The sequence below is a fragment of the Dermochelys coriacea genome, chromosome 5 (assembly GCF_009764565.3).
Source record: "Dermochelys coriacea isolate rDerCor1 chromosome 5, rDerCor1.pri.v4, whole genome shotgun sequence".
In the NCBI taxonomy this organism is placed as follows: Eukaryota; Metazoa; Chordata; order Testudines; family Dermochelyidae; genus Dermochelys; species Dermochelys coriacea.
Genome location: NC_050072.1, coordinates 10,370,491 through 10,947,206, shown reverse-complemented (window position 1 = coordinate 10,947,206; position 576,716 = coordinate 10,370,491). Strand labels below are relative to the sequence as shown.

Sequence of the window (576,716 nt, the reverse complement as noted above, 5' to 3'; positions counted from 1 at the left end):
TTTTTCCAAATATAGCCAAAGAGGTTAGCGTGATGGTAACTTTAACATCAGGTTTATAAATGTGCAGACACCTTGGGTATGTCTATATTGCAAGACAACATCCATGACTGGTCCATGTCATCTGACTCAGACTGGTGAGGTCAGGCGATGAGGCAATAAAATTGCAGTGTAGACATTCAGGCTTAGGTTGGAGCCCAGGCTCTGGGACTCTTTCACCTCGTGGGGTCCTAGAGTTTGGGCTCCAGCCTGAGCCCAAACGTCTACTTTGCAGTTGTATAGTCCCGCAGCCTAAGACCCGCCAGCACAAGTCATCTGCTTTTTTTAACCATTCATAAATGGTTAAATGCTGCACAGGTGCTTATTTGCAGTGTAGACATATCCTGTGAGGCCTGGGGATCCTACTCACATGATTCCTACTCTGTCCTACCTCTATGGCACTGACTGCCCCCTCCAGCACCCTATGGGAGGGGCTGTGCAGTTTTGAGGACATAGATGAATGGCAGATAAGGGGATGCTCTATAAGGCAAAGTCCCATTGGGATTCTGCCTATAAAAGCAGCTGCCAATGAATTCAGATCAAAATGTTGTTAGCTTCTTCTGGTTCTCCTCAGCTGTGGCTGAGCAACTTCAGGGAGACCTAAACAAAGGAAACGGAGCTCTTTTTGGAGCAAGTGAAGCCAGATGGAGGGGCTATTGTCTCTTCAGGATGGCTCTTGCTTCTATGGACCTGTGGATTTCCAGGATCTTCAATCAAGGTGGTGAGGTGGTTCCAAAATCCATGGCTTTCATCCCCTACAGTGGACTTTGCAAGGAAAATGACAAAAAGGCAATCTCATAGAATGGTCTTCCCTACCCACACCCCAGGCTACCCACCCTCTTCCCACAGGTTTTGCCATGACAGGAGACAATCTGGATTTCTGAAAAATGAGTTTAAATCCCAGCAAGACTGTCTTGGATCAACACTTTTTCCCTCTGAGTTATGTAGACTGAGTCCCATTCAGGTTAGTGTGCACGAGCTATTTGGACCTGGCATTGTAGATAATGTTCCTATGTGCTTTGATGTGTACACATTAAAGATGTTATGCCATGTTTATTCTTGAGAAAAGAAGACTGAGACAGGACCTGATAAGTATTTTAATATAAGCTTCACTATATGAGGTCCTGCTCGCTGTAGCCCTCTTGCTGCAGCTACTGGCACACACCCTCTGTCACTTTTCCTCTCTCCACACCCCTGGAATGACCAGCACTTCCTCTTCCTGGAACAATCAGCACTCCCTCTGGCTCAAAAAGATACTGGAGAAATTCCTCATACTCCATTTGGTGTCCCTCGCTTCAATTTTGAGACAGCCAAAGTCACTCCACCACTGGAAGGTTCAGGTCACAAGGTGTTTCTGAGCATGTGCAGTACAAAGGTAGGGGAAAGGTCGTCAGATCATAACTCTGAGGTAAACAATGGAAGTGAGCGTGAGCAGTAGAATGAGGAAGTGATGTATTGGCAGAGAGCCAAATAGACTAAACGTCACAAAAGGGGTAAACAACAATGATTGACAGATAACGGTCACAAAAGTGGTAGACAACAAATTGGAGGATAAAAATAGAAAGGACAGATAGCCAATGAAATGCTGAGGCTAAAAACAGATAGTATAAAAGATCTGACAGCTAGCTCAGTATAAAAGGCCGATGGCTAGGGAAGGGAGAGAAATTGAGAGGAGTCGAGAGTCGGAAGCCAGGAGCAGAAAGAGAGAGATCGAGAAGAAAGAGCTGACTTGACTTGACCACAAGGAGCTGTGGCGAAGGAGCTGATGGTGGCCGCAGCAAACAGCAGCAGCAGCAGCAAACGGAGCAGACGCCAGCAGACAGACTAAGCCTGCCAGTTATAATTCTAGTATCGCATAGCATAGTGTAGAATTAATGTTAGTGTGTGTGTGTTAATAAAGATATGCAACTGTGTGTTACTTGTAAAAAAGGTTTTATATATGCAAGATTTAAAGTACTGTTCCCAAGTGCTATCAATTCTCTGTGACAAACTGGCCATCTGTGATGGAACACAAACACTTAGAATAATATGAACAGTCTGTTACTGAGGTTTAAAATGATCTTTAACTTGTAATGGATGCCTGTTTTTATAACATCAGTAAGGAATCCGTGTCTTATTTGTGTTTCTAGACTATCACTGTATTGGGGATTTATGATTATACTAATAAAAAGGTGTCTTGTTTTGAAAAGAATATTGCTTGTGTCAATCATTTATCGGAAGGCTGTATCCGTGTCCTTCAAGTATACCCTGGATACCCATACCTTAAGAAAGACAGACTAAGAGAGCAATAGGTAAGTTATTCTAGGGGTGCCCCAAAACCTGTTTTTGGGATAACTAGGACCCATGCTCTCTAAACCCCAATCGGGTTACACATGTCATTAATGAAAATATTGACTAGTATCAGACTCAGGGCAGACCCTGGAATGACCACAATAAAAGTCCTAGTTTCACAGTGAAGCACTGATAACTGCTCTTTGAGTACAGTATTTTAATCACTTGTGCACCAACCTTACAGTAATTTTATACAGACAACATTTCCCTAGTTTGTTTGTGATAATGTTATTTAAGACTGTGTCAAAAGTGTTACTTAAATCAACATATAGCATGTCTATGGCTTTCGCCCATCCACTAGGCAAGAAACCCTACCAAAGAATGAAATTAGGTTGGTTTGTCATGATTTGTTCTTCAAAAATTTATGTCGGCTATTCGGTATAATCCTATTGTCCTTTGAGTGCTTACAAATTGATTGTCTGACAATTTGTTCCAGTATCTTTCCACATTTGAATTTAGGCAGAATGGTCTATAATTCCCCAGGTCCTCTTTTTTTGTCCTTTTCAAAGCTAGATACTATGTTTCCCTTTACCCAGTCCTCAGGGGTCTCACCCATTCTCCTTAAGTTCTAAAAAATTATCACTAGCAGTTCCAAGAGTGCTTCAGCTAATTCCTTAAGTACCCTAGGTAAATTTCACCAGGGCCTGCTTATTTGAATGCATCTAACTTATCTAATTATTCATTAATCTGTTCTTTCCCTATTTTGGCTTACATTCTTCCCCCTTGTTAATAATAATTGTGTTGAGTATCTGGTCACCATTGACCACCATTTTACTGAAGATTGAAGCAAGATAGACATTAAATATCTCAGTCTTCTTGATATCATCTGTTATTAGCTTTCTTTCCTGCTAAGTAGAGGACCTACACATTCTTTCATCTTTCTCTTCCTCCTAATGTATTTATAGAAGCTCTTCATATTCCTTTTTATGTCCTTTGTTAGGTGTAACTCATTTTGCGACTTAGCCTTTGTGATTTTGTTCCTATATGTTTGTGTTATTCTTTTGTAGTCCTCCTTAGCAATTTGTCCATGTTTCCACATTTTGTAGGATTCCCTTTTGATTTTCAGGTCATTAAAGAGCTCCTTTTGGAACCTTATTGGCCTCTTACTATTCTTCCTAGCTTTCCTTCACATGGGTCTAGTTTGCTTTAATATTGTTTAATTGAAAAACTGTCAGTTCTCCTGAACTCCCTTTTCCCTTAGATTTTCTTCCCATGGTATCTTTCTTACCAATTATCTGAGTCTATTAATGTCTGCTTTTTTGAAGTCCCTTCTCCTTATTCAGCAGCTTTCACTCCATCCTTTCCTTAGAATCATGACATCTATCATTGCATGATCACTTTCACCCAAATTGTCTTCCATCTTCAGATTTGCTACCAATTCCTCACAGCATGACTTCAATTTTTAAGAAGAACACATCTTTATATTGAATTATGATTCAAGAGCCTCCACCATCTGAAAACATCCTCTCTCCTCTGCTTGTGCCTTTTAACTTTCTCTGTCCTTTTTATATTATCAATGGGGCGGGTACTGCCATTAAGGTTGTCTCATATTTCCCATTAAATGTCCCTGTTTTCAGTTGCTCATAATTTTGCAAAACTGGAACTGTTTGGTTAACTAAACATGTTCCAGCCTCTCAGAGCTCCTGCTACTGACTAGGTTAGATGAGAGCTGAGCTGAGAGAACTGAAACTGACTGGGAAAGAAGACAGGGTACTGACACTGAATGTGGGGAGCGAGGAGAGATTGTGAGGGAGGCAATTGGGATTGGAAAGAAACTAGGACTGGCTGGGCAAGGAGACTGGGATGAGAAGATTTTGTATTGGAGAATGGGATCAGAAGGTGGGGAGGGGGAAAGAGAGGATTGGGACAGAATGAATCAAGGTTGTGGGGGTGGAAACTAGAACACATTTTTCTCCTGAGCCTGGACTGAAACTCATGATTCCAGAGTCTGACCATTCCGCTGCCATGAGCAAAAATCTGTGAAATCCACTAGCAAAGTTTCTGTCTCATACCGGTCACATCAAGGATGACAACCTACTACTGCCATCAGTTACTCCACTGATAGCTGAAAGGCATGTCATATATTCTGCAGGGGGAAAAATGAATATCTCAGACAGATGAATGTTGCCCTTGAGAACAGGATTCTCCCTCTGCCACAGAGTTCCTTTTTATTTAAAGTAAACGTTTCACAAATGTTCACTGTGTTCCTCATTTTCTGGTGTCTTACTTAAGACTCTGGTGTCTGATTTGCAGAAATGCTAAGCACTCACAATTGCAGGTGTTTGCTTTGAACATATAAAGTACTATATAAATCACGTCAAAGGTATCTCAAAGTGGGCACCCAAAATTAATTAATACTTTTGACCTTAATCTCTTTTGCTGCTTCTCCTCATCTGTAAAATGGGGATAATAATACCCTTTCATCTCACAAGGCTGTGGTGAAGATAATTTAATGAATGTTTGTGGAACACTCAGATACTATAGAGGAATTCCTGAGGAAACTTATCTTTCTGTTTTCAGAGCAGGCTTTGATCAGTGTGCAAGAAATAAGGCCTGGGGCCACACACTGAACAATGAGAATAATCAAAATATAGAATAGCTCTTCATTAAATGAGCCCCATCCATCCTCTGGGTGTGATAAAGTAATGAATTACCATCTCATAACACATATGCACAGGGGACCAAATTAAAGTTGCACAGGCAATATTCATTCTGGCATTTCCTAACTTTTGAGTGATTGACTTTGCAATATTATCAATGTTCTTTTACCATAACTTTGTGTGTAATTACTTATTGTTTAATTTCATAAAGGTTTTTGAGATTGTTATGCCATTAATTTCAATGGGCACAGCATCTGGATCATTAAAACTGATGTATTTTTAAAAGACTCTGATAACTCATGCAAATAGATGAGCACTAACCATTCTCTCATAGTCTAAAAGCTTGTCTACATGAACAATTAGTTCCAGGCAAGCTGGGATATGAATCTACTGTACACTAGCCTGCCACGGACTAATTGTCCATTTGTTAATGCACTTTAATATTGTCCTTTTTGAAATGGGACTACATCATGGCACATTAACAAACTGTTAAGGCATATCAGCAGGATCCATATGCAGAGTTAGTTTGCTGCAGGCTAGTGCAGGGTAGATTCACACCCCTGTTTGCAGTGAACTAAATGTTTCTGTAGACAAGTGCTAAGATAAGATTCAAGGTACACAGTTTGGACCTGTATGTTGGACACCTCAAAGCTCAGGTCTGGGGATTAGATTCATCTTATTATAAGAACAAGGATCACTTGGCAAATTTTAATCAGATTCAGATTTGGTGTAAAAACCCAGGGATTCCATATTAGGGATTTGTTCACCTCAAATTTAAGTAAGAGGCAAGAGCTAGGAACCACATTCCCTCATAGAAATATTTTATATGATTTGAAAACACTAACAACTGGAGAGTGGGATTTTTTCTCTCTACTTCACATTGCTAGTGAAAGAAGCATGAGACCTACAGACAAGAACTATTTTGATAATTTGCAACTGTTTACAACATTCCATCTGACACAATAAGAGTTTCCTGGTCTAACAGCAAGTTTTCCATATCTGAAACCATCACTGCTCCACCTCAAGATTCTGCTGGATTATAGAGCAAGTGTTGTTTTTCTTCTTTTAACAACCTGAATAATTTTATGACTTTTGTGTAAAAAGATTTGAACTTCTAGATTTCCATATCTCAGTTGGTCCTTTTAAACCTATCAACAGGAAGAGAAAGCAGCATCAGGAGTAGCCCATGAACTGAAGAAATAGAATCTCTCACAAAATCCACTCTTTAGAAGTGATACAAACCATATTAAGGAGAGAGCCACTGGAGCAGAATTGGAGCAGTAGATTTCCATGTCTGCTTGTCATCTACTGTTTGTGCCTCTATATCATTAATTTTGTTTCCCTGTTATACTACATTGTGAACAGTATCTTTTCATCTCACTAACCTCACCCCTTGGTTAGCTCTGCTTATACATTAGGTTCCAGGAAAATTGTCCATATTCAGACAGTCAATTACTTCCAAACTGCAATTTGGAAAGAACTACTGTAGCAGGGTAGTTATCCCGTTCCTAGAAAAAAGGCTAGTCTGATTGGGGAAGCAGCCACAACTGGGGCCATGCCCCAATCAGGCCACACTTGGCCCTATTATAAGGGCTCAGGGAGAAGCTGGGTCAGTCTCTCTCTAGCTGTGGGAAAGATCTAGTTGCCAGAAAGAAAGAAAGAAAGAAAGAAAGAAAGAAAGAAAGATCTAGTTGCCAGGAAGAAAAGGGTACCTGGAGCAGAGCAGGGCTGGGGAAAGGCCAGAGGAGATGGGGAGCTCCAACCTGGCAACTCGCCAGGCTGAGGCAGTCCAGAGATAGGCAACTGGTGCAACCTCCTTGCCAATGATGAGTGGCCATGGCAGACTGCAGTTTGCACCAGTGAGCGTGGGCCACTTGATGACTGATAGTAGCCACTGAGGCAAGGTAGGTAAGAGGGTTGGGGGTTCCCCTGGGAGGGGAGACCTAGAGCATGGTGGGGTACTGCTGGGGAAGAACCCTAAGGTACAGGACACCGGGGTCTGGGATAGACTCTCCAGTCTATCTTGACACCCAGACAAGTTGGACTTTGTGATAAAAGGTCATTTAAACCAAAAATCACACCACACTAGGTTTCTCTCACTCCCAAGAGACCAGTCACTTACCCCAGATCAACTGGTACTCTAGATCTTACACCAAAGACAACACTGGTAGCCAATTCTATAGTAAGCTAACTAAAGGTTTATTAGCTAAGAAAAGGAAGTGAGAATTATTGAGAGGTTAAAGCATGTATAATATATGCATATATGAGTCAGAATTCATAATTCCAAATGGTGGCAGTGAGGTAATAAACTGTCAGTTTCCTAAAAAGACTTTTTAGGGTTCCTAGATTGTCTCTAGGTATTGCTGCTTTGCATCTGGTACACTTCCCTGTATGAGCCCACATAGGCCAGAGATTAAAGGATCTTTCCTTGAATCCATACTCATAGCTTCTTCTCACAGAAAACAAGCTGACAGTGTTATTACCAACTGGGCTTTTCCTTTGACAGAGAGTGAGGAATGAATTTTGAGTCTTTGAACTCCACTCATCAAATACAATGACCACTTGCTTTGAAATTAGCACTTTTCTTTTAAATTTCCTCATTTGCATTCCATGAGGCTTATTTCTGATTTGATGGATTATTGAGTTACAGGGGTATACACAATGTAAATATTAGCTACTACATTATAACACAATACAGATAACTGAAAACAATACAAGTAACATCTCACTAGTTTTCATTAAGTTAAAACACTAAATACACTCTCATTCATTTAACAATAACTTTGATCAAGTGAATTGGCCTTGGGCTCTGGCATGAACTGGCACCTGGTCTGACAGCATCTCACAGTGTACAGGAAGTTAATTAACAGACTGCAATGGGATAAAGCAATTGCTTAAGTAATGGTGAACTATTAAGCACTTGTGAAACAGTACTGAAATAAAAAGCTCTAGACAGTTGAACATTTGGCAGGTGAATTACTATATCATCAATGGGAAAATAAAACTGAGTTGAAAATAAGAACTCCAAATTCATCCCTGATAGATTTTCTCTCAGTTCTTTAAAGATCCACCATGAATTTGGTCCAGAATTCCTAACACCATATATGACTAAATTAAAATACTTCTAATACATTATTTACAACAGATTGAATACCTGCTTAACATCATCCACTGACTTCAATGTGGATTCTGGAAGCTTGTCACGTTTCAGGAATTGTCCCATTGAAATTTCAATGCTATTAGATTTCAATTTGTTTTATTCTGTATTGGTTATTTTCTTACCATATTCTCTATGTGTTACATCCCAAAATTCTCACTCAACTACTGTGAGATCTGAGTGTGTTCAGCATATCTACCTTGAAGGACTGGATCCTCAATGGGAGTTTTACCAAAGCAAGGAGTGATTTAAAAGTAAGGGCTACATCCTATAAATATCAATGCTTGTGCTTAATTTCAGTCCTAAAGAACTCAGTGGGACTCACATGTATAAAGTCAAGCATATGCATAAGGGTTGGAAAGATATTCAGGACCCTGATAAGTACTTTGGGATTTAGCTTTATATTATTTTCCTCTTCTCTTTTCTCTTGTGCTTCAAAATGGAAAGAAATGTCTCCCTTTTATTTTTTGATCCTGATTTATTTATCAGTGATTTAAGTTACTGACACTTAACTTAGTCTACTATGCTAGCTGAGCTGTCAACTAAGGCTGGGATTTACAAAGCAGCCAAATGAAATGAGGTTCCCAATTATAGACTCTCATCTAGCCCCTTTGGAGAACCTAGATAGTACCTTTTTCTTCCCTTCAATTAGTATTTGTAATTGATTTAAAAAATAAGTACAAGGAAATATATTTGTCACTGATACAACTTTGAGTCTGTTTCCTAGATACAACATTTTGGGTATAAAATACTGTGGTGGAAGAGAGAATACAGCCTACTTATCTTCAGCAGGCCAAGGCCACCAAGGTGAAAAAGTATTCCCTTTCCCAGGATTCCTTGCTGAGAGCATAACAGCTGCCCTGACTGTCCTGTACTGCAAAGCCAATAAAATGTATACACCAACAATAATTCTCCTAGCTCACAAACACTACCATCTATGAACTTTAACAGATCAGAAGCAGTGGAGTCTAGCTATTATCAAAAATAAAGCTGTTGCATGAAAAAATAAATTGCCTGTAAAAAACTAAACTTAAAAAAAATCACAAGAAGTGTTAGTAATAGCCAGTTCCACAGCCGTGCTCCCTGATTTTGCATTACATAAATGTGCCTGTAACCACCAGAGGGTTGATCTTTAGAAGCTGTAGAAAGATAATCTGTGCTGGTGCACACTGACTATAACCACTTTAGAATCAATTGTTGGAAATGCCTGATTCACCACAGACAGTTTTCCTTTTTCCCTTCTCTTCCCTGCCTCCACAGCATGAAATGGCATTAAGGTCATAAAGCTCAAGAGGGAGGTAAAGAACACGCCATAATATATTCAGCAAATGATTGTGCAAAATACCACAAATAGAAAGAAGAGGGAGAGAGACACTTCCAGTGTCAGGATTCTGCAGCCACTCAAGAATTCATTGACGTCAGCAGGAACTCAGGACACAAAAAGATAGACCTGTCTCTTGTAGCCTGAGTAATAGGAGCTTGTGAGTTTGGAGCACAAGACTGTCTGCCAGATACTGAGTGTCTACTAAGTCTCCTGAGACAAAGGGGATTTATAGCTGCCCTGCGGGAGCACATGAGGGTTCTTCTAGGATAATTCTCAATTGAGGTAGGGTGGGCTTCTGGTCTTCTGGTATGGTGGTCATTATGGAGCAGGCTAGGAGAAGGGAAGGGGTGTGTCAAGTGTGAGAAGGGGAAGAACCAGAGAGAGGTAATCCTAGCTGGTAACATGTGACTGGTAAGCCATTATCCACTGGTGATAGTTACAACAGTGCTAAGACTGCTCTAACTTGCACCAAATGCTGGTTCAATTTCCAGCAGCCTCCAAGATTGTGGGAATGTGGGGGGAAAGATGGTGAAAGCCACCTGTTGTGCCACCTTCCGCCCCAGTACTGCTCTTGTGCACCTGGCACTGATAGTTAAATTCATATGATTCTGACAAATAGTATATTGTATATGAAAATGACACATTTGCATGTCTCCCATCTACATAAAAACTGTTATGTTTTAATATGTTACTTATGTGTATGGAGCACAGTACATGAAAGGGCAACTTGCATATAGGTCAAAATGAGGACTGGTCAAATAATTTCTGTCAAAACTATCAATGGGAAATTGTTTTTTTTCCCCACAAACTGTCTGCTGTCTGTGTAAAATTTAAACTTTGTAATGAAAAACTAACATCTTAAAACTGAAACTATTTTTTTTGACAGAAGACTGAAAACGTTTGGCCAAAAGCCCAAAAATTTAAGTTTGGAAATGCCTCCACAATGCCTCCTGGAAGTTGTAGTTTTATTGTTTCATTTCCCCATTCTCCCATAAAGGTTCTCCAGCCAGACTACATTTCCCCATATGTACTGTAGCCAAGGCCACACATGAGAAACCAAAATGGCTCAGTGAGAGAGGAGACCATGCTGCATCATGGGAGATGTAGTTCAACCAGGGAGCCCAGCACAAAGAACAGAATGGACACGTTTAAACTATAGCTTCCATGAGGCATTGCTGTGACATTTCCAGATTAAGGTTTTGTTTGTTTGTTTTTCAGTCAAAAACGTTCAGTATTTGCCTGAAAAAAAAGTTTTCAATTTTTGCCAAAAAGTAAACATTTTCCACAGAAAAACAAAACAAAACATTTTTCCAACTAACTCTAGTCAAAATGTCTCAGACACAGTCAATATCATACCATATGTTACTTATATGGTATTTGCACATAAATTGCATATATGTGTTTTTCCTGAAATAGCTGGTAGGCAGGAAGTAATTGTACCTTGAGAATCTTGATACTGGAAAATTATCTAGGGCCATATTTTTCCACAAATAAAGCTTCAAATTTACACCAAGGCTGATTTTTTTCAGAGACAGGAATGTAGTATAGGCTCCTAAATCCATGCTATCTGTCTATCTTAGGTATTTATGTAGCCTCCATCACCATAGTATCTAAACACCTCCCACTTGTTAATGTGTTTATCCTCAGAATATTCCTGTGTGGTGGAGAAGTGCTATTATCCCCATTTTACAGATAGGGAGGTAAGGCACAGATAGATTATGTGGTTTGTCCAATGTCCCACAGGAAGTTTGTGGCAGAGCAAGGAATTGGAATCAGCAATCCCAAGTCCTAGTCTAGTGATTTAACCACTAGATATTTAGACTTGCAAATTAGTGGCCTGATTTTCAAAAGTGCTGGGAAGGTTCTTCTGAAGTCAGTGGGGGTTTCTGGGTTCTCAGCATTCTTGAAAATGTGGCCACTTATTTATGTGGTCTAACTTAGGTTACTACGTTTAAAAATCTTGCCTTTTTGGCCTGATTTTCAGATGTGCTGAACAAGCACTTTCAGGACCAAATCAAGTCAATGTCTCAAGCCTGGAATCTAAAAATCAAGCCTTACGCAATTAGTGGCCGCATTTGAACATGTGAACCTCTGGCTATGTCTGCGCTTGAAGCTGTGGTCTGTGGTTCCCAGCTTGCATAGACATAACCGAGCTACTGTTCTAAAAATATTGTCGCTGTGGAAGCATGGTCAGTGGCAAGCAGTGCCACAGGCTAGCCAACCTGAATGTAAACTCCACCTGGACCTCATGGGGATGCCTATGCAAGCTGCGAATCACACCCCCAAGCTCCAAGTGTAGATATAGCATCAGCGGGTAGCTCCAGGGATAAGATTTTGTTGGGATGGAAAAGGGCTGTTTCCCTGTTTTTACCGCCTACATATAATTTGATATTTATTATTTATTTATATATGTTTATTTTATATTTTCAAATAATAGTTGTTTTTGGTTTTTAAAGGAGGAAGCCAGGCCTTTTTCTCCTCCACACAAGCTCTTTTGAATCCGAAACATAGTAACTGTTTGTTGATAAGTGGGGAGGGGAAGGGGAAACCATTATTTTCCAGCCCAAAATGCTTATTTGAGGCCTATCTGTTTTGGCAACTGTATGGTCTCTGTTGCTTAGTAACCAGACTCCCTACTCTCTCAGCAGCTGGAGAGTGTTCTGCGCATGCCTGTGCATTGATGATCTGTTTTCTAGACCCAGAGAAAGTCTCATTGGGATGCAGTCAGCTAGACTGCACATTTTTCACAGGAAATCATTTTAAGTAAGTACAGTGGCCAAGGTTTCAAACGGCTCTCCCTGATTTTATGCTGAATGTGTCTGGGGTTGATGCACTCAGGTCATGATCATTTGTTTCCTTATCAAATTAATGGAGGGGAATGCAGACTGAGCAATGAGCTTTCTCTCTAGTTTTTACCACAGGGTATTCTAAGAATATGAATCTCTGCTGAAACCTTCAGTATGTTTTCTCAGGACAGGAAAGCATTCCTAAGAATCTGCAACCACAAGGAGAGAAAAAGTACCCATTGCTTGGGTGGGGCTCAGCTGAAATGTAGGGAGTTAACAAATAGAAGGGGCGATGATTTTTCTGCCATTTGATTTATATACAACATGGAAATAGGCTGATTATCTATCTGCATAGTTCTATGTATGTTTGCATAAGTGTGTATATGTGTGCTATTCCTCAGGCACTGATGGATCTAAGGTGTACACTAGATGGTGCTTGCACAACACAGAGAATAAACAGCACACAGCACATCTGTCTCCAGGTTTGCCAGCATCCCAATGCTCAACCTACTTCTTAGGTATTTTCTGTGACACATATACTGAACTAAGTGTAGCCATATAGTTAACTATAGAAGGATAATGATTGATGTAAGTGATGCTTTTTTGCCATGTCATAGAAGTGGTGTACTCTGGGAATAAAGAGTTGATTCTTTATATATGTAAAATAGCAGTCTATCTAATCATCATAATCTCATTGAAAACTAGCTATTCCTAAAGGATGGGAGTGAGGGCAGTGATAGAAACACCTTCTTTAATGTTTGGATGAGCCATATATGTACAAACCTCAGATAAAAATAATGATAGAGACTGTAATTTACTATATTTTATATAGTGTTCAGCACAATGGGGCCTCAACCTGATTGGTCTCTAGGCATTCCCAGAATATTAATGTCAAATAATAATATTGATAATCCATAAAAAGGACACATTTTGTTAATTTAAAAAGTGTTGGGGGAGGGCAGGGAGGGAAATGGCTGAACTACCTTGTATTTTTTTAAAAAACACTTTCTTGCCCCTCCCCACCCCTCCATTTTACCAGAGATTCTATTCTGGGAAAGAGACTCAATGCTGAAAGGGAGGGATATCTCAGTGCTTTGAGCATTGGCCTGCTAAACCCAGGGTTCTGAGTTCAATCCTTGAGGGGTCTGGGCCAAATATTGGGGATTGGCCCTGCTTTGAGCAGCAGGTTAGACTAGATGACCTCCTGAGGTCTCTTCCAACCCTGATATTCTATGAAAGTGGTCCTCGATGACTACAAAACTTGCAAACTGTGTGACAGCCTTTTACATGGTGCCTTCCTGTGTTCCATGATTTTTAAGAAACCAGAAGGGAAGGAAACCTTTGACAGTTAATTGGCAGTTCCATGTGCTTGGTAGTCCCTGTGTATATCAACAGAGATTCTTCCAGATTTCGGGGGGGGGGGGGGGGGCCCTATTGATACTGGATCAGGGATAGCATCCATATGTTCTCCAGTTAACTTTGTTTAAAGATCCAGTATATTTTGATCATGGTTGAAAGCCTGTCAGTCTGCTCTGGAGTGTAAAATCAAATTTAATTATTTCCATGCACTTACATTTGAACAAGTCTAAATGTTAGATGGCCAAAATAAAATAGAAAAGTTGCCATGAACAAAAGGAAGGGAAGGAAAGTCAAAAGCTGGATGTACCTGGATCCTGCCTGTCTTTGAACACCCAAATTGTACTGTCAAACATAAATAGAGGAGTCAAATGATAGTTTTTGCCACATTCTTACACCAGCATGTGTGGCTGTCCAGATTTTTGTAGGTGGCATAGTTGACGCACCACTATCGTCTATTTTTATAGTATCATTTATGAGTTTGTGGCCAAATTTGGTAAGATCCAGTAGAGTCCCCATCCTGGATTTGAGTTTCTGTAGAACAGCTGCAGTGTGTGTGGAGAGGTGGGGTGGAGGGCAGGGGCAGGATTGTTATAGTGCAGCAGGAGCAGCTAAACATGATCTTTATTTAGGAAGTGGAATTGGGCTTATCAGCACCACAGACTGACTCGTGCAGCCTCTCAGATTGATTGATTTTGCTGGAGTTAGAAGCAGCTACATTCGTACTGTCGTTAAGCAGCAGCATTTGCAGGGTGGGGGATAACAAATGCCGGGATCAAGATCCAGGGATCTGGAGCACTATCCATCTGTCTCTGGATTGTGTTGTTGTAACAGGAGTATCTTCATTTGGTCTCCATTTATGCAGCAGAATTTGGGATGGGAGCCAAAAGTTGGCTGGATCCAGCAGGATTCAAGTGCCAGGTTTTGCAGCACTGTTGCAGATTCAGGGGGAGTTGTGGGTGTTTTAGCATCAGACTTTTTTTTACAGTACAATCCGGGAGCCTTAGTTTCTAAATTAACAGGCAGATCGAGCTTTTCCCCAGACCCGAAGGCAGGTCGGGAAAAGAGAACACTAAGTTCTTGCACTTCCAAGGGGAAAGGGGCAGTAGACCCAGACATTTAGTGATTCCGATCCATTATGTGTATGGTATTAAATATAGTGAAAACACATCCCTGGAATTGGAGCTGGGTCGTTTGACCCTAAGACTTTGCATCGTCTACTGCATCATTGCAACCTGGATATCAAATTAATAAATAATACTTAATGAAACATAATAGGGCTGTGGATTATACAAGGGCATGTTTGGCTGTAGGAATTAGCATCTCTGTCTGTGACAGGCTGAGAATGTGAGTTAATCTCCTGCAGCAGAGCAGTTAACATAATTGATGAGTGTGTGCTGGATCCCCAGGAGTGGTTGGGTGGAGAGGTGGGGGGTGGGGGGAAGGTGCTGATTTCAGCCCTGTAGCGTCAGGATTGCGTCAATTTGGGTTTCAACCACGTCTTCAGTCTCGGAGCCGAGCTACTCAGAAGAGCCAAAACAGGAAGGGGGTTGCAAATCCACTGTGAAGAGGGAAGGTCTAAAAGCTCCCTCCCCTCCCCCCTCACAGCCTCCTCCTCCTCCGAAACCTTCCCGATCTTTCATGTTTCTGTTTTCATCACGCTGGAAAATAGGGCTCCGCGGGGTTTGTGCAAGCTAAGAGCTAGGCTAAGGAGAGGAAGTGCTTTTCAGTACCTTGGACAGAGCACGCAGCAAAAATGGCTCCGATTTCAGCGAACAGAGACGAATTTGGTAAGCAAGTTCCCTCTCAAACTTATAATGTCAGGCAATTTCCATCCTGAAGCCCGCGAGCTGGCTGGGCATTTGTATGAACATTCCATTTCATGGTCTTGGGAGGGCTAACTAGGGGTATGCATGCAATCTTGTCTAACCTGTCTCCTCAGCTTCCTTATATCTCTTTCAGAGGAATCCTTTGAGCACTTGAGTCTTTTTTAAAAATTTTTTTATGTCTTTGAAGTTCATAGATGTGTAATTTTCTTTTGTTGTTGTTGTTGTTGTTTTTGCAGCCCAGGCACTGGCAAGCATTAAGACTTTTTTGTGTATCACTGATGCCTTGATTATTTCCTCTATCTCAAGGAAAGATAGTATAGCCCAGAGTTGCGTTGTTCAAGTATATTCCATGCTAAAGATCAAATCCTTGCTCAAAATACTCTTGGAATAGCTTTCACCCCTGTCTTCTTAAAGAGGAGGGCATATAAAATCTTATCCACAGATATATATGCTCTTTTAATTGATGTTGCTAGGTGAGTGAATGTGTGTTATCCCCACTTATTTTAAATGAACATCTTACTCCTTGGATGAATCTAGGTGCAGTGGATACTAGTATAAAAGGATACTAATAGAAAGTTTTAAATTCAACATTTTTTCTATTGAATATAGGATTAACTTTATTACGGAAAGGGATTTGCAGAAACATTCACATAAATAGGTGTGTATATATAGATATCTTTACTTAGAGTTTATAAAAGAAAATGTTTGTGAACTATCCTTTACAAAATATTTACTCTAGCAAGAGTGTAAATCTGAAATCACTCCCTTGATTTCAGTAGAGTGAATCCAGATGTACATCTGTGTTACTGAGATCAGAATCTGCTCTAGTATTAATAAATAGCATTTCAAAGAAATCTGGCTTTTCTGAATGGCTGTACAATTGATTTGCCATGTGAAAATAGCAACAAACACAGGTTGTTATCTAATTGAAGTAAACATATAGCAATGGTATTTACCATTTCATCTCCCTCCCCCCCATCACCTGGGTGTTTTTAACTACATTTGTGACATCTAGCTCACCTGATGACTGATTTAATTAAGATAATTAATTTTAAATACCAATTTTGTCCTATCAATGCTACCAGAAGCTGTAAATGTAACATTATTATTCACACTTGTATAAACAGTCTGTCTAAATGTGATCTAATGAAAATTGCTACAAAAATGCAAACTGATGCTTAAAACCTGTTTAAGTTGTACTAATAATCATGATATCATACCTTGTTCTCTCCTATTGCATCTTATACATTTTCCATTTCTGAACCCTGAGGAATTGTCTAAACTCAGTGCCACATGCTTAACTTTAAAAAAATGAATTAACTTATTGATCATATATATCATTTTATTGAGTTCTTACATTTAATTATAATGAATGATACAGAATAAGGGTAAAAGGAAAAATGACTCAACTGTTGGAAGAAATGTAGAGCCAGGCCTAACCCTTAGCTTCTGGAAGTTTCTCTCCTAATATCTCTTTATAGAGCTATTTTTTTTCAGTCACTACAAAAAAAATAGAGATATGACAGTAAGTGAAAATTAGTTCCATGTACCTAGCTTTTAACTATACATAAGAGACTCAGTCCTGTACAACATCTGTACTCTTTCTCAACCAGAAAGTTCTGCTAATCATGTGTTAAAGAACCAGCACTCTTACATAAAGACCATAATTACCCTTATTCATACAAAATGTCATCACATTAATATTTTATTAGTTCCTCACTCACACATTGATGGGATTTAGCTCTGACTGGTATATTTTGGATGTTAAAACTTGTTACTTAAAGGGCAAATTGGATTTCCAGTTAGTTGTGCTGATGTGGCCCTTCATTGCATGCTTATGAAATACTAATGATATAAGTCTATATGCAACCACTTTATCCACATTCCAAGTGAGATTGTAGCACTTGCACTGTTTTCCCCTTTGAAATGTAATTTTCAAATGCATGATGCATATGAACACAGGAGAGGAACCCTAGCTCTAATGTTTTTGTCATAATATACAATTTAATGAAATATTGTAAAATAAACTAGCATCCTCTTCTATTGCTTTTAAATTCTCCAGGACTTTGGTTAATAGTCAGATGGGTTCAATACTAATGGATAGCAACACAGTGGGTTTTCTTGTTTTTTAGAGTTGAACATGAATGCATAATGTCCAGGTAACAGGAAAAAAGCCTTTTATATATAATTATTGTTTTTAAGGACTCACTCCTGCAAGAAGGTGATACCTCCTAAGAAAATGAATACCATCCCCTTCTACTAAACTCAGCATCTTCATGAGATACCTCTAACCCTTTATGAGATCAGAATACAAAACATTTACCTCATTCAATACACATAGCAGTCCAGGGAGCAATATAAAATGTAGATGGCATATATAAAGTAATGCATATTTCAGATTATTTTAAGCAACAAAATCCCAGAGACTCAATGCAGAAGCTGCAGGAGTGAGACCAAAATGCTTTTCCTCGTGGGGTTCATAATAATTTAGTTGTTCTAAGTGAACCTAGAAACTGCCCATAGAGAGGAGCCATTTCAGAATAATTATTAATGATATTATATATTGTCCGACTGTTTTCCTCCCATCACTCTGTTGTTAACAAGAATGAACAATAAATTAAATAATTGGCTATACTGTATATGGAAAAGTACTTACATGAAGAGTCCCTCTTGCTGTGTGTCTATACATTTATACCTGCAGATGGCGTGAAATATACACAGATCCTTTGCAATGGGTATAATGAAAAAGCATTTCAGTCTTCCTAATTGCTCTTAGTGCCATCTCTTTGATTGTATTTCTAATATATCACATTATTATCTCATGCACTGCTGTTTATATGTTTGTTACTATTAATTTGATTTGCAGATGAAATTCCTACAGTGGTTGGGATCTTTAGTGCTTTTGGCCTTGTCTTCACAGTCTCCCTCTTTGCTTGGATCTGCTGCCAGCGAAAATCTTCCAAATCCAACAAGACCCCTCCCTACAAATTTGTCCATGTGCTGAAGGGGGTTGACATTTATCCTGAGAACCTTAACAGTAAGAAGAAATTTGGAGCAGATGACAAAAGTGAAGCAAAAAGCAAATCAGTGATGCCAAAGAATTCTCTCCACCATCGACCTGGAAAAAGAGAGATTTGAATGGCAACTTCCCCAAAACAACCCCCAAAATCCAGAGCTCTCCAGATCTTGAGAATTTGACTCCAAAGCACTTTGCAGAAAGAGAGAAAGATTCAATATCCCCCGAGAGCTTAAAGTCCAACACTTCACTGTCTTTCTGAAGAGAAACAAGACAAGCTAGGGAATCTCTTTTTCTCCTTAGAGTACAACTTTGAGAAAAAGGCATTTGTGGTGAACATCAAAGAAGCACGTGGATTGCCAGCAATGGATGAACAGTCAATGACTTCTGATCCCTACATCAAAATGACAATCTTACCTGAGAAGAAGCACAAGGTGAAAACCAGAGTACTGAGAAAAACCTTAGACCCAGCTTTCGATGAAACCTTCACATTTTATGGGACCCCTATAGCCAAGTCCAAGATTTAATCCTTCACTTTATGATCTTGAGCTTTGACAGGTTTTCTAGAGATGACATCATTGGAGAATCCTCATTCCACTTGAAGGAATTGAATTGTTTGATGGAAGGATGCTAATGAACAGGAGATCATCAAACGAATGTTAGGGTAATCTATTTAAATAACTTTAAAAAATAATGTGCTTTATTATTTATTAATTATGTTATTATTTACCTAGTATCGTAGAAAACTAGGGAAAGAGTTCATCAGAACAAACATTAAGAGCTTATATGATGACGTTATGGGGAGACAAGCATAGAAGTGCAATCAATGATCAGTGCAGTGAGCTTGTTATAAGAAATTGTTAATGGACCAAATCCTATTTTCTTATGCAATTGGTCCAATTTACTTCAATGGGACCACTTATGTTAGGTCAGCAGGCTCTGACCCAATTAATCAAGATGGCAAGAACAGAATGCACAGCTTCCTTTCCCATTCTGTATCGAAGATGGGCAATTATGACTTGACTCTAAGCTCATTGAAGTCAATGGGAATTTTTCAGTTGACGGCAGTGAACTTTGGAACAAGCCCTTAAAGATCAAAAATATTTTATTTGAAACCAGTCACAAAATCACATTGTTGACTACATTGTTTGATTTAAAATGTATTATTTGACCTTTGTTTTATTATCCTGTATTGTAAGTATTGTAACATAGGCTGCAGCTCTACTAATAAAAGGAAGGCTTTATGGGCAAAATCCTGGCCCCACTGAAATCTGTCAAAACTCCTGTTGTCTTCCATGGGGCCAGAATTCACCCTGTATTTCTTAATCCAGGTTCAGAATGAAAATATATTCAAAACCATCACAGCTGAATTGTACCCACCAGCCCTTTCGGAAGGAGTTGGCATGTGTATTGACGCTAATGTAATTGTTTTCAAAAGATCAGGCATTACATCAAATTGAATTAATGTCTGCCAGCCAATATTCTGATCAGCAATATCATTGTTTGATAGTTCTAATCCTGCAGTGCAACAGCTCTGTACTCATCACATTGCTGCTGTACATATCAGAGAGGTTCAGCACTTTTAGGTCACTGTTTCTTTCTTTGCTTTACCTCGAAGTGAATCCATTGTTCTTGCAATTCCAAATTAAATAATTATCAGCAGAACCCGGATTTTCTTTTCCTCCATCTAAATAATAGTTCCCAGGGTAATTAGGGACAACATTTCAATAAAATATTGAGTCTATATTTGTCAAAAGATTTCATTGCCAGATTTGGTGAAGAACATGTGTTTGATAGCACATTTCTATTTTAGCCCTGCGTCTACCTCTTTCTTTTCACTGAGATTTATTTCCTATCATGTAGGTGTTTCAAAACCAGTTTTAAATCTTTATCTTACTATAGACCAAGTGGAACTAATAGTCTCTTTCATGACAATCTATGCTTGTCACCTTGTTTTTCTAATCAGTTTACTAACAAGCATTACAAAGTTTTGTAACCAGAATACTGGGATCAAGTCTGGTAACATAAAGCACATAGCACTATGATCATAAATTATACTAATATTCTACTCCTATAATAATAAATCATTAATAATAATAGCTCCTTTAGAGCTACTCCCAAGGTGTTCAACATCTGGTCTCATATGACATTTTCAAAAAGTGTACTAATGACTCCAATTCACAGCCAAGATAGTGACCAAGATATTTGTCCATAAAGGTTCTCTTTTCATTTCCTCAGAAGTCATCTGGGCGTGGAGATTACTGATCTCTCTCTGTTACCAGTCTAAACAAAACCTCTAACCGTGGTGGGTTTTAAAAGCCAGGCACCTACCCAAAGCTGATGTTTCAGGATTATCAGGTAATATCTTTATTTATGAGCTGTGGTAATAAGGAGAAGTGTAAAAACCCAGGAACTAAGCCTGGGGGTGTTTACAGCATTAAAGACATTTGTCCATCGTGCTATCGGCATCCATGTAATTCGTGGTCTGTATGGATCTGCAATTCACTCTTATTTTATTTCACAGTAGACAAGTAATATCCTTTACATTCCAAGTCACAAATGTTATGAGACTTGTTCCTATATGGTATGTGCCGCGAATAGGGAATTAAGTGGCCTATCAGTTAATATGGAATAATCCTCTTCCCAATGAAATGGTCAATGAGTTTTGCCCCTTTTCTTCTGTAGGATTCCTCTGATTCAGCAGGATATTTTGTGGACAATACTGCAGAATTATAGTTTTATTGTAAATAAGAATCTACAGTGGTTTATTACTGAGGACAGCCCCTCAGCTGGTTATAAGTCCACATAACTCCCGGGAAGTCACATCAGCCTTCAATATGGCTCATTCCATGGTATTTTGCAATGTAAGATAAGTCCACTTGTCACATGATATTTGTTGCTTTGTAATGCAGTGTCCTTGGGATGCACTAAGGAAAAGCAGGTTTTGCAATCTGTTTTCATGGCTCAATTATGCTACTGTTTTGTTTTATGGAACATTCATTGAAGCCAATGGTAGATACACACAGACACAGACAGACACTATAGTATATTTATTCAATGTATTTGAAGAGAGTCATAAGTAAGGGCATATCCAACCACTGGGCCCCCTGTCATAATTTAATTTCACAATAAAATGCAATGGGCTGTTCTTTTGAGCATAAAATAAAATCCTCTTCAACCCTCAAAACACTCCTCCTGAATGCCCAAGGGAAAAGATGTGTCAGCCTACTGAGTACACTGCCAGGCCCATCGTTCAAAGCTGAAGATGCTTCAGAAAGGGATCTCTACCTTTAGCACCTCTTCTGATCTCTGTTGTGTCAACATGGGCCGGGGAGAGGAGGTCTTTCAGGTAATCAGATGCTAGTCATGATAAAATAGACTCCTGTGATTCCCTGTATGAGAGCACCCCTCTCGCTTTTACTGCTCACCTTTACCTTCTCAGCAAGATAGGGAAGTGATTCACTCAGGGAGACTATAAAACACTTATATGATGCCACAGCACCTCAACCAAAATCTCCTGGTCCGTGGCTATAAAAGGCTGCTGATAGATATGGGAGAAGCAAACTGGACACTTTAGATGTGCTATGGTTGGAGATGTTAACCCAACAATGTTTATTTGGCCAATGATCAAGAGCATTATATGGCACTGTGATGGGTATTGATTTTGATATACAGACTGCTGGGGTTGTGTTTGTGCTCAAAAGGCCAGTTAATTATTTAATTATTTGAGGTTTATTCCTAAAGTATTGGCTAACTATAAAAGTATAGTATAAAAGTGGAAATACATTTTAACACACTTTGTCACTGTCATACTGCACTTGAATATGTGCAATACAATCTTTGTTTCTTTATTTCTGCCAAATATCAGGCCAAATGGACGAGTATCTTTGTCATCATCCAGCTCTTCTAATTTGATGTCCTCGGCCCAGCAATTTTAAATGGGATTTGTGTTTAGTTCTGATCAATGGTAGAACTCTCAATGAATTCAATGGAAGAAGAGTCAAGTGAAACTTGAAAGCTGTTTAAAAAGCACACGTTAGGTCAATTAACAGGACTAATAAAATATGGACCAAATTTAACCTTCTGAATTGGCTACTTCATGCTGCTGCAATGATGGAAGGCAGTCATCAACTTGCTTAAGCTTGGGTGTATATAGCCTACCAACAAATCCAGCTCCACATCTGGATTTGCTGGTTCAAAATAACCAAATTAAAATATATGGGGTCAAGTTAATCAAGTCCATTAAAATCACTGGAGTTACACTAGGAATAAATGTTGTCCATTCAACCATTCCGTAAAGAAGATTTTTTTCTCCTATATATTTGCTTGCACAATTCTCATTAAGATGTAGCTTATTCTATACAAATAAGTGTGAATAACTAATTCATATTAAACATAAATATAGAGTTTTGCATTTCTGCCAATAGGCAAATAGAATTTTTTCCTTCATGCTGTAACAATGAACCAGATCTAACATTTATCAGTTATGCTTCAGTTGTTCAAGATTCATAGTTTAATTAAAAAATAAAAGACAACGAAGCTTGCAGTTGTCACTTAGGATAAAGTTTTACAATTGGGACCTTTTTTCAACATCTATTTGTTTGTGACAATACCTCATCACATCGTCATTATGTTGGTAGAATATATTTTACCATTTATATGATCCATGAATTGCTGTTGGGGACAACAGTCAATAGTCTTGTGCGGTTTTTTTTTTTGCTTGTCATTGCAGATCCTTATGTCAAAGTGAACCTTTACCATGCTAAGAAGAGAATCTCTAAAAAGAAAACCCATGTGAAGAAATGCACCCCCAATGCAGTATTCAATGAATTGTTTGTCTTTGACATTCCTTGTGAGGGCCTTGAAGATATCAGCATTGAATTTTTGGTTTTGGATTCAGATAGAGGGTCCAGGAATGAGATTATTGGCCGGTTAATCCTGGGAGCTTCAGCAGAAGGAACAAGTGGAGAGCACTGGAAGGAAATTTGTGAATATCCTAGGAGACAAATTGCCAAGTGGCATATGCTGTGTGATGGTTAGCAGCCTAGAAATGGGTTGGAACTTAACAAATATTTCCATAGGCAAGGAGCAATTTTCTTTCTGTAGGATGCATAATTACAGGCTTGTAACAACAAGACATCTTTTTGTTAAAACTGGAGTGAACTATCAGAACAGAAGATAATTAAATTTTCACATTAAACAAAGGTCTTTCTAATCCATAGAAACTTGACATAATTTCATATGATATTCATATTCTGCTGGAGTTTACATAGAAATAGACTTGTGAAGCAGTGCAAACTTCAGTAAGAGCAGTCTATCTGTTATGAATAAATCACTGGAAACTGTAGATTACTACTCCATGCAGAAATGATAACCTCATTAATATATATTGCTAAATCTAAGGACAGACTTTTTTTTTAAGTCTAAAAATTGGGAATGCATGAGAGGCAGGAAGAGTATTTTATTTGGTTTACCATTGTATCAGAGATTTTCTCTTATGGAAATTCAACCAATTTTCATAAGTTTAGGGTACTTATACTTTGATCAACCAAAATACAAGACATTTTCAACAACTTGCTTTGCATATCACATCAAGTGCAAATAGTTGTTATGTGTGTGAAATATTGTATAGTATTTTACGTTTGGGTTTTTTATTATTAATTATTATTATTATTATTATTTTATTATTACAATGATTGAAATAAGTATGTTTTAAAGTAGCAAATGAATTAAAACTAATAGTTTTATAAAAAGGGCTCGGGTATAGGTGTGCACATGTTACAATACGGTTAGGATTTGTGTTTTAAGTATGACCTGCAATTCCTCCCCTCACCTTCCCCACACCCAGGTCACACATTGAGCATTTCTAATGAAGGTAAAACATTTTACCAAGGTAATGAAATGTGAAGAATATTACAATAAATGGTCTTTCACTTGTTATATTTTAGAAACACTGAAAATATCTGAAATAAACTTGTCTCCATGTTTTTTCTATTTGCTTCACTCAAAAAACAAAACAAAACCCAAAATAAAAAAAACCCCACAATTGTATTGTATGGCAGAAATCAAAGCCCCTATCCCATTAAAACATACACATGTGTTTAACTTTATGCACTGTGAATAGTCCCACTGAAATCAATATGACTACTTACAGTGTATAAAATGAAACAGATATGTACAGGATTGAGGCCCAAACTAGTATTATAGCACATGCTAAATCATCTTAGATGAACAATTTTAAAGTAGCACTTCAATCATTTTCATGTGTCCATGGCTGATTGTATTAAAAAATGGGAAAGGGGAGGGAAGTAACATGATTTCACCGTAGTATGCCACATGTATGTACCAAGTGATTTAAACTGTGATCACAATGCCAGATTGCGGGAATAAGTGTAACACAAAGTAAACAAGTATATAAATAAAACATCTGAGCCCTATGAATCTATTTATGTTTACACTGGGTACACTGATTTCTTATACAGTGTTGTCTGCAAATATTTGTCCCATGTTCCTTTTGAATGACAAGCTTTGTAAAGAAGAATATTTTTTAAAGAAGTGTTAGTGGTGGAAATAAGGAGGATTAAAAAATGCAGGGTCAGTTTCTGATACCCTTGCTCAGACTGAGTACCTTCTTCCTTTACAAGTAACCCACTGAAATGAATGAGACTGCTTATGAATTAAGGTATTACTCAGTGTGAAGAATAGTGGCAGAATAGGGCCGATGATGAAAATATTTTAACAATTCATATTGTATTAGATTGTCAGTGAAGGCCAAATCCTTGAAGTCTGTTGGAGTTTTGTTGGCTTCACTAGGACCATAATTTGGCCATAAAATGAGAAGTGGAGGAGGAATGTTAAATATGCAAGAAAGAAAGAAATTATACTGGAAGAATTCTATTTAGGTTCTTTCAGGTTTTGTGTCAGTACTTTATCCAGCTTTGAGAAGGTGTTTGATATCACAATGTTTATGAAGTTCTATAAAAATGCATTTTCAAAACAACTTATGCTTTTATGACAACACTTAGTGTAAAAAAATTGCATATAGTTTGTACAAAAGAATAGAAACTTTTTGTTTGTTTAGACATGGATTATCTACAGGGCTAACGTTTGCTAACTTTATACAAACAGGGTCTGAGCCAAAGCCCACTAAGTCAAAAGAAAAATTCCATTGACTTAGTGGGCTTTGGATCAAGACCATACAGTACTATCTTAATCATAAATAGTCCCATCAATGGGACTGTTTATGGAGTAAGTAACTACTTAGTATATAATTAAGGGTGATAGAATCTAGCCCAAAGATAGTAGTATTATAGAACCAGATTGCAATATTCTTACTAATGTCAAAAAAGAATGTTACACAAGTAATTCCACTGAAGTCAATGGGGTATTACGTATAAAGTACAACTAAAACAAGGGTAAAGTTATTACAGCCTGGCTCACAGGTGCTGCATCATCTCGTTAATGTGATCAAATGATGAGATTTAGTGTAAGTTCCTAGTGGATACAAAGCCTTTCATTCAGTAAATACATAAATAAAGTTTTGTTTTGTTTTGTTTTGTTTTTTTAAAAAAAATCAGCCATGGGTTGTGGCCATCTTTCATTTTTCCATTCAATGTGATGTTGTCAGGAGGGTGTCTTAAAGTTTCTATACCAGCTTAAGGGTTAATATTTCTACCAGATAAATGACAGCTGTTGCGGGGGAGGGAAGATGGGGAGGTGGGAAGCAAAGATCTTTTTATTACACTGGAAAAATTGTAAATAGGATTTTGTTTTTAATTTAAAGCAATGATTAGCTTGGAAAGTTGAGTAAAAATTACTTGTGACCCATTCGTAAACCAGACGTGGCAGGAGTAAAAGTGGTCCTGCCCTGAAATGAGAAATTTTGCCATTTTATAAAGTATTCAATTCTCAATGTGAATATCTTGAACTCTGTTAAGGATACTGTACTGTATTAAACATGTAAAATAATGTTTGTCTATGTAGCTTACAAAAAAAATCTGAATGGAAGGTTATCCATGTTTGAAGATCTGTTGTAACTAAATAACTGATTTCTTATGCTGTTGTAACTTGATAGGAGTTTTTTGGGCGGAAGCATGGTGTATGAGGTTTTGTAAGTTTTTTGTGCAAGCTCTGTATGTTGTACCATGTATGTAAGACAAGAATAAACTGCTGCTTTCATTCATCCCATCCCAACGCAAATATTCTACCACTGTAAGTTTTCAATAGACTCAATCATTTTGTTCTTGGTCTTTGTTTTTACACCTTCACCAGATAACAAATATTCCCTCTCCCAAGTCACCACCCCCAAAATAACGCTGGGGTAGATTTGTTTTACCGAAGGCTTTTTTTATATACCATACTCTTCCCAGCTAGATCCTTATTCCATGCTGTTAATCCACAATATCTTGCCCCCACATTTGTTTTTAAAGGGGGATTATGCATTTGGTGTTTGATTCTGAGCTTAACTCCACACCAGGTAATAAGAGCTGGGTTAGCCACTTATGTGGACTGCCAGGACTTTGGGTCTAGAGGTGCAAAAGTAAACAGGGATGCAGAGAAGGTAGAAAGGGAGTAGCAGGGAATAAGTGGAATCTTGCTCTATTCTCCCTATTAACTTGCCAGAAGTAAATGATTACCCTTGGAAGGAAACTGTGACTCAAAAGTACATCTCTGAGTCACAATGTCTGCCAGGGATATTCTGGGATGGAATCTCTAGTGCTGATTAAACTTTCCCTTTCCATTTAGCCACAGAAAGGATACAGTTCAAGCAGAGTCAATGCTAATGCAAGATTCCCTGCACTACTTCTGGCAAATGTGTATTAACTGTACCTTGGAAGGAGTTCTGTTGGGAGATGAGAGAGTAGTTGAGTTTTTATGCCCATCCACTCCTCTCTCTCTTTCTCTCGTTCACTTGCTCTTTTTCTAATAGTGCCAACCTGTCATATGAAAACAGCTCTCAATCATTAGTGATTTGAGCTAGGTTCAAAATAGTAATCAAGTGATTAAAGGTTTTCAGTCCATTACCAATCAACACAGCATCTACTACCTCATTTCTCAAAACCTTAAAAAGTCTTTCTTACTCTAGGTGGAGAATGCGTCCTTGGTTTTATTCCAGCTGCTCAAATAATCACATGTTATGGAAGACATTGCTGCAGTTCGTTTATAATTTTCCTTTTTTTGTGTACTATACAAGGAAGGGCATTCCTAGGATTTGTCTACATATAAAAAATAATCCAGATTAAGGTAGGGTGCAAATTTAAAGTAGATTAACTGTTCTTGATTAATTCCATGTGTGGATCCTCTTATTCCAGAATAAGAGTGCTTTATTCCAAATGAACCTAATCCATTTCCAAAGTGAATTAAACTAATTAAGAATCACACACACTTATTCATCCCAATGTTAATAGAATGGCTTCTGCAGTTCTGTGGTTTTCTAGCCAGCCAAGCATGTTGCAGACTGGCTGTAAGATTTAATGTAGTCCTGAAGACAATCACGGATATTGCCATCTATTTTCTCTGACAGATGCTGTAAATATTATCGCATGATTCTGAAAACACAATTGGTTTTAAGGAAACAAATAGAAGTATTTCACAGATTCCTTTTCTATGATGCCCTCCAAATGAGATTGCCTCTAGGATGGTGTGAATGAAACTTTCAAGGCAGACATTAATGAATGGACAGAGGAGCCTGTATAAGTCTGCATTTAAAGTATGTCTGTATAGGGCAGATATGCAGTATTTTACACTCAATTTCCTTTCAGATGCACAGGACAAGATTTAACAGCTAGGATAGTAGCTATGAACTATTTTTTAATTATTATTATATTTTGCCCCAATCTCCAGGGCAGTAATGCTGCTTTGGGGCCACACTTTTCTCTAATAAATTCCTTAGAATTGTACAGTTCAATGGATATACATGGAGAAAAAAAGAAATGTGAAGCAGGAAATCCGTGTATGACAAGAGATAGTTATTCCAGGCTAAAATCAAGAGGTGATATTAAGCGATGGTGAAAGTTATAGAGAAGTAAATCAGCATGGGGTGAGTGTGTGTCACTATAATGTTCTTGGGGAGGGGTGGAAATGTGAAGCTGCAGCAAGAGAAGCTGTCAACAGGACTATGTAAAATGAAGCAAGTTAAAGCTGCTCCTGCTGTTATACACCTCCTATTGCCTCCTTTTCTTGCTGTACCATGACCCCTACTGACTCCTCAGTGAGTGCATTAAGCACACCCTCACATCGACTTATGCTGATTTACGGCAACTGATTTACTCTGACATGAGACTCACACTATGTTGCATCTGAATTTGACCCTACATCTACTTTGAATCAACTCTAAAGGTCTACACAAGTCCCCAAGGTTTTAAGTCCTGTCTCTTTTAATAGGTACCAAAATATCACTGGCTTCTGTTCTTGACATGCCAGTCTCCTTGTAGGACAGAGACCGGCAGTCAAACCTTTTGGTTTCTACATCCTAAAGCTGCTCCTCTTTGTTGGATTGTGGTTGCTTTTCTGCTACTTTCTCAAGCCATTTATCCAATGCATTACAATCTGCAAGTGAAAGGAGAGATGGAGAAGGAATGTAACTTAATGTGCTTAATGTTAAAGCCAACTGCCTTCTCACAGGTTTCAGAGTAGCAGCCCTGTTAGTCTGTATTCGCAAAAAGAAAAGGAGTACTTGTGGCACCTTAGAGACTTACAAATTTATTAGAGCATAAGCTTTTGTGAGCTACAGCTCACTTCATCGGATGCTCATCTAACACACTGTATGTACAGCGAATGACTGTTTGTAGACACTGTTTGGTGGGTGAGGCTTCCATGGCTTGCCTCACCTCACTATCAGTAAATAACTATGGGGAAAACAGGGACACGCAGTACAATATTCTCGTTTGAGCGAAAGCTGCAGAGACCCACCTCAGCTCATCACCAGAATACAGGGTACTGAAGTGGGGAGAGATTCCCATGGCTTTTCCATCACCCCATGAAGATCAGTGGGTGATGGGGAGGATTTAAAGAGGAGGAATGTAGCAATCTTTTCTGAAAGAGGGGGAATATAGCAGTGTTTTCTGGGAACCTGCTGCCCCTCAACTCATCACAGTGATGATCAGGCTGCTGAGCCAGGGAGTAGGGAAGGGAGAGAGTAGGAGAGAAAGATTTCCGCACGGTTTCTCTCTCATCCCCCTGTGGGCCTGAGCACTAGATGTGTGAGGTGTGCAGTATTTCCCTTGAGAAGGGACCTGTTGAGACCTTCCCCGCTCATAACAGCAATGACCAGGCGGCTCAACCTGAGAGTGGTGGCAGGGCAGGAAGAGGAGCAGGATTCCCAAGGTGTCTCTCATTCCCTGCGGACACACCACGGGGCTGGGGGATAGGAAGGAGAAGGGAAAGTGGAAGCAAGGGGAGGCAGCGTTTCCCTGGGGACCTGCAGAGGCCTCCCCAACTCATATCAGCGGTGACCAAGCTGCTCCGCCTGGGAGCGTGAGGGGAGAAGCGAGATCCGCAGCAGGCACATCGCCGGGGTGGGGGTCAGGAAGGAGGCGACAGGGGGGCAGCAGCGTTTCCCTGGGAACCTGCCGAGCCCGGCCGCTGAGCCCGGGGGATGGATGCGGTGGCGGTGGGGGGGCTCCCGCGGCTCCCCGGCAGCGCATGGCGGGGGCGCCCTTACCGGAGCGGGGATCGAAGGTGACCACGAACACCGCCACGATCTGGTCCGCCTCCGCCTCCGCCTCCGGCCCCCGCGGCAGCTCCCCGGGGCCGCCCCACGCCGCGCCGCCCCCCGGGGCCAGGCTCCAGCCGCCCCGCTCCGGCTCGGGCTGCGGCAGGGAGACCGCGGGGCCCTCGGCCCAGAAGAGCAGCGGCGCCTCGTCTGCCGCCTCTACCATGGCCTCGGCCGACTGCGCCGCGGAGAGCCGGCCGGGCGGGCGCGCGCGCGCGCGCGGGGCTTCCGGGCTGTGACAACGCGCGGTCCCGCCGCCCGCTTGCGGGCCGGCCGCCGCCCCGTCACGTGACCGCGCGCGCCCGGGCCCGGGCAGGGGGGCGCCGCTGTTTGGAGGCGCCGCGGGGCAAGTGGCGCGCGCGCGCCGAGGCCTGTCCCCGGGGCGCCGGGCACGCGCTCAGCGCGGGGGCCTGCGGAGAGCGCGTCGGAGCCGCAGAGCTGGTCCCCCGGGGGTCCCCGGGGCGCTGTGGCGGGGCTGGCGCTCCTCTTTGCCCTGGCTCTTTGTGCGGCACTGGCCGGGGGCACTTGATTGCGGGTGCCGGTGAGCGCTCCAAAGTTTAACAAGGGGAGCCAGTGACATTAGCCACAAGTACAAGCCGTTACATCGCCTCCTCGGCCCTTCCGCACCACGGGTCTGACAGGACAGAGATGAAAACACACCTAGGTCCTGACCCTGCAAACTGCTTTGCATAAATGGACTGAAGCGGAGGGGTCCATCGGTGCAGTGCAATGTACAGGACTGGGGCCTTAAATCAGTGGCTTTCACCCTGTGATCTGTCAACCCCTGGGGGTCTGCCGACTGTGTCGTAAGGTTACCAAGGGGGTCTGTACTTCCATTTGAAATTTTGTAGGAGTCTGCAAATGAAAAAAAGTTGAAAACCACTGCCCTGGATCGATTAGATATACTGAGTGCTATTAAAAATTAAATGCTGTATTGTGGTATGATGATACTGTGCTATGGCCTAGAATATTTTATTATAGTAGTATTTTTATTGCTCTTTGTTTTAGGCTATTTCTACCCATCCCCCTTGTATTAGGTGCCATTACTTAAATGTAGGAGTACATCAGTTCCCTCAGGAAAGAAAAACTAAATTCTCATCTTCTTCCCTCACAGATTTAAAGTCATTTTCTTAAAAGGAATTAAATCTACATTTTGTTTCCTAGAGCATGCAGCTGGGGCCACAACTCAGAGATGAGTTTCATGCCCCAAGAGTGGAGAAACTGCTGGATCTCAAGTAACTTGGAGTTTGTGCAAGTCAGTTTCTCTACTGAGATTAGTATCCTCACAAACTGGAACCTAAACTGTCAGTTCCATCATCCCTGTTAAATGCAACTGGCATAGTGGGATGTGCAATCAGATCATTATAAATATGGGTTATTTATACTGTACCAGGAGATGTTAACTTTTCAGTGGCATGCACTGTAGATCGTATAGATAGTAGATTATAAAATTATTTTGATACCATTATTTTTTAAAAAAAAAACACAGATAATTGTGCCACGGATCCAAACATTAGAATGCCATTTGCTGCAATATTTCTGAACTATATTGTCTGTGCTAATTTAGGCCCTGATCCTGAAAGTGGATGCGTGTAGGCACCTCATTATACCAACACAGAGCCCGATTGAAGTCAATATGGACTCCTGCACAGATCTCTTTGCAGAATTAGTGCTTAAGGATGTAGTTTCCTGTGCCTTGTGACTTCCACTATGTTATGCATAACACTGAGCAATGTTAACCACATATATATAATAACAATTAATACAAAGGTAACCAAAATAGACCTAGCTAATGAAGTGTAATCTGGCTAGAGCAAAGAACAGAGATCCCAGACTCCTAAATTTCTGGCTCTACTGCTGATACTTTTGGGGAACTTGGAAAAGTCTGTTTCTCTTAGAAAAATCACTTAATCTTTCTGTGCATTATTAGACCCATCTTTATAATCCTAGCAGAGAAGAATCTAGAGGCCCTGGTGGATGCTCTTTCATCCCAATTAGGCAGAATTCCTAACTAACAGTAGAACACCCACCCACCCCCCACTGTTCCTCTGATATTCTTGTTAACTGCTGGAATTAGCCTACCTGCTTGTCACCATGAAAGGTTTTCCTCCTTCCCCCCCCTGCTGTTGGTGATGGCTTATCTTAAGTGATCACTCTCCTTACAGTGTGTATGATAAACCCATTGTTTCATGTTCTCTGTGTGTGTGTATATAAATCTCTCCTCTGTTTTTTCCACCAAATGCATCCGATGAAGTGAGCTGTAGCTCACGAAAGCTTATGCTCTAATAAATTTGTTAGTCTCTAAGGTGCCACAAGTACTCCTTTTCTTTTTGCCTTCTCACAGTCAGTGTTACAGGATTGAACTCAATGCACAACTGGTCCTTAGATGATCAGTGGAAACTTCCAGATCTCAAAACTAGGGCAGATCTGAAATGTCACAAACAAAAGTTCACCCATCTCTAATTAAAATTGTAAAAATGCAACTAAGCCAAAAACAAACTTCTGCCAGGTCTCAGAGGCTGGCAGTTTTCAGTGGCCAAATGACAATCCCTTCCATAATCTTATCAAAGTACTCTGTACTGAGAAGAAACAGAATTTTGCCCACCCAAACTCACAGAGAGTGAAGAGTTCTAATGGAAACTTTTCATGTTCATATTCATTTGCAATAAAAAAACGTTTCATTTAAAGGCCACACTCCAAGGCCTCTCCCATCCCAGGAGAACCTGTTTGCCATCCATGGAGATGTACTTCACAATGCATTCTAACAGAGGCAGATCTCTGAGTAGAGTGAATACTCTTAGCATAATTATCATGAATTCCAGAAAATGTAACTACTACTGTGACAGACTGGACCCCTGTATTCTTCCCTGGTATACTATTGTAATAATCTTTGTCCAAAGTGTGTCTTGTGAGGTATCATTTGAACACTCATAATTTGCTGGTCATTGTTGTCCTGATAAAATATGTGTGTCAACATTGTATGTAAAGTTATAAGATTGCACTATATGGCGCTACTCAATCATGTTCCAAGTCTGGGAAGTAGCCAAGCCATTTCCTCAGGGACAAAGGGCAAGCTGACACCTCAGACAGGTGTAAACAAGGTCAATGGGTTGCTAAGTGGCTATTCATTGGCAGGAAAAGGGTCATGGGTGAAAAATCTACATGTCAGAAAAGAAACAGCATGGAGTTCCCATCCACACAAAGATTTTTTTTTTTTTTTTTTTTTTTGCGAATACAGACTAACACGGCTGCTACTCTGAAACCCATCCACACAGTCAGCCTGTTGCCATGCTCCCAGCTGGAGACGCTTCTCAAAGAAGGGAGAGGATTATAAAAAGAAAGGGGAGCTCCTCCTCCTCTCTCTCTCTCTCTCTCTCTCTCTGTCCATTGATTCACTGCACAAGAAAGAACAAAAGAAGCAGCCATTACACAGAAGAAGGGATCCTAGTAAGACTGAAAAACTTAGCTTTGAATTTATCATAGTTTTTAAGTTAGGCATTAATTGAGTTTTATCCTTATTTTTCTAGTACCCTTTCTCACTTTTAAGCTTTATTACTTGTATTCACTTAAAATCTAGATCTTTCTAGTTAATGAACTTGTTTTATTGCTTTATTTTACCCAGTGTGTTTGAAATGAAGTGTTTGGGAAAATCCAAACAAGATTTGTGCATATCATTTCTATTAATAAAATGACGGACATTACATGAGCTTGTATTGTCCAGAAGAGGGCTGGGCAGTGTAAGATATACATTTCTGGGGGCAAATCTGGCACTGGGAGTGTGCTGGGCCTGCAGTATAGTTCAGGCTGATAAGAGCCTGGGTATGACTAGCAGGTTGCAAGTGCACACGGACATAGCTGGGAGTGACATACATGCTGGAGGCTGTTTCTGAACACTCCTGTCTGGAGGCCACAGCAGGAAAGCCGTCTAAAGGGCACCCCAAGTTAGAAGGCAGGGGTAACACAGCAACCCACTAATCTAGAATGTACTCAGGGTAAGTCACAAGAACATAGTAGATAGAACAGCTGGTCAGGAATTTTTCAGTAGAATGGTGTAAGTTCCTGCAGCTCCAACATCCCAAGTGAGTGCCTTAATGACCAGGCTACAGAGCTAGTCTTTTTTGCTGGCCCAATTAATATTTAATTATTTATGCAAAGTGGAGCAGCGCTGAGAGAGAACTCCCACACCCACCCCAGTTAACCAATAACATGGTGGTTAGGTCACCCAGCAACTATGAGAGAAACACAAGTTCAAATCCCTGCCCTGAATCAGGCAGAACAAGGACTTGAGCCTGGATCTATTACATCCCAGGTGAGTGTCTTAAGCACAGGGTATTTGTGAGTGGGAGTCTCACTGCATTTCCAAGAAAAACTTCAAAATAATTTGGGTTCATTTCAATGTGGAATGGGGAAAAAACCTGAGACCTTGTGATGACATTAGGAAGCACAATCCTTACAAGCTAGAGAAAGAGAGACAGTTACATGGTCCTGTAGCCTTACTGAAGAATCCCTTTTATATACCCATTACACTGAGTCCTGTCTCTTCTCTACCACAAGGGGCAATATGGGAACTTGGTACAAAAATGTTAAATGCTACCAGACAGACTCAATGCCCGAATTTGAGGCATTTACTTGCCTAAGAATAAGATTGGACCCAGGTATTCCTGAATTATAACCTTGGTTCTGACAACTAATTCATTCTGTGATGAGTGGGAAGTCACTCAACCACAGCTGTAAAATGGGTCCATAATATATACTGACCAATCTCTGAGAACTATTGTGAGGGTCAATTAAATAACATTATTAAAGCACTTGGTAGATTAAAAGTGCTAAGAATTAGCATTAAATGTGATTAGTCTGTATGTCCCTAGCCTCTGTTTGCCAGAAACTGGGAATGGGTGATCGGGGATGGATCACTTGATGATTACCTGTTCTGTTGATTCCCCCTGAAGCACCTGGCAGTGGCCACTGTTGGAAGACAGGTTAGATGGACCACTGGTCTGACCCAGTATGACTATTCTTATGTTCTTCTCTCTACATGGTGAGGCAGTGTATGGAAATATCTCTTTCCTCTTAATTTCTAAAGAACAGAGATCCACAAAGCTAAGCAATATTTTAAAAGGCTAATATTGTTCAATAGCAACATTTGGAATTATTGAACTAAAAACTGTATTTGATAGTCCTGACTGGTGTAGAATTCCTTTGATTATGTGCTTATCATGCAGTGCATGGCACTGGAAAATATCATTAATCCACATACCCATAATTGAATTTGTCCTTTGCTCAAATCTAAAATAAACGCTGCCTATGAAAAGCCGATAATGTTCACCATGAATCTGCTTTGAAATATGGACCCTAAAGGTGCTTCAAAACATGCACAAAGGCAATGTTACCAAACTACTTACAGTAAGTCAGTTAGGTCCATAATATCAATTTGTTTTATTTTTTTCTGTACCTTTTGTATTAGAGAAATGCCAAAACTGCTTTATTGTAATGAATGAGACCAAGAATTATGCTATGCTATGCAGCATTCACACCATTTTTATTCTACATAATAAATTTAAATGAAATATGCATGATCTGAATGAGCAGCTGCTATCTGAGCTGAAAACAACCATGTTCTCCTATAATCTTCATGCTATATTACCTTGTTGTACGTCATACTCATCATTTGTGTGCTCCTGAACCTTTCAATCAAAGTTTCTAAAAAATGATATGTCTCACACCCTTCCCTTAACCATATTGAATAGCATGAATTCCCAATCCCTATTTACATAAGAACACAGGAATTTATTTACAGGTTTCAGAGTAGCAGCCGTGTTAGTCTGTATTCGCAAAAAGAAAAGGAGTACTTGTGGCACCTTAGAGACTAACAAATTTATTAGAGCATAAGCTTTCGTGAGCTACAGCTCACTTCATCGGATGCATTTGGTGGAAAAAACAGAGGAGAGATTTATATACACACACACAGAGAACATGAAACAATGGGTTTATCATACACACTGTAAGGAGAGTGATCACTTAAGATAATCCATCACCAACAGGGGTGGGGGAAAGGAGGAAAACCTTTCATGGTGACAAGCAGGTAGGCTAATTCCAGCAGTTAACAAGAATATCAGAGGAACAGTGGGGGGTGGGGTGGGAGGGAGAAATACCATGGGGAAATAGTTTTACTTTGTGTAATGACTCATCCATTCCCAGTCTCTATTCAAGCCTAAGTTAATTGTATCCAGTTTGCAAATTAATTCCAATTCAGCAGTCTCTCGTTGGAGTCTGTTTTTGAAGCTTTTTGTTGAAGTATAGCCACTCTTAGGTCTGTGATCGAGTGACCAGAGAGATTGAAGTGTTCTCCAACTGGTTTTTGAATGTTATAATTCTTGACGTCTGATTTGTGTCCATTCATTCTTTTGCGTAGAGACTGTCCAGTTTGGCCAATGTACATGGCAGAGGGCATTGCTGGCACATGATGGCATATCACATTGGTAGATGCGCAGGTGAACGAGCCTCTGATAGTGTGGCTGATGTGATTAGGCCCTATGATGGTATCCCCTGAATAGATATGTGGACAGAGTTGGCAACGGGCTTTGTTGCAAGGATAGGTTCCTGGGTTAGTGGTTCTGTTGTGTGGTGTGTGGTTGCTGGTGAGTATTTGCTTCAGATTGGGGGGCTGTCTGTAAGCAAGGACTGGTCTGTCTCCCAAGATCTGAGAGAGCGATGGCTCGTCCTTCAGGATAGGTTGTAGATCCTTGATGATGCGTTGGAGAGGTTTTAGTTGGGGGCTGAAGGTGATGGCTAGTGGCGTTCTGTTGTTTTCTTTGTTGGGCCTGTCCTGTAGTAGGTGACTTCTGGGTATTCTTCTGGCTCTGTCAATCTGTTTCTTCACTTCAGCAGGTGGGTATTGTAGTTGTAGGAATGCATGATAGATCTTGTAGGTGTTTGTCTCTGTCTGAGGGGTTGGAGCAAATGCGGTTATATCGTAGCGCTTGGCTGTAGACAATGGATCGAGTGGTATGATCTGGATGAAAGCTAGAGGCATGTAGGTAGGAATAGCGGTCAGTAGGTTTCCGATATAGGGTGGTGTTTATGTGACCATCGCTTATTAGCACCGTAGTGTCCAGGAAGTGGATCTCTTGTGTGGACTGGTCCAGGCTGAGGTTGATGGTGGGATGGAAATTGTTGAAATCATGGTGGAATTCCTCAAGAGCTTCTTTTCCATGGGTCCAGATGATGAAGATGTCATCAATGTAGCGCAAGTAGAGTAGGGGCATTAGGGGACGAGAGCTGAGGAAGCGTTGTTCTAAGCCAGCCATAAAAATGTTGGCATACTGTGGGGCCATGCGGGTACCCATCGCGGTGCCGCTGATTTGAAGGTATACATTGTCACCAAATGTGAAATAGTTATGGTCAGGACAAAGTCACAAAGTTCTGCCACCAGGTTAGCCGTGACAGTATCGGGGATACTGTTCCTGACGGCTTGTAGTCCATCTTTGTGTGGAATGTTGGTGCAGAGGCTTCTACATCCATAGTGGCTAGGATGGTGTTTTTAGGAAGATCACCAATGGACTGTAGTTTCCTCAGGAAATCGGTGGTGTCTCGAAGATAGCTGGGAGTGCTGGTAACGAAGGGCCTGAGGAGGGAGTCTACATAGCCAGACAATCCTGCTGTCAGGGTGCCAATGCCTGAGGTGATGGGGCGTCCAGGATTTCCAGGTTTATGGATCTTGGGTAGCAGATAGAATACCCCAGGTCGGGGCTCCAGGGGTGTGTCTGTGCGGATTGTTCTTGTGCTTTTTCAGGGAGTTTCTTGAGCAAATGCTGTAGTTTCTTTTGGTAACTCTCAGTGGGATCAGAGAGTAATGGCTTGTAGAAAGTGGTGTTGGAGAGCTGCCTAGTAGCCTCTTGTTCATACTCCAACCTATTCATGATGACGACAGCACCTCCTTTGTCAGCCTTTTGATTATGATGTCAGAGTTGTTTCTGAGGCTGTGGATGGCACTGTGTTCTGCATGGCTGAGGTTATGGGGTAAGCGATGCTGCTTTTCCACAATTTCAGCTCGTGCACGTCGGCGGAAGCAGTCTATGTAGAAATCCAGGCTGCTGTTTCGACCTTCAGGAGGAGTCCACCCAGAATCCTTCTTTTTGTAGTGTTGGCAGGAAGGTCTCTGTGGGTTAATATGTTGGTCAGAGGTGTGTTGGAAATATTCCTTGAGTCTGAGACGTCGAAAATAGGATTCTAGGTCACCACAGAAGTAGGTGTCAAACTTGGAGAGAGAATTAAAAGGGCTGAGCTTGGCTCAGGTGGGTCTGACAGAGAAGGAGAATCTGGCTCTCACTCCGTGAGAGAAGCCTGGCTGGAGCCAGATTGCTGAGTTGGGCTGCTGGCAGACAGGGCCTCCCTGAAGGAAGGTAAACCTGCAAATGGGAGCTCAGGGCAGTTGGGAAGGAAAGTGGTGAGAATGGAGTCTGCCCAAGGTTTTCTACACTGATGAATGCTATCCAAGCCCCTATTCACTTGTGGAGGGGCCAGGTATGCAGAATTCAAATGGAGCTATGGTGTGTGACACCAGGATCTAGCCCTATAATATTATTGTGGATTTATAAGTGATGCTACTGGTCTTTCAGCCATATTTTGTATTTATTTAAAGTCCAGAGAGAAGGATCTTTGTTCTCTAGATTAGTGCTTCACAGTCACGAGAGGTACATGCCATAAATGTACCATCAAAAAGAAAGTCCATTTACAGGGTTGTTTTAGTGGTTCTTTCTGGTAATGCTGTAAACTCCAAATGTTTTCCAAGCTGATGACACAATAGACAGAATGTGTCTATTTGTCACGGATAAAAGGAGCAAAAAGCTAGGAAAGGATAGATGTGATAGCTGTGCTGCTGGATTTGATAACAGGGGCTGAATAGAGTAAGGAAATATGTTGTGGGGAGAAATAAGGGACATAAACAATAGAAATTTCTATTGGTCTCTCTGTCTGCCATAAGATAAACCTTTTATAGTGCCCATCCCTCTAAAACAGCAATTTCCTTAAAGTTTACCACAGATATACAGACATTGCTCTGCCTTAAAATCATCATGACAGATCCTTAAAAAGAATAATAGGTGCATTAGCCAATTATGTGCCTGCTACTGTCAGGCAACTGGAGATGAGGGAGGGTGCAGAAAATCTGCCTTTTCTATGAGTTGCCTTCCCAGAGACTTCTAAAGAGGAAATATATGTGGTTTCAATCATAGCTTTCTTCTTTACCTACCTTTCTGCATCACTTAAACACTAGCATAGGGTGAGCATGAACTACAAACTTCTCAGCTTCCTTGGCTGGCTCAGGGCCTGAGTTTGCAGTCATCTCGATACACAGAAAGTGTTCCCAGTAATTACTAGAGATCAGCCAAGACCAATTTTGAAATGGTGCTATCTCTCTGGAAGCCATATTCAGTGCCTCCCCCGGGCACTGAGAGGGCATTCAACTATTAGCCATAAACCACATGGAGTAGATCAGACTAGTAGTCTACACCCAGCATTGGAATAGGTAAAATAAATCTTTTTCATTTTACACATTACTTTCACCTCTGGGGTGAAGGCTCTCATTCGCTATCTGGAAGTCTGGGCAGCCATTCCCCTGTGTCCTATTCAGAAGGAGAAACAATACTTTGTCCTGTGAATTAAGTGGAAAACCATTTTTCAGACCTCTATAAATAGCTATCAATAGTGTGGTTAGATGTTGATAGATGTTCGGCTGCATGTGTGTGGGTTTTTTGTGTGCTGCCCCAGCCCTGGGCAGACAGCTGGCACGGCAGACCTTGAGTGAACCGCCCAATGTCCACAAGATCCGTTAAGGGACCCAGCCAGTTTTATTGTCAACGAAGCACAATACTAGTATCCCACAGACACTACCGGACCACTAATACATGTATGCCCGTAACAATGGACCAGCTCAGTGAACAGTGGGACTTTCCATTCCTTCCTAGGCCAGACAAAGATTCTCCTCAGAGATACTTTTATACCCCGATACAAACAAGTTAATACTGCCTCTGACATAGTTATTTACTGCCCCTGACATGGCTAGTTATTACCCATTATTGTACATGTTGGTTCGATCAAAACATCTTTATTACATACTGTTATTCTGACCTTATTTTAGGAGGGGTCAGTGTGTTCCTGCTATTCTTGGGGAATGTTTTGTACCATCCTTGGCTTGATAGCAGGATGTTTTGGTACCACTTGATATCAGGATGGTTTGTGTGCGTACTCTATGACTATCACTTCATAGGAATGTATATTTCTGCAATATTAGCCCTGTTGTTGCCAGATTCTGTAAGCAGGTCCTGCCTCATACCAGGCCTCTGATACAAGGGCGTGTGCTTCAGGCTCTCTTTCTACTACAAACAGTATTTTACAAGGGGATTTATTTTCTGTGTCAATGTATTTGGAAGCACAATTAATGTTGAAACTACAATGACTGTTACCTTGAGGTGAGGTAGAAGTATAAAATCAAAATTTTACCATTGTTCAAAATGCAGATTCCACATCTCTCACACCGCAAGTTAGGAGGGAAAGTAGAACTCATAACTGGTATGCAAAGTAATTTAGAAGATATAGTTGAAAAGGTAAAGTTCCTTGGGAAGAGTCCACATTAGAGTGGTGTGAATCCTTCACAACGAAACCCCGAAGTCATATCACACTTGGTAATTCCATATGAAGTGTCATATCAAATCAAGTCCATCTGCTCTTCCTGTCTCTGATTATGGCCAGATCATTGTGTTTCAGAACTAGTTGCAATAAATCCTATATTGGCCAATTATAGAATCATCGTTCATAGGGGGGAAGGTATCAATTAGTGATTGATTTATTCTTGGACGCATCGAGGGTTTGCATCTTGAAATGAGTAAGAAAGACAATAAAGAGATATGCTAGAAATATTAAAAATAACATTGCAGGGGAGACCAGCAAATAGATATAGCTTCCAGAAATGCATCTCCACATCCCAGGCAAAGACACTACTGGGACAATTCCTAGGGCTTAGTCCTAATCTGGGGAGATTTTGCATTGAATTTTTGAGGCCTTAAGCAGCATCTTGAACAGGTTAGCTGAATAGAGCTGTCAGGGGTGAAGCATGGCTTTGATTTACTTTGCTTTAAAGGAGCCATTTCTTACAGAATCACAAAAGAAAGATGAATGTCTAATGTTAGCAATAACAATATTGTGATAATACATGGATTAAAAACTGGCCCAGTAATGGAGTGATGGTATGAACTAGTCTTCTTATGAAAATGGCAGAAGTCTCTTTGTTTAGGTGATTTTCAATAAATTGGACAAAACATAGTTGTTGGGTTTTTTTCTAGGCTAGATTGTGCCTGGCCTTTATGGCTGTACTTGAGTGACTGGGGAAAGTGTTGAAAAAGCCTATCCTGTTTGGATATCCCAGGCAAAAGTATTTCACAGGAACAGCCACGGCTGCACTCTGGGTGCACCCATAAGGAAGCATGACATTGCAAAGGGGACAGAGAGAAGGAGGAGCTATGGTGTCTTTCCTCTTTGCACCAGCCACCAGACCCATTGGAAATACATGGGGGAGCAGTCTGCACCATTGCAAAGAAGATGGGTCATCCTCCATACCAGGCTGCTTGAGGTGTGGGAGTGTCAGTGAGTGAGAGCATAGATTGTGCCTTCCTTTGTAAAGTCCCCCCAGGAGATTCCCATTGGATAGTGGGGTTCTGCACTGCCCACTATTCAAGCCAGTGATATGTGCCACAATGTGTCCCTTAATCTCCAATTTACATTCATGTAGAGACGGAACAAAATGGAGACCATCAGTGTAACCTCATCCTGTGCCTTACTAGAAGGGCACTACCAAATTCACGGTCCATATTGGTCAATTTCATGGCCATAGCCATTTAAAAATGGTAAATTTCATGATTTCTATTTAATCATCTATTAAAATAGAAATCATGAAATTTAAATCTGATATTTCACAGTGTTGAAATTGCAGAGGTCCTGACCCAAAAAGGAGTTGTGGGAGGGTTTCAGGGTTATTGGAGGGGGATTTCAGTACTGCTATCCTTACTTCTGCACTGCTGCTGGTGGCAGTATGTCTTCAGAGCTGGGCAGCTAGCGAGTGTCAGCTGCTGGCGAGAGCCCAGTTCTGATGGCAGAACTGCTGCCAGCAGCAGCACAGAATTAAAGATGGCATGGTATAGTATTGCCATCCTGACTTCTGCATTGCTGCTGGCGGGGCGCTGCCTTCAGAGCTGGTCACCTGGCCAACAGCTGTCACTCTCCAGCCACCCAATTCTGAAGGCAGCTCAGAAGTAAGTGTTGCAATACCATGATTCCCCCTAAAATAACCTTGTGATTCCCCTGAAACTCCCTTTTGGATCTGGAACCCTAATTTGAGAAATGCTGGTCTCCCCCATGAAATCTGTATAGTATAGGGTAAACACACACAAAAGACCAGATACCTTGGTCCGTGACGTGTTTTTCATGGCCGTGAATTTGGTAGGGCCCTGCCATTAGCAACACATCATCTGCTGAGTTTGGGAGGTGAACAAACAAAATCAGGGCTAGTTTTGATCTGGTTTATATATATTAATACCATAGTTTGGGGCATTCAAGTAAAGGGCCAAATTGTAAGCCCCTTATTCACATATGTAAGCAGTTAATCACCCAAGTAGTCCCACTGATTTCAACTGCTCATCAGTGTGTGAGCCCGGGGCTCACAATTTCTATAAGGATATGTCTAGCTGGGGCTTGCTGTCGGTTCTGTGAGTGCAACTGGTTAGCCATCAGGTGAGAGGGAGGTGACAAGTGAAATGATTATTCTGCATCTTGTTCAAATGATATATCAGTGGCCTAAAATGGTGGACTAAGTAGCAGTGTGTGAAAATCTGTGGATATATGAACTCTAAGAAGAATTATGCCCAAAAGGAAGAAAAGGGATTCTGGTCTCAGTGGTCCCAAACTACAGGATGAATAAAGGGACCTTGTGTGTGAGTTAGGAATGGATATAAATTTTAAACCATTCTCCCAATGTCTGCAAGAGTTTCACATGTAGACAGAGCACTGAGTTGAATAAATAGAGGAAACCAGAGTCCATTAGAATAGATCTTTATGCCACGAACAAAGGGTCAATCAGGTCACAGCTCAAACTTTGTGTTTTGTTCTGGTTAATATATTATAGACAGGATATTGAAGAAGCAGGAAAAGTACAGAAGAGGACAAAAATAAAACGATTAAAGTGCATTTCGTCTGTCAGGAATGATTATGTAAAAACAGCACAGACTAAGGCAAGTTGTTAATGCTTGTTACTCCTGTTAACTCTGCAAAGGCAACACTGCTAAAAATGACTGAGCTGGTTTCTGATCCTTTTCAAGGATCATTAATAGAATTGTTTATGAAATCAGCTTCACCTATGTAAACACATAAAAAAATGAGCTGGCAGATGAGAAATTACTGTGGGACTAATTTGGCCTGCCAAACATTTATTACTGGGGGTGGTGGCCAAGAAGCAATTATACATTTTAATAAAGATTCTAGCTCTTGACCTTGACACTGAAGAGAAGTCCCATTAACAAAACTCAGATCCAGACAGGAGTTCAGGCTTTACCTTTCCACACCCACAGTGACCACCAGACAGCAACAAAAGAGATAAACATGATCATAATCTGAAAAAGTTAGATTGACCCTTACAGTGGTGCTGGAACAATTTTTAGAGTGGGGACGCTAAGCTGCGCCCCCCCCATACTGCGTCGGGCCCCTCACTGCCCCCTAAAGCTGGGACCGAGAGCAAGGCCTTGGCTCCGGGAAGGGGGGACACAGACAGGGGTAAGGTGGCTGTGGCTGGTGCCACAGGGAGCACTTGCAGAGCCCCAGGCCGGGGCCAGGAGCAGAGCCCCGGATGTGGGGCCAGCAGCCGAGACCCTGAGCCGGGACACAGCAGTGGAGCCGGGACTTCAGGCATGGAGCCAGCGACTTGGACTGGCAGCGGAGCCCCAGGGCACTGGGCAGGGACCCTGCATAGCAGCTGGGACCCCGGGTGCAGGGACAGCAGCTGGGACCCCAAGTACGGGACTGATGGCCAGGACCCAGCACAAAAGCTGGGGTTGCTACAGGAGCCCCCGCACCCTTAGTTCCCGTGCCTATGGGCCCTTACAGGGAGAAATAGACAGAGTACAGGTGCTAGGCTGACAAGTGGATGAGTTAGATGGGTTGTAAGGCTTCCATCTTCCCATCAGTGTCACTCTGTTGAAAAAAGAACTGAGCTAAATTTCCAAATTTGGGATTTTAAATATGATGAAAATATCTAATATTTGTATTGTCAAATAGGCTAGTGTGCATGTAAACCCTTTAATTACTTACCCATGTATCATAGACTGGGTAGTCCTTTAAGGGAAGTCAGGTGCAGCCCTGCCTGTGACCTAGAAGAGATCCCTCAGCAGGTTCTGATCTGGCAATGTAATTAGTGATCCTAGATCTGAAAGGGTCAGGAAAGACAACATAATAGGGAGGAGAACCCAGTTAGAAGGACTCAGGAGAGAGGAGGTAGGGAGTTCCCTCACTATGGGAAGAGACTGGGGAAAGCAGTCTTTTGAAGAAGGTCACGGGGATGGAATTAATCCCTGTGGTGGGCCCTGGAAAGGGGGCAAGACACAGAGAGTCAGTCTAGAGGGAATGGAATTCCAGCAGAGGAAGAAGGAACTGGGAGGACCTAGAGAGAAGCAAGAGGCCTGAGAACTACAGGGAAGCTAGGTTAAGCATAGGATGCGGGAAGCAGCACAAGGGGCTTGGAGGTAGGACATGGCCTGTGGAAACAGCAGCATGTCTGAGGGAGCAGACCTTGATGCCCAATACAGCGTCCTTGGGCCAGAACCCAGAACATTGGGCATTGGGTTCTCCCACCCGCTCAGAGGAAGGGGTGTACAAGCCTGATGAAAGGACTATTGAGCCCAGGGTGTGCCTGAAGACTAAGCTTCAAAGATGGGCCAAGGAATAGCCCAAATGGAGGTAAAAAGATTTTTTGTGCTGGGACATTTGTGAGATTTTAGTATACGCTTGTCAACCTAGAAAGTATCCAGACATGACAGAACATAGCTAGAGGGCTAAATCATGACAGAACCAGGTCATTGTAAAGTCAAAGTGAAGGTCAACAGGAAGCTCTAGATGTGGAAGCTCCAGCAGCATCATGCCCTGATGGTGGTGAGTGCAACTAGTTCAACCATATTTGGAAAACAAAATGAGCCTATACACATAATCATTTAAAAAATAAGCTGGTTTGTGGGAGAGTACCAGAGGAAAATATTAGAGAGACAAGGTGGGTGAGGTAATATCTTTTATTGGACCAACATCTGCTGGTGAGAGAGACAAACTTTTGAGCCACACAGAGCTCTTCTTCAAGTCCAGGAAAGGTACTCCAAAGAAGAATGACGGAGTAAAGCTTGTCTCTCTCACCAACAAAAGTTGGTCTAATAAAAGATATTACCTCACCCACCTTGTCTCTCTGATATCCTGAGACCAACATGGCTACAACTACACTGCATAGAGGAAAATATGTCATTCAAAGTGATCAGATTGTGGAACTTTACCAGTTCCAAGAATTTTTTTAAGGTGTATATAAATGGGACAGACAAAGCTTGTAGTTCAGTGCATGCAATATTTAATTCTATGCATGGTTCACAATTTCCTGGTGGTTAATTGTCCCTATAATCACACATTCTGGGCATGCTTTTGAAAATATAACTTATTCTGGCTGTGACCAAATGAAAAAAAAAAGCTACAACAACAACCAGCTTTGCATCCTTTTTATGGAAAGGATAAATAGGGAATTTACAAAGTGCTTGAAGAGAAATGACTATTTATCGTATATTACACTTACATTCCTTGCGTTTTTATCCATCATGAAGCCCTGATGTCCTTTTCTGTAACAGTTGAGTATATCATCAAAACTGCAAAGAACCACTATGTTTACATTAAACTCAAACTAAACCAAGCCATAAAATGGCTTAAATTGTGCCTGACATTAAACTAACCCATTATGGCTAATGCATTTGGCCTTATGCCACTTTCTCTACTTGGGTAGATTAACAAAAACAAAAGGGCTTTCAGGAGAGAGACAGGATTTTTTGTTTTGTTTTGTTTTGTTTTTTTACAGGAATTGTATTAATGTTTTCAAATAAAGAAATGCCTGTGAAAACTATGGTCCAAAATGTGTGGGGTAGGGGATAAATACACAAATGTGTCCTTTGCAGTGAAATACGCCACCATTACCATATGATTTGCCAACAGTTCCATTGTAACTTTATAATACCTTTTTATGGGTGAGGTGCTAGAAAGTGAGTATAGTCTTATGGGTAAAATAGTGTTTGGTAGTCAGGACACCGATTGTTGTTTTAGGTTTCAGAGTAGCAGCCGTGTTAGTCTGTATTCGCAAAAAGAAAAGGAGTACCGGTGGCACCTTAGAGACTAACAAATTTATTAGAGCATAAGCTTTCGTGAGCTACAGCTCACTTCATCGGATGCATTACGATGCATCCGATGAAGTGAGCTGTAGCTCACGAAAGCTTATGCTCTAATAAATTTGTTAGTCTCTAAGGTGCCACCGGTACTCCTTTTCTTTTTGTTGTTTTAGGGTTTTTCACTGATTCAATGAGTGGCCTAGGGCAAGTCATTTACCACCTCACAATGCCTCCGTTTAGCTATCTGCTTTATGGAGTGATATTACTGACTTGTGTCACATGATTGATTGTCCTTGGCTGAAGGATGTTGCATTAGTGCACCTTACAATATTTCAGTGATCCTCTATTTCTTCCATCCTCCCTAAAAGTCACATTTTGGGTAGATCTGCCTTTTGGTTAAGGAGATCAAAGTGGGCTGAGACCTGACCGAATACAGGAACTAATGCTCTGAAGTGTTTCCCTTCATGGCCCCATCACACCTACTTCATTCATTAATTTTGTTTTCCAGGGGGATCCTAAATACAGAAAGAGCAGAAATGGAATCCTTGACTCTTCTATGCAGCGGGAATTGACGAGGAAAGAGTCAGGCTCTCCCAACTCAGGTCCCCTCTTTCTGAACACACCTGTGTATTTATGTTTTTCCTAAATAAACTGTATGATGGCTGGTTTCCAGTAGCATCATCCTTCCTGGCCAGTACAGACGCTCCAGCAGTAGCTCTTTGTTTCACTGGAAGTCTTTTAAAAGCTGAAACAAAGCATCCCAAGCACAGCACTGATGCACTGTTTACAAACCATTTGCATAAATGAACAAGTCTCTTTAATGGTTTTAGACATCAACTGGGTAATTTATGGAGACCTAATGTTCCCTAAAGAAGCATTAGTTGCATTGTGGCACAAATCGAATTGTTTGCCGAGGTTTTGTGGTGTTTTTTTTTTTTTTAGTGTGCTCTGAAATGTACTTGATTGGAAATGCATTAAATGTGTCAAGTCCATTCCTTGTGACCGGAAATGAAAGAATATTCTATTTTTAAATTATTTTATTATCTGCATGGGAAAATATTATATAGTCATATCATATTATAACCCTTTCCATTCCACTAGTACTTCAGGAGGATGTTATACAGAAGCTTCAAACATTAGATATTTTTAAATCAGCAGGTCTGGACAACTTGTATCCAAGAGTTTTAAAAGACCTGGCTGAGGAACTCACTGGACTATTAATGTGGATTTTCAATAAATCTTGGAATATTGGAGAAATTCCAGAAGATTGGAAGAAACTTAATTTTTGTGCTGATATTTACAATGGATAAGCAGGATGACACAGGTTATTATAGCCTTGTCAGTCTAACATTTATCCTGGGCAAGATAATGTAATGGCTAGGGCTGTCAAGTAATTAATCACACTGTTAAATAATAAAATAGCATTTATTTAAATAGTTTTGGATATTTTCTAAATGTTCAAATATATTGATTTCAGTTACAACACAGAATTCAAAATGTACAGTGCTCACTTTATATTATTTTTATTAAAAATATTTGCACTGTAAAAAACAAAACAACATGATGGGTCATCATCCGAGACTGCTGTAACATGAAATATATGGCAGAATGTGGGTGAAACACAGAACTGGAGACATACAATTCTCCCCCAAGAAGTTCAGTCACAAATTTAATTAACTTGTTATCTTTTTAACGAGCATCATCAGCATGGAAGCATGTCTGCTGGAATGGTGGCCAAAGCATGATTAGCATATCTGGCATGAAAATACCTTGCAATGCCTGCTACAAAAGTGTCATGCGAATGTCTGTTCTCTCTTTCAGGGCAACATTAGCTCCCGTAAATGTAAACAAACTTGTTTCTCATAGCAATTGGCTGCACAAGAAGTAGGACTGGGTGGACTTGTAGACTCTAAAGTTTTACATTGTTTTGTTTTTGAATGCAGTTATGTAAGAAAAACAATCTACATTTGTAAATTGCACTTTCACAATAAAGAGATTGCATATGGTACTTGTATGAGGTGAATTGAAAAATGCTATTTCTTTTTATCATTTTTACAGTGCAAATATTTGTAATGAAAATAATATAAAGTGAGCACCGTACACTTTGTATTCTCTGTTGTAATTTAAATCAATGTATTTGAAAATGTAGAAAAACATGCAAAATATTATAACATTTGAATTGGTATTCTATTGTTAAACAGTGCGATTAATCATGATGATTTTTTTGAGTTAATCACGTGAGTTAACTGCAATTAATCGAAAGCCCTAACATAAACATAGCTCTGGTCCCAACTATATGTTTGTTCTCAGTGTGCTAAGTGTCCAAGTAATGTCTGGGTTTTGGAAGTGAGAATAGAATTTTGTTTTATTGCATTCAGTTTTGGCCAGGTCCAAATCTATAAAATTATTGCCTGAAGGTTGAACGTTTAAAAAATTTATGAGCAAGTATATGGAGCTATAATGGAAATGTTTGCAGACCCTTAACTGTAGCTGTTGCTAGTGCTCCAGCTATAATACCTAAATGCAGTAATATGTTGGTTTGTATTGCTTCCTTTGTAGAGGTTACCATAGACACTAACAGCACATAGGAAACTAATGGGTAAAAATAATGCATAAATGGATTTGGATTATGGCAAAAGAAATGTAATTATCAAAGTACAGCTACAGTACATATTTTTTATATGTAATGGCATAATTTTACTCAAGTATAATATTGAATTACCATGTACTCAGCAAGTGCTACACAGTGTTGTGGGGGTTTTTTATCACCAAATCCCTCCTGAAAGCGTTTATGAATAACTTAGTATAAAACTATATTGTAAAATAAGACTATGTTTTTATTATGTATATTGCTGGGACTACACCTAGGACTGACAGTCATGGAGCAAGACCCCATTGTACTAGGTGCTATATACATGGTTGTGAAGTAGGTAGGTTTGCTACACACATAAGATACCTCACCTAAATGTAAGAAAAAATGTTAAGACAACTTAAGGTATGTTTATACTGGCATATCTATGCTGGCATAACCCTGTAAGATAGATGCAGCCTATTGCAATAGAAGGGTACTTTCCATCAGTTGAGGAATACCACATCCCTGAATGACAGTAGCTATGTCTACACTGTGGAGTAGGTTGGCATAGATATGTCTGGTTTGTCACACCCCTGACCAACATACCTATGTCTACTGTGACAAAGCTCTGTCCTTGCCTCCGTGGGTCCCACATTTCCTGGCGGATTTCACTAGCCTCAGAGGCTCACTATGACCCTCCACATAACCCTTCTTTCTCTAGAGACAAGGATCACAGTCTACTGAGCCATTTTCATCATAAGCCAGCGAGGGAGGTGAGGAGAAGTTATCCTTCCCTGCACAGTCTCTGTTGTCTCCCAGTCTCAGTGATTAATCAGGGGCAAAGGTGGGGGGGGGGAGCTCGGGCCCACCCTCTACTCTGGGCTCCAGCCCAGGGACCCTAATAGTATCAGCTATGGTAGCTGACCTTTTAGAAACATGACATGTACAATTCCCTGGGCTACTTCCCCCACAGCAGCCCTCACTTCCTCAAGCTCCACTTCACCCTTAACTCAGGGCCTCCTACCTTGTACCTGATATAGTGTGTACTACTCAGCCTCTCCAACAGCGCAACTTCTTCCCACAGCTCCTGACATGCACTCCCACCTGACTGACTGGGAGGCTTTTAACTAGTTTCAGCCAGCCCCTGATTGGCTTCCGGTGTCCCAATCAACCTAGCCTTCTCCCTGCCTTCTGGAAAGTTCTTAATTGGCCCCAGGTGTCTTAATTGATCTGGAGCAGCTGCCATTTCACTTATCCTGGTACCAGGGATTTGTTTAGCCTGGAGCTAATATATCTATCTCCCACTACTCTTCCATAGCCATCTGGCCTTGCCCTGTCACATATTCCTCTGCCCCCCTCTGCTCAACACCATAGAGTTGGGCAACTTGGGATGCCAGGCAGTGTGCTCGTGACAGACCATCAGTGTTCCATGGTGGCATCCAGCCCTGTGCCGTATGCGGAACTGGAATGGTTGGAGGGATAACAACCACCTGGTGACCTTTGCATTCTTTTCTTTATTCCGCTGCATCCACTGGAGGTCCATCACAAGAGTAAATTGCCGGCCTAAGAGGTAATAACGCAGTGTCTCCATAGCCCATTTGACAACAATGCATTCTCTCGTGACTACTGCATATTTCTGTTCTCTTGGGAGAAGCTTTCTTCTTAGGCAGAGGATCAGGTGTTCCTCTTGTCCCACCATTTGCAACAGAACTGCTCCCAACCCCACCTCGGAAGCGTCTGTTTGTAAAACAAATTCCCTGTTAAAGTCCAGGGCTATGAGTATGGGGTCATTACAGAGGGCCATCCAAAAGTCTGTAAATGCCCCCTCTGCTGCATCGGTCCACTTTACCATGTCTGGACCTCAGGCCTTCACCAGGTCCGTTAGGGGACTTGCCCTAGTGGCGAAGTGGGGAATAAACCATTGGTAGTAGCCTACCACGCCTAGGAATGCATGGACCTGCTTCTTTCGGGTCGGCCCGGGGCCAGTTTTCATTTGCATCTAGCTTATTCATTTGGGGCTTCACTGTGCCCCTTCCCACAATATATCCCAGGTACCTATCCTCTCCTAGCCCTATGGCGAATTTAGCGGGATTAGAAGTGAGGCCAGCCCGCCTCAAGGTGCGCAGTACTGCCTCAACTTTCTCTAAGTGGGTTCCCCAGTTTGGCGTATGGATGATGACATCATCTAGGTATGCAACTGCATAACTAGTATGGGGGCACAGCAGCTTATCCATGAGGCACTGGAATGTGGCTGGGGCCCCATGTAGTCCAAAAGGGAGGACAGTGTACTGGAATAGCCCATCCGGGGTGGAGAATGCTGTCTTTTCTTTAGCTTCTTTGGTCAGAGGAATCTGCCAGTACCCTTTTGTCAGATCAAGTGTAGTCAAGAATCGGGCACTACCCAGTCGGTCAACCAGTTCGTTGATGCATGGTATGGGGTATGGGATATTTAATTCAGTCGGCGAAAGTCATTACAGAATCTCATGGTACCGTCAGCTTTAGGCACTAGAACAATCGGACTGGACCACTGACTGTAAGATTCTTCAATAACCCCTAATTGTAACATTTTCTTTACTTTGGCCTTGATTTCCTCTCTTTTGGCTGCTGGGATTCGGTAGGGTCTCAATGTTACCTTGGCTCCAGGGATCATGCGGATATGGTGATAGGTCTCAGTCGTCCGTCCTGGTTTTGTAGAGAACACATCTCGGTTGCGATTCATCATGTTGGCTGCCTCGATCTTTTGGATCAGCGTCAAGTCAGATGATATCCTCACTTGCTCGTGTAAGTTATCCTCCTGGGGAAGGGTCTCCTGCATGACTAAGCATACCTCTTGATCGTGCCAAGGTTTTAGAAGATTGATGTGGTAAATTTGCTCCAATTTCCGGCGGCCTGGCTGCCACACCTTATAGTTCACCTCTCCCACGGCTTCAATTATTTCCTAGGGTCCCTGCCACTGGGCCAACAGTTTACTTTCTGCTGTGGGCACCAGTACCATCACCCAATCCCCTGGTTGGAACTGTCGAAGCTTCACTTGGTGGTTATAATGGGTTCGTTGGGTCTCCTGTGCTCTCTTCAAGTGTTCCCGTACAATGGGTGTAACTCGGGCTATCCGATCTCTCATCTGCAGTACATGCTCAACTATGTTCCTTTCGGGATTTGGCTCCTCTTCCCAGCCTTCTCTGGCTATATCCAATATGCCCCAAGGATGACGCCCATATAGTAGTTCGAATGGAGAGAAACCCATGGAGGCTTGCGTAACCTCCCGGATGGTGAACATGAGGTAAGGCAATAGGGTATCCCAATCTTTCCCATCCCGGCTCACCACTTTCCTGATCATGGCCTTGAGGGTCCTATTGAACCTTTCCATAAGGCCATCTGTTTGTGGGTGGTATACAGAGGTCCGTAGGGCTTGTACATGGAGCAATGAACAGAGATCTTTCATCAACTTGGACATGAAAAGTGTCCCTTGATCAGTCAATATCTCCTTGGGTAGCCCAACCTGGGCAAAGATCTGTACTGGCTCCTTAGCTATTGTCTTGGAAGCTGTGTTGCGCAGGGGAACAGCTTCCGGGTACCGGGTTGCATAGTCCAGTACAACAAGCACATGTTGGTGGCCCCGAGCTGTCTTCTCTAGGGTCCCTACCAGATCCATGGCTATCCGTTCAAAAGGAACCTCTATTATTGGAAGAAGTACCAAAGGAGCCCACAAGTGTGGGTGAGGGCTATGTAACTGACACTCTGTACAAGAGGTGCAGTATCGCCGGACATCTTCATGTACTCCTGGCCAGAAGAACCTCCGCAGGATCCGTGCCTGGGTTTTCTCTACCCCTAGGTGTCCTCCAAAGAGGTGACTGTGGGTGAGACTCAATATGGCTTTTTGATGTTTTCGTGGCACCAGAAGTTGTTGTATCTCTTGCTCCTGCATTTGCACCATGAGGTACAGGAGATCTTTCTTCACTATAAAGTAAGGTCCAGGACCCCGGACCTTCCCATCCACAGGTATCCCATCAATCTCGGCCACCTCTTTCCTGACGTTATCATATCTGGGGTCCTCCGCCTGGTCCCGCCCAAAAGTCTCCTTCCCGGACTAACCTGCCCAAGCTCCCAGGGGCCGGCTTCTGCTTCTTCCAACGGCTTGTCACCGTCATGGCTGGGGGCAGCGTCTGGCTCACCTTCTGTGGTGGAAGTTTCTCTGTTGGCTGCTCGCGTCCATCTGCCTACTAGGGAGGTCTTCTGGCCCTGGGTCAGGATCCCGGTTCCCAAGGCCTTCGCGGCCTTCCTCTCCTTTTTTGTCTTCCGGGTCTTTTGGGGGGCTGAGAACAGATCCTGAGAAATCTTGGTGAACATCGGGGGTTGGCATTCCCCCGGTGACGAGTCGCTGTCCTCAGGGTCCCCACCTCCCTCCAGCCTCTCCGGGAGGAGTAAATTATCAAACCCTGGATAGTCCCTCCCAATGACTACAGGATATGGGAGTTTAGGAACTACGCCCACGGGCACCTCAATGGGGTTTCCCTGAACCTCTATCTCCTCTGGGATGGTAGGGTAATGGCTCACGGCCCCATACACACACGTCACTGCTACATGTTTGGCTTGTAGCATCTGACTATTTTTTACCAGCTTACCCGATATGAGGGTGATAGCACTTCTGAAGAAGTGAGCTGTAGCTCACGACAGCTTATGCTCAAACAATTTTGTTAGTCTCTAAGGTGCCACAAATACTCCTTTTCTTTTTTGCGAACATTCTCAGAGTCCACAAGCGCTGTAATCTCTGCTCCATTTATCCTCACTGGCCTGGTGTAATTATGTGGGGCTAATGCAACCCCCGCGAGGTGGATAAGGACCATGGGACCTTCCAATCCTCCAAGTTACATTGCATAGACTCTTCGGTGCTGGGACACTGTGCTGCTATGTGTCCCCACTCCCCACATGCATAACATCTATAATTGCTTTTAATCACTCCCCTATCCCGGGGGTTAGGGGCTTTAGTCCCAGGGCTCCCCCCACTCAGGCCAATCCCTTCCTTCTGGGATCCCTGCTGGTTTTCGCCCCCGCCCTTCCACCTAGGACTCCCCAGGGGTTTGGCTGCCCAACCTTCCAGGGTTGGGGTCGGGTGCTTGCTTCGAAAGGGGCCTTCCTTGGGTAGTCGGGTCAGTCCCCTGGCTGTCATCTGTCTTTCTACCAGTGTTATCATCTCATCGTACATAGACGGATCGTTCTGGCTTACCCATTTGCGGAGATCTGGCGGCAGTCCCCACATGTAATGGTCTATGACCAGGGTTTCCAAAATCTCCTCTGGCCTGCACACCTCAGGCTGTAACCACTTCCATGCGAGGTGTATGAGGTTGAATAGCTGGGACCTCAGGGGTTTGTTCTCCTGGTATTTCCACTCATGGAACCTCTGGGCCCTTACCGCTGCCATTACCCCTGCTCGTGCTAGAATCTCTGCCTTCAGACGGGTATTGTCAGTGGCATCTGTGGCAGGCAAGTCAAAGTAGGCCTTCTCGGCCTCTCCATACAAAAAAGGGGCAAGGATGCTGGTCCACTGCTCCTGGAGCCACGTCTCATGCTGAGCAGTCCTTTCAAATGAGAGGAGATATGCCTCTACGTCATCTCTTGACGTCATCTTTGGCAGACAACCAGTGGCCCTCAGGGTTTGTGTCCCATCGGACCGCTGGGCCTGGTTGGTGAGGATCTTCAGCTGGTCTATCACCTCTCTCAAGAAAGCATGATCTTGGGTCGCCTACTTCATCAATAATTGAATGGTTTCCTGCTGTAGCCACATAGACTCCTGTTGTGCTATTGCCTGAACCCGGGTGGCCTCTTGCTGGGCTGCCATGGCTTGTACCAGAGCTCTTATCACCTCCTCCATTGTGATACAAAGCAAACAAACAAAAACCAAAACAAAAAAAAATCCAAACCCCCAGTGCACTTTTTTTTTAAACCTCTTTCTTCTGCCATGCTGTGAACGAAATCCCATTCTGACACAAGTTGTGACAAAGCTCTGTCCTCGCCTCCATTGGTCCTGCGTTTCCTGGCAGATTTTGCTAGCCTCAGAGGCTCACTGTGACCCTCCACATAACCCTTCTTTCTCTAGAGACAAGGATCACAGTCTACTGAGCCATTTTCATCATAAGCCAGCGAGGGAGGTGAGGAGAAGTTATCCTTCCTTGCACAGTCTCTGTTGTCTCCCAGTCTCAGTGATTAATCAGGGGGCAAAGGTGAGGGCGGGAGCCCGGGCCCACCCTCTACTCAGGGCTCCAGCCCTCTACTCCAGGCTTCTAATAGTATCAGCTAGGGTAGCTGACCTTTTAGAAACATGACATGTACAATTCCCTGGGCTACTTCCCCCACAGCAGCCCTCACTTCCTCAAGCTCCACTTCACCCTTATCTCAGGGCCTCCTTCCTTGTACCTGATATAGTGTGTACTACTCAGCCTCTCCAACAGCACAACTTCTTCCCACAGCTCCTGACATGCACTCCCACCTGACTAACGGGGAGGCTTTTAACTAGTTTTGGCCAGCCCCTGATTGGCTTCAGGTGTCCCAATCAACCTAGCCTTCTCCCTGTCTTCTGGAAAGGAGTCTTAATTGACCTGGAGCAGCTGCCATTTCACTTATCCTGGTACCAGGGATTTGTTTAACCTGGAGCTAATATATCTATCTCTCACCACTCTTCCATAAGCATCTGGCCTTGCCCCGTCACACTACCTAATTTAAGTGTAGAGCAAGCCTTAGAGTACATACCCTCTTCTCTACCCACAGACATTATCGCAGTCACAGACTCTGTGCTACAACCTTAATTTGGCCCCATCTGTCCTCCCTTTTCTACCAAAATATCCTCTCCCAACACTATCAGTTATGAACATTTGGCATGTTTAGTCATCTAGGTAATTAATCTGCAGGTCACGTCAAGTACTAAGATCAATAAGTTGACATCCCAAAATAAGAAAAGCTCAAGAAATGCAGTCACAAGATTGCAGGCGTTAAACGTGGTGATTTGATTAAGGCCCAGTTTGTTAGTATGATAATTAACTCATAATTAAATTATGAATATGTCAGCCCTTAAAAATATGTATGACATAGTATTCATGTGGGTTTAGATTTCTGACTAGCGTAAATTGTCTCTTGAAAAGTCCTGTTGAAAGAGAATACACAACGGACTTGCAAATAGCACATTAGACTTGGATTCACAAGAGCTAGGCACTAGCCCTAGATTTTCCAGTCACCTTTCTGTGTCTGTTTTCCTTTCTCACTCCCTGTCTATTTAGATAGCAAACTTCTCAAGACAGAGGCTGTCATCCAATATGTGTTCATACAGTACCTACCACAATGGAAAGCCACAAAGAAAGGCAGTAAATAGGAGAGTTTTGGAGAGAATGTGAGAAGCTTTCCTTCCAAATTCAGCTCTAAGTGTTATTCAGTGGTGGCCAGCGATGGAACAGTACTGGTGACCTACAACAGATGTGCCATGCTTTCTTTCCTGCCTGAAAATAGAAGGGACTTCCTGTGCATTAAATGCAAGTTGGTGGCTGTGTTGGAGGAAAAGATTCTTGTATTGGAGAAGCAAGTAGAGAGATTACTCAGAATCAGAGAAGCTGAGGAGTTCCTAGACATCCATGTTCAGGAAACATCAGTATCCCTGGTTCAAGGAAGAAAGGAGCTGATCACCAAAGAGTCAGAGAGAGAGAGAGAGAGAGAGAGAGAGAGAGAGAGAGAGAGGAGGCCTGGCAGTTTAAAACCACTAGGGGCAGAAGGTCAGAGCAGCATTCTACATGTCTGGAGACAAATGGGAATGGGCAGGCAGTGGCCACTAGAGATAAGAGGACCACAAGGAATTCCACACAGCTAGAAATTTCCAATCAATATCAGATCCTCAACCTGGGAACTGTGGAAGATACCTTTTCAAGGTACAGGTGGTCCAAGAGGACAAAGATGTAGGGACACACCTCTGGGTGGCAGCTCATCCCAACCTGTAAAAAAACCAGGCTTTCCCACAAAGAGTTCTCCAACCATACAAAGAAGACAGACTACTCTTGTTGGGGATTCAATATTCAGAAGAATCAAGAGAATTCTGCAAGGCATAGGCAGACAAGAGGATGGTGTGCTGCCTTCCTGGAACCAAGTCATGAGATATCACTCCAAAATTGGCTTCTGAAGTTAATACGTCAGGATTCATTGGTGATGGTTCATATCAGAATAATCACACTGCATCAAGGGATATCTTGCTGATAATAGATGGCTTCAGGAAACTCAGAAGCATACTGAAGAACAAGAATGTCCAAGCAATCTTTTCTCAATCTCCTTCGGTGTCATGAAGAAAGGAAGACAGAAGGCAGAAGACTCTAGAAGTTAACAGATGACTAGGTTAATGGTATATGGTATACGGTTTTGGGTTTGTGGAACATTGTTCCACTTTCTATGGGCAAGGGGAATTACAGGTTGGATGGCCTTCAACTCAGTAGAGGGGGATCTAGTCTCCAAAGGGATAAGCTGGTTAAAGTAGTCAGGAAGGCATTGAACTAACAACAACAAAATGGGATGGTAAAAAGAGAGAAGATCTGGCCAATCATTTAGCACAAAATCAAGATATTGAGAACAAAAATAATGAAGGAACCAAAGGACATGAAGAGAAGAAATACTTGAATTGCTTGTGTACCAATGCTAGGAGCCTAGGTAACAAACAAGAGGCATTGGGATTGCTGATTTATGAGCATAAATTAGTTCAAATTGGTATTACTGAAACCTAGTGGCATAATTCACATGACTGGAATATTAAAACCAAAGGTTAAAACCTATTTGGGAAGGACTGGGCAAAAGCAGAGGGGGAGTGGTATTCTATGTCAAAAATTTAATTACCTGTTTCCAAGTCACGGATAAGGTAAAAGAAAATTATCTTGAATACTTATAGGGGTAGATGCTAACAGATAAAGCACAAGATGGGGAATTAGTTGGTGTCTGCTATAGGCCATCATATCACATGATGAAGGCTCCTGATACACCTATCCTAATATATAGGTGGGGAAAGGTGCATGATCATGAGTTACTTCAATCTGAGTGATATATCTGGAGATCTCATGATGCCATTAGTAGACATTTTTGGAATTTCATCATGGATGAAAATTCCCTAACTCAAAAAGTGTTGCTTCCAATATGGGGGGATTCTATATTACACCTTGCTTTGTCAGGTGAAAAAGAACTGATCACACAACTAAAAATTAATGGTAGCTTTGGAAGAAGTAATCATGACTTGATCAAATTTATAATGTGCAAACAGAATAAAGTCCAGACCAGAAATACATGTACTTTAAAAGGGCCAATTTCACAAAGCTGAAAACAATAATGAGGCAAATCAGTTAGGAGGAAGAATTTAATCAGAAAAATGTGAATGATAATTGGGACTCATTTAAGAAAACTACCACATGCCCAAAAAGCCAAAAAACCCCAATCAAGGAAGAAGGCCACATTCATTAAATTACCAACCTGTATTAGAGGGGAAGTGAAGGTAGCTATTAAAAAAAATAATATATAGCAAATTGGAGAAAGGGGAAGTAATTAGTAATGAATATAAATCAGAAGCTAGGAATTGTAGAAAAGATAAGGGAAGCAAAGGGACACAGGGAGAAATCTATGGCAAGCAAAGTTAAAGACAATAAGGTTTTTTTTAAAAAAAAGTATATTAGGAACAAAAAGAATCCTAACAATGGTATTGGCCCATTACTAGAAGGAAATGGTATAATTATCAATAATAATGGACTTGTAGGTTCTAAATTTTTACATTGTTTTGTTTTTGAATGCAATTATTTTTGTACATAGCTATACATTTATAAGTTCAACTTTCATGATAAAGATATTGCACTACAGTACTTGTATTAAGTGAATTGAAAAATACCATTTATTTTGTTTTTTACAGTGAAAATATTTATAATAAAAAATAAAAAGTGAGCTCTGTACACTTTGTATTCTGTGTTGTAATTGAAATCAATATATTTGAAAATGTGGAAAACATCAAAAATATTTATATAAATGGTATTCTATTATTAACAGTGCAATTAATCGCGTGATTAATCACAATTAATATTTTAATCGCTTGACAGCCATAGTTTATGGTTGATGTAAAATGTTGTAGGGCATGATATGAGGAAAATCTACAATGATCTATTGGTGCACCGCTCCATAGACATTACACTTGAAACTCAACCAAGTAGCTACAAAAAAGGAAACATAAACCCTATAGCTGTACCAACATAGGCCTGCCTTGAATAAATTGAAGGATTTCCTCTAGTGTGAGTCAGGCTTTATTTGAGACTTATATGTAACCATTTGGGCAAGTCTGACATTCCTTTCAGTAGTGGGTGTGGTGTATATAATCCTTTACATTATGATCTATTGGAACTGGAAGAATGAAATACCTACTGGAAATAATGAACACCCACAATAACATTTATTAAGTGGCTGATATGTCTGTAATGTAGAAGGCAATAATGCCCCTGTAGTATATTCCCCTGTGCCTTAGTTCCATTATTTGTAAAATGAGGATCACAATACCAGCCTATCATGCAGAAACATTACACTATTTTACAGGAAAGAAAACTGGCAAATGCTTAAAAGCCAATTATTCAAAAGAGTGAACTACCTTGTTATGGGTGCAATTTGCTTCCACAAAATGTGTACCTATCTCTTTCTTTGGTGACTGAATTGAATATAAAGAAAAGGAGTACTTGTGGCACCTTAGAGACTAACAAATTTATTAGAGCATAAGCTTTCGTGAGCTACAGCTCACTTCATTGGATGCACAAAAGCTTATGCTCTAATAAATTTGTTAGTCTCAAAGGTGCCACAAGTACTCCTTTTCTTTTTGCGAATACAGACTAACACTGCTGCTACTCTGAATTGAATATGCATCTGCAAATCTGAGAACTGGAATCTCTAGCTGCAGGTTCAAACTATGCACCAGCTAGTGCTATCATGATCAGTTAATTGAGGGAGACCCATTTTCAGTCCGACTATGTGGAAGAGGTATCAGCCAACTCTGTGGTACAGCTCACACATTTTATCATCCCATGTGGGGGTGCTGATGTGGTCTAGATTCACATGTAGGAAGATTATCCTGGAAGGCTAGATAATACAGCTTGGGGCTGTATTTCCTGCTCCACAGAGACTTCTCCACACAAAGAGTCGTCTATCACCACACCATCTTTAAGAAGAATCCTGGAGCACTTGTGGACAGGGGCAGTCTCTGGCAGCATTCCTCCCTTATAGCTGCTCTGGAGAGAGTGAAGTTGATGCTTGAAAGGATGGGTACTGAGAGCAGAGAGCTGAGCAGGAAGGCACAGGGACTTCTTGTGGACAGCCCTGCTCTCATGATGATTATCCACAATCCAAGTGGATTCCTGGTGATGCTCCAGGTTCATGGGTGTGTCCTGAGGCTCTTTCCAAAGCATGGCAAACTCACCACCCATGACAAAATGATTGAGAATGAATTCTGGAAAGGGATCCTTAAAGAGTTTTCCTACCTGTTACCTCCCCCTTATGAGTTTTAATGTGATCCAGTCCCAGGTAACTAAGGGAAGTAGGTCCTAGGGCAAGCCCTCCGATTTGCATCTGCAAAAAGGGAATCTGGCACTTCAGCAGTTTTAAAAAAGGTACCCCAAAGTGACATGATTGATTGAATCTACATTAAATATTGTTAGTAAGTATGTATTATTAGTCTTCTAAAATGATAATATTTTAATAGTAAATTAATTCTTAGTAGGATTGTCCAGCTGACAAAATGTACAGGACCTGAGATCAATACCAGAGAGGGAGAGGAATTATTTAAGCTCAGTATCAGTGTGGACACAAGAACAAATGGATATCAACTGGCCATCGGGAAGTTTAGATTGAAATTAGAAGAAGGTTTCTAACCATCAGAGAAGTGAAGTTCTGAAACAGCCTTCCAAGGGAAACAGTGGGGGCAAAAGACCTATCTGGCTTCAAGATTAAACTTGATAAATGTATGGAGTTGCTGGTATGATGGGATAACATGATTTTGGCAATTAATTGATCTTTAACTATTCATGGTAAATAGGCCCAATGGCCTGCGATAGGATGTTAGATGGGCTGGGTTCTGAGTTACTACAGAGAACTCTTTCCTGGCTGGTATACCTTGCCCACATGCTCAGGGTTCAGCTGATCGCCATATTTGGGTTGGGAAGGAATTTTCCTCCAGGGCAGATTGGAAGAGGCCCTCGGGGTTTTTTCCTTCCTCTGTAGCATGGGGCACGGGTCACTTGCTGGAGGATTCTCTGCACCTTGAAGTCTTTAAACCATGATTTGAGGACTTCAGTAGCTCAGACATAGGTGAGAGGTTTATCGCAGGAGTGGGTGGGTGAGATTCTGTGGCCTGCATTGTGCAGGAGGTCAGACTAGATGATCATAATGGTCCCTTATGACCTTAACATCTATGAGTCTATGAGTCTAACCCAAACATTGTAGGTCTGATGGGTCAATGGAATGAAATCAATGAGGTTACCCTAGCTTCACATTGAAGCAATGCCTTTCCAAGACCCCAATCCTGCAGAGAAAATCAGATAGGAAGACCCCTGTAATTGTATGGTGTCCTATTAATATCAAATATATGACATTATATATAAATAATATGTGTTTTTGAACTTGGTCAACCTCATTATTTGCTAAGCAAAGTTCACATTTTCATTCTCTAGAAAAAATAGATCACAGCCCCCAAAATGCCATGATCTGAAATCAGAAATATATCTCTGATGCCACTGTAATGATCAAGTTTAAGACCATGGAATAGCTAGCAACAGCTGCAATATGAAAATAATCAGCCTTCAATCAGTAAGAATGATTTCACAGCGGGCTTTTATTATTCAGTTGTGAATGCTTTGAATAACATTTTTATTGGTGCATGGAAAAAAAAAGAATTAAGCAATAAAGCTTGTCAGAAACATTGTAGTATGTTTGATTAGGGTTACCTTATTACATACATATACAAGAGATGGAATAACCTTTGAGAATGTTTCATGCACGGCAAGAGCACATTGCAGTCCCTGACTGATTTCTTTTGGTTTTTGTTTTGTATATTTCAATAATAGAGAATGAATTATTTATGAAAAAATACATACTTGAAATACTGACCTGAAACTTCAATGCAGCCTTAAAAAAAACAAGCTTCACCACCACAAACTAAGGACTATATCCTGCTGCAATTGAAACCAAGAGGAGTTTTGCTATGAATGCCAATGGGTGTCAGACTGTGTCCCATATAATATATATTTACAATATGTATTTATGATAACATTACTCCTATGAGACAGCCAACTTAAATATGAAAATGAAAAGGGTTGTCAAGTATTTGAGAAGCACAGCCATCATAAAACAATGCAGACCCTGTGGTCGGGTATGTTTTAGAATTCATAGCAGCTAGTTTGCAGAGTGTTTTAAAAAAAGCAGGGGAAGGAAAACATAAGAATTTATCTAATCCTAAAAATAATCTTAAACTCTTTGAAGGCAGGGACCGTTCTTTCACAATGGGATCCTCTTCCATGGCTGGGTCTCCTAGGCCCTATTGCAATACAGTTAATAAAAAAATAATGATAATAATAAATAGAAATGTATAAAAAGGAAGATTCTGCCACCTTCAGTCATGTTGAGAAGTATCTTATTCCTTCAGTAATCCCATTGAAAGCACTGACTTTGTATCTTTTAACTTCCTAGTTATGGTGGGAACCAGAAGCTGAAGTTCTAAAATACAAGACTGTCCTCTATTTTCTTGTTTCAAGAAGACCACCCAGGACCAGACTCTAATCTAAGTTATCCCACTCAGTTCAGTGGGGTTACTCTTGACTGACACAGATGTAACTGAGAGAAGGATTTAGCCCCTTGCCTAAAATACTTCTTACTATTTGTGGGGGATTCGTCCTTATAATACAGACATCAAATAGATATGTTACTCCTGTACTACAGTTCAAAAAGCACTGCACTCAAGATATGTGGTTTTAATGAGAATTCACTTGAGGAAAAAAAGTCTGTCATATAGGAGCAACCAAAACAAAAGAGTCTTCCCACTGACAAAGATTTCCTTCCTTTTTACTCATGATGACTTTTTGTAGCAATAAATGGTGTTGTTTAAAAGGACGTTAGAAGTTCCCTGGTGACATAGGGCTAGATTCTGATCCCATAACTCAGCCTGTGAGGCATGATATTTCACACATAGTCCCAATAGCTATTTCTGAAGTAAAGTGCCAGTCAGAGTGAATAATCCTATTGAAGTCAGTGGAGCTAGTTCTGAAATAAGGCACTATTCAGTGTGAGTAAACTGGGGATTAGAATCTACTCATAAAGTGGACTATTCCGAACGACAACCTCGCAAAAGCAACCACCTTCCTTTCTTAACTAAATCTATATGCAATCTTATTGCCCTCATGGACTTCACAGCTCTTAGGGTTTCTGCATCACTGCTGATTTTTTTTCAGTTGATTTTGGGGGTTCTTTATATATCATTAATTATCAGACCATAACAATGATATTCAAGTTGAGGATGTTTGGATGCTGCTCAGGAAAGATATATCCTGGAGCATTTTATAACACAACACATTAGTTCATCATTCTGTTCCTTATTTCAAACAATGAGTTACCTGAAAGAGGATACATGGCTCATAAAGTTCTCAATGGACTAAAAGCAGGACCATCTGTTGAAGTCATCAGTGACTTGTTGGCTGAGCTTAGCAGCTGGGAAGCCTTCAATTCATCAGCTCTTCTTTAATCAGCTAGGTGTCTGTGAAGTCACTGGGAATTATTCTAATAGATTCTCAGAGAGTTGAGATAATGAGAGCCTCTCCATTTTCTTGTTTTAACTCATTTCTCCACTTACCCAGCTTATTCGTTGTTTCTTTGTTTTGTTTTGTTTTTTGTTTGTTTTTTGTCCAAAGTTCTTCTTTCCAAACTACTACACACTTGTTTATATTGCTCAGAGAGAACTGAAGTTCTGACTTGGAAAGTGCAAGGATTAATTGACGCCTTGTTTCCAGGATGGTTGATAAATGTTGTGTATCCAGTTCAGATATGTGCTTCTGACTAATATTCACTCATCTCATTTCCACAGAGAGACTGAGAAAGAAAGAAAATGGAGGTGTTGAGAAGAAGAATGATCTTTTTGTTGGGGAAGAGGGGTGGTCTTCTGATTAAAGCACTAACCTGAGCCTCTAGAGATGTTGGTTTAACTCTGATCTCTGCCACAGACTTCCTGCTTGATTTTGGGCAAGTTGCTTAGGGTATGTTCTCTCCACAGGTACCAATGCGGAGAGTGGACCAGATGATATGTCTGGGGGGAGAAAGCAGAAGGAGACTCCGCTGGTTGGGAGGCATGAGATGCGATGTCCTGAGGTTGGGGGTTCCACGACCACCACTCCCAAGAGGAGAAGGCGGGTGGTGGTGGTCGGGGACTCTCTCCTCCGGGGGACTGAGTCATCTATCTGCCGCCCTGACCGGGAAAACCGAGAAGTCTGCTGCTTGCCAGGGGCTAAGATTCGTGATGTGACGGAGAGACTGCCGAGACTCATCAAGCCCTCGGATCGCTACCCCTTCCTGCTTCTCCACGTGGGCACCAATGATACTGCCAAGAATGACCTTGAGCGGATCACTGCGGACTACGTGGCTCTGGGAAGAAGGATAAAGGAGTTGGAGGCGCAAGTGGTGTTCTCGTCCATCCTCCCCGTGGAAGGAAAAGGCCTGGGTAGGGACCGTCGAATCGTGGAGGTCAACGAATGGCTACGCAGGTGGTGTCGGAGAGAAGGCTTTGGATTCTTTGACCATGGGATGGTGTTCCATGAAGGAGGAGTGCTGGGCAGAGACGGGCTCCATCTTACGAAGAGAGGGAAGAACATCTTTGCCAGCAGGCTGGCTAACCTAGTGAGGAGGGCTTTAAACTAGGTTCACCGGGGGAAGGAGACCAAAGCCCTGAGGTAAGTGGGAAAGCGGGATACCGGGAGGAAGCACAGGCAGGAATGTCTGTGAGGGGAGGGCTCCTGCCTCATACTGAGAATGAGGGGCGATCAACAGGTGATCTCAAGTGCTTATATACAAATGCACAAAGCCTTGGAAACAAGCAGGGAGAACTGGAGGTCCTGGTGATGTCAAGGAATTATGACGTGATTGGAATAACAGAGACTTGGTGGGATAACTCACATGACTGGAGTACAGTCATGGATGGTTATAAACTGTTCAGGAAGGACAGGCAGGGCAGAAAAGGTGGGGGAGTAGCACTGTATGTAAGGGAGCAGTATGACTGCTCAGAGCTCCGGTACGAAACTGTGGAAAAACCTGAGTGTCTCTGGATTAAGTTTAGAAGTGTGTGCAACAAGAGTGATGTCATGGTGGGAGTCTGCTATAGACCACCGGACCAGGGGGATGAGGTGGATGAGGCTTTCTTCCGGCAACTCACGGAAGCTACTAGATCGCATGCCCTGATTCTCATGGGTGACTTTAATTTTCCTGATATCTGCTGGGAGAGCAATACAGCGGTGCATAGACAATCCAGGAAGTTTTTGGAAAGCGTAGGGGACAATTTCCTGGTGCAAGTGCTAGGGGAGCCAACTAGGGGGAGCGCTTTTCTTGACCTGCTGCTCACAAACCGGGTAGAATTAGTGGGGGAAGCAAAAGTGGATGGGAATCTGGGAGGCAGTGACCATGAGTTGGTTGAGTTCAGGATCCTGACGCAGGGAAGAAAGGTAAGCAGCAGGATACGGACCCTGGACTTCAGGAAAGCAGACTTTGACTCCCTCAGGGAACAGATGGCCAGGATCCCCTGGGGGACTAACATGAAAGGGAAGGGAGTCCAGGAGAGCTGGCTTTATTTCAAGGAATCCCTGTTGAGGTTACAGGGACAAACCATCCCGATGAGTCGAAAGAATAGTAAATATGGCAGGCGACCAGCTTGGCTTAATGGTGAAATCCTAGCGGATCTTAAACATAAAAAAGAAGCTTACAAGAAGTGGAAGGTTGGACATATGACCAGGGAAGAGTATAAAAATATTGCTCGGGCATGTAGGAAAGATATCAGGAGGGCCAAATCGCACCTGGAGCTGCAGCTAGCAAGAGATGTCAAGAGTAACAAGAAGGGTTTCTTCAGGTATGTTGGCAACAAGAAGAAAGCCAAGGAAAGTGTGGGCCCCTTACTGAATGAGGGAGGCAAGCTAGTGACAGAGGATATGGAAAAGCTAATGTACTCAATGCTTTTTTTGCCTCTGTTTTCACTAACAAGGTCAGCTCCCAGACTGCTGTGCTGGGCATCACAAAATGGGGAAGAGATGGCCAGCCCTCTGTAGAGATAGAGGTGGTTAGGGACTATTTAGAAAAGCTGGACGTGCACAAGTCCATGGGGCCGGACGAATTGCATCCGAGAGTGCTGAAGGAATTGGCGGCTGTGATTGCAGAGCCCTTGGCCATTATCTTTGAAAACTCGTGGCGAACGGGGGAAGTCCCGGATGACTGGAAAAAGGCTAATGTAGTGCCCATCTTTAAAAAAGGGAAGAAGGAGGATCCTGGGAACTACAGGCCGGTCAGCCTCACCTCAGTCCCTGGAAAAATCATGGAGCAGGTCCTCAAAGAATCAATCCTGAAGCACTTAGAGGAGAGGAAAGTGATCAGGAACAGTCAGCATGGATTCACCAAGGGAAGGTCATGCCTGACTAATCTAATCGCCTTTTATGATGAGATTACTGGTTCTGTGGATGAAGGGAAAGCAGTGGATGTATTGTTTCTTGACTTTAGCAAAGCTTTTGACACGGTCTCCCACAGCATTCTTGTCAGCAAGTTAAGGAAGTATGGGCTGGATGAATGCACTATAAGGTGGGTAGAAAGCTGGCTAGATTGTCGGGCTCAACGGGTAGTGATCAATGGCTCCATGTCTAGTTGGCAGCCGGTGTCAAGTGGAGTGCCCCAGGGGTCGGTCCTGGGGCCCGTTTTGTTCAATATCTTCATAAATGATCTGGAGGATGGTGTGGATTGCACTCTCAGCAAATTTGCGGATGATACTAAACTGGGAGGAGTGGTAGATACGCTGGAGGGGAGGGATAGGATACAGAAGGACCTAGACAAATTGGAAGATTGGGCCAAAAGAAATCTAATGAGGTTCAATAAGGATAAGTGCAGGGTCCTGCACTTAGGATGGAAGAATCCAATGCACCGCTACAGACTAGGGACCGAATGGCTCGGCAGCAGTTCTGCGGAAAAGGACCTAGGGGTGACAGTGGACGAGAAGCTGGATATGAGTCAGCAGTGTGCCCTTGTTGCCAAGAAGGCCAATGGCATTTTGGGATGTATAAGTAGGGGCATAGCGAGCAGATCGAGGGACGTGATCGTTCCCCTCTATTCGACACTGGTGAGGCCTCATCTGGAGTACTGTGTCCAGTTTTGGGCCCCACACTACAAGAAGGATGTGGATAAATTGGAAAGAGTACAGCGAAGGGCAACAAAAATGATTAGGGGTCTAGAGCACATGACTTATGAGGAGAGGCTGAGGGAGCTGGGATTGTTTAGTCTGCAGAAGAGAAGAATGAGGGGGGATTTGATAGCTGCTTTCAACTACCTGAAAGGGGGTTTCAAAGAGGATGGCTCTAGACTGTTCTCAATGGTAGCAGATGACAGAACGAGGAGTAATGGTCTCAAGTTGCAATGGGGGAGGTTTAGATTGGATATTAGGAAAAACTTTTTCACTAAGAGGGTGGTGAAACACTGGAATGCGTTACCTAGGGAGGTGGTAGAATCTCCTTCCTTAGAGGTTTTTAAGGTCAGGCTTGACAAAGCCCTGGCTAGGATGATTTAACTGGGACTTGGTCCTGCTTTGAGCAGGGGGTTGGACTAGATGACCTTCTGGGGTCCCTTCCAACCCTGATATTCTGTGATTCTGTGATTCTGTGATTCTGTATATCTACCCTCAAATCAGAGGTGTGACTGCTGTGTGTGTAGACATACCCAAGCTAACTTTGATCTAAGTAGCTCAAATAACAAGAGCAGTGAAACCACAAAAGCCTGGGATGGCCACTCAAGGACATATTAAGGTTCCTGGGTGGCCTTGTGCAACCTTTGCTGCCATGGCTTCAGTCTTATTCTTATTCATGCTAATTAGTCAAAGCTAGCTTGCATATGTCCACATTTGCTGCACTCTCGCCTCAGATACCAGTGTCAACACACCCGTAGTCTCTGTGCCAATCTTCTGCTTGCCTGTCCATTGACTTTACTGGGCCTTGGTCCAAGCCTTATGAAAACAAAAAAGGGAGATGGCTAGTGCTGAGCATACTTAAAATGAAAAAGTATGGCATCACATGGGATGTCTACAATGCAAAGATAAACCTGCAGCACTGAATCTGAACCCAGGTCAACTGCCTTGGGCTTGCACAACCTATACTACAGGGCTAAACACAGCAGTCTAGATGTTTGAGCATGGGTTGGAGCCCAAACTCTGAAATCCAGCAAGTAGGGAAGAGACCAGGGTCCGGGGTCTAGCCTGAGTGGGAACCTCTGCACTGCTATCTTTAACACTGTAGTCCAAGACATGTGAGCCAAGTCAATGTACTCAGGCTTTTTGACTAAGTGTTGTAGTGTAGAAGTACCCTGAAGGCCTACAGACAAGTTTCAGTGACCTGTACCATGAGATCTGTAGCACAAATACCTGAAGTGACTACAGAAGAATGGTGAATTTACAAATTGACAGTGATTTCACATTGGAAAACATATTCTGAGCTTTTTTTGAAATTTTTCAAAATACTTTTGTTGTCAGGAAAAGCGATGAAGCAAAATGTGGAGAATTTTGCATAATTATACCAAAAAGTAGCAAATAATAACTGGATGATAAATTTGCTGTCCTCACATTTCATTAATATATGTTTTCAATACCTGCTACAGTATAAAGCAGATCAGTTGTGGTACTTTTTACCTTATTATCTATATCTTCTTTCCATGGCAGCTACATGGCACAAAACCCCATCAAAGTGTTAACATTGAAGCAGCTTCAAAGGAGCCCCTAAAATCGAAAATAATAATAATACCCTTATACATTGATAAAATAATTATGTTCATATCACTGAAAGATTTTTATATATATCTTGGAACACAAAGTGCCACTGAAAACTGAAATCAATCTGACTATTATAGCATGTATATTCACAACGTATTAAAGGGAAATGTCAAATATAATATTCTAAGAAAAGCAAAATCCTGACTATTTTCTCTCTTTACCTTGTTGAAAAAAATAAGCAGACAGACACAACAGGAGTTAATGGGATAAGAGGGAAGATCCCTTTGTGGATTGAGAACTGGTTAAAAGACAGGTAACAAAGGGTAGGAATAAATGGTAAATTTTCAGAATGGAGAGGGGTAACTAGTGGTGTTCCTCAAGGGTCAGTCCTAGGACCAATCCTATTCAATCTATTCATAAATGATCTGGAGAAAGGGATAAACAGAGAGGTGGCAAAGTTTGCAGATGATACTAAACTGCTCAAGATAGTTAAGATCAAAGCACACTATGAAGAACTTCAAAAAGATCTCACAGTGATTGGGCAACAAAATGGCAAATTAAATTTAATGTGGATAAATGTAAAGTAATGCACATTGGAAAAAAATAACTCCAATTATACAGACAATATGATGGGGGCTAATTTAGCTACAACTAATCAGGAGAAAGATCTTGGAGTCATTGTGGATATTCTCTGAAGACGTCCATGCAGTGTGCAGCAGCAGTCAAAAAAGCAAACAGGATGTTAGGAATCATTGAAAAAGGATAGAGAATAAGATGGAGAATATCTTATTGTCTTTATATAAATCCACAATATGCCTACGTCTTGAATACTGCGTACAGATGTGGTCTCCTAATCTCAAAAAAGATATACTGGCATTAGAAATGGTTCAGAAAAGGGAAACTAAAATGATTAGGGGTTTGGAACAAGTCCCATATGAAGAGAGATTAAAGAAGCTAGGACTTTTCAGCTTGGAAAAGAGGAGACTAAGGGGGGATATGATAGAGGTATATAAAATCATGAGTGGTGTGGAGAAAGTGAATAAGGAAAAGTTATTTACTTGTTCCCATAATATAAGAACTAGGGGCCACCAAATGAAATTAATGGGTAGCAGGTTTAAAACAAATAAAAGGAAGTTCTTCACATAGCACACAGTTAACCTGTGGAACTCCTTGCCTGAGGAGGCTCTGAAGGCTAGGACTATAACAGGATTTAAAAGAGAACTGGATAAATTCATGGAGGTTAAGTTCATTAATGGCTATTAGCCAGGATGGGTAAGGAACAGTGTCCCTAGCCTCTGTTTGTCACAGAGTGGAGAAGGATGGCAGGAGAGAGATCACTTGATCATTACCTGTTAAGTTCACTCCCTCTGGGGCACCTGACATTGACTAGTGTCTGTAGACAGGATACTGGGCAGGATGGACCTTTGGTCTGACCCAGTGTGGCCATTCTTATGTTCTTATGTTGAGTTGCTCATTTACATGCAGCACCGAGACTAGACAGTGTTATTTCAATTGAAGAGCATTCTAACACTGAAGTCAGTGGGGATCTTTCCTTTAACTTTGAGGGGCTTTGGACCAAGTTCATTGTCATCCATTGTATTGCACTGCTTAATATGCTTCAGCTGTGCCAAAGAGGGATGCATCATTAGTGATGCAACAAATAGTATCTGCTGTCTCTGGTGGTAATTGTCATCATTCAGAGCAAGATGCCTAAAAAAATACCAATGCTGTATAGTGTGACCAATTTTTGTGATTTTATGCAAGTCAGATGGTATTTGGTGATCTTCTTCAAAGCAAGCATCTGAAATCATGCAACTTCATAAGAATCTGAATATTCCTTAATTTTTTTAAAAACCGAACTTTTAAAAGCCATCATGCTTGTGGAGAATAACGTCAAAAGGTGACCTTATTGCACTCTAAATGCTCAAAAGGACTCAAAATCGATCACAGAACAAAACACCTCATGATTATTTTGGGGCACAACTCATGATTCATGGACTTGTCAATATTGTTTATAGTCATTTCCAAATATGGAAGGAATTGCAAAGCTAGACAACTGGAAAGAAATTTGAATGTTGTTACCTGGCTCTAGTCATACTCATACAGAGAACAGGTAGGTAAGTTTCCCTAGGGAAAAAAATCTATGGGATAATAGAGTTCAGGGGAGCTGCCATTTTCTCAAGAAGTCAATATTAAAGATCCAACCGCAAACTATCCCATGAGAAGGAAAGATAGGAAGATGAGTAAGTAGCTGGTAAAGTTCCATCAGGAGCTCTTTAATGACCTGAAAATCAAAAAGGGGAAACATGGACAAATTGCTAAGGAGGAATTTAAAATAATAGCACAAGCATATAGGGAAAAAATCAGAAAGGCTAAAGTACCAAATCAGTTGTACTTCGCATGGGACAGAAAAGCCGATAAGAAGTTTTAATTAATACATTAGGAACAAGAAAAAGATTAAGGATAATGTATGTGCACTACTTAGGGGCAGGGAATTAATAACAGATGACATTAAGGGCAGATCTACACTATGGGGTTAAGTCAACCTAAATTATGCAACTCCAGCTACATGAATAACGTAGCTGGAGTTGACATAGCTTAGGTTGCTTATTGCGGTGTCTACACCATGCTGGGTCGACAGAAGAAACTCTCCCGTTGACTTATCTTATGCTTTTTGTTCCAGTGGAGTACCGGAGTCGAAGCAAGAGCGATCATTAATCAATTTATCGAGTCTTCACTAGACCCATTAAATCGACCCCTGGTGGATCAATTTCCACAGTGTCAATCCACGGTAAGTGTGGACAAGCCCTAAGAAAGCTGAGGTGTTTAATGCCTATTTTGCTCCAGTCTTCTCTAAAAATGTTAATGATGATCAGAGACTTAGCACAATTAATATTAACAACAAGGTGGAATGAATGTAACCCAGAATAGGGAAAGAACCGGTTAAAGAATATTTAGATAAGTTAGCTGTATTTAAGTTGGCAAGCCCTAATGATACTCACATTAGGTTACTAAAGGAACGAGCTGAAGCAATCTCGGAACCGTTAGCAGTTATCTTTGAGAACTTGTAGAGGATGGATCTGGCCCCATAGGACTGGATAAGGGCAAAGATATAACCTGTCTTTAAAAAGGGGGAAAAAGGGACCTGGGGAATTATAGACCAATCTAACTTCAGTAGCTGGAAAGATACTGGAACAAATTACTAGACAATCAATTTATGAGCACTTAGAGGATAATAGGATTATAAGGAATACCCAGCATGGATTCTTAAAGAAGAAATCATGCCAAACAAACCTAATTTCCATCTTTGATGGGGTTACTGGCCTAGTGAAAAGGGGGGAAGCAGTAGATGTAATATATCTTGATTTTAGTAAGGCTATTGACCAAGTCCCACCTGACATTCTCATAAACTAGGAAAATATGGTCTAGCTCAAATTAATAAGGTGGATGCACCACCAGCTGGGACACTGTAGTCTAAGAGGAGTTATCCATGATTTGCTGTCAAGCTGAGAGGATGTACCTAGTGGGGTCCCTCAGGAGTCTCTGTCCTGGGACTGTTACTGTTCTATATTTTACTTCATGACTTGGATAGTGAAGTAGAGAGTATGCTTGTAAAATATGTGAATCACAGCAACCTAGAGGGATTGCAAGCACTTTCGAGAACACGAATAGAATTCAAAATAACCATAATCAACGTGATGAAGTAAAGACAAATGCAAAGTACTGCACTTTGGAAGGACAAATCAAATGCACAACTACAAAACAGGGAATTACTTGCTAGGCTGAAAAGAATTGGGGGGTTATAGTCAGTGGTGAGCTGGAGCCGGTTCCCAATGGTTCACTAGAACCGGTTGTTAAATTTAGAAGCCCTTTTAGAAGCAGTTGTTCTGCGAGGGACAACTGGTTCTAAAAGGACTTCTAAATGTAACCTGCCAAAAGTGGCACCTTAGGTGCCGACTCCATGGGTGCTCCAGCCTTGGAGCACCAAAGGGGAAAATTTGGTGGATGCAAAGCACCCACCGGCAGCTCCCCTCCCCATCCCACCCCTAGCCCGGCCCTGCCCCCAGCTCACCTCCGCTCCGCCTTCACCTCCTCCCCTGAACGTGCTGCCCCGCTCTGCTTCTCCGCCCCCACACTAGGCTTCCTGTGAATCAGCTGTTCGCACAGGAAGCCAGGACAGGCTGAGAAGCAGGCGGCAGCTTCCCGCTCAGGCCCAGGGAGGTGGAGGTGAGCTAGGGCAGGGGGGCACGGGAGGGCCGCCCACGCCGCAGCAGGTAACCCTTTGGGTGGGCATGCAGGGGAACCGCTCCCCGCCCCAGCTCACCTCCGCCACCCTTGGCCTGAGTGGGAAGCTGCCGCCTGCTTCTCAGCCCTCCCCGGCTTCCCAACGAATAGCTGATTCATGGGAAGCTGGGGGGCAGAGAAGCAGGGTGGGGAGGTGCTTTCAGGGGAGGAGGAGGAGCGAAGGTGAGGTGAGCTGGGGCCGGGCACGGAGCTGCTGGTGGGTGCTCTGCACCTACCAAATTTCCCCTGTGGGGGCTTCAGCCCTGGACCACCCAGGGAGTCAGTGCCTAAAGTGCCACTTTTGATGTGATCAGTGGGGGGAGCGGCCACTCTCCCCAGCTATGCTCCCCCATCCCTAGGAGACAGAGGGACCAGCCAGATGCTTCTTGGGAGCTGCCCCAGGTAAACACCTCCGGGACTCCCCACCTCGCTCTCCGGCAGGTGCCTCTGGCTCTTAGGGGTGGGGTGGGCACCCACGAGACCCTCCTGCCCAGTTCTGGGGGCAGTCAAGGGACAGGGGAGGGGGATGGATAGTACAGGGTTCCTGGGGGGGCTCAAGGAATGTGGGGGGATTGTATGGGGCAGGAGTCCCAGGAGGCAGGAGTAGGCGACTCCCTCATGGCGTGAGGAGGGAACCCGTTGTTAAGATTTTGGCAGCTCATCACTGGTTATATTGGACCACAAATTGAACCTGAGCCAGCAATGTGATGCAGTTGTGAAAAAGGCCAATATTCTGGAAAATATTAACAGGAGTGTTGTGTGTAAGACATGGGAGATAATTGTCCCATGACAATGAACAACAAAAACGATGAAAGGTAAATGATAAACAATAAACTGTTTAGAAAACCTGACCTTTGACTTTAAAAAACTGGGTATGTTTATTTAATCTTGAGAAAAGAAGACTGGAGGGACTTGATAACAGTCTTTAAATATGTTAAATGCTGTTATAAAGAGATGCTAATCAATTGTTGTTCATGTCCACTGACAAAGTAATGGGCTTAATCTGCAGCAAGGGAGATTTAGATTGATATTAGGAAACAACTTTCTAACTATAGTTAAGGATAGTTTCTAAGGATAGTTAAGTAAGGGTGTAGGTTACCAAAGGAGATGGTGGAATCCCACCTCTTTTTTAAAAGAGCAGGTTAAACAAACACCTGTCAGGATGGTCTAGATACATTTGGCCTTGCCTCAGGATGGGGGCTGAACTAGATGACCTCTCAAGGTCCCTTCCAGCTCTACAGTACTATGATTCCATATTTTATTTATGGTTTATATTAAATTGTACTGCTGAATTTATTATATGTTTTTAAGTTATGTCAACAGTACCTGAAACATATGGGAAGACATGCTTTTTTAGTATTTCTATAAATCCAAATATATAATAAATATATGTAACTATTACCTGTTGAAGAGCAAAATATATACATTAACTCCTATATCTGATCTCTGGGGGATTTCATGTCCTGAAACAACCATCTCTCACTGGGTGAAAATCAGCTGTGATAAGGTAAAGGCACTGAAACCTGAAATGGGTTAACAGATTCGGGTTGCTCATATGGACCCAGATTCACAAAAATACATAGGTATTGCAACACTGAGCATTCCAGCACCTAATTTTTAGGTGCTTAGACACCCAATGGAGTCCACAAACATCAGATTAGGCATCTGTACTCCCTGTGCATTACATGGGAGGAGATAGCTACCTGAAAAAACTGCATGCTGAGTGAGGAGCTGTCTAACCTAGCCACAGCAGATTCAATGAAACAGGTGTGCCCTAACCCCCCCCTTTCACTGAGTTAGATGCCTCAATCCAGACTGGAGGGAGGGACCTATCACTGCTTGAGATCCATAGCTGGGAACTCTCTCCGGGAGTAAGGTGCCTAGTCTTTTCTTGCCAAAATGGCAGCAGCTGTCATCTAGCAGCAGCCTCCCTCACAGGGGCTGATTTTCCATTGTGCTGGAGCATGCTCAACCCCAGGCCCCGCACCCACTCCACCCCTTTCCTCAAGGCCACACCCCCTCCCCATCCCGCCTCTTCCCACCCCATTCTTCCCACCCCACAACCCCAAGCGCATTGTATCCTTGTTCCTCCCATCTCCACTCCCAGCCTCCTGCACACTGTGAAGCAGCTGATTGTGGTGGGCAGGATGTGCGGGGCAGGAGGGGGAGGTGCTGATTGTTGGGGCCTGGAGGCAGGCAGGAGGTGCTGGAGGGAGGGGATGGTGCTGTTAGGTGCTCATTATTTCTTCCCTGTGTGTGCTCCAGCCCTAGAGCACCCATGGAGTTGGTGCCTCTGACCTCCCTCAACCTTTAGTCCAGTGTTTGGAGAACTCACCCTGGATGTGGTTCAATTCCCCCCTCTGCCTGTTGAAGGAAAGGGATTTGAATACGGTTTTCTACCTGAGTGCCTGACCACTGGACTACAGAGACTCTCTCACTTACTTGCTGTCTTGATGGATATTTAATTATTTTATGTTAAGTGGAATAAGTTCAACAGACAGACTGAGAAGGACCTTGTGATGGGGCACCTGCCCCTCACTGGCAGAAAAGAGATTAAAAGCAGCCCTAGGGAGGCTGTGCCAGAGGCAGCCAATCAGAGGAGGGCTGAAGGAAACCCCATAGAAATGTTAGGAAAAGGTTAGAAATAGTGACAGTGGGCAGAGTAGGGGTTGAAGGAGCAGACAGAAGCTAAGGAGGCATGGGTTTGAGGGGGTATTAAGGGAAGGCTACACTGGAGCCCTATCTTGGAAGTAAGCCCAGTGGCTGTAGAGTTTCTAATAGTCAGACTATTGTTCAGGGTTTTATGTGGTGCTGCGGTATATGTTTTGTTCAAGATGCTACAGGACTACCTGTTGGTGTAGGGGAATGAACTGGATTTGGTTTATATGATTTGGGCCCATTTCAAATCATTAAGCTCTGAAGCTAGTAGAGATGAGTAATACTCAGGGCAGCCATTGTGTTGAAGAGCCAGGTTCTCATAAAAGAGGGAAAAAATCAATTTCATTACATGGATTGGAAAAGGCATTGTTTTTCTTTATCACAGAAGAGGATGTCAGTGTAATTTCATAAAGTGGGACTGTGCCTTGAGTTATGAAGCCTGGAGTTTGCTTGTTGTTTTTAATGCAGTTGTTCTTTTTCCTCCTAGCAACCCTGGAATGCAATATGATTAGACTAAGTGAAGTAAGCCTAGCCTATATTCAGTAAGAATTAATCACACTATGCAATACCGAACCATGTTTTCTGTGTCTCTTAATGCCACACACACATACAACCACACACACATGCTTTGGGGCATGGAAATGCAGAGATGAGTATGTTCTGATTTTAAAGACTACACAATAACAATCAACTTGTTAGTCCTGGTTCTGGTTTTATATTCATATAAATCTGGAGTAACTCCATTCAATTCAACCAAGTTACACCGGCACAAAAGCGGTAAAAAAAGATCAGTATTATGTCCATTTTCTATAATGTTGAGATGTTTTTCCTGAGTGGTTTTCCCTTCCTTGTCCTCTGCTTCCCATCTTCTTGTCTCAGTTTTATTTTCCCTTGAAGTTTATAAGTTTAGAGAGATTCAGAATTATTATGGGGTTCATTGCATTGCAACAGAATAAATATACTGTCCCCTATCATGCCCATGCATTTTCATTAAAAATATCTGTGTAAACTATCTATGAAATGGGAAAAGGAAATTCTCATAGACACATAGACTTTAAGGTCAGAAGGGACCATTATGATAATCTAGTCTGACCATCTGCACATTGCAGGACACAGAATCTCACCCACTCACTCCTATAATAAATCCCTAACCTGTGGTGAGATACTGAAGTCCTCAAATAATGGTTTAAAGATGTCAAGTTACAAAGAATTCACCATTTACACTAGTTTAAACCTGCCAGTGATCTGTGTCCCATGCTGCAGAGAAAGTAAAAAAAAAAAAACAGGGTCTCTGCCAATCTGACCCGGGGAAAATTCCTTCCCAACCCCAAATATGGCGATAAGTTAGACCCTGAGCATGGGGGCAAGACCCACCAGGTCGACACCTGGGAAAGAGTTTTCTGTAGTAACTCAGCCTTAATAGGCTAAACAAGCCAAGCTCTTGAATCTCCTCTCATAAGGTAGGTTTTCCATTCCTTGGATCATCCTGGTAGCACTTCTCTGTACCTGTTCCATTTTGAATTTATCTTTCTCAAACATGGGAAACCAGAACTGCACACAGTATTCCAGATGCGGTCTCACCAGTGCATTGCATAATGGTACTAACACTTCCCTGTCTCTACTGGGAATACCTCACCTGATGCATCCTTGCACTGCATTAGCCTTTTTCACAGCCACATTACATTGATGGCTCATAGTCATCCTTTGATCAATTAATACATCCAGGTCTCTTTCCTCTGCTGTCACTTCCAACTGTTAAGTACCCATATTATAGAAAAAATATTGTGGTTAGTCCCTAAATGCATAACATTGCCCTTTGCAGTATTAAAGTACATACCATTTTTATTATTCCAGTTTACAAGGTCATCCAGATCTTCTTGTATGATATTCTTTAAATCTGAGAACTCTGCTTTCTGTTTTCACCACACCAGCCACGAAGCTGAGTTAACACTGGAAAAAAGAGTGAATATTTGTCGTGGTGGGAGGCACAGGACTGGCCAATAACCACTGGGCTTTCCAGGTGCTAATTTCTCTCTGCCACCCACTTGCTGTGTTACATCTGGTAAGTCATTTAGGTCTGTCACTTTGGTCCTTATCTTCATAAGTGGCCTCAGATTTCAGGTGCCAATTTAAGGCAGATGCCTGTTTTAATCATGCAGCATCAGAATCCACTTTTGCAAATAACAGTCTTATCTTCTTTCAATATTAGTTTATCCACCAGTAAAATGAATATAACACCAAATGTTCCCAACTTTTAGTGGAGTGTTCAAATGCTCTTGGATCTAAAGTTCAGAGACAGTATTGGAGGCCAAATTATTATCATTATAAATGTCGAAGACAGAGTTGTCACAAAATTGTGGGCAGGGGGAAGGCTTTTTTTCTTATTGCCATTGGGTATGTTTTCACAGAGATCTGCTTAACTCTCACTAGTCTGAGAGGTAAATAGATAGCAGTTTCTTGTGATGTGATGGAAGGGGGTGGGGGAGGGTCAGCATCCACAAAAGTAGGTCTTTTTAAGTGAAATGGAAATAAACTGCAGTTCTTAGGTCAGAAAGTGTCTCTTTTCTTTTTCTTTTCACATATTACTTTGGACGTGTCACATTATATTGTGTCAAACATGCCACACTATGTGCGATATGGTACTGTGACTAATGCAGAAAAAATGTGAAACATCACAACATGATGTGTCAGAAAAAAAATCCAGTTTGTCTCAAAGAGTCCTATTCTCTAACCCATTCCTCGTCCAGGCATGGTTTAGTGCACAATGTCATTCTACAGTAATTTTCATGCTATGTGTTATATTCATAGATTCCCTTGACAGAAGTGACCATTGTGATTGTCTAGTTTGACCTCCTCTATAACACAGGCCATAGAACTTCCCCAGAATAATTCCTAGAGCAGCTCTTTTGTCAAAACATCCAATCTTCATTTAAAAATTGCCAGTGATGGAGAATTTACCATGATCCTTGAAAAGTTGTTTCAATGGTTCATTACTTTCACTGTTAAAAATGCACCCCTTATTTTCAGTGTGAATTTATCTAGCTTCAACTTCCTGGCATTGGATCATATGGTATCTTTCTCTGATGGATTGAAGAACCCATAATCTTTGTTCCCTATGTTACTTCTAGACTGTAATCAAGTCACCCCTTAACCTTCCCTTAAATGGACAAAGTATTCTCCAGCAGCAGTCACACCAGTGCCAGATACAGAGATAAAATAACCTCTCTGCTCCTATTCAAGAGTTCACTATTTATGAATCCAAGGATTGTGTTAGCCCTTTTAGCCATGGAATCGCATCGTGAGATTGCATCAGCACCAAATCTTTTTCAGAGTCACTGCTTCCTAGGATAGAGTCTCACATCCTGTAAATATGGCCTACATTCTTTGTTCCATTTACATTTAGCCATATTAAAATGCATATTTTTTTGCTTTTGCCAAGCAATCCAGATCTCTCTGTATCAGTGACCTGTCATCTTCATTATTTACAACTCTCCTAAATTTTGTCCTCTGCAAACTTTATCAATGATGCTTTTATATTTTCTTCCAGATAATTGATAAAAATGTTAAATAGTATAGGACCAAGAACCAGTCCCTGCAGGACACCAAAAGAAACAGACCTGTTTGTAGATGATTCCCCAGTTATACTTACATTTTGAGACCTATCAGTTAGCCAATCTTTAATGTGTGCCATGTTAATTTTATGTCATTCTAGTTTTTTAATCAAAATGTCATGTGATACCTAGTCAATTACCTTTCAGAAGTCTATGTATATTGTACAGCACTATTCCTTTTATCAACCAAACTTGTAATCTCAATGAAAAAAGATCTCAAGTTAGTTTGACAAGATCTTTTTCCCATAAATCCATGTTGATTGTTGTTAACTATATTACCCTCCTTTAATTCTTTATTAAATCCTGTATCAGCCACTCTATTACCTTGTACTGGATCAACATCAGAATGACTATGAATAACTTCCTAGCCCTTGGTTGTGCACCAGAGAGGAGCCCAGAGGTTAATTAGTCAACAGTGTTGGAGACCCCCGCCCTTTTTTGTTGTTGTTGTCCTAGGAACACAAGTTTTGATTCTCCTTTTGCTGACTCCTGTTTTGCAGTGGTACAACTCCATAGTCATACCATGAAAGCCTATTGAACATCAGCTTCAACATGAGAAAGAGGCAGAAGGTGACATTAAAAGGGCAGCATTCAGACAATAGTTTTCCCTGTGGATGAACCTTGATGTGGAGCAGAAACTTATATGTTTCAATAACCACAAGAGCTCTGCTGGAAGAAGTTCTAACTCCTGATAGGTCCAGCCAAGCTGGCCGGGTCAAATGGTAGGGAGAAGATGAAAACCAGTTCATTGACCCACCAAGGTGGGAGCTGAGTGATAGGAGAACAACCAGCCCCCATTAAATAAGCAAATAAATAAATAATATTATAGAAACACAGCAAAGTAGCTCTTCCTGCATACAGTATGATAGCCAGGGATAGTGGAGCCTTGTTCATTCCCTAAACAGCATCTAATGGTGCAGGCAGGATTCAAATTCAGAGTATAGCAAGGGAACAAGTTGATCCTCACTTTTATTTGTGAGATCAAGAAAGCTATTGTTTCAAAAGTGACTATCTTTGCTGATGACACAGATAGAGAATAAGATGGAGAATATCTTATTGCCCTTATATAAATCCATGGTATGCCCACATCTTGAATACTGCATACAGATGTGGTCTTCTCATCTCAAAAAAGATATACTGGCATTAGAAAAGGTTCAGAGAAGGGCAACTAAAATGATTAGGGGTTTGGAATGGGTTCCATATGAGGAGAGATTAAAGAGGCTAGGACTTTTCAGCTTGGAAAAGAGGAGACTAAGGGGGGATATGATAGAGGTATATAAAATCATGAGTGGTGTGGAGAAAGTGAATAAGGAAGTTATTTACTTGTTCCCATAATATAAGAACTAGGGGCCACCAAATGAAATTAATAGGCAGCAGGTTTAAAACAAATAAAAGGAAGTTCTTCACACAGCGCACAGTCAATCTGTGGAACTCCTTGCCTGAGGAGGTTGTGAAGGCTAGGACTATAACAGGGTTTTAAAGAGAGCTAGATAAAATCATGGAGGTTAAGTCCATTAATGGCTATTAGCCAGGATGGGTAAGGAATGGTGTCCTTATGGGTAAGGAATGGTGTTTGTCAGAGGGTGGAAATGGATGGCAGAAAAGAGATCACTTGATCATTACCTGTTAGGTTCACTCCCTCTGGGGCACCTGGCATTGACCTCTGGCTGTAGACAAGATACTGGGCTGGATGGACCTTTGGTCTGACACAGGCCATTCTCATGTTCTTATGTAATAGAAGGGTAGCAAAAGAGAAAATCAATTCAAAATGCTTTCTGTGTACTAGGCTTCTGGGCTGAGAAGTAGCTCATGCAGTTGGAGTAATACGGAAGTATATATAAATAAAAGTGGAATAAAAAATAATCACAATGCAAATTGTTGTACCTGAATGGAACCACAACAGAAAGCACAGACCAGGGGCTGGAAAAAAAAAGTTGGAGGGGATTATGGATAATGAACTAAAGCCATCTGCTAAAAGACTGGCACCAGAAACAGACACAAATCTATTAGCATAGGTGCAAATAGTGGCATTACATGAATTGGGAGAAGTTATCCTAATAATACATAAAGCCTAACCAAGCCAGACTTGGAATTTTGCATGCAGTTATATAAGAGAAAGATTGCTGAACATGAGAGAGTGCAGAGAGTCCCAAAGCTTTATTTGTGGGGTTTATGTGGGTGAGGAAAGGATTGTAAGGAAAATGGTAAGAACTGCCCTGTGTAACTTTGACTGAAAAATAAGAACAAGATAGTAATTAAAGAGAAATCGGATCAAGGATTTAAGACTTTTTAGGGAAGAGGTATGTAAATTTTCAGCAGGATTTATTTACATGGGCCCAAATCCTCTTCTCCTGTCACAGGTACTTAATGCCACTGAACCAAGGGAACCAATAGAGTTCCCCTGTGTCTGTGATATGTGTCTGTGATATGTTCCTTGCAAGAAGTCTGCATTCTATACTCTGTGAAACTCAATTCCACTAACTACCCTGTGCTGCTGAGTATAGTGAGTCTTTGAGGTTAGGAGAGGGGCAGGGTTAGAGGGTCTTCATGCCAGTCCTCCCACTCCTCCTCATTCAGGGAAGGCTTACTAGGCCATGGAGGCTACTTAAGCTCCTCTGCTATTGCCTGGTCTTGGTAAAAAAAAAGATTCCTTCCCATGTCTCTCCAATATCCAGACAATTTACTTGGGCTAGATGCTGTGAAGGGAAGAATTCGACTGATGTGGTGTAAATATTGGAAGATACTGATGATATTGCCACCATAATTAAGTTCTGAGTGTCAGCTCAAGAGGGAGCTTCTTCAATCCGTAAATTGTTGGCTGGAAATCTGAATGAAAACAAGGTGTGATGCCATGTTCTGCTACATCCTGCTTCCCTTTGGACTGGGAATTTTGCAAGAGAATATTTTTACTTACTGTTTCACCATACCAGGCAGTGAAGAGATGTATGAAAATAAATAGTAAATAAGGCTGGGATTTTGAAAGGATCCAGTGAATTTCAATGGGATGGGGGTGAACTCACTTAGGTTCAGATTTTCAAATGAGCTGTTTCTTTTTAATAACACCAAGCATTACAGAACCTTAGAAACATGTGGCCTCAGCACACCAGCCGCCTAGTCATTATCGCATTGTTAACATGCAGGGAGAGCTTATTGGCTACCCCAATGATGCATCTGAGTAGTGGCTTGACAAGTTACAACATGATTGACAGCCAAACAGGCAAAGAGTAGAGTACTCATGAGATTTTGCAATACAGCCTGGAAGGGGATTGTACACTAGTGTTTGGATTGCTGGTAAGATGTTTAGCTGCTACAACTCTAATTGTGCCAATAGCAAGAAGCATATTTTACTTTCAGACTATAAATAAAGAAGAAAGACATTCTAAACTACTGGGAGAAGCATTACAGAACTCTAAATTGAGAACTTGGACTATTAAATCTGCTGCTGTATTAACTCTGTGGTAATAAAGTTTTATAAATATTTTATCAAGGTTTTTTTTGGTTCTGGTGCTTTGAGGAATTACTTGCAGGAATGCTTTAAATTGGCTGGTCTAGCAGTCCATCAAACTGAATGGAAGTAGGAAACAATAAAAGTTTAGCATAGGTTTGTGTGAGAAGTAAACTCAAACACATGGGCCTTGCCATAAGGCCACCAATGTAAACATTTCTTATTGGAAATACAATTGATAAGAAAATGGCAGGAAAGGTCTTTGTTTTTTAAAGAATGGTTAGTGAGTACTGTGAGGAAGTCCAGTTTCACAGAATTGTATGTCCTCTTATATACATTTTTTTTCTAAGTGGAAATTTCCATTTCATTCACAATTTGGGTTTTTTTGTTTGTTTTCTTCTTACAAATAGTAGACCCTCCATCCCTTTGCCACTGGGAAAAAGGGAGGGGAAAAATCCAAAGTTTTATATTTTGCTACAGGAAAAAAAGCATAATTTTCTGGGAAAAACAATTAACAGCTCTAATAATAAAGAAAGGGGGCTTCTGGGTCACTGAATCCATACTGCTTGTGATGGTGTATATAAACCCCCTATTGTTACTGAAAGTATTGAAGAGAACTGGAGAGCAAAATTAAGGCACCTGGTGGCAACTACAGGGCATCAGTTAAGGATGAGAACCATCTGGGGAGGAGCTGGGTGGCTAATAAAAAAGAAGGACTTCAGTGAAGATGGGGAAAAAAAGAATGAGGGGTGGGGAGTCTTGGTACTGTCTCCTAGGTTGCCAGGGGGAAGTAGGCCTTAAGTTTCTCTCCCAAGAATGGATCTCTGGCAAAGGGCTAGGGAAGAAACAGGGATGCCACAGGAACATGGCAAGCTCCTGGGATGAGCCTGGACAAAAGTTCAAGACCCCACACAAATGGACTGGGGGTCAGGTTTCTGAGAAAAGTGACAGACAAACAGAGAGCCTTGGAAGAAGCCAACAGGAGCTAGAGCTCCAGGAAGAAAACTTTGGTAGGCTTTGCTTGGTAGAAGAGCCACAAAGAACTCTGTAGAACCCAGAAAGGGGGGAAGAGCCTTGAGACAAACTGAGATAGGAAGTAGTCCAGGGAAGCAAGGACTTTGAGTAAGCTGACCTTAGTTGCTTGTCATTGGGTCCCTGGACTGGAACACAGAGCGGAGGGAGGGCTTCAGTTCCCTTACCAGCTACCGAAGAAGTTGATGTGAAAGCCCCTTAATATAAGGACTGTAAGGACCACTGAACCCAGAGTCAGGCCAAAGATCTGGTGCATGGTCACTGAATTATTGTTTTGTATGATTTTGTTACCTCAGAAATGTCACTTGATGTAATCTGGAAAACAATGTAGTTATACAGATATAAATAAGGGTTGGATTTGGCATGTGGGAATTTTATTATGGGTGATGATACATGACCAAGAAAAAATTTAGCTTCATTCTCAGGACCAAAATTAGTTGACAGTGGGGGAGTCAGAAAGGAAGGAATCATTAGGGTCCATGGAGCTTCAGTACCTCGTATACACACTGGAATTATATTAGTAAAAGCCAATTAGAAACCTCCAGTTGTATTCAGGATTCCATGTCACAATCCTGTTGTTGTACATTTAGTGGCTAGACTATGACTGACATGGTAAATCTAAGGTAATTGACCTGGTTGATAATCTGACAATCTACAGTAAAAGGGAAAAAGTATTTTGAATGAGTCTATGGATGTTGGTTCAAACCTACCATGGAATAAAGGATTTGGTCAAATGTTTGCTTAGGGTAATAAACTAAAAGAAACTAAATGTTTTTCCCTGTCCCATTTTGTGAAAGTTGCTGGTGCAAAACATGACAGAATAAAAATGAGCCATGGTTATTACAGCTGAACTAATATAGAGATTAGGAGTTTATCACCAAAGGAGAGAAGAGTTTAATTTATGTTTGAGAGAAAAGGCTGACTTAAAAGGGAGTAGCATTTTTAGTGTGGAGGAAGTAGATGTTCCATGACTTGCTATGAACCAGTGACCAGCAGATTATTCTACATCCATCTATCAGGAAGACTGATGAATCCCTGTTGCTAGTTAATACCAGGTCCTTTTTCATTCAAAGGGTTGTCTTTGTTATGTGCCTTTTATGGCTTTCCAACTTTCCAAGGTTACTCTATTTATGGTAGATAATAATTTGCCAATTCTACTGCTGTTACTTAGAATAATGTTCATCCTACTCTCAAGATACAAGTTAATAGCCATCAATATCCACTAGGGATACCTCTAACTAGTGGAGATAGACTAGGGTGTGGGACTCTTTCCACAGGTAACCATATCTGCTATTTAGATAGTTTCAAACTCATCCAACTGGCAAACACATAAGTGAAAAATGGCTTTTAACAGATAACTTTAATTATTCTTTTGAAATAATTTAAATATAAAAATAATTTGTTGTTCAAGATATTGTAACAATATGGTTCATATTCATTGTCATCTCCGCACAAGACTACTGGACTGTAATCTATTTAGAGCTTTCTCTGACATTTACCTGTACGTTGGGTCCTGATCCAGCATGACTGAAGTCAACAGGACTTTTGCCATTGAGTCCAATGGCAGCAAGACTTGTCGGGATGCAGGGAGTAGATCATAGAACCATAGGGTTAGAAGAGACCACAAAGATCATCTAGTTTAACTTCCTACCAAGGTGCAGGATTTGTTGTGTCTAAATCATCCAAGACAGATGGCTATCCAACCTCCTTATGAAAACCTCCAATGAAGGAGCTTCCATAGTCTCTCTATGCAGTCTGTTCCATTGTCCTACTATTCAGCTGGAACAGTAGAACAATGGAACAGACTGCCTAGGGTAAGTTGTCTGCTTTCTAAGCAAGGTGAGCCACAGTGAGCACAGCTATTGAAATCAGCACTCGGTACTAGTTTACTTTACAATACTCAAGCACTAGGTTGCTGAACCTAGAGTTTAACCCAACTGGACTGGATTTGAGTTGGAGGCCTTCATCTTTGGAATTTGTCCCTTTTGATGGTCTGCCTGAGTCCAGGGCTAATAATCTTCAGGCCACAATATAATTTTTTAAAAATTAATTTAGCATTTGGGTCACTTTTTTTCGCCTGGATGATGATGATTATTATGATGATTGATGATGGAAACAACTATTAGAGTTTGGTTTGAAGTAGTGGAAACATCATTTATACTACTTATTGTGAATAGCTTTGTAGATTAGGGCAAAATTACTCACTGCTATAAATCCATTCTAATCAATGGAGATATTCCAGAGGTTAATTTTGCTGCCTATGTACAGATGCAATTGTTATTAAAAGTGGCCTTTTTAAAATTGTGTAATTAGTATGTGATGACAGTTCACCATGGTTCCTAAAAGTTCTATTTGTATTCTAATGCAAAACCTTAACAGTGACTCCAGGAGTGTTAAGGGATACTTACTTCCCAAATGCCTAGAGGGTGAGTGATAGACAGGTGTGCTGATCTGTTGATATAGCTGTTATAAAAGTATCTGAGGTCACTGTTAAGGTTTTACATTAGTGAGCAAGTGGGATGAAGTTGCAGGGTACATATTGCTTTTGGATATCTGGAGATGAAGGTGAAAGCTTTATGAGTACTGGGGAGTATTATTGATAAGGTTGTAGGCAATATGAAAGCAGAAAGGAATGCACAAAAATGTCCCTTTAGCCTCTTCTTTCCATTTTTATTGATGGAATGTGTCCTATTGCAACCTTAATTATCAGTAAATAATAGCTTTCCTTTGCTATTTGTGTATAGGATAAACTGCCTGTCAGTCTGTACCATTTGTGTGGAAGAGAGCACCCTTATGAGATTAGGGTTTGAATAAATGTCAATACCAAATCTAGGAAAAACTTATTTTGGAGACCTACCATGTATAGAGAAGAGTTTTTTAATTGATATGTAGTCAGGGGAAAAACTTTTTTTCTAGAGAAACTTATAAACAAGAAACAAATACAGAGTTATGATTTACTTTGGTTAATACTTTGGTTGGTTTTTTTGGTTTGGTTTTGGTTATTACTTTGTAATAATGCTTAGAAAATAGGTTTAGAGAAAATATAATGATTTATGTCTGCTGTCCGACATAAATTCAAAACTCTTGGGGTTCTCCTAACCAGAGTTCACAAAATAATTCAGTGTTGAATCTCAGACTCTAGGCGCTTATGGTTTGTTTTTTTTTTTTTTTAAAGTTAGCTTGCCTAAGCTCCTCTCTTCAGGGTGTGGGAAGCTGTCAACATTTGTAAGAAAATCTATATCAACCTAAATTTCATGAAGGAATGATAGCTCTATGTCTAACCAGTTGTGTAGCCTTAAAAATCTGTTTGATTTAACAAAGGAGAAGAAAAAAGGATGATATTAAGGTATGAGATTTGACACAGGGTGCTGAAATTCTAGAGCAATTTATCAATCAAGACTTGAAAAAAATATCAATGGCATAGCCCTAAGTGTTCATACCACTGCCTGGGGTCTTACTCCCATGAATCCTAATAAAGTCAATGGGATTCTCATATATCCCCAAATCCTGCTCTGAAAATTCTCCCTTGGTCCTGATCCGGAGTCCATTGAAGTCAATGGAAAGTCTCCTATAGTAAAACCCTTCTGAGAATCCTTTTGATGTGGAACCAGACAACAGTCCTACAAAATGTATTGAAAGACAGCCCTGTAAAAGGTTTAATAGAGGAAGAGAGATTAATGATTTTCAAACCAAATAACACCAGTGGCAGGGGCTCTTCTATGATGTACGGGAAAACATGTTGCCAATTAGAGGGCAGATGTCCTTAGCTGTCACAGAACAAATGGCAGTCATTTAAGAATAACAAGTATATTACATGTAGTAATAGAAGCCACCGGGGCAAGATTAGAATAATAAGTTCTGAGAAACGGTGCGATTAGCAGTTTAATAACAAGGAACAGAATGAATGGCTCATATACATGAGGACCTGGATTTCCCATCTGATGGGAGATACTGTGAGTTACAAATCTTGCACTTTAGAATTAGAGAAGTTCTGCTCCTAAAGACATTGTCCTACCCCTCCTCTGCCCCGGGACAAGGGTTGTTATCCTTGCAATTAGGATTTGTAGAAATTTTTTGCTCAATTCTTTTTTATGGAAAAAAATGTTAGTGGAAAATACAAATTACATATACATTTTTCAAAAAAGTGTTTTTTAAATGACTGAAACCTTAAAATATTCAGGGTTCAGTTTTTCATTCCCAAACTGGTAAATTCCTGCAAAAAAAGTTTTGAAAAACTCTCAAGTATGTAATTACCTTTGGTTTTTGTTTGCTTGCTTGTTCCCCACCTTAGGGAACATTTACCATTTTTCAACCAGCTCTATTTGCAAATGTTTACCAAAGGCTGATGCTGATCCCTTTCTGTGACCATTTAAATAGTAACACAGCATTTAAAAGGATCAACCTGGGCCATCAGTAAAGCCCAAAGCATCTGACTTAGCAAAGCTGTGACATTTTTTTCATAAATCAATAAGCACTGCCTTAAATGACTCTGGCTGTGTTAGACAAATTGAATGTACTGTCACTGGTGTATAAACAGTCTTTATGGTTTTCTCCTCCAGCATTTATAACCCATACAGATTTATTCCTTCTGATTAAAACAGCTAAAGGCTCAACTAAAATAATAAAAACCAACTGGAAAGAGTAGGATATCCCTAGTGAGTCCCTGGGGTTGATGCTGACTGAGTTCTCAGACAAGATTAATAATTAACCATAATAGAGGCCTTGGGCTACACTTGTAGATGCTGCATCTATAGAACAAGTCTCAGCTTGCCTTGCCGAAGATGATCTTCTATTGAGATTAGAAGACGAGATAAGTCACTGATGAAACTAAGTCAATAAACTTGCACACATTATTGTTCATATGGAATTTGCTAATGAAGTTATTTTATCAGATGGCACATGACCTTGTACATGTAGCTTGCAAGGGTGTTGTCAGAAACTTGGCTAGGGTTTTGGTGTGTGGTGGTTAGGTTTATGGGTCTACAGCACAGTTGCCAACTTTCACACAGTAAATAAGCACCCCGACATTCACAATAAGCAAAAAACCAAGCTAATCCCATTTCAAAACAAGGCCAAAACAAGACGATCCCTAAAACCCCAACACTCCATGTGACTAGATCCCCCCCCAGTGGGCAGTCTGGGACTGTGTTGGGCCTTCTGTGCACCCCTGACTCTCTCCCCACCCTTGCCTCTGCTTGTCCCTTGCCCCTGCTTACCCCCTCTTGCCCCTGCTTGCCAGAAGCCAATAAAAAAAAAAAGAAGCTACAAGCCAAACAAGCAACAAGCTGCAAGCAAAAAACTAGCCAACAAACAACTCACAAGCCAATTAAGCCAAAAACAAGTCCAATTTCTGCGCTTTTTCTGCAGGTATGGCATGTCTGGTCTACAGTTTGTTTAAGATTTTAGTCCAACTCACCTATTCCAAACTATAATGACTATTGCCCACTCTGCTTACAGATTGTTCTGATGCGCCCTGCGTTGTTTTTCTTCTCTTGTGTCTAAGCTTTAAAAATAGGGAACTATCCCACCTCCACTGCAAGCCATGCCAAACTTTGTGCCCCTTCATGTACTGCTCCCGCAACCATCTCCAGGCTCTTTTTCATGCCACCCCTTGTGCACGAACAACCTTCCTGTCCTAGTCTGCCAAACGACCATCCTCTCTCCAGTCAAAATCTTCCTGAAGACTCATTACGTCCATGATGCTGACAAGAAATTGGTCAGCAATTATATTAATAGCAACAACCTTAGTGAATTTCCTCATCTGGGCTCTGCGATCCATCTTGTCTCCTCTGTTAGTCTGCGATTGTGATCATCCTCAAGGATCTACAACCTATCCTGAAGGATGACCCATCACTCTCACAGATCTTGGGAGACAGGCCAGCCCTTGCTTACAGACAGCCCCCCAACCTGAAGCAAATACTCACCAGCAACCACACACCACACAACAGAACCACTAACCCAGGAACCTATCCTTGCAACAAAGCCCGTTGCCAACTCTGTCCACATATCTATTCAGGGGACACCATCCTAGGGCCTAATCACATCAGCCACAATATCAGAGGCTCGTTCACCTGCACATCTACCAATGTGATATATGCCATCATGTGCCAGCAATGCCCCTCTGCTATGTACATTGGCCAAACTGGACAGTCTCTACGTAAAAGAATAAATTGACACCAATCAGACGTCAAGAATTATAACATTCAAAAACCAGTTGGAGAACACTTCAATCTCTTTGGTCACTCAATCACAGACCTAAAAGTAGCAGTTCTTCAACAAAAAAACCTTCAAAAACAGACTCCAATGAGAGACTGCTGAATTGAAATTAATTTGTAAACTGGATACAATTAATTTAGCCTAGAATATAAACTGGGAGTTGATGGGTCATTACACAAAGTAAAAGTATTTCCCCCTGCTTATTTCCACCCTCCTTTCCCCCTCCCCGCCCCCCCCCCCCCCGCTGTTCCTCAGACGTTCTTGTCAACTGCTGGAAATGGCCCACCTTGATTATCACTACAAAAGGTTCCCCCCCCGCACCTGCTCTTCTGCTGGTAATAGCTCACCTTACCTGATCACTCTCCTTATAGTGTGTATGGTAACACCCATTGTTTCATGTTCTCTGTGTATATAAACCTCCCCACTGTATTTTCCACTGAATGCATCTGATGAAGTGAGCTGTAGCTCATGAAAACTTATGCTCAAATAAATTTGTTAGTCTCTAAGGTGCCACAAGTCCTTCTTTTCTTTTTTCAGATTCCAGTGTGATGGAAATGGCATAATGCTGCTCAGCATTGAATGCATTCATTTACATTGATTGACCTCTGTATAGCACCATGTATATGTACATAAACATACTCATATACTGCTAGATTGTGACTGACCAAGAGGAATAAGGGAGAATAAGGGAGAATAAGAAGCCCACCACCATTATACAGGCTATCCAGACTGTAGGTCCAGATGTGCCCAAGTGAATGAGTGGGAATTAGGAAGTGGGTAGACAGAAAAGGACAGGGATTAGATAGAGCCTTGGCTTTGACCCTCGAAATATGCTAGCCAGAGCCAGGGGAGAGCAGAGAAGAGTGTCTCAGGACAATGTGTCTGAGGACTATGACTCCCAGGGCTATTAAAGAGGTAGTGCAACTTACCACTGCTCACTCAGGCCTGTGCCTAAACACACAACATAGCCCATACTGTGGTAGGAAACTTTGAGATAGCTACTAACTACTTTCCATTTCTATGCTAAGCCACTGATAGAATGGTTCCTGTGAGGATGGATTAGTGGTGGCTGAGCTATTGCCTTTCTTAACCCTTCCGGCATGTCACTATACACAGTCTGTTAGGAGCTATGAAGAATTTGCAAAGTGGCCAAATCAAATCTTACAGATCTTCCATAAGTGAGAAAAGTGTTGCAACACCTAACTTTTAGGTCCCCCTGCTACCTGAGTTAGGAGCTCAGGTTCCCAATATAATCCAGGGGGAGATTTAAGGATCTGAAAATTTCACAGCTGCCTGCATGCTGAATCTAAGCTAACCAATAGGAAATATCAAGTAGCAGGATGTAGCTTTAGTCCCTCAAAGGGGGGAGGTACCTATCTCTGCTTGGGATACACAGCTGCAAACCCTTTCCTGGAGTTAAGCGCCTAAGCCACTTTTTATAACCTTTAGCCTTGTAGTTGGGGGGGCATTCACCCAGGAGATGGGAGACCCACATTCAATTACACCCCCAGCAGCTATGAATCATAGATTTGAACATGACTCTCCCATATTATACGTGAACGCACTAGCCACTGAGCAATGGGACGTTCTGCAGTGGGGCATCTGGCAATCTCACCTGCTGAAGCTGTTCCATGGTATTAAATAATTAAATATATGTTGGGCCAGAGCCCCTATGAGAATGACTTGATATCCTAGTGATGATGGTATTCACATCCAAAGTGGCAGTTCCTGAGTTCAACTCCCTTCTCAGCGAAAAGGGGGAATTGAACTGGTCTCCCACATCCTGTGTGAGTGCTGTAACCACTAGGCAAAAGGTTATAATAAACATGCTGCTAGCTCCTCCTTCCAGGATTTTTTGTGTTAATAGGCATGCTCAGAACACAGCTCCCGGACCAGCCCCAAAGGACAGATAGGAGGAAGAATGACTAGTGTGTGAATCCTTCTGGCGCTTAGGGGCTCAGCTGTTGAATGATGTCATGCTCAGCTGCTGAAATTGAGACACCTTGGGAACTTTAACTGTGGAAATATAGGTGCCTTGGGATATTAGGTGCCTCCAGGGTTAGATGACAGTTGATCAGAGAGTTTTTCTTTGTTTATTTTTTAATGCCAGTGGGGTCTAATATTGGACTTAGGTGCCTGAGTTCCTCTGTGAATCTAGCGCTAATTGCCAGGGGTGCTGGAACTGTGGGGCCAAGGGGCCATGGCCCCACCACTTTTTACTGGCCCATAAGGGCAAACAATGGCAGGGTGGGGGGGCAGAGAGGAGCAAGAGAGGGGAGGGTCCTTGAGGGAAGAGGTGGAGTGAGGGCAGGGGCCTGGGGAGAAGGGGTGGCATGGGGTGGAGTCTCAGGGGGAAAGAGTGGTGTGGGGGCAGGAGCTCAGGGGGAAGGGGCAGCACGGGGAGCTTGGCTACTGTTTGGGTACCTGTGGCCCTGCCACTTTGAGGAAGCTTCCACTGCTTCTGCTAAGTGCCTAGGTCACTTTTGAAAATGGGGCTTAGCCATGTAAGTCACGTAGGCCTTACAATGCTGAGAAAAGCAATACCTAAATACCTTTAAAAAAATCTATTCACTGTAGAGCTGGCACCGCCCTGTATATGAAATCTTAATTATAGTGTTGGCTGCCATTCGCATCACAATAACCTGTGGAAACACATGATAATTAGCATTAGGAATTTGATATCTTGCCTTTCTGTAATGCCTCTCATGCAATGAGGTCCCAAAGTGCTTTGCAAATTAAAGTTATCATTATTTCTATGATGATGATGAAGAGGTAAATGTATAGACTCTTGTGAACAGTACCAGAGCTGCAATGAAACAGTATAGGAGATCTGGTATGGTGTATTTTTTTCACCACTCTGGGGATGCTATTTTAGAAGTGGGACTTATATTATGTTGGACCATATGCTCTAGAAGATGTTGATGTTGTTATTCTGCACTGGAGTACAGCCTCCAGTGTCAGCCATAAAATAAAATTCAAATTTGAAATCCATACCTGTCATGTTTTCATGTATTCGAGTCCCTGAGCACTTCAGGTAATTCCAGGGACACCTGTCTTCTAGAAATTCACCATATCGGTTTATGATTTATGGACATTTCTGACTCCAGCCTTGCTAGGATGTTTTTTAAAAAATTATTCCAAGTAAGCTTCCTATAAATTTTGGACTAATGGTGTCTGAGAGTATTGGGAGTATGCATGTGGCTGTTGAGTGTATGTGACTATGCTGGAGGAGAAGACTGAGAGCAGTCTTAACATTTAAGCTATCTCCTTTTCTTATTTTCATATTAATGGTCAGGGGCTATATTTTCCAGTACAGATGTGCTATAATATGAGATAATAGAGGTGGGTGGGAGACAATGTTGCCTCAGATACCTCAGTGCCAGGCTGGTTACCTGGGGCAGATTACAGCAGCCTGCAGGCTAATCTAAAATGGTCCCCTCAAAATACTTTAAAAATATTGAATCAAGTCTCACCATACCCTTGTGATGTGGGCAGCAGCCTTAGCCTTCAGTTCAGAGACCTCATCCAGGAAAGCTGTGGTAGAGGTGGGAATAGAAACCAAACCAGTTCTTCTAGCTCCCAGCTAAGTGTTAACCATCCATTTTCCTTTACAGTGAAGTCCCCATGCCAGATGCAAAAAAATGGCTGTAATAAGCACACATGAAAACTTTTTTCCAGAAGCAGTTACTCGACACTTTTGTCAATCACTGTTTGATCAGGAATAAGAGTTCTTTCTTAAATAGCTTGTTTCCTCCTATGAGTTTTGAGTTAATATCCCACAAAGTATCATTTTCATTTTTCTATAATTATATTTTGCCTATTTCTGGCAAGTACTCAAAAAACTCCCCCCCCCAGTTAAAATTAAAATTAATACCCTGTCAAGGCTTCACACAGTATCTGTGAAGCTGTCTCAAATCCAGACTGCCGCCCCTCTCACCCTTACACACAGCTGCAGTTTCATGTCCTCATCTCTGCCAGCTTGAGTGAATCGTTGCACACAGAACTGCTAGATGCTTGCAATTCATGAACTAATTAGATGTTCCAAAGTTTGGAAAAAGGGATTATTAGGCAGTTGCTTTAGAGAAATTCATGCATTTTCACCACCCTCCTTTTCTTCGCTTCTCACTGCATAGAAATGACACAAAAGATTCATGTCATAGGGATTGGAAAAAAAGTGTACAGTTCCTTCTGTAAATATGAAAAAGCTTTGAGGCTTGCAAGGGGAAGAAATAATCCTTTAAGTATGGAAGTATAAAAAGAGCTTCACACCTAATGGGCTGAGATGTACTATAATTCTGATCTAAACATCCTTTCTTTTTAATGGTATATGTCTGGTTCTGATTAATCCATATGTCAGTATTTAGGAATGTGTTCTTAGGAAGAATAGACTCCTGCATTTGAGACCTCATTCTGCTCACACTGAGGGAAATGGGAGTCTTCCCATAGACTTAAGTGGGAGCAGGAGCTAATCTTTAGGGTGAGATTTTCAAAAGCTCTCCCCCCGGGCCTTATTCTGATCCCATTGAAATAAATGGGACTTTACTCTTGACTCCAGTGTAAGAAGAGTAGGGCCAATGGTGAGTGCTTTTGAAAATTCCAACCTTATTGACTGTCTTGACTTTTTAATAAAGAACTTTGGGGGGGACAGGTAAGCAATCATAAATTGCATTACCCCAGTTCTGCCATTGTTACAATATTATGGTTACTAATGTAACTACCAGGAGGGAGATAAAGAAGGTGTTCTACTGCGATGCTCCTGTCCCTGGTGCAGTTATGTTGTGTCCAATCCCAATATAGAAGAATTGATTGCAGAAGTAGCAAAAAAACAAGTAAATATTTCTTCACAGCATTAAAAGGGCAGCCCAATGTCAAGTCATACAAGCATACAGTGGTAACCTCATCTGTGTTTCTTAATCCATTACATAAACATAGTTCATTATGGGCCTGATCCAAAGCTCATTAATATCAATGGAAGAACTTCCATTGATTTCAGTGGGCTTTGGATCAGGCTCTGTGCCAAAGTTGCAATAGAGTGCTAGTGAATGTGCAACATATGTATTCAGATCATGGGTAGCTTATGTCAAAAGCCATCTCTAACACAACACTCAGCTGTTCTTAGATTTGTTCCATAAGATTGAACAGACCCTAAGACCTTCTTTCCCCCCGGGACCTAGCTATCAGTGTCTGCTTTCAGCCTTCTATTTCTTAGAGTGACTAGTTATTAAAGCTATAGATAGATATTCCTTTACAAAATAAGTCCTTTTTAAGTCCCTGATCCTGCTAACATTATGCATATGATTAACTTTAATTCCCAAAATTAATGAAAAAAATCTTATTAATGGAGCCCTACAGATAAAGATCTGTCACATTATCCCTCCAAGCACATTTAGACAAGTAGGAGTTATTTTTTTTTCCTTTCACCCAAACTTTGGGTTTGAATAGAGACTGGGAGTAGCTGGGTCATTACACATATTGTATCTATTTCCCTAAGTTAAGTATCCTCACACCTTCTTGTCAACTGTCTAAATGGGCCATCTTGATTATCACTACAAAACTTTTTTTTCCTCCGGCTGATAATAGCTCATCTTAACTAATTAGCCTCTTGCAGTTTGTATGGGAACTTCTAACTTCCCTGTATGTACATATATATCTTCTTACTATATGTTCCATTCTATGCATCTGATGAAGTGGGCTGTAGCCCATGAAAGCTTAAATGTGTTAGTCTCTAAGGTGCCACAAGTACTCCTGTTCTTTTTGCGGATACAGACTAACACGTCTGCAACTCGGAAATATAACAAACATTTCTCAATTCTCCCAGTAATGGAATTGAGCCCTGATTTTAGAGCAGGCTACCTGACAGGTTGCCCTGGAGCCTCAGACGTGCCTGGAAGCCCTCTGTTCCCTGGCTCAGGGATAGTCCAGTTGACAGGTTGGTGGGGAACTGCAGATGTTGGGACTCCAGGCTGCCAAGAAATCACAAGCTTTCCCTGTCAGAGCACCGGGTGGGTTGAAGGGGACCCAGAAGATGGGAAACCATGCTCACCATAGCGATAAAAGAAAACCTAATGCAAACAGGTTACAAAGTTGCATCCTAGTTTGCTCACGCTTTAAATAACAATCTGGTTTTCCATTGACACATAATGGGAAGAAAAATACATGTGGTAATTTTGTGTCTGTGTTACAAATGGTACAGATGGTTTGGGTGTTAAATTCATTTACAAGTACATTGGAGCAAAACTTTAATATTGAAGATTTACTCATTTATGATTTAAAAAAAAAAAAGGAGGAAGCCGTGAGGAATCATCCACAGTATCACAGATTTGAGGAATAAAATAAAAATACTGCTGTGCTAAAAATTAAGAGCAAAATAATTCATGTACTTAACATTATGGGTTTTTTTCTGTGATGCAATATGCTGCTTGGTAGTTGCTGTAGCATAAAGGCATTGGGAAATGCACTGTGACTGATACCTTCAAATCTTGTTCAATTAATGTTAATTGTCTGCCTTTATTTTGAGGTTTCAAAAATTCAGAACACTAGAATATTTCATCTCCTTAAATTCCAGCAGGTTGTCAATTAAAGTTGACTGATTATACTCACCCTTATCCCATAAAGATAATCCACAATTAAATTGCTATGGTGCACGAATTACCACAGGCCAAGCATAGTTTACAGACCTTTCAGGGAATGCTTGATAATGTACCCCCAGGCTTTCCAGACTCCTGAATCTTTATTTTAATATTCACAGTGTCAGACTTGGTGATTTTTATGGGACTCAGAATGCACTTCTGCTGCAGTTGGAAGATTGTTTAGCATGCTCATAGCCAGCAGAATCACTATTTATATAGCTATATCTAAATAGATGTAGGTATATATAGAGAGCTATAGGCTGGCAGATTCAGTATTTCAATCCTAGAGGCTCTGAGTACCAGAAAGCATGGAGTGAACTTTTCAGAAGTGCTTCCTTTTGGTCTCCATTGTTGCACCTTCCATCTTGAATATAAAAATCTCTTGTGCATGGAATTTTTGCTCACTAACAAATGCATGTATGAACAGAATGTATAGACACATGCAAACAGGTCTTAAACATGGAAGTTCTGTCATTTGTACACACAATTGATGGTGTGCAAAAGGTGTACACCCAAGCAATATTGTGTTCACAGAGGATATATTTTGAAAATTGGGCCTTTAAAGTTAAATGGATATATACAAAGTGCTTCACAATATTCAGCAAAGTTGATTTAGGGCTAAATATAAACAGTTCTTACAAAACCTGACTCACAGATAAACCTTCCCTAGGATTTGGTAGAGCTTGTTGCAAAGTGGTGGGAGGGGGAACGAACCCTTCACCAATACATTCATAACTTCCCCAATGTTTTCCTTTTCCAGGAATGCAAAAATAACCTGATTTATGCTTTTCGGAAATATATTTTTCCCCAAACTCTAGGGGTATACCTCAATATTGATGCAAAAATGGTTATTAAACAGTATTATTGTTATATGTTTAGCTTATTACTGTTATTTTTATACACCTGATACTTGAAGACTGGAAATTTCAATAATGATTGCATTCAAAAAGTCAAGAAAATTTTCAAAAAAGTCAGCCATTACTTTGTGAAATCTTTCCTTTTAGAGAAATAGCTATTTTCTATCAACAACACATTTATCTGAAAAATATCTAACAGCTCTAGCTTCTGGTGTGCGGTCTGATTATTAGTTTCTCTTTCCTCTTCCTCTGAATTCCAGGTAGCATCTTTCTTAATAATAATTTTCATGTATATAGCACCTTCCTCCATAGTTTCTGAAACTGCTTTATAAACATTAGCAGTTTAAGAAAGGGGAGTATTATTATTCTAGTTTTACAGATGGGGAAGTTGACACACACAAGTTTCTGGTGGCATAAGATACTGAATAGAAGAGATCCCAGGTTTCCTAGAAACATACAAATTATTATATGTCAGACCAGTAGTCCATCTCTTCCAGTGTCTTGACTTTGGATTGACATGTACCTAATACTTCAATGCATTGTGGGTATTCCCACTGACTGGATGTCTCATTGAAATCAATTCTCACTGACATGAATTAGGGCCCTAATCTTGTACCATGGTAGTCAATGGGATTTTTGCCATTGAGCTCAGTGGGAGAAGGATTAAGACATAGATGAATGCACATGTTTAAATTTAAGCACTTTAAAATTCAGCACTTTGGAGGATTAAGCCCTGAAATGCAGCTTTTCACTTGTTGGTAAATTAACTACATCATAAAATTATTGTATTGCTTGCATTCCAGATATCTCAGCCTAAAAGAAAATCTAATATATTGATCAACTCTTGTAAGAATATCATCTTTAAAATGATGAATATGGTAACAAGTGACAAACCACAGTGTCTCCAATATCTTCATTAGAGATGAATCCTGAATCTTGATTGAACGTCAAGGACAGATGATATTTTAACCACTATAGCATAACTCCTCTTTATTGTACTTTCTAAATTTCCTTGTAAGCTCTGCACTGATATCTAATGATTTCTTTAACAAATCTATATCGTTGGCTCTCTCACAGTAACAGAGTTTCAAAAGAGTACTCAGGTCTATAGATGGATAATTCCTTCTCAGTCTTCTCCTGGCCTTTCCTCCTTGTACCCAATAATACCAGAGCAGCATTTTCAATTGTTTCTGTAACCTGTGCCATTCAGGACTCAGACCAATCAATGCAAATAAATCTTGATAATTACTTAGTTGGGCTTTTTCATTTGTCTAAAATTGTATCCATATTTTTCAAAATGCCTTTGGCCCCTTTCTTTTTAATGATCTATATCTGCTGTGGATTATATAGTATTAACCTCTTTTTGTCCAGTAACAAACCTACAGCAAGTTCCCAAGTAAGTACAAACAAAAAACCACTCAATCTATGAGACTTTGTTAAATCAACCTGTGTGATATGTCTCTGCATTCATTTTGCAGGGCTTAATGTGCAGATTCACTTCAAGTTTTGTAAATTGTATCAGTTTTCTGCACACACAATTCATACTGACTTCAATGGGTGTTTCGTGGCTTAATCTGCAGGCAAAATTAGTTTTATTTGAAACTATTGAAACAAGCAGAATAGCTAAGAATTCTATTCAATATTTAATAGACCCCACTCCAGCCAAACATTGTATTAGCTTTCTACTCTATTCCTTATATGAATTTTAAAGTATGAGGAACATAATTAGGTGGGCACTTATATATTTATGAGAAGGGGACATTGATCAATGGGAAGTTGTGGGGCCTTACAATTCTCCCTGAATTCACAGAAAATCAGATCATAGCTAGGAAGTGCAATTATACATGTGAATTACATGTGCATGGAAATAGGCTTGGGTTCAGCCAAACCGCACACACTTTAGTGGTGTTTCTGAAAATAACTGTCTTTCCATGTTCAAGTTTGTGTGCCATTTTCCACAATTGAACTCTGAAAACTTAGCCTGCAATGTCCAGTAAGTGCAGACACTCAGCAATGTTGTTTGTTATTAGGAGTTGATAATGTTCTCGGAGCTGCACAACAAACAATCTACACAAATAGTCCCTACCTAAGAACTTAAAGTCTAAGCAGAGGTGAATCATAGTAGACAGTGAGACTTGGGAAGCCTAGAGGAGGAAATAACAGTATACAACCTAATTTGGTGGTTACCTCACAAGCTTATATTATTATGCTATTGACTCATTTCTGGTGGGTCTTCTTCTTAGCATATACGCAACCTGCCTCAAGTGGTGTGTGACCAGGACTCATCACCGATTTGGTCCATGGTTGTATCATTTGTTTCCCTGGCACCAGGTGCTGACGGGGAGAGGAACTTGAACAGTAAATGAACATGTAAATGATGAGTTTTCAGGAGTCATTTGAATGAATAACAGGTAGTGGCTTGTCAGATGAGAATTGAGCTGACATTCTCTGCATCAGGTATGCAAGGTTTTTCTTAATAGTGAGCTATGTAGAAACTATGGCCCAAATTCAGTATGGTACCTAAATATGTGCCTAACTTAGGCATGTGAGTTGTTGCACTGAAATGTACAGGAGTATGCACATACTTATTAAATTGAGGCATATACGTAGGTATCCTTCCGACTAGGAGTCTAAATGACATAGCATAACTATGTTCCCCTATTTCCATTCTGCAGTGACCAGGACTAGTAAATTCAGAATCTAAACCTGGGCCAAAGACAAAAGCATTGATCTGAACTCCACCTCCCCATAAACCCTATATTTCTCAATACGTTCTTCAACATGCTTCAAGGAATTATGACGTGATTGGAATAACAGAGACTTGGTGGGATAACTCACATGACTGGAGTACAGTCATGGATGGTTATAAACTGTTCAGGAAGGACAGGCAGGGCAGAAAAGGTGGGGGAGTAGCACTGTATGTAAGGGAGCAGTATGACTGCTCAGAGCTCCGGTACGAAACTGTGGAAAAACCTGAGTGTCTCTGGATTAAGTTTAGAAGTGTGTGCAACAAGAGTGATGTCATGGTGGGAGTCTGCTATAGACCACCGGACCAGGGGGATGAGGTGGATGAGGCTTTCTTCCGGCAACTCACGGAAGCTACTAGATCGCATGCCCTGATTCTCATGGGTGACTTTAATTTTCCTGATATCTGCTGGGAGAGCAATACAGCGGTGCATAGACAATCCAGGAAGTTTTTGGAAAGCGTAGGGGACAATTTCCTGGTGCAAGTGCTAGGGGAGCCAACTAGGGGGAGCGCTTTTCTTGACCTGCTGCTCACAAACCGGGTAGAATTAGTGGGGGAAGCAAAAGTGGATGGGAATCTGGGAGGCAGTGACCATGAGTTGGTTGAGTTCAGGATCCTGACGCAGGGAAGAAAGGTAAGCAGCAGGATACGGACCCTGGACTTCAGGAAAGCAGACTTTGACTCCCTCAGGGAACAGATGGCCAGGATCCCCTGGGGGACTAACATGAAAGGGAAGGGAGTCCAGGAGAGCTGGCTGTATTTCAAGGAATCCCTGTTGAGGTTACAGGGACAAACCATCCCGATGAGTCGAAAGAATAGTAAATATGGCAGGTGACCAGCTTGGCTTAATGGTGAAATCCTAGCGGATCTTAAACATAAAAAAGAAGCTTACAAGAAGTGGAAGGTTGGACATATGACCAGGGAAGAGTATAAAAATATTGCTCGGGCATGTAGGAAAGATATCAGGAGGGCCAAATCGCACCTGGAGCTGCAGCTAGCAAGAGATGTCAAGAGTAACAAGAAGGGTTTCTTCAGGTATGTTGGCAACAAGAAGAAAGCCAAGGAAAGTGTGGGCCCCTTACTGAATGAGGGAGGCAAGCTAGTGACAGAGGATGTGGAAAAAGCTAATGTACTCAATGCTTTTTTTGCCTCTGTTTTCACTAACAAGGTCAGCTCCCAGACTGCTGTGCTGGGCAACACAAAACGGGGAAGAGATGGCCAGCCCTCTGTAGAGATAGAGGTGGTTAGGGACTATTTAGAAAAGCTGGACGTGCACAAGTCCATGGGGCCGGACGAATTGCATCCGAGAGTGCTGAAGGAATTGGCGGCTGTGATTGCAGAGCCCTTGGCCATTATCTTTGAAAACTCGTGGCGAACGGGGGAAGTCCCGGATGACTGGAAAAAGGCTAATGTAGTGCCCATCTTTAAAAAAGGGAAGAAGGAGGATCCTGGGAACTACAGGCCGGTCAGCCTCACCTCAGTCCCTGGAAAAATCATGGAGCAGGTCCTCAAAGAATCAATCCTGAAGCACTTAGAGGAGAGGAAAGTGATCAGGAACAGTCAGCATGGATTCACCAAGGGAAGGTCATGCCTGACTAATCTAATCGCCTTTTATGATGAGATTACTGGTTCTGTGGATGAAGGGAAAGCAGTGGATGTATTGTTTCTTGACTTTAGCAAAGCTTTTGACACGGTCTCCCACAGCATTCTTGTCAGCAAGTTAAGGAAGTATGGGCTGGATGAATGCACTATAAGGTGGGTAGAAAGCTGGCTAGATTGTCGGGCTCAACGGGTAGTGATCAATGGCTCCATGTCTAGTTGGCAGCCGGTGTCAAGTGGAGTGCCCCAGGGGTCGGTCCTGGGGCCCGTTTTGTTCAATATCTTCATAAATGATCTGGAGGATGGTGTGGATTGCACTCTCAGCAAATTTGCGGATGATACTAAACTGGGAGGAGTGGTAGATACGCTGGAGGGGAGGGATAGGATACAGAAGGACCTAGACAAATTGGAAGATTGGGCCAAAAGAAATCTAATGAGGTTCAATAAGGATAAGTGCAGGGTCCTGCACTTAGGATGGAAGAATCCAATGCACCGCTACAGACTAGGGACCGAATGGCTCGGCAGCAGTTCTGCGGAAAAGGACCTAGGGGTGACAGTGGACGAGAAGCTGGATATGAGTCAGCAGTGTGCCCTTGTTGCCAAGAAGGCCAATGGCATTTTGGGATGTATAAGTAGGGGCATAGCGAGCAGATCGAGGGACGTGATCGTTCCCCTCTATTCGACACTGGTGAGGCCTCATCTGGAGTACTGTGTCCAGTTTTGGGCCCCACACTACAGGAAGGATGTGGATAAATTGGAAAGAGTACAGCGAAGGGCAACAAAAATGATTAGGGGTCTAGAGCACATGACTTATGAGGAGAGGCTGAGGGAGCTGGGATTGTTTAGTCTGCAGAAGAGAAGAATGAGGGGGGATTTGATAGCTGCTTTCAACTACCTGAAAGGGGGTTTCAAAGAGGATGGCTCTAGACTGTTCTCAATGGTAGCAGATGACAGAACGAGGAGTAATGGTCTCAAGTTGCAATGGGGGAGGTTTAGATTGGATATTAGGAAAAACTTTTTCACTAAGAGGGTGGTGAAACACTGGAATGCGTTACCTAGGGAGGTGGTAGAATCTCCTTCCTTAGAGGTTTTTAAGGTCAGGCTTGACAAAGCCCTGGCTGGGATGATTTAACTGGGACTTGGTCCTGCTTTGAGCAGGGGGTTGGACTAGATGACCTTCTGGGGTCCCTTCCAACCCTGATATTCTATGATTCTATGATTCTATGATTCTATGCTGATGTTAATTCCTAATAATTAGAGTTGGTTGAAAAATTGGAGATTTTTCATTAAAAAAAGACCCCCTTTTGTCTGAAAATGTTAGTTTGAAATATTTTAATGAGCTCTACTAATAATTTTACTAGAAAACTGAGTATAAATCAAATAAATAAAAATGCTACCAAAAACAGAAAACAGAGTAACTGTCAGTGAATTCACCCTTGAATTTTTTGAAGTTCTATGTAAAATACAACTGACATTTGTTTCTTAAAGGGTTAAGAAAGTATTAATATGATGTCCACTTGAGGAACAGCATCAAACGGGGGGCCACAGAGACCAACAATCCTTTTGTCACTGATGACCTATGTGAAAGCACAAGTGCAAGTGCGAACAAATTTGCTGACAATATTGCATTCAGTGGGCTAGCAAACACACCAGAGAGCAGATCCAAATAGTGGATTAACCTAGGCCTGGTCTACTCTGTGTGTGTGTGGGGGGGGGGGGACTATCGATCTAAGTTACGCAACTTCAGCTACGTGAATAAAGTAGCTGGAGTCTACATACTTAGACCTACTCACCGCGGTGTCTTCACTATGGTGAGTCGACTGCTGCCACTCCCCCATCAACTCTGTCTGCGCCTCTCGCGGCGATAGATTACAGGAGTCAATGGGAGAGCACTCGGCAGTCGATTTATCTCATCTATAGACGAGACGTGATAAATCGACCCCCGCTGGATCAATTGCTGCCCACTATTAGTATAGACATACACCTAGAGATATTAGAACAGTGGGTGCCTTGCAATGAGATGTTCATTGAATCAAAATATTCATAGGGAAAAGAAATAAATTGCAGATCCATACAGAAGAAAAGTCATATAGAAAGCAGCAAGTCAGAGAGACAATTATGAACTATTTAAAATCTAGAGCCATGACTTTACTGTGTACGAGGGGGAGAAATCATTGCCCATCTTCTTGTATGCATGTCTATATATAGGGATTTGCATATAAGTGTGTGTGTGTCTATGTAAATATACACACATTTACGTGTGTGTGTATACATACGTAAATGTGTGTATATTTACATACACACACATGCACATTTATATGTATATATGCAAATCCCTGTATATAGACATCCATCCAAAAAAAGTGACAATGATTTCCCCCCACAGTTGCATGTGTGTGTGTGCGTGCGCGCAAGCGCACATAGTGCTTCGCTACATATCCTGGTTTGAAAATAAAGTGAAGACCAACCAGAAAAAATTTCAATGCCCAGAGTATAAAACATATGAGCAGAGATGAAGGGAATTAAATTTATGTAGTTTAGGAAAGAAGACTCAAGGGGAAGCAAGCTATGACACAATCAATAAATACCTTCAAAGTTACAATATAAATGAAGGAAGTTTCTGATTCACAAGCTGTTAGCACAAGTGATAGCCTGAGAAGAAGGAAGGAAAAAATTAGCCTAGATAATGGCAAAAAGTTCTTACAAGGAAGAAGTATAAGGAAGTGGAAGAATCCCAAGGTAGACTTTTGAGGTATTGTCACTGTGGGCATTCAGGAACAGTTTAGACAAAATAGTAGAAGGAAAGAAGTAACAGCTTTCCTAAACCTAGTAGGTATTTATTTACTTTCCAGGTTTTGCACTGTTTCTCTCCCTAGCTCCAAGTGCATTACAAAGCATGTATGAAACAATTTTAGTAAAGTGTTAAGAGAGAACTCAAGCAAGTATAAATCCACAGTTTGTACCAGAAGCACTCAGACATCCTAGAGCATCTTCTAAATCTCAAATATCTTCCAACTCATCTTTTGTCTCTTCAGCAGAAACACTGGAGGATAGCTGGGTCATGTGTGTGTGTATATGTAAGTATGTATATATTCATATATATGCAACACGTGCTGTTGCAAAGCTGTCTTTAAATTTTGCACATCTTCAATGCCAATATATCACATTTAAAATACGTATAATAATTAAGTCTATCCTTGAACATAATTAAAATTCTAGTCAATCTGCACAAATCCAGAAGTGACCTGAAATCATTAATGCCTGATACAAGTCAGATCATAAATCATCTGTGAGACCATATTGGAAATCCAGAGAAAATAGCATTTCTAGTGACATACACTGGGATCTGACCTGCAACTTCTATAAGAGAACTTCTAAGAGAAGTTGTAGATCAGTCACTCACCAATTTATAATGTCACTATAATAAATACATTGGAAAATGTTTTCTTTTCAGAATGGAATAAGCACATTCTACCTTGTTCCTCTTGATGCTATTATTGCATTATTTTCTGAGTTGAAAATAGGGATGGTTCAAATGGGATGATAATGCCCTAGATTCCTGGGACAAACCTCCTTTTTCCTGTCTACAAAGTAACTTTATTCTATCATTTCAAATCCCTCCATAAAATCTAGCTCTTTCAGGAAGCACTGGCTTATACTGCTGTGTGTCTTCCTCTTGCATAATGACAGGTTTCAGAGTAGCAGCCGTGTTAGTCTGTATTCGCAAAAAGAAAAGGAGTACTTGTGGCACCTTAGAGACTAACAAATTTATTAGAGCATAAGCTTTCGTGAGCTACAGCTCACTTCATCGGATGCATCCGATGAAGTGAGCTGTAGCTCACGAAAGCTTATGCTCTAATAAATTTGTTAGTCTCTAAGGTGCCACAAGTACTCCTTTTCTTTTTGTCTTCCTCTGTGAATGTCCTTTATTCTCATATTTAAAATTTGTTCTTTCACTCTACCTACTGAAAAGTTGTTTCATATCTTCTTATTTGTAGCCAATTTTGCCTTTCCTAGCCTGCTGTTGTTATTCAATGTGCTGGTATAATTTTGTGAGTTCACTGGAACAGAGGCAATGGACACCATGTGGGCTGACATTAGGGATGGAACTAAAGTCCTCAAAGCTAAAGGCATATGCCTCAACAGCTTTGAGCTGAAGAACCAGGCTGTGAAGGTGGGAGAAATAAAACTTACTTCAGATAGTGGGATGTGTGTCACTAACTCTGTCTGTGTGTTACACAGTCAACTTGCCACTTTTTTCTCTAAAGTGCCATATAAACATGTATAGCGTTGTCTAAATAATTAATAGCAATTTTGCACCTGAGTAGGACATTCCAATGAAAGTTTTCAAAGTGTTTTACAAACCCTAATGTACTAAGCCACACTGCACCCTGTGAATTAGAAAAGTTTTATTATCCCTATGCTACAGATGAATAAACTGAGGCATAAGAAAAGGAAGGCAATTACCTAAAGTAATTCAGGATGTCTGTGGCAGACCAGTGATTTAACTGTTGGGTGTTGTTTCTAATAAGAACCCAATTTACAAAGTGTTGAGCATCTCCCTACAATGTACCAAGATCTCTTAACAAAAGGACTTGAAGGTGCTCACATTCCCTTACAATATAAGTTAAATTTGCACCCCTAGCTCTCATATTCTGCCTAGCACTTAGTCTATTATCATGCTGGCTATATCTCACTACATTGATCGTGGTAGGTTAGTGTGTCAAACACACCGTTTCTCAGGAAAGAATCTCATCAAAGCTCCAGTACTGTGCAGTAATTTCACGGATAGTACTCAATTTCTTGGTGTATCAGTAATTCAATTCATCAGCTCATGAACCTGGGCTTCCCCTCTAACCCCCAAAGGATTGTGAAAAGAAAAGGAGTACTTGTGGCACCTCAGAGACTAAAAAATTTATTTGAGCATAAACAAAGGATTGTGGTGGTGTTTGTTTGTTTAAATATTTCTTCCGAATGCTATGGATAAGATGAGGCATGGAAGAGCAGTTAGTATCTCCTTAAAGGAATGGTCCCCAATGTGCTCATGCATATTCACTTATTATTAAATAAGTAACATGTCTTTAAATCCATCATTTAAACCCATGGAACACAAATCTCTTAAGATTTACATTTTGCTTGTGTCTCAAGATTTTAAAATTCCAAGCTCTCTGCCTAATGACAAGAACACTTGTCCAGGTTAATTGATAAAGCCTTTCAAAGGTAAAGTCCTTCAGGCAGCAATCACATAGCATTCACATGTGGCATTACCCTTTTTATTTTTTTCCACAACCCCAGAGCAAGAAGGCATCCCTGGGTGGAATACTGTTTTGCTCAGTCTCTGAGGCACAGTCTCTTGTAGTCCTTGCCCTGAAGCAAGGCCCCTTAGTGAAGGTGATGCCTCAAGGTGCAATCTTGTCTATACTACAATTTACAGTATTAACAGTAGCAACATGTACTCAGCTGAAACAACTGAGATTTTAAATATTGAATGCATGCAATGAACTGCTTGCAAAAAATTTCAGAAATTACAGAGCAAAAATTATCCTGAATGACAAACCTGACAGTCTGGCTATCTATTCATGAGCAATCTGTGGACTGCAAAAGAGGCAAACCTTTTAAAATAAATTATTCATTTTGGATTATTTGCCCAGCTCTTCCCCACCTTGGCGGATGCTCCTCTTTGGCCAGGGACATATTTCTATTTATTCACATCCTGTCAAATGTTCCTTTGAAATGGAACAAATATGGAGATTGTTTAATGCCAATTTAGAATTAGCAGATTATTGTATTATGCACCAAAAATTGTAAAGGCCCAAAAATCACAGCATCAGATATAGGTCTGCAATTTCCTCCTGTTATTGTTATTAAGGTAAAAAGAAAAGGAGTACTTGTGGCACCTTAGAAACAAACAAATTTATTTGAGCTTAAGCTTTCGTGAGCTACAGCTCACTTCTGCTCAAATAAAATTGTTAGTCTCTAAGGTGCCACAAGTCCTCCATTTCTTTTTGAGAATACAGACTAACACAACTGCTACTCTGACACCTGTTATTAAGGTAGTTACATTGAAGGTTTTTACTACAGTATGTGGATTAAAATTAGTAGTTTCATATCACCACCCTTGTGCAAATTCTCTCAGAAGAAACCTGAGAGCAAAAGTCCCTGTTCTTGCCCTGTTACCCGTACACTTTAGGGCACCCTACCTTTAATCTTCCATGAGCTAATGGATGCATCCGATGAAGTGAGCTGTAGCTCACGAAAGCTTATGCTCAAATAAATTTGTTAGTCTCTAAGGTGCCACAAGTACTCCTTTTCTTTTAGCTATCTTCGAGACACCACTGACTTCCTGAGGAAACTACAGTCCATTGGTGATCTTCCTGAAAACACCATCCTGGCCACTATGGATGTAGAAGCCTCTACACCAACATTCCACACAAAGATGGACTACAAGCCGTCAGGAACAGTATCCCCGATAATGTCACGGCTAACCTGGTGGCTGAACTTTGTGACTTTGTCCTCACCCATAACTATTTCACATTTGGGGACAATGTATACCTTCAAATCAGCGGCACTGAGATGGGTACCCGCATGGCCCCACAGTATGCCAACATTTTTATGGCTGACTTAGAACAACGCTTCCTCAGATCTCGTCCCCGAATGCCCTTACTCTACTTGCGCTACATTGATGACATCTTCATCATCTGGACCCATGGAAAAGAAGCCCTTGAGGAATTCCACCATGATTTCAACAATTTCCATCCCACCATCAACCTCAGCCTGGACCAGTCCACACAAGAGATCCACTTCCTGGACACTATGGTGCTAATACACGATGGTCACATAAACACCACCCTATATCAGAAACCTACTGACCGCTATTCCTACCTACATGCCTCTAGCTTTCATCCAGATCATACCACACGATCCATTGTCTTCAGCCAAGCTCTATGATATAACCGCATTTGCTCCAACCCCTCAGACAGAGACACCTACAAGATCTCTATCATGCATTATTACAACTACAATACCCACCTGCTGAAGTGAAGAAACAGATTGACAGAGCCAGAAGAGTACCTAGAAGTCACCTAATACAGGATAGGCCCAACAAAGAAAAGAACAGAACACCATTAGCCATCACCTTCAGCCCACAACTAAAACCTCTCCAATGCATCATCAAGGATCTACAACCTATCCTGAAGGATGACCCATCACTCTCACAGATCTTGGGAGACAGGCCAGTCCTTGCTTACAGACAGCCCCAGAAACCCAACCTGAAGCAAATACTCACCAGCAACCACACACCACACAGCAGAAGCACTAACCCAGGAACCTATCCTTGCAACAAAGCCCGTTGCCAACTCTGTCCACATATCTATTCAGGGGATACCATCATAGGGCCTAATCACATCAGCCACGCTATCAGAGGCTCGTTCACCTGTGCATCTACCAATGTGATATATGCGATCATGTGCCAGCAATGCCCCTCTGCCATGTACATTGGTCAAACTGGACAGTCTCTACGTAAAAGAATAAATGGACAGAAACCAGATGTCAAAAATTATAACATTCAAAAACCAGTCGGAGAACACTTCAATCTCTCCAGTCACTCGATTACAGACCTAAGAGTGGCTATACTTCAACAAAAAAGCTTCAAAAACAGACTCCAACGAGAGACTGCTGAATTGGAATTAATTTGCAAACTGGATACAATTAACTTAGGCTTGAATAAAGACTAGGAATGGATGAGTCATTACACAAAGTAAAACTATTTCCCCATGTTATTTCTCCCCCCCACCCACCCCCATTGTTCCTCAGATGTTCTTGTTAACTGCTGGAAATAGCCTACCTTGCTTGTCACCATGAAAGGTTTTCCTCCTTTCCCCCCCCTGCTGCTGGTGATGGCTCATCCTAAGTGATCACTCTCCTTACAGTATGTATAATAAAACCCATTGTTTCATGTTCTCTATGTGTATATAAATCTCCCCACTGTATTTTCCCCCAAATGCATCCGATGAAGTGAGCTGTAGCTCACGAAAGCTTATGCTCAAATAAATTTGTTAGTCTCTAAGGTGCCACAAGTACTCCTTTTCTTTTTGCGAATACAGACTAACACAGCTGCTACTCTGAAACCTGCTATAATCCAGTTAATTTAGACAACTCCAGCCTTTCCCAGTTCCTAGAGCTCTGGGCAAAAAGCACCCTTTTCTCAGTTCCTAGGGGCATAAGCTTCCTCAGGGCATAATCTTCGGAGGGTTTGTTGGGCCTTTTACCAGTGAAAGAGTCTTACACATTAATATCCTTAATGTCTATTTATTAAGTTACCAAAGCAGAATACACACGCTAAACACACAATGTTCACCACTCCCAATAAGGAAGAAGAATTTTTCCTGGTGGCCAGTCAGGATCAGGTCATCCAGGGCTCCAGCTTCTGTATGATATCATTGGCAGGATGTTGAGGTCTGGCAGCTCTGATCTTGGGCTGTGTCCTGGAATTAGGTTCCGAAGAAGTTCCTTTTGGACCCCTGTTAAACTTGGGTCCTGCTTAGCTATACTTTAACCAATCATTTTAAACTGAAGTTCTACAAAACAGTATTTTCACCAATCCTAGCCCATTATGAAACAATTGTTTACCCAATGACACCCCACCACCTTAGTTGATTTAAATCTTGCAAAATCAGTTATGCAACAGACAGAAACAATCAAAGAATCAGAGAGGAACCATACCGATAAACAATAGAGAAGTAGGGACCATAAAGGCAAAACAATACAGAAGTATAGATTTCACAATCACAACTGTTGAAAAGTTTCAGAGTAGCAGCCGTGTTAGTCTGTATTCGCAAAAAGAAAAGGAGTACCGGTGGCACCTTAGAGACTAACAAATTTATTAGAGCATAAGCTTTCGTGAGCTACAGCCTCCGATGAAGTGAGCTGTAGCTCACGAAAGCTTATGCTCTAATAAATTTGTTAGTCCCTAAGGTGCCACCGGTACTCCTTTTCTTTTTGCGAACTGTTGATAAGTGACAGGATTCCAGCAAACAAAGTTTTCTTTAAACATCTTAAAATCTTTAAAAATCTAAAATCTGATTCTTAGCTTATGGCTGCTGCTGTTTACTGCAGGAAAAGGCATCAGACCTTTCAGCCCAGGCTCCTACTTGGGTAATAAAGGGGAGATACATAGTGTTGCCATAAAATAGATATGGCTTCTTAAGATCTAAGAGCTTGATCTCGCACTACTGAAATTAATGAGTTTGCAATAGTTCAGGATTCAATGAAAGCAAGATTAGGCTGTAAATTCAAAATAGGGTTGTGGTTACAAACTACTAGAACAAGGTTTTGATCATGGGAAGGAATGGTAATTAGATCCAGAGTTGCTGGTTTGTAGATGGTCAGTTCTAGTTGTGATCAAAGTATTTCTCAAAGGTTCTCTCTGATCTCACCCACCCTCTTTCACTAGTCATGGTGAATCTTAGTCTTTCTAAGGTGAAGACTCCTGAGGAATGGATTGGTTATGTGGCTGGGATGCCACCAGGAAAACCCAAATGCTTCAGCAAATGATGAGGATATATAGCATTCTTCCTGCTGAGTCAATACTGTATTAACACTTGAGTATAACGTTAAGGACAATAAGAATGATTAATTTCCTATGGAAGCTAATGGGAATCTTCTCACTGGCTTCATCTGGAGTTGGATTGATCCCAGCCTGAGTGGGCTGGTGGAGCTGCTCTCTGACCATTTGTGTTCATTAAGGTTCATTTTGTACAACTAGCTGAGGTAATGTCAGTGTCTTGGCTAATTTCTGTCTTAAGTAATTACATTCTGCCTCCTTACATCCCCCCTGGAGTTTCAAATGACTATAGTGTTACTCACTTTATAAAGCAGTGTGATGTAGCGTTAATGGCATGTTCCACTACATCCATCCAGCTATCTATATGGAAAAGCTGCACTAAAGATTTATTTACCTATTCTGATCCAATGATTGTTACATTTTCTCCAGAATATATTGGGGGGATATTCTCAGTTCAGTACATGATATTGCTGTGTGTGTTCAACACACATTTATATCTGTCACCTTATTGTGAACTGCTTGCCTAAATCTTTGTACAATGAGCTGAAATGTAAGTCCTTCCCACAGCTTTTGTCTAAAGCTACTCTCTCACCCAAGAAAGTCACTGGGCAGTGGGGAAGGAGGAGCAAAATGGAATATGGTCTTTAATGACAGTTGCTGGGTGCTCACCAGTTTTGCAAATCCATCCAGTTACTCTATTTGGGAGTCTAAATTTAGAGTCCTATTATAAAGCTTGGCCTTTTGCGCTTAACTGAAATGAACCTCAGGAGTTCTCAAATAGGTCTGGTCAAAAATTTTGCATCAAAGATTTTTGCTCAGGGAAAATTGAGTTTTTGATTAAACAAAATTTTACATGGAAAGAGACTGCATTCCTCACATCTGAGTTTTCATCAGAAAACTAAAACATTGAAAACTGACCATTTTCAGCCAAAAACCAAAAAAAATGTAAATGTCTGCTGAAAAATTTAAGTTCCCAGTTTTTTGATAAAAAGTCAAAATCCCCCCCCCAATCTTTTCCCATCCCTATTTTCCAACCAGTTCTACTACTGATTTTTTTTTTCATTTTAAAACCTGGATCCTACTTTCTACCAATTGCTTAAATCTTGTGACACAATTACAAGAAGTGAAGGAGTAGGAACAAAGCCTTCCAGATGTGCACACACATTCCTGAGCAACCCCATGATCTCAGCAGTTATCTGTGTCTTTCTTCTATTCCCATTTCATCCCTTTATAAACCTTTTTAGTTGTGTTCATGCTAGGTGCTTTGCCTATTTGCTATTCATTATCCGGGTTGGTCAGATAAGTCACATGGTATTTTTCCTGCTTCCTGAGTAGGTGGCTGAAATATTTTAAAAAGGAGAATAATAAATAATGAACTGCTGGCAAGACTATTTGGCCAGATAATCCCTGGTTGCTAAAATATATGAAACGTCTGGGATTTACAAATATTTCCATGCTTATTCAGCCGTTGTCCAAACACTCAGAAATGATTAGTGATGTTTCTCAAATAATGGCCATTTTTAATGACAGTTTTTTTAAGCTTTTCATGGGAAGAAAAATCAAATGTCTACAAATAATCATACTTCAAACTCAACACTTCTATCAGTGAACGATACTAAAACAATGGATGCTATGGAAAATCCTAAAGTGGAGAGGTTGTGTTATTTGTGAAACCAATGAAAAACAGAAAAAAAAAGAGTATTTTATAAAGCTGTCTCTTATTTTTCTGGAAATGGATCATTCAGCCGAGTGCAAATCTGGCAACTTGAGTCAACACAGGCTAACGCCCGAGTGGCAAAGCAACTGGCTGATACGCCTCTATTCTCTCTTTAAAGTAAAATAAGTTCTGCACTGAGAAGCTTAAGAATTAAGAGATATGTGATCAATTTTTTCCCCTGAGGCTCCGTTTAGTTAAAATCTAATGACATAGCAATACCCATAGGCACCAGAGCTTCTGAGCCTTACAAAACTGCTTCTGTCCAGGAAGAGATACATAGAGAGAATGATACAGAGATGGGAGGGGGCAGAGAGAGATTTTTATTGGAAGCTGTTAAAGTGGTTGCTATGAGACCTTCTCCAGCTACCGCAGGAACAGCCGTGAGCGTGAGGCTGATAAATCATACCTCTTGTATCATACCTTTCTTTTTTTTTATTTATGCTGCTTTTATAGTTGTTTAAGATCAGAGCAAGCACTTGTCAGTTGCTTTTTCTTCCTTCTCACTCTCCTCTGGTCTCTTGTGCAAGATGGAGCTAGAAAATGAAATGATCAGCTCCTCCAGCAATTCTTCAGCAGGCTCCCGGGAGTACAAGGTGGTGATGCTGGGAGCTGGGGGAGTTGGCAAAAGCGGTAAGTTTTTTAATTAACAGCAAGGGGTGGATCACAGTGTAAACTTCTGAGAACAAGAATGGTTTGATAAGGGGCTTCTTTCCCACCCCCAGTTCAGTTGAAGATGGTTTGGATTAAAAAAAAATTGAAATTAATGACTGGGGGCATGAGTCAGCTTAATTTTGTTGCACAGAAAAATGTTGTAATCCTTTTTTTTTCCCTTAGCCAGCCTTCTCTTTCCTTTACAGACATTGGGGTACAGTCAGCCTGCTGCTGTTAGCTTACTGTTCCATTCTGCCTGTGGCAATGCCACTCTAGCCCTTTTTAAGGGGTACCGGCATGTTGGGCAGTATACGTGTAACTTGTGGGCCTGTAAATCATCCTTCATAGACGCACGTGGGAGAGACCACTTGCAAAACTGACTGCCAAGTCAGGTCTGCAGTGGAAAGTGAGGAGGGTGACACAGCTTCTAAGTTACTTCTTTACTGTGTGACATTATGGCTCTGCTGGTGGTACTCCCACCTCCTGTCTGGAAAGTTATAGGATGCATATCTGAGTGTCTCTCCAGGTGAGAAGGCTGATACCCAGCATATTTTAATATCGCTGTCCAGTGCTGGCAAGACATGATATTGTCTGCGGTGGCATCTCTTCAGAGGAGCTATTATTTTTTCTCCGGACGAGGTTTTCTTTTTCTCAGATATTATCACCTTTTGATTTATTCTCACTGACACTAACATTCCCTGATCTTTAAAAAAAGCAAAGAAAAGACTTTGCTGAGCATGCAGTGTCTGTCTTGGTAGCCAGCATATTTAACCCAGCACAACAAGTATATAATTAAATCCGCTGGAAATGACTATACAACTGGGATACAGTATTTCACAGACTAGCCTCCATGCAAGTCGGAGGGCAGACAGAATAAGCACTGTAAAACTAAACTACTGATATTGCAGACAAGCCAAGCACTGTTTGCAAACTACCTGGTAAGACTACATTTAGATAGTTATATTTTAAGCAATGAGGATATCATTCTCTATATCCATATGCTATAGCCAGTGTTCCATTTGGTTTTAGTTTTAGGGTTGCATCCTTCCTCTAAGAAGATTATACCCCATCAATATTAATCTAACCAAGCAGGTGACAATTTTTGCAGTGGTATATTGAGAAAGAATTGCTGTTCGCTACATAAAACATGAACAATTGGGCTTCTTATGTTATTTTACTGCATGTATTTCCCAACTCACTTTTCTGCCGCAAGCAGGATCTCTGTGAAATAGCTTTCTATTGTAACTTTCAACAAAGCAATTCTTGTTTTTGCTGAGAGTATCCCAAAGGTGGCAGCAATTTTTTCCACCTTATCTAAGCAAGCACCATTTATTTTAAAAGAGTAGTTCCCCAACCACTGTGACATTTCAAAGTAAACATATACATGCTGCAATATTCATAATAGAATTGGATTATGGGAGATGAATCTCAGATACAAATTAAGGAAACTTCAACGAGTTAATAATTTCTAGTATTTGAAATATCATGATGCCTACATGAAGCTTATTCCAACTAATCCAAATCTTCTTGGTTTGGAAATTAAATGAATGGTTTCATTTAGACAAGACTTCTTCTAATATTTTTGGAATTTCCTGATCCAGCTCTGGTTGGAAGCAAGCAAAGCGGATGGTGTGTGTGTGTGTGTGTGTGTGTGTGTGTGTGTGTGTAGAGCGGGGCGGGGGAATTAGAACAAGGAGCAATGGTCTCAAGTTGCAGTGTGGGAGGTCTAGGTTGGATACTAGGAAACATTATTTCACTAGGAGGGTGGTGAAGCATTGGAATGGGTTTACCTAGGGAGCTGGTGGAATTTCTATCCTTAGAGATTTTTAAGGCCCAGATTGCCACAGCCCTGGCTAGGATGATTTGGTTGGGGTTGGTCTTGTTTTGAGCAGGGGGTTGGATAACAAGACCACCTGAGTTCTCTTCCAACCATAATCCTCTATGATTCTATGAAAATTAAGAGTTATATTGCAAGCCCCATACTCACACTGAGTAATGCATTACTCCATAAACAGCCTCACTGAATTCCATGGGACTACTCATGTTGTCAGTTATTGTTCAACATGATGAAGGAGTTCACAATCTGTCCCCGTATGAACATTTATTGACATGGAAAGACAGATTTTGTTGAATTTTGAAGTAAATGTAAAGTTCAGGCAATTCCTTATCTTATACAAAATAACTCATAGACTCTAAGGTCAGAAGGGGCAATTATGATCATTTAGTCTGACTTCCTGCACATTTCAGGCCACAGAACCACACCCACCTATTTCTGTAATAGACCCGTAACCTCTGGCTGAGTTATTGAAGTCCTCAAACCATGATTTAAAGACTTCAGGTTACTCATCCCTACATACAACACAGATATTGGAAGCTAGGAAACCTCTACTTCCCCACAGTCATTCCTGGCCTGGAAACTACACACGAACTTATTCATTTGGCGTCACTGGTGTATTATGAAATCAATGATATAAAAAAATCCTGCAGATAAGTTTTTCTCTTCTTTTAAGCATCTGCACTTCTGGCTTTGTATGGATTTGTAAGGAGGAGGGAAGAAATATAATAAGAAAATATGGCTTCAAAGGGGTCTTAAGATGCCCCACCTAGGTTTGCAAAGCCAAGACTTTTGGTTGCGTATCTTAAACATGATAAACTCAACAATAAAATCTATGGATTTTATTTATCACTAAGGTGCTTCTTTACTAGACTAGTGCCCAGCTCTGCTTTCATTTTCCACCACATTAATATCATTGGTATAAATGGAAGAAGAATGTGGCCCAACTTTACAAGTACTAGGGAAAATATCAGCAATAAAATACCAATCGCTGTGCAAAAGAATCACCTGCTTTGGGATCATAAGAACATAAACAGCCATACTGGGTCAGACAAAAGGTCATCTAATCCAGTGTCCTGTCTTCCAACAGTGGCCAATGCCAGGTGCCCCAGAGGGAATGAACAGAACAGCTAACTTGCACCAGGTTGGCAAAAGGTTTTGATCAAACCTAGGTGCAGTTTTGAATTAACCTGGAATGATTTATGGCTTGTACAGAAATCATGTGAGATTTGCTGTTAATCTTCATTGTGGAAAGGAAAACAACAGGTGAAATATACTGAAGTTTGTTCCTATCCTGAACCTGAAAGTGAAATCTGGATGTTGTGAACCCATTTATCTCAAATCCAGACTCATAATATATATACACACCTTCCCATGAAGATGGCAACAAAAGTTGATTTAGTTGGGGTTGGTCCTGCTTTGAGCAGGAGGTTGGACTAGATAATCTCCTGAGTTCTCTTCCAACCCTAATCTTCTATAATTTCTATGATTCTATGATTGAAAATCCAATGGAAAAATAAGGGAAGAAGTCAACTGAAAATTGAGCTGTTACCAATGGGGCTAACAGATTTCTGCTGAAAATCCTGGTCCAGGGAGAGATGAAACATGGCTGGAACCCCAAACCTGAACGTTTTCAATTTTTAAGTGGAGTCATCTTTGAGATTTGAATCTCAAGATAAAAACCTGTCACTGTAGTTTTAGTTACAGATTGGAATGCAAAACTAGCAGGGGCCTAGTTTCTGGTTCTGATTGGATAGTGCTGAACTGTTTTTCTTGCAAGACTGTGGCCTAAAATGGCAGATATCTTAGAAGAGCCAATTTCACAACACTTATCCCATTCAGTGTAGCAGAAATCTTACAGGAAGAGCTAATGAGATCTTAATGGTGGGGCATCCTAAATTAAACCCTATTTCCTGAACCCAAATCTCAAATCCTACCCTAAATCAGATCTGAACATCACCTCTTAGCTCATTGCTAGTTAAGAATAGTGATGTATTACCTTCAAAAGATGTTAATGATTCTGAATTTAAGGTCCCCAAATTTGCAATTTCATTTAACAAACAATAATTGCATCTATTTAACTCTGGGGCAAGGAGAAGTCAATTTAGTCTTATGGGTTTATTTCAATTAAGGTACAGAATAAAGCTACAAAGGCATATTATAACTGGGCAAGTAGTTTCATTATAGTTAATGAGGAAGTAACAGTGTTCTGTTTTTCAAAAGTAAGCTGACCTCTGTATATTATATTTTGAAAAAAGAGATCCCTTTCTGAGTTCTAGAGAAATACTAAAATGTTATTTCAAGCAGTTTGGGGCTGAGACTAAGTAAAGCCATTCATCTTTCACTGCTTGATTCAAGATAGACCCAAAATCTGCACTTTGAAACCCTGCTGCCTTTGAGGCCATTTGGACCTGAAAGCAGATTTTGCATTGGCCCCTGTTTTATAATGATCTGTACTAAAAATCCCATCTCCAAACTTATCCTGTGTTGGCTTGTAAGATTCACAAACCTTAGTCAGTCTTTTGACAAAGTGTGTGTGTGTGTGTGTGTGTGTGTGTGACAAAGTGTGTGTGTGTGTGTGTGTGTGTGTGTGTGTGTGTGAGAGAGAGAGAGAGAGAGAGAGAGAGATACTGGGTTTGTTTATAAATATTATTCATAGCTCTGGGCTTGGTTGGCGAACCTAGTTCCAGGAGAGACCCCAGCTAAGCAACACAGACTAACCAACTTGGTTTAATCACTATTTTATTCAGTAATACACAAAAGATAAACAGAACAGCCTCTGAATTCTGCAGGCTATTCATTTCCAGCTTAATTTTAGCAACACCAATAATAATTAATTATAACACACTCTGTGAAACATTTGTATAAGCCTCTCAGCTAATTATTGCTAAGCATAGCATAAAGAACAAACAAGCTGAGCTATCCTAACATTTGAATAAAATAACTCTGCCTCACGAGGGATGCTATTTCCTAAAGGATGCTTCAATCTGGTCAGATTTGTCTATGTCCTGAAAGAAGTCTGACCTGCTGAATGAACATGCTTGACTATGTTACTCATAATACCATTTAGACATAGCCAATCTATTGGTGGTAAAGGTGCTGGATTGGAACATATTGGAGTTGCCGCCTCACCTAAGCTAAAGGGATCATGTCTTGGGCCAGAAGTAGAGATTTTCAAAAACTTTGCATTGAAAGAGTTTTTTTAGAATGGAAAATGGCTTTTTTTTTCTCTCGCAAGAAATGAGCATGTTTGAGAAATGTTCAGGTTGCCATTGGAAAAATGAAAATCTGACAACGTAAATGTTCATGGGATTAGCAACCTCAAAATCCAAATATTTTTTTCCAGAAAACCCACACAATTTTTGATTGTCGGGTGTTCAACTAAAAACCAGAGAAATTATGAAGAATTTTTTTTTGCATGCACACACAAAGAAAAATGCCTTTCCTGACCCAATCTAGTCAGCAGTATTTAACTGTTCCATGGTCCATTCATTCTTTTCTTGCTCTCTAATGCCAACAGCTGCACAAATGCCCCAGTCCTGCAAACATTTAAGCAGGTGAATAGTCCATTGATTTCAGGATATTTTTGCAGAATCAGGACGAGCCTTGGTTTTTGGGAGGTGAAAATGTATGCTCTAGGAAATGGACTGAAACTACAAAATCGTACCACTTGAGTTTATAAACAGCCTTTTAATGGGGCAGTTTCTCTGTCCTGCTCTGCTCCCTTTCCAGGTAGTGCAAAGGAGTAGAGATTGAGTGTGTGCTTTTCCTGGGGGATTTCGTCAGTGGTGGGGGGTCCCCAGGAAATGTAGTGACATTATAACCACCTGCCTTACACCACAGGGTATATGTTAGGTAGTTGGCTATAGCATTATGGGCTCTGGCTAAGCACAACTGCTGGATTGTCCCTTGGGGACTATTGCAAAGTGATACAAGTTAGAGCAGCCCCTAGGGTTCTACCAGGGCCAAGAAGAGAAACAAATCTCTGAGCATAAACTTGATGAATCAGACAACCTGGTCCAGTAACTCCAGTAACAGTTTCAAAGTTCATATCTGCACTTCAGACATATTGGGCCCAGTTCACCTCTGCTATAACTCCAGTGAATTTAGATTTACTAGACTGGTGTGGCACAAAACATATCCAATATGTAACGAACACCACACAGTACTACATTTTGCACAATATTAGGTCTTAAACCTGCATGGTGATCAATACAGGGGCAGCACTCACCCTCTACATATCACAGTGCAGGACTGGACCTTTGTGTGGTATTACACAATAGATCGCAGCTGCTCAAGGAAGGGATTGATTTCTCTGAGTGGAAAGTGATGAGCGCTCTGTGGATGCTAGTGAAACTGAATAATAATAAGAACACATACAGGATTATCTCAGATCAATCAGTAAAACTCGCCTCCACCATAAAATTCTTCTCCTTCCTTCTTTTCTAACCCACCTTCAAACTACCCTTTTAAGAGAAGGTCTAGGAGAACAGACTGGCCTGTGGTGTCAACAAATATGAGCTCTGCTCAACCTGATGGGAATGACATGACACTAGTCTAAACGACTCCTTAAATCATTTCAATAAATCTGTTTGGTTATAGCACAAAGTGGAGGTGAGGATGGGAGATGGGATGCCTTTGAAAGTAGCTGCAGAAGTAAAAAACACAAAAGGTGTGGTTGTGACCCTCACAGGTGTGTAATTTTTAATCCTATGCCAGGCTATTTATCGTGGGGTGCAGCATAGGGGAGAGAACAACTTTTAAGAGGCTGCTGTTTCCTTTCCCCCCACATACGTGAACAAAGCCTTGACTCTGACCGCAATGTGCCAGCCTGCTCGGCTCAGCCAGCACAGTGGAAGAAGTAATCTGTATCAGGGTTTACTCACATTACTTGCCCATAGATACAAGAGGAGAGACAGGGACCAGATTGTTACTCCTAGGCCATGTCTATGCTCCAGACGTCTGCTGGCATAGTTATGTCAGTCAGGGTTGTGAAGAGGAGAGATCCCTGGCCAACACAGCTAAACAGTCAAAAGCCTGTAGTGCAGACATAGCTATAATTGCAACATTACACTTTTAACAATATATTTTGTAACAGGGCAGCCTGCCCCTTTAATGGCCTAAAGGGTCAGCCCTGTACAATTAGCCCTACCTTGCTACGGCATTGCTGGATGCTTGGACTTAAGAGGATGGGAGAAGAGTTCTCTCCCATCCTAGGGATAAGAGAGAGGCATTGGATCCAAAAACGAACCCACCTGCAGAGATGGTGTATGCAACAGACATACCAGGGATAACAGTTGCCCCTCCCTACGCTACTGCACAGATTCATCTATGTGGGGCTGGATGAGATCTGAGGAGAGGGTTTCTGTGGCTGATGAGCATGGGGCAGAGGTCTTTGTCCAACAGAGCAGCTCTCAAATTCAGATGACAAAATGCTTGCAGGTGCCGGAACTGGCTATGCTCCAGGCAGCAATAAGTGCTGTAAAATAAGGGATCAAAGGTGAGCTTCCCTTGTAAAAGCAGAGAGGGTATTGGTAACTGGAAAGCAAGAGCTGGGTTCTCTAACTAATGGGAAGCCAGAGAAGGCTGGGTTTAGAAACCAGGTCTTGTGTACTGAACAGTTTAAAGACATTCTGACAACCCCAGAAGAGGCCCCACAGCTCCAAGAGGGAGTAATGTGTAGTCTAGTGACAGAACTGTTTGAGCCCCTGGCAGAGATAAGGGCCAGGGAGCAGAAGCTTGAAGGCACGTGATGTGCAGTGGGATGCCAGACGGTCCCTAATGGAGAAGCAGAAGATTGTAGTTACAGGCTCACTCCCTATCAGTATACCTGGTGGCAACTGGTATATGAGCACCAGAAGACTAAGGGAGAGGAGCCTTCTAATCTCGATGGTCAGTAAGCTTGAGGGGGAGCTAAAGTATCTACAAGCACAGACCCCACCACAGCCCTGAGGCAGAAGACATAAATTAACCAGGTCTGAAGAGTACAGGAGAGGACCTTTTGATTATAGAGCTTGCCCTCGGGCTGGGCAAGGGGGGTGGAGGAACGTAATAAGTGACCTGGGGCCAGTCAGTCCTGCTCAGTTAGCTATGTCCCTCAACACCTGTGCTGGGTGTTGGATTTAAAAGGATGACAGACCAGCAGTTGACTGATGACTGGGGAGGAGAGCAGACAAACTGCTCCTACCTGGGCGTGGGAAGCCTGATTGAGAGCTAGGAGCTCTCTGAGGAGTGTTCCAGCCAGAGCCCTTTGTAGGAAGGTGGGCCTGGACTGGATGATTGAACAGACCAGAGAACATGTACCTGTTGGGGGGGTATTGAGACAGCCTATTGCACCTTGGGCCTCCCTGTAAGGAAGGGTGCTGTATGCTGAACCTGGCTAGGTCAAAAATTTATTTCCTTTTGTGCTTTTGCTGTACTTTATCTAAGGGACTCTGTTACCCTGGGAGGGGTTGAATTTTCTAATGTGGCTTGGCTGGAGGGTCAAGTCATATCTATGGCTGGAATAGTCCAACGAACATGGTGGGGAAACTGAAGCAGAACAGCTGCAATGCCACACTGTGCTACAAGGGAGTGCTCTGGTATGGTGAGTCTTGTGATAGTTTATTTCTCTTGGGGTGGGGCTGGAATAAGATATACCAGCAAAAACAATTTTGCTAATTTACTCTGCATCCATGCTCAGAGTCCTTTTCTGATATAGTATACTAGTAGTCCTATACTGGCATAAAGCAGACATGACCTTAGACACAATCTTGTTCCTGATCTGCTCCTGGTTAAGCACAACTACACATTGCCCCTTACTTAGACTTTTGGTAAAGCCACAATGTAGCTCCAAATGGCTTCTAGAGGTTAAAAAGTGTGGGTGAAATTCTGTCACCTGAACTCTCACTGAGTACTACCTTCTGGAACAAGTAGGTCACAATGATCTCAAAAAGAAAAAGGAGTACTTGTGGCACCTTAGAGAATAACAAATGTATTTGAGCATCAGCTTTCATGAGCTACAGCTCACTTCATCGGATGCATCCGATGAAGTGAGCTGTAGCTCATGAAAGCTGATGCTCAAATAAATTTGTTATTCTCTAAGGTGCCACAAGTACTCCTTTTTCTTTTTGTGAATACAGACTAACACAGCTGCTACTCTGAGATGATCTCAAAAGAAACAATTGGAGGACTTGGGTAATAGTCAGCATGACTTAGCTTGAAAAACAGTGGCCCTTTGAGTGCATACACTTCTAGCAGATTGTAATGAATGGTGGCTGACTTTGTCTCTGTTTCTGAAGCCATTTTAACTAATAGGTTTGGAGTTTACTTTTGTGCTGCTGTTGCTGTACAAACTCCTCTCTTTCCTAGTGAGGGAAATGTGAGCCATCCATGTGTGGATTAATAAATAGACATTAATAAATAATTGTTCCCTCTATTTTCTGCTTGAAGAACGGTAACGTTTGTTATCCACTTGGCAGGATGAAGCACTGGCTCATTCATTTATTTTATGAATTTGGACAAACATCAGAGACAGAATTGTTTGCCTCGGGGATGAGAGTTAAAGATATTTCATTATTGTGGCTGTTCATGCCATTCAGTAGCTGGAGAGGAGGAGGAATCCATTGTGGTTCATCTTATTAAACGTACACATGAGATTTCTGTAGGTCAAATACCAATTGGCTATTGAGAGCCCTGTACATAAGACCATTACATAAAAATGGCCATACTAGGTCAGACTGATGGTCCATCTAGCCCAGTATCCTGTTTTCTGACAGCGGCCAGTGCCAGATGCTTCAGAGGGAATGAACAAACAAGGCAATGTCAAGTTATCCATCCCATCATCCAGTTCCACTTTCTGGTAGTCAGAGTGTAGCAGAGCACAGACTTGCTGGTGTGGTGCCTCCTGCTGGTCATCTTGGGAATTAGCTCAACTCCAGCTCCAGAGCGCCTCCTGGTGGCCAGTGACTCACCTGCCTCAGGCCCCCAGTCCCTCCCAGACCCCGATGCCCTTTATCTCAGGGTTCTGCCCCAGCAGTACCCCCTCACTCTGGGTCTCCCCTCCCAGGGGAACTCCCAACCCTCTAAGCCCACCTTGCTTCAGTGGCTACTGCCAGTCATTGTCACTGGGGCAAACTGCAGTTTGCCATGGCCACTCATCACCAGCAAGGGGGTTGGATCAGCTGCCACTGCCTAACCCCAGGCTGCACATTCCAGCCCCAGTACCCGCATAGGCATTTATCAAGGCCTCAGCCTGGGGAGATGCCAGGCTGGAGCTCCCCAGCTCCTCTTGCCCTTCCCCAGCACTGCTCCACTCCAAGTACCTTATTCCCAGGCAGCCAGGTCCTTCTGTTTCCACAGCTAGAGAGAGAGTGAGACAGCTCCTCCCTGAGCCCTTATAACAGGGCCAGGTGTGGCCCGATTGGGGCATGGCCCCAGCTGTGGCTGCCTCCCCAATCAGCTTAGCCTTTTCCACCAGAGTGGGGTAACTGCCCCACTACACAGAGGTTTAGGGACATCCAGAGCAGAGGGCTGTGTCCCTGACCATCTTCACTAATAGCCATTGATGGGCCACCTGTCCTCCATGTCTAGGATTCACCCTTCCACTGATCACTAGTCCACCTAAGGTCTGAATCAAGGAAGCATTTAAGCACATGATTAAGTCATAAGAACTTTATGCAGTCCCGGTCCCTTCAATACCTGAAAGCTGCTGCTGAATTGGAGAGAGTTCAGAGAAGATCAACAAAAATGATTAAAGTGCCTAGAAAATTTGATTTATGATTCCAGATGAGTAAAAGACCAATATTTGGTCAAACAATATACCATGATTCTTCACTGTATTACTTACACATGGATAAAATGGTGTAATGTAGTCAAGAATCAGGCCCAGTGTCTACACTGGAGATGACAGTTTATCATATTTCAAGGGTGTAAATATCAAGGAAGGGAAGGAACTGGTGGAAGCATTCATGAGCATTTGGCTAGGAGGAATGGAATGAAATGTTTAGATAAAAGCTAGGAACATGTATACACATTCAGTCTATCTATAAGGGGTTCACTCCCTGTGGTTTCTAGGAAGATAGGGTATCTATCTGAAACCATTTGCTAAGAGTGAGGTTAATTAGATTGCAGAATAGTCTCCCAAGGTTGGTGGAAGTCCCAGCACTGGTACCATTTTTAGCTGAGCTAAACAGAATGCAGGAGAATGAACTGTAGAGACCAGTCCTATACTGTCAAGAGAACGGATCAGGTGACTAGAAGAGCTTTTCAGTCTCTAATTTCTATAATTATCCTGTGTTCCTCTCTGCCACTTGGGAGAGTCCTGCACACACTTAGTCACTTGAAGTCAACAGGACTAATCACATGTGTAAAGCTACTAACATGCCTAGATATTTACAGGATCGGTGCCTTACTCTGTGTCTATGATTCACAATGCTGTATGTCGAGTTTCTGTATGGCACTACTGAAAAATGAAAATCAGCCAATTACTGTGACAGTAGTCTGGTTTGGAATTGGGGATTTGGTTCATCCCTGTGCTCCACTGATTCAGGGTCTCCCTGTCACACACACTCAGGACAGCTGAATTATGATGGGATGTGAATGTAAGTCACCAGCGGTTACATGAGCATATCTGGTTTTCCCCTGCAGACTAATTCAAAGAGGTTTTCCAGTAGATGGGAACTATGTTGTTACTATTTTCTTTTCACTTCTAATTGGTTCTTATTAAGGAAAGGAACCCTTTTGACTGTTGAATTGTTTACACAACAAAAGGAGTCTAGCTACAAAAGCCTCCATATGGAAGCATTTCTGTTCTGCTGGTCCCAAGTAAACCTTGAAATAAGGAAAAAAACAGGGCTAGTTGACAATGATTGGGCACTGTCAGTCCCTTTGCTGTTCACCATCTGCGAGGCAGCCACAGGGGGCTGCATTTTCCATTCTAACCCATCCCTGCTGCTGAGCCAAGCCATCTGCAGTGCAGGACACTGCTGTAGTTAGGATGAAGAGGGGGATCATTAGAGACCCTTCAAAGCACAATTAGGAAAGAATGTGTGTTTTGTTTGTTTGGTTGGTTGGTTGGTTTTTTGCCGCTTTCATTGACTCTCCTTCTATGCTTTCCCTTTCACTTCCCTGTCCCTCTCCTTATCCTTTTCCACCTTTAATTTCTCCACTGACTTTAATTAAATTCCCCCTACACCTGCAAGCTTTTTTTTTCGTTTTTTGTTTTTCCTGTATAAAGAGAAGCAAGGGAAGTCTTCAGACTCACACAGTTCTACTGACAGGTTCTACATGCTTTCAAAGCACTATGCAGGGGCTTAGCTGAGGAGCACTCACTGACTCAGGAAGCTACCTTGCTGCAGTTTATTCACAACATACTTGACAGTGGGTCAGATCCCAATGGAGTGACACCTATTGATGTCAGCTGAGGAGCAGGCTCAAAATATTTCATGTCAAAGTCACCAGCTTGCCTGCCTCCTCCCATATAAATATACAAAGGCAGAAGTTGTAATTCAATGTAAGAGTATTCCCAAAATTATATGCAGTGTAGCTGTAGCTGTGTCTGTCCCAGGATATTAGAGAGATAAGGTTGGTGAGGTCATATCTTTTATTGGACTAACTTCTGTTGATGAGGGAAACAAGCCTTCGACCCACACAGAGCTCTTCTTCAGGTCTAGGAAAGGTACTCTGAACATCACAGCTAAATGCAAGGTGAATTTGATCACTCTATATCTGACCAGTTCTCATCCTCAAAGGAAACATGCACAACACTTTCAAAAGATCAGAGGGGTAGCCATGTTATCCACAAAAACAATGAGGAGTCCAGTGGCACCTTAAAAACAAACAAATTTATTTGGGCATAAGCTTTCGTGGGTAAAAATCCCACTTCTTCAGATACATGGAGTGAAAATTATAGATGCAGGCATTATTATACTGATACATGAAGAGAAGGGAATTACCTTACAAGTGGAGAACCAGTGTTGACAAGGCCAATTCAATGAGGTTGGATGTGGTCCACTCCTAATAATTGATGAGGAGGTGTCAATACCAAGAGAGGGAAAGTAGTGAGACAGCCACTCCCCGTCTTTATTCAAGCCCAAATTAATGGTGTTAAATTTTCAAATGAATTTTAGTTCTGCAGTTTCTCTTTGAAGTCTGTTTTTGAAATTTTTCATTGCAGGATGGCTACTTTTAAGTCTGTTATAGAATGTCCAGGGAGATTGAAGTGTTCACCTACTGGCTTTTGTACGTTACCATTCCTGATGTCTGATTTGAGTACATTTATTCTTTTACGTAGAGACTATCTGGTTTGGCCAATGTACATGGCAGAGAGGCATTGCTGGCATATATCACATTAGTAGATGTTCAGGTGAATGGGCCCCGGATGGTGTGGCTGATGTGGTTGGGTTCTCTGATGGTGTCACTAGAGTAGATATGGAGACAGAGTAGGCAACAAGGTTTGTTACAGGGATTGGTTCCTGGGTTAGTGTCTCTATGGCATGGTGTATAGTTGCTGGTGAGTATTTGCTTCAGGTTGAGGGGCTGTTTGTAAGCGAGGATGAGTCTGGAAGCTTAAATTCAAAAGATGAACCTGAGAGCTTAAATTCATAACTCTGCTAGACACTAAAAATCATGGACTGAACAGAGACACAAAATTTCTGGATTATTACAACAATCTGTAACCCACTAACCTCCTCTTTTTATCTTATGACTGCAGAGGTGTTAACAGCCCACACTACCCTGAACGGTCCCTTAGAATATGTGCTAACTACTTATGCTAAACAATCTGTACCATCTTGCATTTAGCTGTGATGCTTGGAGTACCTTTCCTAGACCAGAAGAAAAAGAGCTTTTTGTGGTTCGAAAGCTTGTCTCTCTCACCAACAGAACTTGGTCCAATAAATGATATTAACTCCTGTACCTTGTCTTTCTATTCTAAGAATTGTTCAGTTGGGATTGTGGTGTTTGCACCATACAACAGGCAGCCCAATTTTCTGCTCACTTTCCCCATGTGCAAAAAGAAAAGGAGGACTTGTGGCACCTTAGAGACTAACAAATTTATTTGAGCATAAGCTTTCGTGAGCTACAGCTCACTTCATCGGATGCATCGAATGCCACAAGTCCTCCTTTTCTTTTTGCAAATACAGACTAACACGGCTGCTACTCAGTTCCCCATGTGTTCACACTAGTAAAGATCATTAACTTGACTATTTACAGAAAGTAAAGAAAAAAGGGGAAAACAAATTTAAATTTGAAATCTTTAATCAATATCCATTGGATTCCCCCCACCTATCCCAAGTTTTTGATCACAGCAGATATTAATCATGATCAGCTGGCATGATGCTGCATGTGTTTCCTCCCGGCCTACACTGACCTACAAGGTCATGCTTGATATTGTGTCATCTAACTTGATGCTTAACAATTTGTGTTCAAACACAATAAAGCTTTATAATATAGACAAGCCCATTCACACAGTTTGTTTGCTTTGTGCAGCACAAAAGAACTATGAGTGGAATCTCAGTCTTGGGTTACGTGGAATGGTGCACAGTGAAATACTTTCATTTTACCAGGGCTACTTACCATGTTTCATACTTCCCCATGAGGTCCCTGGATTCTTTGAAGACTTCTTGTTGCTGCCATGGAATTTGGTACCCCTTGAGTGGAATATGCTTAGCTCATGCCAATGGCCAAAATCTACAATATCTTGACTGCAACTTTCCTTAACTGTCTGAAAAACAATAAACTGGAGCTGCAGATTTTTAACTCAAAATGCTTACTGCTGTAAATCAACATAGCCATATTGACTTAAATGGAGTTATGGTGCCTTAAACCATCTGAGCACTGGGATCACAGTAGCCTAGAGCTTAATCCCTTTGCTGAATTGCTTTAACAGAAATATGACTTCTTTGCTATCTATCTGTGCCCAGGACAACTAAAAAGCAAATTTACAGTCACTTTCTATGCAACTAAATAAAATTCTCTATCTAAACAATCCCTGTGTAGTCAGTATTTTTCCTCATCTCTGGAGGAGGAGGAGGAGATGAGAGGTCAAAATTGGGGCTAGATGGAAAACAACAATTCTGTTTCATGTAAAATTGTTCAGGTTTCAAAAGTTGCTTTCATTATTCATTGGAATGAATCCAATGCCTTCGAATTCTTCTGGTGATAAAAATGGGTGAAAAAGCCTTTGAGAATAATCAATAGCTCAATAGTTAGGGCACTTGCTTGGGATATAGAAGACCTAGGTTTTAGTCCCTATTCTGTCAGAGCTGGAGCTTTGACATGCATCTCAGTTTCCCACATCCCAGGTAAACTCACTAACCATTGGCTATTCTGCATTTGCTTGCACGCTGTCTCTCTGAATCGGGATAGGCAAGGAAGTGGGAGAGCAGGATTTATTAAGAGAACAAAACAAGGTGGGAAGAGAATTAATTGTATAATTGAGAGCACAACAGTAGATGAATAGATGCTGGAACATATAAAAGACACAAATGAGAGAGAATAATAAAAACAGAAGGACATTGGAGGGGGATAAGAAAAAACAAAGGTAAGAAGAGTATGGTGAGAGAGAGTTTAAGGCAGATCCAGATCCCAGAGCAAGATTAATGGGCCTCTGCTTTCTGTTCTTACAACATCTACCTCTTTCAATGCTAGCTGCACCACTTCCCTTCCAGAAGGCTGCATGCTTGTGACACCTGTCTTCAGGTGCCAGAACTGACCCCTCTACATTTTGCTCCCATTGGTTTGGCTTCCCAGTAGACTTTGTCTACAGGCTCAAAGTTGACAGTAAGAAGTCAACAGCAGCCTGGACTTCTACATAGAGTGCTTCCGCTGACGGTCACGAGCTGAAATTGTGGAAAAGCAGCATCGCTTGCCCCATAACCTCAGCCATGCAGAACACAATGCCATCCACAGCCTCAGAAACAACTCTGACATCATAATCAAAAAGGCTGACAAAGGAGGTGCTGTCGTCATCATGAATAGCTCGGAGTATGAACAAGAGGCTACTAGGCAGCTCTCCAACACCACTTTCTACAAGCCATTACCCTCTGATCCCACTGAGAGTTACCAAAAGAAACTACAGCATTTGCTCAAGAAAGTCCTTGAAAAAGCACAAGAACAAACCTGCACAGACACACCCCTAGAACCCGACCTGGGGTATTCTATCTGCTACCCAAGATCCATAAACCTGGAAATCCTGGATGCCCCATCATCTCAGGCATTGGCACCCTGACAGCAGGATTGTCTGGCTATGTAGACTCCCTCCTCAGGCCCTACGTTACCAGCACTCCCAGCTATCTTCGAGACACCACTTACTTCCTGAGGAAACTACAGTCCATTGGTGATCTTCCTAAAAACACCATCCTAGAAACTATGGATGTAGAAGCCCTCTACACCGACATTCCACACAAAGATGGACTACAAGCCGTCAGGAACAGTATCCCCGATAATGTCACAGCTAACCTGGTGGCTGAACTTTGTGACTTTGTCCTCACCCATAACTATTTTACATTTGGGGACAATGTATACCTTCAAATCAGTGGCACTGCGAAGGGTACCCGCATGGCCCCACAGTATGCCAACATTTTTATGGCTGACTTAGAACAACACTTCCTCAGCTCTCGTCCCCTAATGCCCCTACTCTACTTGCGCTACACTGATGACATCTTCATCATTTGGACCCATGGAAAAGAAGCCCTTGAGGAATTCCACCATGATTTCAACAATTTCCATCCCACCATCAACCTCAGCCTGGACCAGTCCACACAAGAGATCCACTTCCTGGACACTATGGTGCTAATAAGCGATGGTCACATAAACACCACCCTATATCAGAAACCTACTGACCGCTATTCCTACCTACATGCCTCTAGCTTTCATCCAGATCATACCACACGATCCATTGTCTTCAGCCAAGCTCTACGATATAACCGCATTTGCTCCAACCCCTCAGACAGAGACAAACACCTACAAGATCTCTATCATACATTCCTACGACTACAATACCCACCTGCTGAAGTGAAGAAACAGATTGACAGAGCCAGAAGAGTACCCAGAAGTCACCTACTACAGGACAGGCCCAACAAAGAAAAGAACAGAACGCCACTAGCCATCACCTTCAGCCCACAACTAAAACCTCTCCAACGCATCATCAAGGATCTACAACCTATCCTGAAGGACGAGCCATCACTCTCACAGATCTTGGGAGACAGGCCAGTCCTTGCTTACAGACAGCCCCCCAATCTGAAGCAAATACTCACCAGCAACCACACACCACACAACAGAACCACTAACCCAGGAACCTATCCTTGCAACAAAGCCCGTTGCCAACTCTGTCCACATATCTATTCAGGGGATACCATCATAGGGCCTAATCACATCAGCCACACTATCAGAGGCTCGTTCACCTGCGCATCTACCAATGTGATATATGCCATCATGTGCCAGCAATGCCCCTCTGCCATGTACATTGGCCAAACTGGACAGTCTCTACGTAAAAGAATGAATGGACACAAATCAGACGTCAAGAATTCTAACATTCAAAAACCAGTTGGAGAACACTTCAATCTCTCTGGTCACTCGATTACAGACCTAAGAGTGGCTATACTTCAACAAAAAAGCTTCAAAAACAGACTCCAATGAGAGACTGCTGAATTGGAATTAATTTGCAAACTGGATACAATTAACTTAGGCTTGAATAGAGACTGGGAATGGATGAGTCATTACACAAAGTAAAAATATTTCCCCATGTTATTTCCCCCCCCTACTCCACGCCCCACTGTTCCTCAGATATTCTTGTTAACTGCTGGAAATAGCCTACCTTGCTTGTCACCATGAAAGGTTTTCCTCCTTTCCCCCCCTGCTGCTGGTGATGGCTTATCTTAAGTGATCACTCTCCTTACAGTGTGTATGATAAACCCATTGTTTCATGTTCTCTGTGTGTGTATATCAATCTCCCCTCTGTTTTTTCCACCAAATGCATCCGATGAAGTGAGCTGTAGCTCACGAAAGCTTATTCTCTAATAAATTTGTTAGTCTCTAAGGTGCCACAAGTACTCCTTTTCTTTTTGCGAATACAGACTAACACGTCTGCTACTCTGAAACCAGTAAGAAGTCAGAGTCACTCTGCCACTATTAGCAAATGAATCACGAACCTTTCTAGGTCAATCATTTTCTTCCAACCCTGCCAGTGCTTTGGAACAAACTCACCCAGCCGTTAGCAGTGATGCTAGCTCATATAAATGCAGTACCAGAGAGAGCAGTGATTCACTTTGCTGTGTATCCCCCACATACCTCCGAAAGTGGGATGTGGGAGCATTTAGGGACTAACTCTGGGTAATACTAAGTGCCTTTCATAGTCAATGGGAATGGCTCTGTGCTTTGAAGGATCAAACCCTGAGTGCAAATAGAATAATGCATCATATCACTACTTGGATATATCTTTTTCCCCCCCTGCAGTGCCTGAAAATACAATCAGGCTTCATTTATCCCAAGTCCAAAGAAGCAAAGTGCCAAGAAGCAAAGTAAAATGTGCAGCTGTCTCTCTTCTTCTCCTAACCTTCCTTGTAAGTGATCCAGCAGATACACTCACTCTTCTTTCTTTTATCATTTATTTAAATATGCACTGAAGTAACATCAACCTACTCCTATTAATAAGGAGGAGAGATGGCTGTAAGGGGAACTATAAAAATAAATTGCCAGTGACTGTAACCATTGGGGAAAAACAAAAACATTTCCCTAAGATATAGTCAAGAAAAATGTATTTAAATGTAAAATAATTAACGCACGTTTTCACTTCTTTATTGAAAACTAGTTGTTAAAACCCTGATATGTTAGTCAAGGATGAATTATTGAAGGCTCTGCCAAACCCATTGAGATAACCACTCTCCACTGATTGACAGTGACAATATATTAAAGGAATAGAATATTTGGTGATTGAATGCCTTTCATTCCTCGATGTCATCCACTTGAAAAGCACTATGGATCAAATCAGTTTGTGATATCAGAGTGTTTATTTCTAACACATCACTGTCCCTGCTGGACAAATCTCAGTCTTTTACATTTCTTAATCAAGTATTTACTTGATTTATCCTTAGCTGATGTAAAGGGGCATAGCTACATTGAAGTCAATGAAATTATGCCAGTTTGCATGAGCAGACTGTCTTGCTCCTTGTTCTATAATTAGGTTGAAAACATAAGAATTAGGGATCCTGCACTGGCACCAGATTCTGTCAGTTTCTAAGCACTTCCTGTCTGGCTCTGAGAATCCTCAATTCCCAGAGAAGTCAATGAAGCTGAGGGCACTCAGCACTTATAGAATTTGGACCCAAAGGGAAGCCTTTCATATCTATGCCATTAATATATGCAGAATAAATAGCATGATGTGTGACTGAGAGAGGGAGAGAAATTAGGTTAGATTATCTTGGTCTTTGCTATGACACCAAGACTGCTCGGATAATGACCCAGGCAAAACAGAATACCTAACGGCAGAAATGCTGCTGGAACTTTCCCGAAAGGATTCACACTGTTCATCAAAGCTTGGTTCAAGTTCAATGCAATGGACAAAATCTCATGAAAAATTCATTTTAAATCTACTGCATAAACTGTTGATGAAAAATCAGGAAGTGCTTCACAGTGGAATTATTTGCGCTTGTTTCCTTCCTCACCCCCAAACTCCTTCCTTTGCATGGACTTTTAAGTCTATAGAAGAATTTATGAGGGCTGTGGTAGAGGTAAATTAGTGCCTATTTGTGTTAATGGGATTTGTGAACCCCACACTGTTTTTCATATTCCCTTTTATGTTTCTCATAAACTACTTTTAAGTGTAGTGCTTGTTAATAAAAATATTTTTATTAAAAATATGTGGGGTTTGAAGGGCTTTGATTTGTAAGCAATTGTCTACTAGGCATTTTTCCTTTCTTACTCTAATCTTTCTGTATATTTCTTTGAGATTTTTAAAAATCACACACACTGTTGTAAGTGATAGCTTTGTGACTAATATTATTTGTATTATCATAATGCGTAGGAACCTCAGCCATGGACCAGGTTAACTATAGATAGAGTGGGACTTATTGTTCCCTCTGTGGCTTCTGGGTCATGTCTGTTTTGCTCAGTGATAAGTGTCAGCTCAGCACCTCTGAGTCGGAATGTGTAACTGCCAGAGATATATGGAAAAAGCAAGCTCTGCCTCATGTATCACAAAGAAAACTGGAAGCTAACTACTGATTACGGAATCTTTGTTTGCCCTTGGAGCAGAAAGAGCATAGCTCAATTTTCAGCAGCTAGGCTGGGTTTGCAGAGCTGGAAGGTAGAAAAATGAGGCTTTAATCAAAAGGAGAACATTTGATCAGAAAACCATTGGGTGGGTGGGTGAATAACTGGGAGTGTTGTAATGACCTGAGAACATTCATTCCAGGTTGCTGACCAGGGGTTTGGAACGACCAAAGAAGAGACTGGCTCCAGAAATTTTATCCCCTGTTTTACGCTGAGCCCAGTGCTTGCTCATATAAAAGTCTGAGGGTTTAGGGCCTGGTCCAAAGCCAAGTGAAGTCATAGAATCATAGAATATCAGGGTTGGAAGGGACCTCAGGAGGTCATTTAGTCCACCCCCCTGCTCAAAGCAGGACCACTCCCCAACTAAATCATCCCAGCCAGGGCTTTGTCAAGCCTGGCCTTAAAAACCTCTAAGGAAGGAGATTCCACCACCTCCATTCCAATGCTTCACCACCCTCCTAGTGAAAAAGGTTTTCCTAATATCCAACCTAAACCTCCCCCACTGCAACTTGAGACCATTACTCCTTGTTCTGTCATTGGGAGTTTTTCTACTGAGAAGTGTCATGTAGTCCCATGTCCAAGTGATGATGTCCCTAATTAAAGTCAGGGAAAGGCCTAGGCCCAGTGGTGTCAGTCTCTGCTGGGGCAGTGAAGGGATCCTTACAGGCTTTCCCCCCAAGAGGAAGCTGGCAACGTGCCTGTTTCACATGGCCCCAGTGCCCACACCCTCTCTTTTCTGTCTGTCCCATTTGCTGCTGGAGTCTCTGCAGCTCCAGGGGAGTTAGAATCTTTACATGCACCCCTCCTGAAAGGAAGCTGATAGAGCAACCTGCCCCACATTGCTGCCTTTGGGGTGATTCTAGGGCCCTAATGCCTCACTCCCTGCTATGACTGCTAATGCTTTCTGCACCCCAGCTTTAAATCTCAGTGTTAGAGAATTGCCCCAACACAATATTTGGTAGTGTGTTTGGATCTCACCCACCCGCATTAAAGTCAGGGAGCATACAGTTCTGGCATTAAGTGTTAGCTCAATTCCTCTGAGCCAGTCTCATCCACATATGCAGATTATTAGTCACAGTGCTAGTGCAGCTGAGGTAGGTTTCAGGGTCAGAAGAAGTCTTGAAAGAAAACCTTACTATTGCACAGGACAGACCCCAGTAGCAGGAACCTGACAATGCACCAAACCAACCTCCAGGAAGCAGCTGTTACAGCTCCAGGATGCTGGCCTGGACTTTCAATGCCCAGGTGGTGTTTGCAAAATCTGGGACAGTCTTATCCTGATCAGGATTTTTGGCACCTCTTTAGGTCTCCTGTGAAGTCGTGAGTGGCCAATTTCACACTGAGAGGCGTTCAGAGATTATTAGCACAGTCCTTTCATGAGAACCACTAGCCAGTGTCAACATTCCAGGTCGCATCCTTAGCAGATGTAAATATTGAATGAAGCTCCATGGACCATGTATTTACGCCAGCTGCGGATCTATCTCTATTCTTTTCTTTAACAATCATAAATACACAATAGCCACTTCTCTGTCTGGTTCAGTGCAGTGCAGAAATTCTCATGCATACACACAGTACCTATGACCTCATATATTTGCTCTGGTTTTGACAGTTCTGTGCATCCTTCTGTGTGTGGGTAGAAGTTTCTGTCCATTCATAGTGTTAACATCTGTATGTACACATGCACTCACTCTTTTTCCAGGTGTGTGTATGACATCAAATGTTTGGGAAACCTAACCCTCAAACTGCACCCTCATATCTCAGACTGCAGATTTAATTTCCAATTTCTATTGGAATGCACAAATCAGTATGATTAATGACCTCTTTGTTTACTTTTAAATATAAAAAATGGAAGTTGAAATTGCTCTAGCTGCATGAGGTGTTACAGTTGGATTTATATGTACCACTGAGCTAGCAGCTGAAGTATATGCAGAGGGAAAGCTGAATGCCATTGAAGGAATGATGCATATGCAGATAGGAATCTCTACATTAATTTTCTGCTATAACCTCTCCTATTCTTGAGCTGAGAGGAGTAGGGCCAGTTTGATACTGACTGCCAAATCTGGAGCTCATTTGTTTTTAGAACATGAAGCCTGTGCCCCTTTCCCAGCTCATTGTCACCTCAGAGGGGCAGTGTGGTCTAGTGTAGAAAGGACATGAATGAGGATGTTTGATTTTATACCTCAGTCTTCCATTGCACTGTTGTGTGACCATGAGCAATTCACTTCACCTCTCTCTGCAAAATGTGTTTCCCCATCTGCAAAAATGGGAACAATGATACTTGTCCTCCTTTGTAAAGTGCTTTGGGGTCTACAGATGGAAAATACTATGTAAAGTTATGGGAAAGCCACCACAACTTTAGATAAGTTGTTCCAATGGTTAATTACCCCCATTGTTACAAAATCGATGCCTTATTTCTAGTTTGAATTGGTCTATCTTCAGTTTCCAGCCACTAAATCTTGTTATACCTTCCCCCCCACACACACTAGATTAAAGAGCTGCCTACTGTAACAAACCTCTTCATCGTATAACTACTTCTAGACTGTGATCAAGTCACTTTTTAAAAGGGGGAATGTGGGATTTTCAGCTTGATTTTGCAAATGTTTTCCCCCATTTTTAAACCAACTAAAGAGTGGTGGCCATTTTTTAACCAATTTCAAAATTTAAATGTAAAACTGGCAACTCTTAACATTTCAGTGAAAAAATGTGGACAGTGTTTTCACACATTTCCCCCCGCCTAGCTTTTTCCAACCAACTTCAGGAGAAACAGAGTACCAAAACACACAGAGCCACCCAACTACTTGCAAAGACATATTCCACAGGGTCGGGATGAGCATGCAGCAGAACTGGAACTCTTCCTTTCTGTAAGTGAAGATAATCATCTCAGGGTAATGGACAGGGGAGAACACAGACCTAAATGAATTTCGTGTATATCAATCGAGAGAGAAAGAGCTGTATCATTTCCGTTCAGAATATCAAACATATTAAGCCATTTGTTTACATTTTGATTCTTTCCCTTTGTTCAAAATGCTGAATAACATGTAACCCACTGATGAGTGTATGATATGTCCAGCTGTGACTGGGTGTGCTCCCCACAGTGGCCCTGAGAAGGTAAATTAGGCCTAATTAACCTATAGGCTACACCAGGAGGAAAGCCAGGGAGGGCTGAGACCTAAATGCTGTCAGTACCCAGCTGAGAAGCAATAGGTAGCGCAGATATAAAGTCATGGAGCAGAAAACAGAGGGGGGCCTGCTGTCACTCTCTGAGAGGAGGGTGGTTGAGCTGGCAAACTCAGAGGGAGAGGGGGAGCCAGAAGGTACAGCTGGGAAGTAGGAAGGAGTCCAGGGAAAGCGGAACATGGTATGGGAGTGAGCAGGCCACCTTGCTAGAGATAGGGTCCCTGGTTGGAATCTGGAGTAGAGGGTGGGTCCGGGTTCCCCTACCAGCAACGGGAGAGGTGGCATGGTCACAGCAGTGAAGGGAAAACTGCCATTTTGTATAGCAGAACTTTGATACCCCCGGAAGGGGGAACCACATAATGACCAGGCTGGAGGGCCGAGTCACAAAGAGGAGGCTGCGGTTCCTGGAGTGAGAGGGACTAGCAGGGTGAGAAATGGTGGGTAGGGACACTGCCAGAGGAGGACAGCACCTGAGAGAGCTAATCCCTTGGACGGTCAGGATGACTCGCTACTTGCTGTGAGTCGACCCCCTGTGACACAAGCTCTGTGAGGATAAGAGTCTGCTATAGCCCCTTACCTACAGAGCCTGCTTTTTTAACTCAAGATGTAGAAAACTCATGTTTTTAGTTCTGGAGGTCCCTAATTCAATCCCCAGCGCTGGCCCAGATGGCAGCCACCACAAATTCAAGTGTTGGTTCCTTTCCTACCCTCACCTTTGTTTCAGAACAGTTGCAGATGAGTCAGGCCATAATATAACAAAGGTGATCATCTGAGACTTTGTATGTATCATTCATTTTTCAAACAAGGCCCTTCATCTTATTTTTTGCACATGATACAAGAGTGAATCTATCAGCATTTTAAATTTGCCTATCGCCGTTGTATGTAAGAACCATGAATCTCTGTGGAAGAAATCATAGAATCATAGAATATCAGGGTTGGAAGGGAGCCCAGAAGGTCATCTTCCCAAATACTTTCTCTTAGTGTTACTGCATGCTTCCTTAGATGAAACCACCATAGCAGCCAATATTTCTTCTCAAGGTGAGACATTTTTAACCACATAATATCCTAGCTTCCTAAAAAGATGGTTGGATTGGAGCTAACTGACAAGATGCTGAGCTGTTCTTTGCTCTTGCTCTCTCAGAGAATTCTACTTGATATTCATAGTATCACTAAAGCAAGTGTATTCAGCAGTTTCAAAATGGTGTCACTATATTTAGAGGACTCAGTGAATGATGAGTCAGGCTTCATGGGGCACAGTCATACCTTCTGACATCAGCATCACTCTATCTTCTGTGCCACTGCTCACTTTCGTTGGAGGTTGTCCTGATTGATTTCTTGATATATTCCACTTCCTTCATCATGGTCAATGATCCAAGGGCATGAAAGATTCATCATATGACAACAAACAGTTCATAGTTTATGATGTTTCTTCCCCTTTGGATTAGGCCCAATTACTTACTCTAGGGAGCAGAGTGCAAATGGAATATGACAATTCTGGCACTTCTGTTCCATACCTCCAGTCTCTTACGATGGGTGAAAATGACATGCCTAAACAGAGTTAAATTATCTGAACAATAATAAAATGTAATTGCTCTAAGGGAGGGGAGTGGTGTGAAGCAAATTAAATCCTGTCCTGACACGTCCAGCAAGACACATACCTGCAACCCTGACTGACAACTCTTTGTTGTTTTTCAAAAAGGGATCTTCTCCATTCTTAAACTATGTGCATAACTAAAATAAACTTTTCTAACCTGTAAATCTACCTCGGTGCCTCTGCAGCTCAGGTACTGTGGTACCTGAGCCTGTCACCAACACTAATGAATTAATTTTCACAACAACTGTCTGAGATCAGGATCCCCATATTATCATTATCTCCATTTCATAAATGGAAAAATGAGGCACATAGCGATCGTTTTCCAAAACGATCAATGTTGAGCTAGTTCTGTTAAGTCAGTGGGAGCAAAGTTAAGCCAACGCTGAGTGCTTAAGAAAATCTCCCCTCAGTTCATACAAGCAGGCTGTATCAGATCAAGAAATCAAACCTAGGTTTCCCAAGTCCCTGGCCAATGACTTAACCCCAAAACCATACTTTTTCTTTGAGGGGGCTATCTAATTTGCACTTCATTTAGGTCAGAATACCTCTCAGGATCAGGCCCAGATGTTCTGATGGATAAACAGTCTGGTTCCTTTTATGTTATTTTCTGAAAGATGAAAAACAATCCAAAGAGACAAAGCTAGAACTTTTCATAACAGGCAGATTAAATATAATTTTAAACTGTCTAATGGCTGACTATAATAACTGAGCTTAGCAAATTACTTTCCTAAAAACAAGTGGTTGAATCATCTAGTGCAGCACCAGTCAATATCGTGAACCACAGATGTGTCAAATCTGAACATACATACAGTGTTAACCAGAGCCGGCTCCAGGCACCAGCTTTCCAAGCAGGTGGCTGGGGCGGCATTGAGAATGGGGCGGCAGTCCGTGTCCCGCAGTGGCAATTCCGCGGTGGCTCCGCCGCTCTTCCTGCCATGGCGACTTTTGGGCGGCAGCTTTTGTGGCGGCGACAATTCGGCGGCGATTGCTTGGGGTGGCAAAATTGGTAGAGCCGCCCCTGGTGATAATTTAGCCTCATCCATGCATTTGTCTGCTCCTAGACTGTCACCACACCGCCATGGGTTTTTTTTTACTGGTTTCCATCTGCTCCAGTAAATTCAGATTACACAGATAAATCTTGTTAGGTTTGTTCTGCTCTGAAAAGAAGATGTGTTTTTCTGCTTACAATTAAGGTTTTTTTTCATTTTCGAAGGGTAGAGTCAATAACAACTATTTGACTGCCCTGTGCATTGACCCTTTGCCTTACACAGCATGCCCACTGTCATATCACTGTTGACATTTGAAATCTCTGCTTATTTTCATCCAAATACATTTTTTGACTGTTCTGTAAACACATTTCTCACCCCCCATTTACAGATACCTCAATGTATAGAACTCCTATGGGGATGCCTTGAGCAAAATAACGTGAGCTACAATGGTTCAAGGAGGAAAGGAGAATGTACTCACTGCTCCAGACCTTCAGCTAGTATAAATTGGCATAACTCATTAATAGCCCTCTAGATGCATTCTATAAAACTACTGGCATTTTCAAAACCAGTAGAGTAAAATGTGCTCCATCCCCGTTGTCACTTTAATCCTACCACCTACATTCCTTTCCCTGCTCATTTTCTTTTCCATTAAAGAACATAAGAGATGCCATATTGGGTCTGACCATGGTCCACCTTCCCCAGTATCCTGTCTCTGACAATGGCCTGTACCATAGCTATCAGCAGGAGCATACAGAACAGAGCAATTCTGGAGTGATCAACCCCCATCTTCCGCTTCTGGTAGCCAGAGTTTTAGAGTCAAACCTAGCATGGGGTACATTCCTGGCCACATTGGCTAACAGCCATTCATAGATCTATCTTCCATGAACTTACCCAGTTCTTTTTCAACCCATTTATACTTTTGGCTATCACAACATCCCGTGGATATTAGTTCTACAAGATAGTTGTGTGTTGTGTGAAAAAGTACTTCCTTTTCATTGTACTAACTTCTTGCCTACTAATTTCATTGAGTGACCCCTGGTTTTGTATTGTGTAAATAACATTTCTGTTTTTATTCACTGTTTCTATACCATTTATGATTGTATAGACATTTATCATATCCCACCATAGTAATCTCTTTTCTAAGATGAACAGCCCTAATCTTTTTATTATCTCCTCATCAGGAAACCATGCCATACCCTTGATCATCCAGGCTGCCTTTCTCTGAACCTTTTCCAGTTTCATTATAAACATTTTTATATATGAGGTGACCAGAACTACACACCATATTAAAGGTGATTTATATAGTGGCATTATGACATTTTCTGTCTTATTTTCTCTCACTTTCCTATTAGTTCCTGACATACTGTTAGGCTTTTTGACTGCATTGAACAGAAGTTTTCAGTTAACTATCCGTGGTGGCTCCAAGAGCTCTTTCTTGGGTGGTAACAACTAATTTAGAACCCATCACTGTATATGTATAGTTGGAATTATTTTTCCCAGTGTGCATTACTTTCAGTTATTAATGTTGAATATTATCTGATGTGCTGTTGCCCAATCACTCAGTTTTGTGAGATCCCTGTGTAACTCCTCAAAGTTTGCTTTGGATTTAACTATTTTGAATAATTGTGTATCATCTGCAAACTTTGCCACTTCTCTGTACACCATCTTTTCTAGATAATTTATGAAGATGTTGAACAGCACAGGTCCTAGTACAGATACTTGTGGTACTCCACTGTTCTCTCCTCTCCATTGTGAAAACTGACCATTTATTCCTACCCTTTTTTTACTGTCTTTCAACTAGTAACTGATCCATGAAAAGACCTTTCCTCTTATTGCATGCCTACTTAATTTCCTTAAGAGCCTATTATGAGGGATCTTGTCGAAGGTTTTCTGAAAATCCAAGTACACTATATCAATTGTGTCACCCTCTTCCACATGCTTATTGTCTCCCTCAAAGAACTCTAATAGATTGGTGGGTCATGACTTTGCAACACTTCCTCACAAAATCTTGACTTTTCCCCACAAAATCTTGTTTATCAATGTGTCTGATAATTCTGTTCTTTACTACATTTTCTACCAATTTTCCTGGTACTCAGATAAGGCTCACAGCTTATTGCCAAGATCTCTTCTGGAGCCTTTTTTAAAAAATTGTTACCTTCCAGGCATCTGGCACAGAGCCTGATTTCAATGAGAGTTGACATACTACAGTGACAGGTTTCAGAGTGATAGCCATGTTAGTCTGTATCAGCAAAAACAACGAGGAGTCCTTGTGGTACCTTAGAGACTAACAAATTTATTTGGGCATAAGCTTTCATGATCTAGAACCCACTTCATCAGATGGAAAATACAGTATCAGGTATAAATACACAGCACATGAAAAGATGGGAGTTACCTTCCCAAGTGGGGGGGTCATGTACTATGTATATATACCTGCTACTGCATATACATTACTAATGGAAAATGCCTATCAGGCCATCTAATACCCCCCAACACCAACTCCCCCATTACACGGACAGTTCCCTACAGTTTATGCAAGAAAGTGCGTATTCTAATGCTTTGTCCAACACCACTGCCAGGATAACATAAAACAAGTCTGGATTAAAGCAATAGATCAAATCTATTTAGATCTGAGGGTGGGCATAGGAATAATCTTCCAAGGAGAGTGATCTGTCTTCTATATGCTTCTAGTGCAACTGGATGCAACAGGAGGTAGATTCTCCATAAAGCAGCTCCTATGCTATGGTCCATTAGCAACCTAGGCTCCTGGGACAAGATACAACCTCCTTGAGTTTTGCACTTGAGAAAATTAAGAGTTCATGTGACTTAAGTGCATTCCATCTCCCAGGAGGGACATGGGTGACCCATGTCTAATAGTCCTCTGCTCATTGATCAAATGAAGCATTAATATTGAAGACAATGCATATCCTACCTTCTAGCTAACACCCTGAAGAGACAACCATCCCAGTAACACAGGGAAGAAGAGGAGCAGCAATTAAACGTGGAAAAATAATTAACAAAAGCTACAAAGAGAATTTCAGTGGGCATTGGGTGAAATTCTAATATCCAGCCTCTCTGATTGGAACAATTTTTGCAGGGTTGTACTGGCTTCTTAGTCACTGGCAATTTTTAAATCAAGATATGCTTTAGTTCAAGCACAAATTAACTGAGGGAAGTCCTATGGCCTATGTTATACAGAAGGTCCGACTAAATCATCACAGAGGTCCCTTCTGGACTTTTAATCTGTGAAAAAATCTAACCACTGGGACCAACCTGTCTTCCACATGTATGGTGCTGCTTGAGCATCTGTGATCTCAAACAACATATGAGCTATTATATTGTCCTGATAAGGCTGACTCTTAGTTTCTGAAACACCTGTCATTCTTTCTCTTACCACCCAAAGTTGCTTAATTAGAAAACTGGATGTTTAGCAAATAATTGGGAAATGTTTCACCTTAGCATATTTCTATAAAATGTCAAGTATCATTTTGCTGCTATTTAATTTATTCTGTTTTCCATATGCTATTTATGATAATGTTCTCAGAACTAACAGTTGAAGGAGGAATTAGAGTGACTCTCTCCCATAAAAAAAGATCAGGTTGAATAAATTGCATAGTAATTTAGATTTCTTTAAAATAAAAAAGGCATACATTTACTGAAAGCTCAGTTAGGTTTCCATACTGATATGTTGTTTCAGTATGCTGTGTATAGAATACTGTGTTAAAATTGTAGGCTGTCACTTCAAATTTCAGGGGGGTTTCCTGATCCTGCTTGCAAGCTAAGGGGCTCTGTAGGGAAACATGCAATCAGGGCTTGGTAGCAGGCTGTCTGCATAGAGCCAACCTAGAATAAGTTGGGGTGAGTTGTGCCTCTGTTTTTGAGGAACCGCCTGCTTTGTCCCTCTCTAGTTTTGGGTTCTTGTGTGTTATTGTTCTGAATTCTAAGAAACAAAGTCGTGTTATGTTACCATCTTCCAGCAAAAATATTTTATGTTTTTATCTAACTTCTCTAACTTTATCTAACTTCTAGGGTTATGTATGCTGTGAACATAACACAGTGACTTACATTTTTTTGTCATAAGACTGACAATGGAAATGGCAGGGATAAAGAACAATTCATGGACATGACACATTCACTTTATTTTCTACTTAAGGTACCTTTATGCCAACCAATGTTGTAGTATCTGGGCACCTCACAATTTTTAATGTAGTTATCCTCACAACATCCCTATGAAGTAAAGGAATACTGTTATCCGCATTTTACAGATGGGGAACTGAGGCACGGGGGCCTGGATCTACAAAGGGATTTAGATGGTGCAATGCTCAGCATTGCAATGCTAAACTTTATGTGGCTTGAAAATCATTGGTGAGTACCCTAAACCCTAAGCTAAAGGTTATCAGGGTGTTCGCCTCCTCCTGTCCATTTTCTGTGCAGTTAGGTATACTCTGAGCATTCTTACCAGACCATGCCCTCCAGACCAGGTAGGTAGGGGAACACCTGTCATCCAGTTTGATGATCAGTTGGGGCTTAGGCATGAGATAGACATCTGGACATCCACTTGAGGCAGCACTGCACATCCCAGAGACAGAAACATAGGCAACTAGGGAATTTTTTCAGTGAAAATGTACATGCTGAGTGGATTTAAGTGCCTATACAGTTAGATGGCAGCTGAACACGGATTTTGTGGATCACCGTGGTGCCTAAAACTGGGACTTAGGCTCCTAAATCTACATTTTGGACACCTAAGTCCCTTTGTAGATCTGGACCTAGGAAACTGTGCCCAAGGTCACACAAGGCATCTGTGATACAGTAGTGAACTGAATATAGGTCTTCTAAGTCCCAGGCTATTGTCCCAGGCTATTGTCCTAAGTACTGGACCATCTTCCTTTCTTTGGAATGCAGCTTCAGCCTGATCTAAAACATGATAAAGTCAGTGGGAATCTTTCTAATGACTTCAATAGGCTTTGGATAAGGCTCATAACAAGCATAGCTGGACAATGCAAGTACCTGATAAAAGATTTACTCTCAGAAATATCAAGATTATCAAGGAAATTACAAGACTGTTCTTGCAGGAAAGTATGGCATTAATGAGAATTATATATAGCAGGTCTTTCAATATGTCCCTCTGGAATTACTACTATATTGTTTTTTGATGCACACGAATGGCTAAATTATGCCTCGGTACTATATTGAAACAGTTCAGAATCACCCAAGTGGGAAATCCCAAGAGGCATTGTTCCTCACGGAGACACAATGTCCCTAAGAGTTTCCATGGCAGGCAGTCACTCACTCACCTTAAGGGCCTGATCCATATCCTTTTGAAATCAATGGGAAGACTGCCATTGACTTCAATGGACTTGGACTGGTTGTCTAGAAAGGATGCAGCATGTTTACTTCTTCATGGTTAGCAAGATTTGCTGACTGGTGTGACAGGGCCATAAATTCACCTCTTCTCTGCTGCTCTACATCTCAGGGCACAGGCTAGCGCTAGCACTCATACTAAGTCTTGCAGAATCCTCAAGTTGTGCCCACATCCCTGCAAAAGAATCATAAAAGAAAAAAGTTTCTTCTTACACCTGAGCAGGGACTGGACACGTGATAAACCCATAATGCTTTCTGCATTCTGTACGTGTGTGCTGGGAAGTAGCAATCACGAGCCACTTGTTTGCTTAGCACAACGGGGTCCATGACTCGGGCTTCTAAGCACGACTGCAGCGCTAATAATAATAATAGCTATAGCTGAGCGGTAAGGATCAGAAATGAGGTTAGAGAGCAGATGAGACTGGATATGAAATCCACAGCTGGAATTTACCTAACAGACAAAAATATAGAACTGGAGATGAGCTGAAGCTGCCTGGATTCAGAGCCTTCCTCCGCAAGTTTTCGGGTGTTTGGATATGGGATTCTGGTGAAGAAACATTTGTAATTAAAGAGGATTTGAATGTAAACTAACTTGGAAAAAATCTCTTTTCATTTAGGAAACATGTTTCACTTCAGGAACATCAAATTGCAGCAGTTTTCAGTACTTATGAGCAATTGGTTTGTAACCATCAATTTTTTTTTTACTCATTAGGTTTATAGTTTAATAATTCACATTAGCTTTATACCATTGTTATTATTTATATAGCACTACAGGTGTTCGTGGCAATTTGAAAGCAGATACAAAAGGCTAGGTCTCTGGCTACAGTTTACAATCAAAGTCCCATAACCCACAAAGAACTCTGTGTGAGCAGACACCTGAACCAGCATGGAGCTCCAGTTATATCAGCGGGGGTCTGCATGAGAACAAGAGTCTGCCCATGCCTGGCACATTGCAGGATTGTGGCCTAAATTGGATGATGAATTTAAAACAAAAGAAACCCCAGAGAATAATCCTGATCCAAAACCTAGTGAGGACAATGGGAGCATTTCTATTGACTTCAAGGCCTTATATCAGATCCTAAATTAGGGGATGGTTTGAAAGAAAGTCCTCCGCCAATGAAAGGAAAACACATATTATTAAACAGTTGAAATAAGCAATTTAAAAGAAACCGCAGAATCTAAGGGCAGAGATAATGCAGAGATGTGTGGTTATAGACAGTGATAATTGTCTAACTGGGTGTGAATAAGAGGAATCACAGAGGCCCCTGCTTTAATTTACTAAGCCTAGTGGATGGAAATAACATCAAGGTGAATTTATAGTTTGCTCACTGCAGTCTCTCTTGCTCAGAGTATTATGTGAAGGAGAGCTTGCTGGGGTGGGTTCAGCCTGAATGTATGTACGTTGCAATTTAAGGGATTTACTAGCTAATCACTGATTTAGTTAATGAGCAGTTTGGTAAACAGCACAATCATGTTTCATATAAATAACATGATCAATAATAGCTGCCCCTCTACTCATAGGTCTAACTCATCCTTCTTAGAAATAAATTTGCTTTGTGTGAGCTGGGAGCAAATGTTATTTTCAGTTGATTTCATTCCTCTGGTGAAGTGAGAGCCTCTTTGCCTCTCAGGGAGAATTGGCACAGATAGAAGGCTCAGATGAACAGTCAGACCTAGAGCAAAACTGGAACTATATTAACTGACAGTGACTGACCCTTGCAACCAAGGGATAGTGGAAAAATAATAACAGCCTCTTCTATGTCTTGGCTCATCCCTCTCTTATCAATCACATTTTAACTCTTTGAATGGCATCTGCCAGATCTAGATCTTCTCACAGATAAAAATGATTCTTGCAAAAGTCAAGTATTTGCTCATTGGTTTATATTCAATGGATTTGTGTTTCTAAACAAATATTGCAACAGCACAGCATGAACTGCAATCCATCATTTAATGAAATCTGGTTTTAGAACAAATCTTTTCAATGTGGGAATGAAAATGTGTTGCTGAGATTTTGCAGAGGCAGGAGCATAATATGGTATCTTGCTATCTGCTGGTGATTTAATCTTATCTTTGGTAATTCAGCTCACCACCAGATTTGTATTAGCTTCTGGCATGGAAAACCAGCACACAACTCATTAACCTTTTGACACAAGCAGTTGGGACCTTTTGGCCCATAATACACCAAGCTCACTGCGACAGAAAAGTTGCTTTGCAGTCTGTAATTTTTTGATGGTGATGGCTTTAGTGATGTACTATCTGTTATACAGATCGATTGAAACAGTCCCTGTGCATCCTTTTGTTATCAATGGACAACTAAGTGATTCACAGTCTCTCAAAGGTCCTATCTTCATAGTTATGCCCAACAATGAAGTTATACAACAGTGGGCTATTTAAAGGACAAAAACAGAAGGCAACATTATTTTGACCTTTATGGAGCCACTACATTGGATGGTTTTTAAAAAAATTATTAATTCTATATAAAAGGAGCACAAGTACTCCTTTTCTTTTTGCGAATACAGACTAACACGACTGCTACTCTGAAACCTAATTCTATATAGTAGTGAAAAAATATTATAGGTGAAATATCAAGAAAGTGATATACCTACTACTGGACACAAAAAGAACGTATTTTGTAAATACAGTTACATCTTCACAGGAAAACAGTGGTTTCACTGATACGTTGATCGAAGCTAGAAAATGTCCTATTGCTTGTTCTCAACTGGGCCATAGATGCAATTCTGTGCTTGCTAATGTTTATTTTGCCCAAAAGGTCATGCCTTCCTTTTTATGCCATCCCAAATTAAGGCCCCAGTCCAACTCCTATTGAAGTCAATGGAAAGCTTCTTGTAATTTCAATGGGCTCTGAATCAGATTCATAGTGATAGTTCAATAGCTTTAAAAATTTGACCACTGAAACCAAAGGCAGTGTCTAAAACTTTGCTAATTTGTTCTGTAGAAATACTCTATAGAAATGCAATTGCACTACATAATGAAGAATGGGGTGGGGGAGCTTTTAATTCAAATTAAGAGAAAGAGGCTCAAATAATGTTCCATCTGTGTTCAATGTTTTAAGATTCTTTTAATGAAAAGAATCTGAAAGAAAAAAAACCCTCTAGTTGGAGCAGCAGCCAGCATGCAGGTAAAAGTGCCTCAAGGCGAAAGAAAAAGCAAGAACTCCAACTGTGTCTTTGAACACCTCCATATACTCTGTGAAGCATAAAGCCACACTTGGCAGGGAAAGCTCTGCCAAGTGAATGCAGTTATGGGTAGGAAAAATAAATGCTTGCCTGGGGCCATCTTGTTAGTAGGACTGCATGCAAAATCTGCCTCTGAAACTTCATTGATCTGTTTTGTCACAGCTAAGATGCATATGTACCAGATTTCATCCACTTCGTCACCCTGGATATTCCTCCAGCAATGAAGATGTTTCACATATATTAAAAAACAAACAAACAAAAAAAACCCCCAGGCAATTATTTTAGTAGAGATGAAGTAAAAATAAAAGATGCACAAGGATTCCCCAGAGAAAATCTAATGTTAAATGAAGCGAATGTTCTCAGCCACAAATTTCTTTACCTCCCTATAACTATGAGTGTAGAAAAGACATGGACAATCTTTGTGGATGTTTAAATAGGGTGTTTAAAACGCACAAGTACATGAAGAGTTTGAAGTATACCATTTGTTTTCATGTCTTTATTATATTTTGCTGAAAAAGAACCCCCTTCCTTATTCATGACAATTGCATCTATGGTCTAAGTTCTCAAAAGTCACTAGGGATTTTTGGATGCTTCAGTTTTTGGCCATCCAACTGGAAACAGCTTAAAGGGACCTTTTCAGCACTTTCTGAAAATCAGGCCACTTCTAAGTATCTCAGATTGGGCTTTCAGAATATGAGATGGCCAAAATCATTAATGACTTTGAAAATCTTGGCTAGAGAGGTATGTAATGTACCATATTCTCAACTAGTATAAATTAATGTTGCTCTAGTTAAATCAAACACTAATTTACACTATCTGCAACTCGGGCACTATGATATCTTGAATATTGTCTTATTAGTGCAGTGGTGGTGTAATTTTAGTTAAAATCTCATAGTCCAGAAGCATTCAGAAATAATTCATAAAAGATTTTTACCCTGTTCAACATTTCATGACATCCATCCCATTCAGATATATTCCAAGAGACAGGTGGGATGAAAATTGCAATCTTGATAATATGTGAACACAGGAATAATTTGTGTTTCAGCAGTGAAGCAATTCTTGAAGTGGATCAGCTTGTGTGTGTGTGTGTGTGTGTGTGTGTGTAGGGGGGGAAAAATCCATCCTTGATACACAGAAAGAAGAAACATGCTACAGCATCCTTTGGCAGTGGTTAATGCTCCGCTGGGCGCATGGAGAGAGCATTCCCTGCAGTCCCCCAAGCACTAGGTCCATTGTGATTGTTCTTGATCCTGGCACAACGCATGCAAGCTAGAGATGGAAGAGAGGGCTCCATATGTCTTCCTCACCAAAATGTAGGGCTGGTCAATTCTATTCTATTCTATTCTATTCTATTCTATTCTATTTATTTATTTATTTATTTATTTATTTGGACTGAACAATTTTGGAAAATGCCATTTTGTTGAAATTTTATTTCTTTGAAAGAATGTTGATTTTGACTAGGTTGATCAGATGTTCCATTTTTATAGGGACAGCCCCATTTTTGGGGACTTTTTCTTATATAGGTGCCTATTACCCCCCCATCCCCCATTTTTTTCACAGTTGCTATCTGGCAACCCTAATTTTGACAAAAATGTTGATTGAAAAATTTTGAAATAGACAAAACCAAAATATTCCATTTCAATTTTCTCATTTTGTTTCCTTCAAACTTTCCTATTCATTTCTTTCAACTAGAATATAATATGTTCTGCTCTGAATGTAATTAATATATTTGAAATGAAAAAGTTTGCTAAAGTCATTTCAATGTTTCCAAATAAAAAAATTTCACAATTTCCATTCTGGGAAAAAAATCTAAATTCTGATTTGTTTTCTTCCCAATGGAAGCTTAAAAGAAAATTCAAAATGCAGAAATTTTCTGTGGGATGGACATTCTGTTTTCTGACCCCATCTACCAAGGAGGGCACTCTAGCTTACAAAATCTAGTTAGTTTTCTACAGAAGCTATATTTTCTACAAGAAAGGAATACGTTTAGATGTTTTGATATATACAGTAAAATCTGCCTTACCTCTGAAGACAGACCACCTGTTATGAGTGACGACTTGCAGAGGCCATGGAATAACACTGCTCTCTAGTGTGCAAACCTTTGAAGAGAGACCACCTCTTACAAGTGACTTTTGTCATTTTTGCTAACTCCCATAAGCGGTAGCTTTTGGCAGCTTTTACTGTACAAGTGGTCTCTTATTTAGAAGGACTCTGTCTCCCCATTGCTGATCTAAGCAGGATTTACTCCAAAGACACATTACATTTCCTGAACAGATATCACATATCTGCTGCCTGGTAAGAAGATGGTCAAGGATGAGTGAGCTTCCCTTTAGATCCTCCAGATTTCTGTGATTATCTAGAGCACATTCTTCAGATACTTGTCCCCTTATTCTTATTTATAACTGAGTCCTAGACACACTGACTGTATCTAACGTGAGTGTATAATTATATTATATATGTCAGTGTTCCCTTGCCACTGCACACCGGGGTGCAAATCTGAGGGTGTATTTGCTGGGCTGGCAGTTAAAATATACAAGCTTTTTACTTGTCAATTGAGCAAATTTCACTTAGGGAATTAACTGAGACACAATAAATGTGTTTCAGAGTACCATCCGTGTTAGTCTGTATTCGCAAAAAAGAAAAGGAGTACTTGTGGCACCTTAGAGACTAACAAATTTATTTGAGCATAAGCTTTCGTAAGCTATAGCTCACTTCATTGGATGCATTCGGTGGAAAATACAGTGGGGAGATTTATATACACACACAGAGAACATGAAACAATGGGTTTTATCATACACACTGTAAGGAGAGTGATCACTTAAGATGAGCTATTACCAGCAGAAAGGACCGGGGGAAGGAGGAAAACCTTTTGTGGTGATAATCAATGTGGGCCATTTCCAGCAGTTAACAAGAACGTCTGAGGAACAGTGGGGGGTGGGGTGGGATGGGGGAGAAATAACATGGGGAAATAGTTTTACTTTATGTAATGACTCATCCACTCCCAGTCTCTATTCAAGACTAAATTAATTGTATCCAGTTTGCAAATTAATTCCAATTCAGCAGTCTCTTGTTGGAGTCTGTTTTTGAAGTTTTTTTGTTGAAGGATAGCCACTCTCAGATCTGTAATGGTGTGACCGGAGAGATTGAAGTGTTCTCCAAATGGTTTTTGAATGTTAGAATTCTTGATGTCTGATTTGTGTCCATTTATTCTTTAATGCAGAGACTGTCCAATTTGACCAATGTACATGGCAGAGCGGCATTGCTGGCACATGATGGCATATATCACATTGGTAGATGCGCAGGTGAACGAGCCTCTGATAGTGTGGCTGATGTGATTAGGCCCTATGATGGTGTCCCCTGAATAGATATGTGGACAGAGTTGGCAACGGGCTTTGTTGCAAGGATAGGTTTCTGGATTAAGAAAAGGAGGACTTGTGGCACCTTACAGACTAACAAGTTTATTTGAGCATAAGCTTTCGTAAGCTACAGCTCACTTCATCAGATGCATTTGGTGGAAAATACAGTGGGGAGATTTATACACACACACAGAGAACATGAAACAATGGGTTTTTATCATACTCTGGTTCCTGGATTAGTGGTTCTGTTGTATGGTGTGTGGTTGGTGGTGAGTATTTGCTTCAGGGTGGGGGACTGTCTGTAAGCAAGGACTGGCCTCTCTCCCAAGATCTGTGAGAATGATAGGTCGTCCTTCAGGATAGGCTGTAGATCCTTGATGTTGCGTTGGAGAGGTTGCGTTGGGCTGAAGGTGATGGCTAGTGGTGTTCTGTTATTTTCTTTGTTGGGCCTGTCCTGTAGTAGGTGACTTCTGGGTACTCTTCTGGCTCTGTCAATCTGTTTCTTCACTTCAGCAGGTGGGTATTGTAGTTGTAAGAATGCATGATAGAGATCTTGTAGGTGTTTGTCTCTGTCTGAGGGGTTGGAGCAAATGCGGTTATATCGAAGAGCTTGGCTGTAGACAATGGATCGTGTGGTGTGATCTGGATGAAAGCTAGAGGCATGTAGGTAGGAATAGCAGTCAGTAGGTTTCCAATATAGGGTGCTGTTTATGTGACCATCGCTTATTAGCACCATAGGGTCCAGGAAGTGGATCTCTTGTGTGGACTGGTCCAGGCTGAGGTTGATGGTGGGATGGAAATTGTTGAAATCATGGTAGAATTCCTCAAAGGCTTCTTTTCCCTGGGTCCAGATGATGAAGATGTCATCAATGTAGTTCAAGTAGAGTAGGGGCATTAGGGGACGAGAGCTGAGGAAGCGTTGTTCTAAGTCAGCCATAAAAATGTTGGCATACTGTGGGGCCATGTGGGCACCCATCGCAGTGCCGTTGATTTGAAGGTATACATTGTCCCCAAATGTGAAATAGTTATGGGTGAGGGCAAAGTCACAAAGTTCAGCCACCAGGTTAGCCGTGACATTATTGGGGATACTGTTCTTGACGGCTTGTAGTCCATCTTTGTGTGGAATGTTGGTGTAGAGGCTTCTACATCCATAGTGGCTAGGATGGTGTTTTTAGGAAGATCACCAATGGATTGTAGTTTCCTCAGGAAGTCAGTGGTGTCTCGAAGATAGCTGGGAGTGCTGGTAACGTAGGGCCTGAGGAGGGAATCTGCATAGCCAGACAATCCTGCTGTCAGGGTGCCAATGCCTGAGATGATGGGGCATCCAGGATTTCCAGGTTTATGGGTCTTGGGTAGCAGATAGAATACCCCAGGTCGGGGTTCCAGGGGTGTGTCTGTGCGGATTTGTTCTTGTGCTTTTTCAGAGAGTTTCTTGAGCAAATGGTGTAGTTTCTTTTGGTAACCCTCAGTGGGATCAGAGAGTAATGACTTGTAGAAAGTGGTTTTGGAGAGCTGCCTAGCAGCCTCTTGTTCATATTCTGACCTATTCATGATGACGACAGCACCTCCTTTGTCAGCCTTTTTGATTATGATGTCAGAGTTGTTTCTGAGGCTGTGGATGGCATTGTGTTCTGCACGGCTGAGGTTATGGGGCAAGTGATGCTGCTTTTCCACAATTTCAGCCCTTGTACGTCAGCGGAAGCACTGTATGTAGAAGTCCAGTCTGTTGTTTTGACCTTCAGGAGGAGTCCACCCAGAATCCTTCTTTTTGTAGTGTTGGTAGGAAGGTCCCTGTGGATTAATACATTGGTTAGAGGTATGTTGGAAGTATTCCTTGAGGTGGAGACGTCGAAAATAGGATTCTAGGTCACCACAGAACTGTATCATGTTCGTGGGGGTGGAGGGGCAAAAGGAGAGGCCCCGAGATAGGACAGATTCTTCTGCTGGGCTAAGAGTATAGTTGGACAGATTAACAATATTGCTTGGTGGGTTAAGGAAACCACTGTTGTGGCCCCTTGTGGCATGTAGTAGTTTCAAGAGTTTAGTGTCCTTTTTCTTTTATAGAGAAGCAAAGTGTGTGTTGTAGATGGCTTGTTTAGTTTTTGTAAAGTCCAGCCACGAGGAAGTTTGTGTGGAAGGTTGGTTGTTTATGAGATTATCCATCTTTGAGAGCTCATTCTTAATCTTTCCCTGTTTGCTGTAGAGGATGTTGATCAGGTGGTTCCGCAGTTTCTTTGAGAATGTGTGGCACAAGCTGTCAGCATAGTCTGTGTGGTATGTAGATTGTAATGGATTTTTTTCCTTTTAACTAAAACCTCTCCAACACATCATCAAGGATCTACAACCTATCCTGAAGGATGACCCATCACTCTCACAGATCTTGGGAGACAGGCCAGTCCTTGCTTACAGACAGCCCCCCAACCTGATGCAAATACAAATAAATTTGTTATTCTCTAAGGTGCCACAAGTACTGCTTTTCTTAATCCAGGAACCTATCGTTGCAACAAAGCCCGTTGCCAACTCTGTCCACATATCTATTCAGGGGACACCATCATAGGGCCTAATCACATCAGCCACACTATCAGAGGCTCGTTCACCTGCGCATCTACCAATGTGATATATGCCATCATGTGCCAGCAATGCCGCTCTGCCATGTACATTGGTCAAATTGGACAGTCTCTGCATAAAAGAATAAATGGACACAAATCAGACATCAAGAATTCTAACATTCAAAAACCATTTGGAGAACACTCTCAATCTCTCCGGTCACACGATTACAGACCTAAGAGTGGCTATCCTTCAACAAAAAAACTTCAAAAACAGACTCCAACGAGAGACTGCTGAATTGGAATTAATTTGCAAACTGGACACAATTAATTTAGTCTTGAATAGAGACTGGGAGTGGATGAGTCATTACATAAAGTAAACTATTTCCCCATGTTATTTCTCCCCCACCCCACCCCACCCCCCACTGTTCCTCAGACGTTCTTGTTAACTGCTGGAAACGGCCCTCCTTGATTATCACCACAAAAGGTTTTCCTCCTTCCCCCGGTCCTTCCTGCTGGTAATAGCTCATCTTAAGTGATCACTCTCCTTACAGTGTGTATGATAAAACCCATTGTTTCATGTTCTCTGTGTGTGTATATAAATCTCCCCACTGTATTTTCCACCGAATGCATCCAATGAAGTGAACTATAGCTTACGAAAGCTTATGCTCAAATAAATTTGTTAGTCTCTAAGGTGCCACAAGTATTCCTTTTCTTAAATGTGGCATCACACAAAGTTGCTTGTCAGAGCAGAAATGCAGACTTAGAGTATGTCTACACTGCAATTAAAATCCCACAGTTGGCCCCTATCAGCTGACTTTGGACACAGGGCTAAGGGGATATTTGATTGCAGTTTAGACATTCGGGCTTGGGCTGGAGCCCAGGTTCTAGGACCCTGAGGGGCGGGAGAGTCCCAGAGCTCAAGCTCCAGCTTGAGCCCAAACATCTAGACTGCAATTAGACAGCCCCTTAGCCTGAGCTCCACAAGCCTGAGTCAGCTGGCATGGGCTAGCCATGGATGTCTAATTGCAGAGTAGTTATCCTTATGGCCTGAAAGCTGGTGTGTAGACTCACTAGCTGGGGAAGGAAAAAGTAAAGTCCCAATTGCAGGTCATTTCCAATCCCTTTCCTCAGAGCTTTATTTACAAAAATACAAACTCAAAAGCAGAACAAATCAACTTGAATCCACTGAGTTATAACCATCTGCCTTTCCAGCTCAGCAGGCTGGGAGGAGGGTGGGCATGTCCATCCCATATGATAAAGCTTCTTTATACCCCTTTCTTTTTATAACCTAGATCAGCCATGCAATAGGCAGTAACTCATTACATACCAGAGCGCCTTTACAACTTGTCATCCAGTGTAAAACCAGTTTTCAGAGTAGCAGCCGTGTTAGTCTGTATTCGCAAAAAGAAAAGGAGTACTTGTGGCACCTTAGAGACTAACAAATTTTGTAAAACTTACTGATTTCAGTGGAATCATTGAAGAATTTCCCCAGTGTTAATGAGAGAAGATTCAGGCCTTACACCTTCTCTCTGCACCCAGAAAACTCCAGCTTTCACTCTCTAATATACATGCAAATCTTCTCCCTGACATTGACCCCTGTCCACCCTGTTCTTTGCTCCATCCCTTCTGCAAACCTTCATACCCACATGATATATATGCTGGAGGAGAAGTACACAAAGGAAATCCTTGCTATGTGATGATGAAAAAAGGACTGGTTTAAAAGCCGATATACCTTGCTTTGGACACCTATCAAACATTTAAAAGAATAATGTATTTCCATTTTGGCACTAACCAAATAGCATTGTATGCTGCCCTGGGCATATATCACATATCTGTCCATGCGTTGAACTGCTAATGAGTAGCCACAGGGTTCTCATGTTCTTATCCTTCCATTTGTTTGTTTCTCAGTTTTGCATGCCCCTTTATGTCCCACAGCACAGTATATTGTATTCTCTATCATTCAGATTGCACTGTGATTCAATCACATCAATAGTATACACAATAAAACTGACTAACAGACAAATGCTCAGCCATCAAGCCTAATTCGGTTAACAATTCTGTATATGATGATCAATGGGATCACCTGCAAAATGTTCCTATATTTCTTTCCTTCATTGATTGACATGCTGGGCTGATGATGAAGGGCAAAATGAGTCAGCATTGGCATGTCTCCTTGTCCTGTCATTTTTTTAAATACTGAAAGGATTCATTAAAATGCTTGTCACATTATAATTTTATTTATCATTGCTGTCCTTAAAGATAGTGGTCTGTGGGAAGGTTTGCCGTGGGTTTTCCACATTAGCAGTGTAGTCACCTGATCTGACATAAACGCTGTCTACTGTATAAAACTGGTGAATTTCTAGCTTTGGATGTATGGTGTAATATAATGACTATTCATAAGTCCTTTATTCCATCATTGTTTCTTTGTGTTTCCCCATCCATCTGTCTGTACCCACCTGATGTCTCTTGAATTCTACTTAGATTGCAAGGTATATGGGGCAGGAACCATCTTTTTGTTCTGTGTTTGTACAATGCCTAGCACTATGGGGTCCTGGTCCATGACTGGTGTTCTCAGGTACTCCCAGAATAATAATTAGAATCATAATAACAATATGCAAGGAAAGTATACATATGGAAGAAATAGAGGCACAGAGAAAATACAGAGCCCACACTCAAGTTATGGAAGTAAATGGAAAAATTTTCATTGAGTCCCATGAGCTTTGGTCCAGACCCACAATGATTTGGGTGATGGGCAGAGTATTCTAGCAGGTTATCAAATTGTGAAAACTGAAGTACAATTGTCATGGACATTAATTATTAATCATGTTTTTTACAGTAGCTTAAGCACTAACCTCATTGTGCTAGGTGCTGTACAAACACAGAGTCAAAGAGAGTGATGTCATGGAACTTTTTTGTAACAACAAGGTCTTGCTCTGGTAGCCCTATTCAAAATTTTATTTTCTCTCATTCTTGTGCAGTGGACAGTGCAGCAAACATATGTCTGGAAATTCCCTTTAGAACCTAGGCTAACTGCATTGGTACATTGTGCACTGTGTATACCATAGTTTGTAATGTGTTTGGGGATCTTTCAAGATGAAAGGTGCTACATAAATGTAAAATATTAATATTATAAACACCCAAATATGCTTATGATTAAAATAACACAAAATAACATAAGGAAATACAGTTTTCTGAGGTCTATGAGCACCCTCTTTTGAAATGTGTTTCCGTATTCAAGACAGGGTAAATGAACTGAAGCAGGGAAAGCAATCATTCCAAAGATCACTGTACATGTTTCAAAGGGAACAGCTCTATCTATTTTGATGATGCCAAGTATTCCTTCTGAAATTGTATCTTGTTATTTAGTTCACATCATGCTGAGTAACATGGTTTCATTTAGTAATGGGAGGTAGAATGAGATTTGTCACCTACAAAATAAAGGTATATTACTTCAAAGTACTGTAGCAGGGGAAAAAAAAGAATCACAGATGTTAAAAGAAGGAAAGATCCATTAGATCATCTGGTCCATATCCCTAAAGAATTGTAATCTACAGTCTATTTCCTAATTGTTCATCCATTCAAGTATTTAAAATCCTAAGCCAGAGATTCCTTTTTTACTGATGGGGAACTGAGACACAGATACTAAGGGTCACATCCCTAAGGATTGGGGGAACCAGAGTTAGGCACCTGAATACTCTTGAAAATCTGGACATAAGTGACTTGCTAAGATCACACATGAAACGGGCGGTGGAGCAGGACGTTGAATCCAACTCTCCTGAATCTGAGGGTAATGCCTTAACCTTTAGCCCATCCTTCCTTGTCCTTATTCTGTAATGGTAATAATAGTGAATTCGCCTTAATTATTCTGTAGTAATAACTATTTTAACAGCTATTCATCTATCACCACTGTAAATCACCTTTTGTCATTTAAGTAAGTTTTCCTATAGAGAGAGAGGAGTGAGAAATATTCATAAACCACCTCTAATCCATCTTTTTTGTTTGCCTGAAAGATTTTCTCATGTCCATTTAACATCTCAGAGAAGATAGGTTACTGTAGCTTGGCATAATAAGGAAATAAAGCACATTTTTTTAATTGGTGAGAGAAATTAACCATTGGCACAATGTACCATACTGGATTCTCCATGACTGACAATTTTAAAATCAAGAGTGGATGCTTTTCTAAAAGATATGATTTAGGAATTATTTTGGAGAAGTTCTATGAACTAAGTTATATAGAAGATCAGACTAGATCATTACAAGAGTCCCTTCTGGCCTTGAAATCTATGAATCTATAGAGTAAGGATCAGGGGCCAGCAAGCCCTCTTCCAAGGAATGGAAAGATATTTCTGGGTAGGATCAGACCGCGCTGTGAATGGGAAGGAAAGGGCAGATGCCTGAGACATGTGATCACCTGCTGGGGTTTAAATGGAGTGATCTTAGCTAAGAGGAAAACCTAGGGAGACCGGTGTTTAAAGTGTGTCAAGTCACAATGTATCACAGACCCAGGAAATAACATCTCTAAGAAGAAAGCAGGTCCTAAAGGAGTACATATTTTCAGTCCTGACGGGGGGGGGGGGAATCCTCTGATGGCTGCTTTCCTCATTTGCCTGCCTCCTGAGGTATAAGGATCCAATCCCAGCTGCCGAAGGAAGTAGCGAAAGTTCTCTGCCCTTCCCTCAGGAGCTGAAGCTGTTTTCACAGAAGGGGAAGCGTCAGGCGGGAGCAGAAAGTAGCTCAGGGTGCCGCTGCTCCCTCCTCCCCTCCTGTGAATAATAGGATGGATCCTCTGCTTCTCCCCACTTCCCTGTCCCTCCCTGCTACACCAAGCCTGGGAAGTGGGGGAGGGGACTCTGCTGCAGCCCCCCCCCGGGTTGGGAGAGGGGGTAAAGAGCCCCTGGAGCTGCAGGAAGAACCAAAGTGAGGCAGGGAGCAGAAGTGATGTGGGGCAGAATTTTCTCTCCAAACCCAGAATGAGCTCAAGTTTATTCAAAACTCAGCCTAAGGATCTGCCAAATTTGGCTCAAGACCAGATAAAACTGGCTCCATTTTCTCAAAACATTCACAGTCCTTGGGAAAACATTTAGGAAATTGTCCTGAGTTTCCAGGTTGCAACAAAACCCTCTGGCTGGTGAGTTATTCATATCACTAACTAGTCTATTTGATCTCCTGTACATTTGTTATCATATGCCTATGTTTGGGTAACAACTTTCTTTTACAATGCTGTCCCATTGTGTGCTTATGATGAGAGCTCTGTCCATTATAAACCACTGTCCTTGTAAATGGAGCGCTAACACTTTTTGTTTGTGATGTTGTGCCATCAACTCCTGTCCTTATGCGGTGGAAGTATGACTTTAGCCTTGCTTTTGACATCTGAATCTAACTATGCCATCTACTGCTTTGTGGAGTCTACAAACAGCTTTAGAGTTATTCTTCCCATATATTTCACTGCAGCAGTATCTCTTGAGCTTTCATGCTCGTTTTGTATTTGTTAAAGCTAGAGGTTCATATATATTGGATATCAGGCAACTCACAGCTCAGAGATGGAACATCTGTGCTGGCTTCCCATGTGAGCACCATGAATGAATTCAGAATAAGAACCAAAACAGATATGATATTCTGAAACATGTATATCAACAGTTTACTCAAGCAGCTAATAATGGATTAAGTTTCAATGGACTGGAACCTTCTGCTTCAGGTGTTGTTTAATAATCTGTTGTTTACTGACAGCTCAGTGGGGTGCTTTTTGCCGCATAAGTATGAGAAAATTTGTTTTGCCCAATGGCCTCGCAGTATAAACTCTACAGAGTATTCCCCTTACAAAACAAAGGTGCTGATGTACAAACTTAATGGTACGCAAACAACGACATCACTGAATATCCATCATTGTTTACATTGTGTTCCTTGACCTATGGCTATGATAAAGTAAGCCTGAGGCTGGGAGACTTTGAATTAGTATTAGCAAGGAATAAGTTAGTGTGGCAAGTCCTGTTATAATGCCAGACTGCAAAATTGCACTGGATATTCTTACAGACCTTTACTCTGTAGCCACCAGTCTATATATCCACATTAATATGAACTTAATGACCTTTAAATTAATACACAAATCAGGAACACCAGTTTACACATAATCTACTTTCACTGTTAGAATTTGAAATTCGGTTGATGCACCAATGTCTTAAAACCAGTTGAGCTGACTGAACAGGATTCCAGAATATGAAAATTGGCTATTTTTGGTTATCTTTAGATTCAAAAAGCATTTATGAAGAAGTCCACTGATTTAGAAATATACAAAGAATATCACAAGTGAACAAGTGGCAGCCTATAGACCATTCTCAAAGTAGTCAATGTTGGTAGAGAGTATATGAATTTCAGATTTGATCAACCATGTATTCCAGTAGGTGGAATGCATGTGTTCTGTGTTGAATTTTTGAATTTCAGCAAACCAGGCAGACCAGTCAAGAAGGACCATGAATTTGCAAATGCAAAAAGGTTTAATGCAGTGGAGGGTCATGTTGAATTGAAGTTCTAGTATTTACCAAATGTTCATTATTTTACTTTGCACCATTCATCGTATTTCACTACAGTTTTCAATATAGTTACCCAGCTAATTACACTAAAGTAAAAGGGAAACAGTACTTAATAAATTACAACAAAAACTTGATATGAGATGTGAAATTCAGAGAGTACTTTTCATCAGAAAGACTCTGATCAAAAATTATTAAGGGTATGGAACAGATTCCAGAAGAGGAGAGATTAACAAGAATGGAACTGTTCAGCTTGGAACAAGATCACTGGGGAGGGGATGGCAGGGTGGAAATATAATAGAGGTTTGTAAATTCATGAATGGAGAAGAGAAAATGAATAAGGAAGTGATATTTACCCCTTCACATAACACAAAAACCAAACATCACACAATGAAATTAATAGGCAGCAGGTTTAAAACAAACAAAAGGAAGTACTTCTTCACACAATGCACACTCAACCTGTGGAACTCATTGCCAAAAGATGCTCTCAGGGCCAAAATTTTAACGGGGTTCAAGAAAGAATTAGAGGAGGATCTTCATGGAGGATAGGTCTATCAATGGCTATTAGTCAAGATGGAACCCCATGCTATGGTGTCCCTAAGCCTCTGACTGCCAGATGCTGGATCTGGACAACTGGGGATAGACCACTTGATAATTGCCCTGTTCTGTTCACTCCTTTTGAAACACTGGGCCTTGGCCACTGTCAGAAGACAGGATGATGGGCTAGATGGACCACTGGTATGATCCAGTATGACTGTTCTTATGTTGTTATGACGATAGCTACAGAGCAAAACAGATGGACAGTTGTAACATACAGAATGAATCCACTGAGTGGAAGGGGCACGTTGTCCCTTTGCAGACATTAGGGCAAAGTAAACATAGCATAGCATTACATTATTTAGTGAGTTTCACCTGGTTTTAGTTGTTCCACAAGTTTGGAATGTGTAATATTACTAAATTCACCAATAGATAGAGAAATTCTAGTTATCTGTCTCAGATCTAGTGTGCTCCTATGTTAAGGAAATGTAGACAAAAATGGGCATTCCACTTTTTGACTGGAGTTGTTATTTTGGATTAAGTATATGGTTGAATTTCCACAGGATTCAGGAAAAATATAAAATGATGAAAACCCTATAAATTAGCTGGTGGCATCATACAACCCAATAAATAACACATTTTCCAGATGCCAAATTCTGTGTTGTGTATAGAGACTTTACGTTTTTGATTTTGTTCAGCTGAAAAGAAAACTAGAGCGTTCACGTGAACTGGAACAAAAAAAAAGTTGGAGAGACACAAAGTGGGTGAGATAATATCTTGTATTGGACCAACTTCTGTTGGTGAGAGAGACAAGGTTTCAAGCTTATACAGAGAACTTCTGAAGAGAGCTTGTCTTTCTTGCCAATAGAAGTTAGTCTAATATAAGATATTACATCGCTCACCTTGTCTCTCTAATATCTTGGGCCCAACACGGATACAACAGCAGTTGATACCAAAAGTTGATGAGTCATCTGCAGGTCTTAGCCTGACCCAATGCTCATTGAAGTCAATGGAGATATTCCTATTTACTTCAGTCTTCAGTGGATTGGGCCCCAAAAGAACTGAGATTCATTCAGCTCTATTAATACACAAATATATTTATCCCATTGATAGTTGGAGGTAGTGGCTAGAACTGCAGAATGCTTCATTAATATAGCTGAGACACAAAATTACTTTGTGCATGAGGAGAAAGGCAGTGAAGGGAAGTAGATGGCAGTGTGATATAAAAACTGAGCTGAACAATCCACCAAAACATGATTCAGATCTGAATAATTTTATCTGTTCAAAAAGTTAATTAATTTTATTCCTCAGCATCTTCCTGTTTGTACCGCCAGTCAACCCAAACAAAGGAATCCTTGCAGGGTAGTTGGAGGGAAGGCATGTGTTTGCAAAATTTCCACTCTGATTTTCACCATAAGACTTCTAGATAATAATGTACTGGATAAGCATATAGGGTTGACTCCTAAGAGTGCATGACACTAGGGGCAGACCCTAGGGTTTATTTTAACCAGCTGATGTGTGAAAACTACAACTTCCTTGCCCACACCAGGGTTTTATCACATTAGCTAATATGGTTTAAACAAACAAATAAAACACCTTTCCCAAGGTTTGTAAGTAATGGTGTAACAGGTGTTTCCCAGCAGGTGGCGGGCACCCCTCCTGCCTTGATCTCTGAACTTTTGGTTGTTTGTGTAAACCAAACCTCTGAAAGCAAATGACAACTCCAAACTGTTGCTCTGTGAATATTAGACTGCATCATACACAATTCATGACTCATTTCACTGGGACTTATAGCTGGAGAATCTGACTTATACTGTAACCTGACAAGTAGGTACAGCTGCAGCAAAGCTACAGCTACCTAGGTGAGGTCTTAGGGTCAGTTCTAGGGTCGGCAAGCAGGGCAGTTTCCTTGGATGCCAAATCTCTGCTTTTTTTTCCTCTGCTCCATTCTGAATAGCCGGCTGCTTTTACTTTGTTGATTGTCTAGACATTTATTTATGGATTTATTTGCTCCATTGATTGGCCAGCTGTGTTTTTTTGCTCAGTTGGTCAGGGGGGAGATAGGGCATGGCACCATAAAGGTTTTCTGCCCTGGCTGGCAAAACAGCCAGGGCTGCTCTTGTGAGAACTGAACCTCGCTCCTTGAATCCAAATTCTTCTGCCTCCCAAATGTCAGAGAATATATATGGAGGATCTCACCCCAAGTCTTGTCTGATTGAAGTCAAGTGGCGTTTTGCCATTGACTTCAATGGGAGCAGAATCTGACCTGGCAGTATCCAAAATTTCTAGATACTTATAATGCATCTTTCCCATTGTTCACGAAGACACCAGGCTTTAGCATGCAGTCCCTAAATGAGTTTGTATTTGTCTAATAGCAGCTTCAGCCTTTAAAAAAACCAGACTGTGTGTGATAACCAGAAAATGTGTACGTCTATTAGGAAAGAAAATCCTGGAGGTGAAGGTGACAGCTTTACTGCACTAGCCCTTGCCTTATTTGCAGTAACTCATTTTATAGACAGTGTTTCATACTGGTGAAGCTAAAGGCTAGAGCTGCTTGTGATTTACTCCAACCCATAAGGGGGATAGTAGTATCCAAGAAGAAAATAGGTCTGTTGATTAGAACTGTAAATTAGGGAAAGACAGAAGGGGAGAGAAGAATAACTGGATTCCACAGATGCACATAAACATTTCATGTTTGCTGCTTGTTACTTGGCTTCCCTATAAACTGTGCACTAGAAGTCTTTAAACCAATAATAAAGCTTTCTTTCTCTTCCCACGCCCTGTGTTATTTATCTCCCCCTGGGTTAGTCAGACCTTCTGTTTGTTTAACCTCTGTTATGGAAACAAAAGCAAAGTTGTTTTGTTTGCAGGGCCCAGACTTGTTAAAAAAGGCAAAAGTCAATTTAGGTGACTTGCTTGTCTTCTTCAGGCTAAATGGAGACATTGCCTCTAAGCAAAGGCCTGGAGGAGAACTGCTCATGGCCAGGCCTGGCTACATAGGATTCAGAGAGCATCTCATGCAAGTCTTCATGGAATTCAATTTTTATTTTTGATGTGGATATTTTAAGAAATTCTCCTTTAGTTTCATGATTTGTTTGCCTGTTTTTTTAAGATGCAATATTAGGCCTGTCAGGTTTAGGCTGGTCATGTTCTAAGTGCCTCTATTTATAAAAAGGCCCATATCACTCATTTCTCAATATAGTGGGCCAACTGAGATTTTTTAATATGCAGTTGCTCTAGAAACATGAAACATAGCTCTAGAAAGCTTTTCAATATAGTCAAAATGATGCTAATTCACACTAATGATTGGGGTGCCCATTTCACATTGGTTGATTCTCCAAAGAGGTGTGTTATGCCCCACTCCAGCAATGCACTTAAGCACACGCTTAACTTCAAGTGCATAAATGGTCTCGACTTTAAAGTGACGTCTGGGCTTAAGTGCTTGGCTGGATCAGGGCCTAAGCAACCAAAACACAATAAAAATAGCAATAACAGGGCATCATAAAATGGGTAACTTGACAAGTGCAGCTTAGATTAATTCACTTATATTATTTCCTATCACTTACATGGTTTCTGCCCTTTTGAAAGTTTTTATTGGTTCTAGAATAATCTAGTATAATGACCAGCATAATCTTTTAGACTAGGTAAAAATATTTAAAGTGTTTATTACTAAATATTATATCTTAGTAACTGGAGATCTCTCTGCTACTAAAATGTTTTTAAGAAGTGAAGAAAGCCCATCATTTAAGAATATAAGAATGGCCACACTGGAGCAGACCCAAGGTCCATCTAGCCCAGTATCCTGTCTTCTGACAGTGGCCAATGCCAGGAGCTTCAGCGGGAATGAACAGAACAGGTAATCATCAAATGATCCATCCCCTGTCTCCTATTCCCAGCTTCTGGCAAACAGGAGCAGGATCCTGCTCATCCTGTCTAATAGCCATTGATGAACCTATCCACCATGAATTTATCTAGTTCTTTTTTGAAGCCTGTTAATAGTCTTGGCCTTCACAACGTCTTCTGTCTAGGAGTTCTACAGATTGACTGCATTGTATGAAGAAATACTTCCTTTTGTTTGTATATGCAAATCACAACATTTATAAAGTGAAATCCCTAGTTTTCATATGGTCATTTTCATAAGTAGATCTCAAAGAACTTTACAGATGAGGGCAGTATCTCTATATTCATTTTGCAGATGGGGAAACTGAGGCACGGATACATGAACTGTCTTACCCACGCTCTTCTTGCAGATCTGAGGGAGAGCCAGGAATAGAACCCGTGTCTCCTGTGTCCCAAGCTAGTGCATTAGGCCATATTGCTCTGAAGAGAAACCCGACTAGCAAAGTTCTATTATACTTCTTTCTTCTGTTCTGGTTTTATTAGTGAGCATTGGCCCATTATTTCCCTTTATATGTGCCTGCATTATCAATGGAAAATTGATATTGTAAAGAAAAAAGTGTGGTCAAGTGGTTAGAGGAATAGCAAGGGAATCAAGGCCCCCTGGTTTTGATTTTCATCTCTTTCTGAATGGCCTACTAAGGGTGAAACCATCCCTCTGCAGAGTGCCAGCAGCACTTAAATCCTATTTTTAGCTCCTTGGTGGGATTTAACCAGTGAATAAGACTTCCCAAATCCCCACTCTTAGTAGGTTGAGGAGATGTCCCCAAGAACACCATGCACAAGGAGGAATTGTAAAGCTGGGTACCTGATTCCAGTTGCTTGAAAAGTAATATCATTAGACAGAGGCGAAGAAGAAAATAACAGCCTAAAGCTCCTGCTCCTAAATGCAACATCAGCTATTAACAAAATCAGTATCATTCATGATCTCATTTTGGATGAAGCACCTGGTTTCAGTTGCAACACGGAAACATAGTTTAGTGTCACCTCCAACCCTATCCTCGCACAGCTAGTCCCCACAGGACACCCTGAATGTGGCCAGCCTAGACAGAATCCAAAATGCACCAGGGGAAAAAAAAAAGGGAAGTGGAGTATAACTCCTCCTCCCTATCCAGCCTCAGATGCAGAATACAATTCATCCCAGAAACAGTGCATCCATATGGAAGAGGGAATTGTTGTCTGCATCTGATGCAGGAGGGGACCAGGATGCCTACTCTACCTCCTTCTTCTTTCTTTTTTTTTCTGTTTATTCTGGAGTCTCTCTAGGCTTGCAAGGACAAGGACAAGATGCCTTGTGGTATAAAGACCTCCAGATGGAAATCCTGTCAACTCCCTGGAGGAACTTACTAAGCCTTGGCCCTGCATAGTACTAGAATCCCCCAGATCCTACGTCCTCGGTGCCCTTAACCTTCACATACACAATCTCTGTCATACCGTAATAATTGGTCTCATGGCCTAGATAGAAACTACGGGACTCTCCCAGGCTGTCTCTGGGCCTACATGGGCATCAGGACACAGGTTGGATCATAGGATCCAGCATAGGACTGGATATCAGAGATGTCACAATATGTTTTCCAGTCTGAGCACTACCTCATCCAGGCAGAGATCAGAGATTTCCCTCCTTCCCACCAGGTAGTGAGAAACTAAAGCTGGTCTGCCCTTGAAGACTCCTGAACTTGGGTTCCAACTTATCCTAGGGGAACAAGTCACACAATACAAGGCTAAAGTGTCAATGAGTTAGTACAACTGGGCAATCACCTGTTGTCTACAATCATTGATATCTTCACCCCAAGCCATCCACATCCTCCACTCTGACCAAGATCACCATGAGTCACAGATGATCTATAGCAGATGAAGTGCGCAGGCAGTGAGTTAGAACACCAGTGACACAAAGAGCAATATGAAGCCCTTTGTCACCAGCACACAAGCAATGTTTACAGGACTAGGCTAATTCACTAAAGGTGGAAAATGATCTTTCTACTCCTTTGTAATCAGTGTGGTAGAGTCATGGCCAGCAGAGATATTTTGCACAGATAACCAGCTAATCAACCCAGACTGCATAGACCAGATGCCAGACCCAAGCACTGACCATTGTGACAAGCTAACAGCATACTTCACTGATAAAATAAACGGACTATGTATAAAGTGAACTGGGAAAGAAGATTCCACCCCTTACTAGATTATATTATCCTCCCCACCACTCCTGACTGAGTTTGGCTCCATCACACATGATGAAGCTTAAGAAGTCCTTGAAAAATATTAGCTCTTCAACCTGTGAAATGGATCTATGTCCCTCCTCTCTAGTAAAAGCCAGTGAAGAATAATGATACCAACTACTAATGTGAATAGTCAATGGCTCCTTCAGAGAAAGCTTGCTTACCAAACTCCTTGAAAATTGCAATAGTTCATCCAATCCTTCAGCAGCCAACACTCAACTCTGAAGATATCTTCAGCTACTGTCCTGGCCCCAACCTCCTATTCCTGGGAAAAATCATTGCAATAATAGTCACCACCAATCACCAACATCATATCACATCAGTCAACAAGGTGGATCACTGTCTGACCAAGGGATAGCACAGAGATGCCTGTGATGGCACTAAATGATTAGCCCCCTCATGACCATGAACAGAGATAAGATCTCTATGTTCAAACTGATGGATCTCTCTTTTTCACAGTGGACCACAAGGCACTGCTACCACACCAATATGGAAGGAGTAGTTGGCCAACCACTACCGTGACTCCAGTCAGTACTCTCGAGCAAAACTTAGAGTGATGATGGGTAACTTTCCTCTCCTGTGGGATCCTGCAGGGATCCATACAATCCCTGCTTCTCTTCAATATCTACATGAGGCCACTTGGAGAGAGAATGAGATTTCATGGGCTTAGCTGCCAACACAATTCGGATGATGCTTAACTATATATCTCATTCTCAACTGATACAACCACTAGTACTACTACAGTGTTAGCATGCCTACAGAAAATTAGTTCTTGGATGAAGAACAGCTGGCTTATATGAAACCAGACAAGACCAAAGTGATGTTGTTTGGAAAAGAGAAATGCTTCAAAGACCAGCCCAGACATTTTCTCTACCTGTCATTGAAGACATACAGAACCCATTCACTAAATTTGTGTGAAACCTTAAAATTTTGTTTGACTCTTCACTAAATTTGGATGACCAGGTAACATCTGATTCCAAAATTGCCTTCTTTCACCTCCAGCTTGCTAAGAAATTTCAGCCCTTCCTCCCAGACAAGGACCTGCCTGCAGTGATCTAGAATTTGTTGCCTGCAGGGAAAGCAGATCACTATAACTCATGTATCTGATGCTGAATGTGAAGACAATGCATAGGCTTCAGCTGGTACAGAATGTGGCTTCCCGCTTCCTTCATGGCTTAGGACACCATGAGCACCAGGCATGTGTTCAAGTCTCTTCACTGGCTCCTAGCCATTTTCTGATGCCAGTTTAAGGCCTGGGGCCTATTTTTCAAAGCAATTAATTGATCAAGCCCCAGATGGATCAAGACTGAATTTAAATCCATGAACCACTGTGACCTCTGTGCTCTTCTGGGACACTGCAGATCACAAAGCTTAGGATGAATCATGTCAGATTTGGGGACAAAACATTCTCTGTCAAGGGGTTCCACGTGTGGAACAATCTTCTGGAGGAGATCAGGCAAATCCAACACCTTACAAACTTTAGGAAATAGTACAAAGCCTTTATTTTTAATACCTTTCCACTATAAGTGACTCTTACAATTCAAACATCCCTTTTATTCCCAAACCTTCTTAGTCCCCCCACAAGCCCTCCTAATCCCCCCAAAACCCTACCCCAAACAGAGTTTTTGCTATCAATTGTACATAGAATTTGCTATCAATTGTACTTAGAAGTTGCTCAGATACTTCAGTGATGGGTGGCATTTAAACCCCATAGTTAGATAAATGGATTCACACTGTTATAAATAAGAGGAGAATCAAGACCACAAAGTGCAGTGCAAACTGCATTCAGTTCAATTTATCAACCTCAGAAGGAGGAAAGACTCAAATTCAGACTGTTCTGGGGAGTCTAAATATTTGCAACCTGGTGCTTAGGTCTCTGAGCTAGCCCCCTCTAGCTGTAGAATGGACTATTTTTAATTTTTTCTGTGTTGTTAAGATTGATGGGCTTAACATTTGCTATTTACACAGAAGGTACAAACCTGAATAAACTAATGTAGATTCAACCAGTGAAAATAAAACCAGCCTGCTCAAACTTTTGTATATGAGTTTTGTAGCTTTCTGACCTTTTCAGTTAAACATTAATGTTACAACAAATCAATTTTTAGAGCCTGGAGTGCTACCTTTCACCCTAGAACACATCTTACAATTGTTCCTATTGTCAATATATCATCATAATGTCACTTGTATATGTGTGAGGCAATATGAATGCCTTTTTCTTGGATGTAAACTTCATATCCAGGATACACTGTGGGAGGAAGTGGAGGATATGTAGCTATATCATTTTATCACCTTCATAAATACAATGTTCCAGAGTAGCAGCCGTGTTAGTCTGTATTCGCAAAAAGAAAAGGAGTACTTGTGGCACCTTAGAGACTAACAAATTTATTAGAGCATAAGCTTTCGTGAGCTACAGCTCACTTCATCGGATGCATTTGGTGGAAAAAACATAAATACAATATAGTCCTTTCATCCACATTGAAAACTAATATCAGTAACTAATAACTATGCTGTAAGCTGTTTACTATCATACATCTTGACAGATCTCATCCAGAAAGCTACATAATGAGGAAATGGATCAGTTTCATTCATTCATATTTCCTTCTTTGTTATTATCCTAACTTGACCTTAGGTTAACAACCAAGGACCAGATCCTTCGCTGGTATATATCATCATCATCATCATCTACAAATAATTAAGAACATTATAAAATACCTCAGGCTTGTATAGCACTTTTCAATAGTAGAGCTCCAAGTGCTTTACAAAGGAACTAAGTATCAAAACCTCCATTTTAGAGATTGAGAAACTGAGGCATAGAGAGATACTGTGACTTGTCCAAGGTTACCCAGCAGACTAGTAGCAGAGGCAAGAATAAATGCCACGTCTTTCAAGTTCCAGTCTAGCCACTAGCAACACTACCTCTTCAATGGCATTATGTTGACACTAGAAAAAGAGCTGGCCCTAAATGTTACAGACATGGTAATAAAGCAAAACAGCTGGACCAAAATAAAAGAAGAACAGAGTCATTGTCACCTCCTATCTACCTAAGTTACTTATATGGGCACCATCACTGTCGTATATGAGCATCTTGCAATCTTCAATGTATTTCACTTCACAACTCCACATCCCTACCCTGATGAGGTAGAGCAGTACGATTGTCTCCAATTTAGAGAGGGGAACTGCGGCACAAAGAGAATAAGGCCCATGTTCTCAATGGTATTTAGGCACTTAACTCCCATTTAAATCAATGGGTGTTAGATGCCTAAATACCTTAGATGAGCTGGGCCTATGTTACTTAGACACAGTCACAAATGTAGTCTGTGGGAAAGCAGGGAAGAGATCCCCAGGTTAGTACCCTAAACACTGGACTGCTCTTCCTCTCCTCTACCTTGCCTAAAGAAAATAACTTAAATGAACCCAGCCTGTTTTTGAAACAATAACTTTTTCTGTTGCACAACTAGCGTATGGTACCAGAGGTGAACTGTATATTTTAACAGTGTCACTGCTGCAAGAGTAACAGTCTTGATGATTTGCTAACACACACACACACACAAAGGTTCCCAAGAATTACCTTCTTGTTTCAACAATTCCTTATTAATTTTGTTAGCTTGTGATTTTCACCTCCAGTGCCAAATTCTTTTCTTAGTGACGTTGGTGATACAATAGGACTGCCTGCCCTTATTTACACCAATTCTTGCTCTGATGATCACTGTGGTTTCTAGAGACTTTCTTAAATATATGTCAGAAGGTTGCATTTGAGTTTTGGAACACAATTCAAAATAGCTTTTCATATAGCCCAACTAACGCAGACATCCCTGATTTTGTTTAAATATCTCATCTTTCTATGATAGGTGTAAAAGACTTGCATTTTTCATGTGGGGACTGATGGCCATATGCCAGATTATGCTGAATTATGAAGTGTTACCTAGCTGGGTGAGAGAGAAACATAATTGGAATATGACAAGGAAAATCTGCTGTTCAAACTCATGTATCTGTAGTGAGTTATATTTTTCAACTAATCAGCTACACATTGTGTGAAATGTCTAGCACTTTGAGTTCTCATTGAAATACATCTGACTATTAATACATGAGTATGAAATAAATCCTTTGTAGCAATATGTTGGTAATAGAGTTCTCATTACCAGGTTCCCTCCATGAATTTGGATTTGTATCTGGTTCTTTGACTTCTTTGGCCTAATAGTCTTCTGCTGTGAATTCCCAGCATTGTTTCCATGTTCAGAAACTATTCTCATCTTCTTAGGGTGATTTCTTGGGGTCTGACTCAAAGCTCATTGAAGTCAGTGGGAAAATTTTCATTGACTTTAATACAGCTGGTTGAAAAGTGAAATTTCTGAGATTTAGAAATTTGTTTTCATTTTGAATTGGATCAAAAAGCTGACATTTCAAAATTTCCTGTGACACAAAACATTTGGAATTTGGGACTATTGAAACATTTTGTTTCAATAAGAGCAACACATTACCATAAAAATATAACAAAATATGATATAATGGAGCTGAAATGTGTCAAAATAATAAAGTCATGAGAAAACATTTTGACATTATCAAAATGAAACAATAAAACTGAAACAAGATGTTTGATTTTTTCCCAATGAAATTTCAATGATTTTCCATGAAATGTTTTGACTTTGATGAAACTGTATTTTCCAATAGAAAACAATTCCATCATTCCCCCCCCCCCCCAATTCTCATCTCTAATGACCCATACGTTGTGGTTTTGTATAACAAGGGGGCATGTCCCTTTCGGTCATTTCATTACCTGTCAATTCCAAAAGCTGACAGTTTGGTACCAAAGGGTGGACAGAGTTTAAAACCAGAATATAACTTCTTTACTGGGTGAAATGGAAAAGTGTGTTTCTTCCTGACACCTGACACCAATTTTCCAGCCCACAGGTTAGGCGTTCACAATGTAGCTACAACATTATATAGAAGTGACTATACTCCCATTCACAAGAATCTGCAACTGCTGTCACTGCCAATTCATCACTGCTTAACGTATGTGGTGTAATTTCACATAGAGGGTATTGTAGGAACTAACTACTCCTTTATGTTATTAAACCTGATAACACTCTCAATTTACCTCTACTTGAAACAGCAGTGAACCAAGTCAGACCACCACAAGTCATTATATAGAATTGTAACAGCAGTTAAACAGAAAAAGAAATGTATGAACTGATGAGAGTTGTCTTTCACTGGGCTAAGGATTCCTCCAAGACATTATCCTTTCTTTTTTTACTGTGTGCTAATGATGTCAGAGGATCTGCTAACTTGAAGCAGGGATTGATTGATACAAAGAACTGGCTTCCCGCCCCCCTCCCCCATTGTTTAATTTTGTCTTTATAAGATAATGAATATTTTAAAAAATAGAGCTAGATCCTCAAATCAGCTTCCATTGACTTTAATGGAGAGATGCCTATTTATACAAGTTGATAATCTGTCATGTTTTCAGAAATATGTATGGAAAGTATGTAGTCTTTCAAGGCTTTTCAATGTATTCTTCATAAAAAAAATTATTATACCAGAGCTTGCTCTAAAAGCTTTCAAAACCTTTTATGTCATTATGTCATTTTGTATTGTTTTCTGGCTGAGGTATCCTATTGCCATAGGGTTTTCTCACTTGAGTACAGTAGAATACACATTAAAGTTATCTTGCTGTTTCTAATCTAATGGTTGAAACACTTACAGTAATAACATGCACCAAGAGACCCATTTTCCAGAGGAAATTGCTATTTATTAATGCATTTTGCCAAATCTTATAAGCTAAGCAGGAATAGGCTAGTTCAGTACTTTTATGGGAGACCTCTCACGGAGAACAAATGGTACTGAGAAAATGGTGTTTAATCAGTATTAAACTAATGCACCATTATAGTGTGTGAGGTCATATCTTGCCAGTGATGGTGCTGTCTGTTGCACGAGTAATAACAACTAGGTCATTTTGATCTGTTGTAGATCTTAAAAATCAGCCAACATTTTTCACCCCATAAGTCAGTGAATTTCACAATATGGTACATTCTGCCTCTGTATATTCTGAGAGTAAGTGCAGCTAAATGTGGTCATCAGTAGAGCTGCGTAAATAATAGATTTTTTGGTTTATTGACAGTTCCAAAAAATCAAATAAAATTGTTTCAGATTGACTCAAAAATAATTTTTTTCAGAATTTTCAGTGAGTCAGAAAATCGACAAAAATAATTTGGGTCAAACTAAATCTTTTGTTCATCACAAAATATTGCAATTGGATTTCAAGCAATTGTTTTGCTTTGTTTTGCAATTTTTTAAATTAAATTGAAGGATTTTTCAAAATAAAGTCATTTCAACCACAAAACTGAAATATTTTATTGCAAAATGTCAAAATGTTACATTCTGACTTTTTTTAGAATTCTTTCACCTACTCCTAGTCATAAGTGCCTCTCCTACATTATTTGTTTGTACACCATTATTACTTATGCACAGGTAGCAGAATGTATTTGAGCAAACCCCATTCTTGCTGAGTGTCCTGGAGCATATCACCGGGATATGTCATGAGATACCACAATGCTCTGCATTGATATTTTTAATTGTTGCTGCTCTGGAGTCTATTCAAATTTAGAGGAGCTGGTTGGAAGCAGAAATATAAGTGTGTATATATATTGCAAACATATTGAAACTTTGTTTTCATTTTCCCTTGAAAGTTAGTTTCAACAGAAATGTTCTGAATAGTTGTAATGTCTGGTGTAAAACTGCCATCTTCCATAGCTATGATATTTCTTGCGAAAATATGCACTACCCTCATTTGCCCATTAAAGGGCTGCTACTCTCTTCCCCAGCCAGTGGGCAGACTTGGTTATGTCCCTCTACCCCCAGACATGCTGTCAGTGGACCTGGGCACTGCTAGGGAAGCAATCTTTGTCAAGTACTAGGTTTGGTGCAGCTTACATTCCCTTCCCCTGAAACAGGAGGAAAAAACCAGGGACCACACTGTAATTTCTGAGTCAAAATCTTGACCTTGGTCTGCATCTGTGATGGGGTTGCGATGCTTGCCTCTTACTCAGTTTGAGATAAAGTTACTTCTGAGTCTTAAATAGTTATTAATTGCAGATAGATGAGTGGTGATATAACTGACCCATGGGTGCCTTTCAAATAACCAACCCCCTGCCAGTGCAGTAAGAAATTACCTTCAATGATGCTGTCATTATTCAAAGTACAGCCACTGAACTGAGGAATTCTGGGAGTGAAGCTACAGCTTAGGCCAATCATTGCTCTTTACATGGTGACACCTATTCCTCAAATTCTGATTTTCACAGATGGACATTTTCAAATAGTTCAGCGAAGGCTGCTCAGATGCGTAGGTGAGGTGCATCAGATGCAACAGAAGGATTTGAAATCTCCCTTGCAGTACATTGATTCTGCTACAGAAGCAAGCAACTTTATTTAAAAAGGTTTAGAGGCAGATCAGGTGGCCAAATACCTTTAAGTGTAAAAGAACAGTTTCTGACCACCACCCCCCACCTTTTCTAAATAAACATAGAGTTAATATTGAGCAGCCCAATATTTCTCTTTAGCTCAACAATGTAAAGAACAAATGATTCCAGAGTCCTAAAATGAATCATAAGAGATTTAACCTAATTGCATGCATTACACTTGCACTTTTCTTTCACCATCTTTATCTTGTGATTTAACAATAGACAAGAAATAATGGAGAAGCCAATTTTTTCCTCTTAATAGGGACCATTAATCATTGCATTAGTTTTTATTACTTTTATAATTAAAGTAGTTAAATACACTGCTGAGGGGGAGGGGGATGTGTCATTATTTCTATCTATATATCTTGATCCCTGCTTAGCAAATTACCAAAATATGGGAGAGTTGTACATTCATGAGGATGTGTGAAGGGGTAAATATCCGGGGGGAATTGTAATTTGAAAACATTTTATCCCATCCCTCACCCCCAGAATGCAAAAGTAATACTAGAAAAGTCACTAGATGAAGCCTAGTTAGTTATGAGACCCTGTCTCTCAGATAAAAGAAAAGGAGTACTTGTGGCACCTTAGAGACTAACAAATTTATTAGAGCATAAGCTTTCGTGAGCTACAGCTGACTTCATCGGATACATTTGACCAAATGCATCCGATGAAGTGAGCTGTAGCTCACGAAAGCTTATGCTCTAATAAATTTGTTTGTCTCTAAGGTGCCACAAGTACTCCTTTTCTTTTTGCAAATACAGACTAACACTGCTGCTACTCTGAAACCTGTCTCTCAGATGTGATTTAAGTGAGGCCATGATCTGTTTAACCATTACACTACTTCAACAGATAATGGGATACAGAGCCTTTCCCTCCCAGGTCATCATTCTGAATCTAGAACATGATGATACTAACAGCAATAATAAGCTGTTGACATTTGATAGATCTTAAGGAGCCTATGTGACATTAGTTGGTGATCTCAGTCCAGTTCTGGTAGATAGGATTTCTATGTTTGCATCACAAAATGTTATGCCAGAGTGGCACTAATTTGGTTCATTTGCTTTCATCTGTTACTGACTTGATGATATCTGGGTCATCTCAGCCCCGATGTTCCCTTTTGCTGCAAGACATAGAGGAATATGGAAAGATGGTAACAGAGCTAAGTGGACAGTTGGGCACAATCCTGTATTTTTCCATGATGTAAGAAAAAAAAACGGCAGCACAGAGAACTAAAATTCAACTTTCCTTTATTTTCCTGTCTGTGCTCATTGCCCATTTCTGTCATGAAATTATGAACCAAAGCCCTCAACCCAGACCCTCTGTGCTTCTTGTTCCTCTTAGCAATTAAACCTAATAAGGATCTTGTCAAGATAAACACCCTCAGCAGTTTTAACCTTTACCCACTACCCTGGAGCTCTAGGCCTCCACCTAGAAAAGCACACACTTAAGCATGTGTGGCACTATAAGCATGTGGCTAGTCCCGTTGGCTCTAGTGGGACTAGTTGTGTGCTTAATGTCATTCACATACTTAAGCGCTTTGCTGAAGCAGTGTCTCTGCCTCTGCCCCCCATACCCATAGGTAATGCAAATACATTAGACATCATGGAAAGTCTGCTATTCATGACTATTTCCTGCAATCCATCCAACTCAAAATATCTGTCCCCTTCTCCTTTTTAGCCATTGCTCATTTATATTGGTTCACTCTGAAGTGAAGCAGTGCAACATACCAACTGTAATTTGACATCCAGATGCTTTTTGCTTGAGGTCAAGTATCTGCTGCTGTCAGTTATTTATTCTAAGAATGTGCTGAGATCCAAATACAACAGCTAAAGATAAAAAAGAGAAAATATCCTCTATTGTATCTATAAATCAAACTGGGTTTTGTGAGTGCAATCTATTGATCTGGAAAGCTGTCATCAGAAAGAAATGTTTGCTGTGTTGTAAGACGTCTTGGTCAAAGGCACAAGAAAGAAAATATAATGTGGCACCTCAATAATTCAGTCTAATTAGGTCTAAGTATTAAGTGCTATGGTAGGTAATGACTTCCATTGCATGAATAATGCATGAATAGACATACCATTCTGGGATTCTTTTGTGTTCCTATACAAGCACATCAGCAAAATAAGGCTTATTCCAGTCATTATTATAGAAGAATATAAGTTTTGGTGATACACAAACTTCACACAGATGAATGGGAGGTCCTGACATACATTTAAAAGCACTAGAACATAACCTGCTTACAACTCCCCGTTTATTTCCATCATCTACATCACTTGTGGATCTGACTAGAGTTGTCTGTCCATATTAGACCAAAATAGAATAATGGCCAGAAGGCCTAGAGCTACTGAATGTACAGGAACTCCTTCTAGTAAAAGTAAATGTTTAAATGTCTCTATTGTATTTGTGTTCCTGGCTTTATTGCTGTCTTCAGTAGTGCAAGCATTCTCAGAATAGCAATGCAATTCAGGTACCAGGCAGCTTCCTGGAAGAAACATTATTTATGCCTTTTGCTGTTCATCATGTATATGTATGCACATTGTTATTACACAAAGCCCTTTTGATAAGAAATCAGTGGGTAGAAGAATAATCCTGATTGGCTTTTACCTGATAAATTAAGCTAAAAGTTAAGGAATGAACTCCCACTTAGTTATAAAAATGTTTGTTAGTTTTCTAAGCCAATGCAAAAGAAGCCAAGGTTCCAATCTCTAAATGTGACCACTTCACAGGATGACAAACCCTGGATTGTCAGGAAATTCATCAGGAATGCCAGAGCTGTTCAAATTGTCTATTTCCACTTTAGAAATATTTGTGTTAACACGGCATGTTTCAAGTGCACATAATAAAATCCTTGCACGGTTACTGAAAGGGTGGAATTTTTGTCATTTGTGACTTTTTTGACTTTTTTTTAATAATAGAAAACAACACAAACAAAAATAATAAAATTTTGACATAATCCACATCTCTAATCTGTATCTGAAATAGATCATGACATTTACACATTTTACAGAGAATCAAAATATCTATTATAGCATGGTCTGCCCCTTCCACGATCTACATGTCTCTGCCCCTAATTACTTATCCACTCCTATCTCTTGCTGTGTTGTACCCCTAATGCCCACTGTCTTCTGCTCCAACTGGGGTATGAGTCTCAATAGCTTTTTTGTCCCATCTCCATCCTAATGATTATTAATATAGTTTTTCCATGCTAATGAGCTTGTGCCTTGTTGTAAGCAAGACACAAGAAGTAATTATTTCACTCTACTCCACATTGATTAAGCCTTAACTGGAGTATTGTATCCAGTTCTGGGAACCACATTTCAGGAAAGTTGTGGAAGAGCAACAAAAATGATTAAAGATCTAGAAAACATGATGTATGAGGGAAGTTTGAAAAAAAATGGGTTTATTTAGTCTGGAGAAGGTTAAGGGGGAACATGATAACAGTGGTCAAGCATATAAAAGGTTGTTACAAGGAGGAGGGAGAAAAATTGTTCTCTTTAACCTGTATGGATAGGACAAGAAGCAAAGGGCTTAAACTGTAGCAGGGGCTGGGATATTAGGGAAAACTTCCTAACTGTCAGGATAGTTAAGCACTGGAATACATTGCCTTGGGATGTTGTAGAATCTCTGTCATTGGAGATTTTTAAGAGCAGCTTAGACAAACACCCGTCAGGGATGGTCTAGATAATACTTAGTCCTGTCCTGAGTGGAAGGGAGTCGATTAGAAGACCTCTCTGGGTCCCTTCCAGTCCTACAATTATATGATTCTATGAGCTGATCTGCCAGGCCACTAACTTATTCTCATTCAAATTTTTCCTCAAGGCCTACTTCTACAGTGACCAATGCCAGAACCATGTTTTGTAATGTCGTAGAGTGGTGAGTCATTGGGAGGGGGAGTTGCAGAGTGAGCCCACCCCACACTCATGTGGAAGCGGCAGCTACTGTTCTGTGGGACTAGGCCTGACTCCCTACTTTGGGCATTACACCTGATGCACAGTATTGTAACACCACTGAGGTTTTGCCTGGCCATCATAAGAGAGGTGGCTTAGCCAAAGTTGAGTGAGTGACATTGCAACATGATGCCTGGGGTCCCAGAGCTCCATGACTCTGCATGTCATGTCACAACACCTAGAGCAGGAAGTCAGGCCCAGTCGTCTGGGACAGGTGCCACCATGACTGGGTAAGTGGACAGGGTCACTCTCCAGCCCAAGGGGAAAATTTCTATTGTACACCTTCTTTTGTCAATTGTATAATATACCTGAATGCACATACACCTAAAAGCTGCCAGATGACTGGGATGCATTCACCATCCTGTCCTCCTGTTAGTTCCTCCACTGTAGAAACCTCCAAGAAATGAGCAGACTAGTAACAGCTATGCTGAGGAGCAACTGGGATCTTTTATATATTTAAAAAGACCAAAACGAAGCCAACCAAACAGAAACTCACTGAATTGCCAAGATGTGGCCAATTATTACCTCCCCACTCTTAGATTATAAGCTTTTGTGATGGGGAAGGCAAAAGATGGAGACAGATGAATATAGGTGGCAGAGTGGCACAGGAGGTTGGGAGAAGATATGAATGGGAGTAGAACACTGAGTGAGAAGGGAGAACATGGTAAGACAGAGATGAAGTATCCATATAATAAAAACCACCACAGATGATACCAATGGCACCCTTAACAGAAAGTCTATTGACAGCGAACTACCCTGGTAGAGGTCTATACTGATCAACATTGAGAGGAATTGGTAGGACAGCATGATTGTGCTGTGTCTGCTCCATATATAGAGAACTTCAGTCTCCAGACTGTTCAGCCAGCATCCTTTACGAGCACCAATTGCGATTAGACTGTCTTTCATATCATTTGCAGTGTTGTTGTAGCGTTTTTGGTCCCAGGATATGAAAGAGACCAAGTGGGTGAGGTAATACTTTTGTTGGGCCAACAGAAGTCATTCTCACCCACTTTGTCTCTCTCTTTCATATGAAATTTCATGATGATGCACTGAGCAAAATAAGTAAAGCTTCTTTGTGAACTGCAAAAACAACAAAGAGTCTGGCGGCACCTTAAAGACTAACATATTTATTTGGGCATAAGCTTTCATGGGAAAAAAACCCTTGCAGATGCAGGTGCATCTGAAGAAGTGGTTTTTTTACCCACAAAAGCTTATGCCCAAATAAATCTGTTGGTCTTTAAGGTGCCACCAGACTCTTCATTGTTTTTGTGGATACAGACTAATAGGGCTACTCCTCTGATTTTTGAACTACATCATTTCAGAATAAACAATATTGTCTTAACATTTCTCCACAACATGGTAATTGTCTGCTGGGACAGGGGAGTAAATACGAGATGTAGGTGAATAGAAACTAAGTAGAAATAACTAGATAGGATTAACACTATCATTCATAGAGAATAATTATATACAGTGTAGTGCCAATACAGGCATAATATATATGCAGATCACGTACAAGTACAGCAATTATAAGAGCTATTGGGAGACAATTAACATGTAATTATTGATTATAACAAATGAAAATTCAATAAGAATAATTGGAAATGGAAATAAAAGGTAATTCCAGGTTCTAAAAAGCACATATTTTTGATTTTGAAAATATAAGTGAACATTACAGTTAGATAGTTACTGATACATATCAAGCTTGCATCTGTTCATCTGAGAACATTGTACTTACTTAGCTACAGATAGATATAAGGGAGATACTTATTCATCTGAAACAATGATCCTTTTACTTATACTAGTGGTGATATGATAAACATGTGCCACTTAAACAGAGTGCTTTTCAAAGCTTAATAAAATATTCATTAAATATCTATAGGGTGACTTGCAATTCAAAATGTTTCATAATAACTGCAACAGATTAAACAGGAGTATTTTATAATAAATATTTTTGTAGTGACCCTTTTGCATGTATATGTATTTATTTAAATATCAGGCTCATCCTTTTATTCCATTTTATCATTCCATTTTAAAGTATTATTTTAAGAGATTGATTTTTGTGTGGAATAAATCAGAGTTAAATACTCATTATTTATAGATTTGTAAAATTTTACTGTATTGTTCATTATGCTGAGCCTAGGATGGGGCACGCCCCCATCCCAATCTGGAGAAGGCTAACGAGCGACTCTGGGCTCAGTCCCTACCAAGATAGATACACCTGCAGACCCTTCCCCAGCTGGAGGAGCAAGCTTACCTAGAAGAGCCAGTCATAGGAAGAGGTGGCAACCAGGAGGAAGGCTGCTGTGTCTTGAAAGGAGCTGACTCTTGTTACAGAATAGCTGAGAGGGAGAAAGCTGACAAGACTCCACCATCCACTATGACTTACCAAAACAACCCTTGAAAGGGAGAAAGGGCTCTGAAGCCACCTCAGTCTCACCCCTGAGACAGGCCCTGCCTGTCACAAAGCCCCAGAGTAATTTGGTCAGAGCCAGACCATGTTTGATCGGGTTCTGTGTGTGTGTGTGAATGGTGGGAGGAAGACAGATAAGGATGTTAGATGGGGTGGGATCTGAGTTACTACAGAGAATTATTTCCTGGGTATCTGGCTGGTGAATCTTGCCGATATACTCAGGGTTCAGCTGATCGCCATATTTGGGGTCGGGAAGGAATTCTCCTCCAGGGCAGATGGGAAGAGGCCCTGGAGGTTTTTGCCTTCCTCTGTAGCATGGGACACAGGTCACTTGTTGGAGGATTCTCTGCTCCTTGAAGTCTTTAAACCACGATTTGAGGACGTCAATAGCTCAGACATAAATTTTTCACAAGCGTGGTTGGGTGAGATTCTGTGGCCTGCGTTGTGCTGGAGGTCAGACTAGATGATCATAATGGTCCCTTCTGACCTTAATGAATCTATGAAAAGTAGGAAAAGAGAGACAAGAATATTTACTTAAAACATTATAGAACACATACATTTTTCTTATTAGTGTATGAAATTAATTTATTCTGGAGAAGAACTTTGGTTCTGATATCAGTCTCACTGAAGAAACCTGTTTATTTCAGTGGGTTCAGGGACTGCCTAGGGGCAAACTGAGTCAGGTTCAATTAATAGATTCCAAGGCCAGAAGGGACCAGTATGATCCTCTAGTCTGACCTCCTGTATAACACCAGCCATAGGAACTTCCCCAAAATTATTCCTTGAGTAGATCTTTTAGAAAATAAATCCAATCTTAATTTAAAATTGTCAGAGATGGAGAATCTCCCACAACCCTTGTTCCAATTGTTCCAATGGTTAATTACCCGAACTCTTTAAAATGAATGCCTATATCCATTCTGAATTTGTTGAGCTTCATCTTCCAGCCATAATCTCATTATACCTTTCTCTGCTAGACTGAAGAGCCCATTACTGAATATTTGTTCCCCAGGTAAATAATTATTGACTGTGATCAAGTCACCCCTTAACCTTCTCTTTCTTAAGCTAAACCATTGAGCTCTTTGAGTCTGTCACTATAAGGCAAGTTTCCTAATCCTTTATTCATTCTCATTGTTCTTCTCAGAACCCTTCCCAATTTATGAATATTCTTCTTGAATTGTGGGCACTAGAACAGGACAGAATTCCAACATCAGTTACACCAGTGCCAAATACAAAAGTAAAATAGCCTCTCTACTCCAGTTTGAGTTTCCCCTGTTTAAGTATCCAACAATCCCATTCATTCTTTTGGCCACAGCATCACATTGGGAGCTCACGCTCAGCTGATTATCCACCATGGCCAATCTTTTCTAGAGGTACTGCTTCCCAGGATAAGGTCCCCCATTCTGTAAGTACTTTTTTTTTATTTCGTAGATGTGTACTTTTGTATTCAGATGTATTAAAACACATATTGTTTGTTTTCGCCCAGTTTACTAAGCAATTCAGAATGGTCTGACTCTACAACCTGTCCTCTTCATTCTTTACCACTTCCCCAATTTTTGTGTTATCTGCAAACTTTAACAGTAATGATTTTATGTTTTCTTCCAGGTCATTGATGAAAATGCTAAATAGTATAGGCCCAAGAACTGATCCCTGCAGAGCACCACTGGAAACACACACCCTTGATGACAGTTGCCAACTTACAATTACATTTGGAGATCTATCATTTAGCAACTTTTTAAACCATTTAATGTATGCCATGTTCATTTTATATTGTTCTAGTTTTTAATCAAAATGTCATGCAGTAGTATCAAGTCAAACTCCTTAGAGAAGTCTAAGTATATTAAGTCAACACTATTACCTTTATCAACAAAACTTGAAATCTCATTAAAAATACGATTTCAATTAGTTTGGACATGATCTATTTTCCACAAACCCATGTTGATTTTCATTGATTACATGCTCTCCTTTAATTCTTTAGTAACCAAATCCCATATCAGTGGTGTCATTGTCTTATCTGGGATCAATAATAGGCTGTCAGGTCAATAATTACACAGGTCATCCCATTTACCCTTTTTTAAAAAAATATGGCATAATATTAGCTTTCTTCCAATTTTTTATAACTTCTCCAGTGCTCCAAGACTTATTGAAAATCAACATTAACAGTTCAGCAAAACTCTTGGATGCAAGTTATCTGGACCTGTTGATTTAAAAATGTCTAACTTTATTGGCTTTTGTTTAAAATCCCAGAGATACTAATGGAATAGAAAGAGTGTTATCATCACCATATAATGACACTATATCATCTGCTTTTACCCAAATATACAACAGATATATTTATTGAATATTTCTGCCTTCTCTGCATTATTATTGATAAGTATACCATTTCCATCTATGACAGGTTTCAGAGTAGCAGCCGTGTTAGTCTGTATTCGCAAAAAGAAAAGGAGTACTTGTGGCACCTTAGAGACTAACAAATTTATTAGAGCATAAGCTTCCGTGAGCTACAGCTCACTTCATCGGATGCATCCGATGAAGTGAGCTGTAGCTCACAAAAGCTTATGCTCTAATAAATTTGTTAGTCTCTAAGGTGCCACAAGTACTCCTTTTCATTTCCATCTAGTAACAGACAAGTACCATTGTCAGGATTCTTTTTGTTTCTGATACATTTAAAAAACTCCTTATTTTTGTAACTCTGCTGTATGAATATTTCTCTTTGTGTCCCTTTGCTTACCTTATCAGTTTTCTACTATTCCTGACTTCTGATTTGTATTTATTAGTATCAACTTCCCCTTTCTTCCATTTGTTATTATTATTATTTATTATTTATTATAGTTGCTTTCACTTCCCCTCTAAACCAGGTCTGTTTTTTTTTAACCTGCACACCTTCTTCCTCAATTTTTGGACTGTTTCTTTTTGGGCATCTGGTAAACTGTTCTTAAATGATTCCCAGTTATAATTTCACTGGCTCCAGCTGAGTTGTGCCTTCTTATACCTGTAGAGAATTTGACTCTTAAAAGACTAAAGTTCACTATGTAGCTGCTTAACAGGTCTGACATGGACACTGCACTTTTCAGTGCTGCCCCACACCAGTGGGCCTCAATCTTTCTTGGGAGGGAAAATATCTAGAAATGATAATGTAAATCCAGTCTTCCTGCACATTAGTGTAAACAGCCAGTACAATGTCTATGAACCCATGGAAATTGAAACTAGATACATTCAGACTGGAAATAAGGTATACATTTTTAACTGTGCAGGTAATTAACCACTGGAACACCTTACCAAGAGTTGGAAAGGATTTTCCATTACTTTCAATTTTTAAATTAAGTTTCAATGTTTTTTTCTGAAACATATCCTGTAGTTCAAACAGAATTTTGGGGGGCAGTTCTGTGGACTGTGTTCTACAGAAGGGCAGACTAGATGACCACAGTGGGCTCTTCTGACCTTAGAATCATTTAAATCTATGAACAACAAAATTTCCACTTAAGTCCTGTGCTAAGGATTTAACAGGGATATAAATGGTGCACTGCCTTTGTGCTGGTCCATGGAAAAAGGGAAAGTTTAATCCTGAATCCCCAGCTTCTGATGAGAATTTCAGCGATTGCTTCAGTTGTCACAATAGATTTTGTGACATGGGCATTGGTCTACTGGGAACTGGATTGAGACTGGATTAGTGGACTGTACCTTTAAGAGAGCTGGCCATAGCACACACAAGAGAATGGAACTAGTTAGATCCATTTGCTGTGCAGACAGTGTGTGATCTCAGAAAAGTTGCAATAAAGTCTTGTATGCCTGAATCTTATGGGATGTGTCTCAGTGGTTCCACGTCTGATAACAAACTGAGAATATTACATTGGGCATTAACTTATTTCTCACAGGCCACCAAATAGTTATCGGATGGGGGTCTCTAAAAACCTTGCTGGGTTAAAAACAGGTGGCCTGGATATGAAAGTACACAAATACATACAGTACTCAAACAGAAATGTATTTGATTGCACACAAGACTGAAAACATTAATGTAACTGCATGTTGTTTTATCAACCCATGATATGTGGACTTTAAATAAGCTTTTTAACACACTTACCCTGTCTGTGTTGCTATGAAATTATAATGCTGCTTCTTAACATTTATATTTGTCTACCTTAAATATGCAATATTTTATTAACATGATAATAAATATTTAATACAGCTTTTTTGTAACATTTTTTTCAGGACATCTTGTTAACCCATGATTCCCTAAAATAAGAGCAGGAAAGAGTATTTCAACAAAGTAATGCAATTCTGGACTAATTTACATACATAATTTTCAAAGTAGGGATGCTGTAGTGGCTATCTGCCATTCAAGATATCCTGGTTAGAATCTCATTTTTGATTTAACATGTCATAATAGGTAGCTGGGACCAGCGAAGAGGTACTATATTCAGCCCTTGGGTTGGGGAGTGTATTTTATATGTGTCTTAGGGGAGGTAGCATGGCCTGGTAGACTGAGCATTGGACTTGGATTTGAGACTTGGGTTCATTTCCTGACCATGGCATACTGGGTGCCCTTGGGCAGCTTGCTGCCCTGCCATGTGCCTCAGTTTCCCGGTCTGTAAAATAGGAATAATGATACTGATCTCTCTTATAAGGTATTTTGAGGTCTGCTGATGAAAAGCACTATATAAGAGCTAGGTATAATTATGTTACAATATGATGTATTGCCAACTCCAAGCATTCAAAAATGATGAGTTAAGTTCCACTAAAAGTCATGAGATTGTTTTAAAGATAATGAGATTTTTTTTAAATCACTTTGATTTTGTTTTATTAACCTTCTGGTTCTGAGCCTTTATGGTCAACTCACTTCACATTTTCAACCATTTCCCTGAAACCTTTAGGGCTAGAAAGTTACTTTTTTCTTTTCAATGAAAGCTGAGTTCTTCATGCAATCTCTTTGACACTGGTGAAACACCAAATATTGTGGGATGCTATAAAATCGGGAGAGTTGGCAGCACAGCTTGTTTAAGCAAGGAGTGACATTGATGGGATTTGAGACCCCATCCAGATTCTCTTAGCAAACAGAAGTCACAAACACAAGTCTCTTAGCAAACAATGTCAATTGACCCAAGCAAGCTGAAACTCAGTCTAGTTCTGATGGTCTTCATGAGGGTTATGTACCATGTAAGCCCTTAAAATAAGGTTTAAATGTGACTTATGTGTTACTGGCCATCTGCACAGAGATCAATTTCACTCCCAGGAAACACCACACCGCAAAATGCTATTAGTTAGTTTCTGTCTGGCTGAAATGACTTTTCTAAAACTTTTATTAGTGGATAACATTCAGGCATAAAATAATCGGATGGGAGGAAACTGATTCCATATAGTGTAAAGAAGGATTGTTTGTCTCTTGCATCATATTTAACAAGAGTTCATGTTTGAAAGAAGCATCAGATATGAAATCAGGCACTGCAGTTGATGTTACTTTGGGCTTGTCTACACTACAAAATTAAGTCAACTTAAGTTGCCAAACAGTCACCACAGTAATTAAAATGGTGGCTCATGCCCACACTTGCTCCTTCTGTAGGTGGCACACCTCCTCACCGGGAGCACTTCCACCGACTGAAGTGGGGCATTGTGGGACACTTACAGCTAGAGCCCAGCAGCCCTGGGGTTGACAACCTCAGCCATAGGCACGCGTCTCAGAGCTGCCGCCCTCCCCCGCTGTCAGCAAGTTGCAGGCTCACAAATGGACTCATCCCACACCCTGGTGCTGACACTCCAAGCTTTCAGTGCCAGAAGCCCCAGCTGTGAGCCCAGCACCCAGCTGACAACTTGGGCTGTCAGTGTTGGGGACGGTGGGTGGGGGGAGCCCCATTCAGGTCTGACAGCCAATAGCCAATGTAGGTAATGCAGTGTCTACCCAGACACTGTGTCCTCTAACTACATCAACATAAAAAAACACCTCTCATGAGGTGGCGTTATTATGTTGGTGTAGAGGGCCACTTACTTTGGTGGAAGCAGCATTGTAGTGTAGACACTGACATAATTAGGTAGCCATAAACTGCCTTATGGTGACCTAACTCAGTAATGTAGGCCAAGCCTTTGTACAGTTCTGAATTATTCATATAGGATGATGAGGTTTTGGTAGGAAAGGAGTGGATCAGAAGAATCTGTTACACATTCACCTTAAGGACTCTTCTTGGACCTCATTTATTTTTCTCTTCAACATTGAAAACAATTTCTCCATCTGATGATACTTTCTTAATACTTTACTTTATAAGGCATGCTTAATCATGATGGTTCCTTTACTGAGATACCTCATGGAGCACCTGATGAAGAGTAAGAGTGGGCTATTGTATAACTGGGAGAATATGAGCAACAGTTTTGCATAAGGGAGATATTTGACCAGTGCCAAGGTGTTACATAGTATTTAACCAGATGCTAAATAGACATGACAGTCTCATCTCTGATCTTTTAATATAGAAACGGCTCAATAAAGTTTTTTTAAAATAGAAGAAACTGAGGTGTATTTCAATGAACATAATGTTTAATATTGTATTTTTCCATTATTATATTTAAAAATATTTTAACACAATGCCCACAGATTTTTCATTAAAACTGTCTATTCCTCATTTCCCCATCTGCAAAAGGGAGGTATTTTTCTACCTTACAAGCATAAGTTATTAATGTCTGGAAAGCCTATAAAGACCTTTATATTTATGAGGTACTTTGGCATCATTTCCTCCTACCCTCTCACCCTTTATAAGCTCTTTCTTTGGAGTTATACGGGTTTAATAATCCATATATACTGTGGTTCATGGTCTGGGGATGACCAAGAGGCAGCTTTGTTTTTCCATTAGCCCCACACATTTTTATGGGTAAATTAATACTGATTGGGCCAACTTTAACATAGCTAACATTCCCTCTGCACTGTCGAATTTCTCTTTGGAGAAGAGCGTGTTACAAGGGCAGTAGCTGACTTCCGGCCTGGAGGGCTGATGTTCCATGTCCCCTTGGTGCATGGATCTCTTTGGTTTCATCCTCTAAAACTCCTTGTTGTTCTGTGGGGGCATGTAGACCCTGATGCTACATGAGACTCATATTGTTTGAAATTGTTTCCATGCATTATTTTCACAAAGGGGATGAGCTGGACAATAATTGTCCCCTGGGTAGTCCCAATTAAGACCAAGTTAAGACATTCACAAGCTATTTTTATCAACCTGTCTTAGCCTGCTACAAGATGGCTCCCTAGAGGATATCCTCTTATCCTGTTTTAAATTACTCTAGTGATTGGCATCTACTAAGGCTGGGCAAACAGTCTGCAGAGAAAGGCACACAAAATCAATTGGGCTTTGTCTTGTGCAATTAAAAATATCAGCCAAGTGCTTGGACCATTGGCTGATGTTTGGCTTTGTGATTTCTGCCTACATTTTCCTCTGCTTTATTTCACCCCATATCTCTTCACTGTTTTCCTTTGTAACCTCTCTTCTTTTCTCCTCCTCAGCAATGACAATGCAGTTCATAAGCCATCGGTTCCCTGATTACCATGATCCAACCATAGGTGAGTACAGATTGTTCTTTTCTTTATTCCATTCAATCTGGCTGCTCTATGAGATTTACCCCAGTAGCTCTCAATCTGTCCACACTGGGATCCCTTTTCTTTAGTGGGATTCCCCTTGCAATTAGCAAGATGGGAATGGCAGGGCCATGGCAACCACCTAACAACGCTTTGTGAAGTGCCTGGGAGTTATAACTTTCATACTGAGAATATTTGTTTGATGGTCATTTGGTTGGTCATGGTCATGTGATAGACAGTTGGTCCTCAAATAATGGAATCTCATGTTGATGTTGAGGATTCAGCCCACACTACTGGTGAACACATATATGCGTGGTAAGATTAATGCAAGAACCATAAACACTGCTACATGTAGCACAGACAGGATTGTCCATGACCACTGTGGGTTGTTGCATCCTTGCTTTGCACTGTTCACCTTTTTCACATTAGGTCTTAATGCACCAGGTTTCAAAGTGGTTAATGGTGGCATGCCATATCTGCCACCACCTTGCTCTGTCACCAGTGGCACCAAACAATGTTGCATGCTGGTTCCCACACTCTTTTTTCACATACTTTGATGGATGCATTTCAGGGCATCGGCAGAGAAGTATTTATCCATTCTGCACTGATGGGAAGTTGTTCCCATGCCCACATGAAAGAGGCAGATTTACTTATTAAGGAGCGTTTATTTGCTGATGACTGTGCACTGGTTGCACACTCAATTGGTGTTGTTCAGTTTATAACTGATCTCTTCATTCGCGCAGTCAATTGTTTTCGTTTCACAATCAGCCTGAAGAAAACTGAAGTATTGTACCAAACAGTATCAGGCGATGCACATCTTTACCCAATTTTTAAGATCAACACTGCTCCTCTTGTCTCTGTGGTGAAATTTTGCTACCTGGGGAGTTTGCTGTCACAGAATGCCACAATTGATGAAAGCATTATCCATCATATAGTCAAGGCCAACTCTGCATTTGTGATGCCAGTTCTGAAACACTGTGAAAGAAAACTCTTTTACCAATAGGTGAATGAAGCCATGAAATATAATTAATGCTTGCTATATGTTAACAAGGGCAGCATTTGCTTGTGGAAAAGGCCTATTCAACATCCTGTATTATTCCATCGTGGGGAGAAAATGCTCAACCTCTATGGGCTGCTTTCCTATTTTTAAACCGTTTCTTATCACGATAAACATTATTGCTGTTTTTATGAAAAAATAATTGTGACTACTGGGTTTACTGCACTATAGATGCAGCATAGGGTCACACTCTCTTCTGGGTTAGGTCTCTTGATTTCAATGGACTCATGTCACCAGAGAATTTTTCTTGTAATAAATAAAGGGTTGAGGGTCATCCAGGAGAACACTTTCAAATCTATCTTCTTTAGAAACTTGCATCTGTTTTAAGGATCACATTATTGAACCAGGGTGGGAAGGGCCTGAGCTGGAAAAGAAGTCCAGTTTGGGGCCTCACACTACAAGAAGGATGTGGAAAAACTGGAAAGTGTCCAGCGGAGGGCAACAAAAATGATTAGGGGACTGGAACACATGACTTATGAGGAGAGGCTGAGGGAACTGGGATTGTTTAGTCTGCAGAAGAGAAGAATGAGGGGGGATTTGATAGCTGCTTTCAACTACCTGAAAGGGGGTTCCAAAAAGGATTGATCTAGACTGTTCTCAGTGGTAGCAGATGATAGAACAAGGAGTAATGGTCTCAAGTTGCAGTGAGGGAGGGTTAGGTTGGATATTCGGAAAAACTTTTTCACTAGGGGGGTGGTGAAGCACTGGAATGCATTACCTAGGGAGGTGGTAGAATCTCCTTCCTCTGAGGTTTTTAAGGTCAGTCTTGATAAAGCCCTGGATGGGATGATTTAGTTGGAGATTGGTTCTGCTTTGAGCAGGGGTTTGGACTAGATGACCTCCTGAGGTCCCTTCGAACCCTGATATTCTATGATTCTTTGATTCTGGTTGATTCCACTGGATTTCCTCTTGGGGCTCAGTGACTGCGTGAGCAGTAGAGGCAGATCTGGTTGAAAGATTGCAGCGTGGGTTCCCTTCTGCGTGAGGAGTTAAGATCTGCACGTGAAGAGCTGCACACAGGGAAGCCATTTAGAGTGCATAGCAACATGAAGTATTACTAGACCTTCAAAATCCAGGATCTATGTTGCATAGTCTTGCATGCCATCTACTAGCATTTGACCTATTAACTGTTTATCGATATATAGGAATCTCTCTTTTCTAGATCACTCCTGTAACAACAGGCTAATTTTGAGCAGAGTTGTACCATGGCCACACCTTTGCCTCTTCTCTCCCCACATCTCTGTAAGAAAGCTAGCTGAACAGGCAGAGCTGTCCAGGAGCAGTGCCACCACTTCCCGGAAGGATTACATATAATCCAGCCCCATGTTTTCTGCTTATCATTACTTTTAATTGCTGTTTCCAATCACTGTTACAAATGTTCTGACTCCCATTATCCATAGGTTACTACTGCTTGATTCTGAAGAGGTCAGGCATTGTTATAGATCTTAGAGGTACCACCTTTAAAAGGACCAGTGAGTAATGAGTGCAGATTTATCCCTTTCGACATCCACTGGGCACATCCATCACCTCGGATTACCTTCACTGAACATTCTGTACTGACAGATGGCTGAAAGCACATGTTTATCTGGCTATAAAGAAAAAAGCATGAAAGCAGAAGTTTGGAAGTGTCCTCTGGGAGGACTTCATTCCTTTCATTTTTCATTCTTTCCAGATCTCTTCATTTCTTTGCTCTCTGGATAAAAGGAATAGCTAATAGGTTTTTTTGTTGGACAAGGGTTACGTTTTCTCCTATGTTATCTGGGTGAATCCTAAATATAATTAATGACAAATTCAGTCTGTGAACCACACCCTACTAGGTGAACAGGAATCTAGAAACAAGTAAGGTCTCTCCTTGTTTGCAGCAATCAATGAGTTCTCAAAATTTTTCAGTCTGAGCTCCCAGGTGTTGAGATCAATTTTACAAGGTTGGAAGTTGGTCTTGAGAGAGAGTCTTTGTAAAGTTTGGTTTCAGAGTAGCAGCCGTGTTAGTCTGTATTCGCAAAAAGAAAAGGAGTACTTGTGGCACCTTAGAGACTAACAAATTTATTAGAGCATAAGCTTTCGTGAGCTACAGCTCACTTCATCGGATGCATCCGATGAAGTGAGCTGTAGCTCACGAAAGCTTATGCTCTAATAAATTTGTTAGTCTCTAAGGTGCCACAAGTACTCCTTTTCTTTTTGTAAAGTTTGCTTGGTCTGCCCCTAAAACGAGTTCCAATCTTCAATTCTTTGTAAAAGACTGTTTTCAGTATTCTACTGTCAGACTACAGACCACATGACTGTACCATCTCAGCTACACTCTTACTATGAAAGCTTCAGTGCCTGTGATCTTGAGGCATTGAAGGACCTTGATGTTTAGAATTAAATCTTGCCATTTAATTGCCATTATTCACCATAGACATTGTAGGTGGGATTGGTCCAAGCAATTTAGGTGATGTTGATAAGTAATTCACATATTGCAGCCATAGAGGAAAGTGGTAATGACACTAGAACTGTAAACATCAATTTTCATTTGCAGTTTGACAGCGCATTCATTCCAGAGATGACACTGGTGATTTCTAAAGACCTCATAGCCTGCACCAATGTACTTTGTAATGTTGTCAATTATTGCATCCCATGAAATGATACTGCCTAGGATGCAAAATTTGTCACCAACTTTGAGAGGTACATCATTGACAGACCCAACTGGAGTAGTTGCAGTACTTCTCAGTTGAGACTGGACCATGACTTCTGTTATCTTCAGGCTGATTGTTAAACCAAAATGTTTTCCTGCATGTGCAAAGCAGCCAGAGAGCAACTGAATGCCCCTGAGGTTATGGGCCAATAAAGCACCAACTAACACCAACTAAGAGTAACTTACAAATAATTATCTTTATAACTTTTCTCTTTGCATGCAGGCAATAAGTCACCTCCATCCATACTGTATTGCATATAAATGCCACAACCAATGTCTCTGAATTCCTCTATTAAAACATCAGCAAAACATGATGCTAAATAACATTGGAGCAAGAACACCGCCTTGTTTTATTCCATCAGTGACAACAAAGGCAGCTGAGAAGCAGCCTTGGTCAAGGACACAAACTGCATTCCTGTGTGAAAAGATTTAATAATGTTGACAAACTTATCAGGGCAACCAAATTTGCAGATGTCTGTCCACAGACCATCTCGATTTACAGTGTCAAAGGCCCTAGTAAGGTCAAAAGAAACATCATATAGGCCTTAATAGTGCTCACAACATTTCTCCTGACTTTGTGGAAAAATAAACTATTAGTATTATGCACCCAGCACAATATCTAAGACTTTTATGACCATTTAAAGAAAATATCAGCTCTAAAGAGAACTAAACTACAAGAGAATCTCAATATGCAAATTCACTGAACTCAAGAAAACAGTGAATAAACAGAAATGGGAAAAAAGTGGGGGAGAAGAGAACCATTATAGCCATTGAGAACAATAAGTCATACACACACTCATCTTTAACATTAACTTGTCTATCGTCTACCACATATTTAACTGTGTATTGTCTTGTCATAATCCTAGATTGTGGGCATCTAGGCACTAGCATAATATGAAAAATAATTATCAATAAAGAGATAGAAGAGATTATTATGTATTATATGCATCACGGTAGCACTTTCAGGCACCAGTCAGAATCAAGAGCCCATTGTGCACAAACACATAATAAGAGACAGTCGCTATCCTAAAGAGATTACAATCTATATAGATAAGATATAGAGTAGGAAGGGAAATAGAGGAACAGAAAAATGAAATAACTTTCTAAAGGTTGCACAGCAAATCAATGGAAGAGCTGTATATGAACCAAGTACTCTAACCACCAGACTCTGATGTGTCTCAAGATGTGCCGAGAAATGCTCAGTTTCTATTCCTGCTATGGAATATGTACTAAATGGAAAACAAAATAGTGGAAGCTTTATTGTCACATCTGGGACCCTGAACTCTTAGGATCAAGCTCCCCATTCAGCATACTCCAAACCAATTGGAATGTGTATAACTCACCAGTAAGTGGGGATTACAGGTCCCTCTCTGTTTCTGATCCACAATGAATACGAGTAGTTACACCCCCCTCCCCCAGCTACAGAGCTTTGGCTCTTTAGTTCAAGCAGTAGCTGTTTATATCTTTAGCTGTGGATATCCCCAGTTCAATCCCTGGTGTGCCAGCAAAGAATGCAGTTGTCAATAATACAACCAGAGACAAAGTGAAAGAAATAATATATTGTCTGAATTGTAAGAGAATTCTAAAAAATTCCCAGTAGGCTGTTCAGAAAACCAGTTACAGTTGTACCATGAACAATGGATAATATTAAAAGAGAACAGCTCCTGAATTTAAAGGCTGACTAAACTGTTTGGTGCATTTGAGTGTTTAATTTGTCATTATATTGGCCAAGACAGAAATTTACAAATAAGGCAGCATGGGATTATTAAGAGTACATAAATGTAGTGACTGAAGAGACTAATTGACAGACCCTCAGCTTGTGTAAATCAGAAAAACTCCATTGAACTCAATGTAGCTACATAACGTAAATTTACATGAGCTGATGAAGACCACAGTTGGTTAAAGAAAGGAGGGTTTACTTCAACTAATCTTAGCTCCCACCATTATTTACTCCAATCAATCAGAAAGCCAAAGGTGAAAAGATTTAGCTGGATCCTCTTCATTTAAAACTCACGTGCACAGTCCAAACAAAACACAGATTTAATCAGATTAGGGAAATGCTTTCATCTGTCAAGTGAACAATACACTACTTGGTACATGGCATGTGAACCTAAGTAGCTTTAGTTTGCAAGATGAGTTACAGACATTACAACTGTCTAGATGATTTCACTGAAGGCTTTATGCTGTTCAGAAAAAAAAAGTCTCTCTCTTTCCGCTTGTAAGAGATAAGACTCTCTGACAGGTGGAGTCTGAAAAGAACAGACTGCCTGGCTGACACTAGCTAGACAGGTGGCCACAGTTACCCCATGTTGCTAGTGACTTTATTTCAGCAGAAACTGCATATTCAGATATAAAGAAACCGAGGGATTGATTCTAGTTCACTTTAAGTCCCTTCTAGGCCTCTCCATGGTACAAAGAGGAAGTAGAGAAGCCTCTCCCCTATGGTGCCCTTGTGTTGGTAGCAGGCATTCCCTATGCAGATGGAATGCCTCTAAAATTTTGAGGAACTAGTCACACATGGCTGATTTCACACTAAATTCTCTCTCTCCACCTACTAGCTATCAGGTGCTGGACCACAGCACCCCATCTATCTAGGGAACATATATGGCCCCATATCACCATGCTATCTGAGCATCTCATGCTCATTCATGTATTTATTTGCTGGGAGGGCAGGGAGAGAGCCTGAGTGAGTGTCTGATTGGCTGCTAGCCTGCAGGGGGCGGGCATTAGGGTGTCTGTGTGTTTGCGTCAGGGAAGCCTGGCTGTTTAAAAATAGCCAGAGCCTCGCGAACCAGCTGAGCGGCAGCGAACCAGCGGAGCAGCGGGGACAGCAGAGCAGCTCACAGCAGGAGTTTGCCTGGGAGTTCGCCTGGAGTGAGCCCAGTGAGGCTTACATCTTGCCAACGTCTCTGAGGAAGCTCATAGTAGGTAGGTGATATGGAAGGGGGGGATTCAGCTGTTGTGACCTGCACTGGATGTGCCATGTTTGTCTTTCTTCCACAGGACAGAAGCGACTTTGTCTGTACAAAGTGCAAGCTGGTCTCCATATTGGAAGAGAAGATTGAAGGTCTGGAGCAACAGGTAACGACCCTGCGTTGTATACGAGAGACTGAGGATTTTCTGGACCAAACTCAGGATAGGCTTCTAGGGGCACAAAGCTCTAAAGATATAGAGCAGGTTGCACAGAGGAGCCAAGAGGCCAGTGAAGAAGCTTGGCAACATGTGACCTCCAGAAGAGGTAAGCGGAATGTCCGGGTTCCAGTAACACAGACACAGGTAACTAACCGCTTTCATGTTCTCTCCACAGGTACCATTGCGGAGAGTGGACCAGATGATAGGTCTGGGGGGAGAAAGCAGAAGGAGACTCCGCTGGTTGGGAGGCATGAGATGCGATGTCCTGAGGTTGGGGGTTCCACGACCACCACTCCCAAGAGGAGAAGGCGGGTGGTGGTGGTCGGGGACTCTCTCCTCCGGGGGACTGAGTCATCTATCTGCCGCCCTGACCGGGAAAACCGAGAAGTCTGCTGCTTGCCAGGGGCTAAGATTCGTGATGTGACGGAGAGACTGCCGAGACTCATCAAGCCCTCGGATCGCTACCCCTTCCTGCTTCTCCACGTGGGCACCAATGATACTGCCAAGAATGACCTTGAGCGGATCACTGCGGACTACGTGGCTCTGGGAAGAAGGATAAAGGAGTTGGAGGCGCAAGTGGTGTTCTCGTCCATCCTCCCCGTGGAAGGAAAAGGCCTGGGTAGGGACCGTCAAATCGTGGAGGTCAACGAATGGCTACGCAGGTGGTGTCGGAGAGAAGGCTTTGGATTCTTTGACCATGGGATGGTGTTCCATGAAGGAGGAGTGCTGGGCAGAGACGGGCTCCATCTTACGAAGAGAGGGAAGAACATCTTTGCCAGCAGGCTGGCTAACCTAGTGAGGAGGGCTTTAAACTAGGTTCACCGGGGGAAGGAGACCAAAGCACTGAGGTAAGTGGGAAAGCGGGATACCGGGAGGAAGCACAGGCAGGAATGTCTGTGAGGGGAGGGCTCCTGCCTCATACTGGGATTGAGGGGCGATCAACAGGTTATCTCAAGTGCTTATATACAAATGCACAAAGCCTTGGAAACAAGCAGGGAGAACTGGAGGTCCTGGTGATGTCAAGGAATTATGACGTGATTGGAATAACAGAGACTTGGTGGGATAACTCACATGACTGGAGTACAGTCATGGATGGTTATAAACTGTTCAGGAAGGACAGGCAGGGCAGAAAAGGTGGGGGAGTAGCACTATATGTAAGGGAGCAGTATGACTGCTCAGAGCTCCGGTACGAAACTGTGGAAAAACCTGAGTGTCTCTGGATTATGTTTAGAATTGTGTGCAACAACAGTGATGTCATGGTGGGAGTCTGCTATAGACCACCGGACCAGGGGGATGAGGTGGATGAGGCTTTCTTCCGGCAACTCACGGAAGCTACTAGATCGCATGCCCTGATTCTCATGGGTGACTTTAATTTTCCTGATATCTGCTGGGAGAGCAATACAGCGGTGCATAGACATTCCAGGAAGTTTTTGGAAAGCGTAGGGGACAATTTCCTGGTGCAAGTGCTAGGGGAGCCAACTAGGGGGAGCGCTTTTCTTGACCTGCTGCTCACAAACCGGGTAGAATTAGTGGGGGAAGCAAAAGTGGATGGGAATCTGGGAGGCAGTGACCATGAGTTGGTTGAGTTCAGGATCCTGACGCAGGGAAGAAAGGTAAGCAGCAGGATACGGACCCTGGACTTCAGGAAAGCAGACTTTGACTCCCTCAGGGAACAGATGGCCAGGATCCCCTGGGGGACTAACATGAAAGGGAAGGGAGTCCAGGAGAGCTGGCTGTATTTCAAGGAATCCCTGTTGAGGTTACAGGGACAAACCATCCCGATGAGTCGAAAGAATAGTAAATATGGCAGGCGACCAGCTTGGCTTAATGGTGAAATCTTAGCGGATCTTAAACATAAAAAAGAAGCTTACAAGAAGTGGAAGGTTGGACATATGACCAGGGAAGAGTATAAAAATATTGCTCGGGCATGTAGGAAAGATATCAGGAGGGCCAAATCGCACCTGGAGCTGCAGCTAGCAAGAGATGTCAAGAGTAACAAGAAGGGTTTCTTCAGGTATGTTGGCAACAAGAAGAAAGCCAAGGAAAGTGTGGGCCCCTTACTGAATGAGGGAGGCAAGCTAGTGACAGAGGATGTGGAAAAAGCTAATGTACTCAATGCTTTTTTTGCCTCTGTTTTCACTAACAAGGTCAGCTCCCAGACTGCTGTGCTGGGCATCACAAAATGGGGAAGAGATGGCCAGCCCTCTGTAGAGATAGAGGTGGTTAGGGACTATTTAGAAAAGCTGGACGTGCACAAGTCCATGGGGCCGGACGAATTGCATCCGAGAGTGCTGAGGGAATTGGCGGCTGTGATTGCAGAGCCCTTGGCCATTATCTTTGAAAACTCGTGGCGAACGGGGGAAGTCCCGGATGACTGGAAAAAGGCTAATGTAGTGCCCATCTTTAAAAAAGGGAAGAAGGAGGATCCTGGGAACTACAGGCCGGTCAGCCTCACCTCAGTCCCTGGAAAAATCATGGAGCAGGTCCTCAAAGAATCAATCCTGAAGCACTTAGAGGAGAGGAAAGTGATCAGGAACAGTCAGCATGGATTCACCAAGGGAAGGTCATGCCTGACTAATCTAATCGCCTTTTATGATGAGATTACTGGTTCTGTGGATGAAGGGAAAGCAGTGGATGTATTGTTTCTTGACTTTAGCAAAGCTTTTGACACGGTCTCCCACAGCATTCTTGTCAGCAAGTTAAGGAAGTATAGGCTGGATGAATGCACTATAAGGTGGGTAGAAAGCTGGCTAGATTGTCGGGCTCAACAGGTAGTGATCAATGGCTCCATGTCTAGTTGGCAGCCGGTGTCAAGTGGAGTGCCCCAGGGGTCGGTCCTGGGGCCCGTTTTGTTCAATATCTTCATAAATGATCTGGAGGATGGTGTGGATTGCACTCTCAGCAAATTTGCGGATGATACTAAACTGGGAGGAGTGGTAGATACGCTGGAGGGGAGGGATAGGATACAGAAGGACCTAGACAAATTGGAAGATTGGGCCAAAAGAAATCTAATGAGGTTCAATAAGGATAAGTGCAGGGTCCTGCACTTAGGATGGAAGAATCCAATGCACCGCTACAGACTAGGGACCGAATGGCTCGGCAGCAGTTCTGCGGAAAAGGACCTAGGGGTGACAGTGGACGAGAAGCTGGATATGAGTCAGGAGTGTGCCCTTGTTGCCAAGAAGGCCAATGGCATTTTGGGATGTATAAGTAGGGGCATAGCGAGCAGATCGAGGGACGTGATCGTTCCCCTCTATTCGATTCTATTCTATTCTAGATCGCATGCCCTGATTCTCATGGGTGACTTTAACTAGATCGCATGCCCTGATTCTCATGGGTGACTTTAATTTTCCTGATATCTGCTGGGAGAGCAATACAGCGGTGCATAGACAATCCAGGAAGTTTTTGGAAAGCGTAGGGGACAATTTCCTGGTGCAAGTGCTAGGGGAGCCAACTAGGGGGAGCGCTTTTCTTGACCTGCTGCTCACAAACCGGGTAGAATTAGTGGGGGAAGCAAAAGTGGATGGGAATCTGGGAGGCAGTGACCATGAGTTGGTTGAGTTCAGGATCCTGACGCAGGGAAGAAAGGTAAGCAGCAGGATACGGACCCTGGACTTCAGGATAGCAGACTTTGACTCCCTCAGGGAACAGATGGCCAGGATCCCCTGGGGGACTAACATGAAAGGGAAGGGAGTCCAGGAGAGCTGGCTGTATTTCAAGGAATCCCTGTTGAGGTTGCAGGGACAAACCATCCCGATGAGTCAAAAGAATAGTAAATATGGCAGGCGACCAGCTTGGCTTAATGGTGAAATCCTAGCGGATCTTAAACATAAAAAAGAAGCTTACAAGAAGTGGAAGGTTGGACATATGACCAGGGAAGAGTATAAAAATATTGCTCGGGCATGTAGGAAAGATAGGAGGGCCAAATCGCACCTGGAGCTGCAGCTAGCAAGAGATGTCAAGAGTAACAAGAAGGGTTTCTTCAGGTATGTTGGCAACAAGAAGAAAGCCAAGGAAAGTGTGGGCCCCTTACTGAATGAGGGAGGCAAGCTAGTGACAGAGGATGTGGAAAAAGCTAATGTACTCAATGCTTTTTTTGCCTCTGTTTTCACTAACAAGGTCAGCTCCCAGACTGCTGTGCTGGGCAACACAAAATGGGGAAGAGATGGCCAGCCCTCTGTAGAGATAGAGGTGGTTAGGGACTATTTAGAAAAGCTGGACGTGCACAAGTCCATGGGGCCGGACGAATTGCATCCGAGAGTGCTGAAGGAATTGGCGGCTGTGATTGCAGAGCCCTTGGCCATTATCTTTGAAAACTCGTGGCGAACGGGGGAAGTCCCGGATGACTGGAAAAAGGCTAATGTAGTGCCCATCTTTAAAAAAGGGAAGAAGGAGGATCCTGGGAACTACAGGCCGGTCAGCCTCACCTCAGTCCCTGGAAAAATCATGGAGCAGGTCCTCAAAGAATCAATCCTGAAGCACTTAGAGGAGAGGAAAGTGATCAGGAACAGTCAGCATGGATTCACCAAGGGAAGGTCATGCCTGACTAATCTAATCGCCTTTTATGATGAGATTACTGGTTCTGTGGATGAAGGGAAAGCAGTGGATGTATTGTTTCTTGACTTTAGCAAAGCTTTTGACACGGTCTCCCACAGCATTCTTGTCAGCAAGTTAAGGAAGTATGGGCCGGATGAATGCACTATAAGGTGGGTAGAAAGCTGGCTAGATTGTCGGGCTCAACGGGTAGTGATCAATGGCTCCATGTCTAGTTGGCAGCCGGTGTCAAGTGGAGTGCCCCAGGGGTCGGTCCTGGGGCCCGTTTTGTTCAATATCTTCATAAATGATCTGGAGGATGGTGTGGATTGCACTCTCAGCAAATTTGCGGATGATACTAAACTGGGAGGAGTGGTAGATACGCTGGAGGGGAGGGATAGGATACAGAAGGACCTAGACAAATTGGAGGATTGGGCCAAAAGAAATCTAATGAGGTTCAATAAGGATAAATGCAGGGTCCTGCACTTAGGATGGAAGAATCCAATGCACCGCTACAGACTAGGGACCGAATGGCTCGGCAGCAGTTCTGCGGAAAAGGACCTAGGGGTGACAGTGGACGAGAAGCTGGATATGAGTCAGCAGTGTGCCCTTGTTGCCAAGAAGGCCAATGGCATTTTGGGTTGTATAAGTAGGGGCATAGCGAGCAGATCGAGGGACGTGATCGTTCCCCTCTATTCGACACTGGTGAGGCCTCATCTGGAGTACTGTGTCCAGTTTTGGGCCCCACACTACAGGAAGGATGTGGATAAATTGGAAAGAGTACAACGAAGGGCAACGAAAATGATTAGGGGTCTAGAGCACATGACTTATGAGGAGAGGCTGAGGGAGCTGGGATTGTTTAGTCTGCAGAAGAGAAGAATGAGGGGGGATTTGATAGCTGCTTTCAACTACCTGAAAGGGGGTTTCAAAGAGGATGGCTCTAGACTGTTCTCAATGGTAGCAGATGACAGAACGAGGAGTAATGGTCTCAAGTTGCAATGGGGGAGGTTTAGATTGGATATTAGGAAAAACTTTTTCACTAAGAGGGTGGTGAAACACTGGAATGCGTTACCTAGGGAGGTGGTAGAATCTCCTTCCTTAGAGGTTTTTAAGGTCAGGCTTGACAAAGCCCTAGCTGGGATGATTTAACTGGGACTTGGTCCTGCTTTGAGCAGGGGGTTGGACTAGATGACCTTCTGGGGTCCCTTCCAACCCTGATATTCTATGATTCTATGATTCTATGACACTGGTGAGGCCTCATCTGGAGTACTGTGTCCAGTTTTGGGCCCCACACTACAAGAAGGATGTGGATAAATTGGAAAGAGTACAGCGAAGGGCAACAAAAATGATTAGGGGTCTAGAGCACATGACTTATGAGGAGAGGCTGAGGGAGCTGGGATTGTTTAGTCTGCAGAAGAGAAGAATGAGGGGGGATTTGATAGCTGCTTTCAACTACCTGAAAGGAGGTTTCAAAGAGGATGGCTCTAGACTGTTCTCAATGGTAGCAGATGACAGAACGAGGAGTAATGGTCTCAAGTTGCAATGGGGGAGGTTTAGATTGGATATTAGGAAAAACTTTTTCACTAAGAGGGTGGTGAAACACTGGAATGCGTTACCTAGGGAGGTGGTAGAATCTCCTTCCTTAGAGGTTTTTAAGGTCAGGCTTGACAAAGCCCTGGCTAGGATGATTTAACTGGGACTTGGTCCTGCTTTGAGCAGGGGGTTGGACTAGATGACCTTCTGGGGTCCCTTCCAACCCTGATATTCTATGATTCTATGATTCTATTCCCCTTACCGGTAGACCCCAGAATTTTTGGATGATCCAGTGACATTTCTGAAATATCACTTAAGGTCTTGTTCAGCCTAGAAAATTGCACCTATCACAGAGTAAAGCAGAATGCTTATTATATGGTGTTTCATTCACCATGTTGCAAACATATGCTCCATGAGCTGCCCTAGCTACCAGGTTTCAGAGGGGTAGCCGTTAGTCTGTATCACAAAAACAATGAGGAGTCCTTGTGTTAGTCTCTAAGGTGTCACAAGGACTCCGCGTTGTCCTAGCTACCAGCTAATTTTCAGGCAATACTTATTTTGATATGTACTAGGTTTTGACCTAGAAAGCAACAAATGGTTTTGGATCTATCTATCTGAGATGATCTTTCCCATCTTTCCCATGATATAGTGGCAGTTGCAATCATAAGGGCACTAATATTTAGCAGTGAGGGTAATTACCATTGGAACAATTTGCCAAAGGTTATGGTGGATTCTCAGGCATTACAGGCAACTTTTAAATCAAGATTCGATGTATTTTCTAAAAGAGATGCTCCAGTTCAAACAGGAATTATTTTGGGGAAGTTCTATGATGTGTTGTTCAGAAGATCAGGCTTGATGATCACAGTGGTCCCTTCTGGCCTTAGACTCTGTCCTTTGGACTAATTGTGAGAAGGCTGGCTTCATTCTGAGATCCCAAGTTGAGTTTATAGTGCTAGAAGTTAAATCTAAAAATATTTGCACAGAAAACTGATCAAATATGTTGTCATAGTCTCTGAGGAAATAGATACAGAATCCCAGGAACTAAATTTGCATGGAGTCATTTGTTTGAGTATTACCACATATTAATCAAAGCATTTGAGGTGTGATTATAGAATTCCCAGTCCTCTGCAATTACCAGAGAGGATCAGGAAGTGTTGCAATGGGGAGCTCAGTTAATGAGGAACATCCTGGTTTGAGAGTACTCTACTTGCAGCTGAAAGCATGGCTTCTAGTGTATATGTCCTCACGCTACAGGGTGTCAGAAGTTTGGGAATCCCTCTCTATAGGAGCAAAGGAAAGAAAAGAAAACCCTTAACAGCCAGAGTGCATTACTAGGGAAAGTGGATAATCAGACAGGAGATTTGTAAAGCAACAGCAGAAAGCAGGCAGAGCCCTGTCTCAGCAATAGCACAAATAGCTCTTTTACAAAAGTTTGATTTTGGTAATTCAGGCATCTGGACTTGCTAGATTTGTAGATTGGGGCGGGGGGGTTGTTGTTTTTTTCTTTTTTGGGGGGGGGGTGATAGGGTGGTTTATGGTTTAATGAAGAAAGCACAAAAATACCAGGTAAATGTCTTGATATTTGACATGAATGATGCTGATGATGATACCCTATGTGCTGTTCCTCTCTCTGCTGAGGAAAAGAATGAATACTCCAATGTGAAAGAGGCTTTGATGCCTCTTTGATAGGCAGACAGAATATTATACATGAAAGGGACAAATTTAACAGGAGGTGTCAAAAACAAGGGGAAACAGCTAAGATTTTTATTACTTGCAGTTCACAGGCTTACTGAACATTGCAAATATGGAGTGTTAAAAGGAGAATCAATATGAGACAGGATAGTTGTTGACATAAGACACATCAGTTTATAAGCACAGGTTTTTTTCAGTTAGACACAGATCTCATGCTAGCAAAAGCTATAGCAAAAAGTGAGAATGCTGTTTCTATGTTTTTTTGCAATGTCACTTACATGATTGCAGAACAGGGAAGATGGTATCAGAATACTGACACAGCAAAAAGGAGAAAAATACACAGGTGAAAGGAGCACTCAGACCAAATTTACAACATAAGAACAAAAAGAAAAGGAGTACTTGTGGCACCTTAGAGACTAACAAATTTATTTGAGCATAAGCTTTCGTGAGCTACAGATCACTTCATCGGATGCATCCGATGAAGTGAGCTGTAGCTCATGAAAGCTTATGCTCAAATAAATTTGTTAGTTGCTAAGGTGCCACAAGTACGCCTTTTCTTTTTGCGAATACAGACTAACACGGCTGCTACTCTGAAACCTGTCAACATAAGAACAGTGCACCACTAGACAGGTTATTTGGTCTCCCACTTAATAAGAGGGTTTGCTGGAAAAAGATGTGGAAGATGTGGCAAGACACCAAGCCACAGCTGGCCAGCAAAAGAACCAGAATGTAGGTGATGCCACAAAATGGGACATCTTGCAATAGCTTGCAGATCATCAGAGTAGTGGAAACAATCCAAAAGGGAATGGTATCTGATGACAATGAGTCAATACTTCTAGGGACTATATCCTCAATAGAACAAACACCTTGGTACACAAACATAGAGCTAAATGGTTAAAAACTTACATTTAAAACTGATAGTGGGGCAGCAACCACTGAAATTAAAAAAAACAGTTATCATCAATCCCAGAATGGAGAACTACAAAAATTTGGTATGGGGCTATAACAATATATTGGACGTTTGTGGCCATTTCTTTGGGAAACTAGAGAAAGGACTGAAAGTTCTTCATGAAATAATATATGTAATACAAGGATTGACAACTTCCCTATTCCAGTTGCCAGCAATACAAGCACTGTACCTAGTAGAGAAACTGGAATGCATTCATAACAAACAAATCAAACTACAGGAAATATCTTCAAAGGCTACAAAAACTGTCCAGGGAGTATAAAATAAAACTGGTGTCATCAGCAACTCCCTTTGCTCTCACAGCCCCATGTCACCTCCCTATACTTTTGCTAGGGAAAGTCAAAGAAGAATTTAAGAGAATGGAAGACATGGGGATCGTTTCCCAAACAGAAGAATCCTCTGATTGATATTTGGGCAGAGTTGTAGTACTAATGCCCAATGTTAAAATTCCGATTTATGTGGACCTTACACAACTTAATAAAAGCATGTGGGGGGAGAGAGAGAGAGAGAGAGAGAGAGAGAGAGAGAGAGAGAGAGAGAGAGATGCTTTCTGCCGTTGACCAGACATTACCTCAGTTATCAGAAGCTAAAGTCTTCTCAAAGTTAGATTGTACAGCAGGCTGCCTGCAAATCCCTCTTGCTAAAGGGGCTATATCATTAACTCCATTTATCACCCTAGCTGGAAGGTAGTGTTTCAAGCATCTTCCAATTGACATATCTTCAGCATCAGAACATTTACAAAAGAGAATCTCTCAGATCATGTCAGATTTGCCTGGCATCTTTGCCATGCAGATGTTATGTTGGTATATGGCAGATATAAAAATGAACATGATGAGTGATGACATGCAGTTTTGAAACACTTCCAACAAGCTGGCTCTGAATGAGAAATGTGAATTTGGAAACGAGCAGATAAAACCTGTAGGACACATAATTAGCAAACAGGGAATTCAGATAGATTCAGACAAACTGAAGTCATTACTTGCCTTACCCTAACCCAAAGAAATTTCTGCTCTAAGAAGATTTCTGGGCATGACAAATCATTTTTTTGGAAATTCTTGCCAAATTCAGCTCATCCAACAACCTTTAAGAGATCTTTTTAATGGTCATATTATGTGAATCTGGGCTATTCCACAACAAAACACATTTAATAAAATAAAAGTACTACTGACATTACCATCTGTTTTGGCACAATGTTAGGTAAACTATCCAACAGTATCAGTGGACATACCTTCATATCGTTTAGGAGCAGTGCTCTCACAGAAGCAGCCAAAAGTAGACCAGAGACCTGTAGTATTCACATCAAGAAGCTTTATAGAAACAAAGCAGCAGTATGGTCAAATGGAAGAGAAAGATCTAGCTATCATTTGGGTTTGTGAATGGCTCAGTTTGGGTTGAATTTCAACATTGTAACAGGGGCATTGCTAGATTCCAAACCACTGGATGGCCTTCTACCTATGAGTAAAAGATTTAGATTGATGTGGTTTTCTTTTGACATTGAACACATATGAGGGACAGCACTCATAGCAGCACACGCTCTATCTTGAGCCCCATTTAAGTAGACACTAACAGATGAAGATAGATTTTATGGCAGCAATTCCCAGAATCTGCCGGCCAACTTCAGCAAATTAGAGAACAACAAAAGGATAAGACTTGCCAGAAACTGACTCAACTCTGCCAAAGAGGGTGGGGTTGAAGGAGGCAACCTTCAAGAGCCCTACTAACATGTTGGCAGGACCAAAATGACCTTCATATGTCTGATGGCCTGCTTCTGAAAGGATGGTACATTCTTATCCCAATGACACTTCAGAAAGAGATTATCTGCAAAATCCATGAGGAGACACCAAGGTATAAATAAGTCCAGGGCATAAGCAGAACAATCCATACTATGGCCCTGTCTGAGTAGGCAAATTTAAACTTTAATAGAAGGCTGAAAAATATGTAACAAGGGGAAAAATTCACCAGAGCCATTATTCTCTGCAAAGTTACCTGACAGACTTTGGAAGCAGGTAGCCACAGATTTATTTTTTTCTGGAAAGGACACACATACATTATTGCAACTGATTACTTCTTCAGATATATTGACTTGACTATACTTTGTGACAGGGTTAGGCCAGATGGCTACAGGAGAGCAATAGAAGGCAGATATATTAGCCCCAGGTTAAGTAGGTGCCTTTTCCCTGAATAAGGTAACAGAGAAGGTTCCAGAACAATCAGAAACCTTCTGGAGACAATTAAGACAGACAGGCTGATTAGAACACCTGCAGCCAATCAAGAAGCTGCTAGAATCAATTAAGGCAGACTAATCAGGGCACCTGGGTTTAAAAAGGAGCTCACTTCAGTTTGTGGTGCGTGTGTGAGGAGCTGGGAGCAAGAGGTACTAGGAGCTGAGAGTGAGAACGCGGACTGTTGGAGGACTAAGGAGTACAAACATTATCAGACACCAGGAGGAAGGTCCTATGGTGAGGATAAAGAAGGAGTTGGGAGGAGGCCAGGGGAAGTAGCCCAGGGAGTTGTAGCTGTCACACAGCTGTTCCAGGAGGCACTCTAGACAGCTACATTCCACAGGGCCCTGGGCTGGAACCCGGAGTAGAGGGCGGGCCCGGGTTCCCCCCAAACCTCCCAACTCCTGCTCAGACACAGGAGGAGTTGACCTGGACTGTGGGTTCACGAAAATGGCCAAACTGAGGGCTGCCGTGAAGCTCCAAGGCGAGCAAATCCGCCAATAAGTGCAAGACCCACCAAAGTAGAACAGGAACTTTGTCACAACTTACACAGATTTCATCAGCACAGATCATCCAGAAACTAAAGTCAATACTTGTGAGTTCCTGAAGTCCTCATATTTGATAATGAGCCTTAGTTTACTTCTGAAACTTTTCTAGCATTTGCGCAGGACTTTGATTTTCAACATGATACTGATAGTCTGTATTACTGAGAAAGCGGTGCAGACTTTAAAAAGACATCTGCAAAAATCAGTGGACCCATATACAGCACCTCCTGGTTTATCTGTCAACACTACTCATGTCTGGACTATCTTCAGCAGAACTTCTGATGTGAAGATGATGGCGGAAACCTTTACCTGTGACACTGATCCACCTTAAACCTCAGGCTGAGGGATCTGATCTGAAGGCTTTTTGAAAATGGGATGCTGAATTGAAAATTTGGTAGCAACAAGATGTTTGGCACGGAACAAAAATACCACCTGAACAAAAAGCTCTACTCTGGAGGAATTGGGTTCATCTTCAGGGTTCCCAGCACAGCTAAGAGAGTATCTGGAACCTGCTAGTACTCTGTCAGGAATTGAGCTCCCCTCTGCAAGGAAATCCATGCACAAACCCAGCAGAAATGAAAAAAATAGTCTGGAAGACTGATCTGATTCCCTCAAAGACTTGATCCTTGGAATACGACTCAGGATTATTTAAATATAATTGATAAAGAGAGGCAGTAGTATAATTTAAAGGAATTTGAAGTTTATTTTGAATTGTTGTGTGTGTATATACTTTGGTTTATAACTTGTTTTAATTTTATTATAAAGGAAGGGAAATGTGGGGACGTTATAAAGTTCTTGGTCCTTCACAGTTACCTGAGAGAACCCCAGGGTATTCTTCAGCAGGGAGCTCAATAAATGTAGGAACTTCCTATTTAGGGAATATTCTATGTGCTACTAAAAGCATTGCTCTTTGTATTTATGTCTTCACACTACAGCATTAATAATGACCATTTATTTCAAGCTGGCCACAAGCTTTCCAGTTTAAAATTTCCAGACAGAAACATTTTATTTTGTAAGAGAGTAGGGGAAAAGTCTTGCACTGCTGGAGAGACCATATGCGGGCAAAATTTCAGCAGTTAGCACTTGGAGAAAATGAAGTGATTTCTGCTGTATATTTAATATTTAATTATATTCAATAATGGAAACAATTTCCAAGCAGCAGTAGATGTGATCATTTTCTGGAACAAATGGATAAGGGCAATTTATACTCTGTGCAATCCTTGGCAATATCACAGAGAGTTAATGTAGTAGAGTGGTGGGAAGGGAAGCATGACATAGTGTGACAAAATGGACACCCTCCAAGATGCTCATTAGACATGTGACTAATCTCAAAATGAATACATAATGCAAATGAGATGTGAAAGCAGCTTCCTGTTTTCAGGAGATATCACTGTATGACATTGTGTCAAATAAGTGGCACAAGGCGTTGAGAGCATTAGGGCTGTGTCAATATCACATTTTGATTGAAATGGGGGTAGGGAGGGAGACATTTCAGTGACAAATGCAAATTTCCATAAGATTTACAAAAGTTAAAATGCGATTCACTAATGCATTAAAAAAAACCTAAATGGTCTTTAACAAGGCCATGGAAATACTTGGGTGGGCTTGCAAAAGAGGACGAATATGTGCCTCAAAATATTTTAAGTTTATATAAATACCAAAAATATACCTGCTTATTGGTGAATGCCTTCTTTTCTTCATGGCCCACAGTGGTGTTGTGGGGGACAAGGCTGACAATCCCACTGTTTATGATAGAATTAAAGAAGCCAAAGATAGAACAAGCCTATTGGATAATGAAACCCATCACTTTGCCACTTCAGGATCATTCAGATTCTTACACTATTAGAAATCTGTCTGGTAAACTCAGTTAATAGTGAAATATCTGGTACTTCCTGGTCTAAAACACTGTTTGGTTACTTATGTTCCATCTCTGGGGATGTGATTAATAAAGATTTGTATCCCTTAATCCCATCATCATTTTCTTATAAATTATAAACTATTGGTGATGGGTTGAACCAGATTTCATGCATTAAAAATTGACTTGAACTCAACCTCTTTTGTTTCTTTCTTTTGTAAGATTAGCTTCGTCTGGGATTGGAAAAGAAAGCACCAAAATACTAATCTGGAAGGACTAGAAATCTTGTCGGAAAGACTGCTTAAAAGAGCCTGATTGTAGATCTGTCTCTCTATCTAGCTAAAATATACCTATACTAGAAATGCAACAGTGGTATAGCTGCAGCACTGCAGATGCGCTGCTGTAGTGTAGCTACTTACTACAGCAATGAAAGGGGATCCTCCATCAGAGCAGTAAAGCCACCTTTCCGAGAGGCAGTAGCTAGATTGACAGAGGAATTAATCATTGACCTAGTTGTGTCTACACTGGGGCTTTGGTTGGCTTAACTATGTCAAACAAAATATGATTTTTTTCACAGCCCTGAGAGATGTAGTAAAGAAAACCTAATTTGTAGTGTAGACTAACCCTAAATCATCTATGTTCTATACCATGTCATCATATAGGCTGAATGCTTCTGAGGTATGGAAAAGCTTCTGAGTTTTTTGGGTGCTCATCTGAACTAAACTTGTGTTTTTATTTATTATTATTATTAATAATACTTTTATTATTATGAATTATTAATTATTTATTTCATCTCTATATCTAGAGTTTCTAGGTATTTCTATGGAGCTAGTCACCATAGTGTCTCAGCACCTTTACAAGTACTTCCATTTCTACTTTTAAGCATGGGGGAGTTCTTCAGATATAGCAAGGATCATCCCTAAATCTTCATCCAAATATCAACTCAAAATTAACTGGTTTCAGAGTAGCAGCCGTGTTAGTCTGTATTCGCAAAAAGAAAATGAGTACTTGTGGCACCTTAGCGACAAACAAATTTATTTGAGCATAAGCTTTCGTGAGCTACAGCTCACTTTATCTGATGCATTCGGTGGAAAAAAATTAACCTTTTTTTTTTTTTACCTTGAAGAAGCAAACAACTTTTTTTTCTTCATATGTCTTTGCATTTCGGACTACCAGTCAGAAGTCATAGTGCTGAAAGGCTGTTCTACCGCATCCTAGAGGAATTGTGCCCTAGTGGATAGTGTGCTGAACTGGTATTTAGCAAATCTGAGTTCTTGTCTTGGCTCTACTGCTGGTTGATTTTGAGCAAGTGGCTTTGCATTTTGGTGTTTCAGTTTCTATAGCTGTAAACTTGATACAATGATACTAACCTCCTTTGTAAAATGCTTTGAAGTCTACTGATGGAAAGTGATATATAGGAGCTCATTGTTGTTATTGCCCAAGCAAGTGAGACACTACACTCAACTTAATGGCACTTCTCTGTTTGTCTGTTAGTATTGTTATTTCTGGCCTGAGTTGAAGTAAGAATTAACAGAGAAGCCATGGAAGACAGAGATTGGAAACACCTAGTAGATGATCCAGTCTATCTCCTTGCAGCCAATGTGGGAGCATGCCCGACAGTGGATTTGCCCATGTTTTATTCAGTGTAGTTTTAAAAGTCCCTGGAAATAGACCTCCCATCACTTCGATTGGAAAGGATGTTCTCACATGGTTTCCAGCCCATCTTTCAAGGGTAGATTAAGACAAATTGGATCCAGATCCATCAAAATTCCAGCCTCTCCAACCTGGTCAAACACTTCCTCCAACTTTGGTGCCACTCCTTCCCAAGCTGGGTTCTTCTTCCTTTTCTCCCCTAGGTGGGTTTTCTCTTTTCCCAATCAAGAGCCATCCATCTTCCTGCTAAATGAGGGAGTATAGCCACATTCTGAATGTGTTCTGCTGCTTGCTTTAAATATGTGCTCAACTGCTCTGCCAACAAGCGTGGCTCAGAAGACTCCCGGGATTTTGACTCACTCCACCCCAGTTAATTTTTCAGACCTAGGAGGTCTGCAGGCTTCTTACTCAATCAGTTTTATTAGATCACATGTGACATATGTCTCTTGCATATGCAAAAACGTGCACAATCTAAAACAATCTATATAATTTTCATATAATACATTAAAACATCAATCAGAACTTAATAAAAACTCTCTTCTGCACAATGCTAAAAGGACAAAAATTGCCGCCTATGTGATTACTGCTTGAGATTGAGAAAATACCAAAAAAACCATTAATCTCTTGAGATGGTAATAAAGATTCTTTTTGATACAAAAGAGGTAAAATTCAGTGTGCTGTCAGAAGCTGGAAAATTCTACAGTCCAAAAGATGAGTTAGATCTTACAGTTCTCCAGATTTACATGAAAATGTGAAGGAACTTTTCATAGAATCATAGAATCAAAGAATATCAGGGTTGGAAGGGACCCCAGAAGGTCATCTAGTCCAAACCCCCTGCTCAAAGCAGGACCAAGTCCCAATTAAATCATCCTAGCCAGGGCTTTGTCAAGCCTGACCTTAAAAACCTCTAAGGAAGGAGATTCTACCACCTCCCTAGGTAACGCATTCCAGTGTTTCACCACCCTCTTAGTGAAAAAGTTTTTCCTAATATCCAATCTAAACCTCCCCCATTGCAACTTGAGACCATTACTCCTCGTTCTGTCATCTGCTACCATTGAGAACAGTCTAGAGCCATCCTCTTTGAAACCCCCTTTCAGGTAGTTGAAAGCAGCTATCAAATCCCCCCTTATTCTTCTCTTCTGCAGACTAAACAATCCCAGCTCCCTCAGCCTCTCCTCATAAGTCATGTGCTCTAGACCCCTAATCATTTTTGTTGCCCTTCGCTGTACTCTTTCCAATTTATCCACATCCTTCTTGTAGTGTGGGGCCCAAAACTGGACACAGTACTCCAGATGAGGCCTCACCAGTGTCGAATAGAGGGGAACGATCACGTCCCTTGATCTGCTCGCTATGCCCCTACTTATACATCCCAAAATGCCATTGGCCTTCTTGGCAACAAGGGCACACTGCTGACTCATATCCAGCTTCTCGTCCACTGTCACCCCTAGGTCCTTTTCCGCAGAACTGCTGCCGAGCCATTCGGTCCCTAGTCTGTAGCGGTGCATTGGATTCTTCCATCCTAAGTGCAGGACCCTGCACTTATCCTTATTGAACCTCATTAGATTTCTTTTGGCCCAATCTTCCAATTTGTCTAGGTCCTTCTGTATCCTATCCCTCCCCTCCAACGTATCTACCACTCCTCCCAGTTTAGTATCATCCGCAAATTTGCTGAGAGTGCAATCCACACCATCCTCCAGATCATTTATGAAGATATTGAACAAAACGGGCCCCAGGACCGACCCCTGGGGCACTCCACTTGACACCGGCTGCCAACTAGACATGGAGCCATTGATCACTACCCGTTGAGCCCGACAATCTAGCCAGCTTTCTACCCACCTTATAGTGCATTCATCCAGCCTATACTTCCTTAACTTGCTGACAAGAATGCTGTGGGAGACCGTGTCAAAAGCTTTGCTAAAGTCAAGAAACAATACATCCACTGCTTTCCCTTCATCCACAGAACCAGTAATCTCATCATAAAAGGCAATTAGATTAGTCAGGCATGACCTTCCCTTGGTGAATCCATGCTGACTGTTCCTGATCACTTTCCTCTCCTCTAAGTGCTTCAGGATTGATTCTTTGAGGACCTGCTCCATGATTTTTCCAGGGACTGAGGTGAGGCTGACCGGCCTGTAGTTCCCAGGATCCTCCTTCTTCCCTTTTTTAAAGATGGGCACTACATTAGCCTTTTTCCAGTCATCCGGGACTTCCCCCGTTCGCCACGAGTTTTCAAAGATAATGGCCAAGGGCTCTGCAATCACAGCCGCCAATTCCCTCAGCACTCTCGGATGCAATTCGTCCGGCCCCATGGACTTGTGCACGTCCAGCTTTTCTAAATAGTCCCTAACCACCTCTATCTCTACAGAGGAAGATTTCAATATCTACGTTTAAGGTGAGAAGTTTCCATGGAAATCCATGGAAATCCATGTCTCCATTGTTTGAGTCCTAATTAGAGCTGGGCAGCAAAACCTAGTGTTTCCGCTTTCCAAGGATTCCTGTGAATGTTGCCACTGGCATCCAATCCCATTCTGACTCTGAACATTAAGGCACAATGCCTGCAGCCTCAGAATGAAATGGTGGAATGCTGCATATATCTCAGAAACCAGCCCAGGTTTCTTGGGGACTAGAGCCAGTATCAATCAATCTATCATCCCAAACTTTGGGACGTTCCGATCTGAATCAGGAAATTTATGTCTTAAGTCTGTTTCTAGTCCTGAGCTCTTTGTAGTAGATGTTGGACATTTCTCCATATTGCACTACATATGTGGCATTTATCATATCTAAAAGCATATCTGTTGGGAGTGTAGAGTGGGAAACTGAGTCAACACATCCACCCAATTTCTGCTTTATCAATTTTGCTTTTATTTAATACAATTTCAGACAGAATTATTGTCCAGACGTCATAAGTGACATGCTTTTATGCCAATAAGTAATAACAGACAAGATGGAATAGCTAAATGAGCCCAAATTACCTCATTCTGGAGCACTGTGAAGTCCTTCCTTCTTCCATGATGGTTGTCACCTCCCCTGATCTCCTGGTCAGATCCTTCTGTCCCATTCTTCAGTTTCTGATCCAGTGTTTCTCCAGTTTGGGGCCCATTTTTACATGTATTCTTACACATTTTCACATTCTCCATTATCTAATTTTCCTCCAATCAGCATTCAACACATTATCTAATGAATTTTACATAAGCCATACATTATGCATGTGCAAGCACTAATCATCTATCGCCTACAATTTTCCTGCTGAATTTATAGTTTTTGTGTCATGTTGCCCTCGGTCACCCAGTTTCTAAATTCCCAGAACAAGGAAATTTTGGTTTATCTTTACATGTTTGTATCTCTTACTTACATCTTCCAGCACAACAGGTTACTTATCTTGCCAACAATATCATTTTAAACAAATCAGCCAATTATATCAAAGAGATATTAACAAAAATACACTCATGTCAGGTAAAGCTTTGGCCTGTGTGTTACCTTATCTATATTTCCTCAATATCCATAATTACAATTTATTAAAAACATACCTAACAAAGCTTTTAATCTTATCACTAGCAACCCTTCATTTTAATTTTAATTAAAATTAATTTAATTTTAATTAATAATAATAGATCAGTATGTGTTTTCATAAGTATATTTCCTCCTGCTTAATCTATTAGAAGCGGCATTTTAGAAAGCACGCTGTGGTTCTTTAATGTCAACATTTCTTATCCTCTGCAAACACTAATTTGTCAGGGGATTTTTTATTTTACTCAAAGTACAAAAACTTTCTACTTTTGTATAGCTAATGTTATCAATATTTTTCCTGTTACAAAATTTTAAGTGTTCTGGTTTTTAGGCCTTGGTTTTTAGTTAGTTTTAATGATATCCCAACAATATTCATTCAAACACCCTCAGAAACCTAAACAGCTTTGATTACTTATTTGTATTGTTGTAACACCTAGGAGTTCTAATCATGGACCAGGGACCCATGTGCTAGGTGCTATATAAAAACAGAATGTAGTACTCAATTTGGATTTCTGGCAGTCTTGAGCTAACATTCTTGACCTCAGTCATCTGAAAAAGAAGCTGTTACATTGGATTGCATGTCCAACACTATATTTTATCTCCCTCTCACTGTCTATCTATCCCCTATTCATGACCATGGTGCCTTCAAACATTTCCCATCACACACAGTTTGCTTCATTTTTCATTTGGGTCACTTTCAGAATTTCTGGTGCTTTTGCTAGTTGTGAGCGCAAAGCGAATGGGTTCTTCTTTTCTGATTTGCTTAGTAATATATTGCCTGATAGCAAGTGCAGAATGGGAGAAAACAGTCCTCAAATCAAAATACTTCTATTGGGTGATGGCTCAACCCCATCACCATTAATGATGTTTCTTTTTATGACTACAGAAAATCAACACCCGAGCAGAAGCTAAGTAGCACCCATCTCGGCTGACTTTCAGCAAAGAAAGAAACAAAGTAATACACCTAGAAGCAGGTGTTGAGGGAGAAAGATAGTTTTGTGTGTACCTACAGACAACACTGAGATAGAAAGTGTGCCAGGCAATATATCCTAGAACTGGGAAGGCACTCAATTGCATTTGGGGCCATTGAGCAAATTAATGAGTAAGTTACCTATCTACAAATCAATCAGGCTCCTTCAGCAGGTGTGTGTTATCAGTCTTGCTCTGCAGTACAGAGAGCTGAGCCATTAGGCAGCCCAACAAGAGGGAGAAGCTTAATATAAGAGCAGATGCTTAAGAAGGATACATAATGACTTTAAAGGGGGAACATTGTGGTTAGCTGAGAAACAAAACAGAGTGACCTGTTAGGAGAAAATAAGCCTTTAGCTTTTATTACTGACTAAGATTGACCATGGAACTCAGCTAGGGGAGTAGACTTCATGGCAGTTGGAACATCGGTGAAGTTAAACAAAGGAATTGAAAACTGAGATAGTAGTAGTTTGGGAATCAACTAGTTGTCCAGTGGATAGAATGCTGAGTCTCAGTAGATCCAGGTGCAATCCACCACAGACTTCCTGTGTGACGTTGAGCAAATCCATTTACAATATGCCCTTACGACTAGCAAAAACACTTGCAACTACGCTTTATTTTCCCTAACACCATTCTAGTCTTCCCAGTGCCTACACTGCATTCTGTTTATCAGACTAAGACTGGAAATGTAGTATTGACTGCATTGAATGCAAGAGTACTTTTCAACTTGTGTTTTATTGAAAAGCCAAGCTACCAGAGATACAGAAAGGGCCTGTCTAGTTATGGCAAAGATAGATTCAGCATGTGAGGTCTGGGGTACCAGAAGGTTGTGATGATCTTGTGTCTATTCCACAAGCAATCAGCAACCAGAATATATTAAACCAGGTGTTTAATATATTCTCTAATGATCCGTGAAAGGGAGTTAACAGTGAAGTGGCCGAATTTCAGATGACACAAAATTATTAAAGGTAAAGACTAAGTAGAAGAATCTAACAAAGCTAGGTGAATGGGCAGAAGTAATTCAATGCTGAGAATTTTTAAATAACAAACAATGGAAGGAATAATCTGAACTACTCATACACACCGGGATGATATATATATATACTAATATGTGTTACTAGACAGTATTGGAGACTGGATACCTGAATAGATGGACTATTGGATGGATCAGCATGGTCATTCCTATTTTCCTATGTTGCTACCCTATTGTTGAAGGATATTCCTGTCTACACAAGTTCTTAACAAAAATAAACAAACAAGGCAAAGGCAATGAAAGTAGGCAATTCCACTCTAGCCAAGCTTAGTTTATCACTGAGCACACATCTTTGTGTGCTTACATATCTGTGTGAGTATGATTATATACAAGGTAGCTGTAGAACTTTACAAGTCCTGCAGAATTTTCTGACTGATTTCTAAGGATATAGATACCTTATCTCATCATAAGTTGATTTACATCCATTGACTGTTATGGGTGTTGGAGCCTCATACCAGATGTCTATCTTACTTGAATAGTCCTTACTCTTACTGGAGGTCTTACTGGAGAAAATGTGACTACTCATGACAGGACGGGGTTTAGAATCGGGCCCTATGTGTGTAAGAATCCAGGAACCAAGATGAGAGTGTAGGAGATAATATATGCACATCAAGAGCGGGTCACCTATACTCCTTTTGGCACACAATGAGAGCAAAAAGATGCAGACCCGCAGAGTCTGACTGACTGAGCTCAACATCCTTCTGCTCATTTGGCACCCAACTAGCAAAATAAAACACATTTTGGCTTGGGTATACAAGGGAGTAACTGTTTGTTTGTAAGTGTATGTGATCGATAGTGTGGAAGATAGAGAGGAAAGGGGGAAATTTGATGGCAGCATTAGCTATTGCAGGAACAAGGCAGGTCACCTAGATTTCAGGAAATAGAACATGGCTTTATGATGCAGATGAAAAGTCCACTCCAAATTTCCTTTAGGTTGTAGCCCATCCAAGTCAATTTGCCATAAAGAGGTTGCCTGCTTGCAGCAGAAGAAGCTGTCTGTTAAAAAAAATTATGAACCCAGGTTAGCTGGTGCTAAGATAATAATTTATGGAAGTTCCAATCTGTGGTGTCAAGACAGCAAAGTATGTTAAACTCATTTCAGAAAGTGTTTTCTCTCTTCTGAAATGAGAGAACAATGGAAGGAAGAATAAGTTAATAATAAAAATAATTAATTATAGTCATTACAATAGGGACAGTTGGAATGTTTTTCCCCCCAGAGAAAATTTTGAATGTTCATCAAAAATCTTGAAACCTCCTCTCCCCCACTCAAAAAAAAATTCAGCTTAAAATTTTCGGTGGTGTGGCTTTTGGTTTTCCAATGAAAAAATCATCCCCTACCCCCAAGGAATGTGGATACTTTCTGTGAAAACTTTTGTTTAGTTGAAAACCCAGGTTTTTGTCCAAAAAAAGTACAGAAAATTTTCAACTAGCCGTAACAATATTTCTACTCTTATTTAGATTGTGATGGTTTAGATATTGCTACCACTGATTGGCTCATTACACCTACAAACTTTGTATGCAGATGGTCTATATTTGAATTACTGTGAGCCATGCCCCCCAACGCTGGCCCAGTTCACACTGTCATATGTTTGTTTCACCCATCTACTGCTTTTTGTCTTAAACTAGATCAGATCCATGCACAGAGATTCATTGAAGCCAAACACTTGGACACTGTTGAGAGCAGCTCAAACCTCTGCTCAGTGCACAGTGTAGTTCACAAAAATACAATGAAAATGGTAGGATGTATAAATAAGTATGAAATAAAACAGAAAGTTGTGGAATGCCATTGGCTCACAGTGTGATTTCAGGCAAGTAATGGAACTTCTTGTGCCTCCATTTTCCCAGTGGATGATTGTGATCAGAATGCTCACTCATCTTTGCAAAGTACATTGAGACCTATGGATTAAAAGCACTGAATAAATGAGAATAATGCATTGGTTTTCACATTCAGTGTGACCTTCTTGAGGCACAGGGGCCGTGAGCATAGCCTCTGATTGTATTGCTCCAGATTTACACAGGAGGAACCCTGTTGATTCCAGTGGAATTACACTGGAATCCAATTGGAGTAACACAGTAGATTATCAGAACTTTATTTATTTATTTATTTACATTGGAAGCTGAGATTCTCCTTCACGGAAGCTTATGAGTGGGTCTGTTAGCAAGAGGCTCTTACCAGCTCATCTCTGTTACCAAGTGTTTTGGCTCTTGCCTGATTTCTGCCTACATTTTGTTTTCAGTTACAACAGTGCCCATTGGAAGTAATTGCACTGAAGTCAGGAGACTTTGAATTTACACTGGTCCAAGTGAGAGTAGAAATTGGACCGCAAGATGTAGGCTGAAGACAGTGAAGCAACAGAGCCAGGAATGGAGTTGTGAGGATGACACGCATTACATAGATACAGATACAATGTATTTTAAATAATTATTTTTAAATATTCACAATTAAACTTACATTGTGGAAATAAATCATTTTGTATTAATTTTTGCTTGGACAGATAGCAGTGGCACTGCATGCAACCTCCTTCACACTTGGATAGGGTAGTTAAATTTTTTTGCAATTTCATGCACTGTGTATTATCCAGCCTACGAATTGAGGAACAACATCCAATGGAAAGATATCCATTGATGCATTGCACATTGGATTGGATGATAAGCCCCAATAAGGCATGGTGCTTAATCACATACTCAACTTCAAACATGTGAGTAATTCTGTTGCCAATGGGAATATTTATTTGCTTAAAGTCAGGCATGTGTGTCAATAGTTTGCTAAATTGGGGCCTGAAAGAAGACATAATAGTGTGAGATCATGTCATTAAAGATTGTGGGAATGCCTCCACAGCAAAACCTGTGCTCAGGCTAGGCTACCTGAGTCAGCTTGAACTCATCTAGCACAGGTACCAATAACAGTGAAGACAGTGAAGTGTGGGTTTCAGCATAAGTCAGGAACGGACCCTAGGTGCACATTTTACTCACTAGCCCACTCTGGAATCCATGCTATGCTGTGCTGTTCACTACTGTTTATTAACCACACTAGTTGGACTGAAGATAGCTCAGGTAGGCTAGTCTGAGCACAGCTTCTGCTGCGTAGACATACCCTAAATGCTAATGCATGCATAGAAGGGGCAGAGTTAAGGTTGTGAAAGCAACATTTATTTTGGCAATTCTTCATTTGTGCATGCTTTATTCTACAGCCCTACTGTTCTTTTAATGTTTTTTTGTATAAGCTAATATGATATTGTGTGTAACTGAGGAGTTCAACATCGCTAAGAAATGAGTTTGAATGTACTATTTATATTTCCTGCTACCCACAATGTAATGCCATTAAGGAAACAGTCCTGAAAATTCTCTGTCCCTGGGACTCTCATCAATTTCAGCTGGAGTTCTGATTGTAGAGGGCTTGCACCCTCAAGCCATAAGACACTGCTGACCATATGCTAATGCTGATTAATGACACTTTTCAGGTGCATTGGAATCACTTCTCTTCACCTCATGCCTCGCTGCACAGCCAAGGTACACCATCAATCAGCATAACCACACAGTCTGCCATTCATTATCGTTTAATTAAACAGCACAGATAATTTCTGCAATTATTTCCAATATAAATATTGTCCGATGCCTCGGCTCTATTAGGTCTTATCAGGGGAATATAAACAACGAGAGAGGAATGAAATATACATTTGAGCAAAACAACATACACAAATATTAGTTAGCCCTTTAAAAATATCTTTAGCTTGACGAACCAAGGGTGAATAGACTGGTCCACCAAGCACAGTGGTTCAGGGTGAGAATACTGAAATGATTTATTAAAAAAAATCCATTTACTTACCTCACAGGGATGTTGTGAGGCGTGATTAATTAATGTCTACCGAGGGGCTGATCCAAAGTTCAGTGAAGCCAATAAATGTCTTCCCCACTAATTCCAATGGTCTTTTGTTCAGGGCTTTGAGGTATCTGGATGAAAGCCACTATGAAAGTGTATAGTATATTCCTATTAGGTGAAATTCACACTTGGGCAGAGAGCCAGAAGAAGACCTTGGCATCAGTGGGGATTAAGTAGTACGTTGGCTTTGTGCAAGCTTTCTGCATGGATTGAATTTCACTCATTCGGTGTATTGGGAAATCGTAATAAAAATGGATGGCTCGTTTCTCCTTTTTGAAGTTCCTTAGAAGCCCTAACTTTGGACTTATGGTGGGATTTTTAAAAGGACTCAGCATTGGCTTAGCTCTTCTGCCATTGAAATCAATGGGAAAACACCTGCTGCCTTCAGTGGGAGGCGACAGGAGTCTGCATTGACGCCTTTTGAAAATCTCACTCTAAGGCTGCAAATTTGTTTCCTTTTCTATTTGCTGAGTGCCCCTACTGCCTTGTGTTTTTCAGAGGATGCTTATAAAACTCAAGTACGAATAGATGACGAACCGGCTTACTTGGACATTCTAGACACTGCTGGACAGGTGAGTAGTTTCTTAATGTATACTTTTGTAACAGAGGTAAAAGCAAAGACCTTGACCTCCAATATATGAGTCACAAGGATGGAGACAAGCTTCACTATTCAGGCACGAAAGGAACAGTGTTGACATGTGTGAATTAGTATAAAAGAGATCAAGGGGAGCATCAGAAATATAATGTGACTTAGTTACCTGACCAGTAGAGATAGGCAACATTAGAGCAAATGATTACTACAATAAAGTTTTTTCACATACACACATGGAGAATGCGTTGTAATAAAGACATGCATAAATGTTGCTGCGCATTTGATCTTAATGTTTCTGATGTCTCGAGTCAATAATACCAGTCATTTGGTTCTCTCCCCCCAAATTCTCATGTTCCTAGTAAGCAAAACTCTGTCATGTTTTTTAGCTAGGACAAGGCAGTAGGAAAATCTGAAAGTGCCATTTTTTATGATTTCTTATGAATAAAGATATTGATTTTGATATAATTGCTGCAGAGATATAAGGCAAACATAACAATTAAAAGAGGGATTTTTCTAAAGTACATAGTGTCCCCCTAACACAGTCCCAGTGAAGTGGCTGGACCAACACTGAGTACTTCTGAAGTTCCCACCCTAAATGTCAAGCTTCACCAGCCACTGTGATTTCCAAGAGATGAGGTACAAAATCCTCAAAAGATGGCCCAGCAACCCACATTTCTGCATGTATCTCACAACTTTCTGACTTGTAGTGATTCAAGGAGCGTGGTCTGGTAGATGGAGCATCGTACTAGGAATCAGGACACAAATGTTCTTCTGTTGCACTGTAGTGTATGGAGAAGCCACAGCTCCATTTCCCTGTCCATTAAAAAAAACAGTATAAAACATACACAGACTTGTGGAGTTTTTTAAAAGTGTTTAGAGCTATCACTGAGTCAGAGGGCCAGATTCTCAGCTTGTATGAATCTGCGCAGCTCCGTTGACTTCATTGACTATCCTGACTTATACCAGCTGAAGATTTGACCCAAAATTTTAGCTTTGTTTGTTTTAATGCATTATATGTGGTTGAGTTAGTATTACTTTAAAAGAGCATAACTCAATGTCCACCATGTCTACTGAGCTACAGTGACAGAAGCAGGCTGTTGCATCCGAATTATTATTTTAAAAGAGGCTAAAAGGAGGACATTTCTCTTTTTTAAATATTCTCTATAATAATTTATGATAGTTGTATGGGGCTTCACTCGGGGCCAACAGGCCTAGTGGCCAAGCCATGGCTCAGCGGTCTCTCAGAGTCTTGGAATGGCCTTGCCAGGCAATCTGAAGCCTAGCGGGCGAGTTACAGTTCTTCCTGGGTTCTTCCGATTGGGGGGAGAGGGGAAGGGGTGGAGGGGAGACGGGTATAGGGACCCAGGCCCTCCCTTTCCACCAGGTCCCAGCCAGGGCCCAAGGGGGAAGATGTGAAGAGAGTCTTAGTCTCCTATAGCAGGTGCAACAGACCAGTCTCCCCCTAGACTCCTTCCTACCTCCCCTGTTCTCTCTTCAGTTTGGAGTGTGGCCCCAGCACTCAGCTTCCTTCTCAAATTGTTGCTCAAACAGTCCCAATGATTCAGACAGTCAGTTGGGGTTTCCTTGCTCACTTTTCAGTGTCCAATTGCTCTCCCTTGTCAGGGAAAAGCAAGTGAGTAAAGGGAGTCAGGATCTTGGCCTCCCAGTCCAGTCTTAACCACAGTCTGGACCCTTCCCCAGTTAGGGTGACCAGACAGCAAGTGTGAAAAATCACGATGGGGGTGGTGGGGTAATAGACACCTATATAATAAAAAAACCCAAATAAAATTACTGTCCCTATCAAATCGGGACATCTGGTCACCCTATCCCCTGTGAACCCCTCACTGCAGAAGTCTCTCCTTCACTCTCCTCCCTGCTTGACTGTTAGAGTCCCCTTTTAAGCAGGTCCTCCATTTGGCACATTATCTGCAGCTGCTGAGGGGCTGGGTCTTTTTGGCCCAATATTGCTCCACAAGTCCCTTAACTGTGGCCTGGTCAACACTATAAAATTAGGCTGGTTTAATTGTTTTGGTCAGGGATATGAAAAATCCACTACCCTGAGCAGCGTTGTTAAGACAGCCTAAGCCCTTGTATAGATAGCACTAGGTCGATGGAAGAATTCTTCCATTGACTTAGCTACTACCTCTTGGGGAGGTAGATTACATATGCCAGTGGGAGAACCCTTCCCATCAGCATAGGTAATGTCTATGCTGAAGTGCTACCATGGCACAGCTGTGCCACTCTAGCATTTTAAGTGTAGACAAGCCCTTAATATGGGGTATGTAAGCCCCATCAAAATAATACAATAATCATCTCACAGTCTTGTACAACTGGGGCCTAAAAGATAGTTTCAGCTGTTAAAGAAAGTCACTTACAGTTTAGTTTAGGATAACCACTTTAATTGGATGGAAGGAAGAGAAAACCATATGAAAAATAAGAAACACCACTTTATTTTAAGGGATCTTTCAGGAAAACCCCATTTCCCTTAGCATATCATGCATGTTTCTCTCAAATGTACATTTCTACTGCCCTCCGGTATACAGTGGAATTATCATAAGCTTCAATGTAATGTTTACAATGGTAGTTATCAGTTTCAATACATTTCAATACTCTTAAAAAAAAAGGACGGGTGGTCACCTGCCTTAGCTACTTTTTTATTATGCTAGTTTAAAACATTTTATCATTTAAACTTTGAACACCATATGACTCCATGAGCCTTTTGAAGTTATGTAACTTGCCTGCCATGAATTCCAGGTTTAAGAGTTTCATATAAGGGTGTCATAAATATAAGGGAAAGGATAACAACCTTTATGTATGCAAAAAGAAAAGGAGTACTTGTGGCACCTTAGAGACTGACAAATTTATTTGAGCATAAGCTCATGAAAACTTATGCTCAAATAAATTTGTCAGTCTCTAAGGTGCCACAAGTACTCCTTTTCTTTTTGTGAATACAGCCTAACACGGCTACTACTCTGAAATCTGTCTTTATGTATGCAGTAACATAAAATCCCTCCTGGCCAGAGGTACAGAATCACTTACCTGTCAGAGGTTAATCAGTTTAATTAACTTAGTTGGAACCTGACCAGAAGGACCAATGGAGAAAGAAGTTACTTTCAAATCTGGGGGGGCAGGGAAGGTTTTGTTTGTGCTCTCTTTGTTTGTTCCCTCTTGGGACAGAGAGAGAGACCAAGCAGGTAAACCGGCTCCTAAAAAGATCCTGAAATGATATATCTAAATTTACAGAAATTGTAAGTAATAGCAAGGAAATGTGTTAGATTTTCTTATGTTTTTAGCTTGTGAATTTCCCCTATTCTAAGAGGGAGGTTTATTCCTGTTTTTGTAACTTTTAAGTTCAGCCTAGAGGGGAATCCTCTGTGTTTTAAATCTTTTTATTACCCTGTAAAATTACCTTCCATCCTGATTTTACAGAGGTGCTTCTTTTACTTTTTTTTTTTATAATAAAGTTCTTCTTTTAAGAACCTGATTGATTTTTAGTGCCCTAAAAATAAACGGTCTGGTCTGTATTTTTATTAAAGGCAATTGGTTGGTATATTATTCTCAAGCCTCCCCAGGAAAGGGTGTGAAGGGGCTTGGGGGAATATTTTGAGGAAACAGGGACTGCAAGTGGCCCTTTTCCTGAATCTTTGGCTAAATCACTCGGTGGTGGCAGCAATACCATCCAAGGACAAGGAAAGGATTTGTGCCTTGGGGAAGTTTTAACCTAAGCTGGTAGAAATAAGCTTAGGGGGTCTTTCATGTGGGTCTCCATATCTGTACCCCAGAGTTCAGAGTGGGGAAAGAACCCTGACAAAGGGTAAGCAACTCCATATGCTGTATAGAATTAAATCAAATGCATAGAGAATATTTCCACTAAAACTGCTCCTTTGCTAGAATATAGCCCTCACAAAGGGCCAGTGTGCTTATGCTAGTGTAAAATTGGAGTAACTTCACTGAAGAGTTGTTTCCAGACATGCATTAGTTTAAAAGAGAGCAGAATTCATCCCAATAAAATCTGGTGAATTATTTTTATAGAAGATAATGTCATGACAAAGGTAGAAGTAGCAAATGTGAGCTTCCTAAAATCCCATCTAAAATATCTTTAATCTTTTGCCTGTTTAGTATATACATAAATTGTAACTTTGCATTTCTGACTGAATGCTGTGATTCATTCCCATTTAATATCTTTATGCTAGAATTGGGGCCAGACTGAAAAGTTTATATCTGGTATATATCTGAATTTGTATCAAAATCCAGGACGTTCAGGTAAGGGACTGTGAAGAGGGGAGTTTGGGGCCATTGTAAACATAGATGCCATTTGAGAAATATATTTCTAGTTCTGAACCTCAGCAACTAGTTTAAAAGAAAAACAGGTGACCAAGCAATCAATCTAAGGTGATTTTGAATCCAGTCAATTGCTTTTTTCTTCTACTTAAATGGAGACCATCAAACGTGAGCAAGCTCTCATCACAGAAAAAGAGTCCAAATGTTCTGTGAAACCTAAATTCCTGTCTCTCTGCACCACTGGTCCTTCCCTGCTGTCACTCTTTCCTGCTGCTGGCAGAAGCTATACTGGATCAATGCTTCTTGTGTCATCTCCTACCACAGGTGTGTCTATGCTTTCTTCTCTTCCCTTACTTGGTGTGACATGTTGAATGTTGTGTTGTACCATGGTATGTGAATATCTCCTTCTTCTGTTAATCAGTGCATTGGAGTTGCCCAGCTTCTATTCTGTTTGCATTAGAGCTGGTTAGAAAGCAAAATTTCCATCCCATGAGAAACTGTACTAGTTCTATCTTTCATTTCATCCCAAACTGGGAAAAAAATCAAACTATGGGAAAATTTCCCGGAACAAAAAGTTCAGAATATTTTAATTTGGAAATGAGAAAACAAAAAAAAAAGACTACTTTTTTGATTGAATTGAAATGTCTATTCAACATGAACAATGTCATTTTGAATTGACATTTCAGCTTAAAATGATGTAAGAATGACACTGGAAGTCAAAATGTCAGTTTGAAACAAAATGTAAAATATAAAAACATTTTAAAATGAAACCTTTTGCTTCGTTTCAAAATGTTGATTCTGAAAATCAAAATGTTTTCTTGGAATCATTATTTTCCTGTAGAAAACTTTGATTTGGATGGAACCACATTTTCAGGAGAAAAATCTTTTCATTGGACGCTTTCCTAACATCTCTAGTTTGCAGGCAGTGGTTGCTTTGAAGCCTGATTCTGGTGTCTTTGGAGTTAATAGCAAAACCCCATTTGACTAAGGGAAGCAGGATGGAGCCCTTACTAGGAAGGAGGCTTGAGCTGAGTTTTCAGCCTCTTTCCTTTATTAACTATGTCCCTTGAAACTCACCCCTACGCTGCTCTCTGTCTGTTGGTTGTTCTGGGATTATACTGGTGTAAGTGAGAGGAGACTCAGGCTTTTAGTCCTTTATTTCTACCTCAGATCTGCTGACTGATTATCAGTGACTGTCACCCCGCATCCCCTCCGCCCCAGCTGTCCCAGCCCTACACAAAGAGCTGTCACACAGAGCCTTGGAAACATTTCTCACGTTCAGCCATTTTTCATTCTAAGCTCAAAATGTGTTACTGCTTCTGCAGCCCTGTTTAAATTCCTCCCTCATGAATAGACACAGCAGTTATCTCCTTTGTTATGTTCTTCCACCATTTGCTGACACAAGGCTTTTATTCCTTGGCTCATGATCCCATGCTCCTTATTGAGCAGCTTTAAAGGGCTTTAAAAAAAAAAGCACCACCCAGAACCCTACTTGCAGAAAGAGAACCCTAGAAGACCATAGACAGGCAGGCAAACTTGTTTGGACACAGAGAAGGCACTTGCACAGAAAAATGGGTAAATACACCTGACAATCAAAACTTACATATGCACAATTATTGGACCAACTTTGCATGTCTAAATGGTGTATTTTTAAATGCAGTTGATGCAGAAGCATATTTTCCAGATTGAAAAACCTGCCTTAAAGTGCTAAGGAATATCATTTAAAGGAGAATTTCCTTTGTCTAGAGAAGTTTGTGTTTTAATTCATTTTGAGACAGGCACTTCCAACCTGACAACAACAGTTCACTCTGTACTGAAATCTGTCTCTCAAATTGCTAGCAAATCACAAGACATGTTTATCCTGCCAGCCTCCAAGACTAAGATTTTTACCCCCTGCTTCAAGCTTTGAAGAGGGTACCATATTAACCCAAGAGCCCTTCAGATAAATACACTTTTCCAGACTAAACATCATAGTCTGATGACTCACCCAGATTGTTATCTGTGATCCTTCTAGTAATTATCAAAACATGCTGCTCCATAATCCTGAATCACTGCCAGTTGAGTTTCAAACCGGGCTACTGAAGCTTATCTAAAGGAAATTTAAAATGCAGCTTTGGCAGTAATTATATTTTAATGGGCCTTTAGAGCTTATTCTTTTGTGGAGAAAATAACTTTAATGCATATTCTTTTATATACTGTAATATGTAAATGAAATATTCACATTTTATTTTTAAGGCACTGTATTAGTGAGCTAAACTGTGAACATTATTAACTCAATGTGTTAAGTGAATAGCATGAATTTAATTTTCTTTTTATATTTATTTGTTAGGCAGGCTGATGCCGGCATTCAGAAAAAAAAATCAAACCATGATCCTGAATGCTTTGTTGAATTCCTTATCATGGCAAACTACTCTATATTTTGACACTCAGTCTTGCAGAGAGAGACAAAATCCATCTCATCACTAAATCACTTTGTTTCGGAAGCTGCAAATTTGGGAGAAGCAGTTGAAGTTTGGGAAATTAAACAAAGATATTCTGGTAAATCATAGATTCAGTGACAGGAATAGATCATAACAGTAGAGAGCTTCTTCTTGTTCTAATATAATCTGTGGCAAGGCTTTCACTGACTTCAGTGGGAGAAGGGCCTATGTTGTGTAAAGACAATTTGCTTAGCTGGAGCAGGTGTTTTGGAGCTAAGATTTCTGAGTTTATTTCCTGTCTCTGTCATCAAATGAATCACAGCATAACCAAGGGTGTCACTTTACCTTTCTACACCTGTTTACCCCTCTGTCAGATAGGTGTAATATATGGCTGTATGAAGCAGATATTGACTTATGGTGAATATCAGAGTATATTGATGCCAGAGCTGCTGATGTCCCCACTTCCACCCCCCCGCAAATGTGGCTTTCAAATCATATCACCACTGGAACACTAGATGACCCAAGGTATCATTGTGACCTGACCCATGTCTAATAGCAGCAGGTATTTCTACTACTCCCTTTTCCTAGGGATTCTTATTGCAGGACAAGGCAGGTTCTGTTCGTGGTTAGAGTTCCATATTAGGGCTGGGTGAAAGTTTTCAATTTAAACTCTTTTTCTTAAATATAAAAGACTTTTTTCTAAACAAAAATTTCATGGAAAATATGTATTTCATTTGAAATTGTTTTTTTCCCAAAACACCTGAAAATTCATGGCTTTGATATATTTTGGTTTCCCAAAACAAAGCATTTTTGCTTTTCCCCACAAAACTACAAGCAAACAGAACCACCACAACAAAACCCCAGAGAATGTCCAAGAAAAAATTGGGGCAAATATTGTTTTGTTTGTTTCCAAATTTTTCAGGAAATTACTTACCATTTTCCAAACAGTTCCATAATAGTTTGTACTGGGAATGAGCTTACATCCACCACCATCCAAACTTTCCCCCTCCCCTAGCTCTTACAGCACCACATCATTATGTAGTTCTATCCCTTTTAGTGACACCTGTATCCATTTTTGTTACCAGCATTACCCCTCTGATGAGAGGTGGATGAACTTGGAGGTTGCGTCTCAGTGGAGGAGAAATCAGTGACATGGAGTCTGGGTATATGCTAAATACAATTTACTTTATTTACACACATATACCAGACGTGGCCACAACAGCAGACAGGCAATCCCATATTTCAGAAGATTCATTCCAGACACCAATATCTGATGCTCAGGAACCAATTCTGCACTGACAGCTGTTTCCAGCATGAGAAAATCTTCTTGCTACTCACAACAGCATCCTCAAAACGAAACCTCGAGACTCAAACTCACAATATTGCAAGCATTTCTTCCCAGAGCAAAAATGTTTGTAAACACTAAAATCACGTGTAATCGTGCTGTCATAACAGAAGAAATACTTGACCATGTGTATGACCTCTGGCAAAAAGTGGAGTTGTGAGCACCTTGCAGGCTTTGGATCAATGGGAGTGTAAAAGTGTTTTGGTGCAAGGCAACCATGGCTCAGAAAAAGTTAGCTGTGTTTTATGCTGCACTATAGCCACTGGATTGTCTGATGGGGGCTCCAAAGTAGATTCCAAGGAAAAGAGGGGGCCATTCAAGCAAAAAGGTGTTGAGGTGCCAGTGATGAGTTACTTACAGTGGCACTGGAACAATTTGTATAGTGGAGGTTCTGAGAGTCAGTGAACCAAACTGTAAACCCTGAATATGATTGAAACCACTTCAAGCCAGCGGGTGCAGCAGCCCCTAGTTCCAGCACCTATGGGTACTTATTCATGTCTTATCTGAACTACCCAAACCTTTTGAATCTTCCAGATTGCACTGGGAATCTCACACAAAAAGACTTTCTAAAGAGATTCTTGGTATTTTCCATTTCATGATCATGAGAAACAAAAAAGGAAAAGCTGTCTTTCAGGATACAGTATCCCAAGCAGAACCAGGAAGAGAGCTGCAAACAAATGAAATTAACAAACATCAGCAAATGTTTCAGCTTGAGTTTTCGTTGTATATTCATGCTGGTGAGTATTTTAATTGAGTCAACCCACTTCAACCATTTTTTCTGGTTCTGGGAAATCCTGACTTGGCTGATGCTACTGTTGAGTATGAAAACATTCCAAAGGGGAAAGGAAGGGGAAAAGAGGAATTATTTCAAGAAAATTATTAATGCAATATGGGATCTTTATTACACCAGATATAGTTCAGATTTGTCTTTCTCTTGCTTCCTCCAGCTCTGATAGATTTTCTCTCCTGATTTTGTTAGGGAGTGATAGCTAATGAGAATATATTGTTGCCACAGCAGTTTTATATAATTACCAGAACAGTGTGAGGATTCAAAACAAACTTTGCTCAGCAGGCACTTCTTTTGAAAGAACAAAAACTCATCTGCAGATATACAGACTGCACCTATACAGGAATTTAGATACGTTTATCATTCTGATCTCTTTTATCTTCGGCCTCTTAGCTACAAATTGGTGTCTGACCCCTATTTTAAGGCAGGAGGAGAAAAGGAAAACTGCATGAGATTTTTTTCCTGGCTTGTCCCCCAAATTTTTCTGACAGAGGCAAGGCTTTGTCACTAGGTCTGAAGGCCCTCAGCATCATTCATCATCTTTTGGGACTATTGATCCTAGACTTCATATGCTCCCCCAGTGCCATAGTTCTGAGCCTCATCTTTATCCCCCTAACAACCCTGTGAGGTAGGGAAGAACTATTATGCCCATTTCACAGATGAGCAGCTGAACCACAGAGAGACTAAGGGCTAGATGCACAAAAGGACTTAAATGGTGCAAAACTGAACATCATAACACCTACCTTGTAGACACCTAGAAAATCACAAGAGCAACACTGCAATTCACAAAGCCTGAGTTAGGTGCCTAGGATCTGTACACAATGAATGTTAAAAGGAAGACTTAGCATCATAGAATATCAGGGTTAGAAGGGACCTCAGGAGGTCACCTAGTCTAACCCCCTGCTCAAAGCAGAGCCAATCCCCATTTTTGCCCCAGATACATAAATGGCCCCCTCAAGGATTGAGCTCACAACCCTGTATTTAGCAGGCCAATGCTCAAACCACTGAGCTAACCCTCCCCCCTCACTTCTTACATTGTGATCCACAAAAAACACCACACTAGGTGGTGAGCCCCCTAAACTACCTGATGGGAGATGCTGATGGCAGGACAATTCCTAAGCCCCACTCCTTCATGGAAATAGGTGCCTAATTCCAGGCTGGAGGGAGGCTCCTGTCTCTGCTAGCAATCCACAGCCTGGGGTCTCTCACTGGGAGTCAGGAGACTTAGGCACTGAAGGCATTTCTTATCAGAATACATTAGGCAGGATGCCTAACTGCACACAAAACAGGCAGAGGAGGAGAGGGTGCTGCCACCCACCTCATAGCTTTCTGCCCAGTGGCTAGAGCACACAGCTAGGATATGGGACACCCAGGTTCATTTCCCACCTCAGCCTGGAAGAGAGAAAGTATTTGAATGGGGTCTCCCACACCTTATAGGAGGAGAATATTCTAACCACTAATTTGCGTGATATTCTGGTGAAGAACTCCCTGAATCTCTCCTGTTGAAGCAGTTCCACTGCGTATAAATAATTAAAGAATTATTGGAGTATACTGGACCCTGGGTCTCCCATCTCCATACCCTAATCACCAGGCCACAGAGTCATTCACACTTGTTCTCTCTTGTCCAATGACTCTTTAATTATTTATCCAGGAGGGAAAAGTTTCAATAGAGGAGACTGAGGGAACCTCCCCATCAGAATATCCCACAGCTCAGCAGTTAGAGCAGGTGCTTGAGAGGTAGGAGACCCCAGTTTAAACACTTCTCTCCCTCGGGCTTAAGTTTCCCACACTTAAGGTGAGTGCTCTAACCATTAGATTGGAATTTGCAGGGTAGGTAGCAGCACCTCCTCTTCTGGCCAAATATGGAATGGGACCTGCTCCAGTAGGTGGTCTCTGAGCATGACTAGCAGATTGGACTCCACATTGAGATAGGTAGGCGAATACCTTTCCTTCCCCAGTTTGTGCATCCCTCTGGGCTTGGACAGGTGTCTGAACACTTAGGGTGAGGCAACAATGCACATGTCCAGAGGCAGAAACTTGGGCTCCAAGAGAACTTTTACTCTGGAAATTTGGCATTAGCCAAGCAGGGTTCTGTGGATCGCAGTGGGGCCTAAATCAGGGGTTATGCTGCCTAAATCCCAGAGTTAGTCACATAAGTACTTTTGTGAATCCCACCCTAAGTGACTTTTCCAGTGTTACACAGGAAGTCAGTGGCAGAGCAAGGAATTAAATCCTAGTCTTGTGAATTGCAAGCTATCACCCTAACCACGAGACCACCCTTTCTCTAGTTCTTGATAATATTATTTTTCTGCATCTTTAAGTTCCTTTATGTACACTATGCCTGCCCTACACGATTTCACTGGACCACCTATATGCATCAATCACCTCTTAATATCAGTATGTATCTTCGGGTGATGAGGCTCGATTGCCATCATTCCCTATAAGAAAGGTTCTCAACTAGACAACTCCACAATTTGTAATCCACTCTTTGGAATGCAGCAATAGGTTTGTTTGATGGTTGGATTATTTTATAATTACTCTGTGGTTTACATGGGCTGTTTAAAAGGATTGAATTGACTTTAAACTAGCACTGTTGTTTTTCAAAGCTTTAATATTGCAGGACTTCTCCTTCATTCTTGTCCTTTTGGATATCTCCACTCACACACACCTATCTTCTAGGGGTCCACTGTCACAGCTCTGGACGGCAAAGGTTTTTAATTGGTTGGACCAACTCTACTCATCCTTTAACTTTAATATCCAGTTATGATTGGAAATGAGACCCTGTAAAAATGGCCATGTTCTAACAACAGAATATAGGATCTGCTTCCCCTCTTACTTACACCAGTGTGACTCCATTGATGTCAGTGAAACTATTCCTGACTTACACCAGTGCCCAGACCTCATGGTGATGTGCATGGCACAAACCCCTGAGTGGAGGGATGAACAAAAGAAGATCAAACCCATACATAGCTAGATAGGTAGTTTAGATGAGAGGAGATTCAGCCTTCAGTATCTGTTCCCTGTGGGCCTAATTAGTGCAAGATGAAATCAGATAAGAATGGTAGTATTGGACACCTACTTTGCACGGGTGTGAATGATTACATATGGTGTAAGGGCAATGGGACAATCATGCATTTGTGTCATAGAATCATACCAGACTTTAATGCTGTGACATTAAACACAAAATCAATACAACTAAAGAAAAGCTATTTCTGTTTCTTTATATTGAAAGTTTTATTCACAATTCAGAACTACTATGATTTCTAGAACACTGCAGGTGTCCAAGCCTCAGCAAAATGCTTAGCTAAATTTCAGTGGCTGGAATTTTACTACGTGTGATGATGACATGCTGTAAAAGACAAAGAAAAGCCCAGCTTGATATTCAAATCCCAGGTTAGGTTTGTAGCTTGTGAGGGGGGGAGGGGACTACCATCTCTTAGGATTTGTAAGGTAAGCAAACTGGATGTGGAAGTCACCACAAGGCAGTAAATATGCAAGCTCAGAATGTCATTCTGAGTCACTTATCAGAACATCAATATGTCGATCCCATGGTCTCCTGTTTTACCTTTGCTGAATCACACTGGGAAAAATTGTAAGTCTGTGTTCCTTGTTTGAGCTGACATGGGCTTGTTCTAATCCCTGGTGAGCCTTTCTCTGCCAACTGCAGTCATTACCACCACATTTCTGTTATTCTGCTGTTTACTAAAATATATTTACTGAGAAATTAATTCCTTCCCTTTACCACTTATGATGCATTTTTTTCGATAAAAGATGAAAATCTGTTTTATTCTTGCCTGAATACAAATTAGGAGGGGGGAAGTGTTTTATGGCATGCAATAAATGAAATGCACCTAGGGTGTTTAGAGATAGTTAACAGTGAAGCTTGCTTCAGTGAATGCATTTAAGAGAACATTATAAAAGTGTTTATTCCCACGGAAGAAGCCATGAGCATTAACATGAAAGAAAAAGACAGTTCACTGAGCTAGGGACTGTTGCTTCAAGGTGTTTTATTGCTAGTGTGGAGAATTGATTTAATGCTTCAAGCCTTGTTTTGGGGTGAATGGAAAGCCTGTGTTGACTCCCAGATGAGAGATGGTATATTTTCATTATTGAGTATGACAGGGAGGGTTCCCACTTAGAAAAGTTTGATTAATACAGCTACACTTGCAGTATAGGTGCAGCAAATTGGTGAATGCCTAGTCACCTGAGGCCAGGAACCAGAGTACAAACAGGAAACCTGGTGCAGAGAAGCTAGCTCTGGAATAGTGATCTGAATGCTAGAGCTGGTTAGTTAGTAGCCTCTTTAGTAGACAAAAGGGCTGCTGTCATGCTGTTTTGCAATTTCTGTTACTTTTTTGTAGGGCTTTGTTCTGCTTCTTTGCTCTGTTGTGGGAAGGATCCTTGTTATTTTTTCATCCTTACTGATTGGGAGCACAATTGTTTTATAAGCCAGCCTGGCTGTTCAGTCTCCCTGACACTGAGCAACACTAAGAAAAATATTTGTGAAACAAAATGTTTTTCTATTGGCCACTGGGGCAGCACAACCAGAAAAACTAGATGAATCAAGATGTAAGTAAAGACACCATTGTTTGAAAGGGCACCTGTACTAATGGTTAGTGGGGCTTAATTCAGCAGGGTTTCTGTGGCTGGAAACACTAAAAGTGTGTGGGGTGGGAAGAGGTGGTGGTAATTGGAAAGTAAGGATGAGCCTGGGCTAGAAAGCTCAAATGTAGATTCCATATCCGTAACTTCCCATGTTGAAGGGTATTTGGATCTGGTGTTCCAGTTCAGGAGTATATTTAGTGCAGGCACATGTGGTCAAAAGAGACCATGGATCTTTGCTTCTACCATGCCTGCCCCTACTATATCCCCAAAAAACCCATAGCCCTAGCCCTACCTTGGTTTAGATAGAAAACAGTCTAATCGAGGTCACAAGCTGTAATAATTGAGAACAGGTTTGGACTCTACATAATGTCTCAGAAATTTTTCTCTTTGATTAAGCTGTTACTAATGCCCTGATGCTGTGGTAATGGACGTGGTATAAAACCCTCTAGAGAGAGAACCAAAACCCCAATGTCTCTGGATTCATTCGGTCCAAATATTGATGAAAGCTTTCCTTTAAGGCTTTTGAAGTTAGAAAGTCCCTCGGGTACTTATGGACACCCAGTCTGCATAGCCAGAATGAGGGACAAGTGCACTATACTGAGTGGAAAACAAGAACTCATGTCCCTGCACTGCTGCCCATTTCTAGACCCAAACATGACCCAATCCTTTATGAAGTCTAAAGCACTACCGGGTTCTAGCTGAGATGAGAAGGCCAGGAAAACAGTGGGAAGAATGATGTAGCAGAAACCTCAAGAAGGGGCTTATTTGCCTGAGATTTGTAGCCTTTTTTGTGCATACTCAGGAGATTAGGACATAATGTGGGTATTTATCCAATTAGAAGCTGAGCTTCCAGCACTTAGAGGTTCACCTGTTATTTATCAGGATCTGAAATAAGGCAACTTACTTGCCTGTTTCAGAGTAGCAGCCGTGTTAGTCTGTATTCGCAAAAAGAAAAGGAGTACTTGTGGCACCTTAGAGACTAACAAATTTATTAGAGCATAAGCTTTCGTGAGTTACAGCTCAAGTGAGCTGTAACTCACGAAAGCTTATGCTCTAATAAATTTGTTAGTCTCTAAGGTACCACAAGTACTCCTTTTCTTTTTTACTTGCCTGTTATTTCAGTTGCCTCTGAAGTTAATCATTTTTTGAAATTCTACAGCCAGTGTTATACAGGGGACAGAGGGTCATAATGGTCCCTTCTGCCTTTAAAACCTCATTTATACTAAGGCACATTTACACTGCTTTGGCATTACATTTACTCCCATTCCAAGGCCTCTTTACTCTGTGTGTGTGCGTGTGTATAGTGGAACTTTTTAATTTCAGCACTTCGGCCAGCTCCATTAACTCTGCTCTTCATGGTCTGGAGGAAAAATACATGTTTCTTGTATTATGCATATATCACTTGAAAAGTTAGAGGGTCTCTGCTTCAATAGCTCTATTAATTTTCTTCTTTGAGAGCAAGAAACCTGCTCAATGGAATGTGTGCGAGAGCGAGAAATCTACCCCATGGACTGCAATGGGTGGTTTTAGCTGAACTTGCCTATTACATTCCAGACCACAGGAGCTCATTTCTGCTATTACTTACCCCATTTTTTTATTGTGTTAGTCTCATTGAGTTAAGAGAATCATACCACAGACATTACAAAATGTCATCTGAGCTAAATTCAGATTTAAAATACTTTGTTGGGAACAGAGATTGTCTTTCATGATAACTTTGTGCTGTACAATGTCAACCTTTATAATCGGAAAAGATGAGGAAAGATTCCTTCCTGAAATTCTATGGAGACAGGGAGACTGATCACTAATCAATGGACTGATTATAATTATAATCCACCTCCACTGCAGACCCAGGCACTGATTCTGATTTACAGTAAGGTCCATTCACATTGTTTTGGCACCCTGCCAAAGCAGTGTAAAGGAGCCTTTAAACAAGTGTAATTTTTTTACCAGAGCAATGTAAAGGAGCCTTAGTGTAAATCCATATCAGGCCCCCAGTGGTTAAGCCATAGCTACTGTTCTTGTTCTGCTCTATATCTGCACTTTTATCAAATTCTCCACTTTCTCTTTCAGCTGAGTGGCAGATGGTTTGGTTTGTTTCAGATGGCCTGGTACCTCCTGCTGCAAACTCCTTTCATTCTCCTTCCTTGTACAACAGATTTTGTTCCTGATCTTCTGAAAGTTAGCTTTGGTAGGAGGAGAAAGCAGGAGGAGAAGGGTGAAGTGATGGGGCTTTGATGTTACTTAGTGCTCTTGTGGCTTTGCTTACACTGGTGGCAGATTGATGTGCATTAATCAGTGTGGATGGCACCTAGGTGTAAAAGTGCCAATGCAGATTCCAGGATTGCCATCTTGACTCTTGTAATGGAAAAAGTCTGGCTGCAATTTCAGCTGGAGACAGAACCTTTTCAGACTTTCTCACCAAAGCTGCTATGTGCCTGTTCTTTTGCTGAGTGCTGAAAAAGTGAAATGCACCTGATTTACCTCATGATGGTACAATGCCTTCCCCACCATTAGAATTGTGTAGGGGGAAAGCTGTGGAAAGAAGCAGCCATGTAACAAAAGGTTTACATACAAGCCCTGCACAGACCAACATGGAAGCCTGTGGTGGGGTGGGATCCATGGGAACTGTCAGATTCAGCCATGGGATTTGAATCCAGATCTACTAGGTCCCAGGCGAATGCCCTAATCAGCAGACTATAGCATCAATCTCGCTATCTCTGGCTTAATAAATATTTAAATAATTATACAAATTAGAACAGTTTTAATAGGAGAGAGTGAAAGCAACCCACCTCAAAATACCCTACAACCTGGTGGTTATAGTGCTCACCTGGCAGGTGGGACACTTGAATTTAAGTTCCTGCTCCAGAGCTGGGACTCAAGCCTGCATCTCCCATGTCCCTGACAGGTGCCGTAACTACTGGAAAACACACTTTTGTTTTGGGTTGACCATAACTGTTGCCTATAAACTATTTGCCTGGGGAAAAAACATTCCCTAGCTATTGCCTGGTAGGCGTCATTTGTGAAAAGTTACACACCTCAAGTAACTACTTTGGGCCACTTGCCCCTAGTTTAACTGAACCTGTAACTATTTACACTAACCACCATCTATTTAAATCCTGCCTCCTCTGGAAGATGGTCCAGTGGTCCACTTCCTTGTATATCTCAGGCCCGGAGATATTCCACGGAGACTAGTCTCTGTGAAAGGAAGGAACAAGAGAAGTTGGGTCTCATTATAAGAGGGAAGAGGTGTTCAAGAAGCACTTGAGAATTGTACCATCAAGTCCTATTGACTTTAGTGGGGTGGCATATAGAATAATGATCTTCAAATGCATTTTCTGATAAAAGTTCACCTTCACCAAATTAATAAAATTCTCACAGAAACTTAAGAAAATGTCAGCTTTTGCAAAAGCAAATCTGTAAAGTGAATTTTAAATCAGTACTTTTGCACAGTTGTCTTCACAGTGCAGGGTCAACTTTTTATTCTCCCCCCCCATTTGTCATTTGAAGGGTTTTTTTGTTGTTGTTCTTCCTGTATCCTTCTTGTTCAGTTTATCCTTGATTTTTCATTGTCATAGACAGAAAATGCACTGGCTCTTTCTGCAAAATCCCCCTGTGGTGGGTTTATATATGTGAAAATTTCTTAATAAGAGTGACTCCTGTGGTAATCAGGCAGACAGCTTTGATTAAGAACATCTGTTAGCAGATTCCCAGTTCTAAAGTCAAGCAGAAAACAAGACAAGCAGATATAGAAAGGGGCATTTTTCAGATTAAAGATGGGCTCCCTAAGGATGTTCTGATCTCTTCCAAGACAGGTACAAGCCAAGATCAGACACAAAAATGTATTGAGTGTGGTGCTTGAAACTGTGATGCCTTTGCTTTCTATGTGTTGCATCTTTAAATTTCTAAGAGCTCCATTTCAATGGAAGCAGTCATTTTGTCCTCAGAGTTGCTGCAGTATGTAATAAAGGAGCAAAACATTCTGTACTGTCTTGGCGATTGCTTTTGATCTGTCTTCTCTTATTTAACTCCTGATAGTGTGGTCTATTGAGGAGAGTCCTGGACTGAGACTAAGGAGTCCTTGGTGCCATTTGTTTGCTCGGTAACAGTGGGAAGTCACTTCCCCTCATTCTGACTTGGTTTCCCAATAGCAGGGACCCCCAGGGATCTGTACTGGGACATATGCTGTTCAACATATTCATAAATGATCTGGGAAAAGGGGTAAACAGTGAGGTGGCAAAGCTGGCAGATGATACAAAATTATACAAGATAGTTAAGTCCAAAGCAGACTGCAAAGAATTACAAGGGATCTCACAAAACTGGGTGACTGTACAACAAAATGGCAGATTAAATTCAATGTTAAGTGCAAGGTAGAGCACATTGGAAAACATAATCCCAACTATGCATAGAAAAGGATGGGATATAAATTAGCTGTTACCTCTCAAGAAAGAGATCTTGGAGTTATGGATCATTCTCTAAAAACATCTGCAACATGCAGCAGACGAAAAAGTTAACAATCTTAGGAACCATTAGGAAAGAAATAACAGTAAATATTATAATGCAATCAGAACTGCAAGCAGTATTCATATTGCCTCTATATAAATCCATGGTATACCCACACCTTGAATACCGCTTGTACTTCTGGTTGCCAGATCTCAAAAAAGATATTAGAATTGGAAAAGGTATAGAGAAGGGCGACAAATTTGAGGTGTATGGAAGAGCTTCCATATGAGGAAAGATTAAAAAGACTGGAACTGTTCAGTTTGGGTAAAATATATGAATGCTGAAGGATATGATAAAGGTCTATAAAATCATGAATGGTATGAAGAAAGCAAATAAGGAAGTGTTATTTACCCCTTCAAATAAATATAAGAACTAGGGGTTACCGAAGAAATTATTAGGCAGCAGGTTTAAAACAAACAAAAGGAAGCACTATTTCACACAACCTGTATGGAACTTAATGTCAGGAGATGTTCTGATGTCCAGAAGTATAACCGGGTTCAAAAGAGAACTAGATAAGTTCGTAGAGGGAAGGTCCATCAATGGCTATTATCCAAGATAGTCATGGACACAACCCCATGCTCTGTGTGTCCCTAAACTTCTGACAGCCAGATGCTGGGACTGGATGACAGGGAGTGGATCACTTAATTGTCCTGTTCTGTTCATTCCTTCTGAAGTATCTGGCATTGGTCTCTATCAGAAGACAGGATACTGGGCTAGATGAACTGACCCAGTATGGCAATTCTTTATGTCCTTATTTGCATCAGGAAAGTTCCATGTGCCTTTTCAGAGGAGACAGTTTTGAGATGCCCCAATTTAAAGTTGTGCATTGCAAGCAACATTAAGTTCTGCTGGATGGATCCCTTGTATTCTTTCTTCCTCTGGGAGCAGTACAGAGGTTTAGATATTTGGGTCTTACTTGAGTCCAGAAGTCTAGATATATATTGAAACTATATATACCTGTCTTGACCAAATTTACCTGGATATTTCATGAGGACAGGCTTTTTATTGCTGACACATCCCATTTCTGATTAGACCAGAAACACGGCAAAAATTATTAGACTGGATAAGATCTGAGATCCATCTAGTTCAATATCCTGTCTATGGCAGTGTTCAGTACCACATGTTTCAAAGGAAGGTGCAAGAAGCCCTAGACTATTCCATTATGGTGTAACTTATCCACAGGGACATTTTCTTCCTTTACTCCATTAGTTATAAAATGGTTTGAAGTCGGGGGCTTATATCTGTGTGTTTTGTCTCCCCCATTCCCCAATCCAATCTATTGTGTGAAAATTAAAGGAAAATCATGTGGCATTCTTTGAACTTTAGAAAATTTTTGGTTCTGTTTCTAGCTGGAGTTTATTTTACCTAAACCACTTCACTCATTCCAAATAGGAAATCATTTGAAATGGAATCACTTTCCTATTGTATTTTTCAATAAACTCCAAGTTATAGTACATGAGTATTAGAACTGATGTCAAGCTGCAAATCGTGACAAATTTTCTGTTTGATTCTGAGAATTTTGAAGATTTGTGACTTACTCTCGTCTCTTCTGTTTTGCATTTACCCATGTGGAAATGTTCAGTATTTTTTTCTTCATGAATAACAAATGGCATCAATAATGTTCCTGGAAAAATTAACCAACAAACACATTTACAGCAGAAAACATTAAAGAGGCATTAGAATTCAGGATGTACAGAACACCGTGTGCTGTTATCTAGGTTATAAATGAACCAAAAAAAATACTGAATAGTTATTTGTAACATCTTCAGGAATCACAAAGCGTAGATCTTGATCCATCTCTGAACTTTGCAAATTCCAGACCTGTTGGAATGCAAAATTTTGATCTTTTCATTGTAGAGATGGAGTAAGCAATGGATATTGGATCTGGACTTGAATTAAAACTTCATCAGTGTCTCCAGGAGATTAGATATAGGTTTTGGTTTGGTCCCAACTCTAATAAAATTTAGCACTGGTCTCTTATAGTGTACCATAAATTATCTCTGCCCCAAAATCTATATACTGTCTTATATTCAGGTCCAGAAGATGCTTCTAATGTTTCTGAATCCATTCAAACATGAGATTTATGGAGGATAAGGAAGGGCTTCAGATAGTGTGGAGGTCTGGATAATAGAGCAGAGACCCCAGGTCAGGACTGAGAGAAGGACCAGTCCCCAGCCACGGGGGAGGCCACGTTGCTTCTGAATGGCTCCTGTGGTGGTGTACGGAGCCTTCTGCAGCCCACCTGTCATGAGGGAGAGTGAGGTGGGCCATCATAGTGGAGCTGCAGTGGGTTCCTTGGGCTGCAACAGGGCCAGTGACATTAAATTCTCTGCAGCTGCAGGGAGGGAGGCTGTGGTCCTGGTGGGTAGAGAAGAGACCTTTGGCCATGACTGCAAAGAGGATGAGCCTCTGGCCATAGGGGAAGCCCCCTCCCCACCATCGGTTGAATGACTCCTCAATTATCCAAACTCCCAATTATCAGAAAAAAAATTGTATCCCTCATATTCCAGTAACAGGTATATACTGTATTTACCTCTTTGAATAGTTTGTCTGTTCATCACAGCAGAGGTCTATGGGCTAAATCCTGTTCTTAGTTACACCAGAGAAACCTGGCTGGCTTCTGTGGGATTGCTCACATGTATATATTGAGCAGATAACAATTTTCCAACGCAACAAGAACAAAGGCATTTGAAAATGAAAGTTGTTTAAAAAAAACCAAAACAATCTCAGGGGGCAATAATTGGATCTGTTTTTTGAACAGCAAAGTTAAGATTTTCCAAATGTTGTATTCTGAGTTAATACCCATTAACTTCCAGGGGAACAAGACTAAGGCATATGGTTCTGAACCAAAAGCTATCTTTAAAAATAATGCTAACGTGGCAAAAAATGTCCCATTGAGTTTGGGGTAGATTTTTGGAACAGTTTTTATTTTATTCAAAGTAGCTCACCCATCTTTAATGATAGTGTTCCACACTGGAATGGAAACTGGTATCTTTTGAGGTGCTAGATGAAAAATGGAAGTTTTATTATGTATTTTTTTTCTTGTATCAAGTCTTCTAGGGACTAATCCAAAGTCCATTCAAGTCAATGGGAGTCTTTCCTTTCACAGGATGAAGCTCTGGATCAAGTCTATAGACAGGAGACAAGTCTAAATGAAGTAAATTAGGATTTACCCATGAAAGCTCATGCTCCAATACGTCTGTTAGTCCTGTAAGCCACAGGACTCTTTGCTGCTTTTACAGATCCAGACTAACATGGCTACCCCTCAGAAGTCTAAAATTGCTATCTTTAGGAATAATATCCAGGTGCTCTTCACTTCCTATCTGTCAGTATCCAATGTGTAGTAAGCATCTTCCACATACACCAACATACAGATATTGTGGAAGAAGCTAGAAAAACATGAGACTAAGAAATATTAGGAATCAATATAAGATTGCTCATCTGTGAAAAATAAATTGCCTAAGGTAAACTAGGAGGTGAATTACCCAGAGACAAATTGCTGTCTTGGTCCCTGGAGGAAGACTACATTTTGCTAAGAACTAGTTAAAAAAAGTAAACAATCAATCTAAAATTATGCTAGAAAAACTCTCATCATGTCCATTATTTATAGGCGGATTATTTTGTTTACTAAATTATAGAGCATGTCATTCTTACTCTGCAGGCAGAATTCACAGCCATGAGGGACCAATACATGCGAGGTGGAGAGGGTTTCATTATCTGCTATTCCATCACAGACCGCCAATCCTTTCAGGAAGCTGCAGAGTTTAAGGAGCTCATTTATCGTGTCCGGCACACTTATGACATCCCATTGGTGCTGGTGGGAAACAAAATAGATCTTGAGGAGTTCAGGCAGGTAAGTGAAGTTTCTTTCTGCTCCTTTTCCTCTGCTATGTTAGGCATTTATGCAGCATGTGTCATATGGTACTGTTGAGAATTATTGCCCCAGAATAGGCCTGGATCAAAGAACAATGCACCAGGATTGTTAATAAATTAAGGTAAATATTACTGTTAATTTGTATAACCCTGTTCATTCTAAAGGAGCCTAATCCACTCATATCCACAGCTAGCAGGTTTTGTAAACTGATCATATTTGCTCTGGAGGCTACTGACATATCAAACATGGAAACCCAGGATGACATTTATACCGAGTAGAATTGCACTTCAAATAAATGATGTAACTTGGGTATAGAAAATATAACAGTTTAAAGTGCTGTTCTCTAGTTCATTAGCATCTGTGTTCACATGCATGCCTATCGCCTTTTCACCTTTTAGCATGTCACCCCCATGTGTTCCCTCTTCTCTTCCTTAGAAAATTCAAAACAACAATAGAAGTGAAATTAGTTTTGGGACTCCAAGAAACATCTAAAGAGTTTCACATTTATTTTCAGGTCATTGACTTGCTCCCTAAATCATACTGAGACAAAAGCCTAATGGTGACAATCCAGCTGTAGCATAATGCTCAGCTTGAGACCTTGAACAACAGTGCTCTGTGTAATATTCTGTAAAATACATGTAACTCTTGAGGTGATAGATAGATAGGTAGATAGATAGATAGATATATGGTGGGGGAAGGAATGTGAATTCAATCATTCCCCTAAGAATATTCCATTACACATAACAGGAGTTCACTACATTTAATTTCTTTATCTATTGTTATCTATAGATGAATTTTCAGGATGTCACTATGCTCACGAAAGCTTATGCTCAAATAAATTTGTTAGTCTCTAAGGTGCCACAAGTACTCCTTTTCTTTTCACTATGTGCAATGATATTTCTGTTAGGAAAGGTTTTTATTCCCCTCACCCTCTGTATCTCTGTAGCTCCCAGATTCTAAGCTCATGTTTTGTTGGGCATTTAGGCTTGCATTAGTTGATGGGATAAATGGTCATACTCCTGACATAATGGTCTGTTACTAGTAAGTTTAGTAACCTTCCTGATCTAAAATATTTAAAGATAGGCTTGAAACAAAACCAGAAATCATTATAAAACAGTATAAACATTATGAAAGCTGAGGTCTAGCTGTTGAACACTAAAGTTTGGACCATCTCTAAAATGTTACATCTTTGACTTGTGAAAACCCATAATCATACTATTAATATTGAGATTTTAAAATATGTATTTCCAATCAGTTATAAACTGTCACAATGAATTCAGCCATCTGTTCAGTGGATGATGGTTGAAACTATATAACATACATATTAGAGAACTACAGAAAGTTGGATTTTGATCTTATCAGGTCTCAGAAGCTCAGGAAGAACAGTGTGGTCAACATTTGGATGGGAGACTTTATATGAAACTCCAGAGTGATACAGGGAGAGGTGTTGGGAGCACTGATGCTAGAGATATGCCTCACTCCAAAGAGAACAAGAATGAGATGATGACCATTAGGGGTCATTAAAGATCTTGAGTAAAACTTTCCAAAGTGCCTAAATGGCTTGGTAGGCAGAGTCTGATTTTCAAAAGTAACTTAGCCATTGAGAAGCCTACATCCCATTGATTTTCAATATGCCTAAGTCACTTTTGAAAATGTCACTGTAGCTACCACACCACTTATGTGCTTTTGAAAATGTTACCCCTCAGGACTAGACCGGGTCAAAATCTTTTGAATTAAAAGTACTTTAATTGAAAAATGGCTTTTTATTAGAACCATTTGTTGGTGGGATTTTTTTTTGTAATAATCGGACTCTTCCTTTTACACTGTGTTTCATAGTAGGTTTTTCCCAGTGCTTGATTTGGGAAGACAAGTGCAGGAGCTCAACCAATAACAATGGTGTCCTCCGCATGGTGTGATGTCATATGTCCTCTAAATGAGAGGTCACACCATGCATGCCAGGGACTGAAGAGGTGCTGGGGCTGAGCCCTGGTAAGCCCGGGGATAAATTAAGTGCTATTTTCCCCCTTGGTTATCACAATTTTTTTGTTTAGCAAAAACCATTTTGACAAAAACATTGATGATGAACTTCAAGCCCTGTGGAACAAAAGCAACTTCAACAAAAATTTTGAAACATAGTTTCTGCCCCCACCCCCACCAACCAGGTCTACTCCTGCTACCTTTTGCAAGGTTAAGGCTGTTTTCCAAATGACTGCTATAGTGAGGGATCTCCTTAGAACCATGAACAGTGGACAAATATCTGTGCTGATGTTATTAGATCTATTAGATGCCATTGACATCAGAGGTCATAAAATACTAAACCTAGAAGGAATGAGTGAACTACATCAATCTGTTTTTGCTCATGCCCCTTCGGCAGTCCTCATTGGAATCCTTTATATATGGATCCGATGAAGTGAGCTGTAGCTCACGAAAGCTTATGCTTAAATAAATTTGTTAGTCTCTAAGGTGCCACAAGTACTCCTTTTCTTTTTGCGAATACAGACTAACACGGCTGCTACTCTGAAACCTTTATATAGGGGAGTCCAAGGCTCAATTTTATATGCTGAACGTGACAGAAGATAATTATGTATGAGACTGTACCCATTCCTTTCCACTGGAGGACCTAATTACAGTGGTCCAGTCTTCAGTCATAGGGCTATTTTTAAAGGCCACCAAGAAACTTCAACCTGGAACAGCCTCCCTACCAGATGAAAATGGATCACATTGGTGTTCAGTGGCCAATACTGTCTCCCTGTGCTATGACAAACACAAATCAAGATCCTGATTCTGATTTTTTTTTAAAGCCTCTAGGGAGTGTAGACCAATCTGCCTTAGAATTTCTCCCTCCATGACTCCTCTACAGCAGTCAGCAAGCACTCTAACACTTCAGACAGGATGTCCTCAGCTGACCTACATTCTAGGCTACTGTCCGTCAAATTCCCTGCCACTAGAGATTAGAATGAGGACACACTCTGAATCTTTTCTCCAGCAAAAGCTTTCCTCTGGGCTCCATCTACAAGCTAGAGCTGTGATTTCCTCTGCTCACGTACACGTACTTGCGGTAGATCGATGAATGCTGCTGCTGCCTGTGCTACTGTGCCTATGTTAGTTATACTCATTCTAGGTCTCACCGGGCTACCGCAAGTTTGTGTGTGGGAGCTGTAGAATTGCACCCCAGGCTGACAGCGTTGATGTAGCCTTAGTAATGAGGGTATTAGATGAAAGGCCTATCAATCTCCTTTCAGGAAGACAGTTGAGCACTGGATAATGTGGTGGTTTTCTGAGTAAAATCTACATTATTGGTATACAACAGAAACAAAAGGGTTTTTTTTTTGTTTTTTGTTACAAGATGGAAATATGCTTCTTTAGGTCCCAATTCCATACGGCACTTAAGCCAATCTCCAGCTTTAAGCATGTCAGTCATCCATTGGACTTCAGTGTGTTTACTCATGTGCATACATTTTTGCAAGCTCAGGGCCTGAATGAACTTTCTGTTGAACACAGCTGGTTAAAATGAGTAGCTGTGACTGTTCACATGCTTAAAGTTAGGCAAATGCTTAAGTACCTTGCAGAATTGGGGTCTTAATTCTGTTCATGGGGCTATATTAAAAATGCGTAGACAGGAATCATTTCACCCACCAATGAATTGCAGCCACCTCTGGGAAGAAATACAACAATGGTTTAATAGTACAAAGCAACGTGACAAAACAGAATATAACAAACTGTGAGAAAGAAAACTACCCAATTAAAGCTACTGAGGGAATGTTACATAAGCAGAATGCAATTACCCAAATTGGAATTCGGCCAGGGTACCAAGACTAACACTAAGACTTTTTTCAGAGTAGCAGCCGTGTTAGTCTGTATTCACAAAAAGAAAAGGAGTACTTGTGGCACCTTAGAGACTAACACATTTATTTGAGCATAAGCTTTCGTGAGCTACAGCTCACTTCATTAGAGGTATTCAGTGGAGTGAGCTGTAGCTCACGAAAGCTTATGCTCAAATAAATGTGTTAGTCTCTAAGGTGCCACAAGTACTCCTTTTCTTTTTACTAAGACTTTTGTTAAAGACATTTTTTTCATACTAAAGTCATTAAAGATACATTTCCAAGTGCCTTGAATAATATGGCAGTAACAATAGATCCAATGTTCCTTAATGCTGTTTCCATTTAACCACAATTTCATAACAATCAGATAGGCTGTAGGAGTTGGGTCAGCAAAGCTACTGTTTGAAATGCTATCCCCTACACAGTGAAATTAATGATGTATGTCATCTCTCTCAAATCTATCAATAGTGATATGAGAACAAGAATAATCTGCAATTAAAATTAAGCATCTGAAACAACCCTACTCAAAGTGAGCTTATTATTTTTAAATAATGTTCCTTTCTGATGCCTCTAGTGAATTTTGTTAAGCATCTCTTGTCATTTTAAGTATGTCTTGTCCTTAAAAACATGGGTTTATCTGTGCTCCTTCTTAAAAACAAATTGGAATTTTAAGAGCTTAAAGAATAAACACCATCCACTTCATCTGTAAAGCATGAGCTACTGAGACACAGGTCATAGTTAATAAGTACTGATACATGGTTTCTATTTTGCATGTCCAGTTGATTGCAAGTACTGGTAGATATTGTCATCACTCCTACCTATCCTAGAAGGCAGAGTACTTATTTAAGGGCTTGATCTTGCAAGGTGCTAAGTACTCTAGCCTGATCCAACTAAGCACATGATTTACTTTAAGCATGTGAATAGTCCCATCAAAATCATTGGCTACCCTATGTGCTTTAAGTTAAGCATGTGCTACATGCTTTGATGAATCAGGCTGAAGTGCTAATGCACCTAAAAAAGAAAAGGAGCACTTGTGGCACCTTAGAGACTAACAAATTTATTTGAGCATAAGCTTTCGTGAGCTACAGCTCACTTCATCGGATGCACCTAAAGATGCAGATAGGAGCCCTGTGCAATTTTCACAAGTCCCTAAGCAAGTTGGGTACTGACTACCCATTGATTTAAATGGGACTAAAGCTCTTAGCTGCTTATGAAAATTCTACCTAGTGCTAATCTGGGTCTTCAGGTTCCTAAATATATTATAAAATCTGGCCCTTAGGCCCAGTGGTTTTTGTTTGTTTGTTTGGGGGGGTGGTTAGTATTAGGTGTTGCAGCACTAGTGTTGCAATGCCTAACTGAGTTATGACCCTAAAGCTCATTTTCAAAAGGAATTTAGGCACTTGGGAGTCAAGATCCGGTTGACAGTCAGTGGGGATTTAGGCTCTTTCATGTCTAGGAGACTCAATTTAGGATTTTGGCATCTGCATAAATACTTTGTTGACCTGGGGCCTAACTTTAAGCACCTAAGTAGTCCCATTGACGTCACTAGACTATTGGTCTACTTAAATGCCCCAGTTCAAGAAAGCATCTCTATTCAAGAAAGTATATTAGTATGTGCTTTAGTCTCATTGATTTCAGTGCAACTAATTTAGGTTAGTGTGTGTTTTTGATGGGTTGGCTGGTTTCAGTCCTGGTCTTAGGTTTCTAATTCTTGTCTTTAATCAGGGCAATAAATGCATGACTAAAGACCAATTTAATACCAGTGCCATTTTACATTTAAGTAGTTAGATTAATAAAGATAAGCAGTGTATGTATTTTAATTGCAATTATATTATTTGAAAACATTAAGGGCAAGATCCTCAGCTGGCATAAATAGGCATACCTTCACTGACTTCGGTGGAACTACACCAATTTACACCAGCTGAGGATCTGGCCCTTAATGAGGTTTAAAACCTGTCATAGATAAACATTTAATCTAATTAAAACAGATTAATCTGTACAAAAGATACAATTACAACTAATACCACTTAAAAATAGATTTTATAGGGCACTTAATTTAAATTATATTGATTTGATTAATTCAAACACAATTAAACATAGACATGGTCATGTTGTTAAAAGCTGCCAGAATGTAAGTGATTGAACAATTTGCATAGATTGTTTCTATTGGCCCCCAGGATGTAGGCACCTGCAATACAATCCCAAGCACCCCCCAATGCCCATCAGTGTGCCTCCACTCTGACCAGGAGAGAATATCTCTTGGTTTACAAGGGCAGCTGATGCTTCGCTCAGCCCTTGACCTCTCTGGGAAGCCTGTCACCAAAGATGTTAGTTTTACTAACTACAGCCCTGATCCTGCAAAGAATTACACACTTGTTTACCTTTCAGCACATGACTAGCTTTACTGGCTTCATGTATAAATCTTCACATAATCAGTGCCCATGATTGCATATTTTTTCACACTAGTTGCTCATGAGAGCACTCTTTTAAACTGAACATTATCAGATGGTGTGTCCATTAATTGTATTTGTGTGGTTACATTAAAACTCTATGGTTTCACTATGCCATGTGCCCAGGTAATATTGCACCTGAGCAGGTTCTCTTGATTCTAACTAGCTGTCTTTGGAACATTCAGGCTTAGATGTTAATGCTTATGACCTGATTTGGGCAAGATGAACAGAAGAACAACCATACTGGGTCAGACTAATGGTCCATCTAGCCCAGTATCTTGTCTTCCGACAGTGGCCAATGCCAGGTGCCTCAGAGAGAATGAACAGAACAAGTAATCATCAAGTGATTCATCCCCTGTTGTCTACTCCCAGCTTCTATTGAACAAAGGCTAGGGACACCATCCCTGCTCATTCAGGCTAATAGCCATTGATAGACCTATCCTCCATGAACTTATTTAGTTCTTTTTTGAACCCTGTTTCTTCATAATATCCCCTGGCATACAGTTCCAGAGGTTGATTGTGTGATGAGTGAAGAAGTATTTCCTTTTGTTTGTTTTAAACTTGCTGCCTATTAGTTTCATTGTGTGACCCCTAGTTCTTGTATTATGTAAAGGAGTAAATAACACTTCCTTATTACCTTATGTGCTTAGTGCTTGTCATGAATGAGAGTCAACATTATGTTGCTGCTGTGAAAAAGGCAAATACCACTCTGGGGTGTATTAATAGGAATATTATATATAAGACACAGGAGTTAATTGTTCCATTCTACTAAGCACTGGGGAGACCTCACCTGGGGTATTATATCCAGTTTTGGCACCACACTGTAGGAAAGATGTGAAGAAATTGGAGAGACTCCGGAGGAGAGCAGCAAAAATATGAGGTTTAGAAAACATGATTATGAGGAAAAGTTGGAAGAATTGGGAGCGTTTAGTCTAGAGAAGAGAAGCCTGAAGGGAGACATGGTAACAGTCTTAAATTATATAAAAGATTGTTACAATGAGGATTATGTTCTCTTTATCCACCAAGGGTGGGAAAAGAAATAATAAGGTTAGTTTGCAGCAATTGACATTTAGGTTTGATATGAGGAAAATCTTTATAGCTAAGGGTAGTTAAGCACTGGAACAGTTTAAGTTGTTACAAGCCTCCAGGGATGGGAATTCTGCAACAGGTTAGATAAAAACCTGTCAGGGATGGTCTAGGTATTTTTAATCATGCCTTGGCATGAGAAAATGGACTAGATGACCTCTTGAGCTCCCTTCCAGCCCTACATTTCTATGATTTTGACATACCCACAACCCCAACTTTTGGACTCCTACTTTCACAGCTGTTAACATCTGTGAGACCAGGTTCTCTAAATTTGAAGTAATTTGGATTCTAAGGGCAGGTCTATGTTTCACCACTGTGGAGCTTCTTGTGAAGACACTCTAAAGAGATGGGAGAGAGCTCCCCCATCGGCTTAACTCAACCTCCGTGAGATGCGGTACCTATGTCACTGGGAGAAGCTCTCCTGCTGACATACCGCTGTCTAAACTGGTGCTTAGCTGGTATAACTATGTCACTCAAGGTGTGAATAATCCACACCCCTGAGCAATAGAATTATGTCAAAGTCATTCTGTAGTGTAGATCAGCGCTGAGGTTTTTATTTTTTTTCTGTGAAGTCATCTCATCACCGTCTCTGCTATATCACTTCCAAGCTATATCCCATGCTGTCTGGCAGAGACTTTGATATACTTAAAACACAAGTCTATATTCTATTTTTTTTTTTGGTCTTGTAGACTTCTATGAAGAAATAATTGATGAGCTTCCTTTCACCCCCATTAGTCACTGGTACTGTGGAACTCTGAACAGATGATCTCAGTAGTTGGTGGCAGGAGAACTGGGGAGAATCCACTGCCTACTGTTACCATTTTGCTGCAGTTAATGATAGTAATAGCTTATATTTAAAAAATATCTTTCATGATGAGGGATCCCAAAGCATTTTATAGACTTTATTTTGTGAGTGGAAGGGGACACAGCAGATATTTAAGTCTATGCTCTATCCAGTCATCAAAGTGGTACACGATACAGCTGTCCTACTGGATTTATTGTTGTTCCTCAACATTAATAGTAGCTATAGTTATGCCCTTTGCTACCTTTGTCCGACACAGTGACTATGGCCTTCCTTTCAGATGCAAACCTAGCTGCAGTGATTCATGGTTTTGACCCCTACATGTCAGAACGTTGCAATGTGCTCTATCTGGCTTTGATCATGAGGCATGTGCTGAAGCTTCATCTGGTCCAACATGCAGCAGCCCATCTACTAGGAAATGCAAATCACAATATGTCAGTGTTTATTCCCTGCATTGTCTTCCTGTCCTGTCCCAAATCCACTTCCAGATCTTGGAGTCCACCTTTAAAACTCTGAATGGGTTAGGATCTGTATATGTGAGAGGCCACCTCCGTCTTCATGATCCAGCATAACAGTTTCATTCAGCAGCTGGTGAAGCCCAGGATAAAAGTCTTATAGGCTGCATCTCTGCAGGCTTTCCCTAAATAACTATGTTGAATAAATGGCAACACTTCTAATAGAGACATAACCAGCATAACCAAATCATTGGAGGGCTGGAGCACAAAGTCAGTCTGGGAATATACTTCAAAGCATTTTGTGTGAATGTTTGTTTGTTTTTAAATAAATCTTCTTTGTCCCTGTTCATGCCCTTTTAATATTCATTTTTAATTAACATTTGGGTGATAAAGTTTTGCTAGCATCAATGCTTGAAGAAAGTGAATTAAGTTCAGAAATACCTGCAACTATTTCTCCTTTGCTATATATTGTATTGCGCAAAACACCACCTCTTTAAGAATATATTTTCACTCTCTGATAACTTAAGTATTATTTTTGTTTTGCTATTTTCATGATACTGAATTCCCTGAATATCTGACACTAAAAGCTTTGAAGTAGCAGCCACACTTATCTCACCTTAGTTATTTTCTTGTCTTCCCAAAAATAAATCCAGAAGTTTCTCTTCAGTTCCTTTTAAAAATCTCTATTTTCTGTTGCATTAACTGTTAATTAGATCTCATTCCATTAGAAATGATCATCTGATGGAGGGATTTTTTTTCCACTACATTTTGTCACTCCTTTCTATCCTGAGATCTTGCCTTATGACATTGTAATAAACTCTTTCAATGCTACTCCTCCACTGCCAAAACAAAATACATCTTGTATATTTTTTCCTCTCTGCCAAGACAACAGGTGGGATTTTATTTAGTAATTTTCAGTCTCATGCAAAGAAGCACTATTAGCTTTTTTTCCCCTCTAACAACTGTTCAGTTATGCTTACTTAATCTGTCATTCCAATACTTCTGTATTTCATAATCAAAACACATGCATACATATTACCTTAAGCTGTGACTAAACTGACCAAGCACACAAACAGCTGTAATGAATCTGCTACTGGCTCACTACTGGGCTCAGTGTTAACCCCCAGTCCAACCTCCAGCCAGTACAGGACATCATAATCTCTGCAACACAGTAAAAGAGAGCACTAGTTGAAGCTGGAGGGTACTAGCTCTGGAAGGAATGGAAGGCTGTATGTGATCAGGAATGTCTGGCCAGAGGTAGCAGCCTGGGAGCTGTCTGCAGAAGGAAGTTCAGATAGCTGGCTGCCTGAACATGGGGACTGGAGGGCATACAAGCTGGATGGAGAAACACCCTGTTGATAGCAGAGATCCAACAGTAGCCACAGCAGGAGGATACAGGGCTCTGACATAAGGCAATAGGATTGTGTAGAAGGGTCAGACCAGCCTGGTATAGACTGCCCCTAGGGTATGCGGTGTGAACTCCTGTTATATCTTTGTAGTGAATGACCATTAAAGCATCATGTCAAGGGACCTTCCACCTTTTATTTCTGGTAGCTCTACTAATGGAATCCTTTCTTTTTATCTGAAATATCAAGAATATTCAGGAATCCCCCAAGCTCTCGAGCCAGAGGGGCCTAGAGCTTGGAGCACTTACTTTTATGCCTCTGAACATGTGGTACAGACAAAATGCTACCAGTCACCTAGCAACTGATGTGCCACAGTTCTCACAGTGATACCCTGCAGCAGGGTGGGTTACACAGTGACTACATGATAGAAACACAACTGGCAGGGAAAGTCATTTGCTTGGACACTTGGGCCTCAATCTTAGTTTTTTGCCATTGAATATGTCAGTGCAGAGTTAGGGTTGCTTGGTGGCATGTTGGTCCCTAGAAGAACACTATCTTGCACAAAACGCAAACTTCTGAAAACCAGGAACTGCACAGTGAAGGTCGCCCATGCACCACTGTCTGCCCTCTCTTTCAGCAATGCCCCCATGTGCCTTGTTAACACACATACCTTTACTGGGGACAGTGGATGGATCACTTGATGATTACCTGTTTTGTTCATGCCCTCTGAAATGCCTGGCATTGGCCACTGTTGGAAGACCACATACTGGACTAGATGGACCATTGTTCTGATCCAATATGTCCGTTCTTATGTGGTATCCCCAACAGCTGCTGAAATGTAAAAGCTCTTCATCTCCTTTTTCTACCCCTGCGCTCTCACCCACAGGATTTCATCTAACCATATTAAAGGACAAAAAAGAAAAAAAAAAAAGCCCATGCTACCTTTCCTTTGAGAGGTGCCTCATTATGCACCTACTCCCACTGGCCCTTGGCACTAACATTCTGAAAGGTCTGGATCCTGATCAACACTCACACACTTTGTATTCTTTCTGGAGGATTGGCTGCATGTGAAGAACCACTCCACAGCCTTTTACAACTCCCTTACTCTTACTCACAGGATACCAAACACAAACTGCACTTTCACTTAGCCATCATCAAAGCATTAGAATCCTGTCATGTTCCACCTCAATGCTGTCAATATCCTGTGTAGGAAAAGCTCTGTGCCTTGCTACTGATATAACCTACTCAATGCTGTGCTGAAATCATGCATACTAGATCCTGAAAGTGCACATGCACCTCTTCCCTTTGGTCATACCCAGTGGAGGGTGAAAAATACGGATCTGCTTTTAATCACCATGCTCTCATACATCTCAAAGTAATCCACACATGTCCTCATATCACAAACAATTCCACCAATCAGGCTCAGCTATTGTCTCAACTGTTTAGTGTAAGCACAAATAACACCTAACTTACTGACTTCGGCTGGAAGGTGTGCAAATAATTCCTTTTGGCTACTGCCAGCTGCAGGCACCAGCAGGAAGGTGAGGTAGGCAGTGCTTTCTGACCGCTTTTTTTTTGGTCTTTCAATAGGCTTAGATGGAATCTTCTGAATGGGTTGTAAAAGGAGGTGAAGAACTTGTACATTTCAGCAATTCTGGTGTTGGCAAAGTAAAGGGGTGTGTGTGTAAATGGGGCATATTGCGGCATTGCTGAAAGGGGACATTTTAAGGGTGCATCAGAAGCCTTACTTGTGCATTTCCTGGTTTTCAGAATTTTGCTCAGCTCAACATTCTGTAAGGGGATATCATACCATGCTGCAATCTCAATGCTATATTAACCTTGTTTGTTGCCATTGAATTTCCTAGTTTTTGTTTTTAAATAGGAAAAGATATGTTGTTGGAAAGAGTTAGTAGTCAGGGAGGCAATTATACATATAATGTCCTGCAATTTGTATACCAATCCCTAGGTCATAGTGTACTCCTTGCTCTTCTGCAAACTGTTGTAACCTTGTAACTCAGGATTTGCTCAGAATCCATATGCTGGAAATCAAGGCAGTGCACATTTCTTTCCCCTCAGCATTCAAGGAACCTATGCTCTTAGTTCCAAACTTCCACACTGTGTTTATGGAAACACCATATTAATCTTCCCCAAGATCAAGAAGTCAATGCTTATATCCCCCAGATCACCTCAAACAACCAATCCCAGGCTTGTCTACCCTTACCTGTCCTCCTTGCCCAGCCCATCCACAACCACAACCCCTCACACTGTCTCTCCCCCCCAACCCCGCCCCCCCGCAAACACAAAGTCCTCTGCCTCATGAGGATTTCAGAGCACTTAGAAGCATTGTTCATTAAGGAACAATAGAGGGATGATGCAGGGAAAGGGCTCCTCCATACAGCCATCTCCATCCACAGCAAGGGAGGCTCTGAAAGGTGGGAATGTGATGTTCTCAGCTGAATAAGAAAGCCCATGCTAAATAATACAATCTGAAACAATAGCTCTGAGAGCTGTGAACTGCTCCATTCATCTCAATGGGTGTTCCCTATACTCCTCCTGAGTTCTTTAGAGCCTGTGATATGCAGGAAGCTTACCTGTTCTCAGCTCCCCCACCCAGAGTTGCAACACTTCCCCAGAAGTTGTCTCAAATGAGGAAGGTAGAGAAGTTGGTCTAACTCATGTAGATGGGCATGGCTCCCCCAGATCCTGGCACACATACAGGGGTCAGCACAAGGAGCTCAGTCACCCCTGGAGGGGTAAGCCCCACGCCCATATTCCAGCTTTTATAAGGGGACAAAGAGTGGGGGTCTCAGACCCCAATAAATGGGCAAGAGCACCCAAGATCTGGGCGCATACACAAGAGGGGAGATAGTGGGTATGACAAGTATCCCTGCCCCTGTTCTTCCCCAGGGAGGCCGCTCATCCAGTTTTATACTAGACAGTCCCCTTTTTGACTGGTTTGTCCCCCATCCAGGACAAAACCAGTTGTGATTTCACCTGGTATCAGATGGGGGACACCATCTTGAATAGCATGCCACTCTGCCCCCACCAGAGTGCTCCCACACACATACTGCATGGGAGGTCAGGGTGGCTGGGGCAGGATGATGCACTCCTGAAAATGACATTCTCTGCGTGGGGTGACCTGGCAAGCACTGTGTGTACAAGGTCACACTGGCAGGAGCAGGGTAACGCAGGCAGGGGTGGGATCATGCTATTCATGGAAGTACTGAAATGTCTGGTATTCCAGAAATGTGTGAGTGGCCATCCTCCCTATATGCTACTACTCACGGGCATCTCTCCTTTCCCATTGTCGTGCCCCTCCATTCTCTCTAACCCCAAACCTCCCTCACCTGAGCCCCCAAACTTTCTTCCCTCCCCTACCATCCATTCCTACTTATTATCCTTCTCTCATTGCAGCCCCAGACACCTCTCCCCACATTTCCCCATGCCCTAATCCTCCTCCCCTCCCAGTAAACATACCTATGTCCAATTTTTGCTGCAAAGACTTCAATTACATTCCTGCCAAATAAAATTGCCACCCATGTTTCACAGATTGTAACAACCTCCAGTCACTTAGCCCCACTTGGGCTTGTGATTAACTTATCCTTAGTTATGTTAATTGAAGGGTGATTTCACAGGCATCAGTTTCAATGCGGTCTGTGATTTGTCCAGTGATTAGTACCTCTCTGTTTAATAATACAAAAGCAGCAGAAGGAATGATTTTTTTTGGAGGGGGGAAAGAGGGGCACTGTAACTCAGGAACCCCCCAGTCAAATGAGTCCAAATTTGGATCACTAATGCTATGATTATCCCTATGAGGGATACCAAATTTGAAAATAATCCAAGCAGCCCTCTGGATTTTAGAATATGTACAATGGTTTAGTTTTCAAGCATATAAAATGGCACAAATGGAAACACTCTAACCATTTGTGTGAATTGGCACATGAGCATTGCAGCAAATGTGCATGTTCTTAAATACCATTCTCAATTTGGGACCCTCAAAGATTTAGTGGGTGCCAAGCATTACCTTTGGTAAAACTTGATAGTTTGAGACCATTTTGACCTGCATCACTTCAATGGATTGATTTCTAGTTTTGAGCAAAACAAACTTACCTAGAAACTTTGTGAAATATGTCTATTTTTTCTCAGGCTTATATCTCTGTGAACCTTAACTCAGATAACCCCAAATGTGGGTTACAAACGCTACCCTGCACCTTTCTGAGGTATACAAAGGAATCCAGCTAATCTTGGAATTTTTAAAGAACATAGAAAAGTCAACCTTTAAACGGAAGTCATGATGTAACCTTAACTATAGTGACAATGTCATGGCATTATAATTATTATTTATTTTATCATCATGCCTATGAAAACTAGTCCTGGACCAGACTCCTGGGTTCTCCCATTGGCATAGGTAATCCATCTCCCTAAAACGTGGTATTTAGGTCGATGGAAAAATTATTCTACACAGGGACTTAGGTTGGCTTTACTATGTGTGAATTTTTCACTCCCCTGAGCAATGTAGTTATACAGACCTAATTTTCTAGTGTAGACCAGGCCTAAGATTGTGCTAAGTAGTCCTCTAAAACCAGGAATACTTAGCACTATCTCAGTCATCAGTATCATATAAAGGTTCAAATACTAGGGCTCTGGGGGAGTTCAATTGCTATGTATTACAACTAATTGGCTAATTAACATCCCTGATCCCTGACATACCCCAGAGTCCAAAGTATTTGATTGTGTAGAGGGGCCCTAAGACAAGATGGACATTGACAGACCCATATGAGAGTACAAGAGAACAATGAGACAACATTGTTCAGCATGCTAGATTGTGGTCTCAGCACATTAGCAAACCTGGCTAGATGTCTCTGAAGGGGGGTAAAGACCACTAAGATCTTACTTCTCCTCCTAGAAGGAAGTGCGGGTAAAGTAGTGGCACCTTGGTTACATATTCTCCTTCTAACATATCAGCCATTATGTACGGGGAATTAAGATGCAACAATGAAAAAGCTTTTCGTAATTTATTTTCCACCTTGTGCAAGTAGGAAGCAGGAACCTGGTTGTCAATCACAGTCTGGTGTCTGGGTTGGGTAGGGATGGCTGGAAAATAAGAATTTCATTACACACACGCACACACAAAAAAGAGGACCCAACATTCAGTTTAATGTGGAACAAATAAATGAGACCTTTTCAAATTTTTCATGAAAAAAATGAGAGCGCGAGAGCAACTCTCCCCAGAATAGCCTGATGTTTAAAGCACTCAGGTGGGATGTACTTGTGTCAGGTTCAAGCCCAGGCTTTCTCCTAAACACCAGACTGTTTTGGGGTCTCTCTCTTGCAAGGTGCCCATCTACTTAGTTCTTCTTGATTATTTGTTATGGCCCCAGTTCACGGGAACACTTAAGCACATTTTTACTTGAATTTTTTGTGTATTCTTGAAGTCAGGCTGTACACGAATAAGGCTGCTTCCCTGAAATGGGGCCAAAATGAACACATTTGTAATCCTCAAAATCTGTAAGAAGATCAATTGGTGAGCAAAAGAGGTAAAATGTATTAAATGAATTGTTTTCTGCAAAGAGTTTGCCCATGTCTAGTAGCATGGTTGATTTCTTTTGTGCTAGTATAACCGTAATTCAAGTTACTTTGGAGAAGAAAATTTGCCAGAGCTTAATTACTGCTCGTTATGGTATCACAAATAATAAGAGCCCGACCTAACATTTAAAAAGAAAGGAAGATTAATCTGTTTAATCATTTTTGTTTTCAAAGGCTCATTTGCAGTCCTGACTTACAAACTTGTTTTTCTTCAGACAAAGGAGGAAATTAGAGTGATTTGTTTAGCTCTAGAAGTGCCAACTTGGTTAAGAATAGTAACACGTTTCAGAGTAGCAGCCGTGTTAGTCTGTATTCGCAAAAAAGAAAAGGAGTACTTGTGGCAACTTAGAGACGAACAAATTTATTTGAGTATAAGCTTTCGTGAGCTACAACTCACTTCATCGTATGCATTTGGTGAAAAATACAGTGGGAAGATTTATATACACACACAGAGAACATGAAACAATGGGTTTTATCATACACACTGTAAGGAGAGTGATCACTTAAGATGAGCTATTACCAGCAGGAAGGAGAGGGGGAAGGAGGAAAAACTTTTGTGGTGATAATCAAGGTGGGCCATTTCCAGCAGTTAACAAGAACATCTGAGGAACAGTGTGGGGGTGGGGGGAGAAATAACATGGGGAAATAGTTTTACTTTATGTAATGACTCATCCACTCCCAGTCTCTATTCAAGCCTAAGTTAATTGTATCCAGTTTGCAAATTAATTCCAATTCAGCAGTCTCTCATTGGAGTCTGTTTTTGAAGTTTTTTGTTGAAGGATAGCCACTCTCAGGTCGGTAATCATGTGACTGGAGAGATTGAAGTGTTCTCCGACTGGCTTTTGAATGTTATAATTCTTGACGTCTGATTAGTGTCCATTTATTCTTTTATGTAGAGACTGTCCAGTTTGACCAAATTACATGGCAGAGGGGCATTGCTGGCACATGATGGCATATATCACATTGGTAGATGCGCAGGTGAACGAGCCTCTGATAGTTTGGCTGATGTGATTAGGCCCTATGATGGTGTCCCCTGAATAGATATGTGGACAGAGTTGGCAACGGGCTTTGTTGTAAGGATAGGTTCCTGGGTTAGTGGTTCTGTTGTGTGGTGTGTGGTTGCTGGTGAGTATCTGCTTCAGGTTGGGGGGCTGTCTGTAAGCAAGGACTGGCCTGTCTCCCAAGATCTGTGAGAGTGATGGGTCATCCTTCAGGATAGGTTGTAGATCCTTGAAGATGCGTTGGAGAGGTTTTAGTTGGGGGCTGAAGGTGATGGCTAGTGGCGTTCTGTTCTTTTCTTTGTTGGGCCTGTCCTGTAGTAGGTGACTTCTGGGTACTCTTCTGGCTCTGTCAATCTGTTTCTTCACTTCATCAGGTGAGTATTGTAGTTGTAAGAATGCATGATAGAGATCTTGTAAGTGTTTGTCTCAGTCTGTGTGGTGTTGGAGAGCTGCCTAGTAGCCTCTTGTTCATATTCCGACCACCACCAGGTCGTCATCATGAATAGGTCGGAATATGAACAAGAGGCTACTAGGCAGCTCTCCAACTCCACTTTCTACAAGCCATTACCCTCTGATCTCACTGAGTGTTACCAAAAGAAATTACAGCTATAGATATCTCCGCATATCTATTCAGGGGACACCATCATAGGGCCTAATCACATCAGCCACACTATCAGAGGCTCGTTCACCTGCGCATCTACCAATGTGATATATGCCATCATGTGCCAGCAATGCCCCTCTGCCATGTACATTGGTCAAACTGGACAGTCTCTACGTAAAAGAATCAATGGACACAAATCAGACGTCAAGAATTCTAACATTCAAAAACCAGTTGGAGAACACTTCAATCTCTCCGGTCACATGATTACAGACCTGAGAATGGCTATCCTTCAACAAAAAAACTTCAAAAACAGACTCCAACGAGAGACTGCTGAATTGGAATTAATTTGCAAACTGGATACAATTAACTTAGGCTTGAATAGAGACTGGGAGTGGATGAATCATTACATAAAGTAAAACTATTTCCCCATGTTATTTCTCCCCCCCCCCACCCCCCACTGTTCCTCAGACGTTCTTGTTAACTGATGGAAATGGCCGACCTTGATTATCACCACAAAAGGTTTTCCTGTTTCCCCCCTCCTTCCTGCTGGTAATAGCTCATCTTAAATGATCACTCTCCTTACAGTGTGTATGATAAAACCCATTATTTCATGTTCTCTGTGTGTGTATATAAATCTCCCCACTGTATTTTCCACTGAATGCATCCGATGAAGTGAGCTGTAGCTCACGAAAGCTTATGCTCAAATAAATTTGTTAGTCTCTAAGAATAGAAACGTTATCTCCGCACACAAATGCCTGTGACACAGCTAAATCTGTGCAGTCGTGACAGCCAAAAAAAAAAAAAAGGAGAGAGAGAGAAAAAAATAAATAAATAAAACATACCACAAACCAACAACAACACTGAAAGGGAAAATGGCTTATATCTTACTAGAAATGTTTTTTCGCTAGAATTATAGCTTGGCCAAGACAGTCAGATACGTGTCTAAGGTTAGATTTCCAAATCATGATTTAGGTTGCTAAATAAAGATCACTTAATATAAATATGTCAATAAAGCCTGGAAAATTGCATATAATAAAAATATGTTAAAAGAATGCTATTGAGGTTGCAAAGTCAAGCAATCAAAAGTTAAAGAATGCCCGTGTAAAAGGGTGGCTTGCCTATGGGCTGGAGAGCTGGGGTTAAGCCAGTCCTGAGCCCCTCCCCGAAAGGAATAAGGGGTACCAATCTAAAAGGCTTCAGTAAGCTGCAGGGAAGGGGTGCTTGAAAGAAGTAGCTGAGGCAGGTCTACACTTAAAACGCTGCAGAAGTGCTGTTGCAATGCTTAATGAAGACGCTCTATGCCAACAGGAGAGAGCTCTCCTGTCAGTATAGTCAAACAACTTCCGCAAGAGGCGGCAGCTATGTCAACAAGAGAAGCTCTCCCACCAACATAACACTGTCTACACTAGCACTGAGGTTAGTATAATTCCATTGCTCAGGGGTGTGGATTTTACCCTGGTTCTGATCTGACTTACTCAGCATTTACACCAGTGTATCTCCATTGACTTCAGTGGATTTACTCCAGATTTACCATGTAAGAAAGAACAGAGTTGGGTCTATAATTTCCTGATTTAGGATGTGTTACTATCTACAAACAAACTGGACCTAAAGGCTGCCCTCTTTGAAGCAAATGGAAAAACTCTTCATGATTTCAGTGAGGACCAAATCAGGCCCTTTGTTATGTTATCTGAACTCATTCTGAATAACTAGTTCACTTCTGAATAAACACCTCTCTCTTTTGTATTTCTTAATATAATCCAAAAGGTTAATAAGGAAGAAAATTTAAGACCTGTCAGTCTTTTATATCATCTGCTGTAAATGTGAACACAAATGTGTTTTTAATCAACACCAGCAATATATGGAGTGCAGGCTAGGCACCTTTACCCCATTGCACCCTCTGGATGTTTCGGTCATTTATGGTTAATCACTAGAATTTGTAGTCAGCTTCACTTCTCCTCCAAGGTGTTGGAGGAGAGAGTGTGTCTACATTTAATGATTTTTGTCATCACCAAATCCCTCTCTTCTTCTCTGTGCAGCTGACCAGGATAATTTCTTACACTTCCCTCCCTGATTTTTGTATATTATTATGAATATTCTTATTATTGAAAAATAACACTTGTCTTTGTTTGTAAATCTTTCTTCACCATCAGCCTCCATGATTTTATGGATTTCAGCTGTGAGGAAAATGGGATAACACTTGCATTTTACTCTCTCAGATTGGACCAGCCTTATCCAGACTGACCCTCAGCTAACTAACTCCACAACCAGACACTGATCTCACTGCACCGGCTGGGAAAAATGATGGTGGTTCAGAACTGCACCCCAATACCACACACCAAATCCCTTTACTAATGACCTGATCCAGCTCCCTTTGAAGGCTAGAATCCCACTGACTTCACTGGGAGCTGGATCAGGGAGTTGGATCTCTAACTCTCCCAGAAGCTTCATGTGTACATTAAAAGAGAGAGGGGGCAACAGAGAACCTGATAGTCACTCATTTGAGAGAATCTTCAAGGCAGAAAAGCAGTTGCCCAAAACTCCAGGATCTCTCACAAAGGAAGAATTGAGGTTACTCCATCTCTTCTGCTGTGCATGTGGATATGTTGACAGCATTTCATGGTGAATGGCATTGAAGCCAGCTGACAGGCTTAAAAGAAACAGTGTTCACATGACTTAGAGATGCTGTAGCGGATGCAAAGAAAATCTTTCTTCAATGCTTGAACAGCCACATTGTAAAAGTTTAAAAAATTCTTTATGTTGCAGTCATTCTGACTCTTGGCATGAGACTTCTGCTATGGTGATCAAGTTGGTTTCCCCTTCTCACATTCCTTCCATTATAGGTCAACCATTGGAAGTAGGGGAATCTCCATCTCGGGAGAATTTTAAGAACAGTGGAGGGTTCTAGATATACTTAGTCCTGCCACAGTGCAGGGGCTGGGCACCTACGCATGACCTATTGATGGTCCCTTCCAGTTCCTACATAATATGATCTGTGAGGTTGATGTTGGGGGAGAATTGGTGCTTATAGGCTGTGATACAAGCAAATCACTCCTATTCAAAAAAAAAAAAACACTTACACATGCACATATTTTAAAACGTGTTTAAGTCCCAAGTCCCTTTGATTTTAATGGGACTTAAACAGTGGTGGAGAGTTAATCACATGCTTAAGTGCTTTGCTGAATGGAGGCCTTAGGACCTATTGAAAGGCCATTGAAGTCTATGTGCTTCTTTCCATTGACCTGAATGGGCTTTAGACCAGGCAGTCCTTTTCCAAGAGGACAAAGGGTAACATCATCTCCGCATTTAGCTCTAAACACTTTTATTGACAGTCTAAGGATTTGCCTACACTAAAAACACTATCTCAGCACAGTGGACCTAACTACAGTGATAGAAGGGATTCTTCTGTTACTGGAGTAAATCCATATCTCCAAGAGGTGGTAGCTAAGTCAACAGAAGAATTCTTCCATCCACATGGTGGTCTACATCAGGGCTTCAGTCAGTTTAATTACATTGAACAGGGTGTGAAATTTTTCACAGTCCTGAGTGATGTAGTTAAGCTGACCTAACTTTGTAGTGTAGACCAGCCCTCAGCAGATGGAAGGATTTAATAGGCAGAGGAATTGAATTTCTCTGTGTTTTGTTGCTCCTCCTAGATAAGAATTAAAGCACATTGTCAGGAGTTTGCGGGAAAATATAAAGTGCCATGTCCCAGGCCTGTCTTCTGTGAACAAATATAAGACTTCTGTCCCCAGGGCTGTCAATCCATCAACATTCATGTAATTTAAATTTACCACAAAAAGGAGAAGACAAAATGTTATTCATTTTGGAACCATAACACATGGAAATAATGTTATTTTTGTCCTAACAGCATGACATTTTTAATGCAGAATTTCTGCAGGTAGAAAATAATTGCTTTTTTTTAATGGAGCACAAGTATAATAACCATGAGGTAAAGAGGATGTGCTTAAAATAAATGTTACTAGAGAACTCTAATAGGGTTCTTTGATTCCCTCCCCCCACACACACACTGAAATTAGAACCTTAATGTTGTGCCAAAATTTAACAGCAGTATGATAACTTCCTTCATTTTCATAATTAGTAGTTTCCTGTATCTTGCAAATAGAGTGCTTTTTCTATCTATCTTTTTCTATCTATCTATCTATCTTGCAAATAGAGTGCACTGCTTTTTCTCATGAAGTGGGTTGCATTAAACAAAATGGCCATTCTCCTTCAGTTATCAAAATGGGGAAGAAGCATTAGGGAGCTGTCTGGTATTGAAATCCCAATACAAAATATTTAGGAGGGAATTCTGTTGTATAAAGTACACTAATGGTTAGAAATAAAATTAACACACAGCAATAGACAAAATAAATCCTATGGTACCTGAAATTAACTAGCAAGCAATTACTAAGAAACTGCTCCATGGAATAGTCCATTAAAATGGATTAAACTACAGGCCGGTCAGCCTCACCTCAGTCCCTGGAAAAATCATGGAGCAGGTCCTCAAAGAATCAATCCTGAAGCACTTAGAGGAGAGGAAAGTGATCAGGAACAGTCAGCATGGATTCACCAAGGGAAGGTCATGCCTGACTAATCTAATCGCCTTTTATGATGAGATTACTGGTTCTGTGGATGAAGGAAAAGCAGCGGATGTATTGTTTCTTGACTTTAGCAAAGCTTTTGACACGGTCTCCCACAGCATTCTTGTCAGCAAGTTAAGGAAGTATGGGCTGGATGAATGCACTATAAGGTGGGTAGAAAGCTGGCTAGATTGTCGGGCTCAACGGGTAGTGATCAATGGCTCCATGTCTAGTTGGCAGCCGGTGTCAAGTGGAGTGCCCCAGGGGTCGGTCCTGGGGCCCGTTTTGTTCAATATCTTCATAAATGATCTGGAGGATGGTGTGGATTGCACTCTCAGCAAATTTGCGGATGATACTAAACTGGGAGGAGTGGTAGATACGCTGGAGGGGAGGGATAGGATACAGAAGGACCTAGACAAATTGGAAGATTGGGCCAAAAGAAATCTAATGAGGTTCAATAAGGATAAGTGCAGGGTCCTGCACTTAGGATGGAAGAATCCAATGCACCGCTACAGACTAGGGACCGAATGGCTCGGCAGCAGTTCTGCGGAAAAGGACCTAGGGGTGACAGTTGACGAGAAGCTGGATATGAGTCAGCAGTGTGCCCTTGTTGCCAAGAAGGCCAATGGCATTTTGGGATGTATAAGTAGGGGCATAGCGAGCAGATCGAGGGACGTGATCGTTCCCCTCTATTCGACACTGGTGAGGCCTCATCTGGAGTACTGTGTCCAGTTTTGGGCCCCACACTACAAGAAGGATGTGGATAAATTGGAAAGAGTACAGCGAAGGGCAACAAAAATGATTAGGGGTCTAGAGCACATGACTTACAAGGAGAGGCTGAGGGAGCTGGGATTGTTTAGTCTGCAGAAGAGAAGAATGAGGGGGGATTTGATAGCTGCTTTCAACTACCTGAAAGGGGGTTTCAAAGAGGATGGCTCTAGACTGTTCTCAATGGTAGCAGATGACAGAACGAGGAGTAATGGTCTCAAGTTGCAATGGGGGAGGTTTAGATTGGATATTAGGAAAAACTTTTTCACTAAGAGGGTGGTGAAACACTGGAATGCGTTGCCTAGGGAGGTGGTAGAATCTCCTTCCTTGGAGGTTTTTAAGGTCAGGCTTGACAAAGCCCTGGCTAGGATGATTTAACTGGGACTTGGTCCTGCTTTGAGCAGGGGGTTGGACTAGATGACCTTCTGGGGTCCCTTCCAACCCTGATATTCTATGATTCTATGATTCTATGATTCTAAATCATCTGCTTCCCCAATATACTGTTTCATTTGTGCGGAGGATGATTGCAAATAGAACTAACATTTAAGAAAACACTTCTGACATCTTAATTTTTGTGCAAAAATGTGGGTGTCAACATAAGCCACTGCAAATAGCCCTTATATACAATTTACTCACCTCTGAAACTCCTTCCTGAGGCTTGAAAAGATTGTTCAGTGTGTTATATCCCTCTACCCCCAGGTGCATCTACCTTTCCGGATTTCATCTTGAGGAGGAAGCACTGACATATAATGAAAGAGGCTCATATTCTGGTACTTCTAATCTGAATAAACTAAAAAGTACTTGAATTGGAGAGGAGACTATAAATGAAACAATTATGGAGAGAAATGAACCTGATTTTCAAAGCTGGTCTCTGAATTGGCAAATTTTGACTCAGTTGTTATATTCAACTCATTACAAATATAAGAGCTGGGTGCAAACTTCAGAGCAGGTTTTGGGTCTTGATGCAAACTTCTCAAACTATTGCTAGAATTTAGATTTGGGGGCTTGATTTGTACTGTTCCCAGGACTCAGGACCTGAAAGTGTCCAATCTGCTATCACTGTATTTCTATGTCCCTCCATGTTTTACAAAGACCTTAGTCCTTCGCCTGCAAAATGTCCCCTTCATTATTATGCAGGAAAGTTATCAGCTGGAGTGAGTGCCTCTAAGCCCAGTTAGTAAGGTTTTGTCCACACTGCTTTCCTCCTGAGAAAACCAATGCCTAGAAGACCCAGTCATGGGCAAGGACAGATTGTGCTAGGTGATGTACAAATACAATGCAGAAAATGGAATCTGCCCCCAAAATCTTACAATCTAAGTATCCGAAAGGAGAGAGCAAGTAGTTAAAGATGGGGAAGCTCAAGAAAACAATGAGACAGTCCTGGTCAGAATAGTCTTATCCCACCAAGTGGCATTTTTTTTTCTAGGCATCACAGCAAAGGAAAGTTGAAGAGGGATTTGAAGGAGGTCAATGAGGCAGTTTTGCAATTTTGTGTAGAGCTCCATCCATTTGTGAGAGGCAGCATACAACTGAACACAAAGGTGACTGAAAATGTAATCATGGGCTGTGGCGGTCAGCATCAGTGGTGGAATGAAGGCAGGAGTCAAGATTTCAATAGTCGTAAGAGATGGTAGTTAGGGTGGAGATAGGCTCTAAAGAGCTTTAAAAGCAGTTTGCATTTGAAGTGATGGAGAAGTGGGAACCAGTGAAGGGACACAAAGAGAAGGGTGACATGGTCAAAGGAGCGAGCTAAAACATGATCCTTGAGAGTGTTTTGAATGGAGATAAGTGGGGAAGGCCTGCATTTGTCAAGAACAGAGAAGAGTCAAGACATGAAATGCTGAAATCTTGGATGAGAGTTTTAGCTGTGTATTGATTACACCCCTCCTTTGAACATGGCTCTAGCCTGGGTGGCTATGGCCACTCTTTGAGGCAGCTGCAGGAAATGTAATAGTAGTTTGGGGAGCAATTGTCCTCTTCATCCATTCCAAGTGAGTATGTTTGTGTTGTGTAATGATATACATATGGCTCATTAAATCAGATGTCTGTGATCCAACCTGCACACCTCATTTTTTTCTGACTACAGCAGTCGTGTCAGGCAATTTGCCTGAGTAGCCCTGACAGAGGCTGAAGTTGACCGCTGCAGGTGGAGGGCAGTTTTATCACCTATTCTGTAAAGATTCTTTGCACCTATCTAAGTCCTTTCATCACAGGATTTTGAAGTGCTTTGCAAACAATAATTAATTTACACACTACTTCCATGAGATAGGCAAGGATTAGCACCGAGGAATGACAAACAAATCATTCATAGCCATTTTCTTATTCTGTATGCACGATTATTTCTGTGAAAGATCCTTGGACTGTAAATGGTTCGTGAGCAGCTTGGTAAAAGTCATTGAAATTCAATAAAATTGAGCTGTGGTGATTAATTTTGATGGGACACTCAGGCCTCCCAGAATTATTGCTCTTCCTGGTTTGGATGAACGTAGCTCTTAGAGTAATTTGTCCTGTAAATTTGTGTATATTTACAAATTCAAAATTAGTGAATAGTGAGGGTAATTAACAATTAGAACCGTTTACCTAGGGAGGTGGTATATTTTCACCACTTACATTATTTAAATCAAGACCAAATATATTTTTTAAAAAGAGATACTCTCTGTAAAACAGAAGTTATGGGTTTAATGTGGACTTTATTTGGTGACATTCTTTGACAGGTGTTATGTAGGAAGATCACAAAGGTCTTAAAATCTATGAATCTATTAATATTCTCCAATATTCCCTTAAAATTCACTGTTTCCAGGGAGATTCTTGCCAGTAAACTCATTCACTGGAATAGCTGCTGGAAAAGAAAACAAAAGGAGTATTACATAGCTGTAGCTAAGTCAATTTCTAATGAGTTTCCCAGAAACTTTTTTATGCTCTAATTAGATATACACATTTAGCAGGCCCACAAGTGTAAAGTCACATAGAAAATCAGTAGTGGTTACAGAAATAGAATCTAGGAATCCTGACTTCCAGTCTGCTTTTCCAGCACTGCGTACCACTGCCTCCCTGGAATTTGATGGCATCTGTCTTGTCATTTCACAACAGAAATTAACAAGTAATAAAGGGAAGATAGGCTTGCTGATACATCTGAAGAGGCAGACTCCAAACCCTAAGGCTGACATTGCCTTTTAGAACACTTTTGGCTCTATGTGCAAGCAGATGTCAACCTGGGGGGAAAAACTGATCAGCAATGCCACTAATTCGATGTCCTCAATGCTTCACTAGCTGGATGATTTTCCATTCTGGACCACTGGCCCATTAAGCCTGTCTTTTACTGCACAGTCATAAACATGAATGGCAGAAAATAAATAGTTACAGCTAATCAAACGGAAAGCAAAGGATCTATGTGACCTCATTTGCCTAAGATAGCGAGGGATGGATAGAAACCTGAGGGCTAATTTAGGAAAACATAAAATGGTTGTTTTCTGTAGCAGAGAAGAAATAAGACATTTATAGTGACGTGGGGGAGATATTTAAAACTAAATGTCAGATGAATTGTAGAAATATCCTCCCATTTATATAGCATATATCAGGGACAGGGGGAGTCAAGGCATATCTCTTTTGCTATGAAAATCCTGTGTTACATTTGGCATCATTCCAGCAAGGGAGTGCGGGATAGGATTCCCTTTAGAATTTAATAATGACTCATTGGTGACCCTTTAAAGGTTGAAATTGGACCCAGTTTTGTTGAACGTCACAGATTACTGATGGTTTATTTGAGTTTTCTGAGTCTATAAAATTGAGTTGGAAACTTCACAAACTCTCTACACAGTTTTCTCTGACCAAAATTTCAAATATTTCTTTCTGCTTCCAGACATGGTTGGATATAACTCAAGAAGGGATTTCTCATAGTGTTTTATTTGTCTTAGCTCTGGCCAAAACCAGATATGAAAAAACCTCAACCATCTAAAGATATAAGTGAATTCTTCAGAACTAAGAACCTGATTCTCCTCTTACTGACACTAGCATGACTCAAGACTAGGGGTATGTCTACACTAGAAATGTTATAGTGCTGCAGCTGTGGCTTGGTAGTATAGCCACTTATTATAGTGTAACCCTGTAATGTGGATGGCAACAGGTTCTTTCATCACTGAAGTAAATCCACCTCTCTGAGAGGGGGTTGTTACCCAGGGTGTTGTGAACCCAAAGCAGTGGTAACTTAACTGTTTTTCTTCAGGTGGCATTAGGAATAAATCAATGGGGACACAGCTCCTCCATCTGATAAATGATTGATACAAACAAGAATCATTTTACCTAAAACTACTTTTTATTAGATCTCAAGCACACACACATATATGCTGTAACAGTAGGTTCGGAGCTCTCCAAACATACTTACCCAAAGTCTGAGATGGTTTCAAGTGATCAACAGCAAGGCTTCTGGGGGCCCTCCTTCTATCCAGATGAGGAAAGTTTAGGTGTTAGCTCTTTGCCCGAAGAAAAGCTTCCTTGGACTTCTCCAACATGTATTCTTTTGCTTAATATTTTACAGCTAATTTAAACAAAGCAGATAACTCATAGTGACTCCTAATGGGTTATCAATTATCCTAATTTCAGCAAATTACTCATTATTTCTTTTTATAAAAACATTTCTAGTCATAACAACAATGCAATGTATATGTCAGGGACACTTAAAGCCAAGGTAGGCTGTCAAAAACATTCCATTCATTCTCATGGTACATTAGTTCTCACTCCCATCCTCCAATTCTGATTAGCAAAACTGCAATCATGCAGGTGTTTGATCTTGCCTCTCAGAGCCCTGCCAATCATTCCTAGCTATGTGGTATTTGGTTTTCAACTTACAGTGGCTGGGCACACAAAATGGCTGACTGCTGTAATGTCAAGTTCTGGGGCAATAGGATAGCTAGGTCGATGGAAGAATTCTTCCATCGACCTAGTGATGTCTACACCAGGGCTTAGGTTGGCTTGATTACATTGCACAGGTTGCAGAAGTTTTCTTATCTCTAAGCGATGTAGTTAAGCCAACCTAACTTTGTAGTGTAGACTGGCCCTAATTCCACTGAAGACCATGGATTTATAAGACTTAAGTGGGACTTTGGTAGAAAAGTGGGACTTCTGCACAGGGGTGAATTTCTTCCTTTAAGATGAAAGAACGGTTACAATATTTAACACCAGTATGGCTTTTCCACTGAACTTTAGAGTCAGAAGTCCAATAAGTGAATGGAAAATAGAACCCAGAGTGTTCAGTTTGAGTTTGTTCTATCACAGGGTGAAAACTTGAAGTGGGAGAGAATGCCTTATTTTTGTTTAATAAGCCCTATAACCCATCTCTGTTGTTAGTGTTACCTTCTTTAGGGCCTGCTCCAAAGTCCATTGAAGTGAGTGTGACTACATTGACTACAGCAGTCTTAGGATCAGAGCCGAATAGACCAGAAGTTGCAAAGGAAGTAACTACACTTGCTCCCCAGGACACAGACTAAGTATGCTGCCCCCTTTAGCACTGCCATATGCCGAGGAATAAGGGACCGAGAGAACAGGAATGGAAATCAAACTCTGGTCTCCAAAATGACAGTGCAAAGTGTGTTGTATGCAGTGACATAATTGAAAGGAGTTGTGCCAGATATGGCAAGATCCTGCAATATCCTGGGCAAACCTTCTGGAGTTAAATGCCAAGAAAGGTGATGTTCAGGGGAGCCAGAAGCCTGAGAGAGGCTACCCTGGCTGGACCAATAAGAGGAAATATAGGAGCAGTTGTCCTGAAATGTGACAGAGGTGTCATTCTGTTTTTTTGTGGACTCTGCTTTTGGATATGGAAGATTCTCACTTCTTGCACCAGGGAGGAGCTACAGGCAGCTACCATTAGTTGTTTCATTTCAGCTACAAAGAATTAGAGTGAATCACACTATCCTATCTTGCACAGAGGTTCTATGGGCCCTGTCTCACTGCTTCACTACTTCTGTGTTACACCAACATGGAATTAGTGAAGTCAGTGGGAGCTGCTGGATGCTCTGCATTTTTGAAAATCGGGCTAGTATTTGACTAAATACAAATTTAGGAGCATAAAGTTTGGGGTTTTCTAGCCTATTTACATTTTGTATACTTGTTTGTTATTATTATTTAAGTTGTAAGATTTTACAGGCCTAAAATTTTCACACCCAATTGGTTTGGGTTGTTCAGATAAACTCCAGATAAACCTCCAAACTCTTGGAAGCTTATTCAAACCAAATCTGAATTCCAGAGCGTTTGAGGCTCACTAATCTTTTTAAGGAATCTACAGAATTTAAAAAAATTTGAAGTCATTCTAACTATAGGTGGACTTTAACCAGAACACAGGATCCAAGCATCCTTGAACTGAAAATGGGGGATTTGTGTCCAGATTCAGAATAGAACTTCCTGGCATGGGCCCATCTCTATAAAATGGAACTGAACTATATTACTGAATCAGCACCAGAGCTTGAGTCATGCTGCAATGCTCCAGAATGCCATTCCAGCACTGTTTTGAGGAGCTGGAATAGCACTTCCACTATGTGTTCCAGCATTTTTTTTTATGACTGGAGCACTGATCAGCACCCCTTGAACTTTGAGGAAGTTTGGATCTACATCTAGCAACAAACTTTACATAGTTACTTAAGGCTTGTCTAAACAAAGTGTTAGTGTGCAGAAAGCTGGGATGTAAATCTACCTCACACTAGGGTCCATGTGCTGACTGTCTGTGTGGACACTGCTACCACGCACTAAAAGTTGCACAACAGCAGAGTCTACATGGATGGTTAGTACACAGCAAGCCAGTACAAGTTAGATTTACACCCCAGCTTGCTGTGAACTGTTTGTTTAGACAGGTCCTAAGATTGTAAGTCTCATAAGGCAAGGGCCGTCTTTGTGTTCTGTGTTTGAACAGGGCTTAGCAGAATGAGGTCCTTGTCTATGATTGGTTCCCTAGGCAATATTATTATTATCAACAGCTTTTGTCCATCTGTAAATCTAATTTTGATTCAGTGGAAAAGCCTCAGTAACGTTGAATATCATAACCTTGAACAGCTCTTTTTCCAATGTAAATGGTGACATTTTCCCCAATGCAAAGGGCCAGTGAAAGACTAATGCATCACTTCAGTCCCTCTAAAGCATCACTTAGGTTCTCAGACTATGGGGCAGGCCTCCCAAGGGAAGCATGGGAATGTGTCAAGGGAGGTGTGAGCTGTGTATTTTTTTTTAAGAGCTCTGGCTGTTAGCCATGTGTTGTTGAGGCTCATGCAGAAGGGTTGTGCACACCCAGGAGGCAGGGCTAAAGGGGACAGCCAGAGTTTTTCCCCCTGCCCAATCCTTAACTGGGAGTGCAGAAGTAAGGTGGCAGTGGGTCACTAAGTCTGCTGTGAAAAATAATATTTGTCAATATCACTTTTCACATTGCTACTCTTACTTCTGCACTGTTGCTGATACAGAGATGCCTTCAGAGCTGGGCGCCCAGCCAGCAGCAGCTGCTCTCTGCTCTGCCTTCAGAGCTCCTTGGGCAGTATATGTACTTTTGGGGGCAGGGCAATTGTAAACAACTACAGACACAAAGAAGGGGGTCAAATAAGTCAAATAAGGTTTGAGAACCCCTGACTTGTCTAATGACCTTGTGCTTGTCCCCTGCCCTGGAGTGAATTTCACCGAAAGTGAATAAATACTTTGTGTTCGATTGAAATGACACACATGGAAAAGCATAACACTAAAATAGAAATTGATTAGCCCTTCCTGTAATTTCTAATTGCAAGTTTCTGATTATTTTTTGTAATTAATTCCTTTAATTTGTTCATTTGGTGGTATGTGCTTTACAACAGCATCAGTAAAATGCATAGATTGCAAAAAAGTGAGGTGCTTTTTTTTATAGAAAAGAAGATGATATCATCATATTGCAAACAGAGTAATGAGTTTTAATGATAATTAGTTGTATATTAATAGATTTCAATAACAACAATTAATATACTTTCTATAGCAATTACACCAAAGTATTGAGAGGACTAGCCAGTAACAGATTGGGATCATTGGTTTTATGAGCTAACCTTAGCCCAATTCTTGGTGTCATGCAACACAGCATCTTTGAATGTTTCAGAAGCACATAGTAATACAGTTGTCTACCCATAACTGGTCAGGAAGAGCTGTTGAAAAATGCTCAGGAAAATATGTAAATTGTTGTGATTCTTTGGAAGGGAGAAGGTAACTGAGCATTTAAGTTTTATTGCAAGATTTCCCCACCCCCCACCCCTTTAATGATTGCTATTTTGTGTGGGGGGGTGAACCAGAAGCTTATGTTGTAGCTAGCAATGAATGTTAACATAATTTTTGGTACATTATATTAATAAAACAAGTGTAATGAAGCATACTAATGAGCAATATCAGGTCAATGTGAGAATTAAGCTACAAATAATTATAATACTAACACTGGTTTTATTCTAATTATCCCATGGCCAATAATACAAGGATGACTGGCTCAACTCAAATGTATTTGGTTTGGAGTAATTTCAGCATGGAGATGTGCTGGCTGTGGAACCACTATTGTATTTTCATGAACTATTTTTCCAGTTATTTAAACTCTTTGCTTTTTTCTTTCATGACAATATTATACTTGCTGATAAAGCATGATACGTGGTGATGTAAACTCACCTTATATATTGATAGATATGGAAAGAGAATTGGTCTGGTGCTTTTAGGTAATGCTAAGCAAACTTTTATTGAGCCAGTCTCATAACATAAAAATAAGGGAATTTAAGGCAACAAATTCAAAATTGACAATGCACAATTAGTCTATGGGATCCATTTTCACAAGGCAGCATTGAGGCCAAGAATTTAACCAGACTGGAAGAAAATGAACATTTATATGGATAACAAGAATATCCTGTTATAATTATCACTATTAAAAAAAAGAAGTAAATTATATTTTTGGAAAGGATATACATCCTTAAACTTCAGAACTTATGCAAACATCTAGCGAGTGGTTTTAGGAGGAAATTTATCTGTGAGCTGGTTATTCCATATCTGCCTTCTTCAGTATTTCTTGCACCTTCCTCTAAAGCACCTGGTATTGGCCATTGTAAGTGTAAGAATGCTGAACAAGAAGGTTACTAGTCTGATCCACTATAGTAACTCCTGTGTCCCGTATGTAACTATTCATAGTATTTAATGTTCTCAACTAGAGCTAGTCAGAAATTTTCTGTCAAAATATTTTTTGAGAGAGAAAAGGTGGGTGAGATAATATCTTTTATTGGACCAACTTCTGTTGGAGAGAGTGAGAAGCTTTCAAGCTTACACAGAGCTCTCTTTCAGTTTTGAGAAAGGTACTCAGAGTGCCATGGGTGGAGTAGATTGTTTAGCATAAGTAGTTAACACATGTTTCAAGGAAGCATTCAAGATGAAGTGGCCTGTTAACACCACTCCCCTCATGGGGGGAAAGGAAGGCAATAGGGGACGTGGTTAGTGGGTAATAGATTGTTATTATAAGCCATAAATCCAGTGTCTCTATTCAGTCCATGAATTTTAGTGTCTAGCAAAGTTATGAATTTAAGCTCCCAGGCTCATCTTTTGAAAGAGTTGTGCAGGTTTCCTTTGAAGATGAGGACTGATATAGAGTGAGCACTTTGTGAAAAGTGTTCACCCATAGGTGATTTAGTGTTTTTATCTTTTATCATTTTCCTGTGTGAGTTCATTTGAGAGCAAAGTGATTGTTGGTTTTCACCCCTACAGTCGTTGTTGGGGCATTTAGTGCACTGGACGAGGTACACCACATGTTGTAATAGGCATGTGTAGGATGCATGGATCTTGAAAGTTGTAGGGGGTGTTGATCATTGTAGCAGTGGAAATATATCTTCAGGTTTGGCATCTGTTGTTCTGGCAGGGTCTGGTGCTCCTTTGAGTTGGCGTGTCTTGGTCTACGGTTAGCTTGCTTCTGCTACGGTTAGCCTGGCAAGGTGGGGGGTTGTCTGAAGACCAGAAGAGGGGGTTCAGAAAAGATTTCTTTCAGGATGGTGTCCCCACTGAGTTTGGGTGATGATATCCCATACAGGTTTCAGTGTGGAGTGGTAGGTGACAACTTGGGATGTGCGGTTGGTGGTGATGGGGAAGGTTGCTGTTTCTGTATTGAAGCAGGTCCCTCAGGGTATTTTGTTGCCCTTCTCCATGATACAGTCTACTTCTCTGGTGGGATGTTCTTGTTTGGTGAAGGTGATTTTGTGTGTGTTAAGGGGTATATCCCTGACTTTCACCTCAGAGCATATTCTGTGGTGTCTGAGTGCCTGGCAGTAAACAACAAATTTCTTGGTGTGTTTGAGGTGGTTACTGGATCTATAAAGGTGGGTTCCCTGTAGCAGAAGGAGGCACATATTCAGCCTGCTGTCTGGGACCTAGTGACATTCTAGCCTGCTCTGCTTCTGCAGGCTCATGCCTCGGGATTATTGGCTATCTGCCACCATTCCAGTACTAAGAGGAGGATCCAGATATGTGAAGTTCCCTAAAACATGGACTGAATCCCTCCTAAATCTGCCTACAGCCAAACTATTTTTATTAATCTGAGGATGGTCAGTAAGCACATCAGTGGCTCCTGTTTAGAAACTACAATGACAACATAGAACTGATTCTAGTTTTGTACTGGTTTAACACTATTTAATTCAGTTGTGTGTATCCCCGATTTACATTGGGGTCCACCGAGATTGAGATGAGGCCACAGTAGTGTAACACTGTTGAATTCAGTGGAGGTAACTATTTACTAGCACCTCCGTCTCTCTCATCCTCGACTGTGGTACCCAACAGTTTATTCAACTGAGGACTGATATGCTTTTGCTTTTGAACTCAATGGGCTCAAGGGACGGGTGAAATTTAAACAAAGAGCAGGTTCAGTGTTCTAATGGAGTTACCTGAAGAAAATCAAGACCTAGGAAGACATCAGAGAGTGCTATCTAATAAGTGCAAAGACAGTTCTAATAATGGCAAAATCTAAAAGAGATGAATGGATTAACAATACTATTGGGCAGCAGTGGATAAAAGCACATGTGTAAAGCAAAAATTCACAAATGCTAATGCATGTGAAGAGACATAGGTGCTGGCTTTCTAATGCGCTGGGGGAGTGCTCCCCCCAGCACCGCCCCAGGCCCCACCCCCAATCACCTCTTTCCCTAAGGCCCCATCCCCATCCCGCCTCTTCCTGACCCTACCCAGCCCATCACCCCTGAGCATGCCCCCACCCTCACTCCTCCCCCCTTCCCTTAACACCTCCTGAACACCACGGAACAGCTGATCTCTGGTGGGTAGGAGGTGCTGAGAGGAAGGTGGAGGCATTGATCTGTGGGGCCACTGACTGGCAGGAGGTGCTGGGGGGTAGGTGAGGCACTGATAGGAGGGCTTCTGGTGGGTGCTCGGCACCCACCCTTCTTTTCCCATAGTGCTCCAGGGTTCGAGCACTCATGGAATTGGCACCTATGTGAAAAGACAAGCAAGTGTCAAGAAGAATAGAGTTCTAGATAGAGAGGTAAAAAAAGGAGTGCTAGAAGAGATAAAAGGTTATATTTATCAAGGAGCTGAAGATGCTAACCAAAGAGGTGACCTTACAACCTTCTATAAGACAATTAAACAGCTAACAGGAAACTTTAACAGTACTGGAAGTCCTATTAAAAATGCAAATAGAAAGACTCTTAGTATAGAAAAAGAACAAAGGAAAAGATTAGCAGAACATTTTCAGGCTGTTGTAAATAATCCCAAGAGAACTACTAGAAATATATTATGAAGACCTTTCACTAGAACTTTGTAATGTTTTTGGAGATATTACAATTGTAGAAGTTAGAAAAGCCATCAGTAAGCTCAAAAATGGGAAAGCTGCTGGAGAGGATAATGTTACTAGACAGATGCTTAAAACAAGTGATGAAATAGGGCCTCTAGGCTTTCGTTGTATTTTTGGAAAGAAATTGGAATGAAGGACCCAACACCTGTTGAAGAGAGGCCTTATGATAAAATTGCCAAAGAAGGGTGACCTTACCAATTGCAATAACTGGAGAGTAATCATATTACTCTCAGTGCCTGGGAAAATCATAGGTTTCAGAGTAGCAGCCGTGTTAGTCTGTTAGTCTGTATTCACAAAAAGAAAATTTAAATTTGTTGGTCTCTAAGGTGCCACAAGTACTCCTTTTCTTTTTGGGAAAATCATGTGCAACATCATCCTGGAACGTATGAAGAAACAAATAGACCTTCAACTTCGAGAGAAACAGCAGGTTTTAGACCACTGATATCATGTGCAGACCATGTTGCTGTTCTCAGATGTATTATAAGACAGAGTGCAGAGTGGCAAGAACTTCTTGTGATAATTGTTTTTAATCACACTTATCCCATCATGCCCTATATTTACATGTATCTGAAATGAAAATCTTTGCAGTGAAGTTATTATTTCCATTGTATAGAGCAGCAATTACATTTTCATTCCATACACCTACGAAGAGCAAGCCAAGCATACTGATAAATACTGCAGGAAAGATAAGACATATTTTTGCTTGCCTGTTTCCAGAATTATGAAAAGCCATTCCTCATAATATGACATCTATGATTTGTTTTATTTCTTCTCTTTCCAATTTACATTCATAATCCCAATCCTGGTTTTCTGACTGGGGTCTTGCACATGGCCTTGCTTGTTACATTTTTACAACCAATTACTTACATCATTGCATCACTGGCTAGATAATCTGAAGGTTGCTTTTTTAACAATACTAATGGAGCCTGTGAACTGATCTAGATTCGTTACATACCTCTGGTTTTTATGGAGGTGTCGATATGACGTATGGACATATGACATAATAGCCAGTAGATGCTTGAATTACCATTTGGTATGATATGGTGAAATGAAGCCATGTGTGCTCAAATTCTTATGTTATGCATTCACAAGTCTTGTGATAGTTGATGTTTTTATTTAAGCCCCAATCACTGAAGTCACGTGATTGCGTCAAAATCTCAACTTTCATTTACATAAAAAAGGAAGATTCTGGTCTTCATGATGGCAGAGAAAAGCTTGAAAAGCTTTAACCAAGCTGTAACCAAGCAGCTTATAAACTAGAAGGCAAATAACATGAACTCAGCATTAATTATTGTTTAGCAATATCGTGGTTATTAAGTCAATGATTTGGGGGTGCTGGATTAATCATTTTTAAATGTTTGGCTTTGGAAACACTGATGGGGGATGACTGAAACTAACTTGAACTGTTTCAGATACAGGGTATGATAGGATCCTCTCCATTGGCCCAGATTCAGCTGAAAATAAAAATGTACGGACCTAGGGTCTGGTTACCCCTCTTTGATTCCATACAGGAAGGAATCCTCCATGCATAGGGTTTCACTCTTTGCTTGGGTGGGTTGGGAGCAATTGCCCCGCCTCCATAGAATTATTTCCTCCTGCCTTGGGCTTCTCAGAGAGCAACTGATGGATTTGGAGGTCCACAGTTGGAGAAGCGATAGTGTGTGGGGGGCTGAGGGGATGGTTATCGTCCAGTCCTTAGCCACATGGGGAATCCAAGAAATTATTAATTTAGGAGTTCCACCAAGACCCACTATGCTGTGGAAATCTCCTTTCACTGGGGTGATTCTAAAATCAACCACAGGTTCAGGAAATCCAGGCAGTTGTCCTCCACTAGGTATAGAGGTGGGGAGGGGATGGGATTGAAGGGAAATGCGAGGTAAGCCAGAGCTGCTCTGGGGAGTCCAGGGAGTCTCTTTGTAGATGATCCTGACCTCATGTAACCACCATAGAATGATCTGCAGAAAACTTTGCAATGTTTCTTTTTTTCAAGTACCCCTCTTGCTGGAGGGAGTCATTGGGCCTTGAATGGTCATCCTGGTTGACATAGGTTCATTGGAATACATTACTCTGGGAAAGAGTTGCTTTTATTTAATGGGCCAAATCCTGCACTCCTACTCGAGGATTAAAGGAATTTTACCTGAGTTACTCTTGGCACTATGTGCATATAAAAACAAAAAATAATAGAAACTGGAAGTCAGATCAATAGGATGAGGGAAAAAGCAACCTGCATTACACAGTTGAAAAGGAAGGAGTTAACCCTCTCCTTCCAGCTGGAGGAAGACCACTGTGTTTTCAGAAGGAGACAGCTGGACGAACTTTGTGGAATTAATCCCCCTCTGCACAATATGAGAATAATATGCTGTAAGGATGTGGGGTCTGATCTCCCAACAAATCAGAGAAGTATGGTCATAGGGGGCTGCAGCTGAGGGGACCAAGAGGGTCAGGTGTTTTGCAACTGGATTTAGGGAAATATACTTTTGGATCTACCTGGGGGAAGCCCTGATGTGTGTATTTTGTTTGGCCCTAATGGGGCAGCACATACTTTATATTTTCTTTGTGGATTTATAGCAAACCTCAGAATAAAGGTGAAAGTGCACCTCTACCTGCACAGCTTATTCCTGTTCCAAGAGCTCCTCTTAGCCCCCTAGTCTTTTTTCCTTAGTTCAGGATTTTCCCCTACCATGTATTTTCTAGTGCTTTTCCCAGCATAGTGTTAAATATATGCATTGATAGGACTTCTACCACTTACTAGATTTCCCGTTGTTACAAATATCTCCACTCTCTCCTTTGGAACAATGACACAATCATACACACACAATGCTAAATAAAAACATAGGGACAGATCCTAAGCTACCATAAATCAGTGTAGGCCCATTGAAATCACCAATTTATACCAGTTGAAGATTTGGTCCTAAATGTGTTTAAAAGCTGTAATATGATGATATGGACTTACAGCTCTACTGAAAATGAAATTGGTATTGGCTCACCCCATGAAGGTTTCATTTACAGTTATGTTGCTAAGTAGTTTTTATTATTATTTATATAAACAATGAAATGTTGGGAAAGTCTAAAATAACACAATAGATGGTTAATCAAGGACATACACAATAGACAGAGATAAATTAGGGAGGCTATGAATGGTACCCAGCAACCATCTGCTAAACTAAATCAAAAGTAATAATAAGTTAAAGTAGAATTCCTTTGTGGAAAATTTCCTTCCAGCTGCACCTACTGTTAAGAAGGACTGCTATGAAAAGCTATTCACTAATTGTTTCTTATAGGATTTTTTTTTTCCACAGAGCCAACTTAAATCTGGGGATAGGAATAGCTATAAAAGGCTTCTCAGGCATGATAATAGTATAATAATAATAATAGTGTGCACTTAGAGCTTTTCATCTTGGAATCTCAAACTCTTTGCAAATATTAATTAAGGCTTTCTGAACCCCAGTGAGCTAGGTAAATGATGGGGCTAAGCAAAAGTTTTGTACCCAAACTTGAAAACAGGTGAACATAGTCCTTTAGAACATAGTCCTCTTTCTTCTGAACTGCCTGGGACCATCTTACCTTCTAACAGTAATAACTAGAACAGTGCAAAACTTGGCAGTCTCTGCCCATATTGATTTAAAGTGAACATTTTCCCACTCAATTTTGGTTTGGAACATCAAAAGTCATCATTGGAGCTGGTAGTGGACATCCTTCTTTTCTTCAATTTACTGCACAGCTGTAGAGCTGGTTGCATTTTTTCCCCCGGCATTAGACATTTTAATAAAATTTATCATTGACATTTTGGTAGGAAAACTACAACAAACAAACAAAAACCAAGAAAAACCTTTCTCCAGAAATGTAGCCAAAGTTCCCCTCACATTTTTGGCCCACTTGAGTTATATAATAATCATATTATTAATAATACTATTTAGTATATTGGTGTGATTTTTCTAAAGTGCTCAGCAGTGGCTTAATCTACTCTCATTGAAGACTGTGATGGATTGAATATGTATGTCAACAAAGTAATATTGAATTCTATTCTATATAGGTTCTTATGCCACTCTCCTCACTGTAATATCTGAGTACCTTTCAGTAGTGTAGTAAGTAACATGACTGATACTCTCCCCGGGGGAGAATTTTATGTGCAGTGATTTATTTTGGTGGGGTTTTGTTTTTATTTTATTTTTTAATTTAACTTTTTTTAAAATATACCCACTGCTCTGAATTTATATCAGAGAAGGCAGGTCAAAGAAAGTGGGATTTGCATTTAGAGCAGAAGGTGGTGAGGTTTATGATGACCTTTAGCTGCTGTGGGAGTTCATTGCAGAGTCGCGACTGGCCTCGGAGAAAGTCCTATTTCCTGCACAGACAAGCTTTAGCTCCATTGTGCCTCAGTCCTCCATTGTGCCTCAGTCCTCCAAGCTTTACCTCCTTTGTGCCACAGTCCTCATCCTGAAACTTTAGGCAATGTTTTAGCTATCCTGGGTATGAGCAACTGACCATTTTGAAGATAAGGACTGATATCTTGAAGAAGGCTGGACAGAATCTAAGGGAAGCTAGTGTAGAGAGCAGAGAAGAAGTCTGATGTACTCAGAGTAGCCTGAAATGTTAAGGAAATGCATATGAGCATTCTATACTATTTGGAGTTTCTGAAGGGCTAAAGACTTCATGCCTGGGTATATTACATCATAACAATGGAGGTGGGAGCCTAAGTTAAGCTTTAAAACTCCCCTGCCAGACAAAACTATCATCTTCAATGAACTATGTATATGGTCCATCAGCCACCACTTTATTTGATAGGCAAGTTGATCTGATGAATGCACTCTGGGAGATGGGTCATTAGGCCTTTGAAAGGTGGCTATTAAAGGTAGCTGTGTTCTCAATGGGATATCATTTAAGCTTTGGCGAGCAGGTTCAAAACGCTATTGTGTGTGTGGATAACTGGGGGAAACTGATTAGAGATTGGGGTGTCTGCCATAGTTGATGGGAAGTATATGCAGACCAGAGCTGGTCAGAAAATGGAATTTCTGTTCTGCAAGAAATATCACCATTTAAAAATGGTTTTCATTGCAAATTGGTATGAAAAAACTAAATTTTCCATTAAACAAAAATTCCAAAAAAGTTCAATTCAAGACCATCAACATAATTCATGTTGTTAGTGTGGAAACATAATAATATAATATAAAATTTAAATAAGTATATTATATATAATATTAAATATTATGTAATTAAACTAAATGAATCCAAATGAAACATTTTTACCTTATTCAAACAAAACATTCACCATGATAAAAACAAAACAAGAAAGTTGAAATGTCATTTCAATTTTTTCCCTCATCTAAAATTTAATTGGATTTGACACATTCCTGCCAAATGCTTCGCTTTTAGTGAAACTGCATTTTCAAATGGAAAACTGTTCTGTCCATTTTTTTTTAGACAGCTCTAATTCAGACAGACACACATGCTAGTATAGGCAATCCCAAATGTTCAGAAATCATGACATTGGCTTTAAAATCATAAGATTGTGTACAAATAATAGATTTGTTCTTTTTATTTGCTTTCTGCTTTTGGGACCTTTACGGTGCACTGGGGTCACATTTTGAAGCTTTCTGCACAGCCATGAGAGCTAGAAATGTATTTTTTCTTTAAGAATGAAGGCTGAAATCATCACATGTCCACTTGACTCCAGGAACTGTGGCTTTAAGAAAAACAATAATTATCATGAGACTCATGACCAAATCCTGAGAATTGGCAACACTGCATACATGGGGCAGATGGAAGAAAGATTGCTAAACATACATAAGTAAAGATCTCTCTCTCTTTCTCACACACACATACACAAACAAACACACACACGTCAGCAGGGAGTTGGAACTCTGACACTGGGGTCATGCCTACAAATTGATTTTTGGAACATGTATACATGCGGGGGCGGTCTTTAACTTAGGCTGACACTGCCTTGCCTATTGTAACTTCTGCAAAGGGTAAATCTAGGTGAATTAAGCAAACTCTTTCTTTTTTTAACACATTTTCTCTCTCTTTTTGATAAATCTTGTTCTTGTTAATAAATCTGTTGTTGTATGGAGGGAATTTTCACCCAGTCCATACTTTAGGTAAAAGCACACACTGCAACCATGTAAGGGAGGTGCAGGATACAAAAGTGGTTCCAGTACCTTATTCAAAAACACACAAGTAAAGATGTTCACTCTGAGTCAGGTGTGTTGCAAAATTCTGTGGTGGGCAAATGCCTGGGGAAGTGCCACGAGGGACCAAAAAGGAAATGAGAGTTCTTCCTGGAGTTAATTAACAAAGTTGAGGGCTGGATTTTCCATTGACTTCAGTGGTGACAGTGTTGTGCCAACATTGCTGAGTTATTTTGCAAATCCTATCCCATAATAATAATGTCTTGAATTTATCTGAGAACATTTTTCATGCAGAAACTTTATAGACTTCAAAAATATGTACTGTATACATAGAAGTCTCTTTATATATCAATGAAACAGAGCCACCTGGAGTTGAAATGTGGCAGCTGGCTGGCTGGTCCCAGCATCTCTTCTCTACACATAGAGGCAGATTCTGCAACCCTTTTTCACTTCGAGTACCACTTATGTGAGAAACCCCTGTACAGTCAATGAGACTACTTGCATGAGTAAAAGCCACTCATGGTGAATGCACTTTGCAAAATCTGGCCACAAACACAGAAATTCACGTGAGAAATTGTTATGGGCCATATTATCTTACACACAAATCTGCATCTTGTGTGAGCTATAATGCCCTAGGGGAGGATGGGAAGGGACTTCTTCCCTTTTCCTTTTCTTCTGGAATGAAAACTAAGCATCATCTTGCAGATTTTTGAGATTGTTACAAAGGTTCCAATGTAGCTCCCATATAAATTGGGCCCAAAGTGTAAGATATCCATAGACTTCATACAAACCTAATATATTGAGTTTCTCTCCCAGTATTCATCTGGAGGCGGGGCTTGCAATGCCTGATGTATGGACTTAAAATGCAAATATTTCTATAAAGAAGCAGGAATAATAACCTTCCCCCAAAAATTCCCACTTCTTTCACATGTCAACATCAACTTTGTGCATGTGAAAATGCAATTTTCATTCAAATGATTGTTTGTTGTAATTAAATAAATAAATAATCAGCACATCTAAATAATAAAGAAAAAAGGAGGAAATGCTTTTTTTTGTTTTTTTCTTTTGCACAGACCCAATTAAATAACTATATCAAGCTGGTTGCAGCAGGAGTCCATTAAAGATTTAGTTACCTTCTGTGGTAAACATTAAGAAGCTATTACTCAAATTCTATTTAAACAGTTAAAATGAATTAAAATGTATATAAGAGATCATTACATATCATGAGCTAATTTTCTAACGAAAGCTTAGCGGGTAGATTGTTTAAGATAGATTGTTTAAGCCTCTCCAAGGTTTTAGTTTCCTGCTCAATAATTCAGAGACAAGAGTGGGGTTATGTTGATTTATAATTTGTTACTATCTGTCTCTCTCAGAGGGAGAATGGTGTGGTACAGTACTGGGCCTCATTTTCTATTCTTTGTTTGAAGTCGTGTTCTCCAAGTTTGAACCTGATGCTTATCAGAAAGGAAAATGGCAACGGGCCACCAAAGGCTGAATGTGTTCCAGTCACCACAGTGTTTTTTTCTCAAACTTCTCATCCCCTAAAGAGGGAAGAAGTAATTTTTCTTCTGTTGGCTCAGAAAAGTCATGCATGCATCTGTACATTTCTTCCCCAGTGAGAAAGTACTTTGCAGTTTACAAGGCACTGCTTTCTTTTAATTTTATTTTTTTGGTAAGGAGACAGGCTGTTAACAGCCTCCTGATATCTGTTTTCATTAGCTCAAGAAGGTTCTCTCTTCCAAGGGCGTGAAATGCCTATTTCTTCCTATTTAATATGTTTTTCTCCTTCAGTTTAGGCTTATCTTCAGAGACCAAATGTCTTGGACAAAAATAAACAGCCTTTTTTGTTTATGAGGAGATTTTTGTGTGCGTGCATGTATTATTTGGTGTTTAAAGGCCAATGTCCTGTGAAGCAGCATGTGGTCTGTTGGAAGAGGTTTATGACTGGGAGGCAGGAGATCTAGGTTAACTCCCCAGTGTCTCTCACTGAGTCATCCTTTCATTCTGGGTAAGTCACTTAGCTAACATTTTCAAAAGGTGGTTGCTGATTTCGAGTGCCTCCATTCTAAAAAGCCCAGCAGGAAATAACTTGGTACTGATTTGCAGAAGTGCTGAGCACCCAGAATTAGAGTCATAGCTGCTCAGAACATCTGAAAATAAGCTCACAGGGCTAGATTCATAAAGGTACTTAGGTGTAGGGTGACTTTATTTCCCCAAGGGAAAACAGGACACCGCACGGGGCTGGCCTGAACCGCTCACCCTAGCCCCACCCCCGCACATGGGGCTGGCCCATGCCTTGCCCCCTTCCTGCCCCCGCACATGGAGCTGACCCAAGTCACTGGCCTAAGCCCTGCCTCCCCCCCAAAAAGGACTCTCGTCCGAGTCCAGCCTGCTCTCCGCACGGGCCTGGCATTGCCACTCGCCTGAGCCCTGCGTGCTCCCTGTGTGTTTGGCTGTTCCTGCTCCCCGGAGCCCTGGTTCCACCACCCCACACCTCCCATTGCCGCTTGCCCCCCTGCACATTCCTTTGCACCCCGCTAGGTGTGCACCACCACTTTTTTGGGCAAAAGTGGGCATTTGTCCCCTTTGCTCTTGCTGACTGATCATCAGTTGGCTAGAGCAAACAGAACAAATGCCCACTTTTACCAAAAAAGTCAGGATGGCTGGGACAGGGCTCAATAAAGGGACTGTCCTGGCCAAAATGGGGCATGTGGGCACCCTACTTAGGTGTTACAATGCTCAGTATTGCAAAGCTTAATTCCTAGTCACCCAGGTGCCTAGTGGAATTTTCAGCCCTGCATTAGTCAAACTGGGTGCCTATACACATGGGAAAGTTAGGCACCTAAGAAATGGATTCTGTGAAGCTGAGTGGGTAGCCATCTAAGCTGTCTAGGAGTGAAACACAGATTCAAGTCCCTACTCCAATAACTATTTAATTATTTAGACAAAGTGGAACAGCTTCAACAGGAGAGACTGGGGTTGGGCACTCTCTCTCTCTCTGGCTCTTCTCTTCTCTTCTCTTCTCTTCTCATTTCTCAACATATATTGGTATCAGCTAAACACTAAATCAAAAGAGTTCAGGTGCTACAAGACCGGCAATTTGTTTGACACCAGCCATTTCGGAAGCCAGGATATACAGCACTCAGAGCGGCGCCAACAATTAAAATATTTATTTGTCAAATATATATAACAACATTTTTCATGTAAAATATTTAGTGACCATGTTCAAGAATTATTTTCTAGGACCTAAGTTAAGTTATGAATTTAGTATGGCCACATGTAGCAAAACAATTTCACATAGCTCTATATTTTATCAAATGCTTTCACAATTTATAACAGTGTGGTACAATACATCACACAGGTATCACTGCTACATTTGTGGTATGGGTAGAAACATATAAATATAACGTTACAATAAATCTTTTCCTTTTAATGAAACTTTTCATAACAGCCCACGATGATCCCAATTCAGCAAGGAACTTATGACATGCTTAAGTTACTTGCAGAATTGCCTAGTTAGTAAAACTTAAGCACATTCTTAAATTCTATTGAATTTGATGGGACTAAAATACATGCCTAATGTTAAGCACATGTCTTTCTTAGCTTCTTATATGGCCTCCATTACCATAGTATATGAGCACCTCACAATCTTTTAATATATTCATCCTCACAAAGCATTCTATGAGATAAAGAAGTCATAATATTTACCTCTGACACCAGAGCTTCCTCAGGATTTGAGCCCAGAACCTCTAACTTTACAGGTGTGAGTCACACCACTAGACAACCAAGAATCAAGCCTGTAGGGGCTTATGTTGTTCATTTAAGTTTCTTTTCTAACAAATTTGAAACAGGGGCTTAAGCATATGGGAAAATAGAAATTTTTACTCCAAGCTGCTTACTGAACATTTGGTCTCTTTATTTTGTCTTCTCATTTGGTTTCCCGCTACCTTTTTCTGTACCATGTTTTTTGTGTGTGTATGTTTCATGTGTTAAGTTAGTTATCAAATGTCAGCATGTGTGATGGCATTATAACTAGAGGGAGGTAAACCATGGCAGGCAAAAGAACAAATAGCACCCCTAACTCACCTCGATTCATGTCTAAACCTCTTTGGCATCTGAAGCAGCCCTCTACCTGCCTCCTCTCAGAGTGATAGACTGCACCTTCAGGCACATTGCTGCTGAACAAGGAGTGATGCAAAGAGCAGCCCTGAATGGCAATTTCCTTATGGCTACCCCTTGCTCCAGGGAGGTAGTAATTTGCTGCTTAGAATGACACCACCTGCACATGGTTCTGCTGCTTCGGCAGGTGCATTGCAGGGGGGAACATTGGCTTCACCTATTTCCCATCCACCTCCCTAATCCTGTGATGAGGATGAAGAGGAAGTAGACATACCACAACCAGACCCGATGCCAGACAGCCTGGACAGGAGTTTAAGGGGAGTTTTTACTCCTCCTTCCCCTGCATGTTCATACAGCCCAAGTTACAATCTAGCTCAGAGATTAAGTATTTTCTGTCCTCTGACATGTGCACACAACTCCCTTTTGAAGACTTCTGGATTTGAACACTCTAAGGGCAGAGACTGGCTTTCCAGTTTATGATTTAAGGAAGGGAAGGTGTTGGACTGTGGATAATAAGAGTCCAGAGATGAAGAAGAAAAACTACAGCTTTATGTGATACAGAAACATTACAATAATATGATGAAAGCATGGGTTTTGAAGTATCTGAGCAACCAGAAGTGCCTTTCTCCTAGACTATTGAGAGTTGAGGGCTACATCATATGACTCTGGAAAAGTAATTTTCCTTTGTATTTCCATTAAGGTCTTAGCTTTCACAAATGAGCAGAATCTCATGATAATTTGAGTGTTCTTTATATATTTATTCCTCAGATGGGTGTTCCCACTGTTTTTAAATGTCAAGTATAATTTTTATCATTATGTATGTATGGTAGCATTTTATTTTATAGGGTTTTAGCAGAAATGCTAAATATTCAGTAATTGCTATTCTTGTAGCAAGAGAGGCACATGGAAAAAGTAATGAATGTCTTGATTAATGTTTGATTAGGTAGCCTGCCCTTATTTAATAAAGACATTGCTTTAAATGATTGCTCTGAAATATTGCCTGGATTATATAGCAACATATTCTGAACACATGGACTTCCTTTAATGGTCAGTGTTGCTAATGGTTACTACACAGTGGTAACTGAGATAATACATTTTCCACCTACAGTTTGAATAGGAAATAACTGTGGGCCTGGGGCTGTATTATCTTTCCTGCCTATTCTCTGCTGGGAAATTATCTAAATGTTTCTGGCTTTACCCCTTCTTTCATTACTTGTCTGTTTCCTGACTGCTTTGCCCAGCACTTGTGACATGTGTCACAGAGAGATGTGTGGGTACCAGTAGATGGAAGAATATGTAGCAGAGACCTTGGGTTTTGTGAACCAATACAACTTGTAGCACCCTGCAAATGGTTTCCTATGAATAGTTCTTTTCCTGGAGCTCTTAAGTACTGAGCCTATACAGTGCTTTCTATGGGGTCCAAGGAGAGAGGGAACGTTACTGTGGAAATATCTGGAACCTCCTCTCTTGTAAGAGGATATGTTAACAGTTGTTGAGGATCTTCTGCATATGGATCAAGAGAGTATGATCCTGGTCATGAGCTAACAGTTTAGCTCTTGTTGATGAATGTTGATTTTTAGTTGTAACTAATGATTGTGTACCAGCATGGAAGCAGCTGAATCAAAAAAAGTGAAGCTGCACTCACTATTCCCCAGAACCTACGCAGAAGTGACTCTGATGTAGGTTATCCAGATAAGTCTTTTTTTGCTGAATGAACTGGAATTTTTGCCTTCTGGATAACTGTGTGCTTCTATGACTGTAAAAAATTAAACAAGATACCAACCATTCTACCATCTGGAAAAAAAAGAGAAAAAAGAGATTTCTCTTCTCTTAGGAATATAATAAGAGCATACACAGCAGAAAAGAAATTCCAATTACTGCATTAACGATAACAACAGTGGAAAGACTTGAATAATTAAATGATTATTGTGTACAGGGGTTTCATTGGGATTTGTAATTTACAAAGGTTTTTTCAATGATTTAGGTGCACAATGTGGAAAAAGGTAAAATTGAAAAGCAAAATGAAAATCCCAGTAACTGCTCTTTCTAGCCATGTATCTGAAAGATGTGCTGCTGGATTCTTTTGTATCTGCAGATACTTATAGACAAAAGGTAGCTATGCAGGATAACTGATAGATAAACACAGCTGAGTTTGGAAAAGACACCCCCTTTTCAGGTACTAGAGGCCAGGGAGTTAGCGAGACAGCCCAGTGATCATTTTAAAAGCTATAGAACCCTGCTGCTATGAGGAATGTAAGACATCAGACTGGAAGGGACCTGTTGGGTCATCAAATGCAGTCTCTTGCAATCATAGACAACGCTATCATATAAGCTTATTCATAAACTTATCAAATGATTGCTCCCTCTTCTCTAAATGCTGTCTTCATTTAGAGCTCAATCCTGAAACACACTTACTTCCTGGCACAGTGCTTACTATCATGTGTACAGCTGGTTGAAAAATTTTCATTGAAACTTTTTCAACAGAAAATTGGGCATTTGACAGAATGATTTCCCCTCCTCCCCCACCCTGCCCTGAAAAGTATCTACTTGCTCTGAAAAATTTCAATATTTTGTCAAAAAAACTAAACATCCCCAAAATGAAACATTTCAGTCCAAATTTAATTATTTTTATGAAAAGTTTTCATGAAAACTTCAATGAAATGGAAGCAAATTGTTTGTTTGTTTGTTTGTTTGTTTAAATATTCGGTGGAAACAAAACTCTGTCTTCCAACCAGCCTCTAAGCATGAGTGATCCCATTGATTTCAGTGGGGACTAAGCATTATTCACCTGATCCAAGCTCGCAGAATAATGGAAAGACGTCCATTGACTTGCATCATGTCCTATGTCTGATAGCAAATGATTCTGGATCCAGCTCAGACGGGTTTCCATGAGCAGTTATAGCACATTCCCATTTGTTTATTATGTCTAACTGTGAATCCTATCCTGATTTGTTCACTGTGTTTCTACTCCAGTATTAGATTGTGAACAATGCTTTAATAAAAGTGCTTTAATAAATTCAGATTTTTTTATGTTCTTGCCATACAGAGCCTGATACATGGTCCACTGAAGTAAAGGAGACTATGAGTTCTATTGGATCAGTCCCTAAGTAACTATTTCCATTGCAAATCAAACACTATAACCTTTCTTCTTTCTTTCTTTCTTTCTTTCTTTCTTTCTTTCTTTTTCTTTCTTCTTTCTTTCTTTCTTTCTTTCTTCTCTTCTTTTTCTTTCTTTCTTTTCTTTCTTTTCTTTCTTTCTTTCTTTCAACTTAAACTCAAATCTGTGCCACACAAAGAATGCAAATATATTTTATGCCAGAAATCTGACAAAGATGAAGAGGAGCAGAAAAAAATGAAAGAGAGAAAAGAATGTATAATGCTGGTTCATTAAGAATCTCTTGCCAAAGAATGGGAGGGTTTAAGGGACTGGGAATGCCATGAGCCATTAGGTCAAATATGTATCACTGATCCTAATTGATTTGACAGCTCTTTGTTGTCCAACATGAAATGTGTTTGAGGTTCTAGTCATTTTTCTTGTGGGCAGTGCCTGCTTAATACAAACACACCCTTCCAAGTATTTTTGGTCTCTCGATGTGCGAGAAAGGCCAAAGATTGTTGGACATGAGTTGTCCCAGCTCCTACCCTTAAAGATGTTCTCATAAGGTTGTACTGAGATCCATTGGCCACCTGCAGCCTGAGGAAAATTTAACTGCTACTGTTCCTGCTTTACTGACCTTGGGGGTTGGGGAGGACTGACACAAACCTAAATTAAAACCGCACATGCACATGAAACACACACACACACACCATCATTCTCTTCTCATTTGACACTGGAATAATTCCACGACTTCACTGGAGCTATTCCTGTTTAAGTCTTGTTTAGTAAGAAAATCAGGTTCAAGAGCATTTCTTCAGGGCTGTCGATCTGACATCTTCACCACCACTGAGTTGAAAAAGTAATAAAATAAATGGCTCTTTTTAAGTGACAATGAGCAGCTGACAGTGTCCCAAGTCTCTGATTCAAAGCTTCAGCTGAAACCTTAATATAAACATTCACATCTATTTTGTAGCTTCACAGCAATGAGTGCTTGGATGATTGAGTTTTATGAGATGTTCAAGTTTGTTTCCTTTCAGTTAAACTCTAATTCGAACTCGCGAGACGGACACCTGATTATCGAAAGCCACCCCATTTACCAACTCCCAATGATGCAAGTTGGGCTATTGTCGCTGAATAACATTTTAAAACTCCCTAGGCCCACTTGACCAAGTAACTTGCTTGGCAGGACTCCATTGTTTACAATGGGTTGATTACCAGGGACGAGTCTAACTCGTTATGGTAAGTGGGAGGAAAAAAAACATCATCCAGTGTGCCCAAGCAAGATATAGAGGCAGATGGTGGAATCTAAGAGAGGCAGCTGAGGAAGAGAAAGTCTAGAGGAGAAAAAACTTGCCTGTAGAGAGGACATCTATTCTTGCAAGATAAGCCACTTGCTTAAGGGCTTGTCTACACTGCCCTGGCAGTTCAGACTACAGGGGCGTGAATAGCGCTGCAGACTAAATGTAGCACTGTAACTCCCCCAGGTGGACACTGCAAGTGCAAACTGAAAGTTTCTGAGTTTGCATGAACATAGTCAACTTCAAACGGACTGCATTAATGTGAGCTAGAAACCTTTTAGTTGTGCCTTCATGGATCACATGGGCTGTTATGATGCAGCACTTTGGGCGCCCTGCTATTCACACTCCTGTAGTGTAGCATAGCCTCAGACGTATGGTTCACTTCCGGTCTGCCATAAATTCACTTTGTAACCTTGGGTAACTCATTTAATCTTCCAGTTCAATATCTGTAGAACAGTTATTATAACCGTTCCTTACTCCTCCAGCCTTTATCTATTTTGCTTGTAAGTGTTCCAGGACAGGAGTGACTCTTATGATGTGTACATACAGTACCTAACACAATGGGCCTCTAGCCATTGTTGGTGCCAATAGGTGCTGCTATAATACTGCTCTATAAATTGCCCTATCTTGCAATCCCTCTTTCAGCTGCATTTTGTTTCCCTTTTAACTCATTTTTCTTTTGCAAAAACCCATGCAGAAACGGTTCAGTTATCTGGATGGATTTTCTTTTCTTTCTTTTTTTCCTTCTTTTCCTGAACTTAGAAAATGATTAACAGATGTTCTTGAGCCACAAACCACTGAAAGAATAGCAAAGCTTTTTGGGAAGAGAAGGAGGGAAAACTTTTCAAAGAGTTCTAGGGACCTTTTAAAAAGTGTGTGTGGTGGAGGGGGAAGGAATAAACATATTATTGATGTTTGGGGAAATTCCTTCTATTTTCCATACATCCCTTATTCTTTTATCTTATCCTTCAACAAGGAGCTATTTTTCATAGTAGAAGGATACTGATTATAACCACACCACTCCATTAAATAAGGAGCCCTACTCTGAGCGATAAGTCACACAGAGTATCTAGTAGGTATTACTGAGTACTTCTCAAGTAACAAAGGCATTCCACTCTTTTAGCTTCACTTCATGCCCATGACCTCCAACGCTGGTTAAATAATGAAAACAAAAATCCCAACACAAAATATTGCAATTAGTCTTATCAAGTTCATTCCACTACAACTCGGGATCAATTATTGTTGTTGTCATGGAATCAGAAATCACCAAGTATGGTGAAATGATTGCAAATCCCCAAGTTCCTTCATTTTTGCATGGTTGATTATTCAGTCATACTAGAAAAGTCATACAAAAAATGCATCATTTGTGATTTGTTATTTGTTACTCTCCTGTTTAAAAAATTTCAATCCTCCAATCAGGAAGAAAAACAACATGACTGATGAACAGACTAGTGAAAGCAAACCGTTTTCAAACCACCCCCTGTGAAATGTTTTGTCTAGATATTTTGGCCAATTGCTATGACAATCAATTCCAAGAAAATGGTTTTGCAAATGGTTCACTAACAATAGACGGATTAAGTTATATGAATATTCTTGGCAACACTAGTTTGGCTGTCTGTACCACTAATGGATGCCTGCAATGGGGTGCGGGAAACACAGATCAGTTTTTATGGGTGCAGGTAGGGAAACAACAGATCAAAATTGTTTTATCAGTCAGATTGGATTATTTTGTTCATACCTTTTGAAAACTAGCCTGAAGGGGTAATTTTAACTGAACTCTTCCTCCACATGAGTTCATATGAAGCACTGGATGGAAAAAACCCTTATCCAACGAGGAACTTATATTAATCCTGGCAATATCACAGATTTGAACAAAGACCCATCCCTCCTCTATATTGAGGAGGTTCCAATTAGAGTTGGTCAGGAATTTTTCATGAAACACATTTTTTAATTGGAAAACGGTCGTGGTGGTCCATCTTTCTCAAAACCAAACATATTCAGACGAAAGGGTCGGTTTAGATGATTTTCCCCTTCCAAATTCAAAACAAACAAAACCACAAACTTTAAATGTTTTGATTACCTGATCCAAAAATGTGGGGGGATTCTCAGTTCACAAATATTTTCCGAGAATTTGACATTTCCTCCATTTTGGGGATGGGATTTTTTTTTTTTTAAATCTCAAAAATTCTCACAGGACAGGAAAACCATTTCCTGCCCAGGTCTAGTTCCCATGAATATATCCTAGGACCCGATACAACACATTTCATTAAAGTCCTTGCTTTGACTTCAGTGGGCTTTGGATCAGATCCTTACTGCATTTGAATGTATGTGCTGAGGAGACCAATCAGGAAGTGGCTTTAGAGTTTCTCAGAAACCATAATACATGCAAGTCCAGGTTTCAGACTGACTCAGTTACCTCTGCCAGGGAAATGGTCAGCTGAAGAGACAGACTCTTGTTAGGCCTCGGTTGATGATGCTCTGAGGGCTGAAGTTGCCCTGACTCTCCTCAGGGCTGTGAGCAGCTGGGTAGAGGGGACTGCTCTGGTCACTGAGAGAGAGTTCTTTGCAATTTCTGATATGGAGCAGATATCACTTCAAGTCCCATGTGATAGCAGGGTTAGAGGCACTGCCTGTTACTAGCTGGCAAGAGAACAAAGGAGTGGGAAATACTCCAAGCAAAACCCAGCCTGACACCAGGGGACCAAGCTTCCATTTAATAAATGGGATACTGGTCTGCATGACCCACAGTTCACTTTATTGCTAGTATGAAACATAGTTTGCTGGATAAAAGTTGTAGCTTTGGGTCAAATCTCCCCTTCCCCCACCCCCATCCGCACCAGAAGATAGAATGTTTCAGTTACTTGTATTATTGATTCTTTAATGCATACATGTCACAAAAGGTTATGTTTTCTTTCTATTGTCCTCCACATTATGTCGTGTTCATTCTTATAATGTGCTGTCAACAGACATCATGACAAAAGCCAACTTGATTTTGGACCAAAGACCAAGCACCAAGACAAGATGGGCAGAGGTCGCTGTGATACTACGTGGTGCAGCTTTTCAGAGTTTCTCAAGCAAATGTTTTAAGAGGGGTTTTACTGACAAATCCCTGCCAGCATGCGGTACTGAAACATCAGGTGTTCCGGTCAGTTAATGGAGGTGCTTAGGTCCTGAAGATCATTTCTTTGTAGAATTATGAATGTGCCATGCAGGTATCAGACAACAAGCAAACCCGACATGCTTTCATTCCATCTGATATTCCCTCACCCAATATCCTGCTTGTGCTGGTGCACCAACCATCACACTACGCACCTCCTTCCTGCTAGGAGATGGGGAATATGTGTCCAGTTCCACAGGCCTTTCCATTAATCACCAAGGGCTAGATTGTTACAGGGTATATTCAGCTGCAAAAGGGAGTAAGGTCCCCCTTACACCCTGGCGTGGCTCGGATCTGGTTGTAACTCCCCATGATGAAGAAGTGGGAAGGGAGAGGGCAGAGAAAGGTGAGGAGTGGGAGGAGCTCTGGTACTGCCCTCCTACCTCCCAGCCACAGTAACAGAGAGTAAGCTGCTCTCTGTAACTTACAACTCCCCCAAAGCAAGGGGGGAAGCAGGGGAAGGATTGTGATTCTCTATATCATGACTCATCCTCCATTCGGCTTGTGGGACAATGCAGCTAGCTCCGCACAGCCTCTTACTCCAGGCTAATTGTACAGTTACAATCCATCCCTACACAATGGGGAATTTGCAAAATATGTTGAAGCTGGGTGGGAAACTGCACCGCAAATTCTGCTGCTGCCCCCCCAGCTTACTTAGAAAACTATTTTGTTACAAAAACGAATGAAAAAATATGTCCCACTTCCCTCTGAACATTTCACCCCCTTCTTGTATTTGATCTTTGCCAGCCACAGAAAGGTTAATTGCAGCTATGCCAAGAACTTCACCCCCTTCGTCCCAAGAAGCAGCACAGTTGGAACACAAAGCTGCCCCCACCTCCCGTTCATGTGTAATTGATATATCCACTTTCATAAACTCTTAGAGAGCCGAGCAACAACATAACCTTGTATGATGGCAAGTTGTGTAACAACTGCATGTGTATTCATTATGGGCTTGTTTCTGCAAGGTACTTCTGAGCAACCTTTGGCTTTCATGGAGGTTGTCAGTGCATTGCATCTTTCAAGAGTTCTCTCTGTGTTGCAGAATCAAGCCCTTGCTCACCTCCTCTGATGCTTATCTGACCTTTTACACATCTGCAGTGATGGTGCTTTGCCCAGCTGCCGGGGGGCTGTGTTGGACTGTTCCGCAGCACAGTCACACTTTCTGCTCAGAAACTTTGTCTTCCTTAGAACCAGGTTGCAGCCTCTCGACTCAGAGCCACCTAACTCAGGTTGAGAGTCATTCACTCCCTGAGCTCTCATTCTTACCTTGAAGATTTTGAGTTAGTGTGACATGGGCCAGACATGGATGTTCATTTGCAGTGTAGACACAGTCCGTCTGACCTCTGACTATAATCTTTTTTAAAGCACAGGAATTATCAGAGCATACCAAGTAAATATAACCAGGAGTAAAAGGCTGAAATGGGTTGAGCCCCAGCTTCCACTGAGGTACATGGTTTCAGAGTAGCAGCCGTGTAGTCTGTATTCGCAAAAAGAAAGGAGTACTCGTGGCACCTTAGAGACTAACAAATTTATTTGAGCGTAAGCTTTCGTGAGCTACAGCTCACTTCATCGGATGCATTTGGTGGAAAAAACAGAGGAGAGATTTATATACACACACACAGAGAACATGAAACAATGGGTTTATCATACACACTGTAAGGAGGTTTTTTTCCACCAAATGCATCCGATGAACGTGAGCTGTAGCTCACGAAAGCTTATGCTCTAATAAATTGTTAGTCTCTAAGGTGCCACAAGTACTCCTTCACTGTAAGGAGAGTGATCACTTAAGATAAGCCATCACCAACAGCAGGGGGGTGGAAGGAGGAAAACCTTTCATGGTGACAAGCAGGTAGGCTAATTCCAGCAGTTAACAAGAATATCAGAGGAACAGTGGGGGTCGGGGTGGGAGGGAGAAATACCATGGGGAAATAGTTTTACTTTGTGTAATGACTCATCCAGTTCCAGTCTCTATTCAAGCTAAGTTAATTGTACCAGTTTGCAAATTAATTCACATTCAGCAGTCTCTCGTTGGAGTCGTTTTTGAAGCTTTTTGTTGAAGTATAGCCACTCTTAGGTCTGTGACTCGGTGACCAGAGAGATTGAAGTGTTCTCCAACTGGTTTTTGAATGGTATAATTCTTGACGTCTGATTTGTGTCCATTCATTCTTTACGTAGAGACTGTCCAGTTTGGCCTAAGTACATGGCAGAGGGGCATTGCTGGCACATGATTGCATATATCACTTGGTAGATGCGGCAGGTGAACGAGCCTCTGATTGTCTGGCTATGTAGACTCCCTCCTCAGGCCCTTCGTTACCAGCACTCCCAGCTATCTTCGAGACACCACCGATTTCCTGAGGAACTCCAGTCATTGGTGATCTTCCTAAAACACCATCCTGGCCACTATGGATGTAGAAGCCTCTACACCAACATTCCACCAAAGATGGACTACAAGCCGTCAGGAACAGTTATCCCCGATACTGTCACGGCTAACCTGGTGGCTGAACTTTGTGACTTTGGTCCTGACCCATAACTATTTCACATTTGGTGACAATGTATACCTTCAATCAGCGGCACTGCGATGGGTACCCCGCATGGCCCCCACAGTATGCCAACATTTTTATGGCTGACTTAGAACAACGCTTCCTCAGCTCTCGTCCCCCTAATGCCCCTACTCTACTTGCGCTACATTGATGACATCTCAATCATCTGGACCCATGGAAAAGAAGCTCTTGAGGAATTCCACCATGATTTCAACAATTCCATCCCACCTCAACCTCAGCCTGGACCAGTCCACACAAGAGATCCACTTCCTGGACACTACGGTGCTAATAAGCGATGGTCACATAAACACCACCCTATATCGGAACCTACTGACCGCTATTCCTACCTACATGCCTCTAGCTTTCATCCAGATCATACCACTCGATCCATTGTCTACAGCCAAGTGCTACGATATAACCGCATTTGCTCCAACCCCTCAGACAGAGACAAACACCTACAAGATCTCTATCATGCATTCCTACAACTACAATACCCACCTGCTGAAGTGAAGAAACAGATTGACAGAGCCAGAGAGTACCCAGAAGTCACCTACTACAGGACAGGCCCAACAAAGAAAACAACAGAACGCCACTAGCCATCACCTTCAGCCCCCAACTAAAACCTCTCCAACACATCATCAAGGATCTACAACCTATCCTGAAGGACGAGCCATCGCTCTCTCAGATCTTGGGAGACAGGCCAGTCCTTGCTTACAGACAGCCCCCCAATCTGAAGCAGATACTCACCAGCAACCACACACCACACAACAGAACCACTAACCCAGGAACCTATCCTTGCAACAAAGCCCGTTGCCAACTCTGTCCACATATCTATTCAGGGGATACCATCCATAGGGCCTAATCACATCAGCCACGCTATCAGAGGCTCGTTCACCTGCGCATCTACCAATGTGATATATGCCATCATGTGCCAGCAATGCCCTCTGCCATGTACATTGGCCAAACTGGACAGTCTCTACTTAAAAGAATAAATGACAAAATCAGACGTCAAGAATTATAACATTCAAAAACCAGTTGGAGAACACTTCAATCTCTCTGGTCACTCGATCACAGATCTAAGAGTGGCTATACGTCAACAAAAAAGCTTCAAAAAAACAGACTCCAACGAGAGACTGCTGAATTGGAAGTAATTTGCAAACTGGATACAATTAACTGAGGCTTGAATAGAGACTGGGAATGGATGAGTCATTACACAAAGTAAAACTATTTCCCCGTGGTATTTCTCCCTCCCACCCCACCCCCCACTGTTCCTCTGATATTCGTGTTAACTGCTGGAATTAGCCTACCTGCTTGGCACCATGAAGGTTTGCCTATCCCTCCTCCCCCCCTGCTGTTGGTGATGGCTTATCGTGTAAGTGGATCGACGTCTCCTTACAGTGTTTATGATAAACCATTGTTTCATGTTTCTCTGTGTGTGGTTATATAAATCTCTCCTTCGTTTTTTCCACCAAATGGCCATCCGATGAAGTGAGCTGTTAGCCTCATGAAGCTTATGCTCTAATAATTTGTTCGATCTACTAAGGTGTCCACAAGTACTCCTTTTTCTTTTTGAGGTACATGGGAGTCTGGTCGTTGACTGCAGTGACAGTTGAATTGGGACCCTTGTCCACAACCCATGATATGTGGACTTTGTGAGCTTGCTGGGTTCTTTGCTTTTAGGCAAGGTGCATTCTGTTAAAAAAAAATCAAGTTCTGTCATCTTTAGCTTTATATCCATACAACTGCACTCGGAACAAAACTTACTCCTCATTTCACAGGAATAGGAAGCTGTCTCTCTGTTCAGCAGCCACAGAACTTTCCAGTGCTGTGTGAACTCTCCAGATGCCTTTTGAACCCTGACATAAAAAAATAGCAGCTACTCCACTCAGGAGATGGGCAAAATTTTTCAAGCAAAACTTTTGGGTCCATGTCAGCAAATTGTTTTGGTGGGGAAAAAAAACAAAGAAAAAAAATCAGAACAAGGCAAAACATTTTGTTTCTACTTTTTGAGTTGATTGTGAAAATTGCTTTAATAAATATATGTTTTAAAATGTATAGGATAAAAGCTCAGAATTGAAACAAAATGTTTTGTTCGACCCAATATATATTTTTGATTTGGTGAACATATTGAAACATTTCATTTTCAGATCTACCCAAAATGAGGGTTTTTTTTTTTTCAGAATTGCCTGAGAACCAAAAATCACAGTTTTACTGCACACACTTGCCATGATTTTACTTGTGGCAATAGCTCCTTGTGGGAGAAAAAACTGATTCAGATGAAATAATTAACTTTTGCATATAACAAACTGAACTGAACCTCTTTTCTGATTGGCTATGCACTTTCTTCCCTATCATTTCTCATTTTTAGCAGACACTTCCCCCTCTCCGACCTTCACCCCCCCACACACACAGTGTTTTTGAACTTATGGTTCTAATGAACCCAAACTCTTTAAAGAAAACTTGATTGATGAAAACATGCAAACCTACTAATTTAGCATGATTTCTTTGGGAAGCCATAAACTGGCTATATCTGGCTCAAGACTGCTTCAAGTGTTTGAGAATCTTTCAGTGAATCTCATCTGACTTTCATATTTGTAATTAAATTTCAAAGCCACCTGAGCCTTACATTATTATTGTTTATTATTTGTACTATGGTAAGACCTAAACACTCCAAATGGATCTGGGCCACATTGTGCCAGGGTATAAATAATTATTTAAAGGTTAAGTCCTGCCCCAAAGAGCTTACAGCAAGATTACAACAAGTAGCTGAACCAAGAAACAGAGTGTAGGGGCAAAAGAATGGGGAACACTAGAACAAACACATATAAGTAAAAGGAACATTAGGTATGGCTCACCACCTGTCAGCTACCAGTGTTAGTTTCAGGTATCATTATGGAGATGAGACTTAGGGAAAGATTTTGTAGGATGATAAGGAGATGGTTGCATAATTTCTGAATGCATTTCCATAAATTCATAAACTGATAGATTTTTAAGGCTAGAAGGGACTATTTTGACTCTCTAATCTGACCTCCTGCATTACACAGACCAGAGAAACTCACCCAGTGATTCCTACATCACATTCATGTCTTGAGGTTGGGCTAGATTATATCTTCATGGGAAAAAATCATGTCTTTGATTTAAAGACTGTAAGTGGAAAAAATCCACTACATATGTTTTTGCAATGGTTAATTATCTGCACTGTTAAAAATGTGTTCCTTATTTTTAGCCTGCATTTATCAATTTTCAGCAATTGCCTTTGTCTGCAAGATTGTGAATATTTCAAAAAGCTCATACAAACATGCTTTATCCTCAGCATCTCCCAATGTAGCTTCCAAACAGCAAAGCACGAACAACATTCTTTGATATCCTCCTACTTCACTATTTTAGGATTAACAGGATTGCTATGCTGTTTTATGGAAATAGATTATGAAAACATGAGAAATTTAGTTGTTTCCAAACTATCCCTTTCTCATTTATCTTTATTGCTCAGCAAGCCATGCAGGTATGGAGGCACTTCATAAATGGATAATGAATAAAATAGAGAAAAGAATATAGCCAAGGAGAAGCATCAGCTGATAGCTGTATGATTATTATGAGAATGGGTTAATTCTGCACTGGTTTCCCCTTTTCTAGTTACAATCTGTTTCAAGTGAATAGATGAATTTGTCCCATTTTCCGTTCTCATTACAGCTTTTGTCATGAAAAGTGAGTTACCATAGCATTTTACTGCCTGATATATTTGGTGAATTATGACGGTGTGTCAAGGACATTTACCCTTTCTCAGTATTGTGTGTCTTGATTGACTCACTGTTCACTCTTTCCTCGCATATACAAAACTGTAAACTTTAGTGCAGCAAAATTATTTCTTTGCATATGATTTCAAAGATGGCTGCTTTCTGCTGAACTAGAAGCAAAATAGGAGGCTATTGTATCGAAGTGCATATCAAAATGAAGGTTTATTCTTGTATAGGGAGTTGTGAGATGAAAGAGTGCTCTCATGAATGTATTGCTGATGAAAGGTCCTAAACAGAGATCCTTGGATGAAGAAATACTGAGTCACATAAGAACATAAGAATGGCCGTATTGGGTCAGACCAAAGATCCATCAAGCCCAGTATCCTGTCCTCTGACAGTGGCCAATGGCAGGTGCCTAAGGAAATGAACAGACAGGTTATCATCAAGTGATCCATGCCCTGTCACCCAATCCCAGCTTCTGGCAAACAGAGGCTAGGGACACCATCCCTGCCCATCCTGGCTAATAGCCATTGATGGACCTACCTTCCATGAATCTATCTAGCTCCCTTTTGAACTGTGTTAGAGTCACAGCTTTTGTGGTGGCAATTTAAGCAACCACAACCTGCCTCACCAACGTGCTTTAGTTCTGTCATGAAGAATGCTCTCCGAGTCACGTTTACTTCCCCCTGGTGTTTCTGGTATTGCTCTTACACAGGTCTGCATGCAAAGGAACAATCTAGCCTCTTACAAATGTTAATGGGCTAAAACATACACATCACAGCTAAGATGAGCATATATGGTGTTATTACTTGGCTGAATTCTGCAGTCCTTACCCAGAAGTTGCTTAACATTAGTAATCTTTATTCTTCTGATTAAAGGTTGCAGAAACAGGGCCATAAAGTGTGCTTGTCTCAATGAAAAGGACAGGTCACTAGACTTGCAACCCTAGGCAAAAGGAAGCATTCATAGTCATCTTGATCACTCCAACACCAGTGAACAGCACATGTGGAAAAGTTTAACAGGTTCTAATCAAAAGCCATGATTGCCTAAATAGAATGTGATAAAGATACCATCAGTCCCCTACAATACTGCCTGCCAATTGTCCCTGTGTGGAGATATAAACAAATCTTGTGTAAAGACAATTAACACATTTATCCTGGAACGAGAATGTCTAAACCAGATTTATGTCTAGTCAAAACATTATTCCTTACACTACAATCCATTAACGGTGCATAAACATGTTCAAGCAATTTAGATAATGTGGATAATGGGGGAACAGAGCACTATCAGTACCCTGAGGTAAAATATTTCAGAAATTGGTGTCATTCTAAGCTTCATGTCCAGATGTAAACTGACTGTTTGTCATAATAAATTAATCCCTGAAAGGCTAAAGGGAGGAAGCAATTAAAGGAACTGATATGTTCTAAATTCTTCCATAACAAATTATCCACTATGACCATTCAACTGTATAATGTTTTGGAACAAATCTAGAGAATAAGATTTGTGTGTGTATGTGTATGTGTGAACATTAAAGTCCTGATCCTACAACCGTTACTCACCTTGGTGAGCACTTAGGCGTGCAAGTTATTCCATTAGGACGATTCACATAGGTCACTGCTTGCCAACATGAGCAAAGATTGTACACTAAACCACCAGAGTAACATTATTAAGTTAATCAAGCAGGTCAGTCCAGCCTGAGCATCCATAGGGTTCAGATTTTAAAAAAAGTCTTGAATTAGTAATTAAATTAGTAGCATTTTTATTAGTAGAGCTGATGAACATTTTTTTTTTTCAAAATTTAACATCGTTTATGAAGTTTTTTTTTTTTACAAAAGCTTTTCACCATTTTTCATCCAGCTGTGGGAACCATGGAGTTAGGTTTTCAGCTGAGGTAAATCACCATATGTCCATTGCAGTCAGTGGTGCTACACCAATTTACCTCATCTGAAAATCTGGCTATAGAGGTGAATACTTGCCAGACATCCTGCTGTTTTCTCACAACCCTGATGTCTTTTCCTTCCCCGCCACCCCCCAAGTCTGATTTTAAATGACTTAACTAATGGTCCTTCCATCTTTTTCTATAAGAGGCAATTTCTGATTCTAGTCTGGTCTTTTTACTAAGAATGACTGTACAATCTCTTTACAATCTGTACAGGATTACAAGGAATGTTTAGGAGTTTCCAATATAAGAATTAAACTTCCATCCAAAAATTTGTCAGAAATTTTGTGTCAGTGATTATTTCCATCAGCATTCTCTGGGTGTGGGGGTTAATGCATGAAGTTCTGAAGCACATATGTTTTGTCTCATGTGGATGACTGACTAATGCTTCTCAGAAATGAATGTTAATATTACTCTATATACCATATGAAGGAAGTACAAACCAGAAACATATTCACACATGTGGTGTGAATCACATGGACTGTTCACTAATGGTTCTCCATTAACAACCATACATGATATTTCATGGTTGGGTCTTTATCTGGGGGCCTGATCCAAAGCCCATTGCAATAAATGGAAGTTTTTTCATTGACATCAATGGGCCCTGGAATTTTACATCTACCAAGGGAAACACAGAAAGACCCCTTGTGTTTAGGAATGTGCATCTGCACTTCACATAAGAGGCACTTTTCCTGGCTAAGAACCAATTCTTTCATCATATACTGCACTCAAACAGCCACATGGAGAAGTTTTTCTTCACTAACACAGCTCTCCAAACAGGAATGCTAGGGAACTCGGCTTACCTGCATGAGTTATTCAGCAACATGGTGATCCCATCTACCTACAAAGTGGGTCCATGCTGTAACTGATCTGGAAGTGACCATGTTGTATCCAGGTCTCTCTTACAGTCTGGAAAGGATTTTAGATGGACCAATGGTCTGTTACATCACAAATGTTTCCTGTCTTCCAAATTTTGGAGAATCACAATTTTTGTGCTGGCCTTTAAAAGAAGTCAAAAGTGATATTCCCCTCCCCCCCCCAACAATTGTATATCAGACTCTAATGTTTATTGATTACTTTTATCACTTTCCATTGATTGGTTGTGTCCATAGTTATGCATAAGGAGTATTGATCTTGTAGTAATTATCCTCTAATGGGGGTCATCTAAAGTCACTAGTGGAGTCTTGCCCTTCTTGATTTTTGTTAATTTGTTTTATTGGGATTTTGGTTTTCTCATTTTTTGGAATTGATCTTCCCTTTGGTGCCTTTTTATATGCCACACAATATTTAGGTGGTTTACAAGCTGTGCAGCATCTTCAACTGCATCAATTATTTAGGCAATATCTATTCCAGTTGCTAGCCACTGGATTGCAGGAATGTTATGTAAAAAATAAAACATTAGTACCATATGCAGAAAGAATTTTTTGTTGGTATCCCTTAGAGACAACTGGCTAGATTGTGAATCAAACTACATCCCCATTCAAGTGTGCAAAATGAATGAAGTCCCATCATACACAAACTACCTGGGCTCTGGGTGCATATTGATGAGCATGGCTACCTGCCTACTTCCTTCCTTCCTGGAACAGGTGGGTTGGAAGGGAAGGTAAGTGGACAGAGATTGGCCAGAACCTTGACTCTACTCTTCTAGGGATTGGCCAGAGAAGTTGAACCAACACAGGTAATTTACCATTAGTGCAGGCTAGCAGTGTGCTATTATTCCCTGTACCCAAAGAAGAAGTAGGGACATAATTATGATGCAGATCTATTATTACTTTTTTTTTGTTACTTTCACTTGTCATGTTTTAAATTAGATTTTAAACTCTTATGGGCAGACCCATATCTTCCTATGCATAGCACCTAATATGATGGTGTCCTGTTGCTGGATGAGAACTTCGGAGACAGTATGGCAATAAAAATGTTAATTAATAGTAACTGGATTGAAACAGTCATCAGGAAGTAACAGAACTTGGATTCTGCAAACCTGAGTTGCATTTGAACTGGTGATTTAGGAGGGAAAATGCCTGGCAGCAAAATTTAAATAGCACCTTGCATTTTCAAATTACTTTATATTAATTAAGGCCCAATTTTGCCATCAGATGTGCACAAGGAAATCTCACTTTCTCCAGGGTGTATCACATTTATGTAATTAAAGATGGTGATAGTCCCCTGGGCCATTTAGTGCCCAAGTTTGCTGATGCTCTTCCAGTTTGTTGTTGCTTCTGTATAAGGCAATGAACATGTTTTTATTGTTGTCTGTATTGTCTTTTGTGCACAGGATACAAAGAGTGAGTGGGGTCACATAAATGTTAAGGTAAATGGGATGCTAAGTAAGTTCCCTGAATGTGCTTCTTCAGGCTATTTCATAGCAGCATTGTTGTCCAAGCTCTAGTGACAGGCTGAACTATTTGGAAATCCTTGTGGATGCATGGAATCCATTTCTGTACGTTAGAATCCACACATTTAAAATGATCCAACTGTATGAGAAAGCCCTAGCTATTTGTTTCATCCAAAAACTAAAATGAAAACCAAGCAGATTGGTCCATTAGGAAGTTACTTTTGACTTTAAGTGCAATTACATATGAAGAGTCAAGAAGTTTGGCAGAAATGTGCCTTCAACACATGTCACAGACAACTAGTTCCTTGCTAGTTGACGAGTGCGTTTCAGCCAGGACTTTACTTATTTCAGGCTGTACAGATCTCACAACCTTCAGCACTACTTTAGTTTTGAAACTGCCTAGAAAATTCCCATGGCTCTTGTTCACACTTGCCTTTATATCAGCCCATTGTTCACAGCTGAGGTGGGTCAGGCAGATTTTGCTTTGTCAGTCAAACTGAGTGGTATGTTAGTCCCAAAGTTTTTATTTTTATTTGGAGGAGGCAGCATTTTAGAGGAAGTGTACAGAGCAGGGCAATTCTAGAGAGATCCACTTCTGTCTTTCCCTGCCAGCTTCTGGCAGTCAGAAATGTGGAGTCATCTCGGGCAGTACTGCTGTGGATCTGTAATGCATTATCTACTGAATGCACCACTCTTCCACCCTTCAACCACTGCCCTGCCCTCCTCAGCATGCTTCCCTTCCCCTGACCCGATGCTCCTTAGCCCACAGTTCCTGGGTTAGGGCTGCATGCAGCTGCATGGAGCTGCAATTAGAGTACCAAGGGGATGGGGTTAGAAGACCAGGCTGGCAGAGATCTCACTTTTCTGGGATGCTGCCATTTAGGACTACACCACTGACTCCAAGCATGGGGTTGCATCCCTCTTCTTGGCTAATATCCCATCTGCCAAGAAATTTACCGAATTCTTTTTTTAACCCAGTTGCACTTTTGGCCATCACAACATCCCATAGCAATGAGTTCCACAGGTTAACTGTGTATTGTGTGGAAAAAAGTACTTCCTTATGTTTCTATTAAACCAGCTGCCTATTAATTTAATTAGGTGACCCCTGTTTTTTTGTATTGTTGGTAAGGGAGAATAACATTTCTCTGTTCTCTTTTTTCTACACCATTCTTGAGTTTATAGCCCCCCTTAGTCACCTCTTTTCTAATATGACCAGTCCTAGTCTTTTTACTGTCTCTCCATTTCAAAGCCATTTTATAACCTTGATCATCTTTGCTGTCCTTGTCTGAACATGTTTTAGTATCACTATATCCTTTTTTGAGATGGTGCAACCAGAACTGGACACAGTATTCCAGATGTGGACATACCAAAGATCTATATAGTCATCTTACAATGCTTTCTATCCCTTTCCTAATCGTTCCTAACATTCTGTTAGCTTGTTTGACCACTGCTGAGAACTGAGCTTAAGTTTTCAGAGAATTATCCACTATTACTTCAAGATCTCTTTCTTGAGTGGTAACAGCTAATTTAGAACCTATAATCAAGTATGTGTAGTTGAGGTTAGTTTTTTTCCCAACAAATTTCATCTACTGTTTTGTTGCTCAGTCACTCAGTTTTGTGAGATCCACCTGCAACTCTGCCGTCAGCTTTGGACTTAACTATCTCAAGCAATTTTGTATCATTTGCAAATGTTGCCCTTCACTATTCACTCCCCTTTTCAGATCATTAATGAACATGTTGAACAACACAGGTCCCAGTACAAATCCATGGGGGACCCCACTGTTTACAACTCTCCATTGTGAAAACTGACCATTTATTTCTACTCTCTGTTTTCTATCTTTTAACCAGTTACTGATCCATGAGAGGACCTTCCTTGTTATCCCATGACTGCTTAAAGAAAAGGAGTACTTGTGGCACCTTAGTCTCTAAGATGCCACAAGTACTCCTTTTCTTTTTGCGAATACAGGCTAACACAGCTGCTACTCTGAAACCTGTCATGACTGCTTAGTTTCCTTAATAGCCTCTGGTGAGGGATCTTATCAAAGGCTTTCTGAAAATCAAAGTACACCATATTGACTGGCTCAACCTTATCCACATGCTTGCTCACCCCCTCAAAGAATTCTCATAGATTGGTGAGGCGTGACTTCCCTTTACAAAAGCTGTGTTGATTCTTCCCCAACAAATCGTGTTTATCTATGTGTCTGTTGACTCTGTTCTTTACTATAATTTCTATCAATTTGCCTGATACTGAAGTTAGGATCACTGGCCTGTAATTACAAGGATCACCTCTGAAGCCCTTTTTAAAAATCTGTGTTACATTAGCTACCTTCCAGTCATCCGGTACAGAGGCTTGTTTCAATGTAGGTTAAATATTACATTTAGGAGTTCTGCAATTTAATATTTGAGTTCCTTCTTGGGTAAATACCATCTGGTCCTGCTGATTTATTTCTCTTTAATTTTTCAGTTTGTTTTAAAACCTCTCCGACAGGATCCCCGGAGTGCAACCTGGAACTTGGATAGCGCTGTGCTCCCTTAACTCTCCACCCTGGGTTGTCTTTCACAGCGCTTTGCTATGGATAAGCAGCAAATCCCTTCAGGTGCTGTTATCACTCTGCACATGAAGCCCCACACCCAGCTAGACAGCATGAATGCTCCCAAAGCGTCACACAAGGAAAGGCACCTGCCAATTCCCTCTCCCCCAGCTCCACAGCCTTGCACCCTTAAGCTGTACCATCTAGCCCTGATCAGAAGCCTGACCAGTATACATTTATTATCCAGTCCACCCCCCCTCAATGTGGAGAGGACATGCACCAGCTTTGTAAACTAAGTTGAGATTTCCCAAACATTTCAAGCAAAATACACTGTTTTAAGTAAAGTATAAAACAGATTCATTAGCTACAGAAAAATAGATTTTAAGTGATTACAAGTGGTAGGCACAAAAGATCACAGATAGTTACAAAAGACAATAAAAGATAAGCACACAATCTAAATCTTGAACCTTATTACACTAAGCAGTATTAAATCAAGCAATTTTCTCACCCCACTAGATGTTACAGTCCTTAATACACAGATTCTCTCTGAAGCCTGGACTGGTCTCCTCAGCATTCTTGTTGCTTCCAGTGTATGTGTGGAAGGAGAAAGGCAAAGACAAGATGCCACTGTTCCTTATTTTATACCTTAAGTCCAACTGCCTGGAAAACACTAACCCAGACATGCCCTGATAGGCTTTGCTGAGTCATAGAGCTGAGCAGTCCCCATTGTGTGGTACTTAGGTAGTCCTCATTGAACTGTAAATCCTTTGATTACAACTCCCCTTCTGATTAATGGTTGTTGAACACCCTCCTGGGCAGGGTATGTCACTAACAAATTTACAGCATATTTCAGTAACAACCATACAGCAAAATCTCATAACTTTATACCCACTAAAGATATACATATTTGGAGAGAACAATGGTTTTCAGGAGATTATGACATTTCATATGATATCTTACATGGCAGGCTTTGTATGAAATATCACAACCATATGTGAATGATGAATATGGGGTTACAGGGTGCCATTTTGAGGTACAGTGTATCACAAACTCTTCCACTGACACAGCAACGTGGGGCAGATTTGTCACTGAAAAAGGATATCTCTGATGTGCGTCTCTCCCCCACATCTTCTGCAGTGAAGCCTGCTGCAAAGAACTCATTTTGCTTCTCTGCAATGTCCTTGTCTTTCCTGAGTACTGCTTTAACACCTTGCCTGTTTGGCAAGCATCCTGCTTCCGATGTGCTTAAAGAAATTCTTACTGTTACTTTTTGCATCTTTAGCAACTTGCTTCTCAAGTTGGCCTGCCTTATTATACTGTTTACACATAACCTGAAGGAGTTGGTGCACCTTCCTATTAACCTCACTAGGTTTTGACTTCCAAATTTTAAACGATCCCTTTTTGTATCTAACAGCCTCCATGACTCTGCTGTTTAGCTATGGCATTCTTTTGGTCCTCTTACTGTCTTTTCTAACTTGAGTTATACATTTAGTCTGAGCCCCCATTATGGTGTTTTTTAGATAGTCTCCATGCTGTTTGCAGGCATTTAACCCTTGTGACAGCTCTTTTCAATTTCCATCTAACAAGCATCCTCATGTTTGTGTAGTTCCTCTTTTGGAAGTTAAATGTTATGGTAGTGGGTGTTTTTGGTACTATCCACCTTACAAAGATATTAAATTTAATTAATTAGTGATTAATTAATCACTAGGACTGAGCAGTTCAGTTATAGTCACCTCTTAAACCACATCCTGTGCATCACTTTGGATTAAATGAAGAATTGCCTCCCAGTCCCTCCTTCTGGGTTCCAGGACTAGCTTCTCCAAGAAGCATTATAAACCACTAGATTTTATTGATTGAAAACACCAATGCAGCCTTAACTGTGAGTTTGATCAGACATCACTTACTCAGGTAAAACTCCCATTGACTTTGAGGAACTTCAAGGAATTGAAGGATCTGACCCTATATTGAGACCACTAGGTTCTGCTCTCCTGAAAAAAAACATATTACATTGTGCCTGATTTCCGCCCCCACATAATTATTTTTCTACTTGCACTTACTGATGGAATAAGGACAGCTAGAGGACTCTTATCAGACCAGCTCATTCAGCAATATTAAGTGAACTTTGTTTTATGTTGAGACAGTTTAGCAAAGATGCCTTTTACTTGACTAATTTCTGTCAAATATGTCAAAAGTGCTTTTTCAGATGAACTGCATTTACTATGGCATCAGCTAGCGGTTTTTCTGTTCCATGTACCGGTGCATATTAACTGGACAAAGAATTAAGGCTTAGGTGTTCCCACAGGGGCTGTCTTGCAGCAAAGAGACAGCAGCACTCAGCCCTCAAGCAGTGCTATTATGGCATCTCCATTTGTTTTCTTTCCCATTCAGTATCAGTCAGGTTAGCTTTCCTATTGGCACAAAAATAGTTAGCTCACAATACTGATCCTGTGGATAAACAGAGTGGGAAACAGGTTAAAATTCCATCAGAGTATTGTGAAAACAACATTGCTCACTTAAGAAGATGACTGCATGACCCTTGTTATGACTTAGCTGGGAGTTCTTTCTATCAATGCAATGAGACTCAGTGGTGAGTTACACAACTAGAGCTTTAGTGACCATGGGTAAAATGTGCAAGAACACCTAAGTGACTTAAGAGCTTAATTTCCATTTTCCAAGGCTGGCTTTCAAAGAAGATCCTAAGGGCCCAAATTTCAAAGGTATTTAGGCACCTAAAGATGCAGATAGGCAACTAATGAGATTTTTCAGAAGGACTTAAGCAGATTAGATGCCTAACTTCCACAGAGATCTCACAAAAGTCCCTGCTCTCACCCAAAGGCCTGGAGCCACAATGAAGGGAGCACTAATGTGCCACCCATGGAGCTCTTGGGTGGGTTGTCTTACTCCGTCTTAGTTCTCTGTATGTCCGTTTAGGGCTAGTTACCAATCTAGACCTACAGTAACAAAACATTCGGAACATAATAATATAGTGTCATCAAAGAGTCTGATAGAATTTGGGTTGCATTGTAATGCATCTCCACTGTGCCCTCTCTTGAATGTGGATGGCATCCAGTCCTCCATCATTCACCACTCTTCCAATGGTGTAACAGGTTCCCCGTGCCCAACCATCACTTGGATAATGCCCAAATCTACAATGGCTCCGAGTTCTGTCTTTGCTACCTTTCTCGCCATCATCCTAGTGCAGTGAGTATATTTAAGAAACATGTTAAGACAAAACATCTATCTTTAAAGTTGAATAAAATTATACGCCTTCAGAATGACTTTGGCACTGGATGGAACATATGGATAGAGTATACGCATTACCCAATTTAATCTGCTCTGTTGTCAAAAGGGGTCAGTAAGGTTTCGAGAACAAAGAGTAGATACTTGACAGACACTGGTGCTCGTGACCCACAGCAGGTATCACTGATAGCAAGGACTCACCTTGGAGACAGGTGCCAAATTAGTATCCTGAAGGTCCAAAGCAGCAACATGACTTGGTGTTGTTCTGCAGCCCTGAAAAATCTGTCAGATACAATATTTTTTCCACGGTTACCAAAGTTCATACTTTTCTTTTAACCCATGCTGGCCTTTTCTTTATTTTGATACATATTTCCTTTGCTTTAGAAACAAGATATATTCACATATTGACAAAGCACTGTGACCACAGAGAATTTAAATAATTCTGACATTTTATTTTGGGTCATGAAATGTATTTTCCGACCGGAAAGTGCAGAATTAAGAAATGTCAGGAAAGTGGAGAATCTCATTAAAAAGTAGGAGGAAAGAACCTGCAGGGATCCCTGCCCCCTCTAAAGTTAAAGAAGAAATACCGTCACCTCCCAAGAAGATGGCCCTTACTCATTTTACATACAATTCTGCCTGCATTGAGCATATGGGAAAATGCTTCCTACATAACAGAGCCTGGTTCTATAAAGTGCTAAGCCCCCACCATTTTTCTTACTCCACTTTACAGAGTTTTTCCACAGCCCTTATTTAGGGAAATCTTCTCAAGTTGATGGAAGTTTTGCCTATGTACAGACTAAGTAAGGCTCTCAGGAAACACGTACATTGACTTTACTGGGAGTTGGATTAGGTCCTTGGTCATTATTGACCTGGTGAGGATTTCACTAGACAGTCTAGAGAGGTTCTTAGTTGAATTGGTTAGGAATTTTTGGACTGAATGTTTCTGCATCAGAAAATGCCAATTCGTTGATGAAATCTGATTGGTTTTGATGGAAATGTTTCTCGATTTCTGATCAAAACTAAGAGAGTTCCACCTAGTATGTTGGTGATTCAGGTTCAATTCCCTGTACCTGATTCCAACCAGGGACTTGAAATTGGGTCTCCTACATCCTACCTCTCTTTGGTTTTGACCAGAAATTCCATCCTGCAGCTGGGAAACATTTTCATCAAAACCAATCAGTTTCATCAACAAATTGGCATTTTCCCAGGTGAGTACCCCAACCATTGGGCTAGTCACTATTCTGGCATCTCTCTCTCTCTCATGTTTTTCCACTAAATTTTTAAGGGTCTCAGTTTTGTTCCAATGCATAACAAAAACACATTGCAAAACTTTGAAATGTTTTGAAAAACAGATTTTTTTTTCTGGCCAGCATAGTTTTAGTGAATGTTTATATACGTGAAGTTTATAAGGACTGGCCTTTTGGGAGCACTACACCTAGCAATACATTATTCATCTCCAGATAATGAATATGATGATTCATTGGACCATCTGGATATATCAATTGTCACTGCCTAATAACAGTATCTTTACCTCTTAGCTGAATGCACCACTTTCTCTATTGATATTTGCCTCAAGACTCTTGCTTGCATAGAACAAAGATTTCCACTAACTTTGGTGGGAGTTGGACAGCCCCCCCCAAAAATTGTTACCATTTTTTGGCTGTTCAGTGGCCTATGTGAAATTAGTTTTATACCTAGATCTAATTTCCATGGCTCTGTTAACATAGCCACCACTACAATTGGCATTGATTCATATCCTTCTGACAATCTTGGTAGATTAGCCCAGAGTGAATAGGTTATGAAAACTGAACTACTCTCTCAGCTCTTGGGCTGGTTCACTGGAGCACATCGGAGTGCAAGTGCTAGGAAGACTGCAGTACCACTCACCATATTTTACCTGTGAATAGAGGACTTCACCTCTGAAGCTGTCAGTCTGGTACCTTTTATGAGCACTATATTTATATAGGGGAAAATGTGAATGGATTGCTTAGGTCTAGACCGTGACTAGAGCTGGTCAGAACTTATTTTCTATAGAAAATTTCAACAAAAACTAACAAAAAATTGTTTTCAGATAAATTTTCTCAAGAAATTTTTGATTTTTGCAATGGAAGACTGAAATATTCTGCCTGAAAAGCAAAATATTTTTATTCTGAAATGCAGCCATGATGCCTCGTGGAGTTGCAGTTTGGGTGTTCATGCTCCTCTATAGGCACAACATTTCCCATAAGGCACCATGGCCTCCTCTCTTGGTTAGGGGAGGCTGTGCATCATAGCAATCACACGTTTATGGTGTATCATGAGACATGTAGCCTGGCTGCACATCACAGTCCATAAAAGAGATGGGGGCATGATTCTCCCAAACTAACACTCCTATGAGGCACTACGCAGTGGTTCCCAAACTAGGGGTGCCGCTTGTTCAGGGAAAGCCCCTGGTGGGCCGGGCCACTTTGTTTACCTGCCGCGTCCACAGGTTCAGCCGATCGCGGCTCCCACTGGCTGCGGTTCACCGCTCCAGGCCAATGGGGGCTGCGGGAAGTGGCGTCCAGCACATCCCTCAGCCCACGCCACTTCCTGCAGCCCCCATTGGCCGAGAACCGTGAACCGCAGCCACTGGGGGCTGCGGGAAGCGGCGTGGGCCGAGGGATGTGCCGGATGCCACTTCCCGCAGCCCCGTTGGCCTGGAGCAGTGAACCGTGACCAGTGGGAGCCGCAATCGGCCTAACCTGCAGACGTGGCAGTAAACAAACCGGCCTGACCCGCCAGGGGCTTTTCCTGAACAAGAGGCACCCCTAGTTTGGGAACCACTGCATGACAGCAACATTTCAGAATCACAATATTTCAGTTTTCAGCTGAAGATAAAAATTGCTTAAGTTTTTAGGTATGGATTTTCTTCTACCAAAATCAAAATTTTCCATGGAATGCAAACACTTTTTGTGAAAAAATAATAATCACTTAGCCAAAAAATTGTTTTTTTAACTGAAAAGCACTTTTAAAGGGGAAATTTTCAACCCGCTCTAACCATGACTTGTAGTACACTCCAAAAGGAAATAAGCGTATGTAGCAACTTCTCTTACATCCCTACACAGGCTACTTGGACCTGTGCATACAAATAAGCAGGGCTATTCAGCAGCTTAATTCTTTCCCAGAGCAGGGAGATGGAGTAAACATAGGGAATGTTCAGGGAATTAACTACCCTAGTCACTGGCCAAAGTGGCTGAGTGTCATGGGGAGGGGAGTGAAAATTACTGTTGGTGTAGGCTAGCAGCAAATTACTACCCCCTAGAAAGGAGGATGAGACGGGAGGAATTATGATTTACAGGTGTCATAATGCCTCCCTGGGTACTCTTGGCTTGATGCAGCTCATTCATTACCCCTTGCTCCTGGCTATATGTAAACTCAAAACAATAAGGTATGCAACAGTAAACTCCTGGAGTGAAGTCCTGGACCCATTCAACTCAATGGCAAATCTCCCATTGACTTCAGATGGGCCAATATTTGACACCTGGAATTTGCAAAGCATGCTATGAAATATTCATGCCAAAATTAGATGTTCTTAGAATAGCAAGGACAGCTTGTAGAAGCAATGGTGTAACTTTCCCTTAGAAATGGTTATATCCTGCATAGACATAACTTGTTGGAATTAAGTGGATGACAGATTTGATGTTCATAGGGTTTTTTTCCCCCTCATGTGACTTTCTAATGAAAAAAAAGTAAAAGATTTAACATAGCTTTAGCCAGGGGTTAGCCTTGGAGAGTAATTTAATATGAATATCATTATTAAAATCCCACTGCTTCAAATGGATTTTTTAGATTAATAAATCTGCAGAGATATAAAATTATCTGATTTATAACTATGTATTAGTAGATCAGAAATGTCAGTTATTATCTGTCCTGCTTAATGCTTAGATTGTCATATAATTTTATGCATCTTCTAGAAAAGACTAAAAAATAAAAGGAATTAGAAAGTTTCAGCCACCATTAAAAATTAGAACTTCAGCCCAAAGAATAGCATTCAAGGTTACAATATTCCCAGTTAACACAATATAGAATAAAATATCATAATGTTAGTAATAGCTGTGGTAAATAGTTTCATTTAGGAAAGTCATTTCTTGTTTAATAGAAGCCTGGCTAGATTGGAAATGATTTAGAATGAAGATTCATTCATATGTAAATCAAATGAACAAAAAGTTATGAACCCAACCTATTGTTTTATGAAACCACAGCAAGGCTCCAATCCTAAAGATTATTTATCTACTGAGAAGATTTACCAATTAAGATCAAGAACTTGATCCTACTATTGAAGTCAGAGGCCACAGGAGAATGAGAACATAAATGGGTTAGAGGTTCTATTCTTTTTGGATTGGCATTGAATTGATGATTCATTGTCGTGCTTGGGGCACTGTGTGGCACATCCAGTTTTTCAGACGAGGCATAAAGTCAAGGCCCTGATCATTCATCAGTAAGAATTCCTTGGCTCTTAATGTAAGACTGAGGGTATGTCTACACAGCAGAGTGCTTCCAAGCATGGATAGACAGACATGCGCTAGCTCTTCTCAAGCTGGCACGATAAAAATAGCAGTGTGGTTGCAGTGGCATGGGTGGCAGCTCCGACTAGCCACCCGAACACAATCCACCTAAATACAATCCATCCAACCCCTGGGTGTGTACTTGGGTGGGTAGCTCCTGCCACTGCCTGTGCTGCCATGACAACACTGCTATTTTTAGCATGCTAGTTTGAGCAGAGCTAGAGTGTGTCTGTCTATCCATCCAGCTGCTGTGTAGACATTCCCTAAGAGTTTAAACCCCAGTATCCTGGCCAATCTCTAGTTTGATTATTCTGCCTACCTAACTTCTTCTCTTTTGTTTCAGTTGGATAGGGTATTATCTTCAACTATCCTGTCCTAAACTGTTCTACAGTGTAGCCCATTGGGAATAACATCCCTGGAGGGGCAGCTGAACTAATTCTGGACTGTATTTCCAGGTGTGAATCTGGCAGCTGAACAGATGGTGTTACCTGCCCCTGACTCTGCCTTTTCCCATCTCAGCAACAGAGCACCCTCTATATCTAGTCCAGGAGAAGAGCTACTGTGGAATGTAAGGGAGAAAAGGCTGATGGCATCATCCCCTGCTCTGTGAAAATGGGGGAAACTTGCTCATGGGGGGTCCCGTCCTTGCATATCTGTGGAGGGGATGCACTCATCTATTTCATGGATTAAAAGTGGAGTAGAGATGGTGGCTTGTTATTTTGCAAAAGAATTCTGAAAGTCAAATATCTGCCTGATGTACTGTTCACCTATCTCAGGAAGAAAAGAATCTCAGCAAAACTTTCCTGACAGTGATTTGCTTCAGACATTAGAATAGTCTCTCAAGGGAATAATGTGGTGGGAAGCCCAGTCACTTGGGACTTTTCAAAAACTAGACTGGACAGTGTATTGTTGAGAATACTCCTTCATTATCACAACATGGACTAGATGTCCAAAAAGATCTTTCTCATTTCTGCAAGATTCTACCCTGAAAGGCAAAACATCTAGGTAGATTTTTCACTTTCCACACCTGGTGAGATGGCCTCCCACCCAGCAATAGTTCTTGCTGAAGGTTCTGGATATTCCCTTTGTGTTAAGAGTCCTGCCTAATTTCCAAAGCATTTAAGTCATTGGTTTCAGTTCTTCTTTTACTCTGTTGAAGCAGGACTTTGGAGCGGAGCCCAGAGCTGGAGAGCGGAACAGCTCTGGAGCAGTGGAGCTGCAGGTTTTTGCCTGGTGCTGGAGTGGAGCCGGAGCACAGCTCCAAAGCCCTGGCTTGAAGACTTCCATAAAGTCCTAAAGAAAGAGAGTAATAATACCATGGTCTGGAGTGATGGAGCACACAATAATAAATGCCTTTTCCTTGTGTAAAGTTGCATGAGATGTGGTCTGGAGACGCAGTTAAGATGGAAAGAACATTGCAGAGCAAGTCTGATCAGACCTTTGAGTGTCCTCATTTTTATTTTTCTTAATGGCAAATTTCTTTATCTTTCCACTTTATTCTTCTAGGGTGACGCCCTGGCCCCATTCAAGCCAATGGGAGTTTTGCCATTGAGTTGATGGAGCTAGGATTTCTACCCTAATATTTGCATAATTTGTCTTTTGTTCAAGATAGAAGCCTAAGGTGACTTTACTCACTTCCTATCAGGGAAAACTGTTCTGTAGCTCAGTTTCTGTGAGCTCCTCCACATTAGTTGCTACAAACAGCTAGTAATCCATTTTCCCCAGATCTCTGCTCTTCAAACTACTCAATGTAAAGTGCAATAGAAAAGTTGAAATATGATGTTTAGGTCCTACTATGGATTTCATCAGCTTTCTGAGAAGAGTGGCTACCTAGGCCTCCCCGAAGCATTTGAGTTTTGAAGAAAAAATAGGCGAAAGCCTGAAGAAAGGGGACAGAGCAGCAAGATGAAACAATAGTATTACCCCAGTGAGTGAATGCAGGTGTGGAATTAAAATGATTACATAGTTGAGAGCCAGGCTCCAGGGGTTGGAGAAAAATTAATGGGTGCTCTGCACCGCCCAGCAGCCAAGCTCCCCGCCCCTCCCTGCCCCACCTCACCTCCACCTCTGCCTCCTCCCCTGAGAGCACTGCGTCCCCGTTTCTCAGTCTACCTCCCAGGCTTTCTCCCACAAAACAAGCTCCTGGAGGGAGGGGGGAGGAGTGGGAATGCGGTGCACTCAGGGGAGGAGGTGGGGAAGAGGCAGGGCCAAAGCGGGGATTTGGGGAAGGAGTTGGAATGGGGGTGGGGAAGGGGGCAGGGAAGGGGTGGAGTTGGGGTGGGGCCGGGGGCAGAGAGGGGTCGAGCACCCACCGGTGCCAGCAGAAGTCTGTGCCTATGGACTTGCTATGGATATAAAAGCTCTCAATTTACCTTGAATTTACTGTGGAAACTTGAAGGGGGAGGTTTTTCAGTGGAGTTGCTAAGGGTGTTTGGCTAGAGCTCTGACACTGGTCTGAAACTTTTTTCAGAGTAGCAGCCGTGTTAGTCTGTATTCGCAAAAAGAAAAGGAGTACTTGTGGCACCTTAGAGACTAACAAATTTATTAGAGCATAAGCTTTTGTGAGCTACAGCATCTGATGAAGTGAGCTGTAGCTCACGAAAGCTTATGCTCTAATAAATTTGTTAGTCTCTAAGGTGCCACAAGTACTCCTTTTCTTTTTGGTCTGAAACTGTAACATTGGCCGATAATGACCATTAATACTGAGGGCTGCAACATTTAGGTATATTGGTTCTTTGGTGGTTTGCTTTTAAATTCTTGATAACTGGATGTCATTAACGCATGCAGCTTGGCAAACATAAATCCTGAGAGCAAATACAACAAGCCTCTTTCTCCACATACCAACACAGATTCATCTTGCAGTGCCTTTTCTGTAAGGTCTTAAGCAGGAAAATTTCTTACTGATTTTAGCAGGGTTTTACCTGACCCAGGGTTTAATCTTCGTCAGATATGTAGATTGAATCCCCCCAACCCCCTTGATTGAGTTAATAATTTAAATAAAACTCTAGTGAACAGTCTGTGTTCTAATCACTTCTCCTACTCATTTCACAGCTATGGCTAGTGGTATTTTTGTTCTGTTTATCTTGTTTAGCCCAGTGTTTTGATGTGTTCCAAGATCATTGTAGCATGCTTTGTATCCCTTCCTAGTATATCACTATTCCATCTGCAGCTTGCAGTATATTCCACATCTAAATCCTTGATCCTCAGTGTTATGACATTTTTCATATGGCAGACAACATAGAGCTATGGGGATTTTTTTAAAAAAATCTCTTTACCTCATTGTAGTCTATCAAGTTAGTGTCTGTCTTTAGTTTCTCTTCCCATTGCTTTGATTCAATATTAAGTTCTGTATATTACACAGGAATGGGCAATTTGGTTTTGAAATAACACTGACCCACCTCTTTCATTTTCACCAAACACGGACCTAACCTTTAGTGAGCCTCTGAAATGTTCAGATACATTTTCTTCACATCAGGTGGCTAGCCGGTAAAGAAGCAGTAGTGCTGCAAAAAAAAAGCTGTTCTGTGGGTATTCTGGGTCAGAATCATTAGTGGCACAGCTGGAAATCTCAGAAGAAAGCCTCTTTTTATTAGGATTCCAATCTAGTTTTGCAGACTAAGAAGGCTTGCATGGTTTGGATAAAGCATCTACGCTTTTGAATAGAGTTCTGACTCTTTAGGAGATGGCCCCACACTCAGCTAGAAGCCAAATTAAGTAGGTGCTAATCTTACATTCATTCAACGGTCCCATCTTAATCTTCGAAAAAGCAGGTAAAACATAATCCTTCACATAAAGCAAATTCTGTAGTTTCCTGGTTCCTGTGGGCAATGCTAGCAGATGGTACCAGCAGTATCCTGTCGGATATGGCTCAAAGTCAGCTTTTTGTTTCTTTTTTTTTCTCTCTCTCTCTTTTTACATTTTAATTAAAGGCTATGCATGGTAACTGCTAGAGCTTATCAAATAATTATTGGGAAATACCATGTATTGTGAATGTTGGTATCCATTCACTCAACTATTATTTGCAAATAATTTGTTTCATTATACAGCCAGGTAGTCTGCTGTAGTAACTACCACAGAGGCTACTCAAATGAAATTTCCTTGCCATATGTTACCTAGAGCAGATCAAGTACAGGGCAATAGAGAATTCAGTCCCCCTTTGCCACTGCTCTTTAGTCAGCCTTAGTGGTACCTTTTAGGGCCTTTTTCTATTATAGATGGGCCTGATAGAAGTCAGAGTTTGGTACTGCAGGGGCAGCATGCTGAAGAATCAGAGAGGGCAGTGCAGAATGGGGAAGAAAATTGGCAGCATGTGAATTCCAGAAGAAGAAAGAGGAGAACCCATGTACCCCCAATGCAGGTAGAGATACAAAACCATTTCCAGGTTCTCTGCACAGGTACTACGGCGGAGAATGGTCTGGAAGAGTTATCTGAGGGAAGGGATCAGGAGACCCCATCTACTGTAAGGCATGGGATGCATTGTCCTAGGGATGTGGGTTCCACGACCACCACTCCCAAGAGGAGGAGATGGGTGGTGGTGGTCAGGGATTCCCTCCTAAGGGGGACAGAGTCATCCATCTGCCGTCCAAACCCGCAGACTCGAGAAGTGTGCTGCTTGCCTGGAGCTAGAATTCAGGATGTGACGGAGTGTCTGCCGAGACTGATCAAGCCCTCGGACCACTGCCCCCTTCCTACTTCTCCATGTGGGCACTAATGATACTGCCAAGAATGACCTTGAGTGGATCACTGCAAACTACATGGCTCTAGGAAGAAGGATAAAGGAGTTTGAGGTGCAAGGACATACCTAATATTAACATACCTAATAGGTGATCACACACTGTGGTGAGATTATCATAAAAGTATGTAGACAACAGATAGACAACAACCATAACTTAAAGTCAATGGAAAGCTTTAATCTGTTTATTTATTATTATCTTAGACAATTTATGGAGGGCCTTACTCATATTCTACTCTGTCTGACTTCAATCCTATTATTATTAATGTTGGTGGCGTTATTATTAATTTAAACTTATTTTTTCACAAAAATAAGGATTAAACTGGTAAATTAGAGGAATTGAACTGAAACATAAGTCTCATATCTTGTTTGCCAAGAAGAAAGAAAGTAGAGTAGCATCTCAGAGTTACAAGCATCTCGGAAATAGAGGTTGTTCATAACTCAGAAATGTTCGTAACTCTGAACAAAATGTTATGGCTGTTCTTTCAAAAGTTTACAACTGAACATTGACTTATACAGCTTTGATGCTTTATTATGCAGAAGAAAATGCTGCTTTCCTTTTATTTTTTTAGTAGTTTACATTTAACACAGTACTGTACTGTATTTACTTTTCTGCTGTTTATTTTCTGGTCTCTGCTGCTGCCTGATTGTGTACTTCCAGTTCCAAATGAGGTGTGTGGTTAACTGGTCAGTTCATAACTCCAGTGCTCAGAACTCTGAGGTTCTACTGTAAATGTTATGTAGAAAAATAAAATATCAATGTATTGTCTTCTATAATTGTGCATCAAGAATGGTAACGATGTATCAGCAAAGTTCTGCTGTTAAACGTATGATAGTCATGCTCAGTGATGAGCTGCCAAATTCTTAACAAGGGGTTCCCTCCTCACCCCACGAGGGGGTCGTTGCCCAGCCCTGCCCCCTGGGACTCCTGCTCCATCTAATCCCCCCACGTTCCTTGATGCCACTCCCCTCCAGGACCCGTGCCCCATCCACCCCCCTCCCCTGTCCCCTGACTGCCCCCAGAACCAGGCAGGAGGGTCTCGTGGGCCAACGTAGTGGGTGCCCACCCCACCACTAAGAGCCAGAATCACCTGCCGGGGGGCGAGGTGGGGAGTCCCGGAGGTGCTTACCTGGGGCAGCTCCCAGGAAGCATCCGGTAGGTCCCTCTGGCTCCTAGGGGCGGGAGGAGCATAGCTGGGGGGGAGCAGGGGGAGCGGCCGCTCCCCCACTGATCACATCAAAAGTGGCACCTTAGGCGCCGACTCCCTGGGTGCTCCGGGGCTGGAGTCCCCACGGGGAAAATTTGGTGGGTGCAGAGAACCCACCGGCAACTCCCCGTGCCCGGCCCCAGCTCACCTCACCTCCGCTCCTCCTCCTCCCCTGAACACGCCGCCCTGCTCTGCTTCTCCACCCCCCCCCCCCGCTCTGGCTTCCCGCGAATCAGCTGTTCGGCAGGAAGCCGGGGAGGGCTGAGAAGCAGGCGGTGGCTTCCCGCTCAGGCCGAGGGTGGCGGCGGTGAGCTGGGGCGGGGAGCGGTTCCCCTGCGTGCCCCCCCCGGGTTACCTGCTGCAGCACGGACGGCCCTCCCATGCCCCCCCGCCCCAGCTCACCCCTGCTTCCCTGGGCCTGAGCAGGAAGCCGCCGCTTGCTTCTCAGCCTGCCCCAGCTTCCCGCGCGAACAGCTGATTCGTGGGAAGCCGGGGTTGGGGGCAGAGAAGCAGAGCAGGGCGGCGCGTTCAGGGAAGGAGGCGGAGGCGGAGCGGAGGTGAGCTGGGGCTGGGGCTAGGGGTGGGGCGGGGAGCTGCCAGTGGGTTCTCTGCACCCACCAAATTTTCCCCTTGGGTGCTCCAGGGCTGGAGCACCCATAGAGTCAGCGCCTAAGGCACCGCTTTTGGCTAGTTAAATTTAGAAGCCCTTTTAGAACCGATTGTCCCTCGCGGAAAACCAGTTCTAAAAGGGCTTCTAAATTTAACAACCGGTTCTAGCGAACTGGTGTGAACTGGCTCCAGCTCACCACTGGTCATGCTGCCATGCACATCTTTTACCCTGAAATCAGAAATAGTATCTTTTATCTCAGTGGCTTTAAAATGGCATTAAGGTGTCCAATGACATTCAAATAACTAATTTTCCCCATAGGTGCTGCCACACACCCTAGCTTGAAGGGGTTTCCATCATATGAAGGATTTACAGTTTGGTTCAATAGCTCTCAGCACCCCCACTATAAAAATTGTTCCAGCACCCCTGCTTTTCCCATCTTAAAATTACAGTATGAGTGAAGTGACTCTAACTTTCCATATGTTCTCCACAATATCCACAAGAATTTCTAGGAAACAGGTCAAAAAATTAGCCCTGCAACTTTGCTTTGTTAACTTTAACATCCTTAGAAATGTAACTCTGCCCTTGTCATGGTGACATTCATCAATTATTTGCCAAAATTTCTCCTTCCACATCATTTTGATATGTCACTGACTTACATCAATGATTAAAATGCTGTCCAACAGTGGCATATTTATAAGTGTGACTCCAAAGACATTACTGTGTCTAGAAATGTAGCCATCACACAGTAAGAAATTCCTTCCAAGTTCTCTGTATCGGTAGTCTTGGTTATACAATTGTTGGATTTAAGTCCTAAAACTCTGAATGAAACCATAAAAGCTTTGGATAGAAAAAGTATGCTGGACTACACTGACAATTATTTTAACAAGTCACATGGTGATCTTAAACGTAAGCACATGCTCAAATGATTTGCTGAGTAGGGATGGACTTGAACACATGCTTAAACTTAAGCACATCTTCAGAGCTTTGCTATATCAGACAGTGACCATCTATGCATTTTTGAAGGATCTAAGGAGAAGAATTCTTTAGGTCATTCCAGGGATAGCTGTTCAGATTCTATAGTGGTGGCCTTAGTAAAATAGATTGGTGGATAAGGATAAAAAGAGTGACGGGATGAAACTGAACAAAAAATATGCAGACTGAATAGCAAGAATAAAGTTCCTAACAGTAAAGTCTATTTGGCTATGATATTATCTTCCATGGATAACGATAGAAACACCATCTCTTGAATCACTAGACACTGGACTGAAGAAGACACTCAGAAACAGACAGCGGAGAAAGATCTGATACTTAGAGACAGAGGGAACTAGATAATCTACAAGCCTTTTCCATTCAGTAATTTCTCTGATACTATTTTCATGAGTTAGTGACAGATACTGTGTAGTAAAGTCTGTGTGTCTGAGATTTTTAAGAGATTCGTTTAATAAGCCTTCCCTGTGATTTTTATTGCTGATATGAACAGCAATTATCCAGCCAAGTAATGAGACTCTAATGAACATGTCTCTCCTAGATTACTTTAGAAGTTTATCAGAGAAGCCTGATAATATTGTAAAGCTAAAATCTGTATTTTTACCCTCAGGAAACATTTGATTGTTTGACTAAGTACTTTCCGCAAGAATAATTGAGACCTGGAAAATAAAGAAGTACAAATGTAAAATATTTGTTGTTTTTATTTAACATGTGTACCTAATGCCAGGGATGTGCACAGTGGTGAATTTCACCCAGTGAAAAAAAAGATATGGGAAGGGTAATTCTCCCCAGATACCTGTGTCCAGGTCAACTTTCTACCGGCAGGTCTCTTCCTTAATGAACGGATGGTTAGGAACTAACCTAAGCATCCCAATACTACCAATACTACCCAATACTACTCACTAACAATACCAATACCAATACCAATACCAATAACAATACTACTAACAATACCCAATACTACCCAATACTACTTAGGCAATTAGCAGGATGTACTGTTAAAACTCTCAAGATTTTAATGCTACTGTGTTAATACTTGTCCTTAATGAATCAGCATTCGTCATTAGGGCCACAATTCAGGAGATCATTCCTATTCAGAATGGCATGCTTAAATTCCAGGCATTGTAACACACTCATATTTAAAGTTAATCACATGATTAAGTGCTGTCCTGAATGCTTACGGACTTAAGTGCTTTCCTGGGAATAGGTGTCCACAGGGCACATATTCACTTATCATCCACATCCAATAAACCTGTTAGCCTTGTGCCTCTTACCATTTCACTAAAGGTCAAGACAATTATAATCTTTTCTTTAGCACCATTCACATTTTTATCCTATACATAGTAGATCTGCTAAAATTTACTTATGGTCAGATCAAAGATCTAATTTCTTATCTTCCAACTGAGATACGTGTGTGTGTGTGTGTGTGTGTGTGTGTGTATATATATACAATGTTGTGTATGTGTGTACATATACAATCACATACTGCAATGGTGGATTCAGCAGCACTAAATTAAAATTGCCTGTACAGCCTTAAATCAGTCCCCTTTTGCATGTGCATTATGATACAGTCTTTAATTTCATGATCACATACTATTTGTGTGTGTGTGTGTGTGTACTGATGCAAAAGGGGATTGATTTAAGGGGACTGATTTAAGGCTGCGCATGCAATTTTAATTCTGGCATTTCCTCGACTTTGCAACCTTAATAATTTTCTTTTAATGTAATTTTTGTAATATACACACATATAAAGTCAGAAGATAAATATAATGTAGCCATTACAGAGCAATTTGTGAATAATTTCAATTGGCAACAGTTAGCAATGCCTAACCATGAGTTCTGTTGGTCTATGATTAGCGTTCCAACTCCTAATATTGGATTGCCCATTGCAACTATCTTATTCTGCAGCATATGGCCGAAACACATTAAAACAGTGAAAAGCATCAAGCCGTTCAACAGCAGCCACAGAAAAAAGAATTGTTTCCTTCTAATAATTAGCATTGCTGAATCAATGCATGAAAAGAGACTCAGTTTTGTGTCTAACATAAACCACTGCAATTCCTGAGCAATGTGCAACATTTTTACCCATTAATGTTTCTGTGAGTATTGCAGAAAATTTAGTGCTGCTGAATCCACCATTGCATTATGTGATTCAAAAGATGTCATGGTAACTATACTTAATTTAAGCAATAACATGGTACAGAGTATGCTTTCTAGGGCAATTAATACATGCCTTGGGTGTATTGCAACCACATTGCTTCAGCTGATTACAGTGACTACTGTTAATGGGGCAATAAAATAATGCTTTAAGTGGTATTACTGGGAGTCTGTTTGGTGTCTGTTTTTGAAGTTTTGTTGTTGAGGAATTGCCACTTTTAGGTCTGTAATTGAGTGACCAAACAGATTGAAGTGTTCTCCAACTGGTTTTTGAATGTTATAATTCTTGATGTCTGATTTGTGTCCATTGATTCTTTTATGTAGAGACTGTCCAGTTTGGCCAATATACATGGCAGAGGGGCATTGCTGGCACATGATGGCATATATCACATTGGTATATGTGCAGGTGAACAAGACTCTGATAGTGTGGCTGATGTGATTAGGCCCTATGATGGTGACCCCTGAATAGATATGTGGACACAGTTGGCAACAGGCTTTGTTGCAAGATCGGTTCCTGGGTTAGTGTTTTTGTTGTGTGGTGTGTGGTTGAGTGGAAAACATGCAAGAGGTAACGAGACATTGTGGTTGAGCAGAGCAAAGAGACCAGGATGGGATTCAGGAGGAAATGAGGGCCACGATCCAGGGCAGTTGAATTATGGAGAGACCTTGGAGGAGAAAAGAAGCTTGACATTTATGTTGAAGAAAAGAGGGAATCAGGGCACCAAGACAAAAGCCAGGAGAGTGGGTTGGAGTAGTGGTTAATTATTGCTCTTAAATTCAGCTGGAAGTCACTTAGGTACCATTGTCATTGGTGGCAGTACAAGACAAATAGATAGACGGTAGCAAGGAAAAGAAATTATAAGAGCTGGTCATAAATGTTTAGTTTTAACTCCCCCCCCCCCCGGCCAGCAGCTGAAACCTGGGGGGGAAGGGAGATATTTTTTTCAACAATTTTTTTTAAATAGTAATTTTTCAGTGACAAAAATGAAAAATGTTCATTTTCATTTAATTGTGTCTTGGAAAGTATAATATATTTTTCAACCAGTTCTAAAATATATTTTGATGGTAACTTTGTTATTAGGTCCATCCTTATATTTACAGCTAGGGTACTTAATTTGTACTTAAAATAATAATAAAGAATGGTAAAATAATGTAATTTTGGAGGTGTAGGTTTGGAGCTGTTCTTATAATATCCAGAGTGTTTTCCCCCATTCCTGGGATAACAATGAAATGAAAAAGCTGCATAGCTAATGAGGAGTGCTATAAGGTGCAGGGCTGAGCTTTGCAAATCCCTTATTTATGTAAAATAAATGAGTGAGTGAGTTTAGTGAGTGAGCCCATAAGAGATACATAACAGAAAACAGATTTCAAAATTGCCATAAGTAGGATAAATGGTGACATTACTCCTTCAATGCACATATGAAAATGGATTATCTAAGAGAAAAGCAATAACATGCAAAATATTCTTATTTAATACATTTTCAGTGCTCAGTTCAGGATATTCCACTAAATAATAACAGTAAAAAAAACAGGAAGGAAGCTACCATCCCTAGATCTTTGTAAATCTCAGTGTCATATTTTCTCTTAGCGTAGCATTTTCTTTATTAATTTTCTATTTCAATGTCAATAGAAATACCTAGATACCAGTGTGAAAGATGCTCAAAAATATCTAGAATCTGTCTGTGCTTGGAACTTGCTCTGATTACAGCAATTAATGGCTAGCTATTAATTTAACCATAGTGTTTCAAATTTGAAGGATAGCCAAGGAAAGCTGTGATTTGCACTGCTGCAGTTCAGCTCCTCTTAAAACTGTTGAATTCAATGAGACCACTCACAGGTTACTCTTGTGCATAAGGGTATATCTACACTGGCAGAGTTACATCACCAGCAGTTACAGCGCCGGTCAGAGAGTGCTGAAGGGAAACCGCTGTTTTGTGTTCACACTGCCAGCTGCCTGCACAAGAGCTTGTTCACACTTTCGGCACTTGCATCGGTATTCGGAGTGGTGCACTCTGGGCAGCTATCCCACAGAGCATCACTTCCTTTTTTGCCACTAAGAGTTGTGGAAAGATGGAGGGGGGGCACAGGGTCATGTCCCAATGCCCGGTGATGCACTGCTTCGCATCCCAGCAATCCCTGTGCATCCATCCACATTTGGCACCATCTTTCAAATGTTTGTGAACTGTGCGTTCTGCCTCTTCAGTTTGCAGGAAAGGATCCCACACTGTTAACCAATATGCTGCTCGCTTTCACTATCACATCATGAGTGCAGTGGAGTTATTCCTTAAACTACAAAGGCAAGAGGAGCTCGACATTGATCTCGCCACACGTAGTGGTTATGACACGAGATTGCTTGTGGCATTCATGGAGGTGCTGACCACAGTGGAACGCCGCTTTGGGGCTCAGGAAACAAGCACTGACTGGTGGGATCACATCGTTATTCACGTCTGCGATGAGGGGCAGTGGCTGGATGAGGAAAGACGCATTCATTGGACTGTATGATGAGTTTGCCCAGCCCTGCGGCGCAAGGCCATGAGAATGAGAGCTGCCCTGTCATTGGAGAAGCATGAGGCGATTGAACTGTGGAAGCTGGCTACTCCAGTCCGGTACTGATCAGTTGCTAACCAGGTTGGAATGGGGAAGTCGACCATTGGACACATTTGACAGAAGTTTGCAGGGCCATTAATCGCATCCTGCTCCAAAAGACCATGACTCTGGGCAACATGTGACATTGTGGATGGTTTTGCACAAATGGGCTTCCCTAGCTGTGGAGGGGCAATAGATGGCAAGCATATTCCACTTCTGGCACCAGACCACCTAGCCACTGAGTACATTAATTGGAAGGGGTATTTCTCTATGGTTCGCCATGTGCTTGTGGATCACCATGGGTGTTTCACGGACATTAACGCAGGCTGGTCTGGAAAGGTGCATGACACATGCATCTTTTAGAACATTGTTTTGGAAGCTGAAAGCAGGGACTTTCTTCCTGGACCAGAAGATCACCGTACAGGAAGTCGAAATGCCCATTGTGATCCTGAGAGACCCTGCCTACCTCTTAATGACATGGCTAATGAAGCCAAACAAGGGGAACCTTGTTAGAAGCAAGGAGTAATTCAACACAGGCTGAGCAAGTGCAGAATGACTGAGTGTGCTTTTGCCTGTTTAAAGGCCTGCTGGCGCTGCCTATATGGGAGGCTGGACCTAGCCGATGACAATATTCCTATGCTTATAGCCACGTGCTGTATGGTTCCATAATATTTGTGAACGGAAGGGTGAAAGCTTCATTCAGGGCTAGACCACTGAGGCTCAGCACCCGTAGGCTGAATTTGAACAGCCAGTGACTTGGGCTATCAAGGGGCGCAGCGTGGGGCCATAAGGATCAGGGATGCCTTAAGGAAGCAATTTGAAGCTGAATGCCACTGATATTTGTTGCTATGCTCGGGAGTGCAGTGCTTATAATGCTAGCAGGTGATTGTGATTAGTGCAAACAATGCACTGTGAAGGTTTAATAAAATTGCCTGTTGCTTTGCAGGACTCTGTTTGCTTTTAATTAATGGAATAAAAATTGCTTTCAAACCAACACAATTCTTTTATTAAAGAACAATAACTGGAGGACAGAGACTAACAAACAAAACCACATCAGCACTGTGAGAGGAAGGGAGGGTCCCAGGAGGAGGTGGGGTCCTGGGACGGTTAAAGATATGTCCAGATATCATATGCAACCTCGTCCTTTGGAGTACAGTGCAGTGGGTACTCTACTTCAGCAGGGCTAAACTGCAGAGGGACAGGTGTTGAGTGCAGTGGGTACTGGGAGTCCGCAGGGTTGGACTGTGATGGGCCAAGAGTGGAATGCAGAGGGTAGAGAGTGTAGGCAGGTGGTTGATAAGAGTATGTTGGGAGTGTCTGAAGGGTGCATGGGAAACAGTTTTGCAACAGCAGCTGCAGCGGAGGGAGGGCGTGGAGCTGCTCAGTTTGCATGCTAGTAGCACCTGGAGCCTGTCTGCTTGGCGCTCCATAACCTTTAAGAGCCGCCCTGTGGCTTTGTTCTGGCATGCAGCATTCTCCTTTTAGTACCTCTTCTCACTGTCCCGCCTCGCCTTCAATTCTTGTTTTTCAGCCACAGAGGGCATCATGACATCACGCAGAAAGTCCTCTTTAGTTCTTCATAGCTGCTTTCTAATTCTGCGCAGCTGTTCAGCTGATGATTCATAGATACTAAGGTCAGAAGGGACCATTCTGATCATCTAGTCCGACCTCCTGCACAGCGCAGGCCACAGAATCTCACCCACCCACTCCTATGAAAAACCTCACCCATGTCTGAGCTATTGAAGTCCTTAAATCATGGTTCAAAGACTTCAAGGAGCAGAGAAGCCTCCCTCAACTCAACCATGCCCCATGCTACAAAGGAAGGCGAAAAACCTCCAGGGCCTCTCCAATCTGCCCTGGAGGAAAATTCCTTCCCGACCCCAAATATGGCAATCAGCTAAACCCTGAGCATATGGGCAAGATTCACCAGCCAGATACCCAGGAAAGAATTTTCTATAGTAACTCAGATCCCATCCATCTAATATCCCATCTCAGGGGATTTGGCCTATTTACCCTGAATATTTAAAGATCAATTACTTACCAAAATCCCATTATCTCATCATACCATCTCCTCCATAAACTTATCAAGTAGAATCTTAAAACCAGATAGATCTTTTGCCCCCACTGCTTCCCTTGGAAGGTTATTCCAAAACTTCACTCCTCTGATGGTTAAAAACCTTCATCTGATTTCAAGTCTAAACTTCCTGGTGGCCAGTTTATACCCATTTGTTCTTGTGTCCACATTGGTGCTGAGCTTAAATAATTCCTCTCCCTCTCTGGTATTTATCCCTCTGATATATTTATAGAGAGCAATCATATCTCCCCTCAACCTTCTTTTAGTTAGGCTAAACAAGCCAAGCTCCTTAAGTCTCCTTTCATAAGACAAGTTTTCCATTCCTCGGATCATCCTAGTAGCCCTTCTCTATACCTGCTGCAGTTTGAATTCATCCTTTTTAAACATGGGAGACCAGAACTGCACACAGTATTCTAGGTGAGGTCTCACCAGTGCCTTGTATAATGGTACTAAAACCTCCTTATCCCTACTGGAAATGCCTCTCCTGATGCCTCCCAAAACCGCATTAGCTTTTTTCACAGCCATATCACATTGGCAGCTCATAGTCATCCTATGATCAACCAATACTCCAAGGTCCTTCTCCTCTTCCGTTACTTCTAATTGATGCGTCCCCAACTTATAACTAAAATTCTTGTTATTAATCCCTAAATGCATAACCTTACACTTCTCACTATTAAATTTCATCCTATTACTATTACTCCAGTTTACAAAGTAATCCAGATCCTCCTGTATAATATCCCGATCCTTCTCCGAATTGGCAATACCTCCCAGCTTTGTATCATCTGCAAACTTTATTAGCACACTCCCACTTTTTGTGCCAAGGTCAGTAATAAAAAGATTAAATAAGATTGGTCCCAAAACCGATCCCTGAGGAACTCCACTGGTAACCTCCCTCCAACCTGACAGTTCGCCTTTCAGTAGGACCCGTTGCAGTCTCCCCTTTAACCAATTCCTTATCCACCTTTTGATGTTCATATTGATCCCCATCTTCTCCAATTTAACTAATAATTCCCCATGTGGCACGGTATCAAATGCCTTACTGAAATCTAGGTAACAAAGAGGGAGGCTGGGCTCCCAAAGTAATCTCTGTGAAGCCAAAATGCAACATTTTACAGAATCAGTATTGTTTGCAACACACAAACCACTGATTCAGTGATTTAAAACACAGCCACTATTCACATACCTGTCACTAACTGGCTGACCACAGGCAAGCACACATGAGCCACAAGACCCTCAAAATGGTGAGTGACCTCAGGGGCAGGGGAAATCAGTGTTCCAGGACCATACTGTACTCTGGGTACGTGGCTCTTGGGGAGAGCCAGCACTGGGGTGGGGAGCTTATAATCTTTACTGTCCCCACACTTTTCACAGGCTGTGTTCATTATGGAAGATATCTCGCTGCTGAGGGTGATCAGGGAATCAAGGGAGGGTCTTCTCCAAGACTGTGGCTTCCACCCTGGCCCTTAAGCGGCTTGCCTGTTTGCAGCAATGGTCCCCTGCTAGTGATGGCAGAGTGGCATGGGAAAGTTACCTTTAATGGGGCAAGAAATAAAGCAGCTCTGCCAAAGAACCCGTGGCAGTGGATTGCCCAGTATCTCCATAAGAATTTTGTGGAGATCTCTGAGGCAGATTCCTGTGAAGTGAGGGTGTCAAACAACACCCTTTCTGTGCTCAGACTAGGCATGTAGTGGTACGCGCATCATACAGACAAACCTACTTTCCGCAACCCTCCTGCCCCCAACAACTTGCTTCAACGATTCCCAAAATCAAAGCCACTTACCAGGGGCTTCCTCTCCTGTTTGCGCTTCACCAAGCTCCGACACCTGTGACTGGCTAGCCTTCTCCAGTGTAGAGAAGAGCTCCTGGCTGCATACATCTCTGACCTCCAAGTCATCCTCTGCCTCTGGGTCCCCCTCCACATCCTTGTCCAAGATTTCCTCCTCCTGGCTTGGTCCACTCTTGACTGGCACACAAGCCACCAAAGTATCCACAGTGTCCTTCACAGTGGGAGTGAGGTCGCCACTGAGTATCACCTCCAGCTCTTTGTAGAACCAGAAGCTCGTGGGCGCAGCACCAGAGTGGCAGTTTGCCTCCCACGCCTTGTGGTAGGCATTCCACTGCTCCTTCACTTTGACCCTGCACAGCAGTGTGTCCCGGTCATGGCCCCTTTCTGTCGTGCATTGTGAAATCAGTCCGTAGGTATCATAATCCCTACAGCTAGAGCGCAGCTGGGCCTGGACAGCCTCCTCTCCCCAAATGATGAGGAGGTGCAGAAGCCTGGTGCATGGAGCAGGCATGATCACCTGGAAAGATGTGCCGAGACCACTGCACGTGTCACTGAGCAAACAGGAAGGGGACTTTAAAAATTCCAAAGGAATTTACAGGATGGGGATGATCTCTCTTGGTCACCTGAAGGCAGGGCAGTAGAGTTCAAACCAATGACCAGAGAATAGGCAGTATGGGACACCTCCCGGAGACCAATCGCAGCACTGTAATCGACCAGGGTGTCTACACTGACACTGCAGCACTGTAGCCCTGGCGCAGAAAGCTCTACGCCTCTCATTGGGGTGGGTTTTTTTTACAGTGTTGCAACTGCGCAGTTTCTGTGCACTAAGTGGCTGGGCAGTGTGTGCACCTTGGGAGTTACACTGCAAAAAGCTGCTTTACTGCGCAGAAACTTGCCAGTGTAGATAAGGCCTAAGTGTTTGCAGGATTGCGGCCACAGTTTGCAAATCTATTAGGGCAGGCATTCTGCATTTTAATTATTTTGTAAGAGAGCATGCATGTCCATGGCCCTGTACCATAAAGAAATAATTATAATTGCCAGTTCATTACTATTATTATACAGCTCATTCCACTAGAATGTGAGCTCTTTGGTGCAGGAAGAATATTTTTGTTTTATGTTTGTATAGCATTTAGCAAAATTGGGCGGAGGGCGGGGGTGTCCTGATCCATCACTGGGGTTCCTAGGTTACTACAATACAAACTATAAATAATAATAATTAATACAATATTTTTGAACCTGTGAAATGATCGAGTTTACATTTTGGAATACATTTTTGTTGAGTTTCAGCTTCCCTTTATCTGAGCTGTAGTTTGTCCCACTTGACATGCACGAATTTACCTGCAAAATACCAATTTAACTTTAACATGGACCACGGTTGTGTCCTAATACATTATACTGAATATTCTCCTTTTTACAATTAGTTTAAATTTGACTCCATTCTGTCTTTCTCTCGGGTGCTTTGTGTAGCATTGCTAGGCCCCAGAACAGAGTTCCTCAGTCCTGTTGTAAACCCAGAACATTGATGTGTTTCACTCACCACGAATATCTCAAACCTCTATCTGCATCGAATGGGCAAATTAAATCCAACATGTCAAAGCCCCTCGTCCCACTAATCTCTGCAGAAATGAACTGAGATGTACAATAGTTACTTTTGCAATAAATTAACAAGATTAATGGAAGATTGCTTCTTACCTTGTGAGCCCCAAACCATCCATCTCTTTGTTCTCACTAGATTAATTTTCCTCTTCACAAGTGGCCTACTCCTCATTTTACATTCTGTACAGATTATGGATAATACTAAAGACTGTAAATTTGTGGCACAACAGTTTAATGGGATGTTCTTTATGATCCTTCTCCTATGGGACTGTGTTTTCAAATCTACCGTCTGCTTTGAGACCTGAAAGGTTAGCCTCATCCAAATATACGCTGTGTAAACTAGAGCCACACAGGGAACTAGTGTAGAGCCCTGCAGTGGGACCAGATTCTGCTGCCATAATAGCAGGAGCGGGTGGGTATTGTGGGGCAGGATGGGAGGGAGTGGGATTAAAAATAGTCCTGCTCAGGATTCTAGTGTAAACCCCTGGATTTTCCTTCTGTACCTGGATACTACATATGTCCAGATTTCAGGTTGGGATTTCTTCCCCCCTGTGATCACCCAGACCAGTAAAGAGTTCTGCCACTGCATGCACTGTAACTTTGAATGCTACAATACTATTCTGCTACGTCTTAGAGCACTGACACTATTTAGCTAGCCTACAAGCATCAAGATCTCAACTCCAGCTTCCATCAGCCTAATTACAGGGTGACCTCAACAACTCCCTCTGGTCCCTAGTCCCCCTTCCCCCCAAAAAAATCCATCTCTCTGAGTTCTTAACTCCCAAACACTTGGACTTTACTATATACCAAGCAAAGATCAAGCTCTATCTACTGCAACACTGTTATCACATCCAGGGCAATCTACGTTCCCCAAAATACCGGTGACCCTGGGAATTTTAAACCCAGAGTAAGGAAGTTATGCAGGAGTCCATTCTATGGAATCCAGTTGGTTTGTAATTCTGGATACATGGTTTTCCATTGCTTTCATGAAGAACAGTTCAGTGAAATGTTTAGAAAATTGATATTACTTATTAGGGGCAAAATGTGATCATCTGGGGTTATGAAAGTGATCAAAAACATGCAAAAATCAATTCAGATGCAGCTTAGAATAATTATAGGATAGGAGGGGCTAGATGTAAGCATTTTTTAAATGAACAATAAGAGAACTAATTTTCTCCCATCAGTTCTGATAATACCATACTCCAGTATATATTTTGATGTTGTTTTAAGGGGATACTGCAAGAAGGTTGGATCAGACATTTCATCATTTTTTTACTTATTATTTTTGCTTTCAAAGTCCAAGACAATATTTGTTGTTATTACTGTATTGAAATAACACCTAGAGGTCTCAAACAAGATCAGAACCCATTAAATTATGTTTGGCATATATGCATACAAAGCATAAATCCATGCCCTGAAAAACTCTCAGTCTAAGTTCTGCCCAAGTGCATCTCATCAACAAGACACAGAGGTGAACATGGGCAGCGACAACATTAGATTCTAGACCCAAACAAATGAGGCAGAATTATTATCCTTATTTTACAGATGAGGAACTGAGGCACTGTGAATTTAAGAGGCTCCCCCAAAGTCATGCAGGAAGATTGTGGCAGGGCTGGAATTGAACCCAGATTTTCTGAGATCCAGACCTGTGCCATCAATAAGACTTCACGTCGTAAAAACGGTCTAATCTAGGAGATCCTGATGCAGGATCAAGGCCATTCCACATATTTTTGTAAGTGTTCCTGTTATTTAAATAGCACCCACTAGTGCATTAGGAATTTTGCACACACAAAAAATATATATATTCCCTACTTCTAAGGGCTCACAATCTACATTCTGGATAAGATGTAATGAGTGACAGCAACAAATGGAAAGGGAGAATCCAGGTTGTAAAGACACGGTCATACGGTTACTTAGGTTTATAATGTGAACATCTCAGTCATTCAGATATAAAGAAGATTTTTTTAAAATCCCTATCACATATAGAGTTCCTTGAACTGTGTCCTTTTAATGTTGTGAGTTTTGTTTTTCTTTGACACACTATCAGTCTGATTAGACAGACGGACAAATTATTCCTCTCTAAGCCTTTGTGACTGGAGAATAATTCTGGCCAAATCCATTAACTGCAAATCAGATGTTGTCAGGGTTCCTTCCCCACTCTGAACTCTAGGGTACAGATGTGGGGACCTGCATGAAAGACCCCCTAAGCTTATTCTTAGCAGCTTAGGTTAAAAACTTCCCCAAGTACAAATTGTGCCTTGCTCTTGAACAGTATGCTGCCACCACCAAGCATTTTAAACAAAGAACAGGGAAAGAGACCACTTTGAGACTTGGATTAGGATGGGTTGGAGAAGATGGATTTCTGTCTGGCCTCTCTCAGTCCCAAGAGAGAACAAAAACATAAAAAAAGAGCACAAAACAAAAGCCTCCCCCTCCCGCCCCCCAAGATTTGAAAGTATCTTGTCTCCTTATTGGTCCTTTGGGTCAGGTGCCAGCCAGGTTAGCTGAGCTTCTTAACCCTTTACAGGTAACAGGATGTTGCCTCTGGCCAGGAGGGATTTTATAGCACTATATACAGAAAGGTGATTACCCTTCCCTTTCTATTTATGACATGCCCCCAAATCACAGATAGGGTGAAACACTGGCTGTGATTTCTTCCTGGAGCTCTAGGAGAAAACAGAGTTAATAAGACACATGCATCTCTAAATATACTACTAACTGTATAAAGACTAACAATAGTTTCCACATCTTAGGGACGATTTGGACCAGTTGATTCTGGGAAGCTTTCATGGGAGAGTGCATCAGCCACTTTGTTAGAAGCTCCTAAAATGTGTTGTATGTCGAAATCAAAATCTTGGAAAGCTAAACTCCACCGAATAAGTTTTTTGTTATTTCCCGTGGCAGTATGAAGCCACTGTAGCACAGCATGTACGGTTTGCAAGTGGAAACGCCGTCCCCAAACGTATGGGTATAGCTTTTCCAGAATGTAGACAATGGCGTAACATTCCTTTTCACTGATTGACCAGTAGCTTTCCCTCTCAGACAGCTTCTTGCTGAGAAACACGACAGGATGGAACTCTTGATTCAGTCCTTCCTGCATTAAAACTGCTCCCACACCACGCTCGGACGCATCTGTGGTTACTAGGAACGGTTTGTCAAAGTCTGAGGCCCTTAGTACAGGGTCAGATATGAGTGTCACTCTAAGCTGGTTAAAGGCCTTCTGACACTCTTCAGTCCATCAAACTGCATTTGGCTGTTTCTTTTTGGTTAGGTCTGTCAGTGGGGCGGCGATTTAGCTGTATTGCTGTACAAATCACCTGTAATATCCGGCCAAGCCTAAGGAGGATTGGACCTGTTTCTTTGACTTTGGGACAGGCCACTTTTGGATAGCATCCACTTTGGCCTGTAGGGGGTTGATAATTCCTTGACCCACCTCCTGCTTTCCTTATGCACTCGAAGACTTTTTGTAGATGTTCCAGGTGTTCTGCCCAGGAATCCAAAAATATGACCACATCATCAAGGTAGGCAACTGCATATTCTCCCAATCCTGGTAGGAGACTAGCTACAAGTTTTTGGAAGGTGGTGGATGCATTCCGCAGCCTGAAAGGGAGCACATTCAATTCATACAGCCCGACACGTGTGAGAAGGCTGACCTTTCCTTGGTGGATTCATCTAGTAGTACCTGCCAATACCCCTTGGTTAAGTCCAAGGTAGAGATGAACTGGGCCCATCCCAGTTTCTCCAATAGTTCATCTGTGCATGACACTGGATAGTTGTCTGGGCGAGTTACAGTATATAGCTTACAGTAGTCCATGCAAAATCATATCTCCCTATCTGGTTTGGGGACTAGAACCACTGGAGATGCCCATGCACTGCGGGAGGGGCGGATTACACCCATATGTAGCATATCCTGGACCTTCCATTCTATAGCATTTTTAACTTGAGGAGACACCCGGTAAGGTTGGGCTCTAATTGGGGGAACATTACCTATGTCAATGGAGTGGTATGCCCGTTCAGTCCGTCCTGGGGTGACTGAGAATGTTGGTGCATAGCTAGTGCACAGCTTCTTGATCTGCTGTCGCTGCATATGCCCAAGGGTCATGGAGAGGTTCACCACTTCCACGCCACCATCACTTTTCTCTTCGTAGTAGACACCTTCAGGCCACTCAGCGTCATCTCCTCCCTGGGCTGTAAACTGACAAACTTTTAATTTTCTGGAATAAAAGGGCTTTAGAGAATTAATATGGTACACCTTAGGCTTTTGGGTTGAGGTGGGGAATGCTATGACATAGTTAACAGCTCCCAGGTGCTCTTGGACCATGAATGGCCCTTCCCACAACGCTTCCATTTTATGGGCCTGGAGTGCCTTTAAGACCATGACCTGGTCCCCTACTATGAAGGAACGCTCTCTGGCATGTTTATCATACCAGGCTTTTTGCTCTTTTTGAGCATATTTTAGGGGTTTTTTAGCAAGGGCTAAAGAGGTTCGGAGGGTGGTTTATAGGTTGGTTACAAAATCCAGAATGTTAGTTCCTGGAGAAGGTGTAAACCCCTCCCATTGCTGCTTCACCAGCTGTAATGGCCCCTTAACCTCATGGCCATATACAAGTTCAAATGGTGAAAACCCTAAACTGGGATGTGGTACAGCTCTGTAGGCAAAGAGCAACTGCTGCAATACTAGGTCCCAATCATTGGAATGCTAATTTACAAATTTATGTATCATGGCCCCCAAAGTTCCATTAAACATCTCCACCAGGCCATTTGTTTGATGGTAGTAAGGAGTGGCAACCAAGTGATTTACCCCATGAGCTTCCCAAAGGCTTTCCATAGTTCCTGCCAGGAAATTAGTTCCTACATCTGTAAGGATGTCAGAGGGCCAACCTACCCTGACAAAAATGTCTGTTAGTGCCTGGAACTCACTTTTTGTCCTTGTGTTGCTTAGAGCTAGTGCTTCTGACCATCGGGTGGCAAAATCCATGAAAGTCAGTATGTACTGCTTTCCTCTGGGTGTCTTTTTTGTAAAAGGACCCAGAATATTCACAGCTACTCGCTGAGATGGAACCTCAGTGATGGGGAGTGGCTGGAGAGGGGCTTTGACCAGGTCTTGGGGTTTTCCCACTCTTCGGCATACCTCACAAGATCGAACATAGGCAGAAACATCCTTGCCCATTCCCTCCCAGTGGAATGACCTCCACAAATGGTCTTTGGTCCTGTTCACCCCAGTGTGGCCACTAGGATGATCATGGGCTAAGTTCAAGACCTTTTCCTGGTACTTAGTTGGAACTACCAGCTGTCTCTGAGGATGCCAGTTTTCCTGGTGCCCACCAGAAAGAGTTTCCATGTATAAAAGTCCTCTTTCTACAACAATCTGGGATCGATTAGAAGAGTTGAGTGGCGGTGGGTTGCTCCGTGCTTCTGTCCAAGCTCTCTGGAGGCTTTCATCTGCTTCCTGTTCAGCCTAGAACTTTTCCCTTGATGCTGGAGACATCAGTTCCTCACTGGATCGTAGACCTGGGCTTGGTCCCTCTGGAAGCGATGCAGGGGATGGGGCTGTTTCTGTTGATGGTGAACTGCTCTCCGCTGGTGCACTATGGGGTATTTCAGGCTCTGGCTGAGCCTCTTGTGTAGGGTCATCTGCTGCTGCTGCCAGTGCAGGCTCGGTGGTGCTCTCTGGTGTTGGAGCTGAGAACGGGGTTGCAAGCACTGGACTCAGCGCTGGCAATGGTTCTGGTGCTGGTTGCTTCACCAGTTTCGGTTAGGGAACTGGCTTTAGCTGAGTCTCTAGGACTGGATCCACTACGGCCGTTGCAGTCATTGGCAGGGGATCCAGTTCCACCACCTCCATCTGGGTCTCTGGTAACACTGACGAGGCCCTGATGGAAGGCTCAGGAACAGGGATAGGTGTGGAAGCTTGCTTAGTCTGGCTGTGGGTGACCATTCCCATCCTCTTGGCCACTTGACCTGGTTGGCCAAGTCTTCCCCCAGCAGCATGGGAATGGGATAATCATCACGGACTGAAAAAGTCCACATTCCTGACCAGCCCTTGTACTGGACAGGCAACTTGGCTGTAGGCAAATTGAAAGAGTTGGACTTGAAGGGTTGAATTGTCACTTGGGCAAAAGAACAGGGAAAGAGACCACTTGGAGACTTGGATTAGGATGGGTTGGAGAAGATGGATTTCTGTCTGGCCTCTCTCAGTCCCAAGAGAGAACAAAAATGTAAACAAAGAGCACAAAACAAAAACCTTTCTTCCTCCCCTCCCCCCAGATTTGAAAGTATCTTGTTTCGTTATTGGTCCTTTGGGTCAGGTGCCGGCCAGGTTAGCTAAGCTTCTTAACCCTTTACAAGTAACAGGATGTTGCCTCTGGCTAGGAGGGATTTTATAGCACTGTATACAGAAAGGTGGTTACCTTTCCCTTTATATTTATGACAGATGTCAATTCAAAGGTTTCCACATATAGCTCAGAAAGCCTAATTTGCATACAGAAAATTAGTTTGCAAACTAAAGAATCCCTGTTTTAAGAAAACGATCTTATAAATGTATAGCTATGTAGTCCCTGGTCTAGAAAAAGACATTTTTATTTTGGTTGTGTAATTTATTTATTTATTGTGACTATCACTTAATATTTCTTGGTGCTGTATACATCGCTTGCTGTTTATGTGATATGCTTGCACAACATGTACATTATTTCCTATTCAGTAAATTTACAATAACATTAGAATTAGATGCAGACCTAGAAGATTGTGTTAGGCTCCAGATTACATTTAGATTAAGGTTGGCAATTAGGTGCCAAAATTTCTGATGGCTTATCCTTAAATCTATCACCATGGATTCACTGACATTCATAAAGCTGCATATGCCATGCAAAATCAAGCCCTATGGTACCAAACCAGGACTAAGGTTGGTGATTGAATTTGACTGAATCAGAACCACATGAAATTGGCCAATCTGATAAGAGTTTAGATAGATACAAATTAGAACTGGAAAACAGTGCTTTTTTCTGGTTTGACATGTATTCTGGGTATTTTAATTCAAATTCTCTCCATCCTAGAATTTGAGGGGGTTCAGCAATGAGGTTCAGGATTTGGCTCATCTCAAATAGAAGAGGGAGAGTTTAATTAAAAAGAAATGGATGTATAATTTAAAGACAGCTCAAACTAAAAATGAAAACAAGGCCTTTAAAAAAAAGAGAGGGGGAAATGGAATGAAGTTGCACAAGTTAAAGCATTGAAGTAATAAAACATGAACATATGGGAGATTTTGTTTTAAGATGAATAATGAAAGTTGGACACATTTACCCTTCACCCAACATACTAACCTACAAGAAACCAAAACTATGTGAGCCCTGAAACTAACACAAACCCATAACCTTATTATCTGCTTCCTCCTAGTGCTATATTTTCTATCCCAGAATACAATGGGTTGTATTATTTCCTTCAGGATCCTGCAGAGAGAAAAACTGGATCAGTCACGTTACATCTCACATTGGTTTCAATTTTGCAACCAGGTGCAATTTTCCAATGAGATTCTGACTTCAGTGGTGGTCTTTCAGGCACTGGGATCTGCCCAGATGTATAAATTTGTAAGCCCAGGATCATAAGCTATTTGGAGAATGGATCTTCTCCTTGTTTTGGCCAGAAAAGCACCTATTATATTGGACTGAACAAATGTTAATTTTAAAAATCCACTCTAGATGATTTATAACTAGCACTGTTCAAAGAAATGGGGGAAAAGTTCCCTTTAAAATTTCAATAAATTCAAAATCATTTTCCATTCTCTTAATTTTTCTAACAGTGCAACTTTTCATTGTCTGATTGTTTCATAGATATCTTTTCCCTAAAAGGAGTTTTTCATTTTCAAAAATGGATTTTTAAAAACAAAAACATGGGACTTTCTGATTTTTAAATAGAAACATTAGGTTTGGGAATCTTCCAATTTTTGGGGTGAGGGACCCTCATTCACTAAAACATGACAAATGGAAAATGCAAAGACAAAAAACAATCTGAAGAATAAGTAGCAGGCAGGTATTTTGAATTACATTTTCTGCCAGAGTTATTTGATTATATTTTTTTAAAGGGCAATGTTTTCTGAGAAACAATCTGCTTTTGTGAAAAGTCTCCATGTCTATGGAATTGTCGGTGGGTGTGCATGTGCCTCGATGGGTGGGTGTGCATGCACATGTGCGTGAGAGAGAAAGTCCACCAGGCTGGACTTTTGACAAAGACAGGTTTGCTGAGCAGTATTACCTTATAGGCATGTCATTTCTAATGAGCTTGCCAAGTAATATGTAGACAATCTAAAGTGCAGCCCCAATCTGACTGGTTTGAGACTCCTAAAATGTTTGATTTTTCTTCCCCCCACACATTATTTAGCTAATAAAACAGTTCAAATAGCTTGACTAAGCATCCAAAGTAGCATGACAAAGCTTCAGCCCTATACACCATATAAAGGACTGGAAGAGCATAAAGTGTTCTTAAAATCCCTGAATGTGGCCAAGGGAAAATTGCCCAGGCTCAAACACTGGAGAAGATAGTCATGAAGTAAATAGGATGAAATTCAATAAGGACATATGCAAAGTACTCCACTTAGGAAGGAACAATCAGTTGCACGCATACAAAATGGGAAATGACTGCTTAGGAAGGAGTACTGCAGAAAGGATTCTGGGGGTCATAGTGGATCACAAGCTAAATGTGTGTCAACAGTGTAACACTGTTGCAAAAAAAGCAAACATCATTTTGGGATGTATTAGCAGGAGTATTGTAAGCAAGACATGAGAAGTAATTATTCCGTTCTACTCCGCACTGATTAGGCCTCAACCGGAGTATTGTGTCCAGTTCTGGGTGTCACATTTCAGGAAGGATGTGGACAAATTGGAGAAAGTCCAGAGAAGAGCAACAAAAATTATTAAAGATCTAGAAAACATGACCTATGAGGGAAAATTGAAAAATTGGGTTTGTTTAGTCTGGAGAAGAGAAGACTGAGAGGGAACATAACAGTTTTCAGTACATAAAAGGTTGTTACAAGGAGGAGGCACAAAATTGTTCTTCATAACCTCTGAGCATAGGACAAGAAGCAATGGGCTTAAATTGCAGCAAGGGCGGTTTAGGTTGGACATTATGAAAAACTTTCTGTCAGAGTGGTTAAGCACTGGAATGAATTGCCTAGGAGATGGTGGAATCTCCATCATTGGGGATTTTTAAGAGCAGGTTGGACAGACACCTGTCAGGGATGGTCTAGATAATAATTAGTCCTGCTACAAGTGCAGGGGACTGGATTAGATGACCTCTCGAGGTCCCTTCCAGTTCTATGATTCTATAAAGCTGCCCACCAAAGATCCCCTCACAAGCCCTGAGATGGAGGCATGTGGGTAAGGCACTGGAGAGACATATTGTGGTTGAGGCCACAGCATACAGAACTGTGGAGATTCTAGGCAGCAGTGTGACCAATAGTGCAGCCCATGAGGCTGATGTAACAAAGGCTCCAGGGCTCCGTTGCACCAGAGGGTCTCTCCAGCTGCTGGAATATACCAGGATTGGGAGAGTTTAAAGCCTCCATAGCTGTCTCGCCGGACTGTGAGTTCTGTCCAATGCCTGCCTGCTACCTAGGCAGCTCAGAATCTTGCCCCAAAACTTTTGCTTGCATATTCAATGTGTACCTGGACTCTGTACAGAGATTTGTCCATCTATACTCATTTTATCTGTAATAAGCAAAGTGCGATCTGATTCAGAACATTACTATAGTATGCATTTTCCTAGTAGAAACCTCCATAGTGCCATATTTCCACAACATATCATTTGTAAATTGCTTGACAGTTATTTCCCTCCATTATTATTTATCATGTTTTACTCCTCATAATGTTGAATAAAGGGTTCCTTTGCTGGTTAACAAGGTATAATAACAAGATGTCTCTTGATAAATGACAGGATATGAATCAGGTTATATCACGCATTGTGAAACAGTTTCCCATAATAAAAGTGCAACAAATAATAATTCCATCAGCTTTATTGTGTTTTGGTTACTACCAGAGATGCTCACATTCATGTGCTAATATGGATCTCTTTAAGCAGCAGTGGAAATTGGTACAAATCCCAAAGCCTCGTCAAATGTTGTTATATGAGAGGGCGAGTGCATAGTGAAGTATCAGAGTGTAGCCGTATTAGTCTGGATCTGCGAAAGCAGCAAAGAGTCCTGTGGCACCTTATAGGCTAACAGATGTATTGGAGCCTAAGCTTTCGTGGGTGAATACCCACTGCTTCAGATGCATGTATTGGAAATTTTCCAGAAGCAGGTATAAATATGCAAGCAAATATACCTGCCTCTGGAAATTTCCACTACATGCATCTGAAGAAGTGGGTATTCACCCACGAAAGCTTAGGCTCCAATACGTCTGTTAGTCTATAAGGTGCTACAGGACTCTTTGCCACTTTCATAGTGAAGTATGTTCTTTGATAGGCTGTCTCAAGTGAGGAAAAGATCTGGAACAGCCTATGTGAGCTTCTAAGGAGAATGGTGTAAATATGGAGCTAAGTTTTGATTTCCAAGAGCCCAGGTAAAGGACTAACAACTCCCCCTACACACTCCATGATCTACCTGATCCTGGGGTGTATGAGTGAGCGGCTCTCTCCAACTGCGTTCTCCCTCCCTGGGCAAGGAGTGGGTGGGAAGAGACAGGAAATATTCAGAGCTTTGGTTCCACCCCTTGTCCCTATTTGCTGCCCAGAGCAGCTGAACCAGTGCACAAAGGACGTTGCTACAATAAGGGTAAAGCTTGTGTTTGCAGGAGAGAGAACTTCCACAGAAGCCAGCCTTCCACTGAGGAGTGAATCCCCAGGAACAGACTGCCACAAACCTGAGCACCTTCTGCTCCACATGCAAAGTGCACTTCATCGACCTCTGCCATGAACACAGAGCAACAAGAGTACATCAAAAATGAGAGAGAGCGAAAGAATACACTACCTAACGAAAACACTCCATGGCACACACAATTCTCCCCCAGGGGAGAGAATGAGAGAGAGAATGAATTGCACATGACAGATGTCTGTTATGTCACTTACTGCACTACTGGAAGTTGCTCAGATACAACAGTGCTGAGTGTGGCATAAGAATCTGAAGAGAAGAGAAGAGAAGAGAAGAGAAGAGAAGAGAAGAGAAGAGAAGAGAAGAGAAGAGAATGAAGCCTGGGGAATAGTGCCCTGCAAAGGAGATATTGTGATTCAGAGAGGGACTCTAAGACACAACACCTGGGTTGGTACAATTTATGCCCAGGGGTATGCCTGAACATACAATGCAGGCTCTAATGTTCTATGCAAGCATTAATGTCCTAAAATTTATGCTTTTCACCACTGGTGCTTTATCCATTGGACAATGGAAGCATGCACCAGGCCTGGCTCATGGAAGCCCTGCACGTTGCCCTGCCCTTTACATCTGCCAATGAGACTGAGAAAGTGTCTGTGTATGCTATGGTGCAAACACAGCCAGGATGGTGGTGGTGTTGGGGAGTGAGACAGTTACCAGAGACCTTCATTGCAGTCTGGATGACAATAATGTGATTTTATATTGGACAGAGCTTCTCCTTTCATCTTCCACTTTTTGTTTTGCTTTGCAAGTATAACATTTTACAAAATCAGCTACATTTATACCTGCCACCAACTCCTCCCTTTAATCATCATAATCAGTTATGTACCAGGATTGAAATTAAGCATGGACATTTATATAAACAAGAAGAACCTTCAGAGCTAATCTAATAAGGATTTAAAAAAACAAAAAAAACAAAGAGTTTTGGAAGGGATATAATCCCTTCTTCTTCTGGCCATAAAGCAGCCACTAATCAATGGGAGGTAGGAAGAAACTTTCCCACTGAGTAGGTTTTAGGCATGTGTTGCTAGGTAATAAACTTGCAAAGAAGAACATAGGAAGATTAGAATAAAATACTAACATAAAAAACAAGAAAATAAAAGGAGTGGAAATGTAGGCCTGTTTTGACCTACGTAACTTGCCTCATTTCTTAGTGTGCATAACTGAGAAGTAGAATGGAAGGTTAAGTTGTAAATAGGGACTTGATAAACAGTATGCCGGCATGAGGATGTGTGTGCTAGCTAAAATAAGCAACAGTACCTTGATGCTACTGGATTATGGACAAGCTAAAACTATAATGTAAAGATCAGGTTCCACCGTGACCAGCACATGGACAAAGCATGTTGTACAAGGATTGGTTCCTGTAAGCCAATTCAAAAATCTGTGGTTTAATGTACAGCAAATGCAATGTAATGTGTAAATGTCTATAAGGGAAGAGGTTGTCTGTGTAACTTTGGATATGTGGTACACCCTATACCCGCCCCAAAACTTAAGTCAACTCAATGTAGCTTTGCTGTATGCCAAAAAGCAAACTTGAGTGATGAAATTCAGCATCAAACTGAGTTTTGGGGATCCCAGAGAACTCGATGACATGTTCTCTCAGAACTGGACAAGGTGTTCTGGATAAGCTGAGTGGAAAAGGTCTTGGACGGAATCCCAATATTTGGTTATTCCATAACTGTTTACTGAAGGATTCATTTACTTTCTCCTGAATCAGCTGGCCACTGTGGAGAGACAGGATATTGGAGGAGATGGAGAAGTGGTCTGATCTAGTATGGCAATTCTTGTGTTATTTTCCTGACTCATACTTTGGAAAAAGTGACTCAAGCTCCATGAGCATGCATAACTTTCTGCTTGGTAAACATGCCTGACACCTGTATTATCTTTCAGTCACAAGAATGTGAAGCACCAGTACTTGAAGGGATATGTAAGCCAATGCAATGACTCAGAAATAAAGAAAGTCCACCAGATCCTTGACTCAAGGATCAGTGTTTATCTCAAGAAATTAACATAAATTGACAAAAGCAGAAGCAGAGTTGGCAAGGCAGTGTAGTCCAGTAAATAGAGCACCAGGGGAGGAGTCGGGACACCTGAGTTATATTCTCAGTTCTATCACAGACTTGCTATGTGATTTTGGGCAAGTCACTTCACCCCACTGTGCCTTTGTTTTCCCACCTACCCTTTGACTGACTTGTCTAGTTAAGTGGTAAGTTCCTTGGGCAGGGGCTGTCTCTTTCTGTGCGTTTGCACACAAAGTCTAGACCAAGTTTGGTTAGCGCCTCCGGGAACTACTGTAATAATAAGAAATATGGGCCAAATTCTACCCAACATCACATGCACTCTAGTTTGGGATTAAGCCATATCCTAGGACTCTGGGTGTGTTGCCCCAATTTTGCATTAGCATCCTGCTCATCCCTTCTGTCTTCCAGAGCAGCTTCTCTGTCACTCTACCATTGAACACATGTTGAATGGGTTGAGAGAGCTAAGTTTAAAACAATCCCATGTTCCGGCTGTGTCAGTACAACTCATCACCAAGAGGAAGAATAAACAAGATAGGAAGTTGAGAGCATTCTAGCCCTGGTTGAGCCATAGACCTGTGCATGTGTCCTTAGGCAGGGGAGTGGAAGGCTATTCTTGCTGGTTTGTGACTCAAGAATCCTGGGTTCAATTCTCTGTTCTGCTACAGCTGTTCCATGAGACCTGGGCAACTCAGACTGTTTCTCTGTACCTTATTTCCCTTATCTGCCCTGCTATGGAAAAAAAGGTCAGTGTGAACCTGGCTGTATAAAGAAGGGAGCAAGGAGATAATATGGCATTGGTAAAACCAATGCTGGAATACTATGTGCAGTGCGTGCAGTTCTGGTGTCCATATTTTAAGAAAGGATGTTGAAAACTTGTAGACAGTGCAGAGAAGAGCCACAAAAAATATTTAAGAGCTGAAAAGAATGCTTCGCAGTGAGCCAGTTAAAGAGTTCAATTTGTTTAGAATATCCAAAAAAATGTTTTTGATGAAGACATGTCAATCATATAGACAAATCTAGATTGTTTGGTAACTTGGGCTCCATTCAAACAAAATGTTTTCTAATACAGACAAACACAAAGTTATACATCTAGGAACAAAGAACACAGTCCATACCTCCAGAGTAGGAGACTATATCCTGGAAAACAGTGACTCTGAAAAGGATTAAGGGGATATAGTGAAAAGAAAAGGAGTACGTGTGGCACCTTAGAGACTAACAAATTTATTTGAGCACAAGCTTTCATGAGCTACAGCTCACTTCATCGGATGCATTTGGTGCATTTATTTTCCACCAAATGCATCCGATGAAGTGAGCTGTAGCTCACGAAAGCTTGTGCTCAAATAAATTTGTTAGTCTCTAAGGTGACACAAGTACTCCTTTTCTTTTTGTGAATACAGACTAACACGGCTGCTACTCTGAAACCTGGGGATATAGTGGACAAGCAACTGAAAATGAGCTTGCAGCATTGATAAATGCAGTTATGCACATTGGAAAACATAACACCAACTATACATATAAAATGATGGGATCTAAATTAGTTTTTATCATTCAAGAAAGAAATCTTGGAGTCATGGTGGATAGTTCTAGAAAAACATCTGATCACTGTCCAGCAGCAGTCAAAAAGGCTAACTAAATGTTAGAAACCATTAGGAAAGAAGGAGTTAAGACAGAAAATATCATAATGCTACTGTAGAAATCCATGCTATGCCCCACCTTGAATATTGCATGCAGTTCTGGTCACACCATCTCAAAAAAGATGTGTTAGAAGTGTAAAAAGTAATTAGAGGTGTGCAGTACTTAATTTATGCCAGGGCTTGCCAGGGCTGAGTTGTGGCATCTCTAGCCTTGCTAGTTCTTAGCCTCAGCACCTCTGGGCTTGCTGCATCAGTATGAATGTAAAAAATTGCTTGAGCCTCAGCACCTAATTGCTTGAGCCCTGACATGTCTTTCATTATAAATTAAGCACTGCGGGGGTATGCAACATCTTCCATAGGAGAAAAGGTTAAAAAGGCTGAGACTGTTCATCTTAGAAAAGAGACAAGACAACTGAGGGGGGATATGACAGAAGTCTACAAAATCACAAGTGGTATGGAGAAAGTGTTATTTACCCCTTCACATAACACAAGAACCAGGGATCACCCAATCAAATTAATAGGAAACAGGTTTAAAACAAACATAATAAAGTTCTTCTCCACACAACACACAGTAAACCTGTGGAACTCATTGCCGGAGGATGTCGTGAAGGCCAAAAGTACAAGTGGGTTCATAAAAGAATTAGATAAGTTCATGGAGCATAAGTCCATCAATGTCTATTAGCCATGATGATCAGGGAAGCATCCCCAGGCTCTAAACCTCTGACTGACAGAAGTCGTGACTGGATGACAGGGGATGGATCACTCGATAATTTCCCTGTTCTGTTTGTTCTCTCTGAAGCATCTGGCACTGGCCACTGTCAGAAGACAGAATACTGGACTAGATGGACCATTGGTCTGACCCAATGTGGCCATTCTTATGTTCAGTGCAATGCCGTGGCAAAAAAGGAACAATTGGATCCTTGGATATATAAACAGGGGAGTAGGAGTGGGGAGGTGATTTTGCTTCTGTATATGGCATGGGTGAGACCAATCCTGGAATACTGTGTACAATTCTAACGTCCACATTTTAAGAAGGATGTTGAAGAATAAAGAGAGACAAAATATTATTTGAGGGCTGGAAAAAAATGTCTCAATATGAGAGACTTAAAGAGCTCTATCTGTTTAGCTTCTCATTTAAAAAAAGGGATTGAGAGGTGACTTGATTACCAAGTATAAGTATTTTCACAGAGAAAAAAATACCGGCCAATAAAGGGCTCTTTAACCTAATGGAGAAATGCCGAACAAGAACAAGTGTCTGACTGGAAGTTAAAGCCAGGCACATTCAAATTGAAATAAGGCACAGATTTTTAACAACAATGATTAATCACTGACACAAACTACCAAGGGGAGTGGTGGATTCTCCATCTCTTGAAGTTTTCAAGTCAAAACTGGGTGCCTTTATGGAAGGCAGGCTTTAGCCAAACACTAGTTATTGGGCTCAGGGCAGGGGGAAATGGGGGAAATTATATGGCTGATGTTATTCAGGAGGTGATCTAATGGTTCTTTGAAATCTATGAACATTTAAAATGGAAATATTGGCGCTTCCCTGCCTCAAAGGGCTGTTGTGAGGATAAAAGCATGAAAGATTATGAGGTGCTGAGATACTGTGGGAATAGGGGGCTATATAAGATAAAAAGATTGTACATATCACTTAGTCTCACTGTGTCTTGGTTTTCTCATCTGTTAAACAGAGATAGTAAAAGTTCCTTATGGCACAGAGGTGATTTGAGGCTTATGAATACCCATCTTTAAAAGGTGTTGAGGTTCTTGTAAGAAAGGCACTACATAAGTACAAAGGATTGTTATTAATATTGTTATTACTGCAAGCAGAGGAACCGTGATTGAGATTCACTGATTTAGGTTATAGTACAGAGGTGGCCAAACTGCAGCTCGCAAGCCACATGCGGCTCTTTTATAATTAAAGTATGGCTCATGGAGCTCCCCCCCGCCCCCATATTCCTGCCATTCTCCACCTGCCAGACTGGAGGTGAAGAGCTTATGGCTTCTTCTTGATGGTGGGGCTAGGGGCTTCTGCCAGAGATGACTAGTGCCTGCTGAAAAGGGAGGGGAACAATTTAAAGTTTTGGCTCCTCCAACAGTTTGAGCCATGCACCCCAGACATGCCTTCCCCTTTTACCCTCAGCATCCCCTCCCTGCAACTCTCAGGTGTTAGCTCTGCATGGAGAGGGAGCAGCAAACAGCTGGGAACTGCAGGGAGGAGCCGCTGTTTTAGCTCTGCAGGGAAAGACAAGGGCAAAATCAGTGGCACTCCTTGTAATTCCCAGCTGTTTGCTACTGCTTCTCCCCATGGCAGCAGCTTCCAGGTTGCTGGCTCCAGCAGTTGCTGTGCAGAGAGGGGGCCCGGTGGCACTATGTGACCAAGTGGAGCCAGCAAACCCTGGCAAAAATCTGGCAGGGCACATGACCCCACGTGCCTCCCTCACACGTCAGTTCTGGCTTCTGCCCAGTGGGGAGAGAGATCTCAGGGCTTCAGCCCCATGGGTCACGTTTGCCAGGGCTTGGAACTTTGGCAGGAGTGGGTCTTCAGCCACGAGCCCTAGTAGGCACCTCCCACAGGGCTGAAGCCTGATACCCTCCTCCCAGCAGGGCTGAAGCTCTGAGCCCCAGCAGGTGCCTCCCCCGTGTCTGAAACTCCAAGCCCCAACAGGCATGCACCGGCTCTTGAACTTCAGAAGATGGTCATATGCAGCCCGAAAGGTCAGTAAGTTTGGCCACCCCTCTTATAGTGTTTGTCTTATGGAAGATGAGAGAGATGTTTTGCTACAGCGGAGGTATCTGCAAGTCTGAAAAAGCAGATCCACAGATTAAGAAGAAAAGGAGTACTTGTGGCACCTTAGAGACTAACAAATTTATTAGAGCATAAGCTTTCGTGAGCTATAGCTCACTTCATCGGATGCATTTGGTGGAAAAAACAGAGGAGAGATTTATATACACACACACACAGAGAACATGAAACAATGGGTTTATCATACACACTGTAAGGAGAGTGATCACTTAAAATAAGCCATCACCAGCAGCAGGGGGGGAAAGGAGGAAAACCTTTCATGGTGACAAGCAAGGTAGGCTAATTCCAGCAGTTAACAAGAATATCAGAGGAACAGTGGGGGGTGGGGTGGGAGGGAGAAATACCATGGGGAAATAGTTTTACTTTGTATAATGACAGGTTTCAGAGTAGCAGCCGTGTTAGTCTGTATTCGCAAAAAGAAAAGGAATACTTGTGGCACCTTAGAGACTAACAAATTTATTAGAGCATAAGCTTTCGTGAGCTACAGCTCACTTCATCCGATGAGCTGTAGCTCACGAAAGCTTATGCTCTAATAAATTTGTTAGTCTCTAAGGTGCCACAAGTACTCCTTTTCTTTTTACTTTGTGTAATGACTCATCCATTCCCAGTCTCTATTCAAGCCTAAGTTAATTGTATCCAGTTTGCAAATTAATTCCAATTCAGCAGTCTCTTGTTGGAGTCTGTTTTTGAAGCTTTTTTGTTGAAGTATAGCCACTCTTAGGTCTGTGGTCGAGCTTACAGACAGCCCCCCAATCTGAAGCAAATACTCACCAGCAACCACACACCACACAACAGAACCACTAACCCAGGAACCTATCCTTGCAACAAAGCCCGTTGCCAACTCTGTCCACATATCTATTCAGGGGATACCATCATAGGGCCTAATCACATCAGACACACTATCAGAGGCTCGTTCACCTGCGCATCTACCAATGTGATATATGCCATCATGTGCCAGCAATGCCCCTCTGCCATGTACATTGGCCAAACTGGACAGTCTCTACGTAAAAGAATGAATGGACACAAATCAGACGTCAAGAATTATAACATTCAAAAACCAGTTGGAGAACACTTCAATCTCTCTGGTCACTCGATCACAGACCTAAGAGTGGCTATCCTTCAACAAAAAAGCTTCAAAAACAGACTCCAACGAGAGACTGCTGAATTGGAATTAATTTGCAAACTGGATACAATTAACTTAGGCTTGAATAGAGACTGGGAATGGATGAGTCATTACACAAAGTAAAACTATTTCCCCCTGGTATTTCTCCCTCCCACCCCACCCCCCACTGTTCCTCTGATATTCTTGTTAACTGTTGGAATTAGCCTACCTTGCTTGTCACCATGAAAGGTTTTCCTCCTTTCCCCCCCCTGCTGCTGGTGATGGCTTATCTTAAGTGATCACTCTCCTTACAGTGTGTATGATAAACCCATTGTTTCATGTTCTCTGTGTGTGTGTGTGTGTGTATATAAATCTCTCCTCTGTTTTTTCCACCAAATGCATCCGATGAAGTGAGCTGTAGCTCACGAAAGCTTATGCTCTAATAAATTTGTTAGTCTCTAAGGTGCCACAAGTACTCCTTTTCTTTTTGCGAATACAGACTAACATGGCTGCTACTCTGAAACAGATTAAGAAGAAATTTATTCTAAGAGGTCATAGAAAACTGTTGATTGTGGATTTCTTTTTAGTGACAAAGAAGCAGCTTGCTTTATATAAGCACAATGGTATTTAAAAGGTCTTATGATGATCGATCTATCTGATAAACACAATTACTTACAACAGGAAATTCAGGATGCCATGTTAGCAGAACTCCCTAGCTTCGAAGATCAGCTAATGTACCTTGGAGATACTAATCAGTTTATCTGATGTATTCAATTTTTCTTTCTCTCTTTGTGCTCTGTACCTTTCTGTATCTTAAAAGGAAATAAAAATAAGGGAAATCAAAGCACTCTGCTGTAGAGTACATTACAGTGGTAGCACAATGAGCAAAAAAAAACCCAAAACAGAGTCAAGATGAAACATTTTCTGATAAAAGATTTAAGATGACACTTCTGTCTAATTAATTCTGTCATTTTTACCCCATTCATGAGACCAGCAAGCACAAGCCAGCCCCGAATGAACGTTTATTTTTAACCTTTGCTTTGGAGATTAGGTTTTCTTTTTCTGCATGATGGCTTTGTTGCTTTCAAAGAGACTTTGATGGTGATTTCATAATAGCAAAGCATATATGTAAGCCCCATCCAGGAAGTTAAAAAATAAATGCCCCCATGTGCTCTGTGTGTGTGTGTTTGTGTCTGTGTAAATGGTTGGATTTTCAAAAGCACTTATCATTGGCCTAACTCTGATTCCTTTGAAGTCATTGGTAAAAGCCCAATGGGAGTAGAGTTTAAACCCTTATGAGTACATTTCAAAGTTCCACCCATAGCGACTACTAGTGATTTGGGGTGATTCAGTTTTGTGGCACCCAGATTTGAAACATCTTAAAGGGATCTGCTATTCAGAAAGTGCTGAGAATCTGCCCTTAGAAAATCAGGCCCCTTTAAGGTGTTGCAAATTAGGAATATGAAAAACTGAAGCACCCAAAATAGGTAGTCACATTTTAAAATATTAACCATGTAGAGATGTGGGGGAAAGGGTGGGGCATGGAGACATACATACAAAGTCCTCTGGGCTAAAGCAATGCACATCCCTTTCTCTAGCCTCCTGCACAGGGCGAATTTCACCCTACATAAATTCAAGACAAACGTTTTATGCTGCAGGTCATGTTATTTTGAAGGATGGGTAGGCTCTGATAATTATCTTAATGATCTGCTTGTTTCGAACACAAAATGAAAGAAATTAAATTGCTGAGACAGACTGGTTGGTCAGTGAGTTTATGAATTTCTGAGCACAGAGGAATAGTATCGCACAGTGAGAGAATGCCAAATAGATTATATTGCTCAAGTCATTGCTTAGTCCTTTTAAAATTCATCTTTTAAAAGATGTGAGTGAATTTAAGCCTAATAGGAGTGGTGAGACAAACCAAAATGGCTGGAGTTAGGAGCAATTTGGACAGGAACTACGCAAACTTACTGGCATGCAGCCTTGCCAGCACAATTCAGTTTTGACCTATCCTGCCTCTCTTATTATAATGCCTAGCTTCTCTCCATCAAAAATACCCAACTGTGCTAAATTATGTCAAATTGCAAGGTGGCTTCATGATACGGACAAGGATGAGACACCAGGCTCATTGCTGCTTCAGAACTACATTCAACTAGTTTTCAGTTACAAGAAAACAATGAAATAAACCCATCACAGTCAGAGGCATTGTGGTCTAGTAGATAGGACATCCATCTAGGAGTTAAGAAACTGGGTATATTCCCAGGTCTACTATTAAACAACTGGGACCTTGGACAAGTCACTTCAATTCCCTGTGCATTGGTTTCTGCTCCCATCCTTTCTCTGTCTTGACTATTTATATTGTAAGCAATCCAGGACAGGGACTGTCTCATACTGTGTTTGTACAGGAAGGGGTTCCAATCTGAGTTGGAACATCTAAGTGTTACTTTAATTCAAATAATTAACTAATCATAGAAAAAATAAAAAGTGTTTTATTTCACCCCGGCCCTTCCAGCTTTATCCAAACAGTACAGTTTCCAGTGCTTTGTCCATAGATTCATAGATACTAAGATCAGAAGGGACCATTCTGATCATCTAGTCTGACCTCCTGCACAACGCAGGCCACAGAATCTCACCCACCCACTCCTACGAAAAACCTCACCTATGTCTGAGCTATTGAAGTCCTCAAATCGTGGTTTAAAGACTTCAAGGAGCAGAGAATCCTCCATCAAGTGACCCATGCCCCATGCTTCAGAGAAAGGCGAAAAACTTCCAGGGCCTCTTCCAATCTACCCTGGAGGAAAATTTCTTCCTGACCCCAAATATGGCGATCAGCTAAACCCTGAGCATATGGGCAAGATTCACCAGTCAGATACTACAGAAAATTCTTTCTGGGTAACTCAGATCCCACCCATCTAATATCCCATCTAAGGGGATTAGGCCTATTTACCATGAATATTTAAAGATCAATTAATTATCAAAATCACATTATCCCATCATACCATCTCCTCCATAAACTTATTGAGTTTAATCTTAAAGTCAGATAGATCTTTTGCCAGCACTGCTTCCCTTGGAAGGCTATTCAAAAACTTCACTCCTCTGATGGTTAGAAACCTTCGTCTAATTTCAAGTCTAAACTTCCTGGTGGCCAGTTTATACCCATTTGTTCTTGTGTCCACATTGGTACTGAGCTTAAATAATTCCTCTCCCTCTCTGGTATTTATCCCTCTGATATATTTATAGAGAGCAATCATATCTCCCCTCAACCTTCTTTTAGTTAGACTAAACAAGCCAAGCTCCTTCAGTCTCCTTTCATAAGACAAGTTTTCCATTCCTCGGATCATCCTAGGAGCCCTTCTCTGTACCTGTTTCAGTTTGAATTTATCCTTTTTAAACATGGGAGACCAGAACTGCACACAGTATTCCAGGTGAGGTCTCACCAGTGCCTTGTATAATGGTACTAAAAACTCCTTATCCCTCCTAGAAATACCTCTCCTGATACATCCCAAAACCACATTAGCTTTTTTCACAGCCATATCACACTGGCAGCTCATAGTCATCCTATGATCAATCAATACTCCAAGGTCCTTCTCCTCCTCCGTTACTTCTAATTGATGCGTCCCCAGCTTATAACTAAAATTCTTGTTATTAATCCCTAAATGTATAACCTTACTATTAAATTTCATCCTAATTACTATTACTCCAGTTTACAAGGTCATCCAGATCCTCCTGTATGATATCCCGATCCTTCTCTGAATTGGCAATAACTCTCAGCTTTGTATCATCTGCAAACTTTATTAGCACACTCCCACTTTTTGTGCCGAGGTCAGTAATAAAAAGATTAAATAAGATTGGTCTCCAAAGTGAACCCTGAGGAACTCCACTAGTAACCTCCCTCCAGCCTGACAGCTCACCTTTCAGTAGGACCTGTTGTAGTCTCCCCTTTAACCAATTCCTTATCGTCCTTTCGATGTTCATATTGACCCCATCTTTTCCAATTTAACTAATAATTCCCCATGTGGCACGGTATCAAACACCTTACTGAAATCCAGTCCACTTATCATTGGGAAAGTCACTACGTATCTGTAAAATGGTATAAGGCCTACCTCACAGGATTAAGATGAGGCCTAATCAATCGTTATTTGCAAAGTGCTTTGAGATCCTTTGTGAAAAGGAGCTATGGAATATAAAACAGTATTAGAAAGAAGGACCTTTTGGTGAAGGCGCTCGGCTGGACTCAGGAGATCTGGGTTCTATTCCAGTTTTTCTTGTGTCATCTTGGGCAAGTCTTTTAATCCCTCGGCACCTCAGTCCCCCAGCTGTAAACATGGGAACAACAATACAACCTGTCTCCTACACTTTCCCCCTTGCCCTTTGTCTGTCTTGTCTAGCTCTGTTGTGGCATCTTTAGCACAGGGACTGGCTTGTTCTAGGTATAGGTACAGCACAATGCAGGATGCAAACTCTGTTGAGGCTGCTAGGTAGCCATATAAAAAAGTCACAGCAAGAGCTGAGCAGAGTGTTCAGCATTGTTCCTATGTTAGGTGTGACTTTCCCATATACAGGGCGGTTCCCTTTTTAAATACACAGTCTCTATTTCTGTGTGGTCCAGAGTTGGGGAAAATGTCGCTCCGGGTCCTCAGTGGCACTTCAGCGTCAGGTCGTTCACTCACTCCGGTCTTTGGTGGCATTTCGGCGGTGGGGGGGTCCTTTAGTGCCACCGAAGACCGGAGCGAGTGAAGGACCAGATGCCAAAGTGCCGCCGAAGACCCGGAGGGCCACCTGACCCGCCGCCGAACATCTGGAGCGCCGCCGGGTGAGTACAAGTGGGTAGCGCCTTTTTTAATCTCCGCTCCTGCTGTTTTCTCCACCTGGCTATGCCACTGCACACCCGTGATCTCTCGAGACTGAAGGATGTCTACTATACTATACATTTTGGTTCTTTATCTTTGCTTTCTGATAGCTGAGCCTTTTGGAGAAACTTGGGTGATATTTTCAACCTTTGCTCCACATCCACAAGGACTAGAAGCTTTAGTGTTGTTAAAGGAAAGATGAAATTTTCATATCTTCATTTGATTCCATGAGCCTGAGCTTTAACAAAAACACCAATTTCATGAGACTCTTGATGAAATTGCAAGAGCTGGCAACAGTTGGTACCATTCCACTTGCAACCTTTCAAAGCCCTCCATTTGTGTTCAAAGAGCCATGTATTCATGAACTTGGGCTGCCAGGTAGTCAGAAAGTATCTGAATCGATCAAAAGCCATATTACGCCTTATTATATAATAATAAATTCATAATATGGCACTCAGCTGACCTCAGATGAATTCTTGGTAGCGAACAAGGAAGTTATTTGTAAGGACAGAGATCATTACCTAAGAAAACAAGACTATTAATACTGATGGGGAAGTTTAATATTTGCATTTTCCATGAGTAACCCTATTGATTTGGCAGGACTACATAGCATATTCAGGCACACAACTCTGGTAGTGGAATAGAAAGCAGGATAACATCAGATACACTTAATCCCTCAAAGACTAAGGAAATTGAAAACTGGCAAATCTTATTGTGGAGCCATTTGTATTATAGTTTTCATTTAAACTACATCCCAGAGGTACTGCTGTTCTGATCTGATTCTCGTCCAGTGTTGTTGATGCCACCATAAGATTATTGACTCCAAAGTGTAGTATGCACCCCAGACCTAAGGAAATATTGACTAATAGAACTATATCAAGGTCATTTATTTCCCACTACAGATTTCAAAGAAATTAAACTATTGCTATAAATGTCCAAATGGGAAACCAATAGTAAACCCCTTCTGTTCCACAAGATTATTAGGACCCATGCTTTATATGAAAATGGACAGCTGTTCTGCATTGCAAACAAACAAGCTCATCTGCTTGTGTTTGAACACTCTTAGGCCATTATGGTCTAATCCACTCCTCTTCTTCATTGCCTCTTCCTTTTGCATTTTGTTTACTTGGAAACACCCTCTGTTCGGTGACTAATTAATATTTGTTACCTAGCTCCAGCCATAGGGCCTGATCTAAAGTCCACAGAAGTTATCTGGAATCTTTCTAATGACTTCAATAGGCTTAGTCCCTGAACTTTGTTGTCAACAACATTGTGTGGTGTGAGAGTTGTGCATTTCTACCATCTTTTATCTTGTTTCTCATGTGTGCTGGTCATGTTCCACCTTCTCCTGGAATGTGTTATTTGTTGTTGTTTTTTATTTCAATAAAATATCCTTTGAAACAAGAAGGAGAATTGGAGGATCTAATTAAATGAATTCAAAAGAAGAGAGAATAAATTCTACCAGATACAGAGTTTAAACTAAGTGCACCAAAACTTAAATGTATTAATATCATGTACCTCTATTTCCCTTGCATCCTTTGTCTTATCTATTTAGATTGTAGCTCTTCAGGGAAGGAGTTCTAACTATGTGTTTTTGTGCAGCATCTAGCACAAGAGACCATTATTTGGGCCACTAGCTGCTACCTCAATACAAATAATAACAATTGGATTGTTAAGTACTTGAAATGGACATTCTGTCACCTAACTTTCCTTCATCCTAGCAAATAGAAGACATCAGTGGAATACTAATGAGTGTACTTCACTTGACTATGGCAAAACTTTACCACAGGCAATTGCAGTTTTTTAAGTCATTTAATAACCCCAGCTTTGTTTCTGTATGGGATAAACAGGATGATATGTCCTGAATTGTTACTGACAGCAACTGTTAAGGCTTTGAACTCTTATCGGTAGTCACCAGCTGTTGCTTTTAACACTATATTCACAAAAATTATAAATTATTTTTTTTCCTTCTAGTTTGTACATGTGTAAAAACAGACAGGAAACTGTAAATGTCCCTTATGGGTGAATTCAAATTAAGCACTTTCCCTTGAGTGCTGTGTCAGTATGTGAACTACATACTTATTGCCCAGTTCAAAGGAACCTAGTGTCCACTCAGATTGCCTTTGAAATGGGAAACTTCTCAGTTTTCCACATAGAAAGGGGAAAGGAGTTGACACAAGGCCAGATTGTCCTTTTTCGGTAATGTCAGTTTTGGCTCCATGCCATTTTATCAAGTTAACCATTCTACTATTTCCTCTCTTAAAAAAAAATGCTACAGTGTCACCTTAAATAATCTGTAAAAAAAAGTGTGGTGGGGAGGGGGGGAATGCAGCTTCTGGTGATCTTCATATGGAGAAAAAGGCACCGTACTGGATCTTTTACATTGACCTATGAGCTGCCTTTAGCATCATTGATGAGGTATTGCTAAGCATCAGGAATAGAAAAGGTTGCTCTTGAATGTATCTATTCCTTTCTGTCTGAAAGGACATAGAGGCAATTTACCTGCCTGGGAGGCCATCTCACGTGGAGTGGAATACGGCAGGTTCTGTTCTGTCACACCTCCTGTTCCACATTGATGTGAATTCCTGTAGCAAGGCGCGACTCACCGGTGCGGTGTCTCCCACTGGTTGACCTGGGAATTAGCTCTCCAGATTCTGGAACGCCCTCTGCAGGCCAGTGTCCTGCCTGCTTCAGGCTGCCGTGTCCCTCCCAGACCCCAGTGCCCCTTCCCTCGGGGTTCTGCCCTCTGCAGTCCCCCCCGCAGTCTCTGGGTCTCCCCGCCCTGGGGAACCCCCAACCCTCTATCCCCACCTTGCCTCAGCAGCTACTGCCAGTTCTCATCTAGCCCCCGCACACTGGGGTGGACTGCAGTCTGTACCACTCATCATCGGCAAGGAGGGTTTGGATCTGCTGCCTTTGCCTAACCTTGGGCTGCCCCTCTACAACCCCAGTACCTGCTTTAGGTTTTCAGCAAGGCCTGCGACTTTTTACATTTTTACTCACCCAGCGGCACTCCGAGTCTTCGGCAGCGGGGGCCTTCACGGGGTCCGGCTCCACGGGGACCTTCTCTCGCTCCGGGTCCTCAGCGGCATTTCGGGGGCAGGGGCCTTCAGTGCTGCCGAGAACCCGGAGCCCTGTCCAGTGAGTACAAGCAGGTGGCATCTTTTTTATGTCCGTTGCCCCTGTTCGCTCCACCTAGCTATGCCACTGCCTGGGGCTAGAGCTCCTTTGGTACCAAAGGAATTTTTGGAAGAGCATTCTCCATGCTGGCCCTTTAACTTCCCCTTTGACACACCAAATTCAGTTAACTTTTCAGTCAGGTTGCAAGGCCCATCTTTTCTCCCAGGCATTTTGGAAAGGAATAGTTTGAGGTCAAGGGCAGCTTTTCATTGTGTGTGTGTGTGGGGGGGGGGGGCGGATAGTGTTAGCTACATTTCTATCTAGGGTAGTTAGTTATATTGGATGATGATATCAATTTGTTCATTATAATTGGTGTAAGGGCTCCCAGGGCACAGGACTGGGCATATGTTACTGGAAAAATATCTTTTATACATTAAAAGAATACATGAATTAACATAAGATTTCTCAACAAAGAGGGACAAGACTATAGACCTCTACCCTTCCTGTGTCGACCTTGTAAACAGAGAATCAGCCCACACTGAACTCAGGCTGCAGTGCTTTCCGAAGTTACCAGCCCTTAGCTTTAAAAACGCCCTGATTCTGCCTCTGTGAGTTTTCACCTGAGTTCATTTAGCCTATGCTTCCTGGCTGAATACACCTATTATGACAGGGAGCAGGTATTTAAGATGAATTAGGAATATAAAAGGCCTGCTGCTTGAAAAGGAACCTGTAATGCATACAAGTGCAGAGTACAAGATATTACGGTTATGTGATCTGGCTGATGTGCCCCACTAAGCAAAGGGCATTGTTACAAGTATTCCAACCCACTGGCCAGCTACAATTTTTTATTTGCCTCTCTAGGAACACATATTTCTAAGTACTGACTGCGTCATATGCATTATTTTCAACTGCAGTTTTATACTGCAAAAATCTCCACAAAAGCAGATTGTATTTTCTTAGGACCATGAATGGGACTAAGAGGAGGCTCATATGACGACTGTCACACCCATCTTCTGGTATGTTCGCCGTGGGACTATCTATGCTTCTATGTCCCTGTGACTCGGGGCAGGTCAACACTTACAATGCTGCAGTGGCACAGCTGTGCTACTATAGCACTTAAGTGAATGTCCTACTAGATTGACAGGAGAGCTTCTCCAGTCATCATTGTTAATCCACTTCCATGAAAGATGGTAGCTATGTCAATGGGGGAGGCCTTCCCATCAACACAGCACTATCTACACCAGGGGTTAGGTCGGTATAACTGCATCGCTCATCAGGAGTGCTGGATCAATTTGTATAATGGGGGTACTGAGAGCCATTGAACCTAACTGTAAACCCTGTATATGATGGAAACCACTTCAAGCCAGGGGGCACTGCAGTACCCCCCACACCCCTAGTTCCAGAACCTAGGTTGCTCACGGGTATTGATTTTTTTCACACCCATGAGCGATGTAGTTATACTGATGTAAGTTTATAGTTTAGACCTGACCTAAGAAAAGATCCGTTCCTCGCCTTTTCTAGTCTTTTCTTTTCCCAGCCTGCAGGAAAGGAAATAAAAAGGGAAGACACTAGTGAAACTCCCATTAATCTTCTTATGTCAATTCTTATCCTGCCAAAATGTGACATTTTGCCTTAACTGGTACCATCATTGGGGAACATTGGTGTTAGTTTAAAGAAGGTTTCAGAGTAGCTCACGAAAGCTTATGCTCTAATAAATTTGTTAGTCTCTAAGGTGCCACAAGTACTCCTTTTCTTTTTAGTTTAAAGAAGATAACACTCAAGTGTTCTACTTAATGAGAGGTTCTGATTAACCCTCCCAATAAACTCAGAGATTTATAAAACCTCAAAATTAAATTACACATTCCAGAAAAAAAAAACAACCCACACCTAACTCCCTGAATTACCCTCCTCCATCACTTGTAGCAAATAATTCTCTCTCTGAAAAGCAGCTCAAGTAATAAATTGAAGGATGGAACATGTGTTCTGTATCCTGTGCACAATGGCAGTTTGATACCTCATACATTTGCAATGCTTTCTTACTCTAGCCAACTATTTCTGAAAAAAGGCTATTCTATTGCACTCCAGTTCTATATAAATCCATTGTACATTCTCTCCCTGTCTCCCCTGTATAGAATACCCACTTCAGCAGAATAGATAGAATCCCAACAAATGATCAGTATGTGGAGAAGGTGGAAGGGAAAGAGAGAGTTTTGTGGTGCTTTCCCTTTCATTGCTAAGGCATAGCAAAATAGTCTCTGTTTGTTTGGAAGCAAGCCTTCGATGGCTCTTAGCTATGAATACTATAAAGAATGGTATATACGCACCACACTTCATGCAGTGGCTAAAGCAGCAGGCAATGTCGGTGGCACACAATGCTGTTTGTTGCATTTTGAACAGACTTTATCATGACCTGTCCAGTCTAATGTTTAATGCCCTAATTCAGCAAGGTACTTAAGCATGTACACAACTTTAAGCATGTAAGTAGCCCCAGGAAAATCAATAGACTATTCACATGCTTAAAGTGACACATGTGCTTATGTATTTTGTTGAATATGGGCCTCAGAGAACTTACTCCAGCACTAGAGATTATTTTAGTTCTGAACTTGTGTCATGTAAGTCAATCAAATTTTCCATTACATCTACAGATCTCCCCCCCGACACACACACATGGTTCCTGTTACCCCCTCTTCCTCCTCTGCAATCTGGTTCTCCATGCATATATCACCCTCTTCCTCTTTAGGTATCTTATCATATTGGTCCTGTCTTACCAGTAGTGATAACATAATATTAATTAGGGAGAGATTTGATTGGGTTAGATCATATCTTTGCAAAGGTTTGCACATTGCCTAGCACAATCAGGGCCATTGTCCTGCAATACAAATACGAAATACATAAATAATTATAATTATGATTAGGGATTTGAAAGTTTAGATAGGTAAGAATAAAGGGGATCGGTTAAACTGGCTTTAAAGTTCCTTTGTGCCACAAAATTAGTGCAAAACTGCCTTAGTCAGCAATCAGAATTTGGCTCAGTGCCCCTTTGAGGGGTTTTTTGGGTTTGCTTTTTTGTTGTTTTTTATTTTTCCTGATCGTGGCTAAATAAGCAACATTCACAGCCTTTGTTTTACATGCTAATCTTTTTTGTAACCATCTGTTGGCAGCAGATGATAAAAATTAACAAAACTTTGTTGTTGCTCAGAAGAAAATTTAAATAAATTTCTTGGGTTTTAAGTACTAAAAACCAAATTAATCTTTGAAGATATTTTCATACAAATAGAGAGATTTGACTTCTAATAAGTATCTATAAATAAATGTCTTATTTTGTCTGCCCTCTTCTGCCTGACAAAACATTCTGCTAGGCTTTGCAATCAGTGCATCTTTAATGATTATGGATAATTTAGAAAATTGTGAGATCCATGAAAATGCTTTGAGCAATTGACCCTTAATCATTCTTCTTGAAGATTAACACTGAAGATTTAACAGCCCTCAGATTCTCTTCATATTAGAAACAGAGCTGCCCATGGAAGATGTGAAATAGTATGGCTCTGAGTATCCTATTTTGTCAAGTCCCAACTCCATCTTTCTAGAATTACATCCTGGTATAATGTTGCCTTAAATTTACCTATCAATTCTGCTGTTGACAAGATAAAGCCAGAGGAATACAGTTCAGAGAAGGGAACTACAGCTTCAGAGCCAAACCTGCAGGTACTTTCTTGTTTCCGTAGCTGGCTTTACATTAAACACCAGGCCAATTTAGTTATTTATCACCATATGTATGTGATAATGAAGGAGCAGTGATTATTGCCAAGTTCTAACAATAGGTCTGGGAGCATTGTATATTTCATGTCACTCAAAACCATCTATGTCTCTTTATTTAAAACAATGATTTCTCATAACACAAATTAAAATAGTTGGGAGGGGAGGACTCCTTCTGTACAGTGGCTAGTGCAGGTCTGAGCGGTGGAGAGGACCACAGTGGGGATGAGCATGAGAGAATTGTATGAGCCCTGCAATCTGAGGCTGATTGCACCTCCAAAGTCATGGTTATTCTCTGTTGCATCTTTCTTCCTTCCGAAGTGTATTTCTTTCTGCCTCCTGATTCAGTGTTTCTGGAACTCATTAATCCTTGGGCTGGTACAGGGGCACAGTGGAGACATTTTGAGCCCTTTATTATTCAGGGGTTGGGGCAGCCCATGGCATTCGCCAGGATGGGATTGATAGCTGTACTAGCCTGCACACCTGCAGGTGACACAGAATTGCTGGACATATATCACATTGACCATACCTCTTCCTGGTCTTGATATGTCTCCTTCCCTGGCCCACCTCCATCATGCCTCCTGCCTGATTTAAATTTCCATTGCACTGGTAGTTCCTAAAGAGATAGCTCAGAGCTGTCTCTACTCCTGGTATACAGGTCTCCTATGCCATTGGTAAAGCCTGTGTGGGCTTTACACCTGCCCTCCAGCCTAGCTGGGTGAAAAAGGTGGTAGGGTGATATAAATCAGGCCCTACCAGTGCAATCCTACTGACTTCAACCAAGTTACTCTTGATTTACACTAGAGTAAATGAGATCAGAATCAGACCCTGAATATTTATTAGATAATATTTATACAACTGGAACAAGGTCACATTCTAATCACTAATACTCCTAAAGCATGAAAACAGCAAACTTAGCATCCAGAAAAAAGGAACAAATGGGGCAGTCTCCTTATGTGACATCAGCTTTTGTGCAAGTCTGGGGAAAGCAAGCAACGGAACTAGTTGTAATGCACTCCCAATAATGATTAATTTTGTGGTAGCCTTTATCTCATCACGCCTTGTAATCTAGAAAGCCAGCAAAACTGAGCCCACAGAATTGCTTGCAATAAAGTGAGAGTGAGGTTTGCTCAGCTGATTACCTCTGAAGACTTCCAAATGGCTTTAAGAGTAATGTCAGTGACTTGAAATTCTGCACTTGCATTTGTGCCATGTGCTCAAATTATCCCCATGTTGCTCATTTAATGATGGGGCAGAAAGTAGGCCATGTCTTCCAGTTTGAACTAATTTTCTTTTGATCTTGGTTTTCCCATTGTAGTGAGGGATGTCAGTGCTCAGTGGCAATGATGAAATGGTTAAAAATATAAATGGCTGAAGAATGATGGTGGTGGGGGGGGTGTTAAAATATTTTTTTAATCTTCCAGGACAAAAATAATTTGTAGGTGAATAATGTCAGTGCTATTTGTATTTAGAAAAAAAAGAAAGCTTGATTGATTTGCCTCTCCAGTCTAGTTTTACCTATCTTATACCACAATGATCACAATGGTATACAAGCATGAAGTGAGCAATATCATTTAACCAATGAACACAGTGGGCTGGATTCTTAAACCAACCAGAGATTCCTCTTGGGGACTTCCACCTGGGCAGGAAAAATCACTGCCAGAGTAAAGCTTCCTATAATACTGTGCCATTGCCATAACCTTTGTATAAGGTAAAGGAGAGGTCAGGTTACAGGGCATAAAGGGGTGAGTCAGCTTGAACTCCACTAGGCCTGATTCCCTTCTAGTTTAAACTGCAGCGCTTATGCCAGTGGCAAAAGTTAGTCACCCACCTGCTGCTCTAACTTCTGACAACACTGAGTGGCTGTGTATTAGGGAGCAGCAGCCAGCTCCATGTAGTCATCACTGTCTTGGATGTAGTGGAGAATGGAGTTCAGAAAAGAGCAGTGCAGCTTCAGAGCCAAACCTGCAAGTCCTGCCCTGAATAATTCTTTCTGACTGTCACTAGCCAGTATTTTACAGTGAGGATAATTTGTTTCTGTCAAAATACCATCCATTTAGAGCTTGATCCAAAGCCAATAGAATTTTCTCTATTGGATTCAATGGGTTTTGGAAGGCTTTTGGAACAGAGTTGAATGGCCTGCCTTCCCTTTTTCCTTAGTTTTGGCATCGAAGCCCATTACATCCTGCAGCAACCACTCTAAAACTGCGTCTAAATGAAGCTTTTAAGTCTGTAGTTGCCACTGTGTTTCCCATTGAAAAGCTAATGAGGTCACCTTGGATGGAACTCTAAGTAACAAATGTTTAGGAGAATCCTTGTAATTATTATCATTTCACCTGTGGCCTATACAATTTCTCCATGGCAACCCGGAGCTCCTAATGTCTCAGACAGAGGGTGCTGATTGCCATCACTGTAGGTGTGAGGTGTGTGAGGGGAGAGACATTGCTTTCCAGTATGGAGACCAACACCAGCCTTGCCATGCTGATTTAGCTGCTTTTGCTAATGCTGACTCTCTGAATGAAACACCCTTTGAGATGTTGCTGCGGCTGTTCTGACAAAGATGAAAAGGTTAAACACAGCACAGACTGATCCTGAAGGAGATTTTCTCTGTATTGACAACCCAAGGGCATGCGTAGAAAATTGATCTATTTTGTTTCTTCATCCCTCCATCCCAAAGTACAAATGCTTTGGTGTTCTTCATCTGATGCGCTCCGGTGATTGCCAGTGCCTCCCCATCTGCACCCAAGCTTGGCATTTCATGCTATCCTTTCGGTTGTGCAGGACTTGACCTTAATATGGAGCTGGCTGTCATTAACATGGCAGCTCATCCATCACCGCCAACACATGCTGTCAGCAATCCATTTAATCTCACTTGTAATTTTCCGAGGGAGGCTTGCAAAAGCCACAAACAGAATTTTAATGCTGTAAAATGCTGTTTGGAGCCAATAAATATTTCCTTTCATTGTGAAGTCATGCTATGCGAACATTCTCCAAGTTCAGTTTAGCTCCCTTTACTTTAGAAGACCGCACATCTGCATAGACCCCACCAGCAACTATGTACCCATACACCCCAAATGGGCCACATTCTTTGCTAATGTGACTGGTGAGGCAGTGGCAAGCTCAGCTCCCTGTCCCCAGCCTCTACAGCCTACCCCTCCAACTCTCTCTTCAGTTGAGTCCTGATCTTCAGCTGCTCAAGTTCTCTGTCCAGTCCAGCTCTATGGCTGCTGCCACAGGGCCTGATTCAATCCCAGTTTAAATCAATAGAAACACTTGTACGCACTTCACCCAAATGGAATTTGGATCAGGCCCCTGGAGCCTTCAACTGCCCGTCACCTTAACTCCCTCTATGCCTCCCTTCTATCCATTGTCCCACACATACTCCTCCAGGCTCCAGTGTGCCATTATTTTAAAAGAGTGAACAAGATAACCCAGGTAATTATAGGCCTATCAGTCTGACTTCGATCCCAGAGTAGCTGATTTGGGATTTGGTTAATAAAGAATTAAAGGAGAATAATATAATTAATGCCAATCAATGTGGGTTTATGGAAAATAGATCTGTCAAACTAACTTGATTTTTTTTAAGTGATCACAAGTTTGGTTGATAAATGGAATAGTGGAGGTAATAAATTGGGGTATATCTACACTGCAATTATAAACCCATGGCTGGCCCATGCCAGCTGACTCGGGCTCACGGGGCTTGGGCTAAGAGGCTGTTTAATTGCAGTGTATACATTTGGGCTTGGAGTGGAGCCCAGCTTGAGCCCGAACATCTACACCCAATTACACATATTCTTAGCCTGAGTCCCATGAGCCTGAGTAAGCTGGCATGGGCCCGACACAGATTTCTAATTGCCATGTAGACATGTCTTTAGATTTCTATCAGGCATTTGTCTCATTACCTCATGACATTTTGATTAAAAAAAACCCTAGTATGATATACAATTAAGATGGCACACCTGAATGGATTACAAGCTGTCTAACTGATAGGTTTCAACATGTAATTGTAAATGGGGACTCATCAGGCGGGTGTGTTTCTAGTGGGATCCCACAGAGATCTGTTCTTGGTCCTATGATAGTTAACATTTTTATCAATAAACTGGAAGAAAATATAAAATCATTGCTGACAAAGTTTGCAGATAACACAAAAGTTGGGAGACTAGTAAATAATGAAGAGGAAGACAGGTCACTAATACAGAATGATCTAGATTTCTTGGTAAGCCGGGCTCAAGCAAAACAATATGTGTTTTAATACTGCTAACTGTAAATGAATAAATCTAGGAACAAAGAAAGTAGGCCATACTTACACAATGGGGTACTCTATCCTGTGAAGCAGTGACTCTGGAAAAGTTTTAAGAATCATGGTGGATAATGAGCTGAACATGAGCTCCCAGTGTGATGCTGTGGCCAGAAGGGCTAATGCAATCCTTGGATGCATGAACAGGAGAATCTCAAGTAGGAGTAGAGAGGTTATTTTACTTCTGTATTTGGAACTGGTGTGACGGCTGCTGGAGTGTCCAGTTCTAGTGTCCACAATTTAAGATGTTGATAAATTGGAGAGGGTTCAGAGAAAAGCCACGAGAATGAATAAAGGATGAAAAAACTTGCCTTACAGTGATAGACTGAAAGAGCTCAATCTATTTAGCTTTACAGACAGAAAGATAAGGGGCAACTTGATTACAGTCTAGAAGTACCTACATGGGAAACACATATTTAAAAATGGACTCTTCAATCTAGCACAGAAAAATGAAATTTTCAGATTATCAAGATCCAATGGCTGGAAGTTGAAGCTAGACAAATTCAGGCTGGAAATAAGGTGTACATTTTTAACAGAGAGAGTGATTAACCATTGGAACAATTAAGCAAGAATCGTGGTGAATTCTCCATTACTGGCCATTTTTTAAACTAAGGTTGGATGTGTTTTATGTGCTCTAGGAATGGATTTGGGAAAGGTCGACGGATTGTACAGGAAGTCAGACTAGATGATCACAGTTGTCCCTTCTGGCTTTGGAATCTATAAATCTGTAAATTTCATCAGCTACAGCACAAGCCTCCACCCATACTTTCTCCATGACCAGAACTTTTCTCTGGCAAATCGTCACAAGTTCATCAACCAAACAGTGTAGCCTCCCTAGAGGAGTTACAAGCTCCATCTCCCAGGGAACATATTCTGCAATTTTCTCCCTTCCCAACAGATCAGGGCTGCCTCTAGTAAATTCCAGATCTACATTCTAGGATTCCCCTAATCCCATGATGTGGGCCTCCAGGCAACCGTGAGATGTTAACAAACCTTTGGTTAGTACTGACCTGGGCTGGATTTGATCTCACAATGTAGTCACTACCCCTGAAATGAGATGCACAGAGGACTGACCGTTGCAGTCATGTTGAGCCTCAGTGCCTTTATTCGGAGCTTTATACCCCATTACTAATCTTCAGAACCATCTAATCCCATGACTGATTTATTATTTGAAAAAAAATCTTGCATTTTTCATCTGCACATTGCTGGGAGTTTAAAATTTCATCAGCAATCAGATAATTATAAATTAATTTACTATATAGATATTCTAGAGTTATGCTCAGACTTTCCATTTGAAGATCCTGTTTTCAGTTACTTCTAACTTTACCAACTAGGCTGAAGTTTTCCAGGTTGGGAGTCTGCCTCAGACTTGGAAAGTTTCAGTAAAAACAGTTCAGCAGTGCCTGAGTATGAAATAAGGGGGAAATGCCATATGTTGCCAATTTTGAAAAATTTAACCATTTGTTATGAGGCTTTAGTAACCTCCATGCTTTGAAGCAGGGACATGAAATCTGGTAGCGAGGGTCACCCTGGACTCAAAGAGCTGACTTTTGCTATCTCTCTGAAAATCCAATCAAATATGTGCAAGTTATAAACCAATGAAAGTAGCTGCACTGAGTTTATTAGAGACCTCCAGCAAAATTCTCCAAATGATCTGCCCTACTGAGCTCCATGCTAACTATACTGAGCATGCACCACCCCCACAACATGCTCCATTCTCCAGCTAAGAAGGTCTTTTCCTGACATTGTTCCTTTTGTCTGGTGGGAGCTTCTGTGGTGTCAGGCAACAGAACTGAGAGAAGAGACTCTCTCCTGTGCTCTCAATGGACCCCAGGCAGGAGGAAGTATGAGGGAAGCGAGGAGGAGGGCACAGAAAGACTATGAAGAGGATGGGGGCAGGGACAGAGGAGTGGAAGGAAATGGACCAGGCATTTTCCAAGGTTGAATGCTTGACTTTGAAACCTTAACATTCATTTAACACAGCTGTTTTAGGGGGTTTAAAGATTATTATTTTATGTAATAAATAAATTCTTCAATAAAATTACAGCTCCATTTATGGGTTTGCTCAGAGAATTGCAGCTCCTTTAAAAAAGTGAATTCCTCCTTCAACAAGAACAAGGCACAATGAGAGAATGATTAAAAAGTACAAAATAGGCAATAAGAGTCTTCTATTCACACAATCAATTTCTCAGTGGTGCCCATTAGACATACTGAATCATGCATTTTGCTTACACAGCTGCCCTGAGAAAAGCAAGGAGCATATTGCTACCATGTCCTTTTGCAGAAGGTGGGCAATTATAGCAGTCTTAAAGGGGTAACACTCTTTATTGGTGTAATTGAGTGTCGTTTAGGTTAGCATACAACTGACTTGCTTACCTTTACAATATTTGTAATCACTTTAAGAATAAAATAATGTATAATCCTGCTAATGTTTCAAATTACTGGGCTGAACACAGGGGTATCTGGGTAAAATGTTATGGCCTGTTTTATGTCGGGGGTCTGATTAGGTGATCTGTTGGCTCTTTCCAGCCTTAAACTCTATGGATGAATATCAAAGTCTGCAACTCTCCGAAAAAAAGTATATGCATGGATGTGATAGCTACAGATTAGTTTCCAGGCTGGATCGGTCTAATGGTCCATCTAGTCCAGAGTCCTGTTTCTGACAGTGATCAGCACCAAATGCTTCAGAGGAAGGTGCAAAAAGCCCAAGATAGGAAAATGATGAAATAACCTATTCATAAACAAAGTTTCCTTCTAACGCTAGCCAGTAAGTGGTTTGCTTATACCCTGAAGCATGAGGGTTTATATCTCTAATAAATGTGACAGAAACACTGGCTCAATGTGACTGGGCTGAAGAACAAAAGATAGCTTAGCCCTGAGGTACTCAAAGGAAATTGGTATTTCTCACAACCTAGGATTTAGTTAGATATTGATAGGGGTCTCACACAGCCCTCATCTTATTATCATGATTTTAAACTTATTTGAATAAATCCTGATATCTAAATATAAATAAATATAAAAACTGAGACTCCTAGCCTTGAATTTGAATTTAATTCTGAAGGTTTACCCTTCCAGCTTAATACTCAACACTGGTTTGATGCTGGTCTGGGGCTTAGGAGACCTAGGCCCACATCCCTGCCCTTCTGCAGATCTCCTGAGTGATCTTGGGTACATTCTTTAGTCTCTCTGTGCCTCTGTTTCCCATGTGAAATGAGGATAATAGTAGTTCCCTGCCTTTCAGGGGTGTTGCGAGTTGCTTAAATACTGTGGTGATGGGGGCCATACACGTATAGAATACTTATATTCAGACAGCTTGTGGACAGTCTTTGATGCATACTGCTCTCCGTGGCACGATGTGTTAGTATGTTTGGCAATTAACCAAAAGATTGGTGGTTTATATCCACCTAAGGGTGGAGCTCCTTGTGATGGGTTCCCCCGGGGTGCCACCTGGAACTGGAGTACCACTGAGCCCTCTGACCCACCAGTCTGGGCTCCCTCTCACACTGTGCTGCTGTGACAAGCTGCAAAGCCCTTCAAACTTGTACATTCACCAGCATTTACACAGGTAGGGGCACACTCAGCTGCAGTCACATGCAGGCTCTCTAACCACCAGCCTCCCAGCCTAAGACCCCAGAGCAGTACCATCCTGCTCTGACTAAATCTGGCCAGTAGATGGGTTTAATACTTGGTCCACCTCTCCCTCAATGTGAAGAGGGCCATGCACACTTGTGGTAACCAAACTGAGATTTTTTTCCAGAAACCTTAGTCACCACTGGTTTGGATTAAATCATAAAAAAATTGTATTAATTAAAAAAATAGATTTTAAATTATTATGAGTGATAGCAAACAAATCAAAGCAGATTACCTATTAAATAAACAAAACCACAAACTGAGTTTAACATATTAGGATAGGATATGAATTAGCAAATTCTCACCCTGAGTGATAAACAGGCTGGCAGAGTCTTAAGGCACAAGCTGCCTTTGCTTTGCAGCTTGGGTTTCCCAGGTTTTCATACACAGGATAGAAATCCCTCTAGGCTGGGTCCATCACTTCCCCCAGTTCAGTCTTCATTCCTCAGGTGTTTCTAGGTTTGTTGTTGTAGGGAGAGTGAGGTACCATCATGATGTCATTTCCCCCTTTTATGCCTTCTTCCCACTTGCTGGAAAGCTCTTTTGCTGTGACCTGGGTCCAATGCTTCCCTTTGTGTAGTGCTAACACTAAGAGGTTTTATTGTACACAGTTCCTGGGGCAATTCTTGTGCTTGTGTGCATTTCCTCAATCAGCCATTAACATTGCTTGGCCTTGTTACTGTTGTATCTGAAAGGTGGCTTTGGGGTGTTTTCAACCTCTCAACATGTTTCAGTGACACATACCTAGCCAAACTTCATAACTTCACATCCAAAGATAGCACACACAATCCAATGAGATATTGATGTCTAGCAGATCAAGACTCTTAGAATGATACCTCACAAGGCATACTTTGTGCAAAACGTATCCTAATTATATGACAGTGGTGAATAAAGGGGTGCCAGGGTGTCACACTCCGGTGATTCACAGGTCAGACTAGATGATCTAAGGCTCCCTTCTGGCCTCAAACTTTATTAACCTGTTGTTGTTAATGGCCTTTTTTTTTTTTTGGTAGGTCTCGACTGAAGAAGGTATGAGCTTGGCAAGAGAGTATTCTTGCTCCTTCTTTGAGACCTCAGCTGCCCTGCGCGTCTACATTGATGACGTCTTTCATGGACTGGTGCGAGAAATCCGCAGAAAAGAGTCCTCGCTGCCTCTGACAGAGAAGAAGATGAAGAGGAAGGACAGTCTGTGGCAGATGCTGAAAGGATCTTTGAAGAAGAAAAGGGAAAGCACAACCTGATGGCACTTTCCAGTGAGCCACCTTTAGGGAGCTGATCACAGTCATCTGTAGCAATTCCTAAGGCAGCATTTACACAGCATTGTCAGGGCCCAGTTCTGGAGTCCCTTCTCTGCTTTCATTCAGTCCTTATACAGGAATAACTTACATGAGGCCCAATCTATGGTTGCCCGGTAGCCCCTTTATGCCAAAATAGCCAATGCAAAAGGAGCCACATAATAGTCAGTTACCCTCCCCCCTCACTTTTGGCACAGTAGGCCCTTTTGTGTAAGATACAGAGGCAGCAGAGTGAACATTGTACCTTTCCCTGCATCATCCCCCAGCAAGGGGTGTTCAAGGTCATCAAGGATAGGAAAGAGTATTTTAGGCATGGAGCAATTCTCCAAAAAGGGCCATGTTTGGCAATTTAATGTACCCACCATACAAACATTCAAGTCATATATCATTTGAAAGCTTATTTTATGTATGTTTGGATGAATTATGATGTGGAGCTGTCACATGGTGTCATAAGCTGATAGGTATGGTGAAATAATGGTACCCCAAATGAAAAAGTGTCATGTTGTGCATAGTTTCTGAAACATTGCAACATGATTATAACTACATTTTTACTTGTTATGATAATTTCAGCACCTTAATGTGGGGTTCCTTGCTCAAAGCTACCAAACAATAATCTATTAACATATTTTATTGGTTTTCCATGGACAAGTATTTTTTTTAGAACTGATTAAGCTGTTCAGCATGTGGCAAAAATGCCGAATATCAACATTGTGCAATAAACTAACATCAAATGTTTTCACATCACAGATTCTTAATTGTCAAAGTATCTCAGAAGTGATTATAAGAGTTGTCAATATTTTCAGTTGAAATATGCGATGTGATCAATCTCACACAGAAGGTTTTGCACCAGTAGCAGTAGATTGCATGCCCATAATTTGTCCTGCCAAGTGGATAGATAGAAATGTATGTAAATTCCTAACATAATGCTTCTCCATCTGTAAGCTTTTGTACATACAAAGTAGCATCTAGTCTGCCTGGTAGAAGGTTTTAATTTTAATTGTCTATGTGTGCAGTACTATCCTTTGAAATATTCCAGAAACTAGCTTTTTTGTTCAATGACACTTAAGCACAGGCTAGCATTAGTGTTACATTAGTCTGTAATCAAGCGACCAGAGAGATTGAAGTGTTCTCTGACTGGTTTTTGAATGCTATAATTCTTGACATCTGATTTGTGTCCATTTATTCTTTTACTTAGAGACTGTCCGGTTTGGACAATGTACATGATTTCAACAATTTCCATCCCACCATCAACCTCAGCCTGGACCAGTCCACACAAGAGATCCACTTCCTGGACACTACGGTGTTAATAAGCAATGGTCACATAAACACCACCCTATACCGGAAACCTACTGACCACTATACTTACCTACATGCCTCCAGCTTTCATCCAGACCACACCACATGATCCATTGTCTACAGCCAAGCTCTATGATACAACAACATTTGCTCCAACCCTTCAGACAGGGACAAACACCTACAAGATCTCTATCATGCATTCTTACAACTACAATACCCACCTGCTGAAGTGAAGAAACAGATTGACAGAGCCAGAAGAGTACCCAGAAGTCACCTACTACAGGACAGGCCCAACAAAGAAAAGAACAGAACACCACTAGCCATCACCTTCAGCCCCCAACTAAAACCTCTCCAATACATCATCAAGGATCTACAACCTATCCTGAAGGACAACCCATCACTCTCACAGATCTTGGGAGACAGGCCAGTCCTTGCTTACAGACAGCCCCCCAACCTGAAGCAAATACTCAATAGCAACCACACAACACACAACAGAACCACTAACCTAGGAACCTATTCTTGCAACAAAGCCCGTTGCCAACTCTGTCCACATATCTATTCAGGGGACACCATCATAGGGCCTAATCACATCAGCCACACTATCAGAGGCTCATTCACCTGCACATCTACCAATGTGATATATGCCATCATGTGCCAGCAATGCCCCTCTGCCATGTACCTTGGCCAAACCAGACAGTCTCTAAGTAAAAGAATAAATGGACACAAATCTGACATCAAGAATTATAGCATTCAAAAACCAGTCAGAGAACACTTCAATTTCTCTGGTCACTTGATTACAGACCTAAAAGTTGCAATATTACAACAAAAAAACTTCAAAAACAGACTCCAACAAGAGACTGCTGAATTTGAATTAATTTGCAAACTGGACACCATTACATTAGGCTTGAATAAAGACTGGGAGTGGATGTGTCATTACACAAAATAAGACTATTTCCCCATGTTTATTTTTACCCCCTACTGTTCCTCACATGTTCTTGTCAACTGCTGGAAATGGCCCACCTTGATTATCACTACAAAAGGTTTTTTTTTCTCTCCTGCTGGTAATAGCTCACCTTACTTGATCACTCTCGTTACAGTGTGTATGGTAACAGCCATTGCTTCATGTTCTCTGTGTATATAAAATCTCCCTACTGTATTTTCCACTGCGTGCATCCGATGGAGTGAGCTGTAGCTCATGAAAGCTTATGCACAAATAAATTTGTTAGTCTCTAAGGTGCCACAAGTACTCCTTTTCTTTTTGCGGATACAGACTAACACGGCTGCTACTCTGAAACCTGCAACAATACAGTGACCTTATGACATCTCATTGTATCAGCTTCTTGAAGGGAGACTAGAGATAAGATCTTATGTATAACAAGAAGGCTGTTCAAGCCGCTACAAAGTTATAAAGCCCTATTTCCCTCAGATGTAGAAACTGCAAGCTACTCCAGAAGCAAATTACAGGCAAAATTAGAAAAAACACCACAGTTCTGCAATTTCATTGCATGAACAGCATGGACGAGGCAAGTGTACCATTGTTCTATGCAGCACAAAAACATTAGCTGATGCTATCCAAGATGCTAGTAATCTAAAGCAGAAACATAAGTCATCCAAACGCTTTGTGGATGTTCTTTTGGCGAGTAACCCTGGTCAACAGCTTTCAAATGAACAAGTGATTTTGTATAATGCCACTTCAATCGTTCCATCTGAAACTAATTAAAATAAAACCTCTGAATAGCATCCCAAACCAGGTGACGGCAGTTAACAGACGTCTGGTTCTTTTGGGCCCCAGCTGCTGCAGGAATTTGTCCTTTGATTAATAGATAGAGACATATAATTCAGACAGCAATGCATATCATCCTTCAGAAGACAGTCAAAGAGGGCAACTGTCAATTCTGGAGAGCATAGTATTTAATAGTTCCAAAATTATTACACTTTTGCACAGAAGCCTTGCTGCACAGTTACACCATGAGTTTGGATTTCGCAATTTAAGTGACATACTACACTTTCATGGATTCTGCCTCAGTTATGTCGAGTTGAGGCAGTTTATCACTAACGCTGCAAAAACTGAAGTAGAAAGACTTCAGGGAGGCATGTTCATTCCAATTGGAATTGTCCCATTTCATACTGATGGAAATCTCATCCATGAAGGAGAATATAATATATACATCAACACAGAGATAATTGATGGAAAGGCTAAAGTGGGTTTTCAAGAACAATCTGCAGATAGTCCTGGATCACAAGAAATATCACTGAAGTTTGGGAAAGAAAAGTCACTTACTCTCCCTGGGCAATCAGAGCATGCAGTGTGCAGCATTTGAAAAATTTAGAACACGTCCAGAACTGACTTGCCATGAAAAAGTACTTGAGAAAATAAACTCTTGTCAACTACATATAAATGCATTCCAAGATTTCTCCTGGTGTTTTTGAGACTATTAGCTTGTGATATCATGCAAATATGAAAGGACACTGATATTATTCAGGTTTCAGAGTAGCAGCCGTGTTAGTCTGTATTCGCAAAAAGAAAAGGAGTACTTGTGGCACCTTAGAGACTAACAAATTTATTTGAGCATAAGCTTTTGTGAGCTACAGCTCACTTCATCGGATGCATTCGATGGAAAAAATGATATTGTTCACACTCAGATGATTCCATTTTGGACTGGTTCCAACCACAATCTTGCAAGAAAGAACACATACACAGCAGTTGCATATGCACCTATTGTGGATGCCAAACCAGCTGATATGGCCAGTCTATCCTCATGCTGAAATGTAAGGAAATGTCAGGGGCTTTAGGATAGCAGCATGCTATTCAGACCATGGATCAGCAGCTGTATGCTGTTGTTCAGAAAATGAAATAGACTCTCAGAAATGAACTTAGGACCAATGTGATTTGCCTGGGTGGTTTTTCACACCATTTTATTGCATGTATTGGGAAATTTTGGATTGCTAGACCTTCTTGTTGATTCTGATGTATATACAGCTTGTACTGCAAAGCAAATGTTTGCTGGTACGCAATTTAGCCATGCTCTCCATGTCTTGATTCTAGCATTTGAGGCCATGAGTGCTCTGAAATTTTATTCATTTGTTAAGCGGTATCAGCAGGGAGCATCAAATAGTTCCAGCAATTGTCTGGCAAATGTTGACGGACTCAATAGGTGTTTGAGTCTGAAGACATTGAGTCCTTATAACAGGTCATTAAAGAATTTGAGGATGCAGTAATTCAGTATTTGCAACCACTACTGGAGGAATTTCAGCCATAGGGTTATGCCCAGTCTCCTCCATTCAAGTTCTGTGTTCGTTTTCTCCAGGTTATGTAGCTCCTACTTCTAAATGTCCATGCAGAGCAAGAGAGTGAATGGAAACATCGCCTACACAGACAGTATGGCATGCTTCAATGCATCTTCGGTGCAAACAGGCCCAGCTATGCTTGGTGGTTGCCAATCTACATTCTTGATTGTTTAAATCACCATGAAGAAGTACACAATGCCTTTGAACCTGGGGAATTTGCTGTGTGTCAGAGTCCTGGTTCTTTCAGTGGAATTTGGAGTGACATGAAAACAGAGAAAACTGTCATCAAAAGCTCCGGTGGCAACAGTGGGATTGTAGGCCTGACAAGAAAGAAGCCAGCCTTTGTCAGATGGACCCTCACAAGAGATGTCCTGACTGAATATGCAAAAGATATGAGATTAAGAAGTGGCCTAACAAGAAATAGTGGAGACAAAGTCCACAAACAAGTCTTTACCTCAGCACTGAAGAGGGATTAAAAGCATGTTACAGTTCTTAACAATCATGTAACCAACAATACAGCAAACCCATTTTACCCTGAATTACACTCAGAGATGCTTATCAACATGTTTATTGGACTGCACATAACATCAGATGTTCAAGAGTCTATAGAAAATAGCAGATGTTGATGAAGAACAAATTGAGAGATTTGTGAGAGATGCATTTGATTCTGATGGGACATGTAGCTTCTTCAGCCCAGTCAAGAAATCTGGCATCAACACATTTTTTGACAAGACAAAAAAGACATGGAAAGGGAGGGACAATCACAGCGGCTATGAGGCCAGAAACTGTTTTCTGCCAAGACTTGTCCTTAGCAAGATGCAGCAATGACATTTCAATGATAACCATTCTATGTCAGCCAGTAGGACCCAACCCTATTTCCCTCTGCCATGTTTGTGGAATAATGAGAACAGATTAAGCTGAATTAGGATGCTCAAACTGAAAGAATCCATGAACTCAGGGCATGCAACAAAGAAACCACAATGTACAATCAGAGATGCGACACATCTCTCCTAGAAATGATGATGGGGACAAATTCCACACATTTGAGGAAATAGTTGCTGAGTACTTGAGGCAAGTCCTAAAAGTATTTGACAAAGCTAATTTTGTCATCAAAATCTTTGACAGATATGGCAACAGTAACTCTGTGAAAACTACAGAAAGATAATGCAGAACAAGATCTAAGGTTAGATGGAAGAAATACCAAGTTCCTAAACATGGCATCCAACAAGCAGTCACTTGTAAAATTGCTCTGTGAATATATGGTTCAAAATGTGCCTGACAATGTTGGAGCACACCCAACACAAACACTCCTTCTTGTGAAGGCTTTTCCAATGGTGAAGTCCATCACCAGTGGAGGAGGTGAAGAAACCCAAGAATTCTACAGTACTTGGCGCAAGGCTACTGCCAAATGCTGTATGTGCCAATATGGCTTTTGGGTCTCTTGGTGTCAAAGGAACCATGGTAATTAGGTCACCTGATACAGATGTTTTGGTCCTTGCTGTCCAATACGTTCCAAAAAATGGAGCACATCGGTAACATGGGGGTTGAAACAGGCACAATTACCAGCACAACTGGCAAGTGTCGCTTCATACTTGTATGAGCAATTTGTGACACGCTCACTCCTGACTTCTGCAACATACTTCCTGCTCTACACACATTAATAGGAGGTGACTCTGTATCATTCCTATTTGGTACTTGGGAAAAAATCTGTGTTTAATGTTTTCACAATAAAGAGAACTAACTGCTTCAGAGATCTTGCCAAATTGAGAGACAGGGACTAACAAGCTGAAATTTCTACAGCAGGGAGGTTGGTAGCAGTGCTGTATGAGCAGCGCAAGAAAGAAAAGGAGTCCCACAGAAACCTGAATGGCTTGCACCTCAATCTAGCCATCAAAGCGGACAAGTCACTAGCCAAACGTCCACCATGCGAGGACCATTTTGAAGAGCATTGCAAGAGAGCATCTTGGAAATCAAAGATTTAGATGTCTTCATGCATAGGTAAACCAGGTATTGGATCATCACTTCAATATAGATGGAAAAATGTGAATGATGAACTACTTCCTGTATTCTTCAAGGGCCCAGTGGCATCTTGGCTTCTACAGGACCTTATTTGTGCCTATATTAATAAGGGTTTCTACACAGTCCACTGTTTGTAGTCAGAAAAATTTTCCTTCTCAGAACTGTATACATGCTGAGACAATGAAGACTGTGGTAACCATCATACTCTTGACAAAGATCATAATGATGAACAAGATAATGATAATGATGATAATAATGTCATCAGCACTATTACATTGCAATAATATCTGTACACATGTATTATTATATTTTATTTTACCCTTTAGATTGTTATGATGCTTTCAGGTCACAAAAAATATCCAATCATATCTCTTGAAATGACATAGACTCAGTAAATTAACAGAAGCAAAGACAAATATTTCAAAGTAGTTATTTTAACATGTTGATGGTGTCACTTGTTTATCCCTTTTTTTTTATGTTAATAGCACCATTTGGTAGCTCCACATCATATATCATCTTACAATAGACATATTATGCTTTCAAATTATGTATGATGTGTATGTATGTAGAGAGAGTACATTAAGTTGGCCAAATCAGTGGTATCTGCCACTCAAGTCATTCTTGTGCCCTGGTTAGTCTCCAGATGGGATGGGTAGAAACTGCACCCAATGCCTGCACCCAATCCTCATCAGCTCCAGAAAAAATGGATGCACATGTTGCCTTCTTTGTGTCCTTATACGGGGCTCTGCACCAGCACAGGGATGAAAGGGTGACATTCACTTCAATGGCAGTTTTGCCTCCATAAGGACTAGTAGCTAAGGACTTTAAAGGATTTGACCTTCAACTTTACATACATTTGCAGGTTAAATTCTAGGTTGTGTTCAGCATCTGTGTGTATGTGCATGGGCACAAAGCCAGGAGGAATACAAAGGCCTCCCGTCTTTGCCCCATGATGGACAGCCTTGGCACAGTTGTAGTCCTTCTTTTTGGTGGAAGGGCAGGGCAAGGATTCAAAAGTCAGGCATGGCTAGCCATCTCAAAGGGGCAGGGCCAAGGCTCTGTCTCCCCTCCCTACCAGTCTGCACAGATAGTTGGTCACAGTGAAGTGTACATCGTACTCTCTGTTAAGGGATAGTGAAGCAGCCATATATTCCTGCACAGTAAGGAGCTAGGGAAACACAAAGCTGCCTAGAGCTCTCACTGGACAGTGCAGCTCTGTACAAGCCTTAGTATGGAGTAGCACATGTAGTGCACAATCCAGCCCTCTACAAACTACAGAACTACATGCAATCAGATACTGTTTATTCACAAGCCTTGACTGTCCAAAGGAATCCTTTTACCAATCATTTGGATAGGTCTTATATTTTAATAAAGCAGCCATGAAATAGAAGAGTCTTGTTACCTTTTTTTTTTAATTTCCTCTTTTTGAAATTGATTTTATTGATAAATTTTACAGGTAAAGCATGCAGACATTGTGTTAAAAATAAAGATAACAATTTCCATGAAACAAATTAATGAAAGTTGTGTCTGTTATCTCCTGATTTTTTAAAACATTTGTTGATAGAAACCTGTCCCCTTCCTTGTAGATCCTGTTCATGTGATTAGAGAGATCATTGAAAGGCTATGTATCCCTGTTAAATTTCCATTTTAATCAACATCATTTTTCTTTGAAATTTTGTGGGGTTTTATTAAAAAAAGCAAACAAAAACACACTTTTTGGGGGCAAATCTGAACATTTTCAATGAAAATAGAAATAGTTTCTGTAAAAATCCACTTTGCTGAAAGGCCAAGATTTACCAATAATAATAATTTAAAAATGTTTCATTGAAAACTTTTTCAACCAGTAGTAGTACTGCATTTGCCAGTAGAGCAAACACTTTGTAGATCTGCTTTAGTATAATGAGTAGTGTTGTGGAAAAATTAACCACACATTGTGTTTGGATCAGAACAAGCCTGAGGCTCCTTTATTGGCTACAAGCGCAGGGGGGTAACAGCTCTAAGTAGCTGCCCCCTGATGCAAAGCACACACAGCTTTTTAAAGCTTAAAACCACAGACAAATTACACATACTTCCATATTAATTACCTTATTTGGAATACATTGCAAAATTAATACTGGTCAAAAGCAAAAACAAGCGTCTCCCCCACTAGGCCCTTCCTGTTATTCACTGTCAGTTCTTTTGCGGTCCGCGACCTTTCTAACACAACTGTTGTTATATATTTCATAATCTTGACTATTGCAAATATGTTCTGTCTGGGGACTTTTCCATCCTGCCCCTTCATGCCCCTTATGCACAGAAAACCATTGTTCCGTTTTGGGGACTTTCCACTGTGACTTCTCCTACCCCTTGACACACATAAGCAAGCAGGATCTCAGTTTACGGCCTGCAGGCAAGCTTGACCAAAGTCAAGGCCTTGACCTGAGTTTTATGTTCTATTAATTTTCCCTCACAGTAGGCATGGCAGAATTTTTTAAAAAATAATTGTGACAGATAATATCAATGTTTATTTTAAAGCATTTTTCTACTTGTATTAATTTAATTTTTCACAGTTGCATGAAATTATGGGGGGGGTGTCAGACAATAGAGGGCTCAGCCAGTAATTACTTAATGATATTAGATTTTCAGACTCAAAAAATTAATGCTTTATAACCATTACAACACAAATTGTCAACATCATGTGTCAAAATATATCATGTAAATATCCTTAAATCAAACTCTTCTAAGCTCTCAAACAACTTTTTTCCTACTTTGTCTCTCTGTAAATTTTCATTATTAATAATGGAAATATTTTTTTCATCAGTTTGTGTGTACAGTGAACATGGGCAGCACATAATGGAGGCTAGGGGAGGCTAAGCCTTTCCAAAACTCATGCTGCCAGGGAGGACCTGAGCGTAGTGGCGGATTTGGGGGGCCCTGAAAAATGTCCTACCACCCCAGCCCCAGGCTGGAGAAGCACTTGCTCCACGTCACAGCTCCATTAGGAGTCTATCTGCATCTTTAGGCATCTAAATATTTTTGAAAAACTGGCCCTAAGTGACTTGCCCACTGTACAGACAGCAAGTCTGTGGCGTAATGTCACAGATCACCTGACTCCGACTTCTAACCCTTAAATACATGGCCATCTTTCCCTTCTATAATGAAAATGTCATCCTGATTTACAATCATCTGATTTCTCAATGATCTGTAATACTTAACCTCAGCTAATTGAGCTGAGCTTATGGAGGTTATAGTCAGTGAAAATAATATAAGTCATAATGAATGAGAGAACTGGTGCTGCTTCTTTTCCTAATTAGTCATTATGCCTCCATCAGAGGAGAAGTTGTATTTAGCTGTCAGACCTAGCTGATAGACTTAGAAATCAGCAGCTCTGCGTCTGAAGACTTCACCGTGTCTGACTACTATTTCTTGTCCCCTAATCACGTTTGGGAGATTTCAAGAAGGAAACAGGTAATCTTATTGTGCTGTAGAACCTACAGTCCCATGAAGATGGCCACTATAATTTACTCCACTGTCAGTCCGTGCTGCAGTTGGAGGGTAATTCAGCTTCCTCCAGGGGTATAATAAAGGATGTTAATAATAAAATAAAATAATATGACTTTTCAAATGGATCCGTGGTGTCTTTTACATATATAATATATCATATGTAATATATGAAAATTTATTACCCTTTTCCCCAGCTTTGGCAGATCTCATGCTGTATCTGGCTATGAAGTCATTATCTCTGGAAGGGGCTGTAAGACAAGATGGAATATAGGCATAATTTTGGTTTTCCCATAAATGTGTTCTTCATGATGATGCTGGGCCAGTAACACTGAAGCTTGCATTGTCCGTAGAATCACACTTCTCATTTAATGACCCCTTTTGGCTCCAAAGGTACCTACAATCCACTCAAATCTGATGTCCCATCATCACTTTTCTTGGGGAAAATAATGTACATACAAAATAAAGAATTGTGAGGCTAGGGTTATTAACAGAAAGCATTGCTGACACTGAAGGAAGGAACCGAACCCCAACTTTTGAAGTTTTCCTACGTGAAAAACTGCCCCCCATCATTTAGGCCCTTTGTCACACACTGTGTCCCACATTTAGGCCTTGGCAGATACAGAGGCATGCATGGAACATGTGCAAGATGGGCATCACTAGTGAAAGCATCCCCATATTGGTACTTACTACTCTATTAATACCTTCTCCTGCTTTCTTCCCCAGCTTTGAAAAAGTATTACAACCTCTGTGAGCTAAATTACTCACAAGGAGTAGTATTTTATTCCACAAGTGGCCCCATTAACTTCAGTGGGACTTCTCATGGCATAGGGTAAATGAACAATTCAATATGAGCAAGAGCATCACTATCTGGCCCTATGACTCTGCCAAGACAGCAAATAAAGGTATCAGTTGGTGCCACCTATAATAGTAATATGAGATGAGGAGACCTGTCTTTTAGGAGTGAACTGCAGTCTATCAATTGATTTCACACTGGTCATCCAACATTTAAAGTCATTGTGGGAATCCACCAGTTTGGACTATTTTATACCAGTAACTGAGAGGAGGAATCTCTCTATATCACTAAATCATCCAGCCTCCTTGCCAGCATTACTTAATCAAGCACATTTAGTCCATGTAAATGAACTGCAAACTAAGAGCTGGATTGCAACTCCATTCGTCACATAGATGAGCAATTATTTGCACAAAAAGCCCCATGACACTGCAACAGTCTAAAGGCACAATCTAGCTCTCTATAAATGACAGAGATGAATCCAAGCTACAAAATTTGTCTTTTAATCCAGATTTAAAATTTCCACCTCCCACTAAATAGCAGGTAGCTATTAGCCCAAATCCAATCAACTATTTCAGAACATTGTTTTTAGCTTATCCTGCACAGACTCTTCAATCTCATGGGGCTTCTTGGGATGTAAAGTGATTTGTAATGGAAAGGGCATTGCCTTCTTGCTGCTGTAAAAGTCACCTCATGCAGCATTGCCCTGCACCTCTATCCTGATTTATAGTTCCCATGTGCTCCTGGTTCTGAGCCTTCTCGAGTCAAACTCTTCAATTTTGCTACACTTCTCTGAATTATGGGTTTGCTATGTGATGAGGACAAATGCTGACTCGAGAGCACCAAACTCATTTCCTGATTTGAACTTCTCCCCCAAGAGGTAAGAAAGTTGCATCACCTACTGTATATCTTCTGTCATTTGATAATTAATGTGATAATGAGATTTTCCCACTCCAATGCTTTGTCATGCATTGTCTTATTTGCAGTGCTTTTAGCCTTACAACTGGTTCAACAACTATACAACCAAGCTCAAAAGGAAAAGTATTGATCACAGCCACAGTTAGAACAGAATACAAGGTACAGCATTATAACAGGAAGGTAAAGCAAAGCAAGATTTTAGATTAATTCATTGTATGGAATGGCACTAGACAAGCTATTTTTACAAGTTGGGGAGACACGAGTGTCTTTTCAGACCTTACACATTAACTGAGGGGAGGGATCAAGGGCTTGATCCGAAGCTCATTGAATTCACTGGGAAAGGCCCTGGCTTTGGCTTATCTGCACTGAAGTCAAACAGAATACATATGGAATTCCCTACCCTGGGACAGTGTGCTGAGGAAGTGAGGTGGGAGGGTTAACAGACTTGGGACCTACTCCACATTTTGGAATGGCTCACCTGCAACCCCTCCAAGGTCTCTCCCTCAATAAGGGGACTATTACAATCTTTGCCATTCACCCTTTCTATTCACCCAACACACAAGTATCAAACCATGTTGAGCCTCAACTAGATCCATTCTCATTCACACCCTGCGGAAATTGTTCCACTGCAGCATCCAGGGGAAGTGCAACAGAGAGTTAGGTGCCATTATCAGAGCAAAAGCTCTTGATATCTCCTCTCTGAACCGTCTATTAGCCTCAGATGCATACTGAACAGGACTGACAAGATAGAATTCTATAATATGTGCCATAAGAAAGCTTTGAGGTCCCATGAGCAATCACTCAACCCTCCCAGCTCTCTGAGAATTAAAAAAGGTTCTCCAAAGAGAATTCATCTCCCCTCCTAGATTCTGTACACTGATCTCCAATGCCTCGTGATTGACAGCACTGAAGGCAGTTGCAGATCTAAAAGAATCAGCTTTGACACTTGAGCCCAGAACCTTAGCTGGAGTAAATCCATGCAGCTCCATTGAGGGCAATGGAAGATTTAGCTCTTGATTCTCATCCATTTCTGGCCGTCAATCATGCATGTTCTTTCACAGAATGAAATGTACAGAGCACTACACAAACACAGCTCAAGGTGCTCTCCCTGCCCCAAAGAGCTTACAAACTGCATAAATCAAATCAAGCCTGAGATCACATTTGAGGAGAGGAAAAGTGAGGAGATTATTATTGATGAGAAGAGGTGAATTTTAAGGAATAGGTTTATAGAAGGAAAGATGGATTGGTTGATGAGAACTGGGAAGGGGAATAGGCCAACATAATAGAAATCACAAAGCTGACAATGGGAAAAGGAATGAGGGATGAGTAAGGTAAGAGAACTGAGAAGGACATGGAGAAGGAGAGTGAAGATGTAGCCAGGGAAAGATTAAATTAGGGGAAGTGGAGGAGCTTGATTTTGATACAGTGAGATACAGGAAGCTAATGGCAGCATTCAAAGAGCAGGGGATCATTGTCGGAGTAGTGGGAGAAAAAGACTATTTAGCAACAGTGTTTTGGCCAGATTGGAAGGTTGAGAGACAAGAGCAAAGGGAAGATTTCAGTAATCAGAGTGAGAGACAACCACGGTATGGAAAAATGTTTTAATGGGGAGACTATGGAGGGAACAGCAGATTATGGGGACATTAAATAGGAAGCAACAGGATTTAGGGCCAGATTCAAACCCATGAAAATCGGGGGGGGGGGAAGCCTCCCATTGATTTCAATGGGCTTTGGATCAGGCCTTTCCTGATCATCCAGAGATAGATGGAGTGGAGCAGGATATATCGGCAGTGGAAATTGACCCTGCCAGTTCTATAGATAGCAGTAACCCTGACCCAGTACAGCAAGGCTCTTTGTGATGTTCCATCTTACGACTGATGTTCCAGCGTGACTCCAGCTGTACGAATTGAAAGCAGCTTTTGCACATGAAAGGGAAAAAAAGGTAGATTTACAGCCCTATTTTTTTGGCCGAATAGCTACAAACACCATTTGTGTGCCTCACAACTCACCTGAATGATGGAATGACAGCTCCCTGCTGGAGGTTTCAACTGGTATTTCAAGCATGCACTTTCATCTGGAGAAGTGGTTACCAGTTTGCAACCAGTGCATGCAGGACATTCATTGCTGGCTGCTTTTCCTCCTGCCATTCTCAGACCAGAGATTAGTGTAAAATGTGAGAGATTGGCTTTTCGTTACTGTTTAGCTAATAAAGTGTCCTCTGAATATTCCTAAGACTTTATCAACCAAAACTGGATGAAACCCAAGTGTAGTCCATGGGGGGGAATGGCCCCTCCCCCTCCGGGTCTGTGGGCAGCAAATCTACCTCAGTACGTCACTGGGAGGCCGCCTGGCTTGGGGAATCAATGGGGCAAAGGGAGACGTGAGCATGGATCTGTGATCAGGACCAAATGACAAACACAGTCACAGAGCCCAGAAGCTGGTCAGGGCGGGGCAGCAAAGAGTCTCTGGCTCAGGCCTGTAGTCGGGCTGGGTAGCCAGCTAGTTAGCTCAGGCCCTTGCTCAGGGCGGGCCAGTGGAGAGTCTGTGGGCTCAGGCCTGCACTCAGCCCCAGCAATTAAACAGTTAGGGAGCCCAGGCCCTGGGTCAGGGCAGGGCTGCAAAGAGTCTGAGGGCTCAGGCCTGTACTCAGGATGAACTGCAAGCAGTCAGGCTTCCTAGCTCTGGCAGAAGACTGACAAGTGCAAGCTTCTTGCCTAAGCAAGGGGGAGACTTGCACCTACGGATTGGAGTGGCAGGGGGGATGCAGGCCCATGGACTCCACTGCATCCTGGCCCAGGGCCCTTGCAGTGGCAGAGCGGTAGGCCACTGGGTTAGCGGGGATCCTGACCGCAACACACTGAATCACTTGCTAGCAGCATTGCAACCAGACAGTGGTCAGCTACCCCTGGGCCACTTCCATCTCCCCCTCTGGGAATATTTGGCTCTGTAGAGGGTCATCCTGGTCATTGGGGAAGAAGGCCTCTATCTGTTCAGATCTGGCAGTCCTGGCCAGTTCTCAGCTTCCTCAGGGTATGTGGCAGCCTCGGAGATCACCAGAGGTGTCTGGCTCCTCTGGCAGCTGGGCCCCAACTGAGTTCTCTGGCCCACCTTTTATACTTCTGGTCCCGCCCACTGACTTCCGGTGGGAGGGTAGAGCGTGGTGTGCCTCTGCCCACTAGGGTTCAATGAGGGGTCCCTCCCCCTCTGGGTCTGCGGGTGGCCAATCCGCCTCACTACACCAAGTCATCAGAGAATACATGTGGGATGACTTTAAAGAGGCAGATGTTCAAAAGAGTATTTTGAAGAGTTCTTCAATGTGTGAGGGGTTGAGTCTGATAACACAGATGAAAGCTGGGGGGGGGGAATTACTTGATACTACAAAATCTGGGAGAATTTGCTATGTCTGCCAACATTAGCCTTGACAAAGGCATAAGTTAAGGCTGCCTTAAGATCTAGTGATGGTAAAACACATGATTCAGGGTAGATATCCAGGGTCTGCTGAGAAACTAGTGCATGAGGACAGTCAACGGGGAACGTTCTTGCTCATCTATTAAGGATATTTCAATCCACTCCCCACTAATCGGTAAGAAATCTTTATCAGGAATCACAGTGAATATCTGACCTAATAGATAGGAAGAAGAAGACATCATGGTGATGAGGGATAGTCATTCTAGTGGCAAAGCATCTGGGCTGCAGACACTCCACCTTAAGCTGCGATCTTGTCAGAATTCATATGCCAAACCACTCAGAGTAGGGCTGAAGACTTCTGTTGAAACCTAAGGTAATGAAGAAAGTACAGTAATGTCAGTACACTACTGATTTAGTACAATCGTGATTTAATAGGTCTTCCTAATTCATTGCTGAGCTTTACCTTGGTGTCAGAGCATGCTGGGCCAATGGGATACTTGTGTTCTGGATGACATGTAAAACGGAGGTCCTTTTGATTGATTGTAGTCATTACAAATCTCATGGCACATTTCATAACAATCCATTAATAAGGTGATTGTGAGTCAGCTCTGGTCAGCGTGCCAACTGCACCATCCCACAAGATGGTACATCACACCTCTATGCCTGTCCCCCGCCAGTTTTGGTGGCTGGTTCACACTAAGGTATGGAACCATAGCTCTGCTCTCATGATTCCCCGCTTAAAATCTATGGGGGTGCTAAGAAGAAGCAGTCAAGGCAGAACCTTCAAGTTTTTGGCCAGAGCCTCTATAAGAGTGCAAGGGAGATCTTCCTTGCCCTTTTAACCCTCCTATCCAATTCTGCAATGGTGACGTGTCTAGTCACGCTGTTTCAGGAGCATAAAACGGGCACTGCAGTATTAGCTGTTCTTCTTATGGAAATGTGCTATCTCTATTAGCATAAATGTCTGCCCTTTGCTAGATTCTTTTTATACAGGTGTGTTTAGTTTTAAAGCAGGATACTAGAAACTAGAACTAGATCATCTACAGGAAAATGACAAAGTGTTTTTGACATTTTTGTTGCCTGAAACATGCCAGGAAAGTTTCAAAGTGATCAGAACCAAGGTTAAAGAGAAGTGGAAAGAAAATAAATATTTATGGTTTATATTAAGACAGCCAGTTCCTTCTTGACTCCTATAGTAACACAGGAGCAATCTGACTGATTGGGTATCAGAAAACATAGGATTTTATCTGCCCCTTTAAATGCATATATTTTGGAATGTATCTAACTAAAACTGGAACAAGAAAACACGTGTAAGAATTAAAATAGTGAATTTTATTCTGCAGACATTTTTACCACAGTAGCAGAGAAAAGATTAAAGAGGGAATGTGTTCATGTAAAAGACACCATAAGTATTATGCTAAAGGATCACAACTGGTAAGGACCTATCACTTCCCCATTACTACTGCAAATGCTTACACTCTAAGAATGTGAGGCAACATTCTTCCATCTTTGCTTACAGTGAGTACTCATCAAGCCCTCGGATCGCTACCCCTTCCTGCTTCTCCACGTGGGCACCAATGACACTGCCAAGAATGACCTTGAGCGGATCACTGCGGACTACGTGGCTCTGGGAAGAAGGATAAAGGAGTTGGAGGCGCAAGTGGTGTTCTCGTCCATCCTCCCCGTGGAAGGAAAAGGCCTGGGTAGGGACCGTCGAATCGTGGAGGTCAACGAATGGCTACGCAGGTGGTGTCGGAGAGAAGGCTTTGGATTCTTTGACCATGGGATGGTGTTCCATGAAGGAGGAGTGCTGGGCAGAGACGGGCTCCATCTTACGAAGAGAGGGAAGAACATCTTTGCCAGCAGGCTGGCTAACCTAGTGAGGAGGGCTTTAAACTAGGTTCACCGGGGGAAGGAGACCAAAGCCCTGAGGTAAGTGGGAAAGCAGGATACCGGGAGGAAGCACAGGCAGGAATGTCTGAGAGGGGAGGGCTCCTGCCTCATACTGGGAATGAGGGGCGATCAACAGGTTATCTCAAGTGCTTATATACAAATGCACAAAGCCTTGGAAACAAGCAGGGGGAACTGGAGGTCCTGGTGATGTCAAGGAATTATGACGTGATTGGAATAACAGAGACTTGGTGGGATAACTCACATGACTGGAGTACAGTCATGGATGGTTATAAACTGTTCAGGAAGGACAGGCAGGGCAGAAAAGGTGGGGGAGTAGCACTGTATGTAAGGGAGCAGTATGACTGCTCAGAGCTCCGGTACGAAACTGTGGAAAAACCTGAGTGTCTCTGGATTAAGTTTAGAAGTGTGTGCAACAAGAGTGATGTCATGGTGGGAGTCTGCTATAGACCACCGGACCAGGGGGATGAGGTGGATGAGGCTTTCTTCCGGCAACTCACGGAAGCTACTAGATCGCATGCCCTGATTCTCATGGGTGACTTTAATTTTCCTGATATCTGCTGGGAGAGCAATACAGCGGTGCATAGACAATCCAGGAAGTTTTTGGAAAGCGTAGGGGACAATTTCCTGGTGCAAGTGCTAGGGGAGCCAACTAGGGGGAGCGCTTTTCTCGACCTGCTGCTCACAAACCGGGTAGAATTAGTGGGGGAAGCAAAAGTGGATGGGAATCTGGGAGGCAGTGACCATGAGTTGGTTGAGTTCAGGATCCTGACGCAGGGAAGAAAGGTAAGCAGCAGGATACGGACCCTGGACTTCAGGAAAGCAGACTTTGACTCCCTCAGGGAACAGATGGCCAGGATCCCCTGGGGGACTAACATGAAAGGGAAGGGAGTCCAGGAGAGCTGGCTGTATTTCAAGGAATCCCTGTTGAGGTTACAGGGACAAACCATCCCGATGAGTCGAAAGAATAGTAAATATGGCAGGCGACCAGCTTGGCTTAATGGTGAAATCCTAGCGGATCTTAAACATAAAAAAGAAGCTTACAAGAAGTGGAAGGTTGGACATATGACCAGGGAAGAGTATAAAAATATTGCTCGGGCATGTAGGAAAGATATCAGGAGGGCCAAATCGCACCTGGAGCTGCAGCTAGCAAGAGATGTCAAGAGTAACAAGAAGGGTTTCTTCAGGTATGTTGGCAACAAGAAGAAAGCCAAGGAAAGTGTGGGCCCCTTACTGAATGAGGGAGGCAAGCTAGTGACAGAGGATGTGGAAAAAGCTAATGTACTCAATGCTTTTTTTGCCTCTGTTTTCACTAACAAGGTCAGCTCCCAGACTGCTGTGCTGGGCAACACAAAATGGGGAAGAGATGGCCAGCCCTCTGTAGAGATAGAGGTGGTTAGGGACTATTTAGAAAAGCTGGACGTGCACAAGTCCATGGGGCCGGACGAATTGCATCCGAGAGTGCTGAAGGAATTGGCGGCTGTGATTGCAGAGCCCTTGGCCATTATCTTTGAAAACTCGTGGCGAACGGGGGAAGTCCCGGATGACTGGAAAAAGGCTAATGTAGTGCCCATCTTTAAAAAAGGGAAGAAGGAGGATCCTGGGAACTACAGGCCGGTCAGCCTCACCTCAGTCCCTGGAAAAATCATGGAGCAGGTCCTCAAAGAATCAATCCTGAAGCACTTAGAGGAGAGGAAAGTGATCAGGAACAGTCAGCATGGATTCACCAAGGGAAGGTCATGCCTGACTAATCTAATCGCCTTCTATGATGAGATTACTGGTTCTGTGGATGAAGGGAAAGCAGTGGATGTATTGTTTCTTGACTTTAGCAAAGCTTTTGACACGGTCTCCCACAGCATTCTTGTCAGCAAGTTAAGGAAGTATGGGCTGGATGAATGCACTATAAGGTGGGTAGAAAGCTGGCTAGATTGTCGGGCTCAACGGGTAGTGATCAATGGCTCCATGTCTAGTTGGCAGCCGGTGTCAAGTGGAGTGCCCCAGGGGTCGGTCCTGGGGCCCGTTTTGTTCAATATCTTCATAAATGATCTGGAGGATGGTGTGGATTGCACTCTCAGCAAATTTGCGGATGATACTAAACTGGGAGGAGTGGTAGATACGCTGGAGGGGAGGGATAGGATACAGAAGGACCTAGACAAATTGGAGGATTGGGCCAAAAGAAATCTAATGAGGTTCAATAAGGATAAGTGCAGGGTCCTGCACTTAGGATGGAAGAATCCAATGCACCGCTACAGACTAGGGACCGAATGGCTCGGCAGCAGTTCTGCGGAAAAGGACCTAGGGGTGACAGTGGACGAGAAGCTGGATATGAGTCAGCAGTGTGCCCTTGTTGCCAAGAAGGCCAATGGCATTTTGGGATGTATAAGTAGGGGCATAGCGAGCAGATCGAGGGACGTGATCGTTCCCCTCTATTCGACACTGGTGAGGCCTCATCTGGAGTACTGTGTCCAGTTTTGGGCCCCACACTACAGGAAGGATGTGGATAAATTGGAAAGAGTACAACGAAGGGCAACGAAAATGATTAGGGGTCTAGAGCACATGACTTATGAGGAGAGGCTGAGGGAGCTGGGATTGTTTAGTCTGCAGAAGAGAAGAATGAGGGGGGATTTGATAGCTGCTTTCAACTACCTGAAAGGGGGTTTCAAAGAGGATGGCTCTAGACTGTTCTCAATGGTAGCAGATGACAGAACGAGGAGTAATGGTCTCAAGTTGCAATGGGGGAGGTTTAGATTGGATATTAGGAAAAACTTTTTCACTAAGAGGGTGGTGAAACACTGGAATGCGTTACCTAGGGAGGTGGTAGAATCTCCTTCCTTAGAGGTTTTTAAGGTCAGGCTTGACAAAGCCCTGGCTGGGATGATTTAACTGGGACTTGGTCCTGCTTTGAGCAGGGGGTTGGACTAGATGGCCTTCTGGGGTCCCTTCCAACCCTGATATTCTATGATTCTATGATACCTTACTGCAAATATGAATAAGACTACTCATAGACTAAGATACTATCCAATGTAACGGTGACCGAATCATTCCCTTAATAATTATCTATAAGGATCTGAAGGATGCTGTCATGGGATGTACAGGCCCCACACTGAACTAGCGCAATACTGGGCTAGGGAAACCATGCACCTCGACAGGTATAGGGCATGTTCCAAGTGGAGAAACAGTTTAAAAGGATACTTGTAGCCCAAGGAAAGGAGGTGTATGATTCATCAGGAAACAATGCTAGTGTTGAGAACTGTGTCCGGTGATGCTACAACTTTGTGACGGCTGCTCTAGCTGTAGGGATTTTGATTCTGCCCTCTTTGGGAGCCGAAAGCCCTAATGGATATCACTTGAACAGGACACTAAGAGACTGACAAATGTATTCTAAACCGGTGACCATGCGCCAAACTGAAGAGCTCCGGACCAGCAGGAAGTGATCCAGGGGAAAGCCTAATTTAGGGTAGCTCAGTAACTAGACTGCACACTTTGATAAACCCCTAAGGCCCTTGGTTGGGAGTTGGTTGAGTGGGTGGGACTGGGTCCTCCGACCATGTGTCTCCTCCCCGCTCTTCAGTAGGGAGAGAGCCTCGGGAGGGGAGGGAAGCAATCCGAGCACATGGGAATAATTGAAGCCTTAATTGGGGCCCCTTCTGAGATGACTAGGCTGGCAGAAACCACAGGACCCCGGGCTGACCACTAGGCCAGCTGGTCATCAGACCATCCTGCTACAGATGCAGACACTGCAGCTGGTGACTACTTAAGCAAGAAGTTCCATCAAAGTTAATGAAACTCCTCATATTTGTAAGTACTCACCAACAGAAGCTGGGCTAAAATTGCACAAGTAGACCCCCACAGAGGGGGTGGATCATTGTGGATATGCATTCATTAGGAATAATAGGACAAATTCGGAAAGAAATAAAATATAATTTGTATGTATTGACAAGCTTCTAAATGGCAAGATACATTTGAAGGTAGAATAGTCATCCAAAGGAACAGGTGGAGGCCTTTTCATCTATATTTAAACCAGGCAGAGCACTGGTCCATGTGCTGCAAGGAGCAATCCTGACATAATACATCATACCTGTCTGTAGCTTTCATGTTTCTGTGATGGATTGCTCAGCTGCTGTTACAATACAATGAGTAGAACTGAGAGGAACACACCAACTATTCATCTATTATTTACCTATTTATCTATTTATCAGGTTCAGTTCCATGTCCTGGCCTGAATCAGAATTGTGACGGAGAATAGAATATTAGTTTAATTTAGATGAGCATGTGGTTGGCTAGCTTCTCTATGAGTTTTCTCAGGAATAGAAGGTTTGACACTGGATTGTAGTTGACTGGGACTGAAGTATCCAGAGTGTTTTTTTTTCCAGTGTTGGTCAAATTATTGCCCATTTAAAGGAGCAAGGGAAGATATCTTCTCTGGCTAGTCAAAAGACTCTAAGGGAGAATACAAATTCTTAGAACCAAACTCTAAACTCATCTACCTTCTTCAGAGGCCCATGTTATGGAACTGTTCCCTAAATTTGGTGATGAATAGTATTCTATGTTTGTCCTATAATTTTTAAACTATGAGCTATGTAGTTACTATAAGCTGTAATATTGACCGGTTTAAGTTCATGACAAATGTATTACTTGATAACATAGCACTGTTAATGCAGCTGTGAAATGGACAATGCAGAAGGCAGCTCATATCACAGAAAAATCAACCACTCATGGGATTTCCCAAGATCTCTCAAGAGCACCCAACAAAGCCATATCCCTTTTGTTGCAGCTGTTTGAAGCATTTCTGAGCCATTGCACGTATCATAGAAGAAGCATGCAATACCAGCACGGCCAACAAGTTTATTATCACCATATTTTCAAAACACTAGGCTACTTCAAAGATATTTAAGTGTGTTTTGTTCTCTTGTAAACATAGGAACAAGTTCCAAAAGGAGAACTGTGACAACCATTCTGGTATGTAATAGAAATTTAGCTTCTGTGGGCCATGGAAGAAATATGAACAACATTTAAGTTCATAGTATTGAGGCTAGATGTATCTATCCACTGAACAAGCTCATTTAAAAAGATGCCATCCCCCAATGGAGGAAAAAGGATTTTTTTTAATGTAGATACTTTGGTATGATGGAAACTGAGCTTTAAAGAAGTAAGACCTGTTCTACACCATCTCTGGACTGTAGCATATTATTGCAATTATAATAACATCAAACAGGTTGGCTAGCCTTGATGCAAGTCTGTCTTGGGGCATCACAGAAGAAAACAACATGTTTGAGATATAAACACATAGCAAATATTCATAACTTCTTATACAAAGCTAATACATGGATTTAAACAAGATAATAAGACTTAGCAGTCTATAACTTTTCCATTGATACATTAAAAGGCATACTTTGTACAAGATTTATTGCAATTTTGTAACAGTGGTGATTGTATTAGTGTAACTAGTTATCTTTCTTGTTTATACAGCTTCTCACCTGGTTTCATCATAAGATCATACAAATTCAAAATGAAACATACCTGTTTAACTCAATTAGTATATCCTTCATGAGTAGTACAGCATTCTTCCCTACAGTGTATTTTCTAGCACTTTAACAAAGCCAGTTATAACATTCTTAAGCAATGTATCTTCCATCACTTTTCTCAGAGGAATCGTTTGCAGTCAGCTAAAATCACCTAAAACTAAGATCAGCTAAAATGTTTAGGGTTTGGGAGGTGTTGAATGGCCGGTTATTTGAAAGAGGGGAAAAACCTTCTAAAATGGGTTTCTACAACTTTTTGTTTCCAATGTTCTTTTTTTGTTTGCTTAGAAAAACTGTGGAAAAAATCACAGGAAATTTAAGGGGGGAAAGAGAACGTTTTCAAAATGTTCCACAAAACAATAATTGACATTTTTAGATTTCAGTGTGTTGAAACTTTTAATCAAAAGATATTTGAATCTCATTGATCATTTGAAATGGAGGAGGAAGGTGAAAGCCATTGCTGCAGCTGTTTTCCATTAGTTTTACTAGAAAAGCACTTCAAATCTTAAAACTTTGGACTGGAATCCAAGATCAAGAAAGAAAAGAAGAATCATACTCTTACAGCTATGTCTTCTGGAACTGTTACAATGCTCTTTACTGCTGCTGCTGTTTATTAATTAAAATACATACATTTAGCATATCTTGCTGAGTTTATAAGGGATCATTCACTGCAATAATGACATGCTAAAGAAAGCATACAAAGAAAGTATATTCATCAGCTGGATACATTGATGTCCGTGGCAGATTTGTGTGTGCAACGGACAAGCTGATCAGGGTCAAGAGGTTTGTTTCTTTACATGGTGTGATGGTATGTGTTAGTTGTTTGCTTCCCCCTCCTCATGGCTCTGCTACCTGGGTGCACCCTTCCTGCAGAAGGTGTCCTTTTGACTGACAGGATTACTCAGTTCAGTCCTTTGAAAACTGCCCAGAGAGGCCACCCAGGCTCAGCTTGGTCATCCAGTGGTGAGAAGTGTTGGGAGCAGGTAGAAGCAAGTCACAGCAGGTAAGATAAAAATGATTTGTTTGCTTCTTCCATTCTGGATGAAGGTGGGAGAGGGGAAGAAGGTTCTCCCCTACCTTTACCCAACAAGCCTGGTTAAGGCAAGGGTTTAACTGTTTCTGTACATTTCAGACCATTGTTTTATGTTTTTACATTTTTAAAGCCCAGCTGGCCATTTTGATTTGAATATCAGTTTATGGTAGTAAAGTCCATGTGAGCTCCCTTTGCAAGATGCACCACGAGCTCAGGTGAACCTGGGACACATGGTAAGTGGTCTCTGGCTCATGTCATCTATTCTAAATACCCACTGTTTCACTCTTCAATGGACAAATGGATCCCGCTGTAATGGACCCTTCCTTATTAATTGGTAGGCCAGTGCCAACCAGAGTCAACATTGTTACTGAGAATCCAATCACCTTCGGAGACAGAAATGAGATGTGCCAGTCAGCATTTAGTCTCTGTAGAAAATGAGTGACAGATATTTTTCTACTGTTTTCAGGGCCCTGTCTACTTAAATGAACCAACTTCTTCTTGGTTTTACCCTAAAACTCTGTCCTTTGCCACAATTAAATGGAATGTGATTAACTAAAAATCCAGACTGGTAGAGCTCATGATACAGTATACCTGCAAAACCAGCCTTCAGGGAGCTAGCGAGGAGAGTTCAGACAGCTCCATCAGGCTCAGTTCACTTGTGATTTGGTTTAAATTTAAATACAGACCATTAGAAATCCATTAATTTTCCTTGACAAATTGCTCAAACATTCCAGCATTCTACTTAATGAATAAGAAAGCTCATTGGAAACAGTCTGTCAGTGTACATCACTGAAGTCTTTGCTTGAATCTAGTATACAGGGCTTTGTGAGACCAATAAACTGTACTCCAGGTACATTTTTTCCTGGCATGCCTTTTGTAGAGGGGAAGGAAATTATTTTAGACTATTTGGCCCAGAGCATCAGCTGGGTAAATTAGTTCACCCCCTAAAAGGCTGTTGAAATACACTGATACACACCAAATGGGGAGCTGTATCATCATATCTTAGGGATAATATGTGGAAATCCTATGGGAGAGCATTCCCTTACATGGATAATACCAGTCAAAACAATGGTGCTACTTGGCTCACCAGAATGGACAGGAGTTTGTTCCACCACCACGATGACAACACTAAAAGTTCAAAAGTGGAATTTCCACTCAAGCTCCTATTTTTACAAAGAAAAAAAATCAAGATATCTTTGAAGTCTACACATACAGCCCATAATCATTAAATAGAAGGTCCTAAAAAAGTCAGGTAGACAGAATTATTATACTAGTTCAATTCTGGCTCACTGAACCTAGTTTTCATAATCCATTCTTCTTTAAGTGTTATCTGTGAATCTTTAATGACTGTAGCCAAACATATAGGATTCATTTACTACAGGATATACCATTTAAGACCCCCCTCATTATATAAATTATATAAATTAATCACTTCAAATAGTCCTCTATAATCCAGAATCTTTCACAAGTTAATTTTATGGACTTTTCGGATGTTATAGATGATATATCTTGGTTCAGACAGTAATTGATACTCCAGATAATATCTGCTAGAAGTATAGACCGATAAGGCCTTGCATACAAACCTTTGAAAACAAATTAAGTAACCCATATTCATTTCCATTGAGAGTACAGCAGCTGTTCAATTAGGATAACAGATTACGGGATGGAAAGTAGAAGACAAGTAACAGATTATAAATATATTTTTAAATAAAATATCTCCACAGAACTCCTGTATGACCACTATTGAACATTTATAAAAGTAATTTTCATCGATAGACATCAGAATGCCTTACAAGGGAGGCCAGAATGATCACTACATTATAGATAAACTGAAGAACTGAAAGGTAATATGACCTGTCCAAAATTATCCAGCACACCTGAGGTAGACCATATAGTGATGAGTGCTGAATAAAAAAAGATAAACAACTAAATACCTGGCAATAAAAACCAGGTCTTGGGAGTCACAGGCTAGTGATCTATCCACTAAGGGACAATTCGGAAGAAGAAAACTAAGAGACAGCTGCAACCATTCTCCTTTCTGGCTGAGCTGCGTGCTCCATCCTCGACTTGGGGGATGCCCCTGACAACCCAGCTCCAGCTTCATATTTCTGGCAGAGCCGGGTGCTCTGTTCTCACCCTGGAGGTGGGAGCATCTGCCTCTGCCTGGTGGGTAGATGGGCTCCAGGGACCTCCCAGCTACAGCCTCCTGTAGACAGAGACCCTCTCCCCTTCCTTGGGGTGCCCACCAGAAAGCCTCCCCACCCTCCACTACAGCTCGACTATTAATCTTTCCTCTGGGGCTTGTGCCAGGGTGCATGATCCCCGGTGAGCTGCATTTGCAGAGACATCCCATCCAGAAAAAATTCCGGCCACCGGGTCAACCCATTGGGTCCAGTGGGTAGACACTATTGCTGACTCCCCAGGCTGCCAGTTCTCCCGCCAGCTGCTACCCAGCCTCCCCTTGCCCTGCTTGCCCCAGGCCCCAGGCCCCTTGTGCCACCTGTTCATGATGCTCCTTCCACCATTCGGTGAAGCAGCCACTCCGTCTCACCGTCTGCAGCCCTAGCCCCCAAGCTCTGTTGGCCACCAGGGAAACCAAGCACTCCATTCAGACGTTAAGGCAGCTGTGGCTCAACAGACTGTTGGAGAAAAATGCAGGCAGAGCAAAGCTTGCCAAGAAAGAGGCTCTTGGCCAGGGTTTGTCCAAGACTCGAATGAGGGATCTCGTGCTCCAAAAGCAAGAATCATGCTCCAAGACGAACAAGCCACTCTTGCAAAGGAGAGGATAAGTATGCCTCAGAAGCTTGGGAGAAAGAACAGGCTGCTCTAGGCACAACAATGAAAAGGACTGCAAGAACAGGCAGAGATAGCCCTAAAATAAAAAAATACTGCCCCCGACTTTAGCTTTCCAAGGTCTCCTCCTCGCTCACTCATGCCATAAGTGAGAATCATACACCTGCACCAAGGAACCAAATTCAGAACCTAATGTAGCCCTCACCCTACGGGCTGTTGGAGAGAAACATAGACCAAAAACCCCCCTAAACTGTCAGCTGCAATCACAGCCTTGGCAAGTGCTTGGATGAAATTTGAACCCAGGATCTCTTGAGCCCTAAAGCTGACTCATGCACTAGTAAAACAAATCACAGCACTATGTTGCCTCCCTCATTCAGTAAGGGGCCCACACTTTCCTTGACTTTTTTCTTATTGCTAACATACCTGAAGAAACCCTTCTTGTTACTCTTAACATCTCTTGCTAGCTGCAACTCCAGGTGTGATTTGGCCTTCCTGATTTCACTCCTGCATTCCTGAGCAATATTTTTATACTCTTCCCTGGTCATTTTTCCAATCTTCCACTTCTTGTAAGCTTCTTTTTTGTGTTTAAGATCAACAAGGATTTCACTGTTAAGCCAAGCTGATCGCCTGCTATATTTGCTATTCTTTCTACACATCGGGATGGTTTGTCCCTGTAACCTCAATAAGGATTCTATAAAATACAGCCAGCTCTCCTGGACTTCTTTCCCCCTCATGTTAGTCTCCCAGGGGATCCTGCCCATCAGTTTCCTGAGGGAGTCAAAGTCTGCTTTTCTGAAGTCCAGGGTCCGTATTCCACTGCTCTCCTTTCTTCCCTGTGTCAGGATCCTGAACTCAACCATCTCATGGTCACTGCCTCCCAAGTTCCTATCCACTTTTGCTTTCCCTACTAATTCTTCCTGGTTTGTGAGCAACAGATCAAGAAGAGCTCTGCCCCTAGTTGGTTCCTCCAGCACTTGCACCAAGAAATTGTCCCCTACACTTTCCAAAAACTTCCTGGATTGTCTGTGCACTACTGTATTGCTCTCCCAGCAGAAATCAGCGTGATTGAAGTCTCCCATGAAAACCAGGGCCTGCGATCTAGTAACTTCCGCGAGTTGCCTGAAGAAAGCCTCGTCCACCTCATCCCCCTGGTCCGGTGGTTTATAGCTGACTCCCACCACGATATCACCCTTGTTGATCACACTTCTAAACTTAATCCAGGGACTCTCAGGTTTTTCTGCAGTTTCATACTTGAGCTCTGAGCAGTCATACTGCTCCCTTACATACAATGCAACTCCCCTACCTTTTCTGCCCTGCCTGTCCTTCCTGAACAGTTTATATCCATCCATGACAGTACTCCAGTCATGTGAGTTATCCCACCAAGTTTCTGTTATTCCAATCACATCATAATTCCTTGACTGTGCCAGGACTTCCAGTTCTCCCTGCTTGTTTCCCAGGCTCCTTGCATTTGTGTATAGGCACTTGAGATAACTCGCTGATCGTCCCTCTTTCTCAGTATGAGGCAGGAGCCCTGCCCTCTCGCGCGCTTCTGCTCGTGCTTCCTCCTGGTATCCCACTTCCCCACTTACCTCAGGGCTTTGGTCTCCTTCCCCCGGTGAACCTAGTTTAAAGCCCTCCTCATTAGGTTAGCCATCCTGCTTGCGAAGATGCTCTTCCCTCTCTTCGTTAGGTGGAGCTCGTCTCTGCCTAGGACTCCTCCTTCTTGGAACACCATCCCATGGTCAAAGAATCCAAAGCCTTCCCTTCGACACCACCTGCATAGCCATTCATTGACTTCCACAATTCAACGGTCTCTACCCAGGCCCTTTCCTTCCACAGGGAGCAGCGAACAGCAGAGAGGCTAACAGAGGGAGTTTGCCTGGGAGTTCGCCTGGGGAGAGCCCACTGAGGCTTTCATCTTGCCGGCTTCTCTGAGTAGTTACTACAACTCCTGAGGAAGCACATAGAAGAAAGGTAATATGGATGGGGAGTGTTCATCTGTTGTGACCTGCACTGGATGTGCCATGTTTGTCTTTCTTCCATAGGACAGAAGCAACTTTGTCTGTACAAAGTGCAAGCTGGTCTCCATATTGGAAGAGAAGTTTCAAGGTCTGGAGCAACAGGTATTGACCCTGTGTTGCTGTGCAGGAGGTCGGACTAGATGATCAGAATGGTCCCTTCTGACCTTAGTATCTATGAATCTATGAATCTAAGAGAAACTGAAGATTTCCTGGACAGACGTCAGGATATGCTTCTACAGACACAATGTTCTGAAGATTCAGAGCAGGCTGCACTGCGGGGACAGGAGGACGGTGAAGAAATTTGGCAGCATGTGACCTCCAGAAGAAGAAAGGGGAGCGTCCATGTACCAACAACTCAGATACAAGTAAGTAACCGTTTTCATGTTCTTTCCACAGGTACTAATGCGGAGAGTGGACTAGATGACACACCTGAGGGAAGGGAACAGAAGGAGACTCCGCCGATTGGAAGGCATGAGATGCATTGTCCTAGGGATGGGGGTTCCACAACCAGCACTCCCAAGAGAAGGAGGTGGGTGGTGGTGGTCGGGAACTCTCTCATCATGGGGACTGAGTCATCTATCTGCCACGCTGACTGGGAAAACCGAGAAGTCTGCTGCTTGCCAGGAGCTAGGATTCACGATGTGATGGAGAGACTGCCGAGACTCATCAAGCTCTCGGATCATTACCCCTTCCTGCTTCTCCACGTGGGCACCAATGATATTGCCAAGAATGACCTTGAGTGGATCACTGCAGACTACATGGCTCTGGGAAGAAGGATAAAGGAGTTTGAGGTGCAAGTGGTCTTCTCGTCGTGGAAGGAGAAGTCCTAGGTAGAGACCATCAAATCAGGGAAGTCAACGAATGGCTACGCAGGTGGTGTCAGAGAGAAGGCTTTGGATTCTTTGACCATGGGATGGTGTTCCAAGAAGGAAGAGTGCTAGGCAGAGACGGGCTCCACCTAACGAAGAGAGGAAAGAGCATCTTCGCAAGCTTCCTTGGGGTACCCACCAGAAAGCCTCCCCACACTGTGCTACAGCTCAAATATTTAACCTTTCTCCGTGGCTTGTGCCAGGGACATAATCCCCAGAGGGCTCATTTGCTAAGAGATCCCGACAGGAAAGAATTCCAGCCACCAGGTCAACCCATTGGGTCCAATGAGTCAACAATGCTGCTGATTCCCTGGGCCACCACCTCAATCCGGCTCTCCCACCAGCCTTTGCCCTGCCTGCCCCTAGTGCCTTTGTGCCACCTGCTCATGATGCTCCTTCCACCACTGGGGGAAACTGCTCCTTCCACCACTGGGGGAAACAGTCATTCTGGCTCGCCCTCTGCAGCCCTAGCCCCCAAACTCTATCTGCCACTGGGGCAACCCGGAACTCTATTCAGAGGCTAACACAGCTTTGGCTTGGCATCATATTGGAGAAAAATGCAGACAGAAGAAAGCTTGCTAGGAAAGAGACTTTTGGCCAGAGCTTGTCCAGAACTTGAACATGGGACTTCTTGTTCCCAAGTCAAGAATCATGCTCCTAGACCAACAAGCCATGCAAGGGCACCCAGTAAGCCCTCACACCTCAGAAAAAAACAAACAAAGTGCTAATTTTGCTGAGGAGGTGTCCACCCCACACAGGACTGGAAGGTGTTAAGGTGGATAGATAGGCCTATCAACTCCACAGGCTGCACCTGAAAGCCATGGAGCAGAAATTGAGTGCAAGCAGATTCAGTTGGATAGGAACGGGCAGGGCCTTTAAAGCCAGGAAGTTGGCAACAAAAGGGGGCTGCTGCTAGGAAAGAGTACTCACTCCCTGGGAAGAGGAAGGAGAATTTTTAGCTGGTACACCCAGAGCAAGGAGGGAAGACAGGAGTTTTAGGAAGCAGTCCAGGCCAGGAGAAGAGATCCCAGAACTGCTAGGTGTAGGGTCCCTGGACTAGATCCCGTAGAAAAGGGCCCGCCCGGCTTCCCCTATCAGCCATCCAGGACATGGCATAGACCAGGTGTGGAGCACTGTAGGACAAAATAGCTTAGGTCACTGTGCACGTAACAGAGAATGGAAGCATTGTATCCTGGAAAGGGGGAAATGCAGAGAGACCTAGCCAGAGGGCTGAATCCTCAAGATAGAGCGAGAGAGGGGCTGCAGAAAGGAAACTGACAGGGTGTCAAACTGACCGCTGGTTGAGGCATCAGCATGACCGAGCCTATTACCACGAGGAGCCACAAGGAGGTGCCATCCAGCAGTGAATGGACCCACGCAGTCACATTAACCAAATGGAAAGAACAGCAGCAAAACTACTCCCAGGGAAAGGCTAATCCATGGTCCTCCTGCTCAGAAGCAAAGAAACCATGGCAAGGGCTTGTCCGGGATTTAAACCCAGGTTCGCTCGCACCCAAAGCGAGAATCATACCCCTAGACCAATGACCCACACTTGCAAAGGGAGGGCTGGGCATGCCTGGGAAGTTTGGGAGAAAGACTGCAGCGCTGTAGGCACAAAGTTGAAAAGGACGGTGCTTATGTTCCCCTTTCCAAGGTCATCTCCACGGTGGGTCTGTCACACCCCTAGAGCAGCAAATCAAATTTACACTCTAATGTGGCTCTCACACCACAGGATTGGGGAGAAAACACAGGCAGAAGTTGGGAAAATAAAGGAACGGACAGTGGCAAACAGACTCTTTTGCGAGGGCTTGTCCTGGAGTTAACCACGTGGCTTCTCACACCCGAAGCGACACTCGGACTCCCAAAAGACAACAAACCATGCTTTGGAGCCAAAGCGAACATCATTTCTCACAACTTTGGAAACCAAACCAAACCGAGACAAGCCCCACAAGAACAGGCAGAGATGGCCCTAAAATGAAAAAGTACTGCACCTGAATTCATCTTTCCAAGGTCTTCGCTACGCTCTCTCACACCCTAAGTAAGAATCGTACACCTGCACCAAGGAACCAAATTCGGACCCTAATGCAGCCCTCACTCTATGGGCTATTGGAGAGAAAGACAAAAAAAACCCAAACACCCTAAACTGTCAGCTGCAAACACAGCCTTGGCAAGGGCTTGGATGAAATTTGAACCCAGGATCTCTTATGCCCTAAAACTGACAAACGCACTAATAAAACAAATCCTTTCAGAATTCTAAGTAAGGGAGCATTTCACAGCAGTTTTCAAAAATAAGGTGACAAACACCTAGAAGGAGCCTGTAAACTGGAAGGTACTGCAGCAAACACACCCTCAAAGAGGGCTTGTCAGGGCATGGAACCCAGGATTCTCATACTCAAAGAGAGAATCATGTCCCATAACCAACAAGCCACCTTTTGCCATCCTGGAATTTGTCAGCACTCAGAGGGTTTGGTGAAAGACCAGTCTTGCTGTAAAGTTTGACCACTTCTAAATGGCTTTCCTATAATGCCCATGATACCCTAGGCCACAGTCTCTGGGTGTGCCGTTGGCCACCGGTATATAGAATCCAAGGCCTGTGTCTTCACCTCCCAGGGAGAGATACTTTGAGCCCCTGACAATTAGGGGAAGTCTGGGTAGAAGAAAACTGAATGAAAGCTGCAACCATTTTCCTTTGTGGCTGAGCTAGGTGCTGCATTCTCGACTTGGGGGGGTTCCCCTCACAGCTGGACAGATCAGGTCCGGACACCCCCAGCTCCGACTGCACTTTTATAGCTGAGCCGAGCTCTATTCTAGCTTTGGGGGTGGGGGCGTCTGCCACTGCTGAGTGGGCGGATGGGCTCTGGGGACCTCCCAGCCTCAGCCTCCTGCGGAGGGAGACTGTTAAGCCTCTCGTCTTCCTTGGGTATCCACCAGAAAGCCTCCCCACTCTCCACTACAGCTCGACTATCTCACCTTCCTTCCTGGCTTGTGCTGAGGGGCATGATCCCAACTGGGCTGCATGTGTAGGGACATCCTGGTAGGAAAGAATTTCATCCACCAGGTCAAATCTTTGGGTACAATGGGTTAAGGATGCCGCTGACTCCCTGGGCTGCCACCTCAAGCTGGTTCTCCCTGTCGTCAGACGTCACCCGTCTGTTCTGGTCAACGTTGATAACAGTTGGCTGTGTGAATGTGTTCCCTCTGTGTGCTGACCATGCTCTGCAAATCACTGACACAACAGACCCTGAAAGAAACCTCAATGACAACAGACTCCAATAATGTACAAAGGCACCAGCCAGGTTTATTGTCAACGAAGCACAGTAATAGTTTTGAGCAGACTCTACAGGACATATTACGAATATGTGCCCCCTGACAAAGAACACTCAACTGCCCCCTAGGCTGGACAGACACACCACCCCAAGGATGCATTCTTATACACAGGTACAAACAAGTTACACATCATTCCTGACGTATTGAGCTGCAACCCATCCACCTAGCAAGGTAAAACCCAGCTATGCAGTAAGGTGTCACCTCTCAACTTGTACATGTTCATTCAAAGAAAACAACTCGATCCATCATATTACCCTTTTGTGCCTGTTTTGAGGATGGGTCAACCAGTTCCCTCTTATCTCTGTAGAATATTCAAGTATTGGAGAGTTCTAGTAGCCTCCTAGAATATGTTTATATCTCTAGTGTGCAATACCTCTTAGGTATGTATATTTTTGCAACATCAGCCCTTTCCTTGCTAGCTTCATGAGCAGGATCTCCTCTGATATACAGATAACATTTGCCTTAAGTCTGCAAAACCTTAACCATTACTTTAGTTAAGACCTGAGGCCTCATACCAAGCCTCTGATATAAGTGTTTATATTTCAGGGCCTCAGCTTACAATATATGCCATGCCCTTGGCGGCTGGAAGGGGAACCAGGGCGGGCCCCTTCTGCGGGATCCAGTGCAGGGACCCTACAGCTAGCAGTTCTGGGCTTTCTCCTCCTTGCCTGGACTGCTTCTTAAAACTCCTGGCCTCCCTCCTTGATCTGGGTGTACCAGCTCCAAATTCTCCCAGGCAGAGAGTGCCCTTTCCCAGCAGCAGCCTCTCTCTCTCACTCTTGCCAGCTTCCTGGCTTCAGAGGCCCTGCCTCATCCTGCCCAGCTGAATCTGCTTGCACTCCATCTCTATTCCCTTGGCTCTTCCTCCAGGTGCAGCCTATAGAGCTGATAGGCCTACCTGGCCACCTTAATGCCTTCCGGTCCTGTTGGGGAGGGTTTAGCTTCGGCTGAAAGAGGCCCTGGGTCAACTCCTGGATGATTCTCACTTAGGGTGCGAGAAATCCCACACGAGCCCTTGCCATGCTTTCTTTGCTGCTCTACGGTGAATTCGGAGGGGCTGGTCTTTCCCTGGGGGTGCTTTTCCTGCTGTTCTTTCCATTTCATTAGTGTGACAGCCTGGGTCCATTCACCGTTGGACGGCGCCTCCTTGTGGCTCCTCTGGGGAATAGACTCCGTCAGGCTAACGTCCCAACCAGCGGTTACACCTTGTCAGTTACTCCTCTAGAGCCCTCTCTCGCTCTCAGGAGCTGCAGCCGTCCTCTTTGCGATTAAGCCCGCCCGCTAGCTGATTCGGCGTTTCCCCCCTTCTGGCGTTCGGCGCTTCCATTCTCTGTCACTACCTCAGTGACCCAGGCCGTCATGCCCTTCAATGCCCTGCGCCTGGTCTATGCCAGGCCCTGAGTGGCTGGTAGGGGAACCCGAGCGGGCCCTCTTCTGCAGGATCCAATCCAGGGACCCTACAGCTACCAGTTCTGGGCTTTCTCCTCCTTGCCTGGACTGCTTCCTAAAACTTCTGGCTTCCCTCCTGCCTCTGAGTGTACCAGCTCCAAATCCTCCCAGGGAGTGAGTGCCCTTTCCCAGTGACAGCCTCTCTCTCTCTTTCTCTCTCTCTCTCTCTTGCCAACTTCCTGGCTTTAGAGGCCCTGCCTTTTCCTGCCCAGCTGAGTCCGCCTGCACTCCATCTCTGCTCCCTGGCTCTTCCTCCAGGTGCAGACTGTGGAGTTGATCGGCCTACCTGGCCACTTTAACACCTTCCGGTCTTGTTGGGGAGGATGAAACCTCATCAGCACAGTGAGTGTTGTGTTTGACTCATTCTGAGGCGGGAGGGCATGATCAGCACTGGAGTGTGGCTTGTTGCTCTAGGAGCATGATTCTTCTTTTGGAAGCAAGAGGTCCTGAGTTCAAGCCCTGGGAGCAGGTCTCCATGCTGGCAAGATTGGCCCCATCTAGGTTTTCCTCCTAAGGTCTGTCGAGTCACAGCTGCCTTAGCGTCTGAACGTAGTGCTGGGTTGCCCTGGGGGCCGACAGAGCCTGGAGCCCAGGGCTGCAGAGAGCGAGCCGGAGTGGCTGTCTCCCGCAATGGTGGAAGGAGCATCTTGAGCACGGGGCGCAAGGGCGACTGGGGTGGGCAGGGCGAGGGGAGGCTGGGCAGCGCTCTCGGCCACTGGCGGGAGAACCGGCTCGAGGTGGCGGTACGGGGAGTCAGCGGCATCCTCGACCCAATGGGTTGACCCGGTGGCCGAAATTCTTTCCTGCAGGGATGTGCCCGCAAATGCAGCCCAGCGGAGATTCATGCTCCCCAACACAAGCCACGCAGGGAGCTTTAAGAGTCGAGCTGTAGCACAGGGTGGGGAGGCTTTCTGCTGGGCACCCCAAGGAAGGGGACAGGCTTAAGGGTGGGCCTCCGCAGGTGGATGAGGCGGGGAGCTCCCCGGAGCCCATCTCGGCAGAGGCAGACACTGCCACCCCAAAGCCAAGAACGGAGTGCCCGGCTCAGCCAGAAAAGTGCAGCCAGAGATGCGGGTGCCCGCACCCTATTCATCCAGCTGTACGGGGCAGCCCCCCGAGTGGAGAACGGAGCACCCAGCTCAGCCGGAAAGGAGAACTCTTGCAACTTTCTCCCTGTTTTCTTCTACCCAGTCTTCTCCTGATTGTCACGTGCTCAACGTATCCCTCCCTGGGAGGCGAAGGCGCAGGCATTGGATTCTACCTACCGGTGGCCAAAGGCACACACAGAGACCGTTACCTTGGGTATCGTGGCACTTGGGGGGCGCCATTTAGAAGTACTGAAAATTGACAGGAAGGTTGGTTTGGGGCCTTACCTTCCGAGGCCACCCAGCAGCCGCTGTAGCCAAAGGTGGCTTCTTGGTCTAGGAGTATGATTCTTGCTTAGGGTGCAAGAGGTCCCGGGTTCAAATCCCGGACAAGCCCTTCCTGAACTTGTGTTTCCTGCCCTGCCTTCAAGTCTCTAGGCTGGTTTTTTGGAAACTCCTGTGAAATGCTCCTTTCCTTAGAGTTCCAAAAGGATTAGTTGGACTGGAGCGTGAGTCTGCTTTTGGGAGGAAGAGATCCTGCCTCCATATTTCTTCCAAGTCCTTGCCAAGCCTGTGTTTGCAGCTGACCATTGACGGCTTTTTCTTCCTGTTTCTCTCCAACGTCCAGTAGCGTGAGGGCTGCATTTGGGTCTGATCTGGGTTCCTGGGTCCAGGTGAACAGTTCTTACTCACGCCGTGAGAGAGCGAGGAGGAGACCTTGGAAATGTGAAGGCAGGCACAGTACATTTTCATTTTGGGCGAACTCTGCCTGCTTTTGTGGGGCTTGGTTTGGTTTCCTTTGCTTTGGTTGCGAAAATCGGGAGAAAAGATGTTCACTATGGCTCCAAAGTAATGGTTCGTTGACTTTTGCGAGTCCAAGTGTGGCTTCGGGTGCGAGAGACCCCGGGGTCAACTCCCGGACAAGCCCTCACAAAAAGGCTTGTTTGCCACTGCCCCTTTCTTCCCCCCAGCCCAACTTTTGCCTGTGTTTTTCTCCTCAGGCCTGTGGCGTGAGAGTGGCGATAGGGTGTACATTTGGTTGGTTGCTCTAAGGGTGTGACAGACCCAGCCTGGAGATGACCTTGGAAAGGCGAAGATAGGAGCAGTCCTTTTCAACTTTATGCCGACCGCGGCCTGTTGTTGCTCCCAAACTTCCGAGGCGTGGCGAGCCCTCCCTGGCAAGAGGGGCTTCTTGGTCTAGAGAGTTGTTTCTCACTTAGGGTGCGAGAAATCCCACACGAGCCCTTGCCATGCTTTCTTTGCTGCTCTACGGTGAATTCGGAGGGGCTGGTCTTTCCCTGGGGGTGCTTTTCCTGCTCTTCTTTCCATTTCGTTAGTGTGACGGCATGGGTCCATTCACCGTTGGACGGCGCCTCCTTGTGGCTCCTCTGGGGAATAGACTCCGTCAGGCCAACGTCCCAACCAGCGGTTACACCTTGTCAGTTACTCCTCTAGAGCCCTCTCTCGCTCTCAGGAGCTGCAGCCGTCCTCTTTGCGATTAAGCCCTCCCGCTAGCTGACTCGGCGTTTCCCCCCTTCTGGCGTACGGCGCTTCCATTCTCTTTCACTACCTCAGTGACCCAGGCCGTCATGCCCTTCAATGCCCTGCGCCTGGTCTATGCCAGGCCCTGAGTGGCTGGTAGGGGAACCCGAGCGGGCCCTCTTCTGCAGGATCCAATCCAGGGACCCTACAGCTACCAGTTCTGGGCTTTCTCCTCCTTGCCTGGACTGCTTCCTAAAGCTCCTGCCTTCCTTCCTGCCTCTGAGTGTACCAGCTCCAAATCCTCCCAGGGAGTGAGTGCCCTTTCCCAGTGGCAGCCTCTCTCTCTCTTTCTCTCTCTCTCTCTCTTGCCAACTTCCTGGCTTTAGAGGCCCTGCCTTTTCCTGCCCAGCTGAGTCCGCCTGCACTCCATCTCTGCTCCCTGGCTCTTCCTCCAGGTGCAGACTGTGGAGTTGATCGGCCTACCTGGCCACCTTAACACCTTCCGGTCTTGTTGGGGAGGATGAAACCTCATCAGCACAGTGAGTGTTGTGTTTGACTCATTCTGAGGCGGGAGGGCATGATCAGCACTGGAGTGTGGCTTGTTGCTCTAGGAGCATGATTCTTCTTTTGGAAGCAAGAGGTCCTGAGTTCAAGCCCTGGGAGCAGGTCTCCATGCTGGCAAGATTGGCCCCATCTAGGTTTTCCTCCTAAGGTCTGTCGAGTCACAGCTGCCTTAGCGTCTGAATGTAGTGCTGGGTTGCCCTGGGGGCCGACAGAGCCTGGAGCCTAGGGCTGCAGAGGGCGAGCCGGAGTGGCTGTCTCCCTCAATGGTGGAAGGAGCATCTTGAGCACGGGGCGCAAGGGCGACTGGGGTGGGCAGGGCGAGGGGAGGCTGGGCAGCGCTCTCGGCCACTGGCGGGAGAACCGGCTCGAGGTGGCGGTACGGGGAGTCAGCGGCATCCTCGACCCAATGGGTTGACCCGGTGGCCGAAATTCTTTCCTGCAGGGATGTGCCCGCAAATGCAGCCCAGCGGAGATTCATGCTCCCCAACACAAGCCACGCAGGGAGCTTTAAGAGTCGAGCTGTAGCACAGGGTGGGGAGGCTTTCTGCTGGGCACCCCAAGGAAGGGGACAGGCTTAAGGGTGGGCCTCCGCAGGTGGATGAGGCGGGGAGCTCCCCGGAGCCCATCTCGGCAGAGGCAGACACTCCCACCCCAAAGACAAGAACGGAGTGCCCGGCTCAGCCAGAAAAGTGCAGCCAGAGATGCGGGTGCCCGCACCCTCTTCATCCAGCTGTACGGGGCAGCCCCCCGAGTGGAGAACGGAGCACCCAGCTCAGCCGGAAAGGAGAACTCTTGCAACTTTCTCCCTGTTTTCTTCTACCCAGTCTTCTCCTGATTGTCACGTGCTCAACGTATCCCTCCCTGGGAGGCGAAGGCGCAGGCATTGGATTCTACCTACCGGTGGCCAAAGGCACACACAGAGACCGTTACCTTGGGTATCGTGGCACTTGGGGGGCGCCATTTAGAAGTACTGAAAATTGACAGGAAGGTTGGTTTGGGGCCTTACCTTCCGAGGCCACCCAGCAGCCGCTGTAGCCAAAGGTGGCTTCTTGGTCTAGGAGTATGATTCTTGCTTAGGGTGCAAGAGGTCCCGGGTTCAAATCCCGGACAAGCCCTTCCTGAACTTGTGTTTCCTGCCCTGCCTTCAAGTCTCTAGGCTGGTTTTTTGGAAACTCCTGTGAAATGCTCCTTTCCTTAGAGTTCCAAAAGGATTAGTTGGACTGGAGCGTGAGTCTGCTTTTGGGAGGAAGAGATCCTGCCTCCATATTTCTTCCAAGTCCTTGCCAAGCCTGTGTTTGCAGCTGACCATTGACGGCTTTTTCTTCCTGTTTCTCTCCAACGTCCAGTAGCGTGAGGGCTGCATTTGGGTCTGATCTGGGTTCCTGGGTCCAGGTGAACAGTTCTTACTCACGCCGTGAGAGAGCGAGGAGGAGACCTTGGAAATGTGAAGGCAGGCACAGTACATTTTCATTTTAGGGCGAACTCTGCCTGCTTTTGTGGGGCTTGGTTTGGTTTCCTTTGCTTTGGTTGCGAAAATCGGGAGAAAAGATGTTCACTATGGCTCCAAAGAAATGGTTCGTTGACTTTTGCGAGTCCAAGTGTGGCTTCGGGTGCGAGAGACCCCGGTCAACTCCCGGACAAGCCCTCAGAAAAAGGCTTGTTTGCCACTGCCCCTTTCTTCCCCCCAGCCCAACTTTTGCCTGTGTTTTTCTCCTCAGGCCTGTGGCGTGAGAGTGGCGATAGGGTGTACATTTGGTTGGTTGCTCTAAGGGTGTGACAGACCCAGCCTGGAGATGACCTTGGAAAGGCGAAGATAGGAGCAGTCCTTTTCAACTTTATGCCGACCGCGGCCTGTTGTTGCTCCCAAACTTCCGAGGCGTGGCGAGCCCTCCCTGGCAAGAGGGGCTTCTTGGTCTAGAGAGTTGTTTCTCACTTAGGGTGCGAGAAATCCCACACGAGCCCTTGCCATGCTTTCTTTGCTGCTCTACGGTGAATTCGGAGGGGCTGGTCTTTCCCTGGGGGTGCTTTTCCTGCTGTTCTTTCCATTTCGTTAGTGTGACGGCATGGGTCCATTCACCGTTGGACGGCGCCTCCTTGTGGCTCCTCTGGGGAATAGACTCCGTCAGGCCAACGTCCCAACCAGCGGTTACACCTTGTCAGTTACTCCTCTAGAGCCCTCTCTCGCTCTCAGGAGCTGCAGCCGTCTTCTTTGCGATTAAGCCCTCCCGCTAGCTGACTCGGCGTTTCCCCCCTTCTGGCGTACGGCGCTTCCATTCTCTTTCACTACCTCAGTGACCCAGGCCGTCATGCCCTTCAATGCCCTGCGCCTGGTCTATGCCAGGCCCTGAGTGGCTGGTAGGGGAACCCGAGCGGGCCCTCTTCTGCAGGATCCAATCCAGGGACCCTACAGCTACCAGTTCTGGGCTTTCTCCTCCTTGCCTGGACTGCTTCCTAAAGCTCCTGCCTTCCTTCCTGCCTCTGAGTGTACCAGCTCCAAATCCTCCCAGGGAGTGAGTGCCCTTTCCCAGTGGCAGCCTCTCTCTCTCTTTCTCTCTCTCTCTCTCTTGCCAACTTCCTGGCTTTAGAGGCCCTGCCTTTTCCTGCCCAGCTGAGTCCGCCTGCACTCCATCTCTGCTCCCTGGCTCTTCCTCCAGGTGCAGACTGTGGAGTTGATCGGCCTACCTGGCCACCTTAACACCTTCCGGTCTTGTTGGGGAGGATGAAACCTCATCAGCACAGTGAGTGTTGTGTTTGACTCATTCTGAGGCGGGAGGGCATGATCAGCACTGGAGTGTGGCTTGTTGCTCTAGGAGCATGATTCTTCTTTTGGAAGCAAGAGGTCCTGAGTTCAAGCCCTGGGAGCAGGTCTCCATGCTGGCAAGATTGGCCCCATCTAGGTTTTCCTCCTAAGGTCTGTCGAGTCACAGCTGCCTTAGCGTCTGAATGTAGTGCTGGGTTGCCCTGGGGGCCGACAGAGCCTGGAGCCTAGGGCTGCAGAGGGCGAGCCGGAGTGGCTGTCTCCCGCAATGGTGGAAGGAGCATCTTGAGCACGGGGCGCAAGGGCGACTGGGGTGGGCAGGGCGAGGGGAGGCTGGGCAGCGCTCTCGGCCACTGGCGGGAGAACCGGCTCGAGGTGGCGGTACGGGGAGTCAGCGGCATCCTCGACCCAATGGGTTGACCCGGTGGCCGAAATTCTTTCCTGCAGGGATGTGCCCGCAAATGCAGCCCAGCGGAGATTCATGCTCCCCAACACAAGCCACGCAGGGAGCTTTAAGAGTCGAGCTGTAGCACAGGGTGGGGAGGCTTTCTGCTGGGCACCCCAAGGAAGGGGACAGGCTTAAGGATGGGCCTCCGCAGGTGGATGAGGCGGGGAGCTCCCCGGAGCCCATCTCGGCAGAGGCAGACACTCCCACCCCAAAGACAAGAACGGAGTGCCCGGCTCAGCCAGAAAAGTGCAGCCAGAGATGCGGGTGCCCGCACCCTCTTCATCCAGCTGTACGGGGCAGCCCCCCGAGTGGAGAACGGAGCACCCAGCTCAGCCGGAAAGGAGAACTCTTGCAACTTTCTCCCTGTTTTCTTCTACCCAGTCTTCTCCTGATTGTCACGTGCTCAACGTATCCCTCCCTGGGAGGCGAAGGCGCAGGCATTGGATTCTACCTACCGGTGGCCAAAGGCACACACAGAGACCGTTACCTTGGGTATCGTGGCACTTGGGGGGCGCCATTTAGAAGTACTGAAAATTGACAGGAAGGTTGGTTTGGGGCCTTACCTTCCGAGGCCACCCAGCAGCCGCTGTAGCCAAAGGTGGCTTCTTGGTCTAGGAGTATGATTCTTGCTTAGGGTGCAAGAGGTCCCGGGTTCAAATCCCGGACAAGCCCTTCCTGAACTTGTGTTTCCTGCCCTGCCTTCAAGTCTCTAGGCTGGTTTTTTGGAAACTCCTGTGAAATGCTCCTTTCCTTAGAGTTCCAAAAGGATTAGTTGGACTGGAGCGTGAGTCTGCTTTTGGGAGGAAGAGATCCTGCCTCCATATTTCTTCCAAGTCCTTGCCAAGCCTGTGTTTGCAGCTGACCATTGACGGCTTTTTCTTCCTGTTTCTCTCCAACGTCCAGTAGCGTGAGGGCTGCATTTGGGTCTGATCTGGGTTCCTGGGTCCAGGTGAACAGTTCTTACTCACGCCGTGAGAGAGCGAGGAGGAGACCTTGGAAATGTGAAGGCAGGCACAGTACATTTTCATTTTAGGGCGAACTCTGCCTGCTTTTGTGGGGCTTGGTTTGGTTTCCTTTGCTTTGGTTGCGAAAATCGGGAGAAAAGATGTTCACTATGGCTCCAAAGAAATGGTTCGTTGACTTTTGCGAGTCCAAGTGTGGCTTCGGGTGCGAGAGACCCCGGTCAACTCCCGGACAAGCCCTCAGAAAAAGGCTTGTTTGCCACTGCCCCTTTCTTCCCCCCAGCCCAACTTTTGCCTGTGTTTTTCTCCTCAGGCCTGTGGCGTGAGAGTGGCGATAGGGTGTACATTTGGTTGGTTGCTCTAAGGGTGTGACAGACCCAGCCTGGAGATGACCTTGGAAAGGCGAAGATAGGAGCAGTCCTTTTCAACTTTATGCCGACCGCGGCCTGTTGTTGCTCCCAAACTTCCGAGGCGTGGCGAGCCCTCCCTGGCAAGAGGGGCTTCTTGGTCTAGAGAGTTGTTTCTCACTTAGGGTGCGAGAAATCCCACACGAGCCCTTGCCATGCTTTCTTTGCTGCTCTACGGTGAATTCGGAGGGGCTGGTCTTTCCCTGGGGGTGCTTTTCCTGCTGTTCTTTCCATTTCGTTAGTGTGACGGCATGGGTCCATTCACCGTTGGACGGCGCCTCCTTGTGGCTCCTCTGGGGAATAGACTCCGTCAGGCCAACGTCCCAACCAGCGGTTACACCTTGTCAGTTACTCCTCTAGAGCCCTCTCTCGCTCTCAGGAGCTGCAGCCGTCTTCTTTGCGATTAAGCCCTCCCGCTAGCTGACTCGGCGTTTCCCCCCTTCTGGCGTACGGCGCTTCCATTCTCTTTCACTACCTCAGTGACCCAGGCCGTCATGCCCTTCAATGCCCTGCGCCTGGTCTATGCCAGGCCCTGAGTGGCTGGTAGGGGAACCCGAGCGGGCCCTCTTCTGCAGGATCCAATCCAGGGACCCTACAGCTACCAGTTCTGGGCTTTCTCCTCCTTGCCTGGACTGCTTCCTAAAGCTCCTGCCTTCCTTCCTGCCTCTGAGTGTACCAGCTCCAAATCCTCCCAGGGAGTGAGTGCCCTTTCCCAGTGGCAGCCTCTCTCTCTCTTTCTCTCTCTCTCTCTCTTGCCAACTTCCTGGCTTTAGAGGCCCTGCCTTTTCCTGCCCAGCTGAGTCCGCCTGCACTCCATCTCTGCTCCCTGGCTCTTCCTCCAGGTGCAGACTGTGGAGTTGATCGGCCTACCTGGCCACCTTAACACCTTCCGGTCTTGTTGGGGAGGATGAAACCTCATCAGCACAGTGAGTGTTGTGTTTGACTCATTCTGAGGCGGGAGGGCATGATCAGCACTGGAGTGTGGCTTGTTGCTCTAGGAGCATGATTCTTCTTTTGGAAGCAAGAGGTCCTGAGTTCAAGCCCTGGGAGCAGGTCTCCATGCTGGCAAGATTGGCCCCATCTAGGTTTTCCTCCTAAGGTCTGTCGAGTCACAGCTGCCTTAGCGTCTGAATGTAGTGCTGGGTTGCCCTGGGGGCCGACAGAGCCTGGAGCCTAGGGCTGCAGAGGGCGAGCCGGAGTGGCTGTCTCCCGCAATGGTGGAAGGAGCATCTTGAGCACGGGGCGCAAGGGCGACTGGGGTGGGCAGGGCGAGGGGAGGCTGGGCAGCGCTCTCGGCCACTGGCGGGAGAACCGGCTCGAGGTGGCGGTACGGGGAGTCAGCGGCATCCTCGACCCAATGGGTTGACCCGGTGGCCGAAATTCTTTCCTGCAGGGATGTGCCCGCAAATGCAGCCCAGCGGAGATTCATGCTCCCCAACACAAGCCACGCAGGGAGCTTTAAGAGTCGAGCTGTAGCACAGGGTGGGGAGGCTTTCTGCTGGGCACCCCAAGGAAGGGGACAGGCTTAAGGATGGGCCTCCGCAGGTGGATGAGGCGGGGAGCTCCCCGGAGCCCATCTCGGCAGAGGCAGACACTCCCACCCCAAAGACAAGAACGGAGTGCCCGGCTCAGCCAGAAAAGTGCAGCCAGAGATGCGGGTGCCCGCACCCTATTCATCCAGCTGTACGGGGCAGCCCCCCGAGTGGAGAACGGAGCACCCAGCTCAGCCGGAAAGGAGAACTCTTGCAACTTTCTCCCTGTTTTCTTCTACCCAGTCTTCTCCTGATTGTCACGTGCTCAACGTATCCCTCCCTGGGAGGCGAAGGCGCAGGCATTGGATTCTACCTACCGGTGGCCAAAGGCACACACAGAGACCGTTACCTTGGGTATCGTGGCACTTGGGGGGCGCCATTTAGAAGTACTGAAAATTGACAGGAAGGTTGGTTTGGGGCCTTACCTTCCGAGGCCACCCAGCAGCCGCTTTAGCCAAAGGTGGCTTGTTGGTCTAGGAGTATGATTCTTGCTTAGGGTGCAAGAGGTCCCGGGTTCAAATCCCGGACAAGCCCTTCCTGAACTTGTGTTTCCTGCCCTGCCTTCAAGTCTCTAGGCTGGTTTTTTGGAAACTCCTGTGAAATGCTCCTTTCCTTAGAGTTCCAAAAGGATTAGTTGGACTGGAGCGTGAGTCTGCTTTTGGGAGGAAGAGATCCTGCCTCCATATTTCTTCCAAGTCCTTGCCAAGCCTGTGTTTGCAGCTGACCATTGACGGCTTTTTCTTCCTGTTTCTCTCCAACGTCCAGTAGCGTGAGGGCTGCATTTGGGTCTGATCTGGGTTCCTGGGTCCAGGTGAACAGTTCTTACTCACGCCGTGAGAGAGCGAGGAGGAGACCTTGGAAATGTGAAGGCAGGCACAGTACATTTTCATTTTAGGGCGAACTCTGCCTGCTTTTGTGGGGTTTGGTTTGGTTTCCTTTGCTTTGGTTGCGAAAATCGGGAGAAAAGATGTTCACTATGGCTCCAAAGAAATGGTTCGTTGACTTTTGCGAGTCCAAGTGTGGCTTCGGGTGCGAGAGACCCCGGGGTCAACTCCCGGACAAGCCCTCACAAAAAGGCTTGTTTGCCACTGCCCCTTTCTTCCCCCCAGCCCAACTTTTGCCTGTGTTTTTCTCCTCAGGCCTGTGGCGTGAGAGTGGCGATAGGGTGTACATTTGGTTGGTTGCTCTAAGGGTGTGACAGACCCAGCCTGGAGATGACCTTGGAAAGGCGAAGATAGGAGCAGTCCTTTTCAACTTTATGCCGACCGCGGCCTGTTGTTGCTCCCAAACTTCCGAGGCGTGGCGAGCCCTCCCTGGCAAGAGGGGCTTCTTGGTCTAGAGAGTTGTTTCTCACTTAGGGTGCGAGAAATCCCACACGAGCCCTTGCCATGCTTTCTTTGCTGCTCTACGGTGAATTCGGAGGGGCTGGTCTTTCCCTGGGGGTGCTTTTCCTGCTGTTCTTTCCATTTCGTTAGTGTGACGGCATGGGTCCATTCACCGTTGAACAGCGCCTCCTTGTGGCTCCTCTGGGGAATAGACTCCGTCAGGCCAACGTCCCAACCAGCGGTTACACCTTGTCAGTTACTCCTCTAGAGCCCTCTCTCGCTCTCAGGAGCTGCAGCCGTCCTCTTTGCGATTAAGCCCGCCCGCTAGCTGACTCGGCATTTCCCCCCTTCTGGCGTACGGCGCTTCCATTCTCTTTCACTACCTCAGTGACCCAGGCCGTCATGCCCTTCAATGCCCTGCACCTGGTCTATGCCAGGCCCTGAGTGGCTGGTAGGGGAACCCGAGCGGGCCCTCTTCTGCAGGATCCAATCCAGGGACCCTACAGCTACCAGTTCTGGGCTTTCTCCTCCTTGCATGGACTGCTTCCTAAAACTCCTGCCTTCCCTCCTGCCTCTGAGTGTACCAGTTCCAAATCCTCCCAGGGAGTGAGTGCCCTTTCCCAGTGGCAGCCTCTCTCTCTCTTTCTCTCTCTCTCTCTCTTGCCAACTTCCTGGCTTTAGAGGCCCTGCCTTTTCCTGCCCAGCTGAGTCTGCCTGCACTCCATCTCTGCTCCCGGGCTCTTCCTCCAGGTGCAGACTGTGGAGTTGATCGGCCTACCTGGCCACCTTAACACCTTCCGGTCTTGTTGGGGAGGATGAAACCTCATCAGCACAGTGAGTGTTGTGTTTGACTCATTCTGAGGCGGGAGGGCATGATCAGCACTGGAGTGTGGCTTGTTGCTCTAGGAGCATGATTCTTCTTTTGGAAGCAAGAGGTCCTGAGTTCAAGCCCTGGGAGCAGGTCTCCATGCTGGCAAGATTGGCCCCATCTAGGTTTTCCTCCTAAGGTCTGTCGAGTCACAGCTGCCTTAGCGTCTGAATGTAGTGCTGGGTTGCCCTGGGGGCCGACAGAGCCTAGAGCCTAGGGCTGCAGAGGGCGAGCCGGAGTGGCTGTCTCCCGCAATGGTGGAAGGAGCATCTTGAGCACGGAGCGCAAGGGCGACTGGGGTGGGCAGGGCGAGGGGAGGCTGGGCAGCGCTCTCGACCACTGGCGGGAGAACCGGCTCGAGGTGGCGGTACGGGGAGTCAGCGGCATCCTCGACCCAATTGGTTGACCCGGTGGCCGAAATTCTTTCCTGCAGGGATGTGCCCACAAATGCAGCCCAGCGGAGATTCATGCTCCCCAACACAAGCCACGCAGGGAGCTTTAAGAGTCGAGCTGTAGCACAGGGTGGGGAGGCTTTCTGCTGGGCACCCCAAGGAAGGGGACAGGCTTAAGGGTGGGCCTCCGCAGGTGGATGAGGCGGGGAGCTCCCCGGAGCCCATCTCGGCAGAGGCAGACACTCCCACCCCAAAGCCAAGAACGGAGTGCCCGGCTCAGCCAGAAAAGTGCAGCCAGAGATGCGGGTGCCCGCACCCTATTCATCCAGCTGTACGGGGCAGCCCCCCGAGTGGAGAACGGAGCACCCAGCTCAGCCGGAAAGGAGAACTCTTGCAACTTTCTCCCTGTTTTCTTCTACCCAGTCTTCTCCTGATTGTCACGTGCTCAACGTATCCCTCCCTGGGAGGCGAAGGCGCAGGCATTGGATTCTACCTACCGGTGGCCAAAGGCACACACAGAGACCGTTACCTTGGGTATCGTGGCACTTGGGGGGCGCCATTTAGAAGTACTGAAAATTGACAGGAAGGTTGGTTTGGGGCCTTACCTTCCGAGGCCACCCAGCAGCTGCTGTAGCCAAAGGTGGCTTGTTGGTCTAGGAGTATGATTCTTGCTTAGGGTGCAAGAGGTCCCGGGTTCAAATCCCGGACAAGCCCTTCCTGAAGTTGTGTTTCCTGCCCTGCCTTCAGGTCTCTAGGCTGGTTTTTTGGAAACTCCTGTGAAATGCTCCTTTCCTTAGAGTTCCAAAAGGATTAGTTGGACTGGAGCGTGAGTCTGCTTTTGGGAGGAAGAGATCCTGCCTCCATATTTCTTCCAAGTCCTTGCCAAGCCTGTGTTTGCAGGGCTTAAGGGTGGGCCTCCGCAGGTGGATGAGGCGGGGAGCTCCCCGGAGCCCATCTCGGCAGAGGCAGACTGTTGCTCCCAAACTAGAGACCGTTACCTTGGGTATCGTGGCACTGGAGGGGCGCCATTTAGAAGTACTGAAAATTGACAGGAAGGTTGGTTTGGGGCCTTACCTTCTGAGGCCACCCAGCCACTGCTGTAGCCAAAGGTGGCTTGTTGGTCTAGGAGTATGATTCTTGCTTAGGGTGCAGGAGGTCCTGGTTTCAAATCCCGGACAAGCCCTTCTTGAAGTTGCGTTTCCTGTCCTGCCTTCAGGTCTCTCGGCTGGTTTTTTGGAAACGCCTGTGAAATGCTCCTTTCCTTAGATTTCCAAAAGGATTAGTTGGACTGGAGCGTGAGTCTGCTTTTGGGAGGAAGAGATCCTGCCTCCATATTTCTTCCAAGTCCTTGCCAAGCCTCTGTTTGCAGCTGACCATTGACGGGGTTTTCTTCCTGTTTCTCTCCAACGTCCAGTAGAGTGAGGGCTGCATTTGGGTCTGATTTTGGTTCCTGGATCGAGCTGAACAGTTTTCATAGATTCATAGATACTAACCTCAGAAGGGACCATTCTGGTCATCTAGTCCGACCTCCTGCACAGCGCAGGCCACAGAATTTCACCCACCCACTCCTATGAAAAACCTCCAGGGCTTCTCCAATCTGCCCTGAAGGAAAATTCCTTCCCGACCCCAAATATGGCAATCAGCTAAACCCTGAGCATATGGGCAAGATTCACCAGCCAGATACTACTGAAAATTCTTTCCTGGGTAACTCAGATCCCATCCATCTAATATCCCATCTCAGGGGATTAGTCCTATTTAACCTGAATAAGAGGTGCCTTCTTTATGCCTCTTATTACCCTTTTGCCCCTATCTTTCGGGTGGGTCATCTTGTTCCTTGTTATCTGTGTGGAATGTGCAAATATCAAAGTGTTCTTGTGCCATCCTAGCATATGTTTATATCTCTAGTTTCCAGTACCTTTTAGGTATCTTTATTTGTTCAACATCAGCCCTTTCCTTGCCAGCTTTTGTGAGCAGGTTCTGCCTCTTGCTCACAGCATAACGTTGTGTTATGTTAGAAAAGTCTTTACCATCACTTTAGGTCAGGTCTTAGGTGTCATACCAAGCCTCTGCTTTATGTTTTAGGACCTCACCTTATTATACTCCCGCCAGTGGCCGAAGCCGCTGCCCAGACTCCCTTTGCCCTGCCCCCCTGCAGTAGTCCTTGCGCCAACTGCTCAAGATGCTCCTTCCACCATGGTGGGAGGCACCCACTCCATATTGCCCTCTGCAGCCCTATCCCCCAAGTTCTGTGGGTCACCAGGGCAACCTGGTACTCCATTCGGAGGCTGAGGGAGTTGTGGCTCGATAGATTGTTTAAGAAAAATGTAGGCAGAATAAAGCTCACCAGAAAAAAGGTCCTTGGGTGGGTTTTTCTGGGACTCAATCCCGGAAATTCTTCCTCTCAAGAATTGAATTTTTGTGCATTAAAATTTCGGGTCGAATGGAAAACACCAGCATACACAACTTAACCAAAATTCGTATGCAATGTTGATAAGGAATACAGACAATTTGGAACTGTCAATTCCAGCAATGTGCCAAATCTGTGCAAATCGTTTAGAGAGAGTTCTGGCTATGGTCCCTGTGTGCTCCATTAACCTGGAAGAACCTAGATCCGTGCAAGAACACAAAACAGAGATAAATAGAAGGGAATCATGCTAATGAACCTCAGAATAGCTAGCTATGTGCCTTGATATGGTCCCAGAGCCCATCCCATGCTTGTTGCCACTCAGCTGTTGACCCACGTTTTTTCTGAGCCTCAGCCTGCCTTTTAAAGGCCATATAAACCCAGTCAGCCACTGCTATGGGGGACTGCTTCTGACACTGAAGATGCTTGTGACATGGGCTCTGTCAGTGATCGTATAATACTATGACATTGATTAGGTGCAGTGTATCCTGTGACCCCCACCCACAATTCCACGGCCCCTGCTGAGGAGAGTGTCGCTGGAACTGCAGTTGGTTCTTCTGGTGCCCAGTGGCTTGCCCACATTTGTCTGGGAACAAGCCAAAAGTGAGCTGTAAGTAATCCTGTACAACCAAGTCTGGCAACTGCCATTACATAGCCAGTAGACCCCACATCTGGCGGCGAAAAAATCATTCAACCAGAAAGTAGTCCGTAGTCTCAAGCAGTGCCAGAGCCTGACACTGTGCCCATGGGCAAGCCTTGCTCTTCACATGCCGGCCGTGCACATTCACTTGGACTGACATTTTCCCATGAAAGATGTGCCACTGTACATCTCAGTCCTTAAAGGGCACACATGCCATTTGCAAATACTTTAAGGCTCCTGTCAGTATGTTCTGAGGACAGTTGCTCACCTTTAGAGGAACTTACTTAAAACTGGCCTGCATCACCTACTGTACAAAGACCTCTGTAGAGGCCGAGCCGAAGGGCGGGGGGCGTTGTAGTTGTGGCCGCTGCTGCTGTGACAGCAGCTACTGTTGCGGCTTAAACCATCCTGCAAGCACCTTCTACCTAAGCACCCACTGAAAAGCCCATAGGACGCGAGCAGGAACTGAATGGACGCAATAGAGGGCAGAGGCCCTAAGCCACCACAGTCCACCCCATTGCTTCACCCAGTGGGCTCAGAAAAAATACGGCCAGATACAAAAAACTGGTTATGGTCCTTGTAGTTGCTCTGCTGTTCCCCTCTGGCCTGGCCTGACCTCTAGCTCTGCCACCTGCTGAAAATTAAAAACCAAAAATGTGGAGCCATAAAAGGCTTCAAAGCCCACCATGCCCAATCTTCCCTCTGTTACTGACAGAAAAGCCACAGTTCTCCTGACTAGGGACATCCTACTGCCCCACAAGAAGTGGAAGGCCATGGAGTTCACTCTCAGCAATACTTGTGGTGCAGGGGAAAATACATGATTAAGGAAATTTCCTGCAGCCAAAAGATAGGTCTTGAGCAGGACAACCTTCTGGGCTAATGGCAAGGTCCACTTATGCCACCGGCTGAACCGTTCCTCACAGGCCAGCAGCTACCTCTCCCAGTTTGCATTCCCCATATCATCGCTGACCCCAAGCATTACCCCCAAGATATACACCACCTCAGGGTGCTCCTGTCTCTGCTGGGTACCAAGTGTAAATCCCAGATGGGTAAGGGAAACCCCCACCAAGGTCTGATCCCACCCAAAGGCCCTGGTCTTTTCACATACCCTTCCAAGAGTGTCACCAAAGTTCAGCAGTCAGCCGCGGAGCTTACAATCACAGTCACATCATCTGCGTGAGTGACTCTGCCTTCAATGAATTGGCATCCTCGTTCAGTCCCACCAGGCTCCAGCCGTGGCAGACCAGGCCCTGCATCGCCCTACTGTTGTGGAGCGCTCTCAGAAAAAGGTTCAAAGGGAGCATGTACAGAAGGGGACTCAAGGGACAGCCCTGTCGTACATCCAAGCACACAGCGATTTTGTTTCCTAGCCAACCACTCACCAACAGACAGACCGAGGCCTGACTACAGCACTTGTAACCATCCAATAATGTCCCCAGGTACTCCATAGTGTTTGAACACTCACCACAAATAATGCAAGTTGACTCGACCTAAGGCCTTGGATTGATCCATAGCCCACAAATAACCTTCCCACTGCTTCCAGCCTGCAAATTCACAGACCTTCCGTACGCTGCATAAGGAGTCTGCAACTGTCTGACCTCACACTGCATTGGATAGGCTAAATGCACCAGTCGGTCTGCTATCCATCCCAGCCTCCTCTCGAGTACTCAAGCCAAGATCTTACAGTTGGTATTTAACAGAGCAATGGGTTGTCAGTCAGGTCTCCTGTCTTAGCGAGCAATACCAGGATAGCATCATATTGTGACGGACTCAGTGCTCCATGTTGCAGGGAGCTGTTGAAGACGCTCATCAACACTGGCACCAGAGGCTCCAGCAGTTCCCGGTAGAACTCTAGGGGCAGGCCATCTGGGCCAGGAGATGTACTGGTCTTCAAAAACAAAATTGCTTCTCTCACCTCACATTCCTGGAGCTGCTCAACTAAACTCCTCCAATCATCTCCTGACAGCAGCTATGAGAAGTCCCCAGTTAAGGAGATTAACTGCTCCTGCACCTGCTGAACAATGTCCCAATGCAGGAACAGCTCCCCATAATAAGTCTCTAGGATGGCCAATATTCTACTGTGGTCCTGCACTATTGCATCTGCGGGTCCTCCCCTGAGTCCCCACATCTCCCTGCTTTTTCTCCATTCCTTGCAGGCCACAAAGATACCTGGGAAGGCCACCCCTCCCTTCACTCGGCGTTTCTGCTGCAGCCTCATCTTCTGGAATGGGTACAGTTGTCACCTGATATGGTCATACAGTCCTCGTTACCTGGCTCCCCTGGCTGGATGGTTCTTTTGAAAATCCCACAAGTGATGCTACAGGATTTGGCACCACTGGTATTCTTTAATATTGTGTTGTTTTGCCAGAACAAAGCTGCCAATTCCTCCTTTACTGACTCACACCAATCCCCCTTGTTGCCATAGAGCTCTCCGATGCTTTCCCATTCTGCCAACACTGCCAGGCCTTACCATACCACCCCTATATCTTGCACGTTCTGGATGTTTAGCTTCCAATATCCTCTGCCATGGGTGAAGGAATTGCCCACATTTAGGCACATGGTGAGTGTTATATGATCCACACAGTCCATTGGCACTACTCTATACTGTCAACATATTCTCTTTCACATGAATTCATTAAAGGGCAGTTCCCTCCCAGCACCTGGCAAGTCTGAAAACCTGCCCCTATGGCAAGGCTCAAGTGAGATTTGAATAAACAATTGCTGCTTTATGAGATCAATGCACTAAACCCTGAGATATGAAGCTGGGCCCAAGACAACCCCACCCACCTCTGTGAAACTGCACCTACCAGGATCGCCTGGGGATGGATGCTAGCCCAAACAGAGCTGGATCCTTGGAGACTTCCCAACATGTTCCTGTTTCCTTGTGAGAGCCATCGGGGAGCCCCGGGATGTCTGAGCAGTGAAGGCGTTGGGCTTGCCTTCAGTAGGCACTTATCTGTGTGGCTCAGAATCTGACTGCGGTCAGCATGCTGCTCTGTGAGATCTAGGTCGGTGCCATTTCTCCTTTTGTCTCTCGTGCCCCGCAGAACTGCAAGCTGTCTGCCACAAGCCTGTGGTATGACCTTACGAATCAGATGGTGGCCACAGAGTCTGGGGTGAAATGGAATCGCCCAGAGTGAGAAGGCTGGAGCACCATGATGCCATTGAAGAGTTAGTATTGCTAGTGGCTAGACTGGAACTTGAAAGACGTGGCATTTATTCTTGCCTCTGCTACTAGTCTGCTGGGTAACCTTGGACAAGTCACAGTATCTCTCTATGCCTCAGTTTCTCAATCTCTAAAATGGAGGTTGTGATACTTAGTTCCTTTGTAAAGCACTTGGAGCTCTACTATTGAAAAGTGCTATACAAGCCTGAGGTATTTTATAATGTTCTTAATTATTTGTAGATGATGATGATGATGATATATACCAGCAGTGGGGGTTGGTCTTTTGGTGTGGCTTGTGTTTCCCAGTTAAGATTAACAGGACTTAGGTGGGAAGGCTATGACAGATACGGAGGCAGCTGTGGGAGTGACTCGTGTAGTGGAAGACACAATGAAGATGACTGGATGTGGAAGCTGCGGTATGTACATGACCCTGGAGGGGGGACTTGGTAAGAGTTTTTTCTGCATGAAATGCCGTCTGATAGAGCTGATGGAGGAAAAGATCCGAGGTTTGGAGATGCAGGTGGAAAGTCTGGTTGAGTTTAGGAAGGGGTTTGAGCAGATGATGGAGCAAAGACATGAGGTATCTGAAGGGAAAAGCTCAGACTTACAGATGGAAGCAGGGCTGGGGAATTTTGAGGGGAGACTGGATGAGGAAAGTGGTCAGTGGAAGCATGTGACTAAAAGAACCAGGCAGAGGAAAAGATGGGCTAGTGAAGGAGAAATAGAGCTTAGGAATAGGTTTGCAGAGTTGGAAAATGAAGAAGGGGCTCAGCAGGTAGTCGCTGAAGGTGGAAGGGCAAGGAAGAAGAGAAGAGAGGCTAGTCCTATAGGAAAAGGGAAAGAGTCAAGGGAGACTACACCAAATCTGAGCCCCAGGAGGATACAGGATGGGTTGAAGAGGATTATAAGGGAAAATAGGAATGGAAAGAACTTGCAGCCAGAGGGAACAGGGGAGAGAGTGGAGAATAGCACCGTCACCAGGAAAAGGCAGGTTTATGTGATCGGGGACTCTATTGAGAAGAATAAACAGGCCTGTAACTAGAGCTGATCCAGAGAATAGAAGGGTATGCTGTCTTCCAAGTGCTAAGATATGGGATGTAGACCTGAGGTTGAAAAGGATCCTAAAGGGAGCGGGAAAGAATCCCCTAATTATCCTTCATGTGGGAACAAATGATACAGCTAGATTCTCACTGGAAAGTATTAAGGGAGACTATGCTAGGCTGGGGAAGACGCTTAAGGAAATCGAGGCTCAGATGATCTTTAGTGGGATTCTGCCTGTTTCTAGAGAAGGGCAACAAAGGTGTGAAAAGATTATGACTGTCAACAGATGGCTTAGGCAGTGGTGCTGTAAGGAGGGCTTTGGGATGTATGGCCACTGGGAGGCATTCATGGACAGAGGTCAGTTCTCTCGGGATGGACTTCATCTGAGTAAGGAAGGAAATAGACTTCTAGGATGGAGGCTGGCACAACTGATAAAGAGAGCTTTAAACTAGGAATTTGGGGGAGATGGTTGGGAGATGTCCAGGTAATCTCCATGCCAGATTTTAGCATTGAGAGGGAAGAAGACAAAGTAAGAAAGGATACAACCGTGGGCAGGAGAATGTATATAAGGAGCGAGGGCAGTGTGGATACCAGTCTAATAGGTTATACTGGTTGTAGAATGACTGTGCCTAATGGAGTACAAAATGTGAGCGAGGCCAAACAGCAAAAATTAAGATGTTTGTACACCAATGCGAGGAGCAATTAGGTAACAAAATGAAGGAACTAGAGCTACTGCTGCAGGAAGTGAAACCAGATATTATAGGGATAACAGAAACATGGTGGAATAGTAGTCATGACTGGACTACAGGTATTGAAGGGTATGTGCTGTTTAGGAAAGACAGAAATAAAGGTAAAGGTGGTGGAGTAGCATTGTATATCAATGAGGAGGTAGAATGTAAAGAAACAAGAAGCGATGCAATGGATATGACAGTCCGTCTGGGCAAAAATTACATTGGGGAAGATAACTAGTAGAGCCTCTCCTACGATAGTGCTTGGGGTGTGCTATAGACCGCCGGGATCTAATTTGGATATGGATAGAACCCTTTTTATTGTTTTTAATAAAGTAAATACTAATGGAAACTGTGTGATCATGGGAGACTTTAGCTTCCCAGATATAGACTGGAGGACCAGTGCTAGGAATAATAATAGGGGCTCAGATTTTCCTAGATGCAATAGCAGATGAATTCCTTCATCAAGTAGTTGCTGAACCGACTAGAGGGGATTCCATTTTAGATTTGGTTTTGGTGAGTAGTGAGGACCTCATAGAAGAAATGGTTATAGGGGACAACCTTAGTTCAAGTGATCATGAGCTAATTCAGTTCAAACTGAACGGAAGGATTAACAAAAATAAATCTGCAACTAGGGTCTTTGATTTCAAAAGGGCTGACTTTCAAAAATTAAGGAAATTAGTTAGGGAAGTGGATTGGACTGAAGAACTTATGGATCTAAAGGTAGAGGAGGCCTGGGATTACTTTAAATCAAAGCTGCAGAAGCTATCAGAAGCCTGTATCCCAAGAGAGGAGAAAAAATTCATAGGCAGGAGTTGTAGACCAAGCTGGATGAGCAAGCATCTCAGAGAGGTGATTAAGAAGAAGCAGAAAGCATACAGGGAGTGGAAGATGGGAGGGATCAGCAAGGAAAGCTACCTAATTGAGGTCAGAACATGTAGGGATAAAGTGAGACAGGCTAAAGGTCGAGTAGAGTTGGACCTTGCAAAGGGAATTAAAACCAATAGTAAAAGGTTCCACAGCCATATAAATAAGAAGAAAACTAAGAAAGAAGTGGGACTGCTAAACACTGAAGATGGAGTGGACGTTAAAGGTAATCTAGGCATGGCCCAATATCTAAACAAATACTTTGCCTCAGTCTTCAATAAGGCTAAAGAGGATCTTAGGGATAATGGTAGCATGACAAATGGGAATGAGGATATGGAGGTAGATATTACCATATCTGAGGTAGAAGTGAAACTCAAACAGCTTAATGGGACTAAATCGGGGGGCCCAGATAATCTTCATCCAAGAATATTAAAGGAATTGGAACCTGAAATTGCAAGCCCATTAGCAAGAATTTTTAATGAATCTGTAAACTCAGGAGTTGTACCGAATGATTGGAGAATTGCTAATATAGTTCCTATTTTTAAAAAAGGAAAAAAAAGTGATCCGGGTAACTACAGGCCAGTTAGTTTGACATCTGTAGTATGCAAGGTCCTGGAAAAAATTTTGAAGGAGAAATTAGTTAAGGACATTGAAGTCAATGGTAAATGGGACAAAATACAACATGGTTTTACAAAAGGTAGAGCGTGCCAAACCAACCTGATCTCCTTCTCTGAGAAAGTAACAGATTTTTTAAACAAAGGAAATGCAGGGATCTAATTTACCTAGATTTCAGTAAGGCGTTTGATACCGTGCCACATGGGGAATTATTAGTTAAATTGGAAAAGATGGGGATCAATATGAAGATCAAAAGGTGGATAAGGAATTGGTTAAAGGGGAGACTACAATGGGTCCTACAGAAAGGTGAACTGTCAAGCAGGAGGGAGGTTACCAGTGGAATTCCTCAGGGATCAGTTTTGGGACCAATCTTATTTAATCTTTTTATTACTGACCTGAGGTAAGTGGGAAAGCGGGATACCGGGAGGAAGCACAGGCAGGAAGGTCTGTGAGGGGAGGGCTCCTGCCTCATACTGGGAATGAGGGGCGATCAACAGGTTATCTCAAGTGCTTATATACAAATGCACAAAGCCTTGGAAACAAGCAGGGAGAACTGGAGGTCCTGGTGATGTCAAGGAATTATGACGTGATTGGAATAACAGAGACTTGGTGGGATAACTCACATGACTGGAGTACAGTCATGGATGGTTATAAACTGTTCAGGAAGGACAGGCAGGGCAGAAAAGGTGGGGGAGTAGCACTGTATGTAAGGGAGCAGTATGACTGCTCAGAGCTCCGGTACGAAACTGTGGAAAAACCTGAGTGTCTCTGGATTAAGTTTAGAAGTGTGTGCAACAAGAGTGATGTCATGGTGGGAGTCTGCTATAGACCACCGGACCAGGGGGATGAGGTGGATGAGGCTTTCTTCCGGCAACTCACGGAAGCTACTAGATCGCATGCCCTGATTCTCATGGGTGACTTTAATTTTCCTGATATCTGCTGGGAGAGCAATACAGCGGTGCATAGACAATCCAGGAAGTTTTTGGAAAGCGTAGGGGACAATTTCCTGGTGCAAGTGCTAGGGGAGCCAACTAGGGGGAGCGCTTTTCTTGACCTGCTGCTCACAAACTGGGTAGAATTAGTGGGGGAAGCAAAAGTGGATGGGAATCTGAGAGGCAGTGACCATGAGTTGGTTGAGTTCAGGATCCTGACGCAGGGAAGAAAGGTAAGCAGCAGGATACGGACCCTGGACTTCAGGAAAGCAGACTTTGACTCCCTCAGGGAACAGATGGCCAGGATCCCCTGGGGGACTAACATGAAAGGGAAGGGAGTCCAGGAGAGCTGGCTGTATTTCAAGGAATCCCTGTTGAGGTTACAGGGACAAACCATCCCGATGAGTCGAAAGAATAGTAAATATGGCAGGCGACCAGCTTGGCTTAATGGTGAAATCCTAGCGGATCTTAAACATAAAAAAGAAGCTTACAAGAAGTGGAAGGTTGGACATATGACCAGGGAAGAGTATAAAAATATTGCTCGGGCATGTAGGAAAGATATCAGGAGGGCCAAATCGCACCTGGAGCTGCAGCTAGCAAGAGATGTCAAGAGTAACAAGAAGGGTTTCTTCAGGTATGTTGGCAACAAGAAGAAAGCCAAGGAAAGTGTGGGCCCCTTACTGAATGAGGGAGGCAAGCTAGTGACAGAGGATGTGGAAAAAGCTAATGTACTCAATGCTTTTTTTGCCTCTGTTTTCACTAACAAGGTCAGCTCCCAGACTGCTGTGCTGGGCAACACAAAACGGGGAAGAGATGGCCAGCCCTCTGTAGAGATAGAAGTGGTTAGGGACTATTTAGAAAAGCTGGACGTGCACAAGTCCATGGGGCCGGACGAATTGCATCCGAGAGTGCTGAAGGAATTGGCGGCTGTGATTGCAGAGCCCTTGGCCATTATCTTTGAAAACTCGTGGCGAACGGGGGAAGTCCCGGATGACTGGAAAAAGGCTAATGTAGTGCCCATCTTTAAAAAAGGGAAGAAGGAGGATCCTGGGAACTACAGGCCGGTCAGCCTCACCTCAGTCCCTGGAAAAATCATGGAGCAGGTCCTCAAAGAATCAATCCTGAAGCACTTAGAGGAGAGGAAAGTGATCAGGAACAGTCAGCATGGATTCACCAAGGGAAGGTCATGCCTGACTAATCTAATCGCCTTTTATGATGAGATTACTGGTTCTGTGGATGAAGGGAAAGCAGTGGATGTATTGTTTCTTGACTTTAGCAAAGCTTTTGACACGGTCTCCCACAGCATTCTTGTCAGCAAGTTAAGGAAGTATGGGCTGGATGAATGCACTATAAGGTGGGTAGAAAGCTGGCTAGATTGTCGGGCTCAACGGGTAGTGATCAATGGCTCCATGTCTAGTTGGCAGCCGGTGTCAAGTGGAGTGCCCCAGGGGTCGGTCCTGGGGCCCGTTTTGTTCAATATCTTCATAAATGATCTGGAGGATGGTGTGGATTGCACTCTCAGCAAATTTGCGGATGATACTAAACTGGGAGGAGTGGTAGATACGCTGGAGGGGAGGGATAGGATACAGAAGGACCTAGACAAATTGGAGGATTGGGCCAAAAGAAATCTAATGAGGTTCAATAAGGATAAATGCAGGGTCCTGCACTTAGGATGGAAGAATCCAATGCACCGCTACAGACTAGGGACCGAATGGCTCGGCAGCAGTTCTGCGGAAAAGGACCTAGGGGTGACAGTGGACGAGAAGCTGGATATGAGTCAGCAGTGTGCCCTTGTTGCCAAGAAGGCCAATGGCATTTTGGGATGTATAAGTAGGGGCATAGCGAGCAGATCGAGGGACGTGATCGTTCCCCTCTATTCGACACTGGTGAGGCCTCATCTGGAGTACTGTGTCCAGTTTTGGGCCCCACACTACAGGAAGGATGTGGATAAATTGGAAAGAGTACAGCGAAGGGCAACAAAAATGATTAGGGGTCTAGAGCACATGACTTATGAGGAGAGGCTGAGGGAGCTGGGATTGTTTAGTCTGCAGAAGAGAAGAATGAGGGGGGATTTGATAGCTGCTTTCAACTACCTGAAAGGGGGTTTCAAAGAGGATGGCTCTAGACTGTTCTCAATGGTAGCAGATGACAGAACGAGGAGTAATGGTCTCAAGTTGCAATGGGGGAGGTTTAGATTGGATATTAGGAAAAACTTTTTCACTAAGAGGGTGGTGAAACACTGGAATGCGTTACCTAGGGAGGTGGTAGAATCTCCTTCCTTAGAGGTTTTTAAGGTCAGGCTTGACAAAGCCCTGGCTGGGATGATTTAACTGGGACTTGGTCCTGCTTTGAGCAGGGGGTTGGACTAGATGACCTTCTGGGGTCCCTTCCAACCCTGATATTCTATGATTCTATGATTCTATGATTCTATGACCTCAGCACAAAAAGGGGGAGTGTGCTAATAAAGTTTGCCGATGATACAAAGCTGGGATGAATTGTCAATTCAGAGAAGGATCGGGATATTATACAGGAGGATCTGGATGACCTAGTAAACTGGAGTAATAGTAATAGGATGAAATTTAATAGTGAGAAGTGTAAGGTTATGCATTTAGGGATTAATAACAAGAATTTTAGTTATAAGCTGGGGACACATCAATTAGAAGTAACGGAAGAGGAGAAGGACCTTGGAGTATTGGTTGATCATAGCATAACTATGAACTGCCAATATGATATGGCTGTGAAAAAAGCTAATGCGGTTTTGGCATGCATCAGGAGAGGTATTTCCAGTAGGGATAAGGAGGTTTTAGTACCATTATACACGGCACTGGTGAGACCTCACCTGGAATACTGTGTGCAGTTCTGGTCTCCCATCCTTAAAAAGGATGAATTCAAACTGGAGCAGGTACAGAGAAGGGCTACTAGGATGATCCGAGGAATGGAAAACTTGTCTTATGAAAGGAGACTGAAGGAGCTTGCAAAAAGAAAAGGAGTACTTGTGGCACCTTAGAGACTAACAAATTTATTAGAGCATAAGCTTTCATGAGCTACAGCTCACTTCATCTGATGAAGTGAGCTGTAGCTCACGAAAGCTTATGCTCTAATAAATTTCTTAGTCTCTAAGGTGCCACAAGTACTCCCTTTCTTTTTGCGAATACAGACTAACATGGCTGCTACTCTGAAACCTGAAGGAGCTTGGCTTGTTTAGCCTAACTAAAAGAAGGTTGAGGGGAGATATGATTGCTCTCTATACATATATCAGAGGGATAAATACAGGAGAGGGAGAGGAATTATTTAAGCTCAGCACCAATGTAGACACATGAACAAATGGGTATAAATTGGCCACTAGGAAGTTTAGACTTGAAATTAGATGAAGGTTTCTAACCATCAGAGGAGTGAAGTTTTGGAATAGCCTTCCAAGGGAAGCAGTGGGGGCAAAAGATCTGTCTGGCTTTAAGATTCTACTCGATAAGTTTATGGAGGAGATGGTATGATGGGATAATGTGATTTTGGTAATTAATTGATCTTTAAATATTCAGGGTAAATAGGCCTAATCCCCTGAGATGGGATATTAGATGGATGGGATCTGAGTTACCCAGGGAAGAATTTTCTGTAGTATCTGGCTGGTGAATCTTGCCCATATGCTCAGGGTTTAGCTGATCGCCATATTTGGGGTCAGGAAGGAATTTTCATCCAGGGCACATTGGAAGAGGTCCTGGAGGTTTTTCGCCTTCCTCTGTATCATGGGGCACAGGTCACTTGAGGGAGGATTCTCTGCTCCTTGAAATCTTTAAGCCATGATTTGAGGACTTCAGTAGCTCAGACATAGGTGAGGTTTTTCGTAGGAATGGGTGGGTGAGATTCTGTGGCCTGAGTTGTGCAGGAGGTCGGACTAGATCATCAGAATGGTCCCTTCTGACTTTAGTATCTATGAAACAGTTAGGACAAGTTCTTGAGCACTTTGGGGCAAATTCTCAGCAGCACTCAGCTCATGTGGATGCAGCTGAAAAGAGGCAGGGGCCACCTTCCTGGTCCCTGTATCATGAATCTGACAGGGGTCCAGAATGGCCCCTGGCTTAATCTAGAGCACCCTAAATGCTGCTCTAAATGACTCCTGGTGAAGCATCGGACAGAACATCATGTGCTCTAGCCCTGGTACTCCAACCTCTGACACACCCTCCTTGCTTATCCCCACCCCTAACATACTACATACTCAAGATGGTGGGGTTACATTGACTTTACATCACCCAAGTATAATCCTGTATATGGCTGCATCTTTACGGTAGCTTTCCAGATGTTGTGCCTTGCCTGAGCAGTACAAAGTATCTGGATCAGATCTGAGCATCTGAAACTGTGATTATAAAGAGGGGGAAGGCCCAATTCGGAAATCAACTTCAAAGATTTAATGGAAGTGGCAGCAGGCCTACACAAAAACTAATGGCTACCTGCATAGTTGTGGAACTGTTGTGACTTGTCCTTTCATGGTGAGGGGTGGTGGCTGGATTATAGGAGTCCCTGGTCTAGGGACATCATGGGAGATGTAGTCCATCTGGGGAATGCAGCCCACACAGGAGAATAGTGACATGAGGTAACAAAGTACAAATCTCATGTGGTACTGGATGTTTGCATAAACAATTTTAGGATTTGGAGCTTTTTTCAATGAACATTTGAAAAATTCTGCAAAAAGTAGACACATTTATTTTTTTAAAAAAGTCAAAAATTAATTTTCTATTGAAAATCAGTTTTGACGAAAAAGTTTCAACAAGACCTCATGAAAACATTTTAACATACCGTAATTAGGACCACTTGTCCTGGGGATGCATCTTGATGTGGTGGGAAGGTTTGCATGCTCTAATGACCCTGAAAGTTATGCCAATGGGAGTTTTAAGGTCAAAAGAATATGGACTAGATGAAAAGCAGCCCACTGCTCCTCCAGTTCGGGGGGCTCAGCAATACGCCAACAACTAACTCTTGTAAAAAAGTTAAATCATAGACAAACAACAAGATAGCCATTGTAGCAAATATCATAATAACCAGGGATGGTAGAGCTTTGTTCATCATAAGCTACATCTAACGGGGCAGGCAGAATTCACATTCAACATTAGGACAGAATTTTTTACTTTAACTTTAGCGGGATCCATTTAAAAACAACGCACAATATCCATCAAGTTGATGACAGCTCAACTTCCAGCATCTGTTATGATCAATCTCAGTGAATGTCTTGTCTTCCAATATTGCTGGCATATGGTATTTTGTGAACTATTTCATGCAAATAAACGATGCTGCCAATGAAACATGACCTCTCTCTTTTAGCCTATGATGCACAAAACAATGATATAACAAATATATATATATTTGGAATATCATTGTTTTGTGCATGCATATATATATATATATATATACACACACACTCATTTTTTTCATTTTTTTCAGCCTTGTGGCTGAACTTTGTGACTTTGTCCTCACCCATAACTATTTCACATTTGGTGACAATGTATACCTTCAAATCAGCGGCACTGCGATGGGTACCCGCATGGCCCCACAGTATGCCAACATTTTTATGGCTGACTTAGAACAACGCTTCCTCAGCTCTCTTCCCCTAATGCCCCTACTCTACTTGCGCTACAATGATGACATCTTCATCATCTGGACTCATGGAAAAGAAGCTCTTGAGGAATTCCACCATGATTTCAACAATTTCCATCCCACCATCAACCTCAGCCTGGACCAGTCCACACAAGAGATCCACTTCCTGGACACTACGGTGCTAATAAGCGATGGTCACATAAACAGCACCCTATATCGGAAACCTAATGACTGCTATTCCTACCTACATGCCTCTAGCTTTTCATCCAGATCATCACCACTCGATCCATTGTCTACAGCCAAGCGCTACGATATAACCGCATTTGCTCCAACCCCTCAGACAGAGACAAACACCTACAAGATCTCTATCATGCATTCCTGCAACTACAATACCCACCTGCTGAAGTGAAGAAACAGATTGACAGAGCCAGAAGAGTACCCAGAAGTCACCTACTACAGGACAGGCCCAACAAAGAAAAGAACAGAACGCCACTAGCCATCACCTTCAGCCCCCAACTAAAACCTCTCCAACACATCATCAAGGATCTACAACCTATCCTGAAGGACGACTCATCACTCTCACAGATCTTGGGAGACAGACCAGTCCTTGCTTACAGACAGCCCCCCAATCTGAAGCAAATACTCACCAGCAACCACACACAACAGAACCACTAACCCAGGAACCTATCCTTGCAACAAAGCCCGTTGCCAACTCTGTCCACATATCTATTCAGGGGATACCATCATAGGGCCTAATCACATCAGCCACACTATCAGAGGCTCGTTCACCTGCGCATCTACCAATGTGATATATGCCATCATGTGCCAGCAATGCCCCTCTGCCATGTACATTGGCCAAACTGGACAGTCTCTACGTAAAAGAATGAATGGACACAAATCAGACGTCAAGAATTATAACATTCAAAAACCAGTTGGAGAACACTTCAATCTCTCTGGTCACTCGATCACAGACCTAAGAGTGGCTAAGAGACTGGGAATGGATGAGTCATTACACAAAGTAAAACTATTTCCCCATGGTATTTCTCCCTCCCACCCCACCCCCCACTGTTCCTCTGATATTCTTGTTAACTGCTGGAATTAGCCTACCTTGCTTGTCACCATGAAAGGTTTTCCTCCTTTTCCCCCCCTCTGCTGCTGGTGATGGCTTATCTTAAGTGATCACTCTCCTTACAGTGTGTATGATAAACCCATTGTTTCATGTTCTCTGTGTGTGTGTAGAAATCTCTCTGTTTTTTCCACCAAATGCATCCGATGAAGTGAGCTGTAGCTCACGAAAGCTTATACTCTAATAAATTTGTTAGTCTCTAAGGTGCCACAAGTACTCCTTTTCTTTTTACTCATTTTTTTGCTGGCAAAGATATCCACAAGCAAAACTCACAAATATCTTTGACTCCTGGTCCCAGATATAATCAATTATGAACCTTATTGAAGTGGGCTATGCTGTAGCAAACAAACAACTTCATTATGCTGTCACATTGATGACATCCAATCACAGGTTTCTATAGCAGTCTGTCAGACTCTGGTACTGCAATGTCAACATTAGCTAGGCCCTGTCATATCTGCTTCTGGGAATTACTGCTGCTTTGCCGGATGTGCAGCTAACAGTGATGAGACTATATGAAAAGCTGCCGGAGTCAGATGAGGCTTTAACACTTCAGAAGTTTGTTGAGATCATGCAAGAAGCAGCAGTAGTAAATCACTCATCATCATCATCATCTGGATTGATATATTATATAACCCCCTTAACCCAATGAACTCAAAGAACTGTAGAATCTTGATTTTATGAACGCTGAATGGCAAATTATATGAACCATTTTTCCTGATCAGGAAAAGAAACTAAACCAAAATCCTGTAATGAAAGCTTTCTGATGCCTTCAGTGCCCTGAAAATCACTATGCAGTGGTTTGAAGTGATGAAGGGTACCATTCGTTACCATTCCCACAGCAATTTTGAGATGTTCAGTTTAATGAACTTTCTGATTGTACGGTCTCCTCAATACCTACTTAGTACATACATTGGGGTTTTACTTTACTTTATAAATAATAACTAGGGCTGTTGATTAATCACAGTTAACTAATGCAATTAACTAAAAAAATTATTTGTGATTAATCACACTGTTAAACAATAGAATACTGATTGAAATTTATTAAATATTTAGATGGTTTTCTACATTTTCAAATATATCGATTTCAATTACAACACAGAATATAAAGTGTACAGTGCTCACTTTATATTATTTTAATTGCAAATATTTGCACTGTAAAAATGATAAAAGAAATAATATTTTTCTATTTACCTCACAATACCTCAAGTACTGTTGTGCAATCTCCTTATCATGAAAGTGCAACTTACAAATATAGGTTTTTTTGTTATGTAACTGCACTCAAAAACAAAACAAAGTAAAATGTTAGAACCTACAAGTCCACTCAGTCCTGCTTCTTGTTCAAACAATTGCTAAAAGAAACAAGTTTGTTTACATTTAAGGGAGATAATGCTGCCCGCTTCTTAATTACAATGTCACCTGAAAGTGAGAACAGGCATTCACATGGTACTGTTGTAGTTGGTGTCACAAGATATTTATGTGCCAAATGCACTAAAGATTTTTATGCCTCTTTATGTTTCGATCATCATTCCATGCTGATGATGCTGATGATCATGCTGATGATGCTCAATAAAAGATAATGCATTAATTAAATTTGAGAATGAACAAATGATTCAAATGAACATGCATCCGTCTGCACTGCCTTGGATCATTATTGAGCAGAACCCATCATCAGCATGGATGTATGTCTTCTGGAATGGTAGTTGAAGCATCGTGGGACATATGAATCTTTAGTGCATCTGGCATGCAAATATCTTGCGATGCTGGCTACAACATTGCCATGCAAATGCCTGTTCTCACTTTCAGGTGACATTGTAAACAAGAAGCAGGCAGTATTATCTCCTGAAAATGTAACAAACTTGTTTGTCTGAGCGACTGTCTGAACAAGAAGTAGGACTGAGTGGACTTGTAGGCTCTAAAGTTTTACATTGTTTTATTTTTGAATGCAGGTCTTTTTTGGACATAATTCTACATATGTAAATTCAACGTTCATGATAAATAGATTGCACTACAGTACTTGTATTAGGTGAAATGAAAAATACTATTTCTTTTGTTTTTTACAGTGCAAATATTTATAATACAAAATAAATATAAAGTGAGCACTGTCCATTTTGTGTTCTGTGTTGTAATTGAAATAATATATTTGAAAATGTAGAAAACATCCAAAATACTTAAATAAATGGTATTCTAGTATTAACAGTGAGATTAATTGTGTGATTAATCACAATTAATTTTTATTATTGTGTGATCAATAGTGATTATTTTTTAATTGCTTGACAGCCCTAGTGAAAAGCATATACAAGTGCAAAGTATTACAGTTATTATTATTAGTCTTGATTTATTCCAATGTACATGATAGGAGAATCAGTTTGTCAAAATGGATCTTGAGGAGTGACTCAGCTCTAGCATGCCTGCATTGTCACACAGGAGCTATATGGGAATAAGTACTGGTAATTTAAAAGTAATACCAATTTCTCATTATGTTCTCCTTAAAGTTACCTTCAGAAAGAAAGTGGAGAAAAAATGTACATTTAATTACAGACGAGAGAGAGAACATTAAGTGTAATTACATGGCTCCCACTGGCCATCTTCTGGACTTCATATGTTAAAACTTTCTATGCTCTGCCCAGTGGTGCTGGAACTAGGAGTGCTGGGGGTGCTGCTGCAGCCCCTGGTTTGAGGTAGTAATACCAAATACACAGTTTCCATGATTTCCATCATTAGCACCCCACTGTAAAAAATGTTTCAGCACCTCTGGCTCAGGTTGTGATGTTGCAGTAAACATAAAGCAAATTCTTTCTTCTTTAGCCCCTGAAGAAAAAATCTCCAAGGTAGCAGCTTACCATGAACATCACAAGGCACTTTGTTACCTGTTGCTTTGCACATATATGGCTGTGTGTGCCTAGGCCAGCTGACATAGATAGGATTGGAAGGATATGTTTTCTATTGGTAAATGTTGGTAAAAAGTTTATTTAACCTCTCACTCACAAGCCAGCGAAAAAATATTTCTATAGCTAATAATAGACATTTAGAGATAGGTGAAGTAAGAATAATGCTGCTTGAGAACTTGTTAGAGTTTGATTTAAGGATATTCAGTTTATATATTTTGACATGTGATGTTGAGAATTTGTTTTGAATAAGTTACAAAAGCATTAACTGTGTGAATCTCAACATCTACTGTCATTAAATAGTGTCTGAGTCCCCACACCCCAGTGCCCGACCCCCCATAATTTCCTGCAAATCTAAAAATTTAAATCTATAAAATTAAATAAAAATAGATTAAATTTAAATTAGATTTAAATTAATTAAATCTATAAAATTAAAACAAAAATTAAAACCCATATTTTTGTGCAACTGTGAAAATGTAAATTCATAGAAATCAAAACAAATGCTTAAAAATAAATACCAATACCATCCATTGAAATTATACACAAATAAAAATTGAATTCTGCCAAGCCTACTCATAGAGCAGCTATCTTACTTTAATCAGTCTCAGAGGTGGAAGCTGTTTATAGACCATATTCCATAGGCTAGTCAAGAAGAACATGTTTATAATGGGTTTCATTCAAGCGTTGCCCACTTTTTTAGGGCATACCCCTTGTCTTCTTCATTGAGGCCATGGTTTTGCACCATGTTTCTGAAGGCACATTTAGGGCACACTGTTTTCTTGGTGCCTCTCTGATTTCCACTCTTCGGCTATGTCTACATGTAAGGCCGTGTGCAGTTGCCTTAGCATGGGGTAAATAGCAATTAGATGATGAGGCACTGTTTAGGCAAACAAAAACATACCAGAACTTTAGAGTATATACCCTACACAGCTCTCCACACATCCAAGCCATGCCTTCCCCATTTACACTGCTATTTTTAGCAGTGTAGTGTCCTGCTGCCTCCCCACTGTCAGAGCCTTTGACTGCCGCATGCCACAATGTTGACATCGGGGCTGCTTTTCACTGCAGCACGTAGCTACACTTACCCTACATGCTGCCAACAGCATGGACAAGGCCTCAGGCACCCTTCCTTTGTGCTGCATATTCCACAGATACTAGAATCCAGCCTATAGCTTGTTCATGGTGATACTGGAAGAGAGTTGGGAATAGAAAGGCAGTAGAAACTGGTGGATTAGAATTTGGATCCACTGGTGGGGGTAGAGTCCAGGCCATGGATGCTTCTGCATCACCATTGGAATCTTAGACTCGATTTTGCTGGAGGATCCTGTGAAGCTAGGCACTTGAGGAAGTACGACCCAGCATGGCCTGAGTGGAGGCCCCCCCGGAGCCCACTGATTGGCTCATGCTGGTATATTAACAGGAAGCTAGCATGTGGAGCTGTATCAGCAGTGAGGTAGACTTCCTGCTTGCTTCTGCTCCAGACCTTGCATTGCTGTGGACTCTAGACTCTGGCATCTGACTAGGGTTGCCAACTTTCTACTTGTACAAAACCGAACGCCCTTCCCCACCCCTGCCCATCCTCCTCGGAGGCCCCACCTCGTCCCTTCTCTGAGGCCCTGCCCCCTCTCATTCCATCCCGCCTCCCTCTGTCGCTTGCTCTCCCCACCCTCACTCACTCATTCATTTTCACTAGGCTAGCTCAGGACGCTGGGGTGCGGGAGGGGGTGAGGGACCTGGCTGGGGGTATGGGCTCGGGGGTGGGGCCAGGGATGTGGGGTTTGGGGTGCAGGAGGGGGGCTCTGGGCTGGGGTTGGAACCGAGGGGTTCAGAGTATGGGAGTGGGCTCTGGGCTCAGGCGGGGTGCAGGGTGTGGGAGGGAGCTCTGGGGTGGGGCAGGGGGTTGGGGTATAGGGGGTTAGGGCTCTGTCTGGGGGTGTGGGCTCTGGTGGGGTGCTGGGGATGAGGGATTTGGGGTGCAGGAGGGGGCTTCAGTCTGGGGCCAAGGGGTTCGGAGGGCAGGAGGAGGATCAGGGCTGGGGCAGTGGGTTGGGGCATGGGAGGGGGTCAGAGGTGCAGGCTCCATGCGGCACTTACCTCAAACAGCTCCTGGGAGTAGTGGCATGTCCCCCCTCCAGCTCCTACATGGAGGTGCGTCCAGGTGGCACTGCGCACCGCCTCGTCTGCAGGCCAATAGGAGCTGCGGTGCAGGTGCTTGGGTTGGGGGAAGTGTGAGGAGCCCCCTGTCTGCCCCTATCCGTAGGAGCCAGAGGGGGAACATGACACTGCTTCTGGGAGCCTTATGGAGCCATGGCAGGCAGGGAGCCTGCCTTAGTCCCACTGTGCCCCCGACTGGATTTTTAACGGCTTGGTCAGCGGTGCTGAACGGAGCCGCCAAGTTCCCTTTTTGATCGGGTGTTCCAGTCGAAAACTGGATATTTGGCAACTCTACATCTGACCCCAGTGCATCCCTGACTCTGCTGCTTACCTGTTGTCTGTAACTTGGGGCTTGACTCTGACTGCCTGCTATCCTCACCTGCCTTGACTTCAACCCTGCTACTCATCTTCTGACCACAACTTGGTAACTGACCGGTGCACACAGGCCAATTATAGCCAAGCCTTGTCATGCAGCAATTATAGAAAAGAGTCTAAAAGCTTGTGTGACTAACGTCTGTTCTACGCAGTGTTGTTTTAGCCATATCAGTCCCAGGATATTAGAGAGATAAGGTGGATGAGGTAATATCTCTCACCAATTGAAGTTGGCCCAATAAAAGATATTACTTCACCCACCTTGTCTCTTTCATATCTGTTCTGCCTTCCACGGATGTCCTTAAACTGTGATCAGCCTTCTCTCTCCCCCGCCCCCCGCCAAATGTTCAAACATATGATAAGAGATAATCCCTCTGCTTCAACAGCAAAGACAAAGGGTGAAGGAAAGCAAGAATTACTAGAGATGGCCAAAAAGGCATTTTTAATGCTTTTTTGACAAACCAGAATTTTTTGCAAGAAAACATCCATTTTTACTTGCATTTTTCAGGTTTTCATCAAAGAAAGACATTTGAAAATATTTTGGGGCTTTTGACAATCAAACATCAGCATTTTTCATTTTATGGGTTTTCTGTTTTTATGGGGAAAACTCCAAGTAATTCTGGCGGGGGTGTGGGACAACCTTCCAGTATTTTTTAAGGAAATAAAATACCTTTCCTAACCACTTCTAGTTGTTATCTTCATTGTACATAAGGGGAACTAAGGCACAGCTTGTTGCTCAAGGTCATACAAGATGGCCCTAGTAGAGTCAGGAACTGAACCCAGTTTTCTTGAGGCCTAGTTCTGTACCTTTGCTGCAAGTCACCCTTTCTCTACAAGTCAAAGTCTGACTTCTAAAGTAAAATGATTTAATATTAACAAAGTAGGAGGGGAGGGGACCATAAATTTGAAAAATCAATGGGCCAGATCCTCAGCAGATGTAAACTGGTATTAGTTCCACTGGCTTCAACAGAGTTTTGCTAGTTTATATCAGGACATCAAAGATAGAGGAGGCTCTTTCCCCCTATCTGTGATAAGGCTATCACCATAGAATCTAGGTATTGGTTTCTGAGTTGGAAAGGAGTCATGTTACGTGAGTATAAAGTATTTTTTGTTTGTTATTTGCACTGCAGTAGCACATAGAATTCCCAAGCAAGGATTGGGGCCCCATTGTGCTAGTGCTGTTATATGTACAAGGAGAAGATGGACGGTTGTTGCCTACAACTTGTATTGTGTGGGTCAGAACTTATTTTTTTTAGGGTGTATACAACAGATTCAGTTAAATGTTTGTTTTCTGGTGAGTTTTAAAGCAGGATTGACTGCTCCAAAAGTAGTCATGCCTGTTTGCTTTGTCTGTGTCTCAGTGAACCAAGGGTGGTTACAAATGGACAAGTTTGCAGTGGAAAATGCAGTGAAGTCTTCAAGGAACCATACATGGGGATTTATACTGCAGAGGGAGCAGGGTTTCTTGGCTCAAATAGAAGCCAAATGAAGTGCATCAGAACTGTGTTATGTGCTTGGCAATATACACCTACATTTATTATTTCTACATCATCACGGGTATGCATGACATAGGAGAAGTGGCCCCCACCCACAGTGCCTTATGTTCTAGGATCCAGACTGTTGCTAGCCCTATGATGAGTGTTCAAGGAGAGGAGGGAGAAGCTGCACGAACCTCTCTTCCTCTAAGCCTCCACTGTCCTTACAACCTTGCACAGGAGGCAGACTCGGTCCAGAATCTTGCTCTGAATGAATGGATGCAATAGCACGAGTATTTCTGGGGGGAGATGGACCAATTCATGGACATGAGAGCTCACCCGACACATGGGAAACTCATTGCAAAGGGTCGCACCTGTGTTTTCCTTGCAGTGTCAGAGGTACAGTAGGTGCCTCAGATACATCCAGGAGCTCACACTGAGATGGTAAGCCTACATGCCACCTCCTTCCATAGGTTGTGCTTTAGCACAAAGTGATATATCTGCCTATAACATACCCGTACACAACATACATGTGTGAGCAAGCTGCATTTTTCAGAAATTGGAAGCCAACATTATATATCAGAGAGCTTTCTGATGGCTTTGTCCTTGTGTGAATCCCTTTGTTGATATGAGAAATGGGGTCAGCCTGGCATACAGAGTTTTAAAATGTCTCCTGTATATTTTCCCATGTGGAGGCACAACAGGGTCAAGTGACTGCACTTACATTTAGAACTATTTCTGGAAGGTTGCATTATCCACTCTAAGTATTGTAGGAATGATCTCACTGAAATCTGAATATTGCTCTGAAGTGACTTTTTCCTCTGAAATTTTTATGAAAAGGGAAGCAAAGGATGCTACAGAAAAATCATAAACCACAATCAAGGAGGATGCTTTATTAATCCAAACCCATAATACAGCACTTGGTGGAAGAGAAATACAAATGACCTTATCTTGTGATAAGATTACAGTAGGAATTACAAAAGGAAACCTTTGCAGGAAGCAGGTTGTTTCCTAAGGGGCTAATTCTGCAGCTGCTGTGCAGGCCTAGTTCTGACTGACTTACACCAGTTTTTTATTACTATAGCTGCACTGATCCCAATGGACTTATTCCTGATTTACAATGGTGTAAATCAGATCTGAGTCAGACTCTACAAGCATAGCTCCCATTGTGTGCAATAAAAGTTCTGTATGCAGGGTAGTTACAGAATTGGAACTTACATGAAGAACAAGATGTTTAACAAAAAAGCTTATACATGGCAATGTTATTTATTGACTTGAAACATTGGTTAGTGAGGACCTGGGGGTGCTGAAGTTAACAGAAGTTGTGGGTGCTCAGCACCTCTCAAAAATAGGCCCCCATAGCTTTCAGATGCACACATTGAGCAAGATTCTCAATTAGTTTAAATTAACATAGTTCTACTTGGCCTATCTACTCCAGCTGGGGCTTTGACCTCTCCTATTTAGGAGAGTTCCAGCAATCCTTCACTACAACTCAATCAAACTCCAATACTATGAGAACAGCTTCACAGAGGACAGATTTGCAGAGAAAGACTCAGTTGTATGCACCTTCAAAAATCTACATTTGCACAAACAAATCAGGTCATTTGCACATGAAATTGATTACTTAGGTTGCATGTGCCTTTCCACAGTCAAATGCTGTTTGTGCATAAGAACACATAGTGCAGTTACTGGTTTTTGGGGGTTCATATTTGTTGTGCAACAATCAGCAGTAAAAATGTGCTGCTGGTTTAAAACAATAGACCGGGACATGGAACAATCAACATTTCAAGGATCTTTTTTTTTTTAATCGACATATCTTTTTAGGATAAAGACGCCTCTTCCAATGGAGCAGATAGCTTTTTCCCAGCACCACAGGGCTGCATGTGTTACCCTCCTCCTGTACTGAAAGCTTGTAGCAGCTTAATTATTTAACAACCCTCTGCTGACACAGGGTAGTAAAAGGATCAGGACGTTCCATTCCTAAACTTTCTTTTGAAAATCCTTTAAGAAACTCCTAGCTATTTAATGTGCCTCAGTCAGTGCCAGGAAGATGGCACCATTAACAGCAAAACCAAATGACACTTGTTGTGTATACATCCCAGAGCTGTTTAAAACCAAGCAGTGTTAGCTCCCTGAATGGCCATTCCACGCCGGTTCAGCCTTTATGACCAGGCACAAAAGGCTTTCTTTTTTCTTTTTTCTCATTTCCTCTTGGAGAATGGAATGGACCAAACTGTAAAAGAATGAGCATGTCAATTGTGTGCATTTAAAAGGAAAGTCTCACATCTGTTCAAAATTGGGTAAGTGGGCCTCAATCAAAGCATTGGAGGGATAGCATGCATTCTAATGTTTAATCAGAATAAAATTACAGCTATCTGCCAGGAAAAGGCAAAGCTGACCAAAGATTATGTCTCTGTAACTTTGGATGCAGAAAAAAACAAACAAACATTGACTTTGACTTAAATTGTGTATTTTGTTCTTCTCACGGTATGAAAACTTCACATGAATTTTAAGTACACATAGCAAAGTATTTCACTTGTCTTTCTTTACCTCACTTTCCCCATCTGTTGCTCAGGAAACAGAAGGAGAAAAAAAATCTTTCTAAAATATCAAGCTGAAAAATCACTTTCACATATATGTAACTTCAAGTATGCTAGTAGTTCCAGCAAGGTCAATAGGACCTCTTATTAGGACTGGTTGGAAACTTTCCATCTAAGTTGTTTTTGATGGAAATTTGGGTTTTTGAGGAAGTCGAATTTTTCACGAAAACTGCCTGACTTCTGTTGATATTTTTTTAAATCAAAAAACCCTCCTGAAATTCAGAATATTTTGGCTCAATATGGTGCCATCGTGCATCATGGGAGTTGTTGTGCGGGTGCCTTATGGTACCATTCTCCTCTAGAGAGAGGGCTTTATGGGGTTCTTTATCTACCATGATGCAACATAGCTAGGTATTCCTATGATGCACTCCCTCCCATCAACAAGAGGGGTGAAAGTAGTGCATCATGGGAGATGTAGTTCAACAAGACACCCTGGCCCATAGAGAAGAGACTCATAGGCTTTCAGGTCTGAAGGGACCGTTGTGATCATCTAGTCTGACCTCCTGCACATTGCAGGCCACTACTGAAATAGACCCCTAACCTCTTGCTGAGTTGCTGAAGTCCTCAGATCATGGTTTAAAGACCTCAATTTACAGAGAATTCACCATTTACACTAGTTTAATCTGCAAGCGACTAATGTCCCATGCTGCAGAGAAAGTAAAAAAAAAAACCCCAGGGTTTCGGCCAATCTGGCGTCGTGGGAAATTCCTTCCTATAATTCCTATAAAGTATCCAAACTAGAGCTCTCAAGAGGCACTGCAACACTAGTTTGAATCAAAACATTTGGATTCTTTCATCTGACTTTTTTGCTCACATGACAAAATTTTCAGTGGAAAAAACCCTAATTTCCCACCAGCTCTACTTCTTATGTGTTTAAAATTACACAGGAAGCTGCTGGTTGAAAAATGAGTCTGCATTTATTTGGACATTTTCATGAAAATTTCATCTTTTTCCCATCAAAATTTCAATCAAAAATATTATCAAAATTACAAATTGTTTTTCAGCCAGCTCTCTTGTACAAATGGACACACTAGTCCCAGTGAAATCAACAGGAGTTGGATTAGGACCATGATAAATGCTTTGCTTGATAGGGACCATAGTAAAACAAGAGGTTTGGCAAAGCCTACTGCACCCAGCAGTCATGGAAGAGAAATTATGGATGGCAAGTCTATCTGATGCTAGCAAATAAATATTCACAGTGCTCCAGGGGAAGGGGAAAAAACAAACCAATCAGCCAAATTTAAAACAAGTTTATTACAAATACAGTGTGGAAAAATCCCTTCCTGACCCAGAGTTTGACAACCAATTCAGCACACGATGGATGTAAAGAGGAATCACCATGATTCTGAATTGTTCTAGGTATAAAAAAACACCCATTAGAGTTAAGACTGAGTTCAAATTTCCATTTTAAATCTGGCACTTCTTTTACAGTGTTCATGACGGGAGCTGGTCAAAGGTTCTGGTTTCTTAATTGGTCCAAGTTTAAGGAATTTACATGCTTTGTCAGATGAAAGAGGATGGCCCAGTGGTTGGGCTACCAAACTATAACTTACAAGGCTGTTGTTCAATTCCTTTCTCTGGGAAATAAATCAATAAAATTACCCAGGGACCTTAGGCATCTATATTCTGTCTCTCTCTGACTCAGTTCCCCATCTGTAAATTGGGGTTAATAGCAGTGCCCTACATCACAGGGATGCTGGAAAGATAAACATACTAAAGTCTGAGATGCTTAATTGCTATAATAATTGGGTCCATAGGCATGTAAGATTAATAACTCACTCTTTTTTTGAAAACCAAATTAAAAATAAACCAAAATAAACAGGACAGTGACAGGAATTCTTCATTATGAACTGTAGACTGACTACAAAAGAATCTGTGCTACAGATTCCCTTATAATATATTGAAGAACTCTATACTGGGATCTACTAAGTTAGTTGCATATTGGTAGTATCTTCAAGGACCTCTGGGCTGTTTTAGATCCAGGAGGGAAGGGTTGCTATTGATGGGGCACTACTATAACTTAGAGCGTCATTGTAGTCTCATAGTGTAGCTTTGCATAAACCACTTGCCTTGTGACACTGTGAATTTAAAACTATGCTGCAGATAATGCACTACAAATTGAATAAATAATGTAAGAACAAAGCAGTCACAGAAATGTACTGTGAGTGTTTCAACCCCATTCAAAGGCCCTCCACTATAATTGTCTCTGAGAAGGTTCCTGATATCAAGTATTTTGTCTGCCAGTGACCTTAAACATGATTATCATTAGCCTTCTTGTAATAGTGCCTCTCCCTTGAACTCAAATTACTGTGTGTCTTAAATGGTTTTATAAAGAGAATTCAGTGCTGTAGTTAGCATAATTCAAGCTGCTTTAATCAATGCCGCATCTTTGTAAATAAAGCTGGAATTTGAAATAAATGCTGTAATAATTACATCCATATTTTGTAATATTTATTGCAATAATTTTGACTACAGTTATTTGAATTATGGTTGCACGCAAGCAATATGGAGGAACAAAGTCAGTAATTCATGCTAACACATATATCAATGCCCTGTCTAGCATTGGGTTCTGTTTATGGCAAAACACCAGGATAATAATAACGCCATGCTTCAGAGGCAGCAAAATTATCCTGAACCAGGAACTCATCTGCAGGCTGTAGAATCTTCTGTGCTCTCCCAAGATGGGATGAAAACATGCTTCTCTCTTCCTCTCTACGGAAAGTGCCCCAATACAAATGGCTTATCAAAGGCCGACCAATGCACACTGAAAGAACAGGGATGTCATCACCAAGGCAGAGATGCTTGAGATCTGACTGACAGCAGCACCTGCAGCAGGTCACTCTTTACAGGGAACCATGTGGTGATTTAAGGCAGAGCTTGGCAGGGGTCTGCTAATGACTCTGGATAGTGAAGTAAAATGTCCTCAAGCATTTACTTGTCTCCACTCCCTGATCACGGCCACGAATGTGCAAAATGACCAACGGTCAGAGGGCAGCTGAAGGGATCAGGGGCTCAGCCTGCTTCTGACAGGCTTCACAAGGGGGAATGAGGCAACTCAGGGTCGCCTAGGGCCAGGGCTGGATTTCCAATTAGGCACAGTAGGGACGTTGCTAGGGGTGCCAACATTCTAGGCGAGGCTAAAATTTTTTAACGGAAACCCCAAAGGTCAGCTGTAGGCAAGGGAGGGCTGAAGACGCTGTGCCTAGGGGTGCATACGGTGTAAATCTGCTCCTGCCTGGGACTAATTCGCTCACGGAGAAACTGGAAGGCAGTTAAATAGGAAATCACCTCAAAGCGATAAAAGGGAGTTACTCAGGCAGGGATAGGGGGCTAGAGAACAGAGGCTCCACGAGAGAAAGAGTCTCTGGAACACAAAGAGAAAGCTCCCAAAGGACGGGCTTTTTGGAGGGAGCCGGGAGGGGGCAGGGGGCACACCAGGAAAGGAAACTAAGAAAGAAAGCTCCTGGGCAGGAGAGGCTCTGAAAGGGAGGAGCTATAAATGCCAACTCTCAGTGGAACTTGAGCCTCACGGAAGGACATCACCAGTTCTGAGGAGTGATATACGGTTTTGGAAGGGTCATCGTGATTTGACTTCTGTGGGGACCTTGACCCAAGAGAAGGAACCCTTTCCCAGCTGATGACAAGAGGCCCTGGCTCCAGAAGAGGGTTCCTGGCCAAAAAAGCCTTACCGGTAAGGGAGTTGACATAAAAGGGATTGATGGATTAAGGTTAACTCATCTCCTCTCCTCCTCCAGATAGAGATGCTGGATGGAAGCCTTTTTGTATAATGCTCATCCTTTGGTTAAATAAAATACACTCTTGCAGGGGCACTGTTCAATATACATAAGCCTCATTGGACTTATTGAAGCCCAGTAGGGGAAACTGAGGCAGTGATGCAATGGTGGTGTTGTACTGGGACATCAGGGAGTGCTGCAGGGATGAGGCCCCCTATTACACTAACTTTCTCTGTATTTGACCTCACTTTCATTATATAGTCATCTTCAGCCCCACAAGTTCAATCCTCAGCAATTTTTAAATCAAAATTGGATATTTCTTTCTGAAAGATACACTCTAGTTCAAAAGGAAATTAATTTAGGGAAGTTCTCTGGCCTGTTATACAGGATTTCAGCTTAGATTATCCCAGTGGACCCTTCTGGCCTTTGAATCTATTAATCTTAGTTCTCGTCCACAATCATTAGGCTCTTTCTTCTGTCCATCAGACTGCAGCCCTGAAGGCCAAGGTTTATACACAGAATGGCTGGTGATTTTGGGTGCTCAACCTAATCAGTCTTCAAGAAATGTCACTTCCTGAGTGTGCTGAAAATCAGATTTGCTGAAAATCATGCCCCTTTAAAGCATCTCAGGTTGGGCATCCACAAATTGAGGTACCCACATGTGCTGGTCACTTTTGAAAATCATGGCCAAACATGACATTTCTTATAGATTCATAGATTCATAGATAGTAAGGTCAGAAGGGACCATTCTGATCATCTAGTCCGAATTCCTGCACAACGCAGGCCACAAAATCTCACCCACCCACTCCTACGAAAAACCTCACCTATGTCTGAGCTATTGAAGTCCTCAAATCATGGTTTAAAGACTTCAAGGAGCAGAGAAGCCTCCCTCAAGTGACCCGTGCCCCATGCTACAGAGGAAGGCGAAAAACCTCCAGGGCCTCTCCAGTCTGCCCTGGAGGAAAATTCCTTCCCGACCCCAAATATGGCGATCATATGGTGATCATATCATATCATCTAAACCCTGAGCATATGGGCAAGATTCACCAGCCAGATACTACAGAAAATTCTTTCCGTTTTTGGAATGGACTGATAAAAGTATAGTACTGTGATTTGAAGAATGCTAGATTAGGGTTACCCAACTTTCTGACTGCAGAAAACTGAACACCCTTACCCCCCCTGCTCGCTCCTTCCCTGAGACCCTGCCCCCCGGTCACTCCATCCCACCCCTCCCTCGCTCTCCCCCACTCTTGCTCACTCGCTCAATTTCACTGCGTTGGGCAGAGGGTTGGAGTGCAGAAAGGGGTCAGAGCTCTGGCTAGTGGTGTGGGCTCTGGGTTGGGATCAGAAATGAGGGGTGCAGAGTATATGGGGGGCTCCAGGCTGGGGCAGGAGTTTGGATTGTAGAAGAGTGGGGCTGGGTGTATGTGGTCCAGGGTGGGGCCAGAAATGAGGAGTTCAGGGTGAAGGGGGGAAGCCAGGCTGAGGGTTGGGATGTAGGGGAAGCTTCAACTGTGGGTGTGAGCTCTGGGGCAGGGCCAAGGATGAGGGTTTTGGGGTGTACAAAGGAGGGCTGGGCTGGGGCCAAGGAGTTCAGAGTGTGGGAGGAGGTGCGGGCTCTGGGAGGGAGTTTGGGTGCAGGAGGGGCTCAGGGTTGGGGTAGGTGGTTAGGGTGTGGGCTCAGGGAGGGAGTTTGGGTGTGGGAGGGGGCTCATGGCTGGGACGGTGCAGCATGGGGTGTAGGTTCTGGGAGGGAGTTTGGGTGAGGAAAGGAGCTAAAGGCTGGGGTGCAGGCTTCGAGTGGCACTTATCTCAAGAGGCTCCCAGAATTAGCCGGCATTTTCCTCCAGCTTCTAGGTGGAGATGCAGCCAGGCAGCTCCGCAACCACAGCAAATGGGAGCTGCGGAGCCAGCACCTGGGGCGGGGGCAGCGCGCAGAGCCCCCGTGGCCATAGATCTGCCTGCGAGCTGGAGGGAAATGCCGGCCACTTCCGGAAGCTGCGCGGAGCCAGGGCAGACAGGGATCTGCCTTAGCCTCGCTGATCAGATTTTTAACAGCACTGCTGACCGGAGCTGCCAGGATCCCTTTTCGACCAGGCGTTCCAGTCCAAAACTGGACAACTGGTAACCCTATGTTAGACCCCAACTCATACAGGTTGAAGAGTCCTACACTCTGTCCTGTGGGGCAGTAAAATTAAAGAAAATTTACATTTTTGCTACGTATTTCCACTAGCATAACAAGGCTTTTATGACAACCTGTACCTTTTTGGTAATACTCTTTGCATTTTGAAATTTACTATGAAAACCCCATCATATTAATCAGTAAGCACATACGTGTACAGGACTGGGAATTGGAGATTATGAAATCCTATATTTTGATCTTGGGAAAGCCACAATTTCCAATTATGATTTGTCATTTGTAAATTATAACTTGATATGTAACACCTGATAAACATCATGGGGTCGTTTAAAGGATTAGTTGGATTCTTATGTTTCAGAGTAGCAGCCGTGTTAGTCTGTATTCGCAAAAAGAAAAGGAGTACTTGTCGCACCTTAGAGACTAACAAATTTATTAGAGCATAAGCTTTCGTGAGCTACAGCTCACTTCATCGGACAGATTTCCACTCTATACGGCTAAATTCAGTGCCTTGCATAATCACAGGTTTCAGAGTAGCAGCCGTGTTAGTCTGTATTCGCAAAAAGAAAAGGAGTACTTGTCGCACCTTAGAGACTAACAAATTTATTAGAGCATAAGCTTTCGTGAGCTACAGCTCACTTCATCGGACAGATTTCCACTCTATATGGCTAAATTCAGTGCCTTGCATAATCACAGGTTTCAGAGCATATTCACTGAATTTAGCCGTATAGAGTGGAAATCTGTCCGATGAAGTGAGCTGTAGCTCACGAAAGCTTATGCTCTAATAAATTTGTTAGTCTCTAAGGTGCGACAAGTACTCCTTTTCTTTTTGCGAATACAGACTAACACGGCTGCTACTCTGAAACCTGTGATTATGCAAGGCACTGAATTTAGCCGTATAGAGTGGAAATCTGTCCGATGAAGTGAGCTGTAGCTCACGAAAGTTTATGCTCTAATAAATTTGTTAGTCTCTAAGGTGCGACAAGTACTCCTTTTCTTTTTGCGAATACAGACTAACACGGCTGCTACTCTGAAACCTGTGATTATGCAAGGCACTGAATTTAGCCGTATAGAGGGGAAATCTGTCCGATGAAGTGAGCTGTAGCTCACGAAAGCTTATGCTCTAATAAATTTGTTAGTCTCTAAGGTGCGACAAGTACTCCTTTTCTTTTTAGATTCTTATGGAAGAGAACTCCTTGGTTCATAGCCTTTGGACCAAGGTTTCCCAGTGGGATTATCTCCAGATGTTATTCTTAGTGCTGTCAACCCCACAAGTACAAAAATCCTGAGTTGGGCAGCATGCTATATGTGGACCAGTTCATACAGGCTTTCACAAGTAGTTGAAAAACAGCAGTGGAATGCCGGGCATCAGAAGTCTTGTTTTTTCATCCTGGCTCTGGGAGCAAATTGGTTACAGACAGCATAGTCAAATGTAACAACGGCCTCTTTGGGTCATCTGGGGGAGGCTGAACCTGAGGTCACCTGCTGTAAAAGCAGGAGCCTCTGCTGTGTAAGCTAAAGAATGACCTCTCTTAGTTGTAGCAATGGAATCGTAAACCTCTGAGTATAGTCTACAGGTAGAGCATGAAAGAGCCCCACTGTGTTAGTGTGGGTTATAGAAGTATCTAATTTTGCACAGCCCTTCTGAAAGACTGCAGCAAAGATGATGATCATGGTTCTGTTATATAAGCAACCAGGGTTCTATTCCTTGCTCTGCTTGAAATATCTTTGTGTAAACTCTCATTTACCTTATTGGTGAAAGATAGCTACCTCCTAAGGTAACAATATGAAGTGCAGGTCCATATAACTGGTTTCTTCACTGAGCATGAAGGGTACACTTTTTTTTTAAAGTTAGTTGAAATAACTGGCTCTAGAACTTATGGCCTGTGAGCTCGCCTTTCCTGTAGTGGTGAGTCTTTCTCTGATTTTGCTTCTAAAATTAAGGGATGGCACAACTTTTCACTTGTTTGCAAGATTATCCTCAGCATTGGTCCAAATCACATTACTTGTGATAAAATCACAAGAGCTGGCATCACTGCATATTTACATTAACTCTTCTTCAAAGCAGAGGTTGCTGCACCTCTCCAGGACAGTGTGCATGAGTCTGAGACAGGCACCTCTTGTGATTTTACTTGTCTAAATAAATGCCTTTCCAAACAATAGTCTATGACCCAAGTGGCCTTGCCCGGCACTTATTCTGCTTACTAGCCACTCATTTGCCAGCTGACTGTCAGTCACCTTCTGCTGCCACCTTCCTCTTTTCTGTGACCTCTGCACATCAGTCTCTTAGTAATTTTCAGCTCTTTGCAGGCTGGGCAGAAACACTACCTCATCTCAGGTGATTTCAGCTCTCATTAGAGCACTTTAACGTAACAAAGGCTCCTAATGAAGCCTATTTAGATCTTTCTTTAAACAGTGGGGAGGAACAGGTTAAACCAGACTGGGCACCCTTAGAGACAGTCCATACCTCCTGGCTGGGACACCTGTCCCCACCCCTCTAACTTTCACAGGGCTCTGGCATTCAAGTTCCTGGTCTAACGAGGTCCTTTCAACTGAGGGTGACCCCCTCATTTGGTACAGGTTAAGCATAGTTCTGCTCCCCTTTATTCATACAATATTGACAACAGCATTGGTAACAGTATTTCACTACCCCTGCATTCAGTACTAAAGTGATTTGTAACCCAACACCAATCAAAGTTGATTACTTTGAGCAGCACCACTCTATCTACTGGATATCTAAGCAGAGAAGCTGTGTTCATGTCAATACAGTTTGCTCCTGAAGTCTCTACCCCTCCCAGATAGCTATCAGAAGACAATTCATTCAGACCATGCTTGCATATATGGATGTGATATTTTATACAAAGCATGCCTTGTAAGGTATCATATGAAAGGTCTGATCCACTGAAACTCATTGTTCTGTTAAAATATGTATATCATTATTGTGTATGAAGTTAGGTGTTTTTTCTATATGGTTGTTATTGAAATATGTCGTGAGTCTGGGAGATGCCCACAACTCTCCAAAGGCAACAAATGAGTTGACCCATACCCAGGCTGACAACCATCACCAGCCATTGATCAGCAAGGGAATTTTAAACAAGAGATTTACAATTCAATAGGAGACAGTTGCAAAAGCACCACACAATGGAGATTGCTCAATTCTGAGACTTAGCAAGGTCCACCAGGACATGTCTGGAGTAGTATTTTTCCAGGGTCATGAATTTAGAGTATAACATAAGGAACAGTGGCATCATGAGACCACCTTTCTCCTCCTCTACCTACTTTAAAGTCCACAAGAACACTGAGAAGACAAAGACTTTGAACTGGAGGTATTGGTCCCAGGCTGAGAAGGGAATTCAGCCTGTATATTAAGAACAGTAACTTGCCTTCAACATCCAGTTGGGTGAGAAAAGCTGTTTGAATCAGATCTTACTGCGTCTGATAAAGTTCAGGATTTAGAATGCGTGTTTATTTTTTATTTCAGAGGTAACTATCATGGCCTTTATGCCTACCACTTACAATCACTTCAAATCTATCTTTCTGTAGTTAAGAAACTTATTTTAATGTTTTACTTTTACCAGTGAGTTTGCCTAAAGTGCTTGGGGAATCTGCACAGATTAGAAATGTTGATGCATGTCCACTATCTTTTGACAAAATGATGAACTAATTAATGAGCTTGCATTGTTCAAGAGAAGGTCTTGAGCAGTGTAAAATGGTACATTTCTGGGATGTAAAGTTTGGTGGCTGGGGGAATTTGCTGGTGTTTCCCTATGTATGGTTCATGAGTGACTTAGAGAGCTGAGTGTGTCGCTGCATGTTGTTGACTGAGTGATCACAGCACCTGGAGAGCTCTGCTGCTTGTCACTAGCAAAACATCATGAGAGGCTGGAGAGTCAAAGGGTTACAGCAATCCCACATTTCCAGGTTGTACCCCAGGGGTCTGGTAACAATTATATGGAAATGCCAGCCAGCACTGCTGGTCTTTCCAGATGATTTATTTCATAGTGGGAGCCAGGGAGAGTCAATGTCTTTTTGCAAGACCGAGGCACTCTTTCCTATCTAACCTTTAAATGCAGAATGACACATGGAGAGGCTTCCTTATAGTCTTTAATTAAATAGAACAGACTAAGGGAAACAAGAGCTTTTAGCCTTGATTCTACAATCCAATAACAGGTTTAACCTTCAGAACATTGCTTTAACCTGACATCAGAAAATGCTTTATAAATTGTATTTCTGACAGTCATAAGAAAGTCCAGAAGCTAACACGATATAAAGTAATGCCAGAAAGACACTGGCACTACAGGAGCGTGTGCCACTGTCTAACATGGACTGACCAAGTTAAAGGGAGTCTATAGTCCTAAAATGGAAAGAAAAATTGGTTTGACATAACAAAATAGTGAAAACAGGACATTAATTAAAGAGACCACCATCTAAACAAAATATTTGCACCTCAATTTCTACTGGACTGGAGAATGGAATCCCAAGGAAACTGATGACAGCTCCCTTGCTTGATACATTTAAAATTATACTCCAGCAAATTATTTTTATTATTTATTGGGTGGTGTCTAGGAGTCTCGGTCATGGACCAAGACTTTGTGCTAGGTGCTGTACAAACACAGAACAAAATGGTGTCTGCCCAGGGACCTCTTGATGCCAACTGGCAGAGGGTGAGGCGTGCACAAGATTTTAACAAGGATCCTCTGAGTTGGATATATACACAATAGTTCACTGAAGGGTAGCATGTGAGGTCAAACTGTGAGCCAGTAGTCCACTGGCAGTCATAATCATTGTGAAATGTATGTATGGATACTATTTAAGGAGTTTCAGTGCAGCTGCTGGTGCATTTTTCTCTACTCATGCTTTGGTCTGAACCAAGACAATGAGGGCCAAAAGTGCAATTAATTAGGGAATAGAAAGATGAAGAAAAAGTGAGTGGAATTAAGACAGAGAAAGGATATTCCATATAAAACCACAGCATGCTCATTTTCTAGAAATTGTGGAATCTAAATATAGATGTAAAGTGAACCAAAGTTATGAATTAAAGGACAGCATCTAATATTAGAGTCAGATCATTAGCTGGTGTAAATGGGCATAGTCCCATTGACATCAAAATAGCTATGCTAATAGAAATGATCCAAGGATAAGGCCTTCAGTTTCAGATTCACATATTCTCCTTCATTAGAAAGCTTAGGATATATATTTGTAACTAAGCAAACAGGTGCATGAATGTCACATGTGAAGATGTAACTGCACCTTTATTATGCGTCTGTATCTCATAACCAAGATGTTAATTACATCTAGATTTTGGAGTAGCTGAGTTTGAAGAGCCTGACTTGGTTAAAAAGTTGTTATTAACATAGCATCTGAACCTTGGAGCTAGAGCCTCAGCCAGTGTAAAATCAATGGTGCTCTACTGCTGCCATTGGAGTCCCTGTCTCCCTTCCCTCTCCTTCCAACCCCCACCCAGGGTCCTTGTCCCAACTCCTCACCCTCCCCGGCCCCCAGTATGGCCGCTCGTCCCCTCTCTGTGTTTGAATCTGGCAGGTTCCTCCTCTTCAGTGCCTGGGCCTAGCAAGAGGCACATTGATAGCATAGGCTCCCTGCTTTCAGTTTGGCTTCCCATGCCCAGCACAGAATGGAGAAGCCCAGAACTGCAACTGCAAGGAAAATCCACCTCAGATCTGGGCTGGAGCATGCTTCATGTGGATAGAATCTCTGGAGACGTTAGCTGCTCAACGCTGTGAAGTCGCTACTGAGCATGTGCTAACTGCAATTTTTCAAAGGGTTATAATTTGGCCAAATTTGGGCAGATTTTCACAGGTACGGCAAAAGACACAAAGGTGACCTGATGCCAAACTTTAGTTCTCTTCTCTACAGCATGGGGGTGCTAGAGCCTCTCCAAAAAAGATCCCCGGATTATTATTTTTTTACCATGAGCAAGACAATGTATTTTTCATTAGCCTTGGTCTTGGAAACAGCTGACCCATATTGGCTGACATTTTCCAAAATAAATTAGCCTGAGGCAGACACCCAGGAAGATGTAGTAGAGCCTGAGACATGAGACCTGGTATAAGGGGTCTAGTGTAAGGCCTTAGGCCTGAATTAAAGTCAGACCCTGCTCATATAAAGCAAAGTTAGCAAGAGTCAAGCTAGGAGCAAAAGTCAAGCCCTGTAATAAAAATACATACTTGCAAGTTCACAGAACTTGGCAAGAACAGGGCTGGCACTGCAAAAACACAAGCACTCCTAGGCATTAAGTATTCCCATAAACACATTCCAGAAGGGTAGTGCCAGAACACACTGATACAGGGCGATGGTGTAAACTCACTCTCCAAAGATGGTACAAGGACCCATTGATGCCTCTTAAAGATAAGGACAGGATGACAGGGTGATGCATAGAGATGTTTTGATCGGACAAATAGGTACAAGGTAAAGAGTGGTAACTAACAACGTCAGAGGGGAAATATGTAACTTGTTTGTATCAGTGTATAAAAGAGGAGCCTCAGAGGGAATGTCTGTGTCCAGCTGAGGCGGGAATGGAAAGTCCTGCCATTCACTGAGTTGAGTCCATTGTAACGGGCATGCCTGTTTTAGCAACCCCTTAGAGTCTGCTGGGTGCTATTATCATGATTCATTGGCAATAAACCTGGCCGAGTGCCTTCACTATAGTGAGTCTGTGGTCTTCTTGGGCAATATGACTGGAGCCTGCTGTACAGGCTATCTGGACAGAGCCAGTGCAGCATGCAGCGAGAAAACACACACAGACAACAGCTAACTACACATGGAAATCTCTATACAAATGGTTAACATTGGCAAATTTATAAGTAACTGAAAACATGGTCTTATAATAGAAAGTGTTGGAAAGCCTTAAAAATAAGGGAAATATGAGGACCTTCTATAAGATCATAATGAATCCATTACACAGAGCAGGTTATTGGGAGGGATCTTGGGCCATGAATCCCCATGAAGCTCCTGAATGAGGGAGGTGTCCAGACCCACCGATTGCCTGCAGCACTCTACTTAAACCAGAAGGAGGCACAGCATTTTGTCCAAGGAACTCGGTTGTTCAGGAACAGCCTTGTCTGGCTGTTACTATGGACACTGCATACTTTCTTGACTCCCGAGCCCTGCTTCCCAGCCTGTTTCTGTGCTCCTGATCTCAGACCTCTGTCTATTCCTGGTTCCTGCCTTGCTTCAGGTCTATGCCCCATGCCCTGGCCCAGATGCTGACTCAGGGTTCAACCCCGGCTTGTGTCCTGACTCTGGCTCTGACCTTTGACTTGGCACCTGTCTTTGACCCTGGTTCTGCTACTGGCTCTGGTTCCAGGCTCTTGATTCTAACCATTAGGTATGACTGCCCACATCCCAATCCCTGCAGCTTGCTTGGACCACTACCAACTTCTCTGAGTGGGCCAAGAATGGACCAAGCAGAGTTCCCCATACTAAAAGGAATATCAGCACTGCAAACACAGGTGATCTACCACCAAGCAGATGATTGAGCATTGTGGGTGTAGTATGAACAGCTGGCCACTGAGATTCAAACATTGCTGAAGCAAGTCCACCAACTCCACACAGAGAATGCTGTACTCTGGGTCTGTCTAGGTGTGCAGTCACCTGAGCAAGGACCTACTATCCCTCTGCCCAAGCACTGCAATAAAAGGGACTCCGAATTCTAGGGCTTTGTGAATCAGGGATGCCTCTTGTTCTTGCTTCAACCATTGATGTATGCATTCGTCCATACCAAGGTAGGCCAGGTAGTCAGCTTGCAGATGGGAGGTGTAGTGAGCTTCTCCCCTGCTGGAAGACAACCGTCTGGTTCTGTCCAACTGGGCTGCCTTCCAGCAGGCAATATCATTAATCTTCGACACCCCCAACCATACCCATTTCGCTGAGGCTGCTCTGTGGAAACTCCAATTGGGCTGAGCACAGCCGCTTCCTACAGCTCACTTTCTCCATCTTTCAGAGTAGCAGCCGTGTTAGTCTGTATTCGCAAAAAGAAAAGGAGTACTTGTGGCATCTTAGAGACTAACAAATTTATTAGAGCATAAGCTTTCTTGAGCTACAGTTCACTTCGAGTGAGCTTATGCTCTAATAAATTTGTTAGTCTCTAAGGTGCCACAAGTACTCCTTTTCTTTTTTCTCCATCTTGTATCAGATTCAGAATGAAATGAGGTGGCCCAGTTATTTCAGTTTCAATGGGACTTGCGGGATGAAGATAAGGAGGAGTTGGCCTGAGTTGAGACCCCAATGAGTTTGGACACCTTTATATATCTTGTTATCTGTATTGGTAATTGTCTAAGTGAGCGACGAGAAGAAAGAAGAGGGGTGTTGCAACCATATCCCCCACTATTGGATTCCACCCCACCAGCTGAGCTGATGCAGATAGATCTGACCTGCAAGCAACTCACCCCTGAAGAGAGTGAGTGCTGACAACACCATAACCTGTGTACTACTGTGGCGAGCAAGGACAAATTATTTCAGGTTGCACCCCATTAGAATCCAGTCCAAAGGAATCTGGGAAACAAGCCAGCTGAGGCTCAGTGAAGGGTGCCAGTCTGGATATCCTGACAGAGTGTCTCCCTGAAACCTGAATCGAGACCCCGATGGGATCACACATTAGCTCCCATCAACCAGCTCTTCACCAACAAGTACCATTCGAGTTATTAATTATGGGGCATCCCCAACCACTGCCTCTCCAGCAAGCCCTGATTGACTTGGGCGCAACAGACGACTTTGTTGATGCAGAAGCAGATGGGCACTACTAATTCCTTTGTGGCCGAAACCCATTCTGGACCTTGTAGGGACAATCAATGTGTCCCTCTTACCCACTAGGCCAGTGCTTCTCCAGCTATCTGATGTGAGGGACCGGCAATTTTTTTTTCCAATGTGCGCGCAGACCGGCAGCCGATGGCTTGCGGACCGGCACCAATCTGCGGACCACCACTTTGAGTAGCACTGCTCTAGACCAATGGCCACAGAAACTGTTCCTTTTGAGGTTACTATCCAAGGGCATTCAGTTCAATGCCTTCCATTCCCTGCACTGTCCTCTGATTCTAGATATCTCATAACTGGCCTTCCACACTCCTTATCAGCTAGCATGAACTAAAAGTCAAATTTTTCTCAGAATTCTACACCAACACTGCTTGACTCCAGGAAATAGGCAGCATACAGTAGTTCCTCGGCAGATGCATGCCAGGGCACCTGGTCAAGCACAGCTGCCCACTGATTCCAGTCCTTGACTTCAATACAAATATAGCTACTACAGAGATGTCTTCAGGAAAAAGAAAAGAAAAAGAAAACACAGACACCTGTGTGTATTAATTATATTGATTACTTAAGAATTCCAAATTAACACTCCGAGGTTTGGTAGGTCCTTGTCCCAAGATCAGGCCCATTATTATTCAAATTACTGTTCAGTTGGGAACTCGGATGTGCATGGTTGCAACCCTCACACTTAGGAAAAACCTTCTATATTTGTAATAGTTTTATTAACACAGTTAGCAAAGTTACAAGTTCTCCAGCCCAGTCAGGTAGATAGAGATAATGCAGAATGTATATGTGAGCATCCATATAATCACACCATCCCTTGAAGAACAACCTGGAGTGCTAGTCATTATCTTCCTCGTAACCACCAGCAGTGGTCATCATTCTGGCATCTCCTAAGAGGTACATCTCCCTCAAGGCATGGAGGCCAAGGATACAATCTTTAGAATGTGTTATGCTGAAGCCACTATGCTTAATGCATATTCAGTAGGGGTTTCATCCCCTTTTCCTTATTTGTATTTCCTCACTCTACTAATGTTGGGGTTCCCTTCTCCCACAGGTTACTAAGCTTTTTACTTCAAGTTCATTAGCATATATTTCTATTAGTTACCATGGTATCCTTGTGGTCAGACATGTGCTGATGTTCCTAACTGTAAAATACCTCAGACTGGTATAAGCTAGCATTGTGTGGTCACCTATCAGCGGCCTACTTATACTTGTGTATATCTTGTGATATATTATGATCTAGGGCTACTCCCGGTTAACAACTTATTCAAAGGCCTTATGTCTTGTTTAGCTAAGCTATTGTTTTACAGGCCTTGAGGCTTGTAGGCTCATTGCACGACTACTTTAACTTATGCCTTACCTACAGGCCACACCTTGCCCCTCCCTCCATCCCGCGCAGTGACTACAATTGTCCAATCAAGCTACAACCAATGACATAGATTTCATTTGTATGTATATGCCATATCTTAGCTGGAACTAGTTGTGCTGTGCACCTACCTTCAGGAGAACCTAACCAAGGCTTTTATTAATCAGTCCACTTAGTCTGCCAAGGCACCAGTCTTCTTGTTAAAAAGGCAATTCAGATGGCCTTTGAAGAGGTATCAGGCCTATATACAAGGAGCCTAGTACCCTATCCAGGTGTACATCAATCATAAAAACCTTGAACATCTGCACAGGGACAAGGTCCTCAACCAACAACAGCTTTAGTTGGCCTTATTCTTTTTACTCTGATTTTGTATTCTGTTGTACAGGCATCAAAAATAGCAAAGCTGATGCATTGCCGGAGAAGACTGAATATTATGCTGACTAAAAGGACTCGAGTCCCCAAACCTCCTGCATCCTGAAGTCTCATAACTTTCTGGGTGAGGCTCCCTGCCAAGATCTGCTCCTTCTCATACTATCAGCCTTGACCTATAGGATACATGATGAGCAGGAAGCCATAAGTAAGGAACCCCACAATGTATGAGATGGAGTAACCTACCTAAAAGGGAATATATATAGTCCCTCCAGGCCTCCGATGCTACAATCCTACAAATACGTCATTACTCCGCCTGGCAGGACATTTTGACAACTTTAAAACTCAGCACTTAGTCTCTTGTGTCTTCTGATGGCCTCACATGTAGGCCACAGTGCAGGCCATTGTGGCCTCTTTCATTGTATGCACCTGCTCCCAGGTGCAGCATAATAAACCCCCAGACTCCTTCACAGAGCCGGATCCAGCTTTTTTGCCGCTCCAAGCGGCGAAGGAAAAAAACAAAAAACAAAACAAGCCTGATTGAGCTGCTGCCGAAGTGCTGCTGAAGAGGAAGAGAGGGATTGCAGGGCCTGTCGCCAAATTGCCGGACGTGCCGCCCCGACGATGGACGGAGTGTCTCCCCTTTCTATTGGCTGCCTCAGACACCTGCTTCCTTCACTGGTGCCTGGAGCCAGCCCTGCTCCTTCAACCTCTTGCGACTCCACCTGGCCCCTGCACTGTCACCACCTTAGATTTTATAGTAAAAATACCTGAGTCCAGTGGGTTCACAACCATTCTGTCAGCAGTGGACCACCTCTCAAAGATGGCATACTTCATCCCAGCGCTGGCCTACTCTCCACCCAGGAAACAGCCCAGCTCTGGGTGCATCAAATCATCTACATCCAGGGCCTTCCAGAGCACATCATCTCTGACTGTGGTCCACAATTTGTTTCCCTCCTCTGGCAAGAAGCTTCCTGGATTTGGGGCATCCACTTCTGCCTCTCTTCCACATACTACCCTCACACAAACATCCAAGCACTGTCATTCAGTTGATTCTCCATTCTTCACTCCTGTAAACAACATTTCATTGTGGTGGAGACAACAGTGGCAGATACACTTGGTGGTGTTTCTTTACAACAGGACTCAAGAAGCCCTAGGCAGGCAGGTTTGCCTGGCATACTCTTAGCAGGATCTGAAGTTTTCACCTCTGGGCTACTAAATTTGAATTGCTGGTGCTAACTGAAAGTTAAATTGCTGGTGGTAGCAAGCTGATAGCTGATTGGTGGTGCGTTTGAAACGAGATTGGTAGATCTCTCAGCCAAGCTCCTAATGGACAGGCATCCACTTCATAAAACCACCGATACCAAATGCATTAATTGGTTCCTATATGGGCCATTTCAGTAAAGGAGCCAGGGACTGAAATGGTTTCTACAGTAAACTACCTTCTTAGCCTTAGAATTATGGCTGAGGTACCATGGCTCAGGGCTTTTTGAAATAGTTTGCATGATTTCTGCCCATGAAATACCTGCCCATGAAATACCTGCAGTGGATAGACTGACTGATAGCTAGATTAGTGTGTGACATATACAATAGCAAAAGGAAATAACGCTAATCACAGCACCAGTGTGACCTTTTCTGTGAATGGAAGGATCACAAGGATGTTCCCTGCAGTCACTTACTGACTTGGCATGTTAGCTCCACTGGAAAAACAGGGTTTGTAAAAGCCCCCTGTGGTACTATGAGTGGAAACAATGGCATAAGAAAGGAGGTGGGACACTCAGTGTTCAGGACTTGGAAAGCTTAGTTTAGAAAAGAAATGGTGGATTCTCTATCAGTTGAAGTGTTTAAGATTAGATATTTTTCTAAGGGGCTGTCCCTAAGTTACGTAACACATTATTTGGTGATTTTTCAAGACCTGCTCACCCCCTGGTAACACTGAAACAAACATGCAAAATTAAAGACCCACCCACTCCCTAATGCTCTCTGTAATTTATGGATACCCCCTAAAGGACATGACCATGGATTGCTGACCATCTGGCTTAGTTCATAACCACACTTACAATAATTTTTTTCTTTATAATTCAAAGTGCATCCCTGCCAGACCAAGTTCATCTTTGCTGCAAGCCCTCAATTTAAAGGCAGATAAAAGATAGACAAATATCCTGTATTTAACTGCACGCCAACTTCCGTGTTTTTTGTAACTATCGAGTAATTAGATGTTCTTCAAGACTACTATCTAATAAGCAAGATTTTTGCAAACAAGTGTCTACTCTAAATGGCATGCATCTAAATACGTACACAAGTTATCTGATCACTGAGTAAACCATACAAATTGCTATTTGGGTAATAGCGTGTTCAAATAGTTGTCTGCATCCTCTATTTTGTTTTTATCCTGGGGCAAAACTAATTGCCTATTTAGAAAACGTAGCCCACAAATTCAGAGGTAATTTTCCAAATGCATGCTAAGTTAATGCCCATGCAATGGAGAATCAGGCTCATTAACTTTTAGGTCAAAATGTAGCCCCTCCCCATCTGACAATTAGTGCTGTTCTTCATTTCTAGGTTAGGTGTGTAAAATGAGAAGCCATTGGATCTTAGAGGTCCCATATATGTAGCATAATCCTCAGGCTGTCAGGGTCAAACCTAAAGTTTGATTAAATCAGAATCAATCTCCAAAATTTTGGTTGCTTCTCTGAACAGTATCACTGAAGCTTTTACTCATTATTAATATCAGTGAGTATTACAATATGGTGGTCAGTTCTGTTTACATAGGACCATGTTCTGAGGCACTTAATCATTTTTTTTATTCATCCCCTATGCAGGCAAAATTCCCCTTGAGTTCATTGTGAAGTTTGCCTTAGTAAGGTCAGAATAGCAAATGAAGACTTCAGGATTTGACCAATAGTGAAAATAAATCTCTTCCATTATAATTTTCTCTTCCATTTCATAGTGAGGAAAAACCCAATAGAGCGAATGATAACTTTCCAGGAGGATTCTAAATTCACTTTGTAAGATTGCCTATAGGATTTTTAAACTAGCATATGTTACATTGACTTCAGTTGAGGTTCACTGATTTACACCATCTGAGAATTTGGCCCATTAAGTTCTATAGTAGGGATATAATTCTCTGTAAAGGCCTGTTGGTTGGTTTAAAATTCTGTGTAGAGGTTTTCATTCTCTATAGGATTGTACAGTGATTTAGTAATATAGAACCATATTGGTTTCACCTCTTTTAAATTCTACAGGAGCTTAGGAATGATGTCTCTAATGCCAACCCAATTTGTAATTAGCTGCTGAAAACTCCCATAGAAAATTGGAGAAAATACGTTGTACAGTTTGGTATGAAATCCTCATTTTCAATTTGTTAGATACATCCTGCATTACACAGTATACACCAGATCCCCCTCCTCATCAGACTTCTACAGCCCACTAAGCCCTGCAAGAATATGTCTCTCCCTTTTACTTAAGAACTAAAAAGAACTTTTGATAAAGTTTTACATGGCTTACCCAGTAATCTTATAGAGGTTACCATATTGCCTTTTAATGCACCAGAATATATCACCCTTGATAAACTCTTAGTCACTGCTGCCAAAGTGAATGCCACATGCCTTATTACAGATTCCAGCCAAATACACATATTACTCTTCCAGTTCACTCCCTAGCACCTTTTCTTTTCAGTTTTGGTTCAGTTGGATTGCAATTCCTCAGTCTTTCTTGCCACTTTGTATTCAGTTGTGCTTGTGTCTGCTAAAATTTCTGGCTAATAACTGTCATTCCAAAGCGCAGTCTTACAAAGCTCCTAGCACACTGATACACACTGCCACAAACTGTCAGCTCCCACTGTAGCACTGAATTCTCATCTAAATGGAAACCACCTTGCAAAGGCTTCAAATTTTGGCTTCTGCTTGGCCAAAGGGGCAACATTATCCTCACATGCTTGCCACAGTTATTGCTGATGGAAAGTGTTTCTAGCTTTCCAAAGCCAAATTTACCTGATTGAGACAAATAACAATATTAGTAGCAGTGGCATTATTAGGAGCACCTAAAAATCCTATTTTGGAGTTCAGATCCAACTGGCTCTACCTAGGCATAGTATACAAACACAATAAAAAAAAACAGTCCTTGCTCTATACAGTTTGCAGTCTAAACATAGCTGTGATAAATGAAGTAGGAGTTAGCTCCCTTTTGTGGACACTCAGCCAGCCAGTTAGCTGTAAAATCCCTGTTAGTAGCTGTTCTCTACTTGCTTTATCTGTAAAGGGTTAAAAAAAAAAGCCCATAGGCAAAAGGAAGGGAGTGGGCACCTGACCAAAAGAGCCAATGGGAGGGCTAGAACTTTTAAAATTGGGGGAAAAAATTCCCTTTGTCTGTCTGTTGTTGTTTTCCAGAGAGAGGAGATGCAGAGTAGGAACAGGGCTGAGCTATGCTGTAAGAAGCTTTAAGCCAGGTATGAAAAAGTATCAGATCATACCTAGAAACTACTTATTTAAACCCCCCAGATATGTAAGTAGATCAGGAAATGTCTAGGAAAACATGATTAGGTTTCTCTCTTTTATTTCTTTACGGCTTGTGGACTTCTCTGTGCTAACCCCAGGTGCTTTTGTTTTGCTTGTAACCTTTAAGCTGGACCTCAAGAAAACCATTCTTGATGCTTAATTTTTATATTTGCTCTTTTTAAATCTAGCAATAGCCTAAGTTCCAGATGTATTTTCTTTCTTTTTGTTTTTAATAAAATTTACCTTTTATAAGAACAGGATTGGGTTTTTTATGTCCTAAGAGGTTTGTGCACATGTTGTTTAATTAGCTGGTGACAACAGCTGATTTCCTTTGTTTTCTTTCTCGAGGGGGGTGAAAGGGCTTGAGGGTACCCCATAGGGAGGAATTCCCAAGTGTGCCTTTCTGGGTCCAAAGGGGTTTTTTGCACTTGGCTGGTGGCAGCATTTACCCATCTAAGATCAGAGAGAAACTGTGACCTTGGGAGTTTAATACCAGCCCGGAGTGGCCAGTATTAATTTTTAGAATCCTTGTGGGCCCCCACCTCCTGCACTCAAAGTGCCAGAGTGGGGAATCAGCCTTGACAAAGCACAAGGCCTACAAAACATCTGGTTTTAGGTAAAGCCATTTGCCGTCATGCCAGAATCAGACTAGGAGCTTTCTTGACCTTTAGAGCTCTCCCCGAGGATAGAGTAAATATACACATGTAATGATGCAGGACAGGCTTGTATGACATCACTTTACTTGATTGGATTGTTTTACTTTTTGGACTAATCATAGTGGTGATACAACTTTTGCAATTACAAAAGATCTTCCTGGAGAGTGAATATTGCTGTCATTGTTGTGCCAAAACAGTAATCCTGATGATAATGGGCCTGATCTTGAGGCAAAAACCTACCAAATTTCAGACTGTTAATTGAGGAAACTAAATAAAATCAATATAAAACCAATAGATCAGGCAACATCCAACAGGTGGAGGGGGGGAAATAAAAAACAGAGACAAGGTAACAGGGAAATGATCAGAGTTGGTACAGTGAACAGTGAGCTGTAGCTCACGAAAGCTTATGCTCTAATAAATTTGTTAGTCTCTAAGGTGCCACAAGTACTCCTTTTCTTTTAACAGTCCCATTGGTTCCCTAACACCGTGAGAAGAATCTTCATGTGGCTGTATATCCAGTGCACTATTTTCTCCTGGGGCTATGAAGGGATGGGATTTGGAACAACAGTTGTTAGCCAGAACATTTTAACCGAATCAGGGGATTTAAGAGAATTGTGGTATTTTCTGAGTGTATTTTGTTTATTTACAAAGTATGCACCAGTCCTGTTCCTTCAAATAGCAGCAGGAACAAACAGCATGCAGGCTGATCTCTTTTACTGACATCCACATAAGGCAATCCATCCTCTTACCCAAGAAGCAGGTACTTTTTGCCTCTTCTTCTAACCAAAGACCCATAGAGAGCCTATATCCTTTTTCACTCCAACTGTGTAACCCGTAACCTTGTTCTAGCACCCAGTCTCTTTGTTTGGAACTTGGAAAACCTTGTAGCTGCCCACTCTGCTGTGGCCAAATGGCCTGTGGGGGTCTTGGCCATTAACCTTACAGCATCTCTTTACTACTCTCTGAATGTTTTTCCTGCATTTTGAGGCTATGTCTACACTGGCAATTGAATGACAAAACTTTTGTCTTTCAGAGGTGTTAACCGTCCTGCCCCCCTCCCCTGAAAGACAAAAGTTTTGACGGCAACAAGTGCCAGTGTGCACAGTGTTTTGTTGGCAGAAGCACTCACCCGCCAACAACACAAACGCCGCTAATTGAGGTTGGATGCTTTTTATTGGCAGCTACACTGAGTGACTTTTTAGCAGCACAGTTGTAGCGACACAGACATGTTGCGAAAAGCTCTATAGTGTAGACATAGCCTGACAGAGAGTTTACCCTTGGGAGACTTCCTCAGAAACCTTAATGGACAAGCCATCACATATCTCATTCTGAACAACACCATTTGCACGGTAGCTGGCATTGTTTTTAACTATTTGATGACTTCTTTATTTTTGAAGGGACAAATCTTGAAGTCCTTAGTACTTATTTAAAGCTGAAATTCAAACTCAAGGGTTCCATGCTCCCTGGATGTAACCATAGACAAAATTACTTACATGCGTATTTCCTGGGAGAAGTATTTGCCTTCTGAACTTTCAGAGTCAAATCCCAAACAGGTGTAAATTGGCCTAGCCCCATTGAAGCCCATAGAGCGACACTGATTCACACCACGTGAGGATCTGGCCCTCAGATTGGTAAAAATTGGTAAAAATCAACAAAACAGGTAAAAATTTATTTTACTTCCTGTTAAAGGCAGCTGGGAAGGTGAGCTCTCTGGCACTGTATTATACATCCTTGGGGACCTTTACATTTTTCAGAGGCACCATGGCTTCATAATTAACTACATGCAGGTCTTGATAACCTGGTGCCTTCCAGATGGCCAAACACATTCTGCAGTTATACTGCTGAGGCACCAGCCCTGGGGAGGATGTTCTTTCTACTCTGGTTATTCATCTTCTACATCCTAAGTGCATGATCCACTGTACAAGGGATCACAAATCTCTCTTCATTTCCACAAGGTAGACATGCAAATAGAAGAAATGCAGGAGGCAGCAGTTGAGTTCTTGTCACAGCCCAGCCCTCTGGCCAGGTAACTGGTAGGGGAATCCGGGCCTGCCACTACTCCAGATTCCAGTCCAGAACCCCATGACTAGCAATCCAGGTCTGCTCAGTCTCAGATGCTGTTGTTGTTTCCTTGGGCTCCTTCCTACCCCACTTCTCTATCTCCTTGCCTATCTCTGGGTTTACCACAGGAAAGTCCTCTGCTCCCAGGGTACTTCATCCTTCTCGGCCTCCTGCCAGACTCCCTAGCCTAGCCAGGACTCCAGGGCTTACTCTCCCTCTGGATCTCTTCTTGTCCCTGGCCAACTCCCTTTCTCACCAAGGAGTGACAGCAGCCCCCTTCTGCTTTCCACTTCCTGGCTTTACACTAATCAGCTTGCTCCTGCCCAGCTGGGCTTCATGAATAGTTAAACCTGGCTCTCCCTCCACAAGCAGCCAGGTACCATAATTGACCTCTGAGACCCACATTAACTCCTTAAGAGCCGGTGTGGGGTTGCACACCCCACCACACTCCCCACCATGTATGGTTACATTTGCCGCCTTCGCAGAATACCTATATAGTTAATATACTGCCCAGCAAAGGAGGTCTGACCAGGGAAAAGGAAGGGAGAAGCCATCAAACAGGTTTCCTAAACTAGACTTTTCCCCCAGAATTGTGCGTGTAGGGCAGCAAAAGGAGACTCAAACTCCTGATGCTTGTGCCAATGTTGAATTATAGCTGCATACTCTATGGGTTGCATCAAGTCTTATCAATGGTAGGAACACAAGTGGTATCTTAAAATGTGTGAGATAATATTTCTTAATAATCACATTCTTAAACACTAGTTAGCACCTAATGGAGAGAAAGACAGTGATATTGTCTCACATGTCACACTGTCTGGAGTGGCTCACAACTGTGAAATCAAATGTCAGGGCAGATTGCAAGAAGCAGGGCAGAGACCACAAACTGGGGATGTGTTCTACAATTAGATGTCACCATCCCAGTAACAAATGTAAATTCCTGAAGCACTATGAGAGTCTTCCCATGGGATCACAGACAGTCTCCTTGGGCCTTCCAGTCTATCTTGCCACATAGGCAAGCTAGAATTAATGATAAGTGGTTGCTATACACTAAGGAACACAGAATATTCAGGTTGCTCCCAGTCCCAAGAACCAGTCACTTACCCCAGGTCCATTTGTACCTTAGATGTCACGCCAAAGACAGTGCTTTTAGCCAGTCCTATAGTATACTGTCTAAGGATTTATTAACTAAGAAAAAAAAAGAGTGTTATTACAAGGTTAAAACAGGAAAACATATAAACACAAATATGTTACAGTTTATGGTTTTAAAAGGTTACAGAGTTATAGTAATTTGTCAGTTCTGAACATCTTTTAGGGGCTAATCCAGGTTGAGGATCTGGGGATCTCTGCTTCTGTTTCATAGCTCTAGCCTTGTGAGAGTCCAACATGCACAAGAGATGAATGATTTTCTTGTCAGCTGGTTTTATTTCCTTGTTCCATAATTCAAGCTGATGGAACAAGCCTTTTTGCAGGTAGCATACATCTTCAAAGTATAAGGGGGGAGTTAACAAAGTCTTTGTATTGTGATGTTTCACAATGGCCCATCTGATGAAGTGAGCTGTAGCTCATGAAAGCTTATGCTCAAATAAATTTGTTAGTCTCTAAGGTGCCACAAGTACTCCTTTTCTTTTTTGCGAATACAGACTAACATGGCTGCTACTCTAGTAGTTTTGATTAGTTTGATTTGATTAGTTTTGATAGTTCTTTTTGATGGGCAGGAGATAATCCCTGCTGACTGGGTTCAGTTTCAGAGCAAACATTTTTTACAGTTATAAAGCAAAAACTTAAATATTGCCTTATTGCCTGTGATAAAGATATTATAAGTGAAATTAATACATGCAGCAATTTACAAACATTCTATAAAGTCTAAACACTAAACACATTGTTATACGCTCAATACCCATCTGAACCATACTAACACACACAGGTGAAAAAGACTAGTTTCCAGAAATGAATTTGTCAGTGCTCAGATGAGGCCTAAAGCCTTGGCAAGAACGGGCACCTGGTCTGCCAGTGTGACAACACGTTTCAAAGATCACGGGCTTTGTCTACAGTAGGTGCTAAGTGGTGTATAAAATGTAATAATTCATACATTAGCTAACCAGTTTTCAAACATCACTCATTTCCACCTCTAGATGAGCCCGCAGAAGGGTCACAGAGGTCTGTGTCGGACAGGAGAGCCAGTGACAACGCTGTGTGAGTGCAGCCCTGCTGCCGGTTCTGGTACAGTGGTCAGAGATGAATGAAGATGGAATGTCTCTCTAAATAGCTGGAATAGGTCAGCAACAGGCTGGAGCCTTGCATTCCCAAACAGATCCAGACTCTGCAGCTTTTTCTGCCCCTCCCCTTCTCCTCCATCTATTAAAGGCAACACAGAAATTTGCATTAATTTATTCCCTAGTGTGTATGTGAGTGGAGCCAACATGACACAGTTTCCAAAACCAAATTAAATCAATCTTTCTTTCTTTCTTTCTTTCTTTCTTTCTTTCTTTCTTTCTTTCTTTCTTTCTTTCTTTCTTTCTGTTGTACTGAGGGACTGGTTTCTTCATGGTGATTTTACAGAAACATCTTAGAAGGTCATGTCCCTGAAAGATCTAAAAAGGTGGTTTCCCTGTTCTGTTGGGACCCTAAAGCATAACAGTGTCAACTGGCGAGGGGGTTACAGGAATATCCTGGTCCTGGTATGTACATTCTGGTTCACCAAAGAGTGTCATGTAACATCTTAAATGAAAGCCAGGCTCATGCTGGTTATTAATATAATTGTTAAATGTATGTACAGATACCATGTAAGGAGTTATGTGTGCATAATGAAAATATGTTCCTGAAGTCTGTATCAAGGCAGGGATGATAAAAAAGATTTCTGCCAGACAAAGGATGTATATTCACCCATCACTCTGGGTGACAGGAGATGGATCACTTGATGATTTTAAGAAATAAAGTACTGTTATGTTGCAATCTTCCAGCAAGAGTATTTAATGTTTTAAAATCCAATTTAATGTTTTAAAATCCAATTTATTTGTTTATCTACTATGAACATTGTATACCTGCTGTGACGAACACAGAGTGGACAATTTAGATGGACATTACAAGACTAATCAAAGATGTTTTAAATTCTATAAACAGTGCAAAAATCCAATATGAATTTATATTACTGGTGAATGAAACTCAAAAAATATGGATCTAAACTTAAATCTGAAAACTTAGACTGGAAATCATATGCAATATGTGTTTTCCAAGGAGTCACATTGCTTCTAAATTCTACTGTGGCTAGACATTTCATCATGAAGCAGATGTTTGTATGTTATTTCAATGCTTCTGCTCAACGCTGGCACCAGAAATTATACAAATGCCAAACATTGTATTAAAAATAAAGTTATCAAACTTTTTTGTACTTCAAAGTAATACTGGTTTTAATTTGGGGCAGATTTCCTGTTTGGTTGTTATTTTATCCAGACCAATTTTGATGAGTGCCTTTTAAAGACTACAGAGCCTGATTTCATAATTGTCCGTTATGTTTCGCACGTGTAAAGTATTTGTAATATTGTGAATGAAATTTGTCCATGCAAGCACTGTGAATGTACATGCAGATCAAGGTGGTTCCCCACCCCCGCCTCCAAAATGTCCAATTGCTTGTGCAAATTACCATTTGCTCAGGCAGTTACCTGATCTACATATGCAATCATACTTATTAGACATGTAAATGATGTGTGTGCTTTTGGTTGCACAAATGCATTTGCACAGTTTAAATTAATTAGGCCCTAATTGTGGCCCACTTTAGAGATGTTGAACCAGATTCTCAGCTAGTTTAAATTGGTGTAACTCCATAGTATTCAGTGAAGCTCTGGTGATTTACACTAGCTGGGAATCAGGCTTGTAAAATGTTGGATAACTTCTAAGAGTTATTATTTGTAGATTGTTTTTAATGTCTAGTGGTATACCAATCAAATTATAAAATGGATATTCATAAAGCAAGTATCAATGTCCCCCAAAAAGAAAACATCATTCTGGGATGTATTAGCAGGCGTGCTGTAAGCAAGACACAAAAAGTAATTCTTCCACTCAACTCTCCGCTGATTAAGCATCAGCCGGAGTATTGTGTCCAGTTTTGGGTGCCACATTTCAGGAAAGATGTGGACAAATTGGAAAAAGTCCAGAGAAGATCAACAACAAAGATTAAAGATCTAGAAAACATAACCTAGGAGGGAAGATTGAAAAAATTGGGTTTAGTCTGAAGAGGAGAAGACTGAGGGGGGGCATGATAACAGTTTTCAAGCACATAGAAGGTTGTTACAAGGAGGAGGGGGGAAAAGTTGTTCTTGTTAACTTCTGAGGATGGGACAAGAAGCAATGGACTTAAATTGAAGCAAGGTCAGTTTAGGTTGGACATTAGGGAAAACTTCCTAACTGTCCTGGTAGTCAAACAATGGAATAAATTGCCTAGGGCGGTTGTGGAATTTCCATCATTGGAGATTATTAAGAGCAGGTTAGACAAACACTGGTCAGGATGGTCTAATACTTAGATAATACTTAGTCCTGCCATCAATGCAGGGGAGTGGATTAGAAGACCTCTTGAGGTACCTTCAAGTCCTATGAGTCTTAGAAATCTTCCACTCCTGGTTCAGACCACTCAAGTGAAGTCCCCTAAAACTACCAGAGTTAAACTGATCTTTGTTGATGATTATAACAGATGGAACCCAATAAGCTTTAGAAATACACAGCAAAAGTATTCTTTTTGACCAAACATAATATAAAAGGAGATTTATCTGGGATAGAACAATATCTATTATAGTAGAACCTCAGAGTTCCAAACACCAGAGTCACAAACTGACCAGTCAAACACACACCTCATTTGGAACCAGAAGTACACAATCAGGCAGCAGCAGAGACAAAAAAAAAAAAAAAAGCAAATACAGTACAGTGCTGTGTTAAATGTAAACTAATAAAAAATAAAGGGAAAGCAGCATATTTCTTCCGCATAGTAAAGTTTCAAAGCTGTATTAAGTCAATGTTCAGTTGTAAACTTTTGAAATAACAATGATCAGAATTACGAACGTTTCAGAGATACGACCAACCTCCATTCCCGAGGTGTTTGTAACTCTGAGGTTCTACTGTATGTGCTTTAAGAATGGGGCTAGGGAGAGCTAACAGCACAGTCAGTGAGACGTTATCACTGGCTGCATTCTTACGCCTGTGATAAAAACAGCAGCTCTTTCTCTATAAAATCTTTTTTTTTTAAAACCACCAAGTTTATATCAGCGGTTAGAAGGAGAAAGCCACAGACATTGATCCTAGAGGCCCTTGGTGGCACTTCTGATTTCCCCTAAAAAAATGTAATTGAGGTCATCAAGTGCCATGATATTTAACTTAAATAAAGCTTAAGAGGATCCAGCTCTGTTCAAGAATTACATAGTTAGCAGAATTGGTCAGCAATCTTTTTGACCCTGTCAGACAACTGGTTCATATAGAAGTTGAGCAAAGTTACACATAGTCATATTACTTTGTAATTTAGGAAGCACCTTGTTTCAACCCAGACCTGTTCTTCAATTAAATGCTGCACCTAGCAGCTTGGGGGACGGTGGTTTTATAATTAAGGGCTAGCAGTTGGGAGCTTTGCATTCAGTTCCCAGCTCTGCCACAGCTTTCCTTTGTGACCTTGGGTAAATAATTTAATCTCTCTGTTACTCATTTCCCCATCTGTAAAATGGGGATAATAATCCTTCCTGCCTCTACTTAGATTACAAGCTCTTTTGGGCAGGGACTCTCTTGCTGTGTTTAATTATGGCATCTATTTTGGTAGACCCTACCATAATGCATATAAATATATAAATAATAGCAACATCCAATACCACTGAAATGCACACACTTCTAGGGTAGGGGGCAGGAGCAAACACCACAGGGCCTTGGAGAGAGAAGACACTGTGGCCAAGGCTCTCAAGCAAACCTCTGCTTTTTTGTGTAAAATGATATGAGATCTTTACTACCCTTGTAGTAGATAGTCTCTGTAGTATGAAGTCTCATCCATGCATGGTAAACTTCATGAAACTAATAAATCGCCAAGGAGCCAACATGTTAAAAAAACCTAGGCCCCTCTTCTCCACTGCTTTTCTCCTAATCAAAATGGAGCATTTGTAACACACAGCCACTCAGTGTTCCTCTCTCGCGGTGGCTGAACTATTGCTGGAGTTAGCCAAGGCTTTAGCAGGCAAACAGATGTGGCCCACACTCTGAGGGGGGTGTCTGGAGATTTTTGGGGCAGGAGATGCCCCCCACACACACACACACTCTGAGAGAGATCACTGGGGATACTAGGGACTGAGCCTGCAACCACAAAATACAACATCAGTGAGCATTAGAGCAAATGGACTTTTATTTTATTGTAAATAGTAGCTTTCTACACAAAGTATGCTTTTAGCACACAGAACCATTGTTTAGGTTCATCATAATAAGTTCCAGGCTATTTGCATGTGTGTGTGTGTGTGTGTGTGTAATAAAATAGTGTGTTTGCTAAAAAAAAATTGATGCCCATCATTTCAAGGGGCGTTCTCCCTCATTCAGGGTCATTCTCCCTCATGATAGAGTCTGGGGAGCTTGAGGTACGTAGGTATGTTAAATGCCCACTTTCTTCACACTTTGTATCAGTGTAAATGGATACACAAGGAACCTGACAGTGCAGAATCAGTCTCATGATGTGTAGACCACTAAACCATCACTATTATTTGTATGGCTGGAGCCACAAAGCCAGAGGCTGCCCTACAAAATACATTGCATAGACTCTATGGAAATGATCAACAGTAAATCTTCATATTCACAGGTTATATTTGACATGGGTTGTGATATAATTGACTGACAGCCAGAAAACTCTAATGATATAGGAATTTTATAACCATTTACAAGTATGCTTATTACAATATTACCTACATAGCACCATACATTTACATGGTATTTTATCAAGTTCCCTGCCCCAAAGATCTTGAGGTCTAAGTTCTGATCTTGCTGTCAGATCCATATGGATAGATACTGTTGTCCATGAGGACACCCACTGAGAATGAGACCCCAGTTCTGACTGGGGCCTTTTGGTGCTACCATAATACAAATATTTTGTACTACTGCTCCTGGAGTGGGGTTCCATATGAGATTTGCACAGATCCCAATTTCAGAGCCAGGGCCCGAAACAAACAAAACAAATACACAGGACAGCAGTCCAGGGAGACAGCAAGCTGGGATAGTAGATGGGCTGATGCAGAGCTAAGAACACAGCATAAGCAGGGTCTGAATGAGCTCTCCCCTGACACCTGGTGATGAGCTGGAGGAAAAAATTTCAGGAGCAGACCACCTTTGCATAGATATGGCTACTCTGCTTAAGTGCGCAGCTGATGAAGCTGCTTTGCCAAAATAATCATTTTTGACTGGTTTGGGGTTACAAATCACTCTAGTATTGAGTACAGGGGTAAAGAAAAGTTGTTATCCTTATTGTATGAGTAAAGGGCAGCAGAACTGTGCTTAGCCTGTCCTGATTGAGGGGGGGTCATGCTACACTGAACCTCAATTGCTAAGCAAGGGGTAGGAATGCCAAATGAAAGTGAAGAGGAGAATGTGTAAGGACAGGTATCTGTAGATGCAATTTAACCTGCTCTTTGCCAGCATTTAATGAAACAGCTGATTAGACTCAATTGAAAGTTATTGTTTTCAGTGGGTGATTCCTAGTGTTGATATCAAAAAAAAAGAAAAGGAGGACTTGTCACACCTTAGAGACGAACAAATTTATTTGAGCATAAGCTTTCGTGAGCTACAGCTCACTTCATCGGATGCATCCGATGAAGTGAGCTGTAGCTCACGAAAGCTTATGCTCAAATAAATTTGTTCGTCTCTAAGGTGCCACAAGTACTCCTCTTCTTTTTTGCGAACACAGACTAACACGGCTGCTACTCTGAAAAGTGTTGATATCATGGCTGAACAGGACTAGGAGCTAAGCCTTGGAACTTGCGTGGGGATAGTGAAAGATGACATAGAAACTGCATTGGTAGTGGGGTTGCCCGCTACCTGCTGAAACTGCTAAGAGCTGGGTTAAGTGGTGGAAACTCATAATGTGATATTGCAGGACTAACAAGCAGTGGTGGCTAGTGGCAGCAGAGAAACAGTGGCCAGCGCTGGCAGAGAAGCAGTAGCAGCAGCAGAGGCATTGCTCAACTACTGGGTGGGGGGAGGGAAAGATGAACCCTGTGAGTGCATCTCTGAACTCTGGGTCTTTGCTAACCAGGGACATCCAACTGTGCATGGGGTGCAGCACAGGGAGAGGGAAGAGATCTGCTAAAGGTATATTCATTTGTTGGAATTTCCCACCACAAGGTGGGAAACTGAGGCAAGGGACATTACCCAATATGCTGTAGGGTCGGGTTTGCTTATGGTCATGTGCTATTGAATGTGCTTGTGATGTTTCCCCAAATTAATGCTTGGTTCCCTTTTCCTTTTAATAAAAGTTCTATTTTGTTACACACAGGCTCAGTGCATGTGAGTGGGGAAATACTGCCTTTTAGAGCAATCCAAGGATTGTGTTAGGTTTCCCCAGATTACTGGGTGGGGGGCTCAAATTGGTTCCGTTTTGTATTTTCAAGAGGAACCCCTAGATATTGAACCTGGCCCTTGCTGCTGCTAACTTTTACCTGACAGAAGGATTGCAGTAGTAATGCACTCTAGCAGATGAATGTCACACAAATCTTCCATAAACCTTGCAAGTTAGAACAGTTGCAAAGATCACTGTGATATCAATTAATTAGATTCTGCTCTAAGGTTCATTGATATAAGCAATCTGGGATTTGGCCTGATGTGCTTTGTTTTTCATATGTAGGACAGAAAATACTCTTTATAGAGATTTTATTTCTTTATACAATTAGGCTCCTATTCAGCCAGGCACTTAAGCATATGCTTGAAACAGAACCCTAGTGCAGCATATTAATTCAGTATATTACTCATTTGACTGCAAAGCATTTATGCTTTAAACTTGAAGTGATAAAATTCATCATGTCTGCAGATGATCAGGACTAAGGGTGGTGAGTTGTCCTTTCCCTGCAGGGTTAGGTTGGTTGGTTTGTTTTCCAAGCCAGGGAATTCTTAACAAGAATGAAATATTTCATAAGCAGAGAACCTTGGTTGTCATTTTTGGTTTCAAATTGATAGTGTTGAAAGAGGTTGGAACATCAGTGTGCAAATATTCCCTCCACAGAATTTTTGGGGTCGAAACTTTCACAAACAGGAGCCTAAAGTTAGGCTTCTGAATCTATATGTAGGCTTAACCCCAATTTTTCAAAAGTGGTGAGCACCCACCAGTTCTCACTGAGGTCAAAGCACAGTCTAATCTAGTGTTAAGGCTCTTCAGCAGAAGTGAAGGTTTAGTTTAATCTGAAGAAATGTCCATAAAGTCCCTATGCTTCTTCAAACTGATGGTTGAAAGTAGCACAAAAGAAGACTCTCTCCTGGGACTGTATTTCCTGCTTCAGCATGAGCTGGAAATATCACAGGCACTTACAGTATTTCTCACAATATCTTGGCACTTCAGGTCTCAGAGGGAATCAACAAGTGCAGAGTAGTGTGAAAGTACTGAAACACTGTAATCATTTTAAAAAGTTAACAGAATATTTTAGAATTTCAACTACGGTTCAGTTCTAGCGTCAGATATTCTCCGGATTCTTATTTTATCCAAACTAGCATGACCAATTTAGTATTATAATAATTTTAGCATTTTAGCTGTTTGGATCTGTTGCAGTCATCTGTTACAGAGTTTAGCTCTTTAGATCAAGCTGTAGAAACTCTTGCTTTCTATTAGAACTGGTCAGAACTTTGCCGACTGAATATTTATCTGTCATGGAACATATTGATTTTGACAAGATTGTAATGGAAATTAGGCAGGATGTGGATGGAACCCTGCCTGGTTTCCTGCCAGCTGCCGCCCCCCCCGCCCCCCCGCCCCCCCCCCAATTCCTCAAAAAGTCACGTAGCTGGCTGATGGGTAGCTATGAGTCTGGAAACACTGGTTTCCAAGCTCCCAGTTCCTAAGCAGTCCCAGCTCCCGGGCCTTCACGTTCCCCAGCTCCAGGACAACTTCACTGAACCAAGGACCTCCAGAAGTAAAAAGCAGAGCTACATGGAAACTGGAATTCCCATTTGGTGGAAAACTCTGAATTTTCATAATAAATAATAAACTAATAATAATTAATAATTAATAATACCCTTCTGAAATGGAATTAAAAAAAACCCTCCTTTGTACAGCACTTTGAAATCTACTTGTGAAAAGTGCTGTATAAGAGCTAGGTTTGATTGTTTGTAGCTGGAATTTGCCTGTGGAGATCTACAGAGTCACAGGATATTCGTGGGCCTGTTACCATGATAAATAACATATTACCACAAAATCTCCATCCATCATTCCTGTCAATATCCCGAGACTGTTGGTTCTGCTTCAGGGCAGACGGTTCAACAACAGTGACATGAACCCGGTGCCAGCTGTGGCTTTAACTAGCTAACCACACTGCTTATTAGCTCCCTAGACTTTCACCAGCCTCAATGTAGAGTTGAAACAGTCCCCTTGGAAGGACCAGTCCCTCCTGACACCAAGTAAGTGGATCCCTTTTGCCATAATGTTAGAGAAAATCCAAGTTCCTCTGTTCCAAAAGGAACATAGCACACCACAAGTCCATTCCTCCTTAGATTCCCCTCCTTTACTCAATAAGGCCATGCACAGTCTGATCCCATAGTAAACTTATGTTGGCTTTGTTAATTAAATGAAAATGAAGCAAGTGTTTGCACAGTGCTAAGGATACTAAAGATACGGATAGGGAAAAGCATAAACTTAGGTTATTGTCTTATAAAACTTCTGTTCAATATAACAAAGTCTCATAGGTTCAGCTGCTGAGGCTTATCCCAGCTGTGGCAGCCAGGGGTCCTTTACCTGGCAGACAAAGTTCTTGCCTCTTAGGAGCCAGTTTGGCAAAAAGATTCCCTTCACTAGGCAGCTTTTATCTGAAAGCTCTTCCATGTGACTGTTCTGACCCCAAAGCTCATAGAGGCAAAGGTTTGTCTCTGGGGGCCCCTCAGGTAATTCTTTGGTGAAGTCATCCTGCTGGGAGTTTTCCCTTCTCCATTGTCCTGAAAACTGTATTCTAGCTGCTGTACTGAGAATTGAGGAGTTTCTTCCATACACGCTGCTTTTCAATGGGTTTTACTTGACCACTTTCTTCCCTAAGGGAAGCCATTTCTATGGGCGACACTCAGCAATAATTAATAGCTCTCATGTGAGAGTTATGTAACACAAATGTTCAGATATTACGCTTAACATGAGAAATACAGAGATTAGCACATATGAGTATTACAGTCTCCTGCTCACCAGCATTTAGGAAAGTCTAAGCACTGCATATTTTACTGCCATTTTAACAACTTAATTTTAATAACCTTCTACCAGCACTAAGCCTAACAGACTCTTAGAGTATGTCTACACAGCAAAGAAAAACCCATGGCTGATCTGTGGCAGCTGACTCAGGCTCACGGGGCTCGGGCTGCGGGGCTGTTACACTGCTGTGTAGACTTCTGGATCCTCCCACCTCACAGGGTCCACAGCCTGGGCTCCAGCCCAAACCTAAATGTCTACACAGCAGTGAAACAACCCCGCAATCCAGCCCTGCGAGACTAAGTCGTCTGAGATGGGCCAACAGCAGGTGTTCAGTTGCTGTGTAGACATACCCCTTAGGTGATACATAGGCCCATAGTATTCCTAAGTCTCCAGCGCCACTCCATCAATGAGATGCCAAGACATACAACAGGAATGTACCATTCCTCATAATAAAAATAAATACAGTTCAATATGTAGTACATCAAAGCAGATAATTACACATAACCCCTATGCAAGCAGAATTTAGAGAAATGACCATTTCACATGATTTATTTCATTGCTCCGCAGGCTTGGTGAAATGCTGTACATTCTCTATTTTCCAGGAAGGTGGAAATAAAGCCAAGATGATGCACCTGTTAGCCTGGAAATATGTGTATGGCATTCAGTGAAAACATGGGATAATGACCCCAAATTCTACAGTCACAGGGGAAATTCACTACACTCCATGCTTAGTTTTCACTGCTTAGTTATATAGGTTTCCTGTGCTATACAGAGACCCTGTAGGCCTGACATGATGAATTGCCCCCTTGGTCTCAGCAAGGATAATTATTCTCCTAGCTACGCACAAAGCCACCCCCATCACACAGAAAGAATGCAAAAGTCAGGCTAGCTGATATGAATGCGTGGGTGTTAAGGCTGCTTAGGCTCAAAAGGTGTCTGAACGTGAACTGAGCTGATAAACACTTCTCTAGAGTGTTGCAAAGTGACAGCTGTAAACACTGGTTCCCAGGGAGGTAAAGAAATGTTCCACCTGCCAGCATCCCAGCCTCCTGTGCCAAGAGAAAGAATTTTCCAATTGACAGAAATGTTCATTGCACTTGGAAGCAAAACCTGTACTGCCCAGAGGGGTAAGTGATGGCTGCAGTTAAAAGGATAAATGGCACTTGCTGGGCCTCTTGACTTCAGTCTGAATCACCTCTTTCCCCAGTCTGCCAGCACAATGAGCAGTGCTAGTGGGCACAGCGTAGAGAGTACAAATGCACCATGATGCTGTCAAAATGAGTAAGGGGGAGCAAAGACAAAGTAGGAAGCGAGGGACTTCAGAATTGCTATTGATTTTATCTGCAGGGTGCTCAGATACTATGGTGATGGGTGGCAGTATAAAACTCTAAGAGAAATAGAGAGATTTTGATCATGGGAAATACAAGTATGTTTAAAATCACCCAGTGGTTATCCCAAGAGAACAACGCGAGGGGTTGAAGAAAGGACCTAACTATTTCTAGCCTCATTTTGGCCAGATTCTGATTCATTTAAGCCTGATTCTGCTCAAAGAATCATTTTCAAACTCCCTTATCAGAATGATTATGGTTGCACTTAGAGGGCCTCCATTGATACTGAAGTTCCACTGCGCTAGGCGCTGTGCAGCAGCCACAGTCTTGAAAAGCTTACCAACTAAGAAGACTAAACAAAGGAGTATTCTCCTATTATACAAGATAGAGATCTGAGGCACAGAGAGGCTAAGTGAGTTGCCCAAAGTCACACAGGAAAGTTGTAGCAGAGCTGGGAATCTTCTCCAGTACCTTACCTACAAGAGCACTTTTCTACTCCCCTTTCCCTTATGGATAATCCCCAAAGATTTAACAGAGGATGATAACTTCCCTATAGGATTGTCCTTTAGAATGTAATAGAAAAATATTAGATCCCTACTATACATGCTCCCATGTTCCTATAGAAATGAGACCATTCACTGTTATAGTCTGTGGCTTGCATAAAGTCTGGTGTGGAGCCAGCCTGCCCCGGGGGAAGGGATTGTTTCTAAGGGCACTGTTTGCTTGCTGCCCCTCCTGGAGCATCATGAACATGAAGACAGCAGTTTCTTCAAATTTGAGTGAGTGGCATTGTGATCTGGCGCATGGGGTCACAGCGCTACTTACATTTGGCCCAGCCACTTCTCCATTGTGACGGATGGGTGGCTGGACCGAACCTGAGTGGTGCTGTGATCCTGTGCACCAGGTCACACCACCCAGAACCTGGGAGCCAGACCCTGGCCCTTGAGACAGAAGCCACTGCTGTGGGGTGAGTGCTCAAGCTCACAAGGATGTTCCCTCCACACTCAAGTTTGGCTCGGGATGGCAGCGCTGCTCAGGTTTGGCAGCGTGAAGCAGTGGATACCTATCAATGGAGTGTCAAAAACAACAAAAAAACCCAGTGTTTTTACACCCTTGGTTTCATGATTTCTGTGGGTGCCACTGAATCCATGAATCCATGCTAAAGCTGCCCCTGGAATAATGTCCATAGAAAGTGACCGGTTTTGTCCCTATTAAATTCTATGGGACTTTTCCCATCAGGACCAGTTCAGTCAATTGTGGTATGAGACAGGAATCAGTTACATGGGGTGGAGGTAAAAAAATATTTCTTACCGTTACCCAAAAAATACTACAGCTGACTGGGTTACTGTGACCTGATATAGCTGGAGACCAAGGAGATTATATTGCAGTGCTGTTGTGTGCCACAACAGAGAGTGGTGAAGCCCAGGGGATTGGTCTGTGAAAGGGTTAATTGGATTATTTGTGTTAAATCCCCTTTATGCATCACGTGGACAGGGCTGATTGGCCAAGACCTACCAAATGGTGTAGCTAAGGGACTATAAAGCCTGCTTAGTCCATGTGAAGTTCACTCCCAGTCTGGGAGTTCAGCCTAGATATATGTCGCTTCAGCTCTAAAAGGCTGGTTAACTTTCAGAGCTTCGTTTAGGCATACACCTGTTCAGAGGATCTTATTCTGGATGGAAGTTTTAATTTAGCTATGAAGGTTGCTTGAGTTTAAGAAGTTTATTCTGCATTGGAGAGATGGGTGATGTTAATAAGGTGATTGCAATCATAAGCTTTCCTACTCTTAGCAAGATAGGTATTTTACAGGAGCTGTTTTGGGCATTCTAGTAATTTAAGGTTTCAGAATAGCAGCCGTGTTAGTCTGTATCTGCAAAAAGAAAAGGAGGACTTGTGGCACCTTAGAGACTAACACATTTATTTGAGCATAAGCTTTCGTGAACTACAGCTCACTTCATCGGATGCATGCAGTGGAAAATACAGTGGGGAGATTTTATATAAACAGAGAACATGAAACAATGGGTGTTACCATACACAGTGTAAAGAGAGTGATCAGGTAAGGTGAGCTATTGCCAGCAGGAGAGCGGGAGGGAAAAAACCTTTTGTAGTGATAATCAAGGTGGGTCATTTCCAGCAGTTGACAAAAACGTGTGAGGAACAGCTGGGGGGAAGGGGGGCAGAATAAACATGGGGAAATAGTTTTACTTTGTGTAATGACATATCCACTCCCAGTCTTTATTCAAGCTTAAGTTAATGGTGTCCAGTTTGCAAATTAATTCCAATTCAGCAGTCTCTCATTGGAGTCTGTTTTTGAAGTTTTTTTGTTGAAGGATAGCCACTCTCAGGTCTGTAATCGAGTGACCGGAGAGATTGAAGTGTTCTCCGACTGGTTTTTGAATGTTATAATTCTTGATGTCTGATTTGTGTCCATTTATTCTTTTACGTAGAGACTGTCCAGTTTGACCAATGTACATGGCAGAAGGGCATTGCTGGCACATGATGGCATATATCACATTGGTAGATGCGCTGGTGAATGAGCCTCTGATAGTGTGGCTGATGTGATTAGGCCCTATGATGGTGTCCCCGAATAGATATGTGGACACAGTTGGCAACGGGCTTTGTTGCAAGGATAGGTTCCTGAGTTAGTGGTCCTGTTGTGTGGTGTGCGGTTGCTGGTGAGTATCTGCTTCAGGTTGGGGGGCTGTCTATAAGCAAGGTCTGGCCCCAAGATCTGTGAGAGTGATGGGTCGTCCTTCAGGATAGGTTGTAGATCCTTGATGATGTGTTGGAGAGGTTTTAGTTGGGGGCTGAAGGTGATGGCTAGTGGCGTTCTGTTCTTTTCTTTGTTGGGCCTGTCCTGTAGTAGGTGACTTCTGGGTACTCTTCTGGCTCTGTCAATCTGTTTCTTCACTTCAGCAGGTGGGTACTATAGTTGTAAGAATGCATGATAGAGATCTTGTAGGTATTTGTCTCTGTCTGAGGGGTTGGAGCAAATGCGGTTATATCGTAGAGCTTGGCTGTAGACAATGGATCGTGTGGTGTGATCTGGATGAAAGCTAGAGGCATGTAGGTAGAAATAGCGGTCAGTAGGTTTCTGATACAGGATGGTGTTTATGTGACCATCGCTTATTAGCACCGTAGTATCCAGGAAGTGGATCTCTTGTGTGGACTGGTCCAGGCTGAGGTTGATGGTGAGATGGAAATTGTTGAAATCATGGTGGAATTCCTCAAGGGCTTCTTTTCCATGGGTCCAGATGATGAAGATGTCATCAATGTAGCGCAAGTAGAGTAGGGGCATTAGGGGACGAGAGCTGAGGAAGCGTTGTTCTAAGTCAGCCATAAAATTGTTGGCATACTGTGGGGCTATGCGGGTACCCATCGCAGTGCTGCTGATATGAAGGTACACATTGTCCCCAAATGTGCAATAGTTATGGGTGAGGACAAAGTCACAAAGTTCAGCCACCAGGTTAGCCTTGACATTATCGGGGATACTGTTCCTGACGGCTTGTAGCCCATCTTTGTGTGGAATGTTGGTGTAGAGGCTTCTACATCCATAGTGGCCAGGATGGTGTTTTCAGGAAGATCACCAATGGACTGTAGTTTCCTCAGGAAGTCAGTGGTGTCTCAAAGATAGCTGGGAGTGCTGGGAGTGTAGGGCCTGAGGAGGGAGTCTACATAGCCAGACAATCCTGCTGTCAGGGTGCCAATGCCTGAGATGATGGGGCATCCAGGATTTCCAGGTTTATGGATCGTGGGTAGCAGATAGAATACCCCAGGTCGGGGTTCCAGGGGTGTGTCTGTGTGGATTTGTTCTTGTGCTTTTTCAGGGAGTTTCTTGAGCAAATGGTGTAGTTTCTTTTGGTAACCCTCAGTGGGTTCAGAGGGTAATGGCTTGTAGAAAGTGGTGTTGGAGAGCTGCCTAGCAGCCTCTTGTTCATATTCTGACCTATTCATGATGACGACAGCACCTCCTTTGTCACCCTTTTTGATTATGATGTCAGAGTTATTTCTGAGGCGGTGGATGGTACTGTGTTCTCCACAGCTCAGGTTATTAGTAATTTAAATGATCTTTCTTGTTAGTGTTCTACAATCAAAAGTTCAGGCATTATTTTATATTTTAATGGACTCCTAATAACGTTTTTTCCTTCCCTGTTTTGATTAGCCTATGCCCCTCTGCACGCCTTCTCTTCCTCCCACACTCAGGCTACAGCTGTTACGTGATAATTGCTTTGAATCAAATGCTTAAGAAACACTACATAAGTTGCCGAGCTACTCTGATGGGTGCAGTACAAACTACAGCTATATAGGTACACATTACTGTAAAATGTGTAATTCTGCACAGTCATAGAGTTTAAAAAACGTAAAAGATGTATTAGGTTAATTGTTCTTTTCATTGCACTTCACACAACCAAACAAGATGAGGAAACTACTAAAGCGAGCACAGTCGGGTCCTAATGAACTGTGTTTTTGAAAAGAATGAGGCGTACTTGTGGCACCATAGAGACTAACAAATTTATCTGGGCATAAACTTTTGTGTGCTAAAGCAGCCTTCATCCGATGCATGCAGTGGAAAATATAGTAGGGAGATAGATTGATATAGATATATACACAGAGAACATGGAAAAATTGGTGTTTCCATTAGAGTTGGTATGTTAACACCCATTTTTTCATGTTTTCTGTGTGTATCTCTCTCTCTCTCTATTCCTACTGTATTTTCCACTGCATGCATCTGATGAAATACGCTTTAGCCCATGAAAGCTTATGCCCAGATAAACTTGTTAGTCTCTGAGGTGCCACAAGTACTCCTCATTCTTTTTGCTGATATAGACTAACATGGCTACCACTCCTGAAACCTGTGTTTGTGAAATATGCACAAATACACAAGACCTATCTAGCTGCAAACTGCTGCTCCAGCTGTCTACTGGCAATTTCTAAATATACCGTACTAGATAGCTTATGAACTATTTAAAGTGTTGCTGTTGTTCTAACACCTTGTTACATTATTTTACGGGATACTGATCTATTCCTGCACACTAAGGGTATGTCTACACTATAATGTATGCCTAGGGTTAGTAGAACTTGAGTTGGCAGACCCTGAGTTTGTTAACCTAGGGCTAGAGACTCTACACTCACTTGTAACCCTAGGTTAGGAGTTATTGAACCCTGGGGCTCTGGCCTCTACACTGCATTATGCAGGCCTGAATCCAATCACTCATATCCCAGATTTCCTAGCATCCTCCCAAAATGTGGCCACTCTATCCATTGTTTGTAGTACAGCATGAAAAACTTGACTGTCCACCAAACGTGACTGTCCAGAAGACAAAGTAAGTCAGTCAACAGGATACTTTTGGTGGACTCCCAGAGCACAAGTCCAGTGGGGCTGCATCTACACTGCAAAGCAATAGACTTGAAACGTGGGTCCCAGCTTGCACTTTCCACCCCATGGGGTCCTGGGTCAGCACAATTTGCATATAGACAGAAGTGGGGTTAGGCTTGAGCCTGATTTTGAACCATGGGCTTACATTGCAGTGCAGACATGTAGAGCCCTGCACGGACACACATTTATACCCATGGATGTGGATATCTGTGGATATGAATCGGTATCCGTGGAACTGCAGGGCTCTCCCGAGAACTGCAGCAGCAAAAGGAGCAGAAAGCGGGGCTGCCGCTCCCAGGAGCCAGCACCCAACACCGGCAGCTCCTCTGGTGTGGCTGTACCATGCCTAGCCCTGCCCCCATCTCTTCCACACAGATGTCTGTGTCTCCTTTCTAGTGGCATGCGCGCTGCTTGAACACAAGAGCATGACCAGGGACAGCTGCCAGTGAGCCTGGTGCCCGCCCCAGTGGGCAGGGTTGGGGCAGTACAGCCACGCTGGAAGAGCTTCTGTTGTGGGATGCTGGTTCCTGGGAACCAGCCCCACATTCTGCTCCTTTCGCCACTGCAGCTCCCAGGAGAGCCCTGCGGTTCCGCAGATACCGATTAATATCCATGGATATCCGCATCTGCGGGAATAAATTTGTATCTGCACAGGGCTCTAAAAACATGCCATAAATGTACCTGTACTCTAGCCAGTTACATTGTTCCCTACAGCACACCTTCTGTATCTTTGTTCAGTGTAGCTTTAAATACCCCAGCATGGGAGATCTCATTGCCAGGAAGTTTTCTGTGTCGATTCAACTCACTGTTCCTTTCTTTAATTTACTCCCATATTCCCTAGTTAGTCTCCTTTTGTATTGCATGCAGCAAACATTTTTGTCACAGGCCATGGATAGAATGAGGTGATAAGCATTCAATTACTGACACATCTCTGGCAATAATATATTTAGTGTGAAGTATTTATTAGAAGGAAATGAAAGTTCCAGGCTTCTTGAGGAAGTGTAGCCAGCTTTCAAGATTAACTGACAAGGAAATATATTGTGCGCTACTAATGGGAGATGTGTCCCATATCGTGGCTATTGAAGCTGCCACACAAAATAATGAAATATTTTACAAAATGTGCCCACAAGGTAATTTATACAGAGCCAACACTTGTCATAATGTTGGTAGCGAGTGACCTATGATGTTCTAATGTGCCTGTAACTTCATTAGTTATTTTGAGGGTGGGGAGTGTTGCAGTCAGATGTCCTGAGATTGTGTGATGGAGGGAAGAGAGCATGGAAACAGACCCATGCCGACAGCCGTCTCAGACGATTACAGAGCAGATTTGTAAAGTTTATATGAAAAGTTCCTGTAGAGAACAGAAGATTGTCTCAGTTAACGCACAAACAAGCTTTGAAGTGTGCCTGAGGCTGATCCACTAAGAAATCAGATCCTATCACATCTCACAAGCTAAGCAGAGTTCGGAGCATGGGGTCAGACATAGACTAAATAGATAGCTGTCTATGGAGCCTGTTTTTAAAGGAGCATCTCAGCCCCATTCTGCACCAGATGGGAGTTGAGCCAGCATGGCTATGGACCCTTTAAAGGTGATTTATGCTTCATTTGTGTCTGGATCATCTGCCATATCAGATCTCACTCTGACACTAGGGTAATGAGTAAACCCTAGCTTTAGTGTGGTTGCTTACAACATGGCTTCTTCAGCCACACGGCTTGCCTGACAGTTGTTCTGGAGGTGTCCCTTCCAAACGGTTCCCCCCAGGGTACAGCATAATGCCTGAAAAAGTGTCTGCTAGCACTTTCATACTGCTACACCCCCCAATATCAATGGCTTCCATGACTGGGAGCCTAGAAGCTGCCACACTCTGTCTCAGCTGCATCCTAGTACAGTGTGTGGGGTAGAGGGGAGTATCTGCCTCTTAAAGGGAGTATCTGCCCCTTACTCCCCCCTCAGTCTCATCAGCCCCTCCACTCCCCTGTCCCAAGGCAGTAGGGGCCAAGGCAAATGCTGGGAGCAAAGAGCTGCTGCTCCCAAGTTGTTATGGACCAGCACCCTGTCCATTACCAAATTTGTAGATGTGGTTTATGGATTCTATTGCTAATGCTGACCCAGATGGTTTGGGGCCAAAAAAGTTGTTGGATAGGAAACCTCTAAGGAAGCATTTGGGGCTGCAGAGATGGAGGCTGGGGATTAGCAGGTAACAAGCAACCTTCTGTGCATCCCAATAGGGAATCACTATTCCACTGTGCCTGAGGGACACATGCTACTGGAGATGTTCAATCACATCCTTGGCCCCCTCTGCAACTTCTTTGTGCCACCGTGTTGACAGATCATAAAGCTGGCTTAATGCTCCAGCTGAGGATTCCCTAACACAAAGGACCTCCCCAAGTGATGTAGAGCCAGTGAATCTAGCTATCTGCTACCCCACTCATGGCTCTTGGGCCGGGGGAAGGATATAGTCATAGCACCGTCACATTTTGATAATCACTGGCTGCTGGAATGGCCCTTGGGCTGCTCTAAATTGCTGTCCAGGTCTGGACCAGTGTGCAGTGGCCTAAATTGTATGGCCAGAGAAGCCAAGCAAAATCAAATAATTGCAGTTACATTCCGATATAAGTGTTGCAATCTCTGGGCTAGATGGTACATCCCTGAGTAAGCGGCAGTCATAGTGGCATCACCACATGCAGAGTCCCTGGAAGGTTTGGTGCCTCTGAGAATCACAGGTCCTCTCTGCACTGGGAATTAGGTCACTTTGACATCACTTGGCATTATTGCTGTCCAGGACTTCTGTAAATTAGAACAATCTTTGTTAAACATTTCATGAGCTTTTGTACTTAACAAAACATTGCCAAGTGCACAGGGCACTAGATGAGATTTCAGGAGAGCTGGATTCCATCCTAGCTTTGCCATTGACCTGCTATGTGCTGTTGGGCAAGTCACTTCCCCTCTCTGTGTCTGGGAAATGACGATAACAATACTAATTACCTTCCTTTCGAAAACAGATTAAGATCCATGTATGAAAAGCTAGATATTGGTATAGGTTGGGATAAACCTTATTGAAACTGGTGAGCGTTAACAGCTGCCCTTCATTCAGAATAAATATAGGCAACAAAAGGGACTTCAAACAAAAACACAACCCAGGTTACTGCCCCAAACCCATATGAGTCCACTCGGAAAGTTGAATAATGTGGGCAGCGGGATTTTAGTGGGTCTTGTCTGGTGTGTGCCAGAGCAGCAGCAAAAGTATCAGCAAAGCACAGAGATAGCAAGGAAGCCCAGCACAGCCTGAACAAGCACTGAGTATGTGGTGCTGAGAAAAGTTTAGAGGAGAGAGCTTTCATGCTTTGTGCTGGCTGAAAGGGGCTTGGAGCTGTGGGCAAAGAAACAATCTCATTTGTTTGATTTCTCCTTTGTAACTAAACAGAATTGTCTCAAAGACACCTGACTCCATTACCAATTTTCCCTCCTAAAGTAAATAATTTGCAGGATCCTAGGGGATTGAAAGGGGTAACAGTATTATTGAAAATGTTTATCTGTCAAAAGGGTTTGAATTTTCGCAAAGAAAATCAAGTCTAAATCATCTTTCAATTGCCATTAGAGAACTATATACAACTAAAATTAAAGAGCAGGTAACATTCATGTTACTGGACTGATTGCACAGTTGCCACAATAAAATCTTTCTTCTCCTCGCCTTTACTTTGGCAAAGAGCATGAAGAAATAAAATGCAATACTGATCAAAGAACATGTGTAACTAATTCTCTGAATCTCTCTCATTCCTCCTTCTCTGCAGGCAATGATGAGTAAAATGAAATAGAGTTGTGAAGTCAGATCAAAAGAACATTACCTGAATGTGCGCGTCTCTTTTCTTCCTCCCACCCCCAACAGTCACAACTTCTCTCTGGTCTCCTGATTTTAGCTGCTATTTATTGCACATCAGTTATTCTTTTTTGTCTCTTTACTTTTGGACAGAGAGCTGTCTTGCACACATTTAAGGCAAGAGCATGTGAAAAATAATTGTTCAGCTGGCTGGTGATCCTTCCTATTTTTCTCCAAGGAGGGAGAAAAATGTTTTCATTAAATTTAAGCAATAAAGGTTGAAAATTTCAGTTTACCCTGGCCTCAGCATTCTCTAAACAGAACTGGGAAAACAGACATATTCAAAAGGTGAGACACAGAATTGCTGAAACTAAATATCAAACCAAAAACCTCTGTTGCAAAACCTGGGGTCACATGAAACTTGCTTCATTACAAATCTCAGATTCAGCAGAGGTTTGTGAGAAACAAAGCCAAGTGTACTGTAAATCAGGGCACTTTTGCAATTGAGCATGAAAACTATTTGAAACTTGGCAAAAGTGGAACAATATGATAGCTTTGGCTGAGTCTTGCCTTGATTTAATGGATGGATTTGTAACCCAGAAACACAAAGCAAAACTTGGAAGGTGTTGTGAGAGAACAGTAGAAACTTGGCACAAGCTTCTGCAAAATTAAACCCCTGACCTTCACGTATCTCAGGTTATAGCGTACGAGATTTAACAAACAGAGGAATGGAGGTGGGCCAATAAAATTGTATTTGGATCTGGATTCAAACTATGGCTTCAGATTTGGAATTGAAATTAAATCAATGTTTGTGTTTGGGTTCTACAGCCTGGAAATCTCTGTGGTGGTGTTTGTAAAAAGCCTAGCAAACTGGGGCCTCATTTTTGGTTGGTCTTTAGGCACTAATCATTCATAAATGAATAATAGATTCTATAATGAGCAAGAGAAAAGCAAAGTGTAGGTCCTCTGATTAGCAGAGAAGCAGAGCTAATAACGAATGACCTCTGCTCTTCCCCGGGCCCCACACCCACTCCATCCCTTCCCCCAACACCCCAACCTCTTTGTGCCCCGTCTGCCCCCTGCCCCAAGTGCATCCTGAGCTTGCTCTTCACGCTCCCTCACAGCACCTCCCCCATGCTGATCCTGGCAGGCAGGAGTCTCTGGGAAGGAGGGGGAGGTGCTGATCGGTGAGGCTGCTGGTGCATGCTCATCATCCACCATTTTTTTCTTATGGGTGTTCCAGACCAAGAGCACCCACGGAGTTGGTGCCAATGTGAGAGAATCCATAGGAGAGTAACAAAGATGATGAAAGGTTTAGAAAGCCTGACCCATGTGGAAAGGTTAGAAAACTGGGCATGTTTAATCTTACAAACAGACAGCTGGGGGCGGGGGGACCTGATAAGTCTTCAAATGTGTTAAAGGCTGTTATAAAGAGGATGGTGATCAGTTGTTCTCCACATCCACTGAAAATAGGACAAGAAGTAATGGGGCTTAATCTGTATCAAGGGTGATGTAGGTCAGATATTAGGAATAACTTTCTAACTATAAGAATAGTTAAACTCTGGAATAGGCTTCCAAGGGAGGTTGTGGAATCCGCATCAGAAGACGAGAATATGTTAAGCGAACACATGTCAGAGATTGTCTAAGTGCTGCCTCAGTGCAGGAAGCTGGACTAGATGACCTATCCAGGTCCCTTCCAGCCCCATTGCCAGAGGGTGAAAGTATTGTTTAGGATGGGCGGAGTAAAATTTAATAGCTCCCTCAGGGGAGGGCTGGAAAGTGATCCCACCGTGTCCCATACTCACCACAGGAAGTGGTGGCTCCTGTCCCATAGGGCCAATGTTATGAGAGGTGACTACAAGAATTTGGTTTGTTTAGCCTAGCAAACTGAAGGCTAAGGAGGGATATGATTGTTCTCTATAAATACACCAATGGTAACTACCGGGGAAGGAGAAGAGCTATATAAGCTAAAAGACAATGTTGACATTAGAATAAATGGGTATAAACTGGCCAGGAATAAATTTAGGCTGTAAATTAGAAGACTGTTTCTAACTATCAGAGAACTGAGGTTCTGTAACAGCCTTCCAATATGCGTAGTGGGTGTAAACAGCCTAACTAGTTTTAAGATGGAGCTTGGTTTATTAATGGGATGTTATGATGGGGCTTCCTATGGTAGCAGGGGACTGGATTCAGTGACCCATAAGGCCCCTTCCAGTCCTATTTTCTGTGCTCCTAAGTCAGTGTATATTTACTTTGCATTGATGTAAATGACTACACAAGATGCGAAGAAGGGAGAATCGGATGCATGAGTGCCGGCATCAAATATCCAGCTTGCATTATAAAGAAAATTAGAGACCCAGAAAGAGCAATGGAAATTTCTCATTGAAAGTAGGAGAGGTGCCCAGGGAGAAGTGAATGTGACACTCAGTTATTATAACAGAGCAAGTGAAAGCCACAAAACTGCATACCTGTAAGTCAAATCTGTCATACCCGCGTGCTCTCCATTTCCCCTCTTCTTCTGCTCCTGCTGCAACAGAGGAAAAATGCTTGTGCTACTGGCTGCAATCAAAGAAAGAGTTCAAAATGACAGGTTCAGGGGAAAGACAAGGTGGGTGAGGTAGTATATTTTATTGGAACAACTTCTACAGGTGAGGGAGACAAGCTTTCAAGCCACACACATGCGCAAGGGAGTCAGTGGCACCGCTGAATCTATCAGCAGCACTGGGCAGCAGCATGTTGACACAGCAGTTATAATCAACCTGGACATTAAAAGCCGGTCAGTATGCTTCTGCTAAAAGAGTAGTGTAGAGAAACGGGAAGTTCTGTTTTCATGGTGAAATTCTAATCTGAATGGAACATTGTCTCAGTTACTGGGAACAGAGGAGAGTGGGAAATGGACACAAATCAGGGACAGATGACGAGGGAGGAGTATAAAAATATTGCTCAAGAAGGCAGGGGTGTAATCAGGAAGGCCAAAGCACAACTGGAGTTGCAGCTAATAAGGAATGTGAAGGGTAAGAAAGGGTTTCTACAGGTATGTTAGCAATAAGAAGAAGGTCAGGGAAAATGTGGGACCCTTACTGAATGGGAGAGGCAACCTCATGACAGATGATGTGGAAAAAGTTGAAGTAATCAATTTTTTTTTTGCCTCAGTCTTCACAGACAAAGTCAGCACCCAGACTGCTGCACTGGGCAGCACAGTTTGGGGAGGAGGTGAGCAGCCCTCAATGGTGAAACAGCAGGTTAAAGACTATTTAGAAAAGCTGGACATGCACAAGTCCATGGGGGCAGATGCAGTGCATCTGAGGGCATTGAGGGAGTTGGCTGATGTGATTGCAGAGCCATTAGCCATTATCTTTGAAAACTCATGGGGGAGGTACCGGACAATTGGAAATAATCATCTTCATTAATGATCTGGATGATGGGATGGATTGCACCCTCAACAAGTTTGCAGATGACACTAATCTGGGGGGAGAGGTAGATAAGATGGAGGGTAGGGATAGGGTCCAAAGTGACTTAGACAAATCGTAGGATTGAGCCAAAAGATATCTGATGACGTTCAACAAGGACAAGTGCAGAGTCCTGCACTTAGGACAGAAGAATCCCATGCACTGCTACAAGCTGGGGATAGACTGGCTAAGTGGCAGTTCTGCAGAAAAGGACCTGCTGGATTACAGTGGACAAGATGCTGGATATGTGTCAACAATGTGCCCTTGTTGCCAAGAAGGCTTATGGCATTTTGGGCTGCATTAGAAGGAGTATTTCCAGCATTCCCCTCTATTCGGCACTGGTGCGGCCACATCTGGAGTATTACGTCCAGTTTTGGGGCCCCCACTACAGAAAGGATGTGGACAAATTGGAGAGAGTCCAGCAGAAGGCATCGAAAATTATTAGGGGGCTGGGGCACATGACTTATGAGGAGAGGCTGAAGGAACTGGGATTATTTAGTCTGCAGAAGAGAAGAGTGAGGGGGGATTTGATAGCAGCCTTCAACTACCTGAAGGAAGGTTCCAAAGAGGATGGAGCTAGGCTGTTCTCAGTGGTGGCAGTTGACAAAAAAGGAGCAATGGTCTCAAGTTGCAGTGGGGGAGGTCTAGGTTGGATATTAAGAAGAACTATTTCACTAGGAGGGTGGTGAAGCACTGGAATGGGTTACTTAGGAAGGTGGTGGAATCTCCATCCTTAAAGGATTTTAAAGCCCGGCTTGAGAAAGCCCTGGCTGGGATGATTTAGTTGGGGATTGGTCCTGCTTTGAGCAGGGAGTTGGGCTAGATGACCTCCTGAGGTCTCTCCCAACCCGAATCGTCTATGATTCTATGAGAGGGCTATGAAGAAGGAAGTGACACTCCCTGATTGACAGTCTGGGAAGGTGACTTCAGCAGCTCACCTCATAGGAGCATTTGTGAGGATGAATTCACTATTTACAAAGTACCTTGAAATCTCCAGATGGAAGCTGTTATGCAAATGCAAAACATTATGGGCTTGAATTTCAGAAGTGCTGCAGAGTGCCTGCACCTCCCATTGATTTCAACAAGATCTGAAAGTCCTCAGATCAGCAGCCAAAGAAAACCAGCACCCATAGATTAATGTTTTATTGTCACTAGTACCCACCCGAATCTAGATACACATCAGTGACTGAGATTGGAAGGATTTCATAACTAGTACCCAGGACCACCAAATACCCTTTGGCTAGTTTGTTTCATTTAATAACTTCTTTACTCTGAGATGCTCCACTCTCACTATCTATAATATTGGTTGGATTTACATTTCACAAGCATGTGACTGTACTTTCTTAGAGTTGCAGTATGAGATCCACACTCCAATCTGTCACCTCTAGCTTTTCTTCTCTAAACTGTAGCTATGTCCTTCCAGTTTATACCTCCATGTTTCAGTTAATCTTAACATCATTGCTCTAATCAATCTGTTTTAACCACTATGCATCCTTATATCAGAAGACCTTCTGTAGGTTGTCTCTTCTTAACCTAAGACTAACTGTCAATGAAAATTATGTCCTAAAGGCCTTTTTCATTAGCTTCTTTTGAACTTCTAAATGCTTTCCCTGGGATTTTGAGGACTTCCAGGCTGGCATTTCCTAACAAGCCTTTTGATGTAAACTTTCATGCCACTGTTACCATGACAATAGTGGAATACTGCAGCAGTGTTAATTGGAATTTCGATGACTTCTTTCACTCAGAATGCTCAATATGTTTTAACAACTGGTTCAACTGTGCCTCAAATAAATGCTTCCAGGCAAAGCTAGAATCATTTGTTTTCTGTAAATTCTGAGTTAAAAGTTAGAGCTACAGGAGAGGAAGGAATGGGGGGTGTAAATGCCATCATAACTCAAACAAAATCCTAATTTACTGGTTTGTTGCATACGTGATTTTCTATAATCAGCCCTTAAATGTAAAAGGTGCATCGTTGCATGCCTCAGAGGGAATTTTTACCTAGCTTCATGTTACGTTTCCATGACCAAAGTGCAAAACAGGTGACTCTAGCCTAAACTGACTTTTATTTTAGATTGAGGAATAAGGGAAGAAAGAACAAAAGTAATGTTTTCATGAGAGATCACAGTGTATGTGTTTTTCTTCTGGAAAAGGACATGGTGACTTTGTGGATAAAATGGCTGCTTTCTCTGCAGATTGGCAGAGGTCTTGGAAATTTAAAGGTGCACTTCATAGAAAAGAAGGACATGTTATACAAATATACTACACTTCCCCTCACAGCTTAACTACCAGAGTAACAGGTCCCTTAGATAGAATACATAGAAAAGTATTGCATTACAGGTTGGGTTATTCCTAATCCTGAGCCAGAAATGTCAACATCCCTTTAGAAAAGCTATTCTAAATTATGTTTCTGGACAGGTTCGGTTGCAGAATTTTCAATAGTCTCACAAGAAAGTCTGTTCTTAGGAGAGTTCATGCAAAGGTTTCCAGGCCCAACTACTTTGGATAAGCAATGACTTTTAGATGCTTATCTAAACTCAACTCCAAATCTTTGGAGGTTCATTGTCTCTGGTAACGGGAGTGTGTTATCAAATAATAACCATGCCTGTTAATCTGTGTCTCCACTGTTCCTTTTTGGCCTTCTAATCTATTAATCTACCTAGATACAGATGTTTGACAGCTGAAGTGGTCAAGCTACACCAAACATGGGATCACTCAGCTAACCAGCACATGCTTTTCATAGCACTGCTGTAAAATAAAGTTTCAGTCATTGTGGAGAAGGGACTATATTAACTTGAAATTGTATAATATGAGAAGCTATTGTAGAGTAAGCGTTAAGTGAAATTGTATGGTGAGGTATGTTGTAAGACAACAACCAAACAGAATGTATGCCACTTGGTGCACAGAGACATAAAGGCTTGGACTCTTGGATGGAAGCTTCAACCATACGGCTCATTTGGAACTTTGGGGGCTTGAATTTGAAGGATCATTGGTTGGCTCCTGAGGGGGGAGGAAGAAGGATCCCAGCAGGGGGTCAGGGACCTACGCTATGGTCAGGAAAGGAAAAACTGCTGGCTCTTTGAAGATGGGGCTTTCCCTGTTAGAGTAAGAAGTAGGAAAGTCACTGAACACTATTGTTATATTTATATTATGCTTACTATGGTTAAATAACAACTTAGTGATTTTTTTTTTCAAACCCAGCATTCAGAGGCATAATAAATCAGTGGTATTTTGAAAAGATCAGCAGCAGGTCCCTCAAAATGGAGTTAAGGGAAGCATCCAAGATCACCTGATACTCACAGGCAAGTGTCCTGGGAGGATGATTAGAGGCGTAAAAAGGCTGTACTAGTGTCCCAGAGACAGTGGTGTTGAACAAGGTGTGCCAAGGAAAAGACCAGTCATGACCGTCATCAGGAATTTCTTTGAAGAATTCTAGAAGTAATGAAGGGTGTTCAGCACAAAATAAGCTTTATTCACTATTCTATCTGGATTTTAAATCCCCATTGTCAGTAATTCTGACTCCCCAGCCTATAGGCCTTGCTTAAAATGGCCGTTCTATTAGTGTCACTGGACATTGTGCCCATAAAGATACAAAATCCATCCTTTACTTGAGCAAAGTCATAATATAAGTTGTCTTGTACAGCAAACCATATTCCCACATTATTAGAGACATGTAGCATATACGTGGCCCGGAGAAATCAATGGGAACTGTCTTGAACAGCTTGATCAATGTCTGCCCCCACCCATCTCAGCCGGGATATTCATCTCCTGTTATACTGCAGACAACTCACGGATTAATAATGAAGCATAAAACCAAGTTAGTGGTGGCATATAAGCAGAGAAGATGTAGGGCCGTGTATTTCACATTACGGCCACTCTGTACCAGCAATTCATCACCCTGCTCTGTAGTGTCTCCCCTCAAACACCCACAGATTGGAGACGACAGCTAGTTACTGAAATCAGTTTACATCATGGTTTATGTCAGCCAAAGTTCTGTTTAGAGTAGCTTTCTGTAAGAACCCTATTGTTTTTATCCCTATTAAATTATACAGCATTTTTCTATAAGAACTATGACACTCTGGGGAGGTTTTGGGCTGCTGTGAGATGGTGATATAATCCACTGTCCAGTAACTATTAAGTTTCTGTGTTTCCCTGGCTGGGATGATTTAGTTGGGGATTGGTCTTGCTTTGAGCAGTGGGTTGGACTAGATGACCTCCTGAGGTCCCTCCCAACCCTGATATTCTATGATATTCTATGATTCTATGTCCCCCTCTGTCCTGATCCACATGAGTCTAACATAGTTTCAGCTACAGGATATAGGACTTTAGCTTAAGCTATTGTTGCCCATGTTTTTAGCTGTGTGGAGGTCTTGGTTTAATCTCTGGTCATGCCCAAGATGGCAGGTCCTTTTCTTCTTAAATCAGTCCTTCGCCAATTGCTTTCAAACTACAGGAGATAAAATCTTTTTCACTCTTAAAAAAAAAAACAAATACAAACAAAGATCACGAAACTACTACTTTGCTGCTCCATTACTCGGCATCTACCTTTTGTGTTTACACATTGTCTATCAAGACAGTGAGCTCTCTAGGGCAAGGCCTTCAGACCTGCCTGTGAAGCATTTTGACACTCTATTGGCACCATACAGATAATAATAATAATAATTAATAAATAATAAATTGTTCTTTTTTTTTCCTTCAAATTTCACTGAAATTTCAACATTCAAAATATGAAAAAAAAATTGGGCATAACTTCAGTGAAAGAGTTCTGCATTTTCCAATCAAGCCATTGAGTTGATCAACATTGTTGTGTTTTTGTATTTGAAATTTCAAATTTTGAAAGTTAGAATTTTTAAAAATGGGGGCAGGGGAATATTTTACAAAAAGATTTTTCTTCTTTTACAACCAGGTATTATAAATTATGCAGCTACCTAATAGGCGCGTTAGAAATGTGATAGACAGCCACCATATCCATAACCAAGGATATTTTCAGGGGTGCTTTCCTGGTGAACGTGGCAAAGGGCAAGTGCTACAGGTTTTAAAGCTGTGAATACCAGGTCCATCCTTTGCTTTGATGCAATTTGAACCAATATTGTAACTCTGTTGTAATATCTTACTCTAATTTCCCTAGGGTTCTCTAAAGCTTTCCTGGAAATCTACTGCTTTGGACAAACAAGAAAAAAAGAAAAAGACTGACATTTTCATGTAAAAGAAATCACATCTGCTCAAATTCCTTAGCCTTGCATTTTCAGCTCACTGACAGAGCTAATAAACTGCAGTCAGAAATCATATGTGAACCAAACTCTGTTAAACATATGCAAATATTGGGCAGAATGGTGGTAGAAACAAAAACAGGCATTGGGAATCCTTGTAACATTTTGCTTGTATAACGCTTTATAATTAGTCAGAAGGACCACACTACAGCAGCCCACTGTCTACAACTGAGTAAAAAAACCCTAATCTTCTTAAGTGAGTGAATTGACACATCTTAACAAGACTATTTGTCAGTACAAATACTGACTATTTAGGGGATTACATAGGGATTTTGGATTTAGTGTTTGCCTGCCTTCCTGTTTTGGTAATACAAAGTGAATGTTATTAGTAAGATTAGCAGTCAAATGAGAAAATCATCTTAATAACAAGAAGCTCTGCTACAAGATTAATTGTCAAGCATGGCCCTTGTAGTGTAGAATCACCTACTGTATTTAACGTTCCTTTGAATGGATGGCCCATCAATGAATATTCCAGTAGGTTTTATAAGTGATGGCCAACTCATCCTGTTAGCCTGCCCGTACAATGAAACACCAATAACTTGTATGATTACCTCCCAATTTAACTAATCTATTCTAGTAGATCTATTAGACTATATAATGATCTCCTAAGGGAAGAGGTGGAGACAATTACAACTAAAAAAATATATGTAGGGAACCATCCTTCACTAGAATGACCAAGAAGACTTTCAAATATCTCATTTCTATGACCCTCGGCATCTCTGTTGATTGGATGATAGAGATACTGGTTTTGGTGATATGAACAGTTGCATTTAGGAACTAGACTAAGTTAAAATCAAACTAAAGGGTTATCAGTCACTCTTGGATGATTAGCCACTACCCCCTTTACTGGATATGAACTAGCAACCCAGAAATTAAAAGATTTATAAAAAGAACAGGAGTACTTTTGGCACTTTAGAGAATAACAAATTTATTACTCCTGTTCTTTGTGCGGATACAGACTAACATGGCTGCTACTCTAAAAGATTCATAGGCCATTATTTTTCCTTGAGCCATCTGGTTCTTCAAAAATGTGATTTTAAGAATTACACAATGTGCCCACAAACTGAAAAAATTATACCCAAAACCTCTAAGCCAGGAGCATGATTTTCAGACTTCTCACAATAAGCATAATCCGAATGTCAAGGAAATTAATCCTTTTTACTGAGCACTGTATAATTGAATTGTCTGGGAGTGTCGATTTTGTACTAACAGGATCTCTGTTTTTTCAACCTCAGTTTTAAAAGTGTTTTGAAATCTCCTTACAAGATATTTACTTTTCAAAAGAGCCATGATTTTCTGAAAAAGAAAAGGAGTACTTGTGGCACCTTAGAGACTAACAAATTTATTAGAGCATGCTCTAATAAATTTGTTAGTCTCTAAGGTGCCACAAGTACTCCTTTTCTTTTTGTGAATACAGACTAACACGGCTGCTACTCTGAAACCTATGATTTTCTGAGAGCAGCTCTAAAGTCACAATGAATATATGAGTTTTAGCAAACACAAAGGACTCCTATAAAATGCCTCCTTCAAATTTCCATTCCTTCCTGATGCTAGATTACTCTACCCTGCCCAAAACAAGTTTAAGAGCAGCAGCCGTGTTAGTCTGTATCCGCAAAAAGAAAAGGAGTACTTGTGGCACCTTAGAGACTAACAAATTTATTTGAGCATAAGCTTTAAGCGATGAAGTAAGCTGTAGCTCATGAAAACTTATGCTCAAATAAATTTGTTAGTCTCTAAGGTGCCACAAGTACTCCTTTTCTTTTTCCTAAAACAAGTGTTACTTTAACTCCTACTTTGTCCCCATATCAAGGTGTGGGGTTGGACCTAGCCGTGAATTTAGCTCTGCATCACTAATGCAGGCATACAGATAATGGAGAGAAAGTATGATATATGACAATTCTGCTACTAATGTTTTAAATGCAAGATCAAATTTGGGGCTCTCAACTCCTCAAACATTTAAATTTTCCAACCATGCTTATGTTTTGGCTACCATTAATCTATGTACAACCACTTGTGTGTTGAAGCAACCCTTCCTCTCTTCCTCTGCCTTATTTCTCCTATGCAAACCTGCCACCTGCCTTTGCCCACTTAGCCATATCTTCCTACATTCCCACTTCTCCAATGTATCTTTTCTTTCTGGCACAAAACATACAGCAACTTAAGAGGAAGAGAGAGCATTATCCATAAGAAGGGGTGGTAAGGGCAGAGGACATAGGAGCTGCCTGAAATAGTTCATAAGTATTATATATTCCAATTGTCTGATTGTTACTACATTGTTTGGTGTACGGTTATGAAGGGTTAATTCGAGGAGGAGTTAACTGCAGTAAAGCATACAGCTTCATTTACTAAAAAGAAAAGGAGTACCTGTGGATTTCCAGGTTTATGGATCTTGGGTAGCAGATAGAATACCCTAGGTCGGGGTTCCAGGGGTGTGTGTGTGCGGATTTGTTCTTGTGCTTTTTCAGAGAGTTTCTTGAGCAAATGCTGTAGTTTCTTTTGGTAACCCTCAGTGGGATCAGAGGGTAATGGCTTGTAGAAAGTGGTGTTGGAGAGCTGCCTAGTAGCCTCTTGTTCATAATCCGACCTATTCATGATGATGACAGCACCTCCTTTGTCAGCCTTTTTGATTATGATGAAATTCCCTGAAAAAGCACAAAAACAAATCCACACAGACACACCCCTGGAACCCCAACTTGGGGTAGTCTATCTGCTACCCACAATCCATAAACCTGGAAATCCTGGACCCCCCATCATCTCAGGCATTGACACCCTGACAGCAGGATTGTCTGGCTATGTAGACTCCCTCCTCAGGCCCTACGCTACCAGCACTCCCAGCTATCTTCGAGACACCACTGACTTCCTGAGGAAACTACAATCCATTGGTGATCTTCCTAAAAACACCATCCTAGCCACTATGGATGTAGAAGCCTCTACACCAACATTCCACAGAAAGATGGACTACAAGCCGTCAGGAACAGTATCCCCGATAATGTCACGGCTAACCTGGTGGCTGAACTTTGTGACTTCGTCCTCACCCATAACTATTTCACATTTGGGGACAATGTATACCTTCAAATCAGCGGCACTGCGATGGGTACCCGCATGGCCCCACAGCATGCCAACATTTTTATGGCTGACTTAGAACAACGCTTCCTCAGCTCTCGCCCCCTAGTGCCCCTACTCTCCTTGCACTACATTGATGACATCTTCATCATCTGGACCCATGGAAAAGAAGCCCTTGAGGAATTCCACTATGATTTCAACAATTTCCATCCCACCATCAACCTCAGCCTGGACCAGTCCACACAAGAGATCCACTTCCTGGACACTACGGTGCTAATAAGCGATGGTCACATAAACACCACCCTATATCGGAAACCTACTGACCCCTATTCCTACCTACATGCCTCTAGCTTTCATCCAGATCACACCACACGATCCATTGTCTACAGCCAAGCTCTACGATATAACCGCATTTGCTCCAACCCCTCAGACAGAGACAAACACCTACAAGATCTCTATCATGCATTCTTACAACTACAGTACCCACCTGCTGAAGTGAAGAAACAGATTGACAGAGCCAGAAGAGTACCCAGAAGTCACCTACTACAGGACAGGCCCAACAAAGAAAAGAACAGAACGCCACTAGCCATCACCTTCAGCCCCCAACTAAAACCTCTCCAACGCATCATCAAGGATCTACAACCTATCCTAAAGGATGACCCATCACTCTCACAGATCTTGGGAGACAGGCCAGTCCATGGTTACAGACAGCCCCCCAACCTGAAGCAAATACTCACCAGCAACCACACACCACACAACAGAACCACTAACCCAGGTACCTATCCTTGCAACAAAGCCCGTTGCCAACTCTGTCCACATATCTAATCAGGGGACACCATCATAGGGCCTAATCATATCAGCCACACTATCAGAGGCTCGTTCACCTGCGCATCTACCAATGTGATATATGCCATCATGTGCCAGCAATGCCCCTCTGCCATGTACATTGGTCAAACTGGACAGTCTCTACGTAAAAGAACAAATGGACACAAATCAGACATCAAGAATTCTAACATTCAAAAACCAGTCGGAGAACACTTCAATCTGTTTGGTCACTCGATTACAGACCTGAGAGTGGCTATCCTTCAAGAAAAAAAACTTCAAAAACAGACTCCAATGAGAGACTTTTGAATTGGAATTAATTTGCAAAGTGGATACAATTAACTTAGTCTTGAATAGAGACTGGGAGTGGATGAGTCATTACATAAAGTAAAACTATTTCCCCATGTTATTTCCCCCCCCACCTCACCCCCCACTGTTCCTCAGACATTCTTATTAACTGCTGGAAATGGCCCATCTTGCTTGTCACCATGAAAGGTTTTCCTCCTTCCCCCCACTCCTGCTGGTGATGGCTCATCTTAAGTGATCACTCTCCTTACAGTGTGTATGATAAAACCCATTGTTTCATGTTCTCTGTGTGTGTATATAAATCTCCCCACTGTATTTTCCACCGAATGCATCCGATGAAGTGAGCTGTAGCTCACGAAAGCTTATGCTCAAATAAATTTGTTAGTCTCTAAGGTGCCACAAGTACTCCTTTTCTTTTTGCAAATACAGACTAACATGGCTGCTATTCGGAAAGCTTCATTTACTGATACTCAATGCACAATGCAAGGGTTATTCCCTTTTACATTTACCTCTGATCAAGCTTTCAGTACCCTGGGCTGACACAGAGGAAGAGAAAATCCAAACAGAGAACTGAAACAAAGAACTTTGGGATGGATAAAAACTCATCTCCTTGCTCACAGGAGAGAGAGAGAGAAGGGCAGAAACTGTGGGGAAGGAAACTGAAGTCCAGTCCCCAGAAGTGGGGATGTCTGGGATAAGTAGGAAAAGGACCTAGGGGTGACAGTGGACGAGAAGCTGGATATGAGTCAGCAGTGTGCCCTTGTTGCCAAGAAGGCCAATGGCATTTTGGGATGTATAAGTAGGGGCATAGCGAGCAGATCGAGGGACGTGATCGTTCCCCTCTATTCGACACTGGTGAGGCCTCATCTGGAGTACTGTGTCCAGTTTTGGGCCCCACACTACAAGAAGGATGTGGATAAATTGGAAAGAGTACAGCGAAGGGCAACAAAAATGTTTAGGGGTCTAGAGCACATGACTTATGAGGAGAGGCTGAGGGAGCTGGGATTGTTTAGTCTGCAGAAGAGAAGAATGAGGGGGGATTTGATAGCTGCTTTCAACTACCTGAAAGGGGGTTTCAAAGAGGATGGCTCTAGACTGTTCTCAATGGTAGCAGATGACAGAACGAGGAGTAATGGCCTCAAGTTGCAATGGGGGAGGTTTAGATTGGATATTAGGAAAAACTTTTTCACTAAGAGGGTGGTGAAACACTGGAATGCGTTACCTAGGGAGGTGGTAGAATCTCCTTCCTTAGAGGTTTTTAAGGTCAGGCTTGACAAAGCCCTGGCTAGGATGATTTAACTGGGACTTGGTCCTGCTTTGAGCAGGGGGTTGGACTAGATGACCTTCTGGGGTCCCTTCCAACCCTGATATTCTATGATTCTATGATTCTATGATTCTAAGTGAGGAGGCCTACCTGTGCTTTGTGTAAGGCAGATATGTGTGTAGACTGTTGTGTTAAAAACCTTTTTCTCTGTTAGGTTTTGTTCCTGCTGTTGAGATTAATTAATACTTTGTTTTGTAAAGGTTGTTTTGGGTCACTGTGTTCACCAACTGCTGACAGCTCCCAAAGGGAAGAGTTGAAGGTAGCCATACCTAGTCAGCTGAGCAATTACAGTTGTTACATAGATTACTTGTTCCCTGGGACTGAGTCTGAGAGTAGGAGAATCATGAGATTCCGCCCTGAGAGAGTGAAGGTTCAGTGCTCCTCACCTGAAAGGGTGCACTCAGCCAAACTAGAAAGGACTCAAAGGTGCAGCTAGCCCTGAACTGTGACTATCACTGATGAAGGAATGTAAAAATATTCTGATTCCATTCAAATATGTTCCCCTCACTTTTGGATTGTAATCTAAACTGCCTTAGTGTCCTGAGTATAGAAATTTGGGCTGGAAGGCTAATCAGAATATTTCCATGAGATTTTCAGTATTTACTGCTTCTGGACAGGCCAGGAATGCCACCCGAAATAGCATTTCTTGTAGTGTTTCAGCTTTTCCTGTCCTGGTCAAAGTTCAGAAACTTAGGGGCATATGAAAATATTACTATTAATATTATTAATTTGTAACTTTATAAAGTGAAATGGTCTCTTGAGAAAAGACTTGGTGTGCATTTGGGCGAAGGATTGGTGGAGGGAGTCATCATATTCATACCTATTCCACAAACCCTAGCCTTTATATCTCTTTGAGATACTACGGAATAAAATTAAATTGAGAATTCTCCAAAACTGTCATCTGGTCTTTATATATATAAACATAATAGAGGAAATTTTCCTTCTCTTCTCACTCAGTTCAGTCTTAAAATTCTGTCCCTCCTTTCTGTGACTATGGGTGAACCATTGAAATGACCCTCACCATACCATATTGACCTCTGCATATCTTTTTCATAAGAACATAGGAATGGCCATACTGGGTCAGACCAAAGGTCCATCCAGCCCAGTATGCTGTTTGCCGATAGTGGCCAATGCCAGGTGCCCCAGAGGGCGTGAACCTAACAGGTAATGATCAAGTGATCTCTCTCCTGCCATCCATCTCCACCCTCTGACAAACCAGAGGCTAGGGACACTATTCCTTACACATCCTGGCTAATAGCCATTAATGGTCTTAGCCTCCATGCATTTATCTAGTTCTCTTTTAAACCCTATAATCCTAGCTTTCACCACCTCCTCAGGCAAGAAGTTCCACAGGTTGACTGTGCGCTGTGTGAAGAAGAACTTCCTTTTATTTGTTTTAAACCTGCTGCCCACCAATTTCATTTGGTGGCCCCTAGTTCTTATATTATGGGAACAAGTAAATAACTTTTCCTTATTCACTTTCTCCACACTACTCATGATTTTATATACCTCTATCATATGCCTCCTTCGTCTCCTCTTTTCCAAGCTGAAAAGTCCTAGCCTCTTTAATCTCTCCCCATATGGGACCCATTCCAAACCCCTAATCATTTTAGTTGCCCTTCTCTGAACCTTTTCTAATGCCAGTATATCTTTTTTGAGATGAGGAGACCACATCTGTACGCAGTATTCAAGATGTGGGCATACCATGGATTTATATAAAGGCAATAAGATATTCTCCATCTTATTCTCTATCCCTTTTTAAATGGTTCCTAACATCCTGTTCGCTTTTTTGACTACCGCTGCACATTGCCTGGACGTCTTCAGAGAACTATCCATGATGAGTCCAAGATCTCTTTCCTGATTAGCTGTAGCTAAATTAGCCCCCATCGTATTGTATGTATAGTTGTTTTTTTTCCAATGTGCATTACTTTACATTTATCCACATTAAATTTCATTTGCCATTTTGTTGCCCAATCACTTAGTTTTGTGAGATCTTTTTTGAAGTTCTTCACAGTCTGCTTTGGTCTTAACTATCTTGAGCAGGTTAGTATCGTCTGCAAACTTTGGCACCTCACTGTTTACCCCTTTCCCCAGATCATTTATGAGTAAGTTGAATAGGATTGGTCCTAGGACTGACCCTTGGGGAACATGACTAGTTACCCCTCTCTATTCTGAAAATTTACCATTGATTCCTACCCTTTATTCCCTGTCTTTTAACCAGTTCTCAATCCATGAAAGGATCTTTCCTCTTATCCCATGACAACTTAATTTACACAAGAACCTTTGGTGAGCAACCTTGTCAAAGGCTTTCTGGAAATCTAAGTACACTATGTCCACTGGATCCCCTTGTCCAAATGTTTGTTGATCCCTTCAAAGAACTCTAATCAATTAGTAAGGCATGATTTCCCTTTACAGAAACCATATTGACTTTTTCCCAACAATTTATGTTCTTCTATGTGTCTGACAATTTTATTCTTTACTATTGTTTCAACTAATTTGCCCACTACTGATGTTCGACTTACCAGTCTGTAATTGCTGGGATCACCTCTAGAGCCCTTTTTAAATATTGACATTACATTAGCTATCTTCCTGTCATTGGGTACAGAAGCTGATTTAAACGACAGGTTACAAACCATAGTTAATAGATCTGCAATTTCACATTTGAGTTCTTTCAGAACTCTTGGGTGAATGCCATCTGGTCCCGGTGACTTGTTACTGTTAAGTTTATCAATTAATTCCAAAACCTCCTCTAATGACACTTCAATCTATGACAATTCCTCAGATTTGTCACCTACAAAGGACTGCTCAGATTTGGGAATCTCCCTAACATCCTCATCCGTGACGACTGAAGCAAAGAATTTATTTAGTTTCTCTGCAATGACTTTATCGTTTTTAACTGCTCCTTTGTATCTCAATCATCCAGGGGACCCACTGGTTGTTTAGCAGGCTTCCTGCTTCTGATGTATCATAGGTAACCTCTGTACCCTAATACTTCCTAATTCTGATGCATATTTCAGAATAGAATAATAGAACATAAGAATGGCCATACTAGGTCAGACCAAAGGTCCATCTAGCCCAGTATCCTGTCTTCTGATGGTGGCCAAGGCCAGGTGCCCCAGAGGGAATGAATAGAACAGAGAATCATCAAGTAATCCATCCCCTGTCACCCACTCCCAGCTTTTGGCAAACAGAGGCTAGTGATACCATCCCTGCCCATCCTGGCTATAGCCATTGATGGCCATATCCTTCATGAATTTATCTAGTTCTTTTTGAACCCAGTTATAGTCTTGGCCTTCACAACATCCCCTGGCAAAGAGTTCCACAGATTGACTGTGTTTTGTGAAAAAATACTTCCTTTTGCTTGTTTTAAACCTGCTGCCTATTAATTTAATTTCGTGATCTCCTACTTCTTGTGTTATGAGAAGGAGTAAATAACACTTCCTTATTTACTTTCTCCACACCAGTCATGATTTTACAGACCTCTATTATATCCCCCCTTAGTCATCTCTTTTCCAAGCTGAAAAGTCCCAGTCTTATTAATCTCTCCTCATATGGAAGCCGTTCCATACCTCTAATAATTTTTGTTGCCCTTTTTGGAACCTTTTCCAAGTCCAGAATATCTTTTTTGAGATGGGGCGACCACACCCGCACACAGTATTCAAGATGTGGGCGTACCATGGATTTCTATAGGGGAAATATGATATTTTCTGTCTTATTATCTATCCCTTTCTTAATGATTCCCAACATTCTGTTTGCTTTTTTTTTTTTCGACTGCTGCTGCACATTGAGTGGATGTTTTCAGAGAACTATTCACAAGGACTCCCAAATGTCTTTCTTGAGTAGTAACAGCCAATTTAGAACATTCAGGAATCCACTAACTTCTGAGCCCGATTTCAGTTATAGGAAAGGTACAGTAATTATCAATAAGAGAAGAGACTATAAAACATTTAGAAATGCATAATTTATTAAGGGGCAATCAGGATGGACTCATAAAAAGGAGACATGTACTAGCATTGTTGGAGTATATTATTGCAGATTTGTTATAGATAAGGGGGAAACTAATAATGAAGATTGTCTGAATTTCAGGAAAGCATATGGTAAGGCTATATATATTACATTGATTCACAATCTGAGGAATCAAGGAACAAGGGAGGCAGCTCACTAAATGGATCAATGATAGTTTAGGGAAAGAAAACTGAAAAAAAGTCTGTTCAGAACACTGTAGAATTTTAGCCATGTGACTCCCAGGAAAGTCCTGAATAGTTTGTGCTAAACATCTGTTCTATGGTTTTGGATCTGAAGATTCTAAATTTTGGCTGTCTTTAGGCTGTCTCTGATATTTATAAGGCACATCACTAACTATCCCCTATCTTGTGTGGGATTTCTGTATGGCACAGCTGTGATATCTGTGCATACAGCCATGGATTTATTACAAACTCTTTGAAAATTGGACTCCCGTGTATCAACGAATGGGAGGAGCTCAGACTGGACAAAGCTGAAAAGTTTGGTTGTAAAAGTCAGGACTAGAAAATGTGGCACTGTCTAATTCACTCTTCTGCCAGAGGGTAGCATGTCAGTGCTTGGCCTAGCTTCTGGGTACATCATATACCTATGAGCCTCTGAATCACCCAGATCACTAGCCCTTTTACATGACTTTTTTCCAGATTTATTTATTCTGCATGAAAATTTGCACTGGTGCAGAATGTCTTTTCCTAGCTGGCCTCTGTAAAATCGAAGAAATAGGATGGAACATGTATAAATACCTTTCTGGAGATAAATACATTCTTATCTCCTCTACTGGTTTGGAGTTCATTAAGGCTTTAGATTATTGTAACTATTTACTATGGCAGATACCACTTTTGACTCTCATGGCACCCATTCTCCAGTATGTTGCAAAAACTGGTTTCTATTATTCAGATGCTTTATATTTGGGGGAAAGGTGAGGGAGGTGAGATCTCTTAGTAATTTTTCCATATCTCTTGTCTTACGTTCATAACTGTTCTTATGGTTTGTGATGGCAAAACTAGATGCAGACAAAGAAACTAAACTTTTTAAAAAAAAGGATTGCATTGTCCAAAAAAGATTTGGAAGATCTTATCAATGAGCAATTCCCCTTCACTGCTTGGCTCATTTTAAATAGGAATATAGTTGATTTTGGATGACCGAGTTCCTCCATTCTCAGTAATTTGTCAAGAAGCTTGATAAATTTCATTACAAGTCTTGATGACCTCTTTTAAGACACCAGCTTAAGTCTAGCTTTTTTAAAATAACATTAGCTCAATGGGAGATCAATGCTGAATAGAGCACTGCCTGCTGGAAAGACTTTGATCAATGGAGAGTTTGGTGGGTTTTATCTAATTGATACTTGGATGAGCACAGATAATGACAAAGAAATAACTCCTTGATAGTTGATATATCTCCTTTCTCTTTTAGTTTCTGCGTATACACAGAAGGTTGACAGACAAGACACAAAGGACTGATAATAGGTTGATGAAAGAGACAAGCTCTCAAACTACACAGACCTAGGCTGAGACCTGAAGAAGAGTTGTGTGTAGCTCGAAAGCTTGTCTCTTTCACCAACAATATTTGGTCCAATAGAGAGTATTACCTCATCTCTCTAATAACTTGGGATCAAGATGGTTACAACAACATGGCGGTGTGTAGGGGTTTTGTGCTGGGAGAGCAGCTGAGCCTGATTAGGGGGTGGGGCTTTGTGCTGAGAGAGCAGCTGAGCCCTGCCTAGGGGGTGGGGCTTCTGACTAGGGGCCCTATAAAGGTAGCCAGCCAGTCAGGCAGTGGCACAGGCAGCTGCAGCGGCACAGGAGCTAGCAAACAGAGCTCTAAACAGGGGAGTTTGAGTGGGAGTTCTGTTGGAGGAGTTTGTATTGTGGTGCTTGTTTGGGGTTTGCTTTTGCTGGGGGGGTGGTCTTTTTGGTGTGGCTTGTGTTTCCCAGATTAACAGGATTTAGGTGGGAAGGAGATGACAGATACAGAGGAAGCTGTGGGAGTGACTCCTGCAGTGAAAGACACATTGAGGATGACTGGATGTGGAAGCTGTGGTATGTACATGATCCTGGAGGGGGGAACCGGTAAGAGTTTTGTCTGCATGAAATGCCGTCTGATAGAGCTGATGGAGGAAAAGATCCGAGGTTTGGAGATGCAGGTGGAAAGTCTGGTTGAGTTTAGGAAGGGGTTTGAGCAGATGATGGAGCAAAGATATGAGGTATCTGAAGGGAAAAGCTCAGACTCACGGATGGAAGCAGGGCTGGGGAATTTTGAGGAGAGACTGGATGAGGAAAGTGGTCAGTGGAAACATGTGACTCAAAGAACCAGGCAGAGGAAAAGACGGGCTAGTGAAGGAGAAATAGAGCTTAGGAACAGGTTTGCAGAGTTGGAAAATGAAGAAGGGGCTCAGCAGGTAGTTGCTGAAGGTGGAAGGGTAAGGAAGAAGAGAAGAGAGGCTAGCCCTATAGAAAAAGGGGAAGAGTCAAGGGAGACTACACCAAATATGAGCCCCAGGAGGATACAGGATGGGTTGAAGAGAATTGTAAGGGAAAATAGGAATGGAAAGAACTTGCAGCCAGAGGGAACAGGGGAGAGACTGGAGAATAGCACTATCACCAGGAAAAGGCAGGTCTATGTGATCGGGGACTCTTTATTGAGAAGAATAGACAGGCCTGTAACTAGAGCTGATCCTGAGAATAGAAGGGTGTGCTGTCTTCCGGGTGCTAAGATACGGGATGTAGACCTGAGGTTGAAAAGGATCCTCAAGGGAGCGGGAAAGAATCCCCTAATTATCGTTCATGTGGGAACAAATGATACAGCCAGATTCTCGCTGGAAAGTATCAAGGGAGACTATGCTAGGCTGGGGAAGACACTTAAGGAAATTGAGGCTCAGGTGATCTTTAGCGGGATCCTTCCTGTTCCTAGAGAAGGGCAACAAAGGTGTGACAAGATTATGACTGTCAACAGATGGCTTAGGCAGTGGTGCTATAAGGAGGGCTTTGGGATGTATGGCCACTGGGAGGCATTCACGGACAGAGGTCAGTTCTCTCGGGATGGACTTCATCTGAGTAGGGAAGGAAATAGACTTCTAGGATCGAGGCTGGCACAACTGATAAAGAGAGCTTTAAACTAGGAATTGGGGGGAGATGGATGGGAGATGTGGAGATTTTCTGGACGCCAGATTTTAGCATTGAGAGGGAAGAAGATGAAGTAAGAAAGGATACAGCCATGGGTAGGAGAATGTATATAAGGAGCGAGGGCGGTGTGGATACTAGTCTAATAGGTTATACTGGCTGTAGAATGACTGTGCCTAATAGGGTACAAAATGTGAGCGAGGCCAAACAGCAAAAATTAAGATGTTTGTACACCAATGCGAGGAGTCTAGGTAACAAAATGGAGAAACTAGAGCTACTGGTGCAGGAAGTGAAACCAGATATTATAGGGATAACAGAAACATGGTGGAATAGTAGTCATGACTGGACTACAGGTATTGAAGGGTATGTGCTGTTTAGGAAAGACAGAAACAAAGGTAAAGGGGGTGGAGTAGCATTGTATATCAACGATGAGTTAGAATGTAAAGAAATAAGAAGCGATGCAATGGATAAGACAGAGTCTGTCTGGGCAAAAATTACATTGGGGAAGAAAACTAGTAAAGCCTCTCCTGCGATAGTGCTTGGGGTGTGCTATAGACCTCCGGGATCTAATTTGGTTATGGATAGAGCCCTTTTTAATGTCTTTAATAAAGTAAATACTAATGGAAACTGCGTGATCATGGGAGACTTTAACTTCCCAGATATAGACTGGAGGACCAGTGCTAGTAATAATAATAGGGCTCAGATTTTCCTAGATGCGATAGCTGATGGATTCCTTCATCAAGTAGTTGCTGAACCGACTAGAGGGGATGCCATTTTAGATTTAATTTTGGTGAGTAGCGAGGACCTCATAGAAGAAATGGTTGTAGGGGACAATCTTGGCTCAAGTGATCATGAGCTAATTCAGTTCAAACTAAATGGAAGGATTAACAAAAATAAATCTGCAACTAGGGTTTTTGATTTCAAAAGGGCTGACTTTCAAAAATTAAGGCAATTAGTTAGGGAAGTGGATTGGACTGAAGAACTTATGGATCTAAAGGCAGTTGAGGCCTGGGATTACTTTAAATCAAAACTGCAGAAGCTATCAGAAGCCTGTATCCCAAGAAAGGGGAAAAAATTCATAGGAAGGAGTTGTAGACCAAGCTGGATGAGCAAGCATCTTAGAGAGGTGATTATGAAGAAGCAGAAAGCATACAGGGAGTGGAAGATGGGAGGGATCAGCAAGGAAAGCTACCTAATTGAGGTCAGAAGATGTAGGGATAAAGTCAGAGAGGCTAAAAGTCGAGTAGAGTTGGACCTTGCAAAGGGAATTAAAACCAATAGTAAAAGGTTCTATAGCCATATAAATAAGAAGAAAACTAAGAAGGAAGAAGTGGGGCCGCTTAACACTGAGGATGGAGCGGAGGTTAAAGATAATCTAGGCATGGCCCAATATATAAACAAATACTTTGCCTCAGTCTTTAATAAGGCTAAAGAGGATCTTGGGGATAATGGTAGCATGACAAATGGGAAGGAGGATATAGAGGTAGATATTACCATATCAGAGGTAGAAGCGAAACTGAAACAGCTTAATGGGACTAAATCAGGGGGCCCAGATAATCTTCATCCAAGAATATTAAAGGAATTGGCACCTGAAATTACAAGCCCATTAGCAAGAATTTTTAATGAATCTGTAAACTCAGGAATAGTACCGAATGATTGGAGAATTGCTAATATAGTTCCTATTTTTAAGAAAGGAAAAAAAAGTGATCCAGGTAACTACAGGCCAGTTAGTTTGACATCTGTAGTATGCAAGGTCCTGGAAAAAATTTTGAAGGAGAAATTAGTTAAGGACATTGAAGTCAATGGTAAATGGGAGAAAATACAACATGGTTTTACAAAAGGTAGATCGTGCCAAACCAACCTAATCTCCTTTTTTGAAAAAGTAACAGATTTTTTAGATAAAGGAAATGCAGTGGATCTAATTTACCTAGATTTCAGTAAGGCATTTGATACCGTGCCACATGGGGAATTATTAGTTAAATTGGAGAAGATGGGGATCAATATGAACATCAGAAGGTGGATAAGGAATTGGTTAAAGGGGAGACTGCAAAGGGTCCTACTGAAAGGCGAACTGTCAGGTTGGAGGGAGGTTACCAGTGGAGTTCCTCAGGGATCGGTTTTGGGACCAATCTTATTTAATCTTTTTGTTACTGACTTTGGCACAAAAAGTGGGAGTGTGCTAATAAAGTTTGCAGATAATATAAAGCTGGGAGGTATTGCCAATTCGGAGAAGGATCGGGATATTATACAGGAGGATCTGGATGACCTTGTAAACTGGAGTAATAGTAATAGGATGAAATTTAATAGTGAGAAGTGTAAGGTTATGCATTTAGGGATTAATAACAAGAATTTTAGTTATAAGTTGGGGACGCATCAATTAGAAGTAACGGAAGAGGAGAAGGACCTTGGAGTATTGGTTGATCATAGGATGACTATGAGCTGCCAATGTGATATGGCTGTGAAAAAAGCTAATGCGGTTTTGGGATGCATCAGGAGAGGCATTTCCAGTAAGGATAAGGAGGTTTTAGTACCGTTATACAAGGCACTGGTGAGACCTCACCTAGAATACTGTGTGCAGTTCTGGTCTCCCATGTTTAAAAAGGATGAATTCAAACTGGAGCAGGTACAGAGAAGGGCTACTAGGATGATCCGAGGAATGGAAAACTGGTCTTATGAAAGGAGACTTAATGAGCTTGGCTTGTTTAGCCTAACTAAAAGAAGGTTGAGGGGAGATATGATTGCTCTCTATAAATATATCAGAGGGATAAATATAGGAGAGGGAGAGGAATTATTTAAGCTCAGCACCAATGTGGACACAAGAACAAATGGGTATAAACTGGCCACCAGGAAGTTTAGACTTGAAATCAGACGAAGGTTTTTAACCATCAGAGGAGTGAAGTTTTGGAATAACCTTCCAAGGGAAGCAGTGGGGGCAAAAGATCTATCTGGTTTTAAGATTCTACTCGATAAGTTTATGGAGGAGATGGTATGATGGGATAATGGGATTTTGGTAAGTAATTGATCTTTAAATATTCAGGGTAAATAGGCCAAATCCCCTGAGATGGGATATTAGATGGATCGGATCTGATTTACTATAGAAAATTCTTTCCTGGGTATCTGGCTGGTGAATCTTGCCCATGTGCTCAGGGTTTGGCTGATTGCCATGTTTGGGGTCGGGAGGGAGTTTTCCTCCAGGGCAGATTGGAGAGGCCCTGGAGATTTTTTTTGCCTTCCTCTGTAGCATGGGGCATGGTTGACTGGAGGGAGGCTTCTCTGCTCCTTGAAGTTTTGAACCATGATTTGAGGACTTCAATAGCTCAGACATGGGTGAGGTTTTTCATAGGAGTGGTGGGTGAAATTCTGTGGCCTGCGCTATGCAGGAGGTCGGACTAGATGATCAGAGTGGTCCCTTCTGACCTTAGTATCTATGAATCTATGAATCTATGGCAAACAAAGTATAACAATGGGGAAACTTTACTGGGAATTAGAAAATAAGATCTGGGGACAGAAAAGTTAAGTGGGTTAACCAATTAGTATCAAACATTAACAAATCAACAAATTCCTCACCTCTCGACATTCAAAATTGATCCTAACCCCCACCTCCCTCCTGAGTATCTTCCCAGGGTGGTAACATACTGAAGATGAAGTCCACAGGCTTAAGCAAAAAGATCCCCTAACAGTGTTGTTGCCCTGGGTGGGGCAGGGTCGTCTCTGGCTCCCTGGTTTGAAGTCCTGTGGAGGTCTCAGGTGGTTCTTGGAAGCTGGCTCCAGGCTGGTTCTCTGCCACTCTCAGTGCTGGTCTCCATACCTGGCCCATACACTAGATCCCATGGCAGTTGAACCCCACCCACCTTTTGTGGGAAGGGGGAGTTAATTAGAGGCTCCCTGGGCTGTTCTGCTTCTCTCAGCTGCCAGACTTCAAGTTGAAACTAAACCCAGTCTCTCTGCCTCTGAGTCAAACTGTGCCCTACCTCTGAGAGGCTGAGCAGCCCTGGCCCATCATTGCCCCAGCAGACTGCTTGGTACATGTCATCCCATGCAGAAGCCTCCCTACTGGCCTCAGCAGAAATTTCTAGCCCATTCTGTCCCCACGTCTGACTTTCAGCATGCTGGGAAATGATGGCAGAGGGCTCTGGTTCTTACCCCAAGATTTATATCTCAGGCACTCCAGTGACAGTTTGCCTAAGACTATACAATTTGCTTTATCCAAAGGGGTAATAAGGTAGTGGTCCACCTTAGAGGAATTGCCAGAGTGTTACCAGGGCTCTTGTCTGTGACCTGCAGAGGGCTCCCCAGAGCAAACTAATTTTGCGAATCCTTAGAAGGACACGGATACAGCCTTCCGCTCAAGGATGGACACACAAGCAGTAATTCTTCGAAAACAAACTAATATTTATTTAGAAGAAATAAGCAGTTACAATGTATCCAATTAAGCAGAAAGAATACATAAAACATAGTAAAATACAATAGAATTACATTTAAAGAATCGTAATAATAAAGCGGCAACCAAAAAAAAAACCTCACAGGACAGGATACACGGACCTTATAGCAGTTATACTGTAATAGGCATATAGAAACCGTGCATACACAAAAGCCTTAGTGTTAATATAATGTAGTATGCATGACCTTTACACGCACGTACATTAGACTATTACAAGGCTATCGATGTAATGAAATCATTAGCTGCACACTGTGGAGAGGTGACCAGCTGGTCGCAGGATGGGTGGGGTGGATCTCACTCAAACACAGGCTTTCCCTGGCTCTGCCAATCAGCTTCCTGTAATTAGCATATTTCTAAATCCTTCTTATTTCATCATACCTATTTTTAGATAGCTAAGCTCCTCTCTCTGATGCCATCTTGGGTAGAGCGTCTCCCCCCTGACCACTTTTTAGATAGCAAAGCTTCTCCCTATGAGTTGCTGGAACTTTGCATACCCTAGCCCTGTGCTTTCATAGAGGATTATTGCATCTCCCATTTTGGATTTCTAATTTTAAACTATCACTAATTACTATTTATCTAAAGCCTTAATCTTAAAACTAGTTGCTGTTTTATGCAAGTCCTGATACTGTCACCACCTTAATTATATTAATGGAGAGAGGTGAAATTTATGATATTTAAACCCCTTTTTTCAGTTTTTCTCTGCTGGTGTCTATCTGGGTGCTACAAGCCTTTTCAAAACAGCTAAAAGCAAAATTTCTCGTGACATGGTGGCCATTGTTGTTGTAGTGTACAGGGTAGGATCCCTTAGAAGCTCAGTCCAGAATTCAGGAGTGGGAAAACTCAAGTGGGGATACAGGAGGAAATATGTTTAATGGACATAGGAGAAAGCAAGAAGCTAGAGTTGCAGAAAGACAGCAAGGTTATGTAGAAAAGGGGGTGATTGCTGCTCATGTAGCAAACCCCGTTGAAATCACTCCCCATTAGAAATCTAGCAGCATGATTAGTGGCCCATAATTTCACAGGTCTTTAGTAGTATTTAGAATATAAAATAAATTTCTTTGTATGTTGGCAATGATGAAAATAAGATACCAGAATAAAGAGAATCACTCGTGGAATGCAACTCTATTAATCAAAAACAATTTTTTTAGCAAAATGGCCAAATCCTGTAGTTACTTACACTAGTCACTGGGAAATTTGCCTGGGCTTTAAGATTTGACCCTATTGGGAAATATTTTGAATTAACCAAAGACATTTCATAATATAGTCTGTACCAGAATATATCTGTTTAGGAAACAAAAGCAAATCACTGCATTCCCTTTAGGTAGATTGATAAAAAGGATTAGGTGCTGTGATTTAATGACCAGATTGAAATAGGTTTGGAAATGCAAACATTTACTAGTTAAAAGGATACAGTACATGAACTCAATGTGATTTTCTGGATTTTACATCCCGTAGTGGAATCCAAAGACTCCATCCTTTTAAATATGTCTCATCAGTTTTGCTTCATTTTGATCTTCATAGAGATGATCAACTGTGCAACAACCAGAGCTATGCAAAAACTCCAGTTTCAACATCAAAGTTTTATGCAAGTATTTTCTTAAGTTTTCATTCACATGGGTTTGCACAAGTTTCTCTTTGAGCTGTGGGTTTAAATGGTCTCAAAATCTCAAAGTGAAACTTGGTGAACATGATCAAATCTCACCTTGCTCCCCGATTAAATTGTGCAGTTTGGTAAATTTCCCATTATTCTGATGTGGGAATGGGGGGAAGAAAACAGGATCATTAAAAACTATGTCCATGTTCACTTAAATATTCAGAACAACTTAGCGAACTTTTCAGTGAATCTGTTCTGGGTTTGTAAGAAAACACATAGCCCATGTGAAACTGATGTAGTTTGTGTTTAATTATGTGGTGTAGCTGAAAACTGTGTTGGAATTTGTAGGCCGTCACTTTAATTTGTACAAGGTTTCCTGGTCCTGCTTGCAGACTTTGGGCCTCTGTAGGGAAGTGTGCAATCAGAATCAGTCTGGAAGGTCCCAGCCTAGAACAAGTTGAGATGAGTTTTTCCTCTCAGTTTTAGGGAGCAGCCTGCCTTGTCTCTCTCTGTTTTTGTTACCATGTGTTATCATTCTGGATTCTAAGAATAATAGTAGTGTCATGTTGCAATCTTCTAGAAAGAGTATTTGATGTCTTTATCTAACTTTTCTGTTTGTATGTGCTGCAAATCTTTTACATGCCTCTAGAACCTACCCTCTACTCTCTGATTTTGTTTCTAGAAATGCCATCTGTGATGGCCTTCACTCATAGGGAGCATTGCTGAATAGGCAGGGCTCAGGCCTTTCAAACTGGGAGGCAGGGTTGGTAGGGGATACCAAACCCTCCTACTCCACTGGACTCTGTGAGGGCTATCAAAGATCTGACAGTCTAAAGATCTAATTTTATAAGGGGCTCCTTAAGGCAGCAGTCCCTGGACCACTTCCTACTACCCCATGATTGCCTGAAGCTCACCGTCTGTGGTAAGGAGAGGTTCAGGGGGTAAGCTTACTGCTTTGCACATACTTGTGGCCGTACATGGTATGGTAAATCTTTCTCTTTTGAGTGGCTGGTGGCTGCCTCCTCCTCTGGCTTGGCCCTCAGCCAGGTCAGTTCCAAGTGTCTCCCCTGATGGGGTAGTCCATAAACACAACAAGGGGAATTAACACAAACTGAGTCCATAGGGGAGAGAGAGGGGTATGCCTCCCTCTCAGGGTATATCTGAAGCAAGTCCTCCCTTCCCTCAGGGAGGGACCTTTGGTCAGTTGTTACAGGGAGAGATCTTGCCTTCCCTCAGCTCTTCTCTCAGGAGCTACAAGTTGCAAGCCTGCTCTCTTTCCTGGCCTGCACCCAAGTAAGCTAATCTGCTCCTTTTTAACTTCTCCTCTAGTCTGTGCATCTCTTGCAGATGTGGCAGGGTGGGACTGGCTAAACCCAGAGCAGCTTCTTAATCCCTTGTTTTACCCAGTGTGGGGTTCATATAGTCATCATAAAGAAGCATTTAGTTCTGTCTGTAATGGCATTACATCACTGATCTAAAAGCAGTGGAAGAATTAAAATTAACTATGGACCAAATTCTGAAAGTGTGGTTGAGGTAGCGCACAAAATTTTGGATGCTTTCCTGATGCTTGACTAAAGTACACATACCTTGTGAGTGTGCAAAATTTGGGTCTTCATTCTTCTTTCCTCACAAGAGCACAATTCCCCTTGAAACTGGCAGGACATAAATGTAAGTAAAATTTACAGGGACAGGACACAGTAACATACGAATTGCCATACTGGGTCAGGTCCATGGTCCATCTTGTCCAGTATCCTATGTTGAACAACATGTCTAATGAGACTTCCAGTGCTTCCATCTTTTGTCTAAAGAGAAAAGGAGTACCTGTGGCACCTTAGAGACTAACAAATTTATTAGAGCATAAGCTTTCGTGAGCTACAGCTCACTTCATCGGATGCATCCGATGAAGTGAGCTGTAGCTCACGAAAGCTTATGCTCTAATAAATTTGTTAGTCTCTAAGGTGCCACGGGTACTCCTTTTCTTTTTGCGAATACAGACTAACACGGCTGCTACTCTGAAACCTGTCATCGTTTGTCTGAGTCACAATAATCTTTCTCATGGCAGCTCAATACTTAGGGTCCCTGCTGAAACTCATAACTACAATATATGAAAACAGTGTGGGGAAATAAACAACATTCTTTGAAAACACCAATAAAATTCAGTTTGCCAGAAGCTGGGAATGGGCGACAGGGGATGGATCATTTGATGATTACCTGTTCTATTCATTCCCTCTGAAGCAGCTGGCATTGGCCACTGTTGGAAGACAGGCTACTGGGCTAAATAGATCATTGGTCTGACACTGTATGGCCATTCTTATGTTCAAGGTTGGTGGAAGGTTCCAGGAGGTTCCTATTTTACTTGAGCCGGTTTTACCCATTGATGGCAAAAGCTGTGTGTGTTTGTATTTAAGAGGAAAATTAGGAAGAGTTGAAGAAGAGGCATGATTTGTTCATAAGAAGGTGGAAGCTGTTTGAAAGGGTAACATGCTTAGAGAGATAAGGGTATGCTGTGAATCAAAGCAAAGGTCAGGCACCTCGGGAGTTTAGGAGAAAAGTCTTTATGCACAGTCACAGGTTTCAGAGTAGCAGCCGTGTTAGTCTGTATTCGCAAAAAGAAAAGGAGTACCCGTGGCACCTTAGAGACTAACAAATTTATTAGAGCATAAGCTTTCGTGAGCTACAGCTCACTTCATCGGATGCATCCGATGAAGTGAGCTGTAGCTCACGAAAGCTTATGCTCTAATAAATTTGTTAGTCTCTAAGGTGCCACAAGTATTCCTTTTCTTTTTATGCACAGTGTAACTGGTGTATGAAACAGACTCAGACAACAAGACCATTAGAACTGTGCAACTGTGAACACATTTTAAAAAGGCATTAAATAAGAACTTTGAAGAAAAAGCACAAGTTCCAGATTGATGCTAAGATATTACAGTGATGGGCATAGTATAAACAGAGACATAGGAATGTAGACCGTCACGTGGTCTACTTGAATCATTATTACAGTGCCAGGCTTTTGATAGTATGTTATTTCTGACAAAGACAACAACATCCCAAAAGAGCAGAAATTCTATCCTACCCATCTGGCAAAATGTTCTGAAGGCAAATAATTCTTTGCAATTAGTATAGCTCTTTATATGTTCAAAGTGCAATACACACAGTAAATAATCAATGGCCCATTAGAAATGTGAGATTATCAGTCATGACAGTATTTCTTAGTTGGATGTCTCTTTCACAACTCTATGGAGCTACGGACCCAAGAGTTATGTGTGATCCCAAGGGAGTTAAGGGGCATCGTGTTCATACCACCAAAGATAAATGCACTATTGGTCAAGAGATTCCATATCTGTCAGAATACATTGGTCACTCTTGCAGTGTGATGGTGCTAGCCTTTCCAGCTCATAGACGAGTGCCATAAAAAAACCAAAAAGCATGGTTTAGTAAAAGGCTTTGTTAAACCTCCCCCCGCCCACACACACACAGAAACACACAAGTCCAGGTGCACTTAACCTATTGTCAGAGTGGATGCAATGGAGAATAAAGTTCCATGCTTTTTACACTAATCAGACTTGCTTATCAACAGGGCCCTATCAAATTCAGGGTCCATTTTTGTCAATTTAATGGTCATAGGATTTTAAACATGGTAAATGTCATAATTTCAGATATTTAAATCTGAAATTTCACAGTGTTGCAACCGTAGGGGTCCTGAGCCAAAAGGGGATGGGGTGGGAGGGTAGAAAGGTTATTATAGCAGGGGTTGCGATATTGCTACCCTTACTTCTGCACTGCTGCTGGTGGCGGTGCTGTCTTCACAGCAGGGCAGATGGAGGGTAGCGGCTGCTGGCCCGGAGGCCAGCTCTGAAGGAGTAAAGAAGTAAGAATGGCATGGTATGGTATTGCAACCCTGAGTTCTGCACTGCTGCCTTCAGAGCTGGGCCCTTGGCCAGCGCTACCACTCTCTGGCAACCCAGCTCTGAAGGCAGCAGTGCAAAACTCAGGGTTGCAATACCATACCATGCCATTCTTACTTCTTTGCTGCTACTGGCAGGGCACTGCCTTCAGAGATGGGCGTCCGGCTAACAGCTGCTGCTATCCAGCCACCCAGCTCTGAAGGCAGTGTGGAAGTAAGGGCAGCAATACCACAACCCCCCTACAATAACCTTTCAACCCCCCACAACCCTCTTTTGGGATAGGACCCCCAGTTTGTGAAATGCTGGTCTTCTTCATGAAATCTGAACAGTATACGTTAAAAGTACACAAAAGACTTAATTTCACAGGGGAGACCAGATTTCATGGTCCATGATGCTTTTTTCATGGCTGTGAATTTGATAGGGCTCTACTTATCAAAGACTTCCCCTTATGGGAAACTTCTCATGAATTTAATAGGAAATTATAAATATTCTATGGTTTTAATCATCTTATAGACTTTAGCAGTGAAATATATGCCTTCTGTAGAATTTTTAAGGTAGTTACCATAAAACCTGTTCAATTGTACAGAGTGATCATTATAGAATCTTGTTAAATTTCCATTTAACTTTATTGGTTTCATTGCTATTAAATTCCAAAGGACATTTGTATAATTGGTGCTATTACAGAGCGGTGCCCACACCCAGTGATGAGCAGGGACTCAGGTGTGCCCCCACATTGTACAGTCTCAAGCTGGCTGAAAAAAGGAGAAAAAATATCATGAGTAGTTGTTGGGTTTTTTAACCCTCCTTCCCCTCCCCCCCACACACTTTTTTTTAAAAAAAGTTGCAAAATTTAGAGATTTGAAAAAGTTGACCAGGTCTATAGTTGATGAAAAATGTGGGGACTTTTCTCCCACAGAAATGTCACCATTTTTCCTATTTTTCCCTCAAATTTAATTGCTTTTTCAAAATATGTCAACCAGCTGTAGTTTGCATTCAAACATAATTTATCCTTTTCAGCTCAGTGATAGGTCAGTTGGTTGGGCCTTCAGACAAACCCAGGTAAACTCCCTAAAACCTTTGTCACAGTTGCTAAATTTATAACACTTATTTGCTATTGCATGGGAAAAAATTAAAAAAAAAAGATAAAACTTAATTTGCAGGATGGAACTGCAAATTAGGAGCTTGGACACAGTTAGGAGCTAAGACACAGGACCAGAGACTGGGTAATTAGCCTATCATTTTTAAAGCTATTAACCGTTTAAATATTAACACCAGAGTTGCACATTGGTCTCCGATGAGTTCGCTCTTTGGTGTTATAAAACGGCAACCTCTTGCCTGATTGACTTCCAGTATGGCAGAAAAATCCTAATGCAGCTTCAGACCTTGCCTACCAGATTTGAGGCTGATATTTTTTTGCTTGTCTGAGTTTAAGGGAAGAACTGAGTTTGCTAACAAAGCTGAATAGCAACCTTAACTATGGAGCACCCACTGCCTTTTCATTATTATAATTCAGGGCTATTCAGGTATTCTGTTAATCTATAATAATGCATGAACTACTTTTAGATCACAGAAAATCATGTAGAACTGAGTGCCATAGACTTAGCAAAAAGAAAAGGCGTACTTGTGGCACCTTAGAGACTAACAAATTTATTAGAGCATAAGCTTTCGTGAGCTACAGCTCACTTCATCGGATGCATTCCGATGAAGTGAGCTGTAGCTCACGAAAGCTTATGCTCTAATAAATTTGTTAGTCTCTAAGGTGCCACAATTACGCCTTTTCTTTTTGCGAATACAGTCTAACATGGCTGCTACTCTGAAACCTGTCAATAGACTTAGCAGTCTCCACTGCACATTATTGCAAAGGTAATAAGGACTCTAAATTGACTTTTGGCCTCAACTTGACAGTGGTTTGGTCACTCTGAGTGCTTCCACCTTTAGACTAGAACTCTTTCTAGGCTATTAGGAGTTGAGGTTTGTACCATATGTCATTCAAATGATCCTTTTCCTTAGATTTCCAATAAAATTGCAGATTTGACCTATGATCTTGGTGTGACTTATGTTCTAGCCTTTATTCAACAGGGTGTCTCTGTAATTTGTAATGATGGAATTTTTCTCTGAGTAGGTTATCATGTGGAAGAGGAGGTATGGGATGAATTAATTTTAAAGGAAAAAGAGATTATCAATAAAACTTAAGTACCAGGTTGCCTAGTGTTTTATTTTACTAGGCAACATTTCAATATAATCATTTCATCTTTAGTGTGTTGGGTGGAATAAAAGAGGTAAAAAACTACTATATAAAATTCTAATGAATGCAAAGACCTTGAAAGTGTCAGTGGTTCTGCAAGCCAAATGCTTATCCCTCTGATAGAATATGCAGGAATAAAATGGTTAGCAGTTTAAATGCAGTGCCACAATAATAATCTGCACCTATAATTCTATTTCTCATTCCCTGATTATTGTCTGATTTTTTTGTTTATCACTGAATCATACTCAGTCCCTTCATGTGCACCTCACTGCAGGGGGAAAAAAAAAACCATGTTCAATCTTGAAGAACACAAAAGACCACGAGAATAAATTTAACAATGTTTCTCTTCCACTATTTTTAAGCTGCAATGGCCCAGATAATTTTTCATTTCTATTTTTAACAAACTTCTGTCTTTGAAGAATAAGTGGATCTGATCTCCCCCTAAATTACATGAAAACACTTGTGTTCTGCAATTATTGATATTTTTTTCAGGGGCTTAAATGATCATTCTTTGTTTAAATTAATGAGCTGGTGCAAAACTTATCTCAAGGGAGCCAAGCATGCAATTAAAGTGTGGGACACATACAGTCATGCTCCTCTGCTTGGGAATGTGTGGGTGTGCATGAGGACAGTCCTTATCAATGTCATCTTAAAATTGTCTGCAGTACTGTTCTGAAAAAGGGGAGATCAGTGCTGAGTCTTACGTAAGAGATACTCACAGAATTGGCATGAAAGTATTTGGAGGCGAAGTAAAAAATAACAGGGGAGAAAAATACACACAGGAGAAATTCAAATATTTGTATTCACACAGCAGAGAAAGCAAACGCGTTGACTTTATGAAACTTAAATTTGTATGGAGGAAAGTAAAGGGCTCCATTTTCCCAGATAGGTGGGAATTCTAGGAGCTAAACATTTGCACATCTTAAAATTAAAGCTGCAATGAGCTGCTTACCTGTGGTTCAGGCTCAGCTGAACAAGATCACTTGCTGGAGCCCTGAATGAGTCCTGTATTTTTTCCCATGAGGCCCTTGATAGATAGCAAGCTTGGAGTAAACTGTAAATCCAAGCCACTGGAGGAACATAAGTGCCTCCAAACCTGGTAGCCAAAGGGGAGCTATTATTGTACTGATAAGCCTCATAGTGAAACAAACATGAGCAACATCATTATGATACAATCTCAATAATGATAGGTGAATAGTTATGTTTGGTTCAGTTTGGTTAAGCACCCAAAAGTCTGGCTCCTCATCCTTATTTTACTTGAATTTTTGTGTGTGCAAAACAGGCCTGGAAATCTCTCCAGAAATGACTTTCATGCAAAATTGCCAGGGTTTGTTCTTTTAGTGCCTCATTCATCTGGATTATTACAACCCTTTCCTACCTCTCTCTCCTTTCTAAAACAATTCAGCTAAAAAAATTGCCCTGTCATCCCTCTGCCCAAATCTGCATCTTTGCTGACTTCCTTCTCTTTTAGGGTAATCAGATGTCTGGATATGAGGAGCTTTATCTTATAAACACAAATAGACACCCCACGCCAAAAAAAAAGTGTCCTGATTTTTCACACTTGCTATCTGATCAGCCTTTTCTCTTTCCACTTCAAGCTCAACCTTCTTGGCCAAATTCTGCTCTTAAGCACACCAGCACATCACCAGAGTAAGTGCACTGAAGCCAGTGAAAATACTCCAAATATAAGACCCCATAATGCAAATAATTATGCAAGCGCTCATCTTTACACACATGAGCCCATTAAGCGCATGTGTTAGTCTCATTGAGCTTAGTGGAACTATTCATATGTGTGAGGTTAAACATATACGCAAATGCTTGCAGGCCTGGGGCCTTTCATCGGTTAAACTGATTGCAGGATTTGGCTCCTTGTTCTGGTCTTCAAGGGACTACTCAGCTTTGTCCCTGTGATGTGTCAATCTGTGAATCCTTCTATCCCATTTTCTTTTCCCCTACTTTCTCCCATTCCTTTCCTCTTATTGCCCCCTTCATTTCTTCATTGGGGGGAGGAATAGCTCAGTGGTTTGAGTATTGGCCTGCTAAACCCAAGGTTGTGAGTTCAATCCTTGAGGGGGCCATTTAGGGATCTGGGGCAAAAATTGGGGATTGGCCCTGCTTTGAGCAGGGGGTTGGACTAGATGACCTCCTGAGGTCCCTTCCAACCCTGATATTCTATGATTCTGACTCCCATTCAAATCTCCTGCACCTGATTCTCTTTACCTTTATATCAGTATAACTCTATTGACTTCAAAAGAATTATTCTATTTAAAATAGTGTAATTTGGAATCAAATTATGGCCTCAGTCTTTTGTCATGCTGCCCCTTGTGCCTGGAATGGCCTCCCTAAGCCAGGACTAAACATCCTCTCACCCTCCTTATTGGAGTCTACTACTGAAATGAGCTTCTGCAGTTAGCCTCTCACTACTAACCTCTACTCCAGGGCCAAGTGCTGGTGATCTCATTCACCCAGATAAGAGGAGGATTAACAGATCTGCAAGCCAAAGTCTTTTGCTTATCCTCCTAACAGATACAATACAGATGGCAGTCTTGCAAATTCCCACAAATACTACACCTGGAGCTAAACGTGGTGACAGCATGTCACTGCAATCTGTTAGCCAACCAACCAAGCTCTGCCAGCTTTTACTTTTCCTTGTAGGTAACACTTGAGGTGCTCTAGTCCCTGACCCCCCTGGAAGACTATTCCTCTGCAGTATCCAGTCCCTGTCACTGGATGCTCAGAAAAATTGCCCAGTGTCTAAAGAGACATTATGCACAGCAGCCCGTTAGATTAGCAGAGGATTCACACTTTAGCTTTACAACACTGAGAAGAATTTATAGTAAAATCAAGAATTAGTTCATTAACACAGAACAGAGATTTAAGTGATATTAAGCAAAGATAATAGAAACAGAAATGGTTACAAATAAAAGAAACCAAAAAAAACCCCAAACCCCCAATAACCAACCTTGCTTCTACAAGACTAAAACATAATTCTAGCAAGTTAATCTTATTTAAAACAGATTCTCACCTAAAACCCTTCTGTACAGCTGGTATTCAGTCATACCAGGATCCAGATTTCCATTATTCCTCTATACCCTACAAGGGCTTTCCTCAATAAATGGATAAACTCTAAGTCTTTTCCACCTCTTCTTCTAGTCCAGTGCACCTTTGAAATGTAGGACAATGGAACAGACTGCCTACGGAGTTTGGGGAAGCTCCTTCACTGGAGATTTTCAAAAAAGAGACTGGAGCCATCTGTGTTGGATGGTTGAGATATAACAAATTCTGCATCTTGGCAGGGGGTTAGACTAGATGACCCTTGTGGTCCTCTCTAACCCTCTAATTCTATGATCCTTTGAAGCATATCAGGAGACTGAGTTCCTCACCTCCACTGTTTTTTCTTCATGGTGTAGACACAGTGCTATGTTGTTCTTTTGTTAATTTGCTTTTCTTGTTGCCACACTATGCAAATATAACCTCCACTGTGTTTTGCTAAGTCTGCTTAATTTACATTACAGACAGGGAGATAAATACCTTCCCCCATCTGAAAGAAAACCTGTTTTTCCTTTTGCTTGGTTACAGAATTTCATGCAATCATATAATCATAGAATATCAAGGTTGGAAGGGACCTCAGGAGGTCATCTAGTCCAATCCCCTGCTCAAAGCAGGACCAATCCTCAACTACATCATCCCAGCAGGGCTTTGTCAAGCCTGACCTTAAAAACATCTAAGGAAGGTCCACTTTCCTTAAAACATCCACCACCTCCCTAGGTAACCCATTCCAGTGCTTCACACCCTCCCAGTGAAATAGTGTTTCCTAATATCCAACCTAACCCTCCCCCACTGCAACTTGAGACCATTACTTCTTGTTCTGTCATCTGCTACACTTGAGAACAGTCTAGATCCATCCTCTTTGGAACCCCCTTTCAGGTAGTTGAAAGCAGCTATCAAATTCCCCCTCATTCTTCTCTTCTGCAGACTAAATAATCCCAGTTCCCTCAACCTCTCCTCATAATTCATGTCTTCCAGCCCCTTAATCATTTTTGTTGCCCTCCAGCTGACTCTTTCCAATTTTTCCACATCCTTCTTGTAGGTGGGGCCCAAAACTGGACACAGTACTCCAGATGAAGCCTCACCAGTGCCAAATAGAGGGGAACGATCATATCCCTCGATCTGCTGGCAATGACCCTACTTATACAGCCCAAAATGCTGTTAGCTTTCTCGGCAACAAGGGCACACTGTTGACTCATATCCAACTTCTTGTCCACTGTAATCCAGCAGGTCCTTTTCTGCAGAACTGCCATATAGCCAATCGGTCCCCAGCCTGTAGCAGTGCATGGGATTCTTTCATCCTAAGTGCAGGATTCTGCAATTTTCCTTGTTGAACCTCATCAGATTTCTTTTGGCCCAATCCTCTAATTTGTCTAGAGCCCTCTGTATCCTATCCCTACCCTCCAGCATATCTACCACTCCTCCCAGTTTAGTGTCATCTGCAAACTTGCCGAGGGTACAATCCACGCCATCCTCCAGATCATTAATGAAGATATTGAACAAAACTGTCCCCAGGATTGTCCCTGGGGGCACTCTGCCTGATACTGGCTGCCAACTAGACTTGGAGCCATTGATCTCTACCCATTGAGCCCGATGATCTAGCCAGCTTTCAATCCACCTTATAGTCCATTCATCCAGCCCATACTTCTTTAACTTGCAGGCAAGAATACAGTGGGAGACCATATCAAAAGCTTTGCTAAAGTCAAGGAATAACATGTCCACTGTGTTCCCCTCATCCACAGAGCCAGTTATCTCATCATAGAAGGCAATTAGGTTAGTCAGGCATGGCTTGCACTTGGTGAATCAATGCTGACTGTTCCTGATCACTTTCCTCTCCTCTAAGTGCTTCAAAATTGTTTTCTTGAGGACCTGCTTCACGATTTTTCCAGGCATTGGGGTAAGGCTGACTGGCCTATAGTTCCCTGGATCCTCCTCCTTCCCTTTTTTAAAGATGGGCACTACATTAGCCTTTTTCCAGTCATTTGGGACCTCCCCCGATCACCATGAGTTTTCAAAGATAATGGCCAATGGCTCTGCAATCACATCCACCAACTCCTTTAGCACTCTTGGATGCAGTGCATCCGGCCCCATGGACTTCTGCTCGTCCAGCTTTTCTAAATTGTCCTGAACCACTTCTTTCTCCACAGTTGGTCACCTCCTCCCAATACTGTGCTGCCCAGTGCAGTAGTCTGGAGTGACCTTGTTCATGAAGACAGAGGCAAAAAAGCATTGAGTGCATTAGCTTTTTCCACACCCTGTGTCACTAGTCTCCCATATTCAGTAAGGGGCCACACTTTCTTTGATCTTTTTCTTGTTGCTAACATACCTGTAGAAACGCTTCTTGTTACTCTTAACATCCCTTGCTAGTTGCAACTTCAAGTGTGATTTGGCCTTCCTGATTTCACTTCTGCATGCCTGAGCAATATTTTTATACTCCTCCATGGTCATTTATCCAATCTTCCATGGAGAATTCCATCCAGAATTTAAAGCATAATATCAATAAGTATACATAATTTCTCTTACAGTGGTAATACATATATTTCACAATAATATGTATGACTGGTGTGTTATAAGTTTTCATACGATACCTTACACAACATGCTTTATGCATAAATGCTATCAGAGCAATGTGTTAGGTGAAGTGAGTTTGTGAGGCCTGATAGAAGTTGCTGTTATAGGACAGTGAAGTCTTATTGAGGGCCTCTTAGGGTCACAAGCTGATCAAGAAAAAGAACAAACAAACACATAAAGTAGAAATCCTTAGACCCATGCTGCAGCAAACATAGGCTGGGAATGAAGACAAACAAGGTAGGGCAGCATAATCACCAACCATCTGCTTTCTGTGGTGTTCTTTTTTTTTCATTTGCTTCTTCAAAGAATTCCAGCAGTTCCTCCTCTGAAGTGTGACTTACTTATACCTAGGAGATATTGTACGTAAATATTGTCTTCAGTACTTGGTACAAAGTGGCCCATTGCTGCAAGCAATATTACTCAGTGTCACGAGCCTGGCCCGCCCCAAACATAACCTCAGGGAGTAGTCAAGCTGCCATCCTTTCAGCAGTGTATTTGGGACGTGTTTTCTGTGACAGCTCTTGGATCTAGTCATTACCAAGCGGTAAAGGCTGAGGCAGGACAAGGATGTAGGGAGTGACACTTCAAAAAATAAACACAAAGGCGTTTCATCGTGGAGATGCCACCGATGCCCCCTGCTGCTGCGGCAGCTCTTGTAACTCCTGACATCGATAGTGGTGATGAGGGCTGTATAATGTCAGTTCAAGATGAGTGGCTACTGCTCAGTGGAAAAGATTCTTCTGAAGGTGAGTCACATGGCAGCAGAGTAGCGCTTAGCTGATTTTTTGCTGTGTGAGATGTGACAGCTGAGAGGGCCTGTGCAGTGCCAGTTAGGGACTAGATTCTGCCTGGCTATCATGTAAGGGGCTGTGGGGCACGCACAGAGATTGCCCCCTCCGAGTGCCCCCTGGGAGGGAATAAGCCATCCGAAGGGAGAGGGGTGGGAAGCAGAAACATGTCCAGTGCAGAGAAGGAAGCCACCACGTCTCCTTAAAGGGCAATGCAGAGTGCACATTTCTCCTCTTTTTCCCAGTCTTCCTCGAGGGATTTTGCCTGGATATTTCCACTCTTTTCCAGTGTAGGTCAGTGTAGTGTAGTGTAGACCAGACCAAACACCCATCCGACAGTAATGCCATTCAGAACAGTCAGACTCTGTCTGCATTTCATCTAGTGTCAAATCGTCTCTAACAGTTCTGCTGAGCCACTTGCACGTCGAATACAGTCTGATTCTGTTATTTCTTGCTGCCTTAATTTTATTTTGTCTTTTAGATTCTCCATTAACTTTAATCTCCTCCCAGACAAAGACACTGTGGTCTGAAAGCCTGAAGGTGTTTTCAACATGAAGAGGAAAAAGTCTTGCTTGCTGGGTGTTTTTTCCAGCTCCTTCTTCTACACAGAACCGGTATTGCATCCTTCAGATCTCATTTTACACAGTTCACACAGTTTTAACTCCTGTTGTTTATGAGCAGAGAGTTTCACTGGAGTCCAAAATAGGATCTAAAACAATGTGAAAACATCAGGCATACTCCACTCATCAGACAGGAATCTACAGAACCAATCTACAGAAGAGGCCAGAGATTAGAGAATCAGGATGGGAGGGGAGAAACTTGCAGTTTTGAATACAAATTCACACACAAAGAAAGCTACTATAATTTATCACAGAGGTTCTCACTATGGCTGGCTGGAAAACAAGAATTTGGTAAAAAAATTCAAGGTTTCAACATTTGTTTTTGTTCTGCATCAAAACAAAACTGAGACCCTTCAAAAATTTTCAAAAACAAAAGGTCCCCCCCCAAAAAAAGAGTGAGAGACAGACAGACCCACCCCAGAAGGACAAAAAAGCTAGTGGTTACGGTACTCCCCCGGGATGTAGGAGACCAAAGTTCTAGTCTCTGCACCGAATCAGGAAGACAAATGTCTGGGTTTTCCATGTCTCAGCTGAATGTTCTAACCACTGGGCTATTGGCTACTCTGAGGTGGGTCTTTCTCAACCGGAAATTCCATCCTGGACCTGATAAACCTTTCCCAACTGAAGTTTCATCAAAAACAATACGTTTCTGACAAATTGGCGAAATAAAAAATAAAAGAAAAAGTTTTGCTGGAAAATTCCCAACCATCTTTAGTTCTAACCCTTTTCCACATATGATCCCCTTTTCCATATCACAACTGAACTCTTCTCCACACACACACATCACTACCACTATGGATAGGGCAGGGATGGCATGATCCCTTGACACCTCTTTCTGACCTCCAGGTTGAGCACCCCCTTGGTAAACAATAGTTCTGGATACTGAAATACATCCCTGCATGTTAGGAAGATCCTATATGAATTGCATAAGTTATTGCAAATCACATACATACCCACCTATTTTTACTCATTGGGCTCAAATCTACACCTATAATTTAAGTACAATTTGGCCTCTCCATTCCTCCACTTTCTTGATTCAATCACTGCTTGTTTTGCTCCATGCTTACTGTGTAAATGGATTTGTGTGTGTTTTCTTATTGGCAGAATTTCCAGACTGGCCACAAGATTCACTGTAAGGTCTTCTCCTTTTGATGGCTGCAGGGCTCCTATCCCACCCAACCAGGGAGTGAAGGAATGGAATCTAGGTCTCTTATGTTGTATAGTACTAACCACAGGACCCTTAAGTGAGTTGTCACGTGTTAAACGCTAAGGGACAGAAGAAACAAAATGTAAGTTGCTACATTATTTTTGAGCACAAGACATTGTGGCATTAGCTAGTACTGGAACACCTAGGAACATTTAAAAGGCATGCACTTTGATGTATAATCCATGTATTCTCCAATAGGGCCTGAGCCAAAGTCCAGCAAAGTCAATGGGAGTCATTCCAGTGGTTTCATGGGGTTGTGGATCAGTCACTTACCTGAAGTGGCTGCCTTGTAATGTGGTTTAGCCTAAGTCCATTATTCAGGAGATCTGACAAAGGTCATGCATGATACAAGTTACCAAGGTAAGTTGTGAAATCCTCATCATTGGAGGTTTTAAGCCTCCATTTCCCCATTTAAGAAATGGGAATAATACTTGCCTACCTCACAGGGATGTGCTGAGGATTCTATATTAATGTTTTCAAAGTACTTTGGGATCCTTGGACACTTGTAAAAGGCAAAGTATTTCCATTAAGAATCCATTCCCATTGTTGAAATTTGAAATACCATGAAATAAATAAACCAACAGCCATTTCATCTCATTGTAATTACATAGGCAGCTCTTTCTAAACCTATTCTCAGTTTGGCCTCTTCCTCCAAATGCTGAACAAAGTGGACAGTTGTCACTCAGATTTATGATGCTGTTCATTTTAAACCATTTTCTACAAACCTCCATAACTACTGGACTCTAAAGAAAGTAAAAACTACTATTGAACTTTAGTTTGCCCTGCACGCTGTTGAAATGCAGATATTGGCTGGTAGCTTAGAGCTATGTACGAAGAATAGATGTATATGTCATGAAAACTTCCAACTCTACTTTTTTTTTGTCACGGAGAATTTATCTTTTTCAGTTCTGCCTGGTATCATTTTTCACATTTGAATGGCTTTATGCTAGTTATAAGATATGCTTCTTTCTGGCTATAAAGATGAGTAATGCTTTTGGAGAAATGTTTGATTAAAATAAAGGAATATAAACCATTTTCCGTCATTTTTTGGTTTTTAGACACAATTTGTACATTTTACATCCCCACCCACACAAATGTTACTTTTCCCAAGAGGATGCTGCTTCAGAAATACATAAACAAGAGTTACTGTTTGGAGGAAATTAGTTGTTCTAGATAAACACACACACACAAGTTGTCTAACAAAAATCCATTTAATCTCCATATTATAGTATGTCTGACTGTGAAGCAATTAATAAAGCTACAAATGATGGAATCTGTAAAAAACCTTAAGGAGTATTTGAAATTCTAATAGGCCCATAGAGGAGACTGAACTACAGCTCCAATGAGGCACCACAGCAGAATTCCAATTTCTGGGTCACTTATCCAAAGAATGGTTTCTGTGGCTGTGATATCGGCTAGCACTCAGAGCCCATGTTGATAACAGACTGGTTCCAGTCTGGTCACCTCTAACTGACCAAGACTATGGGGCTCTCTCACACATCCTTTGCTACTTAGGGATTGGTTCCTGATGGTCAAATTGATCCTTACAGGGTAACTTTCTGTGGCCTCACTTTTAGACTTGTCCAGGCAAAATTTTTGTTTTCTTGTTTTGATGAGCACACAGGAAACTCAAAGGACTAAATCTATGGAGGCCTTACTCACCCTGGTGAACACATACTCATGTAAGTACACTCATTTTAACGGGGTTAAGTACTCATCCTCAGTAGTGAGGCCTTCACAATCTAAAACTTTGTCCACCACCATTTAAATTATATTAAATATGTGTTTTGAGATACCTACCATGATCAATTTGGGTGTATGACACAATGCAACAACCTGTGATTAACACACTCTGTGAAGGTCCTGTATTAGAAGTCCTGTATTATTGATTTTTGTGGTGAATTCTCCATCCCTGGCAATTTTTAAACCAAGATTGGATAGTTTTCTGAATGATATTATCTAGATCAAACAGGAATTATTTCACGGAAGTTCTATGGCCTGTGTTATGCAGGAGTTACCTCACAAATGGAGAACCAGTGTTGACAGGGCCAATTCGATGAGAGTGGATGTGGTCCACTCCCAATAATAGATGAGGAGGTGTCAATTCCAGGAGAGGAAAAGCTGCTTTTGTAATGAGCCAGCCACTCCCAGTCCCTGTTCAAGCCCAAATTAATGGTGTTGAATTTGCAAATGAATTTTAGTTCTGCTGTTTCTCTTTGTAGTCTATTTCTGAAGTTTTTTTGTTCAAGTATAGCTACTTTTAAATCTGTTAAAGAATGTCCAGGAAGATTGAAGTGTTCTCTTACTGGCTTTTGTGTGTTACCATTCCTGATGTCTGATTTGTGTCCATTTATTCTTTTACGTAGGGACTGTCCGGTTTGGCCAATATACATGGCAGAGGGGCATTGCTCATTACAAAAGCAGCTCATTACAAAAGCAGCTTTGCCTCTCCTGGAATTGACACTTCCTCTTCTATTATTGGTAGTGGACTACATCCACCCTGATCAAATTGGCCCTGTCAACACTGGTTCAGTATATTTATGCCTGCATCTGTAATTTTCATTCCATGCATCTGAAAAAGTGGGGGTTTTAGCCACGAAAGCTTATGCCCAAATAAATCTGTTAGTCTTTAAGGTGCCATCGGACTCCATGTTGTTTCTACCTAATGGAGCTACTCAGAGTCACCATCCCTGTGGCTATATTAAAGTCTCATAAGATAGAAGTGCCATTTTCCATGGAAGAGGGGTTTTTAAGTGGTGTGGCTAAATACAAGCAATGAAGAATCCAGAAAGATGGCTAACCTGCAGACTGGCAATGGGGTGAAATCCACTAGTAGTATAAGGGCCCTACTGTCAATCGAACCTTAACCCCGCCCCTTGACCCTTTGAGTCCCACCCCTTGACACCTGCACCCTCCACCGGAAGGCCCGCCCATGAAAGCAAGGTGTTTCATGTGACCCCCTCTAACAACTCCTGCCCCCACCCTCTACCAATCAGGATGGGTTTTGTCCTGATAGGACCGGCCCCAAGAGGAGATTTGACCAACCAGGGCGAGTTCCAGGGCGGCCTGTCCTCTCTGGAACTGGGTCGTGTGACCCCTCTAACAACTCCTCCCATTTCCCTCTACCAATTAGGTGGGATTTCACCCCTCTAGGACTGCCCCGAGAGGAGATTTGACCAATCAGGGCAAGTTCTGGGGCGGGGTGTCCTCTCAGGAAGTGGGCCGTGTGAGCGCTCTAACAACTCCTCCCCACACCCTCTACCAATCAGGATTGGTTTTGTCCCAATAGGAATGGCCCCAAGAGGAGATTTGACCAATCAGGGTGAGTTCCGGTTAGGGGTGTCCTCTCCAGAAGTGAGTCGTGTGACCCCTCTAACCATTCATCCCACAAACTCTACCAATCAGGCCACCCCGAGAGCAGATTTTACCAAAATAGGGCAGGTTCTGGGATGGGGTGAACAGCCCAGAAGAGGGGTGTATGACCCCCCTGCCAATCAGATTGCAGCACCATCACCCCATAAGTCCCAGAGTTGGGCAGAAGAGGCCATCTTTTACCAAGAGCACTTGTTTTAGAAGTCGTGGAAACATGGACTCCTTCACCATCCCCATTAGAACTTTGGACTTTGTTTTAGCCCCGAGTACCTTTGGACTTGTGTGGAGAAAGCGCTACATCAGTGAGAGTTCCGAGGAGGACCCTTTGGCCCAACCATTGGTGGATACAACAGAAACTGATTCCGAAACCCAGCTGCTTGTGAGGCACACCGATGAGCGTGATGGCCTCTTGTTGTCCACTCCCCTAGAAGTGGCAGATGGTCATGGCTTGGGGGAGTTATGAGCAGACAAGGTGAATGGAAAAGACGTGACTCAGGTAAATAAATGTTTAAGAAATGACGGTTGGGGGGTGGGAGGTAGCGGGTGTGTAATGGGGCTAGGAACCAGGGATTGTGTAAATCAAAAACCAAGCAGTGGGGTGCTTACATTGTTTCTTTTCTGAAAAAATTCTCTTGACAGCTCAATGATGCCTTTCTAGAGGCCTTTGAGAACTTACACATCGGTAGCCCAAATGTGTCATGCATCAGCTGTTTTTGCTCACGTCTGAGACACAGATCTCAAGAGCAAAAGGACAAAATGGAAGAATGAACCACCACAGACTCCCTCATGTTAGGAATCATGGCATCCATTTATACAGGTGATTGTAAAAGGTTGTGTTAAACCAGGAGATTAAAAAAACTTATTTAAATGTGTTAATATGAATGTCGTCCCCCACCCATACTTGTGTTAGTAAAAGATGTTGCCAGTTACAGTCATGTCTCCAGAGACGGCTCTGTTAAAGAAAATATATTATACCCCCGGGGAAGTTGAGAGCTTTGGTGGGGTGAACCCTCTTTTTCAAGTGGCCAAAAAGCATAGTAAAACTTTAAATAGAAGACAGGTAACAGCTTGGCTTTCAGACCAGGATGCTTACACTTTACACAAACCAGCTCGAATACATTTGAAAAGAAACAAGACCATTGTTTCAGATGTGGATGCACAATGGCAGGCAGATTTGGTGGATATGCACCGGTTCTCCAAACACAACAGCAATTTTAAGTACGTCTTAACAGTGATAGACATTCTATCCAAATATGCCTGGGCCTTAGGCCTAAGAGACAAGACGAGTGGTGAGGTATCCAAGGCCTTTAAAGCTATTTTTAGCGAAGGGCATGTGCCTCAAAAATTACAAACCATTCGGGGGAAAGAATTTTTAAACAAACCCTTAAGCAGATTGTTAAAGCGGCATGGCATTCACCATTTTGTTACTAATAATGAAGTCAAAACAGGGGTTGTGGAGCGATTTAACAGAACTTTAAAAACTAGGATGTGGAGATATTTTACAGCCCATAACACCTTTTGCTACATCAGTGTGTTACCTAACTTTATACAGAGTTACAGCCAGAGCTTTCACAGAACTATACGTACCAGACCCACTGATGTTAACCCTTCAAATTCTTTGAGGGTATGGAAAATGGTTTATGGAGATGGTTTTAAAATAAAAACGGTTGTTGCCCCTTTTAGAAAAGGCAACCACGTGAGACTATCTAAAACCAAAGGAGCTTTTGAAAAAGGTTATGAACAGACATTTACCGATGAAATATTCATAGTGGATGAAGCCTTAACCAGGGGTCAGAGACCTATATACCGATTAAAAGATTACGAGGGGGAGACAGTTACTGGATCTTTTTACCCTGAAGAATTACAAAAAGTAAACCCCAAACAAGACAGGATTTACAGGATTGAAAAAGTTCTAGCAGAGAACGGAAAAGGTAGAAAAAAGCAACTACTGGTGAAATGGTTGGAGTGGCCTGATAAGTTTAACAGCTGGGTGAAAGCTTCTCAACTCTGTGACATTTAGACACAAACAACAAACAAACAACAAAAACAAACAAAAGTTATTCCTCCTACAAAGACAGAGAAAATGAGCGTCGGCGGGTTTTACATTACTTTGCCCAGCAACGCCAGCTCTGCAGTTTTTCCCCAAAACACCAGCTTGAACTTTACAATATAGCTAATTAAGTCCTTGGATCTCCCAGGTGCCTGGGAGGTGGGGTTAGTGGAAATATAATACCCGCACAGCTGGAATACTATCAACGAAAACACCCCTTTTGAAATCACCTTTGGAGATATGGCGTGGAGTTTCATCCTACAACAAGGTTATTACTCGTCCATACACGAATTACTGGATCAGATGAACAGTACCGTGGCTCGTCACCCTGGAGCGCCTGAGATGGTCATGAACTACAACCCTGTGAGTAGAAAAATTAGACTTAAATCCACCGCTTTTACTTATATGTTGTCTACCAGCGGGGAACTAGCTAACGTTCTGGGCTTGGGCCCCAAACGCAGTGTCCAAAAATTCCCTTTCTCGGCAGACATTACAGGGGGTTTTAATTCCTTGTATCTGTACACAGATATTGTAGAACACCAGTTTGTGGGGGACTTTTCTGTTCCCCTGTTACGTTATGTCCCTGTTCAAGGAAGGAACAACGAGTTTGACACCATCACCTATGATAAACCTCATTACATCCCTATCAGTAAAACCACATCGACACCATTACCATTGAAATAAAGACAGATCAGAACAGAAGCATCTCATTTCACTTTGGCAAGGTGATCATCAAGCTACACCTGCATCCCTGAAGAGAGCAAGTTTTCTAAAAATCAAAACACTATTATGGCAATCCTAAAAAATTATGGCGACTCCAACATCTACTGGAACTATTACAAAGCCCAGGCAGGATATGCCCTTTCTGGATATCATGATGCCCCCATGATGTATGGGGCAGGTGTGGGTGGAATATTCCGTTGACTCTTTCGAAAAGCTGTACCGCTTTTGAAGAGGGGGCTAGAGATTATTAAACGCCACGTAAAACTGCCCCTCAAAACAGAGCTAAAGACGTGGTAGGTCATGTCTCCCACACTGTTCTGAAGAAGGTGTGGAATACAGCTTCACAGGAAGGATCAGGGCTGATGTACATTAAAAGGAAAAGAAGAGAAAGAGAAATGCGTCATACCCGCAACGCACAGGTCCCCCGAAACCGTTTAAAAGAAGGGCTTTGACCCGCAGGATCGGCCATAAGCGAAAGTCCAAGAGGAAGCCGGGGCAAAAGAGGAGACACTCTCCGCCTGATAAAAGAGATATATTCATGGCTTTTGTTCATTGCGGGTCTGAAGAGTGCACCAAATCCGAACTAGACTTGTTCCAAATAGCCTCTACGCAGACCAGCATTGAGAAAAGCAACTACATCAAGGTGCCACCTCTGTCGGCCATTATGGAGTCTGTCCCCATTGACTTTTTTATAGCAGGGAATGGCATAGATTATATGGATTTAAACAACACACTGTTGTACCTCTGTTGCAAGATTGTAAAAGGAGACGGAACTGAACTCGCCGCGGACGCCGAGGTGGGCCTGGTGAATTACCCAGTGGCCTCTATTTTTAATCAGCTGGATATCACACTGGGAGATCACCTTGTAAGCCAAAGCAACAACTGTTACCCTTACAGGGCCTCTATAGAATCGGTGCTCAATTACAGCGACGACACCGTCGCCACACCATTTTCCGCTGGCCTTTTTTACAAAGACACTGCCGGACAACAGGAAGAAATGGGGTTGGATGGCGAGAATCTAGGGTTTGTGAGGTGTGCAACGCTGACTGCCCAAAGCAGAACAGTAGAGCTTCTGGGTCATCTACACAGTGACCTGTTTTTTCAAGAAAAACTATTGTTGAATGGAATGGAGGTAAAAATTAAACTAATGCGCAGTAAAGATGCTTTCTGTTTAATGGGCAGTGGAACCGAAGGCTTTAAACTGCGCATTCTAACAGCATCCCTTTTTGTGAAGAAAGTACGGGTGGCCCTGAGCGTTTGTCTGCGGCACGCTGAGGCCCTGCTTACTGCTAATGCTAAATACCCTGTGGACTGTGTGGGAATGAAAGTGTTTAACATCCCTGTGGGCAGCAGGGTCAGTAACCAGGAGAACCTGTTTTTGGGACAGTTACCCAAAATGCTTGTCCTAGGGTTTGTGGATAATGATGCCTTTAGCAGAAGTTACACTAAAAATCCCTTTCATTTTAAGCATTATGATATTAATTTTGTGGCCTTGTATGTGGATGGTGAACAGATACCAACCAAGCCTCTGCAACCAGACTTCGAGGCAGGATGCTGTGTGAGAGAATACATGAATCTGGTACAGACGGCTGGTAAACACATGAAAGATCATTCTCTGTTAATCGACCATGAGGAGTTTGCACAGGGTTACACCTTGTTTGCCTTTGACCTGTCCCCTGACCAGGAATGCGCAGATCACTATTCCCTGATTAAAACCGGGAACCTGAGAGCATAAATACATTTTGGGAAGGCTTTAACTGTTACCATCAATATGATCGTGTATGGGGTTTTTGACAACATCATAGAGATAAATAAGAGGAGAAATGTTCTGTTTGACTACATGTGAACATGGACACCGTGCAGATCTCACGTGTCTTATCAATGGACCCTTACATGAAAAAGAATTTCTTAGATGTGTTTCCCTGTGATTGGCTCCCTGGCGGCAAGCTGTCTCAGAGACCCCTAGGTTTGGTGGTCAACACACATCCACACAACCAACCAGTTGAACACTGGCTTGCCTTGTATATGGTGGAGCGTAACCTTGGAGAGATTTTTGACTTATATGGGTACCCTCCAAACAGTGTGTTGTTTCCTAAAAGCATTATGAAATTTTTAAACAAAAATGCCACAGACATTGTGTTTCACAACAGAGAATTACAAGACATCCGTCGCCTGTGGCTATCACTGCATATTTTTCTTACATCATCATAGCAAGGGTTTATCTTTTGACCGGATTTTAAAATTGTATTCTATGACTTAGTGCAAAATGACCGGATGGTGACGAATTTTGTAAAAAATAAATTTAAATTCTTGGACATGCCTAGACTTGCTCAAAACGTGTTTCAATAAGCCCAGACATTTGTATCTTGCAACGATTTTCATAGTCATGTTACCCAATAAAGCAGCCCAGGTGAGGGGTTTAAAGACAACTGATGTTTGGCGGGGTTTTTAAAAAACAAACAAAACACAATGACCAATTCAGAAATGTTTTTTAAAGCAAAACATTACCAGTTTTTTTTTAAAAAATTATAACGTGAAAAAGATCACACACCGAGCCATTTGGCTCTTTTAGCCAATTTTCATTTTTTAGATGGCAAAAAAGGGGTCACGGTTTCTTGATCCACCCTGGTGTCGGCGGTTGAGACCTTGAGGCGTTCCAAAAGATCTCTGTTGGCCGTGTTGCCTATGATGGAAGATGGTATGTTCAGTTCCGCCATGGCATTCATAAACACATCCCATCCTTTAGGTACATGTCTGCTAGGAACAGAGCGCGTCTGGGTGACAGCCCTGACTAAGTCAAGCATGTTAGAACCATTAACCACAGAGCCTTTATACACAAAAAACCCTTTATCGTTCCATGAAGAGATATTTTTATCCTGGCCCAGCTTATTTAGCAATACTAATGCATTTTTCTTATAACACTTATTCACGTTATCTGACACTGCCTGAGCAACAGAGTCTGAGGTCTTTGGTGTTTCTGAGGGTTTGGCAGTCACACTCTGTTCCTGTTCTGGTAGAAACAGACTTATTTTTCCTTTATCCACATCGCTCTGCTTCATGTACGTTAGGTACCTTTGAAGCACGGTGCTGTAAAGTTTAGCCTTTTCATATTCACCTAAGTCAGTTCTTTGAAGAACAGACTTCATTTCAGCATCCAGTAAGCATGTTGAAGTTGTTCTGATATTTTCCTCTGCTGGAGGGGGAGACCTTAATTGCTCCAACTGGCAGCTGGGCACCAGGTACATTTTTTCTGCATACTCCATTATTGATTAGTTAAAAGCCCCGTTATCAGAGGGATAGCAAAACTTAAGAGTGGTCCAATAAACCCCCCCAGACTGCTTCACCAGATGCTTCTTTCTTTTAAGTGAAACCCTTTTATTACACAAAGTTTTTATAAGCGTGCGTTTCTTTCTCAGCACACACACTTGATTCTGTGTTAAAGATACGTTTCCTCTTAAGATATTGAGCGCTATTTCTGAGATGGCCGCTACAAGATCGTCAGAGGCCGAGCACAGTATAGCCCTCCTTTGCTGCGGGGATGATTTGCTAAGTAATTTTAAAAGGCCCAGGTTTCTCTTCACACAGCTACACATGTTTTCAGTCAGCAGCCCTGGCTGTTAAAAAGGGGTCTGCCAATAATTAATCTCTTTTTATACCCGGCTGTTGTTCTTTTTAAAGCATAACCTGCCGGCCAGTCTGGAGGGAAAAGACCAGTTCTTAGTCTATAAGCTTCTGGTGTGGAAGCATTTAAATCCACCACCAGGTAACCATAAGGCCTTTTGGTAGCATCCTCAAAGGCTTCTAGAAAGAATTGAGCTTTGCCGGGGTACATTTGCCGAGAGAGTTTAGCAATTTGTAATCTATCCCTGGGGTTTTTGAACAGAACCCTGTATTTTGTGTTTAGGTTAATAGTGCGACTCTTTTTTCCCTGGCAAAATACGGTCTGAACTATATACATAATGCTCAGGTTCCTGTGATGCATGTACTTGGTAAAGACTTTCTCAATTTCATCGCTTTCACAAGCAGAGTTCATCAGATCGTCTATGATAATCATGTTTATTTTATTGGTAGGAAACAAACGGTCATCGTCAAAAGCATCAGGCAGCCCCTCCACAAAATAGATAAAGGGATATTTACAGAGCAGTTTGTTATACAGAGGTTGCCAACAATTGTAACACCACACAATATTCTCAGGCGTAACAGACAATGTTTGTTTGGCATTATCCAATACATTTTTTATAAAGTAACTTTTCCTGCAGTTGCTAGGCCCCGCAAGAATTGCAGAAAAGGGGTGTTTCCACCTCGTATTCATTTTTCAAAAGCCATAGGGCAGGTTTTTAAACCCTTCTCCTAGGACCCTCTTTCTGTAAACGACATTCTGTGGTTTTTTTAAGGGTTTTTGTCTCTATTTGCCACTGATTTTTGTTTCTTACAATAGAGGGCTGCTGCACCTCTATTTTTTTATGGGGTTTTCTTGCAGGCCTGTGCAATAGTCCAGGACTAGATCTTTCAAACTGTCAAAGTTGATCTTTTCACAGTTTTCTACATTAAGGGTAATATCTTTGACCTTCATACAGGCCTTTCCTCCCGACAGCTTATCCCCATATGTTTTTGGGCCTGCCGATACAAACTCGGTGCTGTGTTGATCTGGTGGGATCTCGCTCATGAGGTCCCCTAAATAATCCCCCAGAGGCGGATTCCAGGCCCGTCTCTTTTCCCAAATATCACTGAGTCAGTGTCGTGGTACAGGCACTGCTCTTGCAACCCATCTAGGAGGCTGTATAGTTCTAAGTGGGCATAAGCGGTGGTGAAACAGGCTATGAAAACATTGGTATTGCCAGAGATAGAATAATGGTCTTTTGCGTGCTTCCAAGATACACATGCTGTTTCATCGTCGATAAACTCACAGGATGAAACCTTGTTGTTGGTGGAAAACAGGTACTGAAAGAGTTGGTCAGGGTCTCTCACGATGCTGGTATTGGGTAGGTTGGTTCTTTGGCCGAATTTACCCCACAGAGAATTTAAAAACAGTTTAGCAATTTGGCATTTAGCGGGGTTTAGCCTGATCTAATGTTGGCGTAAACGCACGCCTTCTTTCTGGTAGAAATCGTTAACGTACTTATTTTGTTTTTCTTCATCTGTGCAGAGCTGGGATACCCTGAAGCCTCTTGTTTCTGGCGGAGGTGTAATTTTATGTACTCTGAAAAAACTTAATCAGATTTTTCATTAAAATGATTTCATAGATTTTAGCCACCACGTACCCCTTCGCTATGGCCGCGTTCAATTCCACCGTGCACCAAGTCCCCAGGATGGCCCTCTCCTCATCAGTATGTGTGCATGTCTCCCGCTGCTCGGTTTCCGCACAGGTTTGGCATAGTGGGAACATAAGCTTGCCACCCACTCTGACAGGTAACAATGGGAAAAAGAGGCCTTGTGGGGGGTACACTTTAACTTTTGCAATTCCAAAATAACTTGCAAGGGGTCCAAATTTGTCATAAACTATATCGGGGTGCCCAATAGGATACTCTTTGGTTTTGTTTACGAAAGGGTACAGGCTGGTAAAATCATAATAGTGGATTTCTTCGCCAGGGTTAGGTTTATAATATAGATGGATAGTGTTTGTCCTCCCCCGAAAAGAGCATCCCTAGGCATGAGAGGCTGGGGCAACTGGGCTCAGTTTAAAAAGCTTGCAAGCTCCCAGTCTGTTTCATTCATCACCTCCCACTCGTGCTCCCAAAGAGTCCTCACTACAAAACCAAGTCGTTTTAGATAGTCGGTCTTGAGCTGCGTCTTGTAATAAAGAAATCCAAAAGTTATACCCATCATAGGGCTTTGTGCTTTTTCACAATGACAGGTGACACAACCATGAAAAAAACACCCATTAAATTCAAAGGCTGTGTGTACCCCATCAACATTGGCATAACCATCTAAAAAGTAGGGGCCTACCTATAGTTCCCCACCCTGTAAAGTGCTCCATATTTGTATATTTTCTTTTTGAGAGGTATACAACAGCCACTGAATAGATGGGGTTGAATATCTCTTTTTCTGCCTGTGATAGTTTTCTAGAGGGAGAAGTGCTACCACGTTAGGCTCCAAAAACATAAACCTGTACATAGCCATGCAGACAGATGCCAGTGTTATGTACCGGAATGGATCTATACACAGTTTTATCTCGGTGAATTTACCAGGTTTTCTCTCTACTATATCGCCCTTCTCCATCATTTTCATATTTTCTTTTCTGTATAAGATACAAGCCTGTCTCAAATTTTTTACATCCTGCTGACAGTAATACGCAAGCTCTTTCTGCAGGTCAAAAGTCTCAGAGCTGTGGTCTTGATACCAGTCGAGAAACTCTGCTTTTTCCTTGGGCATCATGCTTTCTACACCATAGTGCTCCACACCAGGCATAGGCCCCACATAATTTTGATTTTCTAAAGGGTTAAAGAAATGTGGAAAATACCCTTTGCAACCTTCAAACCCCAACACCTGCGGGAGCTTGCTAAGCTTCATGGGCAAGAAGTTTAAATAGTCTATAAAACGAATTCCCAGGGCCTTAACGTCCACACACATTAATTTACTACCCTGAGTGATCAGTTCTATGCACATCTTTTCCTTCAGTAACTGTCTAACGCTGAAGTACGCATTATAACCTTTGGAATTGTGCACTAGGAACGTGTAGTCCCAGAACTCTTTGCTAATAAAGGTCTTAACAAACATAGAAAGACACTCGTCACCCTTAAATTCCATGATTTTTCTGGCTTTAGGGACATTGCAAAAATGTAACTGGGAGTGTGCAACCCAGTCTCCTGCGTGCATTCAAAATCATAAAAAATATACTTTTCTGACGATTCGGGTTTTCTAAGGCCGTCCATAAAACAGAGGTGACTGTCTATACCTCCAACGATCAAGCCCTGACATTGCTTACAACGCCTCCCTTTACACCTGTGCCGCTTGTCCACGTACGACTGACACTTATCACACAAAGTTTTAGACAGGCATTCAACTTGGTTTTTTGATGCACAGTTGACATGTCTGTCTAAACACTCTTTGGACCGACAATACAGTATACAGCTAGGACACCTCAGCTGCATGTCCACGTTGTCTGAGCATGTTGTGCTCAAGCAAACGCAGCAATGATACCAGCAAGAGTGGTCATGACTGTACACCGTGTGGCAAAACTCACAATAATTTTTTGCTCTGAACAACTTTTTCACATCCAGAACCCCATAGTAATGCTCATCGTGCAACAGGATGAAATAAGTCTTAGGGTACATTGGGCCCCCCGTTTTAAAAAAAAACCCAGCCACCTTTCACCGCATATAGCACCACCTGTATGTTAACTCCTAAATACTGTTCAAACTTTGTTACGTCACTGAGCATAACCTTTTTTTGATCTGACCACCCCAGTTTCTCGTGCAACTTTCTCGCCTCCTCTAACAATTCCGCATCCATAGGTTTACGACCAGACATGACAGCCAAGAGCCCACCCGCAAAACATAGATTGGTATCGATGTAAGTCAGGTCTACTAAACATTGTCTCTTTTTATGAATAATTTGACTACTAAGGATAGAATTTAAAACTCTACGAGCGCCCCCACCCCTATTTTTTACAACTGTCACAACGAGGCGCAATGTCCCATCGACATGCAATTCTTTATTGCTCTATAGCAGCTTTGAGGTCTGGTTTAAGAAATCCTCAGCGGACAGCTCATCCCTAGTTCTCCTGACCGAAAACAAAGGGTTAGTTAAATGATGGCTCTCTAAATATAACCATACATAATCATCAGGGCCTACCCTACCATTCATGTCATCAAGAACTAGCTGTATCCCTCTGTGTATGGCTTCAACAACCTGTTGAGCTGAATTTATTTGCTCAAGATTGACAAAACGAAACTCCTCACAATACACCAATCCCCCAAATCTAGGTAATTCACTTTGCCAACTTCTCACTCTCTCCATATATACCTCTGCATTTTCAGGGTTACTTGGGGGTTCCTCTACGGAACCATCAGTAGCATCTTCTACATCAGATACTAATTGAGAGTCAGACTCTGAGGCGCCTCCATGAGCGTCATTGGGAGTAGATGGGACCCCGTCTAGAGAGCCCTCTGGGGAATTTTCTAAACCAGAGTCTGATTTCGCCTCCCCATTTTCAGACATGCCAGTTTGAGAGCCTCCGGTAGGGGGCATGTCTTTTTTTTTTTCCTCATTACCTCTTTAGCCCGTTTTAAATTTTTTACAGTGACCCTGGCCTGGAACTTTTTGGCAGCTATCTGTTTATCCCCCGAGCACTGTCCGCCCTTTTGTTTACATGTGTAGTAACAAAATAGTGAATGCCATGCCGCTTTAACAATCTGCTTAAGGGTTTGTTTAAAAATTCTTTCCCCCGAATGGTTTGTAATTTTTGAGGCACATGCCCTTCGCTAAAAATAGCTTTAAAGGCCTTGGATACCTCACCACTCGTCTTGTCTCTTAGGCCTAAGGCCCAGGCATATTTGGATAGAATGTCTATCACTGTTAAGACGTACTTAAAATTGCTGTTGTGTTTGGAGAACCGGTGCATATCCACCAAATCTGCCTGCCATTGTGCATCCACATCTGAAACAATGGTCTTGTTTCTTTTCAAATGTATTCGAGCTGGTTTGTGTAAAGTGTAAGCATCCTGGTCTGAAGCCAAGCTGTTACCTGTCTTCTATTTAAAGTTTTACTATGCTTTTTGGCCACTTGAAAAAGAGGGTTCACCCCACCAAAGCTCTCAACTTCCCCGGGGGTATAATATATTTTCTTTAACAGAGCCGTCTCTGGAGACATGACTGTAACTGGCAACATCTTTTACTAACACAAGTATGGGTGGGGGACGACATTCATATTAACACATTTAAATAAGTTTTTTTAATCGCCTGGTTTAACACAACCTTTTACAACCACCTGTAAAAATGGATGCCATGACTCCTAACATGAGGGAGTTCTTCCATTTTGTCCTTTTGCTCTTGAGATCTGTGTCTCAGACGTGAGCAAAAACAGCTGATGCATGATACATTTACTCCCACATGGCTACCAATGTGTAAGTTCTCAAAGGCCTCTAGAAAGGCATTATTGAGCTGTCGAGATTTTTTTTTTTCAGAAAAGAAACAGTGTAAGCACCCCACTGCTTGGTTTTTGATTTACACAATCCCTGGTTCCCAACCCCATTACACACTCCCTACCTCCCACCCCCCGACCGTCAATTCTTAAACATTTATTTACCTGAGCCACGTCTTTTCCATTCACCGTGTCCGCCCGTAACTCCCCCAAGCCATGATCACCTGCCACCTCTAGGGGGGTGGACAACAAGAGGCCATCACGCTCATCGGGGTGCCTCACAAGCAGCTGGGTTTTGGGATCAGTTTCTGCTGTATCCACCAACGGTTGGGCCAAAGGGTCCTCCTCGGAACTCTCACTGATGTAGCGCTTTCTCCAAATAAGTCCAAAGGTGCTTGGGGCTAAAACAAGATCCGAAGTTCTCATGGGGATGGTGAAGGAGTCCATGTTTCCACGATTTCTAAAACACACGCTCTTGGTAAAAGATGGCCTCTTCTGCCCGACTCTGGGACTTATGGGGTGACAGTGCTGTGCTCTGATTTGCAGAGGGGTCACATGCCCCTCTTCTGGGCGGTTAACCCCATCCCAGAACCTGCCCTGTTTTGGTCAAATCTGCTCTCAGGGTGGCCTGATTGGTAGAGGTTGGTGGAAGGAGTTGTTAGAGGGGTCAAACGAATCATTTCCGGATGGGTCACCCCTACCCAGAACTTGCCCTCAATGGTCAAATCTCCTCTTGGGGCCAGTCCTATTGGGACAAAACCCATCCTGATTGGTAAAGGGTGGGGGGAGGAGTTGTTAGAGGGGTCACATGACCCACTTCCGGAGAGGACACCCCGCCCTGGAACTTGCCCTGATTGGTCAAATCTCCTCTTGGGGCAGTCCTAGAGGGGTGAAACCCCTCTTGATTGGTAGATGGAGTGATTGGGAGGAGTTGTTAGAGGTCCTTGCTTCCAGTCATGTGGCAGCCTTAACCTGGAAGTAATACCCCATGGGGTGGGCCTTCCAGCGAAGGGGGCAGGGATCAAGCGGTGGGGCTTAAGGGGTCAAGGGGTGAGATTAGGGTTTGATTGATAGTAGGGCCCTTATACTACTTCCACTGATTATTTGATTATTTATTATCTGTATTACTATTTATTCTTATTTGGATAACATCTAGCAGCCCCAGTCCACATGAGTGCTACATTGTGTTAAGTGCTGTACAAGCACATAGTAAGAAGCAATCCCTGCTTTGAAGAGCTTACAGTCCAAAAAGACAAAGGGTGAGAGGGAAAACCGAGGTGAAGAGACTTACTCAAGGTCACACAGCAGCTGAATGGAATGGGACCCATTTCTCCTTTCTGCTGGACCAGTCCCCTAGCCATTGGTCAAAACTGCTTCTCGGTTTAGAAATATTTCTCTCTTTTGATCAGCATCTGTTGTCAGTTGTTGGCTGCATGTGTTCCATCTGTGTGCTGCACCAGGTCGCCAGTATAGCAGATCTCGATCAAAACTGACCAAGAAGAGCTCATACTCTGTTCAGGGGTGAAGGCGCTTGGCCAGGTTTATTGCCAAAAAAGCACAGTCTCAGTGCCCTATATGTGCTACAGGCACACTTAATATATGTATGCCCATGACAATGGACCAGCTCAGTGAGCAGCAGGACTTTCCGCTCCCCCCCAAGCCAGACAAAGTGTTTAGGGGAGACATCCCAACTATAGACTGAGACAAACAATCTGGGATAAACAACTTACATATCACCTTACGTGTTTCCTGACATGTGGGTTACCTCCCCTTGTACCTTTCTTCTGATGTTTCAGATGAAACTTCACTATTCATTACTTCTGTCAAATCATCTTATCGTGTGCTAGGTTGGGCAGTTCTTGTCCTCGGCTGCTGGAATGTATTTACATATTCAGTGTGTTTTAGCAATGCTCACAATACTGGTGCCAAGTTTATGTACCAGACAGAGAACTTGCAGGCAAACATCTGTTTTTGACATATGCTTTTGCTCATAGCATAACTTTTGCTGCCTTTGGTTCAGGCCTCAGGTCTTGTACCAGGCCCCATGCTCCAGACTCTGCTACAGCATCACCTCAGCTTTTTCACATTACTGTTTGAAGCCACTGTCCTTCATTCAGGTTCTAACCTCCTCCATGCTCTAGAACATCTGCAGGGACAGAGTAAGTTACACAAGGACTCTGCCTTGCCTCTAACACAGATGTACAGTAAAACTTTGGATTGATGAGGACCAAGAAGAGAAAATAATAGGGACAGTAGTTTAAACAGACCTGTTCTATGCTCGTTCTGAGTGAGAATGACAGAATCTGGCCTTTAGAACTGATTGAAGAAAAGGAAAGAAAATAAGTGTGTGGAAATAGTGTTTTTGTTATGCATGGTCATCAGGAAAGAGTCCCAGCTGGATCAAGTCCCTGTTTTTCCCCCCCTTTATCTTCAGATTTAATTACTTTTATTGCATAGCTCTCTTAGTTCTATTGTGCAGTGTCCTGTTTTTCTGCAACAGCTTTTAAGTGCAATGATGTTCTCCCCACCCAACATTAGTAAATTCTTCTAAAGAAAAATGAAAACACAATTAACCTGATCTATTCAATGTCTTATGTATCTTAATTTAGTTTGGTGCTCCTATCTCAGAGCTGGTTTGACCGTTGCATAATAACTAGTGACCACAATGGCTCTGATGAAGAGATAGATAGAAGAATTCAGAGGAGAGAGAAGCGCATCTTGGGAAGTTCAAGGATTTACAAAATTAGGTCAAACACCTTTTCTCCCTCCCCCATAATTTAACTCCTTTTAATTCAAGGAAGATTTTTGTTTTTAAAAGACAACACATTTTCTAGCTAAAGAGAAACAGATGTAAGGCATAAATTACATGTATGCCTACAGGCACCAACTTTCTAATGTGCTGGGGTGGTGGTCCCTCTGGCTCCACCCCAGGCCCCGCCCCACCTCTTCCCACCCCGTTATGCCCCCTTCCCTGAGCATGCCCCACCCCTGCTTCTCCCCTGCTCTAGCATCTCCTGCACACCATTTAACAGCTGATCTGTGGCAGGTGGGAGTGGCTGAGAGAAAGGGAGGGAGAGAAGGAGGGTGAGGTGCTGATCAATGGGGCCACTGGCTGGTGGAAAGTGGTGGGGGGGAGCAGGAGGTGCTTGATGGGGGGCTTCCAGTGGGTGCTCAGCACTCACCATTTTTTTCCCGTGGGTGCTCCAGGGCTGGGGCACCCATGGACTCACTGCTTAAGTGTATGCCTACTTTAAGGCCTCTTTACCCTGCCTTTGGTAAACCCTTGGATCCTCTGCATTTTTCACTCTGCCTATATTGTGTGATTTCCCCCCACTTCGCACTTCAGTGCAGATAGACGAGGGATGGATTTGGCCCTAGTCCTCTTCTTCATCAGCAGTGATTGATATCATGCATACATATTGAGCAAAATCAAGCAATAAGGGATGCCGCTCAGGAACATAACTAGCAACTCATTCATAGAAGATGAATGGATGGATTAATAATGCATTTCTCTAAAATGGGTGTCCTAGAACATAACGAGGGTGATCAGAGTGGGTTCCTGAAACCTGCTGTTTGAAAATGACTGCTTGTGCTTTGGACTTCTGTAGGATGAGTGCTTAGGTGATATTTATCTTTACAAACATCTCAGGAGTCAGAGAAGAGATTCTGTTGAGTGATATTAAGAAAATGGCTTCCGACAAATGCTGCTCCCATGATACAGTCAGATTAAGGAAGTGGGACTGAGACTTATTTTGAACATCTCTCCAGCATGGCAGTGCTGGCCACCATTACCAGAACACTGAATCCAAGCGAGAGGGAAACCACATTCCTCACCAGAAAAGAAGGATGGTCATAAACTCAGTATTGGTCCTTGTCTTAAGCATGTGCATAAGTCTTGTCAGAATCAGGGGCTAAAATTCTACATATGCAAAGATCTCTGCTTGTTACTTCTCCCTTTGGGGAATATGGCCCAGTATTTTCAGACTTGCCCCCGCAGCTGTCATTGGGACATGAGTTAGGAACAGAGATGAAGCCTGAATTCTGAACTGATAGATGTCAAAAGTTACATAGGATCTTTGGTGGGGTTTTCACAGATTTTGATTTAGAATCTGTATGGAGAATTTTAGCCAGGAACAAAGTTTTGTGACTACGTTCAGATCATCTTGGAAACAGGGGTTTTCTCAGTATCGATACATTGATATAGATCAAATAAGGACTTTGCTTCCACCTCTGGCTCCCAATCACACTGACCCTTCCCCCCAAACTTTAACTGGGCTTTGGTAGAGATTTGAAAGGTTTGGGAAAAACCAGAAGTGTGAATGCTGAAATACTCTGAGAAGTCAGGAGCAAGGAGAACCAGTAATATCATGACACAGCTTTTTTTCCCATGAGAATTCAAAATGAATTTTGTAGACCCAAGCAAATGAAGGCTCAATCTGATGAAATCTGAGCATCTCCAGATTTGGGGCTGAAGGCCCTCAACCTAGCATCATGTCAGGCCCATAGCTACACTTTGGATTGAGGGCCTAATTCTGCAGTCATGAGCTATGTTAAATACAAGTAGCTCTGTTACAGTGTGATTAGAGCACAGACCTGGGAGGCAGGGAGCCTCATCCCCAGTCCACCAATTGCTTCCACACAGGATGAGCCCTGCACGAGTGCAGAACCTCATTGTAGTTAATGTGGCTCCATGCAGGCACACAGACTCATAGACTTTAAGATCAGAAGGGACCATCGTGTTAATCTAGTCTGACCACCTGCCCATTGTACCTCACCCACCCACTCCTGTAATTGACGCCCAACCTCTGGCTGAGTTACTGAAGTCCTCAAATCATGGTTTAAAGACTTCAAATTACAAACTAGTTTAAACCTGCAAGTGATCCATGTCCCATGCTGCAGAGGAAGGTGAAAGACTCCCCAGGGTCTCAGCCAATCTGACCCAGGGGAAAATTCCTTCCTGATCCCAAAAATTGAATTACATGACTCCATCTGTGTGGAGGCAGTTCTATTATTAAGGCCTTGGATTGAATACTTGGAGCTCTGATACTGACTTGCCATGTGAACTTGTGCAAGTCACTTCACCCTTCTGTGCTTCTATCTCCCTACTGGTAAAATGCTGATCCTGATATTTTACCACCTTTGTAAAGTGCTTTGAGATCCTGACTGAAGCTTGTTATCAAAGTATTATTATTAGTAGTAGTATTGACTCAGTATGACAGCTCGAATGAGTAAAGCATTGCAGAACTGGGCTTTGTGCTGAATCCCCAATACTTGGGATGTCTGCCAGTCAGCTGTTCATATATAATAGAAATCGTGACAGACTCTTAACAAGAACACTTGTAGCAGGCAGCACTCACATAAAAGCAATCCTATTTACAGCAGCCCTCGAGATGTTGCTTTGAGTTGAAAAGTTCACTTGTGACTGTTTTCTTTAGCTTGTCTCCTTTTGTGCCATTTCCCCTGCACACAGCTCAAAGTCTTGAATTTTATTAGAAAGAAAATAGAAATAAGAAAGGAAAAATACAAACTGAAGAACTGAATTCTTTAATACTGCAGGAGTCCCGTCTCTTGGAGTTTAATGGCAGTGCATTCTACATGTTTTTGTCAAAGAGACAAAGCAGTTCTTATAAACCTAATCTACAATATCACATATCCTTTGTATGTTTGTGCCCGTTATTATCTGCTATCCATGGGCATTCAATCCTAACTTAATTAAGTTGGCAAACAGCAGTACTGGGCTGTGCACAGTCAGTGTATGTTATGTTCACAAATCGGCATACACAGCTAGGTATCAAGATTCTTTAGCTGCCTACATTTCCTTTTGGTCTTTGTGACACAATAAATCGAGTCTGCTACCAAGGATGCTTGGTTCTGTACCACTATTTTCCTAAGAATTGGCAAACTAGATTCTTACACTAAAATTAAAAGCCATCCCTTATCCCTTAAGTCCATATGAACCCAAACTCAATCTTATTTTTCCTCATTTGATTTTTGGGGGGGAGGGGAGGGTGTCAGTGTGTGTCTGCGTGCGTGTGCGATGTGCTACTTTCAAGAACAGAAAATTCTGGCTATGCAGAGACACAAGAGGTTGGCATGAAGCATCTATGGTTACACTGGTTAGCATTTTAGTACCCATATAGGATTAGGTTCTGGTTTCAGTTACATGGTTGTAAATACAGATGCGAATTAGGTCCAGTGTATTTTGGTACTGGCATATGAAAAACACATTTATCTGGCCTGACTGATTCGGCTCTTAGTTAACAAAACAGATGAGCTTAATTGACCTTTTTTTGATGTGTGAATAACTATCAGTAAGCAGTCGAGTTTCACATAGGTACCAACTGAAAAAGAGCTTACGGTTCGCTGTCAGCAATTCCTGAGAAGACTAACAAACTTATTATACCCAACACATTGCTATAAGAGTATTTATCCTTAAATAGTGTCTTTTAAGGTATCAAATAAAAGATTATGGCATATTGGTCATCATTGCAAAATGTATGTATGGATGTCACATAAGGAGCAGTATATAGGTACTAAAATTATATTTTAGAGATCTAGACCAACAAGACACACACAGGTTCCCAACAAGCCCACATTCCTCAAAATGAACCCACAAAACACTAACTGTGCTCATGTGGATTCGCCCAACTCCCACTCTCCCCCTGCAACAGGACCGGAAGGTGTTAAGGTGGCCAGGTAGGCCTATCAACTCTACAGGCTGCACCTGGAGGAGGAGCCAGGGAGCAGAGATGGAGTGCAAGCGGACTCTGCTGGGCAGGACGAGGCAGGGACCCTAAAGCAAGGAAGCTGGTAAGAGAGAGCGAGAGGCTGCCTCTGGGAAAGGGCACTCGCTCCCCGGGAGGATTTGGAGCTGGCACACTCAGAGCCAGGAGAGAAGCCACGAGTTTTAGGAAGTGGTCCAGGCAAGGAGGAGAAAGCCCAGAATTGCTAGCTGTAGGGTCCCTGGACTGGATCCCTCAGGAGAGGGCCCGCCTAGGTTCCCCTTCCAGCCACATAGGGCATGGCATAGACCAGGCGCAGGGCACTGAAGGGCATGACGGCCTGGATCACTGAGGTAGTGACAGAGAACGGAAGCACTGTACCCTGGAAGGGGGGAAACACTGAGTCACCTAGCCGGAGGGCTTAATCCCAAAGAGCTGCAGCACCTGAGAGCGAGAGAGGGCTCTAGAGGAGTAACTGACAAGGTGTAACCGCTGTTTGGGGGGTTGGCCTGATGGAGTCTATTCCCAGAGGAGCCACAAGGACACGCTATCCAGCTATGAGTGGACCCGTGCCATCACACTAACCAAATGGAAAGAACAGCAGGAAAAGCACTCCCAGGGAAAGACTAGCCCCCACCCCCTCCAAATTCACCGTAGAGCAGCAAAGAAACCATGGCAAGGGCTTATGTGGGATTTCTCACACCCTAGGTGAGAATCATCTCTCTAGACCAAGAAGCCCCTCTTGCCAGGGAGGGCTTGGCAAGCCTTGGAAGTTTGAGAGAAACAACAGGACACTGTCGGCATAAAGTTGAAAAGGACTGCTCCTATCTTTGCCTTTCCAAGGTCATCTCCAGGCTGGGTCTGTCACACCCTTAGAGCAACCAACCAAATGTACACCCTATCGCCACTCTCACGCCACAGGCCTGGGGAGAAAAACACAGGCAAAAGCTGGGGGGGGAAGAAAGGGAAAGTGGCAAACAGATCCTTTTGCGAGGGCTTGTCCGGGAATTGACTCCGAGGCCTCTCACACCCGAAGCCACACTTGGACTCGCAAACGTCAACGAACCATTTCTTTGGAACTGTAGCGAACATCATTTCTCACGATTTTCACAACCAAAGCAAAGGAAACCAAACAAAGCCCCACAAGAGCAGGCAGAGTTCGCCCTAAAATGAAAAAGTACTGTGCCTGCCTTCACCTTTCCAAGGACTCCTCCTCACTCTCTCACGGCGTGAGTAAGAACTGTTCACCTGGACCCAGGAACCAAATTCAGACCCGAATGCAGCCCTCACTCTATGGGACATTGGAGAGAAACAGGAAGAAAAACCCCACAATGGTCAGCTGCAAACACAGGCTTGGCAAGGACTTGGATGAAATATGGAGCCAGGATCTCTTCCTCCCAAAAGCAGACTCACGCTCCAGTCCAACTAATCCTTTCAGAACTCTAAGGAAAGGAGCATTTCACAGGAGTTTCCAAAACAACAGCCTAGAAACCTGAAGGCAGGGCAGGAAACACAACTTCAGGGAGGGCTTGTCCGGGATTTGAACCTGGGACTTCTTGCACCCAAAACAAGAATCCTACTCCTAGCCCAGCAAGCCACCTTTGGCTGTGGTGTCTGCTATTGCCTGGCCTCAGAAGGTTAGGCCCAAACCCAACCTTCCTGTAAGTTTTCACCACTTCCAAATGGTGCCCTCCAGTCCCATGATACCGTAGGTATCCATCTCTGTGTGTGCCGTTGGCACGGTAGGTAGAATCCAGTGCCTGTGTCTTTGCCTCCCAGGGCGGGATACGTTGAGCACATGACAATCAGGAGAAGACTGGGTAGAAGAAAAGAGACAGAAAATTGCAAGAGTTCTCCTTTCCGGCTGAGCTGGGTGCTCAGTTCTCCACTCAGGGGGCTGCCCTGTACAGCTGGATGGATAGGGTGTGGAACAACCCCAGCTCTGGCTGCACTTTCCTGGATGAGCCGGGCACTCCATTCTTGGCTTCCGGGTGGGAGCGTCTGCCTCTGCCGAGTGGGCGAATGGGCTCCGGGGAGCTCCCAACCTCATCCACCTGCGGAGGCCCACGCTTAAGCCTGTCCCTTTTCTTGGGGTGCCCAGCAGACAGCCTCCCCACCCTGTGCTACCGCTCGACTCTTAAGGCTCCCTGCGGGGCTTGTGCTGAGGAGCATGAACCCCTGCTGGGCTGCATTTGTGGGGACATCCCATCAGGAAAGAATTTCAGCCACGAGGTCAAGCCTTTGGGCCCAATGGGTGGAAGATGCCGCTGACTCCCCGTGCTGCCACCTCAAGCCAGTTCTCCCACCAGTGGCCGAGGCCACTGCCCAGCCTCCCCTCACCCTGCCCACCCCAGTCGCCCTTGCGCAACATGCTCAAGATGCTACTTCCACCATTGGGAGAGGCAGCCACCCTGGCTCGCCCTCTGCATCCCTAGCCCTGGCCCCCAGGCTCTGTTGGCCACGGGGCAACCCCGGCATTACATTGAGATGCTAAGGCAACTGTGGTTCGAGAGACTGTTGGAAAAAAAAGGAGGTTGGACAAAAATTTCCAGGAAAAGGCACTGTCTTGGGCTTGTCCAGGACTGAAACCCATTATCTCTTGCTCCCAAGGGAAGAATTATGCGCTTAGACCTGCAGTTTTCAAATGTAGCCATCAGAGTCTTTTCTTGTGGTCACAGCTGCCTGGGTGTGGTGGTGATTGTGGGGGTTGCCAAGCATTGGCCCCTCCCCTGCATCTGCAAGTAGGGGTTGGGCCATTCTCTCCTTTTCAATGAAAACACCGGAGGTAGAATCATAGAATCATAGAATATCAGGGTTGGAAGGGACCCCAGAAGGTCATCTAGTCCAACCCCCTGCTCAAAGCAGGACCAAGTCCCAGTTAAATCATCCCAGCCAGGGCTTTGTCAAGCCTGACCTTAAAAACCTCTAAGGAAGGAGATTCTACCACCTCCCTAGGTAACGCATTCCAGTGTTTCACCACCCTCTTAGTGAAAAAGTTTTTCCTAATATCCAATCTAAACCTCCCCCATTGCAACTTGAGACCATTACTCCTCGTTCTGTCATCTGCTACCATTGAGAACAGTCTAGAGCCATCCTCTTTGAAACCCCCTTTCAGGTAGTTGAAAGCAGCTATCAAATCCCCCCTCATTCTTCTCTTCTGCAAACTAAACAATCCCAGCTCCCTCAGCCTCTCCTCATAAGTCATGTGCTCTAGACCCCTAATCATTTTTGTTGCCCTTCGTTGTACTCTTTCCAATTTATCCACATCCTTCCTGTAGTGTGGGGCCCAAAACTGGACACAGTACTCCAGATGAGGCCTCACCAGTGTCGAATAGAGGGGAACGATCACGTCCCTCGATCTGCTCGCTATGCCCCTACTTATACATCCCAAAATGCCATTGGCCTTCTTGGCAACAAGGGCACACTGCTGACTCATATCCAGCTTCTCGTCCACTGTCACCCCTAGGTCCTTTTCCGCAGAACTGCTGCCGAGCCATTCGGTCCCTAGTCTGTAGCGGTGCATTGGATTCTTCCATCCTAAGTGCAGGACCCTGCACTTATCCTTATTGAACCTCATTAGATTTCTTTTGGCCCAATCCTCCAATTTGTCTAGGTCCTTCTGTATCCTATCCCTCCCCTCCAGCGTATCTACCACTCCTCCCAGTTTAGTATCATCCGCAAATTTGCTGAGAGTGCAATCCACACCATCCTCCAGATCATTTATGAAGATATTGAACAAAACGGGCCCCAGGACCGACCCCTGGGGCACTCCACTTGACACCGGCTGCCAACTAGACATGGAGCCATTGATCACTATGGGTATAGATAGCCATTTCGAGTTCCGCAGCTTCCTGTGGCCAGTAGGGCTCAGAGTTCTGGCTTCAGCTCTGGGGTTGCCGGCAGCAATTCTCAGCCAAGTGACAGGAGGCTCTGGCCACTGGGCTTCAGGCTCACCACCACCCTCATCGCCTCTTGCCGCCATCACTTCCCATGGTGCCTTGCCTATTCACCCCTGGCTTCCAGTGCCTCTCTACCCACTTCCCCATCCAGTTCTTAATGTGTCCCCCTGCTTGTCAAGGCAAAGTAAACCTGGTGAAAAGTGTTATTTGTATGTTTGTTAATATCACTTTTCACTGCCTCCCTGCTAGTTAACAAGTCTGTTGCTTTGAAAAGTGATATTAACAAACATACAAATATCACATTTCACAGAAGCAGATTTACTAGCTAGCAATTCTATTAAAAAAAAAAAGCAAAAAACCCAGAAACCTAAAAAGCAAAAGCAACAATGACCACAAAAAATATAAGAACATGCAAAACACCTTATTAGTGTTTCTATTCTGTTTAGGTCCAGTAAAGAATAGAGACAACTGTATGACAAAATTTGCAGATCATACAAAATTACTAAAGGTAGTTAAGACCCAGGCAGACTGCAAAGACCTAGAAAAGGATCTCTTAAAAGTCGCTGACTAGGCAACAAAATGGCAGGAGAAATTTAATGTTGATAAATGCAAAGTAATGCACATTGGAAAGCATAATCCCAACGAAAATGATGGGGTCTAAATTAGCTGTGACAACTCAAGAAAGAAATCTTGGAGTCATTGTGGATAGTTCTCTGAAAACATCCACTCAATGTGCAGTGGCAGTCAAAAAAGCGAACAGAATGCTGGGAATAATTAAAAAGGGATAGATAATAGGAGAGAAAATATCATGTTGCCTCTATATAAATCCATGGTATGCCCACATCTTGAATACTGTGTGCAGATGTGGTCGCCCCATCTCAAAAAAGATATATTGGATTTACAAAAGGTTCCAAAAAGGGCAACAAAAATGATTAAGGGTATGGAACGGCTTCCATATGAGGAGAGATTAATAAAACTGGGACTTTTCAGCTTGGAAAAGAGACAGCTAAGGGGAGATATGATTGAGGTCTATAAAATCATGACTGGTATAGAGAAAGTAGATAAGGAAGTGTTGTTTACTACTTCTCATAACACAAGAACAAGGGGTCACCAAATGAAATTAATAGGCAGCAGGTTTAAAACAAGTAAAAGGAAGTATTTTTTCACATAATGCACAGCCAACCTGTGGAACTCCTTGCCAGTGGGTTCAAAAAAGAACTAGATAAGTTCATGGAGGCTAGGTCCATCAATGGCTATTAGCCAGGATGGGCAGGAATGGTGTCCCTAGCGTTGGTATGCCAGAGGCTGGGAATGAGCAACGGGGAGTGGATCACTTGATGATTACCTGTTCTGTTCATTCCCTTTAGGGCACCTGGCACTGGCCACTGTCAGAAGACAGGATACTGGGCTAGATGGAGCTTTGGTTTGATCCTGTAGGGCCATTCTTATGTTCTTATATTGTTAGTATTGAGTCTGGGGGGAAAAAACCTACATAAATAAATTATAATGATTTGTACAGGTATATGTGCATATTTATTTGTTTTTCTTAAAGTTAATTAAGTTTTTTGGAAAAATTATCATAGCAGCCACTAGCAAGAGTTGGTGGCCACAGTGTGAGGCCACCAAAATTTGTTGTAAGAACCCCTGTTTTAGACTATATAACAAGGCTATGAACAAAGAGTTTTCCTGTCAAACAAAGCATGTTTATTCACCTGCCCCTGTCTCTGATGTAAATTAAGCATAGTAAGCCAGAGTGGCAACTAAATTTGCATTCCAGCTAAATTTTCATTGGAGCCAGCACATTAGGAAGAGAATTAAGTGGGGAGGGGCCTTTCCAGACTCTGGGATCAAAACAATGAGTTTTGGGAAATATAAGGAGACCGAAAAAGGAAACCCCTGGAAGAGTCTAGGCAGAGGTTGTCAATTATTTTTGGTCAAGGTCCAAATTTCTTGGTCAAGGTCCAGACTCCAGAGAAAATAATTTAAAAAATAATAACAATAATAATAATAATAATAAGTAAATATATTTTGGGGTCAGTTCAAAAGCATCTGTCTGTCTGGACTTGGCCTGCAGTCTGCCTATTAACTCCTGGTCTATGGTGTGTATGAAAACTTGGACCCTGGCTGAAAACTAGCAGGTCCATCACAGACTGAATCCTTGGGAGACAATCTACTATATTAAATAGGGAAGGTAACCATTAATAACTGTAGACCTAGGATTACATTTTACTTTTTGTTCGATATGTTTTGTTCCCACTCATTATCCTTACTTCTTAAATCTTAACCTTTGATAATAAAATTGCTAAATTTTTGCACTATGAATATATTTCAGTGCTGTAATATTATAAAGGCCCTGCTTCTGAGTTGTGCCCAGTGCTTAATTTCTTCCAGGGCTTGTCAGGATTGAGCCTTGGCACCTCTAAACTTGGTAGGTCTTAGCCCCGGCATCTCTGGCCTTGCCACGTCATTTATGAAAGTAAAAAGAATTGCTTGAGCCCCAGCACCTCTTTCATTACAAATTAAGCAGTGGCTGTGCCAGTCAAGCTGTGTGTATGCTGTCCAGAAGGAGGAGACAGCTTACCTGGTAATTTCTATGAACTCCCAGTCAGAGCGGCTGGATATTGTAAGGAGTGTTCCAAGGATGCAGAGGTTGATGTGTGCCTAACACTAGCCTGCACAGAGGGACTGAGGTCTGCAGGGACTTGGAAGTCAGTGTGTGTGGCCAGAGGCTACTGGTTTCAGGGAGATGAGCTACAGAAAGTCTGCACGAGACTGCTTCACGCCATAGGTGGTTAGTGGTGAGGTGCCCCATGCCCCTGGAAACTCAGGGGAATGTCACAATGCCATTCTGCTCTTCCAGGTTTTAAAGAGATATGGTCATGCTGAAATATAACAGGAAAATCAGCAAGAATTTCCAGCATGGTCAAAAAGAGGTTTCAGTTCAGTTCTGTAGACTTGTGTAGGTGAGACAAGGTTCTGATTAGTGCTAGTTATAATTTTTCATTCAAAAATTTTATGAAAAATAACTTTTTCATCAAAATGTCATTTTTGACAACAGTTTTTAGTTTATTCATCCAAAAAACAACAGCCATCCCCCAAATAAACTTACTTTTTTTTTCAGTTTTCAGCAACCAAACACCAATTAATTAATTTGTTAATTAATTATTTTTTTCAGTTCTTGGCAAACTCAAAAATGTTGGCCAATGGGGTGAAAGTTATCAGTTTCACCAAAACCTTTTTTCCCAAACCAGCAACATCTTTTGGTTATTGATTATTGAAAACTGACTAATTTAATTTGTTTTCTGGAATAAAAAATGGTATAGATAAATTTCAATGAAATGGAAAAAGGTTTTCATTTTTCTTGATTTTTTTTCTCACAAGAAAAGAATACATTTCCTGACTACAGCTGATTGAATAATGCATTTTTCAATTTTGGGGGCCTAACTAGAAAAAAAAGTTTGATTCAAACCAAAATAAATATTTTTGAGTCTTTTCATTGAATTGAAAAACTCAAAAATTATGTTGAACTAACCAAAACATTTTGATTCAACCCAAAACTATTTTTCCAAGATTTTTTGTTTCAATCTGGCCTTTTCAAATGTTTTCTTTTCCCCACCCCTTTTGTGTAAAGTGGCCAAATTTTAAATTGAAATGCTGTTTCAAATAAAAAAAATGAAATGAAATATTTTGGCTTTTTTGAAATGACAGATTTCCACTCTTGCAAAACTATTGATCAAATTTGACCCAAATTCAGCAAATAGTTTTGGCCCCTAAAAAATTCATGTTGGCATCCACACACCCCAAATAATTTGTCATAAAAAATTCACACAGCTCTATTCCCAGCCTTCTCTAGCACTCATAAGTATGATGTCCCTTATTACTGGAAGTGGCTTAAATCAAAGCACTGACACTCAATACTTAACTTTATTGAACATGACTTTGATGCACGAGTATTCAAACAGTACAAATTGAACTCCTGAACACCTATCCAAGAATGCAGTGGACACACTATAAAACCTGAAATAGATAAGCACTCTCCTTACTGTACTTAGATTTTCAGAAAACCCTTGACAAGGTCCCTCATCAAAGGCTCTTAAGCAAAGTAAGCTGTCATGGGATAAGAGGGAAGGTCCTCTCATGGATTGGTAACTGGATAAAAGATAGGAAGCAAAGGGTAGGAATAAATGGTCAGTTTTCAGAATGGAGAGTGGTGTTTCCCAGGAGTCTGTACTGGAACCAGTCCTATTCAACATACTCATAAATAATATGGAAAAAGGGGTAAACAGTGAGGTGGCAAAATTTGCAGATGATACCAAACTAGTCAAGATAGTTAAATCCCAGGCAGACTGTGAAGAGCTACAAAAGGATCTCTCCAAACTGGGTGACTGGGCAACAAAATGGCAGATGAAATTCAATGTTGATAAAATGCAAAGTAATGCACATTGGAAAACATAATCCCAAATATACATATAAAATGATGGGGTCTAAATTAGCTGTTATGACGCAAGAAAGAGATTGTGGAGTCATTGTGGATAGTTCTCTGAAAACAGCCACTCAATGTGCAACGGCAGTCAAAAAAATGAACAGAATTTTGGGAATCATTAAGAAAGGGATAGAAAATAAGACAGAAAATATCAAATTGCCTCTATATCAATCCATGGTATGCCCACATCTTGAATACTGTGTGCAGATATGGTCACCCCATCTCAAAATAGATATACTGGGTTTGGAAAAGGTTCAGAAAAGAGCAACAAAAATTATTAGGAGTATGGAACGGCTTCCATATGAGGAGAGGTTAATAAGACTGGGATGTTTCAGGTTGGAAAAGAGGATATGATTGAGATCTATAAAATCATGACTGGTGAGGAGAAAGTAAATAAGAAAGTGTTATTTACTCCTTCTTATGACACAAGAACTAGGGGTCATCAAATGAAATTAAGAGGCAGCAGGTTTAAAACAAACAAAAGGAAGTATTTCTTCACAAAACGCACAGTCAATCTATGGAACTCTTTGCCAGAGGATGTTGTGAAGGCCAAGACTATAACAGGGTTCAAAAAAGAAGTAGATAAGTTAACAGAGGATAGGTCCATCAATGGTTATTAGCCAGGATGGGCAGGGATGGTGTCCCTAGCCTCTGTTTGCCAGAAGCTGGGAATGGGCGATAGGGGATGGATCACTTGATGATTACCTGCTCTGTTCATTCCCTTTGGGGCACCTAGCATTGGCCACTGTTGGAAGACAGGATACTGGAACAGATGGACCTTTTATCTGACCCAGTGTGGCTGTTCCTATGTTCCTCTGTTTCCAAAGTGCCAGTTGGAATTCTGAAGTGTGGTGTCCTAAGATCATTAAAACAAATTTCCAGGCCTTCTGCTCTTTTGTAGTTTACTCACTGCTTCACAAACTGCTGCTTAATGACTATAAAAATTTTGCTCAGTTTCATGTCACTTGAACAACAAATATATACAAAGGAAACGGGCTTCAGTGAAAGCTGGGGGTATGTTTAAAATTAGAGGTAGCCTGAAAACTGCTTAACACATCCATATTTTTTAATCTCAACCAAAAGGGTTTAAGCCACCTGTCTTGAAAAGAGGACTTGCTATGGGAACCACTCCTTAAATGTTTGACTCTGCAATAATTTAACAAGCCTGCTGACCATTTTTTTAAAACTGAAATAATTTTTTTATGGGTTCAAATTTCTGACTGAAGCATATAAATGAAGCCATATATCAAACAAAGTGCACTATAAATTCCTGCAATGAAATCATTTGATGGTGAAACTAAAATATCCTTTTAAACACAGGCCTACAAAGTAATCCAGTCACATGTTAGAGTTTAGGGCATTCTGGGATGACATTGAGCCAAGGGAACAATTTGAAGTAAACAAACTTGCCTTTCCCTGCTTCAAAAACTAAAAAAGAGAAGAGCATGTTTGCTAAAGATAGAAAGGGTTAAACTATTGATGAGCTCATGCTAGAACAATTAAGAATGGACCTGAACTGGAATGCCACACCCAAACCCTTTCAGAGTTTGGGATGTGGATTGGAATAGAATTGTCCAGACTTTTCTCTCCTCTCAGTCAGGTGTTATTAATAATAACTACTGAACTTTATGTAAATACATGTTTAGCAGCATCTCAGACACAATTATGTTCACTTTGTCACAACATCTGGCAGATTGAAAAGTAAAGATGATGAGGCATGTTGGGAAGTCATTGGGGACTTTAACACTCATATATTCTATCAGCATTGGACTGAACAGGGAGCAGCTGTGGTTGCTCACAGGTAATACTGATGCTTTGCCTAACAGATGGTTGAAAAATCTTCACCACATTTATACCCACTTCTCATTTGGGGAAAATGGACTTTACTTTAGGTTAGTTTACCACTTCTTCCTCTTTTTTTTTTACCACTACAATCGCAGATCTGTCATATCTTAGCCCTGTGCCCTCACTATAGGGAGAGAGAGCCTGTCTTCATTTCCAAAAGTCTAATTTTCATTCCACTGTAATGCAATGCAAACAATTTTTGAAACATCAAATGTTTTGTGAAACAAATTAGTAGTTTTCTGGCCAGCCCTACAGATAGATAACATCATGCTTGTTTCCTTGACCTGCTTCCTGGATTTTAAAACAATATTGATAATCTCGTGTGCCTAGTCTGCAGGGATTGATCTATAGCTAAGGATATTAAAAATATAGATTTACGTTACATATAGCCCCAACGCAGTGCCCATTTAAGTCAATGGAAAGATTGCCATTGACTTCAGCGTGCACTGGATGAATCCCAGAAGGTCAGATGTTGATGCATTTATTAACACAGAGTGGTACCTTACTGCATGAGTAGTGCCACTTAGTTTGACCAGCTGTACTGATAAATTAGAATAACATACCAAGATCCAGAGTGGATTTGACAGAGGACTCTTCTCTTCATCATTCCTAGGTTGCAATAAGCAGAGTCAGATGCTGAGTCCAGGAGTCCTGACTCCCATTTCTTTGCTATAACCACTGGTCAACATAGTCTTTTTGTTTTTTAGCTTTGGTTTAGAGGTGGATATACACACCTTAAGAAGCAAGAAGAAAGAAATGCAATACAACTTAATCCATTGTTTACATGATCCAGTCACTGTATTGCTGCACAGGAGAAATTTGGTGTCATGGTGATGAAATCCAGCATCTCACAACGCCAAGTGATGCACTAGTAGCCATGGCAACAAGGTATTTCCTTCCAGCAAATGCCTGTAATGGTGCTTTTAAGACTGTACATCAAAGCCGTAGCATAGTGTTGAATCACCCCTGAGCAAGTACCAATGTCCAAGCAAAAAGGTCAGAACAATCAGTCTTAAATGGAGAATAATTCCTTTCCATAATGTGACTTTTTTTTTTTACTTTGGAATATGTTTCTAGATAAAAGTAGAATAGAGCACTACAGCAACTCTCCCATTGCTCTAGAGCCGTGGTTCCCAAACTGGTTCCACCAACTGTGCAGGGAAAGCCCCTGGCGGGGTGGTTTGTTCACCTGCCACGTCCCCAGGTTCGGCCGATCACTACTCACAGTGGCCGCGGTTCGCTGCTCCAGGCCAATGGGAGCTACTGGAAGCGGCGTGGGCTGACGGACGTACTGGCCGCCGCTTCCAGCAGCTCCCACTGGCCTGGAGCAGTGAACCGCAGCCACTGGGAGCCGCGATCGACCGAACCTGCAGACGCGGCAGGTAAACAAACCGGCCTGGCCCGCCAGGGGCTTTCCCTGCACAAGCAGCGGAACAAGTTTGGAAACCACTGCTCTAAAGTACCTCCTACACTCTCTTAACTATTCTTTTGGACTGGATGAGCATCTGCTGCTCTTCATAGTCTCACCATTCACCAGGTGCTGCCTGACCCTTCTCACTGCACTACAGCTCGGTCACTGTGGTACAATCTGATTGGTTGTCTGGGAGGAAGCTGCCAGAAAGGAATTGTAATTATGGGGCTGGTAAAGACTGAGCTGAAAAATATTTTGTCTAAGTGTTACACATGATGTAGATATTCTTATTCTTATTCTATTCTTATTAATAATTCATAAGCATCGTTTTGACAAAGTCTTTTTGGCAAAACAATTTTTGGAGACAATTTTTTTTTATTTGTTTTGTTTTGTAAACCAAATTGAGGGGAAAAAAATCAGTGGCTAGGATTTACTTTCTATCCCTACTCATTGATGGTTTCCAAATGGTTCTGAGGATTGTGACATTGAGTTCCACACTCCCCAAACTGGGAGCTGCAGAGGCCTTCAGGGAAGACTTTTATGGTCTTTTGGACAAATTGTAAAGCATTGAAAGTTCTGGTCTCTCTAGAAATCTAAACCCACAAACAGTTTAATTTTTTCCTAAAGCAAGTTCTATTGGGGATAGTGGATGAAATAATGCAATTTTGTCTGACCTCTTTTGCTTTTAGTTTAGTTTTCTACCTTGTGGAATTTGAGTCTGGTTATGGTGGTTATAACAGGACAGTGGTGCTACTGGGGGGTTGATTTACAGTAAATGAGAAATAGGATGAAATTCAGAATAGGAAATTTATTGCAGAATATCAGGAACTGTTTGTTAACAGAGAGATCAATATTCTTATGATTAATATACTAAGGGAAATTGTGGAAGGCACATGACAAGAATACAAGACAAGGGGACATTCAATGGAATTAATAGGTGGCAAGTTCAAACTGATAACAGATAATACTTTTTTCCACAAAACTTAATTAAACTGTAGAACTCATTGCCAAGGGAGTCATTGAGGCAAAAAAATCAGCAAGAGTCAGAAAGAGATTGGGCATTTACATGGTTAACAACAATAGCCAGAGTCAGAACAGCCGTGTTAGTATGTATCAGTCTGTTAGTCTGTATTACAAAACCTAAACCTAATTTTCCCCATACTAATTTCCCTCTACTGTTGCTCACACTTCTTGTCAACTGTTTGAAATGGGCCACTTTCATTACCACTACCAACGTTATTTTTCCTCCCTTGGTATCCTGCTGTTAATTTAATTGTCTCGTTAGACTGACCTCTCACTTGGTAAGGCAACTCCCATCTTCTCATGGTTTTATACCTGCTCCTGATCATCATGCATCTGATGAAGTGCGTTCTAGCCCACGAAATGGCCAAATCAAATATGACCAAATCAATTTGTTAGTCTCCAAAGTGCCACAAGGACTCCTCATTGCTTTTAGTAAATGCTAACAAATTTTGGAAGAGATATTAAACCTTATGCTTCAGGATTAAACCAAACTCTAACCTGTAAAGATGAGGGGGAGATTTAATGTGTGTGCATGGGAGGGAGGGGAGCAGATAATCTCATACCTACCTTACTGCAGGTTTTTTGCTTCTTCCATTAAAGTACGTGGTGCTGTCTACTTTTGGAGATGGGATATTGGGCTAGAGGGACCATGGATCTGATGCAGTATAGCAATTCCTATTTTCCTATCAATGTACTATAAGGAACAATCCTGCCCTAATCAGGGCATGGGATGGTCTCTCAATCTGTTTTTCTTCTTTGTCTTGTCATCCTATGAAATCCCCGAGGATGCTGTTAACATTTGGTCCAAACTAAGAATAATGGGGTAAAGGGGGGGAATCAGGAAAATGAAAACTAAATAATAAAGTTGGACCTGAACCAAAATCTGAAGCTGGACATCATTGAACTAAGAGAAGTCTGTAACCCAGATCACAACGGTGCAGCTCTTGTCTATGTAATGTCAAAGACAACTTGTTGACAACAAAATCTGTTAGTGGCTTAGTCTCCCAAGAATAGTGTCCCAACCTCTACTGGGACATTTGAAACTATGCCATGAAAAGCACTGGAGAATATGTGATAGGAAGCAGCCTTGTATTGGTCCTTGCATTGGTCTTGGGAGATGGAGAAGATAAACTAACAGGTTTTTCCATCAATTTCTTAATTATTCACAGTGTTACTGAATTCTCATTTTAGAATTCTTTTCCACACCTCTGTTGATTTAGTTCTTTAAATTTTCTTCTCCAAAGTCCCAATTCAGCAAAGCACTTAAGCACGTGCTGACTAATTCAATTAGTTTGTTCTTTGACCAGAGGAGATGAGCAGACGATTGATTTTCTGAAGGATAATATGTCACATTGCTGTGTCACTGAACCTGTTAATAACCATCCGTGTTCCATTTGAACTATTTAACCAATCTTTTTTCAGGAATAGCAAATTATATACCTAGAAGTGAAAGCAATTCATCTTTGTAAGAGCTTTCATTCTATGCAAATCAAAGGCTATTTAGCAATGCTTAAAATTGTGATCATTTTGCCCCCACAGAGGTCAACAACTGCTCCAATAATTGCGCAGTTGTATTGCTGTTTTCCTGCTTTTCATTTAAGCAAAGAAGCTTAATTAGAATTCGGAGAGTAATCTGCTTATTACGTGGGAAAAGATGCCAATCTCAGGGCGTGACATTCAAAACAAAATCAATACTTTTGCAGAAAATTTAAACATCTCAGGTAATATCACAGTACCCAAGTAATTTGTGCCATTTTCAAAGTTCTAATTAGAGATGCAACAGGAGTAGGGAATGTGTTTCATCATTACTCAGTCTGTGCTTTACCTCCTTTACTCATACAAAGCTATTGATTATATGTGCATGTTTATTATGCCTTCTTTGTTTTTTCCCCTACTCATGAGGGTGAGAAATGAGTGCTAGGATGGATGGAACATTTTCATTCCCTGTCAAGTATGTGATGCACTCAAGGTCAGAGTCAGATAAAGGAGAAGGAAAGAAATGGAAAGGTTCTATTAGGTAGGACTGAGCTACAGATGATTTCTATTTCCTAAAATTCTTCTTCATGTTCAACAAGGGAGTCACGCCTCAGTGCAGTAATTCATATTGTAAAAGGGGTTAGATTTGCTGAGATCATGATAGCCCCTGATGCTTAAACAAATCTAATTCATTGGCCAGTTCAGGGACAAATCATGGAATACTTATTTATGTGGAGTGATGCCTCACTCCACAAGTAGTCCCAGTGTCTTCAAGAGGAATAGTTCAGGGAATAAGGTACTATTCAACATGAATAAGGGTCCTAGAATCTGGCCCTCCATGTTTTCTTTAAGATGGTCTCTGTGTATTCCCCTGATACTAATGAGCCCTCAGAATGTTTGAATATGTAGAGGAAAGAGTCATGAAACAACACACAGATTGGTACTCTTGGGGGAATTCTGCACCAAAAAATTAAAAATTCTGCAAACAGTATTTTAAAATTCTGCATATTTTATTTATCAAAATAATGCAATATAATCACTCTGGTTTCAATTATTTCAGTAATTTATTTAAACTACTATACAATGATGGAGAATGGGAGTGGGGAGCATTGGAGGAAATCCCTAACCCCCCTTTCCTAATAGTAATGTAGCTAGGTTTGACCCTTTATTTCTAGTAATTAGTCAACAAATATATGCAGCCATATGCTTAATGTTACATCATAGGCAACTGAAGAGCAAGTGAGGGCTGGGGAATCAAAGTCACAATTTATATTGGCTACTGCCCATCTCCAGAAAGGTCAGTAGCAAACAGTTCATGGAGCACATTTTGATAGGAAATTTTTTCAGTCCAAAAATTTAGACCAGTTCTTATCACAAAAGCGCCATAAGCATTTATAAGGCCATACTGTCCTTTACACCACTCTGGCAATTTGAAGGAGCCTTAAAACTTTTACACCTATTTTATACTCTTGGGGAAATTCACAAAGATAATGGGAACAATTCACTAAGCAGGCAGCTACATTCTGTTCTGCATGAGTGGCACAGAACCTGCCCCACACCTACCTCCTCAGGAACACCCCAAAGCCCTGCCCCTCCACGCCAAGCATGCTGCAATAGTGAGCGAGAGGAACAAAGTATGTGTGTGTCTCTCTCTCATTCTCACGACTACCAAGCCTCCTCCCATCCCGGCAGTGATTTACTGGCTCCTCTGGGCACCCGAGCCAACCTGACAGTGCTGCCAGGGACCACTCTTGACCACTCTTGCAGCTTCCCTTTGCTTTCCTGTCAGAAGTCATTTTTTCTGCGAGGAAGCAAATAAATCTGTGGGGGACATGAATTCTGTGCACGTGCAGTGATGCAGAATTCCCCCAGGAGTAAGATTGGGTAGATCATTTTCTGCCTCGCTGGAGCTGTGAGAATCAAGAAATTAATTAATAGATTCTCAGGTAGTTTTCATTATTTTTAAAGGGTCAAATGCCACCCTCTTGTGTGTGCAAATCCTATTAGTTTCAATGGGAGCTGAATGAGCATTTCTGATAGCAGAATTGAACAGAAAAATTTACACAACTAGGGTTGGAGATTCTTTCCTTGTAATGTTTAAGGGCCTAAATCTTGCTACCCTCTACTTCTACTGGGTTTGTCCTCAATTTACTCCCTTTCTGTGGTTTGCCTTTGTGTTTGGTGTTATAATGTTAACAAATATTACTCTAAGCAGATACTGGTGAATGGTAATGGAACTACTTGTGTGAATACAGCTAACTTAGGTGAGCAAAGCTATGCAAAACCAGGCAGCTGATTTGTTGTGTAGTCTCACTTCATCTCTCTCTGCTTCACTTATCCCATTTGTACAATGGTTATGTTTGTGGACATTTGTACAATGCTTTGGGATCTATGGTGGAAAAGTTATATATATAGATGCAAAGTAGTACAGGTAAATGCTGATTATCCAAAACCCAGTTATTTGAAATTCAGAAATGTCCCCCAACATAGGAATTCTGAATTTCCAAAACCCTGATATTCTGAAATTTTGATCTGTCCCCTGAGCCATTCAGATAATCAAAGTCCATCTGTATCATTAATGGACAATTATCTGGACTATCATCATTAATGTGAAATCAAACATTTCAAGGTCCCTTTCAGTCCTACAATTCTAAGATTCATTATTATGATTATGTAAGTGCCACTTGCCTAGCTATGATCATGTAAGCTCACTGGGGCAGGGCACATCTTTTTGTTCTATGTTTGTACAACACCTAGCACAGTGAAATCTTGGGCCATGCCTGGGGTTCCTGGGTGCTCTGGCAATACAAATAATAAATAATAATTAGGTGGTCAAGCTGTCTGGAATGGCTCACGAACAAGGGCGCCAACTTCAGGGCAGACTGTCACAAACCAGGGCACAAACCCCAAACTGGTTGTGTGTTCTATAATTAGATTTCACCAACCAACTAACAAGTGTGAACACTTCAGACACTATAACTGCCTTAACATGGAATCACAGACAGTGCCCTTTGGCACACTGGTCAATCTTGCCATCCAGGCAAGCCTGCCTTTGTGATAGATGGTCCCTTACATCAAAAATCACAATATTCAGGTTACTCCCAGGCCCAAAGTCACTTAGCCCACATCAATTGTACCTATGATCTCAAACTAAGGACAATGCTTGTAGTCAATCCTATAATAAACTAAAGATTAATTAACTAGGGAAAAAATTGAGAGTTATTTACAAGGTTAATGCAGGTAAACTTACACACAAATGAATTACAGTCTTAGGTTTCAAAAACTAATAGAAACTGCTGTAGTGTGCAAGCTTTATATGTCCTTTAAGGTTAACTCAAGGTAAGCAGCTTGGGGATCCCTTGCGTATGCTTAAAAATACTGTCCTCTTCAAATTCCAAGCAGCAAAGTGAATACAATCCCTTCTTGTCAGGCATTTTTATTCCCTTTCCCCAGAGTTCAAACTGATTTAGTTGGGGATTGGGCCTGCTTTGAGCAGGGGGTTGGACTGGATGACCTCCTGAGATCCCTTCCAACCCTGATATTCTATGATTCTATTATGGGACAAGAGATGGCACCTGTCTCCCCTTCATGTGTGTGTGTGGGGGGTGGGGGGACAACAACAAAATATTTGTCATTTGATGTTTCACAGTGTCTCATTTGGCTTCCATGTGCCTTCCTGTGCACATGATCACCACTTTAATTAATTAATGCTTCTTTCCTGTTTGAGTTACATACTTTACAATGACAGGATTCAGAGTAGCAGCCGTGTTAGTCTGTATTCGCAAAAAGAAAAGGAGTACTTGTGGCACCTTAGAGACTAACAAATTTATTAGAGCATAAGCTTTCGTGAGCTACAGCTCACTTCATCGGATGCATGGATACTTTACAATGCAAAGATTCCATATAACTTTATATCATGAGATACAGATAAGTGAGATCAATACATGCAGCATCCTACAAGCATTTCATTAAGTCTAAATAGAAGCCACATTCTTAAAAACATTACATCTATTTTAACAATGGTAACCCACAGATCAGGCAGACAGGTTTGCAGATATGCATTTGTCAGTGTTCAGTGAGGTCTAGGGGCTTGGCATAAGCTGGCACCCGGTCTGCCAGCATCACACTATCACAGTAGAGGTGGGATTAAAAAGGGATTAGAAGGAAGAAAGGGTACATTTGTGTTAGTCTGTTTTCGCAAAAAGAAAAGGAGTACTTGTGGATTTGTTAGTCTCTAAGATGCCACAAGTACTCCTTTTCTTTTTAGAGCACATTTGTTCAGGGTATTAGGAGAAGGTATTCCTTTCATAAGGGACATTGTGGAAGAAGACAGAAAGGTGCTTATGGGAAAACTAGGTAAATGGGGATGGAGTCTGCCATCATTAAAAGGAAGAGAGGATGGGGGATGAAAATCATTCAAGGATTTTCTCTGTTCAGAATGTTAATTTTGCTAATATAGGGCAAAATATGCTTCTTTTTTAAGCTTGAACCTAGGAATTATTATTATGGAGCAGGCCTCTGGAATATATTTGCTGGTAATGGAAATAAGGCTAGTCAGTGGATACGTTTTCTATTCAGTGAAGTTATGCTTTGAAAATTACCAAGTCTTTCAGCACTAAGATAATGCACTGCATGTAGCCATTCAGGCTCTGTTAACCATTAAACTAAATAGAATGCTATTTCATGCATGATTTCTTTCCGTTAGATGAAGAATGCAATAGAGGGTCAGAAAAGGTAATGGGCAAAAGTGGAAATAAAAAATCCTTTTGTCGGGTGGCATTTTCTTGTGACTTTAAATGCCTTATTAAGAGATTATTATGGATACCCCATTTTTGTGAGCTGAACATATTAATAGATGATTCTGCCCCTGATGTTGATAACACAGCTGTTTGTCTCTCTCCCAATAGAAAGGAACAGATTAAGTCTGAGTACTAGTGACCTAGGAGACTTGCATCACAGATAATAAGCACATTCGTTAAGTGCTCCTGAAAACACTGGATGGCATCATGCAATCAGTCTAATGAACAGAGCCCTGTAACTAACAGCAAACTAAACGATGCTATTTTCCTCAGATTGGCTGACATTTTTTTATTCTATTCATGCCCTTTTGTGTGGGGAGAAATTGTGCAGGGATCCATGATATGCAATTCTCATTCCTGGCTACACTGGCTACATCAATACAAGGAAAATAGTCACTGTGCTGAAACATGCCTGGTCCTGGGTGCCACACGCTAGCTGTAACCCTCATTTCCTTGTGTTATTTTCAAATAAGACACATCAGCCGCATCTATAGCTGTGAGCACCCTTCGTGTTGGAGTCTTGTTGGAGACATTTAGCACCACTTAATGAACCTTTTCTTGAATCTTGGGCTTGTCCCTGTACTCCAGAGACCACAAAGGCAGGGCATTTAGTGATGCATTTACTCAAAATCAGCAGTTTGGTGCTAGTATTTCATCTTAAAATGAAGGAAAGTCTGTGGCCTCATACCTAGTGAGATGATTAGAGAGCAGACGGACCATCACAACTCATTGATGGATCAAATGGCATGTGTTGTTTTTCTCCACGTTTTGTACTAGATTTTGGGGGTTCACATTAGGGTGACTAGACAGCAAGTGTAAAAAATCGGGATGGGGGAGCAATAGGTGCCTATATAAGAAAAAGTCCCCAAAATTGGGACTGTCCCTATAAAATTGGGACATCTGGTCACCCTAGTTCACATGAACCTGATGGTCATGGGGCTGCTTCAGAAAATGCTTCCAACTTGAACCTCTTAGGAAATCAATATGTTTTCTACCCTCCAGAACATATCAAGCAAACCCTTGCTTCTGTTTAACATGAAACTTCCCTCTAATTTACCCTAATCTCCCTGCACAAACACACAGATCTATTCTGGATGAATTTATTATTCCCTTAGATGCATAGAGTTAAGGGCAGAGGGGACATTCCTAACACATGTACAGTACCTCTAGAGAAGCATTCAGGAAACCAGGCAACCTGAATGTACCACAAAACTTCACCCAAACTTGACAGAATCTAAAAACCAGCCCACACAGCTCTCATAATTTCCCTGTTCACTGATTCTTGTCTTCATGTCTCAAATCACAGAATGGGGCTGGTGGAAAATTTTTCATTAAATATTTGTAACAGGAAATTGAGTTTTCAACTAATTGATATGTTTGGTGGAAAGCATCTGCTGTCCTCGAACAAGTTAGATTTTCTCTTGGAAAGCCAAACATTTTTGGTTTTCAAGTTTTCAGTTTTTTGATCAAATATTTGTAATTGTGCTGAAATTTTCTATGGAAGAAAAAATCCAACCAAATGTATTAGAAAATCCTAAAAGTTAGAATTGGTAAAGACTTAAAACATCAGGTTATTTAGTGCATTCCTGGGGCCAAAAATAAATATTGTTTTGCTGAGACTGTGGGGTTTTTTTAATTGAAGAACATATTTAATATATTTGCAGCATAAAGCTTTTCCAGCCCTTTAAAATGCATGTCACAGCATCGCTTTATCTCTCCAAATAGTGCACAATTTACAGCTTATGGACACTGGCAAAGGTTCTCTGCTCTCATTTCCTTTTGTACTTGCAATATTACCAAGTCATTTAAGCGTAATTCCCATACAACAATGCACTTTATAAAGTAATAGAACAATATAGCAGAGTAATAACCCTGAAGATAGCCCACAAATTAGACAAAGTATGCTCAAAATACAGCTTTGAGAGTCAGTTTAAATGAGGACAACAAACGGGCCTTTATTTCTTTAAAGAGGTTAATCTCCGGATAAATGACTGCAAAAAAGAGAAAACATTCATTGTGTGGTTTCCAGGGAGTCGCTGGAATACATATGAGCTGCCGGTGGAAGATCATATGCTACAGGATGGCTGATAGGGAATGAGAAAGACAACAAGACAGGAGAAAGATGGATTATAAAGAATATTGGGTGGTAACAAACAGAGCTGTGCTGGCATTGTAACACCCATTATTATCCCATAGTGTTTACAGCACTTTCTCCTAGGACGTAGGAACGTATAAGAATGTAAGGAGCCCAGTTCCTCTCTGGTGTAACTCCATTGCCCAACATATCAGAGAAGGAGAAAAAAACACAAAGCTGAAGGAATATTTTTAGAATGATTTCTGATTCATCACCGGCTGGTGCTGGATGGGACTATCTTTAAAAGGCAGCCTTGTGTTGTGGGTGAGTGAGAGGGAAAGATTTTCAAAGGCATAAATGGGAGACAGGAGACAATGGGCCAGATTCCCAGCTGGCATAAATCAGCATAGTTCCATTGACTCTTTTAGAGTGTGGCTCTGACTCTGAAAATGGTTGAAAACCTGTATCTAAAATATTTCTACTCAGATCTGTCCGGAAGCACCAATCATAATCTGTGAAGCACTGTAATGCCATGGACATCTCCTAAGTGTACCCCTCAAGCCCAGGGGTACCTCTGCTGTGCCCCTGTTTTTCCCTTCTTCAGGGGTCTTTAAAAAACTCCACACTGCCTTGATCATCACATGCGACACTTCTTGGGGTCTGGTTTCTGCATCCGATGAAGTGAGCTGTAGCTCACGAAAGCTTATGCTCTAATAAATTTGTTAGTCTCTAAGGTGCCACAAGTCCTCCTTTTCTTTTTACATTAGTGCAGTTTCAAAAAAGCAAACTCAACAGTAAATCTTCCACTCTGCCTCAAGTTGTACCCTGTGAGGTATGGTCCCTTCCTGCTGTCTCAGGGGCCAACTCCCTTCTTCAGGGACCACTGCTGGGGAGCCTCTCTCTTTTTGCTTCTCTCTGCAGCTCCCCTTCTACCACCACACTCACTGAACTCTCTTTGACCCTCTGTAGCCCAGGGGCAGCCCTGGCCCCTTTAATGGGTTCACTTGGGAGCACCTGCTCTGGCATGGAGGAGCTAGACCTATTGCAATCACAGGAAGCCAGCCACCCTGTGACAAGAACCAACTTGTGCATAAAGCCATTGGTTGGGAACTATAGATCTCTGAAGTTTGGGCTCTGCCAATACTGTGATGTTGGGCAAGACACTTAGTCTCTCTCTCTCTCTCTGTGACCCAGTTCCCCATCTGCAAAATGGGATAAT

At 42.2% G+C, this 576,716-nt stretch overlaps 3 protein-coding genes and 2 non-coding genes across 5 annotated transcripts; all 5 read left to right on the top strand.

Annotated features, from left to right (window-relative positions):
- The first annotated feature begins 14,939 nt into the window (after positions 1 to 14,939).
- SYT4 (synaptotagmin 4) lies at positions 14,940 to 26,629 on the top strand. Its single transcript, XM_043514986.1, is given in 8 exon segments — positions 14,940 to 15,380; positions 18,286 to 18,530; positions 18,533 to 18,691; positions 18,693 to 18,933; positions 18,936 to 19,019; positions 19,022 to 19,099; positions 20,674 to 20,793; positions 23,168 to 26,629. Coding segments are annotated over 6 exon segments (840 nt in total). The 5' UTR covers positions 14,940 to 15,346; the 3' UTR covers position 19,099; positions 20,674 to 20,793; positions 23,168 to 26,629.
- An 87,218-nt stretch (positions 26,630 to 113,847) lies between these two features.
- On the top strand, positions 113,848 to 373,921 carry RIT2 (Ras like without CAAX 2). Its single transcript, XM_038402893.2, has 5 exons — positions 113,848 to 114,165; positions 188,949 to 189,005; positions 220,771 to 220,844; positions 242,464 to 242,655; positions 372,449 to 373,921. The coding sequence occupies exons 1-5, from the start codon at positions 114,063 to 114,065 to the stop codon at positions 372,674 to 372,676; spliced, it is 654 nt and encodes a 217-aa protein (XP_038258821.1). The 5' UTR covers positions 113,848 to 114,062; the 3' UTR covers positions 372,677 to 373,921.
- Positions 373,922 to 416,557: 42,636 nt separating this feature from the next.
- Positions 416,558 to 416,629, top strand: TRNAP-AGG. Its single transcript has one exon. It is a non-coding gene; the product is annotated as a tRNA-Pro (tRNA).
- Positions 416,630 to 419,322: 2,693 nt separating this feature from the next.
- TRNAP-AGG lies at positions 419,323 to 419,394 on the top strand. Its single transcript has one exon. It is a non-coding gene; the product is annotated as a tRNA-Pro (tRNA).
- A 119,828-nt stretch (positions 419,395 to 539,222) lies between these two features.
- Positions 539,223 to 540,419, top strand: LOC119855706 (uncharacterized protein F54H12.2-like). Its single transcript, XM_038402306.1, has one exon. The coding sequence runs from the start codon at positions 539,223 to 539,225 to the stop codon at positions 540,417 to 540,419; it is 1,197 nt and encodes a 398-aa protein (XP_038258234.1).
- The last annotated feature ends 36,297 nt before the right edge of the window (positions 540,420 to 576,716 follow it).

Bases quoted from the DNA above. Each gene is read 5' to 3' on its own strand.
- RIT2 (XM_038402893.2), top strand. From the start codon at position 114,063: ATGGAGCTAGAAAATGAAATGATCAGCTCCTCCAGCAATTCTTCAGCA. The intron at 220,845-242,463 runs GTGAGTAGTTTC...CTTACTCTGCAG, and splicing joins TTCTAGACACTGCTGGACAG to GCAGAATTCACAGCCATGAG. The intron at 242,656-372,448 runs GTAAGTGAAGTT...TTTTTTTGGTAG, and splicing joins ATCTTGAGGAGTTCAGGCAG to GTCTCGACTGAAGAAGGTAT.
- LOC119855706 (XM_038402306.1), top strand. From the start codon at position 539,223: ATGGCTTTTGTTCATTGCGGGTCTGAAGAGTGCACCAAATCCGAACTA.